The sequence below is a fragment of the Orcinus orca genome, chromosome 14, assembly GCF_937001465.1.
Source record: "Orcinus orca chromosome 14, mOrcOrc1.1, whole genome shotgun sequence".
Lineage (NCBI taxonomy): Eukaryota > Metazoa > Chordata > Mammalia > Artiodactyla > Delphinidae > Orcinus > Orcinus orca.
In genome coordinates, this window is record NC_064572.1 from 9016459 (window position 1) to 9515550 (window position 499092).

The 499092-nt window shown below is 44.2% G+C and overlaps 2 protein-coding genes, 1 long non-coding RNA gene and 1 other non-coding gene across 11 annotated transcripts; all 4 read left to right on the forward strand.

Moving 5' to 3' along the window:
• Positions 1 to 30601: 30601 nt before the first annotated feature.
• On the forward strand, positions 30602 to 86720 carry TSNAX (translin associated factor X). Of its 7 annotated transcripts, none has more exons than XR_007471227.1 (7): positions 30602 to 30763; positions 31200 to 31304; positions 34176 to 34290; positions 38652 to 38782; positions 57626 to 57753; positions 81788 to 82348; positions 83589 to 86720. XR_007471227.1 is itself a non-coding variant. In XM_049696804.1 (7 exons), exons 1-7 carry the CDS (start codon positions 30748 to 30750, stop codon positions 79537 to 79539), a joined length of 612 nt encoding a protein of 203 aa, XP_049552761.1. In that variant the 5' UTR covers positions 30603 to 30747; the 3' UTR covers positions 79540 to 79554. The 7 variants fall into 7 exon arrangements, 5 of the variants coding, with proteins under 5 accessions (XP_049552758.1, XP_049552761.1, XP_049552762.1 ...); XM_049696804.1 differs by lacking the exons at positions 81788 to 82348; positions 83589 to 86720 and adding exons at positions 73666 to 73759; positions 79517 to 79554 and having other exon boundaries at positions 30603 to 30763; XM_049696805.1 differs by adding an exon at positions 73666 to 73818 and having other exon boundaries at positions 30604 to 30763; positions 82183 to 86720.
• Positions 86721 to 122158: 35438 nt separating this feature from the next.
• DISC1 (DISC1 scaffold protein) lies at positions 122159 to 474543 on the forward strand. 2 transcript variants are annotated; one of them, XM_004281592.3, is made up of 14 exons: positions 122164 to 122562; positions 177727 to 178682; positions 184920 to 184989; positions 216579 to 216726; positions 230435 to 230564; positions 238950 to 239176; positions 257944 to 257998; positions 262734 to 262836; positions 276306 to 276494; positions 400646 to 400706; positions 442413 to 442689; positions 460359 to 460476; positions 470362 to 470526; positions 472212 to 474543. In XM_004281592.3, exons 1-13 carry the CDS (start codon positions 122505 to 122507, stop codon positions 470499 to 470501), a joined length of 2532 nt encoding a protein of 843 aa, XP_004281640.2. In that variant the 5' UTR covers positions 122164 to 122504; the 3' UTR covers positions 470502 to 470526; positions 472212 to 474543. The 2 variants fall into 2 exon arrangements, with proteins under 2 accessions (XP_049552757.1, XP_004281640.2); XM_049696800.1 differs by lacking the exons at positions 470362 to 470526; positions 472212 to 474543 and having other exon boundaries at positions 122159 to 122562; positions 460359 to 462082.
• LOC125960971 (uncharacterized) lies at positions 278950 to 285864 on the forward strand. Its single transcript, XR_007471230.1, has 2 exons — positions 278950 to 283041; positions 283961 to 285864. It is a non-coding gene; the product is annotated as an uncharacterized LOC125960971 (long non-coding RNA).
• On the forward strand, positions 416302 to 416428 carry LOC117197341 (small nucleolar RNA SNORA25). The gene has a single exon (XR_004477916.1). It is a non-coding gene; the product is annotated as a small nucleolar RNA SNORA25 (small nucleolar RNA).
• Positions 474544 to 499092: the final 24549 nt, after the last annotated feature.

Consider the following 499092-nt stretch of genomic DNA (forward strand, 5'->3'; position numbering starts at 1 on the left):
ATTTGTCATTTGTTTTGTGTACATTTTTATTTTGTCAAAGAGAATTGTTTTCGTATTGTCAAATGTGTTAATTGCAATGAATATCCCATCTTTTCCTCAACAATTTGAAATGCCATATTTCACTGATTATTAGAGGCACATCTTTTTGACATTTTAAACCTCTGAAATCAGAATATGTCTTAAAATTGATAACATTTTATTACCGCTTTTTGTCACCTTAAGGACTTGTCATTGCACAAGTTGTTCATAGTTGTTAATATTTTCATTACTTCAACTGATTTATTCTATAATTAAGGGAAGGAATTTGATTCAGCCTGGACAAATTGACACGTTACAAAGCCACCACAGATCATATGCTTTTTATATATTAATACAGGGAACTGCATTTATGGAATTCCCAATTTTGCACCATTCTTATGTTCCTATAATGAACTCTACCTGATATTTATGAATTATTTTATGAATGTATTACTGTGCTCCATTGAAAATAACTTTATTTACTATTTTTGCAGTCACTGAAAAAATTGATGGGCTATAAGGGTTTTATTATTATTTTTTGGTGCTATCTTTATCAAGATAAAGATAACACCATTAATTTTATTAAAATATTGAAAGTATTCTTTCTTATGCAAAATTTTTAAAAACAGGTCTAAAATAATTTATTTCATATATCTCTAAAATTTGTAATAAAAAGTGCTGAAGCTGAGGGCATGAATAAAAGTGATGAAGTACGATGTCACAACAACAACATTTTATTGCATTCCTAAAAAAGTGAATGTGATAAATCAGAAATGTGTAGCTATATAATACTTCAGTTTATATACAATTGATATTATGGTCATTCCAAGGATCTGGAGCAATTCAAACTCTAAAAAAAGAAGTGGAATTTCCCATTGACTCTTCAATTTCTAATTTTGAGAGTTATATGGGAGGTATGTGACATATTTATTCATACGCATGAATCCAGTAGGCATATATGTAACATAAATTTTCTATGTATTGAGATATACATGATTGAAAGACAGAAAACATTTGTGTTTTATCCCTTCCTGGAAATCAACACACAATATGAATAAATAAATGCTTATTAAGTAAATGTTACAACTTTAATGGGTCATCGAAACTATCATTTAAACATCACTTATGTATCAGACACTTTTCATACATCATCTCACTTACATCTCACATACATCATAGGCAGATGAGGAAACTTAGGCCCAGAAAGATGACGTTACATGCCTGGAGCTTTAACTTGGTGGCAGAGCCAGGGCTCAATCTGACGTCTATTTAATTCCCAAGACTATGTTATTTTGCTCCCCAGTGCGGCCTCTAAAATAAGCCTCACTGCAGTCCAAGAATATACTTTAGCTGCCAGTGGTCATTTCAAATATGCATAACAGTATAGACTATCTGAGGCTGTGTGTGAACCACCAAGAGCCACAAATCTAGGACTTCCCTGGTGGCGCAGTGGATAAGACTCCACGCTCCCAGTGCAGGGGGTGAGGGTTCGACCCCTGGTCAGGGAACTAGATCTCACATGCATGCCGCAACTAAGAGTTCACATGCCACAACTAAGGAGCCCTCCTGCCACAACTAAGACCCGGTGCAACCAAATTCATTAATTAATTAATTTAAAAAAAGAGACACAAATTTTCTTGTCATACAGGTACCCACTCATCACTGAGAACCAAGATAATTCACTATGAAATACTAAGTGTGAGAAACTATACTTTCAGTGGACTTCAAAGCAACACGCATATGACAGAAACTTCTATTTCCATGGGCCTATGTAGGCACTTTCAAAAGAATGCTGTTAAAAACTAAAGCACAATTAATCATTTGTCTTTCATATGCCAGATACGAGAGCATTTCTGTTTTCTTTCTTAGAATTCTCAACATTCGCACAAAAAGCAGAGGCAGATTTGAGATTAAGATCGTACGCTCTCCAGGTAAATTAATCTGTCCATCACTGAGTTCTGAGTCAAAGCAACAGTGTGACACAGACTGTGTAAACTGCAACGTGCAGCAAGGCAGGTGCAGCTCTGCTCCCTGCGGTGGTGGGGAAAGCTTTAGACACTGATCGTGTGTCACATTCACTGGAAAGTTTCAGGGGAAGTTTCTGCTTGGCTCCTGTCATACTAGATTCATTTGTTTTGCCCGAACAGGTTGATTTATTTAGGGATGTATTCATTTATGTGCCAAACACGTTGATCAAACTTGATCTGAGCCAAGTAAAAGTAGTCCATGCAGTTTACCAGTAACAGAGACAAAAATAAAACTTGTTTCAAGTGGGGTAGCTTGACTAATCACGTAAGGAATTTGTTATACACTTGCACACACCCTTCATCAGAATTTTCAGTTACTCAGACTTAAAATTAAGAAAAGAAAGGCAGACTCTTTCTTATTTATTTATGGCTGCATTGGGTCTTCATTGCTGTGTGCGGGCTTTCTCTAGTTGCGGTGAGTGGGGTCTGCTTTTCCTTGTGGTGCATGGGCTTCTCATGGTGGTGGCTTCTCTTTTTGTGGAGCATGGGTGCCAGACACTTGGACTTCAGTAGTTTTGGCACGTGGGCTCAGTAGTTGTGGTGCATGGGCTTCAGTAGTTGTGGCACTCAGGCTCAGTAGTTGTGGCACGTGGGCTCAGTAGTTGTGGCTCACAGGCTCTAGAGCACAGGCTCAGTAGTTGTGGCGCACGGGCTTAGTTGCTCTGCGGCATGTGAGATCTCCCCGAACCAGGGCTCGAACCTATGTCCCCTGCATTGGCAGGCGGATTCTTAACTGCTAAGCCACCAGGGAAGCCCCAGTCTCTTTCTATTACAGGTGGTCTCATCAGTTCCTTTGAAAAGATCGCCCGACAAGAGTTAGATATAGATCCAAGTCACGTCATTATGTATTTACCAAGAGGCCATTACGTGCAAGGTTCTGTGAAGAAAAGAAGAAGCAGGAGGGGAGGAGGAGGAGAAGAGGAAAAAGAAGAAGAAGGAGAAGGAGAAGGAGAAGGAGAAGGAGAAGGAGAAGAAGGAGAAGGAGAAGAAGGAGGAAGAGGAAGAGAAGAAGAAGGAGGAGGAGGAGGAGGAGGAAGAGAATAAGAAGAAGGAGAAGAAGAAGAGGAGGAGGAGGAGGAAGAAGAAGAAGGAGGAGGAGGAGGAGGAGGAGGAGGAGGAGGAGAAGAAGAAGAAGAAGGAGAAGAAGGAGAAGAAGGAGAAGAAGGAGAAGAAGGAGGAGGGGGAAGAGAAGAAGGAGGAGGAGGAGGAGGAAGAGGAGGAGGAGGAAGAGAAGAAGAATGGGAAGGGGAAGGAGAAGGAAAAGAAAAGAAAAGCAACAACAAAAAAAAAGAGAGAGAGAGAGAGAAAGAAAAAATAGTCCCTCCTCTGGGGCGGGAGGTAGGGAGTGTGTGGTCTTCTTTCCATGAATCCTTATCTCAAAGAGCCCAGGTCAATGGTGACCTTAAGAGTGAGTAGTGTCATCCAAGAAACTCATAGTGTTTGACCATCAAGTTTATCTTTGAAACCAAAGAGAAAAAGGTCTAGAAGTTTTCTGTGAAGAGGAGACTCCTGGCTCCTTATAAGAAGGCAGCCATCTTAGGCTGCTGGTTCTATCTCCCCAAATCAGAAGTGAGAGCAAGTGAGGATCTGAAGGCCCAACAGAAAAACTGTGGGAAGCCCAGTATAGACAGGAGGACTCACAAACTGGTGTGAGTGAGGGGATAGCCAGAGGGGGCCTCAGCCTAGGGAGGAGAACACCCAGGGACCAAGAAAGCCAGACCAGAGCTTTAAATTCTAACCTGGCTTCTCCCACACATGGCCTTCAGAGTATCATCACGGAAGCAGTAGCCAGGCCAGCTGGTGTCTCAGGATAATTTCAGGGTGACCTAGAAGCCCTGCTGGGGCGGAGTGAGGTGAGACACTGATGGAAACAGGTGCTAAGCTCTCACACCTGCACACACTCCCACTCCGAACTGCAGGACCCGTGCATCACACGCTCAGATTCTTTCTTTCCAGCGCAGCAGCATCTCGCTAAGACTTTTAAGAGCAAATCCCTGACCAGGAGTTTGCCAGTGTGGTGGCAGGAAACAGGGCTACGGATCGCTGCTGTGTGGTACCCGGGGCTGTCTGCACAGAGGCACATCTTCTCTATTACCTTAATGTCACCAAGAAGAGAAACCAGACCTGGGCATGGCTCTTCCCGAAAACATACAGCTAACTAGAAAAACAACGAAACCGAATAGTGTACACCACATGAATTCTGAAAGCAGAATTATTGGTACAGATGAACCATGAATTTAAAATAAGCAACATATATCCTCACAGAAGACATAAATAATAGGAAGCTGATACAAGAGGTCAAAAAGGGGTAAGTGGAAATGACAGGTATGAAAATATAAGAACAATTAATAATAATAGTAACAGTTTGAATGTATGTATTATTTACTTTGTACCCGGCAATGCTCTACGTGTGTTTCATATATTAACTCATTTAGTTCCCACAATTACTCTGTGAGACAGGAGCTAGCATTATTCCTACGTTACAGATGAAGATATTGAGGCACAAAGAGGTTAAGTAAATTGCTGAGGCGGAGCCAGGATTTAAACACAGATATTCTGGCTCCATGAAAATAATAGTGATGGATACACCCAAAGCAGGAATTTGTGAATAAGATCAAATAGAAGGGGGAAGAGGACAAAGGTAAGTGAAATGAAGTGTACAAGTGCCAATATCTGGATAAAAGAGCCTATGAAGTAAAGAAAAAAAACAAACCGAGGGGAGGAAATATTTCAAGTGAACGGTGATAAATTCCTCAAAATTAAGGATGAAAGACGCTACATGTAAAGGGCTCAGAGAATGCCAAAGAGGACAGATAAGGAAAAACCTATACCTAGACATATTATAATAAAATTTAAGAAGAGCAAAGACAATGATAACGTTAAAAAGCTCACACAAAGAGCCAGTCTTCTTCAAAGACACAAGAATTAGATTGACATCATACAGACCAAGGGAGTTTGGATACAGGAAGACAGTGGGGTGATATTTTGAAGCACTGAAGTAGTTCTTTGTACCTAGAATTTTGTATTCTGAGCCTGCGCTCTAGAGCCTGTGAGCCACAACTACTGAGCCCGTGAGCCACAACTACTGAAGCCCACATGCCTAGAGCCCACGCTCTGCCACAAGAGAAGCCCTTGCTCGCCGCAACTAGAGAAAGCCTGCGCACAGCAACGAAGATCCAACACAGCCAAAAAAAAAAGTGTACAGAAAAAAAAAAAAGACAAAAATTTTTTTAAACAAAAATATTTAAAAATTCCTCAGAACTGAAATTGTATCTCTAATCAATGTGGGGTTGGCAGAGGTGTGATTAAAGCGACGTGAGTGTGCTACGGTACGTGTCTTAATGGGGGAAGATAGAGATGTGGAGAAGTCTAAGAAATCAATTCAGTTTGGTTCTTGAGATAAGGGCAACTATCATAAGATAAAAAAATGCAGAATGGAAAACTTGTAACAGGAGAAAACTTGGTGTAGCCAATGGAATGTAGGAAACGGAAAAAAAGGAAACAAAGTACTGTTAATGGAAAGTCTGGAATAGGTTGGGAAATAAGCAGTCATATAATATTGCAGCAAGTAAAACTGGGATAAACACCCATCAGACAGAGCCTCTCAGATCATATTTTATTTATGTGTGTGTGAGAGAAATTTGTATCTTAAGCCATTTTTTGAGTTTTCTGTTGTTTACAATTGAAATTGATTCTCACTTGTATACTTCCTTAATAATCAAAAGATTTCAAGATTTTCTAAAGAGTTTTGAATAATGAAACAGGGGACACTATAGAAAACAACAAAAGAGAAACTTATGGTGGAAGAATTCTCCCAACATTGTGAAGACTTTCAGAAATGGGTGGATACAGAAAAGAAAAAAAAAATCTAGGACTGAGCAAACTGAAGACAACTTGGTCCTTCAGATTCCATGACAAGGAGATCTGTGGACGGAGAGAATAGTGTCAGCATAAGCCAACTGCCTTGCTGTACGAAAATTGAAGGAATACTTCAGACACCAGCGTATCCTTCAGACAGACTCCGCATCACGCAGCACAGGATCAAAGCGGAAGCTGGTACAGTAGGAGACCTGATCTAGTGCTGAGCAAAGGCTTTCATTTCTGGAAGTTACACTTTCTGGGTGTGGTAGAGACAAAGTTTCACCCTTAGGTGGCCAAAATTCAAGGGTGGAGAATGAAAGCGATTCACAAATAATGCCATTTGCAGCAACGTGGATGGACCTAGGGATTATCGTACTAAGTGAAGTAAGTCAGGCAGAGAAAGACAAATATCTTATGATATCACTTATATGTGATATAAAATATGACGCAAATGAACTTAATTATAAATCGTAGACTCACGGACATAGACAAGAAACTTATGGTTACCAAAAGGGAAACAGGGGAAGGGACAAATTAGGAATTTGCGATTAACAGATACACATTACTATATATAAAATAGATAAAAAAACAAGGACCTACTGTGTAGCACAGGGAACTATATTCAATATCTTGTAATAATGTATAATGGAAAACACTCTGTAAAAGAATATATATATGTACATATATATGTATATGTATAACTGAATCACTTTGCTGTACACCTGAAGCTAACACATCTTTGTAAATTAACTATACTTCATTAAAAATAAATAAATTTAAAAAATAAGTGTTAAAGAAAAAGAGGCCGCTGTGCTGTGTGATGCTCAGAATCTGCTCTGTTTTCCTCTGCACACAATCTTCAGTGGAGGAAAGCACGCCACCGGCCACGGCTGAAATATTAAATGAAAGTTCTGTGAAACGTGTGAAGCAATAATAAATAAAACTGAAGTTAAACATAAGTGAATAAATAAAGATTACTTCTCAGCTGAAGTTTTGAGGAAAAAAAAGAAGCTTCTGGAGAAGGAAGAAGTAATTTAGAATGAAAACACTTGAAGAAGGTATAGACATGTTGAAAGATGTAGGTTCTTGGGATCTGTGTGAAAACAGAAACATCAGTGTGTCTGAAGATGGCCTGCCCATCACAGAGGTATCCGAAGAAGTGAATATCGTCAAAAATTTTGCCTCAGGGGTAACTCCAACAGAAGATACACCTCTAGACAGGGAAGACCAGCTGAAAAGTATAGTGGAGTTACCAAATCTCACAGCTGTGAAGAGGGATGTTCTTAGAATTAAAAAACTTAGTGAAAAAATATACGAAGATGCTATATTCAAGTATCTGCGGACCTTAAGTGCAGGTTAGGTTTTCATGAATTGCTCGGATTTGTACCATCTTATTTAGAATTGGTTCATTTTCCGTTTTCTTTGGGGAGTGTTCCTTTCTACAAAGAATAGAACACATCAAGTGACTGAAAAATGGTTTACACAGAGTTTAAAAATAATTTGAAAGAAATAGAAGAAATTTTAAAAAGATTTGAACTACATGATCAAAGAAGCAAATCAGTATTTTATGAAGCCAAGACACGGAATAAGAATCTCTCTGAGGAAATACCTGGGCCTAAAAATACATTCAGAGGGCTTGAAGAAACCAGTAAAATGCTAGTGGAAAATTGAGAACTAAGAAAGAATAGAGTGTTCAGAAATAGGACAAGACAAAGTTGGGACAATCTGAGAACAAAGAAAACTGCAACAGATTGAAACACATCAAGTATATTTAAATCCACAAGTTCCTAATACACACCCCTCCCCCCCAAAAAAATAGCCTTTATAGGTTACCATCAGAGGATGCTGGTAAACTAATCCATCATTTAGAAAACTGGTAAATAAAAGGGAAATAATCAGACATTTATTCTGCCTTTCCTATACACACTCTGCTACTGAGTAACTAAACAGTAGATGACAGGAAGTTATTTTTTAGAGAAGTATTTCAGATAATAAGCAAAGAGGAAATAATTGAATTGGAGGTAATTCATTTGCAATAAATTAATGGATCTTACCATTGATTATCAGTGGCTGCTAACATTACACACAAAAAAACAATCAAACGTTATGTGCCTCTTGATGGAAGAACACAAAACATAAAGATGTACAAATAAATAAAACTTCTTATAGCTCTTAAAATACAACCAATAGAGATGTTTCTGCTTGACTAGTTTTATTTACTGTATGTAATTTGAAGGCAATTTTAAATAACAAGAAATAAGCAATACATATGAAAAATAGCTCTTCACGGTTTGAGAGCGTGTTTTCCCTGCCTGATTTTCCTAAAAGCCTGTTATCAGCATCAATCAGTGGCTCACAGAGGGACTGGTAAAGAAACATGCTTGTTATTCTATTTCTCTATTATCTGTTCCAAAAGACCAAAACAAAATAAAAGGACTCTAAAAATATTTGTTGATAAAGATAACGAACAGTCACAATTAGACTGACTGACAACCAGACTAAAGGAGTGCAAGTCAGAACACAATGGCATGATATTTTTAAACAGCTGAAAGAAAATAACTACCAACTTAGAAAATATCCTTCAACTGATAAAGAGCAAATATTTTTAGACCAAGAAAAATTGAGACAATGGACCATGAATAGACCTGCACTGAAGGACATACTAAATGGTATTACTCAGGCAGATGAAACTATACTCCCAGGTGGAAGACCAGAGATGCAAGAAGCAATAAAGAACAATGAAAATGGTAAACATTGGAGTTAATCCTATCAGTATTCATTACCTAAACTAATAATAATAATACCTTGTAGAATTTAAAATAATAGGAAAATTTACAACACGACAACAATGCACATACATCAAAAGGAGGAAAATGGTACTTCTGATGCTCAGGAGGTGGGTAAAAGTACCGAATAGCATTAGGTTCTGATAAGTCTAGGATGCACGTTGCAAACTTTAGGAAACCACTAATAAAGTAGCTAAAAGAGGATATAATACAAGGCTGAGAAATGGAAGAAGGGCTGGGGGAAAAGAACTGTAAAAAACTAAGTCAATCCAAAAGAATGCAAGCAAGGAGGGAAGGAGGGATACAGGGGAAATGAAACAAATAAAAAGCAAATAGAGAGGTGGTGGATTTAAACTGAATGTACCAGTAATTACATTAAATGTAATTAGACTAGCTGGTTCAATTGAAATACAAGGATATGGAAAAAGACACTATGCTAACTCGAACCCAAAGAAAGCTGGTTACTTCTATATTAATATACGTACAAAAAGTTGATTTTTAAAGCAAAAACTCTTAAGATAAAGAGGTTCACTTCTTAAAGAAAAATAGCAAATGTTAAACCAAGATTTCAATTTAACAGGAATACACACACACACACACACACACAATTTGCATGTAAAACATAATTTGTGAAGAACTAATAATTAGGTGGAATATAATTGTATAGAACTATATATACATTGTTTTACTGCTCACTGGGTGGTCAGGCTGTGCCACAGGATGGAATGTTATGCTATTAGAAGTGTGGTCAAGGTTAAAAGGAGGATAAGTGCCACCCAAGGAAGAAACCAGTGCATGATTCAAAGTCCCTGAGAACAGAAAACACAAACACCAGGCTCGAGTAGTCCAGTGTTTACTTATAGCAAGAAGAAAGAGTGATAAAATGTGCACAAGATCCAGCCTCCTGCAATGCTTTGGTCCCCCATGACCAGTGGATCTGTTCTGCAGCCAACCAGGGGACCACATCATCTCCCAACCCCTCCCACTCAGGGTCTAAATACAGAAAGCTGGGGGCGTGCCTGATGGCCACTGACACACAAGCTTAAGCAGAACAAAGGAGTACATATACATCAAGCTCAGAACAGGAAAAGGTTCTCACAAGGCCAAGAGCCCAGCACAGGCTGTGTTGGCTTTTTATGTCCTAGTAAGGAAGTGTTCCAGGACCACGGCCCATTCTTATGCAGCTGAGCAGGGGCTGGCAGACTGTACGTACATGACTGCCTTTCCCAACACACACACACACACACACACATACACACACACACACACACACACACACATATTGACAGAATTATAAGGAGAAATAGGCAAATCCACAATATTAGATTTTCATACACTTCTATCAGTAACTGATAGAATAGGAAGATTTTTTAAAAATCAGTAAGGATATGGTCGATTTTGAACAACACAATGAACAAACTTGACTTAATTTATATGTATATACCATTGCACTTAGCAATTATAGAACACAGTTTCTTTTCAAAAATGCAGGATGAAGTAAAAATTTGAATAGTCTTGCAATTATTAAAGAAATTCGATCCAAAATTTAAAACCTTCACACACACACATACAAACACACAACTCATGGACTATTTCAGTGTAAATCCCAATATTTCAGGAATAAACGATGCCAATATTACATGAATTCTTTCAGAGAAATAGAACAGGAAAAGAAGAACCACTCCCTAATTTTGTTTTATGAACCCAGCATCACCTTGATACCAAAACCCAACAAGGAAATCATAAGAAAAATAGTTAAAGGACAATCTTTCTCATAAAGATAGATGCAAAAAATCCTAAACGAAACAATAGCAAAGCAAATTCAGCTTTGTCTAAAAAGATGATGGATTCCAATAAATTTGTATTGATTTTTGTAGTGAAAGCTTGGTTTAACATTTGCTGTACTGAATATTAAGACTTCATAGATAGTTATGATAATTTAGACAGTGCAGTATGTGGATACATGATTTATGACAAAGGTAACACTACAGAGCAGTAGGGAAAATGAATTTTTAACAAATTATACTTAATTGGATATCTAAATTGGAAGAAAATGAAATTTAGCTCTTATACTATACTCAGTAATCAATTCTAAGTGGATTGTAGCTTTAAGTGTGAAAGGCAAGATAATAAAGCTTCTAGTAGTTGATATAGGAAAATATCTTCATTACTTTGGGATAGGGAAACACTTCTTAAAGGTGAAGCAAAAATCCTAGCCTTAAAAAAATTGATTTTAAAAGTAAAGACTTCTATTCTTCAAAAGACACAATCGAGAGAGTGAAAATTGAGTCCAAAGAGTTGAAGAAAGTACTTCAATACATATAACTGGCAAAGAACTCGTGTGCAGAATATACAAAAAAGAAAAAAAAATTCTACAGAATAATATAAAAAATAGAAAATCCAATTTTAAAATGGGCAACAGGCCCTTCATGTGAGAAGATACCCAGATGACCACTGAACATATGAAGACTTATTTCATCATTAGTGACTAGAAAATGCAGATTTAAATCACAATGGAATATCATCACACACTTTGCAGAATGATAAAAACGTAGATAACAATACCAAGGGGTCTGTAAGGATGTGAAGCAGCTGGAACTCTCATACACTGCTGGTAGGCATATGAATTGACCCAAGAACCTGTTAAACATTTTGGCATTCTCTTTGGAGGTTGAACCTATGCATACTTGATTACCCAGCACTTTTACACTGGGTACATTCATGCACCAAGAGGTCGAGATAAGAATGTTCATAGCAGCATTACTTGCAGTAGCCAAAGATTGAAAAGGACTCAAATTTCCATGAACAGTAGAATGGATAAGCAAATTTTCAGCAATGAAAACGAACAAACTACAGCTACATTCATCAATGTGGCTGAATTCCACAACTCTAATGTTGAACAAAAGAAGCCATACATAAAAGAATAAATATTCTTTTATAGAAAGTTTGAAACACAAAAACTAAACTCAAAAAACTAGTGGGAGTCAGGAAAGCCAGTGATTGGGTGGAGGCAGCAGGGAGGGCTTCTGAGGTGTTGATGCTCTACTGCTTGACTGGATGGGTGTCACATTGGATAGATGTTACACAGGGGGTTACAATGGATCCTGCTGTACAGTCATGGGGAGTGTATTGTATTTTCCTCTGTATGTGAGTTATATTTTTCAATTTAAAAGGTTTCTTCTTTTTTTTGAAGCAAGAAGTTATCTCAGAAGGGAAATCTAAGATTCAAGAAGGTATGAAGAGAAAGGAAAGTGGTAAAAATGAACAAACTGATGGTATATAAGAAGCTAATAAATTCTAAATTGTAGGAGTTAGAAAAATACTAGACAATGTATGTAACACAATGTAATGTAATACAACAAAATACAATGCAATGCATGTAAGTCTGGAGGGAGGTGATTAGAGTTAATACAGTGTATTTCTTACAGATGAAGGATAAATTTTTTGATAGGGATAGCAGTACACATCTACTATCCTGGCTCAAGATATGCGCTCTTATTCTTTGCCACATGTGACTGACTGACTGCCTTACTATTCTTCCGGGCTGCACATGATGTATAAATATTACAGTTTCAAGGAAAGCTACCAGGTATAGACATATACATCTTCCAATCCAGTGGAAAAGAAAGGTACAATGAGAAAACCCATAATCAATTTTTTAATAATGGAAGTAAAGAGAGAAGAAGATTAGAAAAATTTAGAAAAACAAAAAACATAAAATAATTTGGTAGAAATAAATCATATCAGTAATCAATGTCAATGTACTTAACTGTCCAGTTAAAATGCATATGTTGTTAGATTGGATTAAAAAAATAAAAACTCCTTGCTGTTTATAAGAGATACTCCTAGTACCAGAAAAAGGATGGAAAGTAAATGATGAAAAGAAAATTGCAAGAAAATCAAAAGAACGCTAATATAGCTCTATTAATTTTTGAAAATAGAGTTTAAGGCAAAAAGGATAACTAGGTATAAAGAGCACCTATATAATGATTTAATATATATTAGATAATTACAAAAGGCAATCTACCAAGAGGACACAATAGTTCCAATTTTTTATGCACTCAATAACATATCTTCAAAAATCAATAGAATAAATTTCGGCAAAAGTGTAAAAATGAAAAAGTGATATATCTATCATCATAGGAGAAGATTTTCATACACTTCTCCCAGTAATTGAAAAGTCAAATAATCAAACAAGCAATAAGTAAGGGTATAGAAGAGTTGAACAAGACAATTAACAAGCTAATTATCATGAACCCTGTAGAACCCTCACCCAACAGTTGTAAAGGACACAAAGCATTTATGAAAACAGAAGATGTATTAATTATAAAATAAATCTCAACAAATTTTAGAATTGTCCAAGAAAGACCACCTTTTCTGACCAGAATGCAATTAAATTTAGAAAACAATAACAAAAGATAGCTAAAACAAACAAAAAATAGCATACATTTGGAAATTTTTTTAAAAAATAAATTTATTTATTTATTTTTGGCTGCATTGGGTCTTCATTGCTGTGCTTGGGCTTTTCTCTAGTTGCGGCGAGCGGGGGCTACTCTTCCTTGCGGTGCGCGGGCTTCTCATTGCGGTGGCTTCTCTGATTGCGGAGCACGGACTCTAGGCACGCGGTTTTCAGTAGTTGTGGCGGCGCACGAGCTCAGTAGTTGTGGTGCACAGGCTTAGATGCTCCGCGGCATGTGGGATCTTCCTGGACCAGGACTCGAACCTGTGTCCCTGGCATTGGCAGGCAGATTCTTAACCACTGTGCCACCAGGGAAGTCCCAGATTTGGAAATTTAAAAGTACATTTAAAATAAATAACTAACAGGCCTAAGAAGAAATCACACTAGAAATTTAAACTGCATCAACAGAAAGAAGTGAAAAATTACACATGAAATTTTGGGGGATGCAACTAAAGTGATGCTTAGTAGGATACTTGTGTCATTGAATTCAAACGTAAAAGAAGTAAGACTGAATTTTTGTGAGCTAAGCAGGTGGTTTCTTTGAAGAAAAAGGGTCACTTGCTAAAAGAGGTTTGATCTTCAGGCCCTGCACTGTGACTTTCCTGCTGTGAGTCACAACAGCTTCTTAGAGCATCTGAGTTAACTCAGTTCTTTGAGGAGCATTAGACCTGCTGAGGCAAAAGGCCCAAGTACCAGAACTGTGTGTATTGTAGTCTGGACTAGCTAGAGAACCTCTTTGCTCTGAGCATAAATCTAACCTGGCGGCTTTCTCAGTCACTTGGCAAATGTACTGGAGCAGGAAAAGGGAAATTATAAATGCCGCCTCCAGAATAAAAAGAGGCCCAGCAAATATTGTACCACCTTCCCTGTGGTTGTTAGTGAAAGATAGAATATCTTTCTGTGACACGAGTGAAAATACCTTGACACATTCTAACCTACTAAAGGCATAACTTTGGTAATGTGGCAGGATCTTGTATTTTCATGGATTTTTTATTTTCGAATGCTGTAAATTTGAGTCATGCAGGACATCTCGGGTGCCTGCTATTTTCAGCTCTCTGGATCCTATTGGCATGCCATCATCAATGTAGTGAATTCATGTGCAGCCCTGAAGAATAATAAGGCAGTCAGTCAGTCACATGTGGCAAAGAACAAGAGCTAATATCCTGAGCCAGGATAGTAGATGTGTACTGCTATCCTTATCAAATGCAAGCAAATGCTTCTACTGTTTCTTTTTTTTGTTTGTTTTAAGTTATTTACAACCATTAAAAACAATCAGGGACTTCCCTGGTGGTCCAGTGGCTAAGACTCCACGCTCCCAATGCAGGGGGCACGGGTTCAATCCCTGATCGGGGACCTAGATCCCGCATGCTGCAACTAAGAGTTGGCATGCCACAACTAAAAGTCCTGCATGCTGCAACTAAAATATCCCACACGTGGCAACGAAGATCCCATGTGCTGCAACTAAGACCTGACGCAGCCAAATAAATAAATAAATAATTTTTAAAAACCCCAAACAAACATACCATCCTTCATGATTCCCACTTGTATATTCCCTTTAAATTGGCTCATTGCAGTACCTACCTGGTCCCCTAGAACTTCACTCTCAGAGGGCACACAGTCCCAGATGGCCACAGTAATAACATTTTGCCATTTTGTACTATGAGCTGCTACCTTCCCATCATGGGATGTAAAATATGATTCTCTTTTGCTTCATCTTATCCTTATAACCAATACTGTGCTCCCCACAGTTCCCTGCAATCCAGGCTGTGGTTATGATTTTTGAATCAGTTAAAGTTCTTATGTGGCAAGCAATACAAACTGACTCTAATTTAAAAAATATGAAAGAATTTTTCTGAGATTCTGGAGAACAGCCAGCATCAAAATAAAAGATGAACAATGGATCCTTGGGGAGGATAGGAACCAGGGCAGTTTCAGGGATCGTATTCTTGGGAAGTTGTGGACCTGCAAATGACTCAGCTAAAATCACCTTTCCTCCCAGGGTGTGTCTGTTTGAAAGTCAAGTTCTGGGAGAGAGAATAGATTTATTTAGGATTATATGGCATAGAGAAGAACAAATGCCTAAAGGAGGTGATATTGAGCAGGGCAAAAACAACATATTATATGATACAATAATATCATAACATAATAATACATTCCAATCCAAGCCCACTTTTGGAAATATGAAAAACGTAGAAAATGGCAGCATGGGAACCTACCATGTTTCAGTAACCAAAGATATTCACTGTTATCATTTTTCTAACGATTATTTTCCTTAATAGAGTAGGAAAAACACTACGGATAATTTGAAATAATTCAAGGTATACAACACATTAAAATTGCCAATAAACCTGCAGATACAAACAATCTTACATTTTGGTGGTATTCATGCTTTCATTAAAAAGTTTAAAGTTAAAAGGTTTTTTTGATTACAAACCTAATACATGCTGGTTACATTGCAGAAGTTATGCAAAAGGTGAAGCAAATGTTTCTTATAATTCTGACTCCTTGGGCTTCCCTGGTGGCGCAGTGGTTTAGAGTCCGCCTGCTGATGCAGGGGACACGGGTTCGTGCCCCCGTCCGGGAAGATCCCACATGCCGTGAAGTGGCTGGGCCCGTGAGCCATGGCCGCTGAGCCTGCGCGTCCGGAGCCTGTGCTCCGCAACGGGAGAGGCCACAGCAGTGAGAGGCCCGCGTACCGCAAAAAATTAAAAAATAAAAAATTCTGAATCCCTGAGATAATCACTGTTAAATGCTTGAGATTTATCCCCCTCATTTCTATATGTGCATATATGTTATTAATTTAATGAAAATTGGATTCTTTTGTTCTTTCACTAAATCTTATTAAATATTTCATTAAATGTCACTTAACTCGGTATCTTGGCAAGTATTTCCATGTTAGTACGTTTACTCTGACCTGATTCTTTTCAACAGCTCTATATTATTCTATTGAATGGATATGCCATAATTTATTGAACTAATCCTATTGATAGACATTTAAGTCATTTCAGATTTTTTACTATTACCAACAGTGCTTCACTGAAAAATCCTTGACCTATGCTGGCTTAGGTCTCTGAGTCAGTCTTTCTATAGAAATACACATATTTAATAGATTGACCTCATAGTTTATGTAAATTTATATCTTGCTTTATTAGTTAGCATATCACAGACTTTTAAAATAGTATCAAAATGTGAGTTAAATGTAATCTTTATATAATATTCCATTTTATACAGGTGTCATAATTTACTTCATGTAATGCTTCCTATATTTGAGGGTTTTAAGTTGTTCCCAGGTTTGGTTAATAAAAATAATTCCGCGTTGAACATTTTTGTTTCTAAAGCTTTAGCTGCATTTCTGAATAATTTTAGGGGATATTCCTTGAAGTGAAATCCTTGGCACATATAATATGAACGTTATTTAAGGCTCTTGATGTATATTGACAAATTATTTTTCAAAAATGTTGTGGAATTTACATTTACATCAGCAATATGAGTGCTTTTATTGCTGGACCCTTACCATTGATTATATTGTTAATAACTTTTTCTGTGCATAGTTACGTTGTATCATTTTTTCACTTAATATAAACAACTTGCGGAGGCATTTCAAGCTCTTCGTAAGTTTCTTTTCATGATATAAGTGAAACATGATTTGGTTCATGCCCTTGTTGTTGGATATCTAGACAATTTCTTGACTTACTCTTCCTTTTGAAATTGGAGTATGATTGCTTTACAATGTCATGTTAGTTTCTGCTGTACAATGAAGTGGATCAGTTATTTGTATACATGTATCCCCTCCCTCTTGGACCTCTCTCCCACTCCCCCATCCCACCCATCACAGAGCACCAAGCTGAGCTCCCTGTGCTTTATAGAAGGTTCCCACTAACTAAATGATGGAGCTCTGAACATCTGAAGACATTTAAAAACGTTATTTAGTACCTGTTGGCATGATGATTATCTCAATGGGTAGACCAGAGCTATGTCCTATGTGAGACGGTGAGAGGAGTAAGGTCTCTGCAGCCTGGATTCTCGCACAGACACAACCTTGAGGTAGGAAAGTGAGTGTGCTCTGGCGTCCCTGTGAAGCGAAAGTAAACAGTCAGATCAATGGCTATGATTTCAGGTGCTGGGGGAGGCTTTGATTTGCGTTAGAAAAGAGACCATATTTGAAATAGCAGTGGCAGTTTGAGTCACCACCTGATTACAGTTATGATAATCCACTCTAACTATCCTAGACGCATTGTGCACTGGCAGAAGAGGGAAGGTAAACAGGATTGTGCTAAGAATAATCAAGTCTCTGATGGTGATACAAGTCTCTGATTTCCCTAGAAATGTGGTATTGCGCTGGCTTTGTCTTTTGGCAGGAAAAGGTTCAAAGACTTCCATTTGGCCCTTCCTACAGTTATAGTATATATTTCACAGATCACAAGGTCAATGTGAAAATTCTGCCAGTGTTGAGTACTTGTGTTCCAACTATCCATTTGTTTATTCAAGAAACAACTATGGAATGGGCTAGGAGTCCCCTTGAACCCAGCATGAGGCTGACTCAGATAAAAACTCTTTAATCACCTAGTCCCAATAAAGCCCCACACTTACCAGTAGACCATAGTCTTCTGGATCCCAGGTAGTCTTTGCCGTAATTAATCCTGGTAAGTGAACACAAGTCCCTTAAGGGAAGACTTAGGGGGATAATTTACAGTATGTGCCGGTGATGTTATTGCTGGAGTCTTCTTCAAGAGTATCTTACCTCCCCTTTCCTTCAAGAAACTCTAAGTCAGTAAACTTACTCAGGATGGGAATTAGGTGAGGGGCAGTGCTATTCGATCATGGATACTTAAGTGAAGCCCCTATTTGCTAGGAAATTAGTGGGCCGTTTGGTCCTAGGGTCTATGTGATCTACAACCAGCCTGATTATCGTTCCTACCGTGCTGTCTATTTTAGTAATCATGCCCACTTTGATTTTTAAGTGTTTCTTCTGGGCACTGCCTAGGATTCCATTAACCCTGTTGAAATTAAAAAGCCCATTTCAATGGCAGAATTACCTACCTGCGTCCGCAGATTATAGAAAACTGTTACTAGATCGCTTTGAAAAGTCTGATGTATCCCTCACCATTGTACTTCTGAAGCTGTAATCAAGAGAGTGTATTCAGACTCCTCTTACTGGATGTAAGTGAAGGATGAGTGAGTAGATACATTTGGTAAATCCATTCTAGCATTCCTATCTCCCCTCCTCTGTTTTATAAAAAGGAATTCTTGCAACTTTATTCCATTTAGCACTGGCCACCACTGAGTTCAGGTTTTAGACAACTGAGTAAGCAAACTATTAGAATCACTCCCATCTGCTTGAGCACCCGTCAATAAATTCATTTCAGTCTGAAAGTACTCCTCTTTCCCTAGTCTGAGACTCATTGAATGCATTGTCATTGACGTCCTTCAGGTTTTTGCCGTATAAATGAACCAAAGTCTTTTGTCGTGTGCGGCTTCTCCATTAGGGTTTGACTTTGTAACTGGCTTCTGGGTGGCTGCTGGGATCTGACCCTGTTTGTAGACACAGAGGCAAATGAGAAGTGATAGAAAGGAAGGATGAGGCAATTTGGCCACCACTTACAAGGTGACTGTCTGAGGCAAGTTCGTTATGAGATCTCCAAGCAAAGCAGGAACATCTCCATCAGATGTGTGGGGTGGGACACTCCACTTCTGCTTGGAAGGAATGCTCAGTGGAGGGCGGAGTAGCCTAAGCCATCCCATTACTCTCCTATTTTCCCATTTCAGTTATGGGGTCTTCCATTCTGTCTCAGTTAATGCCCTAATATTGCATGAAGTCTGCTGATGCTGTAAATGCAACTGAACTTTGCAATTTTGCAATCCACAGGATCAAGTTTTATTTTTTTAATGTATTTTTTATGTTTCTGGTGTACAGCAAAGTGATTCAGTTATATATATATATATACACATGTATGTGTATATATCTATATCTATCTAACATCTATCTATATATTGTGCTATACCCTGTTGCTTATCACAGGATCAAATTTTGATTCTGATTTTATGCAACCTGGGTTCTGAGACTAATAACCTAATAGTCCTCATAGCACAAAGACAGTTCCTGGTTCTCTACTCTTAGCCAAGAATTTGATCTTAAGCCTGTCATTATCTTTCTTTTACATTCTTCAGCATTTAAAGAGGGGGCTTGTTGCCCAAAGCCTTCCTTTAATGGACACTTCATAGGTAATCACTTAAGTAACTCTTTGGCCTCTGCATGCCTTAGTCTACCTGGGAAATACTCACTGAATCCTCAGTGCCTTCAGATCCAGCTAAGCCCAATAGCTTTTTCCTTGAGGATCTGTGACCTACAACTATTCATCAGAACAATGTCTGTAATCAGAGTTTTTCTTTGCAACTGTACAATTCCTTCCAACTAGTTTATCAGAAAAGGAAATTGTTAAGGGATCCTGGACTGGTCTCCAAAATTGAAGTAGTTTGTGTAAGAGGAAGATACTTTTTACTCAGGCACAACCCTTGAAATCTGCGTGATTTCATGCTTAGAGATTACCCCGAAAATGCAGCTGTTAGCTCCTTCCCCTTCCCCCAAACATTGCAAAACACATTTACTGAGTAAAGTCTATTCTTCATTAACGGTCTTCTGAAAGTGTAAAATACTCCTACCTGATTTGGGCTTTATTAACATTGACTTTTTTTTCTGTGAAAGTTATCAATGAGATTCTTAACTCTCTTTGTCTATCTACCTGCAGATACTATATTTTTGTCTTCTGTTCTTTTTTTTGTTTGTTTTCTTTTCTGCAGCGAAAGCGCAGAGTCCTAACCACTGGACTGCCAGGGAATTCCCTGTCTTCTGTTCTATCCAAAGTTTGTGATTTCTATTCTTAGGCACCTAGAGAGATGCCATTTCTCAGGAAATTCTTATTTTGAATTTAACTTTTGTGCCACTTGATAGGACCAGGAATAAACAATATCTCATGTGACACTGTGGGCCACTGTTCTCTGAGTCCAGGATCCTCTTAGGTCATTTCTACCGTAGTTCGTGGTCAATACCTTCTCCATACTTGTGGAAAAACAATAAATGTAACAACCACCATTACACCGTAGATGCGATAGCATGGGTAAAGGAAAGGAAAGAAAAATTTTTGTATAAGATACGGCAAGCCAGGAGGTAGAGGTAGAGCCCACAGTGCTCGCTTCGGCTGGTCTTGCCATTTTCCTCCCCGCCACTGATTCCACGTTTTGCCTTTCTTTGACTAACACTGTAGTTGGCTAAAGTTCTCTGCCAAATGGGGCAACCTACACCTTTATTTCTGTGGGGCTTAAATCCTTAAATCCTTATTGGTCCTGCCTGTAAATTTAGTCTGCTGATAATTTTGACCCTTGCACACAGTATACAACAAAGGACCTCTGGGGATCTCCTGTGTTCCTGCTGTACTTTCCCAGCATCTATTGTGAAACAGCAACCCTATTTCCTTTTGATAGTCAAGGTCAGTTAGTAGAACTGTGCCCCTCCCCCATCCCCCTGCACCTGTTTGTTTAGTGCTGGATTTCTCAACCTCTGTACCGTTGACATCTTGGACTGGATAACTCTTTGCTGTGAGGAGCTGTTCTGTGCATTGTAACATGTTTAGCAGTATTCCTGGCTTCTACCCACTAGATGCCAGTAGCAACTATACTCCCACCCCTCAACCGTGACAACCAAAAAGGTCTCCAGACATTGCCAAATACTCCCTGGGAGGAAAATCATCTTTCTGTTGAGAACCATTAGTTCAGTGGTTTGAAGAGCCCCCAAGGGACAGGTGAGAGTCTCAGCCTTAGCGATGCCGAAGGTCTCCCTTCGTGAGTGCTCTTCTCTCGTTACTATCACTGCTTGACCAGCAAAACCTATGCTTGCAATGTGGAAGATCCTCCAAATAGCAGCCACACCGCAAGTGTTGGAGGGCAATTTACCACTGGAGTGTGAAGGGGTAATGCACGCAAGGGACGCTGGGCAGAACAAAGGAATACAAGTTCATTGCATGCATTTTACATTAAGCAATGTACTTGTTATAGTAAATTTGAAATATACAGAGAGAAGGGAAAAAACCTCCACACACCAACATTTGAAGACAAATACTATTAATACTTTTAAAAATAACATATTCTCCCTTATTATAAATATATGTGTATTTGCCATAAACAGTTTGGAAGATGAAAATGAAACTTCCCAGAATCATATCATTCAGAAAAAAACCCCCACATTTAACACTGAGATATATTTGCTTCAGTCTGTTTTCTTTTTTAATTTTTAAAATTTATTTATTTTTGGTTGCATTGGGTTTTCGTTGCTGTGCGCGGGCTTTCTCTAGTTGCAGCGAGCGGGGGCTACTCTTGGTTGCGGTGTGTGGGCTTCTCATTGCGGTGACTTCTCTTGTTGCAGAGCATGGGCTCTAGGCGCACGGGCTTCAGTACTTGTGGCTCGTGGGCTCAGTAGTTGTGATTCGTGGGCTCTAGAGTGCAGGCTCAGTATTTGTGGCACACGGGCTTAATTGCTCCGCAGCATGTTGGATCTTCCCGGACCAGGGATCAAACCCGTGACCCCTGCATTGGCAGGCAGATTCCTAACCCCTGCGCCACCAGGAAGCCCCTCTATTTTCTTTTCTATTACAAAGTCATACTTGGTTAATGTAACGAACATCCAAGCATTAGAGAAATTTATACTTTAGAAAGTGAAAATTCTCCATATTTCTGACTCCAGATATAACCTCTGTTAACATCTGGTGTATTCTTTCTCATATTTTTTCCTATATATAACCCAAATTACATTTTTTAAAATTATGAAATAGGATCTCACTCTAAGTACTGTTTTGCAAACTTGCCTTTTTCTCCTGATGATATATCTTGAATATCTGTTAATGTAAATACGTAAGTCTATCTCATTCTTTTTAAAAGTTGACAAACTATTCCATTGTATGAGTGCATCCAAATTTAGTTAACTAACATACTGGTGGACAATAAAATAATTTCCAATTAAAAAAATTTTTTTATTGAAGTATAGTTGATTATTGATATAATAATTATATAAGTTACAGATGTACAACACAGTGATTCACAATTTTTAAAGGTTATACTCCATTTATAGTTATTATAAAATATTGGTTATATATTCACTGTGTTGTACAATATATCCTTGTAAGCTTATTTTATACATAATACATGTAGTTTGTACCGCTTTATCTCCTGCCCCTATATTGCCCCTCTCCCCTTCTCTTCCAATTTTTTTTTTTTTTTTTTGTGGTACGCGGGCCTCTCACTGTCGTGGCCTCTCCCGTTGCGGAGCACAGGCTCTGGACGCGAAGGCTCAGCGGCCATGGCTCACGGGCCCTGCCGCTCTGCAGCATGCGGGATCTTCCCGGACCGGGGCACGAACCCGCGTCCCCTGCATCGGCAGGCAGACTCTCAACCACTGCGCCACCAGGGAAGCACCTTCTCTTCCAATTTTTAAATATAAACAGTGATGCCAGGAGCAGCTTGCATGCATGTATATGTATGTATACATGCATGCACACAAACATATATATTTGCACAGATCCTGGTGCTTAACTAGTCTTTATAAACATACAAACATATGTTACACCAGTTGTCTATTTTCCAGGGTTGTGTTTCAGTGAGTAAACTTGAGAGATGACACAACATGTGTAAGAAAAATGCAAGCTTGCTTACTGCTTGCTATAAAAGCAGTGGAGTCTCCAGTTCAGTGTTCCTCAGCTGTGATAAAAATCTGCTATGTGCACAGAATCCATCTGGGCTCCTCTGTGTTTCTCCTATGTAACTTAGGGAGCAAGGGAAACCAACGTGACACGATATGCTGCTTGTTGTAATTCAGTTCTTTATCTCTGACCCACGAGGCTTACCTTCACTGCCAGCATCCATGAAATAGTAAAAGGCTAACATTAGCTTGTAAGTAAGGTAAAATTTCAGGCCCTGACAAAAGTAGTATATTTTAACTGTGTGAGAAAAACACTAAAGTATTTTTGTCAACTGTGTTTATAATGGTTACATAATTACCCTCCAGATGGATGCATCATAATTTATACAACTTAACCTCGCCTATTCTCATACAGAAAATTGTTTCCAAAGTTTGGTAATCTCTAGTATGTTGAATTCATATCTAAGTCTTTGTCTACATTTCTGAATGGCTGCCTAGGATAAATTTCAAAAAGTAGAATTGCTAGGTCAACTGGTATAAACATTTTGGTCTTTTATTTTAATTGAGGTATAGTTGATGTACAATATTATATTAGTTTCAGGTGTACAACATAGTGATTCAATATTTTTATGGATTATACTCCATTTAAAGTTGTTACAAAATACTGGCAGGCTTCCCTGGTGGCGCAGTGGTTAAGAATCCACCTGCCAATGCAGGGGACATGGGTTCGAGCCCTGGTCTAGGAAGATCCCACATGCCATGGAGCAACTAAACCCGTGCACCACAACTACTGAAGCCCACGTGCCTAGAGCCCACGCTCCGCAACAAGAGAAGCCACTGCAATGAGAAGCCCGCGCACCGCAACGAAGAGCAGCCCCCACTTACAAGCCCACGTGCAGCAATGAAGACCCATCACAGCCAAAAATAAATAAACAAATAAAATATTTAAGATGTTAAAAAAAAAACAAACGGGCCCTAATCAAACTTAAAACAAACAAAATAATGGCTATATTTCCCTGTGCTGTACAATATGTCTTCACAGCTTATTTTATACATAGTAGCTTATACCTCTTAATCCCCTTCCCCTATCTTGCCCCTCCCTCCGACTCTCTCCCCACTGGCAACCACTAGTTTTGTTTTTTTTTCTTAATTGAGGTATAGTTAAGTTACAATGTTGTGTTAGCTTCAAATGTACAGCAAAGTGATTCAGTGAAATATTTTGTTCTTTATATCTGTGAGTCTGTTTCTGTTTTGTTATATTCATTTCTTTTTTAGATTCCACCTATGTGACAATATACAGTATTTGTCTTTCTCTGTCTGACTTATTTCACTGAGCATCATGCCCTCCAAGTCCATCCATGTTGTTGCAAATGGCAAAATTCATTCTTTTTATGGCTGAGTAATATTCCATTATATCACATCTTCTTTATCCATTCATCTGTATTCTGTGTTGATGGACATTTGGGTTGCTTCCATATCTTGGCTATTGTAGATAATGCTGCTATGAACAGTGGGGTGCATGTATCTTTTTGAATTAGTATTTTCATTTTCTTTGGACATATAGCCGGGAATTAGATTGCTGAGTATATGTCATATGGTCATTAAATTTTCAGCTTTTTGAGGACCCTCCATACTGTTTTCCATATTGGCTGCACCAATTTACATCTCCACCAACAGTGTATAAGGGCTTCTTTTCTCCACATCATTTTTAAAAGTCTTACTACAAATTGCCAATGTGCTTTCTAGAAGACTTGCTCCAAAATATATTCCCATTAACTTTATTGTCTCCAACTCAATACATACATGTGAGCAACACACATTAACGTTTTTCTGTGTATTTTTTAATACTCAGTTGTGATCAAACTAAATTCAACTTTTTTCCACTTAACTAATCATACACTTCTCTGTGTTACAATATCTTAATGCCATTTCCAAATACCCACTTTAGTCATTCATTTATTGTTAGACACTCATTTTTTCCCTCTGTTGTAATGTAGCTATAAACATCTTAAATATCTTAAAAGTGTATCTTTGTGCATAATACTACCCTTGATACTGCACAAGATAACCACAGAGACTTAGTATTCAGGCTTTGCTGGCTCAAAATAATATCTATCTACTAGTTAGATAACCAGTTTAATACATAAAAAATAGAGATCCCACTCATAGTACTTCCAAAAGCTGTTAAGTTCACAGCATAAAGCTAATAAAAACTATAACGAACCTAGGAATAAATCTAATGAAAGTTAAGCGAAAGTCTATTTATGAAGAACTTAAAAAAAGGAATAAATCAGGAGAGATTCCCACAGTTTACAGAGCTAATAGAAAACTCATTGCCATAAATTCTTCCCCCAATTACTCTATACATTCAGTGCATTTTAATTAATAGATTGACAAGGTTTTTCATAGACCTTGGAAAGCCAATTCCAAAATAGGTAGGAACCAAATGACCTAGCAGTTCTGCTCCTAGGTATATACTGAAGAGAACTGAAAGTTTATGTTCACACACAGACTTGTAGGCAGATGTTCATAGCAGTATTACTCAGAAGAGCCAAAAAGTGGAAACCACCCAGATGTCTATTAACTGGTGAATGGATAAACAAAACATGTATCTTTACAGGGGAATGTTACTGGGCCATGGAAAGGAATGGAGTACGATATATGCTGTGAGGTAGAGGAATTTTTAAACATTATGCAGTGTGCAAGAAGCCAGACATAAAAGGCCACATTGTATGATTCCGTGTGTATGAAGTGCCCAGAATAAGCAAATCTGCAGAGACAGAAAATAGATTTAGTGGTTGGCAGGGGCCGAGGAGGGAGGATGGGATATGACTGTAAATGGGGTTGGGTTTCTTTTTGGGGTAGAGAAAATGTTTTGGAATTAAATAGATGATGTACAACCTTGTGAACATACTAAAAACCACTGAATTTTACACTTTAAAAGGGTGACTTTTATAGTATATGAATTACATCTCAATTTTAAAAACTGTTAAAACTGATATGAAAGAGTAAAGACCACTTGCAAAAACTGTGAAGAATATTGTAGGGAGAGGAGGCTAGGGGAACTTGGCCTTCCTGAGATCCAGCCATAATACAAAGCTATAGTGATTAAGAGAATGTGCTATCGGTATATAAACAAATAGACCAGTGGAACAGAACAAGAAACCTAGAGACAGACCCAGGCATATATGGAATCTTGATATATGACCACTGTGGTGTTCTAAATCAGTGGAGAAATGATAAAAGAGTCAATACGTGGTTGTGAGATAATCATTTATTAATATACACATTGATTCCAGGTAGATTAAAAACCTAAATGGAAAATGCAAGTTTTATACTTTTACAAGAAAGTATATGGCGATATTTTCATAACCTAATGTAGGAAAGGCTTTATTAAACAAGGCATCAAATACACAAATCCGAAGGAAAAAGTTGATAAATTTGACTATACTAAAAATTTAGGGGACTCCCCTGGTGCTCCAGCAGGTAAGAATCTGCGCTCCCAATGCAGGGGGCCTCGGTTCGATCCCTGGTCAGGGAACTAGATCCCGCATGCATGCTGCAACTAAGAAGTCCGCATGCTACAACTAGGAGTCCTCGTGCCGCAACTGAGAGCTTGTGTGCTGCAACTAAAACCGAGAGCAGCCTAAATAAATTAAATAAAATTAAATTAAAAAGATGAAAAAGAAGCTACATGGGCTTAAGAATCTTTAAAAAAAATATTTAAAACTTCCTTTCAACCAGGTACTATAACAAAAATAAAAGGTGATCTACAGATGGGGATAATGTATTTGCATATCATTTGCTCAATCATTCAACAAATATTGAATATCCATGATGTGCCAGGTGCTATATGACACCAAGTTTCTATGGTGATGGGAATGATGCAGAAGAAAACAAACAAATAAAAAATATATGTAGGAGAGAACAGGGAGAATTACTGGCACACAGGGCAGGGCAAATACTCCAGATATTTGCGTGGCCCACTTGTTCCTCCTTCAGATCTGTGGCCACATGTCTGCTTCTCAGCAAGGCCTTTTCTGACCATCCTCTCTCAACTGCAACTCTTACCCTCACCGCAGGAAACCTCACCCTTCATCTCTTTTTCTTTCCTTCACTTTATTTTTCTTTACAGCAATGATCATTTTCTAATGCCAAATACTTTACTTATTTATTTTGTTCTTCATCTGTCTCCTCTCACTAGGAAATAAACTTCATAAGATTAGGGATCACCAAGGCTTAGAATAGCACCTATGACATGGTAGGTACTCAATGAATATTTGTTGAATAAATAAGAAAATAGTTGTGTCCTTAATGGCACAAATCAAATTGCCAGGCATAAACTGTTCACAGAAGTATTTGTTGAAGATCATATAATCTGTAAAGGAAAAATACTTTATATTTTATTACAGATTATTAAAAATTAAGGTATTTTGCTTAATGCTTTTCCCTAATAACATTGAAGTATGTCTATATACCTACATGTATATATTTACTGGATTTGAAGATTGTTTCCCTTCACACTTTAAAATTTTTTAACAGCTTTATTGAGATATAATTCACCTATTTACAGTTCATCCAATTCAATAGTTTTTACCACGTTCACAGATATGTGCAACCATCATCCGTCAATTTTAGAACATCTTCATCACCTCAAAAAGAAATGCAATACCCTTTAGCTATCACCCTTCTATCCCCTGTGCCCCATTGCTCTCAGCCCTAAGTAATGAAACTTTGTCTCTATGGATTTGTCTAGTCTAAACATTACAAATAAATGGAATCATATATGTGGTCTTCTGTGAGTGACATCTCTCACTTAGTATAATGTATCCATATTGTACCATGGATAGTATTTCTTTTCTTTTTGTTGCCAAATAATATTCCATTGCATGGATATACCATATTTTGTTTATCCAATCATCTGCTGGTGGCATTTGGGTGGTTTCCACCTTTTGGTTATTGTGAATGGTGCTGCTATGAACATCTGTGTACAAGGTATACATCTAGAAGTAGAATTATTGGGTCATATGGCAATTCCATGTTTAACTTTTTGAGACTGCCAAACCATCCTCTACAGTGACTGCACCATTTTACATTCCTACCAGCAACATATGAGCGTTCCAATTTCTCCGTATCCCCACTAACACTTGTTATTTTCTGTTACTTTTGATTATGGCCATCCTAGCGGGATGTGAAGTGGTATCTCATTGTGGTTTTGCCCATCCCTTTTTACTTCCTCAAATACCAGCTTCCTTCTCCAGTAAAAGATCTGGAACATCAATTTTCTCCTACTACGTCCTAGCATTGCTTAAAAAATAAATCTGTGAAATGGTATGTGTACACTTCACAATACCTCTTCCGACCCTACAGGTATCTTTTAAATATTATGGTTATCATTTTAGAAATGGTCACTCAAGGTTCTGGCAATTTCTCATGATTCCCTGTGCCCGCCCAGCTCCCTGACACCCCGTCCCCAGTTTATGTAATAAGTACATAATAAAGTAAATGCTAGAGCAGAAAATCTCTTGAGGGCCTGTATTTCTTCTCTTACTTGATTATGTGCTTTTTAAAATAACCAAAACCAATTTCGGTATTGATTTTTTTTCTGTAAAGGTGACAAATGTGAGGATTTATAGACTGAATAAAAACAGGTGCTGTTAGAAGGCGCAGAGCTTTAGTCAGAGTCAAATGTGGGCAATCAGAATGCAACATAAGGAGGAAAAAACACCATCCCAGAAGTGGAATCTTACTGAAAACCTTTACCTTCCTCTCCCCACCTTAAAAACAAAAGAAAATACGTTCCACCAAATTCCAAAACGTACATGTGTGCATTTGAAGCAATACAACAAGGAGACAGGGTGGAGATGCATTCTGCAGGTTGCCACACAGGTTGAAAGGCATTTCCTGACAAAGGAGTAGCTACCGTTGGGCCACCTGGGTAACTGCATATGCAAATGAGTGCTGGGAAAGTGTTCGTGGGCCTCACCTCCATTAAGTATTGATACTCTGCGGAGTCATTACAGGTTGTGCAACTTAGTGTTCTAGGCCTAATACTTAGGGGAAAGCAGTAAAAAGCAGTTCAAGAAGCACAGCCGTAGATGGACAGTTGAACAGGAGTGGTGGTTACTGAAGGAAGATAATGACGGATCCAGGGTTTGGAAAGTTGAGGTCTTGAGAGCTGCTATACGAGTAGAGTGAGGGAAAATACCCTTTTCCCAGACTACAGTTAAAGTAAGCATTAACTCTCAGAATGTTCATAACTTACTGGCTTCCTTGAATGTAAAAGGAGTCACATTACAATGATTACAATTATATGAAAGTTGTCTTTTTTTTTTTCTCCCCATGGTCACGTCACCTCTAAGCAAAGAGTAGAAGACCACTGGTGGATAAGGGGTGAGCAGGGTCAGACCTCCCACAAACTGAGAACTTTATGCCCAACATCAGCAAAACAAGAATTCAGCCCAGGTCCTCTGGAGCCTGATTTATCCACAAGGAATCTGGCTAATCAACACATGTATGCAAAGAGCTGCAGAGATGTAATGGGTGGTGCTTCGCAAGCTTCTGGCTCGAGTGGGAAGAGACCCTAAAGATTACCTAGAGCAAACTACCTTCCTATGACACAGGCCTGTCAGGGGCTTGAAATCACTGCCATATTCTAGCCAAGTTGTTTCATTTACTGTGCCTTTGTTCCTAAATTTACAAGGAGGAAAGACTGCGTGTACAAGTGCCTACAATATGGAGTCTATTTAGGGAAAACGTAATAAGATATAGTATTTGTGTTTTCCCAACCAGCCCTAGGCCACCCAACTAACGAAGCCTCCGCCTGAGCTTTTGTCTAGAGGATGCTGGCGCGCCACTTAGCTGCCCATCTTGAGCATGTTCTTTCTGGAAAGCGACGGTGGGACAAGGGTATCATAGCTAATATTTAACTGAGCCTTTACTATACCAAAGACTGCGCCTTAGTGGTAACTCATTTGGTGGTCCAATAATCCTACGAGGCGGGTCCTACCTTACCGCTATTTTACAGATGAAGAAATTGAGCTAGGGGTGAATTACTTTCTCAAGGTCACACAACCACTCAGCGGCGGAGACCACCGTGAAGGTAGGCAGTCTGGCTACGGGGAGGCGGGAGAGGAGCCCAGCGGAGGACGAAGGAGGAGGGAGGTAAAGTGGGACAGGGCGGAGCGGGGGGGCGGAAATGGGACACAGCGGAGAAAGTACCAGCAACGCCTTCCACTGACTGATTTGCACATTTCCATCACCTAAGCTTCTGGTGTCACCGCCAGGAATGGAAAATTAAAGACTCCTAACTCTGTAAGGTTCCGCCTCGATCCCAAGAAGACCATCCCACAGGACACGCGACGCTGATGCCTTCCTCACCTACCAGCCCCGGACGCTGCAGGGCCGGCTCCAGCGGCAAACTACAACCCCCCACTATGCACCGCGCGGGAGGCGGGGGCCACGCCGAGGGAACGCGAGGGTGCTCCAAAGGTGCCTTGAGAAAAAAAAAAAAAAAATCACGTACATCTTTCGTCGCTTTCCCGCCTTCACACTGCTCTCACCCTCAGGGGGATGCATCGTCTTTTTTAATGGACGGCTCATGCAGAGAAGCGTGTAAAGTCGTTTCTATCTTCAGGCACAGCAGAGGGCAGGCGTGACAACGGCTCGAGGGCGCGAGGTCCCCCGGGCCACGCGCGGGGCGGAGCCAGCGGAGGCGGGACTGGGACGCGGCCGGAAGTGTATGAGGAAAAGGGAGAAGCTTGAGTGGCTGCGGGCGTGCGCTTCCGGCCGGGGCGTCGACGTCGGCCGGCTGCGCAGGTTAGCGCTTCAGGGTCTTCGGCCGCTGCTGTACGCATCGTGCACGCCCCGAGGCGCGGAGTGTCGTCTCTTCTCGCCGTAGGCCGTGACGACATGAGCAGCAAAGAAGGTGGCGTCCTCAACGGCTTTGGGCGTTATTTATTTATCTCATCCAGCCTTTTGGTCGCGTTTTCCACTTCCCACCCCTTAAAGGTGCCCTCTCCCCGCGAAGGCTCCGGGAGGGGCGGCGGCCCTGGTGATTTCCCGGCCACATTGGCCCTGTTTGCGCCTCTGTTTTTAATCCTCGAGCCGTTTTTATCTTAGTTCGGTAATTGCCCCACCTTGTGCCAGATCAAGGTACTTGTTGGGGGAGGCCTGGGTGAGCGTAAGGTTTGGGGGGGAGAAGGCAGGGTTGCTTTTCTGTCGTCTGCTGAGGAAGCCTTTGTGGCGAGGGCCTTGGGGGTGCCTGGTTTTAAAGGAAGGGAGGGGTTTGCCTGTGTCATGTTTTGTCAGCTCCTTGGCGATGGAAGAGCCTTGTCCAACCTTTTTCTCCTTCTCTACGTAAGGATCAGGAGGGTTCAGGAAAAGGAAGCATGACAATTTCCCACATAACCAGAGAAGAGAAGGGAAGGATGTTAATTCCTCTTCACCTGTGATGTTGGCCTTCAAATGTAAGTTCTCTTGTCATGTAAGCTGGCGAAGGGAAGAGAACCAAAGAGTTTGTAAGAAGGATCGATTAGTCATGTTATGCACGTGAAAACAGCCTCTGAGAATTTCCCTGGGGGTTTTGCCATAGTGCTGGCTCTGCCCTCAGAGTTGAGATTACAGATGTCTTGACTCTTTTTCCCATTACAGTTTCGCAGGTAAACATTAGTTAATTAACATCAGACGTGCCACGTAACTAAAAATTACCGTGGACCTTATAAATATATATACTCACCCCCCCCCCGGGGTGTGTGTGTGTGTGTGTGTGTGTGTGTGTGTATCAGGTATATATGTGTATTTTCATTAGGTGTATGTTTAAAGTGTATATGTATCAGCTATGTGTGTGTGTGTGTATATATATATATATATATATATATATAACAGCTGTATATATACGTGTGTTTAATTTTTCAATTTTTAACGTGTATTGGTTTTGTTTTCCCAGCTAGACTTTTGAAGACAGGGCCTGTAGTTTTGTTTTGACTGCAGCACTTTGCAGAGAGTGGGAATCCGTGTACATGTAAATCGTACATGTACATGTGTTCACAGCTCCCCTTTTCTCAGTATATTAACTTGGGCAAGCTGTTGCAAAACTCAGCATAAAACAAAATGCACCTAACTCTTCTGCCCAGCATCCTATTTTTTTTTTTGGCCATGCCGCATGGCACGCAGGATCTTATTTCCCTGACCAGGGATCGAACCCATGCCCCCCTGCCGTGGAAGTGTGGAGTCCTAACCACTGGACCACCAGGGAATTACTCCAGCACCCTGTTCTTTACAGTTTCTGTAGTTCAGGAATCCGAGAGAGGGCTTAGTTAGCTGTTGGTTCTAACGTGCAGCCATCTGAAGGCTTGAATTGGGTTGAAGGATCCACAGCTACCGGCAAGGTAGGCCTGCCAACAGCCAGCTCTGGGTTCCTCTCCACATGGACCCCTCCATAGTACTGCTTGAGTGTCCTCGTGTTGTGGCATCTGGCTTCCCCCGGACCGAGGAAGAGAAAGAGACCACAATTCTCTTGTGTCCTAATCTTGGACATCATACACTGTCACTTTTGCTACAGTTCTTTTGTTACAAATGAGGTAGTTTTAAAACTCTGCCTCATATTTAAGAGGAAGGGAATTAGGTTCCTCTTTTTGAAGGGAGGGATATCAGGTGATTTGTGGACATATTTTAGAACTGCCACAGCACATACAGTGATCTTCAGGGGTGTAAGACAACTAGTTGTAATTGAGCAGAAAGCATATTGATAGAGCTATATACTCAGTGGAAAAACTATCGGTACACTGGGGCAAGTATTGAGTTGGCCAGAAAGTTCATTCGGTTTTAAGTAACTATAAAAGGCATTTTTCATTTTCACCAAGAACTTTATTGAGCAACGTATTCATTAACCAAACGAACGTTTTGGCCAAGCCAATATTCCCCACCGGTATGTTCTCACACACCCCATACTGAGCTGCTTGTTTCCAAGCATATTTTGCTGTTTTATGTTTCTACCTGCCTTTGTGCACATAGTTCTTTAAGCTTGGAATTGCTTCTAACTTGGTGCCCCGTTGCCCACCTGGTGTACTGTAGCTTTCTTCAAGACCCAGGTCAAGTAGCTTCTTCCCTTTGAAGCCTTTCGGATTTTCCTCCCAAGCAAACTTGGTGACAAACATTGCATTCATTGAACATCCATCCATTCAGTCAGGAGATATTTATTGAGCATCTATGTTCTGGCATGTGTTGATAGTGAACAAGAGAAATGTAGTTCCTGCTTTACTGAACCTTTTCTATATATTTATTATAGCATGATTACATTTAATTCTTTGTTTACATCTCTGTCTCATACTGGACTGAGCTCATTGAGGGTAGAAATTGCCTTAACTTTGTATTTATAGTATATAATTCACAGTGCTCATTAATGTAGTCAAAATAAATAGTGAATACATTTCATTGTCTTGAAATATTGGGCAAAATCCTAGCCTAATTATTATCTCAGTAATAAAAGACCAGATGTATTTAGGTCTTTGTCAACTACTAATTTGGTTCATAGTTAAGTCAGGTTCTGAATAAACCTTTGTATTCAGAATTCCTCTGTGGATTGCTCCCTATAGGACAGGCAACTTGCTAGGTCTTTGGAGTGACAGTGCTTCTAAAATAAAGTGGTTATTAAGATAAGTAAGTGGTTTATGGGTATTTCAACAACTAGGGCTTGAGAATTCAGAAAGTTGATGTTCTTAAGGGGTTATAAACTTAATTTTATTTTATTTTATTTTATTTTTTTTTGCGGTACACGGGCCTCTTACTGTTGCGGCCTCTCCCGTTGCGGAGCACAGGCTCTGGACGCGCAGGCTCAGCGACCATGGCTCACGGGCCCAACCGCTCTGCGGCATGTGGGATCTTCCTGGATCGGGGCGTGAACCCGTGTCCCCTGCATCGGCAGGCGGACTCTCAACCACTGTGCCGCCAGGAAAGCCCTATAAACTTAATTTTAAAATTCCAGTTTATTTTTTGTAGATATTTTTATTGTATATGGTAAGGTAATTAAAAATAACTTTACATAACCTAGCGAGGTAGTTGAAAGTAGTTTTTGTAGGTAGTTATATGTGATAATTTTGTGGTAAAAGTCTCATGTTTATTAGAACAGATACTTGTTACAAAATACATGTCTCACTGTGAGCCTCTGAGTGGTAAAATCCAGCGAAGGCATGCCTCTACTTAAAGAAAAAATACCTCGGTTAGTAGCAGTCTTTGATTTCCAGGTACTTTAAAAGTAAATAAGGTGGTTTCTCCAATATTGTTTGATAGGCTTCAAGTGCAGAATAAGCATGCTTATGTTCATAATGATGTGTTCTTAGCATTTCAACAGGAACTTGATGCAAGACATGACAAATACGAGAGACTTGTGAAACTTAGTCGGGATATAACTGTTGAAAGTAAAAGGACAATTTTTCTCCTCCACAGGATTACAAGGTGAGTAAATATCTTCAAAATTTGTCACAGTTGGATACAGTTTTATACGTGTTTTATATATATCGTATTTAATATATATTGTAAGTCAGTGGACAGTAACTAGCTGACTTTTTTTGAACACTGGGGTCAGAGGACGTTAGTAGCAGGTAGATTTTAAGAATAAACATTTTAATAAAAATAGGGACCAATTCTTATTTTCGGAACAGCTAGGGATTTATGTTCTGTTAAGGTCGTTCACCAAGATAGAGCTACTGTTTGTGAAATATTAAATTTTTAATGGTTTACTAGCACCTGTTACATTAAAGCTTTCCTTGGATGATGTGTGCAGAAATTTTAATATTAGATAAATGTTATATTCTGCTTAACTTACTTTCCCATTCATTTTTCAGTTCATTGTGGTGTGGCTTTCTGCCTCACAGAATTGAAATTGCCCTTGTTACTTTCACATTGCTGAGTCTAGTACACACTCTTCTGCTTTTTTTCTGACTCACATTTTTGCAGCATGTGATAGTGTTGACTGCTTAATTCTTTGAAAGTTCCTCTACCTTCAGCTCTGTGACATTCGTTCTCTAGGACTTTAATATTTTTCTAGGTAGGCTCTGTATATTTAATAGATTTCTTTGTTGCAAGTAAAAGAAGCCAGCTTAAAGTAGCCTAAATTAAGAGGAAGGGAGTGAATTAGAAAGAAGATTCAGGAATATTACATGAATGCAGTTGGGTATCTCCATCTCTTATCTTGGTTTGCTTCATATTCCATTTGACTAGCTTTCTTTGCTTCTCTGTTCTACGTGGGGGTAGAAATCACCCACCCTGTAACTCCCAAAGAGAGATTCTTGTTACATTACCAATTCCAAATGCCTGTAGAAGGATAGCAATGATGGGCTTCCCACCATGTGTCTTTTAAGTATTTAAGAAAGACCAAATATAATTTATGAGCTTTTTATTATTAAAATATTATTGAAGTATTCTATTCACTTATAACTTTTAAGGTAATTCTGAAATGCTTTAATTTTTATTCCACTAAGTGGAAGCAAATTTGCCATATATAGGTTTATTGGAATGTGGCACTGTTAACATTTTCTTTTTCATCCTTGACTCTAAAATTAGTTTTTGCTTGTTTTTTGAACCAGTTTTCACATAGCTTGTACACACTTGAGCTTGTATTATGGAAAGAAGCAACACTGATCTGGTTAGTTATGAACACTTTTTTCCACTAGAAAGTGCAGTTTTAAAACAATTGCTCTCAATATTCAGCAGTTTAAAGAAATAGTAGAACTGTGACAGGAGAACTTAATATTTTAGAAAAAGCCATGTTATTGTGTACAGTCATCTTGTAAATATTTGTCCACCAAAAAATAATAAATATGCATTATGGTAAACTTAGAAAATAGTAATCTTTAGAAAAATACAAAATGACAGAAAAGTAAAGCTACCGAGTGAAAGAAGTCAGTGACAATACACTAGGATCGCCACTATCAATGAGCAGATTGCATATTTTATACTTCTTTATCATAATTGTGTCCATATTATACATATATTTTGATTAGTAAACTGAGAAAAGGGTAAACTTCAGAAAAATTATAAACTACAGAAAGTAAAAATACTTTGAGAGAAATCAGCTAGAGTACATAAAGGTAACTACTGTTAATGAGCAGATTTCATATTTTAACTGTACTTTATTTTCTTTAATAGATGTAGGTAGATATCTCTGCTAGTGAGCTTTGGTAGTTTGGTCTTCTAAGGAATTTTTCCATTTCATCTCATAATGTTCTTTTATTATCCTTTAATTTCTGTAGAATCTGTTGTAATGTTCTCTCTCTCATTCCTGAAGTTGGTAATTTGTATCCTCTCTTTTTCCTGATCTGTCTGGCTAGAGGTTTATCAATTTTATTGACCTTAAAGGACTGCTGTTGATTTCATTGATATTCTGTATGTTTTGGTTTTCTGACACATTGATTTCTGTTATTTCCTTCTTTCTGCTTACTTGGGATTCATTTACTCCTTTTCTAAAGAGTTTCTTAAGACAGAAGCTGAGATCACAAAGAAGAAACAGATCATTTCTTCTTTTCTAATATAGGCATTTAGTGCTATAAATTTCCCTTTTATGGCTCTAAGTACACTAGCTACATTCCACGAATTCTGGTATGTTGTTTTTTCATTTTCATTCAGTTCAAAATGCTTTCTAATTTTCATTTTGATTTCATCTTTGACCCATTGGTTGTTTGGATGTTATTTTGTTTCCAAATATTTAGGAATTTTCCAAGCATATTTTTTATGATTTGAATTCTTTTAAATTTACTGAAGCTTGGTATTGGCTCAGTATATGGTCTGTCTGGACCTTGTACACTTGAAAAGTATATGTATTCTGCTATTGTTGGGTGTAGTGTCCTATAAATGTCAATTAAATTGGTTGATGATGTTGTTCAATCATCTGTGTTATTACTGATTTTCTGTATACTTGTTCTACAATTATTGAGAGAGGTTCAAATCTCTTGATGATACTTGTGGATTTGTCTATTTCTTTTTGCCCTTTTATTAGTTTTTGCTTGATGTATTTAAGCTCTTTTATTTGATGCATTAATATTTAGGATTGTTCTGTTCACTTGATGAATTGACCCTTATTTTTATGATAGTATCCCTGGAAATATTCTTTGTTTTGAATTCTACTTTGTTAATACAGCTACTCTAGTTTTCTTTTGATTAGTGTTAACAGGGTATATCTTTATTTGTCCTTTTGCTTTTAATCTATTTGTGTCTATATTTAAAGAGGATTTCTTGTCTTTCTTGCTTTTTTATCCATTTATCCATTTTATCCAGTCTCTGCCTTTTATGGAGGTGTTTAGACTGTTCACATTTAATGTGATTATTGATATGGTAGGAATTAAATTTATGATCCCTTTTCCACTTTTTTGCCTTATTTTGGGTTGAATATATATTTTTTAAATTGGGGTATCATTGCTTTACAATGTTGTGAAGACTATTTTTTATAATTCCATTTTATCTTATTTGTTGGCTTATTAGCTGTACCTTTTTTGTTTTATTTTTATAGTGGTTGTTTTATGGTTTATAATATATGACTTGTCACAGTCTGCTGTCCTTACTTTGCACAATACTGTGTTAATTGAAACTTGTGCATCTCAGAATCATGTCTGTCTTTTGCATGGTTCTGTGGTAACATTTACTTTGCAAATTGAGGTCATAATATTGATACGCACACTTTTCAGTTAATGTGATACTGTACAAGGTAAGGACAGCTTGCATATCACTTTGCCTATAGTATATGAACCCTATAATAGTATACTTCCTTTTCCATTTCACCTCTACAGGCTTGGCCTTTGTGCTACTTTGAAATATATGCTACTTCTATATTATTTATAATCCCCATAATACATTATTTTTATTTAAACAATATGATTTTTAAAAAATTACAAAATTATATTTTTATATATATTTCTCATTTCTGGTGTTCTTTATTCCTTTATGTACAGATCCAGATTTTCATCTGGTACCATTTTCCTTTTGCCTAGAGAACTTCCTTTAATACTTTTTGTAGTGTCAGTCTGCCAGTGATGAATCAACTATTTCTGGTCTTGTGTGAGCTCTGTATATCATTTTGCGTGCTCACTTAGGGTGGTTCATTTTTCAGCCTTGGGTAGTTTCCTCACAAGTCTGCACTGATCAGAGTTCAGCTGCAGACTTGAGTGGGTCCCCTGTGTAGATCTCTAAAAACTCTGTGTGTAGTTTTCTCCTTTGTTACTCTGCCTTGCAAGTTTTAGCCATCTTTACCAACCTGAACTCCCACTTCCTCCCCCTCTGCTCAGGGAGACTCCCAGGGTCCACCTAAGTTTCTCATCCCTGCACTGTCACTGCACTGCAGGCAGTTAGATGGGACAGTCATAATAAGGCACATGTCCTTTTCTTCACCCTTCTCTCAGGGATCACTGTCCCATGCTGCCTGTTGCCCAACGTCTGAAAACCATTTTTTTTGTATATATGTATTTCTCTTTAGTTGTTTAGTTTTATGGTGGGATGATAAATCCTGTCCATGTTACTCCATCCTGACTAAAAGTAGACGTCTCCAGATGTCATATTTTTATGAACATAATTTTTCTTGTAGTTATGGTCATATTATAAGTACAACTTTTTATACTTCTCTTTTCACTTAATATTATAGCATTTTTCCGTGTTTTTATTTTTTAACCTTTTTTTTAGTAAACTATAGTTGTAGTTTTGCGTTAGAAGTTTCCAGATACATAGGATATTTATTTAGCCCTATGTTAATTGATATGTAGATTGTCTCAGTTTTTCACTATCAAAACATCTGACTGATGTTTTAAAAGTTCCCAATATCTTGATTACAGTGCTCCTTATATGGACGAAATACTGACTGAAGCAGAAATTAAATTGGATGGTGTCAGACAAAAGATATTGCAGGTAGCCCAGGAGCTCTCAGGAGAAGACATGCATCAGTTCCACAGAGCCATTACTACAGGTGAGTCTAGGTTCATTGTAGTGGTAACATTAAAAAAAAAAATAGTTCGTTACATGATTTATGTGCATTGCCTGAATTTTAATTGATGCTTGGTGAAATATTACTGGCTTTAAAAAATTAGAACTTCTGAATAGTAATGTAAAGGTAATCTAAAAATGCTTAATGGGCTTTATTTTTCTGTGTAGTGTCAGTCATTGATAGATTTTAATAAAGTAACTGAGGACACAGACTTAATAGATGAACTTTATTCTTGAGTGAGTAGGGTGTATTCAGACAGGGCATAACTCATTTCCCACTATGGGTATATCTCACTTGTGGCTCTAAGTTTCAGTCATAGTAAGTTCATGAAAGAGAATGTATCACTTAGCCAGGTGGACCAGAACATCTCATAGTGTGACTCCATACTGGGAAGTTTAGGGTAGTACTGGGTTTTTTTTTTTGGGGGGGGGTATGCAGGCCTGTCACCGTTGTGGCCTCTCCCGTTGCGGAGCACAGGCTCTGGACGCGCAGGCTCAGCGGCCATGGCTCACGGGCCCAGCTGCTCTGCAGCACGTGGGATCTTCCCGTATCGGGGCACGAACCTGTGTACCCTGCATCTGCAGGTGGCCTCTCAACCACTGCGCCACCAGGGAAGCCCAGTACTGGGTTTTATATATTCATTTAAAATGTTTCATGGAGTACTGGATCTTGGTGATTATCACCATTTGGAAATTAGTTGGCACAAATGTTTAAGGTACTTGATCTGATCCTCTTCATCCTTTTCTTATTGTGAGTTCACTGTGAGGAGAGATATGTATAATTCAGACATACCCTGAAATTTGCAGAAAGACAAAATCAAAGGCTGATGCATATTTATAGAAGTAAATGGAAGTTCTGTATTCCTTTCTATCAAATAGCTGATTCCACTGAGCTCAGGTAAGTTCAGTAGTAGGAAATGAGTTTATTTGGTACCTGGTCAATATATGTTCAGTTTTAGTCTGGTTATCATTTCAGCACTTGTTTTTCAGAAATGTCGACCTGTGGTTGTTGAAACGTGTTGATATTAGTAAGAGAAGGTGCCTGCGTGTATCGGTTAAAACTGGAGGCGTGTTATTATAAACTAAAGTGATAACACATTTCCATGAGGAGTCATTATAGTATATTCTGAAAGGGGGTACATTCCCATCCTCATCATTTATTATTTACTATCAGGGATTTATTTGATTTTCAAAATAATAGCACATATAATAAAAAAGATTTCATGAATTCAGTTTATGTTGCCACATGCAAGCACAGCCTTGCATGTGACAGATTTGGCAGGGTTGGGAGAGAAGATCAGAGATAATGGGAGAAAGAAGGGTGAAGTGAAAGCTGAAACAAGCCTCTAGAAGAAAACATACGAGAGTATCTTCGTGACCTTGTGGTAGGAAAGATTTTTTTTTTAATGACACAAAAAAGCATTAACTGCTAAAGGAAAATCGGATCAACAACTACTGAAGCCCGTGTGCCTAGAGCCCGTGCTCCGCAACAAGAGAAGCCACCGCAGTGAGAAGCCCACGCACCGCAACAAAGAGTAGCCCCCACTTGCCACAACTAGAGAAAGCCCACGTGCAGCAATGAAGACCCAATGCAGCCAAAAATAAATTTATTATTAAAAAAAAGGACCATAAAAGGTGAATAGGGGCCTTAAAAATGTGAATATTCAGATGACTGAATGTTCACTAAACGGTGTTCAGCATCATTATTCACTAGAGTAATGTAAAGTGAAACCACGGTGAGATACCATTCACTCACCAGCATGACTAAATCATAAATACTGCCTGTACCATTTAAAAAAACTTTGGTGGCAGTATCTAGCTGGGAACGTGTCTACTATATGATTACTTCTGGGTATATACCCAAGAGGAGTGAGGCTTATGTCACCAAAAGACATGTGCAAGACACCTCATAACAGCTGTAATCACAATATCCTAAAAGTAAAAGATGACCCAAATGTCTGTCAACAGGAAAATGGGTACATTGTGGTGTAGTTGTACAATGTAGTACTACATAGCAGTAAAAAGTAACCGTATGCGACAGCAAATATGAATTTGACATTGTGTTGGGCAAGATAAGCAGACACAGAAGAGTATCTAACTGTATACTTCCATTTGTGTGACGTTCAAAAAGCACAGTTAATCTAGGGACACTGATCTTTGCTTTATTTGGCCCAGTCATTTATTTTGTAGGTCCTTCATGGATCAATGAGTAAAGTATAAGGAAAGGCTTTAAATAAGAGCAAGGACCATATGGATAATGACACTAAAAGAAACCTAGGAAGTCATACTTGGCTTTTAGAATAAAACAGAAATGGAGAAAAAGAGGCAAAGGGGACATTTCATTGAGTCAGTAGAGTGTTTCTTAAATCAGGAAGGAAGCACTACATTCTTGGAAAAAGTTTAGATAGGACGTTAGTAAAATGGGAGCAGTCTTTCTTCAGATATTCCCGGTTCACTATCATTGAGGATTGTTGTAAGCACCATATTCTGTTTAAGGCCTTTGTTTATGATTTGTAAGTTTTCTTTGAGATTACCTACCCCTGAATTAAAAATTTAAGGATTCTCTGTGTCTCACTTTTCTGTAGGAAGTCTTTAAAATTAAGTGAGGTTCTTTAAATTGAAACAATAAAGATTTTTTTTCTTAAAGTTAAGGAATAAAGCAGTCAAAGAGGTGTCTGGGACTTAAAAATTTGCTGACAGATATTTTATTTGATAAAATACGGTTATTTATAATTAGAGTAGCATTAACAATGTGACGCTTATGAATAGCTTGCTGCTTGTAATTGTTAAATGCTTGTTTTGGTGTTACTCCAAATAGTTGTTCTTTTGACTTGAAGATAAAACAATTCTGGCATTGAACTAAAGGAGTTCTGTGCTTTTCCTCATTAAGAACAGTGCCAATGGCACGCAGAGCATGTCCCTAAGGGATACTTGTGTGAGCTCAAACATCGAGTGTCCTACTAATAATTGAACAACAACAAAAAGCTAGGTCTGTTTTTTACACATTTCTTATCAGAGTGGGTTACAGATTGTCCCAAGGGATGGTTAAACAAATGACAGATAATTAGTTACTTGAAATAAGTCACTTAAAACTTTTTCTCGTGCCCTGTCATGTTTTTGGTTTGTTTTTTTTTTTTCTCGTTGAAAAATTAACAGTTGGGGGAAATGTCCTCCATCTCAAAGAAAAAAAATATTTCTTCCTTTTTTTGGTTTAGTTTATATCGCTGTGATAATACTAAAAATTGTCATTTAATTTTGAGACATTCAGGTGTGCAAAACTCACTTCAGACCCTAACTAATATTTTAATTCTCTCATCTGAGAATGTGAATGATGGGTTAAGTGAGTGTTTTAGGCCAGTTACAGATATTTTTTTAAAGCCATTGTTCTTTATATATTAAATATTTATATTTATATTACCTTTGCAGTATCCCTAAATCATAAATATTATTTTTACCACTTCATAAGTGGGGAAATTGAGACTCACAGGAGTTAAGCAACTTGTCCAAGGTCATAAGCTAGTAAGTGGAATCATTGCTTTCTTATTATATGGATTTAATTTACCTGTAGACTTCAGAACCTAACCCCGAGTAAAGGCTTTATCTTGCTTAAATTTCTCTTTGCTTAAATATGAAGGTGTTTCTTAAAAACCCAGCACACACAGCTCTTGTGTTGCTCTTTTTATTTTTCCATAGCACTTAACACGTTTTGACTTACTCTGTAATCGCCATATTTATTATGTTTCTTTCTTTATTATTTCTCTTTCCTCTACTAGAATGTGGACTCGACAAGTCTCTACAAAAGTTTTTTACTATTAACTGATGTATCCCAGACACTTAATAACTGTTTGATAAATGTTGACAGAATGAAGAGCAGAAGTATTTTAAAAGGGCTTTTTTTGTTGTTCAGTCAAATCTTTTATTTGATGATTTGCTTTTGCGAATTTTTGTTTGACTATTTTTTGTTCCTTCTAAAAGGAAGCATGTTTCCAGGGGCTGTTACTTAGACATAAGTGTAGAAATAGGATCAATGTTAATATTTAGGGGCGTGCTAAAGCTCATTATATCAGTACAGAGAAATTTGATATCATTTCAGCAGAGTAGCAAAATTGAGAAGGCTCACTGAAAAAATGAACTAGGACATGAAGATCTGTAAGCCTTTGGAATTTAGTGAGGGGAGAGATATAGCTAAACACTGAATTTTTCTGTTTGTAAGTGAGATTAAGTTGTCAGCAGACATGTTAGTTCAGGTAAAGCTAAGTACTGGAACAAATGAATAAACCTGTGACATTTTGGTGGCTTAACAAAATAGAAATCGTTTCTTTCTCATTTAAAGTCCCGGCTTTGTGATGGTGTCTTGAGTGTGCTCTTTGCACTTAGTCATTCAGAGCCCCAGGATGTTGGGGCTCTGCTACTATCAGTACGTGGTTTCCAAGATCAGTCAGGACATCAGCATACAACTGGCAGGTTGTGGAAGAGAGGAGTGCAGGGTCATGCCTGAGGTTTTTATGGGCCAGCCCTCCAAGTGGCATCGACCACTTCTGTCCACATTTTATTGGCCAGTCCACACCTGATTTCAAGGGAGAATGGGGAATATGGTCTCTGTGCCAAAGACAATGAAATATGTTTGATGAATAGTTAATTTTTCTCTGCCCACTACAGTAGTTTGGTGTCCATTTGGTTTAGTGGGAAATCCAGGCATATGCATGTTGATGGATGTAAATTTTTTTCTGAATGTATTTTTTTTTTTTTTGCGGTATGCGGGCCTCTTACTGTTGTGGCCTCTCCCGCTGCGGAGCACAGGCTCTGGATGCGCAGGCTCAGTGGCCATGGCTCACGGGCCCAGCCACTGCGCGGCATGTGGGATCTTCCTGGACCGGGGCACGAACCCGTGTCCCCTGCATCGGCAGGCAGACTCTCAACCACTGCGCCACCAGGGAAGCCCCTAAAAAAGTTTTAAATACTATCGAACAAAAATTAATGCCCATCATTCTTATTTTAATAATTCCCACCTCAGTTTAATTCAGTAGTTACAGAGGGCCCTTGTACCAGACACTGACATTATTTTATATAAGTCCTACAATGTAGGTAGATGTTTGTACTTTACAAACGAGGAAATTGAAGTGCAGTAACTTAATAGACTTCCTGGTTTGGCCAGCTGGTTGAGTGCAGATGTTATTTGTTAAGGGAGGAAATGGAAGACAGAATGGGTTTTGGATGTGATTGGTGTGGCATCCAAGCAGCTTCCTAATAGCAATTGAATATATTGGTTTCGAGAACTCAGGGTATGGTTGTAGCCTTGAAGGCTTCAGCTTATAAGCTAGAGTTGAAGTTATAGACATGGATAAAATGGTCCGGAGAGAGTGTAGAGTGAGAAGAAAGCCGAAGACTGGGTCCTCCGGACCTAAACCAAAGGGAATAGAATGGAATCTTTGATGGAATAGGATCCCTGAGGAATTGGGAGAGGGTGGGTTCTGTAGCATAGGTAAATTGACAAGCCTTGTATGCGATGAAGGCCACCGCTTTGGAGATTGGCATTTCAGGAGGGGTGTAGAGGCCAGCAGGGGAGGACATTCTTGGTCAGAAACCTCTGTCTTCCAGTCGCGTGCTGAGAACGGGCCGGAGGTGGAACAGTAGTTTGGAATTCATGGGGGCCTGGAGATACAAGAATGACTCCAAGGGAGTGGGGGTGGGAACTTAACCAGCAGCATTTAATAGTTATTACTAATGATTTTGGAAAGTTTACCTGATTGATAAATGTGATTGGAATGAATGAGGTAGGGAGTTAGATTCATTCCTGGCTAGCATTTTGCTAGTTAGTTGTAGCACGATAACAGTGGGAGAAGTCGGGCAAGATATTCAGCTTGACACACTATTATGACCATTTTGGTTGTTAAAACATACTTTTGTGTCTGTTGATAAGTAGTATGTTATTAACTGTGATTAGTCAAATTAATTAATAATACAGATTTCAGCATATCTGATTTATCTCAAAAGCCAAGCATACACTGTGATTCCAAGATGCTATATTAGTTTGCTGGAACTGCCACAGACTGGGTGGCTTAAGCAACAGAAGTTTATTTTCTCCCAGTTCTGGAGGCTTGAGGTCCGAGGTCAAGGTGTCGGCAGCGTTGGCTTTTCTGAGGCCTCTCTCTCTAGCCTAAAGATGGCCGCCCGCAGTGTCTTCACGTGGTCTTCCCTCTGGGCATCCCTGGTGTCTGGGGTGTCCTAATCTGTTCTTATCCAGACACCAGTCAGGTTGGATTCAGGCCCACCCTAATGTTCTTGTTTTAACTTAATCACCTTTAGAGGCCCTATCTCCAAGTATAGTCACATTCTGAGGTACTAGGAGTTAGGGCTTCAACCTACGGCTTTTAGGGGGGCGTAATTCAGCCCGTGACATACTTTTTGGTTTGTGCACTGCAGCTAGGGGACAGGCTGCAGATAATACATTATTTTGGGTGGGGAGACTGGGGAGTTGCTTTTTTTTTTTTTTTAACGTCTTTATTGGAGTATAATTGCTTTGCAATGGTGTGTTAGTTTCTGCTTTATAACAAAGTGAATCAGTTATACATATACGTATGTCCCCATATCTCCTCCCTCTTGCGTCTCCCTCCCTCCCACCCTCCCTATCCCACCCCTCTAGGTGGTCACAAAGCACCGAGCTGATCTCCCTGTGCTATGCGGCTGCTTCCCACTAGCTATCTGTTTTACATTTGGTGGTGTATATATGTCCATGCCACTCTCTCACTTCGTCCCAGCTTACCCTTCCCCCTCCCCATGTCCTCAAGTCCATTCTCTAGTAGGTCTGTGTCTATTCCTGTCTTGCCCCTAGGTTCTTCACGACCTTTTTTTTTTTCTTAGATTCCATATACATGTGTTAGCATGCGGTATTTGTTTTTCTCTTTCTGACTTACTTCACTCTGTATGACAGACTCTAGGTCCGTCCTGGGGAGTTGCTTTAAGTCAAGTCCAGGAGTGGAGTGGGGTGGGTTTGTGTGGTGCAGCTGAGCTGTGCCCCCAAATAAGTGCCCTGTGGGGAGAAGCAAACAGTATTTGGGAGGTCTCCTGGGACCAGGGATATAAACAAGTCTTTCACACGAGCACATTCCCTCAGGTTGCAGTTAACAGGCTTTGAGGTGGGTTCAGGGAGCTCTGCTTTGTTTGAGACACCCCCCTTGGAGGAGAGGGTAGCGACTGTCTCTGCACGTAGGAAAGAGGTCTGGGGAGGGCGCTCTGCCCTGGGTCTTACTGAACGACCAAAGGACAGCACACACGCCCAACAAGTGACATCACGAACCTCCTTTTCTCTTCTCTTTCTACTCTCTTCATCCCCCAGTGGTTAGAGGAGAGAGGATGATGAGAACAGAGATTTGTTGAACGGTGGGGAGAGTTGGAAGCTGAAATGGAGGCAGGCCTGTGAATCCCCACGTGGCAGGATCAGTCACCTAGTGACTGTCATTTTAATGGAAGAAGTCATGCGAAGTTTGATGATGTTCCCAGTATCAAATCATGGCTCAGTCAGGGGCATCGTTTAGCTGCGGAAAGACAAATCAAACGAAAGATACTTCCAACAACATCTAAAAATCAAGAAATGATTTGAGAATTAGCAGAATGATTTGATGGATAATTTATGCTGTATCTTAAATCACTTGGGAAGCAGGTTTCATAATAAATGTAATTTGATATCATAAGGGAATGGAAGAATATATTTAAAATGCTAGATTTATGTAATAATTTATATTCCTGTTAAAATATTTTGAATATCACTCCAAGGGACAGGGGAGCTGACGGTGCTGACCAGAACTGTTCCAGGGATGACTCTGTAGCGACTGAGACAGGAACAGTGTGGTCCTCTCCCCAGGATCCCAGAGTCAGCTCGGGGGGATTTAGAAGATCCCCAGGTGGCTATTAAGTTTTCTACTCATTCAGGTTTGCTTTTAACAGGTAAAATTTACTGAGTGAGGTGAAGCAGAAGAGACTTTGCTGCCGTACAGACCTGGGCTTCTCTGTTTGCTGTGATATTCCTTAGATCTGTAACCTTGGAACATGCGGCCTCTTTCAGTTTCAGCTTTCTCAGCCTGTAATGCGGAAACAGTAACAGCTGCCTCGTGGACTGCTTTGAAAATTAAATGGAATATGTTCGTGGAAAGCATTTCTTAGTCTGGGACATAGCTGTTAACAAAAGTTTGTTCTCTTCCCTCTGGAATTTAGCAGAATTAATCTGTAAGAGTATGCTAAATTCTAAAATTTGTTTTCATGTTAGATAAAAACTCAGGAATACTGATTTGCCCAACATACACTCTTTGGTGCTAAAGTAAAAGCCTTGCTCAGACAAAGTCCAAATTAGACAAAATCCAAAGTAGTGGAATTGCATTTGTTTTACTATTGGTAGTATAATTGCACACACTTATTTTCTATGTACGAGTTATGTGTTTGAGGGTACAGTTTTTAGCAGAGTGGGCTGTGAATCAAACCTAGACATGATTATACTTTTACATTTCAGTGATCTGGTAAAGCTCACTTCTGCAGAAATTCAGGTGGTGTTCTTACAAATAGTTATAAATGCAGTTTTAAAAATTGAGATATAATTTACATGTCATAAAATTGACCCTTTTAAATTGTACAGTTCCGTGGTTTCTAATATAACCACAAGGTTGCACTGCTGTCATCACTGGATAATTCCAGAATATTTTCATCACCCCAACCAGAAACCCCTTACCCATTAGCAGTCACTCCCCAGCTCCCTTCCCCCGCCCCAAGGCAGCTACTAAGCTGCCTTCTGTCTCCATGGATTTGCCTGTCCTAGACATCGCGTAGAAACAGGCGTGTGCAATGAGCGGCCTATTTTGACTGGATTCTTTCACTTAGCATAATGTTTCAGGGTTCATCTGTGTCATAGCATCTGTCAGCACTTTACTCCTTTTTATGGCTGAATAATATTTTATTGTACATATGTACCATTTTGTTTATGCATTCGTCAGTTGATGGACATTTGGGTTGTTTCTACTTGGCTAAAAATAACGCTGCTGTGAACGTTCGTACAAGTCTGTGTGTAAACATACACTTTCAGTTCAGTTCTCTTGGGTATATACCTAGGAGTGGAATTGCTGGGTCAAGTGTCAGATAGTATTCTAAAACACTAGAAGCCTGGGAAGAAAGTTGAGACTTGTAGATCGAATTTATGATGAAACCTCTGTATGGTTTTCTGTGGAGTTTTGGATGGGATATATACCGCTTAAATATTATAAGAATAAGTAAAAATAATCAGAAGCCTTTAATTGGGTTTCCTTGTATATGTTCTAATAGTAGAAGAAGGAGAAAAATAACAAATTACATAAAACCAGTCTACAAACTTCTGTCTTACTGGCAGCTGATTTTGTAAATAATTCTAATTGGATTTCATCCAAGCAGAAGCAGAAGCAGAAGGGGAAGCCATTGTTTGATGGAATATGGCAGTAGATTGAAAATTTTCACCTTGGGGATTATTCACTGAAAATAGCGGATGTCCTTTTCATCAAGTTGAAACATAACTTGTTTAAACATCCTTTTACCTAGATGTGACCAAAAATGCTTTCGGTGTTTGGGGCCAGATGTCGTTGAACTTTCTCTATGGTATATACTGAAACCTAATTTCTATGGAGTAGAAATGGCACCGTCATGTCTGGGGTAACTTAATCAAACACATCCCAAGGACAACTTAACTAATGACTTTAGATATACTGGAAAACGTAATATTTGACAGCCACCCCCCTTAATAGAGATTGATACAAACAGATGAATTTTGAGGGCTCTTGTTCCGTATCTTCTTTTTTCCCCTATAAAAAATAAACCAGATAACCATAAGACCTCTGATTCTGAGCTTCATCAGTTTGAACTCCAATCTTGTAAAAATATGCCTTTCTTAGTGGACTTAAATCCAAAGTACTATAAATAAAGGACAATTAGATAGTTCTGAACATTTGAATACCAAATTTTAGAATAGTTTTGGCAAAGCACCTAGAGTTTCATAAAGCTAATGAGGAGGAACAGGGAGAGATTATTTTAAGCAATTTACTAAGCATTTGAATCTCTTCTGTATGTGAAGTGCTGTCTTTGGGAATGGAGGAAGGAGCAAAGTTGTAACAAAAGGATGATTCTTGCCTTCACAGTTCCAGGGTGCAACATTGGTGATCATACAGCTTTTATAATACAGAGGTTCTGAAACATTTAATTGTAGTATAAGCTTTATGTAGTGGGTTTGAAGAAATGAGTGCTGCCTTGATTGGAGTGTATCAAAACGTTTAAACTTTTTTTTACAGGTAGAAGAAGATTTGAGAGAGGGCAACATAGGCTAGGCACAGACTAGCACAGAATCACGAAAGAATACAGTATCAGAGACTAGAGAATAAGGTGAACGAAGCATGGAGAAAAGCTGACCTAGGGATTTAGTGGGGAAAAAAGTGAGAAAAAGTGAATATGTTTTATATAGAGTTGAATGTAAAGAAGCAGGCAAGGTGGGAAGGGCTTGAGCTTTTGAATTATAGAAATGTTTTTTCACCACTCCTTATGTGACCTGGGTGAATTTCTGAATTTCTTAGAGCCCCAATTTGTTCATCCATAAAGGAAGGATAGTATAACCTTGGTTACATAAGGTTATAATGAGCTTTAAAAAGATGGATGTAAAGTATCAGATACATTGTCTTACATATAATTGGTAGTACCTAAGTCAAGACTTAAGTACTACCAATATTTTATTTATATATTTTAAGAAATCTTGTTGGGGGCTGCTGAGTATATACCCCAAAGAATTGAAAGCAGGGACTCGAGCAGATATTTGCACACCCATGTTCATAGCAGCATTAGTCACCATACCCAAAAAGTAGAAGCAACCCAAGTGTCCATCAGCAGATGAATGGATAAACCCAGTGTGTTCTATTCATGCAGTGGAGTATTATTCAGCCTTATAAAGGAAGGGAATTCTGACACATGCTGCAACATGGATAAATGCTCAGTGAAATAAGCCAGTCACAAAGGGACAAATACCATATGGTTCCATTTATATGAGGTCCCCAGAGGAGTTCAATCCATAGAGACAAAGTAGAATGCTGGCTGTTAGAGGCTGAGGGGCAGGGAGTGAGAAGTTATTTAATGGGAATAGAGATTCAGTTTTGTTTTTGTTTATTCGTGTCTTTTGGGGCCACACCGCGCGGCTCGTGGGATCTTAGTTCCCTGACCAGGGATCGAACCTGCGCCCTCAGCAGTGAAAGCACGGAGTCCTAACCACTGGACCGCCAGGGAATTCCCGAGATTCAGTTTTGTAAGATAAAAAGAGTTCTGGAGATAGATGGTGGTTTTGGTTGCACAACAGTGTCAGTGAACCTAATGCGACACATCTGTACACTTAAAAAATGGCTAAAATGGTAAATTTTATGTTCTTTACCCTATTTGGTGAATTTAATATTTTTCATGTGCATTTATTCATGAGACTGCAAACATTTTAGCAACATCATTCAGGAGTGCTTTGTTGCAGAAGCAAATGGCATTCCTGTTTGCCATATAATTTAGTTTCACTAAGGTGGATTTTTTTGCCATTTCAATAGGAAGAATAGTTCATACCAATCTAAATCTGAAAAGTACCACGGAGATCGTGGTGTCTAGTACTTTTGTTTTATAGTTGAGGCACAGTCCTGGAAGTTGGTTGTACTTAGTTGATTTTATTAACTACAAATCATTTTTTAAAATATATTCATTAAAATGATTTTCCATGTTTTGAATTGGCTCATGTGGATAAAACAATTCTACAACTAATGAATTCAGCCAGATACCTTTTTCCATTCACAAAGAAGTGATGTTTTACCAATATGCTCTCCTGTAGGTAGCATCTTTGTTAAATAAAGTTCATTCAGAATCAGGAATAGTATTAAAAATACTGTCTTGCTTTTTCACTGCTTGTTTTCTTTTTAAAAATTCTTTCTCTTCCATTGCTGAACTTTGCAACTTGAAATTATTTCTTTTTAATTATGCAGGGCATTTCAACTCTGTTGTCCCTGCCCTAAGCTGAGCTCCATTTCTCCCCTTGCACATCAAACACTCCTTAAAGGACTCTGTTAAGCAAAGGTACATCTACTCTGGGATACTTTTCTTTTTTTTTTTTTTTTAACCGGTACGCGGGCCTCTCACTGTTGTGGCCTCTCTCATTGCGGAGCACAGGCTCCGGATGCGCAGGCTCAGCGGCCATGACTCACGGGCCCAGCCACTCCGCAGCATGTGGGATCTTCCCAGACCATGGCACGAACCCGTGTCCCCTGCATCGGCAGGCGGACTCTCAACCACTGTGCCACCAGGGAAGCCCTTTTTTTCTTTTTTTTTAGTGTAGTTTTTAGCACTTGTTATAATTGGTGGACTTGTTTTTTGGTCTAGTTGCATTCTTCTTTCCTTCTTTTGATTACATTTAAAATTTTTTTAAAAATTATTTTTATTTTAATAACTTTATTTTATGTTATTTCATTTAATTTTAGTTTATCTTTTCCTTTTTTTCTCCCTTTTATTCTGAGCCATGTGGATAACAGGGATATTGGGATACTTTTCTTAAGCATTGTGGGATGGGTCCTGGAATTTAAGTCTTTCCTTGAATGCAATCAAATTCTTAGACATAGTTTTTCCCCAGTGATCTCTGTAAGCAGAATAGCACAGTATAACAGTACTCCCACTAGAATGGTTTAAACCAGCTTGCTTAGAGAGCTGAGGTAATAAGAATCCTTTTGATGTTGTTTTAAGTTGCAAGTTTTTCCTGTTTCCCACTGTCTTTATTTATAATCATAGTGTATATATTATGTTTTAATTTTTACTTATTTCTTTAGGGTTTTTTCCAAAATGGTCATTTTCCTATTTATTAAATGTCCCTATGAAACATAATTTAAAATTACTAAATAGTTTTTCAAAAATGGATCTGCCTTGTATAATTATGTTTTTGTGCCTGTTACATTAGGAACAAGGGATAAGCAGTGAACAAGGTAGTCATCATATTGCCCTCCTAGCAAGGGATAGAAATGGATGGTAGATAAGGAATTCTATGTTAATTTTTTAATACTTTAAAAATTTTTATTTTATTTTATTTTATTTATTTATTTCGGTTGCGCTGGGTCTTAGTTTGGCACACGGGCTCTTAGTTTCGGCATGTGGGATCCAGTTCCCTGAACCCAGGCCCCCTGCATTGGGAGTGCAGTCTTAACCACTGGACCACCAGGGAAGTCCTGGAATTTTACATTATTTAAATGCAACTTTGACCTAAATGTCCATCAACATTTAGATGAATGGGTAAAGAAGATGTGGCACATATACACAATGGAATATTACTCGGCCATAAAAAGAAATGAAATTGAGTTATTTGTAGTGAGGTGGATGGACCTAGAGTCTGTCATACAGAGTGAAGTAAGTCAGAAAAACAAATACCATATGCTAACGCATATATATGGAGTCTAAAAAAAAAACTGGTACTGATAAACCTAGTGGCAGGGAAGGAGTAAAGATGTAGACATAGAGAATGGACTTGAGGACACGGGGAGAGGGAAGGGTAAGCTGGGACGAAGTGAGAGAGTGGCATGGACATATATACACTACCAAATGTGAAATAGATAGCTAGTGGGAAGCAGCTGCATAGCACATGGAGATCAGCTCAGTGCTTTGTGACCACCTAGAGGAGTGGAATAGGGAGGGTGGGAGGGAGATGCAAGAGGGAGGGGATATGGGGATACATGTATGCATATGGCTGATTCACTTTGTTGTACAGCAGAAACTAACACAGTATTGTGAAGCAATTATACTCCAATAAAGATGTATTTAAAATAAATAAATAAATACAACTTTGATTAGTGCCTCAGAGTAAAGGTACATGGTACTAGGAAAACATATAATAAGGGCTTGACTTAGAATGGGATGGTGTCAGACAGTTTCTTCAAAGGTTCTGTTTGATGGAACATGAAAGGATTAGTAGTAATTAATCAGGTGAAAGAGGGAGGAGGGCATGGAGGGAAGGCTGAGGGCCAGCAAACGAAACCCCTTGAAATCAGAGAAGGCGCAGTGTGCGTGTGGAATGAAAAAGGGAAAGCACGGAGAGTCAAGGAGAGGAGACAGGTGTGTGCGTTGTATGCGCACTTAGGTTATGTGAGCACTCTGCCTCACGAGACATGCCGTTCCACTGTTTGACGTCAGGGTTCTCCAGAGAAACCGAACCAACAGGAGTCATGGGGGTGGGGGAGGGAGTGGGATAGGTAGGAAGTAACTTATTTGAAGGAATTGGCTCACATGATTTGGGGGCTAGGAAGTATGAGATGTGTAGAGCAGGCCAGCAGGCTGGAATTTCATGGAAGAGTTGATGTTGTAGTCTTGAGTCTGAAGTCTGCAGGCTGGAGGCTCAGGCAGGGTGTCTTCGTGGCAGTTTTCCCAACCGGTTGCTTGGTTGGGAAGCCTCATTCTTTGTTCTTAAGGCCTTCAGTTGATGGGATGAGTGTCTCTCCCCGCCCCACCCCATTATGGAGGGTCATCTGCTTTACTCTGAGTCTGTTGATTTAAGTGTTAGTCAATCTAGAAAATACTTTCACAGCCACATTTAGACAGGTGTTTGACAGAACAGCTGGGCACCGTAGCTAGCCAAATGGACCGTCAGACATAGTGTTACCATGAGAGAATAGATGAGAGACGGGTTCAGTTTAAGTGATACCCTCACTTCTGACTGATTTCTTCTGCCTTGAACTACACACTGGAATTTGCACTTTGTCTGTCAAATCAGCTTGAGATTATAGGTATATAGATACGGCCATCCTCCATCTGTGGGTACACTGGCTTATACCCATTAATCTTGATAATTAATGTTCACATGATGAAATCATCGAGCCTCACCATGAAGCCCTGGGAAAGCTTGTGTGCACCACCTTCAACTGATAGAACCTTAGTTTTTATGCTCTCTCCCCCATCAATTACCACATGTATGACAAGAACCTTGATACTTGTATTTGATTCCAGCATTTAAAACACTACTATTTTTGCTCGACGTGGCTATGAAGTGTAAGCCAACTGTAGGAACTTGGGGGCAGGATTATGCCTAGAAATATTGAAGAAGTAGTGTTTTATATTAACTGTAGGAAAATTCATATTATAGAGTACATACAAGCCTTGTACTGTTGTTAATTTAAAGGATATTTATATGGGTTTACATACCCACCTTTGAAATGTATTACTACGTGAGTTATAACTTGACCATAGCGTGAGTTGAGGCTGATGATGGTTGGTGGAGGGTGAAATTAAGCAGGTGTTTATAAACCACGTTAATGGTTTTGCTCCGTATTCGGAGAGCCATGGAAAGCTATTGAGGCTTTAAGTGGGGGAGTGACGTGGTCATAGTTATTAAAAAGGCAAACAGTCTGTGGTGTGAGAGTGGATAAGAAGAGGGAAGAAAATGGATGGAAGGAAGGGCGGGCAGGAGGCTCTTAGAACTGGCAAAACGAAGAGGGCTAGGCTGGGAAGGAAGATTGTGAACGCCTTGTGGGACATGTTGGTCTTGAGGTCCTCTGATGTGATTGTCAAACACGCATTTGGATACGTGTGACTCGAAGCCAGAGATGTAAAGTTGAGGGATTGAAGCCAAGTATAGGTAAATTTGAGAGCCTGGGATTAATTGAGGCAGAGACTAAGAAGACATGGCCAGAGAGTTAGAAAAAAGGGGAACTAGGAGATGATGCCATTCAAAGGAACCAAAGGGGAGTTTGTTTAAAGAAGGGAAAAGGGTCAAAATGCTGAACGCTGCTACAGTTAAGACTGAAAAAATGTCCATTAGACTCATCAACTATGATAACTTGAAGTGAAAGCTGTTTTGGTGTAGAGATGCATTCAAGCTAGAAGGAAGTAGGCTGAGAAGTGTGAGGTGAGCTTACTGAAATTTAACTGAAGGCGAGGAGAGAGTTGGGGCAGTAGGTGTGAGGAAGGTAGGGCCAGTGGATGGAAGAGATCTGAGAGTGTCGATGCTGATAGCGTCCAGTAGGGGACATCAGGTGGAAAACCTCATATGTGGAAGGGAGAATCCACGTTAAGGTTCCTGCTGGGATTGTATCTTGATTCTGAGGCTAGGCTTGCTGGCTGGCCTCAAAGGATGGAACACCTCGTCCATGGTAATAGGGGTGAAGGGGATACGATACCATTATGTATTTTCCTAAGTCCCTGTTGTATTCATCAGTGTCCTGCGTAGTAATTTGAACAGAGAAAGTTTAATATAACGAATTAACTGTGTAGGGGACTGCCTTATAAGAGGAAACATGAACTCTGAAGAGTACAGGAGTATCAGACAGGAGGCATCCACTACCCCAGGGCAGAGGCAGAAACACATCTCGAGGAGTCCCCCGCTCCCTCCCCCCCTGAAGTCGTGGGCCATTGGATGGCTGAGATGTCGTGCTGATGCATCACTGGGAAGCTGTCCGTGGGGAGGTGCTGGGCCGGGAGACTCCTTGCCCAGGGAGGTGGCTCCCTGGGAGATGCTCTCTGGGTCACAAAGGGAATCTGCCCCCAAAGAGGGGCCTCGTGCTGCTGCCCACCTGGAGCTGCAGGTTCCCCACGCTTAGAAGGCTGCCAAAGACGGGCACACCAGAACCCGGAAGAGAGCTTTCCCTCCTTTGCTGTCCTTCCAGGGCCCTCTACCAGCAAAGCTCACTAATGTGCCAGCTGGCAAAAGAGAAGCGTGTTAGGGTCCACCTCCATTATCTGCACTGATGGAGCTGAGGGACAGTACGTTGACGAGTGGCACTTCTGTTATTGACCTTTCAGGTTTTTTCAGTTTTTGTTGTTGTAGTGATTGTGATGATGAATATCCTTGTCCATAAATCTTTCTGCATATCTTCGTCTTTAGCTCTCATTCTTAAGAGCCAGTCACGTTAGAGCATATTTAGAGATGTGATGAGTGGTTCTTAAGTGTTGCTGTTTGCTTTTGTATGCCTGAAGTATTTCTGGAAGGAAATGAGAAATACAGATTGTCGTTAGGGAAGGGAACTGGGTTTTATGAACCTATTCATAAAACTAAAATGTTACAGAAATTTAATTGTAAATGTTAAGGGGTGTTATCTGTTTTGTTAAACTCAACTTTATTGTTTCATTTCTCAGCATGTTAGGTTTATTAAGCAAAGTGTCCTATCATGTCTTACTCTGTCAGCAGGAGACACTTATTTTCTAACCTTACTTTAGCATCATTTGCTGCTCAAAATGAGTCAGGGTATTTTCATTTAGTTGTTTCCTCTTATTGCTATAAAAACCAGGTCATGCATTTCCTTTTGTGTCTTTGACCCTAGTGTGGCATTTGTGACAATACCACAGTGGCCAGCCTTCTCAACACTGTTGCTGCCAGGCCTGACTTTTAGTGTCAGCTTCTGGGAGGCTCTGTGAGTGCAGGACTCTGTCAGGAGAAGTGTTAGAGAGAGAACTTGAATACTGATGACCCTACCAAGTTCTGAGTTTTCTTTCTGAATTTGTTCCCCTCTTCCTGTTTTTACAATAATGCCTTTAAAAAGAAGACTGAGTTTCTTAACCTGACAGTAATGATAATCATTTTAAGAAATACTTTTTCCCTGTATGTATTACCTTATAGATTAAGACATAATAAAGTAATGCTGAAAATTGTGACGATAAAATTTGGTTGTTTTAAAACACTTGAAAAAGTATTTATAGTACTATTTTCAACCTTTACTGAGCTTTTTTTTTTTTTTTTCTGTATGCGGGCCTCTCACTGTTGTGGCCTCTCCCGTTGCGGGGCACAGGCTCCGGACACGCGGGCTCAGCAGCCGTGGCTCATGGGCCCAGCCGCTCCGCAGCATGCGGGATCCTCCCGGACAGGGGCACGAACCTGTGTCCCCTGCATCAGTAGGCGGACTCTCAACCACTGTGCCACCAGGGAAGCCCACCAAGATGTATTTTTAATTCAGTGAGGACTCTGTAGAATTTACATCTGGTACATCTGGTATTACTCATTAGCTTTTTTTTTTTTAAACGTAAACTACTGAAGCAGAAAGGATTGATTTTGAAGTATGAGGAAAACAGTATTCTGAATTTTGACACTTTAGTCTGCATTATTTACTGTGTTTTTTTACCTATTAAAATTTTAGGAAAGAGCCAAATGATCTTTAATTTTGTCTCATTTGATTGAATCATTGTCTATTTTGCTGCTGAAGGGAGCAAAAAATAATCTGTGTAGTTTCTTTTAAAGCCTATCAGAATTTTTGTAATAGCCCTTTCTTAAATTCTTCAAAAAATATTTCTCTGGGGCTTCCCTGGTGGCGCAGTGGTTGAGGGTCCGCCTGCCGATGCAGGGGATGCGGGTTCGTGCCCCGGTCCGGGAAGATCCCACATGCCGCAGAGCGGCTGGGCCCGTGAGCCATGGCCGCTGGGCCTGCGCGTCCGGAACCTGTGCTCCGCAGCGGGAGAGGCCACAGCAGTGAGAGGCCCGCGTACCGCAAAAAAAAAAAAAAAAAAAAAATTTCTCTGAAAATCTTTGCCATTTCTCTGTCGGAAAGAGTAGATTTTTAAGACAAATGGGCTCATGAAGCACGAAGAAGAAATTGAACACCTTTGTACTTGAGCTGTCTAAAGTTCAGCCACAGAAGTGTTTGCGTGTTCAGTGTAGTCCCCACCATCTATTCCCAGGTGGTCCCTTGTGTTCTTTCTAAGACCTGAATCTAGGGCTGATATTCATAGGAGGCACCCATTAAGCTTTTGTTGAGCTAGGTGATGATTAGTTTGAAGTTCTTTATTATGACTTCCTTATTATTAATTCAGTGGTTGTTCCTTAGTAATTTCTTGGTTGGTTTTTCAGGACTGCAGGAATATGTGGAGGCTGTCTCTTTTCAACACTTCATCAAAACACGATCACTTATCAGTATGGATGAAATTAATAAACAATTGATTTTTTCAACAGAAGACAATGGGAAAGAAAATAAGACTGTAAGAATTTAAAATCATATTTCACATTTATTACATAATTTATGTAACAGTATAATGATTGTAGGCGGTTTATTGGCTTATGATGCTAAGAATATTGAGATGGGAAGGTTCTTTCTACAGTGTGATTTCATAGATTCCCAACTAGGGAAATGGTCTTTTTAAATATTTTAGTTAGTGGCTCAAACAACCGTGGGTATGTTGGGGGAAAACATTACTCTTTACATAAAGCATTATTGAGTAATTACGTTAAGTCCACCTTTGGTTTTATGGTGTATTTTACTATGTGCCCTTTATAAGCACTGTCTCATTTAATCCTTTTTTTAACCTATGCGGTAAGAATTATTACCCTCATTTTTCAAAAAAGGCCTTTAGGGAGTTTAAGTAACTTACCAAAACCTAGTTAGCTAGTAAGCATGACAGGTAACTTTGAAACCAGGTGTCTCGCATCCAGAGTCATGAGTGTCCTTGTCCACGCTGCCGGTGTTTCTCACCATGTGCCCCAGGGACCCCTGTGCCAGGTGTCTGCCTCAAAGGAGTGTTTTAAAGGATTTGATTTAAAGGTTTTAAATTAGGTAGTATACAGCACATGCCACATAAGTGCTCAGTAGTTAGTTGTCATTATCAATGTCAATATCAAGTTGTTATTACATAGTGAGAGATGTTAATTACTGAGTTCATAATGCTTTTATCTGAAATATTACATAGCTTCTCTAAATTAAGAAAAGAGAAACTTTGGCAGTTCAGCTTTTAAATAAATACTATTTTTTCCCCTGGGTTTCAAGATACAGTATTCAGGCCATGAGGTAAAATTTTGACTATTTGGTAACCTCCTGAGATACCAGTACACATAAAGATACAATTAAACAGTTTTTTTCCTTTCTTTATTTTTCATCAGTTTTTCTTTCATTATTATTTTTTTAAAAATCACTCAAAGAGTTAGGATAGGCAGGCAGAAAGTGGAAGAAGCTATGGAAATCATCTTTTCTTGAATGTTAATAAAACATTAATTTTGAAAAGTGAGATATAATTTGGCATGACAGATATAACTTACTTCAAGGAAACCATGTATTGTCTCAATTTTAAAAATCATGTGAAGTTTATTAAGGAGGAAATTCATCTTGAGAAGTAAAATTCCTTCATACCTTTTATTTATTTAGTAAAGATTGAATTACGGAAAGAAGTAAGGTAAGCCTGTTTGACCCTGCTTCCTTTTTTTTTTTTTTTTTTTTTTTTTTTGGTGGTATGCGGACCTTTCACTGTTGTGGCCTCTCCGGATGTGCAGGCCCAGCGGCCATGGCTCATGGGCCCAGCCACTCCGCGGCATGTGGGATCTTCCCGGACCGGGGCACGAACCCATGTCCCCTGCATTGGCAGGCAGACCCTCAACCTCTGCTCCACCAGGGAATCTCGACCCTGCTTCTTAAATATATCAGGCAAATTACCATGCCTCCCTTTCAAAGTTCTCTCTAGTTCAGAATGGAAATATAAAGGCAAAAGGTAGAGAAGCTGAGAGTTAAAACACTATTCTGAGGATTTAGGTAGTAAATTATTGTAAGATTAAGGTGTCATAATATTCATATACATATAGTTCTCAAAATGTGAAGACCACATTCATAAATAATTTTTCCCTTTAGTGCTAAAGTTTGTTCTTGGTGCTGAAAATTCTGGAAATTCAGTAGGGGAAGGTATTTTGCTCTGACATGCCTATTGAGAGTAGTGTCAAAACCATTTAATTTTTTTTAAACTTTTTATTATGAAAAATTTCAAATACACAAAAAAGTGGAGAGAATAGTAGCACATGAACATCCATATACCCACTACCTGGATTCAGTAATGAACATTTTGCCATATTTGCTTCATCTAAATGTTTTTTGCTAAACTGCTTTAAGTTATGGATGTCACGATGTTTTACCCCTAAATACTTCAGGTCCATCTTGAAAAACTGCTTTTTAAGTAATTTTCTTTTCCCTAGTTTCTAATATGTATTATCGGTAAAGCAGAATTTATTTCCTTGACAATTAGTTGAAATTTGTTCGTTTTTTAACACACTTTTTTCTTCAAAATCAACTTCTTAGTTTATAATCAGGGAACTCCTACTGTCTAATGAGAGAAACAAAGAACATTAATGTTTTCTTAAGCAAAAGTTACTTTTATAAATGACTTTATGAAAATGCCCGCCACCTCCCCCCCTCCTCTACCCTCACCACCCACAGTCTGTCCTTTCCAAAAAGATGCCAGTTCTCTTAACAGTTAATAGAAACAACACATAGCAGGTCAGGATAATTGGGAATTATGTCAGGATAATTGGGAAGCTGACTTTGTATACTTACCCAGTTCTACCATTAACTAGTTATATTACCTACAGTGTTTCTTGGACCTCATTCTTATACTCTACATTGAGAAGGTTGGAACAGATGGTCTCTGAAGAGTCCAGCAGTGCTAGGATTTATGTATTGGATACAGAGCAACCAGAGTCATCTTAATAAAACCTAAATTTGACTCTGTCATTTCCTTGCTTAATTCTCAACGACTCTGTTACCTATAGGTAAAGTTCTCATTTCTTAATGTGACTTTGTCCCCTCGCTCTATCTTTCTAGACTCATCCTGTACCACTTCTTACTTTAAATTTTACTCCAAAGAAATACCTCACTAGTTCCTCAAATATACAGCTCGATTCTCACCTGCACGCCTTTGCAGTTCCCTCTGCCTAAAATGTCCTCCAATATAATTATACCCCACCTAGCTAAGTCTCATACAGACTTTTAATAACAATTTAGACATTGCCTCTTTTAGACAGAATCCAGTAGAGAGAGAAATTGATGTGGAGAGAGGAAACTGACATAGTGATGGTAATGGTGATACCAGCTAACATTTATTGAGTATTTACTTTGTGTTGGGCATTATGCCAAGAACTTGGTAAATGTTATCTCATCCTTAAAATAAACCTCTGAGGTAGGTACTGTTATCCCATTTTACAGATGAGGAAACTGAGGTTTAGAGAGATGAAATAACTTGCCCAAGGGCATACACCTTATGAAGCAAGGTCCTGGAAGAGGTGGGAGGAGATGGGTCAAGGTCATTTGGAAGAGTTAACCTCAAACAAGAGGAGGGACAACTCATCATCTGAGACTGGAGGATAGAAGGTAAAGATGGATGTGGACATAAATAAGTTTTTTTGTTTTTTTTTTAGGGATAAGGTAATTGAGAGAGCTTGTGCCAGGTGGTCTGGCAGATAACGAGGCCAGTGAAAGTAGGCAAGGTTGTTTACTGAGAGTGAAGAGGTTTGGGATTGAGTAAGGGCTGAGGAGGAGAGTGGTGAAGGTTTGGAGTAGTGTTTGAAGAGACTGGAGACAACCATCTAAGAAATAAGCAAAAGGACTGGTGAGTAATTTGTAGTGGTACAAACGCTATACAGTTGTGAGTGTTATCATTTTTTAGCCCAGTGGTACTCAGCCACTTGAATAAAGCACTATCAAGAGTAGATTTTTATTACTGATTTAGGGTTGTGTTTTTGCTGGGCAGGTGCAGTAGAAAAATAGGAGCCTAAAGGAACTGAGGCGGGTGTAGCGAGAGAGTAATAAATCCTGATGGCTAGTGCCGAGGGGGACAGGAGAGAGGCCAGAAAGGGACTAAGTGATTGAGGAAAACATGACTGGATCCTAAACCTGGAGGGCTTTATGATTTGTCGTTTAAGTAAGTCAGTCATTGTGTTGCAGTAAAGTCAGTAGGCCTTGTTTAAGAATGTTTTGATTTTATCTTGTATGTCAAGTGAAATTGGAAATGGTTGATTTTATAATGATACAATATTAGATGTCAAAAATATCTTGAAGTCATAAGTTCAACTCCCTACTGAGGGCATGAATTCGTCTTGTAATGTCTCAAATGGTCCTTTAACAAAACGGATCATTTTATTTAGAGAAGATTAGTATGATTGACCTGCTGTTGATTTTGTTCCTTATATGAGATACATGCATAGTCACTCTTTTACACAGTGTATTTTCTTTGTGTGTGTGTGTTCTTTTTTTTTGTTTTTATTTTTTTTGTTTTTTTTTTGTTTTTTACCAGCCCTCTTCTGATGCACAGGATAAGCAATGCGGTACCTGGAGACTGAAAATCACGCCTGTTGATTACCTTCTGGGAGTGGCTGATTTAACTGGAGAGTTGATGCGAATGTGTATTAACAGTGTCGGGAATGGGGACATTGACACCCCCTTTGAAGTGAGCCAGTTTTTACGTCAGGTTTATGATGGGTTTTCATTCATTGGCAATACTGGACCTTATGAGGTTTCTAAGAAGCTGTATACCTTGAAACAAAGTCTGGCCAAAGTGGAGAATGCTTGTTATGCCTTGAAAGTCAGAGGTTCAGAAATTCCAAAACACATGCTGGCAGATGTCTTTTCAGTTAAAACAGAAATGATTGATCAAGAAGAGGGCATTTCTTAGAGTAACATTACTCAGTTTTCTTTCTCTTAAGAACTCCTGAGAGAGACCAATTTGTAAGACTGTTATTTAGTATATCATTTGACTTTATTGTGGCTTTAGAAATGTTTTCAGTTGTACTTGTTTTAAATTGTATACAGGCTGTACATAAAATTACCGAAACAAATCATTTCTTATATCTTACTCGTGAAAATTTGCATACAGATGTTTGCTTGTATGCCTGTTTGACTTTTTGCTGGCTAAACCTCATCATTTATCTTTGTAAATGTGAACATGCTTCAGAGTGCACTTTCTGCCGTACCTGTTTTAATTTAGTGTGTGTGAATTTTGGAGCGGTAATATTTAGTGAAAGACAGTTATAGTTTAAGTTGGTGATTTTTAAAAAATATATATATTTAGTTATACATCTGGACTTGAGCTTCCTGTTTAAATTTCTTGATAATATTGTGCCAAGCCTCCAAAATAGGCTTAATTCATAGACCAAGAGTTTAAAATCACATTACCAGTATACTTCATGAGGTATTGTAGTGAGAATTCTGTTATATTCTGGCTAATTTTAGGTCATTTTGAATGCATATGAAACAGCCTTCCAGAAAAATTGACAGGTACCCAGATGTTAGTTTCTACATTTAATTTTTGTCCTTTATCACAGAAAGTCTGATAGAGAATTGGCACTAACATTGTAATATTTTCACTGATGTTTGAGTTGAATTATATACTTGCACATACAACTGAAAAGGTAGTGATTATTTAGCAGTTTTTGTTGTTGTTATTATATTTAATTAGGCATGTTTGGAGGCTTTCCTATTCTAACATCTGTCAGAAATTACATCTAAATAATTATAATGAAGTTTTGAAAATTCTGAAATATTAAGTTAATCCAAATCTTTATAGTTGTCCAGTTGTGTTAATGCATAGTATGAAAAGTTGCCAAAGAAGATTTATCACGTACAATTCAGCAATAAGACAGTTGTCAACACAGTTGGGAATAGCAAGTAGTATCACTAGTAGTAGAAGTAGTCTCACTATTAATATTTAGAATTGGAATTTGCCTACTGAAATTAGTTATTTTAGGAATATTAGGAATTAGTTATATTAGGAATTTGCCTACTGAAAATAGTTATACCATTCACTGTGGTGTGAAACTGACTTGAGCATGGCACTGTTGGCTGACAACTAGACATTTCCATTTGGTTTTGTGAGTTTTGAGAATCTGGATACTGGATTTTATTTTTGGAAAGATTAGCAGCTCTGTTTGCAAGGGCTTATTCTTGGAAAGGATAATTTTCCAAAAATGATCACCTAAAGGAAAATAAAATATATACATGCCTAATAGATTAGGTTTGTTTGTTTGTTTGTTTTGGTGGTAGTTTTTTCCGTTTCCCTACTCGAAGGTATACAGCTGAAATATAGTTTTATTACATATTTTTCTTTCCTCTGCCACTTGAAGTTAAATTTATAATGTTAAAAGTAAAGTAATAATGGATTGATGAATGTCTTACAGATGTTTAAAACTGAACTCTTTGAATAAAATATTAAAATACAAAAGTTAAGCTTATTTTTTGATCAGTTGAGAAATACTTAATCAAACTGTTACAAACTTTTTAGCCTAAACAGGAAACTTGATATAGACTCGCTTAATGTGGAGATTTATGATTTCTTAAAATGGGTCCAGAAGTAGGGAGAGTTCAGAAAAGACATCTTTTCACATCTCATTGACCTAGACTGGGTAACTTTCCAGTCCCTCAAAACCAGTTAGTGGAAAGGAGGATGAGATCACCTTGATAGATCAAAGTGCCCTTTATCTGAGAGAAGAGCAAACACAAGAAACCGAGTTAAGGTGTTGCCATCTTCGGGGAAGGGGAAATGGCCTTTAGGTCCGCAGTCAGCAGTATCTGCTACAGGTGGATTGGTGCCGGGCCTACTGATACATTTCTACATTGCATGTTATACTAATACAGTGGGTGTTAGACCAGGATGGTAGAGGATCTCTAAATGTATCCTGAATGTTTCAGTTTTAAAGTGGTTGCTCTCATATCATCACCTGTGGTGATGTTTTTCATCTTTATTATAAAAAGAAATTGGTTCTAGGTAACATGGCAAGTTCCTGAGAAATTGTAAAATAAAATTGGGTTATTTCCTTCATAAGTAATTGCTGCATTTATGAAATCATTGTTTTTTCCACCATACACATTGCAGAGCCCTAGGGCTTTTTTTGAAGGTGATCAAAGAAAGGTGTTATTTAAATGAGGGATTGGTGGAATGGATTTAAAAACTTAATACAAACTCTTTGCTGTCTGCAAAAGACTCACTTTAGATTCAGAGACACAAATGGATTAAAAGAATGGGAAAAGGCATTCCATGCAAACAGTAACCAAGAGAGCTAAACAAGTAGACATCAAGACCTTTTTTCTTTTGGCTAGAGACAGAGAACAACATGTAATGGTAAAAGGCCCAATCCATTGAGAATGCATAGCAATTACAAACATATGTATATTGATATATAAAACAGCAGAGCCCCAAAATACATGAAGCAAAATCTGAGATAACTGAAGGGAGAAATGGACGATTCAGTAGTAATAGTTGGATAATTTAATACCCGACTTCCTATAATGGATGGAAGAACAAGACAGATCAGTAAGGAAATAGAGGACTTGAACAACACTGTCAACCAATTAGACCTGACACCCGTATATAGAACACTCATCCCAACAAGAGAAGATATATTTTTCTCAAGTGTGTGTGGAACATTATCCACAAAATGTCAGGCCACAGAACAAGTCTCAATGCAATTAAAAAGATTGAAATTATACAAAGTATGTCCTCTGACCACAATGGAATGAAGTTAGAAATTAATACTAGAAGTAAATTGGGAAGATAAATGAAGCAACATACCCCTAAATAGTGGGTCAAAGATGAAATCACAGGGAAATTAGAAAATATTTTGAGAAGAATGAAAAAAACACAGTATACAACTTACGGTGTTCAGCAAAAGCAGTGCTCAGAGGGAACTTTATAGCTTTAAATCCCTGCATTTAAAAAGAATGATATCAAATCAATAACCTAAACTTGTCTTAAGAAACTAGAAAAAGAATAGCAAAGCAAACCACAAAGCAAGCAGAAGAAAGGAAATAAAGATTAGAGCAGATATAAATGAAACAGAGAATAGGAAAACAATAGAGAATACCAGACAGTGGAGAATATCAGTTGGTTCTTTGAAAAGATGAACAAGATTAAAGAAACCTTTGGCTAGACTGACCAAGGAAAAGATGATTCAGATTACTGAGATCAGGAGTTAAAGAGGAGACATTACCACTGACCTTACAGAAGCAGAAAGTTTATAAGGGAACACAATGAACAATTCTAAAGTTACATAACCTAGATAAATGGACAGATTCCTAGGAACGCACAAAACTGACTCAGGAGGACACGGAAAATCTAAATAGAACTATAGCAAAGAGGTAAGGTTACTAATAAAACTCCCAGTGAAGAAAAGCGCAGGACCAAATGGCTTCACTGTTAAGTTCTACCAAACATATAAAATTATCACCAGTCCTCAAGTTCTTTCCAAAAAAGTAGGGAATAATTTCTAACTCATTTTATGAGGCCAGTATCATTGTCATACCAAAGCCAGACAGAACTACAGACCAGTGTCCTTCATGAATATAGATGCAAAAATCCTCAACAATATACTAGGAAACCAAATTCAGTCACAAGTAAAAAATGATTGTACACCATGACCAACACCGTGGAATTGCATCTCAGGAATGCAAGGTTGGTTCAACATGAAAATCAAATGTAATACGCCATATTAATAGCACGAAGAGGAAAAAACCATGGTTTATCTCACTAGAAACAGAAAAGTCACTTGACAAAATCCAACACCCTTTCATGACATAAACACTCAAACTTACAGTAGAAGCGAAATTTCTCATCCTGGTAAAGGGTATTCGAAAAGCACACAACATTGTACTTAATGGTGAAAGAACGGAAAGCTTTCCCTCTAAGATCAGGAACAAGACGAGGATGTCCAACATTGTACTGGAGGTTCTAGCTAAGGCAATTAAGCAAGAAAAAGAAACAGAGGGCCTCCAGATTGGAAAGAAAGATGTAAAACTGTCTCTATGTGGAGATAACATGATCTTATGTATAGAAAACCTCTATAAAGAACCCTCAAAACCCCCCAAACTATTAGTAATAATTAATGAATTAAGCAAGGTCGCAGGATACAAGATCAATACATAGAAATCAGTTCTGTTTCTCTACACTAGCAATTAAAAATCAAAAGGCAATAATTGCATTTACAATAGCATTACAAAGAATGAAATATACAGAAATAAACTTACCCTAAGAAGTGCAAATTGTACACTGAAAGCTATAAAATGTTGCAGAAGAAAAAGGCATCCTGTGTTCGTGGAATCTATGGGTTTGGACATTCTATGGGTTTGGACAGGTCAATTGATTTTTGACAAAGGTGCCAAGACCGTTCAATGGGGAAAGAATAGTCTTGAACAAATGGTGCTGGGACAGCTGAGTGTCCACATGAAAAGAATGAAGTTAGATCCTTCAAATCATATACAAAAATTAATTTAAAATGGAGCGAATACAAATATGACCTAAAACTATAAAATCCTTAGAAACAGGTGTACATTTTCTTGACCATAGATTAGGCAGTGGTTTCTTAGGTATAACATCAAAAGCACAAGCATCCAAAGAAAAAAATAAATTGAAACTTCCATCAAAATGAAAAACTTTTGTGCATCAAAGGACACTATCAAGAAAGTGAAAAGGCAACCCACTGAATGGGAGAAAATATTTGCAGAGCATAATCCGATAATATAGTGATATAATGATAATAGATATATGTATCTAAAATATGAAAGGAACTCTTCTTAACAACTTAACAGTAAAGAGACAACCCAGTTTAACAGTAGGCAAAGGATTTGAGTAGACAGTTTTGTAAAAATGACACGCAAATGACCAATAAGCACACGAAAAGATGTTAAACTTGATTAGCCATTAGGGAAATCAAAATCATGAAGTACCACTCTACACCCACTATATATATAAATTTTATATCTATATCTTTTATATAATGAAAGAGAAAGAAGGAAAGGAAGGAAGGAAGAAGAGGGAAGAAGGGAGAGAAAAAGAAAAACAGAAGGAGAGGGAGACTTGTGCATGAATGTTTCCAACAGCATTATTTATGGTAGCCAAAAAGTGGAAACAACGCAAATGTCCATCAGCTGATGAATGGATAAACAAGGTGTGTTATACCCCTGCAATGAAATATTATTCGGCCATAAAAACTTAAGTGCTGTTACTTGCCTCATGGATGAGCCTAGAAAACTATGCTAAGTGAAAGAAACTAGATACAGAAGGCCGCATATTGTATTATGTATTGATATGAAATATTGGTGGCATTGGGGTGCTTGAGGGGTTTGGAGTGACTAACAATGTGGGGTTTTTGATGAGGTGATGGAAATGTTCTGGAATTAGTGGGACTGTGCAACCTTGTGAATATATTAAAACCCACTGAATTGTGCACTTTAAGATGGTGAACTTCATGTTATGTGAATTGTATCTCTATAATAGTATTTTAATGTTTTTTAAAAAGTGGATTTATTGTTTCCTTGAAAATTTGCTTGAAATTGCCTGGTATTTTGCTTATGGGAAGACTTCTTTTTTAATTATTCAGTTTCTTTAATTGTATAGGGCTATATAAGTTTTTCATCATTTCTTAATGGCAAGTTTTGATAAATTACATTTTTCACAGGATTAGTCCATTTTGTCTTCATTTTCAATTTTTTTTTGATACAGTGTTGTTAATATGTTATTATATTTATATCCTGGCTATATATGTATTCATAGTATATATTTGTGTTGTCTCTCTGTATAGATGTTTTTAGTCATTTTTGCCAAATGTGTCTCCATTATGTTAGTATTTTTAAAGAATTAATTCTTGCTTTATTTGGCTTTGGCTTTTTGCTAGTCTGTTTTTTATCTCATTGATTTATACTCTGATTTATTATTTCCTTGTATACTTTTTGGGGGTTTATGTTCTAATATTTTTATAATACATTATATTTTTTACATTTTTGCTTATTTTTAGACTTTTTCCACTGGGTCTTTTTTTTTTTTTTTTTTTTTAACATCTTTATTGGGGTATAATTGCTTTACAATGTCCACTGGGTCTTGAACGTTGGTTTTATAATTAATTTCAATAAATGTGGAGTACTTTTATTAGTAAGATATTGTGCTGACTAGTCTACTTTCTATATAATCCTGTACTGATCTACCTTGATCTCTTATTTTTAGGGGACTAAGGGATCCCGCCCCCTCCTTGCAAATCTGGGAATTAGTAGGTACTTGATTAGCTTCTATTTGTTAATTCTGTGGTTTCTATTGGTATCACCTTTCTATCTTTTGACAGTTTCAAAAAAATCTATTCAAAAAATACCATTGAAATCTTGTGGAAGTTCTGCAGTTTATTGTTTTTTAAAAATTTTTTAAAGGTATTTTTATTTACTTATTATTATTATTTTTTTTGCCTGCATTGGGTCTTCCTTGCTGTGCACGGGCTTTCTCTAGTTGCGGTGAGCGGGGGCTACTCTTCGTTGCGGTGCGCGGGCTTCTCATTGCGGTAGCTTCTCTTGTTGCACAGCACAGGCTTTAGGTACACGGGCTTCAGTAGTTGTGGTGCATGGGCTCAGTAGTTGTGGCTCGCGGGCTCTAGAGTGCAGGTTCAGTAGTTGTGGCACACGGCTTAGTTGCTTCGCGGCATGTAGGATCTTCCCGGGCTAGGGATTGAATCCGTGTCCCCTGTGTTGGCAGGTGGATTCTTAACCAGGGAAGTCCCCCTGCAGTTTATTTTTGAAGAAATACTTCGAGTCTGTCTTTCTTTGAGTGCACAGTTTGTTGCATCCAGAATTGTGAATGTGGTAACTTGCAGCCTAGAGCAGTAGCATTGCAGCCAAATCAATCATCTGTTTATCTTCCAGATGATCTTGCTAAAGGAGCCCCTGTTGGTTCCTGATTCAGAGTGGCTCTCCAAACAATAGATCAGGTCCTGATTTCCATCAGGGTTGGTGAGGTCTTCAGTATCCCTGTTCAGCACACTCTCATTTGGGGCTCTGTCGATCCCTGGAGGGGTTATGGACAGGACCAGTGTCCTTGGACCCTCTATACTTAGAGCCATCCAGAATTCTAGAAAGTACCTCGTGGTCAACAATTTGTTCATGTTGATGGGGTGTCACATTTGCAACTCATAATTTTTTTTTGAAGTTGAGACTTGAAAGTTTTTAGATGATTTATACATTAAATTACAACCCACAGGTTAACTATAGGACTTTCTTACATTTTGTCTAAAAGTGCATTTATGTAAATTCAGCTGATTCTTAGAGCTCTGAGGTAGGCAGGGAATGGTAATATTCCCTCCCACTGCCCCCTTTATATGTAAATAATGTAACTGAGACCTAGAGAGGCTAAGTAACACGCTCAAGGTTACCTACCACACTAGACAAAGATTTGGGATTAGAAACTACGTCTAATGAAACTTAGATGACAGCCTTTCTGCAATGACACACCACTTTTTGTGGTTCTTAATATTATATGTGACCTTGAACAGGTTTACCTTAAGCCTTATTCTTTCTGCACCTTAGTTTTATCATCTGTTAAATAATATGTGCCTCACTTTTCTCAGGTGTTTTTATGATTGAGCCATATAATCTGTGTGAAAAAGCATTTCAGGGCATGAAGAACCCAGGAATATAACTTACTGAATAGACTCTACCTGCAAAATTTTGCATGTAATTTAAGGAGATGGCATGGACCTTCAGAAATCCATCTATGGATGCTCTAAAACTAAGTCCCTGAGACCCAGATTAAGAGACCTTGTTGGGGCTTCCTTGGTGGCGCAGTGGTTGAGAGTCCGCCTGCTGATGCAGGGGACACGGGTTCGTGCCCCGGTCCAGGAAGATCCCACATGCTGCGGAGCGGCTGGGCCCGTGAGCCATGGCCGCTGAGCCTGCGCGTCCGGAGCCTGTGCTTCGCAACGGGAAAGGCCACAACAGTGAGAGCCCCGCGTACCGCAAAAAAAAAAGAGACCTTGTTATTGGAGGAGTCCAAATATGTCTTTCACATCGTACACTTGTATAAGCATGCAGTTTCCATGGTGATACTCTGACAGGGGCAGATACTCAATTTTGTTATAGTTGTGTGAGTGAAATGCTGATATTATGTTAGAGAATTTCTCTAGTTAGAAATGCCCACGACTTTCATGTCATTCTGAAATGCGTCTTTGACCTTAAAAAGCCAAGAATCACCGGTCTAGATGATTTCTTAAGGTCCCATGCACCATCAAAGACTTTATAAGGGACTTCCCAGGTAGTGAGGTTAAGACTCTGCACTTCCAATGCAGGGGGCCTGGGTTCAATCCCTGGTCAGGGAATTAGATCCCACATACATGCCTCAGCTAAGACCTGGCACAGCCAAATAAATAAATAAATAAATATTTTAAAGATAATAATAAAAAGAAGTCTTTATAAATCCAAGGATCCTAACTAGATGAAGCAATTTCTAGGATTTATGAAGTAGTGGGCTTTTCTTCGGTTCGTTTGTTTTTTAAACAATAAGTGAAGTTCTGTTGAGTGCATGTTCCAGCGTTGTCCCTTCCCTTGTCCCCTAATGCAAGTTCTCATTTGGTAGAAGCACACTGATATTTTAATTCAGAGACTACCTATTGCGCTTGTTCCTTATGCATCTATAATTGGTGTGTTTCAAGAGAGAAGGTTTTTGCCTTGTGGAATAAATTATACATAGTTAATTTTCAGTCATACCGTCTTCAAATTTTAGGGTAAAAGTGATTATTTCTCTTTTTTTAACCTTTATTCAATATTTTTCCGGCTTAATTTTGATATACTTGACACATGACATTGTGTAAGTTTAAGATGTAGAATGTGTTGATTTGAAACATTTATAAATTACAAAATTACTACCAGCCGTCATACTATTAGCTACTGCCTCTGTTGATCCCCATCCCATCACATAGTTACCATTTCTTTTCTTTCTTTCCTTTTTTTTGTTACTTCTGTCACTGTACATAGAGACAAGCCATTTCTTTTTGGTGGTGAGAACATTTAAGATCTACTCTTTGAGCAACATTCAAATATATGATACAGTATTATTAGTTATAATCACCATGCTATGGATTAGATCCCCACACTTGATAATTTTATCCCAGGGAGGGTGTACTCTTTGAACAGTATCTCCCCGTTTCCCCTACTTTGCAACCTCTGGCAACCACTACTCTATTCTCTGTTCCTCTGAGTTTGTCCTTTTTAGATTCCACCTATAAGTGACATCATATAGTGTTTGTCTTTGCCCACCTTATTTCACTAGTACAATGCCGTCAGGTTCCTTCCAGATTGTTGCAAATGACAGGATTTCCTTCTTTCTCACGGCTGAATAATATTCCATTGTATACAGTCAGTCCTTTGTATCCTCAGGTTCTGCATCTGTGGATTCCACCAAGTGCAGATCAAAAATATCAGGGAAAAAAATTGCAGAAAGTTCCAAAAACCAAACTTGAATTTGCTGTATACTGGCAACTATTTACATTATATCTACAACTATTTACATAGCATTTACATTGTATTAGATATTATAAGTAATTGAGAGGTGATTTAAAGTATGTGGGAGGATGTGTATGGGTTACGTGCAAATACTACATTTTTTTATATAAGGGACTTGAGTATCCATGGATTTTGGTACCTGCAGGGTAGGTCCTGGAACCAATTGTCCTTGGATACTGAGGATGACTATATATACCACTCTTTATTCGCTTATCCATTGATGGACACTTAGGTTGTTTCCATACCTTGGCTATTGTGAATAATGCTGCCATAAACATGGGAGTACAGACATCTTTTTTTTTTTTTTTTTTTTTGGGTACGCGGGCCTCACTGTTGTGGCCTCTCCCGTTGCGGAGCACAGGCTCCGGACTCACAGGCTCAGCGGCCATGGCTCACGGGCCCAGCTGCTCCGCAGCATGTGGGATCCTCCCGGACCGGGGCATGAACCCGCGTCCCCTGCATTGGCAGGTGGACTCTCAACCACTGCGCCACCAGGGAAGCCCCAGACATCTTTTTGATATCCTGTTCTCATTTCCTTTGGATGTATACTCAGAAGTGGGATTGCTGGATCATACGATAGTTCTGTGTTTAATTTTTTGAGGAAACTCCATACTGTTTTCTATAGTGGCTTCACCATGTTACATTCCCACCAACAATGCACTAGGGTTCCCTTTCCTCCACACCCTCGCCAACACTTGTTATCTCCTGTCTTTTTGATAATAGCATTTCTAACAGGAATGAGGTAGTATCTCATCGTGGTTTTGATTTGCATTTCCCCGATGATTAACGATATTGAGCATCCTTTCATGTACCTGTTGCCATTTGTTTGTCTTCTTTGGAAAACTGTCCAATTCCTCAGCTCATTTTTTAATCAGGTTGTTAGTTTTCTTGCTACTCCTTATATATTTTGAATATTAACCCCTTTTCAGTTATATGACTTGCAGATATTTTCTCCCATTCAGTAGATTGCCTTTTCATTTTGTTGATTTCTTTTGCTAAGCAGAAGCTTCTTAGTTTGATGTAGTCCCACTTACTTGTTTTTGCTTTTGTTGCTGTGCTTTTGCCATAAAAATGTTTATTTTTTACTGGTCTACCCTTTGGGGGGAAAATCCTATTTGTAATCCATCTCAATGATCTTTTGAATAGTATAAGCAATTACATATGCCAAATCCCAAGTCTTGCTTTAAGAGACATGACAGAACAGCATCTAGGAAATACAAGAACACAGGACTCAAATTCCAGAACTTTCTTCCATATCATAATGTAAATAAAAGCCTCCAAAACTCTTTGTCTACCTAACAGAACCCACACGTACACATGCGAGCCTGCGTGCACACACACACCCACAGTAGTTTTTCTGGATACCTCTTAGTACTTCCCTGCGTGGAGGGAGAATGGATAGAAGGCTTTGGCAGCGTTGAAGAGGCAGAATCCTAATGGCACTGATCCTTTAGCAGTCACGATTTGAGCCACGCACCAGGTAAAGCATCTCAATTAACTGAGGTTTTGACTCAAGGCACAGGGAACATAGAATAAATAGTAAAAGAAGAAAATTTTAAATATCAACTCTCACCTTGGGAGCAGTTGCAGAAACAAAGACTTTAGTGACAATGCATATTTTCTCATTGCTTTGTAATCTATCTTTTATATTTTAATCAGTTGTGCCTTTTTTTTTCCTCCCCTTTTCCTCGTTATTTCATATAGGGCATGTTTTTGTTGAGTAAACTTTTAATCTAGTCTTCAAGTTACAGGATGGCAAAGGCAAGTTGTATTGAACCAAAAGAGGAATGAAGCTCAGAGGTGGGTAGTGACTGATAGGACTTCCTCTCTCCCCTCTTAGGAAGAAAGTGAACAGCCTTGGTTGTGGGGAGGATCGATGCATCCTATTCGGTGGAAGCATGAAGTCGCCTGGAGGTTTAAACCTAGCTGGAAAGGTGTGAGTGCCGCCTAGCCAGAGGAGTAGACCGTGCCGGGCACTGCCTGCTGATACTTGGTACTAGGCCTGCCTCCTAAACTCTCATTCTGCATTGTAGGAACTGGAAGCCTAGAAACCACACTTCCTTGATTCCCTTGCTAAGAGGGTTTACTTGCAGTCTCCCAGTGAGAGGCACATGTAATATTTGAAAAGCAGAAGAGAAACAAAAGCCTTGATTGCTCCTTCAGCATCAGAGGCAGGGTAGGCTTGCTCAGATGGCATACGTGAGGTCTTGCAGGAGCTTCCACACTCGACTGATACCTGCTTCAGGGCTCCCGGCAGCTGAGATCATCAGCCGTGGTTTCCTGCAATTCCTGTGACTTCTGGGTTTCCTGAATTCACTGGCAGCTTTCCCTGACCTTCCTTTCACCCAGCCCTTCCAAGGTTTTGGAAGCACCTGTGTTAAATCCTTTCCTGTATGCTTTCTGTTACCTCGAGTGCTTTCTGTTTTCCTGACTGAATGCTGACTTCAGGGAACAAGTGGTTCTTAAGCCTGAGAAGAGGTGCCCGATCTCTCTCGTTGAAGAAATGCAAGTTAAAACTACAAGTTGGCCCTTTTCACTTATCAGATGGGTTAAGAGTTGAAGACTGGGGCTTCCCAGGTGGCGCAGTGGTTGCGAGTCCGCCTGCCGATGCAGGGGGCGCGGGTTCGTGCCCTGGTCCGGGAAGATCCCACATGCCGCGGAGCGGCTGGGCCCGTGAGCCATGGCCGCTGAGCCTGCACGTCCGGAGCCTGTGCTCCACAACGGGAGAGGCCACAACAGTGAGAGGCCCGCGTAACACACACACACACACAAAGAGTTGAAGACTGGTAACACTATGTTGACACGAGGGAAACGGGGACTCAGGCTGCTGTGAAAAGTAGAAATTGATATTGATCTATGAAATTGACATTGATCTCTAATCTCTAGGAGGGGTGTTTTGGTAGCATCTGTCAAGTTTATTCATACATTTGTGAAATTACATGTTCAAAATATACTCATTATAGCAATGTTTTGAATATTAAAAAGTCAAATGTGAGTGTCCTTCCATGAAGGACAAATTAAATCAGTTATGGTGCAACCATAAAATTAGATGTTATAAAGCCATTAAAAAGAATGAGATAGGGCTTCCCTGGTGGCACAGTGGTTGAGAATCTGCCTGCTAATGCAGGGGACACGGGTTCGAGCCCTGGTCTGGGAGGATCCCACATGCCGCAGAGCAACTAGGCCCGTGAGCCACAACTACTGAGGCTGCGCGTCTGGAGCCTGTGCTCTGCAACAAGAGAGGCCGCGACAGTGAGAGGCCCGCGCACTGCGATGAAGAGTGGCCCCCGCTTGCCACAACTAGAGAAAGCCCTCGCACAGAAACGAAGACCCAACACAGCAAAAAAAAATAATTAATAAACTCCTACCCCAACATCTTAAAAAAAAAAAAAAATCAGCTCTGCATGTCCTGTTATGGAAAATTATCCATGGTATTTTAACTGAAAATAGCAAAATGTAGATATGCCACTGCTGTGGAAAAGGTTAAAATAATATGTCCATGTGCTTTTGTTAATGCGCAGACTATTTCTAGAAAAATACACACAAAATGACGAGTGCTTGCTGGTACCCTCCTTCCACTCGTGAATCAGTGAGCAAGGGTACAAAATAGGTGGCACATTTGTAGGCTTTCTGTGATGTAAAGCAAGGGTCCCCAACCCCCGGGCCATGGACCGGTACCAGTCCACGGCCTGTTAGGAACCGGGCCGCACGGCAGGAGGGGAGCAGCAGGTGAGCCAGCCAGCGAAGCTTCATACGCTGCTCCCTGCCGCTCCCCATTCCTGGACCCCCAACCCCGTCCAGGGAAGAATCGTCTTCCACGAAACCGGTCCCTGGTGCCGAAAGGGTTGGGGACTGCTGATAAAGAGCTCGAAACCAAGGATAATATTGGTATTATTATTGGGTTTTTTTGTTTGTTTTTTACAAGGTCTGTTTCTTCTACCTTTTGGCTCTTTTTTTCTCCAGATATCTGTACTCTATTTCCCTCATCACTTTTAAGTTTGTGCTAATAGGCTACCTTCCAAATGAGGCCTGCCTTGATTTAATTTAAATCTCCATTTGCCACTTATTCCCAACACACTTTCAGACAGTGGCATCTATAGAGAATATACTATGAATGGTCTCCCTGACGCTATGGAAAGTACCACTCCCTGCTTACATAACTAACATGGAACCAACTCAAGTATTATGCTTGCCAGTTGTCTCCCATAACTAATACATAAGCTTTCCAGGGGGAGGAATGTCTGTATTCCCTGGTCTATCCCGACACATTGAACAACCCGTGGCACATAATGGGTGCGGAGTGAATACTTGTGGGACGAGTAGACAGGTGGATGGTTTTCAGTTCTGTGATGTTACAGATAACATGGGAGTGAGTGCCTGTGATGATTAATTTCACGTGCCAAGCTGACCAGCCGTTGGAATGCCCCTGCATTTGATCAAACATTATTCTGGGTATGTCTGGTGAGGGTGTTTTTCGATGAAATTCACATTTGAATTGGTAGACTGGGTAGAGCAAATGGCCCTCCCTAATGTGGGTGGACCTCATCCAGTCAACTGAGGATGTGAATAGAACAAAAAGACTGAGTTGGGAATTTCTCCTGCCTGACTGCTTAAGACATTGGTCTTGTCTGGCCTTTGGACTCAGACCGAAACATCAGCTTTGATTCGTTCTTGAGCCTGCTGGATTTTGAATTGGAGCTTTACACCATTTTAAGTTGCTGTAATTGGCTCTCCTGGGCCTTCAGCTTGCCAACTGCAGTTCTGGGACCTGTCCGTCTCCATAACTGCATGAGCCAATTTCTTCTCTCTCTCTCTCTGTCTGTCTCTCTGTCTGTCTGTCTGTCTCTCTCTCTCTCTCTATATATATGATTTTGTCCCTTACTGCTACTAGTTTTACCTATATAAAATTGCATTTTTTTTGTGAGCCAAAAACTATTGAAATTGACAGTTTAATGTGGTCTAATTAACAGTGACTACAATTAAAACAGTGACTCTACAATTAAAACTCTTTGCCACTCATATTCTTTCATAAATTACTTATTCATATAATTTTGACATTTTTCTGTTAGGTCATTTCCCCCAAACCCCTCGTGGCTGCTCCCCTAATTTTGTAGTTCTTCTTTATATAAATACCTTCTCCTGATCTGTGGTTGGGAGTGCATTTTCTTTTCTCATGCAGAAATGTGTTATTTTAATGACATCAAATTTACCAGTTTTGTATGCATTGTGTTTTTATTGTCTTATTTAAGAATGTCAACCATACCCTGAGGTCATAAATAGCCTATATTTTTGTCAGTAAGTTTTTAGAAATTTGAAAGTTTTGCTTTTTTCCATTAGGTTTGGAATCAATCTGGAAATTTTTTGGTATTCCAGAATATGGTGTGTAGTATGAAGAAGATGTCTTCTTTTTCAACGTGGATTGAAAACTTTTTCGATCATCAATTTCTCATAAGAAATATGGGTTTCTTTCTAGGGTCTCTGTTTTCTATCCCACTGGTCTATTTGCCTATCCTTGTACCGATAACATGCTTGTTAATTACTATGAGTTTACAATGAGTTTTGATAAATGAGAGGACAACTACTCCCACCTCATTTTTCTTCAAAATTTTCTTAATGTTCTTGTATTATTTTTTCTTTCAATATTTGATAGAATTCTGCATTGTGTTTTCTTTTTTGTTGTTTTTTTTTTTGCGGCACGCGGGCCTCTCACTGTTGTGGCGTCTCCCGTTGCGGAGCACAGGCTCCGGATGCACAGGCTCAGCAGCCATGACTCACGGGCCCAGCCGCTCCGCTGCATGTGGGATCTTCCTGGACCGGGGCTCAAACCCTTGCATCGTGCACTGGTAGGCGAATTCTTAACCACTGCGCCACCAGGGAAGTCCCTGATATACTCTTTAAAGAAGTTCCCTTCTCTTTCTAGTTTGCCAAGACTTTTTCTTTTTAAAATCATGATTCTGGGGCTTCCCTGGTGGCGCAGTGGTTGAGAGTCCGCCTGCCGATGCAGGGGACACGGGTTCGTGCCCTGGTTCAGGAAGATTCCACATGCCGTGGAGCGGCTGGGGCCGTGAGCCATGGCTGCTGAGCCTGCGCGTCCGGAGCCTGTGCTCCGCAACGGGAGAGGCCACAACAGTGAGAGGCCCGCGTACCGCAAAAAAAAAAAAGAAAAAAAAAAAATCATGATTCTGTCAATTCAATCAAATCTTTTTTTTGCATCTGCTAAGAAGATCTTATAGTTTCTGTACTTTAATCTGTTTATATGGTGGACTATGTTAATGGATTTTCTAATGTTAAACTATTCGTGTATTCCTGGAATAATGCAAGGATGTTTTCCTTTCTTTTTAAAAATACACACTTCTGGTTTGGTTTTGCTAATATCTTATTTAGGATTTTTGCATCCATGTTTACAAATGAGATTGACCTGTAATTTTTCCTTCTTGTGCCGTCCTTCTCTGGTTTTGTTATCAAGTTTATTCTAGACCTGGTCCATAGCATGGGAAGCTTTTCCATGATTATTTATAATGATTTGGGGGATGGGGTTGTGCCTCTGAGTCGTCTTTGCCTGGCATTAATTTAACTATAGCACCTTATTTTGTTTGCTATTAGATTTGGATTTTTTTCCTCTTCTTACTTTATGTTTCATATCTACCAAGTCTTCTCTTGTAGTTGTTCATTATGTTGTTCCTTATTTCCTGTCTTGTTCTTTTTTTAAAAAAAAATTTATTTATTTTTGGCTGTGTTGGGTCTTGGTTGCCGCACGCAGGCTTTCTCTAATTGCAGCGAGTAGGGGCTACTCTTCATTGCGGTGCGCAGGCTTCTCATTGCGGTGGCTTCTCTTGTTGTGGAGCACTGGCTCTAGTCGTGCAGGCTTCAGTAGTTGTGGCACACGGGGTCAGTAGTTGTGGCTCGCGGGCTCTAGAGCACAGGCTCAGTAGTTGAGTTGTGGCGCACAGGCTTAGTTGCTCTGCGGCATGTGGGATCTTCCCGGACCAGGGCTCAAACCCATGTTCCGTGCATTGACAGGCAGATTCTTAACCACTGCACCACCAGGGAAGCCTTTTCCTGTCTTCTTAAAGTCTAAGGTTAATTAGTGTTTCTACCCTCCTTCGGAATGATATAAGCCCCTAGGATGCTGTAACCTTAGCAATCCCTCATTTTATATGTTGTTACTGTTGTCCAGTCTTTTAGTTGCGCTTTGTTCCCGCCCATCCCCTAGATATTGTTGTTTAGTTACAGTTGGTGCTCATTTAGGTTTACACACAGGTGACCAGATTCTTTGTTTATCATTGCTTCTTGCTCCCATTTCTTTCTTCTAGGGTTGATTAGTTTCCTACTAAGTTCTGTAGATGTTAAATTGTTTTAGTCTCTTTGTCTTTAAACCTTTTGATTTTGTTCTTACTCTGGAATAACAGTTTACCTGAGGAGAGAATTTTAATTTGATAGTAATTTTGTGGAAGCACTTTGAAAATAATATTTCATTATCTTCTGGCCTCTATTGTGCTACTTATATTTTTCCTTTGTAGAAATTCTTTTTTTCCCCCCAGTTATTTTTAAGATTTTTTTTCTTGCCATCCTGCAACGTCATTAAAATGGGTTTAGAAATTTATTTATTTATTTTTTGATGTGGACCATTTTTTAAAGTCTTTATTGAATTCGTTACAATATTATTTCTGTTTTATGTTTTGGATTTTCAGCCCTGAGGCATGTGGGATCTTAGCTCTCTGACCAGGGATCAAACCCACACCCTCTGCATTGGAAGGCGAAGTCTTAACCACTGGACCGCCAGGGAAGTCCCTCTTTTTGTTTATATTTCTCTGGACTCATTGGGATTCAGTGGATATGTGGATTCATGCCTTTCATCAATTCAGGAAACCTCTGAGCCTATTCTCTTAAAATACTGCTTTTACCTCATCATCTATATTCTTTCCTTTTCCTTTGTGTATGTATCTTGGACCTTTTTATTTTATCCACCATATCTCTTAGCCTCTTTTTCACATTTTCTATTATCATTTTGGACTCTTTCTGGTTAATTTTCTCAATGCTGTCTTGCAGATCTCTCATAATCTCTTCATTGGAACTTAATTTACTATTTAATCCATCTTTTAAACTTGTTAGGAGGAGAGAATCTATATTTTTTTGTTTCAATAACTATTTTTAATTTCTGTAAGTTTTATCTATTTTTCAAATCTTCCTGTTCTTTTTTTGTAGTGTCTTATTCTTTCCTCATAGTTTCTATTCCTTTCTTTTTAATATCTCTCTAATAATTTTAAACATGCTGCTTTCATAATCCCCTTCAGACTGTTCTTGAGGGGCTAATCCTGCTGCATGAATGGGGGTCATTTGTTCAGGTATATTATGTATTTTTAAAATTTGTGGTGGACCACTTAACCTAAAGTTTCATCTCCTGTCCTTGTGTGTCGTTAAAATCCAAGCTCCTGGTGTTTAGGTACCTACTGCTGGGTCCCTTCTCTATGGTGCCTTCAACCATGAGCACGGTCAATTCATGTGCATCTCATTCTGGGTTTCAAATTTCTCTCTATTTCTGAGGGACTTGTTTTCTTTTTCTATCTTCCTTGTATGTGTTATTTCTCTGGGTTGGTAGTACGTGGCATTCTACTTTAGGTCAGTCTTTCATGTTGTCAGATCTGATAGTCAAATTTTAGAAAGAAAAAGAATTTTTTACATAAGTTCTGTATGTACATTATAGAAAAATCTAGAGGCAAAAAAATTATTCTACTTAAAGAGATAATTACTATTAGCATTATGTAACTCTGTATCTTTCTAACCTTGTTTCTCTGTGCATATGTGTATGTGTGTGTGCAGGTGTATATACACTAATATAGTTAAAGAGGAATTATCCTCATTGTACTATCTTATAACATGATTATTTTTACTAAAGATAATGTCAAAACATTTACATATTAATATATTCCCACCAGGTGCTTTTTAAAGGCTACAAAGTATTCCATCATGGTGCTGTAATGTAATTTATTCAACCAACTGTGTTGTTGAACATATAAAAAATGTTTGTGGTTATAAACACGACTGACACAAATGACCTTAGAAGTGTATGTTTGCCTGCATCTATGTTCATTTATTTAGGGTAAGTTGCTGAAAGCAGAATAGCTGGGTAATATGAATGTTTTTGTTATTTACTGACAAATTGAGTTGTTTTCTTCTGGAACAATTATCAGCCAGAGTCCCTTTCCTAAATTCTTGTTTTCCAGGTATCAAAGATCTAAATGACATGAACATATATTTATATGTATCTCTTCCCACAGCTATAGGCATAGCACTAGCATTTTCTCCCAAGGTCACTAAGAGGTGGTGTCTGGCATGTCTTTCCTACCTAACTCCACCCTGTCATAGTTAATAGGAGTTCCATGTGTCACACGTGCTCTGAAGTATCAGTACGTGCGCTGAAGGAGAAAGGGTTCTCTGTGATTACTTTTCAACGTGAAGAACAGTGTACATGCCTCACATTTGTGTGCTCCATTTACTAGCATGCAGCCCCATCCTGCCTCGGTGAACTTTAATGAGGTTAACAGATGCTGTTTCTTTTATCTTCATTAGAGCCCTGCCAGGTAACAGCACCATTCTGGGGTTACTAGAACTGAAGCATAGGACAGTGATGAGATGGATTAAAATTTAGAGGAGAATATTCCTCAGGTCTTCCAGTTACAATCCAGCTATACTTTTCTCTAAAGCCATTTATATAATGGAATGTTGTATCAGAAACCTCCCAACTGGAACTGGTTTATTATTCAAGTATTCTTTTGGTTAAATTGTAGATTATATAAAATCTTGCCATTTTTCTTGCTTAAAAACATTGAAAAGAGACATGATATGATTCTAAGAAGTTATCATTAATTTTGTTAAGTTTCATAGTAGCATTATGTCATAGAAATATATGCACATGTATTTTATTTACTTATTTATTATTATTATTTTTTTGCGGTACGCAGGCCTCTCACTGTTGTGGCATCTCCCGTTGCGGAGCACAGGCTCCGGACGCGCAGGCTCAGTGGCCATGGCTCACGGGCCCAGCCGCTCCGCGGCATGTAGGATCTTCCCGGACCAGGGCGCGAACCCGTGTCCCCTGCATCAGCAGGCGGACTCTCAACCACTGCGCCACCAGGGAAGCCCTATGCATGTGTATTTTAGACGGCATATCAAAGCACATGAAGTCTGGGATTTGCCTTAAAATTCAATGGTGTGGGAGGGAGGGAAGGAGAGAGGAATGGGTGGATAACTGAAGCAAATATGGCAAAACTTTACAGGGGCCCATTACAGTATATTCTCACTTTGTGAACATTTGACATTTTTCATAATGTAGTAAAAGGTGTTTTCTTTAACCTAGGGCAAGAGAGAGGAGAGAAGAGAGATTGAGAGAGAGCGATTGAGAATCCTGTTGAATCTCTGAGGTAAAAAGTCAAGGGAAACCTTTCTGACAAAGAGAGAAGCCTGGCTGAAGCCAACTTTGTCACGAATTAGCTCCCTGCTGCCATCTAAGGGCACAGATAGAGGTATGGCTGTGTCTGTGTCACTACATAGCCCACTTCCCTCCCCGCCCCCATACACATACACAATTCCCACTGCTCTAAACCTGTGCTGTAAGAATTCAATTAATTTACTTCCTTTGGTTAGGATTTAATAGTGGAAGGAATATTAAAGACCATGTAGTCTGCCCTTTCCCTGGAGTAAATGAAGAAATCAAGTAAAACACATGTATTTTCCTGCGTAAGCATCTTTTAAAATCTCGTTTCATTTACCCTCACCACAGTTTTGAAAGGTAAACGATGGAGATGTTTCTCTGTTTTTAGACATGACAGTGAGACCTTGTATGTGTGTATGGCAGGGGCGGGGTGGGTGGGGGATGAGTGGCTTTGCCACTTAGAAAAGTCTAGATTGAAATGACCTATTTCCCTGAGTCTAGGCCTTTAGACGTCCATCCCAGAACTCTTCTCCTGTTGTGCTTCCTAGAGCACTAGGACTAACAAGCGCTTAAAAGAGAAGCAAAAAAGTTATTATTGCTGATAAGTGAGTAGGGAAACTTCTGATGCTGTCTTATTTTAAAAATTTAAGGCCTGAATTTTTATTCTGATATCATAAATTCCATTCAGTGGCTATAAAACTGAGAATGTTCAAGTTCAAAATGCAGTAGTGAGGGCTTCCCTGGTGGCACAGTGGTTGAGAGTCTGCCTGCCTATGCAGGGGACGTGGGTTCGTGCCCCGGTCCGGGAGGGTCCCACGTGCCGCGGAGCGGCTGGGCCTGTGAGCCATGGCCGCTGGGCCTGCGCATCTGGAGCCTGTGCTCCGCAACGGGAGAGGCCGCAACAGTGAGAGGCCCGTGTACCGTGAAAAAAAAAAAAATGCAGTAGTGAAATGGTCAAAGCTGGGTTCAGCAATTATGTTATGCTCTGGATAAAAAAAATGAGATTTTATTTATAAGACGTGCATAGCTGGGTGCCTTATATACAGAATTACAGAAATAATGTCATAATTCAAAATACATTTTCCCAAACCTACAATACTCATCTCTGACATCTCTAATACTACCTCTGCCAGTTCCCCTGACCCCCTGAAGGTTCTAAAGCTCATGTCAATTTCCCAAGTGCTTTTAGTGTTTTTCTGTCTTGTTTTTCCTAATGCTCTTTCCTTTTCTTCGAATGTCTTCTCTTTAAGTCTGAGCTTGGATTCTGCCTCCTTCGTTTTCTATGAAATCTTCCTTAGTAGCCTGACGCAAGAACTCTCCCTGTTTCCTAGGGCCGCTCTAAGAAAGTAACACGAACCGTGAGAGGCTTCAGTGACGGAAATTTGCGTCACAGTTCTGAGCGCAGGATGGGCTCTTTCTGAGGCTATGAGGAGGGCTCTGCTCCAGGCCCCTCCCCTAGTTTCTCGTGGTTTGCTGGTCATCTTTGTTGTTCTTTGGCTGTGGAGGCGTCACCCCGAGTCTCTGCCTTCATATTCATATGGCACTCTCCCTGTGTGCATTTCTGTCTCCAAATTCCCCCTTTATTAAGGACACCAGGCACATTGGATTAGGCCACCCTAGTCCAGTATGACGCGATCTTAAATAATGACACCTGCAACAGCCTATTTCTAAATATGGTTACATTCCGAGGTGAAAGGGGTAAGAACTTCAACTCGTGGATTTTGGTGGAGACCACGATTCAACCCATAAAATTCCTTCTTTTGAAGTTCTTCCCCTACTTCACTTATATTTTGTTCATGGAACGTGTCACATTCTATGTGGCTGTGTTGCCTCTCCTTCTAAACTGCAAGATCCTTGAAGTCTGGTTCATCTTCATATAACCTGAAGCGCCAAGCACAGAGGATGGATAAATGTTTGTCAGGGGCCTTACGTATTTTTCGCTATGGCTGTCATCTCTGGTACGTAGGTTGGGCTATACCTCCAAATGGCAAGAGGCAGGATTTTATTAAAATGGAGGCAATACAGACTTTTTCTCTGTACCTGTCTGCATGCAGTTACGTTTGTGTGCCCTTGTTGAAGGCAGGACAAAGTGATTGGGTTTCAAAGTCAGGCAGACGACCCAGGCTATGACAGTCCACGGCATCAGCCAGGAATATGAGGAAGGGAAGAGAGAGAGACAGAGAGGCAGAGACAGAGAGAGAAGGAAACAAGTATGCCTTTCAGAGGTCCTGCAGGGTATGAAGGGAGGGAGTGATCATGAAAACAAAACCAATTACCGGTAACCAGGATACATGGTAAAGGGGCAAAATATCTGTGCCAGCGTCTGTGCCAGCGTCTATGCCAGCCCAAGGGTCTGGGCGACACAAGCACACGTGCCAGAAGCAAGAAGCGAATTTGATGATGAGCCAGGCCATTGCCTTTTTCCAGAAAGCTTGCATCACTGTGAAGGAAGTCCAGCCGATCTGGGCCCCTCAGCGGGAGGAGGGGAAGCATGTGGCTGGAGCAGGGAAGGTGGCTCATCTTGCCCCCGCCAGCCTCAGCAGCCGGTGCCTGGCTCACAGAGGGGTGGCCTTCATTTGCTGTTCATTCAAAGTACTGAACTAGACAACTAGAAAAGAATTAAGTCATGGTCCCTTCACTCGAGGCTTACAGATTTACAGGGAATAAAACACAGTCAAGAAAAAGTAAACAGCCATCCAGTGGTTGCCTGCTAAGTACTAGGAAGTTCCAAAGTTAGTGGGAAAGGGGGCCTCTCTGGTGAGGGAGAGTCTATCTCAAAGTGTGGTCCTTGGACGGTGGCATCCGTGTCACCGGGAGCTTGTTAGAAATGCAGCTTTTCAGGCTGCACTCCAGACTTCCTAAATCAGGGTCTCTGGAGATGGGACCAAGGAATCTGCATTTAACCAGTGAGGGGGGTGGATTCTTAAGCTTATTGAAGTTTAGGAGGCACTGCACTTAGGAGTACTGGGCACGATGGGAATCGAACCAGGAGGCAGGAAGGGAAAGGGGGAGATGCAGATAAAGAGTAAGTGAGTAGGAGAGTGATGTAGGGGTCTGATGGCGAACTTAAAACTTTCAAAGCCTTTGTTTAGGAACTCAGGAGTCTGCAGGAGTAGCGAACAGGGTGAGTAGGAGAGCAGCACGCATCTCTGGAATGCCAGAACTTGGCTTTATCATTTCGATTAGCATTTCCCAAAAACCTATTCCTCAGAGATGCTCCATGAAGAAAGGATTCCAAGAGCAGATACATTTGGGAAACATTGGATTCTGTTCATGCCTCTTGGAGATTTACAGTACACATGAGCACATTAAAGGCATTAAAATTCCTTAAAAAAAAAAAAAAAAGGGCTTCCCTGGTGGCGCTGTGGTTAAGAATCCGCCTGCCAATGCAGGGGACATGGGTTCGAGCCCTGGTCCAGGAAGATCCCACATGCCGCAGAGCAACTAAGCCCATGCGCCACAACTACTGAGCCTGTGCTCTAGAGCCCGCGAGCCACAGCTACTGAGCCCACGTGTCACAACTACTGAAGCCCGCACGCCTAGAGCCCGTGCTCTGCAACAAGAGAAGCCACCGCAGTGAGAAGTCCGCGCACCGCAACGAAGAGTAGCCCCCGCTCGCCGCAACTAGAGAAAGCCCATGCGCAGTAACGAAGACCCAACGCAGCCAAAAATAAAATAAAAAAAAGAAAAAGATATGTTTAACCAGTTTTGATCCTTTGCTCACTCAGCATGTGGTCTGCAGACCAGAAACATCAGCACCACCGGCAAGCTCGGTAGAAAATGCAGAATCTCAGGCTCCACTCCAGAATCAGAATCTTCATTTCACAAGGTCCCAAGGTGACTGATACACCGATTAAAGTTTGAAAAGTGCTGGTTTAACCCGTGGAACCTCTTTTCATGGAATAAAGCACAGCTGTTCTGTGGAATTCACTTTGGAAATGCTGCTTTAGGCAACGAGAAGCCAATGATTTTGAGCAGGAAAGCACCAGGATGAGAGCAGCCTTGTCCTACACAAAGCATGCTCTCAGAACCCCCTGAAGGAGTCTTTCCCTGTCTCCTCTTCATGTTCACTCCTGGCGAGAGCTTCCTGTCTTTCTCCTCCACTGCAGGAGATCTCGTTTAGGAACAAAGCTCAACAGAGACTCTTCTGGGTAGAGCCACGGTGGCGACCTGTAAACCACTGATCCGTGAGCTGCTTGGTCTCACGAAACTCAAACGCATTTCACTGAGCTGCAAGCCCAGCCATCCAAGCGTTCAAAGCATCATTGCATCCCTGTCATTTAATGGTCTATATTTCTGTGCAGCTTTTAGGTAAGATCTCCCACAGTAGCCTTGTTGTCAGACATGGTTGTTTCATTACACTTTTATTTTTTATTGTATTTTTAAGTGTTTTTTATTTTATTTAGATTTTTTTTCTTGATGTGGACCATTTTTTAAAGTCTTTATTGAATTTGTTACCATAATGCTTCTGTTTTGTTTTTTTTTGGTTTATTTATTTATTTATTTATTTATTTATTTATTTATTTTAACATCTTTATTGGAGTATAATTGCTTTAAAATGGTGTGTCAGTCTCTGCTCCACAACAAAGTGAATCAGTCACACATAAACATATGTTCCCATATGTCTTCCCTCTCGTGTCTCCCTCCCTCCCTGCTTCTGTTTTATGTTTTGGTTTTTCGGCCCCAAGGCATGTGGGATCTTAGCTCCCCTTCCAGGGATGGAACCCTCACCCCCTGCACTGGACGGCGAAGTCTTAACCACTGGACCGCCAGGGAAGTCCCTACACTTTTATTTTAAAAAATAACTTTAAACATTATTGTCCTAAAATGTCATCCTGAATTATTCACTAGTTGTTGCGTGTGCTTAGTCTTTCTGAAAGCAAGAAATCTTTCTAATCCCCCTTTGAATCCCCCAACAAGAAGTTAGGGGTTTACTGAGTAACAACAAATGGCGGGAAAGCATAGGATTTCCTGGAGCCATATGAGGTGGAGATCTGGTGGTGGCACTCAAAAGAAGCCTGATTGTTCATCACATTCCAAAGGTATGAGCGAAGCAAAACCTCATTTTATTTTGTTTTTTAACACTTTTAGAAATCTCATGTAATGTCTGAAACATTTATGTTAACATATTTCCATACAAATAACCTAAACAAAACCTCATTTTAAATGGGGTTAGCTGAGAAAGTGCCTCGTCATAAAAATACATTTGGTTTTTAGGATGCCATATTGTTAAAATTAGATAACTTACATTGAGTAAACGAATGCATTTTACTGGTAACAAATTTCACCACATTTACCAGTTTTAACACAGGTGGATACAGAGCTTCCATTCTCTAGTCATTCCAGGTGGATCTCTGAGTTTTCTATTCTAACTTTTAATACAGTTTTTGAGTTTTGTGTGACTTGAAGTTTTAATCTTTCTGTAAAATACGTAACTTAATTATATGTGTATCTTTTCTTCAGATACCAGATTTGATGTTAAGTGTTGTAACATAGGTGTGTAGATAGTTGCTTGGGTGAAACTGGCTTCTTTATGGAGAATATCATTCTGCATGAGGACTTAATGGATCCAAACCTGTGTCATGCCTGTGTGCATACCCAATTAAACCCTGGAAATAAAAACTGTTTTGGTGAAATAAATAAATAAAGGGGGTTAGCTGAGAAGGTGACAGTGGAAAGACACTGAGAGGACAGAAATTGTGGGCACATAGCGGCCCGTAGGAGAGACTCGGGGAGAGGGCACATCCAGGGCTAGGGACACCGCAGGTGGGGACTCACACAAACGAGCGAGGGTCAGGGCAAGAGACCCGAGAACACAGGGGGCTGCCAGAGGAGCGCTGACAAAGCCATGCGGAGTCAACCTGAAGCCAGGAAGTGGAAGACCTCAGGACGTCCCCGTCGGCATCTGCCAGCTACGCCTGCCTTTGTGTGAAAAGGAGGCCGGAACGGGGAGCAAGCTAAGGAATGGGGACCAGTTTCCTCTCTTTGTGCCCCAGTTCCCCCTCCTTTGTATACACCCTCCATCCTGAATCAACTCTAGTTCTCAGAGCTCAAATGCACAGCATTCATCCTGTGGAGAAGCAAACACCGCCCAGAAGAGCAGAGCGTTAAGGATACCCAGAGTCAAGAGGTGAGAATCCCCAAGGTAACACTTGGGGGAATCGAGTCTCTAGAAAAGAACCTATTGGCCTAATGAGGCCAACACGGAATTAAAGAAAGTTGTGGGTTCTTTCTCTCCCTCTCTCCCCATCTCCTCCTCTCTCTTTCTCTCTTTCCTTCTTTCTCTCTCTCCACTCCTCCCTCCGTCCCTCCCTCCCTCTTTCTTCTCTCCTTTTCTTTCATCATGAGGCAGAACGTTGAGAGAAGAGCGACTCGGTGACATGGTCTTAAACACTGAAGCCGAGGCGGCCACAGTCGGGCGGGAGCGGTCCCCTCCTTGGGCATTGTGGGACTTGAGGCATTTCCTGGGCGCTTCTGCCATCTAGCGCCTCGCAGGAGGGGTCACCACGCCTGTTTATCCTGGCTTCCTCGGTAAATGTACGCATGTTGACTCAGTGTGAGAACATTCTAAAATCAACCGGCTGGAGCCGAGTACCGCAGGTTCATGGCAAATTCTGTAAAGATCGATGAAAGAGAAAATCTGGGAGGATACAGTCAAGTGGACCCCAAAGCGTGTGCCCACCAGCTCTTCTCCTTTCCCGGCCCGGCCTTCGCCTCCCTAGGGGTGCCCGTTGGGGAATGGGCTTAGGTAAGAAATTCCAGCACGAGAAGGCAAATCACCGCAAGAAAGGAGAAAGGGGAACCAAAGGGAGCCGAGCGAGGACCGCACCAGCCCCGCGGCGCTCGCACCCGGCTCCCTCCCGCCGCGGCTCGGCGCGCGCAGGCCGCCCTTCCGCGCATGCGCACTGTCCGCTCGCCGCGGAGGGGTGTGACCCGCGATACCAGGCGGCCGCGGGATGCTCGGGGCGCGGCCGCCGGGCCGCCCGCACGTGCGCGCTGCCCCAGCGCACTGGCGGCAGCGGGAATCCTTCACCACCACGTCTGGCAGCTCTGTGACCGGAGGTCAAGCAGAAAATAACCTGTTCAGATTACAAATCCATTCAGTTGTTTTTAAATACAGAAAAGTTAAAAAGAAGAAAACAAAAATGTCTCGTAATCCTTGCGACCACCTTTCTGGACTTTAAGGAAAAGACAGACATGGGCTTAAAACACGCAAAACAGCATAGAAAGGTTCAAAATGAAAAGTCAATAGCCCTCCTTCCCAGCAATCCCTCTTTCCAAAGGTAACCAATATTATGTTCCCCCCAAATATGTACATATTTATATATGTTTGTATTCTTACCTTTTTAATAGTTATACAATATGGATTTTTACTGATCATTCTTCTGCTCTCCCCCCCGCCCCCCTTCATAGTTCTTAGGGATATTTCCACATTTGAACATCTAAATCTAGTAATTTTTAAAGATGCATACAGTTCCATTTGTAAAGTACCATATTTTATCTAATATAAAGAAATTTTTAAATGCTACGTTTTTGTTCAAGTGCTTGTCACTCAACTCACAAATCTAGAACACAACTAATCTACAGATCTAAGTATTCACAGCTAGACGAGTTGTAGGCTTGGTTCTTGGTGCTCTGGAAGCAATTCATTTACAGAAGTGCCACCAAAACATCTTCGTGACGTCATTTAACCTAATGCTACCAAACATGGACCTCTTAAACCTTGGAAACAAAACTAAAATCTTCCTAGGAGTGGAAATGCTAAGTCCTAAACTATAGAACTACACTTTAAAGAGGTATTGGTAGATTTTGTTCAATTGCCCTTTTAAAAAATTGCACAAATTTATACCCTCACCAAAATGTGAATGAGGTTGAACACCTCTGTATATGTAAAATGACAGTCAATATTTCTTTTTCTTTGAATTGCTTATTCACATCCTTTGCATTTTTCTTACTGATTCAGCTGGGCTTTATAAATGAAAGAAATTATCCTTTTGTCTGTCATTGTGTTCTGCAAATGTTTTCCCAATTTGCCTTCTGTGTTTTAACTTTGTGTTTAGTTATTGGTTTTGTTTTGGTTTGGTTTTTGCAACAGAGAACTTTTAACAAATTTTATAGATTTTAACAAATTTGGCAGAGTGCTTTTATGCTTGTGGGTTGTCCATCTAATTTTGAAACGCCTTCCCCACTACAATCAATCCATCAATTAATTATATCCAGTCAGTGAACTACTTACTACTACTTACAATCAATCAGTCAATCAATTCACCCATGCCTTTTATTTAAAACACACATACACACCCCTTTTATTGTTAGGAGTCATATGTTCAATGAAGAAAGTTTGTAAAACACATATAAGCCAAAAGAAAAGAGTCCTAATTGCCAGAGATAGTCACTATGAACATTTTGCCATAGACAGTTCCAGTCTTTAATTCTGTGCAATAATTAATTAAGGCTGTGTTTTGATTATGTCAGGACCTATAATTGTTAAATATTTGAATTTTATATATATATATATTTTTAAATTAATTAATTTATGGCTGCGTTGGGTCTTCGTTGCTGCGTGCGGGTTCTCTCTAGTTGAAGTGAGCGGGGGCTACTCTTCCTTGCGGTGTGTGGGCTTCTCGTTGCGGTGGCTTCTTTTGTTGCAGAGGATGGGCTCTAGGCGCGCGGGCTTCAGAAGTTGTGGCTCACAGGCTCTAGAGCGCAGGCTCAGTAGCTGTGGCGCATGGGCTTAGTTGCTCCGCGGCATGTGAGATCTTCCCGGACCAGGGCTCGAACCCGTGTCCCCTGCATTGGCAGGCATATTCTTAACCACTGTGCCACGAGGGAAGTCCTTGAATTATATTTTAAAGCAGCTTTATTGAGGTATAATTGTTATGCCATAAAAATCACTCATTTAAAGTAAGTGATTTTCAGTAAAATGACAGTTGTGCAATCATCACCACAATCCAATTTTAGAACATTTTCATCACCGCAGAAAGAAGCCCTTTCTTTCTATTTGTGTCCATCTGCAGTCACTTTCCACTTTCACCGACCAGCCTAAGGCAACCGCTAATCAACTTCCTGTCTCCATGGATTTGCTTTTTCTGCACATTTCATATACATGGAGTCACACAATATGTGGGCTTTTGTGTTTGGCTTTTTTCACTTAGTATAATGTTTTTGAGGCTCAGTATATCATAAATTGTATCAATACTTCATTGACTTTATTGCTGAATAGTAAGTAGTTCATTGGCTGGATATCACACATTTTGTCCATTTGTCAGTTGATGGACATTTGAGTTTCTTCTGCTTTTCAGCTATTCTGAATTATGCTGCTATGAACATTTGTCCACAAGTTTTTGTGTGGACACGTTTTCACTTCTCCTGGGTGTACAACTAAGAGTGCAATCGCTGGATTGTATGTAAACCCTGTGCTAGCATTTGGATTGTATTTCTTGAGGAGCTTCCTGGGACCAATCTGTACCGAAAACCTCCACTGGAAAAAGGAGTCATGAGCTTTGGAGGCCTTTTCACTCAGGCTCCTTTTCCCTGAGTGACAAGACCTGTCTGGAATAATGTCTAAAGTTACAGGACTTTGCTTAGAGCTTGAGGTTACCTTCGAGTCTTACTGTAGCAGAATGTTAAGATGAATTTCTTCCTGAGTTTTGACTGAGGTACCAATGCAATGGGCATCAAACACCAAAATGAATGTGAGAATGAAACCTACATGGGCAAAATTTAGAAAAGTTCAAGGGTATAAAAGGGGAATCAGAACAGATATTTACACACCTATGTTCATAGCAGCGTTATTCACCATAGCTGAAAAGTGGAAGCAGCCCAAGTGTCCATGGATGGATGAATGGATAAACAAAAGGTGGTCTATCCATACAAGGGAATATTATTCAACCTTAAAAAGGAAGGAAAGGGCTTCCCTGGTGGCACAGTGGTTGAGAGTCCGCCTGCCGATGCAGGGGACACGGGTTCGTGCCCCGGTCCGGGAAGATCCCACATGCCGCGGAGCGGCTGGGCCCGTGAGCCATGGCCGCTGAGCCTGCGCGTTCGGAGCCTGTGCTCCGCAACGGGAGAGGCCACAACAGTGAGAGGCCCGCGTACCGCAAAAAACCAAAAAAAAAAAAAAAAAAAAAGGAAGGATATTCTGACACATGCTACAACATGGATGAACCTGAAGGACATTACGCTGAGCGAAATAATCCAGACACAAAAGGACTATATGATACTACTTATAAGAGGTACCCAGAGCAGTCAGATTCATAGACACGGAAAACAGAATGGTAGGTGCCAAGGGCTGGGGGGCACGGGGGTGAGGACTTACTGTGAAAGGTACAGAGTTTCAGTTTGGGAAGATGAAAAAATTTTGGAGATGGGTGATGGTGATGGTTGCCCAACAATGTGATTGTACTTAATACAGTTGAACTGTACACCTAAAAATGGTAAAATGTACGTTATGTATATTACAATAATCAAAAAAGAAAAAGGGGGGATCAGAGTGTGTCCAGAGGAGGGGGCTTCATGCCATGCCCTGTCTCCAAATCTGCTCCCACCACCCCGCCCAAGGTTAGGGTCAGGAGTTTCATGGGGTCACTCTGAGAGCTCCACGTGTGTTTACTGAAGCTGGAGCCCATTTGGAACAGGGTCTGACACTTCCTAGGAAATGTAGAGGGTGAGAGGCAGGTTCACTACCAGTGGCAGAGTCAGGTCTGTGCTGAGGCCTTGGGAGCTTCAAGGCCAAGGATCCCTGAGTATGTCCTGCTGACCAGAGTGGACCACACAGGGACAGAGCTGTCAGGAGGTGTTTATAAGTCCTGCCCAGGAGAAGCTTCTGGAAAAAGTCTGCAGCTGCATGAAACTGTGTGGAGTGGACAGGGCAGCAGCCTGGGGGAACAGAGTGCAGGATTCAAAGCATGAGAATTAGGTGAGAGGCCTCAGGAATTAAAACAAAAGCTCGTGAAATGGATTCTTGGAAGAAAGAGTTTGCTTTCACTATGTGTCAGGCCCAGAGGACAGGAAGCCACCCACCCAGGAAAATCCACTCCCCTGCAGGGCGGAGCTCCAGCTGCAGCTGGTGAACGAGCGGAGGAGGTTATCACACCTTCCTCCCCAAATTGGAGGCCTGGCTCAGTTAAGCAAGGGAGAAAGGGAGGACTCTGAACGGGGGCTGAAAGTTTTGTCCATCTCTTGCCATGGACACAGATTACTAAACTAACCTTGGTTTTGTGATGTAACAGTGTACAGCCGTCTGTGATTGAAGAGTGAGCAGAGGGGTCATGGGCTCTGGCCATGTCTCCATGCAGAGATGGGGGAAGCTACTTCCATAAATGTATTTTGAAGGCACCATGGGAGACAAAATAAATAAGTAAAATAAAGGTGTGTATTGTATATATGGACCACATCTTCTTTATCCATTCATCTGTCGTTGGACATTTAGGTTGCTTCCATGTCCCGACTATTGTAAATAGTGCTGCAATGAACACTGGGGTGCATGACTCTTTTTGAATTATGGTTTTCTCAGGGTATATGCCCAGTAGTGGGATTGCTGGGTCGTATTGTAGTTCTATTTTTAGTTTTTTAAGGAACCTCCATACTGTTCTCCATAGTGGCTGTATCAGTTTACATTCCCACCAGCAGTGCAAGAGTGTTCCCTTTTCTCCACACCCTCTCCAGCATTTATTGTTTGTAGATTTTCTGATGATGGCCATTCTGACGGTGTGAGGTGATACCTCACTGTAGTTTTGATTTGCATTTCTCAGCCATAAAAAGGAACGAAACTGGGTCATTTGTAGAGATGTAGATGGACCTTGAGTCTGTCATACAGAATGAAGTAAGTCAGAAAGAGAAAAACAAATATCGTATGTTAACACATATATGTGGAATCAAAAAAAATGGTACAGATGGACCTATTTGCAGGGCAGGAATAGAGACGCAGACATAGAGAATGGACGTTTGGACACAGGGAGGGAAGGGGAGGGTGGGACAAACTGGGAGATTAGGATTGACATACATACACCACCATGTGTAGAATAGATAGCTAGTGGGAAGCTGCTGTATAGCACAGGGAGCTCAGCTCCGTGCTCTGTGATGACCCAGATGGGTGGGATGGGGGGGTGGGAGGGAGGGAGGGAGGGAGGGGTTATATGTATACATATAGCTGATTCACTTCACTGTACAGCAGAAACTAACACAACATTGTAAAGCAATTATAGTCCAATTAAAAAAAAAGGTGTGTATTAACTTTGCTACAAATCCTGGTTGTATGCCCAGTCTTTTTTCCCTCCAAATATATCTTTTTTTTTTAGTTATGTATTTTCGTTTATTAAATGATTTAAAGCACAATAAAAAGAAAATCATTTTCAAACCTGCTGCGCTTGGCCCAAAAACCAATTATGTTTTTGTCTATGGTATATAGATTTTAAAGGCTTTATTTAGAGTCAGTGACAAATGTGCCATCTATATGTGATAAGATATAAAATGTTTACCTTAAATAGGAAGGTGCTGTAATGTCCCCTTCTCCTTCAACATAATCATATTACAAATTCCCATCTCTTTTTTTTGGGGTCATTTTTTTTAACATCTTTATTGGAGTATAATTGCTTTACAATGGTGTGTTAGTTTCTGTTTTATAACAAAGTGAATCAGCTATACATATACATATACCCCCGTATCCCCTCCCTCTTGCGTCTCCCTCCCACCCTCCCTATCCCACCCCTCAGGTGGTCACAAAGCACTGAGCTGATCTCCCTGTGCTATGCGGTTGCTTCCCACTAGCTATCTATTTTACATTTGGTAGTGTATATATGTCCATGCCACTCTCTCACTTCATCTCAGCTTACCTTTCCCCCTCCCCGTGTCCTCAAGTCCATTCTCTACATCTGCATCTTTATTCCTGTCCTGCCCCTAGGTTCTTCAGAACGATTTTTTTTTTTTAGATTCCATATATATGTGTTAGCATACGTTATTTGTTTTTCTCTTTCTGACTTACTTCACTCTGTATGACAGACTCTAGGTCCACCCACCTCACTACAAAAACTCAATATTGTTTCTTTTTATGGCTGAGTAATATTCCATTGTACATATGTGCCACATCTTCTTTATCCATTCACCTGTCAATGGACATTTAGGTTGCTTCCATGTCCTGGCTATTGTAAATAGAGCTGCAATGAACATGGTGGTACATGACTCTTTCTGAATTATGGTTTTCTCAGGGTATATGCCCAGTAGTGGGATTGCTGGATCATATGGTAGTTCTATTTTTAGTTTTCTAAGGAAACTCCATACTGTTCTCCATAGTGGCTGTTTCAATTTACATTCCTGCCAGCAGTTTAGGAGGGTTCCCTTTTCTCCTCTCCAGCATTTATTGTTTGTAGATTTTCTCCTCTCCAGCATTTATTGTTTCTAGATTTTTTGATGATGACCATTCTGACTGGTGTGAGGTGATGCCTCATTGTAGTTTTGATTTGCATTTCTCTAATGATTAATGATGTTGAGCATTCTTTCATGTATCTGTTGGCACTCTGTATATCTTCTTTGGAGCAATGTCTATTTAGGTCTTCTGCCCATTTTTGGATTGGGTTGTTTGTTTTTTGGATATTGAGCTGCATGAGCTGCTTGTAAATTTTCCTCCAAATATATCTTCATATCTATTTTCTACATAAGAACATTCACTGCAAAGCCTCTATCAAGACTTGCATTACAGTCGTGCACATGCTTTCACTTGTGTATGGGAAGTAATCTGGAGTGAGAGTCAGAAATCGTCTGTCTCACAGGCTCAGTCTTCTCGTTGGGGGGAAAAAAGGAATAACAATACACTGCTTGCCATGTCACAAGACGATTATAAAGATTAAATTATATAAACAGCAGAGGGCTGTTTTGGGGGGAGGTAGAGGGAATAAAGTCCATGTTTATACTTCTAAAAATTGTTAAAGTACATTTCTTAATGGTTGAGCTGCCTTTCCTTTCTTTATTTGCTTTGTACATAATATAGTCCCGAAAAAATGGATCACTTAATATTTTGGCACAAACGTAGCCTTTCTTAGTCAAGGTTCAAACAGCAAAAACCATTTGGACATATTTTAATCAAGAAAGGGAAGTGTAGAAGGCTGGGGAAGGACAGCTGGGTTCCCGGCGCTGAGACCTGGAGAACAGGAGGACATCGGGGGCTCCCAGACCTTGCCGGCTTCATCTTTTAGTGCCAGCCACACACAGAGAATCACAATTCCAGATTCCCAAGGAAAGAACTGGGGTCAGGGAGGGAGGTTCCTTAACACAGGCAGGGCCGCCAGGAGCTCAGCTGTGGGCTGGTGGGACGCGCCAGAGAAAGGTCATCATTGGGACTTCCCTGGTGGTCCAGTGGTTAAGCTTCGCCTTCCAATGCAGGGGGTGCGAGTTCGATCCCTGGTCGGGGAACTAAGATCCCACATGCTTCTCGGCCAAAAAACCAAAATATAAAACAGAAGACATATTGTAACAAATTCAATGAAGACTTTAAAAAAAAATAAAGCTTTCAGCATAAATGCACCAAAATGTTAAAAAAAAAAAAAAAGTTCATCGTGTGCTGAGTCCACTCTAAAGGAACATCGCCAATTGGCTGCTTGGAAATGAGGCTCCAGTGAAGGCTTCCTGCTTATCCACCAAAACCCCACCACCCCCTACACGTGGGCTTTGTGAATAAACTTCCATAATAGCAAAAGCAAAAAAGGTATTACAATTTCTCGATCTTTCCTGAATTCAGGACAATAGGCCAGAAATTTAGTATTCGGGTGAGTTATAATCTGAGTCCTTGCTCAAGGATGAATGGCCTGTGAGCATTCTGCAGCATTTTGAGAAACTCCAGAAGGAAATTCTAGAATCTCTCCCCTGACGACTAAGAGGACAATGGATGCCTGCTGAGCAGACTCATTTTAATTTTTGCAGACCTTGTACATTTTGGAACTTTAGATACGTTCCCATAAGAAGACATAAAACTGGACCAAAAAAAAATTTTTTTAAACCTCTCTGTTTTAGATAACTCCACGATATGTAAGTCACATTCTCTGGGGGAAAGACTCAGAAGCCCACCCAGTTTTCTTTGTTTTTTTTATTTTTTAATTTTTGGCTGAGTTGTGTCTTCGTTGCGGTGCGCGGGCTTCTCGCTGTGGTGGCTTCTCTTGTTGCGCAGCACGGGCTCTAAGTGCGCGGGCTTCAGTAGCTGTGGTTCGCGGGCTCTAGAGCGCAGGCTCAGTGGTTGTGGCGCACGGGCTTAGTTGCTCCGCGGCATGTGGGATCTTCCCGGACCAGGGCTCGAACCCATGTCCCCTGCATTGGCAGGCGGCTTCCTTAACCACTGAGCCACCAGGGAAGCCCCCCCCCCCCCCCCCCGTTAGGTGCGCTGCAGGGGCCCCAGTAAAGCCTCGCCTGAATTTCTTGTCTGGCCTCTAGTTAATTTCTATCGACTGGGGGAGGCCAGGAACCCTGGTCATTATCAGTTCCTTCTAAACAGTGAAATTTGCCACTTCTCCTACCTTCTGCACACTGTGAGATTCTGTAGGGTCAGAAGCCTGTGTCTGGGCACCAGCCAGGAAACAGATCTCTCTGTTGGGCTTTTTCAGCTTCTGCTGCCCCTTGGTCTTTGTGGAGGTCCTGGGATTGCAGGTCTGGAGCTAGTCCTGGGAAGCTCAGTTTCCTTGCCAAAATACATGCAAATAACAACTAGAAGTGGGCCACTTTTCCTTTTTTTTCTAAAGTATGAATTTGAGTGTGACTCATCCTCCCATACAAACATTGGCATAAGTGACTTATTTTCACCTTGGGGGAGCGTGCTCTAGCCTCTGACTGCCATGAGAGCCCGGACCCTTCCGTGGGTAACCCAGCTCCTTACCTTGCCCAGGAAGGACATTTGTATATTTATAAACATTTTATTACAGATTGAAAATTTTAAGTAAACACTGTGGTGGCAGAGTTGAGAGCAAATTTATATTACTATGGTTTCAAAATAAATAAAATATACTTTAATTAGTAAAGGAAAATGTAATAATTCTGTTAAAATAAGTTTTACTGCTATAGCAACGATAAAACACAAAGACAACAAATAAAAGATAACCGTAGTGTGACACTATATCACGTCGTTTGTACCTGACATGAGATTGGGGTTGAGAGATTGAATTCTTAGTGATTGTTAGGAAAACACAGTGCTTCGCTCAACTTCTGGGTCTTACTATTGGCATACTGTTATGGAGAAACATTATCTTGCTTATTTTGCTTTGCCTTTTAGTGAGCTTAATTATATTCATGCCTAAAACATTTGTAAACCTTCAAAATGACTTTCACTATAGATAATAATATAAGAAATTAATATGTAATAATTAACTATTAATCATTGGATATCTAAGTATGTATTTCCACGGTTTCCTTTTCCTTTTATAATATTTTGCCTCTACTGAAATATTTTCTTGCAATAAATTTTGGGGAGTAAGATTCTTGTGTTAAAGACTTGTTCATATTTATTTATTTTTCTTCTTTAAGCATTTTTTTCTCTTTTACTTGCTTGACTGTTTTTGTTCCCAATATTTTTTTAGAATCATGAAATATTTGGGTTATAAAGAAATGTATACAGAATGTTCTCATTTCGTTTATCTTTGAGACCTTTTCCCCTGTTTGTTTAGGCACTGTGTTAGCTTAAGGAACATCTAATGAATGGAAAATTACTCCTTCAGTGCTTTAGGAATGTGGTTTTGAGATCAAGTCAAAGCAACAGGTCTTTATTGAGCATTTACTATGTACAGTGAACACAGACCAATGTGCAAAAGAGATTCTGGAAACTTTGACTTGAATTAACTCACTTTCTCCACTAGTCCAGAGGCTGTTGTTTGGAAGTTTCCTTCCTCCTGGGCCAGAGGTGGCCCTGCACTGAGAGCTAGTCTCTTACGAGTGGCACCTTCACTTTAGGATGGGGGCGGGGGGCATGCAGGCCATCATCTGTACAGAGCCATACCAACATCTGGACATGCTGCACGTGATAGAGCGTGCCTGTCTCATCCTTTCACGTTGAAAGATCTGCCTTCACAGCCTTGTCGGGCTCTCAGGGCAGGTGAGATGTAGGTTCTCTCATCTCCATTTGTGCAGAGTCTGAAATGGCCCCGGGACAACCTAAAGCAAGGGGTCTGGAGGAGGGGAAGTTGGATATATCAGGAGAGGACGCTGGAAAAATTCTCACATGGGCTTCTTAAAGGAGCGATCGTGAGGGCAGTACATCGTATGGCATTTTCGGTCGACTTCCACCACCTAGTGGTCATTTCTGAGAAGCTCTTTTCCCCTTTATTTATTTTAAAAAGTTTTGATGTATGCCAAGACATTCGTATCTCTCCATCCATGTTTTCTTTATTAATGTTAAGAGCAAAATAACACAGTACCACAAAGGGAAGTAACCATCACAAGCCCTAACACTCAGAGGTGCTCTGAGAGGGTTCTCGGGGCAGGCACACGTGTTTTAGTCTGTCCTTCCTATACTATAATATTTGGATTTTTACTGTCATGTGTGTATGATACTTTTATCATATGCGATTTAAGTTTTTAAATTGAAAAAACTTTTGGTCAAAATATAAATGGGAGAGCTCAACAAAAAGAAAACAAACAGCCCAATTTATAAATGGGCCAAAGACCTTAACAGCCACTTCACCAAAGATGGCGAACAAGCATACAAAAGATGCTCCCCATAATATGGGGAAAATGCAAATTAAGATGAGATACTACTCCATACCTATTAGAATGGTGAAAATTTAACACTGTGACAACACCAAATGCTGGAGAGAATGTGGAGCAAAAGGAACTCTTGTTCATTGCTATGGTAACGCAAAATGGTGTAGGCACTTTGGAAGACAGTTCAGTGATTTCTTATAAAACTAAATATAGTCTTACCATATGATCCAGAACTTGCATTTGTTCCTTGGTTAAATCCCAAGGAGTTGAAAACTATGTTCACATAAAAACCTGCTTATGGATGTATATAGCAGCCTTATTAATTACTTTTATTTCTTTTAATTTATCTATTTTATTTATTTAATTTTTGGCTGTGTTGGGTCTTCGAAGCTGCACGCGGACTTTCTCTAGTTGCGGTGAGCGGGGACTACTCTTCGCTGCAGTGCGCAGGCTTCTCATTGCAGTGGGGTCTCTTGTTGTGGAGCACGGGCTCTAGGCACATGGGCTTCAGTAGTTGTGGCATGCGGGCTCAGTAGCTCCGCGGCATGTGGGATCTTCCCGGACCAGGGATCGAACCTGTGTCCCCTGCATTGGCAGGTGGATTCTTAACCACTGCACCACCAGGGAAGTCCCATTAATTACTTTTTTGTGTGTGTGTGTGGTATGCGGGCCTCTCACTGTTGTGGCCTCTCCCGTTGCGGAGCACAGGCTCCGGACGCGTAGGCCCAGCAGCCATGGCTCACGGGCCCAGCTGCTCCGCGGCATGTGGGATCTTCCCTGACTGGAGCACGAACCCGTGTCCCCTGCATCGGCAGGCGGACTCTCAACCACTGTGCCACCAGGGAAGCCCTCCATTAATTACTTTTAATTACCAAAAATTTGGAAGCAACAAGGATGTCCTTCAGTAGGTGAATGGATTAAGAAACTGGTACATCCAGAGAATGGAATATTATTCACTATTATCATTATTCAATATTATCATTATCATGATAAAAAGGCAAGAGTCATGAAAAGACATGGAGGAACCTACAATGAGTATTACTAAATGAGAGAAGTTAATCTGAAAATGCTATTTATACATACTGTGTAGCATAGATTCCAACTCTATGACATTCTGGAAAAGGCAAAACTATGGAGACAGTAAAAAGATCAGTTGTTGCCAGTGGAGATGCATAGGAAGAGCACAGAGGATTTTTAGGGCAGTGAAGCTGTTCTGTATGATACTGTGATGATGGATACATTTGTCCAAACCCATACATTGTACAACACCAAGAGTGAACCCTAACGTAAACCGTGCACTCTGGGTGATTATGATGTATCAGTGTAGGTTCACTGATTGTAAGAAATGTAACACTCTGGTGGGGGGGTGTTGATACTGGTGGAAGCTGTGCATGCGTGTGGGGAGGGGTATATGGGAACTGCTGTGAACCTAAAATTGCCCTGAAAAAAATACAGTTAAAAAATATATAAATAGGGGACATTTTGAGGAAGAATAAAGTTTGGCAATTAGGGCAAAAGGAGTATTAAATATGAATGTGGAAAACGGTTAAAAAGAAAAACATTTAAACTGATTATTTTTCAGATAACCTTCATATAACATGAAAAATAAACATTACTTAAAAATTCAGGGCTTCCCTAGTGGCGCAGTGGTTAACAATACGCCTGCCAATGCAGGGGTCACGGGTTCGAGCCCTGGTCCAGAGAGATCCCACATGCCGCGGAGCAACTAAGCCTGCGAGCCGCAACTACTGAGCCTGCGAACCACAACTACTGAGGCCCGCACGCCACAACTAATGAAGCCCGCAGGCCTAGAGCCTGTGCTCTGCAACAAGAGAAGCCACAGCAATGAGAAGCCCGTGCACCGCAATGAAGAGTAGCCCCTGCTCGCCACAACTAGAGAAAGCCCGCACGCAAGAACGAAGACCCAACGCAGCCAAAAATAAATAAATAAAATAAGTAAGTAAATAAATAAAAAGAATCTGAATTTTCCGATGTGGGGTCAGAGTCGCACAACTCATCATCATAGAGACATCACCATTTATAAACAGAACATTAGTGAAATCAGTAGAATTTTCTTTGCTTGAAATACCTGTTGCTAAAAGAGCAGGTTGTTTTTGTAAAATGAATATTGTATTTCTGAAACACAGAGGAAGCCTGGAGCAAACCTCCTGGTTCAACAGAGGGTCTTTCTGTTGCGCAGGTTCTGGTGTCTCACCAGCTGGTTCTCGTCTTGGCTGTGACTCCATCTTTGTGATCTAGGACCAGAAATAGGCCCCTCAGCCCCGATTTCCTGGTGGGTTAGTCTGCTAGGGCTGCCATAACAAGTACCACAGACTGGGTGGCTTAAACAGCAGACATTTATTTCCTCACGGGGTGCAGGTTTGGAAGTCCAAGAGCAAGGTGTCGGCAGGGTTGCTTTCTTCTGAGGCTTCTTCTCCTTGGCTTGCAGATGACTGTCTTCTCCTTGTGTCTCTTCACATCCCCTTCTTTCTGTGTGCATCCAAATCTCCTCTAATAGGGACACCAGTCATGTTGGATTAGGGCCTACCCGAATGACCTCATTTTACCTTAATTACCTCTTAAAGGTCCCTTCTCCAAATACAGTCACATTCTGTGGTTAGAACTTCAGCATACAAATTTTGGTTGGGGGACACAGCTCAGCCTATGACACCTGGTTCGGGAGCGTAGCTGGGGATTCCCGCTCTGCAGCGTCGTGCGGCTGTGAGGTCACGTTTAGAAAGCTCCCGGTGCGATGCCGGGCACACCCCCGGCACACCACACAGTAGACGCTCAGTGAGCGAGCTGTTGCTTCTACTTCTTAAGTCTGGATACGGAATGTCAGATTTTCTTAAAGCGAGAGGCACCTATGACAGAATCTGGGGTTTTCGATATCGGGTCAGAATGCCATTCATTCAGTTAGGCTCTTGCACGATCATACTGCTCACACACTGCACACGTAACCCCCCTTCCACGCGATACCCTCTGATAGCCTCTTTCCTGATATCCGTCCTGCTTCACCTTTCACACCAAAACACTGCATGCACTAAACCCGCCACTGCGGGGAATGCTCCCTGACTGATCTTTCTGGTTCCAGTTCCTCTGGTCCCTCCAGTTCCCCCGAGGCAGTAAGCCAGCGTGGGTTCTGGAGTCCCACGGTGTCCATCTCCATTGCTTACATCCTGTGTGTGGGCGTGGCATTCAGCCTCTGTAAAATGGGGGTAGTACTGTACGTAATCTGCAGGTGTGTTGTGAGAACCAAATAAAATGCCAAAATAAAGCCCTTAGCATAATGGCAAGAAGCCATTTAGGTAAGCTCTTCATTTCTGTCAGCTTTTCTTATTCTTTTTTTTTTTCCTTTTAAAATATTTATTTATTTATTTTATTCTGGTTGTGCAGGGTCTTAGTTGCGGCACGCGGACTCTTAGTTGCGGCATGCATGCGGGATCTAGCTCCCCGACCAGGATGGAACCCGGGCCCCCTGCGCTGGGAGCACGCGGTCTTAGCCACTGGGCCACCAGGGAAGTCCCTCTTATTCTTTCTGTTTGCCTCCCTATACCCGTTGCTCTCCAGGTGTCTAGTTATAAGAGGAGCATCTTCTCAGTTGGCCCGTCTAGACTATTGCAGTTAATGGGCTCCCCTGTGGTATTGATGGGAAAGGACAGCTGGGTGACTAATGGCACCTACCTGCTCCAGCCCCCATCCAGTGTGGGAGGAACCCAGCCTGCACGCCTTTCCCTGTCTCCTGGGCTTACTGGGCTTTCTCACCTTGTCTCCCCTCTCCTATGCCTCACCCCAGCAATCCCATCATCTTTCTTTTCCTCTCTTTAATGGCTCTTTGTTTTATCTCTTTCCTCTCTGCCTTTTTTTAAAAAATTTAAATTATTTACTTATTTATGGCTGCGTTGGGTCTTCGTTTCTGCGCACAGGCTTTCTCTAGTTGCGGCGAGCAGGGGCTACTCTTCGTTGCGGTGCACGGGCTTCTCATCGCGGTGGCTTCTCTTGATTTGGAGCACAGGCTCTAGATGAGCGGGTTTCGGGCGCGCGGGCTTCAGTAGTTGTGGCTCGCGGGCTCTAGAGCTCAGGCTCAGTAGTTATGGCGCACGGGCTTAGATGCTCCGCATCATGTGGGATCTTCCCAGACCAGGGCTCGAACCCGTGACCCCTGCACTGGCAGGCGGATTCTTAACCACTGCCCCACCAGGGAAGTCCCCTCTCTGCCTGTTTATAAACATGTTTACTCTATCCTGAAAGAACCTTCTCTTTTTCCTGCTTCCCACTGAAGTTTCCTTCCCTAAACGTTCCCTCCCTTCTCTGCAACACTTCTGCAAAGAGGAGGCTGTACATCTGGCTTTTGTTTCCTGTACCAGGATCTCCAAGAAGTGCTCCCCCAAGCCATCTTCTCTCCCGTCCTCATGCTTGTTCGGGCTTCAGTAGTTGTGGCTCATGGGCTCAGTAGTTGTGGCTCGCGGGCTCTAGAGCACAGGCTCAGTAGTTGTGGCACATGGGCTCTAGATTGCAGGCTCAGTAGTTGTGGCTCGTGGGCTCAGTAGTTGTGGCTCATGCGCTCTAGAGCGCAGGCTCAGTAGTTGTGGCGCACGGGCTTAGTTGCTCCATGGCATGTGGGATCCTCCCGGACCAGGGCTCAAACCCATGTCCCCTGCACCGGCAAGCAGATTCTTAGCCACTGTGCCACCAGGGAAATCTGGCAGGTGGATTCTTAACCACTGTGCCACCAGGGAAGGCCCTGTCCATGTCTCTTTCTTGCTATAAACAGTCGGGTCTAAATCACACTGTGCGTCTTTGAGTGTTGCTTGAAAAGAACAATTGCCAAGGACGGTGGCTCCTGAAGCCCCAGGACGTAAGAAGATCACCAGCTGGGCACAGGGAGGCAGCTCCTCTGCCACGCTGCTCAGATGACGGGACCCCGGGAGCAGCAGATTCCAGCCATCTGTCAAGGCGTCTGGCTCCTGCTCTGGGAGGCGGCTCAGATTCCAAGCTGACAGCACACCTCTGACGCAGGCATGAACCTCAGGCTCTCAGGCATCCTGAGGCTGATGAAACAGGACGTTCTCCTCCCGGTGTGGCCCTGACACTCACGCATCCTCCATCACCACTGGACCAGCGGGATGCGGGAATTCCACCTCTGCTCACTCCACGTGCCACCACCGCCAAATGGTTGCTGTTGTCTTTTCTCAGACTGGCAGTCAGCTGGTCTTCTCGCCTCCTTCTTTGGCCCTCGTTTCCTCCTCTCCATTTCCCCCGCGTTAGGATTAAAAACGACACACTGGTTTAACTTTATTTAGATACGTGCAGTGCTTGACAGCTCTCGAGCCAAGTTTACAGTGTTATTCTTCGTCGGTCCTCACTGAAGTAACTCTCATGGTCCTAGAATTTCAAATGCAGAGAATTAGAAGAGGTGGAAGGAATGATTGCACGTGGTGCCTGAACCGCATGGCTGCAGGCCTACTTACCTACTGCCTCATTGCATGCCCTGTTTGTTTTGCGTGGGCCAATCTTGTCTATTCAGCAACCTGTTGACAAATTTTTAATTGATGGACTTCATTTTTTTAAAGAGCAGTTTCAGGTTTGCAGAAAAATTGAGTTGAAAGTATAGAGTTCTTATATACTCCTCCCCGACCCCCGCCCTCACACAACACTTCCCCCTCTTATTAAACATCTTGCATTTGTTACAATTGGTGAGCCAGTATTCCTACATTATTATTACCCCAAATCCATAGTTTATATTAAGGTTCACTCTTTTTTTAAAAAAAAGTTTATTTATTTATTTTGGCTGTGCCGGGTCTTAGTTGCGGCACGCGGGATCTTTTTCTTTCTTTCTTTTTTTTAGTTGTGGCATGTGAACTCTTAGTTGCGGCACGCACGTGGGATCTAGCTCCCCGACCAGGGATCAAGCCCAGGCCCCCTGCATTGGGAGCTCGGAGTCTTACCCAGTGGACCACCCAGGAAGTCCCAGGGTTCATTCTTTGGACTGTATATCTTATGCGTTTTGCCAAATGCGTAGTGACATGTATCCACCATAACAGTGTCATGCAGAGTAGTTTCACTGCCCTAAAATCCCCTCGTGCTCCATCTATCCATCCCTCTCCCCCTTCCCCCATCCTCAGGCTGCCTGTGAAATTTTCTGTCCTCTACAGGGCCCAGCGCTGGGCTGTGTACCCAGGAGGTGCTAATTACACCCACATTGGCTGGTTAGCGGCAACAGTAAACCATGGATTGAGTGTCTGTGTGGCTATCAGTACACACTTTTGTGTGCACAGGCATTGCTTCTGGGACCACAGTCTCTAGCAAATCATGGGATGGTCTCAGCTTTTCATGAGCAGGAAGGTGGGAAGCCACTGGATTAGGACAAAATCTTCTTGATGGAGAAAGTGCTTCAGTCAGCATCTTTAGGGAAGGGCTGTGGTCTGAGCTCGGCGTGCTGTTTAAAGGGCCCATGGAAAAAACCAGTCAGAGGAGCTCCTGGCATTGGCCCTGGGCCAGAGGAGGAGCTGGATTGTCAACAAGCTGCCCGTGTTTCAGCGCGGGCTCTGGCAGGCGCCCAGGGCCCTTGGGTGGCTCCTGGCAGATGTGACAGGAGTGAAGCGAAGCCTCTTTCGAAAGCAGCAGTGAAATTCAGCACCAGTGCCCCCGGACCACTAGCTCACTCCGGGTCATTTCCTGGAACGGCAGGTAAAGACAATAGACGAGTTTGATTTGGGGGGTGACTTCCTTTGAAGAATGAATGGATGGAGATGTCTTGCTAATAAGATGGTCAAGTCTCCTTAAGATGCTTCATGTGAACTTCTACTGGACCGTCTCATTTCTCAGTTGGGGTAGTGAAATGATTAACAGCAGAATAGGCGAAGGGAAGGTAGAAAGTAGCAATGATCGACCCCTATTACGTGCCACCCACTTCAAATAAGTTATTTCCTTAGAGTCCGTTCTTGTAAATATGCATGAATGGGAGGAGTCTTTCACACAGATAATTTCCAAAATGTCTACTTGGTTGTAGCATTCACAGTTAGTTGCTTGCATAGAAGGTAGGCAGCTGCAGATTTATCTATTCCACGTGAACCAGGATGGTCATAAAGCTGCTGTCGATCTCTAAGCAAACCCCAGGGGGTGGGAGGGCGTGGGTAGCCAAGGAGCAGGGAAAAATCCTTGGTGAAACTGGAAACTATTCCCAAGCGATCACCACCAGCTCCGTAGCCTTCCTCCTCCCAGGAACCTCGTCTACACTGCAGGCAGCCAGGACTATCACACTGTGACACGGCCTGAGTCTGTCCCTCTTCTCATCCTCTCCCCAGGGAAATCCTTGTAGAGGCGCCTCACCAGTGTGGTCCTTGGGCAGGTATAGTTCTCAATCAAATCATATACTGAAGGGTTAAGAGCCTAGACACTAAACAGGTCCTAAGAGAGTAAAACAGGAAGTTGCTTAATATTGCCTCAAGGTCCTATTAATTTCACACGGGATGTTATCGGACCTCTACATTTCCCTACGTACTACATATGCGTACTATACACACTTTGGTTCAGACTTCACACTTCTGGGTTTCTAGAAGGCCAGGTGAACATTAATGACTAATTGGTCTTGGAGAAAGCACAGAAAGCTAGTTGGAGTCAAAGCAAGAGAAGCAGAGGTGGCTTTTTTTCTCTTTTCTGCTCTGGGGGAAGGGAAATGGGAATCATATCCTCAGAGGTTTCATGCCAGAGACTTTGAGATGCCAACCTATTGAGAAGAGAGCGTTGGGTAACAAAATTCCTCAAAATCCCACCAGGATGATCAAAGCAACAGTTTCTTAGCCATCCTCCCCTGGCCCTGGGCAGGGTAGCTGAGACTCAGACACCTGAAGAACAGTCTGGAACCCAGGTGACACTTCATGCTCTGTGTTCCACATCAGTGGGCTAACGGTTTATCCATTAATAAAAAAAATACATCTCCTCAATGGATTCATATTTCTTTCAAAATCAGTTATATACATTATTTTAAAACTATAAAACCCCTAAAACAGAAATTAAAAAAGAATGAGATACATGGTATTTAAAAAAATAATTTTAAAAACTTATATAATAGATCGAGATTTGGCTTCATATAAGAAAAAGGTAAACTGATAGTAGCACAAACAACATAACGGTTTTTCCTCTGTCACATAAAGGAAGGCAGTCCAGGGGTGGTCTGGCAATTCCACAAGGTTGTCAAGGAACCAGACTAATTCCATTTCTCTGCTTTGCCATCCCTAGGCTGTGGCTCTTGTTTGCTTGGTCCAGAATGGCTTCCAGAGCTCCAGCCATCGTATCCACAATTCAGGATGCAGGGTGGATGAAAGGAAGAAGGCTCTTCCCTTTCCTTTCAAGAAAATCTGCTTGAAGTCCCATAAAGCACTGCGAGACCAGACTGGAAGCTGTTTTAACCTTCTCATTCCAACCCAGAGCAAGGAGTCCTCCGAGGGAGGCTCTACCTGCGAAACATCCTCCACCAGTGCTGCCAGGAGACTGTTCTGGTGTGCTTTTGCTATGGCCAAGACTACGCCTTCATTCCTGGAGGAATGCCTTGCTAAATACTAGAACACGTTTAGTTAGAATTTGGGGGACTCCGCACTATTGAAGAAGGTGAGTATTGTTGGTGACAGTCTGAAGGTGATTCCCAGCTCCAGAATATCATCTGAGACATCACGTCGCCATCCAGGTAATAGTCTTTGGTGTGCTAGGCTGTCCTGTGGCAACAAATGACGCCCAAATCCAAAGAGCTTAATTCAGTGTAAGTGTTTTTCCTTGTTCATGCTACCTGTTCTATGGGGTCTACAGGGGGGACTCTTGTAATGGAGTCACCTTGGGACCGAGGCTAACAGAAGCTTCACTTCAAGACAGGCTCCCATTATCCAGGGTGCTACCCCAGACAAGAGGCCACTGGTTTTGACTGCTTCTACCCAGATGCGACACGTGGCACCTCTGCTCAACATTCCATTGACCAAACAAGTCACTTGGCCACACTGGCTTCCAAGGGGCTGGGAAGGGACTCCCACTGGGTGCCCGGAAGGCAGCTCAGCACCATTTGGGGAATGCCACCGCGAGTACTACTAGCTTAATTCTACTCCCAGCTATGTGCCAGTTTTGTCCTCCGAAAGTCCAAACCTGAAGTTCAAAACTTTATGAGCAGGGCTTCCCTGGTGGCGCAGTGGTTGAGAATCTGCCTGTCAATGCAGGGGACACGGGTTCGAGCCCTGGTCTGGGAGGATCCTACATGCCGCGGAGCAACTAGGCCCGTGAGCCACAACTACTGAGCCTGCACGTCTGGAGCCTGTGCTCCGCAACAAGAGAGGCCGCGACAGTGAGAGGCCCGCGCACCGCGATGAAGAGTGGCCCCCGCTTGCCACAACTAGAGAAAGCCCTCGCACAGAAACGAAGACCCAACACGGCAAAAATAAATAAATAAATTAAAAACAAACAAACAAAAAAACCTTTATGAACAGTTTTGTACCTGAAAAATAGGCAAACAGTTTCATCACATGAAGCCAATTATTGATATATTCATGGACTTATTGTTGTAAATTGTGCATCACACGTAAAAGAGAGGCTCTCTGGGCTCCTGAGCTCAGACATTAGTCTCATTACTTGACCCCTAAGAGACCACTCGGAGGCTGGTCCTACCTACCATGGAAGTTTCACTGGGTCAAGGCGAAATGAGAACAAAAAAGCCAGGATAAAGTAATGAATTTTTCCAAAAGCAAAAATTCATTCCATTTAAGGGAGTGCCCTGTATTCTGATATCATGTCTTTATTTTTTTTTTGAGGCTAAAAAGGCTTTTCTTTATGAAATAATGGTGAGGGAAGTTGGCGAAAGTTTTTTGAAAAATAAACTTCCTTAAAATAAAATGTCAGTAATATTATATATCTGACCATCTTATTTTTTCTTAACTTTTTACCCATCATTTGCAAACTCTGACCATCTGATAGCCACTCATCTGGTTTCCCTCTTGTTTGCAAAGAAGGAAACTAGGAAATAAAACGATTTGCATCCCCAAAACACACATTTAATTGGAGAAAGAATCCTCTATCGATGCTTGGATTCAAATTTCAGATTAGCTAAATGATGTGCGCCTTTCTTTCCCAGGAACAGCCTTATAGAGACGTGACCATTGATGCTGTTTGCCAGAGAAGTTTAAAGAACACATTTACTGAACTCATCGTGAAACACATGCAGGCAAAGGGTTATCTAGGAAAGCATCTTAGGGGTGGCTAACTTGGGGCACTTTATGAATGAGGCTGCCTTGTCACTTTGGACCCTTGCCGTCCGCTTTCGAACTGCTGAGTGACGTCCTGACATTTGCTGAGCTGCGTTCTCTACGAATGTGCCTTGTCGATGGGGGGTTACAAGCTCCTGAAGGCTTTGGCGTGTATCCGTTTTGGGGGGTGGTTGCCTTTCTCCCATTAGGAAAAGGTGAGCCAGGAATGGATTCTGATCAGACAACATGGAAATCAGCCGTGAGAGAATTAGACCAGTTTTGCCACGGAGACGGCCAGCAAAGTTCTCCTCATCACGGGGAGGGAAGATTAAAAGTCGGAAAAAAGAAGCCTTGGGGTGGCTGAGCTTTTCAGTGACAATGAGGTTGCCACGTATTACTATGGTGGCTAATGTTGTCCCTTGTGTATGAGAACTCCGAGAGTAACAGTGCCATCTGTCCAGGGTCACACGAGACAGTCAACCTGAAGGAGACGGGGGGCAGGGTGGTAGCTGTTGAGTGGATGTAGCAGGTGACGAGGCTGGGCCAGGAGACTACTGCTCTAGTGAGAGGCAGTGAGGGCCGGGGGGCAGGTGTCTCTTTCCCGGAGGAAGTTGGAATCGGTGTAGATACTGAATTTCTAATGGAGAACAACGTCTATTTATTCAAGGCAGAAAGCAGCAAGGGGAAGACCACGCCTCAATGAAGAATTTACTTGTGAACGAATCTCTGAGTGGAAAGATTCTTGTCAGTGGTGTTAGCTCTTCCTACATTGTGCGTGTGGGAAACTGAGGCCAGAACAGGTTAGAGAGACACCGAGAGGTGGATGTTAATGCAGCATAAAATTAGGCAGCCTTCCTGAATGGCTTTAGTCGTTTGACATACAAGCCCATTCTGAATGCCAGCTCTCCAGTGGGCACAGATCACTGCAGATGACGATGTGCCTCAGCTAGGGGTGTCTCAGGACGGCACGTCTAGAACGAGCTCCCACACTTCCCATGTATTATCTCACTATGAGAGCTTTCAGACAATGTGCATTGCAAAAGGAAGGTTATTTATATTATATATTTAGCCTAAAACTATGATAACATCCTTTGGCATGGCCTTTATCTGATGGTATTTGAAACTGAACCAACTTCCTGCTTCCAGGCATTAACAAATGAGGGGCTTCATGTTGTCTAATGTTATTTCCTGAGCTGAAGATAGATTTATTTTCTCCAATGCATTCAAGTTTTTTTTTTTAAAGAAAAGATCTCCTTTAGACAATTAAATTTCCCAGAATTGTTTAAGCATTGTTTTTGTTCTCAATGAGAATATTTCCTATTTAACTCCAGCTATGTCACCTGATGGGAATTCTCGTGACTCTCACTGCCATGCTCAGATACTTCGCAGGAGACGGGAGAAATAAATCCACTAGCCTGTCCAGTGTCAGAATCCCAATTTAGAACATTCAGTCTGATAAGTTTCTGGCCAGAGGATGCAAGGATGAACAAGGATGACATTTGCCCTCAAATAGCTTACGATCTAGAAGGGGAGATGCAAAGGGACATTAATTACATAGGAGACTGTCATGTCCTAACTTCTCTCCTCTGACCCACTTCTGGGAATGAAACCAAGGGAAGGGTGGGATGAGGGAATATTATGTACAAAAATGCAACCGTATGAAGACTTACTACCTAAGTATGTCTCACTATATGAAAGGAGAGTGGTTGTTTGTTCTGAGGCCTCAGAAAATGTCATTTTTGTCTAGTGAGAGACAGTATATCATCGTGGTTAGGAATGTGGACTGTCCATTGAGGTTGCCTGGTTCAAATCCCTCCGCGGCCACTCACTATGTTTGTGATTTGGGGCAAGTTCTAAACTCTCTGTGCCTCAGTTATCCAGTCTGAAAATGGGTGTGATAACTGGGCTGTTGCAAAGGTGACATAAGGTTAACAAGTTTAAATTGCGTCGAACAGTGTCTGGCTGGTGGTAAGTGCCCAATAAACAGTAGCTATTATTAGTAAACTTCTAAGAGACTCCCGTATTCTTTTTTTATTTTTTTTTTGTGGTATGCGGGCCTCTCACTGCTGTGGCCTCTCCCGTTGTGGAGCACAGGCTCCGGACGCGCAGGCCCAGCGGCCACGGCTCACGGGCCCAGCCGCTCCGCGGCATGCGGGATCCTCCCGGACCGGGGCACGAACCCGTGTCCCCTGCATCGGCAGGCGGACTCTCAACCACTGCGCCACCAGGGAAGCCCAGAGACTCCCGTATTCTTAAACACAATTTTTGAATTTCACTGCTTTGGCAAAAGAGCCGTACAGTTTTTTTCCTCTGAGGCCCTAGCTTTTTGCTATACATTTACACCTGCAGCATTTAATGTTCGTTGTCTACGTCAGTGCAATCTGTAGGTATGTGTAATTTCAATATAGCAGAAGTACTGATGATTCCCTTAGCGGAGCCGGGACTCTCGGGCTACAGCCTCAGATTGCATTGGCATCAATGAAGCTACTCCATTTCTGCTCTGCTGAAGAGTCTGGTAGTATTTTCGAGGAAAAACTTTCCAAAAATTTAAATTAAAAAATATTCCTAGCCCAATTATCCAGTCATCCTTTGCTCTCAGTTATTCTTCCTGTAAGACGCCCTTTACCTATCTCAGTATCCAGAACCGACATCCATGGCAAACACTGCTAGGGAATAGCCACGATGGAGACACAACATTAAAAGCAAAGGGAAACTAAAGGGGTCACTTGTTTGCTCATACGCAGCGGGATTCTTGGCACCTGAGCCTCATTTGAAGGAGACACATTTTGGGGTGGCTGTCCATCTCACAGCCCTGTGGTCCCCACCCTGTCCCTTCCCCTGTGTTCAGAGGTGCTTTCCAGGGACTATGCTCGTGTGTGGGCCCTTGGCTACTCTTGATGGCAGTGACGGGGCTCCTGACCTATTCAGGATCTCAGTTGTAGAGATTCAGAACTGGCTCCACGAGGGTCAGGCTTTCCACGTGGCCGGCTTGCAGGATCTTAGTTCCCTGACCAGTGATCGAACACTGGGCCCCCTGCAACGGAAGCGCGGAGCCCTAACCACTGGACAGCCAGGGAAGTCCCCCAACTTTCTTTGTACTAAAGTTAGGGTATATTGGTTTTGGTTAGTTGTAATCAAAGAGTCCTAACTAATTCAGCATCGTGTGGGAATGAGAACACTAAAGGAAGATTTCTGCAATATCTGTGCCAGAGATTTGAAATCAGTAGGTTTGTAAGTGAGGGTTTACTTGGAGACGCAGAACCTCCGTGAGTGCTGTGGAACAGGGAATATATTATAGGAACCAGAGCTCACACAGCTGTTGGAGAAAGGGTGAAGCTCTGGCATGGGTGAAGGAGTTGGCGTGTGCAGGAAACCGGGGAGCTGTGCATGTCCGGCTGTTAGAACAGGGCTGTGAAGGGGTTGATATGGAAGGTCGATGCCACTTTGTGTCCATGAGTGCACAGAGAAGTATCCGGTGACGAGCCTGGGGATTCTGTTGGCTGGCAGGATTAGTAGTTGGGAAGGATACCCAGGCATTAGACGGGGAAGAGAAGGGACAAGCCAGAACTGGCCAGCACCCCTGCATCTGTCTCTGCTGCCGCTGACCAACAATGACCTTTCAAGTCAGATGGCTGCTGCTTCACTGCCTCTTCCCAGGTATCACACTTTTGGCCAAGGATAACGGGGAACTATCCAGGGAAAGGAATGTGCAGAACAGAGTTCCCAGAATAATCGAGTTGACGACAGAACACTCCTGTACACAAGTCTTTGATAGACTAGGAATATACAATCCTGCACAGTAGGTAAGATATAAGACTAGGAAAAAATATTAAAATTTCCTAAGTGATTATAGTGAACAAACATATTTAGGGACCACAGATTTATGGTACCACCATCTGCTCAGCCCGGTCAACTGAGTTAAAAACTGCAGTCATCTTAGACGCCTTCCTGTCAGCTACCCTCAGCATCCAGTCACCAAGTTTTACAAACTTTTGCTTCTTGAACGTGGTCTCTCTTCTCTATGCTCATTGCAGATGTTCACGATCTCTTACCTGGACTGTTGTCTCTTTCCTAACTGGTCTTTCTGCATCTTCCACAGACCCATCTATACTACCATTACATCAGTGGTCTTAACCCTGACTGCACTTAAATTTTTTTTTCTTATTTATTTATTTTTTGGCTGCGTTGGGTCTTCATTGCTGCGTGCGGGCTTTCTCTAGTTGCGGCGAGCAGGGGCTACTCTTCGTTGCGGTGCGCGGGCTTCTCACTGCGGTGGCTTCTCTTGTTGCGGAGCACAGGCTCTAGGCGGGAGGGCTTCAGTAGTTGCGGCACGCGGGCTCAGTAGTTGTGGCTCGTGGGCTTAGTTGCTCCGTGGCACGTGGGATCTTCTCGGACCAGGGCTCAAACCCGTGTCCCCTGCGTTGGCAGGCGGATTCTTAACCACTGCGCCACCAGGGAAGTCCCTGACTGGACTTTAGCATCACCTCGGGGACTTAAAAAAAAACCCAGTGTTTAATCCCCACCCCAGACCATACATCAGACCCTCTCACAACCACCTGATGTGGTACATCCTATCATTAATTCTGTTTTGTAGATGAGCAAATTGAAGATTAGCAAAGTTAAATAACTTACCATGGTTTAAGACTAAGAAGTAGTGGGGCTTAGATGTGAACGCATTTATCTGAGGGCAGAGCCTGTGCTCCTAACCACGTGTAGAATGCCTTCCAAACTGTGCTGCTGGGCTGATTAGAGGGATGGTAGGGCTAGCAGGTGAAGGGAGGTGGGGAGAACAGTTGGAAGTGTAGCGTTGATGGGGAGCTGATGAGAACAGCTCTGAACTTGGGTGGCTTGAATGGCTTCTTAGACATCCAAGCGGTGACGTTCAGGCAGCCGTTGAAAATACAATTAGGGGTGGCAGGGGTGGAGAGCAGCAGATGGACACAAAGGACAGCTCTAGGATAGAAGGGACAGGATGCAGTGAGCACCAAGGACGAGGTGGAGGAGTCTGTAGCATTGTCTCCCGGGTTTCCAGTCTGAGAGGAGGGGTCAAGGGGAGAGTAAAGGTACCTTCGGAAAACAGTTAATGCTGGGAAAGCAGCAGTTTGGTGAATGGGCAGGAGAGGGCAGTGAGAGTCCTTTTGGAGTTACTACATTTGGGAGACCAGCAGAGCCACTAGGTTGGATATACGAATCGAGTTTGGGAGAGAGGTTGCTGTGAAAGATGCCAGTCGAGGTGGTATCAGAATAGTTGAAACCGTGGAAGTGGTTACGATAGTCAGGTGGAGATGAGGGATGCTCAACAAAAGAGGAAGACCAAGGGCGCGATGCTGGGGAAGATTCAAAGAAGGGATGGGGGGCTTCCCTGGTGGCGCAGTGGTTGAGAGTCTGCCTGCCGATTCAGGGGACGCGGGTTCGTGCCCCGGTCCGGGAAGATCCCACATGCTGCGGAGCGGCTGGGCCCGTGAGCCACGGCCGCTGAGCCTGCATGTCCGGAGCCTGTGCTCCGCAACGGGAGAGGCCATAACAGTGAGAGGCCCGCATACCGCAAAAAAAAAAAAAAAAAAAAAGAAGGGATGGGGAGAAAGGAGAAACCAAAGGAAGACCCAAAGGGGGGGAGCAGACAAGGGAGGACCACAGGGGTGGATGGCTGGATGGCTAGACAGATAACAGACAGAAGACGGAGACTTATTGTAAGGGATTGGCACATGCACTTGTCAGGGCTGGCAATTCTGAAATCTGTAGGGCAGGTGGGCAGGCTGGAAACTCAGCATTTGAGGCTTCCGTCCTGAGGGAGAATTTTTTCTTCTTCAGGAAACCTCAGTTTTTACTCTTAGGGACTTCAGCTGGTTGGATGGGACACACCCACATTATGAAGGGCCATCTCCCTTACTTCAAGGCAGCCGACTGTAGATATAACCACATCTACAGAAGCACCTCCACAGGAACACCTAGATCAGAGTGTGATTAAATGGCTCGGTTGATTTAATAGCCTGGCCCAGCTGACACATAAGGCCTACGTCACAGTCCAACTCTTGTTGACCTGGCATCCATACACATCTCCTTAAGCCACTCATAGCCTCCAAATAAAGACAGCAGCAAAGTACTTCCACTTAACATGACGCAACTGCCCTGACTATAACCCTAAACGCACTAACCTTCTCCCCAGAGGAAGACGCATGGTCCTTAGGTGATGTTCAGTCTTCCCCTTCACGTCCTCGGACTTAAATACTGTGTTGTAAATTTAATTATTATTAGTACCTCTGATGTTATGTAAGTGGATAAGGAAGAGAAGAAAACAAAGATAAAATATAAAATAATACATCACGCGTCTTTATCTTCTCCCTTTCTTATCCATGTATAAACAGAGTCATAACAAAGTAAGGAAGAGATTCTCACGTCAATTACAGTTTTCAGGTATGTAACTGGTCACCTGGTTGGAGCTGGTATGTGTAATTACCTCCTTCAACGAATCATTCCCTTTGCCTTCAGGAAGTACCTCAGCTGGTCCTGGTTATTTACCTGCTGGGGTGACCCCAACCCTCATTGTGGAAGGGACTGGGCCATTAGTAGTCCTCCCTGAACTAGGTTGTCATAGTTTCCCATGGACTTTAGTCAGAGGGCATGGAAATACTAAGAGGTGCCCCGAGGGATCTCCTATATTCCAGACATACGCTTCCTTACCTGCACTGTGGCACGGCACTCCAATGTCCCCTTGGTAGTGAGGATCACTGCAGTCAGCACCGTAAGTCCCTCCTTTGCCTGTTGCTTCAGAGACACAAGGTACCCAAAGCGGCCAGGTGGCAATCTTTTTTTTTTTTAAATTGAAGTATAATTGATTTACAATATTATATTAGTTTCAAGTTTATAGCACAGTGATTCAGTATTTTTATACATTATACTCCATTAAAAGTTATTACAAAATAATGGCTATAATTCCCTGTGCTGTACAATATATCCTTGTTGCTTATCTTTTTTTTTTTTTTTTTTTTTGCGGTATGCGGGCCTCTCACTGCTGTGGCCTCTCCCGTTGCGGAGCACAGGCTCCGGACGCGCAGGCTCAGCGGCCACGGCTCACGGGCCCAGCCGCTCCGTGGCATGTGGGATCTTCCCGGACCGGGGCACGAACCCGCATCCCCTGCATCGGCAGGCGGACTCCCAACCACTGCGCCACCAGGGAAGCCCTTGCTCATCTAATTTAAACATAGTAGTTTGTATCTCTTAATGCCATATTTCTTTTTTGCTATCTACATTCATTTAGTTTTTAGATTCCACAAATAAGTGATATCATACAGTATTTGTCTGTCTCTGACTTATTTCAGTAAGCATAATATTCTCTATGTCCTTCCATGTTGCCGCAGATCAGGTGGCAATCTTAACTTCCAGTTAAATGGCATGATTGTTGCTTTTCTTGGTGAAACCATTCCCCCCTTCGGAACTAACACCTCTAGGCCAGCTGAACCTAAGGTTGTGGGAATAGAAGGCAAAACTTTTGCTAGTGGATCACTAAGGCTAATAGTGAGAGATGCCACTCCCATTTCCATCCCTTGATTCTTTGGACCCGTGAATCTGGCCACGGGAGAAACAGCGCCATATATTGGACACTGATTCAGAGCGTCCACAGAGAGCTTCCTGGAGAACCTTGCTCACATCTGCAAGGTACTGCTGCCTAGTGGTGCTGTAACCAAGTCTTCAAAAGGCCGTTCCATTGCTCTGTGCTCAGATCTGCAAGGTACTGCTACCTAGTGGTGCTGTAACCGAGTCTTCAAAAGGCCATTCCATTGCTCTGTCAAGCCAGCTGCGTCAGGGTGATAGGGAACACGGTTAGACTAGTGAATTCTGTGAGTGTGGGTCCACTGCCGCACTTCATTTGCTGTGAAGTGAGTTCCTTGATCAGAAGCCATGCTGTGTGGATAAGGCACTTTATGAGTCCACGGATGGTAGTTTCAGCAGAAGCGTTGTGTTCAGGAAAAGGAAATCTGTATTCAGTGTAATTATCTACTCCAGTAAGAACAAAATGCTGCCCCTCCCACGATGGAAGCGGTCTAACGCAATCAACCTGCCAACAAGTAGCAAACGGGCTGATCACCCTGGGGAAGGCTGCTATGTTGTCGGTCCTGATGCTGGCAGCTTGGACCCTCAGCAGTGGCCGTGGTCAGGTTGGCCTTGGTGAGTGGAAGTCTGTATGGCTGAGCTCACGGATAACTTCCAGCCCTGCCACCATGACCGCTTTGCTCACCAGCCTATTAGACAATGTCAAGCGTAGCTGGAGAAGGAGGCTGACTGGTACCCACAGAACGCGTCATCCCATCCACTTGAGGATTACAATCGTCCTCTGTTGAGACCAGAGCATCTATTTGTGACACAGTATCTTTGAGTTTCTTGCCCATTCAGAGAGGTCTATCTGTATACCTGTTCCTCAGATCTCCTTGTCACCAATTTTCCAATCATGTTCCTTTCAAATCCCTGACCATCCAGCCAAACCATTGGCCACAGTCCCTGAATTGGCATATACTTTTTTCTCTGGCCATTTCTCCTTTCAAGCAAACTGAACAACAAAGTTCACTGCTCAAAGGTCCGCCCACTGGGTGGATTTTCCTTCACCACTGTCCTTCGGGAATATCCCAGAAGGGGCTGTGCTACAGCTGCTTTCTACTTTTGGGTGGTACCTGAATACTATGCAGGACCATCTGCAAAGTAGGCCCAAGTTTTCTCTTCCTCAGTCAGCCCATCCTAGGGAACTGGCCATGAGGCCGCGGGTGCAGGCTGTGAGAGAGCAGGTAGTGTAGCAGGTGTGGGGACGTTGGGCATTTGGGCCGCTTCCTCATGTAATTTACTTGTGCCTTCCAGGTCTGCTTGAGCCGCACCTCACGTGTACCACTTCCATCTGATGATGGAATGCTGTTGTGCGTGCCCAGAATCGTGCCTGTGGGTCAGACGGCACCCAGTTCACGAAGGGCAGCTCAGCTTGCACGGCAATGTGGTGGCCCACGGCTAAACGTTCAGTTAGTACTAAGGCCCAGCCGTAAGTAAAAGGCTGTTTCTCAAAATGAGAATACTTATCCACAGAGGATGGCAGGGCTTTGCTCTGTAATCTTCGGGGTCTGTGATGTGACCCTCCCATAGGGGTCTGACCCAGCCTCCACCAGAAGCTACCACCACTGACCCCTGGATCTGTGGGATCATGTGGGTCGGATGGCAGAGGGCAGCTCACAGGGCAGCCCGGACGTGGTGCAGAGTCTTCTGTTCTGGGCTCCACTCAAAACTCGAGCTTTTCAGGTCACTTGGTAAATGGACTTGAGTAGTACCCCCAAATAAGGAATATGTTGCTTCCCAAACCCAACGAGGACCATTGGGTGTTGTGTCTCTTTTCCGGTCATAGGAAGGGCCAAATACAACAACTTATCCTTCACCTATACCACCGGACCTCTAGAAATCCCACTGAGATGGAAGGCTCTAGAATTTCTGTCAGATTTATCTTCCACGCTCTGGCGTACAAATGTCTCACCGATAAGCCTAGAATAGCTAGCCTTTCCCACTCACTAGGTCCAACCGGCGTAACATCATCAATGGAATTGACCAGTGTGAAGTCTTCTGGAAGAGAAAGGCGATAGGGTGCCTGCTTGACCAAATGATGATGTAGGGCTGGAGAACTGATCTATCCCTGAGGTAGGGCAGTCTTCGCTGCACCGCTGGTTTTGCCAGCTGAAAGAAAGCTGCCCTGGTGGTCTTTACTAACAGGTATGGAGAGAAAACGTTTCCCAGCCCAATAGCTGCATACCAGATACTAGCCGATGTACGAATTTGCTTAAACAGCGATGTTACAGCCGGTACAGCAGCTGCAAGGGGAGTCAGCATGGGCTTAAATCTATGATAATCCACTGTCATTCTCCAAGACCCATCCGTCTTGTGCACAGGCCACATGGGCACGTTGAATGGAGAGGTGCCGGGAATCACCACCCCTGCATCTTTCGAGTCCTTGATGGAGGTACTGATCTCGGTGATCTTTCCACAAACGCAGTCTCGCCTTTGGTTAGCTCTTTTCGAAGGCGGAGGCAGGTTGTAGTGGCTTCCACTTGGCCTTTCCTACCCAAACAGCCCTCACTCCACAGGCCCCAGAGCCATCGTGGGGATCCTGCCAATTGCCGAGTATCATTCTAAAGATGCCTTCCAAAACTGGAGAAATAACCCCAGGATGAGTGCAGAGACCCACCAGGAGATGGACCTGAGCTAAAACTCCATTGACCTCCATAAGCCCCTACTTGGACTAGTGGACTGCAATGATGTTCTGGGTCTCCTGGACTCAGGGTCAGTTCAGAGCCAGTGTCCAGTTAATTCCTGAAAAGTCTGATTACTTCCTTTCTCCCAGTGCACAGTCACCCGAGTAAAAGGCCCTATGTCCCTTTGGGGAAGGCTGAAGAAAGATTAACAGTATATATATATTTTGGCAGTGTTGTGAGGTCTTTCCTGGAAGAGACAGACATCTCTTTCGTTCAAGGAGTTTTGGGTCTGCAAACTGATGCAAGTCTGGGAATTGATGGAGGCTCTCTGTTTTGATAATTAAAATTCGGCTTTTGTTCCCTTGACCTAGAACTTTTCTGCTCATATAGATCAAATAAGAACTCAGTAGCATTCTCATCGAAGAACCCCATGATTAACTGGCCAATGCCATAGGTTTGTGGCGGTCAGAGTATTCCAGTTGCTGCTTTGACTCTGCTGTCCGTTACAGAAACCATGCCCACCCTGCCTTTGGTGATTCATTGCCACCATGTGGCCCCAGCTACCCTGGGGTCCAATTATCCTCACTGCATTTAAGGACCCACACTGCAGTGGCATAGTTCCCACTATAATTTCTGACCTACAGAGAAGAGCTGACCAACGATGCTGGGTCACAAAGTTATTTTTCAGGGTCACGGTGAACGGTGTGCCCTGTGGACCCTCTCGGAGTGAGTAAGCAGGTCATATGTGATAAATCCACTCTAATACTGCAACCTCCCTAAGCCTTTAGATAATGCCTTTCCAGTATACCAGGGCAGTTCTGGCATTTCCACTTCATTTAGTGGAGGTCACCTCTTGCCCCATGTTTCTGTCAACTAGCTAAACAAACAGCTTTTTTCTAATCTCTCAAACCACAGCACTGAGTCCAGATCTCCGCTTCGTGGTCTACACCGTTAAATTCAGCTTGATCCAACTTCTTTGTTCCTTCCACCATCTCCCCACATGCTTCACATCCACGCTCATATTCATTCCATCCCACAACTCTCTGACTCCTAACACGTCCAGGTGTTTTCACTCACACGGTTCTTATTTCGTGAAGGACCTTGACCCTCCTGTAGTTCTAGCAGGATCCTTTCCCTTCCTCCAGACAGCCTTTCCGATCCTTCTTCACGACACTCCCTCTTACCCCCATCTTCTGCAATGTTTTGTGCCAAACCTCTGGCTCGTGGCATATTCCACTGCATGCTGTTATTTAGTTTTATACGCACATATTTCTCTTCCCTGCTGGAGGGGAGCCCCTTAAGGGCAAGAACCGTGTCTGACAGGTGCGGCCTCAGCGATGCTCCAGGATCCCCCTTGAAGGAACCGAAGAGTGAAGGGACTCGAGCTGGGCACGGATCGCAGCTGTGTCCTGGGATGGCTGCCCCAAGTGGAGAGGGGGATCTGGGACCAGTCCAGTGCTGCCAGAAGATTCAAATAGTTGGTCCCTCATTTCATGTTGAACTGCTCGCCCCCCTCTTTCCCAGTGTGGTCTGTCGTCTCCCCTCGTTCTCCTCCCCCCGCTCCTCTCCTCCCCTCCATCTCTTCCATCAACCCTTTGGTCACTTCCCTAATTAGTGTCTGCGAGGCACCCTCGTAGACCCGCCCCGCCCCCCGCCCCAGGAAGGCCTCCCAGTTTCTCCTTCTCCGAACCACCCGTTCTCCCCACCGCACTTCCCCTCTCGCTTTCGTCCAGCAAACGGGCGAGAGCGAAAAGCAAACTTCCCGAGGTCCAGGACGCAGGCTGTGGGCCCGCCGGCCCCGCCCGCCCCAACCTCTCGCGTGTGCGTGTGTGCGCTTGTGTGCGTATGTGTGTGTGCGTGCGTGTGTGCGCGTGCTGTGTGCGTATGTGTGTGTGCGTGTGTGTGTCTGTGTGTGTGTGCGCGCGCGCGCGTGCCGGGGCCGAGGCTGGGGAGGAAACCGCCCGCGCGGCCCGTGAGGAGGAAGGAGCCTCCCCTTCCTCGCCAGCCCCCTCCCCACTTCCCGTCCGGAGCGGCCGCTCGCTTCCCCCGCCGCGGGCCTCGGGGCGCACGGAGCCCGCCGGCCGCCGCGGAGCTGGAGGCGGAGGAGGCGGAGCGTGAGGAACCGGCGGGGCGCATGCTGGGCGGGGGTCCCCAGGGCGCCCCGGCCGGTGGCGGCGGGGGCCACCGCGCAGGTAGGGGTGCTGTCACGGCGGCCCGGCGGGTCGGGGCGGGGGTCTGGCGGGGAGGGTGCGCTGTAACGTCTGGAAATCGTGCAGGTCCGGGCTGCCCCGCTGTTAACATTTTGGGTTTATGCATCCTTGTGAGGTGAGGGAAACTGAAGCAGGACCGCGTGGCGCGCCGCGCTGGGGTCGACGTCGCGCCGGGTCCTCCCCGAACACCGTGCTGAGATCCCGGGAGCCGCAGTTTTGGCAGCAGCGCCGGTCGGACCCGCCCGGGCGGGTCCCGGTGGCCGAGGAAGGCGGCCGGGGCGCGCTCGGGTTTGGATGAGCCCGGGGACTGCGCCGCCCGAACCTCGGGTCGCCGTGCGCCCTCACCCGCGCAATCGCGGGACAGGGGACGCCCGGGCGCCCGGTGCCGAGACCGCGGCCCGACCCCGGGCCGAGTCTCGGCTTCCACCGCATCGGGGACCTGGAGGTTGGGGTGGGTTGAGGAACTTGGTGCTGGTACCGCCCCAAGTGGCTGCTCGGCGAGCAGTTTCACCTCGCGTTTCCTTGGCAGTAGTGACGCCCACGCCCGGCTCAGAGCGATCCCTCCGCTTCCACCGCCCCGAGCACGGGTCACGCTGTCAACACTCAGGGTTGACACTTAGGCCATTAAGTGCACAGTTGCTTTTCAGGAACGGCAGGACGTCTCCTACCATCCACACTTTTAAAATACATGCACAGGAATTTGAGACTTGGGAAGAGAATGAGGTTTGGAGTCAGGGAGTATGTGTCCTTGCTGCGTCAGAAGAGGGCCGGGCGACTTTGACAAGTCCTTTAACATCTCTGAGCCTCGATTTCGAACCCCCAGCCCAGAGCTGAGATACACAGTAAGCTCTAAATCATCACCTCAGTTGCTCTTTTCACTAAGCAAAACCTAATTAATTTGGAGTGGTGTAGAAAAACCAGTTTGATTTGATTGAGGTATGAATAGCAGAGTTTTTTTTTAAAGGAAATTTAATCCTATTAAGTTCAGGCACATGAAGTCTTTTGAGGGTCAGTCGAGACCTGAGCAAAAAGAGGCCTGGAGCTGCTCTCTAAGCTGTGTGACCTTGAGCCTCAGTTTCCTCATCTGTTTACGAAAAAGATAAAACGCGGACAGTAACGTTTTGGGCTGATAGAGCTGCCTGAGACTCAGATGAGGTAAAAGATCTGAGAGCTCCTTGAGGCATGCAAGTCACTGCTCGAATAGAAGACATCACGGCTACCCAGAGGGATAAGAACGTCTGCAATTTATTTTTACCGCTTGCGGTATGTGCCAGGCAGTCTATCAGGAATCGCTCTGATGAAATCTGCCCCGGACTGTTGTAAGGTAGATACTTATAATCCTCTCCCTGTACAAAGCTGAGATGCAGCGTCACCCTGCTTCTTTCCAAAGGTCACGTGGCTGTTGAGGGTACAGCTAGGATTAGAACCCTGGTGTGGGTGCCTCTCACAGCTGTGTTCTCAGCCACTGGCCAAGCTGACGTTATGCAGACGAACTGTAGTTCAGAGCAGACCTGTGTTAGAACAGTTGATAATAATATACGCTGCATATTTATAGACTCTAAAATACGAGTGAATTGTTAGCCCTGGCAGAAGAGACTTTGAAATAATCTTAATTGTTTTCATCCCTATGTAAGAAGAAATCCAATTTTAAGCTGTCTTCTTATAAAAATAAGCAGTGAAAATTTGCCGAGAAAAAACGTACTAAAACCTTCAAAGAACGTATCACAAGAACTCATCAGAAATCCCCTAAAATAATCGAGTATTGAATAAACACTTTGAGGAAAAGGAAAAAGAAAGAACTCATCAGAGATCTCAAAACTAAATAGAGTTTGCATGAATATTTTATTTTAACATAAATTTGCCAGGACCCTTAGGATGCCACAAGAGGGGTAAACGGGGATTGAGGCTTTTGGTGTCATGGTTACCTGGCAGGGCTGGGACCCAGGACATTTCTGCAAGGACCTCACTGTTCACCTGAGATGCCCCCAGAAATGGACCGTCAGGCAAAGTCTGTGCACCTGAGGGAGAGTGTGTGCCGGGTTTCTGTGTTGCAGGAACAATCCCTAATTCAACTGTTTCCCTTATTCTTTTCTTCCTCTTTTATTCTTTTTTCTTTTTCCAAAAGTAGTGGGTGCTCGTTACAGGAAGCACGGAAAACTACAAACAAGAAAAAGAACACTGAAAACCACCATAATCCCAGCAAAGCAGACCAATGGTTTGGTGTCTCTTTTCTTGTAAGCCATTCCTGTGCCATGTTCATCAATTTCTATCTACTTCCGAAACACTGCATGCAAACTATTATTGTTTCATTAGATGACGAAAATAACAGTAGCTCATTGCTCAAACATTAGGAAGAAAAAGCCCACATTTATTATGTTCATTAAAACTTTTCCTTTTAAAAAAATTCTTAAAATTGTGGTTGAAGAAGGATTAGCGATTAAATGGTTAATGTGTGAATTTTATTGTGATTTTGGTCAGAGTCTGATGAAAGATCTTCAGAGTGAAGAGAGGATACAGGGGTGACCTTTAAATAATAAGATCTAGAGACCAGCACAGAACAAAGTTTCTGAGTATAAAATTTTTAGATTAGGATCATTAGACCAGAATTAGAATAATCTTTTTGACAATGATGATACTAATTCAGCTTATATGCCAGTTTCTCATGCAAAGCCAGCAGAGACCCGTGCTTCCAGAGATGCCCTGGGCAGCCACCCTGGGGCTGGGGCGGGTCCCCTCTGGCATAGCTGTGCCACTTTCCAGCCAGCACCATTTATAATGTAAGCCTTTTAGCCCTTGGGAATCTTCTCTTGTTCTCGATTTTAATGACTGTGGTGAAAATTCCTTAGCAAGTATCTTTCGTGCAACAGTCATGCAGTTTAAAAAATACTTGCCACAGATGCTCTGACCATTCCAAATCCATTTTCTCTTGAAATCAGAGTTTACCAGCTGCTTCTTTGAGCACAGACTTCACCATCAGCTTCACATTTTTTCATACCAAGTGGTAGCGGGAGAGGAGAACTGTGGCTGACCAGTGAGTGACATGGTATTTCTATTTGGTTTTGGAAGGCAGTCAGGGGCCCACATGGTGTGCTTAGCTGCCGACATGACCATCGGTTTTCTGTCTGCTTCCTTTTATCCGGCCCTCCTTCCTTTTGGCCACTTGCCTCCTGTCATGGCTCATAAGTGGATGTAGAGATAGGCTTCCTGAGATCACTAGGGTCACTTCTTGGTCTTCGGGTGTTGTAAAACAGAATCACAGAATTTGTTGCTGGAAGAAGCTTCAAACGATCAGGTGGTCAAATCTGTTGAGCTCTGGCCGGTGAGGCACGGACAAGTGCATTTACCAAGTGCAGCTGCTGAGAAATATATATTTCGTCCTTATAATGGTAACCATAGGTGTAGGGGGCCTGATCTTAAATGAGGTAATTGAAATAAATAGACCTAGATTCTTTTTTTTTTTTCTTAAATCTTATTCATTTATTTATCTTTGGCTGCATTGGGTCTTCATTGCTGTGCGTGGGCTTTCTCTATTTGAGGTGAACCGGGGTTACTCTTTGTTGTGGTGGCTTATGTTGTTCCGGAGCACGGGCTCTAGGCACGTGGGCTCAGTAGTTGTGGCGCACGGGCTTAGTTGCTCCGCGGCATGTGGGATCTTCCCGGACCAGGGCTCGAACCTACGTCCCCTGCATCGGCAGGTGGACTTTTAGCCACTGCGCCACCAGGGAAGCCCTAGGCTCTGTTTTTTTTGTTTTATTTTTTCGGTACGCGGGCCTGTCACTGTTGTGTTCTCTCCCGTTGCGGAGCACAAGCTCCGGATGCACAGGCTCAGCGGCCATGGCTCACGGGCCTAGCCGCTCCGCGGCATGTGGGATCTTCCCGGACCGGGGCACGAACCTGTGTCCCCTGCATCGGCAGGCGGACTCTCAACCACTGCGCCACCAGGGAAGCCCCCCTAGGCTCTATTTTTGACAAGGAGAATGTATGTGTTTTGCATTTATAAATGAAAGCATATCTCATCTTACTAAAATACTGATAGGCAAAGGAGGACAATTTCACAGCGGTGGAATAAGAAAAAAAGTAAAGAGAAGATAAATGGGGGCTCAGTTTCTCATACACTGGAAACATAGACTTGTGAAAGCTGTTTTGTGATTACAGATCCTCTGCTGAAAAAAAGTTTGTGTATCTCAGTACAGTTCTTTTTTTTAATTAGGGTGTAATTGACACTAACATTATATTAGTTTCAGGTGCAGGACAGGTATTTGTGTACATTGTGCAATGATCATCACAGTAAGTCTAGTTAACGTTCCTCACCTTAGAAAGTTACAAAGTTGTTATTTTTTTTTCCTGGTGATGAGAAGTTGTAAGGTCTCAACTCCGTACAATTTATTACTATTTCCTTGATGCTTTCATTATAGCCACGAGCCGGGCATAGTGGAATGTGAGACAGCTGACCTTGGGTATAGATAATCTGCGTTCAATTCAAATAGTAGATCTGACTCTTATCAATGCTTTTGTTTTCCTCTGGTTATGGAATTCTCTCGTAGAAGAGACACTAATTTATCCATTTATTCATTCCGTTGTATTTATCTGTCCAGGAACATTTATTTGGCACTTACTGTATGCATGGCACTGTGGTGTACCCAGCAGGGTGTTTAAAGATGTATCAGATTGTCCACAAGGACCATCCAGTTGAAAGGGGAGATCTAACGAAGCCTGGTACTCTTTCCGGGTGATTTAAGGCAACCCTCGGATTTTCGCAGCCACCGTTAGGACGCTTCTTCCAAAGACATCTCAGTCCTTCCTGTGTCTTCCCTGTCCCGACAATTGTGTCAGTATTTCTCTGCTCAGTACCTCCTGCCAGTCGGGCCTGCACACTGCTGCCAGGATAATCTTCCTAAAGCAGAGATCTGATTAGGTCCCTGTTCCCCGTGCAAAGACTCAGTATGGTCCTGCAAGCAAATTCTTAGCATTCCTTTCCAGGCCTTCCGTAAACAGGCCACTAAATCCCTAAAATGGTTACTCTGACCCTTTTCCTGCACTCTTTATTCTGTCCACCAAGAACATGATGGAATCTGTCCTCTTTGCCCCCAGTCTCTCCACATCTTGCCAGTAATACTTCCCAGCCTTCTCTGGTCCTCTGGGATCATCTACTCTTTTCCACTTCTTCTGTTACAGTTTGTTGTGTATTTAACCCGCCTTCCCAACTCCAGTGTAAACCCCTTGGACTCAAGGAAGCTCTCTGGTTGATCACCTTTCCCCTCCTGTATGTAGCCCATTCATGGTTTATTCCACTCTGACTGAGTTGAATTAAACGATTTATTATATTTTAGATTGAGCAATCCCGTGTGTGGATTAACCCCGTCTTGTTATTTTTATGTCTTTCGAAACCAACCAAGAGTTCCAGAAGTTCCTCTCAGTTCAAAAGTTTATTGAAATGCACAGATCACATTGCCGCACACCGTGGTGGCTGTTTAGATTTTAAAAAAACGTGTAGATTGTTGTCCGTACCCTTGAGAAGCCATGGTCCAGGGGAAAAAAGAGAATTAATTTTTGAAGTTTCTGGATGCTGTTTCATCAGAATGGCAATTGGGATACGCCAACATCATCAAGAAGTAAGCAGCCCCTGGTAGGTACCCAGTGAATATAGGATGGATGGATGGATAGGCAGGTGAGTGGAGGGAGAAAGAAGGAATTCTTTAATTTAGAATTTATCAATTGCAATGTTTACTGCTGGGTATAACAATTTTTTTTTTTTTTTTGCGCTATGTGGGCCTCTCACTGTTGTGGCCCCTCCCGTTGCGGAGCACAGGCTCCGGACGCGCAGGCTCAGCAGCCATGGCTTACGGGCCCAGCTGCTCCGCGGCATGTGGGATCCTCCCAGACCGGGGCACGAACCCGTGTCCCCTGCTTCGGCAGGCAGACTCTCAACCACTGCGCCACCAGGGAAGTTTTTTGAAGATAACTTAGGCAAGTATTGATTTCCACACTTGTATATAAAATGTGCTGCTCTTCATCTAGGAAGAGAGAGACTAGTCCATCTCTAGACACTCTGTGTTAATTTCCTGGCCGTGGTGTTACCATTTAGTCAATCCAGCAGCTGGGAGGCCCGCAGCTGGTGGGGGCGGAGCGAAGGGGAGCATTCACGCTGATCCCACACTCATGACCTCATCCTCCACCCAGCCGCCTCATTGGCTTTGGGGATTGTAGGATGAGTTCTGAACTATTTCCCAACAGGGCAGCTTTTGTGTGTCCTCCTCTGCTTGACTCAAATAGTCGTTGGAACGGAAAAATGGACAAATTCTGTCATTTTAATGCAACTGTTACATTTTCTTGACTTTAGGATTTGGGATTATCTAGGTACATTCATTCCAATAAATACTGGAATGTTTTTGAAACTTTTTTGAAAAGCATAAGGTGATATATAAGGAAAGGTATTGATATTACACCTATTTTTCCCAGTTTGCTGAGGTGGAGTAGGGCTCAGTGAAAATAAAATGAGATATCCCGAAGGGGTTATTTACCTTAGGCTGATCTTGGGGTACATTTATATTGACTCTGCTTTTAAAATTATTTTTAAGGAGCATAAGACCCTTTAAAAAAAACAGTATCCTATCCAAATTAGGAGACCGCCTTTCCCAGTACAATGAATAATTCTTCATCATTACAGAGCCAGGAAGGGGTGAGTCAACCAGAAATTTAGTGGAGAGAATATGCCTTTGCATTAGTCTGGGCTGAATTTCTTGTCTTATTTATCTTCTTATCATTTGTGTTAGACCCGTAGTAGGAATAGAGACTTACCGAATTGCATGGGTTTAAACTAACATTGTAATTTGACCACCATGGCGCGCAGGGGAATTGCTTCCCAACCGGTGGTGGCTCCTGAAATGTGGCATGGGAGGCTCAGGCAGCAGCTGGGTTTGGAAAGGCAGGGTAGGGCACGTGTCTTCAAGTTGCTTTTGCACGCGAACACAGTCTTGAACATGCTGCATGTTCAAGATCTATACAAGTGGTGAAAATTTCTAAAGGCTCTGCCATTCACACATTGCATAAGAGAAAAACCTCAGCTGCCCATATCAAAGTACACCCTGATGATTTTAGTTTGGAGTGGCTTTAGACGACCCAGGAAGCATGTGGGGACTGCAGCACCCCAAGCTGACGTTTGGCACTGCCCCTGCCCCTCCAGAGCCTATCACCCAGGATGTTCATCAGGTATCAAGATGTACTGTGAATTTCTGAAACATGGACCAATGCACCTTTTAATGGAAGTGCGGAGGTGGGTGGCAGATTTCTTTTAAATTGTGATCAATTACTCATTATTGATGTGGGTAAGTGATGGTTAACTGTGACTGGCCGAGTGGCCGGATGGATAGGACTGAGAGTCAGGACCCTGGGCAAGTCCTTTAATCTCTCTGAATCTTAGTGTCCTTCCTGGTCAGCCCTCAGTGTAGAATTGTGGTAAAGGTCTAATCCGATCATTTATATGAGCGCATCATAATCTGTACCATTTACGTGTAAAGCATTGTCTTGATGGTAAACTCGCTGATATTGCCTCTAACATCAATCCTGCCTGTGATCTCAGTTTGCCTTATAGCTTGTCCCTCACACCCTAATCCAGGTCCCTGATCCTTTAACTGAATCGCATTAGTGTTTCTGCAGCAAAATAGATGCTCGTGCCCTTAACTCAGTGAGCTGGATAGACTCTCCATCGCCTCACATCTGTGCACACGAGGGCTTGCAGACTCCTGCAGGATGCGTGAGGGGAAGCTCCCGGTTCTCCATGATGCATCCTGAGCTTGTACTTAATCGTTGTTGTCCTCGTTTTGCTTCTTCTCCTCCCCTTCCCCTCATTTTCTCCTGCTGCATTTCCAATTCTTAGCCTCAGTGGCTGTTGTATTATCTCTGCTCTCCCCGAGATGGGCCCCCCCGATATGCTGCCTTTGTTGTGATACACAAGCCCAGCCTGCATAAGGGGTGAGCCCAGGGACGGAGGCGGCGTTGCAGGGGAGGGAGAGCTTCAGCACACTGCCAGCGCAGGAGTGCAGACTGGCTCTTCTACAAGGCAGCGCTGGCAGGCGGTCTGCTCTGCGGGGTCCGGGGGCTCCCGTGCTCAGCTTCCAAGACGGTGTGCCCACCAGGCCTGGCTGGTGTTTGGTCCTTGGTCTGACACCTGGGTTCTCGGGCTTTGCCTCGCCCTTTGGGAGGGCCGGGCTGTGTAGTCTGCCTTGCACTGGCTTTGACTCTGCTCTTTTTTTTTTTTTTTTTTTTTGCGGTACGCGGGCCTCTCACTGTTGTGGCCTCTCCCGTGGCGGAGCACAGGCTCCGGACGCGCAGGCTCAGCGGCCATGGTTCATGGGCCCAACCGCTCCGCGGCATGTGGGATCTTCCCGGACCGGGGCCCGAACCCGTGTCCACTGCATCGGCAGGCGGACTCTCAACCACTGCACCACCAGGGAAGCCCTGACTCTGTTCTTGATGCTGCTGCCTCTTGGATCAATCCTTGGGGGCCACATTTTGCAGCCCGAGGGCAAACGATGCCCCACCCTCTAATCCTCCCGGGCCCCAGAGCCCCTGCTTGTCTTGGAGGGAGCCGTAGACAACTGCTGTCATTGATGAGCTGGAAGGAAGAGGGGTTGGAACTGTCAAGGTGCCCCCGTAAATGTCCACCCCCCCCCCGGCAGCCGGGGTGGGCGATGCCTTTGGCTCCTATGTTGCTGTCTTGGGCTGTGAGCGCTCGAGGGGGCTGCTGGTGATGAGGAAGCTTCGCATGGCTGATCGATAGCAAATGATCGCGGAGAGTGAAGGTGGTGTAACAGAGCACTTGAGGGTTGGCTCTGGGAAGGGAATTCTGGAATTCTGGTCCTAGAGCCAGTCGATCTTTGCCTTTTCCAGGTGTAATTTAATTTTGGGTTTGTCTTTATAAAATTTTCATCTACATGAAATGTACATTCTCCGTTCTCTCTGCAAGATGCTCCACTGGTTGGAATTTGGCTTCTTGGAATCCCCTCTGATAGTTTGCCTCTCCTGTTGCAGAAAATTCCCCGCTCTTGCTGGTATCATCTCACACCCAAAGAGGGCATTCTAACCTCAGAAGAGGCTCAGCTCAGCAGTGCGCCTGCCATGCCTTTCTCTCTAAGCATAGAGTTTGGCCTCTCCCTTGGCTTCTCAGGTGTTCTGGCTGCAGGGAAGAAATTGGCACAGTCCACGCTTATTTAATAAGACTGTTATGGAAGTGAACCCAACCTGAGTGCTGGCGGGGACAGAGGGGGACCCAGCTGCTTGCTCTGCCACCAAACCTCACCAGCTCCCTGTACATTTCTGGAGCTGTCACTTGGGAGCTGTTTTCGCTGAGGGAGAACCACTGTGAGGCTGGGGACTTGGCAGTCTAGTTGGCAAATCCTCTGGGTGTCCTTTCAGCATTGTCTGCAGGGACTGTAGGAGTCAAAGGCGCTTCAGTGCAAAGAGAATGCCAGATTGTTCCCTGGAACCCCAAAGGAGCCAGAGTCAAAGGGGCTTTTTGTTTCCCCAGGAGAAAAGCCCACAGGAAGTCTCAGCTTCCGATACTCCTCTGCAGCCTCATCGCCCATCAGAGCTGACTGTGCTCCGGCCTCCCTTGAGGGAGGCAGTAACTTGAACAGAAAATAAATAAATGGAAGGATGCCGTTCTCCGTGGCCGGGGTGGTGCACACGTGTTGGGCCCACGAGCATGCAGGTTGGGCCCTTCCTCCAGGCCTGGGGCCCAGGTTCCCCCTGCAGAGAGGGCTTGACTGGTGAACCGAACGTAGTCATGGCCACTTCATGCTGTTCTTGTAACAGAGAAGAGCCAAACCTGACTCCATGTTGGATCTGATTTTTTTTCTTTAACCTTTGCTTTCCGCTGCTTTGGTTCACTAAAACGATCCTGTCTGTACACAATGGCCCGCCTCAGGGAACCCTGCCCCTCTGCCTGAAGGTTAAACCAAAGTGCCTTTGTTCAGGGCAACCTCCGGCCCCTGTCCACCTGTGCATGGCTGCCAGAAAGAAGAAGTTAACACACCCCCTGCCCGAGGCTGGCCGTTCCAGGGGATGTTTACAAAACTTATGGCCTTTTAAACTTTACTTCCTCACCCCCTCCCCCTCTCTGTGCTATAAAACAAACTGGCATCCAGACCCCGATAAGATGGTTTTTCAGAGACACTAGTCTGCTGTCTTCTCGGTCTGCTGGCTTTCCGAATAAGGTCGTATTCCCTGCCTCAACGCCTTGTCTCCCGATTCATTGGCCTGTCGTGCGGTGAACAGAGCGAGCTTGGACTCGGTGACATTCTGAGAATCAACTGTGGTCATGTGAGGAAAGATCTGAGCCCGGCCTCTGCCCCATCGTCGGCCCTCAAAGGGGCTAACGTTAGATTTCAAATTTCTACCAGTAGTTCTGTCACTTACCAGGTATGTGACCAGGAGCAAGCCATTTAATTTCTCTTCGGCTGTAAACTGGGCAATAACAGTGCTTATTTCATAGAACCATTGTGAGGATAATGAGACACACACAAAGGGCTTAGAAAATACTAGCTGATTAGAACAGGTGGGCTGCGGCCTAGAGCTGTGCGGGCCATGTCCAGCCAGGAGTACACGTGAGGGCCCAGGGGGTAGTGGGGCTGACCCCCGGCCTGGGCCCTGGTGCTGAAGAAGGGGTGCCTTCTTCCAATCCATCAGCTCAGAGGGGCCACCTTTTTCTAATTTATCCTCCCAGAGGGAACATCTTTTTATAGTTCATCACCCCAGAGCGGGCGCCTTTTAAAAAATTTGCACAGTGGCACCGTGTGTGGTAGCTGCAGCCCTGTGGACAAAAGAAAGATGCTATTATTAGTGCAGCACACAGACCCTTCCGGAGGGAGAGCGTGTATCGCATGCTTTACCTGGCTCCAGCTTGGTCATTTGACTTTTATTTCAGGGATATGATTACCATAGTCAGAGGAGCAATTTTGCTATTTCCTCAATTCTAAATTTTCTCTAGAATTTTCCTTGAGGCCAAGGGCTATAATTTCCTGCCTTCCAAGGCCCCCTCGTCACCACTGCCTTTCACCTGTCCTCTGGAATGCACATTTTTTTTAAACATCTTTATTGGAGTATAATTGCTTTACAATGATGTGTTAGTTTCTGCTGTACAACAAACTGAATCAGCTGTACATATACATATATCCCCATATCTCCTCCCTCTTGCGTCTCTGTCCCACCCTCCCTATCCCACCCCTCTAGGTGTCACAAAGCACCGAGCTGATCTCCCTGTGCTATGTGGCTGCTTCCCACTAGCTATCTGTTTTACATTTGGTAGTGTATATATGTCCATGCCACTCTCTCAGTTCGTCCCAGCTTACCCTTCCCCCTCCCCGTGTCCTCAAGTCCATTCTCTATGTCTGCTGTCTTTGGAATGCACATTTGTTAACACAGGTTGGAAAAGAATGGGTCAGAGTGTCAGCTGGGTGCTGGTTATTGACTCTTGGCCTCTCACCCATCCTTCGGTGCTTTGCACTTTACTGCTGGGGCTGGGAGTCAGACACATCCCTGGCTCCATTGCCGGCTCCCTTCCTGTTAAATTCTGCCAGCTGGAGGTAGTGGTGGGAGACCAGAGGCAGGAGGGAGAGAAGGCTTCCTGGTTCGGGTTTTACAGTGGGGCAGTTGCAGGCAAGGATGGGTGATTTGGGCTCCAGCAGCCCTGACAGGTAAGCCCTTTCCCCAGGCTCCAGAACCGATGGGCACGGGCTCTGCAACAGTCCAGCCGACTGAGCAGCCTCAGGGATGCAGCCCGGAGCACCAGTGTCTGACCTCTAGCTATTATCCCTTCTAGCTCTCCTTCTTCTTTGTGCTTTTCCAGTTCTTTCCATACTTTTGTGACCAACTCCCTGTATTAAACGTCCTCTGTTTGGCATACCTGGAGTGGTCTCAGTTTCCTGCACGTTGTGTGTGGTCTCTGTGGATCTGTTGGGTGCTTAGGGCTGGGTCCACTCCCCAGGATCTCTTCCTTCCTGTTTCCGTCTTCACACGTGTCAGCATTACTGCCGTAGCCTTTACAATAGGTTTTCAGCCTTCAGCCTCTTTCTAATCATGGTGTCATTATAGTCAGATTAATTTTCCTAAAACTCTAGTTCACCCAGCTCACACCTCTGCTCAAAACCCTGCCTTTGGGCTTCCCTGGTGGCGCAGTGGTTGAGAGTCCGCCTGCCGATGCAGGGGACACAGGTTCGTGCCCTGGTCCGGGAAGATCCCACATGCCGCGGAGCGGCTGGGCCCGTGAGCCATGGCCGCTGAGCCTGCGCGTCCGGAGCCTGTGCTCCGCCACGGGAGAGGCCACAACAGTGAGAGGCCCGCGTACCGCAATAAAAACCAAACCAAAACAAAAAACCCTGCCTTTACAGCCGTTTGGTAAGGGTCTAGTCACCTATGACCTAAACCCCATTGGTGAGCGTCATAACATGGCACTGTCTCCACAGTCTTAACAACAGACTGTGTACAGGTCCGTATACTCCGAGGGTCGTTCTTTCGCCCTGGCTCGGGGGCAGGCAGTTGGCTCAGTGGCAGACGCACCCATAGTCGTGTGACTGTGAGAAAGGTTGCAGAGCCTGCTGGTGGCTTCTGCTGCATCTCCTTCCCTCCCCTCACCGGTTCCTGTTCAAGTCAGGCCGGGGCCTTTAGGACAGGGTCTTAGGTTGCACTGGCCCCTCTTCCTCTCCTGGAGGACAGCAGTCAGTGTACAAGGTAGGCCCGATGTCCCGGGATTAGGGAGGTGGAGTCCAGGAAGCTTAAACCGTGTCACTTCTTATAAACTGATGGAAATAGATTACGGTGAAAAGTGCAGATGAGCTGTGAGCCTATATGAGATTGTCATTGTCTTGGGACGGGAGGTTTCTCACCCCCATAAATTTTCTGACTTCTTTGAAGTAATGTTTTTAGGAAATTCCAGAGCGGAGGGGGTGGGAAGAATCTCTTAATGGAAATGAAAGGGGACGTTATAAGGTCAACTGGAGGAAAAATATTATGGTTAATGTTCAAACGTAGCTTTATTGTTTTTATGTAAAAGACAAAACATAGGGCATTATAAAACATCAAGCAAGCCTGAAAAATACACGGTACAAGAAGTGATCACTGAAGCCTCACCTTCCTCACTGAGTGCTTTAGTGAGCATCCTTCTGGAGGGTTTTCAGGCCTGTGTTATACACACATGCAGTTCTACAGAGGTGGGATTATGTCCCCTTGTTTTCTAATCTATTTTTTCCCATTTATTAGTACAGCACAGAAACGTTTTCATGTCAGTAAACATTGCTTTACTTTATTATTTCTAATGGCTACACAATATCCCATGTTTGCCCTGTTGATTACTCACCCAGCCACATTAAACTGGAATGTTTACGGTCGTGCCCCCTTAGAACATGCTAGCTTTTATTAAGTTCCTGTGTTTACGGTGATGCTGGGAATCTAAGGTATTCTGAGATATCAGTGCTTAGAACATCAGAAGTGTGGTTCCCTGCTGAGGGAAGTTCACTTCTCCCTCCGTTTACTGCTGGCTACCCTAAGGCACCGCTCGGATGGAGGGGACGCTCTGCCTGACACTGCCGTCCAGGGACTCAGGCTGACAAAGGGCCTGCCACCTTTAGCATGTGGCCTTTGCCACCCAGCCAGTGGATAGTGGAAAAGAGAGAGCAGAAGACTTCCTAGGGGCTGTTCAAGGATCAGAACTGGAAGTGGCTGACCCTGCTTCTGCCCACATCCCATTCGCCAGGGTTGAGTCACATGGCCACAGGAAACCGCAAGGGAGGCTGGGAAATTCTCTTAGCTGGGTATGAGGGAGGAAAAGACCTCCGTTTGGTGAACAGCAACCAGTCTCTACTAGAGCTCCCCCTAGTGGTCTCCAAATCCCGGTTCTCTTTTCCTCTCACATCTGGAAACCGCACCGCCCGCCCGCCGCCGCCCCCGCCCCCCCCACCCGCCCCCCAGCAAGGAGACACCATGCGGCCCTTGCAGTCATTGCAGATGGCTTTTCTCCTTTCTGTCTAAATGAGGATCCCGGCTTAACGGGCCTTACTAAATGAGCTTCTGTGACTTATGAACTAAAAAGGAATAAGTTATTTACCTCCTCCTGAGCCCCTCCCAATTTTCAGTGATGGAGCAGAGACAGGATGACACAAGACTAAAAACTCCCCTTTGAACAGGGTGAAATAGGAGATTGACCATAGTCACGTGCATCTCCAGGTTCAAAGCAATCCTGGAAGCCAGTGGGTAGGCAAGGTGAAGGCCCCCTGCCAGGGAGTGGGAGAACTTTCTCCACGGGGCCTTGATTCTGCTCTCTGAGAGGGAGTCTTTTGTTAATTGTCTGCATGGCCCCTGGCTCTGTGCTGCCGGGGTCATCCTGTCCTTCAGTCTCCATGGCAACATTTGAAGCGTTGCTGGGGAGTCGGCCATCTTTACGAGGGCGAGGGCGTGCACAGCTTTTTCCGCCGTCCGTTTAGTGGCTTGAGGTTTTTAAAGGCTCGTATAGACTCTTTATTCAAAGTCCAGGCTCATGATGTCTTAGGCCGTACATTTCTGTCAACAACTTAGTAGGATTCTCTTCTGTTTTCTTCCATTAAGTTCGTTATACCAATGGCTAATCCCAAAGTTTTTTCTTAGACATTATTGTCAGGCTTGATTTATTATATAACTGTATCACCCCATACCCTTCCTTCTCAACTGAATGGTGGTTACCTTGAGGCCCTCGGATTCAGATGGGAAGGCATCACTCTTGATCAGTTCTTTGCCACAGGGCTGAGGCTTTGGGCCTTTGTCACTTATAAGCTTTTTCAATCTTATTTCTTAGTGTTTGAGACAGGTTTTCCAACCCTTCAGGCACACAAATTGATGGATTCTATCCTCTTTCATTTACGCCTGCAAACCAACAAATTCTTGACCGATCATATCTTTTTCTTTAAAACTACTTTAATATCATCTTTACTATTGCTTTTATTTTATTACTAATTCTCTACTTTCCCATTTCCCCCACTGGAGCCGCCAGCTTGGTAGACACTAGGTCTTTCTTAGTGACTGCAGGTGATGATTTTGCCAAACATTTTGCCATTGCATAACTTGGATCTCCATTTTTCCAGCCTCTGATATCAGTTTCCTTGCTGTCCACTGCTTGGTTGTTAAGCCAGTACCGCTTATTTTATTGGTGCCTACTTTAAGACACCAATTTTTGTACGAGTTAACCCCTGCTATTGTAATTTAAAAACTAAATTCTCAGTAGCGTAGCACTTTCAAAGTTCGTTTGTTGCTGATATAAATTACATTTTGAGGCAAGGCTGTTGGTGATGGGGTTTGGGAGGGGAGGGCATTCAGGGAGTCAGGTGGACCAGTGCACGTCCATTTCAACCTGCGGCTTCCAAAGTCTCCTTAGAGCATTGACATTTAATCGATAGAGGAAGAAGGACTGTGAGATGACTACAAAGGAGGTTTTTATTAGCCAGGCCTGGAAGGGGTGGCCATGATTTCTGTCCACAATTTCACTGACCAGAACTCAGTTACATGGCTGCACATAATTTCAAGGGAAGCTGGGAAATGTGTTCAACTGTGTGTCTCAGAGAAAAGGGAAATGGGCTGGTGAATAGCTATCAGTTTCTGCTTGGATGCCTATGTAGCAGAGACTCTTTTAAAGACCTTATATATATGAACTTCTTTAATTCTGTGAGATAGAAACTGTTGATATCCTCATTTTACAGATGGGAAATTGAGGCACTGGGAGGTTAAATAGCTCCGCAAAGGTCACACAGCTAACCAGTGGTGGAGACAGGATTTGAATCCAGACTACCTTGTCTGGCCCTATTCACTACTCTATACTGATAACGTAGAATATTGTTAAAACTTAAAAGTTAAATGTAAAAAATGATAAAGGTAAAGATCACAGATTTAAAGGTTAAAAAGTGAGAATTAGAAGTGATACATTTAAAAATTACATAAAATAAAGAGAAATAACTATAATTGAGAAGCAAAGAATACAAGCTTAAAAGAATGATACACAGCCTTCAGTGTAAATGAGGGTAAAATGTGGTAAATGAAACACAATGGATAAAGATGAAAGAAAGTGGAAATTAGGGGAAAAAATACTTATAAAGTAACTGGAAACTGAAAAAAAGCCCAAAGATGAAGTGAGAAAATAGCGAAATAATACAAAAGAATAAAAATATTAAATAAGAGAAAGTAAGAGTTAAATAAGTGAAACTCAAAATATGAAGAAAGGCAAACCCAGGACTCATTTAGTGAGACACAATACAGCTAAGGTTCAAAACAATGAAAATAGAAGTTTCCTGTAGGCAAAATAAGAAGAAAGTTAAACCAAAAATGATAAATGAAACTAAAATAATAGAAAAATGACACACTCTTTAGAAGACAATTGGGATTTTAAAAAGAAATTCACAGAAACAGGTAAAATAAGTAGCAGTGTAAATCCTGCTCTCAGAGTGCTCCAATCTGAACCAACACCTGTGATTAGGGGTCCCCAGTAGACATTCTCAGGGCTGGGAGCTGAGGGGTAGACGGGGACCTGGGATCTCCCCTCCTTTACAGACCCTACAGTGCCTGAGTGGAGTGATGTCAGCAAAACGGGGGAGTAGGAAGCGCCAGGCCCTTGTTCCTCCATGGGAAGTTTAAAAACAAACAACAAATAACAGTTAGAGACCAGCTCAGACAACTTTACAGCAGCTCTGGAAAATAGAGGACTACAGAAACTAAGTAAATGCCCAGAGAACAAAGAGCCACCTTCAAAATGGTAGGTTCTACAGAATTTAAATGATAAATGCATAAGGAATAACTATAAATCTATTTGAATGAGCACACAGTGTATAAAGATGTAATCTGTGACATCAGGAATGCAGAGAGGGGGATGGAGCTGTGTGGAAGTAGAGTTTGTGTTCCCTATAGAAGTTAAGTCGGTATCAATTCAAATTAGATTATTATAACTTTAGATTTTATACGTAATCCTCCTGGTAGCCACAAAGAAAATATCTATAAAATACACATAAAAGGAAACGAGAAGGGAATCAAAATGTGGCACTAGACACAAAGGAAGGCAATAAAGGAGGAGATGAAGGGCAAAAAAGCTATCAGACATGCAGAAAACAAATAGCAAAACCGCAGAAGTAATTCCTTCCTGATCAGTAATTACCTTAAACGTAAATAGGTTAAACTCCTCAGTCAAAAGGCATAGATTGGCAGAATGGATAAAAAACCATGATCCGGTTACATGCTGTCTATAAGAGACTTCCTTTAGGTCTAAGGACACACAGAGAGTGAAATTGAAAAGGTGGAGAAAGAGGGGCTTCCCTGGTGGCGCAGTGGCTGAGGGTCCGCCTGCCGACGCAGGGGACACGGGTTCGTGCCCTGGTCCGGGAGGATCCCACATGCCGCGGAGTGGCTGGGCCCGTGAGCCATGGCCGCGGAGCCTGCGCGTCCGGAGCCTGTGCTCCGCAACGGGAGAGGCCGCAGCAGTGAGAGGCCCGCGTACCAAAAAAAAAAAAAAAAAAAAAAACCAACAAAAAAAAAAGGTGGAGAAAGAAATCCCCTGCAAATAGTAAGCAAAAGGGAGCTGGGGTATCAGTACTAGTAATATCAGACAGAATAGACTTTAAGCGAGAAGCTGTTACAAGAAACAAAGAAGGACATTATATATTGACGAAAGGGTCAATTCACCAAGAAGGTATGATAATTATAAGCATATATGTGCCAAATATCAGAGCTCCAAAAGGTATGATGCCAACATTGACAGAACTGAAGGGAGGAATAGCTCTAGGGTACCGCGCCTGTGCAGTGCAGCAGGCAGGCCAGCCTCCCTCGCGTTCCCCACACCCCTCGATGTGGGCACCTGGGTCTCTAGGAGCTCCCTGCTGCCTGCTGGCGTTTGAGTCCCTGTGCTTCTCGTGAATTCTGACCTTGACTACCCTGTCCCTCCTACTTGGTGATCAGCATATTCCCACCTTGGTTGTGTCCCCTCCCACCCTGCTGCCTGAAAGGCCTCTCTTTCCTCCAAACTCCATCCCCTCTAGGGAGGTTTTTATGAGCCCAAATTAATGACTTACATCACTCACCCCTAGCCTGGGGCACAGATTGTCTGTACCTCTCATTTACCAAATCATGTTTGCGTTTATCTGACACGTGTATTTCTTTCTTTTTAAAATTTAATTTAGTTTAATTTGCGTGTGTGTGTTTTTCCAGCATCATGATTTAATTAAGGGAGCATATTCATTGTAGAGAATATACTGATGATTGTAAATATGACTTCTCATTACAGCCTTAAAATTTTTGAAACACCAAAGCACAAAGATGTCAAGTATATATCCAAACTACAGGTACAAAACAAGTACATGTATTTTCCATGCTCCAAAATTGAGTGCACACTGTACTGTCATAGGGAAGAGGTTTACAAATGAAGATCTGACAATAAAGTACTCAAGATTGATATACCAAAATGAAATATAAAATAGAGTTTATAAAAACAAGTTTGACAACAGGAGAGTTGACCCTTTTCATCTCTGAGCAAAAATGCATTTCATGATACATACCCTATCCTAAAATGAATAAAATGGTCACTTAAGAATGCTCTATTGGGCTTCCCTGGTGGCGCAGTGGTTGAGAGTCCGCCTGCTGATGTAGAGGATACGGGTTCGTGCCCCGGTCCGGGAAGATCCCACATGCCGCGGAGCGGCTGGGCCTGTGAGCCATGGCTGCTGAGCCTGCGCGTCTGGAGCCTGTGTTCTGCAACGGGAGAGGCCACAACAGTGACAGGCCCGCGTAACGCAAAAAAAAAAGAATGCTCTATTTATTTTCTCTATACTACAACATTTTCCATGTCTTTTGGAAAAAAAAATATTGTGCGGGAACTGTGGGATAAGCATGCACGTGGGTGGAACAGCACGATTGCACTGGTCCTTACGACTCACTTCTAGATAGGGAGAAAGTGTTCCTCATTAGTATGGCCCAGACTTAGCCAATATTCAGTTTGGAAAGACACTGGGTTAAGATCAGAATGATCTGAGATTCCAAGTTCTAGAATTGATGATTTTATATGCCATTGTATTAGTCAGGTTTCTTTCTTTTAAAATTTTTATTGGAGTATAGTTCATCTACAGTGTTGTGTTAGTTTCTACTGTACAGCAAAGTGAATTGGCCAGACATACACATATATCCACTCTTCTTTACATTCCCCTCCCATACAGGTCATTATAGAGTATTGAGAAGAGCTCCCCGAGCTACACAGCAGGTCCCTATCAGTTATCTACCCGTACATATAGTAGTATGTATATATCAATCCCAGTCTCCCAACCATGTATTTCTATTTTGTCTATTTGTTTGATAGGTCTTGAGTTCCTTGGGAGTGAACGCTTCTTTGTCACTGGCACTCAGCACTGTAACCTGAATGTAGAATCTTATTTTTCTGTTGAATCAATAGATGTTTTTTAAAAATTAGGCCTAGGGACTTCCCTGGTGGTCCAGTGGTTAAGACTTCGCCTTCCAATGCAGCGAGTGTGGGTTTAATCCCTGGCCAGGGAGCTAAGATCCCACATGCCTTGCGGCCAGAAAAACCAAACATAAAAAACAGAAGCAATATTGTAACAAATTCAATAAAGACTTTAAAAATGGCCCACATAAAAAAAAATCTTAAAAAAAAATTAGGCCCAAACACTGATCTTAACCCTAAGGATTAGCAAATGGGAGCATCACAGATTTGAAGTTGGACAGACAGAGTTAAGCTGCTTAATTTTGTGAGCCTCGGTTTCCTTATTTTTGGATCTGGAGGTCCATTTTTTGTGCCTCTGCTATGTATCAGGCCATATGCTAATGCTCTTGCTTAAGCGTCATGACAATCTAAGGAGTGGGGTACCATTCTCATCCCCACTTTTCTGATGAGAGAACTGAGGCCCAGAGACGTTAAGTAACTTGCCAAAGCTACCCAACTCATAAATGGGAGAGCTAGAATTTGAACCCAGGTCCCCCAACTCCTTTGCTTATTTTTATTGTAACGATCCACAAATACCTACTGTTCAATCCTTCAACTTCTTAAGCTTGTCTGTGATCTAAGTTGAAGCCCTCCGTTAGTTCTCCCCCTCCCCCAGTGGTAGCTCTGGTGGGCAGAACGATGCCCCTTCAAAGATGTGTTCATCCGAATCCCTGGAACCTGGGAATATGTTGCCTTACGTGGCCAGTGGGACTTTGTAGATGTGATTACGTTAAGACTCGAGATGAGGAGACCATCATGGATTATCCTGGTGCACCCGATGTGCTCACAGTGTCCTTAGAGGGGGACAGGGAAGGCAGGAGTCAAAGAGACAGATTAGAAGATGCTCTGCTGCTGGTTTTTATTAGAGATTTAAAAATTTTTTTATTTATTTCATTTATTTATTTTTGGCTGCGTTGGGTCTTCGTTGCTGCACGGGCTTTCTCTAGTTGCGGCGAGCGGGGCCTGCTCTTCGTGGTGGTGCGTGGGCTTCTCATTGCGGTGGCTTCTCTTGTTGTGGAGCATGGGCTTTAGGCACGTGGGCTTCAGTAGTTGTGGCTCGCAGTCTCAGTAGTTGTGGCTCACGGGCTCTAGATCACAGGCTCAGTAGCTGTGGTGCATGGGCTTAGTTGCTCAGCGGCATGGGGGATCTTCCCGGACCAGGGCTCGAACCCGTGTCCCCTGCGTTGGCAGGTGGATTCTTAACCACTGCGCCACCAGAGAAGCCCCTCTGCTGCTGGTTTTGAAGATGGAGGATGGAGCCGCAAACCAAGGAATTCAGGCAGCTTCTAAAAGCTGGAAAAGTCAAGAAACCAGATTTTCCCTTAGAGCCTCCACAAGGAAAGTAACCCTGCTGGCACCTCGAGTTTAGCCCAGTGATAACCATTTTGGATTTCTGACCCCAGAACTGTGAGGTAATAATTTGCGTTCCTTTAAACTATTAAGTTTGCAGTGATTTGTTATGGCAGCGATTAGGAAGCTAACACAGTGGTGTTTTTGCTTTCCTTGCCGTCCTTTCCTTCACATCTTTCCCTCCCTCTGTCCACCTTCCAAGTGGTGTTCTGGCGCCCTACTTCACCAGCTGGGTCATCACTTCCCGTGGGTGTGGAAAAGTTCTCGCTTCTGCGTAAGGCCACGCCATGCGGATTACCTTCCTGGCTGTTTTCTCTTTTAAGGTGGTGTCAAGGAAGGAAAAGAATTGTCCAAATGTGGTTAAGGCTCTCCAGTGCAAGCCAAGATCATGCTTAATATTGGTGCCTACATCACATCACACAGGCCACTCAGGTTGAGTTTATTAACTGCAACCCCTAAGCTTTTCATATCATATTAAAGCAAGAGGCCTTATGAATTGTTCTTGTATCTTGTAGAATGTCTGCCATCTTGGGTCATGTAGCTTTGGGCTCAAAGAGGGGAAAAAATGTACTGATTTAATCTCTCCAGGGAAAGATTTAAAGACCAGGCTAATAAGGAGAGACAGATTGAATGCTGAGAGGAAGATGGCAAATTCTGGAGCTAATCTAATTAAAGGGCTATGAGAACTTTTCATTGGTACATATATAAAACATGACAATCAGTGTCAGCTAAGAAACCCTCAGCAAATATCCAATCTCATTATTTTTTTCAGCATGACATAGAAAGGTTATTTTATTTTATTTTATTTTGCGGTACACGGGCCTCTCACTATTGTGGCCTCTCCCGTTGCGAAGCACAGGCTCCGGACGCGCACGCTCAGCGGCCATGGCTCACGGGCCCAGCCGCTCCGCGGCATGTGGGATCTTCCCGGACCGGGGTACGAACCCGTGTCCCCTGCATCGGCAGGCGGACCCTCAATCACTGAGCCACCAGGGAAGCCCAGAAAGGTTATTTTTAAACAAATACTGGTATGATACAAAAGAAGCTGAGGGAAGCGGGGAGACCCAGGCTAGGTCCTTGCCCATCCTCTATGCCACCCCCTCCTCAGGGAGAAGAAAAGGCTTTCATCCTCCCAGGCATTAGGGGCTCAGAGGATGACTGGAAACCTGAGAATCTGGAGAAGAGAGTTCAGGGCTAGCTTCAGAGAAGGAGGTTGGTGAGATTATCGAGAATTCTCAATAGTTCTCTCTGCAAGAGGGAAGAGATATGGGAACATATGTATATGTGTATTCACTTTGTTGTAGAGCAGAAACTAACACACCATTGTAAAGCAGTTATACTCCAATAAAGATGTTTAAAAAAAAATTGGATGACTAAATAGAAAAAAAAAAATTCAAAACGGCTGAGCCCTGAACCCTCTGGGCTTCCTAGAATTTTGTATTTCAGTGTTTATGCATTCCCAGGAAAACGTTTCAAACAATGCAGCTAAGATGCTATACCTCCGAAGCGGCTAAACCTGTTGGCTCCCTGGCTGTGATCACCTTGCACACTTGGTAGAGGGAAGGCAGGGCAGGAACGCGTGTCCCAAAGCAAGTCCTTGCAGAACAACTAGGAGTTAGTGCCCCTAAAAGAAGGAGGAAAGCAATTGGTGAGATGATCTCCATTAACTTTAAGTTACCCAAGAGGACCACGGAGGTCTGGTTTGGATGAATCTGGGGCAGTCCAAAGGTTGCCAAGGGATAGAGGAAGAAAATTTTAATTTGCACACTTCAGCTTTGTCATCTGTCTGATCCGTTTGGAGGTTACCTAGTGGCAGAAGCAGGGCTTCAATGCGTTCTCACCTTCAGTGACCTTTCCTTAGCTCTCCATCCCTGATCACTACGGGGAAGTTCTCTTGCTCGTATGATCTGTGTTGTGTTAACACACACACAGAGTGATTGCCATTTTAACGTCCCCTGGATGTGCTTCATCCTCGCTGAGTTAAATTGCTTTCTACTTTGGTAAATCCAATTCAGATTTCTAACTGACCATAGGTTAAAGTTTTAATTTAAAATTCCATTTCTTTTAAAAATTAGCAATTCAGATTTCGCAAGGTTGGTGAGGCAGCTCAGATCCTGAGACTGTTGCTGTTGGAAGGGGCCTTAGCTGTCATCTGTCCTGAGGGATGCTTTGTCGAATTCTTCTGGGGGCAGAATAGTCACTATTTCAAATAGATTACGCGTAACGAGGTAAATGAAAATGCTTTGTAAACTGTAGCGCATTCAACAGGTGTAACTATTTTTTTAATCGAAGTATAGTTGATCAACAAATATTAACTACTATTAGCATTTGTAAAGACGCCTTTTCCATCATTGCCAGCTTTCCTTATAACCTGCATTTTCATGTTGAACTCCTATTTGGCTTGTTGTGAATATAACGTAAAATAAGTTTATAAATTTATTTAGTAACATTTTCCCCCACACTCATTCCTATACAGGTGAGGGATGTGTCCCCAGGGGTACAAGAGATGAGTTTTAGAGTCCCAGGATGTGACATGGAACGCCATGGGCTCACCTTCTTATATTTTCTTGCTGCCAAGGAGAAGGTCTCAATTTGCTGCTAGTGTGCCCTTAACCTTCTTTAAAACTAATTTCCCTTTGTGATAAAGAAGGAGCCGAGCAGGCTCCCCGCAAAATGCTAGTTTGTTTTCATTGTCTTTATTTGTATGGCTGACTTCTAAATCCGGCAAGTGGTTGTCATATCCCATTTATGGTAGTAATACTGTGAAGTATTCTTTAAAATGTATTTATTTGAGCAAAAGGAATGAGCCAATTTAAGCGAAAGTATAAAGAAAAATATTGATACAGGTGGTGTTCTGCTGTAGCAAGCACCGTGAGGTTGGTTGGACACGTGGCTCTCCGTTGGCCTTGAGGGATGGGCCATTGATCAGAGTGCTGTCCTTTATAACAGAAAAAACACGACTTACTCTGTTTCCCATGGCAGTCTTTTAAATATTTGAAGACAGTACTCATGTTCCCCTTGGGCCTTTCTTTCATTCTGCCTCCCCCTTCCCATTCTCCCCATGTGCTGTTGTGTTGCCCCTGCCCTGGGTGTGTGTGAGTCTATCAGTTTCTCTCTTGGGAAATCTCCCTTTTCATCGTGTGTATAGTGGCAGTCCTTGTTCTGGTATCAGGGAGCAGTTCCTCCAATCAGATGAGAAAGGGAAATTAGGGACCAATAGGGATGACGTGGAAAGAAGAATCACAGCAGGGAGGTTGCCTGGGGCTTGTCAGGAGGAACAGTTGGGTACAGATTCAGGAGTGATATTTATGTCCTCAAATGGCTTTATATAGATGCACAAAATAGAGGCTGTAAGCAAAATGAAATTGAAATATGCACATCAGGCAGAGAATTTGGAAACTCTTTGAGATTCAGGTTGGAAAGTCTGTGAGAATGTCTTTGTGGCTTGCTTCTCTGAGTTTTATTAAAGATTTGTCATCGCTAAGATTGTTTGGTCGATTAAATGAGGGATTGTGTGGAAAATGCTTTGGTTAGTCGGGATGTGCTATACAAATGTCAAAAATGATTGTTCTTTCATCGGTTGTATTATTACTTTATATTGTCCCCATTACAACATTTACATTCTATTCTATATCAATACTTTTCATAGTTGTCTAGCCTTAGTGCTTGATTTAAAAGGACCTGGTGCTCCCTGGTAGTCCTTTCATGGAAGGATCTTACCATTTCTGGGTCCTGTACCTTGGTTTATCTCTTGGCTGTCTGGATTTTACCATCCAGAGGTTTTTATCGAGAAGTTCCATGGCTGTTACACTGTCCAACATCCATGCATATTGAATAACGACTTTTTGTTCTCTTTATAATGTTTGGCAACTTGGCTGGGTATAAAATTCTTGAGTGTCCCCACCCCAACCCCCAAACTGTATTGACAGTGTCACTTGGCATTGAATGTTACCTTGGAAGCCAGCTTGAATTTTGCCTTTTATATATGTGACTTGAGTTTTCTCTGAGATTTACATAGGATTCATACTTTTTCTTTGCAGTTAAGTGATTTTACCAGATATCCTGGTGTTGGTCATAATATTTCCATATTTGTTCCTGGATACTGTGTGTACCTTTTATCTATAGATTCAGATTTTTTAATTCCGTAGATGTTTTCTTCTATTACCTCTTTGGTTCCCTGTGTCTTTTTTCTTCTTGAGGGACATCTATCATCCATGTTTGTTACCCTGTATGTATATCATCTTCTCTTTAATTATTTTTCTCTTTACCTTTTCTCTTGCATTTTGTCATTTTCTTAAGCTGACATTCCAAGTTAGTGACTCTATTTTCAGCTGAAACTATACTTCTTGCTGCTTCTGAGATTGTTCTTGGAGAGACAACAGTGAACAGTCTGGAGGCAGGATCTTATTTTCCTGCCCAGGAATTGAACCTGAGTAGCCTGGATGAAAACCAGGCATCCTAGCTGGTACTCCATCAGGGGATAAAGGTTAGAAGCAAAGTTACCCTGGCTCTTGCCCCATTTGAAAGCAAGAATGTTTCAAGGAGACAAAAACTGTAAAAACAGGTATAAAGTTTATTATTAGAGACACAGCACAACATGTGGGAGAACACACAGAGAAACTGTTTATTTAAGACAGAAGCAAGGCAGAAATAACACACCTGGAGAGAAAGGGTATGGGCGTTCTCCCTAATGAGGAGAAGTGCAGTAAAGGGGTGGTTAAGTCACTTATATAGAGCAGTTCTTCCAGGTCTTTGTTCTCCTTTGGCCAATTATCTCACTTCTTTTCCCACATCTGACCTGCCCTAGAACCCTGCCCAGTATGCATGCGCATCTTTTTGCCAAGATGGATGCCAGTGCAGAGGCCTGTGGGAGGTTTGACATCACCTATTATGGGGTGGCAACTCCCTCCTTTTTGACCCCTGAGGAGCCTTCCTGCGCATGTGCAGTTGGGGAGGTTTCCCTGACCTCAGGAGTGGTAGATGTGGTCGTCTTATCTCTTTGCTCCGGCAGAGCTCAGCTCCTGCCATTAACTTGGTCCTGGGAGTGTCGTTGGAACACAAAGCTTCACTTTCCTCTGCTTGACGAGCTCCAGCTGCCCAGCCCGGGGGCCCGTCTCCCTCCTACCTCAAGATGGCTTCGTTTTATAACTGAACTGAACAGAACACCCAGGCGGGCATTCGCTGGCCTATGGTAAATCCTAGGTATTGTTTTCTAAAAATTGTAATGTTACTGTTTCTCAAGTTAACAGCGGGCCCCAAGCTTCCTTCTTCCCACCTCATGGCTGCCCTCTTCATTCTTCTGAGTGAAACACCTTAGAAATACACTTCTTTCCTTCTCAAGAACTGGAGAGGAATGCATTGGTTTGGGTGTCTGCTATTAATTTCATCCACATTTCACAGTGTTAGGAGAATACTCCTCACCGGTTTGAGAAGCAGCATGGCTCTGGAGCACGCTGCCTGTGTTTTCATTCCTGCTTTGCCGGCTACCAGCTGTGTGAGTTTGGGCAAGGTACTTAACCTCTTGATTTCCCAGTTTTCCTCATCTGTAGAAAGAGGCTAGTAATAGGGCTGTTATGAGAATGAAATGAATTAATATTTGTAAAGGGATGATAACAACGCCTGTGGCACAAATAATAAACAGGCACCTTATAAGGGCATCTTAAATGGACATGGCACCTGATCATGCGTTGTCAAAGTTTTCTCCCCAACATCTTATTCTTTGTTTATTTCAGTGGGCTTCACAGAAATGCAATTAACTTGTCTTTGTTCCCTTCTCTTGCCTCTGAGGTTGCTGGATTTCTTTGCTCATAGCATGTTTGTTTAGGCATTCATTTAGAATTGTATCTATTACAGGATACGTATCTGGCTGACCAATCTGTGGCTCTCAGATTGGACTTTTTTCCTTCTTGGAAGCAGAACACTTGTCCTTGGTAGGCCCGGGATTTCTCAAAGCCCATGAGTCCATTTCTGTGGTCACGCCCGTGAGTCCCTTTAGTCCTGGATCCTAATTTATCTGACCTCATTTGGGGACATGAACTCACTTGAAGGGGTAGGTGTTCTCTTTCCATCTTTTCTCCTCTCTTGAGCTTCCTGAATCATGCTACCACTATCCTTTCCACTCTGAAGATCATTTTCTTGAACAGAGATGAGGCCGAAACTTGGAGCTGTGTAATCCTACCCTGTCTTCTCTCTTATCTGTTACCCTTGTCCCCTAACTAGTGGGCTGGTCTCTGTCGGTTTGACTTTCTTGTCCTGGTTTGTTGGTTGGATGACTGGTTGGTTTATTTGAAGCACACCTTTTTTGCTGTTCTTAGCATCTTTACAGAAGGTGTAACTCCTTCTGGCTTTTAGTCTTTTGACATTTTTCTTATTGCTTCATGATCCCTTTGTACTTATTCCAAGTTATTTCCCGTCTGTTTATTTTTGCCCTTTGAAAATTTCTACCTCTTGGAAAGCTTCCCTTCCATCTCAGAAGTTCTTGTAGATGCTACCTTGGGGTTATTGTGCTACGTGCGTGCCTTGGGCACTTGTGAAAAGCACAACTAGATTTCCTGCCCCAGGGATTCCGTTCAGGAGGGCTGGGGAAAGGCCCTGAAGTGTTTCCTGCATTTTCACAGCTCTTCTGGGTGAGTTGATGCAAGAGATCCCCAGGACACACTCAAACCCAGCTACTTTGGAGCAGAAGCACCCAGTCTCTTTCCTCCCTCAAGCCATGAGTGAGGGTGACTCATGGGCGGGCTTCTCCAGGGGGCTGACCCCAGGATCAGCCCCCGTTCCTGACCATTTCACCAGCTTTAATTCTGTCCCTTCCTTTCCCATTCAAGAAAGATAACTGAGGGCTTCCCTGGTGGCGCAGTGGTTGAGAGTCCGCCTCCCGATGCAGGGGACATGGGTTCGTGCCCCGGTCCGGAGGGATCCCACATGCCGCGGAGCGGCTGGGCCCGTGAGCCATGGCCGCTGAGCCTGCGCGTCCGGAGCCTGTGCTCTGCAACAAGAGAGGCCACAACAGAGAGAGGCCCGCGTACCGCAAAAAAAAAAAAACCCGAAAAAACTGAATGTGAGTGAGAGTAATGTGGACTTAAGTATGTTCTAATTATAACAGATTAAATAACCCACAGCTTTAGTGCCTCACTACTCCCGACCCATCTCTGGTGTGCTGTCACCTTATTGTGGGAGCTCGGCTCACCCAGCAGCCCCTTTGGGGGCAGTTTCTAACTCCAGCTTGACCTGGTCACTGTCTCCAGAGGTTCCCTTCCGTTTTGTGTAACTGATAGATTTTGTGTGGCCGTCAGATGACACCTGACGCTGTTCCCTGGGGAGGGCCTTTCCGTGGGAGCCTCTGCTTTAAACCAAATTGGCTCTGGCACGTTTTCAGGCTGGAAACTTTTGTGTAAAGGACTTTGTAAGTCCTGCAAGGTACGTACATTGGGACATTATTGCTGACTGCTGTTTCTCTTAGAGCTCTTAGCAATCTCCTCATTCTGGAGTATTTTACATGCAATAAGTGAATATCATTGAGCACTTCCACTTTGGGGATCACACCTGAGCGTTAGCAAATGGGAAACAGGCCATATACACTCCTTGGGGTCCAGTCCCAGCTCTCAGAGATCTGTTCGTACCTCAGACTCTGATTCCAGAGTCAGGGCCTGTGGCCTGCAGGATGGCATTGAGGTTGAGTGGAGGCCAGACTTCCCAGTCCTGGCTTCAACATTAACCAGCCGTGTGACTTTGAACAAATTTCTTCTCTTCCATAAGTGATCTTATTTTTAAAATGGGGTGATAGGACTTCCCTGGTGGCACAGTGGTTAAGAATCCACCTGCCAATGCAGGGGACACGGGTTCGAGCCCTGGCCCGGAAGATCCCACATGCCACGGAGCAACTAAGCCCGTGCGCCACAACTACTGAGCCTGCGCTCTAGAGCCCGCGAGCCACAACTACTGAGCCCACGTGCCACAATTACTGAAGCCTGCAGGCCTAGAGCCTGTGCTCCACACCAAGAGAAGCCACCGCAACGAGAAGCCCGTGCAACGCAACGAAGAGTAGCCCCCGCTCACTGCAACTAGAGAAAGCCATGCACAGCCAAAAATAAAAAAATAAATTTATAAAAACAATATAATGGGGTGATAATAATCCTGTCCTTATTAGGTTTTGGTGAGGATTAAATGACATGAAATTTGTGAAGAATTTAGCATGTGCCTGGCACTTAGCAGATGCTCAGTGAATATTGGATCAGATGACGTTGAATTCATCAAGCTGGTTTTTGATGTCATTTTCATGTGTCTTGCATTCTGAGTTGCTTCCTAGACCACATCTGTTGTGTGTACCATAAAGTCTGATAATTTGGGTGGGGAGAAGGTGGTCGCGGGGATGGAATATCGTGGGCAGTAACCAGGCTGTTATGATAATAACGTGTGATCCATAAGCTATTGGGATAAGACTGGGTTATCAATCTTAGAAAATAGCATTAGGGAAACTTTTCATTTCTAAATGAAATGAAACACTTTCATTTCTAAAGTGTTTCAAAACACTTTACAGTTTACATGTGTTTTCTCATGTCCTATCTTATTTAAACAAAAAGAAAAACTGAAGTGTAGGGAAAAATGGGTTTTCTTTATGTCCCGTCATCAGGCTGGGTCTGACCCAGGTGTGCAGTTTCAGATCTGAGATGTCGTCAGAACTGCTCTTTGTGGCTTATTGGAGCGCTTGTGGGGTGTGTAGAGCACCCAGAACTATGCTAAGCACCGAAGGGTGTTATGAGAAAAATAGCTTTGTATCTTTGCAGCTGTGTATATATGCTTCTGCTTAAGAGCATCTTTAAATGGACTTATAGCCAATGTAATGACAAAACCTGATGACAGAAAACATGCCAAAAATAACCTTGAAACTCACCTCCTACATGGAGTGAGGATTTGTGTGGTGTCCCCGACGTCCCTTTGTTTCCACCCCACCTCTACCCCCATCCAGACTCACCCCTGATTTCAACCCCATCTGGCCCTTTCCCAGGATTAGTTGTATAATTGAAAATGTGCCCACAAACATAATCTCTGGATTGGTGGATTTCAAACAAAGCCGATTAGAGAGTTCCAATTATAAGTGTATGGAAAGAATATCTCTCTTTAAAATATGTTATTTTTTTGTACATCTTTATTGGAGTATAATTGCTTTACAATGGTGTGTTAGTTTCTGCTTTATAACAAAGTGAATCAGTTATACATATACATATGTCCCCATATCTCTTCCCTCTTGCGTCTCCCTCCCTCCCACCCTCCCTATCCCACCCTTCCAGGCAGTCACAAAGCACCGAGCTGATCTCCCTGTGCTATGCAGCTGCTTCCCACTAGCTACCTACCTTACGTTTGGTAGTGTATATATGTCCATGCCACTCTCTCGCTTTGTCCCAGCTTACCCTTCCCCGTCCCTGTGTCCTCAAGTCTATTCTCTAGTAGGTCTGTGTCTTTATTCCTGTCTTACCCCTAGGTTCTTCCTGACATTTTTTTTTCTTAAATTCCATATATATATGTTAGCATACGGTATTTGTCTTTCTCTTTCTGACTTCACTCTGTATGACAGACTCTAGGTCCATCCACCTCACTACAAATAACTCAATTTCATTGCTTTTTATGGCTGAGTAATATTCCATTGTATATATGTGCCACATCTTCTTTATGCATTCATCCGATGATGGACACTTAGGTTGTTTCCATCTCCTGGCTATTGTAAATAGAGCTGCAATGAACATTGTGGTACATGACTCTTTTTGAATTATGGTTTTCTCAGGGTATATGCCCAGTAGTGGGATTGCTGGGTCATATGGTAGTTCTATTTTTAGTGTTTTAAGGAACCTCCATACTGTTCTCCATAGTGGCTGTATCAATTTACATTCCCACCAACAGTGCAAGAGGGTTCCCTTTTCTCCACACCCTCTCCAGCATTTATTGTTTCTAGATTTTTTGATGGTGGCCATTCTGACCGGTGTGAGATGATACCTCATTGTAGTTTTGATTTGCATTTCTCTAATGATTAATGATGTTGAGCATTCTTTCATGTGTTTGTTGGCAATCTGTATATCTTCTTTGGAGAAATGTCTATTTAGGCCTTCTGCCCATTTTTGGATTGGGTTTTTTGTTTTTTTGTTATTGAGCTGCATGAGCTGCTTATAAATTTTGGAGATGAATCCTTTGTCAGTTGCTTCATTTGCAAATATTTTCTCCCATTCTGAGGGTTGTCTTTGTCTTGTTTATGGTTTCCTTTGCTGTGCAAAAGCTTTGAAGTTTCGTTAGGTCCCATTTGTTTATTTTTGTTTTTATTTCCATTTCTCTAGGAAGTGGGTCAAAAAGGATCTTGCTGTGATTTATGTCATAGAGTGTCCTGCCTATGTTTTCCTCTAAGAGTTTGATAGTTTCTGGCCTTACATTTAGGTCTTTAATCCATTTTGAGCTTATTTTTGTGTATGGTGTTAGGGAGTGATCTAATCTCATACTTTTACATGTACCTGTCCCGTTTTCCCAGCACCACTTATTGAAGAGGCTGTCCTTTCTCCACTGTACATTCCTGCCTCCTTTATCAAAGGTAAGGTGACCATATGTGCGTGGGTTTATCTCTGGGCTTTCTATCCTGTTCCTAAAATATGTTATTGATAATGAAAAGCTGAGGACCTTGATACTCTGCACGCGGCTTGTGTGGACTTCGCGTAGATTCTCACGCGTCTCTGTGTGTCCTGCCCGCGGGTCACTGCGCGCCTCCTGGCCCCAGAGTGTGGCACTGTCTTGTGTTTTGCAGAAACGACACATCTGTTTTGCCTTTGGCTGATTGCTGGGTCCTGGGGTTCCTCTCCCTGCCTGTGCCCACAACCCCACCCGAGCACACTTCTCAGAGTGGCCTTGCTCTGGGGCCTCTCTGGTTGTTAATGTTAATTCTCAGAGATAGGAATCCTGGTAAGAAGGAAGATTTCATGTGAAAACAGTTGTAGGTTGATTTTTGATTCCAAGAAAATAGTTCATTTTATAATTATATATATATATATATAATTTTATAAACTTTGCCTTCATACACACGTTTACTGTCAAAGTTTCCTCAGCTAGTAGGTCTCTCGAGGTGGCTGAGGGTTCCTCGAAGGACCTGTGTGGCATTGCCTGCATCCTTAGAGATGCTACCGTGATGCAGAATGGTAGAGGCCTGTGTGCACCATTGCTGTGCCTCCTTCAGAGGCTCTCTGGTGGAGGGCTTGTCCTTGTCTTGTCTTCCATCCTTCCATCCTTAAGGGTCCTTCCTTGCTCCGTTGCCCCCCTGTGTGATATCTTTTCCCCATGAGCTGGATTTCCCTGGTCCTGGTGTCACTGAACCAAAGTTGGGTTTACTCACTGGCACGCAGTAAAGCCAATCTCCTGACACCGGCTTGGGGTGAAGGAAAGTGTAGAGTTTATTGTAAGGATGGGTAGCTTGTGCTCTAAAACCCTGAACTCCCGAAGGGTTTCTGCAGAACATTTTTAAAGGCAAGGCGAGGGAGGGGCATCCCGGGATATGTGATCCGCTTATGTGCAGTTCTCTGATTGGTTGATGGTGATCAATTCTTAGGCGCCAGAAGGTCTGGGGACTATGTGCTCGTCATCATCATCAAGTAGTTAATTTCTTCCATTTGGTGGTGGTTTTAGCATCTAAAAAATTCAGGAAATATGCATGAGGTACTGTTATCTGGGTACTTCAGAGAGGAGCTACGGCAGAGGATATGGGGGAGGGGTTTGTCCTGGGAGGGCTGCACAGGGTCCTGCTCAGTTACACTTATAGTTGTGAGTGTACGGCAGGTATATTATAGTCCTCTCCCTTTTCTTCCTGTGGTTTAGTTGAATTATTTTTCTTTGTCACAGCATATAACAGTTATATGAGCCTCATCCCTTTGGAAACATTTTTCAATCTTAACGCTCTTACCTATCATGTTGAGTAGGATAGGGCAAAGGAAAGACCCCTGCGTCAGGGAGCTGGGACCCTCTCCCTAGTGAGCCATCCATCTGTTGGCCTGGAACTGTTAATCACCAGCTATGAACCCACTTGCCTCTTCTACCTGTCCTGTCTCCAGACTCTACTTGTAAACCGGAAAATCGGGAGAGGTCTTTTCAGATCTTTTCGGTCAAATCCAGATATTTACGTCTACCAGCTTTCCCCTGATTTACCATACCTGACATATAGTAGAGTTCTCAATAAATGCTACTGTCTTTTTCTTTTCTTTAAACATTAAAAAAATTGAGGTATAATTGATGTACAACTTATTATGTAAGTTTCGGGTGTACAACATAGTGATTCACAATTTTCAACGGTTTTGCTCCATTTAAAGTTATTATAAGGATTGGTTGTGTTCCCTGTGTTGTGTGTATCCTTGTAGCTTATTTATTTTATACATAGTAGTTTGTACCTCTTAAACTCCTACCCCTGTCTTGCCCCTCCTTCCTCCCTCTTCCACTAGTGACCACTAGTTTGTTCTCTGTATCTGTGTTTCTTTTTTGTTATGTTCACTAGTTTGTTTTATTTTTTAGACTCCATGTATAAATTATACATAGTATTTGTCTTTCTCTGATTTATTTCACTTAGCATAATACCCCCCAAGTTCATCCACGTTGTTGTAAGTGGCAAAATTTCATTCTTTTTTATGGCTGGATAGGATTCCATTGTCTATGGGTACACATCGTCTTTATCCATTAGTCTGTTGATGGGTACTTAGGGTGCTTCCACATCTTGGAAACTGTAAACAATGCTGCTGTGAACACTGGGGTGCCTGTATCTTTTCAAATTAACGTTCTTGTTTTTTCAGATAGATACCCAGTATGGGAATTGCTGGGTCATATGGTAGTTCTATTTTTAGTTCTTTGAGAAGGCTCTATACTGTTTTCCATAGTGGCTGAACCAATTCGCATTCCCACCAACAGCGTTTGAGGGTTCTCTTTTCTCCACATCCTCTCCAGCATTTGTTATTTGTGTTCTTTTTGATGATAACCATTCTAAGAGGTGTAAGGTGATATCTCATTGTGGTTTTAATTAGCATTTCTCTGATGATTAACAGTGTTGAGCATCTTTTCATGTGCCTGTTGACCATCTGTATGTCTTCTTTGGAAAAAATGTCTATTCAGGTCTTATGCCTGTTTTTTAATTGGATTTTTTATTTTTTTGATGTTGAGTTGCATGAGCTGTTTATATATTTTCGATATTAACTCCTTATCAGTCATATCATTTGCAAATATCTTCTCCCATTCAGTATGTTGTCTTTTCATATCATTGTTGGTTTCCTTTGCTGTGCAAAAACTTTTAAGTTTAATTAGGTCCCGTTTGTTTATTTTTGCTTTTATTTCCTTGCTTTAGGAGACAGATACAAAAAAATACTGCTATGATTTTTTTTTTTTTTTTTTGTGCTATGCGGGCCTCTCCCGTTGCGGAGCACAGGCTCCAGACGGGCAGGTTCAGCGGCCACGGCTCACGGGCCCAGCCGCTCCGCGGCATGTGGGATCTTCCCAGACCGGGGCACGAACCTGTGTCCCCTGCATCAGCAGGCAGACTCTCAACCACTGCGCCACCAGGGAAGCCCTACTGCTATGATTTTTGTCAAAGAGTGTTCTGCCTATATTTTCTTCTAGGAGTTTTATGGTTTCTGGTCTTCCATTTAGGTCTTTAATCCATTTTATGTTTATTTTTGTATATGGTGTTAGAGGATGTTCTCATTTTATTCTATTACATGTAGCTGTCCAGTTTTCTCAGCACCATATCCATTGTATATCCTTGCCTCTTTTGTCTTGACCATAGATATTTGAGTTTATATCTGGGCTCTCTATTCTGTTCCATTGATCTATGGGTCTGGTTTTAGGCCAGTACCATACTGTTTTGATTACTGTAGCTTTGTAGTATAGTTTGAAGTCAGGGAGCCTCATTCCTCCAGCTGTATTCTAATTTTCAAAAGTTGTTTTAGCTATTTGGTCTTCTGTGTCGCCATACAAATTTTAAAATTATTTGTTCTAGTTCTGTGAAAAATGCCCTTAGTATTTTGCTAGGGATTGCAGTGAATCTGTAGATTGCCTTGGTAGTATGGTCATTTTAACAATATTAATTCTTCCAATACATGAACACGATATATCTTTCCATTTGTTTGTGTCATCCTCAATTTCTTTCATCACTGTTCTATAGTTTTCCAAGTACAGGTCTTTTACCTCCTTACGTAGGTTTGTCCCCAGGTATTTTATTCTTTTTGATGTTATTATAAATGGGATTGATTCCTTAATTTCTCCTTCTGATAGTTCATTGTTAGTATACAGAAATGCAGCAAAAAGAAAAAATTCTTTTTTTTCAGAAGAGTTGTTTTTTAATCAATGACTTTTTTTGCCCTTAATTAATTTATTTTTAACATCTTTATTGGAGTATAATTGCTTTACAATGTTGTGTTAGTTTCTGCTATATAACAGAGTGAATCAGCTACATGTATACATATATCCCCATATCCCCTCCCTCTTGCCTCTCCCTCCTACCCTCCCTATCCCACCCCTCTAGGAGGTCACAAAGCACCGAGCTGATCTCCCTGTGCTATGCGGCTGCTTCCCACTAGCTATCTATTTTACATTTGGTAGTGTATATATGTCAATGCTACTCTCTCACTTTGTCCCAGCTTACCCTTTCCCTTCCCCATGTCCTCAAGTCCATTCTCTATGTCTACCTCTTTATTCCTGTCCTGCCCTTAGGTCATCAGAACCTTTTTTTTTTTTTTTTTAGATTCCATATATATGTGTTAGCATACGGTATTTGTTTTTCTTTCTGACTTACTTCACTCTGTATGACAGACTCTAGTTCCATGCACCTCACTACAAATAGCTCAATTTTGTTTCTTTTTATGGCTGAGTAATATTCCATTGTATATATGTGCCACATCTTCTTTATCCATTCATCTGTCAATGGACAGTTAGGTTGCTTCCATGTCCTGGATATTGTAAATAGTGCTAAAATGAATATTGTGGTACATGTGTCTTTTTGAATTATAGTTTTCTCAGGGTATATGCCCAGTACTGGGATTGCTGGGTCATATGGTAGTTCTATTTTTAGTTTTTTAAGGAACCTCCATAATGTTCTTCATAGTGGATGTATCAATTTACATTCCCGCCAACAGTGCAAGGGGGTTCCCTTTTCTTCACACCCTCTCCAGCATTTATTGTTTGTAGATTTTTTGATGATCGCCATTCTGACCGATGTGAGGTGATACCTAATTGGAGTTGTTTTTTTTTTGCGGTACGTGGGCCTCTCACTGTTGTGGCCTCTCCCATTGCAGAGCACAGGTTCCGGACGCACAGGCTCAGTGGCCATGGCTCACGGGCCCAGCTGCTCCGCGGCATGTGGGATCTTCCCAGACTGGGGCACGAACCTGTGTCCCCTGCATCGGCAGGCGGACTCTCAACCAGTGCGCCACCAGGGAAGCCCCTAATTGGAGTTTTGATTTGCATTTCTCTAATGATTAGTGATGTTGAGCATCCTTTCATGTGTTTGTTGGCAATCTGTATATCTTCTTTAGAGAAATGTCTATTTAGGTCTTCTGCCCATTTTTAGATTGGGTTATTTTTTTTTTGATATTGAGCTGCATGAGCTGCTTGTATATATTGGAGATTAATCCTTTGTCTGTTGCTTTGTTAGCAAATATTTTCTCCCAATCTGAGGTTGTCTTTTGGTCTTGTTTATGGTTTCCTTTGCGTGCAAAAGGCTTTAAGTTTCGTTAGGTCCCATTTGTTTATTTTTGCTTTTATTTCCATTTCTCTAGGAGGTGGATCAAAAGGGATCTTGCTGTGGTTTATGTCATAGAGTGTTCTGCCTATGTTTTCCTCTAAGCGTTTGATAGTGTCTGGCCTTACATTAGGTCTTTAATCCATTTTGAGTTTATTTTTGTATGCTGTTAGTAAGTGTTCTAATTTCATTCTTTTTCATGTATCTGCCCAGTTTTCCCAGGACCACTTATTGAAGGGTTGTCTTTTCTCCATTGTGTGTTCTTGCCTCCTTTATCAAAGATTAGGTGACCATACGTGCGTGGGTTTATCTCTGGGCTTTCTATCCTGTTCCATTTATCTATATTTCTTTTTTTGTGCCAGTACCATACTGTCTTGATTACTGTAGCTTTGTAGTATAGTCTGAAGTCAGGGAGCCCGATTCCTCCAGCTCCATTTTTCTTTCTCAAGATTGCTTTGGCTATTCAGGGTCTTTTGTGTTTCTATACAAAGTGTGAAGTTTCTTGTTCTAGTTCTGTGAAAATTGCCATTGGTAGTTTGATAGGGATTGCATTGAATCTGTAGATTGCTTTGGGTAGTATAGTCATTTTCACAATGTTGATTCTTCCAATCCAAGAGCATGGTATATCTCTCCATCTGTTTGTATTGTCTTTAATTTCTTTCATCAGTGTTTTATAGTTTTCTGCATGCAGGTCTTTTGTCTCCTTAGGTAGGTTTATTCCTAGGTATTCTATTCTTTTTGTTGCAATCGTAAATGGGAGTGTTTCCTTAATTTCTCTTTCAGATTTTTCATCATTAGTGTATAGGAATGTGCATTAATTTTGTATCCTGCTGCTTTACCAAATTCATTGATTAGCTCTAGTAGTTTTCTGGTAGCATCTTTAGGATTCTCTGTGTATAGTATCATGTCATCTGCAAACAGTGACAGTTTTGCTTCTTCTTTTCCAATTTGTATTCCTTTTATTTATTTTTCTTCGCTGATTGCCGTGGCTAAAACTTCCAAAACTATGTTGAATAATAGTGTGAAAGTGGGCAACCTTGTCTTGTGTCTGATCTTAGAGGAAATGCATTCAGTTTTTCACCATTGAGAATGATGTTGGCTGTGGGTTTGTCATATATGGCCTTTATTATGTTGAGGTAGTTTCCCTCTATGCCTACTTTCTGGAGAGTTTTATCATAAATGAGTGTTGAAAGATTTTACTGCATCTATTGAGATTATCGTATGGTTTTTACCCTTCAGTTTGTTAATATGGTGTATCCCATTGATTGCTTTGCATATATTGAAGAATCCTTGCATTCCTGTGATATGTTTAGTAACATATTGTTTAGCCTCCATGTGTTTGTGTTTTTTGCAGTTTTTTTTCTTGTAGTTGATTTCTAGTCTCATAACATTGTGGTTGGAAAAGATGCTTGATGTGATTTCAGTTTTCTTATATTTACCAAGGCTTGTTTTGTGACCAGCATGTGATCTACCCTGGGGAATATTCCATGTGCACTTGAAAAGAATGTGTATTCTGCTGCTTTTGGATGGAATGTTTTCTATATATTTAAGTCCATCTGGTCTAATGTGTATTTTAAGGCTGGTGTTTCCTTATTGATTTTCTGTCTGGATGATCTGACCATTCATGTAAGTGGGGTGTTAAAGTCTCCTACTACTAGTCTGTTACTGTTGATTTCTCCCTGTATGTCCATTAATATTTGCTTCATGTATTTAGATGCTCCTATGTACATGTATATTTACAATTGTTATATCTTCTTCTTGGATTGATCCCTTGATCATTATGTAATGTCTTTCTTTGTCTCTTGTAACAGTCTTTATACTAAAGTCTATTTTGTCTGACATAAGTATTGCTACCCTGGTTTTCTTTTCATTTCCATTTGCATGAAATTTTCATTTCATTTCCATTCCTTCACTGTGTGTCTGTGTGTGTCTTTAGATCTGAAGTGAGTGTCTTGTAGGCAGCATACATTCAACTCTTGCTTTTGTATCCATTCAGCAACTCTATGTCTTTTGATTGCAGCATTTAGTCCATTTACATTGAAGGTAATTATTGATATGTATGGGGTTGTTTTTGTAGATATTTTTTGCTCCTTTCTTCTTCTTTTGTTCTCTTATGATTTTTGATAGCTATCTTTAGTGTTATGTTTGTATTCCTCTTTCTTTTTTGTGTATGTATTTATTATAGATTTTTGGTTTGTGGTTACCATGATTTTTATATTATACATATATATAATTATATATATATATAAAAAATTGTTTTAAGTTCCTGATCTCTTAATTTCAAATGCTTTCTAAGAACTTTGCATTTGTACTCTCCTCCCATCATGGTTACATTTTTCTTTTTTTATACATCTTTATTGGAGTATAATTGCTTTGTAATAGTGTGTTAGTTTCTGCTAAGGTTACTGTTTTTAATATCATGTTTTACATTGAGTAGTTGTTTGTATCCCTTAACATAGCCCTTATTGTGGATACGGATGATTTTACTACTTTTGTCTTTTCACCTTCCTACTAGCTTTGTGCGTGAATGATTTCATACCTTTACTGTATGTTTGCCTTTACTGATGAGCTTTTTCCTTTTGTAATGTTCATGTTTCTAGTTGTGACCTTTTCTTTTTAACTTAGAGAAGTTCCTTTAACATGTCTTGTAAAGCTGGTTTGGTGGTGCTGAAGTGTTTTAGCGTTTGCTTGTCTGTAAAGCTTTTGATCTCTCCATCGGATCTGAATGAGAGCCTTGCTGGGTAGAGAGTATTTTGGGTTGTAGATTTTTCCCTTTCATCACTTTAAATATGTCCTGCCACTTCCTTCTGGTCTGTAGAGTTTCTGCTGAAAGATCAGCTGGTAGCTTTATGGAGTTCCCTTGTATATTATTTGTTGGTTTTCCCTTGCTGCTTTTAATATTCTCTCTTTATGTTTAATTTTTGCCATTTAAAGTACAGTGTGTCTTGGTGTGTTCCTCTTTGGGGTTCATCCTGAATGGAAGTCTCTGTGCTTCCTGGACTTGGGTGACTTTTTCTTTTCCCAGGTTAGGGAAGTTTTCAGTTATTATGTCTTCAAATATTTTCTCAGGTCCTTTCTCTCTCTCTTCTCCTTCTGGGACCCCTATAATGTGAATGTTAGTGTGCTTGATGTTGTCCCAGAGTTCTCTTAAACTGTCCTAATTTCTTTTTGTTCTTTTTTCTTTTTTTCTGTTCAGCCTCAGTAGTTCCCACTACTCTGTCTTCCAGCTCACTGATCCGTTCTTCTGTATCTTTTAGTATACTGTTGATTCCTTCTAGCGTATTTTTCATTTCGGTTATTGTATTCTTCATTTATGCTTGGTTGTTCTTTATGCTTTGACTCTGTTAAAAACTTCTAACTTCTCACTCTGTGAATCCGTTCTTCTCCCAAGTTCTTTGATCATCTTTACGATCATTACCCTGAACTCCTGGGTAGATTGCCTATCTCCACTTCACTTCACGCTTCTTCTGGGCATTTATCTTTTGTGGAACATGTTCCTCTATTGCCTTATTTTCCCTAACTTGCTGTTTTCATTTTTGTGTATCTGGTAGGTTGGTTATGTTTCCCAACCTTGGAGAAGTGGCCTGCTGTAGGAGATACCCCATGCGTCCCAGCAGCACACTCCCCTCTTGTCACCCAAGCTGTATGCTCTAGGGGTTCCCTGTATGAGGGCTGCTTGGGTCCTTCTGTTGTGGGGAGCTATGTGGGTGGTCTAGCAGTCTTGGTTGGCCCCCAGTCTGGTTGGTTGCTAGGCCCTGCCTTGTGTGGAGGTGGCAGGCCACTGGTTGGCAGGGGCCAGTCATGGGGTGGCTGACTGCCAAACCCTGGGGGCCCAGGGCCAGTGCTGGCTCACTGATGGGCAGAGTCAGGGTCCTGGAGACTCCGGGGCTGTTGTCCCTTCATTGGTGGGTGAAGCCAGGTCCTGGGGTTGGTGCTGGTCTGCTGGTAGGCAGAGCTGGTCTTGAGTCTGATTGCAGGGCCCAGGGGTCCCTGAGGTGGTGTTGGATTGCTGGTGTTTGGGGGCCAGTTACTGCACAGTTGGGTGCAGGGTCTGGGGTGTCATGCCAGTGGGCAGGGCCAGGGCCCAGCCTGTCCCAGTGTAGGATCTGGCCTGCCGGTGGGCGGGCTGTTTCCGCAGGCTCTGGGACTGGGGTTTTCTTGCGTCTGGTGTCTGCCCCTGGTGGGTAAGGCTGCTCTGGAGGCTAGAGCAGGCTCCCTGGGGCTGCTGGGTACCTGCTCACTGGTGGGTGGGGCTGGGTCCTGGGCCTTCTGGTGGACAGGGCCATGTCCGGAGGGGTCTGTGGGCTCAGGGAGTCTTAAGGCAGCCTGTCTGCTGGTAAGCAGGGCTGTGTCCCCACCCAGTTAGTTGCTTGACCTGAGGTACCCCAGCACTGGCCCCTACAGGCTGTTGGGCCAGGGCAGGGCTGGGTCCTGGGGCTAATAGCTGGAGGGAGGATTCCACAGTGGCCCTTGCCAGCCCAGTGTCCACGTGGTAGAATGAGCTCCCCCAAACACCTGCCACCGGTGTCTGTGTCCCCAGGGTGAGCTGCAGTTGTCTCCTGCCTCTCCAGGAAACGCTCTGAGATCAGCAGGTAGGTCTGACCCAGGCTCCCCTCAATTCATGGCTTTCTTCCCTGGGACTCGGAGCATGCGAGATTTTGTGTGAACCCTTTAAGAGCGGAGTCTCTATTCCCTCAGCTCTCTGGGACTCCGGAAAGTATGCCCTGCTGGGCTCTCAAAGCCAAATGCTCTGGGGGCTCCTCTTCCTGGTGCAGGACCCTTGGGCTTGGGAGCCTGATGTGGGGCTCAGACCCCTCACTCCTTTGGGAGAACCTCTGCGGTTGTAATGATTCTCCAGCTTCTGTGTCTCCCACCCGGGGGGAACCTGACTGTATCGCGAGTCCGCCCTTCCATAGCTGTCTCGTCGTGGTTCCTTCTTTATGTCTTTAGTTGTGGAAGAGCTTTTCTGGTAGGTTCTGGTCTTTTTCATCGATGGTTGTCCTGTAAGTAGCTGTGATTTTGGTGTGCCCATGAGAGAAGGTGAGCTCAGGGTCCTTCTACTTCGCCATCTTGGCTGATCTCTCTCTACTGTCTTTTTTTTAAAAAGAAATTTATTTATTTTATTCATTTATTTTTGGCCGCGTTGGGTCTTCGTTGCTGCGCGCGGGCTTTCTTCAGTTGCGGCGAGCGGGGGCTACTCTTCGTTGCGGTGCACGGGCTTCTCATTGCGGTGGCTTCTCTTGTTGCGGAGCACGAGCTCTAGGTGTGTGGCTTCAGTAGTTGTGGCACGTGGGCTCAGTAGTTGTGGCTCACGGGCTCTAGAGCGCAGGCTCAGTAATTGTGGCGCACGGGCTTAGTTGCTCCGTGGCATGTGGGATCTTCCTGGACCAGGGCTCGAACCCATGTCCCCTGCATTGGCAGGCGGATCCTTAACCACTGCGCTACCAGGGAAGTCCTGGACATGATTTACTGTTAATAAACCCATGTAGGCTCTCTCCATTAGTAAGTGCTCACAGACAACCCTGTTACTGATCTTCCGCAGCTCATCTGGTGTCTGTGTCCTGCTCATGGATCTGAAATCGCTGGGCTTCAGTTTGCAGGAATGATCTGTTTCCCTTTTTAGAACCCGGCAGGATGCTTGTGTGTTTCCAGTCTGTCGACCTTCTCCTGTTCTCAAAGAACACCTCAGCCATTGCCTGATCTCATTTTCACGTTCCTTTAGTATAATAAGTGAATTAAATCCAATTTATTACCCAGGTTTGCCTCATTTGTTTCAAAATAGGCTGTGTACAGAGGAAACTCTATTCCCTTAGTGAGAGTTAACTCAAGTTTTAAAACCCATTCTAGAGAAAAACAGACTCATCTAGTTTGTTTTCGCTATTAAACATGTTTTTTGAAAAAGGAATCGGCCTTTTGATATTGCTGGAAGTTGAGAAAGATAGCCTAAAGACCAAAAAGGTAAATAAAGAGGGAGAGGGAGACAAAACACGTGATTCTGAGTGTTCAGCAAAAAGCGTGAAATGTCATTCTTTCCCTTAACTGTTCCCTTAAGGAGAATGAGAAGATTTTAAAAGCAATGGCTGGTTGAGGCATGTACGTGGCAAGGATTTCTGTAGCTCTAGGAGAAAATATAGATCAACTAAAATCTTCAGGAGTTTCTTCTGTGTGTCAGAAATTGCTTGCAGTTTGTCTGGTATTTTTCTGATAGTTTGGAAATCTCCATGGACTTCTGTGCTTTTATGGTCACCCACTTATTTTCTCTTTCCTAATAGGGTAGACCCTATTAGGAAGATAGGAAGAGGAAAAAAAAAAACCTGACACAAGAGTAACTCTGAAGCAGACGGTTGGATAACATTGAATAACACTATCCAGGAAAACTGTAAGATGTTATTAGAATACAGTGATGACTTAGGTGCCCAGAAGAACTTGGGGAAAGAAGCTGATTTTCTGAGCCCATATCACCGCTTATCATAAGCTCTGATGGGCTTTGAAAATCCCCGTTAGTGATTTTATCGTATCTTTAGAACAGTCCTTCAAGGTATGGGGGTTATGCCCATTTTATACACAAGTAAACGGAGGCACAGAAGGGCTAAGTAACTTTCTTGGATCCCTCAGATGGGAGCCACCAGAATCCAGCTCTTGTTTGTGGTCCCAGACCCTCTCTCTGAGTCTTGAACTGGTGATCTCATATCTGACAGATGAGAGGAGTCATCTCTGGAGGTAACTAACGCAGGGCTTGTCTGTAGACGCTGTGCCCTCGAGGTGACTTGACTACAGTCTCAGGAAGGCAGGACTGGAATACAAAACTGACATCTCACACACTGTATGGGTCTAACCTGAAGAAAGATGCTAGGGCTCCCCACTTGCAAGGAGGAGATTGTTAACACTCCCCAGGGGAGAAAACCGAGCTCGGAGAAGGTTAACTTTGACAAGCCAAGGAGCTCTGAGGGGCAGAGGTAGGTTCAGACTCTACTGAGAAAGTCATTCTGCTTCCTTCAAGTCCTGTCCCCCTGGGATGCTGAGCCTTAGTTTCTTTTCTAGAGATGGTTGATTGTAGGGCCCGGTCTCTGTGGGTGGCTTGAATTCCCACGTGCGCCCGCCGGGACGTTGCATCCCTCGACGCACACGCACCTCCCTGGGAAGCCTGGACTGCAGGACTGATTTCCCCTGGTGACCTAGCTCAGTGCTGGCCTGGGCCCGGCTGTGATATCTGAGTGTGTCATCACCGTACTGTGAATGCCAGCCCTCAGGGGAGCGGCCAGCACCTCTAGCTCTTTGCCTCCTCTGGCAGATGGTCTTGATCTGAGAGTTTATGTGATACCCTTCTGAGAGTAGTGGCTGGTGAAGACACTAGCGTCTCATCTTCATTAAAAAAAAAAAATCACTAAATATGCCACTTTGAGAACAAAAGCTTTCAAAAGGCATCTAGTGAGGGTGTTTAGTTGCTTTCCACAGTGTGGAAGCATATTGATATAACCAAAGTGCACTTCAGATATTTAAGCATCAAAGCATCCGTGGAGAATTATTCTTCACAGTAAGATGTATTGCTTTGTTCAAGATGATTCCAGAGCGAAGAGGCACTATAAAGGCAAGAAGAGACAAGATTTCTGTATAATTAGTTTGCGCTGGATGAATGGAGATGGGTACTTGAAAACAGTTTGCTCTCTTAAACATCCTAAGTATTCCCCCACTGTCATCTTCCAGAAAGCAGGACTGTTTCAACAAACCCCTTCTTTGTAGGTGGTGCAAAGGTTAACTCCAGTCCAGCCTATGCCTAGTTTTCATCAACTCAAAACACTAATGGTGTTTGAATCCATCGGAAAGATTTGAGCTTTCTGGATGGAGAGATGACCTCTTAAAACTTGGAAGCTATATATAGTATCTCAATCTGAAGTGAGACCGGAAAAGTTTTATGAAGGAAGAATCCTCAAGTGTAGACAAAAGACAATCATATTCTGTTATAAAATGTTTCCTTACATCCGAGGCCAGCTAAGTGACAGGTCACCCTCAGTACCCACCCCCATGCTCATAACTGCTTAGAGCATCTTTATAACCTAGGAATTATTTAATGCCAGTTTCTGTCTTATTTCTTCGCACCAGTGCACCAAGGTCCGATATTGGAATGTAGAAAAAAAACCCCCAAATTTCCTCTTGTTTTCTAGTAGGATCACAGAGCAGACATGTGTGATGTGATAATTGTATCATTTTTAAGGGCAGGCATTTAAAGTGGCACAAACCTTTGATGTGGGCTTAAATTCTGAGTATTATAAAAATTTAGTGCCAAGCAGGGACTTCCTTGAAAGACAGTCTAGTCCCTAGGGCACTACTTATGTGTGAAGTACTGACAACTTAAGATCATTTTTTAATAAACACATCTCAAATTTGGCATGCAAAGCGGGGCATGTAGAAGGCTTTGAAAATAAGCCCATGCATAAAATATACAGCATTAAGAAGGTAACTGTGAACTTTAGAGATGACTAGCCTGAGCAAAGCTCTCTTTTGTTAGGGTAGATGTGAGAGCTTGCAGCTCTTTGCTGCAAAAATAAGAGCAGAAACTTAAGTCGTTTTGAAATAACAGCTACAGAGAGGGCTCCTTCTGGTTCATCCATATTTTATGAGGGCAGCAGTTAAAAAATTCATTAGCAACACCCATCTGCAGTTAACAGCACTCTGGAGGGAGTTCAGCGGCTGATCAGATTTTGAGTAGCACTTTACATGGAAAGAAAAAGACAATCGTTTATGAGAATTAATAGCGCCGTGGCGAGAGGCTGCTCAGTGATTTCAGAGCAGCCCTTTCACGGGGCTTATGAGTCTGTAACTGCTAAATTCCTCAACTACCTGTTTCAAGTGGAGGAAGGAGATCCAGGGGTAAACAGGAAAGAAAACAACTCAGGAAACTGGATCAGAGTTGCGCAGGTATTGGCGAACAACAGAGCATGGGTTGAGTGTCCAGAGACACCACACTGGATGCTGTGTGTGTGTGTGTGTGTGTGTGTGTGTGCCGTGTGTGTGTATACTGTGTGTGTGTATGCCGTGTGTATGTATGCCGTGTGTGTGTGTATGCCGTGTGTGTGTGTGCCGTGTGTGTGTATGCATGTGTGTATGCCGTGTGTGTGCTGTGTGTGTGTGTCATGTGTGTGTATGCCCTATGTGTGTGTGTGTATGCCGTGTGTGTGTGTGTGTGTGTGTGTGTGTGTGTGTGTGTGTGTGTGTGTGGGCATGTTGGCCCCCAGCAGCCTCCTCAGTACAGAAAACAGCTTACAGTCAGAGCTGAGGCCGCTCGGGTTTGGCTTTGCCTTGAACTCCGCCTACAGGTGGCCATGTCCAGGTGCCTTGGTTTTAGGGGGATATTCTTGTCTTTGCTCTATGCCTGAATTGCAAATAAAGATAGTTTTTGAATGGTTGCTCTGTGCCAGGCACGGTAGACAAATTCATAACCTGCTCTACCCTCCCAGCAATGCCATGAGGTGGAGTCCCAGGTGACAGACGAGACAATGCAAGCAGCAGAGAGGCAAGTAACCCAACAGCACTCACTCAGAAGTGGCAGAGCTAAATTTACACTCAGGTAATCTGTCTCCAAAGCCCATACCGTTTCCTGCCGCAAAATACAGGCCCATGAATCGTGTGTGTGTGTGTGTGTGTGTGTGTGTGTGTGTGTGTGTGCTTTTTAAATAAACTTTTTATTTTGGAATACTTACAGATTTATAGAAAAGTTGTAAAGATAATACAGAGTTCCCTTCATCCAGCTTCCCCATGCTAAAAGCTTTATATATATATAAAATCATGGTAGGGTCATGGTAGGGTCATTCAAACTAAAAACTTAACGTTGGTACAATGAACTAAACTACAGATTTTATTCGAGTTTCACCCACCAATCTCCTTTGGTTGTTCCTGTATCCAATCCAGGATCCCACACTGTATGTTGCATGTGTGGGTTGTGACCCTTAAACACCAAAGTGGGCTGAACATTGAGCCATGTTTGGGCCCTGAGTCAGGAGACTGCAGGCTGGGGAAGTGACACATTGCCCGGCAGCCGCCGGCCTCACGCCTCTTTGGCATGGGCGGTCACGTCGTGGGACCCAGGGCTCCCATTGTCTGATCGAAAGCGGAAACCCTGTGTGGGGAGAAGATTTAGAACAGACGTATGGGGACAAGTTTTACATACGGAGCCGACTTTGTCCACGCGTAGCATTTCAAGAAACAAGAGAGGAAGATTCTGCAGAGAGACACGGTCTGCAGTGCTGTGAATGTTAAGTTTATGATGGGCTTGAACTCCAAGTGTGCTGGGAGGTTACACAGGACTCCCCCTCAAGCAGAGGCTCCCAGCCCTGCTGCCCGTGGAGACATCAGGGGAGCGTCCCCAGGACCCAGGTCTGAGTCTCCCTCCCCACCTGTGTGACGTTATCCGCCTGGGGTGTGGCCTGGACTGTGGAACGTTTAAAAGCTGACATTTCAAAGTGACTCTAATGTGCAGCCTTGTTTGGGAACCATGGATCCAAAGTTTCAGCGTTTCAGCTGCAGAGCCAGAGCCGAGGATGGTGGTGACCGTGAGCGGGGCTGGACACGGGCTGCATGTCCCTCACCCAACACCTCCTGGAATCACCAGTGGCTTCCTTGGGTCCCTTCTGGTTCTTTCTTTCCCGAGCCCTCCTCTTCTTCCAGAATTCCTCCCTAGATGGCATTGTCCACTCTCCTGCCTATTCTGCTCGCACACGGTGAGCTTCCAACCCTCTTCTCTCCAGCGCAGGGCCCTGCCTCGTCCCGCCTCCACCTGGAAGCCCTCCGGGCCTGCACACAACCTTCTGGTCCCTCTTCCCCAGTGGCCTCGCCCTGCCTGCTCCCAGCCGTCGTGACCTCCTCCTTCATGCTGTCATACCTTCGTTCCTGAGGACTTGCTGTTCGTTCCACCCGCCATGGCCTCACCCTCCTTTTTGGCTTCTGGAGTCTCATCTTTTCGGTCCACCTCCAGGGGCACCTCCTCCCTGAGCCTTCCCCCGCCTCCCGTGTGGGGTTGCTCACAGCCTGGTCTGTGTCTGCTTCTGGGTATTTCTGCCTTCGTGCAGGGACCGCAGCTTTGAAAAACTGGCATAGAATATCTCACAGTTATAAAACTTATATATATGTGTCTGCTGTATAATTATACATTACATATGTATAATTGCATATACCGTTGGAGAATGGTAACACAGTCAGCACCCATGTAACCACCACCCAGCTTGAGAAGTGGAATATTACCCTTGAAATCCCTCCTGCATCCTGTCCCCCTCCCCCGACCAGTTTATGCTGTTGTTTATCATACTTTTGCTTTTCTTCATACTTTTAGCACATTGTTGTGTCCTATGTTCCAAGCAGAAGAGTCTGTCCGGTTTCATTGACTCAGGGCTGACATTGTAGCCAATTAAATCGCAGTTCAGCACTTCCAACGGCAAGACTGTTATAAGTGATGTCAGCAGCCCCGGAGTCAAAGCTCCTGGTCTTTGGGTGACCAGGAGGCTGACGGGAGAACAGACAGAGCTTTGGTCTTACAGGGGCCCCGAGCCTGCGCACCTGTTGGCATGTGTACCTGCAGCGCACGCGGCTTGGGAGATGACGGTGATGCTAGATCAGGGTAAGGGGGCTCTGCTCGCCCAGGGCAGCTGATGAGTGATCATGTCTGGGGAACAGCCTGCCTTTCAAGGGGATGGAGAGTGTCAGCTTGTGAATTCGAGATTTCGGCAAGCCCGATGCACGATTCTGTGGTGGTTACCGGCTGGTTTGGAAGGGAGGGGCCGGGGAGGACTCCTCCCTTGTGTGACATTCCCTGTCTCTGTCTATACATCTGTATTCCTATAAATATTTGTGTGTGTATGCACACACTTGCACGTGTCTTTTTATTACACTCAGGCACGTGTGCACCCACGAGCACGCACACACACACACACACCACACACACCCTGGTCCTACCTGCCCATAGACGGTGCTGTTGAAAACATACTTCCTGTTGGACTTCTAGTTTTAGCCCCGACGGAGGCTAAGGTTCTTGAGGATGGGGCTGGCTTGTGTTGGGTATGGGGATGTTTAACATGGATATGAGCGTAATAGTGGAAGATGACAAGGAAAGAGAAAGACATTGCAGACCTAAGGGATGTTTTCAAAAATGTAGGCATCTGGGTAACTAGTTAGGATGCTTCTGGAAGGGGTTCTTTGCAGAAAGATTGATATTATCACTCATTTGGCCCTGAAGTATTTCTGTGTCTAAATGTTTGTCGGGGGAGGGGTGCCTGTAACGCTCAGAGGACAGTGGGCTCCTTGCTTGCTGTCACATAAGAGACCTGGGATGGATGTGGTGTGTGGAGCAGAGGGCCCCTCTCCTCTGTGTGCCGCAGGCTTGGTTTTGCCCTCGGTTTGGTGCCTCCTGGCTGGTCTCCTTGTGTCCTTTCTTGCTCCCGTCTGGTCTGTTCTCCACAGAGGGATCTCTTAAAATTTGCACATGGGATCCTGTCTCTCTCCAAAGGCCTCCCATTGCTCTTGGGGCGAAGACCCAGTCCCGATGCAGCCCACAGGCACTGCGGTGTCTGGCTCCGTCCCGTCCCCTGCCTGTCACCAGTGTCGCCCACCTGCCCCCCCAGCCCCGTTCCTTCCTCTCTCAGACTGTTCCCAGCAGCCTCCCCCGGGACCTCCCTATACCTCCCACTCACCTGTCAGGTCGCAGCCAAATGCCACTCCAAGACCCCGCTTGACAAAGCCAGGGGCCCTGTCCCCTGTGGCTGGCCACCACCGATCTGTCCGTCATTCTCCCCGTCCGCGTTCATCCGTGTGGTTGCGTGGTTGCCACCTGCCCCCTGCCCCGCCCCCAGGATGGCCAACCCCAGGAGGGCGGGGCCCCTGTGATCACTCACCGTGCTTCCTCTAGGACAGGGTTTGGGTCCTCCGAGAGGCAGATGCCGAGAGGGGGCGAGACGTGGGAGAGGTTTTTCGTTTGTATCTAATTAATTAATTGTTTTTGGCTGTGATTGCCCGAGGCATGTGGGATCTTAGTTCCCTGACCTGGGATCGAACCCGTGCGCCCTGCAGTGAAAGCACAGAGTCTCAACCACTGGACCGCCAGGGAAGTCCCAGAGACCTGGGAGAGGTTGAGGGAGATGCCGCTGAAGGATAAGGGAGGGGGCAGGAGAGCCTGCCAAGGACTCCGGGATGGAAGGAAGGAGGTTCACAAGCAAGAAGGTTCTGGTCCAGCTGACGGGGAGCTCTCGGGCCCAAGGTGGTTGTCAGAGTCATCCTGAACCCCCCGGGCCTGGTCCGCATTCACCCCATCCTTCCCTTCCACCCCAGGAGGTGAGTTTTGGGGTGGCACATACATTGGGGAACCCTCTGGGGCTCAGGGAGTCCTCTGCTTTGCTGAAGGTCAGAGAAACGTCAGGTTAATCGACTGAGCCAACCAGGGGAGCCACTCATCTAACTTCAAATGGAATTCTCCTTCCTCTGTGGTTGAGTAGCCATTCCATCTGCGACAAGTTTTGTGCATGACTTACATCCCCTGCTGGATCATAAGAAATCTGGGGGCGGGGGCGGTGTCCTGCCCTTGTCTGCACCCCCACCCAGCATCCCATGTTCAACCAGGACCGGTTTTGTTGACGTGGATCGCACAGTTAAAAGGCAAACGTGGTGAAACTGGATTTATTTCGCACCTGCACTTGTCCTGCTCACGAGGTGCTTATTACAGTGACCTGAAGGTACTTCCGAATCCCCAGGTGCTCTCTGAACTATCCGGGAAAGGCGAACTTGTGCTCAGTTGCTCAGTCGCTCAGGCAGGTGTTTGTGCTTAGTGTATCTGATTGGGTTCTGGTTCTTGGAAAACAAGTTAATCCACAGGGATGTGTGGTTTCTTTATGACTCAGAACCTTTGGTTCATCTGAACGTTTTATAAAAGTGTATGCCCCGACCATGACAAACAGGATTAAAATTCCTTCCATGCAAACCATAAATTCATTCATGTTTCCACTGTGCATTTATACCCAGGTCACATTTCGTAAAGTGTTTGTGTGTTTGCTTTTCTCTAACTATTTTTTGCGTCCTCAGCAGCGGCCTCTGAGCCCCTGTGTTTACACTTCCCGAGGCAGATGTGCTTTCCCCACGGGGCCTTAGAGTCACTGAGGGTCTTGCCCAAGCCCACGTGAGCATTTTGTGTAGATTTTAACTTTGGGGCTTGGTTTTAAGATCTTCTGAGTAAATTCACGAGTATCATTTTTTTTTAATTGCATATTTGAGATTTCCTATTCAAAAATGAGTATGATCTGACCGACGTATATTGATGCCTTCTCTGTATACTAGGATTTTCGGGGGGAATTGTAAGGACTTCAGGAAGCTTATCAGTAGCGTAAGTTGGGGACAATTTATATACAGCAAAGAAGATAACTGACACTGCTGGGTTTTAATAAATTGGGGAGAGGAGTGGTGTGGCCTCGTGGTGAAGGCCTGGGAGCTGGGTGATCTGGACGAAGTAGTTGATGGGGAAGGGGCTGGAGGATGGGGGGGGATTTGGAGAGATGGAGGGAGAGCGTTAGAGGCAGGGCAGACAGGATTCTTGCTGACATGGCCGGTAACATCGGCTTTCTCCAATTTTTCCCATAAGTTATGTAGGTAGGCGCTCCTGGGTCCCTTATCCAGACGGTATATGGAAGCTCTTTGACATCTGGGTTTAGTCAAAGCCCCTGTCTTTCACTTCCCTTCAGTCTCAGAGCTCTCTGGGCTGGATGGGGGTGGAGTGGGGATCCCACATAAACAGGGACCTGCAGGTCTGCGCCATGGGAAGGAAGTAAGACACCTGCGCTCCCCTCCCTAGAAGCTGTTATGGAGCGTGGGCTGCACGGGATGGAGAAGGTTGCCTGAAGCTTTGTGTCCACCCCAGCCTTTCTGGGGCCAGATGGGCAGAATGGAGCCATCTCTGGGTTTTACAAAGAACAAAGGGCACGGCTGGTTTCCGGGCCTTCCCTCGTGTTGCCATGATTGACTTCCTGTACCCTCGAATCTCTGTTCCCAGAGCTGACTGCAGCAAGGTGTCAGGAAGGAATCTTCCTCTCGAGCGCTGAATGCGTCATAACCCTTTCTCAAATGCCGGTTGTGTAGGCAGGGCTTGGATTTCAGGTCAGATTGCAGGCAGGATATATAAGTAATAATTGGTTTCTGGCCAGAGGGACATCATAAACTTCCTCAAAAAATAACAATTAAAAAAAAAGTGGAAAGGGGGACTTTGGTTATGGGGAACTGGGGTTTTCCCTAGAGATTTCAGAGCAGCTGTGTGCCCCATCTGGGTTTCTTCTGATCGTTCTAGCTCATTCCAGAGGTGCCCTCCGGATCCGACTCTGTCAGCTCCTCCGCCCTCTCTGGAGGGTGAGGATTGATAGCGTGTGACAGTCTTTGTTTCTGAGGCCGCCTTCTGGAAGGCTCACACCCGGAGTGGGGCATGTCTGGAGCACAGGTGGGTTCAGAGGCTGGGCCACCCCCATTCCTGACCGCTGCCTCTCGCTGTGGCCTGACAGCATCTTACCAGAAACTCCTCCCACCCCCAGGAACACGGGCTCCCCTCGGGGAACTGCTGGCACGGCAGCTGGACCTGGCCTGGGGGGGACTTCGGACCCTTAGTTGAGTGGCTTTACGAAGGGCTACTCAGGCCCAAGGGCCCAGAGGCCTTTGAAAAGAAATGAAATTTCAAGCAAATTATTTTCCACTTAGCATTGCTTTTTAACTTCAGAAGGGTTATTTGGGTGACTGGACTTGTATAAAAAAATTAGTTAAAAGTCTCTTTAAGCCAAAAGACAATATAGATGTCACAGGACTTCGTTCTCAAGATACGAAATTGCTGGATCGTTTGCCTTTGGTAACTGAAGCCAGAGTTCAGTGTTCTCTACTTTCTTTTGGATTCCTTGTTCTTGAAAAACTGTTTTGCCGGTTCTCCAGGCAGAGGAGAGTTCATCCTTCTAGGCCTCCCTTCGCCCTGTCCCGAGCCCCTGCAGCTCTGTGCTGACTGCCCCATTGGTGCAGGCGCGAGAGCCCTGAGGGAAAGGACGGGTCTCCTTGGGACCAGAGAGTATGGTGACGCCATTTGGTCTATTTAATTTTTTTTTTTTATTGTGGTAAAGTACATGTAACATAGAATTACCTTCTTAGCCGTTTGTAAGTGTACAGTTCAGTGGCATTCAGCACATTCACACCGTTGTGCAGCTGTCACCACCATCCATCCACAGAACCTTCTCATATCCCCGAACTGAAGCTCTGTCCCCACTGAACACTCACTCCTCCTGCCCCCCCAGCCCACTGCCTGCCTCTGGCCCCTGGCAACCATCCTTCTACTTTCTGTCTATGAATTTGACTCCTCTGGGGACCTCAGATAAGCGGAATCAAGCTATATTTGTCGTTTTGTGACAGGCTTATTTCACTTAGCATCTTGTCCTCAGGATTGAGGTTCACCCATGTTGTAGCCGGTCTCAGAATTTCCTTCCTTTGTAAGGCTGAGTAATTTCCCACTATGGATAGACCATGCTTTCTCCATCCATTCATTGAGGGCTACTTGGGTTGCTTCCATATTTGTCTACAGTGAATAATGCCACTAATGAACACGGGTGTACAAATATCTCTTTGAGACGTGATTTCAATTCTTTTGGGTATATACCAAGCAGTGGAATTGCCGGGCCGTGTAGTAATTCTATTTTTAATTTTTTGAGGAATTTTCATGCTCTTTTCAGCTGTACCATTTTATATTCCCACCTATAGTGCGCACTGGTTTCAATTTTTCCACATCCTTATCAACACTTGTTATTTTCTCTGTGTGTGTGTGTGTGTGTGTGTGTGTGTGTGTGTAGTAGTAGCTAGTAGCCATCCTAGTGAGTGGTCCAATTTGGCCTATTAATGATCCCTCTGTACATTTTCTATACATTTTCCATATGTCCTTTTCTACTGATTCCAACTTTGCATGGAAGAAAACAAAAATAAATGAAGAAAAAAGAAAATTCTTTCTTCTGACTTTTTGTCATTTCAAGTTCATCCTAAGTGATATACTTTGAGGCAAAGGGTACAGAAAGAGCGTGTGTTTGGGGCTCAGATGGGCCCCAGTCTGTCCGTCCGTCCATGCATCCATCCATCCATCCATCCATCCATCTATTCTCCCTTCCCTCCATCTATCCATGCAGCCATTCATTCATTCACCATTTATCGAGCAACTTAAATGCAGGGCACGATCATAACACAGTGGTACCCTAGATGCCCAGTGCTGTCTGTTTACCATGACGAGGATGCTGGGAGTATCTGTGTTCTGGGAGGTGGGGAGAGATGCGTGGACCCGCCGGGGAGCTGTACTCTGCTTCCTGCCACAGGCTGTGTGTATGTACGGCTGTGCTTCGTGCTGTCTGCTCCCGCTTTTACCCTCCCCATCCAGTCTCATTTGAGGTGCGGCAGGGCCCCAAAGTGAGAGCACTGCGTGGGCTGAGTCAGGAGACTTTGGCCCTGGTCACTCGGCCACTTGCAGCTTTAATGTCTCTGAGCCTCAGTTTCCTTAATGACGAAAGGAAAGTTATAATTCCCGGTCTGCTTGATTCACATGACTTTGGTAGGGAGCAAAGGAAAATGCGGATGAAGACACATCATGAGTAACGGGGTGCTTTAAAATGTTGAAAGAGTAACTGACGCTTTCATCGCACTTATGAGTGCCAGGCACTGTTCTGAGCTTCCTGCCTCTAGTAACTCGTTTAGTTTAATGCTCACAACCACCCTAGGAGAGAGGTACTGTGGATATTTCCACTTTACTGATAAGCAAACTGAGGCACAGAGAGGCTAAGTAACTTGTGGAAGGTCACACAGCCAGCAGTGGCACAACCAGGTTTGCACCGGGCAATGAGTTGCCAGAGCCTGCGCCCTCCAACTGCTGTAGCGTCATGCCTCTGACAGGTATCAGCCATCTTCACTGTTTCTGTCCCTCTCGCATAGCTGGGAAGGGAACACAGCCCCTGGTCTGGAGAGCACAGCGAGCAGGGCCTCCTGTAATTCCCTGTGAGATGAATAGATGGGCATAGATTGTGTCCCTGCCAGCTTTCCACGGTCCGCAGGTGTGCAGGGACGTGGGTAACTCAGACGATGAAACCACACGTACGTGCTAAGAGGAGCCGTGTTAGGTGACTGGATCGCATTTGGGGGAGCGCACTGGCATTCGGCTGCAGATCGTTTGCCTTCCAGACCACTCCAGGGTGAAAGTGCTGATACTCCTGAAAGACCACCGGGCAGGAATGCTGGAGGCTCAGAGGAGCTGCCGACGTGCCTGCAATGTGCCCGCTGACGTGTCGGCACAACTCACAGCAGTGCCAGCCGTTCGGCTCAGCAGAGGAGCTGGGATGCTGTGCTGTGTCTGCACATCCTAGGCGGACGCTTCCCAAGGATAATCAGAGTTTTCATACCAGGTTGGCCCGGGGACCACTGAGCCAGCGTCTCTGACGGATGCCCCGAGGGATGACCTCTGAACCCGGGGATGTTCTCCAGATGCAGTTCCAGCTGAACCAGGGAGATGTGCGTGTTTACGGTGCTGTTTTCTCTTTCTTCCCAGGCAGTGAAGATCGCTTACGACCGGCAGCGTCTTTTCGGAGGAGGCGGCTGGCACGGAGGCCGGGCTACATGAGAAGCGCAGCTGGGCCCCGGATCGGGTTCCTCTCCCCGCCAGTGGGCGCCCTGTTCCGGGCCCAGGGAGGGGCGCGCGGTGAGGAGTCCCACCACGCTGAGTCCAGGGCCGAGCCGTGTGGAGGCCAGTGGCGAGGTCCCTCGGTTGGGAGCCCCGTTCCCAGGAGCACAGCAGCCTTAGCTCTGACCTCCGTGGGCCACCGAGGCCTGGCTCTGGTGGCCGTGAGAGGAAGCCCAGGGCTCCGTGGGACTCAGCCCAGGGCTGGTACCACCCTGCCCAAGAGGCTCCCCGGGGACGCCGGGTGTCCGGGGGAGCTGCCATCCATGGACAGTCACGAGGCCCCAAGCCCTCGCCAGGAAGCAGTCTGGACCAAAGGCTGTCTGTCCCCGGAGGAGGTGAGGGGCACCAGCTGCGGCCGCGGAAGTGGCCCCGAGGCCCCCTCCCCCGCTGCCGGCTCTCAGGATGTCTTCACCTCCAGCTTTAGTTTCATTCGCCTCTCCCTGGGTTCCGCTGGGGAACGGGGAGAAGCAGAAGGCTGCCCGCCATCCAGAGAGGCCGAGGCCCCGCGTCGGAGCCCCGAGGAGACGGAGGCCAAGGCTGCCAGCTTGGACGGAGCCCGCGAGCACCCTCGGGTCCTCTCCTCCCCCTTCGCTCTCAAGGCCCCTCCGGGCCTGGCAGACGCTGCGCAGACCTCGGGGGGCGGCCCCAGGCTGGAGTGTGAGACGCTTCCCTTGTTGGACACGGATGCCACCTCCTCCCGCGCCCCGGACCCCTCGTGGTTTGAGGGCGGCAGCTCGGGGGATGCTCTCCGTTGGGACCCTCTGCTTAGCAAATGCAAGCTGGCACTGTGGCACTGCCTGCAGGGCCAACAGAGGCGGCTGGAGGTGGGTGTCTCCCCAGCCTGTGGGCTGGTGGTGGTCACGGCTCAGATTAGTTCTGGACAGAGGGCAGGAAACAGCACTTCTGGGCTTGCCCAGCTCCCTGCTGGCAGCTCCTCTGGCGGCTGGCTGCAAAAAGATGTTGCCTCCCTGCTGTCTCTTCTCTTTCAGCTTGAACTCGAATCTGTTCTCATTTTCTCTGTCCCTTAGATGCTTAGGTTCGTTGCCTGTTGGGCTGCAGGTCCTCTGCAGTACCTAGCCTGAGCGATGAAGGGTTAGCTCAGCTGAGCTTTGCTTTGAAACAGGGGGTTGGGGCCAGGGAACAGGGGAGATGCAGCTGGCTGGTGTGTGGACAGGGTAGAGGGATATAAACACAGTGTTGCTCTGAACTGGCGGCAAACCAGAGCTGCTTCTGCGTTTACAGCACTCATGTTGTGCTGTAGCCGTGGGAGCTCCTGACATAGAGCCGGGACACTTTGTTTCTGGTTGCTAAACCTCTCAGCCCCTCAGTTTCCTTATTTAGAGCCGATAACACCACACGGGATTGTTCTGTGGTTCAAGTGGGAATGTAAGTGCTTTGGAAATTGGGACAGGACGTATAGATGTCAGTCCTAGCATCATGATGTTGCTGTCCACCCAGTTATCTGAGGGGTGGGTACACCTGGGAGTAGGCAGGGGTGTTCTACGCCGAAGAGTTCCCAGAGAAACCCGGGCGGAGATGCTTTGTGGTGACCCATTGGCTCGTCCTGTTGAAAGACTGTTTCCCTTCTGGGATGTGTGCATGTATATGCGTGCATGTGTATGCGCGCGCGTGTGTGTGGCATGTGTACACGTAAGCAGGGAAGTAGAGCCCATCTCATCAGGATTTGGAAGGAGTACCTGAAAATGGGAGGCTCAGGTGCATTCCCAGCAGCTGATCTCATTCACCCTCGATCCCTTACCTGTGGCCTGATGTTCCTGGCCCCGTCCCTGTTTGTCCTGTCCCAGTCCAGCCATCGATTTGTCACCCAGGGAGACAGTGCAGCTGGGCCAGCGTGGGGGTCTCTGTTCCCAGGTGATGCGTGGAATCTTTGAGCCAGATGGGTTCCGAACTGATGCCACTGTCTTCCCCACCAAACCCGCTCTAACGGGCCTCGCTGTCCATCTGTAATTGTCGATTTGAGTTAATACGATCCATCCAGCTCCTGAGAGGAGCTGCAGCCTCGACACCTCCCTCCACCTTGCTGCCCACCTCTGCTCCACCTCCAAGCTAACCCGCTCTCGCAGTCACGGCCACGGCCCCTGCCTGGTTCAAAGCCTTATCTTGCACTTGGGTCCTGCAACGGGTTCCTGATGTAGTTACCTTCCTCCAGTGTCTCTCTTCCCCAGGTCATCCTCCGCGTGGCCAGCAGCGTTATCTTCGGGAACACTGCTGGGATGGCGTCATTCCTTCGCTTAAAGCCTTGGGTGGTTTGTTGCTTCTCTCGGACGGTCTCCAGATTCCTCATCCTCACAATTGAGACCTTTCCCGACCTGCTCCAGCTGCCTGGCTCTCCAGATGCCTTACTGCTGCCGGCTCAGCCACGGGGGGCTGCTTCCTGTTCCCGTGCCTCTGGCCTCTGCCCGGAATGACCTTCCTGCACTGTGCCACCTGCCCAGCTCTCCTTTTCCCTTCTGGTGTGACTTCGAAGCCACTTCCATGTGAGACCTCTCTTACCGCCCGAGACCAAATGATTCCCTCCATTCTCTTCCGTTCCCACAGCCCTTTGCACGTGCCCCGTTACAGCACTCGTCACGTCAATAATCCTTTGTTTGGCGTCCAAGTTCCTCACTTGACCATGAGCTCCTTGGCTACAGGTCACTTTACTGAGACATTTTTGGATGCCTGATGCTTCGATACTGCCTGGTGCTTGATTAACTTTTAGTTTTAGTGAAATAATTTATCTTGCTAAGATGGGACACAGGTATCTAATTGACAGATTTCTTGGATTGACTGTCAGAGGCATAAGGAGAGATGCTGAGAGCTGCACATACAAGGATCCAGACACTCAGTGGAGGTTTGCACCATTGTGCTTTTCAGACTCTAAATGCCAGTTTCCTACACTTTAGTTCTGTGAGCTTTAAAAAAAAAAATCTCGGCAACATATCTGCATTTCTCTGTTTCAAAAATCCAAGTTCTGACCCAAGTCAAGCAAAAGTAGAATGCGGTTATGAAGACTAGCTTCCCTACCTCCCAAATAACTAAACAAACAGAAACTTGCCTGGCAATGGGTCCGCTGCCGTCAGTTCACGAGATCCGGCCCCCTGGGTTTTGGCGGTACCAATAGTTTTTCCCTTCCTTTTAACTCTTCTTACCCAGATGTAGATCGTGTCCTCCTGTGAACCTAGGAGTTTTGGTAAATTGGAGTCTGTGAAACCCTGAGTAGATGTGCTCTCTGGGGGCCCAGCTGTGCCACGGGTTCACCATGCCAGTCTCTGCACTAGCGAGACACTGGGGGGCCCGGGAGCTGGAATTCCAGGGTCTGTGGCTGGGGAGAACCACCTTGACTCACCTTTTGGATTTCATGATTTTTAGTTTTAAAAAGAAATAAAACCCACCCTAGATATAGCTCTTCTTTTCTCCTTGATAGCCCACATGCAGCTTTTCAAAATGAATAATTGGTCATAACCCACTGCAGAGTTATTTTGTGGGGTCTTGGTTACTGCTGGGTCACCCGTGGGCTCGCACTCCTGGCAGGCTGGTGGGACTGCCTGGGTGGGAGCCCAGTGCTTTCCTTTCCTTGCTGTGTGACCTGAAGTCATTTGCTTCACTGTTCTGTGCCTCAAGACACTCTTGTAGAGGGTGGAGGTAACCACAGCCCCTACCTCATTAGATCGTCGTGAGGATTAAAGTGCCCGTCCATGTGCAGGGCTTCAGACCGGTTCTGGTACCTAGCAAGAAACCAGAATATTGCTCATTATTAACATTAGAGAAATAGCTCAGCTTAGGAGAATTTGAATTCTAATTTGAATTAATTCAAATTTGAATTCTCCTAATTCAGATTAGGAGAATTTGAATTCAAAAAAGAATTCAGTCATCTCCCCACAGTTCAAATTAAACTCGTATCTTGTCTCGAATGGTAGGCTCTGGACACAGTTTATCTGTTGTTTAAGTATCTTTGTTTATGGTCATCCAGCACCTGGACAGCGAGAAACATGATGCTGTTTCCAGTGATTTGAATGTCTGATGTGTGGAAGAGGGATGACCTTGCTTCAGCGCAGTGGGAGTGACAGAAGGGACTCGGGCCAGGGTGTAGGACTAACAGGAAGACAGATTTTGCTTCAGGTGGAGGAAGAGGTGGAGTTGTGTGTGATGAGGGAGACCTTGCTTTTTCCATCATGTTTGTGCGGAGACCCCAGATTGCTCATTTGGGCTACAGGACTGGGGAGAGGGTTGGGCTCTTCCAAAAGATCCCTTGAAAGATGGGGATTCTAGTGTTCCGGCACCTTTCAGATATTCTACTTCCTTCACCCCCTTTCCCCTCTCCTTAAGTAAAAATGCAAATCTCAGGAATTTGAGTTTTAGCTCCTTTTAAATACAGTCCATCCTCCATATTCGCGGATTCTGTATTTGGGAATTCACTTGCTCAGATTTATCGAAGACCAAAGTCAGTGCTCACTGTGCTTTGCTGGTCGTTTGTGGACATGGACAGAATGGCTAAAAATTTGAGCCACCCGACATGCAGTTTCTAGTTGAGGTCTTGTTTCAGCTCTGACTGTAAACTAGTGTCCGTTTGGTGGACTGTTTTTTTTTCACATCTTTATTGGAGTACAGTTGCATTACAGTGGTGTGTTAGTTTCTGCTGTACAACAAAGTGAATCAGCTACACGTATACATATATCCCCATATCTCCTCCCTCTTGCGTCTCCCTCCCACCCTCCCTATCCCACCCCTCTAGGTGGTCACAAAGCACCGAGCTGATGCCCCTGTGCTATGCGGCTGCTTCCCACTAGCTATCTGTTTTACATTTGGTAGTGTATATATGTCCATGCTACTCTCTCACTTTGTCCCAGCTCACCCTTCCCCCTCCTCGTGTCCTCAAGTCCCTTCTCTATGTCTGCGTCTGTATTCCTGTCCTGCCACTAGGTTCATCAGTACCACTTTTTTAGATTCCGTATATATGCGTTAGCATACCATATTTGTTTTTTCTCTTTCTGTCTTAACTTCACTCTGTATGACAGACTTTACGTCCATCCACTTCACTACAAATAACTCAATTTCTTTCCTTTTTATGGCTGAGTAATATTCCATTGTATATATGTGCCACATCTTCTTTATCCAGTCATCTGTCGATGGACATTTAGGTTGCTTCCATGTCCTGGCTATTGTAAATAGTGGTGCAATGAACATTGTGGTATATGACTCTTTTTGAATTATGGTTTTCTCTGGGTATATGCCCAGTAGTGGGATTGCTGGGTCGTATGGTAGTTCTATTTTTAGTTTTTTTTCCTTTCTATTTTTAGTTTTTTAAGGAACCTCTATACTGTTCTCCATAGTGGCTGTATCAGTTTACATTCTCACCAACAGTGCAGGAGGGTTCCCTTTTCTCTGGTGGCCTTTTTTTTTCACATTTGGTAAAAAGTTTTTTAAAAAAATTTATTTGTTTTTATTGGAGTCTAGTTGATTTACAATTTCGTGTTAGTTTCAGGTGAGCAGCAAAGTGATTCCGGTTTTGTTTTTTGTTTTTGGTTTTTTTTGCGGTACGCGGGCCTCTCACTGTTGTGGCCTCTCCCGTTGCGCAGCACAGGCTCCGGACGCGCAGGCTCAGCGGCCATGGCTCACGGGCCCAGCCGCTCCGCGGCATGTGGGATCTTCCCGGACCGGGGCACGAACCCGTGTCCCCTGCATCGGCAGGTGGACTCCCAACCACTGCACCACCAGGGAAGCCCCGAAATCAGAACTTTTAAATGTTTAAACTTCATGTTTGTTCGTCCCACATTCCTCATTACCCCTCTGACCTCACTTCCTACAATTTCCCCTTTAACCAAGCCTTTCCAGGCCCGGTGGCCTCCTGCTCTGCTTCGCTGAGCCCAGAGCACTGCTGCCTGGAGCCTTTGTGCCAGCTCCTCTCTCTCTTGGAACGTGTTTCTCCCGGAGAGCCTCACGGGTCACTCCCTAACCACGTATATGCATCTTTGCTCAGATGTCACCTTCTCAATGAGATTTTACTGACAATCGCAACCCCACCGTCTGCCAGCATTCCTGACCCCCCTGACGTGGTTCGACTTTTTCCTTCTTTCATAATGCTAATCCATTTCTAAGGCTCCATAAAACTTACTTATTATGTTTATTTTTTTGCCTTCCTACATGAAATTGTAAAGCTAGAGGGCTAAGAATTTCGTGCAGTTATCTGCAACCCCTCAAACAATGCCTGACACTTAGAGTAAATATTTGCTAAATGGCTCGGATCTTGTGCATAAGTACAAGTACAGGTGACGACGCCCAGAGAGAGGAAGGACTTTATACATGGACTGGTGGGGGTGACACCTGAGCCAGGTGTGGAAGGAGAGGTAGGTGTGAGCTGGCAAAGGATGGGAGGAAGCAGGTTTTCAGGGAGCAAGCTTAAATCCACTCATCCATAGACTAAGAATCTCCCTGCAGAAAATCCCGGGGCCTCCTGTTGAGAAGAGAAATAATTACAAATGAACACGTTGGTGATTCTCAGACAAGTGATGGGATCGTTGAGTCCGCATGCGTGTTAAGTCAGACAGTGCCCTTTTCTGTAATGGAAGGGGTGTGAACCGTGGGACGTCTTTGGTAGAGTCCTTCTTTTCATTCTTGCCACGCCCTCAGGACACGCTGTCGAGTTGAAGTTCATGCTTTTCTTCTCTTGATCTCTCTTCTAACGTTGGTGTGTTTACTTCCATAATTTTAATGTGGTGTTTTGAACAGGAACCATTTGGTCAGGTCAGGAAATTAGTATTCCTTTTTGTTATGCATTTTTCACACAGGTAAGGGTACAGCGTGATGTTTTTGTTTAAAATAACATTCTAACTCTTTTTGTGGATTTTATGCTCCAATTACACTTTTTGTCTATAACTTTTTTTGGAGAAACAAATGCATCTGGCATCGAAAAAACGTACATTTGTGGTTCTTTTTTTAAAGGAGAATAAAGTGGTTCAGCTTCGAAATAGTTTCTAAGTGTTCTTAGCTTTAGCAAAATAAGTTTGCGTGAATGCGATTGTAATTTGGTTTTCATTTTTTCCCCCTTCAAACCAACATAGGTAAAATCCTTAAGATTAAAGCTTCAGAAACTTCAAGAAAAAGCGGTTGAGGAAGATGATTATGATAAGGGTGAGTTTTACTTTGCTTATTGATTCTTTCTTCCTTTTTTCCATAATGTCCAATTTCTCTTTCCCTCCTTACTTACCCCTATCCTCCACACCCCAGATGAATCACGTACTCTGTTCCTTTGATCACCTCCACTCAGTAACAGTTGACTATTTTCCAACACTGTTATTTTGTGGATTTCGAAGCACTTGATGAGCAATAATCCTTTGGGTCCTAAGTATAACTTTATTGATTGTCCAGAAACACTCTGAGTACTGGCACAATATAAGTTATATTAACTCATCATCTATCTGCCTAAGGTGTGATATACCTAAACGTTATTCACGCATCAGAAAATGTTTGTTGAGCACCTACTGTGTGCTCGGCACTGTGGAAGGAATAGGAGAGTGAGGTGGACGCAGTATCTGACCTCGGGATGCCTGTGGGTATGAGCCCTCGTGGAGCTTTCTGACTTCATGGTCTCGGGGACCAGGTGTAGGAGATGGGATGAGCTCAAGAGATGATGCCAGGCTGTGCCAGTGGGCACGAATGTATCCAAATGCCCGTGTAGATGGCCTGAAGTAGCCAAGCTGGAAAGGAGAAGTCATAACATGACGACGGAAGAGCTGGTCAGAAGCCCGAAAAAACAGAATGAGACACCCAAACAGGAGTTGGGTCATAGCAGACGAGGGCAGTCACGGCAGCCGAGGGGACACAGGGTGCGCTGTGTTCAAGGGCAGGTCGCAGGTATGGTTGGCTTGGGAAGGATCTTAAGGATGCAGGTGCCGACTGCAATATCTCACACCCATGTCTGCTGGGTCAGGGGAAAAGAGAGGGCCTAAAAGGACTCCCAGCTTCCCCCAGCCACTCATGAACTTGAGGTAGACTGCCGGTGATAACCAAGCTTAGCACACCGACGTTTGGTCTGGAAATGATGTAGATCTAGGGGTCCCCAGGAAGCTGGGTAGCCTTGAGGCTTGGTCTTCAACCTCATGGGCCCATATTCTGGTTTCCCAGGGGATTTGTCACAGACCATTAGGAAATGGGGCGCTACAGGAATGGGGTGAGCGACTTCCACAAGGAGGGTGCAAATCCTATTCTAGGAGACATCCAGAGCTCTTGCTGTCTGGAGTCCTCATACACCATTGGGGTGGGGCGTAGAGAGTGATGGGGGGTGGGAGGAAGGAGAGGAATTTGGGGATGGAGGCGGAACTCTGTAAACTCTGCCACTTCTCTTTGACAGGCCGTTTCGATTTCAGAATGAGGCCAGATGGAGGGTGAGGGGTGCGGGAGAGGAAGCAGGTCCGAGGCTTGGGGAAGTAGCCCGTTCCCCTCGCCCAGCTGTAGACCAAGAGCAGATGAGCTGTTCCTGGACCAGGGTGCCTCTGGGGGCTTCTGTCTCCGGAAGACAATTACACCTCGGTTTTGAGGCTCCCAGCTGTGGCACACGTTTATTTTCTCTTCCACGGGCTGAGTCTTGGTTCCTTTAACAACACGGCTCTCTCTGTAACACACAAAGCTTCTGACACAGGTGGAAAACCACGCCCTCTTTTTCTGATCAAGAAAAACTTGGACATTCTGGACGTGGTTCTCTCGACGGGCTTCATGAAATGAAGGCCTCACTTCTTTAGTCTTTTCTCCAAATATCTCTGAAACACCTCAGGGGACGAGGTTGAATGGGACACACCTCACAGGGAAGCTAAAAGAATAAAGGCACCTTTATCCAGTGTTTCTGCCTATCTTTTTTCCTTGTTTGTATGTCACTGTGTACCGAAGGAAAAGTTTTGGGGTAGGCCCAGCATTCTGTACTTTCCCAAGCCTTCCAGGTGATTGGGGTGCACGTTGACATTTGGGCAAACGCTGGTGTAGGACTTTCCTCCATGGAGAATCAGGCCTGTGGTACAGTGGCCAGCTGAGTCCGGCAGGTGGGGTTCAGTCCATGGGCCTTGTCCCTCCTGGTGGAGGTGTATCTAGGCCCTAAGGGGTGAGTAGGATATGCTGGAAGGGCATTTTACAGAAGGGCCAAGAGCTGGAAGAGCCACCACTGCTCTAAGCCCCCATCCCAAAGTCTGCTTGCCTTGAAAGGAGATTTGAAACGGGCTATTGTCTGAAACGGATCGCTGCAGGGCCCAGTGCATGGGCATGAACTAGCACATAGTAGGTGATCAATAAATTCTCGTAAACTGATCGCTATGGCATTAGGGAAGCTTGGACAGCATTGAGGTGGAGAGCTTGTTGTCACAAGATTTGTTGAGATAGGATTTGAATACAATTTCCTTTCTCCTCTAGTTTATGCAGGGTTACTAATAAACATTTTCAGAGTTGCTGAGAATTTCTTGCCACTCAGCATTTAGTCTTCGTGTGAGCTCCCTTCTTTTTCTGTTAGCAGCAGCTGTGCAGCTGTGCTCTGTCTCTGGGGACGGCGTCTGCTGGTGTCCATGAGGTTAGCCAGTAGCATCTAGAGGGTGACCTTATCCCCTTGGGTTTTTTTTTGCTTTTCTCTCTTTCTTTCTAGATTCACTCATAAAAATGACTTTGTGTTCCAGAGCAAGGAGCCATAAGCCCAGAATAGGAAGTTCCGTGTTTTATCTCATTAAAGGGCTGGCAGAGTTACCCGCTGATGCCTTGTGGGGAAACCTTCTCAGGCCTCTAATACATCTCTCTCTCACTAGGGAAGGAAGATTAATATTTCCTTATATTCTTGCATAAAGCTGGGAGGGCTTGGGAGAAAAAGAATGTTGCTATTTGGTATGTGCTTAGGGTCTTTCTCCTAGAGGCTCAAAATGCTCATCGGTTTCAGCGCATTACTGCTTATCCCATGTCCACTGGGGGGCAAGGATGAGACCTCAGAGTCCCACAGTGGGAGACACAGCCGTCCAGAGATGGGGGAGGAGCGACCAGGGTCTGTGATGTGCTGGGAGGGAGAAAAGCAGAGCGTGGACCATGATTTTCTTTCTTTCTTTCCCTCCCTCCCTCCCTTCCTTTCTTTCACCTTAAAAAAATGTTTTTTAATCTTTTTTTTTTAAACTTTTAATTTTATGTCGGAGTAGAGCCGATTAACAATGTTTTGATAGTCTCAGGTGCACAGCAGAGTGACTCAGCCATACACGAATGTGTATCTAATCTCCTCCAAACTGCCCTCCCATCCAGGCTGCCACATAACATTGAGCAGAGTTCCCTCTGCTATACAGTAGGTCCTTGTTGGTTATCCATTTTATTGAATAAATATAGCAGTATGTGCATGTCAATCCCAAACTCCCTAACTATCCCTTCCCTCCACCCTTCCCTGCTGGTTGCCGTAAATTCACTCTCTAAGTCTGTGATGGACCACGGATTTCAATATGGTTACTGTCCTAGCTGTTCCTGCGTGATCTGTGGCCTCTCACACGCCCTGGCCTCCCGTGTCCCCCAGTGACTGTGTCCGCTACCCGCGGCGCAGAGCTGGCCTTCCTGCTTGTCTAGACTTTCCTTCTTGGAGTGAAGAATGGCCAGCACTGCCTTCCTTTCTCTCTCCTTGTCTCAACCAATAGTCATTGTGACAAAACTCTAGCACAATAAAAATGTGAGGCGTTGAGAGAAAAATGATCACAGCAGAGGCCAAGCATGAAACTGCTAGAAAGCGGCCGGTTCTTGTCTAGGTTGCCATCATTTTCTTTTTTTTTCTGAATTCTTTCTTTAGCAAGATTTCTCTATCCACAGTGGCTCTTCGGTGAGTGTGCAGATTATCGAAGCCAACACCCCTTCTTTCACGGGCACCCCACTCTGAATGTCCTCCCGGGGCTTCCTGAAGTTTAATGCCTTCCCGTCTCAGAACTCAGACGTGACTGAGCACAGCGAAAACCCCCGGATTCCTTTTCACTGCATTTCATCTGAGCCTAGGAAGCAGAAAACAAGCTTGAGTAGAATCTGGTCATTTTTATACCTGCAGGACAGCAGAGTCAGTGGGAGGCGGGTACCATGCTGGGGTCCCCAGAGCAGAAATGTGACTCTCGGCAGCCCGTACTGTTTTTTGTGTTCTGACTTGAAAAGAGCTGCCCTGAACTCCGATGTGAATGTGGGTGCAGCGTCTGTCCGCAGCCTCCTGCCCACACCGTTCCCTCCTCTCCCCACCTCCCAGGGTCTGGAAACATCAACCTTCTGGCACGTTATCCACAGGGCTTACCCTCCGTTGCTCTGAGGGGTGCTTGTAATGTCTCCCCTTGTCCTGGGATGACAGGGCTTCCATTAAACACACAGACAGAAGCTCAAATCTCAAGTAGGTGTTACTCAACTGATTGTACCCTTATCACTTGTGAAAAATGCCACAAGAAATATCCAAGTCACCATCAACTGAGACCTTGGCCAGTTCCCGGGAGGAGGTGTCACCACCCTCGTTGTCAGGCGAGGCCATGGGAGCTGCTCAGAGAGGACCAGCGTGTGCTCCGGCCGTCCTTCTCCTTGGCCTCTGGCCTCGCTGGGTCTAAAGCCTCTTGCATCCCAACGTGGAAAACAGCTTTGTAGGAGCTGTGGGGATAAAACCTAGCTAGGAAGGTTTTGGATTCTGGAAACTCTTATTTATGTGACCACTAGGGAAGGGACAGATGAGGGCTCCACGCTGGGGATGAATCAGGAAAACGGTCCGTGATTTTCTCTAAAGCCATTAGGTTATGAGGAGCCGAGCACTCGCGTTAACTCAGTGCTGATCTCTAGCATCATTCTCACAAGAATGAAAGCTTGTGTGTCTGCCTCCTATTTTAGGTAAAAATTTAAAAGTTGGGAGACAGGCGAAACGTAAAAACAAACGCCGCAGAATGAGCATATGTACAGTATGCCATTTACACCCCTTGGTTGCATTGTCTTTGGGTCTTTTCCTCTTTACAGGAGAATCTCTGATTCTGTGAGCTAAGGGCGGAGATCTCAGCCAATGGTGGCTTTTAGCATCACCGTGTGTGCAGGTTTGTGTGCTGGCATTTTTCACGCGTGCTAAGGGTGCGCAGTTATGTAACACCTATTTGGGATTGGAGCTGGATAAACCCAGAGGGCTTCTCTACATGTGATATCTATCCCTTTCATTTGTAGCAGATTAAAGCATGATTTCAGCGTGATGCCGTTTCTTCCCCGTGTTCCAGCTGGGTGCACACCCCGCTCTTTCTGCGTTGGTGTTAAGTGTGGGATGTTAGACCCCCTGGTGCTCTGGGGGTAGAAGCACAGGGGAGCGGATGTCCCTCTTCGTGACCGCATCACAGGTCTCCAGGTGGCCTCTGCTTTGCTTCCCCAGTCGTGAGGAAATTGGTCTGCCCTGCGAGGGTCACGTGGGGTGTGGTCACGGTCATTATTCGTGATGAAACCTGACAGCTCCAAGTTAGCCGTGCTGCTGAATACCAAACACCAAGACAAAAAAAAATCTCTTTTTCCTCCTCCTCTGTCTAATTAGTTGGAACTTGGACACACTTTCTTGCGGGCTGAACTGCAGCACTTTTTAAACCGGTGTTAGTAGGTGGTTGTGTTGATAGTGGACACGTCTTCGTCTCTCTCTGTGTACGTGCCTGAGGCTCTGCAGGTGACACCAGTCTCTCAAGCTGGAGAGTCTGTGATGCAGCAGGACGGCAGGCAGGAAGTTCCTCCTGTGCTGAAGCTGCTCCCACAGGTTTTCTGTGTTCCTGCCTCTCTCCCAGAGTGGCTGACAGGCTGGCTGGGATCCCAGGACAACAGGCTCACCTGCGGGAATGCTCCATCTGGGTCCAAGGAGCTCAGCTGCTCTACAGGTGGCCATACAGGACAAGGCAGTGACTTAGATTATCTGGGGCCAGCTCACTGGGGTACAGTGATCACCACTCCTGTAAGGGCATTCAGGACTGTAGAAATGTCAACAATTTCACTTTTTCAAGTGAAATTGAAACTTCAGCTGTTTTCAAGGAGCATTTCCCTTCTGTCTGCCAACTGTGAAGTAGCCAACACACCTGGAAGGGATGTGTCTGTGATTGGGGCAAAAGCCTAAACAGGACTGAATCTTCCCACTACAATGATTTCAGGTCCAAACTCTGTTTTCAGTACAGATGGTTGACTTTCCTTTAGCAGGAGGAATGTGCTAGTTGCTTGGGCTGCCATAACAAAGCACCACAAGACTGGGCGGCTTAAACGACAGACATTTACTTCTCACAGTTCTAGAGGCTGGAAGTCCAAGATCAAGGTGCAGGCAGGGTTGGTTCCTTCTGAGGCCTCTCTCCTTGGTGTGTAGATGGCCTCACATGGTCTTCCCTTTGTATGTGTCTCTGTCCTAATCTCTTCCTCTTATAAGGACACCAGTCATATTAGAGTAAGGCCCACCCTAATGACTTCATTTTATGTAAGACCCTGTCTCTAAATACAGCCACATTCTGAGGTCTTGGAGGTTAGGATTTCAAAATATAAATTTTGGGAACACACAATTAAGCCCATAATGAGAGGCCTAATGGACTTAGGGCAGAGTTAAATACTAAACACATACAGGTATTTCTACAAACGTTTGAATACTTTGGTTTGACCACTCTGTGGTCACATGTAGACATTTGATAGAAAAGTTTAAAAAAAGGGGAAATTCTGTGACTTGAGTAAGTGGGTTGACTATTCCTTTCCCTGCGCACAAAGGAGCCTGGCTGTTACTGGCATCTTGTTTTGTCCAAAACTCCACAGCAAGTTAAGAGCAGAGCCTGGCTCTTAAGCCAGTACTTCATGTACATCACTCTTTCACATGAACAACTATTTACTGAATATTTGCCAGGTTTTCCAGGCTGTGGTGAACCAACAGGTGTGTAAGAGATGACCTCCCCTCAAGGAATGTGAGCTTAGTTGGGATAAACAATATGTATATAAATATGTGAAAGTTCAGTTAACATTAGAATTGTTTTTTTTTGTTTTGTTTTGTTTTTGCATGAGGACCTCTGCTTTCAAGAGGAAGAGACCCAATTTAAACTAGTGCCAGAAGAAAAGAGGGTGGGATGACTGGGGTCGGGGGATCAAGGGTGTTAGGACCCTCACTTTTCTCTCTGTTGTTTGACTTATTCTCTCAAAACACTTGTTTCACTTATCTGTTGCTTCATGTGGTAGGCTGAAACATGGACCCCTCTAAAAGACAGCCACATCTTAGTCCCTGGAATTTGTAGGTATTACCTTATTTGGAAAAGGGTTTTTGCAGATATGATTAAGTTAAGGATCTTGAGATGAGGAGATTATCCTGGATTATTTGGGTGGGCCTTAAATGCCATAACATGTGTCCTAATGAGAGTGAGGCAGAGGGAGATTAGACAAACAGAAGATGAGGAGGTGATGTGACCACAAGCCAAGGAATGCTGGCTGTTGCTGGAAGTTGGAAGAGGCAAAAATAATTTGAAAAAGTACCTAAACAGATGGACCACTACAGCTTTCAACCATAAAAAAGCCCCGCAAACCCAGAAAACCATAGGGAAGGAGGAGAAGCTAATTTCTAGAGTTACCACATTATTTAATATGTTACCAAATATTTAAATGTCTAATTTTCAACAAAATATCAAAAGGCATACAAAGAAATAGGAATACATGGCCCATTGAAAGAGATAAAATAAATGGACAGAAACCATTCCTGAGAAAGCCCAGGCATTGGATTTGTTAGCTAAAAATTTAAAGCAGTTATTGTAATGATGTCCAAAGAGCTAAAGGAAACATGGACATAGAACTAAAGGAAATCAGAAAAATGATGTACAAACAAAATGAGGATATCAGTAAAGAGATAGATATTATAACAAGGAATGAAATAAATTCTGGAGCAGAAGAGTATAATAAAATGGATATTCACTAGATAGGTTCAGCAGAAGAGTTGACCAGGCAGAAGAATGAATCAGCAAACTTGAAGATACAACAATTGAAATTTTTAAGTCTGAGGAGTGGAAAGAAGAAAGAATGAAAAAAATTGAAGGTAGCCCAAGAGACCTCTGGGACATTACCAAGCAGAGCAACATATACCTATGGGAGTCCCAGAAGAAGAAGAGAGAAAAGGGCAGAAGAATATTTGAAAAGATAATGGCTGCACACTTCCTAAATTTGATGAAAGACATGAATCTAAAAATTCAAGAACTAAATGAACTACAAGTAAGATAAATTCAAAGAGACCCACATGGGAACACATTATTATCAAATTGTCAAAAGCCAAAGACAAAATCTTGAAAGCAGCAAGAGAGAAGCAACTCATCACATACAAGTGATCCTCCATAAGACTGACAGCAATTTTCTCATCAGAAACCATGGAAACCAGAAGGCAGTGGGAAGATATATTTAACATGTGGAAAGAAAAAAAAATTGTCAATCAGGAATTCTATATCCAACAAAACTGTTCTTTAAAAAAATGAGGGAGATATTAAGACATTCCCAGATAACAAAAGCTAAAGGGGTTATTTACCACTAGACCTGCCCTGCAAGAAATGCTAATGTGAATCCTGCAGGTTGCAGTAAAAGGACACTAGACAGTAACTTAAAGCCATATGAAGAAATAAAGAATTCAGTCATGGCAAATACATGGGCAAATATAAAAACTAGTATTATTGTATTTGTGGTTTATAACTCCACTTTTTATTTTCTACATGATTTAAAAGACAATGCATAACATTTATAATTTATAAAATTCTAAATTATGTTATTATAAAATTATAAATCTATTTAAAAGGATGTAATTTGTGACAATAATAATGCAAAGGGGGAGCATGGAACCGTATAGGAGCAAAGTTTTTGTAAGCTATTGAAGTTAAGTTGGTATCAATTTGAATCAGATTGTTGTAACTTTAGGATAGTAAATGCAATCCACATGGCAACAACAAAGGACTATCAACAAAATATACACAAAAGAAAATGATAAAGAAATCAAAACAGTTCAATACTAAAACATCACCTAAACATAAAAGAATACAGTAATGGAGGCAATGAGGGACAAAAAGAAGACATACAGAAAATAAACAACAATGGCAGAAGTAAGTTCTTCTTTATCAATAATTACATTAAATGTAAATGGAATAAACTTTCTAATAAGAAGGCAGAGATTGGCAGAATGGATACTAAAACAATGATCCACCTACATGCTGTCTAAAAGAGACTCACTTTAGACCCAAATGACCCAAAGACACAAATAGATTGAAGTGAAAAAACGGAAAAGAATATTCCATGCAAATAGTAGCCAAAAGAGAGCTGGAATGTCTATACTATCACACAAAATAGCCTTTAAGTAAAATGCTGTTACAAGCGATAAATGAAGCATCATATATTGATAAACGTATTAATTTCTCAAGAAGCTCTAACAAATTTCAACATATATACCCCAAACAAAAGAGCCCCAAAACATATGAAGCAAATATTGACAGAATTGAAGGGAGAAATGGTTCTCCAACCATTGGAGACTTCAGTATGCCACTGGTGGTTGATGCTGACTGTCTACTGGTACCTGGCTGGGACCATGGCTGGATCATTTACCTGTAGCCTTTCCATGTAGCTGCTTGGCTTCCTTATAGCATAGTGATGGCATCCTGAGAGAGAGAGATCTAGGCAAAAACTATCACTTATTGTGGACAACCTTGGAAGTCGGGTAGTGTTACTACTGTTGCATTCTGTTCCTTAGAAGTGAGTCACTAAGGGTGACCCATACTCAAGCACAGGGTCATTAGACTCCATCTGTTGATGGGAGGAGAGTCTAAAGAATTTGTGGGCATCTTTAATTAGTTAATATTTTATTTTAAAATTTTTATTGGAGTATAGTTGCTTTACAATATTGTATTAGTTTATACTGTACAGCAAAGTGAATCAGCTATACGTATACATATATCCACTCTTTTTTTGATTTCCTTCTCATTTAGGTCACCACAGGGCATTGGGTAGAGTTGCCTGTGCTATACAGTAGATTCTCACTAGTTATCTATTTTATACATAGTATCAATAGTGTATATATGTCAATCCCAATGTCCCAATTCATCCCACTCCTTGCTTCCCCCATGGGGTCCATACGTTTGTTCTCTACGTCTGTGTCTCTGTTTCTGCTGTGTAAATAAGATCGTCTCTACCAATTTTTTCAGATTCCACATATATGCGTTAATGTACAATATTTGTTTTTCTCTTTCTGACTTACTTCACTCTGTATGGCTGTCTCTAGGTCCATGCATGTCTCTACAAATGACCCAATTTCGTTCCTTTTTATGGCTGAGTAATATTCCATTGTATATATGTACCACATCTTCTTTATCCATTCCTCTGTTGGTGGACATTTAGGTTGCTTCCACATCCTGGCTATTGTAAATTTGTGGGCATCTTTTTAAACCACCACAGACTGCCCTCTATTCTCAGATGCTTTGACATTCTTTCCATGTGCAAAATATACTCATTCCCTCTCAAGACCCCTCAGAGTTCTCATGTATGAAGGCATCAGGCTCAGGCTTGATGAGTACAGGTCTAACTCAGGTACAGGTGCAGGTGAGGCTCCTTAGGTGTGATTCCTTGAGCATGGCTTCTTGAGTTCAGTTTCTCTGGATGATCTGAACACCTGTGCACTAATAAGATAGGCTGTCAGCCCCCATGATCCCAACCTACGATGGCATAGGATAACTGCTAAAGATACTTGTTCACAACGGGGCAAGTCGGGGCACCCAGCAGCCGCTGGTGCATAGCAATTCTGAAATCTACCCGTGGTCAGTTCCTTGATTAGAGTTTAGGCCTCCTGCCTGGAAATATTTTCTAGGCTCTGACCTCCGGGCTCTTGGTTCTATACTCTGAGTCATGCTTCCTTTTCCATAAAAGTAGCCTGCTTCCCACTCATACAGGTTTGGGGGTCCAAATGCCTTTTTTGTTTTTCATTTTGTACTTTCTCTGTTCTTTTCCAACTTGGCATAATTCTTTAAAAATTTTCTTTTAAAAATTTATTTACTTTTGGGTGCTTTTGGGTCTTTGTTGCTGCGTGTGGGCTTTTCCTAGTTGCGGTGAGCTGGGGCTACACTTTTTTGTGGTGCGCAGCCTTCTCATCGATGTGGGTTCTCTTGTTGCGGAGCCTGGGGCTCTAGGCACGCGGGCTTCAGTAGTTGTGGCACATGGGCTCAGTAGTTGTGGCTCGCAGGCTCTAGAGTGCAGGCTCAGTAGTTGTGGTGCATGGGCTTAGTTGCTCTACGGCATGTGGGATCTTCCTGGACCAGGGCTCGAACTCATGTCCCCTGCACTGGCAGGTGGATTCTTGACCACTGGGCCACCAGGGAAGTCCCCGTTTTGGGTTTTATATGAATCCATTTATAATCTCCATCAGACAAAAACTATACCCACAAATATCTTCAAGATAAGTCTCTTTTTTCAGGCTTCCTTTAAGGCTTGGAGGGGGAGAGGGTAATGCTCCTCAGAAGTCTTAATTGGCTGTTCGACTATTTGAAAGGGTCTGTGATGCGCTACCTTAAATCTTTCTGTGGTCTTAAAAAGGGTTTTACAGTTTATGTCCTTGGCCTCCTCTTTTGACCATATTTTCGTGACAGCAGTCTGGATTTGATCTTTGCCTGGAAGCTGTTTCTTAATCTTAGCGTCATTTGTCATCCAGAAAGGCTGGGAATCAGAAATAATTTGAATTTCAAGCCCTGTGAGTTCTGGCTCCTTTATGGTAACAGTTATTTCTTTGGCTGATTTCTCTCTTCTTACGTTATACCATGGGGAGTGAGAAGCAGCCAGGTGGTCCCTTGGAAGTTGGTTACAAAATAAATCTAGAACTTAAAAGTTTTCAAATAAAAAAGCCGCTAAACAAGGCACGTTCCGGTTTGCAATAACATTTTCCTTCCTTTCCTTTCCTTCCTTATCAGTAGCCTCCTCGAGATCCTTCATGCTTCTCCTAACCATCTCTTCAAGGCCCTTCCAACTTCCACGCAGCTCCCCAGCCCCAAACCTATTGCCACGTGTTTGGTTCTTTGTTACAGCAGCACCGATGTGGGACCAAAATCCTTTTCCCGTTATCTGTTGCTGTGTAACGGACTGCCCCCAAGCTTAGGGGCTTATCAGAACGACCACATATATTGTGCTCAAAAAATCTATAATCTGGGGACCTCTGTCGAGATAGCCCTTCTTTGCTCCATTTGGCATGAAGTGGGGCCTGTGATCACGTGAAGGCTCGATTTCAAGTCTGGCCGTTGGTGCTGGCTCTGAACTGGGGCTCAGCAGGGGCTGCGGCTCATGGGGGCTGCTTGGCTTTCTCACAACGTGATGGTGAATGTAGGGAGAGACAGAGAGAGAGAGAGAAAGAGAGGCAGCTGAAGGAAGCTCTGTCATCTTAAAAAAGTTTTTTTTTAATTGAAGTATCAATATAGTTGATTTATAATGCTGTGTTACTTTCAGGTGTGTAGCAAAGTGATTCAGTTTTACGTATATATGTACGTATATATGTGTGTGTATATACGTATTCTTTTTTAGATTTTTTCCTTTATGGGTTACTACAAGATATTGGATACAGTTCCCTGTGCTATACAGTAGGTTCTTGTTGTTTATCTATTTTATATATAACAGTGAGTATCTTAATCCCAAACTCCTAATTTATCCCTCACCCGTCCTTTCCCCTTTGGTAACCATAGGATTGTTTTCTATGTCTGTGAGTCTGTTTCTGAATCAGATCATTTACAATGAGGTATCACCTCACACCGGTTAAAAAGTCTACAAATAATAAATGCTGGAGAGCGTGTGGAGAAAAGGGAACCCCCTACACTGTTGGTGGGAATGTAAATTGGTGTAGCCACTATGGAAAACAGTATGGAGTTTCCTTAAAAAACTAAAAATAGAGTTACCATATGATCCAGCAGTCTCCCTCCTGGGCATATACCCAGAGATTCAAAAAGATACATGCACCCCAATGTTCATAGCAGCACTAGTTACAATAGCCAACATATAGAGGCAACCTAAGTGTCCATCAACAGAGGAATGGATAAAGAAGATGTAGTGTGTGTGCGTGTGTGTGTCTACACACACACACGCACACACACATATACAGACAATGGAATATTACTCAGCCATGAAAAGGGATGAAATAATGCCATTTGCAGCAACATGGATGGACCTAGAGATTCTATCATCGTTTATGACCTCATCTAAAAAATTATGTGGTGTCAATTCTGCTACATCCTATTCATTTGAAGCAAGTGACCAAAGTTAGCTCACCTTCAAGGGGAGAGGAAGTAGACCACTTTTCGTTGGAGGTATGTTTTAAAATGATCACACCACTTCATTCCATGTGGCAATTCAAAACTTTTGTGCTAACAGGACCATGACTAGAGGAGGATGGGAACCTCCCTCCTTGGATCCAGTACAAAAACTTTCAGGGAGAGCTTGGGTTAGGTGCCAACTTCTTTTGGACCACTTACTGCAGCTAAAGTGGTAGGTACCACCGTTAGCCAAGCATGTTTACCTGTCTGTGTCTCTGATGAGGTGGGGCTCATCTGTTACAAGAAGATGAGGTTGCCGAGCAGATAAAAATAGTATCCAGGACACTTAGTGCTGAGTGAAACGCACACACATGAAGGTAACTAAGAATGATTGCGGGGCTTCCCTGGTGGCGCAGTGGATAAGAATCCACCTGCCAATGCAGGGGAAATGGGTTCAAGCCCTGATCCTGGAAGATCCCACATGCCACAGAGCCGCTAAGCCGTGTGCCACAACTACAGAGCCTGCGCTCTAGAGCACGCGAGCCACAGCTACTGAGCCCACGTGCCACAACTACTGAAGCCGCATGCCTAGAGCCCGGTATCTGCGACAAGAGGAACCACCGGAATGAGAAGCCTGTGCGCCGCAGTGAAGAGTAGCCCCCACTTGCCGCAACTAGAGAAAGCCCGCGCGCAGCAATGAAGACCCAGTGCAGCCTAAAATAAATAAATAAAATAAATAAATAAATAAATAATTAAATAAAAAGAATGATTGAGAGCAACGTGAATTTCAAAATGAGGGATGTTAACAACATGCAAGGCGATTACGATGAAAACACTCACCAGAGTTCATTCATTTCGTCAGGAAGCATCGATTGGATGCCCACCTTTTCCCAGCACTGCTGGATGGTGGGAAGTGGGTTGGATTACACACAGTCCTTCCGCAAACCTGCTCTCACAGATTGCCTCTTATTAGAGATTTTCCGGAGACTTTTGTCCTAATCCTCCCAGGGAAGCAAGGTAACCTTTGATTTGTCTCTGACTGTGGCAGCATCTAGGGAGGCTTTGTGTGTTTGACTCGGGGCCAGTTCAGTCCATCAGCAGGTTACTTTATATATATATGTATAATGTGGGACTGATTGGCTCACATCCTGTCACTGAATTGATAGATGGGTGAATTCAATTGGCAGGATCAACTCTTCTATTTCTACATGAAGTGACAATTAGAAATAAATTACTCTTTTTTTTTAACATCTTTATTGGCGTATAATTGCTTTACGATGTTCTGTTAGTTTCTGCTGTATAGAAATAATTTACTCTTACTCAACCTGGGAGAGTCAGTAGTTAAAAACACCTTTGGGAGCTGTGAAAAATTTATCGAGTGTTTATTTACATATTTAGTTTCAATTCTGTCTATTTTTAGTTGAGGTGTAATTTACTTACAGTGAGCTGTGAAGTGTTTACTCGGCAGCTCAGCAGGCAGAATGGAGAGTCCTGGAAGTGGGCGAGGAGACCCAGGGTCAGTGTGGTGGTGCCCTTTCGTCCTGTCATCTGTCCTCGGGCACCAGCTTGCTCCTGGATAAACTAGGAATAGCACAGGGATTACCCTGTGCTGCTGTGTGGGTGGAAGGTTAACCACGATCATGGTGAATGTGGGTATGTGGGGTGCCTGGTACACAGGTATTGATGGATTGCTCGTTCCCTTTTCTTTCTTTGCCCACCCTTCACCCTCATCCCGCGTACCTGGGTACCACGTGTTGGAAACTGCGGTGTAGAGTGTGGCTGCTTCTCTGCCAGCAGTTAGCATCAGTAGCACGCAGAAAATAAGATAGAATGATGTGGCTTATTTTCTGTTTGGCAATTAGCAGCTTATTTGCATAGAGCCTGATTTCTTTCAAGCTGCCCAAAAAAATTCAGAAATGAGGTGAAGCAATATATAATAAAACTTGCAAATTATAATGAGGGATTAGAGCCTGACTACTCTTCACGTCTTCCTGTGGCAAACTGCTTTTCTTCCCTGCAGTCTGAATTTCGTGATCTCCAGTCTCTCGTTCTCTGCCTCATTCTCTGTTGCATGACACTGGATGACACTGAGAAAACGAAATTGAATGTCTGCTTGGGCTTTGAAAGAATTGCTTTTCCTGGTTTTGAGTGTGGATGGAAAAAAATGGAAAAGGAAGAAAATGAGACATACATGGAGGGCTAAAGACAAGGGTGAAGACGAAGAGATTGACGAAAGGTTGGTTCTCTGTTCTGGTCCTTTTTCTGCTGTTTTGTGACCTGTACCCTCATGGGCAGAGAGGGTGAAGGTGCAGGTCCCAGACGATGATTTAATCCATTTAACACGGTCATTTGTAAACACGGTGTCCATTTCCTCTGCATAACGGCAATGATATGGTGCCCCTGCTTCTTCATGGCTTCTTGCACGGGGTGATGCATCATTGGACAGATACTTTTTTTTTTTTTAATAAACTGCCCAGGCACTTAATTAAATCTTGCATTCCCTCTAATAAAAAATTGACAGCAAATATACTACTAACGCATGGTGGGTGACAGAGACACACCAGAAGAAAACAAGTGGGTATTCCCCCCGGATTTCGCAAGCGATGCAGCCCACCTTCTGCTGTTCTCTTTGCTACTGCTCCCACATCCATGAGGACTGAAAGCACGGTGTGAAGGCATCAGCGGCTCTGGAGGCCTGTCTTTGGGAGAGTAATTGTGACCCACTTAAAAAAAAAGTTATCTAGGGAAATTTGAATACGTTTTCTGTAAGACATGGAAACAAAAACCTTTATGGTATATAAATAGTGGAAGGTTTACCAAGGTCTTCAGTTGGAAGGAGTCGGACACTCTGCAGAAGGAAAGGACATCTCTTGGCTTGTGGGTGGAAAGGTGGAGGAGGAGTTATTCATCTCTGCTCAGGTGCTGGCTGCTGGGCGGCACAACCCAGAGTCTTGACACTGTTTGGAACCAGTTCGCCCGCTGCCTCTGCCTCACTGAGCCTCACATTAGTGTGTGTCCAGTGGCCAAAGGGTCATTGGCCATTGGGTCATCGGCCACTGGGTCATTGCCCTTTTGGTCTTGTTTGTCAAGGAGGAAAGGAAGACCAAGTGGGTCGAGGTGGCAAGGCATGTATTCGGAGCAGGGACTGAGTGGGGTCATAAAATAAAGCAGCGAAGAGAGAGATGACCTCGGCCATCAGTCTCCAAACCCACGAACTGAACACCTTTCCGTTGCGTGTTCTATCAGCACGTTCATCAGACCGTTCTGTCACCTCCTAACGTCAGTTGCCTCCTGAGAATGGTTTTCATTGTACATCTGTTTTCTGACGGTCAAACGTCTCTAAATAATAAGAAACTGGACGTGAATTTGTGGCATCACTTCCCCCTCCAATACGATTGTATAAAATGTCCAACCTGAGATCCAAAGACTACATTTTCCCTGCCACCCCTCCCTGTATAAAGTCCTGAACTCTGTTAGGTCTCAGCCCAGCTCTTCTTGCTGAATTTCCTCCTGCAGCGAATGGCAGCTCGAGCAAGAAAAACTGGGAGCCATGCCGGATTCTCACGTTTCCTTGGACGTTGAGCCACTCCATCTCTTGGGTTTCATCTCCTGAAGGTCTCTCCCTTCTGTCCTTAGATCCATCCGTTTTTGCCTGGACTCACACACTAGTCTCTCCAGGGTCCCTGCTTCCCTCCCCACCCTTCTCCAATTTGGCTTTCACTGCAGCCAGCCGTCCTTCTCCAATGCCTAGAGGACCACTTTCCCTTTCACCTCTGTCCGTGACTGACGTTCTCAGGATGAATGTTAAAGTCGGCCTCGGGTAACACCTTCTCGCTCTGGCCACTGCCTGGCCTACTATTTCATTTCTCACCACTCCTTTTCCACCAGCCTAACTCCCGTACGGGAGGCGGGTGCCTTTCCCTTATGGTTTTACACCTCTGCCTGCACCTGCTACTCCCTTCTCCATCTTAGATCCTACTAGGCCATCAGGACTTGGTTTCAGGGTCCCTTCTTCTGGGTGCTCTGCACATTTCCCTAGCCTCGTATACACTAAATTTATTTATTTTAATTTATTTGGCTGCCGGGGCTTAGTTGTGGTGTTTGGGATCTTTGCTGCGGCGTGCAGGATCTGTAGTTGCGCCACGTGGGATCTAGTTCCCTGACCAGGGATCGAACCTGGGCCCCCTGCATTGGGAGCACGGAGTCTTACCCACTGGACCACAACGGAAGTCCCATATTATGTGTTAATGTAGCCGTTGGCTGTGCCCATGGCTGAACTGTAGGCTGCCTGCGGGGAGAGACAGAGACTCTCTCTCATTTTAGCCTTTATCCCCAGCACCTAGCATCGTGCCTGGTCAAAGTAGACTCTCAAGAAATGGTTGTTGGATGAACAAACGAACGTTTAAGATACATCTTATCTACGAATGATGATGAGCAGTGTTAGTTACCGTGTTATTAATAGTTGATAATTCTAACAATTGAATCATAAAGTATTAGTGCCTTTCAGGTCAGCCTCGTTAAAAACCTGACAATTTGTAGCTGTGTGAGCTTGGACAAATTACCTAATCCTTCCAAGCTGCAGTTTTCCCGTCTGTAAAATGGGATAATAGAGTTGTTCTGAGAACTAAATGAGATGGTGTATGCTAAATATTTGGGTTATATATAATGCTGAATGAATGTCAGTTACTACAATTATAATCAGCATTAAAATGTTTACATAGTATGAGTCTATATAGTGTTTTAAACTTGCTGTCTTTGTGTTTTTCCGTTCAAATTTGTTTGCAAACAAGTTGTTGTCATAGTAGCAGCTGGAATACCTTGGAGTGCCCAGTTTAATGCCTTCCGAGAGCAGAGAGAGACCAGAAGGCCCATAGCAGCGGGACTCTTGAATATTTTACAGTAGACAGACTATGTTATTTTCCGTCACGGCAGTGTATTGGGTGGGATGACCTTTATCAGCTGATGACAGTGATGTAGCAGAAGGGACAGTTTTCCACTTGACCTTTATACAATGTGCCAGCCTGTCTCCTAACACAAACTGGGTTACAATTGACAGGCTTGAGAGAACGCTAACCTGACAGAAGCTTATTGTTTGCAAGGAGATAGTCGCTGAGGCAGCCCGTTAGCTGTGGGATGCGGTGACTCGCCTGTCCCTGGGGGTGGCTTAGAATGCCTGCTGCCTGAGTCACTGCCAGAGCATCTTGTGTAATTAGCTCCTCTGGGAGTTTGTTTTTCACTGAGGTTTGTTCATAATGAATCTTTATTGCCGTGGACTTGATCCCTCTGTATTCTTGTGACTTTCTGTCTTTGTTAGCTCTCTTCCTCTCTTTGCCAAAACGTCACAGGATGTTGTCTCCCCACTGTTTCTGTAGCTTCATTTTTGCCTTTCTCTATACTTTATACTTCCCTTTAGTTTTCTACCATGGAGTGATTTCCCCAGGAGGGCTGGCCAGTGACCTTCGCACGTTTGCTCCGTCCCCAGACAGCGGTGGGGCAGGAGTGGCTCTGGGAAGCGGGAAGCCGTATGCTGAGGTTCAGCCTGGTGGGTTTGGTGGAGGGACATGCTGCTGAGCACCAGTCCACTTAGGTTGTCACCCTAGTTCTGGTACCAACTGCATGGATGACTGCAGGTGATCAACTTCATCGCTTTAGGAAACCCCTGGAAGGATGACATTTTTGTTTGGAGTGGAGGGCAACGGGTGGTCCCAATCATGAAAATTAAAAATGGAAAATGAGTGTGTCATTCTGGAACTTTTTCCAAAGCCAGAGCTGCTTGATGTGAGAAATCACGTCGTCATCTGCTAAATGGGGACAGTTGCATCTGCCCTGTCCCCCTCTCTGAACCCGTGTGGGAGACAAAGGCAATAATAGATACAAAAAGTGGGTTGATTGAAAGAACTTTGCCAAAATGTTGGCTGGACCTGTCTCTGGGGAGCCGTGGATAGTGGTCTCTAGAAATTAAAAAAAAAAAAAAAAAAAGAAAAGAAAACAGAAAGGGAAAAAAGTTTTTAAGAGGGAAAAGAAAATATTAAAAACATGCTTTGGAAAGTTAGAAATCTGATAAAGCCCTCAGTACCACAGCTGGGGACTTAGCCTCATGTTTCAAGTAAGTGAATCTTGCTGAGATTAATATTTTATGCATATCTGTGGAATCAGAAATTCACCCACATCTTTGAAATAAGAGTCTCTATCAAAACAGTGGATGAAGATGTAAACCTTTTGTTGTTCTTAAAGACCTCATACAGTGAAATGCTCACTTACATCGTATGAAGTTGGGGCAGCAACAAACGCTTGGCAACTCGGGACTGGTACCTCCTTAACACTTCTGAATCTATGTAGTTTCTTCAGAACGCAGAAAGGCTGTGATTTTCAAGCTGTGTTCTGAGGGGTCCCAGCGTTGCCTTGGGGGACAGTCCAGAGCACCAGAGTGCCTTGGCTTTCTCTGTTCTTAGGACTCCTCTGAGATTTCATCGCAAAAAGTGTTCCACTGCTCAAAAAGCAAAGCAAAACAAAACAAAACGAGAGACCAAGAAGTAAACAAAAATAGTTGAAAAGCACCATGATAAGGACTTAAAGATGATGCCTCAGAAACTCTGAAACTTGGATGAGAGGAAGGAAGAGAGCCCTTCAACATCCAGCTTCTTTTTCATGTGTAACGGAAGCTTGACCTGTGAGTGTCCAAAGGCACACAGGATGCTGGAAGGGCTCAGCCTGGAAGGACAATGGAACTTGAGTCTAACCTGGTCCTGACCAGTGAGGACAGGATTGGCGAGCGTGGTTTGCTATGAAACAAATCCTTCTAGCTACCCACATAGCACGGGTGCGTCCGATGAGCTCATACAAGTGTGGCTTTCCAGCATAAACAGCAGGCGCTTCCAGCGCTGTTCGTCTCGGTCAGTGATGTTATTCTGTGTCCGTACCACTTAGAGGGATGTATTTTCTTTTTGGCAGTGGAACCAATTGCTTTGGATCCACCAGGGAGACCTCGACATCCTAAACCAAGCTCCTATTAATGAAACTTCCAAAATTTAAATGAGACAAAACAAACAGATATACAGAGAGCCAACCATTACTTCTGGAGACAAAAGGAAAAGAGGAGTTGGATGGAAGGATATGCTCATTCCAGATCAGGGAGGCATCCTGCCCCTCTTCTCTCTCTCTCTCTCTCTCTCTGTGTCTCTCTTTCTTTCAGGATAGCAGTTGTTTGGATACTGGCCATGGGCCTGAGAAAAGTCAACTGGGCATTTCTTCCCACCCTAAGACTTTCCCCACTAATGTCCCAGTCCCCTATTATGGTGTGAAAAACCACTATTGTTCAACATCTGTTTGGATAATTGGATTTTTGTTTTGAATATTTTTCATCTTTATTGGAGTATAATTGCTTTACAATGTTGTGTTAGTTTCTGCTGTACAACAAAGTGAATCAGCTATACATATACATATATCCCCATGTCCCTTCCCTCTTGAGCCTCCCTCCCACCCTCCCTATCCCACCCCTCTAGGTGGTCACAAAGCATCCAGCTGATCTCCCTGTGCTATGCGGCTGCTTCCCACTAGCTATCTACCTTACGTTTGGTAGTGTATATATGTCAATGCTACTCTCTCACTTCATCCCAGCTTCCCCTTCCCGCCGTGTCCTCAAGTCCGTTCTCTACGTCTGTGTCTTTATTCCTGCCCTGCCACTAGGTTCATCAGTACCACTTTTTTAGATTCCATATATATGCGTTAGCATACGGTATTTGTTTTTCTCTTTCTGACTTACTTCATTCTGTATGACAGACTCTAGGTCCATCCACCTCATTACAAATAACTCAGTTTTGCTCCTTTTTATGGCTAATATTCCATTGTATATATGTGCCACATCTTCTTTTTCCATTCATCTGTCGATGGACATTTAGGTTGCTTCCATGTCCTAGCTATTGTACACAGTGCTGCAATGAACAGGACAATTACATTTTTTTTTTTGTTTTGCGATACGCGGGCCTCTCACTGTGTGGCCTCTCCTGTTGCGGAGCACAGGCTCCGGACGCGCAGGCTCAGCAGCCATGGCTCACGGGCCCAGCCGCTCTGCGGCATGTGGGATCTTCCCGGACTGGGGCACGAACCCGTGTGCCCTGCATCGGCAGGCGGACTCTCAACCACTGCGCCACCAGGGAAGCCGCTTGCTGTAATTTTATCTGGCAAACCTATGGATGTTTCTGTGAGTTCCTAGTCTGTCAGTGTGTCATGATGTTCCTCCAGGGGCTTCCTGACGTCTGGGTGGCTCAGAACCATTGGTACCCTAGAAGCTAAAGCTTGTGCTGCCTACGTGTGTGAACGGAGGATGGGCAGGGAGCCAGGAAGCTAATGTACGGTTTACGTTACGCTAAAGGATGCACACAGCAAGACCTGGCATAAACTCCTCCATAGCTGACAGCCCTCCAGGTGCTGGGCCACACGGAATGTATGCTGCATTCTAAAGCGATGTCATTTGAGTTGAATTAAATCTGAATCAACAAGTTGGGCCATCACAGCAGTTCTCCGAATCATTTTTACTTTTTGTAACAACTCTGCCACTTGTATTTTTCAAAACCATTCACAGGTGTTTTTTCCTTGCCATTTCCCAGTAAGCCAGTGGCACAAGTTGATTAATATGATTCTTCAGATATCCTCAGATGAGGAACTGTGTCTTAGAGAAATTAAATGATCCCAGGATTACAAAGTTGGGCCCAGTGGCTCTGGGACTAAAACCTGGGGCTTCTGATCCTTAAGCAAAGAAATCATTAAACATGTTTGATTTTCTTCTCATACTAGAGGCTCTTATACACAGAGAGAGGAATCACACCACTCCCCTTTAAACTGTTTACCTGATCATTTTATACATCCTTAGATACCATCTTTAGGGTAACCTACAATCTGTGACGTTTATCTTTAAGATTCTAGTTTTCAGGAATTGAAAGCCAAGGTTTGTCCTGAGACTGTGCACATAGCCTTCCCCACTCACTCCATAAATATTGACTAAGTCCATAAATATTGACTGTGGTAGGTGGTGGGAGACAGCCATCAACAAGGCGACATCATCTTCCGCCTTCAGGAGCTCGGTTCTCCTGCCCCGGGTCCGCACCGGCCGGGAGTCCCCCTCTGGGTCCAGGAGTTGGACTTCTTTATCAAGTAAGGGTCACTGATCCGCCAACCACTCTTATTTTTGTAGCTCTGGGGTTTGGAAGCTCTGCCCTTGGAGTTATACTTAAGTATTGAAGGGCCTAACGGCCGGGGACCGTGACCGCCTGCCACCTGGGACCATGTGGGGATTTTTAGTTCGTTCCACAAAGGATTCAAGGTGTTTCTTGTATCTGCTTTTTGTTACTATCGCCTTCCTGCTCCAGGAGAATGTTCCTACCAACTCCAGTTTTATTTCTAAAATCTTCAAGGTGCCTAAGGACTCCAGGAAGATGCTTCTAAAACTAGAGAGCCTTCTACGTCCTATAGCTTCTCCTCACCCTTTATAGAGGCATTGCTTGAAACCAGTACGTTTGCAGGTTCACAGCACGCTGAAACGGTTGCTCTTCGTTAGTAATTCTGGTCGCTGGCTGCTGGTTTGTGATTTCTCTCCATTAGCATCGCCTTTGAATTGAAGGTCACGGTTTTATTTGTTGGAATATGCCATTTTGCCTCGATCCCTTTATGCCACTCAAAGAATTTAAGCTGTTCGTGTTGCCGTGTCATTAGCCAGAGATCAATTGAGTAGAATCCTCTGGGCACCGAGCGTCACACTGGTGTGCTCCATTTGTCCACTGTCGAAAGGGACAGACACATCAATGTGATTTGCATTATAGTTTTAAAATAATGACAGCGGTTGGTCAACAGTGCACTCCTAATATCCCGAATTCCATTAGAGATGAATATGTTTCAAAGATGTTCTACAAAAGAACAATTAAGTTTGAAAAGATTACAGGTTGCAGCGATTACTATGAAAACGGTTGGGGGAGCCTGTGGTTTTTGAGTGGTGACAAGCAGATGTGTCCAGCTAATTTTGTCTGAAAATACCAGCAGAGCAAATTACTCATGAGAAATCTGCTCATAGGAACTAATTGAACGCCATGTCCAGTTTGATAGTGAAAATGGAGTGTAGCCCAAACCAGTGGACAGAGAGAATGAACAGGCATTTGAACTTTTTACATTTGTATGATTTCTAAAAATAACCTCGGTGCCAGTAGAAGGTTCGGAGGACTGAGAGGCGTGTCAACTATGAAATGGTCCCAGACCCTTTAACAGAGGTGGAGAAAGATAAAGGAGCCCGTGAAGGAGAGGCTCAAAATTGGCCGCTTGGATTTGCAGTAGTGTCATTCTATAGGAGGTCCAGGAATCAATGGCCGAATCCTTAAGTTGCGCTGTTGCTTTCCAGAAATGTCCCACAGCCTTGTTGGTGTGGTCAGTCTGCTATAAAGCATTGCTCTTTTCATACCAATAAACTTCAATATTCAGGACACAGAGGTGTTCCATTTATCAGCCGTGCACCTAGATTGCTGAGTGAGTTAGTAATTGCCGCAGTGATTGAGCCATTTGGGTAATGACTGATCATATATCTAAATTCAATTAAAATTAAGAACATGGCATAAAAATTGTTTCATGGAGGAGGATCTGCCGTTACATTTTAAACAAGGGTTTCTCTTTCACAGTTTACACATTTTTAAATGGCTGAAAAAAAAAATCACACCCAGCTGTGTTTACTTCATAATCTATGCTAGTTGACTCCAGGTAGGAACTCTGCTTGCCGTTGCCTGAATGAACCAGCTGATAATTGCCTTTTATTTCTAAAAATGGAATTTTTTAATCTATCAAAATTCATTTTTATTAGTTAATTAATTAATTGAAGTATAGTTGGTTTACAATGTTGTGTCAGTTTCAGGTGCACAGGAAAGTGATTCAGTTATATATGTGTGTGTGTGTGTGTGTGTGTATATAAAATATTCTTTTCCAGATTCTTTTCCCTTATAGGTATTACAAAGTATTGCGTATAGTTCCCTGTGATATACCATAGGTCCTTTTTAAGGAACACATTTTAAATGTAAAAACATAAAAAGGTTTAAAGTAATACCATGAAAAGAGAGATATCATCCTAATGCTAGTCCAAACAAAGCTGGACTGGCTTCTTTTAGGCAGCATATAACTGAGTCTTGGTTTTCTACCCAATCTATCTCTACCTTTTAACTGAGGTGTTTAGATGATTTTATATAAAAGTGGAATTTTAAGCAATACATGATCATAGTAAAAACATCTGGAAAGTTCAGAAATATAAATAAAAAATCACCTTTATTTGAGATAGCCACTGTTAATATTTTGGGGTGTGTGTCTTTTTAAATTAATTAATTATTTTATTTTTGGCTGTGTTGGGTCTCCGTTGCTGCGCACGGGCTCTCTCTAGTTGCGGTGATGGGGGGCTACTCTTCACTGCGGTGCGTGGGCTTCTCATTGCTGTGGCTTCTCTTGTTGTGGAGCACGGGCTCTAGGCATGTGGGCTTCAGTGGTTGTGGCACACGGGCTCAGTAGTTGTGGCTCGCGGGCTCTAGAGCGCAGGCTCAGTAGTTGTGGCGCACAGGCTTAGTTGCTCTGCAGCATGTGGGATCTTCACGGACCAGGGCTTGAACCTGTGTCCCTTGCACTGGCAGGTGGATTCTTAACCACTGTGCCACCAGGGAAGCCCTGGGGTGTGTTCCTTTGAACTTTTTTCATTGTGCTGCTAAGTGGCTTTTCCTCCCTTGTCCTCTTTTGGGTTCTCTACTTTGCAGCTATTTGGAAATGAATGTTCCTCCGTCTTGTAAGTGCTTTCAACTCATGTCTCCCAGTAAACAGCTGGAGAGCTGGATGGGTCTCTCTTCCTAATGTATTCAGTAGAACGAGGCAGTGGTGGCAGGGCTGGTGGTGATGGTGGGAGTGGAAGTGGTGATAACAGTGGTGTCGGAAGCGGTTGGACTGTTGGGGGGCCCCTTCCGTGGCTCTTAGAAATACACGGACAACTGAGCTGCCAGTGGAAATTCAGCCTCCGCAAATTCTGAACGATGAGCACAGAGCACACAGATGCAGTGATCCAGTTTTCCACGGCATCTGTGAAAACATACTTTAGATACGATTTTTAGGGTTCCGAAAATCTGAGGCTTTTATAAAAAGTAACCAAAATTCAGTTGGTCGGTTACTTCCCTAAGACATTTGGTGATTGACATTTGGTGAAAGAAACATCTTCTTATGAATTTAGTTTTAAGAGTTGAGACGAAGAGTATTTTGGAGGGACCCGTCACCATGCCTTCCTGTGAAAAGCTCACGATCCTGAGGAATTCTGGGTGTTTTCTGATGTGTCTGAATACTGCTACTTGGAGCAAGCCAAGTGACAGCATTTGTGTGTACACCCTTCACACACTCACACACACACACGCTCACACACAGTGCTTGCTAGTCTTATGACACACCTAAGACCTGGGGAGGAACCTGGACGTGTCATTACTTTTGTTATTTTGATCACTCACAATTCATTTTGCCTGGTAGAGTCTTACTGAGGAAGAACAGATGCTTCAAACCCGATATTCTGTGGAAATACTTCAGAGTGAATCAACACACATGTACTAAGAACAAGGTGACAGGCTAACTGCTGAGTGGGCAAGTATCACGGTTAAATTATTGCTTGTCTCCTGAAATTTTTGTATCTCCCCCAAATGTTTGTTTTTCCTTTTATGCCACAACCACAGTGATTTCTTAGTCTTCTTTCCACACATCGGTGAGCTTAAAATATAACATTTCTGGCAATCCTCTTTGGGATACACTGAAAAGCTCTGTGACCCAGGCAGACCAAGCTTACCCTAAGCAGTTTAGCATTAAGAATTTGAGGAAATCAAATCTCCGTTTTTAATGCAGAAATCAAAGAGCAGTATAAGTAACCAGTAGGCTTTAAAAAAATAGAATACTTTTCTAAATACTAAACAGCTCAAGATTTTACAGCTGATTTGATAAGCAGTGAAACTGAGAAAAAAATCACCTACAATCGCACGAATGATTGCCAAAACTCTTAGTTCCTCCCGGGTTTTTTTTTTTTCCTTTCTTTTTTTAAAATCTATTTTGTATTTTTTTTTACATCTTTATTGGAGTATAATTGCTTTACAGTGGTGTGTTAGTTTCTGCTTTATAACAAAGTGAATCAGTTATACATATACATATGTTCCCATATCTCTTCCCTCTTGCGTCTCCCTCCCTCCCACCCTCCGTAACCCACCCCTCTAGGTGGTCACAAAGCACCGAGTTGATCTCCCTGTGCTATGCGGCTTCTTCCCACTAGCTATAAAACCATATTTATATCTTACAGTACAGATCCTATGTGCATATAATTTTGTATCCTGTTTTTCTCTTGTAAATTAAAATATTCCCTCACAGTTTTTCTAATTGTTTTTTGACTTGCTACATACCATTCCATATGAGTGGCTATACCATAGTTTATTTAACCATTCCCCTAGAATTGGATCTGAGGCTGTTTCACTATTGCCAGTTTGTTTGTTTTGGCTTCGGACTGCTTTCTGTGAGAAAGGTGGGTCAGGTGAAAGATGAGTTGATAGTTTGCATGTGCCTGACGCATCCGGGTGTGTATTTCAGGTTATGGTGTACACCGTAGGATGGGATCGTCCCTGTAGAACACAGTGTGAAGCACACAGATTTTGGAGTCAGACAGACCTTGGCTTTATTTCTGAATCCACATAGCGGTGCGACTAGCCCAGAAAAATCTCTTAAACTTTCCATGAGCCTCAGTGTTTCAATCTGCAAAGTGGGAACAACCGTGTTTCCCTCACGAGGTCATTGTGAGGATAACGTGATTGCTAGATAGCAAGGTAGAATGGTTGTTATTTTTCTGTGTCTGCAGTGCTCTTCATACAAATGTAGACATGCATTTATGTATTCAACCTTTACCCAGTACCTATTGTGTGCCTAGCGCTGAACTGGATATTGGCAGAGGTGACTGAGGCTCGGCCCTGCCCAGTGGATCCCAGTCTCCAGGGCGCCAGACAGATGAATAGACAGACAGCATCCCTGTGTGATGGGGAAACTATAGGAGCAGGCATGGCTTCAGGCGTGGCTCCTGGGAAGTATAATAGAAAAACCCCAGGGATTGGCACCAGAAGAGTCAAGGTTCAGATTCTGACTTTGCTCCTTACTCATTCTGAGGCCTTGGGCACATTACTTAAATTCTCTGCATTTTAGGTTCTGCATTCGTATTCCTGCTCTACAAGTTTCTGTGAAGCTCAGAAATAATGTATATATGGGGCCAGACATGTAGTAGTTGCTCAGAAATGATGATTATGCCTGAAGGCTTTAGTGCCCCAATAGTGGCTGATTTTTATGATAATGAGTCCAGCAAATTCCAACACACTGAAATGTCAGAGGCTGGCTTGGGTTAGTCTGAAATACATTTTATCACAGTCTTTTCCTTCCTATTAAATGTATTTATTTTATCTTTGGCTGCATTAGGTCTCTGTTGCTGTGTGTGGGCTTTTCTCCAGTTGTGTCAATTGGGGGCTACTCTTTGTTGCAGCGTGAGGGCTTCTCATTGCGGTGGCTTTTCTCGTTGCGAAGCACGGGCTCTAGGTGCGCGGGCTTCAGTAGTTGTGGCGCATGGGCTTAGTTGCTCCGCGGCCTGTGGGATCTTCCCAGACCAGGGATCGAACCCGTGTCCCCTGCATTGGCAGGCGGATTCTTAACCACTGCGCCACCAGGGAAGCCCTTTCATCACAGTCTTGTTCTTTGTAAACTGGTCATCTCGCACGATGTGTATGGTGATGTGGAATTGTTACAATATTCTGCTCTCAGTGAATAGCATTTCTTATGTACAAACCAAGGGAAAATGACTTAGGAAGACATTGATTGCTTCTTAACTTTAAAGGGCCTCCTTAGAATGTAGAATGGCTGCACAGCGAAGAAAATGGTTTACACCATATATTGTCATCCCACAGACAGAACAAGGCGGTAGGAATTGAATCTGTTTAGCAGGATGCTCTGTAAATGCCTATTTGCTTATTTATGCATAGACGTAGAAAGTGCTTTTCTTTCATTCTGTTTCCATACTGTCGCCCAAGGAACAGGCACTTAGGACTGAGGTGCCGGTGAATAACAGATGAGCACTGCCCCTAAATTAAACATTAATAAGTATATAACAGATGAGCACTGCCCCTAAATTAAACATTAATAAGTACACTGTAGCAGCATCAAAAAACGCATTTGCTTGATCCAAAATGGAATGAGAGGTTGGTTAGCATTTTCTTTGCTGAGGTCCTACAAATGAAGCGTGTTAGAATCATAAAGTAAACTTGCAGTGTCATTAAGAACATATTATTCAATGCATCGTTTTGCTTAGTGCTTGGTAATGTCTTTCATGGTTAACTTTGTTTTTACTGTTCAGCGTTGTTTATAAATGTGCCCCAAATTCTAAATTGTTGGTGTTCTATCAGTCAGACGGTTAGTCAACCCCATTTATTCAGCACCTGCCATGTGCAGCATTCTCTGCAATTCTAGCTTTCGATGTTGAGCTACAAACTGAAATCAGATGAACAGTGTCTGCAGAAATCTTGCAGACGTTTACAAGAAAGAAAAGCCAGAGACAGTGAAGTTATGTTTCCTCAAACCACTGGCCAAATAGAGAGCAGGATGGGAGAGATTTTCTTAGAGAAACAGCAGGATTCACACAAATGACGTGAAGTCACAAATACAGCATTTAGTTGTGCGAAATGGGATAGCCATTGGGAGGATGGAGTGGGTGATAAGTTAGAAATTAGAGACAATGGTAAGCTATAAAGTCGGTGATGACCATCCTAGTGCACTTTTTCTTTTTTTAAAAATTTTATATTAGAGTATAGTTGATTTACAATGTTGTGTTAGTTTCAGGTGTACGGCAAAGTGATTCATGTATACGTATTTACATATCTATTCTTTTTCAGATTCTTTTCCCATGTAGGTTATTACAGAATATTGAGTAGAGTTCCCTGTGCTCTACAGTAGGTCCTTGTTGATTATCTACTTTATACATAGTTGTGTGTATATGTTAATCTCAGACTCCTAATTTATCCCTCCCTACCACGTTTCCACTTTGGTGACCATAAGTTAGTTCTTGAAGTCCCTGAGTCTGCTTCTGTCTTGTGAATAAGTTCATTTGTGTCATTTTTTAAAAGATTCCACATGTAAGTGATATCATAGTGTATTTGTCTTTCTGTTTCTGACTTACTTCACTTAGTATGATAATCTCTAGGCTCATCCATGTTGCTGCAAATGGCATTATTTCATTCTTTTTTATGGCTGAGTAATGTCCCATTGTATATATGTACCACATCTTCTTTTATCCATTCTTCTGTCGATGGACATTTAGGTTGCTTCCATGTCCTGGCTATTGTAAATAGTGCTGCAGTGAACACTGAGGTTCATGTATCTTTTCGAATTATGGTTTTCTCAGGGTATATGCCCAGGAGTGGGATTGCTGGGTCGTATGGTAGTTCTATTTGTAGTTTTTTAAGGAACCTCCATACTGTTCTCCACAGTGGCTGTATCAATTTACATTCCCACCAGCAGTGCAAGAGGGTTCCCTTTTCTCCACACCCTCTCCAGCGTATATTGTTTGTAGACTTTTCCATGATGGCCATTCTGACTGGTGTGGAGTGATCTAGTGCACTTTTAAAAATCATAAAATAGAAATAACTTAAGATAGCCACACTTCTGCAGATGAATGACAGCACGGAACATACCTAATCACAGCTGTTTCCTGGGGTAATTCATATTTTCCTTTGCCATTCATTGTGAATGTGATCTGTAGCGGTCGCCTTCCCATCTGCAGTGTTTGCTTTTGCTGGATCAGCTTGTGTTCTCTGCGGACTTTTCACCTGGCGGTGGGAGGGTGCAGTTTACAATGTGGTGGCCGGCAGAGGGAGGCCAGCCTGGGTTTCTGACTTCCTTGTGGACACTTGAAGGCCAGGACTTGCTGGTACCACTAATAATAGCCACTCCTTTTGGACGCGTGCTGGGTGCCAGGCGTGGTGCTAAATGCTTTGTGCGTATTATCTCATTTAATCCTCCGAAGATCTTATGATGTGCAGACTATTATTAGGCCTGTTTCTGCAGATTAGGAAATTGAAGCTTAGAAAGGTTAAGTCACTTGAAGGTCAGACGGCTAGAAATGTCAGAGTTGAGGTGCAAACTCAGTTTTCTCCTAATCCCTACGTAATAGTATCTTAACACATCTTTACTACTGCTTCAGGACTGCATCGGTATGTTATTTTAAAGCATACAAGGTAAGAACTTGATCGCTTTTCACTGAAGTTTTGATTTTATACAGCAAGAAATAACTGAATACTAAAGTAAATAAATTAACAAAAATGTAAAAATTAATTAAAATATTTTAAAAGTATGAAGCTTGGTGTTAGAGAACGGGGCTGGTACCTTTCGGCGTTATCCTAGCAGACCTGTCAGGCCAGACGCCACCGTGTGTTGTAAGTGTAGCGTCTGAATTAGCTCCGCTGTCTCTTTGAAGCAGGTGGCACAGACGGAGAGCCCTGGCAGTAGCTGTCACTTGGTCTTGAACAGGAAGTAGACGACCCTTTCTGGTATTGCTAGAATGAATCCTTGGCAAATTCTCTGAGCAAGTTTCTGGCTACTGGTCACAAGGCATACGGCAAATTGACGGGGAGGTCTTGCAGTTGGCATCCCCAGAGACTCAGGGTTGCTGCACACGCCACCTGAGCCCGCTTCCCCTCCACCCAAGCTGCAGCAGGTCTCTGGTCAGCTGTAGCATGACAGTTTGAACATCACTTCTGTGGCTTCAGTAATTGTGACTGGTTCTCTGTTGATGGACAGTTTCTAAGGAAACATTCTCAAAAATCAACATTTGGGCACTGATAGTTTTCTTTTTTTTTTTTTTCGGTACGCGGGCCTCTCACCGCTGCGGCCTCTCCTGTTGTGGAGCACAGGCTCCGGACGCACAGGCTCAGTGGCCATGGCTCACGGGCCCAGCCGCTCCGCGGCATGTGGGATCCTCCCGGACCGGGGCACGAACCCGTGTCCCCTGCATCGGCAGGCGGACTCTCAACCACTGTGCCACCAGGGGAGCCCCATGAGCACTGATACTTTTCAACCGGTTATACAGACTCATCAAAATTAGCAGGTTTTCTCCCAAATAGCCATCATGGTTTTAAAAATAATTAGTATGATGTATCCTCCTATGTGATGGTCATAATTATGATCACCATATAAATACATAGACTGTAACCTCCGACAGTTAGAAGAATGAAAGCTAGCAGGGCTGTGTTTTCAATAAAAAGATGGAAGATTCTTAAAAGCATGAACCAAGAGATGAAAGTGCTGACCTAGAAACAGGTGACCTTTGTATTATGTCATTGAGGTGACCGTTGGCTGGGGTTGGAGCCCAGGGACACTGGGTTGTCTATTTTGAGTTTTATGGTTCTTTATTCCCCTCTCATCTTTTTTGTTTTCCAGCTGAGATGATCCAACAAAGATTAGAAGCCCTGGAGAAAGAGAGAGGCAGCCTGCACTTTCAGCTCCCTTCACAGCAGCCGGCCGTCAGTGGCCTCCTGGGCCACCTGAGGGCACAGGCCCAGGCCACCCTGCACCGGGCGGCCCAGAGGTACGTGCTCTCCCCTGGGGGCCCTCTTCCCTCTCCCCGCTCCTGAGTGGCGAAGAGCCTGGGAGACCCTTCGCTGCGTTTTCCCGGGAAGCACCCTTCTGCCGGTTGGACAGGTGAGGACTCCTTCCAGAGGCAGGGACCGGGGTGGGTCACACGCCCTAGGAAGCCCTTCTGCTAAGTGCCAGCAGGGCCCGTCGACAAGCACAGGCACGGCTGGGTGCTAAGCTCCCCCGGGAAGCCCACCCGCTGAGAAGGTGGAGGTGGATTTCCTCTTGCTAAGGGCAGCTGGGTCTCCTGTCATCCTGTAAGATCCATCCATGGTCCCCTCTGACCGAGGGATGAAAACACATCCTCCTCCTGACTCTTCCTCCGGAGCATCTTCTGCTCTTTCGGCTACCCAGGGGTCTCCCAGGACCGGGACTAGGTGGAGGCCAGAAGCTACTTCTAATTCGGTGGCTCTCAATCCTGGCTGCACGTTTGAATCACCTGGAGAGTTTTTCAACGTCCAGCTTCTTCCCCAGACCAGCTAAGTCAGGCTGTCTGGCGCCGGGTCCCAGGTGCTGGCCTGTTGGAAAAGTGTGTGAACCATTGTTCTCCTCTGTCTGCTGGTGACCTCTCTCCTTGGGTAAAGGCCTGAGGGGGAAGCGGTAGTGATGAATGCGATTAGGCTAATCAGAGCGCGGGTCTGCTTCTGCTTGGGTGTAAACACGGCCACAGCAATTACACTGTACTTCCAACTTCCACTTGGCTCTGACAATCACTGGCCTGTCTGGCCCAGTCCTCATTTTACATTCGGTTGATCTTGGCAGCTCCGTAGAACCCGTCTTGACAGCGAGGCTGGTGGTTTTCTCATGTGCCTGTCCTGCACGTAGCAGAGTGCCTGGCGCCTGGTAGGAGCTTCCTTACAAGTGTTGGTTGAGTGAACTTTTACATGATTCTCTTAAAGAACAAGTGAATCTCACATCCCATTTCTATTCTTTTTTCATCTGACATTGAAGTATCACCTTGTTTCCTGTCCCCTTCTCACACAGGCCCTTCCCAGCTTGACGTTCTACTTAATTCTTTCTTTCTTTTTTTTTTTTGCGGTACGCAGGCCTCTCACTGTTGTGGCCTCTCCTGTTGCGGAGCACAGGCTCCGGACGCGCAGGCTCAGCGGCCATGGCTCACGGGCCCAGCCGCTCCGCGGCACGTGGGATCTTCCCGGACCGGGGCACGAACCCGTGTCCCCTGCATCGGCAGGCTGACTTTCAACCACCGCGCCACCAGGGAAGCCCTCTTTCTTTCTTTTGATCTTTGGGGGTGTTTCTGGTCCTCCACCCCAGTCTCAGGCCATTTTTAGCATCTGCCAGTGTATTGTGTTTCTATTAATTTAACAAACACTTGCGTAACACTCTTACTTGCATAAGAATTACTGAGTGCTTTAAGAAGTAACTCATTTTTAAAAAATTTTCATTGTGATAAAATATACATAACATAAAATTTACTATTTCAACCATTTGTAAGTGTACAGTTCAGTGGCGTTAAGTACATTCACATTGTTGTGCAGCCGTCACCACCATCCATCTTCAGAACTTTGTCATCTTCCAAAAGTGAGACTGTCCCCATTAAACACTAACTCCCTACTCTCCTACATTGACGGTGGGAATATAAATTGGTGCGGCCACTATGGAAAACAGTATGGAGCTTCCTTAAAAAACTGAAAATAGAGCAATGGTATGATCGTGCAATCCCACTCCTCGGCAAGTATCCAGAGAAAACTCTAATTCAATAAGATACATGCCCCTCTGTGTTCATAGAAGCACTAGTTACAATAGCCAAGACATGGAAGCAACCGAAGTGTCCATCGACAGATGAATGGATAAAGAAGATGTGGTACATACATACAATGGAATACTACTCAGCCATGAAAAAGAATGAAATAATGACATTTGCAGCAACATGGATGGGCCTAGAGATTATCATACTAAGTGAAGTAAGTCAGACAAAGGCAGAGAAAGACAAATACCATATGATAACACTTATATGTGGAATCTGAAATATCATACAATTGATCTTATTTCCAAAACAGAAACAGACTCACAGACATAGAAAACAAACTTATGGTTACCAAAGGGGGCAAGGGGGGGGGAGAGGGATAAATTAGGAGTTTGGGATTAGCAGATACACCCTACTCTATATAGAATAGCTAAACAGCAAGGTCCTACTGTATAGCACAGGGAATTGTATTCAGTATCTTGTAATAAGCTATGGTGGAAAGAATATGAGGAAGAATATGTATATATATTTATGTATCTGAATCACTTTGCTGTATACCAGAAACTAACACAGCATTGTAAATCAACTATACTTCAATTAAAAAAAACCCATTGGGCTTCCCTGGTGGCGCAGTGGTTCAGAGTCTGCCTGCCGATGCAGGGGACGCGGGTTCGTGCCCCGGTCCGGGAAGATCCCACATGCCATGGAGCGGCTGGGCCCGTGAGCCATGGCCGCTGAGCCTGTGTGTCCGGAGCCTGTGCTCCACAACGGGAGAGGCCACAACAGTGAGAGGCCCGCGTACCGCAAAAAAAAAACCCCCAAAAAAACCCCATTAACTTCCTTGTCCCCCCTTCCCAGCCCCTGGCAACCACCATTTCTACTTTCTGTCTCTATGAATTTGACTAGTCTGAGTACCTCACCTTAGTGGGATCATATGGTATTTGTCCTTTTGTGAGTGCCTTATTTCACTGAGCCAAGGTTCGTCTCTGTTGTGACGTGTCAGAATTTCCTTCCTTTTGAAGGCTGAATCACGTTCCATTGTATTACGTACCACATTTTGCTTATCTGTTCTTCTTTTGATGAATAAGAGGTAATTCGCTGAATCCTCAAGACAGTTCCGGGGGTTGCAGATTTTGTATACTGATATATGTATCTCTGTGGAGATTACCTCATCATCATCTGCATCCCTATCTGTATTTAGAGATGAGGGAACGAGGCCCAGGAAGGCTTCAGGGACTTGTGCAGGCCCCCAGTGGGCGGGTACTGAGCCTGGGCACAAACCTCGCGTCTGGCTTGAGTCCCAGTTTGGAACTAGCTTCCCGCGCTCTCCCTCTGAGTCTGAGCTGGCCCCTGCTCTCCAGTGATCATGTCTCTAGCTACACGTGTTGTGGTTGGAGAGCGATGCTTTGTTATGGTCTCTGCTGAGTGTCTCGTAGAACACGGTGAACTAAAATGAAGGCAGTGTCCTGCTCTCTCACTCAGGTTACACCCCCTGCCCTTTCTCGTATTTGACTGTGACCCGTAAAGGTACCATGTTCCTGTCGCTCAGCCGAATACGCCGCTCCCCACAGAAGTATATTATTAATCATTTATGAAGCCCATATACCCCCGTGGCGCACCTTGTTCCCCCTGCCTCCTTTCCTCACAGGAGTTACCTGGATACTGTTTTTAGTTCCCATTCACTTTTTGAGCCCACCGGGCTCTGATTTCTATCTCGGCCGCTACCAGAGTTGGTAATGATTTTCTAGTTGCTCAACTGAAAAGACATCTTAAAATGCTGCTTCTGTGCATTGTCACGGCACCGTCTAGAACTTTTGATCAATTGGATTCATCCCTGAAACTCTCTCACCTTGGCCTCTCAAATCACTCTTTCCTGCTCTTGCTGCCCTGCTGGCCATTCCTTTCCATCTCTGAAGAGCTCCTGTTTCTCTCCCGACCTCTTCATATTGATGCCCCCTTGTCTTCTCTTCTTCTCCATCCTCTCCTCCCACTTTATATACTCTCTCTGGGGGATCTCAGATACTCCTGTGCTTCAGGTACCACTAATGGACTAATTTCCCTCAAATTTCTTTTTCTTTTTTTAAAATTATTTTGGCCACGCCATGCAGCATGTGGGATCTTAGTTCCCCGACCAGGGATTGAACCCGGGCCCCCTGCACTGGCAGCGTGGAGTCTTAACCACTGAACCACCAGGGAAGTTCCTAATTTCCCTCAAATTTCTATCCCTACCCCTGGTCTCTCTCTAAAATTCCAGCCCACAACTCGGCTTTCTTTTGAACAACTCCCTGAGCTTTACTAAGTGTACTACCTTTTTACCTTAAAAATTTACTGTTGTTTTATTCTTGCCTTTACTAAATTGACTATCTTTTTTTTTTTTTTTTTTTTTTTTTGCGGTACGTGGGCCTCTCACTGTTGTGGCCTCTTCCATTGCGGAGCACAGGCTCCAGACGCGCAGGCTCAGCGGCCATGGCTCACGGGCCCAGCCGCTCCGCGGCACATGGGATCCTCCCGGACCAGGGCACGAACCCATGTCCCCTGCATTGGCAGGTGGACTCTCAACCACTGCGACACCAGGGAAGCCCTAAATTGACTATCTTTTAAAACTATCTAGTTATTAAATTCACTCTCTTTGTCCCCGGTCAGTCCCTGCTCCTGCACCCCCAGTCTCAGTGACTTATGCCGCCATCTCCCCAGAGACCCAAGTAAGAACTCGGGTTCAGCCTTGGCTCCTCCCCTTAGGCCTTACTCCCCAGTCTAATTGGGGACCACGTCCTGTGGACTCCACTGTCTTTTACTGCATCCCTGCTCCCCTCGCCCATCCTCACGTCAGGGCTTCAGTTCTGATTTAATAATTGTAATCCGGATTCTTGCAGTGGTCTCCTGGTGTTCCCGACCCCAGTATTACTGCCTCTCATTCACCTTCTGCGATGCCTCAGGTGGAAACGTCGTGTCATGCACGGCGGCCCTCATGGTCCTTGGGATAAGGTCTGTGCTGCTTAGCATGACACTCAAAGCTTTTCCAGTGCAGCTCTTGCCTAGCTTTCCAGCAGCCAGAATTTCACTAGGCGCCACCAGCTCCTGCAGCTGACACACGCGGAACTGGTAGAAGTTGTCACCTCACTGTTGCTCATTCTTCACGACTCAGCTGAGCTCCCATCCTTGTGAAGCCTTGCCCGTGTCAGTCACAGCATCCACCCCTTGAATTACTGGAGCCCCTTGAATGACCTCACCCCTGCCTTGGCTTTCAAATTAATCTGTTTCCTTGAATGTCTGTCTACTCTGACAGACGGGGAGCTCCTTGAGGACAAGACTGTATTGTATTTATCTTTTTATTCCTAGACACTAGAGCAGTGGCTGACCTATGATAAGTATTCCGTAAACATTCACTGAATGAATGAATGTGATACATACGTGTCCCTACATGTAGGTTCACCAAGATGCATGCGTATAGAGAGGGAGAGAGGAAGAGCCTTCACTCTAACGTGGTTCAGTTGCCCTGGAGAAAACACTCCTTCAGCCTTGCTTTTGACACACCCAGCAAGGAGGAGGTTCACAGTATCTTCTTTTAAAAAAATTCATTCATTCATTCATTCATTCATTTATTTTTGACTGCCTTGGGTCTTCATTGCCGCATGCAGGCTTTCCCTGGTTGTGGCGAGCGGGGGCAGAGTTGTGGTGCACGGGCTTCTCATTGCGGTGGCTTCTCGTTGTGGAGCATGGGCTCTAGAGTGTGCGGGCTTCAGTAGTTGTGGCGCATGGGCTCAGTAGCTGTGGCTCGCGGGCTCTAGAGTGCAGGCTCAGTAGTTGTGGCGCATGGGCTTGTTTGCTCTGCGGCATGTGGGATCTTCCCGGACCAGGGCTCGAACCCGTGTCCCCTGCATTGGCAGGCGGATTCTCAACCACTGCGCCACCAAGGAAGTCCCCACAGTATCTTGAAGAACCCCCGATTGGAGCTCCAGGAAACCTGGATTTGGTCCTGTCTCTTGCGCTACCCAGCTCTGTGTGACCTGACATAGTTTCCTACCTTCTCCACACTTCACTCCCCTCATGAGAAAAGGAGGGGGTTGAATTAGATCGCTCTTTTCCACACTTCAGTTATTTAAGCATTATCTTGGCTTTTCTCGTGCCAAAGCCATCTGTCCCATGATTAACACAATTAGAGAACAGTGCCTCAAAATTAGTTCCTTTCTTACGCTTTTCTGCTGCGTGTTAACATAATTGCATAGTCATTAATAATTTAAAGAATTGCCTCTCACCGTGCCGACTGCCCATCCAGCCTGTGACGTTCGTCATCAGCAGGACTATGCGGACTCACAGGTTTCCCCCGAACCAGGGGCTTTGACTGCAGTTCTCACAGTGGCCACCAGGGGGACGGGGTGTCTGGCCCGAGCTCAGGCAGCCAGCGCCTGGATGGCAAGGTTTCTCCCAGGCCAGGGGCTTTCCGAGTCCAGGGAGAAACAGAATGCTTCCCAATGATGGTGCTTTTCCTGTAGAAATAAAAAAGTTGCATCGGCATATGGCACATTTTCAATACTGATTAATAACAGCACAAATAAGTACCTCTTCGCCTTGTTGGGATCAAGCATTTCCTAGAGGATCTAATGAAAGCTATAGATTTCTTCCATCACAGAACCACGTATGTACAAACATACGGACAACTGCATACAGACACTTGCATGCAGATCTTCTGAGCTTATTGATTCCCTCTCTAGGGGGCCTTTGGCTCTCAAGTTAAGAAAATTTGGTTTAGAATAAGATCTGAGGAAATGTAAACTCCCAAGTACAATCAGGTACTTCATTTGTAATTTCACTGTCATTTTGTTCCTAATAATCCCTGTTGAATGCATCGTTCTAAAAAGCACTGTATAATTCTCTGTGTGTCACCCTGAATCGTGCTCGATTTGTCCAGGTCCTTCCAGCAGCCCAGGGAGCGTTAGCTGTCACCCCAGGGGTTAACTGGGCTCCTCTAAAGCAGATTACTGGTACTCAAATGGTTTGGTATCCATCTCTCTCTGTCTTTGGTACCGCACTGCTCTGTACTATAACTGGGTCACTGGGGTATCTCTACTCAGCAGGGTACAAAGGCATCGTGGTTTGTCTCTATGGTATCTTGGGCAGAAAATACAGATGTCTGGGGCATTTTCAGTTACCGTTGCTCATCCAGTGAGTCTAGTTTGAAGCATCATTCGTACGTCCAATTCAAATCTTTCCCCGTCCAGTGTTTGTAATCCTCTCCTTGTGGGCCATCGCTGCCCCCCGGCCAACAGAGGTGCTGATACCCCCGTGAATATGTGCTGACACATTCCCTCTCTTGTGGGACTCAGGTGCAGGGTCCCCAGAGGCCACTGCAGCACCTCCCTGATCCTGACGTGAACAGAATCTCTCCACCCCACAGGGGCAACCACCGTTTTTCACGTGTCAACCAGCCTCTTTCTCTGGGTCTCCTCGGCCAGTGGGCGCCCTCGTTGGGAGGATCCCTTTTGTTGTGTTCACTTGATTCACAGGAAGCTCACGTATCTTTGCCGCACTGAACGGTGGGCATGCGGGTCGCCGGTTCCAGGCCGTCTGCCCTGCTGTGGCTCTCCCGATCCTTCATCCCTGCTCGATGGGCAGCGGTGCATCACAAAGTCGGTGTGTGGGCGGGGATTGCCGCAGAGACCTGAGGCCCCTTGGCCTCCCTCTGATTCCCTCTCCAGCTGTGGACGCTTTTGTGCCCACTGACAGCTTTGCACCCGACAGTCTTCTCTGCCACGGGGCTTTCCCTGCCTCTTGTGAGGAAGGGGAGTGAGTGATGCCCCTGAGGGCAGACTAGTGCTCCAGGCTCCCCACTTCCAGGGGGACAGCTTCGAGGAGTGTTGCACACATTTTCTCCCAGGATGTTTCCCAGTTGGTTGGCGCCCCAGTTGCCTCTGTGGTGATCAGCTCAATAGCACATGGTTTATTGACATTTCCTCCTTCCTACCACCCACTCTGGTTTCTTGGGAATCACTTCGCCAAAAAGCAGCCCGAACTCAGCTCCTTGTCTCAGATTTTGCTCCAAAGAGAACCAGACGCAGATAGAGGTTCATATGGGAGAACCAGACGCAGACAGAGGTTCATATGGGAGAACCAGACGTCAGCCTTCCTTGCAGGACACCCTCTGGCTGGAAGAGGGGGTCTAGTGGACTTGCTTTTCCTTCATTTGGTTTGGGTGGGAGAGCTTAGTCCCTGTTTGCCCCCATGCGGGGCTGGGGGCTTGGGCAGGGAAGCATCTCTCATGAAGACTCCATTTCCTGCACGGTCAGCACGGTGGTGAGTGAGGGTGCTGGTGGTTTGCAACTTGTGCAGCCCTGGGTGGACACCTCCCTTGCTGCTCCCGATTTGGGGTGGAGGGCATTTAGGCCTGTGTCCTTCAGCGTTTGCGTCTGATTCTGGAGCAACTGGAAAATTCCACCTCAACATCCTAGCACAGCAGTCAATGATCGGGAATCTACTTTTGCTGTATCTTTCACCCAGTCCAAAGAAAGTTATTTTTTCCTTTCTCCTAAGAGAGAGGTTTGGTCTACTGTGCACATATGACTGATAATCTTCTCAGGAATACTTTGCTTTTCTCTGACTGTACATCCTGTGTGTTTTCCCACTGGACCTTCACCACCATGTACATGAAAACGGGTCATATTTACATCTTCAGTTGTGTGTGTGCACGTATGTGTGTGTGTGTATGCAAAGTGTCCTTTATCAAAGACCTTTTCCCAATAGATAACTTAAAACACAAGTAAACAAAGTACAACAGAGTTTAAAAACAAAGCTATACGATGGTTTTCCAATGTGGTTATCAGGGCAGGGCTCTGGTTTGCCTGTCCGGATACTTCCTGCTCACCTACTTCCGTTCTGATTGGAACAGATGAATGTTGTGTAGCTCACGGTGCTTCTGGACTGAGTCATTTCTCCTCTGACCCGCTCTTCCTCTCTTCCCTTTGAAACATGTGATACTTTATTTCCATTTAATTGTCATGTCGGGACCATCACACCGCAGAATTCAACGATGATCAGCTCTAAGTTCACAGGCTGGAATGGAGACACACGGCAGAAGAAAATAACTGTTACAGACACATTTTACCAGAGATGTAAAATGAGGTGGCATAAAAATGATCCCTGTTACCAACGTGGCAGGAGACGTTTCTGAACCCCTAATCACAGCTCGAGCCAAATGGGGACTAGCACGGCCTGTGTCTCTCCCAGGAGACCCACCTCTGATCCCTTGTCATCACCTTGAGAAGTAAGGGAGGAAGGAAAAGAGGAGAAAAACCAGTTGAAGGGAGTCACAGAAGACTCATCGGAATTTGTTTTAAAATCAGTGGATTATAGATAAAACTTCCAAATAAAGGTCTCCTGTGTCATCCTCTTTGCTCAAATTCAGCTGAAGTCCGTCTGAAGCCTGTTGTATTGGGCATGGATATTATAAACCCAAGTAAATGTCCACGTGCCCCTCCTGCAAGGCTGTCACCTCTATATGTGGGATAAGATTGTAGAAACCAGTGATGTCCACTTTTCTAAGGTGTATGACTTTTACTCCACTCTCCTTACTTTTAGACCCAAATCAGATATATAAGGAAGAACTGTAAAGTTACCTACATTGTCCCTGGCAAGTTTACAGTGTTCAGTTGTGCCATCAGAGTGGCCTCAGTCATTTATGACATTGTTTGTTGGCTAAGGAAGCTATTTCCAGATTTAACGCACACTTCATTGATTGCATAACTGGCCCAGACCACTTCCTTATCACCATCATCCCACCGAGGGAGAGATGGAAACACATTCGTTGGATGACATAAATTTGATAGGATAGCCCTCGATATGGAGCAGCAGTTGGCAAAGGTATTCGGAAGGTCCTCCTCAAGTCTTGTTGCCGGAAGTGGTCATCTGAGCTGAGGTTTTCCTCACTATGAAAATGAGAGCATCCGTTTTGGTTCTTTCCTCAATTAAAACTCTACGATTCCAGCAGTGGCACCACAGAGCAATTTTTCTGGCATCGTGATGACCGTCCGTCATTCCTGTCTGGAAAGGGACCCTCTGTGTTATACGTACAACTGTATAAACCACAGCAATTGTCAGGAGCCGTTCTGGCACGGGATGTCCCAGCCGGTGGAATGTCTGGGCTCCCCTCTGCCCTGTCTCACTCTAGACGTTCCCGAAGGCGACCCTCCGCGCAAAGGCAGTCCACTGGAGGGCCCCGGGCCCAGCGAGCCAGCTGCAGAGGAGGTGACCGGGTGGGTTCATCACAGGTGCACACTCTCAGGAAACACCTCCCCCCAGGTGGGATTCATTCTTTTCTCAATATTACTGAACTCTGTACTCACAGAAGTCAGGCGGTCCATGTTATCCCTGGGATGCGGTATGCTGTCCTGTGCAGTTTGGATCTGTACTGTTTTCAGTGGTGTAGGATCTTATTTTACAGATGGGTTTTATCCTTCTTTAAGTGATCGGTGGAAAAGACAAAAGTAGAAAGGCCAGGATTTTTCCAGCACTGGGCAGATGGGGACCTGCGTGAAACCCGGGGCTGAGAGTGTGGTCCTAGACACCCCGAGTCCCCGTGGGCACTGAGTGCTGTGCTAACATTCCAACCCACGTGTTTTTAATTCTTGCCCCTGAGGGATTTGCTCGTTTTCCATACTGATTAGTTTATAGCAAGGCTAATTTGCACTGACATTTGGGTTTACACATTGGGGTTTATTAAAATAAAGGGAACAACATTGTAGGAGGCAGAGGGAGCGTGGCTCTGAGGGCTGATGGGCTGAGATGGAAACCGGTCCCCGGCTTCATTCCTGAGCTGTCTTTTGTCCTGGGGCCACCACTCAGCCATCTGTGCACGGCTTTCTCTACCCAGAGTTAAAGTCTGAGAGACACAGGAGTTTCGGTGAATCACAGGGGCTTTTTTTATGGATTAAGTAATGAATGTGATTAACGATAATAAGGAGAATTCCCAGTTACCCACCTGTAGTTCCCCTGCAGCTCATTTTCAATTCTGTGTTGATTCCCTTCACTAACTCCCATCCCGACCCAGATGGTATCTATTTAGGAAATTCAGGAAACTCTTAATATTTGCATAAGCAGAGCAAATTGGGAAATAAATTAGTGTGAAGAAATGATCTAATGCAATCGAAAGCTGAATATAAACAGCTTCTGGACTTTTCTAGGCCGTGGACTCATGAAGTCACTCGGTAAATATTTGCTAAGCCCTGCTCAGTGCTGGGCCCTGGGGACAGCAGCACGAGATGGGCTGAGGTTCGCCGTCCAGAGCGAGAGGCTGGGCTGACAGGCTGAGACTCGGGGGCCCAGGGGAGGAGGTGGGTTCCATTCCCACAATAGTTGGTGGTGGTTTCCTTCCAGGCCCCCCCCCTTCTGATACATGGAAAGGTCCTCGGAAACATCTCATCTTTACTCTTCATTACAAAGGACGGTGTGTCCAGTGGACATGACACACCGTCCAGTCTCCTGATGCCAACGTTGAGGTGGGGGGGAAGCGGCCAGCTCCCCGAGGACAGAGTCCCCTTATGGCCCCAGGGTGAGGGTGGGACCTGCACAGGGTAGGCACTCAGTGGCCATTTGTTGAATACATTTGATCCCGTAATCAGCCATATGGAGCCGTATAGGGAAGGCATCACCATCACCATCATTCTCATTTTAAAAACGAGGGAGGTGAGGTTCAGAGAGGTTTGGTAAGTCCAAGGACACATAGCTAGAAAAAGGTGGAGTTAGGGCTCAAACCGTGCTCATCTACCTCCCTGAAGCTGTCACTCTCAGCTGACTGTGTTGAATCATGGGCAAGGGGACTTAGCCAGCAGGTGTGGGTGGCATGTGGCTAGAAGCCAGGAAGAAACAGGAGTTTATAATCTTGCTGAAGCCTGGCTGGTATATGGTGTTCAGGGAAGGGCTGGAAAGTGGCAACCAGCCTCACGGCCCTTTGATGGACTCCTCACCTCTGCTTCTTGCTCTCTGTGTGACCCAGTGTTGTGGAGCCAAACTTGTGTCTGCTTGCCCACACCCAGGAAAGCCAATCTACTGACACCCGGTGGTGGTGAAGAGAAGCGCAGTGTTTATTGAAGGCGCCAAGCAAGGAGTCCAGACAGCTAGTGCTCAGAAGGCCCAAACTCCCTGATGGTTTTCAGGGAAAAGTTTATAAAGACGGGGTGAGGGAGGGGGGTTGTGGGGTGTGTGATCAGCTCGTGGACCTTCTTCTGATTGGTTGGTGGTGAGGTAATTGGAAGTCAACATCATCAACCTTCTGGTTCCAACTGGTCTGGGGTCTGTGTGCTTGTGAGTAGCATACAGTTAACTTCTTCTACCTGGTGAGGGTTTCAGTCTCTGTAAAACAGCTCTAAGGACATGGCTCAGAATGTTATCTATAGCCCTTGGGGAGGAACAAAAGGTTTTTGACTTCTTTGTTTAATGGCTAAACCATTATTATTTTGTCTTGCTTGAAAGTTTCCTTTCTTTCTGCATTTTCTTTTCTCCAGTTAAATTTATTCTTTGACTAAAGTTTTTCTACAGACGAAAGGCAGGCAGAGGACCTGGAGGGGGAGTCTTGCTCTGGGAAGGCCCCATAGGGTCCTGCTTGGTTACACCAGAGCAAGTTGCTCAGATCTCCCTGATGCTCTGTTTCTTCGTTGGCAACACTGATGACACCCAGCGTACAGTAAATTCTCAATTATACCGGATTATTTTGTTATTACCAGTTAAATTTTTTTATTACTACTACTACTCTTGTGATTTGCCTTTACGCACACAGAGACTTGTTACAGAGAGTAACAGGTCTTAAAGTAAGCTTCTAAATTGCGTGGTATGTTATATTAAGTAAGCAGCTTTCGAGATTATTGAGTCTGAATCTGTGTCTGGCCCAGAGATTCAATCAAGGCTCCCTTTTCTGTGGCCACTGTTTTCTAACTTAGAAAAGCTGAGGTGACATATTTTCTATCTTTGTTTCTAAGAATATTAGGGCTGTTTCACTGTGCTGCGTGGTAGGCCCCCTTGTTAATGTAAGGGCCATGTTAAGATGTAGGAAATGGGAGCAGGGCATCTACCTTTCCACTCCTACAGTGAGTAAGTCTGAGCCCTGGGGGGAGCATTTGTCCGTGGCCTTGGTTTACCCATCGCCTCTGCTCTGCGCAGGGGACAAGTCTTGTTTACAGCTGTAACCGCTTATAAATTGATTTGTCATCCTTTGATGAGAAACACCTGCAAGGCTCCTGCAACGGCAACTCACCAGCATAAGGTGGCAGCCTGGGCCACATCTTCACCAGCGTTGCTTCAACCAAATATGCCAACTCTTGCGAGCATGGGAGAAAGAGATTTTTAGTGGTTTTTGACAGTCTTTTAGCAAACCTTTTCTGAGAATCTCTGACCCAGGCATCAGTCAACCCTCTTTGTCATCTCCACAGCCAAGATCAGCCCTGGAAGTTTGCTCTGGATGGCCCAGGCAGAGCTGTCCAGTGATGTATAATGCAAACCACATACATGATTTTAAATGCTCTAGTAGCCACATTTCTAAAAAGTAAGAAAAAACAAGTAAAATTCATTTTTAAAATATACTTAATTAACCCAGTATGTCAAAAACATTGTCATCCCAACAGGTAATGAACATAAATATCATTAATGAGCTATTTTACACTCTTCGTTTCATACTAAGTCTTTAAAATCTGGTGTGTATTTTATACTTTCAGCGCAGATAGCCACACGTGTAGCTACGGTGTTGGACAGTGCCCAGTCCAGTTAAGCAAGGTGGCTCTGGGAAACAGCCAAAGCCCCGAGAGATTGTCATTAAAACAAAAACTTACATTAGGGACCTCATCCCTGTGACCCTCCTAAGGATGAGAGCCGCTGGGGGCCACTTTGTGGACCTTCTTTCCATTAACATTCTTGTAGATCTGAGGATTTCAGCTCATCCATATCTGTACCAATATGTATGTTTTGTTTTAAGAGCTGGGAGTGACGACACCCAAGCCCAGCTCAGGACGGAGCCGAAGATGTTGGAACCCACCGCTCAGGACAACCTGCTTGTGTCCATCACCAGGCGAGACTGGCTTCTCCAAGAAAAGCAGCAGTTACAGGTAAGCGGGTGAAGAATCTTCAAGAAACAAGACATCATTTTTCTTATCCATTTGAGCCAAAGGTAGCAAAGTGGGTCTTTGCTTGAGTGAAGCAATTAGAGTGTTGGCTGTCCACCTGGAAGCACAGGGTGGAGGGTGGTGACTAGGGGGCCTGTCGGGAGTCTCATTACCAACGAGGGGTTGAAAGCTTGGCGGTGTGTGTGGCTGTCTTTGCTGTTCCTCATTACCTGTTGAATATGCTTTCCTTGTCTGCCAGGCCAGTCTGTCACCTCTTCTCGTTTTGCCCTGAAGAAGGTTCTTTTAGAGGCAGAAAGAAGTCTGAGCTGTGGCAGTGCTTTATGGCAACTGCCGTCAGCTTGGACTCTGAGTAGCGCCTGTCAGGAGGCAGAGCTGTAAGTGTGGACTGGGCAAAGTGGGCGGGACTGGGAAAGACTGGGAATGACTGGGGCATCGTGGGAGCTCCAGGTAGGCCCAGAGCAGTGGATGCAAGTTGGCCGAGAATCATCAGGGGCTAGAAATCTTGGTGCAGCCCTGAGTTCCAGCCAGGAGGCAACCAGGAGCTCTGGAAGTCGACAGTGTCCCCCAGAGACAAGGAGCCCTGCAACTCTGTCCACACCTGCCTGAGCCTGGAGGCCTTGAGGCAGGAATGGGGAGCATTGACGTCTGGAAAGAGCAGAGGGCTTTAACACTGAGTCCAAGAGCTGGTTTAGGCTCCAAACAGCTGAATGACCTCAGACAAGTTAATGGGGCTCAGACATGTTACTGGAAGCCCTCCCGCTGCCCCCACCTCAAGCAGAGTGTTCTTGTTATCTGAGTTTGCCCATCCAAGTCCATACAATAGCAAGGTGGCAAAGGGAAGCAAACATTGTTGCTATTTGAAAATATTCTCCAATAAACTGGCACTTTTTTTTTTTAATTGAAGAGACTGTCTTTTCTCCATTGTATATCCTTGCCCCCTTTGTCATAGATTAGTTGACCATAGGTGCGTGGGTTTATCTCTGGGCTTTCTATCCTGTTCCATTGGTCTATATTTCTGTTTTTGTGCCAGTACTCTATTGTTTTGATTACCGTAGCTTTGTAGTGTAGTCTGAAATCAGGGAGTCTGATTCCTCCAGCTCCATTTGTTTCCCTCAAGATTGCTTTGGCTATTCAAGGTCTCTTGTGTTTCCATACAAACTTTAAGATTTTTTTTCTAGTTCTGTAAAAAATGCCATTGATAGTTTGATAGGGATTGCATTGAATCTGTAGATTGCTTTGGGTAGTATAGTCATTTTCACAATATTGGTTCTTCCAATCCAAGAACATGGTATATCTCTCTGTCTGTTTGTGTCATCTTTGATTTCTTTCATCAGTGTCTTATAGTTTTCTGTGTACAGGTCTTTTACCTCCTTAGGTAGGTTTATTCCTAGGTATTTTATTCTTTTTGTTACAATGGTGAATGGGATTGTTTCCTTAATTTCTCTTTGTGATCTTTCATTGTTAGTGTATAGGAATGCAAGAGATTTCTGTGTATTAATTTTGTATCCTGCAACTTTACCAAATTCTTTGATGAGCTCTAGTAGTTTTCTGGTGGCATCTTTAGAATTCTCTATGTATAGTATCATGTCATCTGCAAACAGTGACAGTTTTACTTCTTCTTTTCCAATTTGTATTCCTTTTTTTCTTTTTCTTCTCTGATTGCCATGGCTAGGAATTCCAAAACTATGTTGATTAACAGTGGTGAGAGTGGACATCCTTGTCTTGTTCCTGATCTTAGAGGAAATGCTTTCAGTTTTTCAGCATTGAGAACGATGTTGGCTGTGGATTTGTCATATATGGCCTTTATCATGTTGAGGTAAGTTCCCTCTATGCCTAGTTCTGGAGAGTTTTTATCGTAAATAGGTGTTGAATTTTATCAAAAGCTTTTTCTGCATCGAATGAGATGATTATATGGTTTTTATTCCTCAATCTGTTAACATGGTGTATCACACTGACTGATTTGCATATATCAAAGAATCCTTGCATCCCTGAGATAAATCCCACTTGATCGTGGTGTATGATCCTTTTAATGTGTTGTTGGATTCTGTTTGCTAGTATTTTTTGAGGATTTTTGCATCTATATTCATCAGTGATATTGGCCTGTAATTTTCTTTTTTTGTAGTATCTTTGTCTGGCTTTGGTATCAGGTTGATAGTGGCCTTGTAGGATTAGTTTGGGACTGTTCCTTCCTCTGCAGTTTTTTGGAAGAGTTTGAGAAGGATGGGTGTTAGCTCTTCTCTAAATGTTTGATAGAATTCACCTGTGAAGCCCTCTGGTCCTGGACTTTTCTTTGTTGGTAGATTTTTTTTTTAACGTCTCTATTGGAGTATAATTGCTTTACAATGGTGTGTTAGTTTCTGCTCTATAACAAAGTGAATCAGCTATACAGATACATATACCCCCATATCCCCTCCCTCTTGCATCTCCCTCCCACCCCTCTAGGTGGTCACAAAGCACCGAGCTGATCTCCCTGTGCTATGTGGCTGCTTCCCACTAGCTATCTGTTTTACATTTGGTAGTGTATATATGTCCATGCCACTCTCTCACTTAGTCCCAGCATACCCTTCTCCATCCCTGAGTCCTCAAGTCCATTCTCTACGTCTGCATCTTTATTCCTGTCCTGCCCCTAGGTTCTTCAGAACCATTTTTTAAATTCCATATGTATGTGTTAGCATACAGTACTTGTTTTTCTCTTTCTGACTTACTTCAGTCCATATGACAGTCTCTAGTCTATCCACCTCACTACAAATAACTCAATTTCGTTTCTTTTTATGGCTGAGTAATATTCCGTTGTAAATATTCCGTTGTGCCACATCTTCTTTATCCATTCATCTGTCGATGGACACTTAGGTTGCTTCCATGTCCTGGCTATTGTAAATAGAACTGCAATGAACATTGTGGTACATGACTCTCTTTGAGTTATGGTTTCCTCAGGGTATATGACCAGTAGTGGGATTGCTGGGTCATATGGTAATTCTATTTTCAGTTCTTTAAGGAACCTCCATACTGTTCTCCATAGTGGCTGTATCAATTTACATTCTCACCAGCAGTGCAAGAGGGTTCCCTTTTCTCCACACCCTCTCCAGCATTTATTTTTGGTAGATTTTTTTGATGGTGGCCATTCTGACTGGTGTGAGGTGATACCTCATTGTAGTTTTGACTTGCATTTCTCTAATGATTAATGATGTTGAGCATCCTTTTATGTGTTTGTTGGCACTCTGTATATCTTCTTTGGAGAAATGTCTATTTAGGTCTCCTGCCCATTTTTGGGTTAGGTTGTTTGTTCTTTTGATATTGAGCTGCATGAGCTGCTTGTAAATTTTGGAGATTAATCCTTTGTCTGTTGCTTCATTTGCAAATATTTTCTCCCATTCTGAGGGTTGTCTTTGTCTTGTTTATGGTTTCCTTTGCTATGCAAAAGCTTTTAAGTTTCATTAGGTCCCATTTGTTTATTTTTGTTTTTATTTCCATTTCTCTAGGAGGTCGGTCAAAAAGGATCTTGCTGTGATTTATGTCATAGAGTGTTCTGCCTATGTTTTTTGGAAGATTTTTAATCACAGATTCAATTACATTACTTGTGATTGGTCTGTTCATATTTTCTATTTCTTCCTGGTTCAGTCTTGGAAGGTTATACCTTTCTGAGAATTTGTCCAGTTTTTCCAGGTTGTCCATTTTATTGGCAAAGAGTTGCTTGTAGTAGTCCCTTATGATGCTTTGTATTTCTGCGTTGTCCATTGTAACTTCTCCTTTTTCATTTCTGATTTTGTTGATTTGAGTCCTCTCGTTTTTTTCTTGATGAGTCTGGCTAAAGGTTTATCAATTTTGTTTATCTTCCCAAAGAACCAGCTTTTAGTTTTATTGATCTTTGCTATTGTTTTCTTTGTTTCTATTCCATTTATTTCTGCTCTGATCTTTATGATTTCTTTCCTTCTACTAACTTTGGGCTTTGTTTGTTCTTCTCTCCGTAGTTCCTTTAGATGTAAGGTTAGATTGCTTATTTGAGATTTTTCTTATTTCTTGAGGTAGGATTGTATTGCTACAAACGTCCCTCTTAGAACTGCTTTTGCTGCATCCCATAGGTTTTGGATCTACATGTTCTTGTCATTTGTCTCTAGGTATTTTTTGATTTCCTCTTTGATTTCTTCAGTGATCTCTTGGTTATTTAGTAACGTATTGTTTAGCCTCCATGTGTTTGTGTTTATTTCGGGTTTCTTCCCCCCCTGTAATTGGTTCCTAATCTCATAGCATTGTCGTCAGAAAAGATGCTTGATATGATTTCAATTTTCTTAAATTTACCAAGGCTTGATTTGTAACCCAAGATGTAATCTAACCTGGAGAATGTTCCATGTACACATGAGAAGAAAGTGTAAACTGCTGTTTTCGGATGGAATGTCTTATAAATATCAAGTAAATCTATCTGGTCTGTTGTGTCACTTAAAGCTTGTGTTTCCTTATTAATTTGCAGTCTGGATGATCTGTCCATTGGTGTAAGTGAGGTGTTAAAGTTCCCCACTATTATTGTGTTACTGTTGATTTCCTGTTTTTATAGCTGTTAGCATTTGCATTATGTATTGAGGTGCTCCTCTGTTGGGTGCATATATATATATAATTGTTATATCTTCTTCTTGGATTGATCCCTCGATCATTATGTAATGTCCTTCCTTGTCTCTTGTAACATTCTTTATTTTAAAGTCTATTTTATCTGATATGAGTATTGCTATTCCAGCTTTCTTTTGATTTCCATTTGCATGGAATATCTTTTTCCATCCCCTCACTTTCAATCTGTATGTTTCCCTAGGTCTGAAGTGGGTCTCTTGTAGACAGTGTATATATGGGTCTTGTTTTTGTATCCATTCAGTGAGCCTGTGTCTTTTGGTTGGAGCATTTAATCCATTCATATTTAAGGTAATTATCGATATGTATGTTCCTATTACCATTTTCTTAATTGTTTTGTGTTTGTTTTTGTAGGTTCTTTTCTTCTCTTGTGTTTCGCACTTAGAGAAGTTCCTTTGTCATTTGCTGTAGAGCTGGTTTGGTGGTGCTGATTTCTCTTAGCTTTTGCTTGTCTATAAAGCTTTTGATTTCTCTTTCGAATCTGAATGAGATCCTTGCCGGGTAGAGTAATCTTGGTTGTAGGTTCTTCCCTTTCATCACTTTAAATATATCATGCCACTCCCTTCTGGCTTGTAGAGTTTCTGCTGAGAAATCAGCTGTTAACCTTATGGGAGTTCCCTTGTATGTTATTCGTTGTTTTTCCCTTGCTGCTTTCAATAATTTTTTTTTGTCTTTAATTTTTGCCAACTTGATTACTATGTGTCTCAGTGTGTTTCTCCTTGGGTTTATCCTGCCTGGGACTCTCTGTGCTTCCTGGACTTGGGTGGCTATTTCCTTTCCATGTTAGGGAAGTTTTCGACTATAATCTCTTAAAATGTTTTCTTGGGTCCTTTCTCTCTCTCTTCTCCTTCTGGGACCCCTATAATGCGAATGTTGGTGCATTTCATGTTGTCCCAGAGGTCTCTTAGGCTGTCTTCATTTCTTTTCATTCTTTTTCCTTTATTCTGTTCCATGGCAGTGAATTCCATCATTCTGTCTTCCAGGTCACTTATCCTTTCTTCTGCCTCAGTTATTCTGCTATTGATTCCTTCTAGTGTATTTTTCATTTCAGTTATTGTATTGTTCATCTCTGTTTGTTTGTTCTTTAATTCTTCTGGGTGTTTGTTCTTTCATTCTTCTAGTTCTTTGTTAAACATTTCTTGCATCTTCTTGATCTTTGCCTCCATTCTTTTTCCGAGGTCCTGGATCATTTTCACTATCATTATTCTGAATTCTTTTTCTGGAAGGTTGCCTATTTCCACTTCATTTAATTGTTTTTCTGGGGTTTTATCTTGTTCCTTCATCTGGTACGTAGTCCTCTGCCTTTTCATTTTGTCTATCTTTCTGTGCATGTGGTTTTGTTCTGCAGGCTGCAGGACTGTAGTTCTTCTTGCTTCTGCTGTCTGCCCTGTGGTGGATGAGAAACTGGCACTTTCAGATTCAGAGGGCATCACTGTAAGGTTTGCGTAGCTGAAAATGTGAAGTCTGGTTTTTGTTTGTGAACAATATTCACCAGTTGAAGGTCTCCCCAATTCCTGATGACGTCAGAGTGTACAGAACATAACTCAGTGTTTGGAGGGAGCATTCGTGGCAGAACTCTGGGGGAAGGTGGATATTCATTTATTCAGCGGGAATTTTTGAGTGCCTGTGACATGCCAGGTACTGTTTGCAATGCTCAGGGTTCCTGTGGAGTTTATGTCCTAGTGGGGGTGGGAGTGCGGAGATAGACAAGAAGTGGCAAAGGTGATAAAAGCCTAAATTCTATGCCTAGAATGTTGTAGGGTGGTAAGAGCTACAGTGCATGGACCAGAGTGTTGGGGTAGGGGAGTCTACTCACTGAGAAGGGAGATTGAAGCGAACGCTTGATGGAAGAGGGAGGGGGGCCTTGCAGAAATCTCCAGTAAGAGTGTTCCCCATGGAGGGGACAGTCACTCGAAGGCTGCAGTGGGAGTGTGCCCCATGCCTTCAAAGGGTAGCCAGGAGGCCAGGATTGCGGAAACAGCAGAGGAGAAGGTCAGTGATGAGAGGGCCTTTGCAGGGCCTTGTGAGGTCTTGGGCTCTTCTCTGACTGGATTGGGAACCATGGGGGGTTTTTAAGCAGTGAAGTTATGTAATTGACCACAATTTAAAGAGTCACTTTGACATCTGTGTGAGGATAGGGTGGAGGGCCACTGTGGAAAACAGGATGGTGGTTCTTTAAAAAATTAAAAGTAAAATTACCATGTGATTCAGCAATTTCTCTTCTGGGTGTAAGCCCCAAAAGAACTGAAAGCAGAGACCCAAAGACATCTCCATAGCAGCATTATTCACGACAGTCAAAAGGTGGAAGCAACCCACAGGTCCATCGACAGATGAATGGATAAACAAAATGTGGTGTATACATACAGTGCAGCCTTTCAAAGGAGGAAAATTCTGAAACGTGCTACAGCATGGATGAAACTTGAGGACATTATACTAAGTGAAATGAGCTAGCCTCAAAAAGACAAATATTGTATGATTCCACGTATACGAGGTCCCCAGAAGAGTTAGATTCTAGAGACAGAAAGCAGAATGATGACCACCAAGCCTGGAGGCAGGGGGAATGGTGGGGTCAGTGTTTAATGGGGACAGAATTTCAGTTTTGCGGGATGCAAAGAGCTCTGGAGACGGATGGTGGTGGTGGTTGTACAACAATATGAATATACTTAATGCCACTGAATTACACTTAAAAATGGTTAAGATGGTACATTTTATGTTACCTGTGTTTTACCACAGTTAAAAAAACCCAAAACAAACAGAAAAGAAAAGAATAGGGGATGGGAGTTCAAAGGTTGGAAGTAGGGAGGTGAGATGGGAGACAGTGTCAGTAATACCATAATCTTGGACCAGTGGGATACACGCTGTTGTTTTCTTAGGGTGTCTTGGGTGGATCCTCAGTACCTCCTGCTGTGTGTCCTTCCTCCCCTACTGGAAGAGGGGTCAGTGGGTGATCTGTACCTTGAGGCTGAGAGGACGTGGGTGAGAGATGGGGGGACAGCCAGGGTTAGAGCTATGCTCTTATCAGCTGGAAACCAGTGCATGGAACCTGGGAGTATGTTAATTCAGAATCCTGTGGTCAGTGAGATGATTAGCTGCCGTAACACTTTACGCACAGCGGGCATTCAGTTACCTGCTGCTTGTTTTATCCATTGACCTCAAGATTGGACAATACTCGATTCTTTGGATTTTGGTTTGTTGTATTAGTGGAAGTTAAACTGATTTACTATTTTTATGAACCGAGACAGGAGAGTGCTATCTGTGGCATGTCGTTTTTCTCGCAATCCTGTAGCCTTAAGAGGCTATGATTTCTAATCTTTCTCTACATGGTAAATTTGCATGTTTGGGGACAGACCCGCCAAGCCTCGTTTGCTTTTCTTTTTTGGTCTGTGGGTTGTGTTTCCTGCTTACTGGTGTCTCAAGTCCGTGAAGTTTGCCTCCCTGTGTTCTAGCTCTGTCACCTGAAATGAAGTAAGTCGTTTATATATTTGCTGGCTTCCTCCAAGTCAAATTCTTGGCTCGCCACCCGGAGTTATTTCATGCTTGGGAGGGAATGTTTCTCCTTATGCCAACTAATCAGAAATACAAAGCTGGCGTGATTTTTCCAGTTCAGCAAACCTCCAAAAATCTGCCTGCTTCAGAAGGGCAACTTCACGGCTCTCATGCATATGGCGGACTCTCATGGAAAGGACTCATTTTCAGCAGCGCAGTCTGCCGCGAGCAGGGTGAATTTACAAAATCTCTCTCTATTCTCTACAGAAAGAGATCGAAGCCCTCCAAGCCAGGATGTCTGTGCTGGACGCAAAAGATCAACAGCTGAGAAGGGAACTGGAAGAGCAGGAGTGGGTCCTCCCGTGGCAGGGCTGCGACCTCATGGGGGGGCTGTCTCTGGGCGAGTTGCAGGAGGTCAGCAAGACCTTGCAGGACACCCTGGCCTTGGCCGAGCAGATTCCCGTCCGTGCAGAGCCGCCCGAAACCATCAGGAGGTACTGGTGATTTCCTAACTGATTTTGGATCGCTCATCTCGTTCATCTGTTTATGGGATTGATTTTGTCTGCTGGCCCGCATATATAAATTATTTTCCAAGCAGCGCTTTGTTTTTTCAAGGGAAGCACTGTTGATATTTTGAGTGGCAAAATTCTTCATGACGTGGGGCGGTCCTGCACATCGCAGGGTATTTTACACCCTGGCTACATACCCGCTAAATACCACGATTCCTCTCCATTCTGATATGGACCTTTCCCATGTCCAAACGCCCCAGGGGTGCCTTCCTTCCCTTTTGAGATCTGCTGGGGCTCAGTTGGTTGGAGATTTGGATGCCAGCCTTTGCTGAGGGTGACCAGCTGGAGACAGGAGAGGCTGGTGAGCTGGAGGGAGGAGGCCCAATCAGTGGCCTGGAAGAATGAGTCATTATTCATGGCACTAACATTTACTGAGTCTTACTATGTGCCAGGCACTGTGCTAAGCTTTACTCTATGAGTTGCTTCTATTATTATACCCATTTCACAGAGGAGGACAAGAGAGTTTAAGAAGGTCAAATAATTTGCCCAAAGTCCCAATTAATAAGAGCAAAAATACTTAAATTCCTGTTCATTACGTCAAAGCCTAGTTTCTTTTCTTTTTTAGTTTTACTTTTCACTTTCTAATTTCTTTTTTTTTAATATCTTTATTGGAGTATAATTGCTTTACAATGGTGTGTTAGTTTCTGCTTTATAACAAAGTGAATCAGTTATACGTATACATATGTTCCCATATCTCTTCCCTCATGCGTCTCCCTCCCTCTCATAGCCTAGTTTCTTATCCACTTGCTATAGAGGGAGAACTTTCCTTGTGTTCTGCGTCTTGGGAGACCCAAGAGATACACATGGACCTCTTGCCTTTGGGGAGGTCATAACCTTATATGGCGAAAGGCAGAACCCACCCTTACTCATGTTAGACAGAAAGTGAGCCGTGCCTGGATGAACACGCAGGTGTGGTGAGGCCTGCGGGTGCAGTGGGTGTAGAGCAGTGAGGGGGATGGAAGTTCTGCCTGGTTATTACACTGCAGAAAATACTTAAGAAAACGTCACCCCCTGTAGCAGTTGAGAATATGGACTCTACCATCTGATTACCTCACTCAACCGCTTATTAGCTGGAACCACTTATTATTGGGGGAGGGACGGGCTGTTCGGAGGATGCACTGAGTTAACACATATAAAGCTCGCATAACGGTGCCTGGGTGGCGACAAGTGCTTTACCATGCTTACTGCCTGTCGTTTTTATCACGGGGCTTTCAGTCTTCTGAAGCCTTCTAACTGCCTTCCAAATGTGTTTTAGACTATCCAACGAGTACCTGTCCCCTCTCACACGTGTCCCACACCCGATCCAGTCCATCGCAGCTGGACGCTTGTCCAGGGAGCTGCCCATGGTGTCCTCCCCTCCCCTCCCAGCCCTGGTATTTCCCTGCAGAACTCTAACCCCGGGCTCATGCCCGTGGAGAGGGGGAAGAGATGTGTGTTGTTGCCAGATTTCAGCCAGAAGAAACTCACCATCAAGTCTGCCTGCGCTCTTTCTGCTTCACTTTCGCCTGCGTCCTTACGGTATAGCCTTGGCTCTAGGGATCTTTCCTACTCCTGCTTCCCTTGTCCCTCCTATGGAAGTCATGCTACACACACAGACGCACACAATACACACATGCACATACACACATGCACACACACACATACACACATGCACACACACGATAATACACATTACGTATCATGTAATTATACATGTGACGTATGCATTATATTAGATGTATATATGGAGTGTGTGTAATATACAAGATGAAATACACATGTGCATTTATTTTTATGTGTATAAAAGCACACATATACACATGAAGCTTAAAGTGAGCCTTTTTTGGTCCCGCCATCCAGATGTGTCCTACTTATTTCTCCTTTTGCTTTGAACAGCGCAGAGGTTAGTCTCACTCCTCTCATCTCTCGCACAAGCACTTCGAGGGGAAGAAGGAGGACGTGCTTAGCTTAGAGCCCACTGCAGTATTTCACAAAGCCTCTGTGTTTTGAGCTGAACTCCCGGGCAGCGTCCCTGCAGGTGTGCCCTGGCCCCATACAGAGACACACAGGAGGCAGGGCGCCTGCTTTCTCACTTGCTGACTCATGGCAGGCAGAGCAGCCCGGCGTGGTGGGCAGGCTGTCCTCGTTATTCTCATTTAACAGTTGAGGAAATAAGAACTCAGAAAATTTCCTGGGGATGCAGCTAGTAAGAGACCTAACTTAGATAGTTTCCACTTAGAGAGCTCTTAGTCTAAAGCAAAGAGCTCCAGAGTGTGGCAGCTGATGGAGCTGGGCCCCTGAACTCAGACCTTACCATGTCTAGTCTGTTACTCTGCCCATGTGCTCCAGCCTGCCTTTTCACCAGGGTGAGATGCAGACGAAATAAAGGTGTGACTTTAGCCGAGTCATCCAGTGCTCTAATCAACTGAACAGACTCTTGAAAGACCTTTCAAGGTTTGTGGCAATCTGATTCTATGACGCTGTTAGGGAAATCCGATGTAAGGATGGCTCTTGAACGTGCTGCAGTGCCGTCTGGGGGCTCCTCGGGGAGGACCCATCATCCCCGAATCCACCTGTGCCCACGGAGATTACAGAGTTCAGGTCAGGAGCAGGCTCTCACTTTTTTTTTTTTTTGCGGTACGCGGGCCTCTCACTGCTGTGGCCTCTCCTGCTGCGGAGCACAGTCTCCGGACGTGCAGGCTCAGCGGCCATGGCTCATGGGCCCAGCCGCTCCGCGGCATGTGGGATCCTCCCGGACCAGGGCACGAACCTGTGTCCCCTGCATCGGCAGGCGGACTCCCAACCACTGCGCCACCAGGGAAGCCCCAGGCTCTCACTTTTTGTGCTGATATGCCTGCAGGAACACCTGGGCATCTCAGTGACTTGAACCCATGAGGGCTCAGTGTAGGAGGGAGTCTTAGGAATAGAAGGACTAACGGTTGCGTGGCAAGGGTGGGAGGGAAAGTCCCAGAGTGACTGCAAACAAAAAGCAACACGGGCAATTCAATGGCTAGTTCATAGTGTGACCTCCCACCTGTGCTGAGAGCACCGCCAGCACTGAGTGGGGTTCCATGTTGCTGGAGAGGGACCACCCTGAGGCATTCTCATCATCTGGGGGACCCTGCAGGAGCTGACCCTTGGCATCTCCTTTATTTACTTGGTGGCGCAGGGGGCGCCTCCCAGGTGCAGGTTTCGTCTGGTCAGCTTCCTCTCTTCCACCTGGAGGAGGGCAGCATCGTGCTGTTCCTCGCCATAGATATCAAATGGAAAAACCATCATTGATATGTGTGCTTTCCATAAGAAGGAAGGCACGCTTTTGCCAAGCTGACAGGCTGCGGTACTCACTCCTAGAAATGGAGCATTTGAAAGCAGCCGATGTGGTTTTATTGGCCAACAGATCAGAGATTGCTTGGCCTAGTATCTTAACTAATTGTATCACAGTGTTTGCTATGAGGGATTGGTTTTCTTTTAGAACGATATCCCATAGGTGCCCCAGCTAGGAGAACGCATCTTATCTGCATCAATAGCTGTCTTTGTTTGTTGTGAGAGTACAGTGGACCCCTGAATAATGTGGGGATTAATCCCCGTGTAATTCAGAGCCGGCGCTCTGGATCCGTGGTTCCTTTGCATACCGGAATTCAACCAACCACTGACCGTGTAGTATTCACTATTGAAAAATATCTGCGTATAAGTGGATTCTTGCAGTTCAGACCTGTGTCGTTCAAGGGTCAACTGTAGTTTCTTCTCAGGCCAGATGAAGAGATCCAGACAAATTGTGAAATAGGAAAATCTTGGTCTTATGAAGAGAGGCCAGCTAGAAACTCACGGTGCTGTCTGGGGAGGAGCTGATTCTGACTGATTCCACAGTGTTCAAGTTCCACGGGGAGGCTATGCTGCTTTCCCTGGATAAGCCACACATTGCGCTTGAGAAGGAGCTTCCTAAGGGCACCTGGCGTTTGTGAGTGACTCACTGGTGGAAGCTGCTTGTGTGGGCACCTTCCTTTCGGACTGTAGCTTGTGGGGAATCCTTGGGCCGCTGCTGTCCAAGAAGGACTGGAAGTAGAAGGGCACCTGCTGGGAACCGGAGAACCGACGGCTTTTTATTTGGATATTTTAATAGAAATCAAAGGAGCAGGTTGAATTTTCTGACATCTGTGTTTTGGATCAAATGTCTTAGCAGGATGGAATGAAAGAGCTGCCTTCCCAGACATCAGAGCTGCCTTTTGATAGAGCCAGAGAGAATGGTTGTCTTCCAATGAATAAGAGGAGAACTTTCTTAAGTACCTGGGTATCAGGAACTCTGCAGTATGGAAGCTTACAGGGCAGGGACGCGTGAAAGACAAAAGCCACTCAAAAGATGTATGTTGTACGTTAGTTGGACTTGCCTTCATCCCTGGGATTCCAATCCCTCAGCTTTAGAACAAACTCCTTGTTTCCTCCTGCAAGTCTTCCTCTGATGGGAGAGGTCTAGAAGGATGGGTTTCTCTAGTGAACCTGATCCTCCCCTACAGAAACCCATCCTTCCCCCTCTCTGTAGTGGGATTGGGGTGTGGGGTAGGGGAGGGGAAGGATGGGGACACAGGGAGGAAGGAGGTGACAGTTTCTGCAGTTTTCCTGGACGGCGTGCCTGCATTCAGGGTGTGAGTGTCCGTCTGTTTATTTCTGTAAGTGGAGGGGGGTCGTGATTTGCAGCTCATCTGCCTCGAGGGCCATCAGCTCTGCCCCTCTTGTTGGTCTGAGTGCCTTGAACATCAGTGGGGACAGGGCCAGCTGTGACCCTGGCTGACTGTAAAGCCAGGTAGGAGTCATCAGAGTAGCAACGACAGAGCTGAGTGAGGGCTGTGGACGCTACTTTCCAGCATTCTTCAGAGATGCTTGGCTGGTTTGTATTAGTCTGTGGTTGAGTTCATTCCTCAGCTCCTGGAATTTTTCATGCTTTGCCTGAAATGTGTTGTGGCAGCTCATGGATGGATTGTCTCTCGTTGTACATTTGGAAGAAACATGTCACATCTTTTTACAAGCGTTGGCACAAACTGCAAAACAAACTGAAGCCCTGGTTACGGCCAGGCTGGCCGGACCTCAGTGGGCGCATCTGAGCTGGGGAAGGGTGGTGGTGGAGAGCCGGGCTTGCTCCCTGGTCCCCGTTGCTTAACCGCTCAGGGCCCCCCGGCGAGGCTGGCCGACTCTTGGAGGTGCTCCGGCCTCCCCATGACACCTGCCCTCAGCCCACGATGAGCAGCCAGGCTGATGTCACGGCTCTTTTCAAGTGAGATTTAAAATAATAAAATTCAGCAGTTCACAACTGACTGGAAAAAAAATCAATCGTCCCACTTTCCCCTCAGATACGTATCTTATTAGAGTGAAAAGACAGTGAAACAGCAAGGCCTGAATCGGAAAACAGACTCCGGGACCCGGGAGGAGCGAGGCAGATTCTCAGTGGGTGTGTGCAGGGGGACAGCTGTGTGTGTCCCAGTGATGCGCCCGGGGGATGGTGCCAAACTGGGACAATTTAGAGATTTCCGAAGAAATGCCCGCGGTCTCCAGGCTGCTTCTCCACTTGCTGTGATTCTGTTCTTCAGTCTCTGCTTCTGGTCTTTGCCTTTCTTCCTTCTCTGCCTTTGTCCTTCTTCACCTGGTTGGTTTGTCAGGAACAATGGCTCCATGAGACAGAGAGCATGAGGGCTCATCTGCAGGAGAAGGACTGCTTTGTGTTGCTAAAAGTGCTAGATGAGATTCTGACTTCTCTTTATTTTTAAAGCAGATACTTTGCTTTTCCCAGGAATTCCTGAGGCAGACAGATCTTTGCCCAGAGAGTCAATGCAGTGAGTTTGGAGTATATAAGGAGCGTGAGACTGACGTTTCTTGCAGGAAGGCTTCCTTGATTAGACGGCATCCTCAGCGTTTGGGACAGCTCTCATATTTATCATGTCGTCTTTCTTATTTTGATTGGTAATAATAATAACACATTAATTTAAATGTCACCATTGTTTACAAAATGCTCATTTTTGCTCACAACCCTGTAAGATATATTGGGCAATATATTGGTTTTTGCAATATACTTTTTTAAACATCTTTATTGGAGTATAATTGCTTTACAATGGTATGTTAGTTTCTGCTGTATAAAAAAGTGAATCAGCTATACGTATACTTACATCCTCATATCCCCTCCCTCTTGCTTCTCCCTCCCACCCTCCCTATCCCACCCCTCTAGGTGGTCACAAAGCACCGAGCTGATCTCCCTGTGCTATGTGGCTGCTTCCCACTAGCTATCTACCTTACGTTTGGTAGTGTATGTATGTACATGCCACTCTCTCACTTGGTCCCAGCTTACCCTTCCCCCTCCCTGTGTCCTCAAGTCCATTCTCTATGTCTGTGTCTTTATTCCTGTCCTACCCCCAGTTTCTTCAGAACCATTTTTTTTTTAAGATTCCATATATATTTGTTAGCATACAGTATTTGTTTTTCTCTCTCTGACTTAATTCACTCTGTATGACAGATTCTAAGTCTGTCCACCTCACTACAAATAACTCAATTTCGTTCCTTTTTATGGCTGAGTAATATTCCATTGTATATATGTGCCACATCTTCTTTATCCATTCATCTGTCGATGGACACTTAGGTTGCTTCCATATCCTGGCTACTGTAAATAGTGCTGCAATGAACATTGTGGTACATGACTCTTTTTGAATTATGGTTTTCTCAGGGTATATGCCCAGTAGTGGGATTGCTGGATCATATGGTAGTTCTATTTTTAGTTTTTTAAGGAACCTCCATACTGTTCTCCATAGTGACTATCAGTTTACATTCCCACCAACAGTGTAGAGGGTTCCCTTTTCTCCACACCCTCTCCGGCATTTATTGTTTGTAGAGTTTTTGATGATGGACATTCTGACTGGTGTGAGGTGATACCTAATTGAAGTTTTGATATGCATTTCTCTAACGATTAATGATGTTGAGCATCTTTCATGTGTTTGTTGGCAATCTGTATATCTTCTTTGGAGAAATGTCTATTTAGGTCTTCTGCCCATTTTGGATTGGGTTGTTTGTTTATTTGATATTGAGCTGCATGAGCTGCTTGTATATTTTGAAGATTAATCCTTTGTCTGTTGCTTCATTTGCAAATATTTTCTCCCATTCTGAGGGTTGTCTTTTCGTTCTGTTTATGGTTTCCTTTGCTGTGCAAAAACTTTGAAGTTTCATTAGGTCCCATTTGTTTATTTTTGTTTTTATTTCCATTTCTCTAGGAGGTGGGTCAAAAGGATCTTGCTGTGACTTATGTCATAGAGTGTTCTGCCTATGTTTTCCTCTTAAGAGTTTTATAGTGTCTGGCCTTACCTTTAGGTCTTTAATCCATTTTGAGTTTATTTTTGTGTATGGTGTTAGGGAGTGTTCTAATTTCATTCTTTTACATGTAACTGTCCAGTTTTCCCAGCACTACTTATTGAAGAGGGTTTCTTTTCTCCATTGTATATTCTTGCCTCCTTTATCAAAGATAAGGTGACCGTATGTGCATGGGTTTATCTCTGGGTGTTCTATCCTGTTCCATTGATCTATGTTTCTGTTTTTGTGCCAGTACCATACTGTCTTGATTACTGTAGCTTTGTAGTATAGTCTGAAGTCAGGGAGACTGATTCCTCCAGCTCTGTTTTTCTTTCTCAAGATTGCTTTGGCTATTCGGGGTCTTTTGTGTTTCCATACAAATTGTGCAATTTTTTCTAGTTCTGTGAAAAATGCCATTGGTAGTTTGATAGGGATTGCATTGAATCTGTAGATTGCTTTGGGTAGTACAGTCATTTTCATAATGTTGATTCTTCCAATCCAAGGACATGGTATATCTCTCTATCTGTTTGTATCATCTTTAATTTCTTTCATCAGTGTCTTATAGTTTTCTGCAAACAGGTATTTTGTCTCCTTAGGTAGGTTTTTTCCTAGGTATTTTATTCTTTTTGTTGCAGTCGTAAATGGGAGTGTTTCCTTAATTTCTCTTTCAGATTTTTCATCATTAGTGTGTAGGAATGCAAGAGACTTCTGTGCATTAATTTTGTATCCTTTTGCAGTATATTTTGTGGAGGAGGCTGCTGAGTGTCCAAATTCACATGGCAGTAGTGTCCTGACATCTTTGACCACTTTTGGAAATGGGGCAGAGAGAGAAAAGGTTAACACGGATGGCTTGGGAGAGAGCGGGGCTTGGAGTCAAGTGCCCATGCAAGCAATGGAAAGGCAATGGAAAGGTGTGCAGCTGGGCAGAGCATGGGTCGTGGGTCCAAGCAAAAGAGAACACTGCCATTCCAGGCCAGTGAGTTCTCTCTATGCCCCACGGATCACCTGGTGGCCCCTGAAAGGGATCGGAGCAAATGGGTCTCTAAACACGGGCAACCCCGGGAGACCACCAGGCAACTGGCTTGGGTCAGAGAGGTGGGTATCAGTTCCAAAGACAGGAGAGCAGAAGAGGAACTGCCAGAGGAGAGGACCAGCCATCGCCAGAGGAACAGGAAGTCTTGCTTATAAATGAAGGTGTGAACTCGGTGATGCTGGAGGTCCCTTCTGCATTTATCAATAGAACACTTTGCACTTTCAGATTTTGTGAAATAGGTTAAAATAAATTGCTTTTTAAAAAAACAGTAGTTCTGTTCCTCCTAGCCCCCAAGTAAGTTCCCCTGCAACCTTCCCTGGGCAGCCCATGACCATCCCCGCTGCGGTGCTCAGGTTCTTTCTTTTCTAATGCTTATGACGAGCAGGCACTAGACATGGATGGAGCTGAAATCGCCGTGCGGCCGCTGTTCAGAATTGGGAACTCACCGTTGTGTCCTCCCATTTTCTTTGGAAAGTCATTGTCACAGGCAATGGGAAATATTAATCAAGGCACAACTTGGAAAAGATGGAAAGGGTTGGAAAAGAAGGAAGAGACTTGAAACTGCCACCTATCTGGGTGGGTCCAGATGCCACTCACCCTGAAGAACAGGACCCTGACTTCTGTTTTTTGTTGGGTGTGTTTGGGGAATTCAAAGCAGGAGTCTCATCTCAGGTACAGATTTTAAAAAAACCTTTATTTTGTGCTGGAGTAAATTTATTAAGATTTAAAACAAACATAGACCAAAGGAGGGTGAAAAATGCCTATATATTTTTAAATATTGCATTTTAATATTTTACGAATTCCCTGTGCTTTATTTTCTTCAAGGAATTTACAACATTTATTATTATTTAGGTAGTTCATTTGGGAAGCTTGTAATATGTAGACTCATCCACTCCTCTTTTTTTTTTTTTTTTTTTTTTTGCGGTACGCGGGCCTCTCACTGCTGCGGCCTCTCCCGTTGCGGAGCACAGGCTCTGGATGCGCAGGCTCAGCGGCCATGGCTTGGGCCCAGCCGCTCCGCGGCATGTGGAATCCTCCCAGACCGGGGCACGAACCCGCGTCCCCTGCATCGGCAGGAGGACTCTCAACCACTGCACCACCAGGGAAGCCCCACTCCCCTTTTATATCTTAGGTATCTGATAAATTATTTTCAACTGGAGCCTCATGGATTCTCAAAGATTGAAATGACTGTACCTGGTTCTCCTAGTGCTGTGACTCTGGGTTAGCTCTCGGCCTATGTGAATGCCTGCGGCCTATTTTAAGAGCTTTTCTTCTGGTCAATTTCAATTGTTATTTTTCATTATTGTCAACTTGAGAACTGTCCTGCGCTTAATTTCTGTGTAGTTTGGGTGTCTTCTGCAATCCTCTATTCCCTTTCACCAGACTTTCTTATTCCTGACATATCCCAAGAGTGTTTTCCTGTCTGCAGGTCATATGTTTTTAGTCCCTGCTTTAACTTTTCAGATGTTAAAGGAATACACCAAACTAAACTGCTTTTCAGACCTTGAGCTGAAGAGTTTAAGCTCTTCCAGCAGAAGTAATTCAGTTTTGCTCAGAGAGATCCTTTCCCAGTGACTGTAGCGAATACCCCCATGTTGGGAACGCCCGCTCTTCGCTGGCTGGACTTCAGTCAGTCATTAGCACATCTTTTCCAAACTGCTGAAGGGCTGATTGATCTTCCCTGTGCTGCTGGGGAGGACCCAACCCAAAACCTCTAGGTTTCCTTTAGCTCCGTGCAGGGGGCCCCTGTGCCTTATACGTGAGGGTCGTTTTTGTTACTGTGCTCATCCTGGCCACCACTGTCGTAACTACTTTGTACATCCTTTTGGGCAGATTTCCTCAGCTTCCTCTTTGAGCAGTACTGGTATTGGTGTTTGATTCCTTATTCAGTTACTTATTGAGTCAAGTGGATGTTTTTTCTTGCTGTCTATTCATTTTGTTCATCAGCAGTCTGTTTTAGCTTTGTAAGCGGATTTCGGAAGAGCCTGAGAGAAACATAAGGTGTAAACTGTGTCTGCAGCTTTATGTGAATATGCTTGTCCTTAGCAGGTAATTAAAGATGACTCAGAAAATCACCATGGACACAGAGCAGAAAGTAAAACCTTTTGGGTAAACTTCAGAATTAGGGAAAGTATACGTGTTTAGAAATGTAGAAGAAACAACATATATTAAAAAAAATTAGGATTAAATGGAAATGTAAGCATTTCTTTTAAAAACCCTGGGAAAGATGGGATATTGGTTATGAAGTAGGCAGAATTAGGGGGACAGTGGTTGAAATGGAAATCTGATGTTGCCTTTGGATCGCTTAACAGAATAAACCCAGAGGCAGGATCGTATTCCCCCTGGATCAAATTGTAGTGTTTGAAGGATTGAACTCAACAGGAGTTGTGCGGAGAAGAGCTCTAGAGGCCCGAGAATTGAAATCATTTTGAATCTTCAAATACATTTGGGTTATGACAGTAGTTGAAAATCTGGTACCATCTTGGTTACCAGTCTTCAGAAAATAAGAGGCCAGTGTTTTATTTTCTGATTGTGTGTAAAAAGTTATCTTTAAACAACTTGGGAGGAAGGAGTAGAAAGGAGAGTAGTTATGATCTAAACATAAGGCTGTTCTCTATTTTTGTCTCCTGTTATTTTTATTTATTGGACAGCTAAAAGCTATTTCAGACAAATGTCTGTAAGTCAAAATGGTTTTGGCCTATGCATTCTAGTTTCAGTTTGGAATAAAATTGTTTGAGAGGAGGTGAGAAAGAGCTGGTTGAGTTAACGCTTGGAATATTTGGATAAGCCAAATACCAGATTCATCAGCTCAGAATAAAGCTGTGATTCTTGATGGAACTGGACTTAGATGCAAGCTGTGACTCTGTGAAGTCGGGCAGAGTTCCTCAGTGGAGATGGGAATTGACAAGAGATGGCCTGGGACCAGGGTGTGTGTGTGTGTGTGTGTGTGTGCACGCGTGCATGCCTGTGTGCACTATTTCATTCCTCTCAGCTAATTTGGGAAATTCTGCAAATTCAGTATTCGGGCTCTTTCCTCTGCTGTATCTTCACATCACACCTTGACCCCAGGAAGTCTTTTTTAAGAAATTGGAAATCCTTGCATTTCATCTCTCTCTCCCAGCTATCCCTTCTAGGAGTGCTTATAGGAGCTACATAGATGTATTTTATTAAAAAGAGTTTATGACCTAATCACATGTGACATCTCAGTGTCGGTTTGCTGAGTCAGTTGGAGAATTTGGACTTTACCACAGAGACTCAAAAGCAGCGGAGTGAAGTATCCTCGTTCAAGTTGAACGAGGATCCCTGAAATTCGGAGAAATGTTCTGTAAGGATATGAGTCACTAATGCGATCCAGATTCAGAGGAAGGATCAAAAGGCTAAAAGTGCAAGTATTTCTCTGGCCAGTTTTGCTCTGGTTCTTTCATTTTATCTCCCCAGCTTGGGCCAGAGAGGAAAACCTCCAATATATTAGTTAAAAATTCATGGGCTGATTTTTGTCAGATTACTCAGAAATATTTATTAGTCTGATATAGGTTTGGCTACTTGTAGAAATGATTTATTAAAAAGTGTTTCTATACTTCATTCCGCCCAAGGTCCCCAAAACATTAGCTAGCTGTTTGACGAGCATGAATCGGTCTGTCCTGTGTGTGGCTCTCGTCCCCCCTACTGAACTGCACAGAGATTCCGTGCTGTACCCAAGGTGACAAAGACGGTCCACAGGGGTGCCAGCCCTTGGTACAAATCTCTCTCCACTGCATGCAGCCTTTCCCAAGAGTAAATGTCTCAGACGGCCAGCTTGGTGGCATTTACAGCCACAGAGAATGGCTTGCTTCTGACGACTACATGTGTCCCATCCTGCCTTCATGAGATCATCTGAAGCTTGGAGAAGTTCTTGGCCTTTTTGTTGTCTGTGCCCCATCTGTGTCCCACTGGTGACATGTGACGTTATCAGCTGTGAGGAGAGAAGGGTCGAAGGAAGGAAAAAGCCAAGCAGATAAAACCCTGCATTTCCTAGAGCCGTTTTTGCTGCCATTTTCTTAACCACTTGCCCCTGACAGAAGGTTAGAGGCCTGAGTAATAATTGGCAACGTTGTTAATGTCAGGGATTCCTGTATATGTGTATGTATTTTAATTTGAGACCCGAGTAGCGCGTGTGCCAGGGCAGCTGTCATTTTGCCCTTTATGTCTTTCTAGTTTGCTTCGGTAACAATCTCTCATTCTTAAACTTATTTTTAGTAAACAAGGCACAGGGGATGGAACTGGGGACGAGGACAGGGGACAGGGAGAAGACTGGAAATGAAACTGACATTCCTTCTCCTGTAGCTTTTTGCTGAAATGGGACTTCAGCGCACGGCCAGGTATACACCCACAGGAAGACGGACGGGCAACGGCCAGCAGACAGCAGACTTTCTGCACAAATCTGTTCTGAGGGCTGAAACAATCGTGTCTCGCTTAGTAAAAATGACAGTAAAAATGGCCTATATTTCTGCCTCTGTCACTAATGTTGTCTGGCACTTTGCATGACCTGTGTGTTTTTTAGATTCTCCAGATGTCTACAAATAACATAACATTAGCAGAAGAATCTTGAGTGGTAGAACAGTAAAGGAATACTGGATGGTAGGACTGGGACGTTCTCAGAAGTCACCTGCTCCAGCTTCCTCGCTTTGCAGGTGAGGAGGTTCTGTAGAAAGCGAGCGGGGTGATAGTGGAATTCTCTGTGCGCCGTTACTATTCTTTTGCATCAGAGGTTGGACAAGAGCAGCAGTAGGGTTCGTCCTGCAAAGGCTTGTCTGGGGGTGCGTGTGTGGTTGGCGTCCTGGCTGTGGGTTTAATGCTGGTGGCCGACGCTGGTGCTGAAGGCGGTGGTGGCTGGCTTCCCGGGGGTGGGAACAAGCATAACAAATTGGGGAAAAGCACACGGGCGGTTTCTCGAGGACGTGAACACAGAGGAGTCCTCCAGGCCCCCCGACATCGCGGCCCAGAGCAGTGGAACTCCTGACTTGTCTTCCCATCGTGAGGTCTGTCCCACACCGTGACGGGACCCCTGGCCTGCATGTCCAAGAACTGTCCACACCTTCCAGGTAGCCAGTGCTTGACCCCTGCAGTGTGGGCCACGCTTGGGAGCAAGGCCTTGAGAAGGGGCCCTGGCGGGAAGCAGGCCCGCAGCCCTTGGGGAGGCACTTCTGGTCTCGGCTGCCTGGAGCAGCTCCGGGTGGGTGTGTACCTTTGACCCTGGGGTTGCTTCACTCCAGGATTAAGGAGATCAGGCAGAGGCGTCTGTTGCCTGGATCTATGAGAGGTGTTGAAAGCATTACTGCGAGAGAGTACGGGTTCAAGCGTCTTATGAGCCTTTGAGTTATGCTTCCCTAAGTGACAGCATCTGGAGAAACAGGGAGTAAAGAGTTAGTCCCTCTTAGACTAGGACATGGGATTCTGTAACCAAATAGTTGCCCAATGCAGCTATAGGCTTTTGAGGAAGATGAGCAGGGTGCTCTAAGCACCGTCACTGACTTTTGTAGAGTGACCCTCTGGTCTCAGCAGCGTATCAGCAGTGAGGGCTCACTTAGCATCGGCTGGAGGTGGGCTCCAGGCTGAGACCTCCGGGTGCTCTCTGCACAGCCATGGACCTTACTTCCAGCCTCTGGCTCTCCATGTGTCTCCCTTCCCTCGCCAGTCTGTAGTAATTTGTTAGCGATGCCATAAGAAAGTACTGCAGGTGGGTGGCTTAAACACAGATGTTTATTGTGGTTAGATGTCCAAGATCAAGGTGACGGTGGGCGAGGGCTTTGAGTGAAGGGTCTGTCCCAAGTCTCTCCTTGGCTTGTAGATGACCATCTTCTCCCTGTGTCTTTTCACACTGTCTTTCCTCCACGTGTGCTTCTGAATCCAGATTCTCCGCCAGTCATATGGGCGCGGGACCTACCCTAGCAACTCGTCTCAACTAGTTACATTTCCAGTGACCCTGTTGCCAAGTAAGGTGACATTCTGAGATATGGGGGGTTAGCTCTTTAACATAGGACTTTAACACAATTCAACCTGTACACAGTCTATGAAAAGAAACCATCCAAAACAGGTAAGTCAAAGTGGGCAGGACTCCTAGGAGATGGGATTTAGATGCACTTAAGTAGTCAGCCTGGGCTCCCTGAGGGGTTAGAGTAGAGGAAGGACTGGAAGGTAGGAAGGTGTTGGCCTGGCGTGTGTCTAGGTGGGGGGCGGTCGAGCGTCCAGGCAGAGGGGTCTGCGCCAGCCAAGGTGGATTCGAGGCACGTCAGGAGGCCTCTGTGGCCGGGCAGAGCGAGCAAAGGAGGTTGTCGTAGGAGGCGAGGTCAGAGAGGTGATGGGAGATGGGCCGTGTTGGTCCTCGTTGGATGTGGCTTTACCTGGGTGCATTAGAGAAGGGATTTGCACTGCGGTGCTTGAGAATTCTTGCTCTGGCTACAGGCTTAAGAATAAACTGTAGAGGGGTGAGGGCAAAAGCAGGGGACCAGTTCAGAGGCCACTGCGGCATTTCAGAGGAGGGTGTCCATGGCTTGGGCCAGCATGGCAGCAGCAGAGGTGCTCCTCTGGTCGGACCTTTCTTCCTCAGAACTGTGTCTCACCCTGAGTCATTGAACCCAAATCGTCTGGCTGATACGCTTCCCTATAAATGTCTCATTCTGGCCCTTGGCCAAGTCTTTAGATTAGTTACTATGACTGACTTCAGTTCCACTTGCCTTCTCATGATTGCTGGAAAGCAGTCTGTCCCTCCCCATATCGAATGTTTTATTATTGATATTTTCGACATCCATGGGAGTGTTTTTCTTCTGATATTGCAGGAGGATTTATGGGAGCCCCTTTGCACACCTAACCTGAAGCTAAGGCATTTGTGAGCTTCTGTACTAACCCAATGGCCCCATAATCATTTTTTTAAAAACTCAAAGACATTCTCACATACAACTTTCCTATAGCCACCTGTGTAGTCTTTAGCGCCTACACTATAAGACAAGAATATTTACACTCTATGGTTGGAGGGGCTCTCAGTCTCCCACTTGGGTGGGTTGAAAATGAAACCATCTATTAGTCTGAAGCAAACAGAAGAGGCATCTTGTCTCCTGTCGTCCGGTGGCTGCCACACAGTGTATACTTTTTTTCTTTGGACCCTGGAGCACCAGTGTGTAGAATCTTAATAACACATGTGATTAACCGTATTATTGAAAATGGAAAATCCCACATGTATTAGTTTGCTAGGGCTGCCATGACGAGGACCACAGACTGTGGAGCTTAAACACAGTTCTGGAGGCTGGAAGTCCAAGATCAAAGCGTGGGCAACGTTGGTTCCTTCCGAGGCCGTGAGGGAAGGATCGGCTCCAGGCATCTCTCTTTGGCTCGTAAATGACCGTCTTCTCCACGTGTCTCTATGTGTGAGGCTGGGAAAACCTATTTATAAGATACTATTATTCTTATTATTTTAAATTAATTGATTTTTTATTGAAGTATAGCTGATTTACAATGTTGTGTTAGTTTCAGGTGTACAGCAAAGTGATTCAGTTATACATATATATCAATACATTCTGTTTCAAACTCTTTTCCCATATAGGTTATTACAAGATACTGAGTAGAGTTCCCTGTGCTATGCAGTAGGTTCTTGCTGTTTATCTATTTTATATATAGTCGTGTTTATGTGTTAATCCCAAATTGCTAATTTATCCATCTCCTCCAGCTTTCCCCTTTGGTAACCATAAGTTTGTTTTCTAAGTCTGTGAGTCTGTTGCTGGTTTGTAAATAAGTTCATTTGTATCTTTTTTTTTTTTAGATTCCACATTAAAAAAAAGATACTATTAAATATAGGATCAATTTTATGGAAAACCGTTTCTTGAGAAGGTGTTAGTTGAATGAACTCCCATGAGCCTGACAAAGGCTGTGCATTTCTGCCCAAGTTTGGAGACCTGACAGCACCAGCGCAGAGTGGTGCTGCCACTAGAATCAGTAGGGGCCCATCTCGGGTATCCTTTGCCCATCTCTCCCCAGCAGTTCCAGCGTCTTGCTCAGCTCCCCGCTCTAGACGTTAGCCTGCCCTTCAGACCTACCTCCCTTCAAAAGACCCAATCTCCACGCAGCCAGTGTCTAGAATTCTCCAGGCGGGATCCCACTGTTCCCATCGATCACACTGATTTTCGTCATACCGCGACTCCTGAATTCAGAAAAATCTGCTGCCATGTGCCCTGCGGTTTGTCATCTGGGCTGACCTCAGCTTCCCTGGGACACCCTCCTCTGCTGAATGTAGGTCTAAAGTGGGGATGACTTTGCTCAGAATGTACCTGCACCAGTTTCAGGGCATTTGCAAATGAAATGAGCTTGCCTGTGCTCAGAAATCACAGATTGGTGGAGGTGATGACATTCAAAACCAGTTCTTAGAGTTGAAGAAATTGGCAGCAATCAGTAAATTGGCAACCTAGCTCCGATACTTTGCAACCCCTGCATAGGAGCTTTTTCTGACACCCCCCAAGACCCCAGAAAACCTGACCTTCCCCTTTTGCAGCTCACAGGTTAACTAAGTGACCACTTCCCTTCTCGTACCTGTAACTTTTTTTTTGAAGGGGGCCTCCCATCTAGCAGCATTGAGGAGTTGAGGGCAAGAGCCTTGTCTTTATGCTCCAAGTTTCTAACTTAGAAGGTGCCCTATAGATAAGGGGAGAGTTAATGCGTTTGTGAAGGAATGGATGAGTGCAGAGCTCTAGATCAGATGCCCTCACTGCTTTTCCTTTCCTTGTTGACTTCTGTCACTCTGTGCAGCCCTTAGACCTCACAAATTTTGCTCAAGGTGCCTGCCTGGTTTGTCGCACTCAGTGTTTCTTCCTCTGAATCCCTTCTCACATTGTTGCTTGGAACAACGTTGCCATTAATTTTGTCTTAATTATTGACACATGAGCCAGTCTTTGTGTGTGCCTGGGAAAGCCTATTTATAAGATAATATCATTATTATTTTTTAAATTAATTTACTTTTAAAATTGAAGTATAGTTGATTTAGTGTGTTTGTTTCAGGTGTACAGCATTTCGCTGATCAAAATGCCATTACTTTTCCAGAACAAACCCCCGTTTCTTTCCTATTGCTCTCCTGCTCAGAAATGGTATGACTTCCCATTGGCTGTGGGCTGAAGCTCAGAACTCCTTAGCCTTCATTCAATACTGACGATGGATAGTCCTTTATATTCCTTTAAAAATTATTTGAGTTGTAAATATCCCAGACACTTTGAAAAATATGACAGATACTCATTTACCTACCATGGAGATTAAACAAATACTAGCATTTTCCCCACTTATTTTCCTAAATAAACAAACATCATAGATGCAGGTAGACCTCCTGTTCCTGTCCCTGCCCCCATCACTCCCCTTTTTACCTTTATCTCTCACAATTCACCCTTGTGAACCTCTGGCCAGTTGGATTCCTCTTCCTGAAATTTCCCTCTCCCTCCTTTACCTTTGAGGCCCAGTTCACTTTCCACCTCTTCCAGGGAGCTTTCCCGTGGATCCCCTAGTTTTCTAAATCGCTACACAAGTTATTGTCCTATTGCTCACTTGGGGACTGTATGCCGCCTGTGACAGTTCTAATGTAGCAGTTTGATTCTAGTATTGGGTTTCTATTCCCCTTATCGTAACTTTTCCATCTAGCTTATGTTATAGATGATCGCGTATACTTCTTCTCCTTTAGAGAACAACGCTGGGAATAAAGTCTGAGTGTTAGTTTCATTCATTCATTTGTTCATTCGTTCACTCTGCAGATGTTGACTGAGCGCCCATCTATAAGCTCCAGGAATTATTTTAAGCGCTGAGGATACAGGAGCGGACACAAGGGGATGTGGGCAGTTGCCGCAATTGTGGAGCTCTTATTCCAAAGGGGGAAGAGAGAAATTCCATGAGTAAATAAATATGTGAAGATGCATAGTGCTAAGGAGAAAAAAGAAGCAGGGGAAAACATATTGGTTGAATTGCACAGTAAACCCAAATAGATAATCCTGGATTACCTGCCTGTGAAACAGTACCCTGTGTAGACCGTCCTTCTTGGAAGGTAGTTGTAGGAATGGAATTTAATCCTTTGCTGCCAGGAGCATGTCTGGGTTGTTCATTCTGTCAGTAGAAGTGCACTATAGAAACGATAACAGATTTTAATACCAGCCTAAGTAGAGAATAATTAGGGAGGGAAAAATCTGCTTCTTAGTAACCTATTAATTACAGTCAAATGGAACCAATTTGGCATTGTCTTTGCTACTGTACTTCTTCAGCCATTAGGCTGATGCAAGGTTCACTGTTTCTCAGTGTTCCTACATGTGGTGGGACTGAACTGTTACCAAGAAGACCAATGTCCTCTTTCTAATTCTTCTAGCCTCCAGGAAAGGATAAAATCCCTCAACTTGTCACTTAAGGAGATCACTGCTAAGGTAAGTGCCTTTCCATGCCCACTTTCTAAAGGAGTCTCTGAAGTTTCCTTTTGACTTAATTTCATGTCACAGAACACCTGCGCTCTGGACAAAATACAGACTTGGGAAAGCCATCCTACAGGCCCAAGCGATGAGCCAGCCAAGAGAGCCAGGGCCGAGGGCTGCTCCCGTGGTGGAGGGCCTGACTGCGGGCCCTGGGGACTGACGGCTTTGGCCTTTGCTTCAGCAGGAGCTGCAGTGTTGGGGAAGGGAAGGTGATTGCTACCGTGCAGTGCAGTCGAATGCCTTTGCTTGAAAGGCTTCCAGGATAGAAGTGAACTGAGCAGTTAATTACATTTCCTTCGGGAAGGGCAGGGTTCAGGTTTCTCACAAACAGACGGGAAGTGGTATAGTGGATGATTATCTTTTGTTTTTCAAAGTTAAATGGACTTCAAAATCATTTTGCCTGTTTTATCTGCTATCTACTTCATTTCAGACCTTGGTTTGTGTAGTGATAGAGGCCTCCTTCGTTATTCCCTGGGAGCACATCGTCAATTCACTTAAATAGTCTGTGTCTGGTTAGTTAGGAAAACCACAGTTTGCAAAACAAAACCCTTCCTTGCAGAGATACTTAGACCCCACCCGACTTATTGCCAAACTGTGAAGTAGGATCAATTACCCTGTGACTTATTAGTAGAGGTGAGGCTGAGAGCTAGGTCTTAATCATTAATGATTTGTGTTAGGTTTGGGAACCAGGGCGGTTATAAGATAGTTGAAATGTGAAAAGAACAGGTTTCTGAGCGGAGAGCAAAGCAGACAAGAGTCTGCTGGCCTGGAAGGAAGCTTTTCTTGTTCTCGGTTCCCCGGGGAACAGAGCAGGAAGACCTTCTGGGGTCTTGAAAACCCTGGCTGAGCCGAGATGGGGGATGTGTTGTTGGCAAAAATGTCCACAGCGGCTCTGGTCCTTTTCCCAGTGTTTGTGTCTAATTTGTTTCTGAAAAAAACATTAAATGATTTTGCTGAAAATCGCACAGCAGCAGTTTGATGGGCAGTTCTGCCCTGCATGGAAGGAGAGCTTCCTGTGAGGACTGTCTTGCCAGTTAGTTGGACTGCGTTGGGCCCTGGAACCGCGGAATGCTTGAAGCCCGCCCTGCCTTCCTGGAGAACCAGAGAACCGCCCAGGGGTGCTTACCCAGAGAGGAAGGGCAGGACGAGACTCAAGGCCGTGCGGGGACCTGAATCCGCAGGCAGAACTCGGGAAAGGGCTTTGTCTCAGGCTCCCAGGCTGAGCGCGGCTGAGACCTTGCCCCCTGCCCAGCTGCAGGTCAAGGACGACTGGCTTGGTTCACCAGTTTTGTTTAAACTTTTTTTTTTAAATTTATTTTATTTTTGGCTGTGTTGGGTCTTCATTGCTGCGTGTGGGCTTTCTCTAGTTGCAGCGCATGGGGGCTACTCTTCGTTGCAGTGCGCGGGCTTCTCATTGCGGTGGCTTCTCTTGTTGCGGAGCACGGGCTCTAGGCGCGTGGGCTTCAGTAGTTGTGGCACGCGGGCTCAGTAGTTGTGGCTCGTGGGCTTAGTTGCTCCACGGCATGTGGGATCTTCCCGGACCAGGGCTCGAACCCGTGTCCCCTGCGTCGGCAGGCGGATTCTTAACCACTGCGCCACCAGGGAAGCCCCACCAGTTTTATTATACGAGGCAGGAGGGGATGCTGGAGAGCAGGCCTGAATTTCTGCCTTATAAGTGATGGTGATGTCGCCCACTGGCATTCGTGCCCTAGCTGCCACTGTGACCTCGAGGTGGAGCCAGTGGGGAGGTGAGGCGAGACCAAAGCTTCCGGGATGGGGGCGGTGGTGGCGGTGTCCTCCTGAATTTCCTACTGTAAACTGTGCCATTTATCAGGTGTGTCCTAATTTCTGTGTAGTATTCATATGTGGAAGGACTCTTGGGTTTGGGTTTACTGAGCATCAGACCCTACTGTGTGTGTAACACAAATGAGTCTCTATCCCAGCAGTGAGGGTGCAGGTGTGCATAATATGTAACACAGATGGTGTTTATCTGTGTGTGCTTTCTATGACATTTTATATTGTGTACACACACCCATAGGCATATGCACACGACCTTGGGATTTGTTGATCATCTCCAGCTACTGTGGCTCAGATGCCAGAAGTGGTTTGTTTCGTTTGCACCCTTTCTCTAATACGTTTACAAAAACTTACAATTCCCTTGCTTTTCCATAAAATTAAGGAATGCATGCCTAAGATTTTAAAGTGTAAACTTAAAAGCTCCATTTGATAATGAGTTCCTGAGGGTCCAATTTAATTTGGAATTAGAAAGGAGATGCAGATTTTCTGGGGCACACGTGCGCGCGCGCGTGTGTGTATATAGGTGGGTGTGTACACGTGCACATACATGAATGCGTGTGTGTATGGGGGGGGCATATGTTAGTCTACAGAGAATTAGAACAAAACTGCCCAGTCACACGCAACAACTTTCTCTCCCCTCTGGACTGGTGACCTTGAGGTAAAAGTCGCAGTTTGGCCCAGTTTTCTTTCTTCAGTGACTTAGACAGAGTCATCTGATATTCTTTCAAATCGTTCCTCAAAGAGAGCTGGCACCTGCCTTCCACTCATTACATTTTTTCAACTCTTACGGGTTCCCCAAACCAAAGGTAATTAGGGGATAAATGAGATGGAAGAAAGCATTGGAAATAAATGGGGTATCCGGAGGTTGGTAGATATTAGATTACATCCAGCCGTGCCTGAAAGAATGTACATTGCAATTTAATAAGAAGATTTAGAGGTGGTTTCATATGAATAGTGACAGATTGCTCAACAAAAGAGAAACGGACCCAGTTATGATTGAGAGAGGCTGCGCGCTAAACCCAGAAATACTGGATGGACTTGGTGCCGGGCGGGTGTCCTGACACACCCTGACAAACCTCAGGACTGTTGAGAGGGGGTCTCCAGATGAATGGCCTTGGGTGATGGTTGCCCAGCTCTCCTGGTACGAGCTTTGGGGTAGAGGCCTCCACGCCGTCTCCTTCACCCAGCAAGTAAGTTTTATAAAGAGATGTGGGAAATTACAGCCGCTTAATGGGAAAGAACATGTTGAAGGCCATGGGGGAAATGGTGTCACGCTTTAGGCAGGGGGGGGTGAGGTCTGCGTTGCTTCTAGAAACAATCTCCATTTCAGTCTGCGGTACACAAAGCGTTTCAAGTTGACGGTATCTAGCAAGATCTGGAAACTTCTGGGGAGATGACGTTTTACATTTTCTCTGGGCTCTGTGAACCCAACTGGGTTAAGTTTAGTGTCGGCATGGAATTTAAGGTTGCTAGCAAGAAAAGAGGGATGCTTCTAGGTAACGTCCTTTGTGGGCTCCCCCCCAAATGTCTCCACGTATGTGTTCATTGTTACTCAACTGTGCTCTGTGCTTTTGTTGCACTGGAGGTTTTTTTGGTAGCTCATTAACCTGAGTATAGATAGCAATTGAATATGAGGTTTCTGCTTTAAATAAAAGAAAAACATTGTGATAGTTTAGCTTCGAACAGATACAAAATGACCTAAAAAGAAACCGAGAAAAAGAAACTGAGATTTAAGATTTTTGGTTTTTTTTTTTAAAAACAAGAAACATGTAGGAAGTGAAATGATAAAACCTGCAAACCTCCTTGAGATCTACTTGTCTCTTTTTGCAAATCTGACGTCCCAGCAAGTAGCTGCCCTCGAGTATTATCAGACAACGTCGACTGGGAACGCTCTGCTCTTGATTGTAATATCTGTGTACCATTTTTGCCTGCCTACTACGTGCTAGACACAGATCAAAATCCCTGCTCCCATAGCACGTATCCTACCCAGAAAGGCAATAAAAAAACAAGGGAAGAAAGACAGTGTGTCAGCTGGAGAGAGCGCTACGGATAAACATCCAGCAGGGGACAGGTGGAAGGGGAGGGAGGGCCGAGGGCTTGCTGTTTTTTGTGGGTAGCCTGCAAGGCCCTTCTTCCCAGGGCAGAGCCCTGAGGGCTGTGAGTGAACTGAGTCACCAGGGACAAGCTGAGCCACTCAGAAGGAAGGAGTAAGAATGCAGAGGCCCTGGGAGGGAGCAGGCAGAGGGCTTGAGTTCTTTTAGTTTGTGGTTGTGCTCTGTTGTGTGAGGGCCTCTCAGTTTTGTGTTCAGGTGTGTGAGAGCTGTAGGATCTATGCTGGGAAAATGCCAGTGCCTGCTTCATTTAGCCCTTCCTCCCTCCCTTCCCTTCTTCCATCCTTCCTTCCTTCCTTTATGCATTGCTTGCTTTTTAAGAACTCCCCTGCGGTTACTCTTTTTTTTTAATATAAATTTATTTATTTATTTATTTATGGCTGTGTTGGGTCTTCGTTGCTGCGGGCGGGCTTTCTCTAGTTGTGGCGAGCGGCGGCTACTCTTCGTTGTGGTGCGCGGGCTTCTCATTGCGGTGGCTTCTCTTGTTGTGGAGCACGGGCTCTAGGCGCACGGGCTTCAGTAGTTGTGGCATGTGGGCTCAGTAGTTGTGGCTTGTGGGCTTCGTTGCTCCGTGGCATGTGGGATCTTCCCGGACCAGGGCTCGAACCCGTATCCCCTGCATTGGCAGGCAGATTCTTAACCACTGTGCCACCAGGGAGGTCCCCAGTTACTCTTTATCATCCCCTTTATTACTTATAAACTCAGGAATCTGTCTGGCGCTCTGTTGCCCTCTGACTTTTACGTAAATACATGGTGACTCATGGCTGTCTCTCTCCCTCTAGGTGTGTATGAGCGAAAGACTCTGCAGTGCCCTGAGGAAGAAAGTTAACGATATTGAAACCCAACTGCCGGCGTTGCTTGAAGCCAAAGCGCTTGCCATCTCAGGTACCTGGGGGCAGAGGGACCATGGGAGGCAGTTGGAGCGAGTGATGACAACCGCCGCGTCCGTATCTTGTCTTGGATTAACATTCTCCCTGTAACTGATGTCATGCTCAACAGCTCAAAGCCTTTCTGGGGAGTTTCACTACAACCCATGGGATAGATGGGCAGCGTGCTTCTCCCTATAAGGGAGGGATGAGACTCTTAAAAATACACATGCACACGTCATATAAAATAGTTACTCGTGTAGGTGCCGTAGTGTGGGCTTGCAGTTCCTGTTGCTTTAAGAGTTTAGAGACTAGGTACTCTGGATGCCATACAATTCTAGCCGATGTTTCTGCAGCTTCGTGTGTATCTGGAGAAGCTCAGTGAGGGTTATCGGGTGTGATCAGCCCCTTCCTCTGCGGAAGGAGTGGTAAGAGGAGATAAACTGAGGTACTCAGCGTAACAATCTAGTCATAGATTATAGATTCTTGGAGGGAACTCAGTGGATTATTCTCCTTCCTTAAGCCGGTAGTTACTAAGGGACATCTCTTCCCATTAATCGGTCGGCTGAAGACACAAGCCTCTGAAAACAGGATCTCACTCCATCACCTGAACAGTGTTTTTGAACATTCCTCTGCATCGGTTATTTTATTTTATTTTCACATCAGCTCTATCAAGTAGGAGGGAGAGATCCTGCAATGCTGAGGAACAGAGGGGGAGATTGAGGCCCTGGGGTGTGTCCTCTGGTGAAGTTCACTCCATCAGCTAAGGGGTGATAGATGGGAGGCTAGAGTCCAGGTGTGAGAGATGGATTCTTAACCCAGTTACGTAATGACAGCCTCCAAGGATTCTGAGCTGTATAGGTTGAATGAATCCACAGCTCATCAGGTTCGGAAGAAGCATAAAAATTTAATGAAAAGGTATAATAATTACACGTGTGGGTTTTAAATGGCATTTTAAGAAGGAATACAATAATCGGCAGCTTCTGCTTTTCAGATCATTAAACAACGAATGTCGGCAGCTAACGAGCAGTTTGGTGCCCGGCGTCGTCATGTGTGTTATTTACAACCCGCAGAACACGCGCATGTGAATGTGGGACTTGGCTGTTAACAGCTTCACGTGCCACGTACTTGAAATTACAGCCCCACTTGCTAAGAGGGAAAAAGAAGACTGAACGCAGTCTTGCTTCTGAGTTAGGGTTTTTGCCTTTCTTAATCAGTGTATCTTTCCCGGGAATACAGGTGGATGTGTCTGTGTTAAGCCCAAGGGCGGAGATGCGTCATTCGAGCAGAAGGGGAACCCGCTCTCACATGTGAATGATTTCCTGTTAGGATCCCAGGGAAAATTCTTAGCATGGTATCTTGCATACGGGGCCTGTGTAGCTCTTAGATCAGCTGGGAAATTGGTGAGGCCTAATCGGATGAGGGAGTTAACTGGGGTGGGAACTCACCTCCCGACCCCCCTATTTCCTGGTCACTCTTGAGCCCCTTGGAGGACAGGACTTTCAGTCAACGGGCTGCCCCATGGGTTGGGCTAGCGGCAGGCTGATCATCATTAACTTCCACACGTAATGCGATTTCTGTTTCCTCTCGAGCTATGCTCCACAGCAGGGAAGGCCCGAGGAGGGAGAAGGTGCCTCCCTTAGGGTGCTGGTGGTGCCGATGTTTTGGACCCTCACTCCACTAGACAAAAACCACAACCACAAACCTCTCCAAGTGAGGCCTCTTTTGGGTTCTCTGTGTAGATGCTGGGACAGTGCTGTTGAGATTCTCAGAAGCCCTATTGAATGGAGAGGATCTAATGGGATACCCTTAGGTTCTTAGAGGGCCTTTCATCTGTCTGAAAGTTTCTAGATCTCCCATCCTGGATCTGATCTATGGACTGAGGTCTTTTCTTCATTTGAGAATCATCTGCTCTCTGCAGAGATGGGGAATAAGAAACAGTTTTGTTTCAAAACTTTATTTTTATTTTAAATATGAAGTCCTGGCTCCTTTGTATTTAAATGTATGTGCTCTAACTCATCTCCCTTTTCTTGCACCTGATCACAGGCAGACCAGAAGCCAGTGGGCACTTTTGTATCCTGCCTGGAAATCTCTTTGGCCGTGTGGTTAACTTCACTAGGAATTGTTTTCTATATTGCCTCGCTGATAATGTTACCAGACTTTCTGTCACTATCTTATAGGGGTCCCTTTTCCTCTGGCTTCCAGTAATACTTTTCTTACTTTCCTTTCAGGCTTCACTGAGGCCTGCCACCCGGTCCCAAAGTCAGCGCCTCAGGTTGTAGGATTTGTAGCAGCCGCGTTCTCCTTTCAGTTGCCAACATCTGTCCTCGTTAGTGATTGCTGCATAATGAACTACTTCAAGACTTAGTGGCTTAAAACGTCACCAATCACTTATTTTGCTCGTGAACCTGCTCTTTGGGCAGGGGGTGGGAGGGTCAGCTAGGGGGTGGCAGCTGGGGCTGGAGGGTCCCCTTCCAGGACTCCTGGGACTAGCAGGTTGGTCTGTCTGTCTGTCTGTTGGTTCTTCCACGTTGGTTCTACCACGTCTGTTGGTAACCTCACTCTCGCCAGCTTGGCTTCATCACAACGTGGCTGCCGGGTTCTAACAGTGAGTGTCCCAAGAGATACGACATGGAAGTTTCTTATTTCTTAAGGCCTGGACTCAGAAACTGGCATGCGTCTCTATTAATAGGTGATGAATTACCCCAAAACTTTGTAGCTTGAACAACCACCATTTATCATATCCCACGGTTTCTGAGGGTTAGGAATCTAGAAGCAGTTTAGCTGGGTGATCCTAGCTCAGGATCTCTCGCGAGGTTGCTGTCCAGATACGGGGTGGGGCTGAAGTGCTCTGAAGGCTTGATGGGGCCGAAAGGTCTGCTTCCAAGCTCGTTCACTTGGCTGTCGGCAGACGGTCTTGGTTCGTTGCCACGTGGGCCGCGCCGTAGGGCGCTCATGACGCGGTCACTGATTTCCCCCAGAGCAAGTGATCTGAGAGTGAAAGCAAACAGGACAGAAGACACAGCGCCTGTTGGACCTTAGTTTCCAAACTCGCACAGTCATCTCTGCTTTAGCGACTAGAAGGGAATTGCTAAGTCCAGCCCACACTCAAGGGGAGGGGAGACAGATGCCACCCCAAGGGAGGAGCATTGAAGAATCTGATGGGCACATTTTAAAACCATCACAGCAGCCATTTTATTTTATTGCTGGAGCAGTCCTGGGGCCCTGGTTCAAGAGGAAGGGACACAGGGGACAGCTGTCGGTGGGAGGGGTGCAGAGAGTTTGGGGGCCATGTTTTACAGTGTGGCACAGTGACTTAAGAGCCCGTAGGAGCCCGTGAACTAAAGACGTGGACAGGTTTTCAGCCACAGGTAATGGCGTCAGGCACCTGAGTGCCAGGCCTGGCTGTAGGTACTGAGGGTGCAGCAGTGGACAGGACAAGAACCCTTCCTTCATAAGAATTATGCAGTAGCGTGGAGCGAGATATGCCTGGACTGGATGTGGTGGAAAAACATGGCTGTGTTTGGAGTGGGAAGAGCTGTTGAGATTGACTCCGGTGTAGGGTCAGTACTGTGGTAGGAATAAACTAGTCATCATTGGTTAGGACCTGGCTGTCCAGGGCTCTGTACAGCAGGCTAAGGGTAGACGTATCTAGGAGCAGCGATAATTTATTTTTAAGCAAGGCAAGGACATGATCAAAGCCAGACTTTAGGAAGCCCGGTCTGCAGTGGGGTACATGGTGGGATAGAGGTGGGAATGTCTGGGGCTGGAACTCACTGACTTAACTAAGATGTTATCATTGAAAAAGGGAGAAAAGAAGGCTAGTGTATGAAATCTTATACAGATGCTTGGAAGAGCTATGGTGGCATTAATATAGCCCATCGAATGTGGTTTCATATACATTAAGAAAACCTAGAAAGCTTATCATGTCTTTTTAAGTGTAGGTCACATGAGATAAGAACAGAGACCACGGTAATACATCAAACGCAACAATCATCTAGATTTTATTTCACGATACACAGTGGATTCTCCACGGAACTCAGCCTACTTCTTCACTGCCGCTCCTGTGGCTTTCAAAACTCCAAGGAACCTAGATTTCTTCCCGGTCTTCATTCACCTACGCAACTCTTGACTAAACTGTATCTTATTCCTCTCTTTTCTTTCCCTTCTCTGTTTCTGCCTTAACTCGTGTGATGTCTGGCAGAGAATAGCTTGGTTGAAAGCACACACCCATCTTTCCTCCCTGTGGACAGGTAGGTACTGTTGTCAAGTCCATCCTGGAGAAGGTCATCCCCCCATGTCTGTGCGTAGTGGCTTAGAATGGGGAGCTGACCGGGGCTGACAGATCTCTTGCTTCTTGAGAGCAGAGGCCACCCTGCGTAGCAGATAGAAGCTTTGCTTTGGAATCTGAGAGGTCTGTGTTCAAACCCAGCTTAATCGGCACTTGGCTGGGTGCCCTTGGGCCAATTATTTCACCTTTTAAAATCTTGCTTCTCCATCTATAGAAGGAGGATAACAGTCACACTCTTACCTTAGCGCGCTGTAAGAATTAGACGAGGTGGTGAACTAGACTAATATGGCGCACCAGTACACCGATACCTGGAGAATAAATGTGTGTGAGCTCCGTGTGCAGAGGCAATATAGATGCTTAACTAGCGTCCAAGTGGGAGGAGGTTTCGTCAGGAGGTGACTGGCTCGTGTACCTGCAGCGGAAGGGCTTGTGGTGGCACCTACGTCCCTTCTTGCAAAGTGGCTTCGGCCCCAAAGGCCTGCACAGTCTCCTGCCCGCTGAACTAGGCGGGGCCGCTCGTTGATGGCGAGCCTTCAGTTTGTCCCTTTGGTTTCCAGCACTGAGTTCAGAAGCCCAGAGCCCTGTCTGTCCCCTCCCCAGGCCCGGAAATTAACCTTAGCCCTGGAGGCCTGGTCAATGTCATGGCTGGATCCCAAGCTCCTGGTCTCCGAGCATCTCCCTGAGGCCCGGAGCAGGTCTGGTCTGACTGCCCACTTCAGGCCGCGTGCCCCCGGGCCTCACTGAGGCTTTTCTGGGTGGAGCTCGAGAGACCATTCTAGGCAAGAGGCAGCCTCAGGCCCACCTTGCCGACTGGCGGGCTGGACAGCACACGAGAGCAAAGATCTCAGGAGGGTGCTTCAGCAAAGGGAACCGCCCAGACCAGGGCTCCGTGAGGCTGTGCTGCCCAAACTGCCCGCTTCACATGAAACTCGACTGCGTTGGCCTCTCCCTAGGCTGCGCAGAGGCTTCGGGGAGAGCGAGGGGGTGGTCTCGGTGCCCCAAGGAGGGTGCGATGGGTGTGCCTGCCTCAGGCTCTGTGGTCAGGATGTCAATGGCCTGTTTCCTTTTCTAGAACCGGGCCGGGCCTTGCCCAGCCTTTGACCTCTGGTGATGAACACTCCTGTCTTGAGCTTAGCTCCGTTCCCTCTCTGCCTGCCGTTCCTTCCTTTCACAGCTGTGGCCTCCTTACCCTCCTTCTGTTCCCAGAAACAGAAGATGTTTCAGTGGCGGGAACCCGCGTCCATGTCTCCGCGACAGGCATCCTTCCCGGCTGTCCCCGGCCTTCCGTCTTGGGCTCCGGGTCCTGTCACTGGGCTCTGCTTCCGTCATGCTCTGTAACCTGACTGGTGTCCCATGGTCATCTTGCACGGGGCCGGCTGTGCTCTGACCGTTTCCCCGCCCCCAGCATCAAGGCCCAGCTCTCTGATGCCCGGGCTCTGAACCTTTGCTTATATTGACATCCTGCGTGAGTTTCCGGCTCCATCCTTTCCCTGTTGAAGCAGCCCCCTTATTGTTCTGGTCCACGTGTTGAGTCACCTTTGCTGTTATTTTTTCCTGGGCTTTGCCTAACGTCTGGCGCTCAGGAGACAGTCGATGAGAGTAATTGTTTGAAAAAATGGAACCCTCATTTGTTGATTTCTGATCCCCAGAATCTGTTGTCTCCACACCTCAGGATCTCCCCTCCGTTTGTGGTGTATTTTCCTTCTCATCTGCCTCCGATTGTCTGCTTCCAAAGAACAAACAGTTCAAATAATCATTTATTCTTAAATAGCATATCCAGATATCTCTGGTACTCCAAGCCATTTGTTTTCTAAAGATGGTTCTATCTGATTTGACTTTTCCTTTATAGAGAATAAAAATTATCTCTACTTAAAATGCATTAGTTAGAGACACGTGTGTCTAAATGGCAGCCTGAAATCTTTCTCTCTTTTTTTCTTTTTTGGCTGCGCCCTGCAGCACGCAGGATCTTAGTTCCCCGACCAGGGATGGAAACCGTGCCCCCTGTAATGGAAGCCTGGAGTCCTAACCACTGGACCACTAGGGAATTACCTGAATTCTTCTTTTTCTTAGTTTATGATTTGGAGGGAAATAGGAGCATTCTTAGAAATAACACTAGATTTTCTAGATAAGTGCAAAATGTTTCCTTCTCTCTAAAAAAGTTCATGGTTTAGATCAATGGCTGGGGGACCTGATAGGCTCGGTAAAGATTTTTCAAAGATGATGTTTATCCAGGGTGGAAATAGAGACCCACCACGTGAGAAGAAGGAAAGGGTATTGTTCAGAGCTTACCGTAGCAAGGCAGGCAACCACCAGCGCTTGTGTTTCAGCAGAGACTCTAAGGCAGGCAGAGGAGAGGGAAAGCTTCGTGGTGGAACAAAGGAAGGTTCCACGTGTGATTGGAGGCTGTTGGCCTGGAGAAGCTGGGGGTGGGTTAACTAGAGCATCCAATGTGACTGGTAAGGGGAGCATATTTGACTTACTCTGGTTGTTACAGAAGTTATTGTTCAGCTTCCTGGATTGTGACTAGAGATGGCATCTGACTTCCTACAAGCTGGCCTCCTGGGCTGGTCACTGTACACAGGGGTGGGTTTCCCGGGCAGGCTGCTGCAGGCTGGGCTTCTGTTCTATTTATGATCTGACCATCGTCTGTTTGTATATTTTGTCTCTCGCCAGGCACCGCGCTTTCTCAAGCTATTTGAAGCAGTCTGTGTTTCATGTAAAATGCCGTGTTCCAGCGTTCTCTTCCCCTTGTCTTCTCTATCAAATGTGACCATTTCTAAAATGTTTGATGTGCAAAACCGGGGCTCTGCTCACACAAAATGCTTTTCGGTGTCTCGGGAAATCATGGTAACTGGAAGAAAGAAACAAAACGGGTGGAAAATGGCAAATTCCAGCCAAAGGAGCTTCCATGCAGAGGGGGTTCGGGGAGCAGTTGATTGGTGATCGTGGCCTTGACGTCGCTGAGCGTGAGGCTTGGAAGGCAGAGGGTGTGGTCCTGCCCAACCAGCGGGTGTGGACTTGAGCTTGGAATTCCTCGAAAGATCTGGTGTCAGGCCAGAGAAGAGGTGTAGCACTCTATGATTTGGGGGTTTGATTATGTTCAACACTGGCTTTATTTCTTTTTCCCTCGAAAAGAAGTAGCTCAGATTCGGGTAGGTAGAATAGGATAACTTTAGGAGGATCGTCACAGATGGAAATGTCTGTGGCCCAGCGAGTACCGTGCGTGTGCACGTCCCCCGGTGAAGGTAACAGTGAGGCCTGTGGACTGACTGGGTGAGACAGCCCGTCTGAGCACAGGATTTAACCTCAGCCATCTCTGTTCTCCCTCCCTTTACGGATGATTCGTGGCCGTGTTTTGACCAAGTCCCTTACTGAGCTGTATTTGATGGAATAAGCACCTAACATGAGGTTGGAAGAACCAAGTTCAAGTTCAGTAATCTCATGTGTGATCGTAGAACTCCGAAACATTGTGACCTTACGAAGGTCACTCTCTGGGTCTCAGTTTCTTCAACTGGAAACCAAGGGCAGTCATTACAAGACCTCCTTCCTGGATTGTTGGGAAGACTAAACGAGAATTCACAACAAGAGCCCTGTCATCTATAAAATGAGACTCAGATAATGATTTCAAAAAATAACCCCCAGATAGCGTGAAGTAGAGGAGGGTAACGATTTAAAATTCAGAGACACTGAGGATGTACTTAGAAACAGCAGGTTGAGTAAAATCAGTTTCAGCCTTGGCAGGCACCCAGAGAGTTTTAATTGTGTTACTTGTAGCATAAAATATTTTGACAGGTGCTCTAGAAAACCTCCATGAGGGCCCAAGTGCGGTTCGCTTGCTGCAGAGCAGGCAGGCGTATGCGCAGCTCAATGCAAAGGCGGATGTGCATCCGTACACAGATTCCCCCTTGGCTTTAGGGAAGACGCATCAGGGTGATGGAGATTGGGGTCCCCGGGTCACTGATGGGACTTCCTACAGGGATCAGCGTTTCCTTTTCTCAGTTTTCATCACGGAGCTCTGGTCAGTTGCAGCAGTCGGGGAGGGCTGCGTCAGGCAAGATTCGCCCCATGGGCTTGGATCTGAGGCCAAAATGCTTATGAAATATTAACCGAGGACAGCGTAGCGTTTTATCGTGGCATGGCTTTTGATGTTATCTGTCTCTCTGGGAATTCACGCTCATTCTGTGTATGGGAAACGTGCACAGCACGCTGCATTTCCCAAGCCACACCCCTTCGGATCAAGGACCCTAAGGAGTGATCTCTCTCATGTTTTATGAAGGCCCTGGCCTCTAGAGCCGGTGATGAGTCGCAGGAGGGCCTGAGGATGTATTTCCAGGAAACCTTCCATGCTGGCACTCACTCCGTCTCTGTAGCGTCTTCCTGTTTGTTTTGGGAGGTCTTTTCTCTCTGAATTGTTCTCAAGAGGAAGTTGCACACTTGGCATCTCCTGCCTGGTGTCTCTGGGGCAGTCTCGGTGCTCACCCCACCATGTTGCTAACCCTCTGGCTTGAAAATACGGCCCAGCAGAAAGGTGGGAGCTCCCTCAGCCCAGGCCAAGAAGGGAACTTGAAGGCCTCGCGAGTGCTCACGCAGTTCTGTCCAGAGGCCATCACACTTCTGGGGCTGCGGGCTCCTCCCGCGGTCTCCCCACGGCGTGGCAGGTCCCTTGGCTTCTCTGTGGCCCTTCATAGGGGGCTCCACTCGCAACGGCCCCCACCGGTCATTGTTCACGTAGAAATCACGGATCCAGAAACGTTTCCATTGTGTTTCCATTTACAGCTCAAAGTTTGTGGCATCCAGTCTGCTCTCCTTATCAGGACTTCGTTTCTCCTAAATGGGTCCAAACCCATTGCCTTGGCATTTGGAGCCCTCTTGTCAACGTCTTGGCCCGTCTTTGGTCACGTGCCTCTCTTCTGCTAGCGCCACCCCCCGCAAGACAACGCCCTTTGCTTAACAAGGTTCCCATTTCGCCTTTTGGGAACCTTACGTTCTTTGCTGATGAACCTGCCTCTGTCTCCCCTTCTGGAATGATCACTCTTCTCTGAGCCCTCCTAGAGCATATTTGCCTATTTTTTTTTTTACTGTACATCTTATCCCCTTTATTCAATGTAACTTCCTGGAGAGCAGGGCCGGTGCCTTGTCCCTTTCCGTATGTGCCCACATAGTGAGAGACAATAAATAGTCTCAAAAGATATTTATGCAATCATGGAATCTGAAACTGTGGATTTCAGTAACAGAAATGGCATGGGCTGGGTGTGCAGAATGCCCTTAAAGTGGGACAAAATTGTGTAATCTTTCCCACACTGATACCATATTGAAATCTGCCTATGAAATAATAAGAATAAAGAAATAAACAGCACAGTTTAATACTTAAGAGGAGGGATTTTGGAGCTATGTTTGAGTTGGAAAGTTGCCCTGCCTTTTATTGCTATGGAAGCTTCAGCAAGATATGTAATTCTCTAGATTTCAGTTTTCTCCACCGTAGAGATAACAATGTGTATTTTAGTGACCATAAAATGAGCCATTATTTTATATACTACTAAGAAGGAAAAATTGCTGTCAATTAAACAATGATACAGTGCTTTCTGTGGCTTAGAGTTTTTATTTTATACTTATTGAAATAGCTCTTTTAGATGTAGTTAAGCTTTTGAAAAAATCACATATCACTCTTTTAAAAAGGAAAATGAATGGATTAAGGTTTCCCTAAGATGTTTCATACTTAGTCTGGCCTAAAACACAGTTCGACTCAAGTCAAGCCTCCTGTTTCTCCACACAGTATCATCCTCTGCATCAGTGAGGCGACTGGTGATGCAACTTTTTTTCTTTTTCTCCAAGAACGAACTACTGTTTTCTGTAGGATTTTCTGCCAAGCTGCTAACACCATTCTTCAAGTTTTAAATGCTGGTGCTTTCCTAATCTTACAAATCCATCTCAACAGAAGGTAACAGGACTCAAAGTGTCCTTAAATGGTTTGTACATTGAAACAGCAGGGGGATATAGATGCTCAGTCAGGCCACCAAGAATGACAATCACGTAATAGCAACTTCATCCAGACCACCTCCTAGATAACAGTAATTGTAAGACACATCCGTTTCAGAGATGTTAAAATGTAAAAAAAAAAGTGCATCTTGGAATAGATAACATAGAGTGTATTATCACCAAGGGTTGTGGTGAGATTTGAAGGAGAGAAAGTTAGTAGCTGTTATCATGATTATGGTTATAATAAACTCTTAGGAAATATAATGGAGCCCTCTAATAACAATAACTGTTGTTTATGGAGTGCTTATTAATGTGATATGTTTATTAATTATGGTATCATTTTCATACTTAAATATTCCCTAATACAGTTTTCCTTTTTTATTGAGGTATGATTTACATTCAGTGAAATGCACAGATGTTAAGGGTACAGTTCCATGAATTTTGACACCTGTGTTATCATCACCCCAGAAACATCACGCTTGTACCTGTTCCCAGTCATCATCTCCCGTTGCCCAGATGGCCTCTGTTCTGACGTCTTCTACCATGGATTAGTTTTGCCTGTTCCAGAAGTTAATATCAACGGAATCCCGTCGTATGCCTTCTTTTGTGTCTTTTTCTTGAGATACTCCCACGTCACTGCGTGTATGTAGAGTTTGTGCCTTTTCCTTGCTGGGTAGTTCCGACGTACCACTGTTTCTACCTTCTCCTCTAGATGGACATTTAGGTTGTTTCCAGTTTGGGACAATGAGTAAAGCAACTGTGAACATTTGAGTCAAGTATTTGTTGATTGCATGTTTCATTTTTATTAGGGAACTGTTGACCGAAACTGCCTGTCTTGGCCAGGCACGATAATACTACTGTGAGTTGTCTCACAGTAGGAGTTCCCGATAAGGGACTGCCGTTGAAAACTGACCAGAAGAATTCGGGAGGGGCCAAAAGGAGGGAGGAGACACCGGCCCATATGTCCCGCCAACCTCCCAGAACCCTTTGTGCCGGTATCCATCTGGGCTGAGAGATGCGCGCGTCACGAGGAAGGACCCCGAGTCAGACCAGATGTGGGCCAATCAAGATGATGGACCAGAGGCAACCCGGAAACTAACCCCATCACCATAAAGCCCGAGACTGCGAGCCACGTGGCAGAGCAGTCCTCCTGGGTCCCCTTGCGCCGCTGCTCTGCGCCCGGGCGCACCTTCCCAATAGAGTCTCTTGCTTTGTCAGCACGTGTGTCTGCTCAGACAATTCATTTCTGAGTGTTAGACAAGAGCCCACTCTCGGGCCCTGGAAGGGGTCCTCCTTCCTGCAATAATTTCTCTTGGGTAAATACCTAGCAGTGGAATTGTTGAATCAAAGGATAGGTGTATGTTAACTTTATGAGAAATTGACAGAACCTGTCTCAAAGTGCTTGTACATTTCATGCTCCCGTCACACGGGAGAGTTCTGGTAACTCCTCGTGCTTGTCAACCAGGCAGTTTCAGTCCAGTTAATCTGAGCCACTTGAATGGTTTTGTAGTGGAATCCCTACGGCTTTAATGTGCATTTTTCTGGCGACTAATGATCATCAACATTTTTCATACGCTTTTCGGCCCCAGTTATATATCTTTGTAATGTGCCTGTGGTGTCATTTGCCTACTTTTCAGTAGGGTTATTTGTGTTTTAACTGTTGAGTTGCAGGACTCAAGTCCTTCATCAGATGTATGCATTGTAAATATTTTCTCCCAGTCTGTGGCTTGCCTATTCATTTTCTTAATGGTATTTTTTGAGGAGTAGATGTTTATAATTTTGATGAAGCCCATTTATTCATTTTTTCTCTTATAATTAGTATATTCTGTGTCTTATCTAAAGTTTTTCTGACTCCAAAGTTAGAAAGATATTCTCCTATATGTTCTTCTAGAAGCTTTATAGTTTTCACTTCTACGTTTAGGTCTGTGATCCATCTCTAATTAAATTCTGTGTATGATTTGAGGTAGGTATCAAGGTTAATGTTTCCCCCATATAGGTAGCTAGTTGTTCCAGTACCGTCTGTTGAAAGTCTTTTGTTTTCCTCATTGACTTGCTTGGGCACTTTGGTTGAAAATTACTTAACTGTGTGAGGGTGGGTCTACTTCTGAACTGTCTGTTCTCTTCCATTGATCTGTTTGTCTGTTTGTACACCAGTGCCATTCTGTCTGCATTTACTGTAGCTTCAGTGTTAGTTTGAAATCAAGTAGCAACTGTCCTCTAACTCTGTTCTACCTTTTAAGGATTGTTTTGCTTTAGCTAGGCCTTTGCATTTTCTTTTACCATTTTAGAATAAGCTTGTCAGTTTCTACAAAAGACCCACATGAGGTTTTGATTAGAATTGTATTGAATCAGTAGGTCATTTTGAGGAAGGTGAAAACCTTAACAGTATTCAGTTTTCCAATGTATGTGTATACAGTATATCTTTCTAATTATTTAAGTCTCCTTTAGTTTCTCTCAGAAGTTTTAAAATGGTTTTCTGTGTAGAGGTTTTGCACATATTTCTTTAAATTTACCCCTAAGTGTTTTGAGTTTTAAAATATCTTATACATGAAAAAAATAAATAAATAAAATAAAATATCTTATACATGGTATTAAAAAAATTCACCTTCCAATTATTTGCTGCTGATACTTAGAAATACAGTTGATTTCTGTATATTGACCTTGATTCTTGCAACCCTGCTAATAAATTCAATGCTCAGAGCTTTATAGAATTTCACATTTATTCTTGTAGCCACCTGTAATGCACAATCATATCTTATAAGGAGTTTGCCCTGATTTCTTTGCTCAAGGTCATGCAGTTTGTGTAACCGGGATTTGAACTGGGGATTTGAATTTAGGTCTAGTTTGACTCCGAGGCCCGGTCCCTTTCCACCCTACTGCAATCTTTCACCTCTTTGACATTGGGACGTTTGTATGGAATGATGCCATGTGGCTGCCCTGGGCTTCACTGTGATATTTTTGTGTCATCATGTTTCAGAAGGACGTGAATTAGCCCATGCACCCCCCTAAAACAGAATATAATAAGTTGCTAAAGGGACTGGTGGTTTTTTCAGCTTGAGGAGGACAGTCAGTGTGTTTCCAGATTCCCCCACAGAAGACTGTGAATGCAGTTGGATGTAGCTGGAAAGTTCATCCCCCTTTCCCCACACTGTTAGTGCACGCTCGCTGCACCTTCCATAGGTAGGGATGCGGCAACGCTTGTTTTCCCTCCTTTTCCGCAGGAAACCATTTCTGTACAGCCAAGGAGCTCACGGAGGAGATTAGATCATTAACATCCGAGAGGGAAGGGCTGGAGGGACTTCTCCACAAACTGTTGGTGCTGAGTTCCAGGAACGTCCAGAAATTGGCAAGTGTTAAAGAAGATTATAGCAGCCTCAGGAGAGAACTGGATCAGGGGAGAACTGCCTATGGTGAGTGGTCACACGGGTGTCTCGTGTCTGTGTGCTATTTATCGTACTGCTTTATGTGAGCGTCACTGTGAAGGGTGTCCTGGAGACACACAGCACTTTTCCTGGAGGACAGTTTTGGCAGGAGCCTCGGCCAATGCGGCAGAATTTCTTGTCAGCTTTTGTTTGGCTATCGCATGAGATGCCTTTTCATTTTCTGTCTTTCCCCCCTCCTCTACCCTGGACTTGCTAATGGCCTTGTGATCGTTCAGAGCCATCTCCCCCTGGGCACAGTTCTTGAGAATTTTCTCTGTTTGACAATTATCTCCCTTTTGTTCCTTGCCTCGGCCTTCTGGTTTGCACAGTCGCAGATGAAAGCAGGCTGGCTCTGGGAAAACTGAGAAAAGACCAGGAAGTGCCTCTTCTCTGTGTGGGCTTTTCTGAGAGCTGCTTTCCCCAGGAAGAATGATGCCGAAGATACCGGTGCCGTCTTGGCCAAAGTATCCGTTTGTTGGGGGAGTTAAAGTATTCGTGTGGTCTTTTCCTGTCCCGTTGTTAACTGTAAAGGAGGTCACCTTGAGGCTTCACTCTGAGGAGTACTTTCAGAAGATGTTGGTTCAGTCCAAATTGATAAAGCCAAACCTATTTCTTAAAAAAAAACCCCAAAACACACACACAGTGAAGAATTTCTGATGATTCAATTTCTAATATACAGAATGAAATCATAGGAAGAAAATTTAGATTTAAAGTATGTTAGATGCTGGAACCTGTTTCTTCATCAGTAAAATGAGAAGAGTATTTTCCATCTCATAGGCTGGTTAAGTGGTACAAATTAAGTGAGGTAATTTATTAAGATCCTGAGATTGTGTGTGTGTGTGTGCGCACACACACACACCCTTGCACGTCCCCTGGGAACTAGAGGTTGTTGGAAGGCAAAGTTCATGCATAGTAAATCATTTCCCTAAATAAGTATTTACTAGGAAAGTGAAAGGCATATATACAAATAAAGGACTGTATTTACAAAGTATGCTTGTTTAAAAAGAAATAAGAAAAGAATAGAGATATTAGTTAGCCAGATTTGAAATAGGGCTATTTGAAAATATTCCACAAATTGAAGTAAACGAAGATTAGTATTTAAAACCAAATAAATAAATATGAAATCAGCTAGCGGAAATAGGTGTGTCATTTCACTATGAATAAATTTAGTTTTAAAGACTTACTAAATTTTGTAGAGAGAGGTTTCTTCACAGTTATTCGAATGAAAGATGGGATGGTCAAGCATTATCGTGTCTTCTTAGCCGTGGACACCCTCAAGTTGGTTCAACAACTCAGAACGCCTTATCTTTTTTTCACTTTTGTAGGTCAAAGCTTTGTTTTTGCCAAATATGTAACTAGAGACTGCATTTGAGGCTTAATATATAACTATAGTCCTGAGAAATGACAACACATTCCTCTAAGATGTGACGGTGCAGTTTATTACATTATTATAGGACTAACCTTGTATATTTTAAATGAATTTTTGCTATAAATTTTAAAAATAATAAAAAATGATAACTATGAAATGTCTCACCTTGTCATCCCAAGTCTTTTGGTGCAAAATGGGAAATTTATATCTAAGAATAAAGATGTGAACCAGTTTGGACAAATTTAGTTCAGCAATATTTTGTTTTTTTAAAAAATTTTATTGAAGTATAGTTGACTTACAATGTGTGTTAATTTTTGCTGTACAGCAAAGTGACTCAGTTATACATATATATATGTATATATACATTCTTTTTCATATTCTTTTCCATCATGGTTTGTCACAGGATATTTAATATAGTTCCCTGTGCTATACCGTAGAACCTTTTTTTATCCATCCTATATATAATAGGATGCAGCAATATTTTCATTTGAACAGTTGAGCTCTTGAAAGCCATTAATATCTCTTTTTTTAAAAAAAAGAGCTGTAAAGTATTTTTTGAATCTCATCATTGTCACTTCACTAAGTATTTTCAAAATGATGAATAAAACATAAACAAATGGAACGCGAGATTGTTACCATGGATGAGTCTAAATTGCAGATGGCTCATTACTGTGGTGAAGGCGTTCTTTATGTTTCATACTTGGATTTTGCTGGATCAGCTACCCTTTTCCCTCTGCTTTAGGCCGAAGCTAATTTTTAAGCAATCTGAGGTGACTTGGCTTTGGGTGAACCAAATTAATAATCTTGGGTTGGAGATAGTGTGAGAGACAAAGCAAGAAAGAGAGAAAGAATTGCTTGGTAACATGAAGCTTTTACCCATGGATAGTAATCAGACTAGACCAAAGACCATATTCTCTCATTTGTTGCATTTTGAGAGTTAAAAATCTGGAGGGAGCTCTGTGCTCGAGTTTAAACATAGAGCAAATACAAAGACGTAGTACGCTTCTGCATGTATTACCATGAGCTGACTCTTTTTAATCTTAGATAAAACGTTTTAAAATAAGACTATTCAAAAAATGAGCGGTGTAGTGTTCGCAAAAACAGATTTTGACTTCCAGCAGTGATTGCAGAATGCGGCATTTGGGAGCAAAAGGCAATTCAGGGATGAACAAGTCACTCCATGACGGTCAGGGACCCAGGCTCTGTGACACTGGCTCCAAGTTGGCTGACCCAGCCATGTGTGTGTACAAGGGTTCTGTTTCTATAGCGGGAGGGGAGATTTGCAGTCTTAGGGCACAGTCTGTCTCATTCAGAGGATTCTTAATGATGGGAAGAGTATGTGTAATGCCTCATCACAGATGAACTTGCTCTGCTGATCACTTACCATGTCATTACATCCTGTGTCTCTGGCCTGACTGTAAGTCCATCGAGGTGAAAACACTGTCTTTAGGTTTCATTTGCGTCGTTGGCAGTACCCAGCACGATGTCATTAAAAATAGTTAAATAGACCACAAATATTTGTTCATTTACTGGGGCCAGATGTTAAAATGAAACATTAGTCCTTTCTTCCCTTAGTTTGAATCACAGACCCAGACCTTGGATCTTCTTTAAAAAAAAAAAAAAAGTTTAAAATTCATTTTCCAATTTAATGAGAGCAATGATAAGTTTGATTGTCTTTCATGGAAGATGCTTGAGTTGGATATTCAGATTGGGGTGGCAGCAGACAGAACTAGTGGGATGAAAAAAAATCAGTAACTTTTTTTACAGTTTGCTACATCTGCTTTTCAGAAAAAAAAGACAACCCGGAGATTTACATAACTGTTTTTCCATCCCTTGTGGATAAGTTGGTAATGTGTATTGTACTTTATTAATATTGTTGATTTCGTACTATAACTCAGATATAAAGGAAGCAGATGTCAAGGGGAGAGATTTAATCACAGAATAATCAGGGCTGGAATTTTAAATAGAGTATCATTAGCATGTTAATGAATTTTCCCAGTTTACGCGAGCTGCCCAAGTAGAAAAGATACTGCAGATGTAGCTCAAAAATCTGGCGGGGCCTGTGGCCCAGTGAGCTGTCAGGAATCTGTGTAGGGTCTGTGAAATGCGTAAAGAGATTCTCAGTGTGGGTGTCAAATGCTGTTTTTTTCTGGGAGTGATGGCTGTCTGTGTCCAGCTTAAACTCATTTATTTGCCTTTCATTGAGTAAGGAGGAAGTGGAAGGCAGATAAGGGGCAGGGTTTTTTTTTTTTTAAGTCTTCATTGAATTTGTACTGCTTCTGTTTTATGTTCTGGTTTTTTGGCCAAGAGGCATGTGGGATCTTATAGCTCCTGGACCAGGGATCGAACCCAAACCCCCTGCATTGGAAGGCGAAGTCCCAACCACTGGGCCGCCAGGGAAGTCCCAAGGGACAGTTTTTAAGGGTGATAAAGTTGAAGTGGCGTAACTTTTCAGTTATGGTTTGGGGCTAGTACCTACCTTTTGCTTTAGGTTAGAAAGGCCATACAATCCTGCCCTTATTTTTGGACTACCTCCTGATAGCTAATAAAAGGAAGTATGATGCCCTTTAGTGAGGTATTAGTTTTTTTAACCCTTAAGTCCACTGGTGAAACATCTTTCATAAGTCACTTTAAGGAGAAGCTTTTGGTTAAGAGATTGTGTGCCTTACAGGTTCTGCATATATAGGCAGTCACTCCCTTTCCACATTTATTAGCTATATTTAGATAAAATTTTCAAGAAAAATTAGAACAGGGGAATAAAATCTGCCTTATTTTTGGAGGGGGGGAAGAAATGGAGGCCTGGAATATATATAAGTATATATCAAAGATGGAAACAACAAAATTAACAAATAAAATGGAAAAGTTGAGACAAGAAAATGCTAATGATGAGTGTTACTTATTTTGGTTGAGAATATGATGTGATCATGAACTTCCTAGAAGCCAGAGCAAAAAAGATAGGTGAAGCGTCGTCTGTTTTCCTCAAAAGTAGCTTAAAGCCCGAAGTTTTCAGGAATGTGGAGTGGTGTTAAATTCTTAAAGATGATTTTTTTGAGAGTGTAATGGGAAGTCCTCATGAATAGATTTATAGCACATGCAAAAGCACACATGGCTGTTACCAACCACCTTTGAGAAAAAAAGTTAGCGGATGAAGGCAGGAGTTCATGGGTAGACTGTGAAACTGTACACAGATTTCATATCTGTGATTTTGTACATTTTTTCCACACAGAGATCCAGTTACTCAGCAGATTTTTGAAGGAGTCTTTCTGAGTTCCTCCAAATGTTAAGAAACCTTATGTTAACGTATAATGCCATGGAAGTGAATTAGGAAGGGCTTGGGCTAATTGAGTTTAAATATGGAATCTTCCAGTGACCTGACGTCACCGGTCCTAGGTCCCTAGAACCTAAAGGGATGGTTAGAGATCCCATTCTGTAGACACACCAAATGTCTCTTCTTCCCCTGAGCTTTGACTAAAATTTGCTTGGTGGACAACTTGGCTGTCTTGGGGCCAGAATCGTGATAAGAGTTTTCGGTAAATGAGACCCGAGCTATTTGTTTGGGAACCAGATGACCCTTGCAGGTTCTGTACGTGAAGGAACTTAGATTGTTATATGGGGAATATCTTAATTGTGTCTGCCTCTCTGAGTGGAAATTTTTGTTTGTTTAGATTGAATATATGTATAATATGAACCTTTTGAAGGGAAACTTCTTCCTAAAATTACAAAATCTTTTTTTCTCGGGTTTTTCTGTGAGCTGAGCCTTCGCATCTCTAATCATTTATCTTTGATTCATCTTATTAATTATGTTATCAGGATCCCAGTTAAACATGCATTTGCATTTTTTGTTTCTCTCCAAGGTCTTCTTCTTTCTAGTTTATTCTTGCCTCTCTCTGAGTATGGTTATTTCTCTTCAGCCACTTTTGCCTGTGAATTTCTAAGCTTGAAATTGGTAATTAACTTCCTTCCTCTTTTATTAAACAATGGTGATAATCCCTTTGGGAGGCATCCCCACAGCAGTGGAAAAAGCCTGTATTAGTTCATAGGAGGCCTCAGTTTAGTTTCCGTTCTATTGGTTCCCATCACCCGCGTCACACCTGGCATGTATAGCATCGCGGTGTGAGGTTTGATGGATGAAATTCTTTCTGCTTCCCAGGTGCTTGATGTATGACACAGGAGAACCAGATCTCTAAGTTTCATTGCCACCCATGCATTCATCATTTTAATTTTTTTATTGAAGTATAGTTGGTTTACAGTGTTGTGTTCATTTCCGCTGTACAGCAGGTGATTCAGTTATATATATATGTACATTTTTTTATGTTCTTTTCCATTATGGTTTATCATAAGATATTGAATATAATTCCCTGAGCTATACAGTAGGACCTTGTTGTTTATCCATCCTCTATATAAAAGCTTACATCTGCTGATCCCAACCTCCCACTCCGACCCTCCCCCCACCCCCTCCCCCCTGGCAACCACAGCTCTGTTCTCTATGTCTGTGAGTCTGTTTCTGTTTCGTAAATAGGTTCATTTGTGTCATATTTTAGATTCCATGTACAAACGATACCAGATGGTATTTGTCTTTCTTTTTCTGACTTACTTCACTGAGTATTGTAATCTCTCTGGTCCATCCATGTTGCTGCAAATGGCATTATTTCATTCTTTTTCATGGCTGAGTAGTATTCAATCGTATACATGTACTGCATCTTCTTTATCCATTCATCTGTTGCGTGCATCCATCATTTTAATAAGCATTTATTGAGCACTTACAATATGCCAGGCACCGTGCTCACCTTTGTGTTCCAGAATGAATCAGACAGTCCCTGCCAGAGAGGAAGTCTCCATGTTACTCCAGTTACTCTAGTCCCTACTGGTCTTGAATTCCCATGATTCTCTCCAGCATTGTTCCCTTTTTTTCTTGCTTTCAACTATTTCTGATTTCCTTCTCCTATTTTTATCCATGCAGTTATTTTTTAGAAATCCTTACTGATGCTACTTCCTTTTCTACCTGTCTCTCCATTTGCTTTTTATACTCCCGTAACAATACTCCCTTAACAGAGCCCCTAGGTGGGAATACAATGACAACGTCAACGGTATTTCAGACCGAATTGCAACAGGCAGTTTTCTGACATGCTGATTGGTTGGAGCAGGAACTTGCTTCTGTATTATAAGGTGGGTACATGTGAATCTTAGGTATTTGACAGGTGTTTGACAGGACAGTCAGTGCCTGTCCTAGTCCCTTGCTACATTTCATCATTTGGACTCAGGGCTTTTGAAGACCTTGGTGTGTGCACACTTGTGCACACTCATACACTCTTTCCTGAAGATTAAGCTAAGCATAGTGGTAAGCGGGATGCCAAGATTCCTGGAGGAGTGCCCTTGGCCGTGGGGGGGTGAGGGGGTGTTTGTGGTGTGGGCCTGTATCCTGTATTGTAGAATGTTTCACATCCATCAGCATTGTCTTTTGTGCCCCTGTACTTCCCACACCTGTTTTTTTTCTCTTCATTTTTAAGAAAATTTCTGCTTTATTGAGGTATAATTGACAAACAAAATTGTAAGATATTTAAAGTATACATCTTAGTGATTGAAGTTTTGTATATTTGGGTCTTGTTTAAGAAACCTTTCCCCGTCCTAAGTCACAAAGACATTCTCCTGCTTCTTCTTCCATTAGCCTCATTGTTTTATTTTTCCATTTATATCTTTCCACACCTGTGTTTAAACGTCCCTGGGTGGGAGTTGTACTACCCTCAGTTACCTGAACAACTTCAGCATTACGTTATGATCTGAAAATAGCGTGTTATTGTTATGATTATTAGAACTGAATTGGAATTAGTGGAACTTAATTCTCTTATTCATATTAGCCTCATATAAATCCTTATGGGTTTAAAAGTGAGTGCTGTTGGGATTTCTTCTTCCTTTGATCTTTATTGTATATATTTAGCGTATATTTATTAGATCCCTTGACCAGGTGCGCAGATTCGCTCTAGCTTTTATGGATTTGATATGTTCTTTGAAAGGAAGGAATGACCCCCTGTATGTTGTCCCTTTCTCTTCAGTAACAAGTGTTGGTTTCTCTCCTTTATACGCCAAGGCTGCACGTGCATTTCGTCTGATCATCTGGGCACTTTGTGTGGCTAACCCAGCACCATCTCTGTTTCACAGATGAAGACGCAGAGGCTTAGGGAGAATGGGCGCCTTGTCCGAAGTCACACAGACATGAGGGATCGGGGCCAGGATTTGAATCCCTTTTTCCTGCGATTTCACCTCTGATGTGGCTTTATGTTCTTCATGAACCTGATTCCCAAACATGAGGTTTTTCCACCTTCCCTCACCCTCACCACCCCCTACCTCAGTACCACACTCAGAGTCATGACTGTGAAACAAAAGTCTACTAACAGGATCTCTTGATGCTGTTGAGTGTCCTGAAAAGAGAGGCTGTTTTCATTTTTGAAATTTCTGAGTACACGCTCTATATTTCATGCCTGAAATGATGATCTACTGCCTGCAGTTTTCCTACACCTGATGGATCATTTAAATTGCTAGGAGGTTCTATAGGTTATCACCCCTATGATACTCACATATTTTGTATTTAAACCCAAGTTCTTTATTTTGGAAGGATGACTAACAGGGACTTAGCATACTACCACAAATGAGAAAAAAGTTGAGCTATAGCAATTCAACTGGATACATATTTGGTAACTTCAAATCACTTTTTGATATTTTTTTCAAAGAACTATGATTAGTTCAACTTCCTGTTCACAAATGCTTAAATGTCAGTGTTTTCCTTTGTATTCCTATAAGTTCAGGCATTAATAGTATATTGATACCCCAGTCAGAGTTTCTGGGGGAGAACCACGATAAGCCCTGTTTGCCTGTAAGAATTTACTAATATGCCACCCTATTAATTACAAGGAATTAACTTGCAAAATGTGATGGCCATTCTAAGCTTCTCTCGAGTGAGTTTTTGAACTTTAAATAAACAACATTTATTATATTCTTTAATTCAGCGTTTTGCAAGATTAAGACTGATTCTTTTTTTGTTTTTCTGAGTCCCACTTTGTGAGGTTTTGCAGAATTCAATTTTATTGGTGCTGTGACCTATTTTATACTGTCACAGTCTTTTCAATGCTTAATTTTATAAGAAATGTCTTGTTTTCCTCTTTGGCTTTGCCATGAGTTATGGCCTCCTGCCATTTTTGCTGTGTACTTCCTCTTCTTTGAAGCTGCCATATGTTTTGCAACCCAAGAGAGACAATTCTTTTTGAGAGATCCTTTGTTGCTAATTTGGTTTTTCAGGTTTTCCTAGCTCTTGTAAAGGAGAGAGAGTATGCTCGTAAGTGTTTTCTGCCCTCATGATTTTGTCGCACCAAATTTTGCTGCCCAGGTCCCACCATAGTTCTGGGGAGGGCCATCCTGCCTCATCCACTTTCCTTCCAGATTTTTATGTAATTGGGGAGGGTTGGATCCCTGTTGGGATGGACAATTCTAAGCCAATACACTGCAATTTAATATTTATAGCATGGCAGAAACAATCAGGAATTGCTTAAAGATCTACTGACTTGACATCAAAAATGTGTAAACCAGATATGCTGATAGCTCACATGCTCACATAGTTATAGAAGGTAATTTTATTTGTCTTTTGACATTAAACTATCCGAAGTTTTTATAACTCCTTAACAACTGATCGCATACTTTGCTTTTAAATTTAATGATAACCAGACTTCTTTTCTTTTCATTTGCCAAATGATGTTAAACTTTTGGTTATTTTACGCTGTTTTGAGCAGCTCTCTTTTCATCTGTGTTACTGAAGCTGCTTTACACTTTATGTATTTCTAAATATTATATTGCCTTTCCCAAGAAAGAGTCTAATGCAGATATATTATGACTTCAGGGTATAATTAATGAAAGGAAGCCTGGTCCTGCTGGGACAAGGTGACTGAGTCCCAGAGTCTTGAGTCTCTTTTTTTCTTTTTTAAAAATAAATTTATTTATTTATTTCTGGCTGCGTTGGGTCTTCGTTGCGGTGCGCGGGCTTCTCACTGCGGTGGCTTCTCTTGTTGCGGAGCACGGGCTCTAGGTGCGCGGGCTTCAGTAGTTGTAGCACGCTGGCTCAGTAGTTGTGGTTCTTGGGCTCTAAAGCGCAGGCTCAGTAGTTGTGGAGCATGGGTTTAGTTGCTCCGTGGCATGTGGAATCTTCCCAGACCAGGGATCCAACCCGTGTCCCCCGCATTGGCAGGCGGATTCTTAACCACTGGGCCACCAGGGAAGTCCTTGAGCCTCTTTTTAACTTTGTATCTGATCCAGCGTTTGACTTTGGTCCATGTGTCCCAATTGTATCAGCAAGACACATAAATTAGCATTTGGCGAATGTCTTTTTGCCCTTCACCCAACCCTGTATTCTTTTCAGAGACTGAGGAACAGTAGGGGCTGAATACCAAACTCCAGGTCTGCCCTGAGAAGGTCACCCAACACTGAAATTCCCCAGTGTCTGGAATCCTGAGAATGCAGCAGCCTTCAGAGGTGAAGTAATTTTCCTGACGGATTACACAAGAATCCTCTGATGTTGAAGCTTATGAAATTCCTGGAGTTGCTCTAGCGGGTTTTTTTTTTTTTCTTTTCAATTTTTAATTTATTTCACAAAATATCATAAGAATAAAACACATTTGAAAAATCGAACAAAAACTGTCCATCATCCAACTTTTGTAGCAGAGCCCCTGGGTGCATTTTTGCTGTCCCCTCCAGTGCCTGGACCACATGTAGGCATTTTTCACACTTGTACTCAGAGTATGGGCACAACTGTACCTTCTTAGCCTTATGTGACAGTAATGAAAGCATTACATCATTCAATCCTTATGGCTGTACGTTCAGAAAAATGAATCATCCTATTCTACGGATGCTGAAACGGAGGCTCAGTGAGCTGGGAGCGTTGTGGATGGGAGTGAACAGCTGGAACGTGACTCAGACCTGTCTGTTTCCAGAGCTGGATTCCTCATCACGTATTTCCATTTCCTTGTTGTAACACAGCGTTCCGGTTTAGTATTTAGAATCTGTATAACATTCTAAGGATCAATATACCATGACCTCCTTAACTCTCTCCTTATTTTGATTCGGTTAATGATCAGTTTACGAATTCCTTTCTGAAGATGAAGTGAGAATGGGATTTCTGGGCCAAAAAGCACAATCATTTTATGACTTGATACATCCTGCAAAGACTTTCCAAAAGATTATACCAGTTTAATTGATACTCCCAGTCCATTCTTTCCAACACTAAAGGTTATTTCTTAAAAAAATTATGTAGCATCATAACAATAATGAAATGGTATTTGATTCATGATTTATTTTGGCATATATTTGACTAATAATGAGGTTGAACTTGCTTTTTTGGTGCCTTTATGATTTTTTCCATTGTGTGTTGTCCATAACCCTTGTCCTATTTTGGGGGGAGGGGTGGGGGGAACTTGATGGTTTCCTAATCTTTACCTAATATGGTTATTATTGTTTTTTCCTGTTTGTATGTTGTGTGTATATGTGTGAAATTAACCCAGTATCATGATTAATAAAGGACCAAGCGGAGAAATCTTTATAACAGTGATAACATGTTGAGGTAACAGAGTGAATTCTGAAACGTCTTGAGGCTTAGGGTGCAAAGCATTGAACAAACAACGTAGGTTTTCCCGAGTAGAGGCATTGTTTCCACCCGGTGTATTAACATTCACTGGCCCTGGCCTTTAAAACAACTGTGATATAGAGGGAACAGCTGCAATTGGGACCATAATAGACCAATCTCACTTTTTACAAGAAATCTGTGGAAGGGAGCATTTTACATTTTCACGACCATTAAAATAAAGAAGCTGAGAGAAACGTGCAGTGTCATGTCCATTGCCTTACTTTTTCTGTACGACGCATCTTACATTGAGTACTTCACCGTATTTTGGCCTTTTAAAAAAATTTCCCATTTACTTAAATAGATCCATTAGAAAAACCGCTCCTGCCGATAGGAATTTTCTTCTTCCCAAGCATGCTGTTATCTCACAGACTAAAGGAGCGTGTCTGCTGATGGTGTGTAGGGCCGCTGAGGCTGCAGTTTGTGGGAGAGTCACAGGACTTGGTGATGGAGGCTGGCCTGGCGTGGTGAGGGCCAGACAGATGGGGTGACCTTTGAAACTGTCACTGGTTTTTCATGGAGAGCAGTTGGGTCTGCGGCATGTCTCTCCCCTTCTCTCCACAGACAATAAGCAGTGCTGGATGTTAAGTCAAAGATCTCTTTCCATGGACGATGTGTCATCACCGTAAATGACTACGATTGGGGTTTAGGAAGGCACCGCCTTGCCTACTGCTGCTCTTGGGTATCAGATTCTCCCACCGCCCCAATCACCTGTTCCTATGCCTTTTGGCTGCGGGTTTCTTTCCTCTACCTTTGGAATATCCCGCACCCTCATCCACCCAAGTGCCCACTCCCTACATCCCTTCTGGGCGTTACCCTGACCACTTCCTCTGACCCGCTCAACTTCCCTCGGTCTCTGCGTGCTCGGATGCAGCGTGTGAAGTGCTCCCTCATCTCTCCAGGAGCGGCTCCCCTGAGATCTCTGTGAAGACACTCTCTAGCAGCAGAGCTCACTGACTTGCCTCTCTGTATACTCTTCTTTTCTTTTGAATTTATGTTTGGCTGCGTTGGGTCTTTGTTGCTGTGCACAGGCTTTCTCTAGTTGCGGCGAGCGGCGGCTTCTCTTTGTTGCGGTGCGCGGGCTTCTCATCGCGGTGGCTTCTCTTGTTGTGGAGCACGGGCTCCAGGCACGCGGGCTTCAGTAGTTGTGGCTCGTGGGCTCAGTAGTTGTGGCTCGCGGGCCCTAGAACGCAGGCTCAGTAGCTGTGGCACACGGGCTTAGTTGTTCCGCGGCATGTGGGATCTTCCCGGACTAGGGCTCGAACCTGTGACCCCTGCATTGGCAGCTGGATTCTTAACCACTGCGCCACCAGGGAGGCCCCTCTCTGTATACTCTGTGTCCTCCTTGAACCTGTATTTTTAGTCCAAGACATTTTGTTCTTGTCTTGCCTGGAGCTTGGCTTGATACTGTTAAGGGGATCTTTATCCCAACCCCCTCCAGTGTTCCATGATTATTCATTCCATTTTGCCATGTTTAATGGAATATTTAACAGCATCTGTGAAGAAGCCTGAAGACAATAAATAAATGCTCTCTTTGGTATTGAAGGGGTTTTATAGAATATAAAATTGAGGGCACATTTTCCTCAGGAGCCCTGACATTAATATTCATCATGAGCCCCACAGAAGAAGCTATTATATTTTAGCATAGTGGAGTTTACCATACGTTTCAAAGTCCCTTGCAATGGTGCTTCTCATCGTGACAATTAGGAAGGTCATCTTGTGTTGCCAGGCTGTGTTAGATACATCAACCAGCTCATGGCTGTCATTGTGAAATGCACCAGGGCGCTGGTGTGCACATATATACAGGGAAGACATGATGCTTCTTATTCCAAAGTAGAGCTGTTTACATCTGACTACAAACACGAAACATGCCTATCGTTTGGCCTTAGATACTATGTGGACACAGAGATGGAAACTTCTGAAGTAAATCCTCCTCTGTGTTCTTTGTGACTCAATTATATGAGGTGATTTTTCCTTTCTTGAAGCATGACAGTGATGGGGTCTCCAAAACCTTGTGTAGAGACATTGGACTTCAAGACACTGGTTTGGTATCTTTTTTTCTGCCTTACTTTAAAAAACAGATGATCTGCATTTAAGTACGGGAACAAGATTGTATTTAATTCTCCACGTATGAACTTTGATGACAGGATGAGGTGAGGAGATGACCCTGAGTCCGGGTGATGGGGCTTTTGTGGAGCTTGTGAAGGGACAAACCTACCGTAGAACTAAAGCAGGTATTTCTTGGGAACCTGATAATGCAGTTGGAGGAGTGGGTCATGGGAGCTTAGGCTGGAGGAAATGCTTCTTCATGGGCCTTGGGAACAGCAAATTAGGTTTGCCATGGTGGGAATGTTAATAAGTTTCTGCGGACGAACAGCCCCTCACTTTCCTTCTTTCTGTCCCTAAGCTGCTTTGCTCTGAATTGTGAGAGGCTAAACTTCTGTATTCAGGCCTTTAGAATTTGCAAACACTTATCACTAGATAGGAAAGTTGGATAGAAAGCCTTGGATTCATTCGTTTGTACATATGTCTCCATGGTTTTCAAATTCCTGACGTGGGAGAACAGTGGAGAAGATTCTGTGTCCCCTGAAACATCTGATTATTGCCATTTGATACCATTAATGCCTCAATTTAAAAAATTAACCTGTTCATTCAACTTTATTCATGGAATCCAGACAGTGTGGAGAGCTGCCTCTTCCAGACCTTTCTTGGGTGTGAGCTGTGCTCCAGTGGCAGAGTCACCATCTTTCTGGAATGGTTTGCAGTCAGATTTTCCAGAGGCAAAGAGTCCACATCCCTCAAGGTGCTCTCTGGGCTAATGAATTGCTTTTTAATTAATTTACTCTCAAAAATGATCCTTGTAAATTGAGAGTGATAGAAAGAGAGGAATAAAACATTGCAATAGCCCTGCTACACATAAATGGAGAAAAAAAAAAAAAACCCACAGTGCTTATGTAAATAAGAGGGCAAACCATTATAGCATGAATGTGAGGAAGGGCTCCTTCCTTCTTTCTCCCACTCTTCTTTGCCCTTTGGCCTAAAGCTGTTAACCTTGGGTGAATGTCTCTGTTGTCCTCTTGTATTATATCCCAAATTCTGTCTGATGCTGACAGGGGTGGAGCTCTGAGTCTGTCTCAAGAGTTATATGTAAGGTTGTGTAATGTCCTTTCTCTGACTGTAAGTTTTGACGCAGTATGTAATGGTCTTAGATGGATGTATTTTGAAGGACTGTCAGCTTATGTTTAAAATTTCCGGGCAACAGGGTTTCTTGTAGGACCTGCCTGGTCCCTCATTCGGCTTGACAGCTACAGCGGGGGTTGAGGACCTCGTAGGTGCCAGGCGCTGGGGAAGGAAGGGTGAAAAGATCTGATTCCTGCCTCCAGATGCTTGTGACCATTGGTGGCGGAGGCAAGCAGGACACCGAGTGGAGAGGGATGAAATAAAGAAACAGAGGCTGATGAGAGAGCTGAGATGAGCACTGCTACGCGTGCCTTGCAAGAGCCAGAGAGAGTTTCCCAGAGAAGGCAAAGCGTGAGCCTCTCAGCAAGAGGAGAGCACAGACTCAGGGGTCTGGGGAGCACGTCGTGTTTGGGGCTTGATGGGGTCGAATCCCAGCCCTGCCATGTAGCAGCTGTGCATCTTTGGACAAGTTTCCCAATCTCTCTGAGTATCAGTGCTCTCCTCTGTAATACAGAAATAAGATTCCTGCTAATATGGGCCTTACAGGGCAGTGAGAGGTGGAAATGAAATCATACATGTGACGGATGTGGCTTAGTGCCCTGGCACGTAGTCAGGACTCAATCCATCTTACTTAATATTATTATTGATCTAGCTGGGTGAAGGGTCCAAGAATGAGAACGACAGGAGATGAGGCTGAAGAAGTGGGGAAGAGCCAGACCATGAGATGCCTTTTTGCCGTGCTGGAAATTTCTAGATGTTTCCAAGGTGGTGGTTAGCCATTAAAGAAACTTGATTTCTGTGACCTCAGCTGCTTCTGAACATTGTTATCTTATAAAGTAGATGATTAGGTACAGTCACATATAAATGTTTCCATCTTAAATAACTAACATTACACACCTATTATGGCTAAAATGAAAAGTCCTGACAATGCCAAGTGCTGACAATAACGTGGAATGACTCGATGTCTCATACGTTGCTGGTGGGATGTAAAAGGGTAGAGCCATTCTGGAAAATGGCTTTGCAGCTTCTTATAAAGTTAAACACTGCCCTTGCCAGGTGACCCAACAATTCAATTTCTAGATATTTGTTTATCCTATAGGAATAAGTAGTTATGTGCATGCAAAACCGTGTAACAAATGTTTATAGCAGCATGATTTACAATTGCCTGTAACTGGAAACCAGCAAGATGTCCTTCAGTGGATGAATGGAGTAACAGACTATGGTCCATCCACACAGTAGAATACTACTCAGCAAGTGAAAGGAGCAACTATTAATATGACAACACTTGGGTGCATCTAAAATGCATTATGCCACATCGGAGAAGCTGACTCCAAAGGCTTTATCCTGCACGACTCTATTTATATGACACTCTGGACAGCCCAGACCTCCGGGGACAAGGTCAGGGGGTTGAGGAAGGTCTTGGCCGAAAAGAGGCAAAACAAGGGAATCTTTGGGGATGTTGGGATTGCCCTGTACCTGTTTATAGTGATGGTTACAGGAATCCATCCATGGGCTAAAACCCACAGAACTGTACACACACATACACAAAGAAGTAAATCTTACTGTACATAAAAAATCTTTAAAAACTCTAAAATGAATAGCTCATTAACTGCATGCATTACCTGTTTTATCTCATTTAATCTTCCAACAGGTTGATGCTGTTATCTTTATTATCATATTATCTACTACTATTATTGTTATTGACTAAGCTGAGGCTGCGTGAGGTTTGGCCCAAGGTCACATCCCTTCCAGAAGGCGGAGCCTGGCACCAGCCAGGTCTGGGTCCCTCTTTAGGCCTGAGGGATTGCATGCCGGCCCTCAGGGAGGTGGAGAGGGGCAGTAGCCACTTTTCTTGGCCTCACGGCCAGGCTGCACAGTAGTTATCCAGCTGACGGTCAGTGTCTGGTGCTCTGTATACCCTGCTGTTTCAAATTTTACAAATGGGATAAGGATTTTTTTTTGTTTTGCGGTACACGGGCCCCTCACTGCTGTGGCCTCGCCCGTTGCGGAGCACAGGCTCCGGACGCGCAGGCTCAGCGGCCATGGCTCACGGGCCCAGCCGCTCCGCGGCATGTGGGATCCTCCCGGACCGGGGCACGAACCCGTGTCCCTTGCATCGGCAGGTGGACTCTCAACCACTGCGCCACCAGGGAAGCCCCAAATGGGAAGTTTGAAATGGCTTTTGTAAGTGCTTAGTCTCAGAGAGGGAATTGGCCATTCCCTATTTCATCCCTAACTTCTTAACTTATACTGTTGGCTAAGTTCAATTTGGCTTCTTTTCAAGGAAATACTACTTCCCTAGAGGGTGTTTACAGTGACACTGTGAAAATCTCGTGCAATTGTTGTCCAGTTCACAGCTTTCAGTTGGGCCCCTTAAATATCATTCAGGTTGTAACCGAGGCAGCTCCGTGGCTGAGTAGAGCCGGTAATTCATCAACATAGTCAGACTTAGAGCAGAGGGTGGGAGATACCTCCTTAGAGAAAAAAAGAGCAAGATATTAAACAAAGAGGAACAGTAAAAAAAAGATGAAAAAATTGAAATCTTTTTTCAGATTTCATAGTTATTTGTTTAAACATCTAGTTTCCCAACCTTTGTGACAGCTTTTTGAGATCGTTAGTCTCCCCACACACAACCCCCGGGTCTGTGCTCTGCATATAGAATAGGGGCTTAGTAAAGCCTGGATCAACTAGGTGGATGCTGAATTTGAGAACTGAATGGAATTTGTGACGTGAGGTGTTTCAAAGTATTATTCACCCAACAGTCCTATATTCAGAATCATTCATGTCCCAACTCCTGGGTAGGTACTTTTGGAGATTTTTAGGAATAATTCCTTATAAAGTCCTATGAAGCATGTATTCTCTTTCCTGAGGCCAGCACGATGAGCTGACTTTCTGAGTATGGGCACCGGCAGAGCAGAGGCTGTATGGTCAGATATATGCAAATTCAGATCCTGATTGTGCTGTGTTATGAAGTGGGACCCGAGATGGGGTAGCTGTTTCACTTCTGTGACCCTCAGTTTCCGCCTCATTTACTCGTGTAACCAGCAGGGGATCCCTGAAACATATGCAATTTGGAGGTAGGTCTTATTTAAGAAAAACGACATGAAATTATGAATCAAAATTAGTTACAGGGCTTGGAGGGGCCCCATGAAGGTGAAGGGCCCTGGAGTGTATGTATTATTAGATTTATGGAAAATCTGCCCTTGTTTTCAATTAATTTTTGTAGCAGTCACTCTGTGTCCAGGCTTCAGAGATGGGAGAACTCTGGGAGATACAGCAGAAAAGAGACAATTGCAGTACAGCCTGGGAAGTGCTGTGATGGTGAAGCATGGGTGCCAGGGAAAGATTTCTGGAATAAATGATACCTAAGCTGTGACTTAGGACATGGAAAAGTTGAAACAGAAAAGTATGGGAAGCACATTTGGGGCAGGAGAAAGCAGGGCTTGGAGGTGAGAAGAAGACAGAGTTTCGGGTGAAGTAGAAAAGAAGAGCTTTGTTGCTTTGCCAAAGGCAAAGCGGGGGCACAGTGGACTCATGCTTCTCAAAACTGTGTGTCCCATCCCAGGAGGATTTGGTGAGGAGTTTTATAGCAACGGGTTCGAGGATGGGTTTGCTGATAAGGATTAGGGTGTGTGCAGGGCCTGCACTCCTTTAATCTGGCCTCAGGTGGCCTGATGAGTTTCTGTGGTTCCTTTCATCTGGCCTCAGGCGGTCTCCTGAAGAGCTTCTCTGGTTCCTGTTGAGTTTGCAGTTCTTGTGTGAGGCTGGAAGTCCAAGGTCAAGGTGTCTGCAGGGCTGGTTCCTCCTGAGGCTTCTCTCCTTGGCTTGTAGACAGCCATCTCTTCCCTGCGTCTTCGCATTGTCCTGTGTGTGTGTGTGTGTGTGTGTGTGTGTGTGTGTGTGTGTGTGTGTGTGTGTGTTTGTGAGAGTGCTCCAAATTTCCTCTTCTCATAAGGACACCAGTCATATTGGAATAGGGCCCATCCCAGTGACCTCATTTTACCCTAATTACCTCTCTAAAGAGCCTATGTCTAACTGCAGTCACATTTTGAGGCACAAGGGTTGGGACTTCAACATATGAATTTGGGGGGAGCACAGTTCAGGCCATACCGAGTCACTCAATGCTACATTTCTTTTTTTAAAATAAATTTATTTATTTTATTTATTTATTTTTGTCTGTGTTGGGTCTTTGTTGCTGCGCGCGGGCTTTCTCCAGTTGTGGCGAGCGGGGGCTAATCTCCGTTGCGGTGCATGGGCTTCTCACTGCAGTGGCTTTTCCCGTTGCGGAGCACCGGCTCTAGGCGCGTGGGCTCAGTAGTTGCGGCTCGCGGGCTCTAGAGTGTAGGCTCAGTAGTTGTGGCGCATGGGCTTGGTTGCTCTGCGGCATGTGGGATCTTCCTGGACCAGGGCTGGAACCCGTGTCCCCTGCGTTGGCAGGCGGATTCTTAACCACTGCGCCACCAGGGAAGTCCCAATGCTATATTTTATAGTAAGGGAACTTAAAATCAGGTCATTGCCTAATACTCTCTGGGGCCTCTGCTCACATGCAGGGAATAACACAGCCCCGTCCCTTGGCTGGGCAGACTCCCGGGGCTGGGCCTCCCTCGCTGTCAGACCCCCTCTCTCCCACATGCCCCGAGCCCTCCTTCCATCTTACTCATCTAGCTGTGTGAGGCTGGGCGCCTTCAGAGTCTGTTCCCACATTCTGGATGCTTCCCTGCAGTTGTACACGGTGCTGTCTCTTTGCCCTTCCAGCCTCAAGTTGAGTCCTGCCCCCTACCAAGCCCCCTGACCATCCCACTGGAGCCCCGCTGCACCACCCTTCTCCACAGAGCACTTTGCACTGGCTTACAGGGCTTCCTTTCCCCCGTCACCAATGCATTTCCAGCACCACCGAAGTGGTCCCCAGGGGATAGTGCCACTCAGATATTTGCTGAATGAATGAATAAAGTTAGATAAGTCAGAAGAAGACAGAGTTCCCAAAGTCCAAGACTCTTTTTTTCAAATGGGACCCATTGCAGGGAGGCAACTTGCCCAAGGTCCCATGCTAGGGAGAGGTGGCAGCAGGCTGTTCTGACTTGGGCGCTTGGCCTTTCTGTGACCAGGACTATTTTAACAAGAAAAGGTTACTTAACCTTTCTTGACCTGGGTATCAACAGATACTACTTGTTGCGCAGATACTGCTTGCGGGGCTCGTGATACCTGTTACTTATCACAAGCAGATGACATTTTTGTCCACAGTGTGACCTGGAGACGTGCACAGATGCCCTGTTTCTCCCTTGTCCTTGCATATCATACGTGATATCTTGGAGCAAGTTTTGGGCAACATCGAACTCTGGCCACTGGACTATATTCTGTGATGCAGGAATTATGCTTGTCTCATCCCCTGCAGTGTGTTGCGTGCAGCAGGCCTACCGTAAATGTTTGCAGAGTGAAACAGTGACTAAATGAGCAAATATTTAATGATAAGAGATGACAGTCTTTTGAAGTTTCCTAAGGCAGCACTTCTCAAACTTTAATGTGTCTCTGAATCACCTGGTGAGCTTGTTAAAATGCTGACTTCTTTTTTTTTTAATTGAAACTTTTTTTTATTGAAGTATAGTTGATTTACAATGTTGTGTTAGTTTCTAGTGTACAGCAAAGTGGTTCAGTGATACATATATATATATTTTTTTTTTCTTTCTCATTATAGGTTATTACAGGATATTGAATATAGTTCCCTGTGATATACAGTATGACCTTGTTGTTTATCTGTTTTATATATAGTAGTGTGTATCTGTTAATCCCAAACTCCAAATTTATCCTTCCCCCACCCCCGTTTTCCCTTTGGTAACCATAAGTTTATTTTCTATGTCTGTGAGTCTGTTTCTGTTTTGTAGGTAAGTTCATTCGTGTCCTATTTTAGATCGCACATACGTGTGATATCATATGGTATCTGTCTTTCTATGTCTGACTTACTTCACTCAGTGTGATCATCTCTTGGTCCATCCATGTTGCTGCAAATGGCAAGATTTCATTCTTTTTTATGCCTGAGTGGTTAAAATGCCAATTCTGATTCAGGAGGGCGTAGGGGCCTGAAAGTCTACGTTTCTGCCAGCCTCCAGGCTCTGCTGCCACTGGTGCCTAGGCCTTCCTCTGCCCAGCTGGGCTCTGGTGTATGTGCTGGGATGTCTGCCAGCAGGATCAGGGGCAGTCTTGTGAGCTGATTTGTTGTTGGAAGGCCTGGGTTCTTATTCTCGTTTGTCCAGAAATGAGATATGCGACTTTCAACAGGTTACTTAACCTTTCTTGACCTGGGTATCAACAGATACTGCTTGCAGGGCTCGTGATACATGTTACTTATCACAACAGTCCTGCAAGGTTTCCAGAATTAGCCTGATTTTACAGAAGAGGAAACTGATGCTCAGAGAGGTTAAACGACATGCCCACGATGCCCAAGGTCCCCAGGTCAGCAACCTGCAGGGCTTTGAGGGATGCGTGTGTGTGTGTGTGTGTGTGTGTGTGTGTGTGTGTGTGTGTGTGTGTATATCTCATATCACTTTGCTTGTCAAATAATCATTTGGGTTCTATGCAGGTATGTACCTTTAAGTTAAAGACAAAGATTGTAGGTAACTATGAGCTTGCAAAGGAGTCCAGATGCTTTTTTTTTTTTTTGCGGTACGCGGGCCTCTCACCGCTGCGGCCCCTCCCGCCGCGGAGCACAGGCTCCAGACACGCAGGCCCGGCGGCCACGGCCCACGGGCCCAGCAGCTCCGCGGCATGTGGGATCCTCCCGGACCGGGGCACGAACCCGCGCCCCCCGCACTGGCAGGCGGACCCCCAACCACTGCGCCACCAGGGAAGCCCCAGATGCTTTTTTGATCTCCAGTATGATATTTATCTTTTAACCACCATAGCCCTTTGATCTTGTCCTGGGGTACTAATTTCATGCTCTCGTGGGCACATGCACAGTTTTCTTCTGTAGGTTGGAGACTATTAAGAGCAGGGACTGTGTCTTGCTTCCCACTTTATTCCCTCCAGTTCCCAATCATTATATTTTTGGTGTGGTTTGAGCTGAATAGGATTTGGGAAGCACGGGGCCGGCTCTATCCCTAAAAGACCTCTCCCAGCACTCACTATGGTATCAAAAAGGTCAGCAAACCTGGGGGTGCTTGAGGTTTCTCTCTCTTGATTTATTTTGACTTATGGTATTTTCTTTCTTTTTTTTAACATCTTTATTGGAGTATAATTGCTTTACAATGGTGTGTTAGTTTCTGCTTTATAACAAAGTGAATCAGTTATACATAAACATATGTTCCCATATCTCTTCCCTCTTGCGTCTCCCTCCCTCCCACCCTCCCTATCCCACCCCTCTAGGTGGTCACAAAGCACCGAGCTGATCTCCCTGTGCTATGCGGCTGCTTCCCACTAGCTATCTATTTTACGTTTGGCAGTGGAAGAGGAAATGCCCGCGTGTGGGAGAGGGCTTGGGCGACTTGCTAAGAGCCGGAGTCAGCTAGGACCGGGTTGGCACGTGCTCTGTGCTCCAGGCGGGGCACAGAGGGAGGCAGGGTTAGGGGGGCAGGATCCAGGAATATACCCGTCAGGTCTGTTTGTTCCGTCGCTGCTGGCATCATCGATGGCTAAATCAGGGGACAGACGGAGGCATAAGGTATGATGCTAAGACAGACAGCCCCTAGGGAAGGAGGGCTGACGGCAGAGTTTGCCATCAAGCAAATCTGGTGTCTTTTGAAAGACTTGCCTGTCTGTGAAACGATGTCTCAAGCAAGCTCAGGCTTGAGTTGTTTAAAATTCCAGCAAACCAGAAATGCCCCTCATATGTCTCTGGGATGATGAAAATCTTCCAGAGTTGTACAGAGCACAAAATAGGACCTCTCCTTTGACCCTGATGGGGTATATTCTGAAATAACTGTGTGGATACTGACAGGTTGAAAAAAAAACAAACGCTAGAGATATTGGCACTAGATGAATGCAAAGGACATCGTCACTCTATTAAGAAATGCACTAAAAAAAGGAAAAAAAGTTTTCTCTGTCTTTTATAAAGTTGCACAAGAGTAATATATCAGAATTGTTTGAAATATGGTAAAGTAGGGAAACGTCTATTAAAAGGGAGCCTGTTTGGTTTATTTTTTATCTTTTTTTTTTTTTTGCTCTATGTGGGCCTCTCACTGTGTGGCCTCTCCCGTTGCAGAGCACAGGCTCCGGACGCACAGGCTCAGCGGCCATGGCTCACGGGCCCAGCCGCTCCGCGGCATGTGGGATCTTCCCGGACCGGGGCGCGAACCCGTGTCCCTTGCATCGGCAGGCGGACTCTCAACCACTGCGCCACCAGGGAAGCCCCTATTCTTTATCTTGAATTGTCCTGATATCTCTTCCTTTTGGGAAGATTTGAGGCTCTGGCTTTTTGCTCTATTTCAGCCAATCATCAGCAGGAGTGGGGACCACAAATAGCTCATTGTTTTAATTTTAGATTTCCACAGGCTGTCACTGTCACCTAGTCATCTCAGACACCCTTAGAGGGAGACTGGCGTCAGGAGTATGTGAAGGTCAGAGCAAGGGCAACAGTGTGCCCAGAAGCACGTGTCGGGTGAGGTCTGCGTCTGGTGAGGCCCCTGACTTTCCAAGGGGTCCTGCATTCCATAGGGTGAGACTTGCTTCTTCTGCACCTTCCATACATTTCAATACATACACTTAGTAGTCGTTACTGTAAGTATCCTTACATGTCGATGGTATTTTGGATTACAAGAACCTCTGAGTATATTTTTGAGCTGTTTTTGTCTATGACAACTTTCAGTGCCTAAGAACATACTGGTATCTACCTTTAGACCCAGAAGTCTTCTGAGTGGATAATTCACTTCTTTTCCTCAACTCTGTGCTTTTGAGAAACTGTGAGCACAGAGATGACACCCCTGGGCAACTGAGTCTCCTCTCACAGGAGGTGGAGCTGGGAAGAAAACTCGGCTGGTTCAAAGTGGGTGGAAACATGACCATTTTATGCCTCCAGTGGAACTGCAAACCTGAAAGGAGAGGAGGGTCTCCCCCAGCACGGTTATGCCCATCTTATAGGATTTAAAGGACATGGGGGGCTTCCCTGGTGGCGCAGTGGCTGAGAGTCCGCCTGCCGATGCAGGGGACACGGGTTCGTGCCCCGGTCGGGGAAGAGCCCACATGCCGCCGAGCGGCTGGGCCCGTGAGCCATGGCCGCTGAGCCTGCGCGTCCGGAGCCTGTGCTCCGCAACGGGAGAGGCCACGACAGTGAGAGGCCCGCGTACCACGCCCCCCCCAAAAAAAAAGGACATGGGGACGAGGGAGATGATGGAAGAACAGAGCGATAAAGGCAGGTGGAGTGGAAAGCAGGCTGGGGGCAGGAGGGGGAACACATGCACCTTCAGACCATCGTTTGAGGAAAGTGGAGCCCCCTAGTCTTCTGATCCCCTATTTTACGAAAGGCTTAGAATATAAAATCGGGACGTTGTATTTGAAGAGGGAGGAGCAAAGGGTCAGCCTGGGAGAAGAATGAATAAGGGCAGCTTTGGAGAATAAGGTGAAGGGACCACCAGGCCAACATGTTCTCCTTTATGGAAGAGGGTGCTTAGCAGGAGATCTCTCCTCTAAGGTGTGTGCCTGGCCGGAACATTCTGTGGGTGTGGTAGCAGCACATAAAGGAGGGTGATTGCTAATCCTATTTTACAGTAGTGAAAACTGAGGCATAGAAAGGTTCAGTGACTGGCTCAAGATCAGACAGCTAGTGAGTGGTGGAACCTCCAAAACAGGACGGACCTGAAAATTCAAAATTTTTCTTACCTTTCTTCTGCAATGGAGTAGGGCTGTCTCATGTCACGCTATCTGAAGGTTGCATTTGGAACTGATCATTTCTTCAGTTATTCTGAATCTTTATCTCTGAGCTTTATTTATCTCAGGTTTTGGATTTGGAAGGCTCTAGAAAGCTGTGGATTGGTGTCCCTCTTCTTTGCAGAAGTAAAGGAAAGTGGGAGAAGTATGCGCAGAGATGAATACAGCAAGGCTTCCAAGGATAGAAACACACATGCGGCTGTTATATGCGTCTTCCTTGTACACATCAGCTTTCACCAAAAAAAGACAGTCAGTATCACGACTAGTTTTTCTAGTATTTTGTAAGCATTCAGATGCTGACATTGGGGAAACGATATGCTCGTGATCTTGTTTAAATCGGGTCAGTTGGGCAAGAGGGGCTGCTGCTTCTACGTCCTCAGCTTCCGGGTTTAACACTCACATTTGTTTTTCAGTTTAGGCTTCCTCTCGGCCTAATCCAGCATCGGCATCACGGGCTGCGTTAGCCCGTCAGCTTGGTCACAGTGAGGACGGCCACCCATTCCGTCCCCGTGTGGGATGAGTCAGGAGTGAAGATTATCCGTGAGAAGGCACTTGTCTGACTCTCAATGATACTGAATAGAAAGAAGTCGGAGCCTTTATTTCCCCCAGCATGAAGGGGAAATAGAATTGTAGCTAAGTTTTAGAATTGTAACTAAGTTTCAGTTTATTGTAACTAAGTTTCAGTTTCTCTGCAGTGCGAATCCCATTTTAAAGGACAAGGGATTATGCCAGATGGTTTTGGACTTGGGCTCGGTATTTGACCATATAGCAGCTCTCCAAGGTTAGATGGCCGTTTGCTGGAGAACGCCCTCTGGATTTGATCTTTCAGCAGAACCAGATGAATTCCACTCTTTTCTGCTTTTAGGAGTGATGCCGTTTATGTATGCCCGGAAGCTGTGCTAGACGACGTTGCTGATATTTCTGCCTTTAGTGTTCTTTCTGGAGGTGTTTAGACTTCTTTAGTCAAATGCTGCCGTCCTTGGAAAAAGGACTGGAGAGAGAAACGTTTGTCAGAGACAAAATAATCAAACCCTAGTCATGAAATGCTTCGGAACTGACAGGGCGCAGAGGGAACAGGCACGGCCTCTTTACTCAAAGGTGGCTGCATGGTGAGGGATGCTCACAGAGCTGGTGGGTGGAACGTGGGCTGCAGATGGGCTCCAGGCTGCTTCCAGGGCCAAGATACAGCCCGGGGCTGGCCCTGCGTCTTCCGTGGCTGCATCTCTGAGCTTGTGGTTGACCTTGAAGCTTGTGGAGCCTAGTGGCCCTGATGGGTCTCCTTTAACCTCCTTGACAGCTAAATTGACAGCTGAATAGACACGCTGTCTGCAAAGGATTGGGATGAATGTAGCAACATTGCAGATAAAGAGCAGGCCTAGGGCGGCAGGGCCTGGCACAAAGGCGCAGGATGTCATGGGAGATCCTTACCCTGGGGCTGAAAGCAACCCAGAAACTAACAAATGAACACACAAAATGAGACCACCTTTTGCATGGGCTTTGTTGCTTGGGTTTCAACCTCATGAACCTCTCACTGGTTGTTTGATTGTGTTACAGCCATCGTGAGGGATAACTGAGGTAACGTATATGATAATATAAAATATAATCGATGTGACGGTACGGAATGTGTAAAACTTCTAGTAAAGTGCCTAAGTTGTCAAATGTGTGTACAACTCCTAGCAGATACACCTGCTAATATCTATATTACATATACTACTCCTATATGTAGCATACATGTAATATGTAAATTACATATGCATATTACATATGCTACTACGTTTAATTCTCTTATGTAACATACAGAGGAATCTGTATAAAACCTCTAACCAAATACCTGGCTGCAATTACGAATTATCATGTGCCCTTGCTGCTCCTTTTAGCTTTTCATCCTTTTGTAAACATTTGCAGGCGTGTCTTGTATGTGTTATGTACTGAAAATGTTCATCTTTGCGTCTGAGACTGCAAAGCTGTCCCTGTAATTCCATGTGCTGCCTAGTGGATTACCATGTACTTGGTGGGAGGTGATATAAGGATCTCAGGAAACTTTCTAGATAAGGAAAGAGGCTTATTGGGCAGGTTTTTAAAATGGAAGCACTTGTGGTTTTCAATGTCCATGCAGTTTTCCTCCACAAATTATTACATTTGTAAATGACAGTTCTGAAAATTTACGCCTCATTCTAGGCATTAATTGTATACTATAGTATAAAGAATCAGATAAGAATGTCTTATGTTTAAATAATACCTCTCTATAAATGGTCTAGTCACCTTACCCACAGTGATGAAAATTCCCCATATGATACAAGCAATTAAACTTGATTTTCATCCAAACAGTCTTCTCTCCAAAACTTGAAATTCCACTCTTTTTTTTGCCTTCTCTTCATAAGGTAGTCCCTCTTCTGGTATTTATAATGTACAACTCCAATCACACATACTGCAGGGCAGGGACTGGGGAGAGGAATAAAATTGGGACATTACTTATATCCTTACACCAAAACTCTGGCCTGCTCTCTGTTTCCTAAGCATGATTTGTTTTGCTAACAGTGAGATTATTTTATGGATGCTTATTTCCAAAGGGAAGGGCCCCTCCTCCTTCTTTTTCTTCAGTTGACCCATTTCACAATCCACAACAGTGAGCCCTCCAGTTTGGAACTTGATTCAAAGCCTGAAAAGCCCGGACACCTCTGTCTTCACGGGCCATATTCACACGCATAGTCTAAAAAGAGCTTGTCATCGCGAGGTCCGTTTGATGAACTATGCAAATCAAACAGCCACCCTACTGTTTAAATTCAAATCCTAAAATTGCCCTGAGAATGTGAGGGCTGGGAAACTTAGGCTGTCACTCTCCTTGTGATTCAGGGCCCTGTACTCACAGCTTTGTTTCTGGCTTGGTGCTCATCCTGATGGCTTTGGAGAACATAAATTCCTACGAATGTTTGTCAAGCTGTGGGAGCTGAACAGTTCATTAGCTGCTGGAGTTATTGGGTGGAAGATGGGCCGCCCGATTTGGATGGTAACCTTTATGAGCCTTTAGCCGGATTGTATATTTATGTGTCACAGTGTATTGAAATTTACTGTATCCTGTGACCTGTGGGATGGTAAAGGGCAGAAACCCAGCGTGATGAAGAGGAAGACGGTGACAAGTCTGGGATTCTAGGACAGTAAACATCCCCTTCCCCTCGCTGTGTTTCTCTCCGCTTCTCGGGGTTACCGATTACAACACGGTGGATGATGCAAAAGCTCTTTCAAAATCAGAGTTGTTCAAACAATTCATTGTTTTACAGATGAATTTGCTTCTATGCCTTTTTAGCTACTGCAGGCCCGTGGTTGCTTTCCTCCCCAGCTCCTGGTCAGGTGAATTGTGCTGTGCTCAGAAGCATGACTTACGGTTGAAGCCCTCGCCCCACGCAGACTGCGGGTCCTCGTGTAGCCGGGACGCAGGGAGCCAATCCAGCGTGGATAGCATAGCCGATGGAGCACGGGAAAGCTTTGATCTATTTAACCGATTAAAAATTTTTATATTCAACTTACGTGGATTACTGTCACTGAACCCACTTGCGGGAAAGGGGAACACAAGGTGTCAGCTCTCCTGGTGTGTGGGAAAGCCACCGGCCTGGGAATCATGGTCTCTCATCAGCTGATGGCACTGGCCATGGGCCATAGGCACCCAGGGCCTCGGTTTCCTGGTGGCCAAAGTAAGGGTTTGTACTAGATACTCTGCAGGGGCCTTGCAGTATTTCTTTTGTGAGGCTGTGAATTTAAAACCAACACAGGCAAACAGTAACCTAGCACTGTTGGCTAGAATCTTGAAGTTAGCTGCAGTCGGTTTACTTTCTTCTGGCCGCACTGCAGCTGTGGTTTCCCATAGTCAGAACTGGGTGTGGCACCCGGGCGCCGCCGGCGCAGGGCTGCGGGGAGGGGAGTTCGCTTCCTGCATCCAATGGCACTTGCTCTCTGTGGCTGTATTTTCCGAGCACCTTCTAAGCCTGTCTGAAGAGACACCGCCTGCCCTGCACCTGCTGCCACCCGGCCCTGAAGTCCCATGAATCCCACGTTGAGCAGAGAGAGGGTGTCCCCATCAGCTGTCCGCCCGGGTCCCATCCCAGGGGGAGTTCATCCCTGGGCCTGCGGTGCTCAGGGCGGGTTTTAGGTTGAGCCCGCAGGACGTCAAAACAAGCAACCATCTATGCTAATTCAGTTGGTTCAACAAAAAAGTAAAACCGATTTTACTAACTCAGTCGGTGATTCAGTTGCCCGTGAAATAGAGCCTAGCTGACTTTACGACCGTGTTTTCAGAGGCAGTAGGTCGGTGCCCCTTTGTAGCCAGGTTTTCCTCCCTGGCTGCACTCAGAATGGCAGGGGCGGGAGTGGGTGGTATCTGTGTCCGATCTCCAGGTGACTCTAGTGTTCACTCAGTTTATAATTATAACTGATCACCAGACTGCAGATGGGTGATACTGGCTGACTCCCTGTGGACTCTCTGAAAGAGGGCAGAGCCCTCTTTTGCATGGAAGCCTCCTGCTGTGCTGACCTCTGGCTGGGACAGTCCCTTCCCGCCTGTCTCCGTTACTGTCCCCCCCACTCACCATTCTAGATGACTTTTGTTGTTGTTCAACTGCAGGTTATAATTTGGAGTGGATTCCTGTGGTTTCCCTTTTCTGTTGACTTTCAGAAAGCTGTCGTGAGGTCCAAGTTTCCCCCTCGTGTTGTCTTCCTCCAGAGCGCCGTAGGGTCCCCTTGGTCTCGTGCTTCTGGCCTCGTTGGTATTTTGATAGCTCTGCTTGGCTGCTCGGATGTCCTCATGCTGGGTGTCTGGGAAAGTGGAAATGTCAGAGAATGGGCCCTGGATGTAAGTCACTGATGAGTTGCCTGTGACCTTGATAAATGGTATTGATTGGTCAGTGGTTTCCAGGAAAAGCCTTCAGAATGCAAAAGATGCCACCTATTTGGAAGCACCTCCTTATTATAACCCTTGAATCCTGACTCAGCATCCAGTGGCCCGGGGGAAGGGGGCCTGAGCTCACTGTCTCATCTATGGGAGCTGGGTCTCGTTCCCTGGGACATTTTGGGAACCAGCATACTTCTGAGACTCCAACTTAAAAAGAAGCTTCTGGGCTTCCCTGGTGGCACAGTGTTTGGGAGTCCGCCTGCCGATGCAGGGGACACGGGTTCGTGCCCCGGTCCGGGATCCCACATGCCATGGAGCGGCTGGGCCCGTGAGCCATGGCCGCTGAGCCTGCGCGTCCGGAGCCTGTGCTCCGCAACGGGAGAGGCCACAACAGTGAGAGGCCCGCATACCGCAAAAAAAAAAAAAAAAAAAAAAGAACCTTCTGTTTCCTCTACAGCTTTTTTCCTCCAAGATTTTTGCAAAGTGCCCTATGTCTACCTGACACATTTTCGCCCCTTTCTTCATCCGTTATCCAAGTCTGTCTACCCTGCTGTATTTCTTTTCTGTTTATCTCCATTTTATGCTGACTTCAAAATCTTTTGTTGCATCAAAATCTCTTTGGCTCCTTTTGAGCGCACATTTCTATGCAGCTCTCACTTTTCTCTCCTTTTGCATTTTGACTGAATTCTTTTCTTCTTAAGGAAACAAGATGCTCCATCAGAAGATGGGGTGCTCTGAGCACTGGGAAGTCAGGAAGCTGGGGCTCTCCCGCCAGTTCTGAGTTAGACAAAGACTGAGCATCCAGAGGGGGCCTGGCCGAGCCCCTTATGGGGGGGGGGTCCTCCCTCCCTCTGCCCATCTGCTGCCTCGACAGTACATAGCACGTGTGGGGTTACACGGCAAAGCGACTGCCTGCTTTCACGGCCTGTAAAGGGCTTGGTGAGGACCGAGGCTAAATGTAGCGCTTCAACCTGCCTTTGGGTGGAGGTCTTACATCTAAACCACAGACATCTGGAAATCAAGGGCGAAATGTAGTGGTGTCTTTAAGAAATTGTCAAAAATGATGATAGGAAAGCTCCTTAAAGAACCTCAAAATGTAAGTGCTGACGTTAAGATAGGTAGTGGTGTCTCTTATTTTCAGACTATTTCCTATTTACAAGCTAACTTAATTTGAAATAGTTGAAAGCTTATGATAAATTAATCTAGAAAGCTACTAAGACTTTAAGGAATCTGGGCTCTGATTGATTTTTCTAGGTTATGAAAGGTTGAGTACTCTAAGCTAAAGACACATTCAACATAATATATCGGTAATGTCTCTGTCGGGGGTGTGTGTGTGTGTACGTGAGACGGAGAGAGAGAGAGGTAGGGGCATCTTTGGAATCTCCTCAGTCAAGGGGATGTGAAAAGTCCGCATTCTCAGGAAAAAAATTGAAGAAAGCAAGGGCCGACTTTCTTCCCGCCCTTGGTCCAAGTCGCGAGGAGTTTGCCCACTGAAGACAGTCTACTTCAGACCTACCATTCCTCATTTTTGCTACCTTTATGTGCCTTAGTAAACTTATAAGGACCTATAAAAACTGAAATTTGGCTTCAATGAGACTCATTTCTCTACCTCTCATCGCTCCCAAGGAATTCAAGTCCATTTCTTGACTCTGGGCAGATCTTTGCAGTTGTAGCCGGTTTCCCACCCTGTGCCACAGACGGGGGGCTCACCTGTACCAGGCGAGGACCCGGGGAGCCAGGATGTCCGCAGCATTCGGGGGAGTCTGGCAGAATTCCAGATGGTGTTCTCGGACCAAGCATCTGAAAATGGTTCTGGCCTCATCAGCCGTTTTTAGACAGCATTTCGGCCTTTGAATGAGATTAGTAAGAACCATCTTTTTCCTGTTTTCTGTATCGGAGGAAAGTCTCCACCTCTGTTTCCCTTTGTTCCTGCCCATGTGGGCACGTGTGAGCCCTGAGCTGCAACAGCAGCAGGAATAGGGCTTTTCTCCGGGCTCCCTGGTGAAGCCCCATACGAATGGGGATCCTTTCGGGGGGAGACCGGTTATGTGTCCAGCAAAGATGCCACGATACAGGGTGAGATTTCCTTCAGGTGGTGTGTTCCTTCCGTTTTTGGGTCCTTTGGAGAATCTTTCCTGTCTCTGTTTCCACAAGGTTTTTTCGGTGGTTGTTGCTTTGGAAACGTCTTTCTCGGAAAGGACATACCTATTGAATTTTGCTCAGAACCTAAGTGTTATTTACGTCTTTGTATTTCTTTTCTTGGTTTCACTACGATAGCCTCTCTATCATGTGTAACTTTTGCCTGTCTTTTAACTTGTTTTTACATTTTGGTGGATCTTTTTAAAATTTTTTTTATTTGATTTACAATGTTATATTAGCTTCAGGTGTACAGCAAAGTGATTCAATTATACATCTATCTATTCTTTTCAGATTCTTTTCCGTGATAGATTATGACAAGATATTGAGTAGAGTTCCCCGTGCTATACAGTACGTCCGCGTTGGTTATCTATTGTATATTATATATAGTAGTGTGTACCTGTTAATCCCAAACTCCTAATTGATCCCTCCCCTCCACCGTTGGTAGCTCTTTAATGACTGTGTGTCTTGATGATGTCACTCAAGATCAAATTCAGGTCACAGGATGTACAAAAGGTTTCAGTAACTCGTGCTATCTCTCCATTTTCATCTCCTAGGACACTCTCGTGTTACTTGCATTATTAATAAGACAAATACTGTTCTATTATCTTTTGATTGATCACATTTATGTGCTACACTATGTCCATTCTCTCTGAATACCATGTTCTTTAAGAATCAAATTGAGATATATCATCTCACAATAGGTTCCTTTTCCCTCAACTTTTTGTTCACTCATCTGTAGGCTTTGGAAACGTCACAGATATTTACAATATTGACTAGAACCAGTGGTGTGCTGATAAATGCTGACTAACAAGCTCTCCAGAAAAAAAAAAAAAAGCATTGAGTTGCAAGGTCTACCATTTCCGTGGTGTAAATGGCTTATTTCCAGCTACCAGTGGTTTAACGCGTATCTCTGAGAATTCTTGAAAATTTACCCATCAGCCCTCTGCCAGGGGTATGAGCTGGCTGCAAACACCACAGCTGCCAGCAGCTGTATTACTTTAAAGATTATGAAAAGCTTTAATGATTTCACTTCTGGTTTACAAAGTAACCCTTTGTGTGAATGGTGGAGCTCCCAATGAATCTCAAGGACTGGGAATAGCTCTGGCGACTGTTATTGGGCAGAGCAGGGGGGGAATTCTCTTGTCACTCATGGCAGCTGGGGCCCTTTGGGAGGATTCCCTGAATGGTGTCACATTGGAACTCTAAAGAGGTGGACTCAAGAAACAGCTGGTTAACAATAAAATGCACCTACTTTGATCATGTTAAAAAAAAAAGAAATGACTGGTTAGTTTTCTGTTGTTTTAGTACAGCGGTCCCCAACCGTTTTGGCACCAGGGACCTGTTTCGTGGAAGACAGTTTTTCCACGGACCGGGGCGGGGCAGGGGACTTGTTTTGGGATGATTCAAGCGCACTACATTTATTGTGCACTTTATTTCTATTATTATTACATTGTAATACATAATGAAATAATTATACAACTCACCATAATGCTGACAGGAAGCGGAGCTCAGGCACTAATGCAAACGATAGGGAGCGGCCGTAAATACAGATGAAGCTGCGATCGCCCGCCCGCCGCTCCCCTCCTGCTGCGCAGCCTGCCGGTTCCTAACAGGCCGCGGACCGGTGCTGGTCCGTGGCCCGGGGGTTGGGAACCCCTGTTTTAGTCGATCATTCCTGTTGAATTATTCGAGGATATCCTTCAGTATCCTGCTTATAAAAAGGCTTGGAGAATTTTTTCTCTCTGATCTCTGGGTGTCATTTCTATCTTCAGATAAAGTGTTTGGGGTATGATTGCTTTGTAATATTTTATCACTTAAGAGCAGTATTTAGGCAACCCTTGTGTAATGTTATAGAAGCAGAACCAGAAGAACTTCTTTGTTCCTCTTTTCTTATAGAGGATTTAATAAATGTCTCTAAGCCATTTCAAGTGATCCGGGAAACTTCTGACCGTCTTTGTTGCATTTGGAAAAACATTTTGTTTAGCAGTATTTTCACATTATGAACGTGGTCATCTCGAAACGACTTGCAGTGCAGAAGGACGATGGTAGCAACTGCTGTTTGCTGGGGTGCCTGGCACAGCTGGGAGGACTGGATGGACTTCACTTAGTTTGTCACCTTGAAGGTAAACGCTGATGTTTTCAGTTTGCTGTGTAGGTAAAACCTACCCACATTCACATGGCAAATAAGTGACAAGAGCTGGTATTTGAACCAGTTTTGCCTGACTCCAAAAGGCTTGCTCTGGTTTTCATGTGATCAGTGGTCTCCCCATTTTGATAAGGGGTAATAAACAACAAACATGCCCTCCTCAGCTTCTGGATCAGCCCCAAGGGCAGCAGGTACAAAGTTCATAACGATGCCGCCTCGGGGCCTGCAGCCTTCATTGCCAGAAAAATGTCGGGTTCATAAGAATCCAGTTATGATTGACATCGTTTATAAAACGTTCTTTTAATGAAAGTATAGTTTCATGTCAAATTCAGATAAATTTGAACGATTACTTTTAATAAGATGGTGTGGTTTCTTTCCGATCATTTGTGTAGATTAAAGTCGTAAAACTGTCAAGAGACAGATCACAACTTCTTTCCAACACCAGAATCTTTAGACTAGGTCATTTGTTTCTTTGTCCTGAACTTTTCAGAAAGTAGGGCAATGAGTCCCTTGTCTCTACTCTCTGTAAGAAGAAAAGGAAGCTCTGCCAGTGTCTAGTTTATTCCCAGTCCCCCGGGGCATGATGGGGAGGGATAGAACCAGCTAGGTCAGAAGTCCACAAGAGGAAACTCAGAATAAAGAGGGTACTGGGTTCTTCCCTTACTTGGGGAAATCTCTGCCCCTAAAGAGAAAAATACCCCTTGCAAGTCTTGCACAGGGGAATTCTGTTTTAGTGCCTTTTCAGATGAAATGACTGTAATGGCTGACACCATAGGTACTTTTTAATGAAGATCTTTTTCATACATCCTTTTGCAGAGTACAGCCAGCTAGCAATATATAAGCATCTGAGCTTAAACATAGTTTTAGCCATGCAAGATTAACAATATAAAACATGCAAGACTCATCCTACTTATACAGTGATATTCCTAAGTTTTCATTACTCTCATTTCTGAGGGGAAATTTTCAGATGAAAGCAGGAAGAAAGTTTAGAAGTTTTCATCCCCTGCCCCATGTCATGCTCGCATGTATCTTGTCTGGATTTCAAGAAAGGCTTGGTCTTCCATTTATATGACTCATCAGAGTTGCCTCTATTTTCTACCTATTGGGATTGTCATCAGAAAATCTGAGGAAGGGATATGACATCATTTTTTTCAGGACCGCACTGCATGCATGCGTGTTTAAAAAGAATGGGTGGTAAGAAGAACATCTTACCCAAAATTCTTGTACCTTGTTCTCCCAAGTTGCTTTTTGTTCGGACATGTTCAGCTTTTCATTCCGCATTGGCAGATTAGTCCACAAAGGGAAGAGAGAATTTTAAAAATTGGGCGGATAATATTGTAACCTTAGTACAATTGAATCTTTTCTTGGAAGTTTTTCAGTTCTGCAGCTGGGGATAGTACCTTACTCCATGACCAGTTTTCGGCTCAGATCACAGAAAGATGATTGACAGCCTTTAGAGATCCCCTAGTGAGTTTGCTGTATAAAGGCTCAAGCTGAGGCCCCGAGCAGTCATGCCCCTGGCCAGGGTCCTACAGCTCGTGAGCGGTTGAGCTGTGATGAGAACCCATCTTCCCAGTGCTGTGCTGGAGCTGGTGTCATACAAGCCTGCTGACTTGGTGAGTCTGGTAAATTGCCGTGTGCTGATTTCATATTTGAAGTCCACGTGTCTGTGTCTGCTTTGGAGTTTTCTTGTACCATTCATTCGTGGCCACTCTTCACGTGTGCCCAGGACCACCAGATACATTGGCCAGTAATTGTGTTTACACCCGTTTGTTGATAGGTCAGTATTCGGTGCTGTCAGGAAATCAAGGAGGTTAAGAAATCCCAGAGGTTGGTTCAAGAGGTTCACGTAACGTGTTGCCTCATTAAGTCTTGGTTGCATTACGGGTCTTAATCCACGATACAATACTCTTTAGCCCAATAAAATAAACATTAGGTTGAGATTTAAAAGCGTAAGAACTAATTAATCTGCAGATTGGCATATATTTCCTTGGCGATATAGGCCAGGTCCACAAAACAATAACGCCCCATTCCTCTGCCCCAGCCTCTGGTAACCTCTGTTCTACTTGCTGTCTCTACGAACTGGCCGAGTTTAGGGACCCCGCCCTATAACTGGGGTCCTACCACATTTGTCCTTTTGCGGTACAGTATCTTCTTTGAAAGCAAAATGAACAGAACCTTTCCGTGGGAGAAGTCAGCTCCGTAGACAACGTGGCCGCTGGAATCAGCTCATCTCAGAAGATGTGGAGGGTTGGGAGTGTAGTCTGCAAGCACATTTATTTACAAGTCTTAGATGTTCCTTGTTTGTGTGTGGTCACCTTAGGCTTCCTGAAAGTGTGTGAGGCCAGTCCTTCTAGGTCGCCTGTGGTTCACAGCGTCCTGTTCTCAGTCTTGGGCTATAGGTGTCATCGCCCTGACACTGTCCTAATAAAAAGCAGACAGGGATGACCGTTACTCCGGAGCCCAGACCTCTGATTATGAGGCTTGGCACTCACGCATCCCTCGCAGCCTCCCTCGCGGCCTGTGGTCCTGCCCCAGCTGTCCATACCCTATGCACTCAGAGCACCGAGAGTGGAGGACTTGGGGCTTGTCCAGCCAGAAGAATTGTGTCAGCTCTGCTGTGGAATAGCTGGGTGACTGTCACTTTGCTCCTTCCAACTGGAGATTTCTCACCTGTAATACAGGGAGGCTGGACATCTCCGAAGTCACTTCAAGCACAAATGTAACAGTTCTCTGATTTATTAAAACAATTACAATAACGACGAGCGTTTTAACATGTGTTACAAGCTTCAGGCACTTTCGAAGTCCTTTGCCTTTACTGTTACAGCTACCTTTAGGAAATAGGTACTGGACACAGAGAATTACTAAGTTGCCCAAGGGCAGCCTGAAAGCCAGGGAACTGTGCCTGGAACGCAGTGTCTGACTCCAGAGCCCAGTTTTCAACGACAGTAGCACTACATTGAAAAAGCATGGAAAAGAAATCACGTCACATCTTATTGTGATGTCACAATAAGAAGCAAAAAGCACATCTTCTACTCTCTAGCCATCGTGCTTTGTATAGATTCTTCTAACCTTGATGAAAGGGTGTACTAAATCTGTCGTTAAAGCAATAATAGTGTTTCATAGACAGGGAGGGGAATTAGGGAATAGCATCCTTGTGGCTCTCTGGACACTAGAGGGCTCCCTGGCAAAGCTTACTGTCCGCGCGTCCTCTACCTCAGGAGGGCACAAGTTCCTGGGACCAACTTCCAAAGAAGTACATGGCATTTCGAGGACTCCGCGTATCAACATGGGTCAACCAGTCATGATTCCTGTAAAATTCAGAATAAAACTAACAGATAAATAAACACAATCACACTCTTCCTTGATAATGTCACAGCCTTCTTCCCTGGCTCTGCGTGTTTTCCTACAGCCCACCTTGCTGCAGTGCCCCAGATGGCTGTCTTTTTAGCAGCAGAGAGACTTAAGCCTGATAATGAGGGATATTTTATTTAAATCCACTCTTTATCTTTCATTACTTATTCACATGTACATTTCGCGATCACACTGCCATCCCATGTGATGGGAAATGAGACAGATTTGAAGAAAGTAATTGTTTAATATTCAACGGATATACCTATTTTGCTTCAGACAAGAATAAGCAGCACGAAAGAGCTGGGGCTGGCTCGTGGAAGGCTCCCTGTGCCTGGATCCTAGAGCCATTTGGAACTGTGTTTAAAAATAATAGTAGAGGGGGGCTTCACTGGTGGCGCAGTGGTTGAGAGTCCGCCTGCCGATTCAGGGGACACGGGTTCATGCCACGGTCAGGGAGGATCCCACATGCCGCGGAGCGGCTGGGCCCGTGAGCCATGGCCACTGAGCCTGCGCGTCCGGAGCCTGTGCTCCGCAACGGGAGAGGCCACAACAGTGAGAGGCCCGTGTACCGCAAAAAAAAAAAAAAAAAAAGAGGGAATCGCAAGGTACCTGGGAGAAACAGCAGTGCCTGTTAAGCTACGGGAGAGTCCAGTGAGGTACAGAGTTTCATTGGTTGGGATGTTGATAAACCCGCCTGAGTGTGCAGGACAAGAGGGGTTCATTGTTCAGCCCCATGGCCCGGGTGTCATCGTCCTGCTACCTCTCCTACTGTGTCTCTACATAAGACAGGTCTTCCCATACAGTTATATTTGCTTAGGAAAAGATGTTCAGCCCTTGTAAATGATTCTAGACGGAAGCACTGCAAAGCCTGGTTAGGAGGCAATCACAGCTCTGTGTTTGGTTTAATACAAGGACCGTCTTTTTAATCCACTGAGCCTTGAATCATTCGTTTGGTTCAGATCATCTCTAGAAAGTGAGCAGAACACTTGAAACCCCACTCCTGGGAAAAGGACAGCAAAGTCCACCCCCGCCACCGTTAGCATCCCTCTGCTGACACCCCATTTGCTTTGCAAGGAGTGCGTCTTGGTGCTGCGTGAACGTCAAAGGTCCTGCTTAGCTGACACGGCAAAACCCAAACCCAAACAAAAAGCACACATAGAAAACAAGCCTCAGAGGACACTCATCTCTGGGGGAATAAAAATAAACGGTTATTTCTGCTTTTGAACAAGCCACGTGCGTGTGGCTGGAATTCGTACCCGGCCCCAAACCCTTCCCGCTTCCCTTTGTGGATCCGCCTTCTGTGTCTCTCTCTTTTCTGTCTCATTTTTACCTGTTTCCTCCCTCTCCTTTCCCACTTCTTCCTTTATTCCTCTTCTCCCCTTCCATCCCTTTTCTCCTCCTTTTATTTCTTTCTCCTCTCTCTCTTTACTCCTTCTTCTGGTTGTGGTTGCCTGGTGGGCAGGATCCGGCCCAAGGCCTGCACTGGCTCCTGGGCCGGCTTTAGACCCTTCCAGCCGTGCATCCTCACAGCAGCCGTTAGCATAAACAGACTTTAGTTTTGTTGCTGTCTTTGCCAGAGAGGTGAATCCAGTCCAGGGCCTTTAGAAAGGGTCAGGGGTTGTATGGTTTTTGGAACTAGTGATGGGAAGTGCTGAGCTGGTACACAGCACCGCTCTACCACCCTGGAGGTCATCTGACTGTTACCACAGAGCTGGTAATAATTAGGACGAGAACTGGGGTAGGTAGCGCCTCCCCTCCCCCCACCGCCCCACCCCGCCCGGGTGGGTAACGCCTTTCACCGCCCCCGCCCCCCGCTTCCGTGAGTGGAAAGAGGAAGGGATACTGTTGGACCCGTAATGGGGGGTTCTTCAGCTTAGTAGAGAGAGTGCTGACCTTGACGAGACGCAGTCTGGGGGGAAAATGCTCAGAAACATCAGGCTGCTGGAGCGGGGGAGGGAGGAGGGGGGATGACAGGCAGCGGAATAAGCAGATGGTTGGCCCTGGGAGGAGTGTGTCTAGTTTTCCCAGCCACGCTTCTCTCAGAAGCACAACAGTGATCGTCGGCCCTGGCAAGGATTATGTAACCCGCGGCCTGGAGGTTTTCAGGGTTACAGGCTCCTCGTGAAGACCTTGAGACGAAACGGTTCGGGCCTGGGTTCCTGGGAGGAGTCTCGCCTTACCTCAGTCGTCACCAGTGTTCTCTGGATGAAAGCTCTTACTGTCCCTGGTCCCTGGAGGAGAGCTGGCACCTGAGGAACCTAGCCCGAGGCTGGACTTCAAGAAGGAAGACGTTAGAAGAGGAAGCATCTCTAGGGGGTGCTCCTGGAGTCCACAAGGGCTGGGTGTACGGGGCCCGAGGTCCTGCGAGCCCGGGCGCAGGTGGGTCTCTGAGGGGATGGGAAGCCAGAGGAGAGTGAGGCAGGCACCGAGGTGAGGTGTGAACGCCTGGTACCACCGGGAGGGCTCTTGCTGTGGGAGCATCCTTCCCAGGGTGGGGCAAAGGTGGCAAAGATATCCACTCCATTCACTCGGGGTAGGACTGGCCCTCCTCCTCCCAGGGGCCAGAGCCAGCCTGGCGAGCGCATGGGGCTCCTTTGGGCATCCCGTGTAATGCTCAGAATAAAACATGGACAGACTGTTACGATTTTAATGTTCTTTCTTAGACCAGAGAGACAGAAGGTTCTAATTATTGATGCCCGTCTTCTCTCCTTTCCCCTGAGCGCGTCAGATGATCTCGGGGCGGGGGGGGGGTTGGTGGGTGGAGCGGTGCTGTGTCTCACCCGCGTGTGCTCAGTAGGTGGCCAGCCTGCGCAGGCCTCGTGGGACTTGTCCTCAGGGCCTGCGCTCTCTGCTGTGTCGCCCTGAGCCTGTGCCATGAAGGCCACTGGACCAGGGGGCGTGGCTGGCTGTAGCTCCTTCTGTCCCTGCCTGGGGCCGGCTTGACGAGGAGTGACCGTTGGCCGCAGCCTATACAGGCCACAAAAACCTGTTCATGAAGACAAGCTAGAATGACGGACACGGGGGATATACGTATACGTATGGCTGAGTCACTTTGCTGTACAGCGGAAACGAACACAACATTGTAAAGCAACTCTACTCCAATAAAAATTAATTATAAAAAAGAATGGTGGACATACTCTCACTATGGCTAGCATGCTAATGCACTACAGCTCTGCTTTTAGAGGTGAGCAGTTAACCTGTTTTTTCCCTTATTGTGTCATCGTCCTGCCTTCCTAAACTGAGATATGCCTGGGGGTCTTTGTGAGCAGTGAAATGGCTTATTTTAAACATTGATTCGGATATTTTAAAGAATAAATATTTTTCTTAAAGTGATCTTCTGTATGGAATATCGTGACTTTAATTTTGCTCCAGGAATCCGGTCTCTGAGAATGAAGCCGCATCTCACGTTTCGGGGTGCGCGTCCAGCGTTTTTCTGCCTGCTCCTGTTGAGGATGGGCTGAGGCCGGGTGGGCGTGGACCAGGCTCACCGAGACCTTCCAGGGCCTTCGGTGCGGGCCTCCCCCACTGATGCAGCAGCCCAGGGACCTGCCATCTTCCCCTTCTTGCTGGGTTGCTGCCTGGAGCCTGGAGTGACAGGTTCCCCCTGGATTGGGCTCTATACGCTGTGCAACCTTTAGCTGGCATTGTCTCCTCAGGGTTTTGGTGGGTTCTGAGGGCAGGGGTAAGAGAAGAATAGAAAGTTCTGGGCCTTTGCAGGGAGAGGAGACCCCGCTGGGCAGAGGGAAGGGTGTGGGAGCAGTTGCTGGCTGGGCACAGACCCCCGCGTTCCCTTTGGTGCATTTGGTCAGGGCGCTGCCAGTGGTGACTCAGCCTTCTGCCCACGGGTGTGGGGCAGCTCTCTGACCAGGACCACGCCATTGGTGGAGGAGAACAGTTGCGTTCAGACCATCTGTGGCTGGTGGCACCTTCCCGTTGGTGCGTTCTACCACGATGGGCCGACCCTGTCTTCGTAGCCACCTCTTTGCCTGGTGAACTGCCCCATTACTGTCTTAAAACCGAACCTGCGGCCTTTGCAGCGCACACCTGTCTGCTGGGGGAGGTTAATTCCAGCAGCCTCTGGCTCTGCTGTCAGGTTTGGACTTGCTTTCAGGTGTCCTCCGTGCTTTTCTCATGTCCAGTGTAATCCCTCACCTCCAGCCCTCGTTTTGATTCCTGACGCTAACGGTTTCTTCCGCTGGACTAGCTTTTGCTTTGGGTTGTAGGGCTGTGTGTATTGTAGGAGCCACGTGATCAAGGTTGCATCTTACATGTTTTTCTTCCTTTTAATGATCAAGTTTGCTTTCAGGTCACCCAGACAGAGCATTCTGAGTCCAGGTTGAATGTCTGCACACCAAGGTTCATACACCAGCGTGACACCAAGATGCCTCATCGACACGTCCCCAGGGCCGCCCCTGCTCCTCCTGCCTGTCTCCCCACAGGTGCCCTGATTTCCTGGTTGCATTTCTGAGTCCTTTGTTCTTGGGGTTGAACACTAACTCGGTAACTGATGAAAATGTTTGTGTGTCGTGTCCTACCTGAAGCGCGGAGCGCGTGACGTCAGCTTTCTGCAGGCGCGTTGGAAGGGAATATTACTTTGATCTGGATAAACAGCCCGTAGTAGTCTTCAGACTCAGTGTCATGCTGGGAGAGCGTGCCCTGCAAGATCAGTCCGTCGTAGGTGGCCCGCAGCTACTGCAGGTTCCTTCCGGCCTGGCCCCGAGGCAGTGAGATGGGCCTGGCCGGTCCCTCTGCTTTTGGGGTAGCATCGGGAATAGTCTTATCTCTGGGGTCATGTGCTTGGGGAACTAAAATGCCTAACTCAGCACTGACTGACAGCCTCTCACCACGGTAGAATGATTTTCCATCCATTTCCCCTGTTTCGGGGGCCCAACCGTGTGCCCCCCGGGAGTGGGCAAGCCCTCTGCTGAGGCTGCGTCTCCTGAACTAGGAAAGCCACACCCGTGGTGCTGGGCGGTCACTGTCAAGGGAGAGGGAGAGAAGTAAACTCAGCCTGCGGCCTGCCTTGCGGCTGCCTCGGCCCAGCCGGCGCTGCCGTCGGGTCCCTAATCTGACGGGGGCAGGGCGCTGATTCTTAATCTGCCTGCCAGAACCCCATGTACTTCTCCGGGATCGACCCCCCGCCCCAGCCTCTGCTGTAGCACTCGCTCAGACCTATGTGACCTCTGACCCCGCTACCCTGAGCCACGTCGGTGCTAAGGTGCCAGCCCTGCCCTTGTAAGAACAGACATTCAGGTCGATGCTGACGTTGAACAATAGAGTACATTCGGGGTATGTGTGGTGTGTGTGGTGTGTCGTGGGTGTGGGGGGTGTGGAGTCGGGGCATGAGGTCACTTGGGAATTGCTCCCAGAGCCTCGTGGTGGCACAGGGTGGCTGCCACTGCTCCTGGCGTCTCCCTCCTCTCCACACCTGACATGACCCGCAAGGGGAGCCCCTGCCTGTGGGCACTGGATTCACTTTTGGAGGTTCCAGACACCCCATCTCACCCCCGCAGGTGAGCCCTGGGCGTCCTCCGGTCTTTCTGCGGTTGTGCGGTGCCCAGACCCTCGCCCGTGTGGCGGGCAGTTCTGTGGGTGGTGCGTGGGGAGCCTGCTCCACACCCCTGCTCTGCAGCACGCAGGCAGCCTGATTGATGCGGTCTGTGCAGACACAATTGTCCGGGCAGATCGATCCCCATGTCTCAAAAGTGAGAATTTTGCCTTGGTACTTGATCGTCTACTCTGTTCAATTATGTAGGCATTTTACATCGGCTTTCTTTCATTCTTTTCAAAAATTCCTCATCTTAGTAATGAAAAACAATATACGTGTCATACTGGTTCTTGTTGTAAGCTTCATTTCTCTCCATTCGCTTGAAAACTCTTGCATATTACTCCCAGCCCCTTTGATTGATTTAGCTATTGGGAAAGCTCCTCCAATCCGACTCTGGTCTCCTGGTCCCTCCGAGTCTGGGTCCCTAACAGATCCACGGTCTGACGTGTTGGCTGAAGACAGAGCGACAGAGATTCTTTATTTTGAAAGCGCCTGCGGAATAGGCTGGAGAATGTCTTTCTAGGGCTGAAGTTGTAGCTATTTCCTAGACTTACGTTTACGTTTCACTCCTTGACCCACCGCTGTCTGAAATTTGGCTGTTGTTTGCCTCCTGTTCGCCTCTGTGTCCCTCTTTCCATCTGTTCTTAAAAAAAAGAAGAATAACAAAGCAAGTGAGTTTTATTTTAAACCAGTCCAGGTAACAGGAACACAACCTCGACAATGCTTTGGGAACCAGTAGAAGAATATTGTCGTTAAATTACTCGCCTTCTTAACTCATTTTCCATATACAGTCTCTTATTGGGGTTACTGCGTATTTCAAGGTAAGTGCGTGTTTCTGAGACAGGTTCCTTTACCCCAGAGAAGCAATTGTCTAAGCAAGTGGTTTTGACATATGCTCTCAGTGTTAATACTTCCTTTTACGTTCTAAAATAATCTCCTGTTGCATGTAATTTCCCGCCACCACGTATAAAGATGTATTCCAGGCATCCTCTCGTGAGCTTCAGTTTATTTCCCACAGAGGCGGTTGTGGAAGATCACGAGAGGGGCCCTGACACCCTTCCCGTGCAGCTGTGGAAGGGACTCCACACCTGAGCCCAGCCCCACAAGGGTCCTCTCTTCGCCCAGACCCTGACAAGATCTGCACACGTCACCATTTTAAGGAGCCCTGAGGAGGATAACCTCATGATCTAACGTGGAGTCACCACGAGCGATTTGGGCATCCTTCTTCATCAGGACCTGATGAGAGACGAGGAAGAGAGAGGGGGCAGAATGATCAACAGGGGTTCCTGGTTATTCTAAAGCAGAGAACAGGTTAGGGATTTCTAGTAGGGCCACACATCAGAAGCAAAGCAGAAGCCGGCCTGGTGAGCAGTCCCAGGGCTGTGTCTCAGCACCTTTGGCCAAGCGCCCACCCAGCATCCCTGTCCAGCGCCCCATCGTGGCAGGACTTATGCAACAGCCCATGAATGATGTAAAAACTGGAGTGAAGGCAGTACTCCTAGAACGTAACAGAGCCATCAGGTAAGGGACTGAGTAGAAAGGGTTTAGGATTACAAGCACGGGTTTTACCAACGATAAAGCATCTTCGGAAACCCATTAAGGAACATTGACATAATAAATTTCAAGCTGTTAAAGGAAAAATCTACCTCACAATCAGATCTTTCCAATAGAGCAGGGGGCCCCAACCCCTGGGCCACGGACCCGTACACTTCCGCTCTCTTGTCCCCCACCACCTCCCTTTGTTCCCCCCATTGCTCATGGTGAAGTGAGGAGCCTTCGGGGATTGTGGGGTGTGTACAGCATGCCCACGGCTTAGGAGAGACGGTTCTATCTGGATGGAGAACAGTCCCAGTGGGAGCCATAGAACAGGTGCTGATTTTATACCCAGCTAAAGGGCCACGCTGGAGGGAGAGTAGACTGGGGGCTCCGTGATCAAAGGGCCAAGTCAGCAGTCACAGGGAAATCTCCCCCACAAGTGATGGGCTGAAAATGAGAAGGGAGACATTTAGCATAATATGAGGATGCCCTTCTCCATCGAGAGGTCTATAACGTGTTATGACACCCACAATTCTGGCTATGGCTAAAAAGAGTCTGTCTGCAGAGCCCAAACCTGTACAGCTAGAAGGATTAATTGGATGGTCCCATATGTCGTTTTTATTTATAATATTCCTGATCTGATCTAGACAATGGACAAGTTATGCTATGACTCTGAACACTAAAGGGATAAGATCATGTTCTACTTAGTTACTCATCATGAATTTAGTAGCTAAATTCAGTGTACATTAGGACTAAACCTTATCTCCATTACTGGTTTTTTTAATTTTTTTTTAATTTTTGGCTGCATTGGGTCTTCGTTGCTGCGCACGGGCTTTCTCTAGTTGCGGTGAGCAGGGGCTACTCTTCGTTGCGGTGCGCGGGCTTCTCATCGCGGTGGCTTCTCTTGCTGTGGAGCACGGGCTCTAGGCACGTGGGCTTCAGTAGTTGTGGCTCACGGTCTCTAGAGCACATGCTCTGTAGTTGTGGTGCACGGGCTTAGTTGCTCTGCGGCATGTGGGATCTTCCCGGACCAGTGCTCGAACCCGTGTCTTCTGCACTGGCAGGCAGATTCTTAACCACTGCGCCACCAGGGAAGTCCCATCCGTTACTGTTTAAAGAAAAGTCAAGACATAGGCATCCAAAGTTTTGTTTTGTTTTTGATAACACAGGGACACAATTTAGTGATTCTAATATATTTTCTGTAGTTTGTTTTTTACAAGGTAGGTGTCATAAACATTCAAATAATCCATCTTTTAAAAAGTACATTTACAACATCAAAAGAATTAAGATGAAATATAAGTAAAACGTTTTGTTATTTTTGTAGCTCATTTACTGGCAGAGGGAAAGTAAGAAGTCTTTCTGTGTTCTGTCTGGGTAAAGGTCTGGATGCTGACTCGAGGCTGCCGTGCCCTCGTCCTGTCTCGGGTTCTTACGAGCTGGGTTATTCGACACGTACTGGAGTGCTCTGAGTTCATGGTTCCTTGTCTGGGGGGGTGTTCAGTGGAGGTCGGCTGTCAGTATTATTTTAGGTACCCTCCACGAGGCTGTGTGAAGCGGCTGTCCACCATCCCTGGTGAAACATAGATGTTCAGATCCATTTTTCTCCTCCACGTAACTCTGCATGTCTGAGTTTACATTTAAACAAAACACAATTAGAGAATAGGCATGAATGACTGATCTGCGTGGATTAGCTTATTTCTGCTGAACAGAGGAAAATCAAAAGTGACTTAATAGCTAACTTCAAAGCTGTAGAGAGTGTATGGAAAACGGAAATTCCATGCTAAGTATCTCAATTCATATTCACGGAGGGCAAGATGAGGATAAATGAACTCAAATTGCAGCAGAAAGGAATTAGATCTTAAGAAGGAAACTTCATAACTTTAGAGGGTGATCTTTTGAGATGTCTGATGCAGAGAAACGCTGCTGATGTCTTATGATGGCTCACTCTTTAAGCCCATAAGGTTTTCTGGAGTGAATATATACTACAAGGCAGGCGCTGGGCTTGGTGTTACAGATCCAGCGATGAACAGCCAGATACGCACCCTGACTACGTGGCTTTGAAGTCTAGTGGGGAAGACAGCTATTAGGCAAAGACACAAATGGGTAATTATAAACTGTGAAAAAGGGCCATGAAGGACAGTCCAAGAGTGTAAAATGGGCACCCAGTCTGGGGCCAGGGGTTAGAGGAAGATCTCTCTAAGGTTGAGTTGAGATCTGAAGGATGAATAGAAAGGAACAGGTGAAGGGAGCAGAATGTGTAGCCCAGGCCAGCTGAGGAGGCAGCCTTTGCGAGGACCCCAGGCCAAGGGAGCTGTGGCTTCAGGGCACGGAGAGAACAGCGAGGCCAGTGCACCTGGAGCCCAGAGAAAGGGAGAGGAGAGTGGGGAGCCCTGGGTTCAAATATAGCCAAGGACCCACCAGGAAGGTTCTTTCCTGAAGCAAGTTTTAAGGACTTGGATCTTTATATAAAGAGCAATGGAAAGTCATCAATGTTGTTTATTTTGTCTTTTTTTTTTTTTTTTAAGGTTAAGAGTAGCTTTCTTTGGATCTTGTAATGATGGGAGGTTTATTTATTTATTTATTTTAACATCTTTATTGGGGTATAATTGCTTTACAATTGTGTGTTAGTTTCTGCTTTATAACAAAGTGAATCAGTTATACATATACATATGTTCCCATATCTTGTCTTTTTTTTTTTTTAACTGAAGTATATATAACAAGCTGTCTTAGTCTGTTCGGCCTACTATGAAGAATGGCACAGACTGGCTGCCTTATAAGCAACGTCAATTCATGTCTCACAGTTCTTGAGGCTGAAAGGCCAAGCTCGGGGGGCCAGCATGGTAGAGTTTCGGTGAGGACGCGCTTCCGGGTTGCAGACACGAACCTTCTCCTCGTGTCCTTACCTGGTGGGGGAGCAGAGAGCAGCGAGGGCTCCCTCGACTCTAACAGGGGCACTAATTCCTCCTGTGATGCAGGGACCTCATCTAATCCTGATCACCCTGCAAAGGCCCCGCCTCCTAATACCATCACATTCGGGGGTAGAGTTTCAACATATGAACTTGGGAGGGACACAAACATTTAGTCCACAGTCACGCCTACAGAAAAGTGCCTGTACAGGTCAGCTTATGAACTTTCACAGTGCACACATCATGTGACCAGCACCCAGGCCAATAAACAGAACATTATTAACACCCCAGAACCTACCTGGTTACTAGCATGCTCCCAAGGTAACCCTTTCCTAGCTCGTAATGCCATAGACTGATTTTGACCATTTCTGAACTTTACGTAAATGGAGGCATACCCTGTATTCTTGGTTCAGCTCGTCTCGCTCAACAGTATGAGACACATCCATTTGCTGCTTGTAACAATAGATTACTATGTGAATATAACATAATTTATCCGTTCTACTGTTGATGGACATTTGGGTCACTTCCTGGGTTTGGCTATTTGGAATAGCGCGCCCGTGAACTACTTGGTGATTCAATTTCACTTTTCTATTGGCTGTTTTTCTAACACTGGAATTTCTGGAATTTAAGGTGTACAACTCTTCCTTGACTTGCGATGGGGTCACTTCCCCATGAGCCCACTGTAAGTTGAAAATACTGTAAACTGAAAACGCATTGAATACACCTGACCTCCCCAGCATCGCGGCTCAGCCCAGCCCACCTTAACCGTGCTCAGAGCACTTCCATTTAGCCTGCCGTTGGGCAAAGTCATCTAACACAAGCCTCTCTTATAATAAAGTATTGAATGTCTATATAATTGATTAAATACCATACCGAAAGTGGAAAACAATGGTTATCTGGGTCTAGCGTGGTTGTAAGCGTATCAGTCGTTTACCTTCGTGATCTCAGGGCTGACTGGGAGCTGCTGTTCACTGCCCAGCCTCACGAGAGAGGATCTCGGCACACATCACGAGCCTGGGAAAAAAGCACAATTCAGAAATCAGAGTAAGGTTTCTACTGAACGCACATCGCTTTTGCACCATCGGAAAGCTGAAAAATCCAGCCATCCTAAGTTCTGGGCCGTCTGAACATGTGTTAAACTGTAACGCACCCTGACGAGCAGGTTTCTAAGGTGGCTGTTCTGATTTGCTCCCCTGTCAGCCACGTGTGAAAGTTTTTCATAGATTTTTCTGCAAACAGTGCCGTGATTGGATCTATGCTTTTCCAAGACCACGTGGGCCTCTAGGAGGAGAGTGGATTGTAGAGGGTGGCATGCCTGGAGGGACCCAGGTGGGCTGTCCCGGTGGGTCAGGGAGGGCGGGTGGGGATGGGGTGGGTGAAGCCAGCTGGGGTGGAGAGAAGTGCACAGCTGCAGGAGAGACTGGTGGGGACCATGCTGATGGTCCCAGGGGCTGGTCTGGGTCGGGGAGCGGGAGAGGTGACAAGAAGACCTCGTCACCTCCTGCTGCCGTGCGTGACTGGTTAGATGGTGGTGTTTGTCTGAATTCTGGTGATGGACCGGGTGTGGGGAGGTGTGGATCCTCATTCTAGTTTTGGACACGTTGATTTGAGGGTCTTCAGAGACGAAGGCAGTTAGACAGAGGGGCCTGACTCAGGGGAAGACTACCGCACATTGAGAACCACAGGAGCACCGGTGCGTAGAGGTCACCAGGGCTGGGGGCGGGGGGAGAGCAGGGCCAATCCAGTCCCATAATTTCTTAGTTTCAGAGCAGTTTTTCTAATGAAACTTTTTTTTTTTTTTTTTTGCGGTACACGGGCCTCTCACTGTTGTGGCCTCTCCCGTTGCGGAGCACAGGCTCCGGACGTGCAGGCTCAGTGGCCATGGCTCACGGGCCCAGCCGCTCCGCGGCATGTGGGATCCTCCTGGACCGGGGTGCGAACCCGTGTCCCCTGCATCGGCAGGCGGACTCCCAACCACTGCGCCACCAGGGAAGGCCTCTAATGAAACTTTTGAACACACTTTAAAGGAAAATTTTCTCTCCGTTTTATTTCAGGTTGAAGATCGTTAGGCCATTGTTTATGTGGTGGGAACAGGGATGCCGTGTTGTGGGCCAGGAAATGGGAAATGTGTTTGTGTTTGCTGCAGGACATCACGGGGCCAGGGCAGAGTGTCTCTGTATTAATTTCCCGGGGCTGCCTTAACAAAGTACCACACACCGAGGGCGTCAACAACGGTTTATGTCCTCACAGTTCTAGAGGCTGGAAGTCCAAGATCAAGGTGTCGGCAGGGCTGGTTCCTTCTGAAGCCTCTCTCGTTGGCTTGTTGATGGCCGTCTTCTCCCTGTGTCCTCACACCATCCTCCCTCTGTCTGTGTCTGTGTCTCTGTCCTAATCTCTTCAAAGGACACCAGTCAGATTGGATCAGGGCCCGGCCTGATGACTTGATTTCCTCTTTCAGGACGCTGTCTCCTAGTAACGTCATTCTGAGGTCCTGGGGGTTAAGGACTCCAACGTTTCTTTCCCAGGGGGACATAGTTTATCCTGTGATACCCTCTCAGCCAACATCCTGCTTCCAGGCCAGAGCTCACCCGTCCCTCACCCCCCGCATTCAGAGAACTCTACCTGGTACCCACTTTGTGTCTCCTTGGCAACCAAGCTAGTCAGTTACAATTTCTGGAGTCAGTGAAAATTTTCTTACATACGAGGCCTCCAACCAACCAGAAATGTTGAAGCAAAACCATAATAATCACGATCACGGGCCTTTCGTGTGTACCAGGCTCTTTAACTTGTATCTTTGCAAATTCACATGTAGCCCTCCCGGCAGCCCCGTGAAGGAGGTATTATTTCCCACCTCATGGAATTGATGAGCAACCTGGGACTCGGCTCACACGCTTGGTCAGTAGAGATGCGGCGTCTGCACCCAGGCCCGCTGGCCGGCCCCTCAGGCCCACGAGGGACACACGGGGACCTGGCTCCTCTCTTAGGTTTCACAAACACGACTTAGCCAGACAGAGCAAATATTGGCACAGTGATTTTTAGTAGTTACCTTTTGGGTGAATGTACTGTTCTCCCCAACTCAGGCTGATTTATTTGCAGGGCTTTTAGGGCTCCTACAGCTGGGGAAAGAGATCATCTTTAAATACTTCCCAGAGCCATGAGAAACACCAGATAAAGAAGCATCTTTCAGGGTGGCACACACTCCCCGTCATCTCAAACAGAGTGATCTCCGGAATTCCCCACATCCTGTCTCATCCATTCATGAAAAAGAGAGAAAGGAACCTGACTGGAATTAGATTTGGAAATCTTTGGGAGGAAAAGTGTTTGAGTTTTCTGTTCCATACCTCAGAACAGTTTATTTCCTACTCTTCTCATCTGTCTGGCTCACTTTCTCCTTACACAAAGCCTTCAGGCATCGCTTGAACAAACAAAGCGTATTAAGTAGGAAATGTCATATTTATCTCGTCCCGTCTCACTGCGGTACCCGTGCATTGTTCTTTGTACCCCATCCGTTGTCTGTTCAATGAGGTGGTGTTACATTCCTGGTGAGAAAGCTCCAATCGCTGTCGCTCATCAGATTTGCATCATGGAACTGAATGGTTGATGTGTATTTGAACGTGTCCTTGAAAACATTAGGCCCGTGAATTAGCTTGGAAAAGAGATTCCTTATCCGGGTGTGAATGTGGAATGGCCTAAAATGTATGAGTAGCCCATGATGTATTCATCACTGTGCTTAATGATGGGCCCCGCAGAGATGCTTACAGCACGCAGGGTGCACAGCTGAGTACCTACTTGTGTGTATCAGGTACGCAGGAGAAGAGGGAATGGCGTGAGAGAGAGAAAGGGGGAGAGGGAGAGAGAGGCAGAGACAGAGCACAAGAGCAGACATAAGACAGCTTTCGCTCTCAGAGGCACGTAGCGTAGCGCTGAGGACATGTGGGAAACTCGGCAGTCAGAACACAGAGCAACAGATGCTATACGACAGGTACCTGCAGGCGGATGTGGGCAGAAAGACACACAAGTGGAGGACCACAAATGTCGTTGTTGAGATTAAGCATAGGAACCAAGAAGTGTTCCCAAGAGAAAATGACGCTTACTCTGAATCCTGAAGAACATTCCTTTCGTCTTTCAACTGTATTCATCAGATGCCTGCTCACATGTACCACCCATTGTTCTAGGTACAGGAAATAGAGCAATGAACAACAAAGCCATGCCCATCCTGCCCTCGGGGAGCTCGCGTCCTTGTAGATACGGGGTAGCCAGGCAGCCAGGTGGGAAGGGTGGGCCTGGGGCTAGGAACAGCACAGGCTTCAGAGTGAGGTTTCCACAACCCAGGAGATTTGGGGCTGGTCAGAGGGAGGCAGGCAGGGCCACTGCCAGGCCCCCAGTGAGGCATCTGTATGCCAAGCCAGGGAGCAGGAACTGTCTTCCAAAGGCCACCAGGAGCCCTGCTGGTTTCTGTGGGGGTCCCGCCTTTGGACTTGGAGTGCTTGGCGGCAGCGTGCGGGGTAGAAGGAGCAGGGCTTGGGCAGAGGCCTGACCCTAGGAGGGGACACACGTGTGGACACACGCGACGGACGCCGGGGCAGGAGGGCGTCCGGCTCTTATGAGCAATACCATGGTGGGGAGGCGCAGGGAAGGGTAGGAGTGCGGATTCCAGGATGACCCCAGAGTTCTAGCTTTCCACTAGGTGACGGTGCCAGCCACTGAGGGCTGGGACAGATGAAAAGGGTCAGGTCTCGGGAGTTGTGACCAGTGCATATCTGGCCATCTTGCTTGTGAATTCTGAAATTCCGCAGGCTTCACCTGAGAGCACATCAGAAGTACAAGGTCTTCTTACTACTGTTTGTGGAAACTTGGTGCCCATACGTAATCTTCAAAGACATCAATGCCCTCGGCATATGAGGGACTATTCATACCTCCACTGTGGGGAAAGGAAACCAAGGCTGGCGTTGGTTAAAAAGCAGAGCATGGGGCTTCCCTGGTGGCGCAGTGGTTGAGAGTCCACCTGCCGATGCAGGGGATACGGGTTCGTGCCCCGGTCCGGGAAGATCCCACATGCCGCGGAGCGACTGGGCCCGTGAGCCATGGCCGCTGGGCCTGTGCGTCCAGAGCCTGTGCTCCGCAACGGGAGAGGCCACAACAGTGAGAGGCCCGCGTACCACAAAAAAAAAAAAAAAAAAAAAAAGCAGAGCATGGGGAACCGGAGCGCGAGCCTGGGGTGAGTGACTCCAGACTAGTGGTCTTCCGCTAAGAGCCCCCCCGGGTTTGTTAACAGGGTTTGCCTGAGCCCCAGGAGGGAAAGGTAGGTGATATCAGCTCCTGCCCTCCTGCAGTTTCGCAGTGCCCACGGCAGAGCGTCAGCCAGGTGGATGGCAGCTCCTAGTGTCCTAACGTGTCTAGGGATCTAGGGAGGGTAGCAGCTGAGGGGCACGTCTGGATTCCTTATCGGAGTTCGGCAGGTGAGAAATGCTCTCTCCGCATCTGCCATCCCGGCCGCTCAGCCAGTGCCCGCCCATGCCTGGTGGGTAAGTTCTCTGGGCTGTGACGGACCTGCTTGTGAAAATACCCTCCCCGTAGGAAAGGACCTTTTCTGAGGCGTTTTGTGTCTGACATGTATGTTGTTGGTATGTGATATATGTTACGCTAATACAACATATATGGTAACAGGAAACTCGGGATGTGAATCTGTGATGTGTCTTTGTGTGATCGGGTTTTGCAGAAGGAATCAGTCCAAGATGGGAGAAGGAATGAATTTAAGACAGGAGTATGTGACCTGAAGGGGGTGTAGAGGGAGATGCCCCTCTCCTCCATCCTCCTGTCTCCTCCAGAATCTCCCCCCTTCTGTGGTCCCCCGGCTCAGGGCAGACCTGCTTCAGAAGTTGTCGTTTATAGTTTGTGGTGCTCATCCTCCTGAAACAGACTCTTCAGTTGTTGCCTAGTTAGCAGACCAACAGTTTGACACCAGCTGGCTGTAACCGGCATTTTTAATAAAACTTACCTCTGACTTAAAATAAAAATGCTGCCTCGGAGATTTTTGGACTGCAACATGTGAAAAACTGACAGGTGGGATCTTTCATGCAAAACTACTGCTGGGGCTAAAGGAAAATATTTGATAAGGTGGTTTGCCCAGCAGGGAAGGGGTAATTGGATTTTCTCTCTTGCCCGCTGGCGTCTAGCTGCTGTTATTATGACAGGACCACAGAAGTTCTAAAAGCTGAATCATAGTTTATATTTTTAGCATTTTTGAACTATTGAGATAAGATGGAGGGAAGGCGTGCAGTGGGGGAGTAATTTCCCCACTCCTCTGATAATTATTGTCTGTCTGAAAGCGTGCAGCTGGCTAGTCAAGCCTGGTTTAGCCTGTCCACAGCAACCCAGCGGGGAAGCGAAGCCTCAGCTGAAGACCACGGGCTGAAGTCTAGGTGCCCCTCTTTCAAAATCTTAAAACAGTGCCTTCTCCTGCTCCTGTGTGCGGCTGGCCTGGGATTGTGTGTGTGGACAGTGCCACCATTTTCTGGATCTTTCCAGATAACGTAAGTTTATGTGTCAATCCTGTGGATATGCATTCTATGAATGAATGAGGTTCTGAGGAATTTTCTCCCTGATCCTGTCTGTGGTGGTAGTAGAAGAGGAGGGAGGGGGAAGGAGGAGGGGGAGGGGAGGGGGAAGGAGGAGGGGGAGGGGAGGGGGAGGAGGGAGGGGGAGGGGAGGGGGGGGAGGGGAGGGGAAGAGGAAGGGGAGGGGGAGGAGGAGGGAGGGGAAGGGGGAGGGAGGGGAGGGGGAGGGGAGGGGGAGGAGGGAGGGGAGGGGGAGGGGAGGGGGAGGAGGGAGGGGGAGGGGGAGGGGGAGGGGGAGGGAGGGGGAGGGGGGAGGGGAGGAGGGGGAAGGGCAGGGAGGGAGGGGAAGGGGAGGGGAGGGAGGGAGGGGAAGGGGGAGGGAGGGGGAAGGGGAGGGGAGGGGAAGGGGGAGGGAGGGGGAAGGGGAGGGGAGGGGAAGGGGGAGGGAGGGGAGGAGGAGGGGAGGGGGAGGCGGAGGAGTGGGGACAGAGCAAGGGAAAGAGCTGTGGGGAGCTTGCACCTAAAATCAAAGAACTGAGATTATGAAGTCAAATTACTCTCCCTCAGCTGTCACACTCCTTAGAGCAATGAGAAATAACCTCATGGCGATTTTACTTATTAAACAATATTGGCAAGGCTCCTTCTTTGTGGTTTGCTTATGGTATGTCTTCAAAACCCTCGGGTAGTTTCTGTGGTTTAAAAGTTCCAAGTGAGCTTGGTTACTGAGGAAAGAATTTTCATGAAGGAAAGGTGTGTCTGAGTTTTTAAGGAAAGGACACAAACTTGAGGACAACCGAAATGTCCTTGTCTCCCCCTTCCTTCCCCTGGGGCTGAATGCTGTAGCTGGGTCAGTCCAGTTGGCATGTGTATTTCCAGATATGTGTCTTGTGGAATACAAGTAATATGGATTTCTCAAGTTTCCTGGCAATTTAGTCCCCTTAGCTAAATTTTGCAAAATGATTTAAAATACCCAGTGCTTAGCTCCAAAAGCCAATAAACTGGGATGAAGACATTGGGTGTGATTTGGAAACAAGTAAGACAGAACAGATCCGTCTGCTTTCTAATATAATTTTATTTTAAATGCAACTTATTACTCCACTTTCCCCAATATCAGACAGCTGGTTGCTTCTTGAAACAACTCGTGAAGACAGATGGACCGACCATTTCTTCAGAGTGTTGGCTGCTTCTGTGGCCGCCATTTTCCCAACCCGCTCACTGCCCCAACTTCTTCCCATGCCAGCCTCGGTTCTCCTGGCACCAAGCAGTTGTCTAGAGTTGACTTTTTATTTTTCATTTGATGTTCGGAAGATGAACATAAGGTGCCAGACTGGATTATTGTATTCATTGGCAGATGGATTTGCTCCATTTCTGTAAGAGTTCACTCCCTTTGTGGAGTATCTGAGCCCCGGTGCGTCCTTTAGATGGATGTGTAATCCTTCTCCCCATGGCTTTTCTCTCAGACTTGTATGTTGCGAGTTATGCCATGAGATCTACGGGACCAGGTAGTTATTACCTGACCAGTTTTTCTGTGTTCTACTACAAGTACCTATTTCTGTTCTTTAAAACATGGAATTATCTGTAAGTAATCACTCTAGAAACAAACCTAGCATTTAAGTTAATTATGGATATCAAATCGATGTGAGGAAGTAAGGAAAATAAAGCAGGGCTTGACAACTACGATCTGTTTCTTTCAAATTTTAGGACCCTTTACGTTATTTCCTCACATCGATTTGCTGTCCAGAATCCTTGCTTTATAGTTGGAGTATTTCTTTTATGAACAAGTAAACAAAATACTGTACATTTATAAAAGTGAATGGACTACAGCTACACATATCAACATGGATACATTCTGTATACGTAATCTCAGTGAGGAAAGCAAGTTCCAGAAAAATACATGCAGTACAGTGACAATTATTTTGTTCAGAAATACACAAAACAACATTTTATGTGTTTAAGGATACATACTTTTGAAGGTAGAGCATAAATCCATGTGTGGGAATGATAAATACCTAAAAACCGTCGCCTCTGGGGCAGGCAGTGGGGCACAGAGCAGCCTGGGGGGCCTTCACCGGTTTCAGTAAAATCTTCTTCTATAAACTGGACTGTTGGCCCATAGTGCTTGTTTTGCAGTCTTCATCGCTCGTGTATTTTCGGTATCCCATAACACATATAAAGAAAAGGAGAAAAGCTGGGCAATGTGTGAGGTATGAGAAGGAACAGGGTGGATTTAAGAGTCGAGAAGAACAAGTGCAGGTACCTGGAAGGCACGGCAGCCCCAGGCTCCCAGGCAGGCAGAGTGGGGGGGAGGGGTAGGTTCCTGGTGGAGGAAGGAGACCAGAGATGCCAGCGAGTCCCTCTGTCGTGGGGAGGTGACGATCCACACAGAGGCAGCCTTGCCTTGGTCTAGGAGGCCTGGAGAAGTGTGTCTTCCTCAGGGTCCCAACCTCTGAGCTGCCGTGTGCTCTGGCCCTGGGCTGCCGTCACAGGGACCTCCCCGTCCCCTCCTCCTCCCCTCCCCTCCTGTGCCACTACTGTGGCACGCAGGCTCAGTAGTTGTGGCTCGCGGGCTCAGTAGTTGTGGCTCGCGGGCTTTAGAGCGCAGGCTCAGTAGTTGTGGCGCACGGGCTTAGTTGCTACGCGGCATGCGGGATCTTCCTGGTCCAGGGCTTGAACCCGTGTCCCCTGCACTGGCAGGCGGATTCTTAACCACTGCGCCCCCTCCCCCTCCCTCCCCTTCCTCCTCTCCCCTCCCCCTCCCCTCTTCTTCTTTTTCTTCTTTTTGGTTCTTTCTAGTTTCTCATTTGGTAGAAAGACAGGCTCTTTAACATTTGTATAAACACCTCACATGCTTCTCCTAGCTTATGAAAAGTCAAAACCAATTTTCTTTGAGGCGGGGCCCTTGAATCTGACATTCAAGTCACCACAATAGACATAGGAGCCGCTGTTTCTAACTTTCTGGAAGGTGCCCAACAGAGGCATGCTAAGGCCTGTTTAAAACCTCTAGCATCTAGAAAGATCCGTCTTCCTTTCTAATGCATCTGTATGGTAATAAAGGGGAATCCCAGAGATCTGCTGCTAATGGTGTGTTCGAGAAGTTTAGTTTCACGATTCCCAACTCCAGCCTTAAATCTTTCTCTGGAGGCTCAGAGGAATGACTGCCCTGTCCCCCTTCTCTCCAGCTGCTTCGTCAAGCACAGAGGTGTGTGTCTGTGGGATGCAGGCACTGACTGGGTGACGAGCTTTGGATTAGAAAACAGAATTCCGGTTGGGACCACCTTGCTGCAGCCCTGCAGCCCTGTGTGGGACCCTCTGGGGAGGCTGAAGGTGAGGAGTGTCTCCACCCTGTCTCAGGGCCCCAGTGCCATGATCCTGGTGGCCTGACCACTCTCCCTGCAGCAAGAGGCACCGTCAGATGGCAGACTTTGTGGCCTTCAGCAGGTCGAGGCCTCCAGGCTCCAGCCAGAAAGCACCTGAGTTGCTGGCAGGGGCTCCGAGTTCTGGGTCTACCTCTCCCAGACTCAGTATCCTCATCTGCGTGGTGGGATGGCCTGGAGACACGGCAGGACAAGCCATCCTGTGTGGAATGCGAGACTGAGGCCGAGGCCTGGGTGGCACTGAGAGCATTTAGGAATGCGGAGAAGCATATCCAGTGGAGGGGAAGAAAGAGAGATGGGAAGCTGAAGCCGGAGAACAAAACATTTTGTATGTAGGCCTTCATTTTCTAATCATCGTCAGTGTGGTACAACCTCAAAGCTCAATGCTTATTAAAGAGGGCTAGGCATTGTGTTTGGCGAGTGAATGGCGAGTCTTCCTTTTCGATACGGAGCATTTCACCCTGTTTCTGGGATCTGCAGGAGCGCCTACCCTGGGAGGTGAAGGTAGCTGAGCCAGCAGAGGAGGGGACAGCACTGCACCTAAAACACGGGCTTCCTGACGCTCTGCTCAGAGTTCCTCTCGCCAGACGCACACGAGCTTCCTTCTGTGCAGCTTTTCCTCTTTTCCATGTAGACAATAGATGTTTCTTTTTTTTTTTTAAATTGAAGTACAGTTGATTTACAATTGTGTGTTCGTTTCTGGTGTACAGCAAAGTGATTCAGTTATATGTGTGTGTGTGTGTGTGTGTGTATAATCTTTTTCAGATTCTTTTCCGTGCTGGTTTATTACAAGATATTGAATATAGTTCCCTGTGCTGTATCAATTTTATTTTCTGTGTAGTGGTTTCTATCTGCTAATCCCAAATTCCTAATCTACCCCTCCCCTCTTTCCCCTTTGGTAACCATGAGTGTGTTTTCTATGTTTATGAATCTATTTCTGTTTTGTAAATTTGTATCATATTTAGATTCCACATATAAGTGATATCACGTGGTATTTGTCTTTCTCTGTCTGACTTACTTCACTTCATATGATAATCTCTAGTTGCATCCATGTTGCTGTAAATGGCATTATTTCATTCCTTTTCATGGCTGAGTAGTATTCCATTGTATATATGTACCACATCTTCCTTATCCATTCATCTGTCTATGGACATTTAGGTTGCTTCCATGACCTGGCTATCATAAATTGTGCTTCTATGAACATTGGGGTGCATGTATCTTTTTGAATTATAGTTTTGCCCAGGAATGAGATTGCAGGATCACACGGCAACTCTATTTTTAGTTTTTTAAGGAACCTCCATACTGTTCTCCATAGTGGCTGAATCAATTTACATTCCCACCAACAGTGTAGGAGGGTTCCCTTTCCTCCACACCCTCTCCAGCATTTATTGTTTGTAGACTTTTTAATGGTGGCCGTTCTGACTGGTGTGAGGTGATACCTCATCGGCTTCGCTTATGAGAAATAGAAGCTGCTCCCTTTGAGAACTGCCTCTCCAAAAGCTTTTTAGAAGAACAACGTTGCTTATCACATGCAGTCGGTCATTCAGGTTGTGCTCAAAAGACTGAAATCGGTTAACACTAAAGGGAGCTGTAGTTTGTTCTGCATTTGTTGTTCTAGTACTTTTTGGGCTTTGGAACTGTTGTTATGAGAAATTGTTTCTCCTAGCCTCCAGAATTTGCTTAGTGTTTTCCTCTTTGATTTGCTAAAAATTTGATTTCCTCTCATGGATTTTTCAAGGTGTGCCGTAAGTTGTATAGTTGCTCTTCAATTGCACAGGGCTTTGATATAAACTGTGCATATTTTAACTCTGTCCATGGGCGTCATCTGTGTCTTTGATGGCTCTGATCTTGTGTAAGCAAAACACATAGTGACTGCTGAGATATAGGGAAGGGAATTTCTTTTTCAGTAAGGTCCCTATGAAATTATGTGCTGTGCATACGCAAAATATGGAATTGTCTATACGGCATTCATCAAGCACAAATTTACCTTCACAAAGCAAAAATGAAAGTCAAAGAGAGAAGGCGCATCTGCTATATATTTTTATTTTTAAAATAATATCACAGAGTACTTGGAATTCCTTTAAAATGATGCTCTGTGTAATTCCACTTATATAAGATACCTAGAGTTGTCAAATTCATACAGACAGAAAGTAGAAGGGTGGTTGTCTGGGGATGGGGGAGGGGGGATGGGGAGTTTGTGTTAATGGGCACAGAGTTTCAGTTTGGGAAGATGAAAAAATGTTCTGGGGATGGACGGTGGTGATGGTTGCCCAACAGTGTGAGTATACTTAGTGCTACTGAATCATACACTTAAAAGTGGATATGATGGTACATTTTATGTTACGTATATTTTACCACAATAAAAAAATTAAAAAAGACACTATATCCTGATAATTTCAGACACATCTCCCATCTACTGGTAATCCCACCTGAGAATGTATTCTCTCTCCATACTGAACGCATTTTTGATTCTTTTCCTTTGGGTGCCCTGTTCAGCATTTTAGATTATTTTAACAGCTAAAGCCATGCTCTCATTTTCCCCCCATGACAAAGAGTGGGAATCGGGGCATTCGTCTCTCACCATCTGTTTGACAGACGCACAGAAGTCTTACGGGATTGGAAGGGTGGGGTCACTCACATGGAGTTATCTTACCCGCTGCTTCCTTGCCCACTGGCTCGGGGGAAAGCTACCCTCTGCTGTGTTAAAGTGTAGTGTATTAAATAGAAAATTTGAGGTAAAGTTAGAGCAACAGATCAGTAGACAACTGCCATTGAAAAGGTAGTTTGTTACTCACAGAGCCCAAGAGGAGGAGTGCGCCATACCATGGGAGGGCCACGTGGGGAAGCTCCAGGGTCGGTCAGGAGGCAGAGGGAGGGGGGAAACGTGGTGAGAGCCTTTACTGTGGTTTCCATGAGAAGGAACAGGTGAGGCAGGGTCAGCAGGCTCAGGACCAGCCGGTTTGGCTCACTTCAGGGCTCTGGGTGTAGGGGCTTCCCTAGGTGTCTGGCTCCTGGCCTTGGGTGACTAGGGTGGGGGGAGAGTGTGTACCCCATAGAGGAGGTGGTGGCAGGTATGGACTTACTTGGCTGCTCAGAGGGGAACTGGCCAGCCTCTAGCCGGGACCTCAAAACTGGGTCATTCCCAGCAGAGAGGCAGCATCTCTGGGTGTTACGGCACCACAGATCCACGTGGGCTTGAGCGTCCGTGTTTGAGAAGTGGCTGTAAACTATGGCCTCCCCTTGGTCAAGGCACACTCCAGCCTCAGCTCAACACAGACACGTTGCCCTGAGTCGACTGCCCCAGGGGGGTTGTGTGGCCTAATGCCACAAAGGTTTCAGGCTAGGGGTTCCACATACATCACAAGAGGGGGTCCCTCACCTCGGAGCCTCTTCTGGGCTTAGTTGCCCTACACAGCAAAAAAACCCTGACACTTGAGAGCATATTTACACACCTGGGAATGACCACCCAAAGGTGGAGCGTGTGAATGCCTCAGGTGGAGGAGGGGGATGTCAGAAACAAGAAGTGGGTTCCACAGAAGTGATGCCTCGTCCCCCATAACGATGCCTCAATAGGATTGATTCCATCAGCACAAAACAAGGAGTTCTTGGTCCATTTTTTCCTTTGGGAATGTTTCCGAGTTGAATTCCATTATATGCATGTAATTTGTTTTTTCATTTTCCTCTTAATGGACATTGGGGTTGTTTCTGGTTTTTGTCTAATATGCCTAAAGCTTCTGTGGGCATTCTTGTATACTTCTTTCTTGTTTTCATTTGCTTGAGTAAATATCTAAAAGTGTAATTACTGGGTCACAGTGTGCAGGCACACGTTTAATTTTATGAGAAACTTCCAAAATTGTGCCATTTTTTACTTCTATAAACAATGCTGGACAGTTATAATTGTTCTATATCATTACCGACATTAGATGGTATTTGTCCTTTTCATTTTAGCCATTTTAGTGGCTATGTACTGATGACTGATGATATTGAGCAATTTTTCATGTGTTTATTAATCATTTTTATATATATATATAGTGTGTGTGTGTGTGAAGTGCCTATTCACATCTTTTGCCAGAGTTTTGTTGGATTTTCTGTGAATTATTAACTTGGAAGGGAGCTATTTATATATCTTGGTATCAAGTCTTTTGTCATGTATATTTATTACAGCTATTTTCTCCTAATCTGGGGACTTTCCTGTCTATTTCCTTTTTTTTTTTTTTAAAGGGTTTTTTGATGTGGACCATTTTTAAAGTCTTTATTGAATTTGTTTCACTATTGCTTCTGTTTTATGTTTTGGTTTTTATTTTGGCCGCAAGGCATGTGGGATCTTAGCTCCCTGCCCAGGGATCAAACCCTCACCCCCTGAATTGGAAGGTGAAGTCTTAACCACTGGACCGCCAGGGAAGTCTATCCTGTCTATTTCTTAATGGTATCTTTTGATGACTAAAAATTTCTAATTTTCAGGAAATCTATTTTATCTGTTTTCTACCTCTATTATGTTAATGTGACTAATTACATTGATTGATTTTCACATGCTAAATAATGGATTTCCTGCACAAACCCTACCTGGTCATGAAATATTATGCTTTTTACATATCGTTGGATTTGATTTGCTACTATTTGATTAAGGATTCTTATGCTTGTGTTTATGAAGATGATTCGTCTGTATTTTAGATCAGTGTTATGCTGCCCTTATAAAATTGAGAAGTATTCCCTTCTGAAAGTTTGTATAAAATTAGTGTCTTTTTTCCCCCTTAAATGTTTGATAATATCTAACAGTAAAACTACTTGACTTTGGAATTATTTAAATAAGGTTTCAGATTACAAATGCAGTTTCTTTAAATAGATATAAGGTTTTCAGATTATCTATTTCTTGTCTTTTTTTTTTTTTTGGTAATTTGTACTCTTGAGAAACTTTTCTATTTCATCTAATTATATTTACAGTATATATGGTATAACATTGTTTGAAAATAGATTGCCTAATTTCCAAACATTTGGAGACTTCCCAGGTATCTTTTTGTTATTGCTTTCTAATTAAATTATGTTGTGTTCAAAAAAACATTCTTGGTATGAGTTTAATCTTTTTTGAAATTTTTGAGACTTGTTTTATGGGTCAACATATAGTTTATCTTGGGTGATGTTCTACGTGCACATGAAAACAATGTAAATTCTGCAATGATTGGGTGTATGTTCTGTAATGTCGATTAAGTTATGTTGATTGATAGTGTTCAAACGTTCTTTGTTCTTACTGACTTAATGTCTACTTGACCTACTGGGAGGAGTATGTTGGAATCTCCACCTATAATTCTGTCTGTTCTCCTTTTAATTCTATCAGATAATGTATTTCAACCCTGTATTATTTAAGCATTTTATGCTTCAAGTATTTTGATGCTCTATTAAAAGCATACACATTTAGGAATTTTAAGTATTCTTGACAAAGTGCCCACTTTATCATTATGAAATGTTCTTTATCTATGTCAATACTCCTTTTTCCTGAAGTCTACTTTGTCTGGTATGAATACAGTTATTTCAGCTTTCTGATGATTAGCATGAACATGATATATCTTTTTCCATTCATTTACTTTTTTTTTTTTTACTTCAAATATAGACTTTACTGTAATGTTTACAGATGGGCTTTGATTGAGGGTTTTACATAAAAATGCACACATAGGTAGTGTGTTCTCACTATAGCACCCTTTCTCCATCTTGTGGACTCTTTGCTTTAACATCCATCTCTCTTCTAGTCCTTTAGTTGTTTGACAGAAGTAACACAGCAACATCCTCCACCCTTCCCACTTTCTTCTTTTTTTTAATATTGGAGTAGAGTTGCTTTACAATGTTGTGTTAGTTTCTACTGTACAGCAAAGTGAATCAGCTATACGTATACATATATCCCCTCCTTTTTGGATTTCCTTCCCATTTAGGTCACCAGAGAGCACTGAGTAGAGTTTCCTGTGCTATACAGTAGGTTCTCATTAGTTATCTATTTTATACTCCATTCATTTACTTTTTTTAAAATAAATTTTTATTTATTTATTTTTGGCTGCATTGGGTCTTCATTGCTGCACGCGGGCTTTCTCTAGTTGCAGTAAGTGGGGCTACTCTTAGTTGCAGTGCGCGGGCTTCTCATTGTGGTGGCTTCTTCTGTTGCAGAGCATGGGCTCTAGGTGCGCAGGCTTCAGTAGTTGTGGCACGAGGGCTCAGTAGTTGTGGCTCGCGGGCTCTAGAGCGCAGGCTCAGGAATTGTGGTGCATGGGCTTAGTTGCTCCGTGGCATGTGGGATCTTCCCAGACCAGGGTTCGAACCCGTGTCCCGTGCCTTGGCAGGTAGATTCTTAACCACTGTGCCACCAGGGAAGCCCCATTCATTTACTTTTAACCTATCTGTGTCTTCATATTTAAAGTGGATTTCTTGGAAACATACTATAGTTTGATATTGCTTTTTTGTCCAGACTGGCAAGTTTCTCCTTTAACTGCTATCTTTAATCCATTTATATTTAATGTGATTACTATGTTTGAGTGTAAGTCTACTGCTTTGCTGTTAGCTTTCTATTTTTCCTATGTTTCTTTTTTCTGTTTTCTTCTTTTTCTGCCTTCATTTACAGTTGAGTATCTTTCACTATTATACCTTATCACTTCTCTTGGAGTGATAAAAGTACTATCGCACTTTGTTTTATTTTCTGCAGTGGTTGCCCTACGGTTTATGTGATGCACCTTCAATTTATCACAATTTGTATTCAGGCAATGTTATACCATATATACTATAAATATAATTAATTTAAATAAAGTAATACGTATTTTTATAAAATGTAGTAAGAATTTTACAGCTGTATATTTATATTTCCCCCTCCTCTTCTTTGTTGTCATTCTTTTACTTCTATATATATTATAAACACAAATCAATAAGACTTTCAAAATTACATTATTGTTCCTTTTCCTGGGATAAACTCTGTGATTTTTAATACTGTGCTGGATTTTTACTAATTTAAAGTATTTTTGCATTCATATTAATAAGTTAAATTAAGTATAATTCTGTTTTTTTACACTACCTTTTTCCAGTCTTGGCATTGAGGTTATACCAGTCTTGTAAGATGACTGGGAAACTGTCCATCATTTTATATTCCCTGGCCGCCATCCTCCTCCACCTGTGCTGCTGCAGCAGCCTGGGATCTCGTCTTTACCCGTTCACTCTTGTCTTGTCACACACTTCTGCCCCCAAGACTATTTCCCACAATGCATTGATTCTTCTAACACTATTTACAATAGCCAGGACATGGAAGCAACCTAAATGTCCATCGACAGATGAATGGATAAAGAAGATGTGGTACATATATACAAGGGAATATTACTCAGCCATAAAAGGAACAAAACTGGGTCATTTGTAGAGACGTGGATGGACCTAGAGACTGTCATACAGAGTGAAGTAAGTCAGACAGAGGAAAACGAATATCGTATATTAACGCATATATGTGGAATCTAGAAAAATGGTACAGATGAACCTATTTGCAAAGCAGAAATAGCCACAGATGTAGAGAACAAACATATGGACACCAAAGGGGGAAAGGGGGAGTGGGATGAATTGGGAGATTGGGATTATATATATACGCTACTATGTATAAAGTAGATAACTGATGAGAACCTACTGTAGAGCACAGGGCACTCTTTTCAGTGCTCCATGATGACCTAAATGGGAAGGAAATCCCAAAAAGAGGGGATATAAGTATACATATAGCTGATTCACTTTGCTGTACAGCAGAAACTAACACAACATTGTAAAGAAACTATACCCCAATTAAAAATAAATAGGGCTTCCCTGGTGGCACAGTGGTTGAGAATCTGCCTGCCGATGCAGGGGACACGGGTTCGAGCCCTGGTCCGGGAAGATCCCACATGCTGCGGAGCAACTGGGCCCGTGAGCCACAACTACTGAGCCTGCGCGTCTGGAGCCTGTGCTCCGCAACAAGAGAGGCCGCGATAGTGAGAGGCCCGCGCACCGCGATGAAGAGTGGCCCCCGCTCGCCGCAACTAGAGAAAGCCCTCGCACAGAAACGAAGACCCAACACAGCCAAAAATAAATAAATAAATTTATAATAAAAAAATTAGGAATCTGAGCTAATGTTTAAAAATAAATTAAAAAAAAATACACATCCCTTGACTTGAACAGTTCAGAGCTCATCTTAGTAACTCAGTAACTATTTTTTTTCTGGGGTTTCTTTACCACCGTATCAGCTGCAATGATGTCATGTGACCAGAAGACCAGTATTGGGTCACAACAGCTTTTCTATCCATATTCCCACTTTATGTGGAGTTTCAGTTGTACCAATGGTGGTGTTAACAGCTACTGCCCCACCATCCTTTTTCATGCAGTTACTTGTGTGGTGTGATCTGGAGTCTGAATAGATGGGGAACATTTAGTGAACGGTCACGGGTATGGCATTGCAAATGCAGTGACTTGACATTCTCTGTATTTTCCCTGAATTTGGGGTCCAGGGCAGACTGTTACAGCAGGATATAGTGTTTAAATAATTGGTATAAAAATCTGTGCAAAAAATGTTGCCTCTTCATAGAGGTGGAGACAACCCTCTGAGGTATAATTTCTACTTAGAGCTATTCCTTCCAGAGATGCAGGCAAGGTGCCATTTCTGAAACTTTTCCCAAAGAAATATGTCAAGTGCAACATTTTTTCCATTTTAGTTTATGCTTTTCACTGTTTTCCCTTCCTCAATAAATGGTGGGATTTCCTTTACCTTCCTGATGCCCTTGTAGAAAGTGGACTAATGCACTAAAAGATAATCATTCCAGTTTTATTGAGGAGAACGTTGAGGCTAACAGAAGTTGTGTAAGTGGCCCCGGGACACATGTGACCATGCAGCAGAGCAGGGACACGAAATACACCCTATGGTCAGACTTGGTTTTGATCTCAGGGCTGTGGTTTCTCCACTTCTTTGAGCACCAGTGTCCTCATAGGATTGACATGAGGAATTAAAGAAGGTGGTACATAAAGTGTACATCCAATAAAGTTACCACCACTGGGGACTGAAGCACTGTCTTTAATTCAGTTTAACAATTTAGTAGAAGATTTTTTTGAGCGCTTACTGGTACCAGACCTTTTGTCAGGTTCCGTGGGCAAAAAAAAAACGGTGATTGAGAAATGGTCCCCCACCTTTCTGGCATCACCGATTGGCATGGGATGAGAATCACACACGAGCAGGCCTGTGAAGTCACAGGGCCAAGTCTATATCAGCAGAGCAGTGGAAGCTGGGAGCAGGAAAGGGCAGGTGGTTCATTTTGCTTGGCAGGGTTTTGCAGGACTTCAGAGAGGAAGTGGCACTGGAGGTAAATCTTTTTGTTTTCTGCAGTACGTGGGCCTCTCACTGTTGTGGCCTCTCCCGTCGCGGAGCACAGGCTCCGGACGCGCAGGCTCAGCGGCCATGGCTCACGGGCCCAGCCGCTCCGTGGCATGTGGGATCTTCCCGGACCGGGGCACGAACCCACGTCCCCTGCAGCAGCAGGCGGACTCTCAACCACTGCGCCACTAGGGAAGCCCGGCACTGGAGGTAAATCTTGACGGAAGAGTGAAATTTCATCAGATAGAGGATGTGGGTAGCACGCTTGGAACAGAGGGAGGGCGGACTGCAGACAGAGCTTGGTGAACCGCCTTGGGTGTGCTGCTGCGGAATCATAGGAGGTCTTGGATTAATAGTCAACCTTGCTGTCGTTTCTTTGTCACTGTGTCTTTTCTTTGAAATGAATGGAGAGTTTTCATCTTTTATCCTTGTTTTTCTCCTCTCTGGGTTACAGTGGCAGGTTGCTTTATTTTCCCTTGATAAACTGACTGGTCCAGATAGCATTTCAGTTATCATTTATGGAACAAGGCCACAATATTTCTTTCACACACAGTGCTGACTAAATTGTCCATTCCCTTCCTTTTCCTTTTTCTGCAACAATCTTCAGCCTATTTGTACTGTCTGAAAACCTTCTTTGCAGTGACATTTTGCAGTCATTGATTGTGGAGTCTACCGCCTTGGGCTGCTGTCAGTGCTGGACAGCAAAGTTACGTGGCTGATTCTGAGCTGGTCTGCCCGTGCTGGTGTCACAACCAGGCCCCTTGGTGCATTGTAACACGCTGTTTATTTCACACCCGATCACTGGCATATTGAGGAACAGACAGCGCTTTCTCTGTCAGTGTTTCCTTTAAGGTTATCTTAAGCCAGGGGTGTCTTAATTTTTGTTTTTTTTCTTAAAATCGGAGAAAATCTAGTTTCAAGTGGTAAATCACCAAAGGAGGATTTTAGAGGCTTATTCCTGGGGCAAGGGGGAGAAGGTACTTGATTAAACATATGCAAGAAAATACATATGGAGTCTCATTACGAGAGCATTTCTACTTCATGAGACGAAGGAGATGTGGTTGTGGCCATCAAGGAACTTAGAATCATGGAGAATTATATTAAGTATTAGGTATGAATATTAGATAAAATAGCAAGACGTAATCATGTGAATTAAAGCAGTATAAAATGTACACAGGAGTGTGAACAGAGCTAAAGCCAAATATACTTGGTTTAGTTCCATCATGACTTTGACCTCCAGCAAATGTTAAATAATGGTAATGATAAGATTTCGTACAACCACACATCATTATCCAACCGTGTACTTGTCTATGGACTTAGGATCTTAAAAAAGTAACATACTGACTCTAGAAAGGAAGAATTACATATTCTTGTTTTTCCACGTTTTCGTGTCGAGGGGAACTGCAGGCCGCTCAAGTGGACAGACGTCCAGAAGACGAGGGGTGCTCGCGAGGAGGGCCTGAGATCTGTGCTGGACAGGGGGGTGGAGGGAAGGATATTTTGGCTGAACAAAGGTTTCCTTTAACTGAATTGCAAGGGAGGCAAAGAGGAGAAAAACCTGGACTTTGATTCCTTCACTGTGGAAAGTTCTAGAGTCAATAGAAGAACGTAAAACACAATGTAATTTGGGAATTGATGTTGAAAGTCAGCGAGTAGAGTTGAAGATAGTTGCTGCCTATTTCCAGCAATAAATTTCCATCAATATCTAACTAGACCAGACGGCAACAAATAACACCAGAAAATTCCCATAACACAGTGAGGTTTTCCCCAGTCAGTCAGCCACAAACTGATTGTCTGTCCTGAGGGTTTTCAGATTAGTTTCCAAGGAGTCAGGAAAAGGATAGAATTCTACCTTACGCTCCCTACCTAAATCTCTTGGGCAGTGGTTCTCAAACTATATAGTGTGCATCAAATTCACCTGGTGGGCGTGTTTAAAACACAGTTTCTGATTCCACAGGTAGGTCCTGAGAATGTGCATTTCTAAGAAATTCTCGGGAGACACTGATGCTGCTAGCCCAGGGACCACACTTGGAGAACCACTCCTTTGGGGCCAGTGGGACCCATGACCAAGTTCTTGTGTTGGTCCCTGGGCTCTTATCAACACTGAGATCACTTTGGAAAAAATCAAACTATGGAAGAGGATCTTGGTCTACTACTGAATCCAGTCCTTTCCTTTTGTTATTTAAAGTGGCTCTAAGTTTCATCTACTTAAAATGCTGCATCTGGGGCTTCCCTGGTGGCGCAGTGGTTGAGAGTCCGTCTGCCGATGCAGGGGACACGGGTTCGTGCCCCAGTCCGGGAGGATCCCACATGCCGCGGAGCGGCTGGGCCCGTGAGCCATGGCCGCTGAGCCTGCGCGTCCGGAGCCTGTGCTCTGCAATGTGAGAGGCCACAACGGTGAGAGGCCCGCGTACCGCAAAAAAAAAAAAACAAAAACGCTGCATCTGGTTTTGAATGGTCGGATTAATTTGTGGATGAAATTACTCCTACGGCAATAAGTATTTATTTAGAGCGTTCTCTTTTCCCTATCAAAGCCTGAGGTTTGATTTCTTTATACATATATTTGGATCATCACCATCATTCATGCTGAAACGAGACAGCAAAGGTCTCAGTCACCCCAGTGTAGTTTTAGTATCCAAGCACAAGCACTTGATTATTATTTTCTGTTGAGGTTGTCATATGTTCCAGTAATTGCCAATAAAAGAGAAAAGCACTTTTTGTACATGTAGTACCAAATAGGTTTGTCTACAGTGACCAAAAATAGAGTTTTCATTCCATGTTATTTTACACATCCTACTCCTGCCCTGCTTCCCAAAATAGACATATAAGACTAGATTTATTGGATTTTCGTGACTTATACAGAAGTACATACGTCATTTTAGTGTATCTAGGATAAAGATTTTCTTCCTAGAGTAAAAGCTTCTGAAACTATGCAAATAAAGTTATGTTATTTATTATAGCATTAACTTAAGACACATTCTTCTGAATAGTTCAGCCTGTGTTTGGGATTTAACTTTCTTTTGCCCCCACGTGTATACAAATAAATACGCTTAAAGTTTCTTGAGGAATGGGATATTTACCTAGTTTTAATTTACCTTCCTTCTGAATATTTATTAAATACAATGATGAAAAGAGTAGCTTTAGGGCTTCCCTGGTGGCGCAGTGGTTGAGAGTCCGCCTGCCGATGCAGGGGACACGGGTTCGTGCCCCGGTCCGGGAGGATCCCACATGCCGCAGAGCGGCTGGGCCCGTGAGCCATGGCCGCTGAGCCTGCGCGTCCAGAGCCTGTGCTCCACAACGGGAGAGGCCACAGCAGTGAGAGGCCCGCGTACCACACACACACACACAAAGAGTAGCTTTACAGTGAGAAGTCCAGCAGATCCCATCTTAATCAAGTGATCAAAGTTAACATGAGTAACTCCCAGATCAAAGTCCTGTGCCACTTGATGGGAAGCAATGAGAAGAACACGACCTCAATCTGGGATGTTCTGAAACCCTCCTACACTGTTGGTGGGAATGTAAGTTGGTACAGCCACTATGGAAAACAGTATGGAGGTTCCTCAAAAAACTAAAAATAGAGCTACCATATGATCCAGCAATCCCACTCATGGGCACATATGCAGAGAAAACTCTAATTTGAAAAGATCCATGCACCCCAATGTTCATAGCAGCACTATTTACAATAGCCAGGACATGGAAGCAACCTAAGTGTCCATTGACAGACGAATGGATAAAGAAGATGTAGTACATATATACAATGGAATATTACTCAGCCATAAAAAGAATGAAATAATGCCATTTGCAGCATCATGGATGGACCTAGAGTTTACCATACTAAGTGAAGTAAGTCAGACAGAAAAACAAATATCATATGATATCACTTATATGTGGAATCTAACATATGATACAGATGAACTTTATAAAACACAGACAGACTCACAGACATAGAGAACAGACTTATGGTTACCAAAGGAGAAAGAGGGTAGCGGAGGCATAAATTAGGAGTTTGGGACTAGCAGATACAAACTACTATATATAAAATAGGTAAACAAGGACCTACCATATAGCACAAGGGGACTATATTGAATATCTTGCGATAAACTATATGAAATATTATTGGGACATTTGAAACAATTTAAATGAAACCTGAGAATTTGATGATAGTCATCTGTTAGTATTTATTTCCCAATTTCGGTGGTTTCTTGTGCTTATGTAGGTTATGTGCTTGTTTGTAGGAAATACTGAAGTATTCAGGAATGAAGGGGCGTAGGGTCAACTCTCAAAAGGTTCAGGAAAAAAAAGTTTCTCATATTGTATTTGCAACTTTTCTGAACCTTGGGATCGTTTACAGTAAATTCACTGAGGGCAGGCATTTTAATCCACGAATCAGTGGAGACAGAGGTACAATGCCTGATTGTTTGGCCTCTTCTGAAGGCTGGCAGTCTACAACCACAAAATTCTCTCCCATGTGTTTAGAGATCATACAGTATTCCTGGTGCTTGCTGCAAGTGGGAGGTAGGGTGAGTCCAAGGTGAATACAGGCCCTTCCTCGGGATAGCACAGTGGTGTGTGGAAATGAGAACAGAACAAAATAAGTGCTGACTTGTCCCTCCGATGGCCAGGCTGAGCTCTGCACGGAGCTGGCTGAGCCGCGCCACGCTTTGTAATTGATGATGTCGGTTCTCCAAGGCCGCTCAGGTGCCTTGACTGTGCTTTTGGGCAGATATCGTGGTCATGTTTCTTGACTATATCTGAAGGCAAAACATGAGCGGCATATGTACTGGAGAAGAAACACAAATAGAAGGAAGTACAAAAAGAAAAAAAAATTAGTGGATTCTATTTTGTTTCCTTCCAGTCAGTTTCATGAGTGAATGACGGCATTCAGACATTCTGTCGGGATGTAGTTTTGTAAGCTGAAGAGTCGCGTCTGTCTTTCACTTCTGTGCTTTGTCCCTCCCCCAGGGGGATATCCGTAATCCCATTTTTGCCAGCAAGCTTGCCCTCGTGGCTGGTGGGGCACGAGTTTTATCTCTTGTTAAGGCTGTCATTTTATGGCGAACGCTTAGTAATGCTTCACTCTGGGGTAGAAAAGAAATTGGCCTTTTCAGCCACGAAAGTCTTCAAATGATGGCATTCTCAGTCAGCTTGTCTCAGAAGCTTCAGTCAGAGGTCTCTTCTAGAAAGGCTGCATTTCCTTTGTTTCCTCTGTGCTTGCAGCAGGGCAGGGCTGGGACGGGGGGGGGGGGGTGGCGGGGTGGACACGGAAGCCCCAGGACGTAGAATTCAACTCTTAGGGTTGTGTAGGGGCAGGGTGGGCGCCTTCTTAAATGTGTCGTAGGCACCTCACTGCCTCGTCCTGGTCCTGGTCCTGCAGCCTGGCCCACGACCATCTGGGTTCATCTCTCTTGTGTGTGTCAAGAAGCAGCCAGGAGATGCCAATGCTCGGAATTTTTCCCACCATGCTCCCCGATATCATAACCTCTTTTGACAAGTAGCATTTCCAGGGTATAGTAGGTGCCAGTTTCATCACATTTTTTGCCATCACACGAGATACCACGTTTCCAGCCACATACCCAAAGCTCTGTTTTCTCTACTTGGCCAAGGCCTCCTTTTGGTTCTGTTTCTTGTAGCATCCTACTTCCAGGTAAGAAATTCTGTATCACTGAGGAATTTTATACAGCTGTCAGTGACAGAAGCCTCCACACAGTGCCTCAAATGAATTTGCTTTTCTCTTGCAATGAGAAACCTGGAGGTAGGCAGCCCAGGGCTGGCGTGGTGACTTCCTGAGACCCAGGATCCTTCTGTCTTCCCACTGAACCATCCTTAGCATTGCTTGTCGCCTTGTGTTCACAATATGGCTGCCCCTTCTCCAGCATTGCATCTGCATTCCAGTCAGAGAGAAGACAATCGGCAAAAGGTGCATGCCAGAGGAGTCTACCTCTGTAGTAAGTAGGTTTCTCACAAGCGCAGCCGGGAGCTCATGCTTCTGTCCCCTTGGTCACTGTTGTGTCCTGCAGCAACCCTGTCTGCAAGGGAAGCTGAAATCTCATTGTTACTGGTTTGTTTTTTTTTTTCCATTTTAACATCTTTATTGGAGTATAATTGCTTTACAATGGTATGTTAGTTTCAGCTTCACAACAAAATGAATCAGTTACATATATACATATGTTCCCATATCTCTTCCTGCTTGCGTCTCCCTCCCTCCCACCCTCCCTATCTCACCCCTCCAGGCTGTCACAAAGCACCCAGCTGATCTCCCTGTGCTATGCAGCTGCTTCCCACTAGCTATCTACCTTATATTTGGTAGTGTATATATGTCCATGCCTCTCTCTCGCTTTGTCACAGCTTACCCTTCCCCCTCCCCATGTCCTCAAGTCCATTCTCTAGTAGGTCTGTGTCTTTATTCCTGTTTCACCCCTAGGTTTTTCATGACATTTTTTCCCTTAAATTCCATATATATGTGTTAGCATACAGTATTTGTCTCTCTCTTTCTGACGTACTTCACTCTGTATGACAGACTCTAGGTCCATCCACCTCACTACAAATAACTCAATTTCGTTTCTTTTTATGGCTGAGTAATATTCCATTGTATATATGTGCCACATCTTCTTTATCCATTCATCCAATGATGGACACTTAGGTTGTTTCCATCTCTGGGCTATTGGAAATAGAGCTGCAATGAACATTTTGGTACATGACTCTTTTTGAATTATGGTTTTCTCAGGGTATATGCCCAGTAGTGGGATTGCTGGGCCATATGGTAGTTCTATTTGTAGTTTTTTAAGGAACCTCCATACTGTTCTCCACAGTGGCTGTATCAATTTACATTCCCACCAACAGTGTAAGAGGGTTCCCTTTTCTCCACACCCTCTCCAGCATTTATTGTTTCTAGATTTTTTGATGATGGCCATTCTGACTGGTGTGAGATGATATCTCATTGTAGTTTTGATTTGCATTTCTCTGATGATTAGTGATGTTGAGCATTCTTTCATGTGTTTGTTGGCAGTCTGTATACCTTCTATTTAGGTCTTCTGCCCATTTTTGGATTGGGTTGTTTGTTTTTTTGTTATTAAGCTGCATGAGCTGCTTATAAATTTTGGAGATTAATCCTTTGTCAGTTGCTTCATTGGCAAATATTTTCTCCCATTCTGAGGGTTGTCTTTTGGTCTTGTTTATGGTTTCCTTTGCTGCGCAAAAGCTTTTAAGTTTCATTAGGTCCCATTTGTTTATTTTTGTTTTTATTTCCATTTCTCTAGGAGGTGGGTCAAAAAGGACCTTGCTGTGATTTATGTCATAGAGTGTCCTGCCTATGTTTTCCTCTAAGAGTTTGATAGTTTCTGGCCTTACATTTAGGTCTTTAATCCATTTTGAGCTTATTTTTGTGTATGGTGTTAGGGAGTGATCTAATCTCATACTTTTCCATGTAGCTGTCCAGTTTTCCCAGCACCACTTATTGAAGAGGCTATCCTTTCTCCACTGTACATTCCTGCCTCCTTTATCAAAGATAAGGTGACCATATGTGCGTGGGTTTATCTCTGGGCTTTCTATCCTGTTCCATTGATCTATATTTCTGTTTTTGTGCCAGTACCATACTGTCTTGATTACTGTAGCTTTGTAGTATAGTCTGAAGTCAGGAAGCCTGATTCCTCCAGCTCTGTTTTTCGTTCTCAAGATTGCTTTGGCTATTCGCGGTCTTTTGTGTTTCCATTACAAATTGTGGATTTTTTTGTTCTAGTTCTGTGAAAAATGCCAGTGGTAGTTTGATAGGGATTGCATTGAATCTGTAGATTGCTTTGGGTAGTAGAGTCATTTTCACAATGTTGATTCTTCCAATCCAAGAACGTAGTATATCTCTCCATCTATTTGTATCATCTTTAATTTCTTTCATCAGTGTCTTATAATTTTCTGCATACAGGTCTTTTGTCTCCTTAGGTAGGTTTATTCCTAGATATTTTATTCTTTTTGTTGCAGTGGTAAATGGGAGTGTTTTCTTGATTTCACTTTCAGATTTTTCATCATTAGTGTATAGGAATGCCAGAGATTTCTGTGCATTAATTTTGTATCGTGCTACTTTACCAAATTCATTGATTAGCTCTAGTAGTTTTCTGGTAGCATCTTTAGGATTCTCTATGTATAGTATCATGTCATCTGCAAAGAGTGACAGCTTTACTTCTTCTTTTCCGATTTGGATTCCTTTTATTTCCTTTTCTTCTCTGATTGCTGTGGCTAAAACTTCCAAAACTATGTTGAATAAGAGTGGTGAGAGTGGGCAACCTTGTCTTGTTCCTGATCTTAGTGGAAATGCTTTCAGTTTTTCACCATTGAGGACGATGTTGGCTGTGGGATTGTCATATATGGCCTTTATTATGTTGAGGAAAGTTCCCTCTATGCCTACTTTCTGCAGGGTTTTTATCATAAATGGGTGTTGAATTTTGTCAAAAGCTTTCTCTGCATCTATTGAGATGATTATATGGTTTTTCTCCTTCAATTTGTTAATATGATGTATCACATTGATTGATTTGCGTATATTGAAGAATCCTTGCATTCCTGGAATAAACCCCACTCGATCATGGTGTATGATCCGTTTAATGTGCTGTTGGATTCTGTTTGCTAGTATTTTGTTGAGGATTTTTGCATCTATGTTCATCAGTGATATTGACCTGTAGTTTTCTTTCTTTGTGACATCCTTGTCTGGTTTTGGTATCAGGGTGATGGTGGCCTCGTAGAATGAGTTGGGGAGTGTTCCTCCCTCTGCTATATTTTGGAAGAGTTTGAGAAGGATAGGTGATAGCTCTTCTCTAAATGTTTGACAGAATTCGCCTGTGAAGCCATCTGGTCCTGGGCTTTTGCTTGTTGGAAGATTTTTAATCACAGTTTCAATTTCAGTGCTTGTGATTGGTCTGTTCATATTTTCTATTTCTTCCTGATTCAGTCTTGGCAGGTTGTGCCTTTCTAAGAATTTGTCCATTTCTTCCAGGTTGTCCATTTTATTGGCATAGAGTTGCTTGTAGTAATCTCTCATGATCTTTTGTATTTCTGCAGTGTCAGCTGTTACTTCTCCTTTTTCGTTTCTAATTCTATTGATTTCAGTCTTCTCCCTTTTTTTCTTGATGAGTCTGGCTAATGGTTTATCAATTTTGTTTATCCTTTCAAAGAACCAGCTTTTAGTTTTATTGATCTTTGCTATCATTTCCTTCATTTTTTTTCTTTTATTTCTGATCTGATTTTTATGATTTCCCTCCTTCTGCTAACTTTGGGGTTTTTTTGTTCTTCTTTCTCTAATTGCTTTAGGTGCAAGGTTAGGTTGTTTATTCGAGATGTTTCCTGTTTCTTAAGGTAGGATTGTATTGCTATAAACTTCCCTCTTAGAACTGCTTTTGCTGCATCCCATAGATTTTGAGTCGTCGTGTCTCCATTGTCATTTGTTTCTAGGTATTTTTTGATTTCGTCTTTGATTTCTTCAGTGATCACTTCGTTATTAAGTAGTGTATTGTTTAGCCTCCATGTGTTTGTATTTTTTACAGATCTTTTCCTGTAATTGATATCTAGTCTCATAGCGTTGTGGTCAGAAAAGATACTTGATACAATTTCAATTTTCTTAAATTTACCAAGGCTTGATTTGTGACCCAAGATATGATCTATCCTGGAGAATGTTCCATGAGCACTTGAGAAAAATGTGTATTCTGTTGTTTTTGGATGGAATGTCCTATAAATATCAATTAAGTCCGTCTTGTTTAATGTATCATTTAAAGCTTGTGTTTCCTTATTTATTTTCATTTTGGATGATCTGTCCATGGGTGAAAGTGGGGTGTTAAAGTCCCCTACTATGAATGTGTTACTGTCGATTTCCCCTTTTATGGCTGTTAATATTTGCCTTATGTATTGAGGTGCTCCTATGTTGGGTGCATAAATATTTACAATTGTTATATCTTCTTCTTGGATCGATCCCTTGATCATTATGTAGTGTCCTTCTTTGTCTCTTCTAATAGTCTTTATTTTAAAGTCTATTTTGTCTGATATGAGAATTGCTACTCCAGCTTTCTTTTGGTTTCCATTTGTATGAAATATCTTTTTCCATCCCCTTACTTTCAGTCTGTATGTGTCTCTAGGTCTGAAGTGGGTCTCTTGTAGACAGCAAATACATGCGTTTTGTTTTTGTATCCATTCAGCCAATCTGTGTCTTTTGGTGGGAGCATTTAGTCCATTTACATTTAAGGTAATTATCGATATGTATGTTCCCATTCCCATTTTCTTAATTGTTCTGGGTTCGTTATTGTAGGTCTTTTCCTTCTTTTGTGTTTCTTGCCTGGAGAAGTTCCTTTAGCAGTTGTTGTAGAGCTGGTTTGGTGGTGCTGAACTCTCTTAGCTTTTGCTTGTCTGTAAAGGTTTTAATTTCTCCATGAAATCTGAATGAGATCCTTGCTGGGTAGAGTAATCTTGGTTGCAGGTTTTTCTCCTTCATCACTTTCAATATGTCCTGCCACTCCCTTCTGGCTTGCAGAGTTTCTGCTGAAAGATCAGCTGTTAACCTTATGGGGATTCCCTTGTGTGTTATTTGTTGTTTTTCCTTTGCTGCTTTTAATATGTTTTCTTTGTATTTAATTTTTGACAGTTTGATTAATATGTGTCTTGGCGTATTTCTCCTTGGATTTATCCTGTATGGGACTCTCTGTGCTTCCTGGACTTGATTAACTATTTCCTTTCCCATATTAGGGAAGTTTTCAACTATAATCTCTTCAAATATTTTCTCAGTCCCTTTCTTTTTCTCTTCTTCTTCTGGAACCCCTATAATTCGAATGTTGGTGCGTTTAATGTTGTCCCAGAGGTCTCTGAGACTGTCCTCAGTTCTTTTCATTCTTTTTTCTTTATTCTGCTCTGCATTAGTTATTTCCACTATTTTATCTTCCAGGTCACTTATCCATTCTTCTGCCTCAGTTATTCTGCTATTGATCCCATCTAGAGTATTTTTCATTTCATTTATTGTGTTGTTCATCATTGTTTGTTTCATCTTTAGTTCTTCTAGGTCCTTGTTAACTGTTTCTTGCATTTTGTCTATTCTATTTCCAAGATTTTGGATCATCTTTACTATCATTATTCTGAATTCTTTTTCAGGTAGACTTTCCTCTTCATTTGTTAGGTCTGGTGGGTTTTTATCTTGCTCCTTCATCTGCTGTGTGTTTTTCTGTCCTCTCATTTTGCTTATCTTACTGTGTTTGGGGTCTCTATTTTGCAGGCTGAAGGTTCGTAGTTCGTGTTGTTTTTGGTGTCTGTCCCCAGTGGCTAAGGTTGGTTCAGTGGGTTGTGTAGGCTTCCTGGTGGAGGGTACTAGTGCCTGTGTTCTGGTGGATGAGGCTGGATCTTGTCTTTCTGGTGGGCAGGTCCATGTCTGGTGGTGTGTTTTGGGGTGTCTGTAGACTTATTATGATTTTGGGCAGCCTCTCTGCTAATGGGTGGGGTTGTGTTCCTGTCTTGCTAGTTGTTTGGCATAAGATGTCCAGCACTGTAGCTTGCTGGTCGCTGAGTGAAGCTGGGTGCTGGCGTTGAGTTGGAGATCTCTGGGAGATTTTTGCCGTTTGATATTATGTGCAGCTGGGAGGCCTCTTGTGGACCAGTGTCCTGAAGTTGGCTCTCCCACCTCAGAGGCACAGCACTGACTCCTGGCTGCAGCACCAAGAGCCTTTCATCCACACAGCTCCTTAATTTGGGCTGATTTGTTGTCTATTCATGTATTCCACAGATGCAGGGTACATCAATTTGATTGTGGCGCTTTAATCCACTGCTTCTGAGGCTGCTGGGAGAGATTTCCCTTTCTCTTCTTTGTTCTCACAGCTCCCAGGGGCTCAGCTTTGGATTTGGCCCCGCCTGTGCGTGTAGGTCGCCGGAGGGCGTCTGTTCTTTGCTCAGACAGGACGGGGTTAAAGGAGCCGCTGATTCGGGGGCTCTGGCTCACTCAGGCTGGGGGGAGGGAGGGGCGCGGATGCGGCGCGGGCCTGCGGCGGCAGAGGCCGGCGTGACGTTGCGCCAACCTGAGGCGCGCCGTGCGTTCTCCCGGGGGAGTTGTCCCTGGATCCCGGGACCCTGGCAGTGGCGGGCTGCACAGGCTCCCAGGAGGGGAGGTGTGGAGAGTGACCTGTGTTCGCACACAGGCTTCTTGGTGGCGGCAGCAGCAGCCTTAGCGTCTCATGCCCGTCTCTGGGGTCCGCGCTGTTAGCCGCGGCTCGCGCCCGTCTCTGGAGCTCCTTTAAGCAGCGCTCTTAATCCCCTCTCCTCGCGCACCAGCACCAGGAAACAAAGAGGGAAGAAAAAGTCTCTTGCCTCTTCAGCAGGTCCAGACTTTTCCCCGGACTCCCTCCCCGCTAGCCGTGGCGCACTAGCCCCCTGCAGGCTGTGTTCACGCCGCCAACCCCAGTCCTCTCCCTGCGCTCCGACCGAAGCCCAAGCCTCAGCTCCCATCCCCGCCCGCCCCGGCGGGTGAGCAGACAAGCCTCTCGGCTGGTGAGTGCTGGTCGGCACCGATCATCTGTGCGGGAATCTCCCCGCTTTGCCCTCCGCACCCCTGTGGCTGTGCTCTCCTCCGCGGCTCCGGAGCTCCCCCCCTCCACCACCTGCAGTCTCCGCCCGCGAAGGGGCTTCCTAGTGTGTGGACACTTTTCCTCCTTCCCAGCTCCCTCCCGCTGGTGCAGAACCCGTCCCTATCCTTTTGTCTCTGTTTATTTTTGTCTTTTGCCCTACTCAGGTACGTGGGGGGTTTCTTGCCTTTTGGGAGGTCTGAGGTCTTCTGCCAGCGTTCAGTAGGTGCTCTGTAGGAGTTGTTCCACGTGTAGATGTATTTCTGGTGTATCTGTGGGGAGGAAGGTGATCTCCGCGTCTTACTCTTCCGCCATCTTCCCAGAAGTCCGTTACTGTTTCTTAAATTTTGTTCTCTTTTACTTTTATTTTATTTACTTTTAGCTAAGCACATTGCCATCCCCAACAAGAGTTTGCTTATTATGGGGACAATAGCTACTGGGCAGGTAGTCTTGTCACAGCTCTGCTTGGCTTCTTTTGCAAACATGTCACTTCACGTGACAGGGAAATAGCCACCTAGGTGGCCTTTACCAGGCTCCAACTTGCACTACTGCCTCGTCATCCCCACTACAGAAAGGAACGTTCTTGCTTTCATTTCCTAAGTGTCAGCCTCAGGGAGCACTCTGGGTCCTCGGGGGTAGCACATCCATCCCTGTGGTCACAGGGACACGAGCCACACTTGTCATCTCTGCCTTACACAGGGGGAGGGGCGGTTTCCCCGAGGATGGGAAATGACAGATGAAAACAGGTGACAATATTGCTGCCCTTAATGGAGAGAGATCTGATCAGTTAATATATATTGACAAAGACGAAAGAAGAGGACTGCAGGTGGAAAGGAAACCATATTTGAAGCAGGAACGTGAGTAGGGTGTACATTGTTCTATAAGGATAGGGAGCCTCGCTGACTACAGAAGACCAGGAGCCAAGGATGAAACAGGGAGGGGCCGAGGGGCTGAGAAGCATTTCCGTTCCCTCCAGTCAGGTTGTTTAGGCTCTTCTGCCTACAGAGGTGACATGATCCATTGACAAAACACCCCTCCAGCTTACTCCTCTGTCCCACTCGGGGTTTTGTTTCTTTTTTTGTTTTTAATATCATTTTTTTAAAACATCTTTATTGGAGTATAATTGCTTTACAATGTTGTGTTAGTTTCTGCTGTATAACAAAGTGAATCAGCTATACATGTACATATGTCCCCGTATCCCCTCCCTCTTGCGTCTCCCTCCCACCCTCCCTATCCCACCCCTCTAGGTGGTCACAAAGCACCGAGCTGATCTCCCTGTGCTATGTGGCTGCTTCCCACTAGCTATCTATTTTATATTTGGTAGTGTGTATATGTCCTTGCCACTCTCTCACTTCGTCCCAGCTTACGCTTCCCCCTCCCCGTGTCCTCAAGTCCATTCTCTACATCTGTGTCTTTATTCCTGTCCTGCCCCTAGGTTCATCAGTACTGTTTTTTTAGATTCCGTATATGTGCGTTAGCATATGGTGTTTGTTTTTCTCTTTTTTTTTAAATTTATTTATTTATTTTTGGCTGCGTTGGGTCTTCGTTGCTGCGCGCAGGCTTTCTCTAGTTGCTGCGTGCAGGGGCTACTCTTCGTTGTGGTGTGCGGGCTTCTCATTGTGGTGGCTTCTCTTGTTGTGGAGCATGGGCTCTAGGTGGGCGGGCTTCAGTAGTTGTGTCATGTGAGCTCAGCAGTTGTGGCTCACGGGCTCTACAGCGCAGGCTCAGTAGTTGTGGCACACGGGCTTAGTTGCTCCGTGGCATGTGAGATCTTCCCGGACCAGGGCTTGAACCCGTGTCTGTGTCCCCTGCATTGGCAAGTGGATTCTCAACCACTGCGCCACCAGGGAAGCCTGTGTTTTTCTCTCTCTGACTTACTTCACTCTGTATGACAGACTCTAGGTCCATCCATTTCCCCACTCACTATTTTTTTTTTTTTTTTTTGTGGTACGCGGGCCTCTCACTGATGTGGCCTCTCCTGTTGTGGAGCACAGGCTCTGGATGCGCAGGCTCAGCGGCCATGGCTCACGGGCCCAGCCGCTCCACGGCATGTGGGATCCTCCCGGACCGGGGCACAAACCCATGTCCCCTGCATCGGCAGGCGGACTCTCAACCACTGTGCCACCAGGGAAGCCCTCCCACTCATTTTTGACATTCATTAGTTAGCATTAGGTTCAGCTGAGACAGAAAATCTCAAATGATCGTTACTTACAGTTGCTTAAAATAGACTTGATCTTTTCTCTCACCTAAAAGCCCAGGTGGGCAGCCCAGGGCTGGCATGATGCCTGATGGTTTCAGGGACCTGAGCTGCTGCTACCTTGCTTCTTTACATGTGGCTTCAACCTCCTGGCCTGTGGAAACTTGATCCAGGCAGCAGGATGGAGGCAAGGACGAAGTGTAAGGTACTGTGCATGCTGTCCCTTAAGGAGGGGTCCCAGAAGCTGCCCAGTGACACTTCCCCTTAAAGCCCTTTGCCCAGGTCTGTCACGTGGCCACATCTAGCTTCAAGGAGGCCAAGAAATGTATTCTGAGGGACCCAGCTGCAGGCTGTATTCTGCGGGTGGACGGGAGATTGGATATTGGGAGGCACAGCCTCTTGTTAGCCGCTCTGTCTGAAGTTCAGTGTAGGCATCCCCCAGCCGTGGCTCCCAGGGGACCTGGGTGGCATGAATCTGTACTTGTTCCTCCCAGCAGCCCATGGGCATTTCTACAAGGGTGGATCGTACCTCTGAAAACAGCCTGGGGAGTGTCAGTAGCAGCTTTTACAGGATTATAAAGAGTAGCTCTTCTCCACAGAACAATGTAGAATCCTGGCAGCACAGGAAGTTTTGCATCCCACTCCTGGGCATATATCTGGACAAAGCCATAGTTTGAAAAGATACATGCACCCCTATGTTCATAGCAGCAATATTCACAATAGCCAAGACATGGAAACAACCTAAATGTCCAGATGAATGGATAAAGAAGGTGTGGTACATGTATATACAATGGAATATTACTCAGCCATATAAAAGAATGAAATAATGCCATTTGCAGCAACATGGATGGACCTAGGGCTTATCATACTAAGTGAAGTCAGTCAGATAAGGAAAGACAAATACCATATGATATCATTTATATGTGGAATCTAAAATATGACACAAATGGACATATCTGCAAAACAGAAACAGACTCACAGACATAGAGAACAGACTTGTGGTTGCCAAGGGGGAGGGGGATGGGGGAGGGAAGGATTGGGAGTTTGAGGTTAGCAGATGCAGACTATTATATAGAGAATGGATAAACAACAAGGTCCTACTGTATAGCACAGGGAACTATATTTTGTGATAAACCATAATGGAAAAGAATATGAAAAAGAATGTATATATGTGTGTATATATATATATGCGAATCATTTTGCTGTCCAGCAGAAATTAACACAACATTGTAAATCATCTGTACTTCAATAAAATAAAAAAAGAAGTTTCACTCATTTTTAGCTGAGATAGAAAAGAGTAGTAGAAAGTTTTCCCATGGAAGTCACCTAACTGAATTCTCCAAGGAGGCACCATAGCATCAAACTGCATAGGTTGAAATTTTTTAGAAGGATTCAGAGTTCTTGGATCTCAAATCTCTGCCCTTTCTCCCGCGTAGGATTTGCACAGCACAGCATTGCCTCCTGTGACCCACAGAGGCACATTTCGTTTGACCTGAGACCTCTTATTTGATGCTCCATCTTTCTTTTCTTCGGACATTTCTTTTTGGTCTAGAAAAGCTGCTAGAGCTGTATTTAATCCACTGCTCTTGTTGATGATGAGATACTGTAGACAAAGAATTTATCCTCCTTGAGAAGGTGAATTCAGTTTGGCTCTAGTGGCCGAGCATCGTCGGATGAGTTGATTACCAGGGGATGCCTAGCAGGTGAGAACTTGGACCGGTAGGTGGGCTTCTGTGCACCTGCTCTCCACAAGGGTCATAAACCCCACTGACATCTTCTCAGGATTTGCTTTTTTATATGGATTCCATTGTGCCAGAAATGCCTCTTCTCAGTGACTAGTTGGGTCATCCACACCCGCTCTTGGGGTGTGACATAGAAATGGAAATGGAAAAGCTGGAGGGAATCATCATACTATTAAAACGCAAATACTTCGTCATTTAATCATTAAGAACAAAGATTAAGAAAACTCCAAGAGTTGGAAATAGCAGCGTTCACACGATCCTTTCACATAATGAAGGCTACCTGTCTCGAATATGCTCGATAAAGGATCATTCCATCTTTTTCCTGCGGCTTTACTGGACAGAGCTAGTTGTTTGAAAGTCTTCTGTTCTACTGAGGAGAAATCAAACTTGAGGAGGAGTGTATTTCATCCTCACTGAACGAATACATCTCACTTTCCGTAAAGAAAATACAGGTGTGTGTTACTGCCTGATGCGTCGGGTAATATGAATCACAGTGATCTCTTGCATTTGGGGAGTGTGTTAGGGTTTCCAAGATGCTTTTTGTAATACTGTGGGCTCCAGATAGGATAATGTACAGTTAAGAATCACATAGGCAGGCTTTTTTTTTTTTTTTTTTTTTTTTGCGATACGCGGGCCTCTCACTGCTGTGGCCTATCCCGTTGCGGAGCAACAGGCTCCGGACGCGCAGGCTCAGCGGCACGTGGGATCTTCCTGGACCAGGGCACGAACCCGTGTCCCCTGCATCGGCAGGCGGACTCTCAACCACTGCACCACCAGGGAAGCCCGGCAGGCATTTTTATAATGAGGAAAATTCAGGTTAAGAGCTCTGTTTGCTTTCCTGAGGTTACGCAGGGACGAGCATGTTTCCTCTTCCTGTGTCTTTCTTCCCTGGATGCTGCAAGCCAGAGGAAGCCAGGATGGGTCAGGAGTAGGGCTGGGAGACGGCGGGGTGGGGCTTGGGGAGCACAGTGGCTGGCCTCAGAGAGACGAGCCATTTCGGAGGGACAATTTTCCTCTACCTTTCTAGGTTCTTCTGGCTGGCTTAATAATTAAATTAACTAGAGACAGATTAACAGGAGGAAAAACAAATTTATTTACATACAGGGGCTCCATGAGAATATGAGGACAGTCAGGCAATGGAGGCTGTGCTATTCTGAGCTAAGGGGACGGTGGGGATGTCGGGGAAGACAATTCACAGGAAGACGGAAAAGCACGTGTTTGTTAAACAGTTGTTTTCTGGGCCGAAAGAAACAATGGGACACAGAGAGGAACTTTAACAAACAGGCTAGGTGGTTTGTGACCACCTAGAGGGGTGGGAGGGAGGGAGACGCAAGAGGGAAGAGATATGGAAACATATGCATATGTATATCTGATTCACTTTGTTATACAGCAGAAACTAGCACACCATTGTAAAGCAATTATACTCCAATAAAGATGTTGAAAACAAACAAACAGGCTTTGCTCGATTCCTCCCTGTCTCCCACCTAATTCATACTATACTGATGGATGTGAACGCTCCCTTCCTGGGACAGGTCGGCTATCCAAATTCTTTTAGTCGGTGAGGGGGAGGTTAAAATTTCTGCCTTAGTCTTTTGGGCCTTGACTGTTTTCAGTTCCAAGTAATCCTCATACCAGAGTGGCACATTTGGGGATGGCCAATTTTGCACCCCTACAGAGCCTACCCTTCACCCTTCCTGCATGGTTATAAGAAAATAGGGTATTTGCTTTCCAGACACAGACTTTCACCTCTTCTTGATGAATTAGGGTTAATATTATGAATACTAATTATTAGTTAAGTAGTATTCTTTGACTGTTCATATGGTCACACTTTCTTTCTTTCTTTTTTTTTTTTTTGCGGTACGCGGGCCTGTCACTGTTGTGGCCTCACCCGTTGCGGAGCACAGGCTCTGGACGCGCAGGCTCAGCGGCCATGGCTCACGGGCCCAGCCGCTCGGCGGCATGTGGGATCTTCCCAGACTGGGGCACGAACCCGTGTCCCCTGCATCGGCAGGTGGACTCTCAACCACTGCGCCACCAGGGAAGCCCGATCACACTTTATTTCTAAGACCATTTTCATGCGAAACATGACGATCAGGAGAGGCAATGTGATCATCTCACTTTATGATTGAAAGAAGCTGAGGTTCCAAGAAGCTAAATTACTTGTGCTTGTAACAGCGAAAATTAGAACTGGAACCGGAACATCTGACTCCAAGTTCATGACTTTGTCTGCAGGGTGATACCCTCAGCGTCTGTGGAGCAGTGTGTGGCCTGGGCCCCTTCACATAAGGCCGCGGGGCTGCTGTGTTTCAAGTGATCTCCTTCGTCATTTTCCATTTTCTTCCCTTTCCCCCCATCCAGGCTGTGACCTATATTTGTGTGAGCCATGTTCCTGTCTATTTCAGCTCTTTCCTATTTAATTTGTTTGTTTTCATCTGATGGCTCCTCAGAAATGAGAGAACCAAGACCACTTAGAACTCTAAGCGTTAATTGAATTGACTAGAGACAGAGCCTGAACTGAGTGGCTTCAAAAACCCTGTGACCTCCCTGTAGGCTCCTGGGTGAGTGTTCAGATTTGATGCCTCGTTCTGGGCTGTGTTCCAGGCACGGAGCCTGTGATGTTACATTCCAGTCGAGTCAGGTCATAGCCCTCACCCTGCCTCTGCACTCTCGTGTGTTACACGTGTGACTGTAGGTAACTGGTACCGAGCTGGTGTTATTTGGGAATAGGACATTTGTAAAATCTCAGGATGGTTTTAAAGTTTGCATTTCACCTGCAATGATCCCGTAGGGCCCCCGTTTAGGAGAAATAGATCTCTCTTGCTCTGAGGGTTCCTTGAGATTTTTCAATGGCTCTTTGAATGCTTACAGGGGCTGTGAGACCCTAGGCATGCAGGAAGGAAGGGACAGTTGGGGAAGGAAGGAAAGAGATGGGAGCAGGCCGAGGAAACAGGCAAAGTTCCACACCTGTGACGTAGCGTGCACTTGTACACCTGCACCTGCTTCTGAAACCTCAGTAGCAGCTGTCCCATTGTGACCTAATTTTGACTATAGACTTCCTTTCTTATTTATATGTTGTCTACATCCCCTTCTCCATAGAGGTTTTTCCTGGTATAACATTCTATAAAGCCCCACAATTTAAAAAAAAAATTGTGATTTTCCAGCCTTTAGTGCTTAACTTACCCAATGTCTATTTCTTTCAGACTTTACCCTTCCGGTTGCACTAAAAAGTCTTTGTGGATGAATGAATCTTGATGGTTTTGAAGAAGCAGGAAATACCATTTTCTCTCCTCACTGACTGATTTTCTGGATGGGTCATCTGTGTAATGTATACACAGTTCAGTGACACTGGTCTTGTTTTGTTGTTGTTGTTAAGACAGCTTTGACAACAAGCCGCTCCTTTGTCTCTGATTCTGAATTCAACATTAATAAAACATCCATTTCTGTTATCATCCGGAACAGTGAGGAATGTGTTTCAGACTTCGCTGTGCTGCTGTTCTCAGGTTCTTGGTGGATTTTCTTTTCTTGTTAAGCTTAAAAGGTTTAGCGAGTGAATGGAAGGTCGCATGGGGACAGCTAAGCTTCTCCCTGGCTTGCCCCTGGGGTGTGTTTGTCACAGTGGCCGAAGTGCGTGTCTGCTGCATGGAACTTTGCTGTGGGGATTAGCTAATTCATCCTTAGCTAATTTCCTATGTTTTGTTTTTGTGGCTGAAGTGCCTTACCAGGCATATTGCTGCTGAGATTGGATATAAAGACCTTTTCTGATTAGTTCTTAATCTTAATTGGAATGAGTCCCGTTAGGACGTCTGTTTTTGGCTATAAGTAATAGCTATTGCGGTCTCTCTCACAAACAGAATTTTGCGTATAAAAATAACATGAGAAGTGTTTAAAAACAATTTTTAGGTGTCCTTTGATACAACTAGGATTTGTGTACTTTTATTTTCCTGTGGCAACCTATTGTTTGTGATCAGTGGCTGAAGTTTAGATTTCCGGGCCCCAGGCAACATCTTGTGAGGGTTTCCCTGCATCCCTCTGGAGCAGGGATTCTCCACCTTGGTACTGTCGACATTTTGGACCATATAACTCTTGTTATAGAGGCTGTCCAGTGAGTGCCTTGAAGGATGTGTAGCAGCATCTCTGGCCTCTGCCTATTCGATGTCAATAGTGCCCTCTCCCCAGTCGTGACAAAAACGTCTCCAGATTTTGCCAAATGTCCCTTGGGCTTAGGGCTGCCGGAATTAGCAAATAAAAACACAGGACACCCAGTTAAATTTGGGTTTCAGATAAACTGTAAACACTTTTTTATTGTGATTAAATATACACAGCATAAAAATGACCATTTAAAGCATTTTTAAGTATAAAGTTCAGTGGCATTAAGTACATTCCTTTATTGTGCAGCCTTTACCACCATCCATCTCCAGAACTCTTTTCATCGTCCCAAACTGAAATTCTATCCCTACTAAACACTAACTCCCTCTCCCCTCCTCTTACAGCCCCTCCCCCGACCAGCCCCTGGCAACCACCTTCTACTTTCTATCTCTGTGGATTTGACTAGTCTAGGTACCTCATGTAAGTGGAATCATGTGGTATTTGTTCTTTAGCATTTGTCTTATTTCCCTTAGCAGAATGTCCTCAAGCTTCATTCATACCGTAGCACACATCAGAATTTCCTTTCTTTTTAAGCCTGAATGATATTCCTATGTACAACTGTACCACAGTTTATTTATCCATTGGTCTGTTGATGGACATTTGGGTTGTTTCCACATTTCAGCTAGTGTGAATAGTCCGCTATGAACGTTAGTGCTTATGAATGATTTCTTAGTAAAGTATGTCCCACGCAATTTCAGAATATACTTAGATGTTAAAAATATGCCTTGTTTATCTGATACTCACATTAACTGGGCATCTGGGCATCATCAAGCTGTTGTATTTGATTTCATCCGGTCAGTAATCCTACTGAGTGGAGACCCATGGCCCTAGGCGCTGCCCTCCTTCCTTGGGCCCTGGCTGGGGGCTGCAAGGACAGCTGTCATCCCTGGGATTGTCACATATGACTTGCAGGTAAAATCTGGGAGATTCCAAGACCCCCCAGCACAGAGAAGCTCATGCAGAACATGTGGACACCATTAACGTCTACTTTCCTTAAACTTCGTGAATCGACAGCAATTTGCTCTCAATTTGGGAAAAGTGATGGAGGTATCGACCTACTGTTTTCGCTCTGTTTTGCACCCACAGTGGTTCTGGTAAATTAACGTGTATTAAGGTGACTGTAGAGAAATAGTATCATGATCAGATTCTTCAAAAAGTCAACTTAAAGAAACAAGGTGGGATCCTCACTGGCTACTTGTCTCCATTTCGAATTGTTTCTCTTTTTCCATTTTGCTTTTTCTACCACCCAGAGAAGCCACTTAATAGATTATTTCTACCTGGTTGAGGACAGTCATGTGTGGCCGCCTAGAGCATTGCCTCCGAGGCACAGGGACTTGGGTGAATCCTGGCTCTGCACCGCCAGCCTCGGTTTCCTCATCAGGATAAAAAAATGACATGAATGCCTTCCTCAGTGGGGTCCCCAGGAGGGTAAAGGAGGTCATTCGGCTACAGCTCGGGCTGTGGGAATATCGGGTACACATAGGTGCTCAACTCGACTCAGCTTTGAGCTGGGGTGAGGTTTTGGTGGCAGAAAGGTAGCAGTGATTGCTAACATTTATTAAATGCTTACTGTGTACCAGCCTAAAGCCTTTGCATGGATTGTTGCTTTTGATCCCGTGAGGATCATTGAGCTCATGAGGTTTCGACCATTATAATCCCCTTTCACAGACAGAGAACTGGGGCACGGAGAAGTTTACTTTACCGGAAGTGAGTGGTGGAGCTGGGGTTGGCCTTGGGGCATCCTGATTCCAGACTGAATAGTCATCCTAACCACTCAGCTACACTGCTGTCTACACAGGGAGTGGAAATGACACACGTGGGGATCACTGAGGCGGGAGGTCCCTCCCTTCAGGCTCCAGGAGAGGGGCCTTTGCAGCCCCTCAAGCCCAGCCCCAGGAAGGATGCTCCTTCTAGAACACCTTTTGTGTTTCCAACCTACTCAGAACCTCTCGCCCTCCTCCCCCCGGCCCCGACCTGGCAAAGTATCACGGCAGTCAGGACTCAAGCCACCAATGCCCAGCTTGAGAAAATGCGATACTGATTTTTCACAGAAACCAAAATGGTTTTAATTTTCCTACACTGACTCAAATAGGAAGTCAGGCAGTTACCACTTAGCTCTCCTGCAGGTGGGAAACCATGGCCTTGGGCTCCCGGGGCTCAGCACACTTGCTCTCCTACAGACCCTGCTTCCCAACCCACCCACTCACCAGGTGTTCCAAGGTGTTAACAGTTTAAACTTTTGATGGGAAATGTGGCCTTTCTTTCTTCTGCGATGTTTTGGGGCCTGGGAAGGAACCTTCCCTCACTGACTGCTGCGGGCAGACCTCACCTCACCTGGGCTGGTTTTCTTCACTGGAAAACTTCACACCCACGTGCACACTTTCAGACGCACCTGTGGGGTGCATGTACAGGCTACTTCTTAGGGTTTCTGCCCAAGAAAGCTTGGCTTCTGGGTGTGGATTTGGTCCACGTGTGTTACATCATGCAGGAAGGGTGTCGGCAGCTAGCTCTGTGGCTTTCGAGATCCTCCTGTGATGACTTTACGTAGGGCGTCAGATGGTGAGAACCAGAGCCTCCTGAGACCCAGAAGCAGGAATTCTGCTCTGAACAGCTTCGTCTTCTGGCCGGAGCACTGTTTGCACAAGAGGAGGCCTGGTGGGGGCTTAGGGGGATGTGTTTGGTTTCTGAAGTCATAAAACCGAGCTCTCATTTGGGTTCATTGGACAAGTCCTGCTGTGTCCCTTTATTTGTTCTTTCCTGTATTACGGGCTTAAGGGTGGCTCGTTTCAATGTCTCTTTATTTTCCCTGAAAGCTCAGTAACGATTTAATGACAGAATTTAAGGAGCTTGTTATATAAATACATGTAAAGGGAAAAAGATGAACGTTTTCCCCCAGTGAGTAAGGGTGACCGTCAATCCAAGGAAAGCAGCAGAAGAAAGGGCCAAGGAAAGGTCTGTCCCCCTCACTGTCCCCCCGCACTGGGGGGACAGCCCACACCTGTGCCCCCGGAGCCTTCAGGCTGAGCACACACAGCTGCACCTGCAAGGGAGGCTGTGAGTCTGTTCACGTGTTGGAACCGGGAAGGAAGGAGCGTTATGTCAAAGGAGACCACATTTGAGCACCAGAGTTACCTACGGGGCAAAACGATTCTCCTGGAAAATCTAATGAAACACTTTCAGTGTGATGTTCAGCAGAGAGTGTTTGGGGCGGGTGTGACTACATCTGTGTGGGCGACATGAAGATAACTGGCCACATGAATGATGCAGAAGAGGAAGAGGGGCGGTCCTGGGAACCCTAATTCTCCTTAGAGAGACGCATGGTATTCCCCGGCCAAGCAGAAGAGGGAAGCAACTGCTCTGTTGAGACAATGGAAGGACGCTTGCAATTTTTTTTTTTTTTTTTTAAATGATTCTCTTGTTGCCCTGTGTCCGTCAGCTCAGCATTTGTCTGTCTTACGGACAAGGTGAAGTTGGGATGGCCTCATATATGGCAAGATAATGCTGGGGGCAGCTGGAGGTTCATCCTGATGGTGCTACGGAGGGACTTGAGAACTTGTCTGGAAACTTTGCCGGTCCCCCTGCATTCTTCCTACGGGAGACTGCTCTGGCCTCTGGTCTTTATCTAAAACGTTGGTGATAATAGGATTAGCACCTCCGTGATGAAGTTGTGCACCCAGGAAGATCTTTAGAAATAGCAGAGCCGTGTGGAGTGGTCAAGCCTTCCGTCATAGTCGAGAATTCCCTGGTACTGGGCTGTTCAAGCTGCAGCTGATTGGCTGCTGTCAGGGATCATAGCAGAGAATTTCACAGTCATGGAGGAGGGGACAAGATGACCTCAGAGATTTCCTCCACCAGTGAGATAATACATACAAAGTCCCCCCGATTATACCTGTAATGGGGTGAATTGTGTCCCCCTGCAAAAAAGATATGTCCAAGTTCTAACCTTTGGTACCCGTGAATGTGAATTTACTTGGAAATAGGGTCTTTGAAGAGATAATTAATTTTAGCTTCTTGAGATGGAATTATCCTGGAGTTAGGGTGGGCCTTGAATCCAACGACTGGTCCTCTTTCAAGAGAAAGGAGAGGGAGGTTTGAGGCACAGAGACCACAGAGGGGAAAGCCATGTGGAGGTGAAGGCGTCTGCGACCAAGGATGCCGAGGGTTAGTGGCCACCACCAGGGACTGGGAGAGAGACCTGGGACTGATTCTCCTCAGAGGCTCTGGAAGGAACCAACCCCATCACACCATGATCTTGGACCTCTGGTTGGTGGAACTGTGAGACAATACATTTCTGTTATTTTCAGCCACCCAGTTTGTGGTACGTTGTTACAGCTGTTTCAGGAAACGAATTCAACACCTGACTCGTAATAAGCGCCCCATGAATGCTAGCTACGAAGACTGCCGCTACGGTGACTGCTAGCCCCAGGAGGACGAGGTGTTCTTGCAGAGAATTAGTTATTCCACTTCCGAGAACCTTCCGGGCCCCAGAATGTTGTTGTCAGCTGACCTACTGAAAGTAGAAGCTCTTCGACTTTTATTTCTTCTTTGTGGATAGACTTCAGAGAGCAAGGGTGCTTATTTAGGAATAATCAATAGAATTATTATTGGTATTAATCAATAGAATGTTGCTACAATCCAAACCCATATCAAAAGTAGGTTTATATAATAAGCACTAGTGTGTTATCCCCATGAAGTATAGAATATAAAGTTCAGGGTAGTAAAAGTCCGAATGCCAGATCCAGTGTTACAACGTCAGTTATGGCGGGGAGAGAGCTCTTCCTGGATGACCGTCTTACCTACACATTCCAACAGCCGTCTATCCTCCTGGCCCAGGACAGCGGGATCTGGGGATTTAGCTGTTGTGACTTTTATAAACTTGGTGATCGGTCTCAGGCTTTCATATCTGTACCTGACCCAGTTTCAGTGGCTGCCTTTGAGTCTGAATGTCAAGAGATCAGGCTGAAGGAGAGCTGGGGGAGGGCAGGTAATAACACTTTTACACACAGTAGGAGGAAAGCCAAGGGGAACAAAGAGAGAGGAAGCTCCTTGGATTGAAAGACAGGGGCAGAGATTTATCTTCCACCAAATCTAAGGACTGAGAGCCTGGATGGAGAGAGGGTTCAAATGTGAATTCAACTCTCATGCTCCCTTCGTGACCTCCTTTAAGAAAAGCTGGCTTTGAAAAATGAGACTTTCCCAAGGGGTATGATACATTGTCTTTATCACTTCATGTCCGTTTCTCAGAAATCCATTGGTTTCCTGGAATTTTTACTTAGAATTCCAGATAGTCCAGCAATAGTGTTTTAAGAACCATGATTGTCACCCACACCGTGGATGGCACATGTGTTTGCTGCAGTGTGTTTCTGTAGCCCAATCATAAAGCCTTTGGGAACAGCGATAGCGCCAGGGATTGTCCTTCCAACTCAACACTGTCTCACTGCAAAGAGAATCCCCTTTTCTCTGAGACAAAGGATGGGAAGCCTCAGCATTCTCATTCCCTGTCTGGATTTCCACCCTATTGCAGCTGGGTCACAGGATCTCCACTGATAGCCCATTATTGGCCTATAATTCCAAGACCAATGTTGCTCCAAAGCATGAGGCATATATGCACACTTCAAGATTAGGAACATTGAGACATGATCATCAGGTTATTGATTTATTTTTTACTTATTTATTTTTATGGAAGTAGAGTTGATTTACAATGTTGCATTGGTTTCAGGTGTCCCACACAGTGATTCCATATTTGTATAGATTATACTCCACCTGAAGTTATTACAAAATGATGCCTGTGTTTCTCTGTGCTGTATCCTTGTTGCTTATCTATTTTATACGTAGTAGTTTGTATCTCTTAATCCCCTCCCCTATCTTGTCCCTCCCCTCTTCCCTCTCCCCACTGGTAACCAGTGGAGAGTTTGTTCTCCGCATCTGAGTCTGTTTTGTTCTATACATTTGTTTGTTTTGTTTTTAGATTCCACATATAAGTGATAACACAGAGTATGTGTCTTTCTCCGTTTGACTTATTTCACTCAGCATAAAACTCTCTAGGTCCAGTCAAGTCGTTGCATTCTTTGTTATGGCTGAGCAGTATTCCATTATATATATATATATATATATATATGGACTCTCTATATAGAATATGTATATATATATATATGCGTAACTCATCTTCTTTACCATTTCTCTATTGATGGACCCTTAGGTTGCTTCCATATCCTGGCTGTTGTAAATAATGCTGCTGTGAACATCGGAGTGGCATGTGGAGATGCCCTCTGCTTGCTTTCTGCCCGGGTGTCCTCGGTGGGAAGGCCGTGCCCTCCTGTGCTTGCACTGTGCGAGCCGTCCACGGAGCCACGCTATTGTTCTCGCCATCCTTCCTCTCCTGCTCGCCTCCCCAACTCCTGACAAAATATGGAAATCCTGTCCCCAAGTAGTCGTGATCACAATACACCATCACACAGCCAAAAGAATGTATTTTTAACCCGGAGACTTCAAAAATGGCTTAAATCATTCCTGCTGTCGTCTATTAGTCTTCCGCCGGCTTGTTATTTTTCCCAGGAGTAATAAGCCTTGCAGCCCTGCTGCCCAGAGCACGTGGCCGGCTCCGTGCACAGACGGGATGGCTCATCCAAGTGCAAGTCATCGGCCTACTCGGAACAGCCAAGGGAAGGTGCTCAGGACCGCCAAGCTCAGGACCCGCCGGCAGATGCTTTTTGCAGACTGTTTGCAGTGGATCTGGGTCAGGAAGCCCAGTGTGGCTCAGGAGTTCAGGGGGGCAGAAGAGGGGCTTTTGGTGGCTTTAAAAATCAGATGGGAAGAAAGAAACAAATGCAGGGGAAGCCTGGTTTTCTCTGGAGGCTGCGAGGGGAAGGTGCTTTGAAAGAGGGCATTCCAGATTTTCCTTTTCCTTGAGGGGCAACTACTCCTGACTTTCCTCAGGTCTTGTGTTTCAGGGGCATTTGATGGGGGCGTGGCAGGGGCAGTGGCTGCTCAAACCTGACTGCAATATGGGTCTCAGTGGCAGAGGGGTCCGTGGAGCCAGCCACAGGCTGTGGACCTCCAGCCTGGAGTGAGAGGTCACCCGAAACCTCTGGGACCCGTTACAAGGCAGGGGATTTGAGATCAAGCAGGCACTCACTATCAACATCACTGGAAAAGAAAAGAAAAAAGTTAAATGGGGAATTTCAGAAAACAAATTGAGAGAATGTTCCCATTAACATTTTCCTTAGGGTTTTGAACTGGAAGGACCTCAGAGAGCGGGTATTTTAACCCTTGCAACTTACAAATCAGGCACGTGAGGTCACACAAGTGTAGTGGCAGCTTCAGAGGTTCAGGTTCACAGGGAGCCTGTGGCCACGTGCGGGTCTTGCGGCTGCTGGTCCAGTGTTCTTTTCACCCAGCATCCCTCTAAGTGATTTGCACGTTAAACAGGTTGAGTCTTCACCGTAATGGTGTGAGGTTGCTGCCGTTCTCTTGATCCACTTTTACCCAATGAGCCTGAGGCATAACGGGGTTCAGTCTGTCAACCAGAGTTCCATGGCTGGGAAGTGACAGTGGGATTCCAGCTGGGTGGTGGGCCCTGGGAGCTGTGCCCTGGTCGCTACCCCACGTGGCCCGCTCAGCCTTTTGGTGGCTGGTCTGAGATCCTAACCACCACTTATAACATACCATCCCCGGGGAAACATGTGTTCTGGGTCCTAAGAGAGAAAGGACCCATCAGCACAGATGGGCACCAGGGGACCCGGGAACTCAGGGCTGTTTGCTGCAGCTGTTGGGCAGAAAGATGGCTTGGGGACTGAGTGGAGATTGCCAGCCTGATGCAAGTCTAGTTTCAGGAGCCCACAGGTGAGCAGAGGTCTGGATGGAGGCCCAGAAACCACTCAGATTTACTGTCACTTCCCCACACGCTGCTTGAGTAGCCAGCATCGCGCTTCCTGTATCTCACCCGACAAACTCAAGGTGGGGCAATTTGCTTCCCTTTGGGTCCTTCTGCTTTTGGTCTACTTCTGAATATCGATTTCCAAACTAGACTATGCTTCAGAGACCCACTTTGGCTGAGTCCTGGGGTCATGTTCTATCCTGGGAGGAATCCCAGGAGATTGAGTTCACTCTCAGTTGCCCAGAGTGGAGCCAGACCACCCCTGCCCTCTTTAAGGTGGTCCTGATTTCCTGGTGGTCCCTTGCATGAAAGAAGCCAGAAGCAGCCTGGACTCAAGATGTTCAGAGCCCCTGTTAGGAATCACGCTAATCTCAGAGGAGTGTTCAACTCTGCACAGCTCCTCTTGTTATTATGCATTTGTAGGCATGTGGATCTACAGAAGATGCCTTAGGGACTTGCTTATGACGTAGTGACCAGGAGAGGGTTCACTTACAAACCTTTGACCTGACTCAGCAGTTCCCAGCAGGGTCCATAAATGTTTGTTGATTCATTGAGTGACTGAGTGAACCAAAGTAGGCTGAGAAGTGTTTCTAGAGCAATAGGAAGTCTGCACTGTTCTGAGACACAATTAATCTACTTGCTATATAGCTCAGTTTCAGCATTGACCTGTGTGTTGCTGCTGCCTGTGGGGAGCCAGACTATTTGTACCATGTGGTTATAGCTCGGCACTGACACCTAGTGGCAGTGTCCTTAATTGCAAGCAAAGTGCCTGTTAAATCAGTGGCAGTGTCAAAGCATGGTATTCCTGAGAATGGTGCCCTCGGAGTTATGCAGAGTGGTAGCCCTACCTAGGAAGATGTAACCTTGCAAAATAATCTACCAAAATGACCATGAGTCTCTTGTCTTCTCTTAGGGGTGCATAATTAGGACCATCTGATTAACTGGTCTGAATTAAATTTCTGATTATGATAGTAACCTAACACATAGGAATAATTTTTCTCATTTTACATGTTAGGAAGTGAATGTAAGGTTTGGTAATATGCCTGAGCCCATGGCAGGGGCTGGGTTTGGATCACATTTTGCCTATGCTCTTTCTCTGAGCCTCAGTGGCACCACCCAACTCCAGGGGCACCATCCACATTAGAGGTCATGTGCACAGTACTTCTGGAGTTGTGCAAATTGTAGCTGTCCTCTTTCTGCCTCACCTGTCTGCCCCTTCAGGAGCTGATTTCTTAAGTCTGTTCAGTATTCTAGGTTCAATGAGCGACTGAGGCTATGAAATAATCCTAAAATTCATAATAATATATCTTATACTAGATGTATTTAATATTTATCTAGTATTAATATACTATAATTAAAAACTTCTATTTTTCTTGCAACCTGTGAAAAATCATATCATGCCTCTGATTCTCAACCCTGGAGAGCTCCAATCAAGTTGTGAAGCTCCTTTACAAATTAAACTCATGTTAGAAAAACCCAATGTAATGATATGTGAAATGGAGGCTATCTAATGTCCCTGGGCCACCTGCTGATGGTCACTGTCATGATGACGACAGTGAAATTGATGATAATGAAAATAGCGGGAGATGATAAAAGTTAACAGTTACTGAGTACCCATTATTTCCTTGACGCCTTAAAGCCACTTTATGAGGGAAGTACAAGTATTGACCTGATTTTCAGAGGAAATGACGTGCTTGCCCAACTTGACTGAGCTGATAAGTGTCAGAGCTAACCCAGGTTAGCCTGAGTGCAAGGCCTTACCCTTAACAACTTACACTATACAGTCTCCCAATTACAAGAAGAGCTTCAGACTCTTGCTTTGAAAGCAAAAACAAGTAAGTACTATAATAATGAGCCTAAAAATGACCCTGCAAAAAATAAATTATCCAGCCATATTGCCACCTCTAAAGCAATTCTGGATAAAGCATCTGTTCTTTTGATTATAAAGCATCAGCTACGTCTTCTTAAAGCATTTATTCTTATCCCTAGTTTTGTGAAATTTCATGGTATCTGAATTTGTGAATTTCTGGAAAAAAATACTGGAAGCTCATTTTAACCTGGCTTCTTTCAAAATGAAATATATTTCATTAAGCATATCTATGGGTGCTGTAGACCGAATGTTTGTGTTCGCCCCCGCAATTCATATGTTAAATCTTTTTTTTTTGAATTTTATTTTTTTAATTTTCTTTATACAGCAGGTTCTTATTAGTTATCCATTTTATACATATTAGTGTGTATATGTCAATCCCAATCTCCCAATTCATCCCACCACCACCACCACCCCCTCCTCCTCCACTGCTTTCTCCCCTTGGTGTCCATATGTTTGTTCTCTACATCTGTGTCTCTATTTCTGCCCTGCAAACTTGTTCATCTGTACTATTTTTCAGGTTCCACATATATGCGTTAATATACGATATTTGTTTTTCTCTTTCAGACTTACTTCACTCTGTATGACAGTCTCTAGATTCATCCACGTCTCTACAAATGACCCAATTTCATTCCTTTTTATGGCTAATATTCCATTGTATATATGTACCACATCTTCTTTATCCATTCATCTGTCGATGGGCATTTAGGTTGCTTCCATGAGCTGGCTATTGTAAATAGTGCTGCAGTAAACATTGGGGTGCGTGTGTCTTTTTTTTTTTTTTCTTTGAGGTACGCAGGCCTCTCACTGTTGTGGCCTCTCCCGTTGCAGAGCACAGGCTCCGGACGCACAGGCTCAGCAGCCATGGGTCACGGGCCCAGCCGCTCCGTGGCATGTGGGATCTTCCCGGACTGGGGCACAAACCTGTGTCCCCTGCATCGGCAGGCGGACTCTCAACCAGTGCACCACCAGGGAAGCCTGCATGTGTCTTTTTGAATTATGGTTTTCTCTGGGTATATGCCCAGTAGTGGGATTGCTGGGTCATGTGGTAATTTTATTTTTAGTTTTTTAAGGAACCTCCATATTGTTATCCATAATGGCTGTATCAATTTACATTCCCACCAACAGTGCAAGAGGGTTCCCTTTTCTACACACCCTCTCCAGCATTTGTTGTTTGTAGATTTTCTGCTGATGCCCATTCTGACTGCTGTGAGGTGATACCTCATTGTAGTTTTGATTTGCATTTCTCTAGTAATTAGTGATGTTGAGCAGATTTTCGTGTGCTTCTTGGCCATCTGTATGTCTTCTTTGGAGAAATGTCTACTTAGGTCTTTTGCCTATTTTTGGATTGGGTTGTTTTTTCAGTATTGAGCTGCATGAGCTGTTTATATATTTTGGAGATTAGTCCTTTGTCTGTTGATTCGTTTGCAAATATTTTCTCCCATTCTGAGGGTTGTCTTTTCGTTTTCTTTGTAGTTTCCTTTGCTGTGCAAAAGCTTTTAAGTTTCATTAGGTCCCATTTGTTTCTTTTTGTTTTTATTTCCATTACTCTAGGAGGTGGATCAAAAAAGATCTTGCTGTGATTTATGTCAAAGAGTGTTCTTCCTATGTTTTCCTCTAAGAGTTTTATAGTGCCCGGTCTTACATTTAGGTCTCTAATCCATTTTGAGTTTATTTTTGTGTATGGTGTTAATTTCATTCTTTTACATGTACCTGTCCAGTTTTCCCAGCACCACTTATTGAAGAGACTGTCTTTTCTCCATTGTATATCCTTGCCTCCTTTGTCATAGATTAGTTGACCATAGGTGCGTGGGTTTATCTCTGAGCTTTCTATCCTGTTCCATTGATCTATATTTCTGTTTTTGTGCCAGTACCATGTTGTCTTGATTACTGTAGCTTTGTAGTATAGTCTGAAGTCAGGGAGTCTGATTCCTCCAGCTCCGTTTTTTTCCCTCAAGACTGCTTTGGCTATTCGGGGTCTTTTGTGTCTCCATGCAAATTTTAAGATTTTTTGTTCTAGTTCTGTAAAAAATGCCATTGGTAATTTGATAGGGATTGCATTGAATCTGTAGATTGCTTTGGGTAGTAGAGTCATTTTCACAATATTGATTCTTCCAATCCAAGAACATGGTATATCTCTCCATCTGTTTGTATCATCTTTAATTTCTTTCAGCAGTGTCTCATAGTTTTCTGCATACAGGTCTTTTTGTCTCCCTAAGTAGGTTTATTCCTAGGTATTTTATTCTTTTTGTTGCAATGGTAAATGGGAGTGTTTCTGTAATTTCTCTTTTAGATTTTTCATCATTAGTGTATAGGGATGCAAGATTTTCTGTGCATTAATTTTGTATCCTGCAACTTTACCAAATTCATTGACGAGCTCTAGTAGTTTTCTGGTGGAATCTTTAGGATTCTCTATGTATAGTATCATGTCATCTGCAAACAGTGACAGTTTTACTTCTTTTTCAATTTGGATTCCTTTTCTTCTCTGACTGCCGTGGCTAGGGCTTCCAAAAGTATGTTGAAGAATAGGGGTGAGAGTGGACATCCTTGTCTTTTTCCTGATCTTAGAGAAAATGCTTTCAGTTTTTCACCATTGAGAATGATGTTTGCTGTGGGTTTGTTGTATATGGCCTTTATTATGTTGAGGTAGGTTCCCTTTATGCCCATTTTCTGGAGAGTTTTTGTCATAAATGGGTATTGAATTTTGTCAAAAGCTTTTTCTGCATCTATTGAGATGATCATATGGTTTTTCTTCTTCAATTTGTTAATATGGTGTATCACATTGATTGATTTGCATATACTGAAGAATCCTTGCATCCCTGGGATAAATCCCACTTGATCATGGTGTATGATCTTTTTAATGTGTTGTTGGATTCTGTTTGCTAGTATTTTGTTGAGGATTTTTCCATCTATGTTCAGCAGTGATATTGGTCTGTATTTTTCTTTTTTTGTAGTATCTTTGTCTGGTTTTGGTATCAGGGTGATGGTGGCCTCATAGAATGAGTTTGGGAGTGTTCCTTCCTCTGCAATTCTTTGGAAGAGTTTGAGAAGGATGGGTGTTAGGTCTTCTCTAAATGTTTGTGAAGCCATCTGGTCCTGGACTTTTGTTTGTTGGAATATTTTAAATCACAGTTTCAATTTCATTACTTGTGATTGGTCTGTTCATATTTTCTATTTCTTCCTGGTTCAGTCTTGGAAGGTTATACCTTTCTAAGAATTTGTCCATTTATTCCAGGTTGTCCATTTTATTGGCATAAAGCTGCTTGTAGTAGTCTCTTAGGATGCTTTGTATTTCTGTGGTGTCTATTGTAACTTGTCCTTTTTCATTTCTAATTTTATTGATTTGAGTCCTCTCCCTCTTTTTCTTGATGAGTCTGGCTAATGGTTTATCAATTTTATTTATCTTCTCAAAGAACCAGCTTTTAGTTTTATTTATCTTTGCTATTGTTTTCTTTGTTTCTGTTTCATTTATTTCTGCTCTGATATTTATGATTTCTTCTACTAACTTTGGGTTTTGTTTGTTCTTCTTTCTCTAGTTCCTTTTGATGTAAGGTTAGATTGTTTATTTGAGATTTTTCTTGTTTCTTGAGGTAGGCTTGTTGCTATAAACTTCCCTCTTAGAACTGCTTTTGCTGCATCCCATAGGTTTTGGATTGTCGTGTTTTCATTTTCATTTGTCCCTAGGTATTTTTTCATTTCCTCTTTGATTTCTTCAGTGATCTCTCTGTTATTTAGTAATGTATTGTTTAGCTTCCATGTGTTTGTGTTTTTTACGTTTTTTTCCTTGTAATTGATTTCGAATCTCAGAGCGTTGTGGTCTGAAAAGATTCTTGATATGATTTCAATTTTCTTAAATTTCCTGAGGGTTGATTTGTGACCCAAGATGTGATCTATCCTGGAGAATGTTCCGTGTGCACTTGAGAAGAAAGTGTAATCTGCTGTTGTTGGATGGAATGTCCTACAAATATCAATTAAATCTATCTGGTCTATTGTGTCATTTAAAGCTTGTGTTTCCTTAGTAGTTTTCTGTTTGGATGATCTGTCCATTGGTGTAAGTGAGGTGTTAAAGTCCCCCACTATTATTGTGTTACTGTGATTTCCTCTTTTATAGCTGTTAGCAGTTGCCTTATGTATTGAGGTGCTCCTAAGTTGGGAGCATATATGTTTATAATTGTTGTATCTTCTTCTTGGATTGATCCCTTGATCATTATGTAGTGTCCTTCCTTGTCTCTTGTAACATTCTTCATTTTAAATTCTATTTTATCTGATATGAATATTGCTACCCAGCTTTCTTTTGATTTCCATTTGCATGGAATATCTTTTCCCATCCCCTCACTTTCAGTCTGTTTGTGTCCCTAGGTCTGAAGTGGGTCTCTTGTAGACAGCATATATATGGGTCTTGTTTTTGTATCCATTCAGTGAGCCTGTGTCTTTTGGTTGGAGCATTTAATCCATTCACGTTTAAGGTAATTACTGATATGTATGTTCCTGGTACCATTTTCTGAATTGTTTTGCATTTGTTTTTGTAGGTCCTTTTCTTTATATATATATATAATGTTCAATCTTTTTAAAAATTTATTTATTTATTTATTTATGGCTGTGTTGGGTCTTTGTTTCTGTGCGAGGGCTTTCTCTAGTTGCGGCAAGCGGGGGCCACTCTTCATCGTGGTGCGTGGGCCTGACACTATCGCGGCCTCTCTTGTTGCGGAGCACAGGCTCCAGACGCACAGGCTCTGTAATTGTGGCTCACAGGCCTAGTTGCTCCGCGGCATGTGGGATCTTCCCAGACCAGGGCTCGAACCCGTGTTCCCTGCATTGACAGGCAGATTCTCAACCACTGCGCCACCAGGGAAGCCCTGTAGGTCCTTTTCTTCTCTGTGTTTCCCACTTAGAGAAGTTCCTTTAGCATTTGTTGTAGAGCTGGTTTGGTGGTGCTGAATTCTCTTACCTTGTCTGTAACGCTTTTGATTTCTCTGTCTAACCTGAATGAGATCCTTGCTGGGTAGAGTAATCTTGGTCGTAGATTCTTCCCTTTCATCACTTTAAATATATCATGCCACTCCCTTCTGGCTTGTAGAGTTTCTGCTGAAAAATCAGCTGTTAACCTTATGGGAGTTCCCTTGTATGTTATCTGTCGTTTTTCCCTTGCTGCTTTCAATAATTTTTCTTTGTCTTTAATTTTTGCCAATTTGATTACTATGTGTCTTGGCGTGTTTCTCCTTCGGTTTATCCTGTATGGGATTCTCTGCGCTTCCTGGACTTGGGTGGCTATTTCCTTTCCCATGTTAGGGAAGTTTTCAACTATAATCTCTTCAAATATTTTCTCAGGTCCTTTCTCTCTCTATTCTCCTTCTGGGACCCCTATAATGCGAATATTGTTACGTTTAATGTTGTCCCAGAGGTCTCTTAGGCTGTCTTAATTTCTTTTCATTCTTTTTTCTTTATTCTGTTCCACAGCAGTGAATTCTACCATTCTGTCTTCCAGGTCACTTATCCGTCCTTCTGCCTCAGTTATTCTGCTATTGATTCCTTCTAGTGTAGTTTTCAGTTATTGTATTGTTCATCTCTGTTTGTTTGTTCTTTAATTCTTCTAGGTCTTTGTTAAACATTTCTTGCATCTTCTCGATCTTTGCCTCCATTCTTTTTCCAAGGTCCTGCATCATCTTCACTATCATCATTCTGAATTCTTTTTCTGGAAGGTTGCCTATCTCCACTTCATTTAGTTTTTTTTCTGGGGTTTTATCTTGTTCCTTCATCTGGTACATAGTCCTCTGCCTTTTCATCTTGTCTGTCTTTCTGTGAATGTGGTTTTTGTTCCACAGGCTGCAGGATTGTAGTTATTCTTGCTTCTGCTGTCTGCCCTCTGGTGGATGAGGCTATCTAAGAGGCTTTAGCAAGTTTCCATATGTGAAATCTTAATGCCAATGTGATGATATGTGGAGAGGGCGTCTTCGAGATGTGATTAAGTCATGAGGGTGAATGCCTCAAGAACGGGATTAGTGCCCTCATAAAAGAGACCCCAGAGAAGTCGCTTGCCCCTCCTAACATGTGAGGACACAGTGAAATGACCAGAAAAGTATCACTCTAATCAGACACCAGACCTGGCATTATCTTGATCTTGGACTTCCCAGCCTCCAGACCATGAGAAATATTTTTGTTATTTGTAAGCTACCCAGTCTATGTTTTTGTTTTTGTTATTGCAACCTGAGTGGACCAAGACAGTGGGGAAGGCTTGGTGTCCTAAATTCAGTAGGGATATACTTACAGCCCAAAAGTTTGGGACAAAATCAAGCAGTTCCTTCACTGGCCAGAGTCCTCTCCTTGGCCGGGCCTCCCACCCTCCCCAAATCCGCGTGCGTGTGGGTCACCGAGAACCTTCCCTGGCACATGGAAGAGCCGCTCTTCATTCCTTCTACAGGCTTTCCTTCTTGGAGCCCGCAAAATTCTAGTTGTGAAAAGGAGACTCGAAGAGGAGGCAGAAGGAGGAAGCCAATGTTAACTTATGTTTACAACCTTCAGCACAGCCGAGACTTATCCCATTATGTCTTTGGAAGGAAAGACGGAGGAAAGAGACAGCAAAGGGAGTGGGAGAGGGAGAAGAAGGAGGAGCAAAGGTGGAGAAACCCTGTGTAGCGGTGGTTGTAAGTGCCACCCAGTCGCAGGTAGGCACAGCCTCTGGTCTAGGGACACTGCTTCCACCCCCATCTTCTTCTTCTTCTTTTGGTTTTATGGGAGTAGTTTTCAGCCTCAGCATAGATCCACCACTTGACAGCCATGCTCAGGGAAACAGTACCTGCGGTCAAGGACAGGGACTCTTAGAGTATATGTGCTGGGTGTGCGTGGACACCACGCTGTACAGATAAATGAAAGAAAAAGGGAATGATTTTTTTTAAGCAACAAAAATCCCAATAGAAATATTAAACTTAGAAGGTGAAATCTTTTTTGTGTTAGTTTTTCTTAAATATACAGTCCTTTGGAGTTGAAAGATGTGTATTTTATATATTGCCACTTAATTGGATAAAAAACAGTTAAATCAATTATTCTTAGGTGTCTTAGGTGAATGATTTGATGAAATGATAGAAAATGTGTAGTTCCTTATTTTTTAAATTTCTGAAACATTTAATTGAAGTATATGTGGTTTACAGTGTTTTGTTAATTTCTGCTATACAGCAGAGCGACTCCGTTAGAAATATATCTATATATTCTTATTTTCATTGGATGGGAAATGGTTAAATTTCACAATCAAAGCTTGAGTTCCATTTCCGAGGAGGTGATCTGAAGCTTCCAGGCAGTGAAGGGGGTGTCCACGCTCCCCCCACTGGAGGACAGAGCTTACTCTGGACATGTAACTTGCACTGGGGTTGATTTAGAGAGAGGTTTGGTGCGCCGAGGAAGGGGTTTAGCTCTGAGCCTCCTCCTGTTTGTGCAGCCTGCAGGGATTAACTCCTGGTTGGGTCTGAGCCAGAGAGATAAATGACACAGGCCTGTGTGCTCACATTCAGAGAGAGCTCTTGCCAAAATGGGACAAGGCGGGATTGTGGTCAAGAGAGTTCAGGACATCTTAATATAGCAGGATGATCCCATCTGTTCTCTGGACTTTATGGGGAGCGCTGAACTGAGCCTCCAGGGACTGGAGCACATCCCCACAGTATAATATGCAAGTGACAGAAGACTAGGGAAGTCAAGCCACTTGGGAAGAATGGTGGGTGGGTCCTTCCTTTTTTTTTAAACACAGATTCTTTTTTTCAACGATCTTATGAATACAAGGGAAATAAATCCACAAAAGGGTGGGGAGAAAGTGCTACATTTTATTAAAGTGGTTTTCCAACTTCAGATCCTGAGTTTTCCAAAGCAGGAAGAGTTTAGATTGAAGGTCGGGAAGATCTCCCAAATTGCACATGTCCTTCACAGTATTGCTCAACGAGAGAGAGCTGACTTCAGGGAACACACCTGCGTAAAGCCTTTTACCAGGAAAGCCGGGACAACACCTTTCAACTACTTTGCATCCCTGTCCAATCCTGGTGTTAACTGGTCAGCCTTATAAAGCCAGGTCAGTTGGTAGAGGGACATTCACCTTGTGCAGGGGTTGGGTTCTAAAGGTAACACTTAAGGCAAAAAGTAAGCACATTTAGGGAGTTCCCTGGCAGTCCAGTGGTTAGGACTTGGTGCTTTCACTGCCGTAGCTCGGGTTCAATCCCTGGTCGGGGAACTAAGATCCCGCGAGACACGCGGGAAAAAAAATTAAGCACATTTAAAATTGCCCTTGAAAATCTCTTAAGCTGCCCATGAAATAAAATAGATAATGTTATAAAGTTATATATATGTGTGTGTGTGTGTGTGTGTATATATATATATATACTGCCTGATTTGAGTATATATAAATGTACAATGCACAACATTTAATGGAAAATGCATGCAAAATATGATTTTCCCATATTTTTGGTGCATGACTGAAAACTCACCTAGTTGAATGTATGGAACTTACCCGTAGCACCTCGTACCCAGCTCAGCCACCCTCTGCTATCTCCCACACAGACCGGCTGTTTGCATCCTGCCTGTGCTCGCCCAGCATCCAGCCCCTCCTGGCCCCAGTTCATAGTTCTGCAACCCCTCAGGACAGACACTTGGGCCCTGTTGTCACTCTCCAGCCAAGCAGGGATAGAGGTGGGTATGTCACAGAGGACAAAGCAATACGCTCTGTCCAGGAGTCAGCGATGCATTTCTGGGCACCAGGCAGCCACGTGCAATTATATGGGGTAGATCTTGTCCCTCTGCAGGGCCTCCACCCACACCAGGGAAAGCAGTGACAACATTATAGTCTTTGTTTTAAGTGAGTTTTTAAAGGTTTTTATTGGTGGAAGGTAGATACAAAAGAATCACATAATTAAAATGGTATAGGTGTGAAACTGGCAGGGCTGGGTTTACGAAAAGGCAGACAAACCTGTCTCAAAATACTCAACCGTCAAAATGGCCACTGTCACACCAGAGGCCGAGGCCGCTTTCCTTAATGTCCCTGGATCCCAACACCTGTAATTCAGAACAAACCCAGGGCTTCCCTGGTGGCACAGTGATTAAGAAACCACCTGCCAATGCAGAGGACACAGGTTTGAGCCCTGGTCCGGGAAGATCCCACAACTAAGCCCGTGTGCCATAACTACTGAGCCTGTGCTCTAGAGCCTGCGAGCCACAACTACTGAGCCCACGTGCCACAACTGCTGAAGCCCTCATGCCTAGACCCTGTGCTCCGCAACAAGAGACGCCACTTCAATGAGAAGCCCATGCGCCGCGACAAAGAGTAGCCCCCACTCGCCACAGCTAGAGAAAGCCCGCGCGCAGCAATGAAGACCCAACGCAGCCAAAAATAAATAAATTTCTTTTTTTTTAAAAAGAACAAACCCAACAGGGAACTATATTCAATGCCTTGTAATAAGCTATAATAGAAACGAATCAGAAAAAAAAGAATATAGGTAGATACATGTATATGTATAACCAAATCACTGTGCTGTACACCTGAAACTAACACAATATATGAAAGCAACTATACTTCAATAAATTTAAAAAGAAAAGAATAAGTCCATAGGAGTTTCACCCATTTTATTTCCTGATATTTTAAAAAATAAATTTATTTTATTTATTTATTTTTGGCTGCGTTGGGTCTTCATTGCCGCGTGCGGGCTTTCTCTAGTTGCGGCGAGCAGGGGCTACTCTTGGTTGTGATGCGCGGGTTTCTCATTGTGGTGGCTTCTCTTGTTGTGGAGCATGGGCTCTAGGTGCACGGGCTTCAGTAGTTGTGGCATGCGGGCTTTGTTGCTCCATGGCATGTGGGATCTTCCCGGACCAGGGCTCGAACCCATGTCCCCTGCATTGGAAGGCAGATTCTTAACCACTGCACCACTAGGGAAACTCTATTTCCTGATATTTAAACAAAACAGATCTACTTTCATAACCCTTAAAACTAACTCCCTGTTAAAACCTGGGATGGTAACAGGGCCTTTCTGGTATTGTCTGTAAAGTCAAAAACATGGCTGAGACTTCCTATCTTTTCTTTCTCATTTTGGTCAAAGCGGTCACCATCCAACTCACATATTTATAACGTGGCCCCGTGATAAGGAGAAACTGCTCACTTATCTCTGGGTCCGATGACAGAAAGAGTATCAGAAAAAAGGCACTGCAATCCCTCAACCACAAGGCAATGCAGAGGAAAATTGCACTTTAATCTGTGGTGGAACCGGTTCTGTCTTCCGTTAAACCTGCAGCCCCGCTTTATTACAAAGTTGAGCCGGTTATGTATGGCGGCTCACTGGGAAAGTGCATTTTATGATCTTGTCAGAAGAAACGGTTTCACTGGGATCATTTTAAGCCAATGATTTTATACCTACCTCTTCCTTAATATCTAGGACATTAACTTATTAACCATTCTAGAGTCAAAGCAAATGCATTTTAAATACCTAAAACAAATGCCAGGAAACTATGGGGATTGGAGAATAGATTTTCCATCGGCATTTAGTGTTTTCCGTATCGGGGGGGTCAATCTCAGCAGATTTAGTAGCCAGGGGCTCCATCCTTTCCTACTTCTCACGTGGAGACTTCATTTTGTTCCCCAGAAGGGAGAGTGAGCGTGTGGGATGCAAGTCAGGCTGATTATTGCAAAACCAGGCTCATGTCTATTGGGTGAGGTCCTGGCACCCAGCCTGTGTGACACCATTGAAGCCCTGTCCCCTCCACGCAGCTCTGCTGGCCAGTGCTGGGCGGGGCTTGGCGGGCAGCAGCCTGGGGCACAGCAGCCTGGTAGGAAGCCATGTGAAAGAGGGGTTTCTGAGAGAGAGAGAGAGAGAGAGGGAGAGAGAGTGTGTGTGTGTGTGTGTGTGTGTGTGTGTGTGTGTGTGTGTGTGTGTGTGAAGGCAGTTGTGGATCCCCAGTAATCCTTTTACTGTGCCAGGCGATCCTTTCCAGCCTTCTTGGCAATGTCGAGTCCTGGTGACACTTAGGGACACTTCATCCTTCATTTGCTTCCGTAGACCCTGCCCTTCCGGGGGTCCTGCTGCTTCTCTGGCCACTCCATCTTTGTCATATTTCCCAGTTTCTCCTTCTCTGCCCATCGTTTTAAGGTTTTGTTCCTTTTGGGATTCTGTCCCCAGCTACCTTTTCTTGTCATGCAATGTGGCTGGCATACTAGGTAGAATGATGGCCCCAAAGATAGCCACGCCCTGGTCCCCAGAATCTATGAATATGTGATGTTACAAAGGGCTTTGCAGACATGACTGAGGTTAAGGATCTTGAGGAAGGAGAGTGTCCTGGATTATAAAGAGGGGCCCAATCTAATCATAAGCGCCTTTGAAAGCAGAGGACTCTCGGCTGGAAGCAGAGGAGAGATGAGGCAGAAGGGGAGGTGGAGAAACCTGAGGCAGGAAATGACCTGACATGGGACTGCTGGCTTTGAGGCTGGAAGGAGGGGGTCATGAGCTGGGGAACGTGGGTGGCCTCTAGAAGCTGAGCCCCACTCCTGGCTGGATCTCTGTCCTCCGCCTCGTGAATTCCTGCCCCTCACGACCACCTTCTGTCGGGCAACTCCACTTGGATATCTTAAACACAGATCCAGCTCTACATGTTGGAAAGTGAACTTCATTTTCCGTCCTCCCAAATCTTTTTTTCTGGTGTTGTCCATTGCCAGTTGGCCAAGCCAGAGCCCTGGCATCAGGCTGGTCCTTTTCTCTGGTTTTACGATTCGTGTAGTCTCACCTCTGCCGGGTCTTTGCTGTACTGTCACCGTCTCGAAGTCTCCCCTGATCACCCTATTTACGATGGCAGCCCTTGCCTGATACACGTGTGGTCCCTTTTCCCTTATCGGCAGCTGCTGTATCATACTTACTTCTTTGCTTTTCTCCCCACTTGGAACGTAAGCTCCACGGCTGTTCTATTTTATTCATTCTATTTAAGCAATAACCCAATAGTTCCCAAACAGCAGGCACTGCTTTAAGCATTTTTACAAATACCCACTTATTTCATGCTCCGTTTTCACTGTGGTGTTTCTAGCTTTGATGGTAGTGCCTAGCACCGAGTGCCTGCTTGGTGTGCGGTAGCTGAGTGAATGAATGAATGAATGGATTCAACCGAACATTAAGTCCTGTCAATTCTATTTTCTTAGTATCTTTGATATCAGCCCACCTTTATCCATCCCACGAGCACTTTCTGGTTCCCAGCCTCTTGCATCTCAGCAGCACTATTCCATTGGTCCTCTTACATCTAATCCCACCCACCTACAATCCACTCTGTACACTGCAGGCAATGTAATGGACCAGGAGCCCGGGCCCACGATGCTTCTTGGTAGACGCTCGAACGGCCTTTCTTGACGTGCTTTCTCCATCTTCATTTCTCACCCTCCCCTCCTTCCTTACACTTCAGTCTTCAGTGGCCCCAACATCCAGTTTCCCAACTATGCCCTTTCTCTGCTTACTTCCAAGCCTTGGCCTCTGGCTCCTTGCCCAGCTCACTCCTTGCTACCCACCCTGCTCCCTGCCCATCCCTCCTATTTCTACTTGGCTACGCCCCTCCCCGTGACACCTCCGTGGTCTCCATCCGTCTCCACCACGTGAAGTGCTTGCCTTTCGCTCACCAGCTAGTCTGTCCTGGCCTCTCCCCATGTGCTGTAAAGACCCCTTTACCTGTGCGACCCTCTTGCTAGTTCACCACGTTCTTGAGGCACTGGGCTGGAGAGCGGGGTCTCCTTCAGCACCTAGCACACCAGCTGGCACCTAGCAGGGGCTCACTAGGTACCCGCGAGCCTGTGAATTGGCTTCTTGAGGCTGCGTGAGCCCAGGCCAGGCGCCCTCGCCAGCCAAAGGGCCACTCGCTCAGCTGGGATTGACTTGCAGGCGCAATTCTAGGTGTAAATGCATTTTCACCGTTCTGCCTTAGGACCCAGTTTTTGAAAATTAGATTTTGAATGTCCCATCCGCCTCACTCGCATCGTTTGCTTCTAGACCGCGCATAATTTAAAATGAAAGGCATAGAAAATTGGACTCACTTCGTTTACTCTATTTGAAACCCATGTTAGGCTATTTTTAAATTCTCATGGATCTTGTGCTCTTCAGGGTGTGCGTGGGAGGGAGGCCCTCAGAAGCTGTTAGAGGTGGTGTTGCACTTTGTTTTAGTACCTTTCATTTTCACACTTAGCTTTGCCCCAGATACAAAGACTGGAAATCAGAGTCAGCCCAACATTTGCTGCATTACGTTCTCAACTGTGACAAGGGGCCGTGGCGGGCTTGCACCCTGAGTCCTGGAAGGAGTTCTGACCATCTGTCTTCTGCGTCCCAGTCAACGCTCCCGTTTCCACTGTGCCCACTGCAGACAGCGGGTGGGAGCAGATGAAGATGAGAGCATTAGCAGGGGGCCTGTGGCCCCAGTTTACAAACGCTGCTCTCGTAGCCATCCTTGTGAACAGGTTGGTGGTTGGGGGGCCCTTCTTCACCCACAGTCCTGAATCCCTGCTCTCGGGTTAGGAGTTGGTACCAAACCTTCCGATTTCACATAGATGTCTAGCTGCGGCCGCTCTGCACACCTGGGGTGTGAGTTAGAGATTCCTTGCAGACGGGCGGTGCTGCGTGTTGACACTCAAGTCCAGTGTGTAAGGCACCAGTGTCTCCTAACGCCCGGCACACAGCCGGCTTTCCAGCTTTCCCCAGGGATGCCGAACGCCCAGCGCCTGTGCTCATAACCAGGATGTTTCCCCACGTGCCCTTCTCGGCTTTACAGGGCAAGAGTGGGACTCAGCAGCAAGGCCAGGAACATGAAATCAGACACACTTTGTAATAGAGTGAATACATAATCTAACTAACGAACACACAGCGGACTTCCCTGGTGGCGCAGTGGTTAAGAATCCGCCTGCCAGTGCAGGGGACACGGGTTCGAGCCCTCGTCTGGGAAGATCCCACATGCCACGGAGCAAGTAAGCCCATGTGCCACAGCTGCTGAGCCTGCGCTCTAGAGCCCACGTGCTGCAACTACTGAGCCCGCGTGCCACAACTACTGAAGCCTGGCTGCCTAGAGCCCGTGCTCTGCAACAAGAGAAGCCATGACAACGAGAAGCCCGCGCACCGCGACGAAGAGTAGCCCCTTCACGCAGCACCTAGAGAAAAGCCCGTGCACGACAAGCAAGACCCAACACAGCCAAAGACACCAAAACCCAAAAACAAACACGTAGCGGGAACCCACTGTGGGGTGCTGTCCTCCTGAACTTGAATTCTAATGGGAGGGACAGAAAATTGAAAATGGAAAACAACATGTGAATGAACCCATAAATAAAATCATTACAGGAGAGAAGCTCTAAGGCCTACAGAGGCAACAGTCTGGGATCAGAAGGAAAAAAACCCAGGGGGCAGATAGCCAATGGCTGTAGGGGGAGCGCCTCTAAGGCAGTGACATTTAGGCTGAGGCTTAAAGGAAGAGAAAACCACCCCTGCAGGGGGTGCAGGGGAGGAGCACGCCAGGCGAGGACGAGGAAAGAGCCCGGTGTGTCGGTGAGGCCAGACGTGGGTGGAGGGGGTGAGTGGACACGATGCGGATAGAGCGCTATCCGGAGGGTTTGCAGGCGCCGCGGAGGGTTTGTGTTTTGTTGCAAGGGCAAAGAGAAGCCAGCGCAACGCGTTAAGCTGCTTTTTGTGGGCTCTCTCTCCAGTGAGAAGGGCCCGTGTGAAGAGGGGGAGTTGCGGCCCAGTGCAGTGGCCTGGAGGAGGGAGAACGCGTGGTCTCCATCTGAGTTCTGCACTCAGCCTCCTCTGCCTTCCAGCTCTACTGCCTGGACGTGGAAAATGCAGTAGCCAGATATGCCAAACCTCGGTTCAGGGCACCGTGTTGGGGCCACAGAGGCACAGCCAGCGTGGGCATTCCCAGCCCCCAACTCACTACCCCTTTGCTGAGCCCCCTGCACTGTCTCTGTGCCAGGTGCTGCCCCCAGGAAGGTGCTGGCTGGGCGTCTCATAACACACGTTCTTGCCCAGGCTCTGGGCGATCAAGGACTGCATTCCCCGTCGGCTGTCCTGATAAGGCTGAAATCCAGCTCTTTCACAATGTTGTGTTTGTGGCTGATAAAGCGTATCTCTTTCTTTCCCCTTGTCCGTTATAGAATTAACTGCAATGTTGGTGAGAGCAGGCTTATCACTAATACATGCGGGGCTGGGGCAGAGACACAGCACGGGGGGGGGGGGGGGGGGGGGGCGCAGATACTGTAGATCTAGATGTTTAAAGTTGTGAGTCAGTCTGGTGAATGGCTAAACACAGCGTGTTCTATTGTCTTAACTTGAGGTTTAAAAGGTAGGTTTTATTATTATTCAGGTGTGGTGAGGCCAGCAGATCAGGAGACCTCTGCTATGGAGAAGACAGCTCCCAAGAGAAGGGGGCACACCATGTCACGGGAGGGCCACAGGGGGAAGCACCAGGGTCTGTTGGGAGGCAGAGGGAGGGGGAGATGCGGACAATAGCCTTTACTGTGGTTTCCCTGAGAAGGGATGGGCAGGGTCAGTCAGACTGGCTGGTTCGAATCATTTCAGGGCTCTCGGGCATCGGGGCTGTTCCTAGCTGTCTGGTACCTGGCCCTGGGTGATTAGGGCAGGGGGAGAGTGGCCTGGAGAGTGACAGAAGAGATAGTTGGGCGTGTCTGGTTTGCATATAAGAGGCTCGCTTTCAGGTGAGTTGGTTTCTCTCTCTAGGAACTGGCCAGCCCTGGGAGGGGCAGTCCCTCCAGGGTCAGCAAGGCTCAGGTGTCAAAGCATCTTAAAATGCAGAAAATAAAAAATATGATTAATACACTTGACAGATATAACTCTGATGGCTAGGAGACCAGGTGGGAGTTTGGAATTCTCGGATCCCTTGAATCCCGTACTGGAAAGCAGAGGGGAGGGAGAGTTGGCCACAGCCCCCAGCCCCCCCGTCTTTGCCCACCTCTGTCATCTGCCCCCATGAGCTCCTCGCATACAAGCGTGTGGACAGTCCAGCTTGCGTGTCCTAGCTCTGGCCACTCCTCTGTGGTGAGGCTCGCCTGCACTGCCCTGACCTCCCTCCTGGAAGGAGAGGCGGCCTCCTCCAGACGCTGGGCATGTTGTGGGAATATGCAGGTGGCGCTCTTGCATGCGTCATGATACAATCTTGGATTCAAGAGTTTGGGAGGATGAGTTCCTTCAGGCAGAAGTAAGAGGCTTCATACAGGCTGTTTTCCTGTGAGATATCACATTGCCTGGTCCTTTCTCACCTGGCATGTGTTTGTCCTGATGAAGCAGGTATGCAAAGATTCATATTTTTTCTCTGTTAATTTTTAAAACCTATTTGTTTTGTCGCCTATGCATCGTCTGAGTGTGGAAGGAGAGGACAGGCACGTGGGTTTGGCCTCTGACAAAACTTGGCCTGTAAGCAAGAGGTGCCCAGCCACGTGTGGCCCCATTGTGCGGCCATGTGGGAGTGATGCACGGTCCTGGACGTGGGCACCCTGTGCACATGTGTTCGGGGTGGAATCTCAGAGCCAACTGAAAACCCACTTCTTCTGCAAAAGGCTTGAGAAAATAAGGCAATAAACAAACTGTAGGTAGAGTCTTTCCAAAGCACACGTAGAAGGCTTATCAGAATAATCATTACCTTTCACTGCATCGTAGAGTTTAAAGTCACAGGTACCTGGTCTTCTTGGGGTGTCTTACTGATATGCCTGAGTCCACCTGCCCTCACGGGGAGAGGCTGGGAGGCTGGGAGCTGGACCCTGGGGCTGAGTTAGCTGTGCTCATGCCTGGGGCTGAGTGACACGCACTGATTGGATGGGCACACTCCGTGCTCGGAACCTCACGTGGAACCAGATTCCAAGTTTTCCACCTCAGGTGTAGTGCTGGCCCCTGTCTGGCCCTTATCTAGGAAAAAAAAAAAAGCCAGTTCACTTTTCGACTTTGTCCCAGCCTGTAAGAGGTTGGGAACGTCTGTGTAGTCCATGTGTAAATGGATTTCATCTGGATTTGCACTGTTTGGGTGCCCAGCAGGTTAATACCTGCAGCAGGGATGGGCAGGATGCCGACGGTCTGTGATGCTGGTGGCCTTGTGAATGGCTTAGTGCCAAAGATGGGAGTTTGGGAATCTTCCCTCTTTATTTTATCCCTATCACACACCCCCTCTCCTCTTCCACATGCGTTGCTTTGTTTGTACTAGAGACTGAAGTATAGCCCTGTATTCACATCCTTCTCAGCTCCAGGGAGCCCAAGCGGCCCCCTCTCTCCTTTTCAGGCTGGGTTGCATTCGTGTGTCCTCCACTCTCGGGTAATTCACTGCTTGATGACCTCAGTTACTCGGCATCCTGAGAATCTGTTCTGATTTCTGTCTCATCAGGCTGTCGATTCCTTGAGAACATACACGTGTCTTCCTCCCTGTGGCTTCCGTCAAGGCTGGCGCAGCCCTGGCCCCTGGGACCTGGTGCCTGAGGCGCTGGGCACCTTCTCTGGGCCCAGGATTGTGCCGGGCGCTAAGGGTTCAAAGGACATAACGTCCATGATTCCGACAGAGAGGATAACCGTGCCCGAAATGAGCTTGAAGGCTATAGGAAGGTGGGAAATGTGTGTAGGAGTCCGGAAAGGGAGAGAACACGTGGGAAGCAGTGAGCGTCTCGGTGGGCAGAAAGGCAGAAACATGTGAGGAGGATATTCCAGGAACAGTAGGAGGGTCTGTGTTGGCCTAGGTCACCCTCCTGGAGGTGGAGGGGGCCTCAGGAGCTGTCAGGACTCCCTCGCCTTTGTCCCTCCTCTGCTGACTTCTGAGTGTCACCTTCATCCTCCCGCTGTGACTGAAGCCTGGCTGCGGTGGCTGCAGCCCTCATTCTGGGCCCTGGAACGGGAAGGGCCTCTTCACTCAGTGCAGCGTTGGAAACTCCGGGACAGGGAGCTTGACTGTTCCCATCCGTGTGCCCTCAGTAGAGGGCAGACTGCTGAGAAGCAGGTGAGGGCTAGGACCTGCTAGCAGGGGGCTGGGTTGAGGATGATGGGCCCCCAGAGGGAAGGGTGTCGGGCAGGGAGCCCCTGTGCTGGAGGAGGGGGACGTGGTGTGATTCACGTAAGAGGAGAGGTTGATGTTAAAATCTTCCCCTCTCCCTCCCCGGCGCCACCCTGCCACAACCTGCCAGGCGCAAGTTATGTCCCAAGACGGTGCAGCAGGGCATCTTCAACCTGGGATACACCGTGTTGTCGGGGATCTGACCAGCTTAACACGGGCCAGTCCTTGCCCTGGAGCACAATCTGAGTTTCCCCACCCACGCTCCGGGATCTCTCTTCCAAGGGCAATAGCTCAGACAGACCGTCAGGCTAGCATGGTTTTGTGTCAAATAGATTCCAGTTTCAGGCCTTTAATGGATGTAAAGCCTCTGCTTTAGAGGCAAAAGCAAATTCTTTCCTTCTGTGAAATGTGGATTTCCTTCAGTGAAATTCATAAGTTATGTTCCCTAACAATTGGGCAGCAGTATTGCGCATTTGAAAAAACATAGACTCTGGAATAAAACCGAATGAACCTTTATTTTTTATTTACTCCTGGAATGAACTTCCTTCAGCCTGTCTCCTTATCCTCAAAAGGGACTTAGGGAGTTACCATGAGAATTAGAGATAATTCTCGTAATAACGTACACAACTGAAAGCATCACACCGGCAGCCAGTGTGAGCTCACTCTCCTTAGCTTTAGAAGATCCAGGTCGGGGCGAGGGATAAATTGGGAGTTTGGGATTGGCCTGTACACACAACTATATATAAAATAGATAATCAACAAGGACCTACCATAGAGCACAGGGAACTCTACTCAGTATTCTGTAATAACCTAAATGGGAAAAGAATCTGAGAAAGTATAACTGAAATCACTTTGCTGTGCACCTGAAACTAACACAAATCAGCCATACTCCAATATAAAATAAAAATTAAAAAATAAAAGATCAAGTGTGGATTTGGGCTTAAACTATTTTTAATACTAGTTGTTTAAGAAAATAGTGTTCCACTTTAAAAATAAAGTCCCCAATTCTATTCCTCGTCTGCCTTTTGAAAAGGACGAAGAGAAGTAAATCACGTGGGCATGTGTGAGGTGTGCGTGTCTTTGAGGGAAGGGAGGAGAAGGAATCACAGAACGTGAGTGTATAGTCTCAAATGGACGCTCCCAGGCAAAACTAGTAAATAGACATTTTAAGCAACTTACAAAATATTGTAAACGGGTCTCCAGGTCACAGCTCTTTCAAGGCTACGTGCTAGGAAGCAAGAAAGCAGACCGAAGGCCTGCCGTCAGCAGGGAAAGCTGGGAAATCAGTGGAGCGCGTGGCTGGCGAGGGTGTGTGAGTGAGGGGAGCTGCGGAGGGAGGCTGCGCGGAACTGACAGTGTTAGCTTTTTTCCGCCTAGCTTTCCATACCGTGTGCCCTTGGTTTTCTTTTTGTCATTGAATGGTGCTGATTTATAGGCTGTGTGCTTCAAGGGCACGGGGAGATTGCATGTAGAGGCAGGTTTGAACAGGGAAAGTGAGAATTACTGTATCAGATGATACCCAATTAACTGGTGATAAGCACAGCAGGTCAAATTGGAAGTGGGGCTATATCTGTTACGTAGAGCAAGCGTTCACTATCTAGTTAATGTTTTTAAACCTCGGGGAGCTTCCTTCCTCACTCTCCTCCCTTTCCTCCTGCCCACGATTTCTTCCCATCTAAGCAGGCATGGTTTCTACTGACATGAGTGTCCAGGTTAAGTCCCTGAGATGCACTCTGGGTTCAAGGGCGACAGGGCAGGGCTTCTGGCGGGGCAGCTGCGGCCAGACACCGTCACACAGCACAAAACGGTAGGAAGCAGTGGCATAAACATCAACACAGCCAAGAATAATTGCTTTTACTTTCTTCACGGACAACTGAATCATGTTAGGATATGCTCCACTTCTGAAAAGGCTTTCCCACTCTCTGCCTTTGAAGTTACCGTAACGGGACAGCCCCACTCACCTTGCCCAGAGGAGAAAATCTGGACGAATTGTGAATCTCTACTTCCACTTCCGAGAGTCGCCGTGACAGTGGTGATGGAGGCTTAGAGCCCGTGCCTTGGGACATTTGGACCTGCCCATCTCCTATAGCCCACCTCATCTTCCCTTGGTGTGGAATCATGCGCTACAGCGAGTAATCTACGTGTAAGCTTAGGGAAAAATGATTCAGAAATTATTGGGAAGGTAGAATGATATGGCGTTAAATGTCTGATATTCTAAAACGCAAATCTTATTTTATGTGCCATTGATGTTTCGGATTACGCACGCCTCTTCCGGCTTCAGCCAGCGTGGAAAATCCTTTAAGATCTCTGCTCAGTCACTTCCGCTGGGACTCATGCTTTATCCCCTCAAGCTGGGCTGAATCTCCTTCCGCGATGCTCCCAGAGTGACCGCTGCTTTACGTTTCTAGCATCGGACCAAACTCATTGCTTTTATTAGCTACCTATTTGTGTGACTGTCACCAAACCTGGTTTTCCCCAGGCGAAGGGCAGCATCACGTTCATGTCTGAAGCCGCAGTACCTAATGCAGAACCTAGCACGTGGTGGGCATTTCAGAAGCATTAGATAGATGTAAGAATGAGAGTCAGATACAACCCCAAAGAGACGCCTGCTCTTCGTTAGTGTTTATTAGCTCTGTAGGACCCATATCTGATCATTCTTCTTCTCTCTGCAAATCTCTTACCAACATCAGAGAGAACTGACAACACCACACAGAATGATGTCCTGCCGATGAGAAGTGAGTCCGTTGCTAATCTAGTGATGGTGTGTTCGTTTGGTTCCAACCCCAGCGGATATGCAGTGACAAGTCTAAAGCCTAGGAAGGATTATATCCTGTTTAATTCAGGATCTCTCTCTCGAGAGTTCTATGTAAATGACTGCTACACATAGTGATGGCAGAAGAATGCTGTGAACAACTCCATAGAGGCAAACAAAAACCTTGTAAAACCACATGAATTTGACATCTTATTATTGGGAGGAATGACCCAACCTGAATGTAAGCCTGGGAAAATTAGTAATTATTTTCTTATTGCAAACTACTTTGAAATCACCTTGGCCTATACAATATATATATAGATACACACACACGTATACGTATATGTACACACGTATATATGTGATATATGATACAAATATATTACACAATGGTAATGTATCTTATGCTGATATGTCAGCAGATAGATGATATAAATATATTACACAGTGGTAATGTATCTTATGCTGATATGTGAGCAGATATATGATATAAATATATTACACAATGGTAATGTATCTTATGCTGATATGTCAGCAGATAGATGATATAAATATATTACACAGTGGTAATGTATCTTATGCTGATATGTCAGCAGATAGATGATATAAATATATTACACAGTGGTAATGTATCTTATGCTGATATGTCAGCAGATATATAAATATATTACACAGTGGTAATGTATCTTATGCTGATATGTCAGCAGATATATGATATAAATATATTACACAATGGTAATGTATCTTATGCTGATATGTCAGCAGATATATGATATAAATATATTACACAATGGTGATGTATTTTATGCTGCTATGTTAGCGGTATTCTTCCCCACAGTTTACATGCTGTTAGGTTTCCATTTGTTGGTGGCTGTTTTGTAATGGCCGGTGCTCCTTGTAAGTCTGACTTTTTACAGCAGTCTTTGGCCTCTCCTGAATTGATTCTCTTTGAACACCTGCTTCATTTTGCTGGCGGCTGAAATCTCACACGTGTTTGTTCAGTGTGCATTTCCTCACTCCTGTTATTTAAAATTGAGGTTGTGTTCTCTAACAGTGGGGGCCCTGGGACTGTCCCTCACTAGCTGTGTGAGCTAGAATGATCCTCACTGCCCCTTTGTTTTTCTAACTGCAAAATGGGGATGATAATAACTGCTTCATAGGTACTATTATTGTGTGGCATTTAGAGCAGATGTTTTGAACAGTACCTGACGCGTAGGAAGTGCTCAATCAAATGTTAACTAGATTGATGTCATTAACTTGATATCAAGTATTTCTGCATATTGGGTTTCCAGTGTGACAGTCAAGATCACTTTGGTAGCAGCAAGGGTTCAGGCTGGTATTTCCATCTTCAGTGTAAGATTTGAGTTGTGTAGCACCTCCTGTAACAGATTCTGCCGGACTTCAAGGTCACACAATTTTGTTCCATCCCACCTACTAGGACAATCCAACTGCAAGTCCATTTTTTCCATGTTGTTGGCCTACCTGGCTCTTCGTTAGTGCCGCTTTACTACTTCATCTCCTTGTGTGGTTTAATTACCCAGGTAAACAGAAGCCCTTCCGTTAACTCAAGCGGAAGAATAATACTTCAGATGTTCAGACGTTTCTCAGAATTCTAAAATTTCTCCTTTGTCTTTCACATCTTCCTTCTGGAAGATTTCACTAATGGGTGTTCATCTTGTCTAAATCTACCTTTGAAATCTGCTGCCTTATTTTCATAAAACGAGGTCAGACCTCACTTGGTGCTTAGGTTATCTTAGAAAAACGTCAATAAAATGGCTAACGTTAGACAAAATTTGTGATTGATGCTAAACTGATGAGGTCCCTTCAGCTTCCATTTTCAAATTTGAGATCCTACTGTACCGATCTCATGACGCTGCCTTGTTAATTGAGGCGGGGCTGAAGTTCTTTGGAATCACTGCTTCGTTCAATCTGAAGGCAAGGCTGCCTGGGTGTCACTCATTCCCTGTACTATTATCATGACAAATACTGCTGTCCTTTTATTATGCAAACAAAGGAGCTCATGCAATGAAACCTAGTTAGACCTGCTTCTACTTAACATTCTCCTACCTTCCTAGTTTATCCTGCAAAGGCTATTGCTGGGTAGCCTGGTAATTTTTTTTCTCATTAGACTCATAGGGATACTTTTGGATCATCACTTATGATGAAGACTTACGGAAAATGTTGCTGTGCACTCCCAAGAGAAATCAATGTTAGCATCTGGCCCTACAGCGCTCTCTGGGCTCCTTGAGGCCGTATCTCTATTATACTTAAATAGTGCCTAGCGTAGTGTCTCGCATGAAGTGGGACCCAGGTTCCATTCCTGTAACGTTGATTTGTGTCTGTGCCATGCACTCCCATAAATGTTTTCGCAGTTTTGCTGTGTTTAATGATCAATCAGTTCTTGTTTAATTGGATTCATAAAACTATATGAAGTCCATTCTGATATTTTGGCCCGATTCTGGATATCAGATTCTCTTAGCATGTGGGGAGGAGGGGAAGCGTTCCTGCCTTTTCCACATCAAGATGCCCGGTGACCCCTGGTCTCCTTTTCCCTTTAGTACTCAGCTTCCCTCGGTACCATCCTTGGTTCTTGGAATCTTGCCTCACCACCACTGCCATTCCCTGGGTCCCTGCTCTAAGCTGCTGGAGAAAGGAGGGAAGAGGAGGGCTGGTGATAAGGGAAGAAAGGATGAGCTCTGTTCTCAGTCAGTGTCTCCTCTGTGGGCGTATCTCTTAGGAAGTTGCATAGCTCTTAGGAAGTTAAAAACCTAAACTCCCCGTCTATGGTCTGGGTCTCTCTGGAAGGTTATGAGTCAAGCCAGGAATATGTGAGCAAAGACTGGCCTGGGAGATGAGTCAGGATCCAGCGAAGGCAATCAACACAGCATCCTCTGCAGATGGCAGCTTCCGGGCCAGTGGGCAAGATGTTCCTTGTGGGTCTAGCAGGTTACTAACTGGAGCGTCAAGTGCTTAGATGACTCAAGTACTTGCTGTCCGATTTCTTAACAAAATCATTCATAGGGTGTACCTCTGGATTATTTTAAACACGAGAATATGGCTGTCTTGTCCTCAAGGGAGGTGCTGTGAATTTTTGTCCCTTGCATGAAAAGTGCTATCACAATATAATCATAGTTCTATGGGATCACCAAGGGCTTCTTAAGTTACTCTCACTCCCTGCGTGATGACATCTCGTCTCCTTGCTTCAGTCGCCAGGGTCTTCTGAGTGTCCGTCTGCAGTCCAGAGCTTCTCTAGACTCATATATCCAACTCTATACTTGCCAGTCCTGCTGGATGTCTAATAAACCTAAATTTATCGTATCCAAAATTGGACTCTTTTTAAAAGTTTTTCGATTGCTTTTATTTTCTCCAGCTTTATTGAGGTATAATTGACAAATAGCGTTGTAAGATAAAGTGTACAACGTGATCGTGATGTGTGATATACATGGTGAAAGAGTTTCCCCTCATCAGGTTAATTAACACATCCATCACTTCACGTATTTATCTTTTTTTTTTTTTTTTTTTTGGCGGGGGGGACATTAGAGTTCTACTTTCTTAGCAAATTTCAATCCAAAATTAAAGTCCTGCTTGTCTCCCCCAACGGGTTTCACCGCCATCTTCCCTTCTCGGTTGATGGCGACTCTGTTTTTACTTCGGTGGCTCAGGGCAAAAACCTTGTGGTCATTCTTGACGTGGCTCTTTTTCACACATGCACATGCAATCCGTCAGGAACTCCTGTTGTTTCTATTGTTTAACGTATACCTAAAATCTGCCCCATATCGCCGCCTCTGCTGACGCCCTGGTCTCAGTCCCCATCACCTCACCTCCTCCTACAGTCTGGTCTCAACACAGCAGCCACGAGCCAATTGCTTGCCATTCTTATGCAGTGCTTTCCCATTTCACTCAGAACACCCCAAATCCCGAGATGGCTTTCCAGTTACTACAGCTGTAGAACTACTTACCCCCACAACTTAATGACTTACAACCATTTATTATGTGCACACATTCTGTGAGTCAGGGGTTTCGACAGAGAGTAGCAGGGATGGCTTGTCTCCCTTCCATGATGTCCGGGTCCCTCAGACTGAAAGGCCCAAATCATCTGAAAGCTCGCTCACTCACACGTCTGCACACACACACACACACTCACTCTGCGTATCTGAGCACGCCCCTAGCACTGGGTCTTACCTTGTACCTTCTTCAGGATTTTATATGTGAAGAAATTTTTATATAGATGTTTTTCCTTCTTTTTTTCCAAAACACTTTATACTTTTAAAAAAGCAATTCCTGGTGGCGTGTGCTCCCAACACTGCCTCCCACCTGTCCCCAACCACGTGCTGGGGCTTCTGGGTCCACAGCCCCGCCCGGGGTCTAGTGGAGGCCCAGCAGCAGCCATGGCAGGGTTGACTCTGCTGGGAGCGGCAGGGAGCCAGCCACCCTCTTCCTACCCTACCTCCCAGTAACTACTCCCTGCCCGGGGGCACCCACTCCCTGGGACTCTGGACGGAGGGACAGATGGACGGAGGGAGCTGTCCCCAGGACCCCACCTCCTCCTCTGAGGGGATGCAGGGCATGGATCTGCAGGACCTTCCCCCTGCAGCTGGCGTTTCTCTCCTGCTCTGTGAGCCTGCTTAACTGAATAAAATGTTGCGGCCAAAAAAAAAAAAAAAAAATGCGGGCTGTAGGCTGAGCCCTTTGCCCCGGCGGCCGGGAGCCAGAACAGCTCCACACAGCCTCTCGTGTGGCTTGGGCTTCCCCACGGCATGGCAACTGGGTTCCCGGGAGGAGGAGCCAGGCAGGAGCTGGACCCTAGCCTCAGAAGTTAAACAGCATCCTTCCTGCCACGCACAGCTGGGGGAACAGTCCTAGCCTGTTCAGATTCAAGGGGAGGGAAATAGGTTTCCCTGTTTGATGGACAGTGGCCAAGTTCTGGAAGAGCGTATGGGGCCAGCAATATTACCGTGGCCGTGTTTGGAAATAGAGTCTGCTGCAGTGGCCTGCGTGATTAGACCTGAGCTGTTTCTCTGCCCTCATCGCTTCTCCCCAGGGAACGTTCTGCTCTGGCCACGTGTTGGTGAGACACTCAGGCAGACTCCTGCCCTGGCTGGCCGGTCTGCGTCTCTGCCCTTCCCGGCGTGCTGCTCACATGCTCTCCCCGCCGTCTCCATGCTTTTACTCAATGTCACCTTCTCAACGAAGCCTGCCCTGAGCACTCTGCAGCCCCACTCTGACCCCCTTCTCTTGATGTTGTGAAACAGCATGTCTGGTTGGGATATTCTGAGTTTGCAGTACTTATTCCAGGTGAACCAGTGAGATCTCTGCTCTGAAGGACCACATCCCCGTGACTAAACCCCCATGCTGGCACACGACCTGACTCATAGTAGGACCTGACAACACATACTTAACTGATTTATTTGGAGAAGAAACTTAGCACACCTTAACTTGTAGCTTAGGCAAGCACAGATCAATAAGAGATCAACTTCAACCGTTCCTTTCACTGTATGTATCTCTGTTTTAACTATCATCAACGAATTAACCAGAACTTTTGTTGTCATTTCCATCTAAATATTTGGTTTCTTTTTTTTTTTTTTAACAAAGAGAAAAGTACTAGATTTATTCAAGTGTTCTGTCAACATTTGTTGAGAAACTAGTACAGACAAATGCTATTCAAAGTACTAGAGGTACAGCATTGAGTAAGACCGACAGCATCCCAGTTCTTACGGAGCTTACCTTGTAGTGGGAATAAATAGACAATAACAAGCATATAAAACAAAGAAAAAAAACAGGTAGTGGTAAATGTTTTGATGAAAACAAAACAGAGTGGTCTGAGAGTGTGGATTAAGAGTAGCTTAATTATTCTTGAAAATTAATTACAGTGCCTTATTAAATAACTTCATGTGACTCCAACTGAAGCAGAATAATCAGTTTAATCATAGCCTTTTAATAATAGTCGTACTGATTCATTGATAAGGTGTGTTTTCCCCCATCGGAAAGGTCATCAGTTTGGCTTTTGTATCTTAGAGCAGCAGTATTTCCCAAAATGGGATCAATGAAGTACTGTAGTTCCTGGGAATATTTGGTTTCTTGATGAGGAATTTCAAGGTACTTTTTCCAGTTTCCAATACAGCCCCTGTCCCTCACCCCACGCATACATGTTGACCAAGGTGGGGTCCTGAGTGTCCCCCAGGTGGACACTCAGGGCTGAGAGCCAGGCAGCATGCTTTCCAGGTACCCCAACTTTTGGGTGTTCATGAGCCCTTCAGCACAAATTACCTTTGAAAATGAAGGTTGGAATAAAAAGAATGGTAAATATCACAATGGCCGTAATACCGGTGAGGACAGAAAGGGAACAACATCAGTAGGTTACCGCCACCATCCTCCAGAGGCATCTCTGCCGGCCGCTCTTCTGGTGCTGGAAGTCACATCTCGTTCGGGGATCACCTGCAGACCAAGGCACTTTCACCCCTCGCAGGAGGAGGAAACAGAGGGTGTCAGAGCTTGTCCCAAAGGTACCAGATCTCTTCTACATTAGCAAAGTGCCTCTTTGACCCATTGGGCCATACGAGTCATCTATTCCTTCAGTGTTCGGTGGTTATGAGGCACTGAGTTTACCTCTAGTAGAAGCTGATCTCACAGCTTTGGGAGCTGAGTAGTTGATGTCAGCTCACTGGCTGCATCCGGTTCCTGTTTGTTTTTCACCGGAAGGGTCTGTAATCCTCAGCTAGCATTGGTGAGGTTCTCTGGTTAAACCACAGGATGGGGTGTTCTTCTCTCTCTCACTCTTTCCCAAACTCCCAAACTCCCAAGCCTTTGGCTACCAGGTGGGAAAGGTGAAGGGCACAGAGCACAACGGGATCCACGCCAGGCACCGGTTAAGCTGCCTTTGAAAACACGTAGTGAAAGGCATCATACCCCAGATCCCCGGCTCCGACTCCGGCAGTGCCTGGAGGCCTCAGACCCCTTCCAACGCATCCCTCCAGGCAAGCCGTCCAATGGATTCGAGTGTTTTCCAAACATAGGATGTTATCATTACTAGCGGCTCAACTGTGATCCTTCGGGTTTGGGCTTTTAGTTGAGCAGTTCTGGGTTTTGTTCCATCTCTGACTCCAGTTGCATCAATTTTGGATTTTTGTTTTGCAGAAACCAGTGTGAAGGTGAATACTATGAAGTACATGGAAATGCTTGAGGATAAACTGCACAGGTAGGGATGGTAACTTCTTCATTACAGACTCCATGGCACGTCTGGATTCTTTATTATATCAGAATTTGGTGAAAGCAAAGAAAAAGGCTAGCCAATTTCTACAATAAATTAACAAAGAAAAACACAAAAAAGGAGTCCTTTGAATCCTGTAACAGAAGAAGCAGGTGCCGTACAGACATCTCCCAGAGCTTTTCTCTTTTTATAAAAAGTAAGTAGTAGATTAAGATGTTGAAAAGCGTCCGGGGAGATCACAAGATTGTTTTCATGTTTCCTAAGAAGAAGAAGAATCTTCCTTGGTATGTTAAATTCAGAATTCATGCCTTGGTCTGTCTTTCTCTTCTTTGAAATGTCTGAAGTGGATGTCATGGGTTTTGACCCAGCTTATCTACGTTTTAGAACAATATAAGAATGCACATCTTAGATTCTGTTTTGAATCCTGAATCAAAACAAGGGTGAAAAATCCTTGTGCCTTTTTTTTTAAACCCAATTAGGAATTCAGGTTTGAGAAACATTAGGGATGCTGCATCGTGTCAAGGTGTTTCTGGTTTTTGTGGACGTGTACTCGTGAAAATAAATCCCAGCCACCAGGATCTGTTCCTAATTAAGGAAAGTAGGAAAATGTACTATGTGCTTTGCTCCCTGGGACGCGTTTAGCTCTACGGAAAATGTTTTGCTACTACTTTGGAAATTGTTAAATAACTCTTTAAACAGGCTATGCCTTAAACCTTTGTCTGCCAGGGTAATGCCATCGGCTAAAATACCGCTTCTCCCTCAGCTGCCTAGCTGAGCCCTGCTCTACAGGGCAGGTGAGGTGCTGCAGGGTTGATTCTAATGCTTGGAAAGCAAGTTCTTCCAACCACTGACTGGTATTGCCCTGAGCCCTGTGCCCTAGATGTGGGGAGGAACCTCAACGAAGGTGGCCTGGAGCAGGTGTGGGGTGAGAGGGCTTGCAGGTAAGAGGCATCCTCTAAGGAAATGTCTCTCCTCCTTAGAAAGTAGGGCGCTCAGCTGGGTCAGGGGCACTGCCCGGAGGCTGGTGTCCTCCTCTACCACGTGTTCTGCCGGGGCAGGTTTCTGCACATCCCTCTTGATCTTAACTCTGCTTACTGTGTTTTAGCCGTAAGCATCCCACACGCCCTGCGTTCTGTTAGGTGAGTGGGTGGCAGGTTGGAGCTGTGAGACGTGGATATAGGTAGAGAAGTGCCCCTTTAAATAGCAGCTCTATCACTTATCAGCTACCTAACCTCAGGTAAGCGTTCACCTTCAATTTCTTGATCTGTGAAACAGAAGGGTGGGTACCTACCTTCCAGGTGTGTGCCTTTTATTATCCACTATATATAAAGCACCCTCATAGTCAGCTGTCAGCAAACCTTCGTCCCCTTCACCTCCTGCTGCTTCTGATCTTTGCTGTCCTGATCGTCAGAGCTGGCTGAACAGTCATGCCCAGAACTCATCCTTTTCCCTCCAAGCCAGGCCCCTGTGCTGTGTATGCAGTCCAGGGAACGCCACCCTCCCCCCACCTGTTGAGGGCCTCCCACCTGGTGCCTGTGTGGAACCAGGACTCAGGTTCACTGCGCTTTCCCTCATCTCCCCCTCGGAGTCAGTCTGTAGTCCTGCCACTTAGGCCCCTGTAAGCATCCTCCAGCCCACCTGCGTTCACCACGCTAGGGCGGGTCTGTCTTCTCTCACTGAATGACCGTGAGGGCTGCTTTCTCCATTTTTCTCCGTACAGTGTTGCCCTTTCCATTCCATTCTCCAGGTGATCTCCAGTGAGCATCTTAAAATGCGAATCTGGTCGTTGTGCATCCCCATCCCCTGAAGGATAAAACCTAAATGTCCCACTGCAGCTCATGCGTTCTTCCACGTGGCCTCTGTGGGTCCTTCGGAATCAACCATCACCGCCCGTCACTGCCCTACTCCAGTCCTACTGATTCTCGTATGTTTCTCAATGCCACTGTGGCTTTTTTCGAGAGAGAAACTCATTTAGGAGGGAAAATGGTCAAGGGATTATTGTTCTGGGAAGTATTAGGTTGAACCGTGTGAAATTACTGATATCAGACCATTTCGACCTAGAAAGATGGCACTCGTTTACGGTGCAACCCAAGATTTAGCGATCTGGAGTAATCTTCAGTAGGTCCGATGCTACGGCCCGAGACGGGCCAGTGTCCTTCCCCACGGCGCGCTGGCCCGTGCATGGATGTGCGGGCTTTCACCTCTCCCTTGCCATGTGCCCCTGGGGGCTTCTCCAAGCTCAGCCCTGACCAGCCCTCCATGTGTCTAAGCCTCGTGCGTCCTTCAAGTTTTAGTCTCCTCTTTGAAGCCTTCCATGACTCCCCAGGACTGAGTCATGTGCTTGCACTGAATTATTCTTCTTGCTTTCAAAGTGCTTCACGTCAGGTGTGGAAGATTATGTCTGTCTTGTTCAGGATGTATCCTCAGTGATTTGATAGGTCTGAACAGGGTAGGTGACAAACAATATTTGCTGAATGAATGATTGAATAGATGACTGAATGAATGCAGCCCATCTGTAGACAGCCCGGGCTCATTTCCATCACCTCTCCAGCCAGTGTGGTTGCGTGACTCACAAACGTTCGTTACTTGGGATCCGTCAACAGTCTCCGGGGACCAGGATGGTGGCTGGCCTATCCTCCAGGCTACTTCCTGAGGGCTCTTTCCATTGCTGTTTCAAGCTGTGAGGAGGTCTGCCTCAGATTTGTTTGAACTGACTGTGCTGGGACCACCCAAACAGAGAGGAGATAAGGCAGCAGGTTCTGTAAACCCTGGGCCGTGGGTAGAAGGGCAGACAGAGGCTGGGAACTGCTGCTCCCTGAGGTGCGCGCAGGGGGGTTATTGCTGCCTTGGAGCGGGAGGCCAGCCTGGAGGCGGCGGAAGTGTGGTGAGTGTCGGGCTCTCCTTCCTGGGACAGAACTGCCCTCCCCAGCAGGCCTTAGGCGTGATGGTGGCACGATGCTGCCTCAGTCATGTTTCTTTTCAAGAGGACCAACATCTTAAAACACAAAACCAGTTTTTAGCCCTTGGTGGTTGGCATCATGGTAGCTGCTCAATTAATATTGCGAGATGTTGACGAAAGCAAGGTGATAGATGCCGATGAAAATCTTTGTTATTTATTTGCACTGTCTGGAGCATCTCTGGGCCTTACGGGGGTTTAGAAGGAGAGTTGCTGAGAATTGACTAGAATGCTTATTTCCCGTTAGGAAGTTGTTGAGGACACACTTGATCATCAGTGCCACGGCGAGCTTTAGATCTGGCCAGTCATGATTTTGGAGACAAATCCAAATGACAACAATATCTTTGTTGAGCCCTGGAGACTCAAGTACTGAGACAAACTGGGGTGGGTTCAGTGTCTCCCTCTCGATCAAAAAAGTCAAATGAATTAGAAATTAGGAAGTAACTGATGCTATCAGCAGCTCAGAAGGATCTCCTGCACGGTACGGAACAAAAAAGTGGGCAGATATTAAATAGGGGCTTCTAGTATATAGTAAACAAAGATTTGCCTTTTAATAATCTGAGTTATATAAAAAAGGAAATTTCCCTCTAAGTTTGAATGTTCGTCAAAAAGGTTTTTATAAAACCTGATTTTTAAAACCAGGATTTTATTTGCTATCAAACAATGTTAAGGCTGCCAAATATTTGATGTACTTAAAAGTATCTCAATTATGTTATTTTATGTACTCAGGGTATCTATTCAGTCAAGTATAATTGTAAATAGATCAATAGTAAAATCGTTACTTGTAAATTACACCCATAAACTCTTTATTTCTTACACAGGAGAATAAATATAGACATATATACACCTATGCATGTATACATCCACTTCCACATGTATAAACACACAAACTTGCAATTGAAAAATAAACATTTCACAGTTACTCTATTTATTTTGAAAATTCCCCTTTTTAAAATTAATTTTTATTGGAGTAGAGCTGCTTTACCATGTTGTGTTAGTTTCTGCTGTACAGCAAAGTGAATCAGCTATACGTATACACATATCCCCTCTTTCTCAGGTTTCCTTCCCATTTAGGTCACCACAGAGCACTGAGTAGAGTTCCCTGTGCTCTACAGTATGTTTCATTAGTTGTCTATTTTATTTTATTTATTTATTTTTTTGGTACGGGGGCCTCTCACTGTTGTGGCCTCTCACTGTTGTGGCCTCTCCCGTTGCGGAGCACAGGCTCCAGACGCGCAGGCTCAGCAGCCATGGCTCACGGGCCCAGCCGCTCCGCGGCATGTGGGATCTTCCCGGACGGGGGCACGAACCCATGTCCCCTGCATCGGCAGGCGGACTCTCAACCACCGCGCCACCAGGGAAGCCCCTAGTTGTCTATTTTATACATACTATCAATAGTGTATATGTGTCGGTCCCAATGGAAAATTCCCCTTCAGTAACAAGGCATTGAATGGAAGTTCATGGATCGGGAGGAGGTGACGTTCTCTCCTTTACATCCAGCCTTACGATCAGGGAGTGACTTAGAGGCTGGGGAGAAGCTGGCTTATTATCTCTCTATCAGTGAGGGGCAGAGAAGCAACAGACCTCTGGCAAATACACCTTGTTCTCAAGAAGAAAATGAACCGATGGAAAAAATAATCCAAGTTGTAAGTTAGATGCATGTACGTTGCTTCTTGTTTCTACAAAGGAGTTGGGATTTGTGGATGTTTTCCCCCCGTTTCAGGGATGTCCCGCCTTCCCCTTATCTACAGCCAGAGAGCCCGGAGGGTGGCTGCGGTCAGTTACAAGGTCGTGATCATTCCACAGACCCACTCCCTCGCTGCTTTCCTTTCCATTCCCGCCGCTGCTACCTTTGACTTGAGTCAGTAAAGCATCTTACAGCCTCCCTCTTTCTGGGCTCACACGGTTTCAGCGCACTGTTCCCCTGCAGCCAGGACGACTTCGTTACCGTCCTGCTTACAATCCTTCTAGGCTCCTTTGCATCCACCATAAACCCCACGGTCCTCATCAGGCCCCCAGGCTCCCCGTGAAGGGGCTCCAGCCTACTGCCACCTCGTCTCTGGGGTCCCCACCCTCACTGGGTGCCCGGTGCCCCAGACTAGCCTGTGCTTTCAGTTCCTTAATTCACGCCCCCAGCAGCTCCTTTGGGGAGCCCTCCCCTTCCCAGCTCCTGGGTGCACGCTCACCTCACGGCTCAGCACCGTATCTTCTCTACAAAGCCTCTCTGGCTTCCTCCTGCTTCCTTCTTGGTTCTCACAGTAGGAGCCACTGACAACAGTCTGTTGCACTGACTTCTGTCTGCTTCCGTTGGACTGCGAGATCCTTGAGGATGCTCACTTGCTCTGTGTTCCAAGTGGCTGGCATGCTGTCTGGCACAATTTCAATAAAATTATATTTAATGCAAGAATGAATGGATAGGGCTTCCCTGGTGGCGCAGTGGTTGCAAGTCTGCCTGCCGATGCAGGGGACGCGGGTTCGTGCCCCGGTCCGGGAAGATCCCACATGCCGCGGAGCGGCTGGGCCCGTGAGCCATGGCCGCTGGGCCTGCGCGTCCGGAGCCTGTGCTCCACAACGGGAGAGGCCACAACAGTGAGAGGCCCGCGTACCGCCAAAAAAAAAAAAGAATGAATGGATAAATAGCCATTGTATCTTGAAATGTTATTTTCAACTGTTTGATTCAAAAAGTCAAGGCAGCCTAAGAAGATGTAATGCTCCAGAAATCCATTTGTCTTGACATCAGATCTCAGTGGGATATAATAGAAAAGGGAAAAAAAAAATCTACTCTTAAAGAGCTTTCTCCACTTCTTCTTACCCCCGAGGTTTATTGTTTCTGGAGGTAGTACTTAAGCCTGATATTTTGGCCCTGCTCATTTTTCCTTACAGCTGAACCTTGCTTGAATTTCTGTTTTTTCAATTATTATTATTTTTTGGTTATATTTGTTCACTTGTTTTATTTTTTAGATTCCACATAAAAGTGAAAACATATGGTATTTATCTTTCTCTGTCTGACTTAAATCACTAAGCATAATACCCCCCCAGGTCTATACATTTTGCAAACAGCAGAATTGCATTCTTTTTTATGGCTGAGTAATATTCCGTTGTATATAGAAGATGTGGTATTTATTTTCTCAAGTATTCGTATCCTCTGGTAGCCACTTTTCTCAAAGAGGCAAAAGGAATATTCAAAAGTCTTGTAGATGGGTTACACTGTTTACTGATCCTATGTTATATCTTGTGTCTAACCATTGTACCAGAGAAATTTATTACTGTCTAATGGCCAGCTCACATCTCTGGCTCGTGGGCACCAAGCCCTCCACCCTACGGCTCCATTTAAACTCACAGAGTATCTTGTATGCATGACTGATGGGAAAATTTCTCTTTTTTTTTCCTAGCATTTTTTTCTAAGGTTAAACATAAAAACTGCCACAAACTATAGGCACAGTTTAGTGGATTATAGGTGATTTCTGTTTCTTTGTGCTCTTCTGTATTTCTCAAGCGAGTTTTTTTGTTTGTTTTGGAATGTGCATCATACTTTCCTAATCAGAAAAGAAAACAGAAAAATCATTAAAGTCTGTTTTGACTATAGAAATAGAGACTTTCTCAGAGGTCTTCTTAGCTTTAGAGGAAACTATTAAAAACTCATTGGTCTTACCTGAAATTTACTTAGAGACATATATTTTTCTAAAGGTGATTTTGTTCTTTTTTTTTTTTAATTAAATGTTTAGTTTCTCATTATCTTGCAGTTTCAATATGGACAGCCTGCCAGGAAATGGTAGCTCAGGGGACTCACTGCTCAGTGACCAGCGGGGTGTAAGCAGGGAGGGAGAGCCATGGTGGCTGCTGCCTGGGCACCATCACCTTCCCAGCTGGTCTGTCTGGACGGCTTTGCCTTCAGCCCAGAAGCCAGCGGGGCCTGAGAGGCACACAGCTTCCTGGAGTTGAGAGTACTTGTTGGGCAGTGCTGTCCTGACCTTCTGTCTAAGTCGGCACAGTGTACCATATGGATGACATCAAGAGAGTAAGGCACCATTTCTCTGCCCAGAGGACGTGCCATCTAGAGTGGGAGCAGTGCGCTGCCCAGAGTGTGCCTCAGAGGTCAAGGTCTGTCCCCTCACCGAAGGTACCTGGAGCCGGTCAGTCATGACTACAAGCAAGTGTTGATGACCACCTGCCCACGATCTCAGGAAGATGGGAATTAGGGCTGAAGATGGGGTCCCTGGAACATTTGTTTCCAAGGCAGCTGCCTACGAGGCGGCCCACTAGGATGTGGGAAGAACATTTTAGAATTTCTGCTTTACTTTTTCATTTCACTCATTTAAGGTTTGTCCTTGAACCTGTTTTATATATGTGTATAGTAGTACATGCATACAATTTGTGAAACAAAAATCAGAGTGCATGGCTGTAATTTTCTCACTGATGAGACAGGGCTGACATTAACACTCGCTTATTTTCCGATGACTGAATCAGATGTCACGTGCAGCGTGTGACCAGCCTATGCAGCAGCTGTCTTTGTCTTCACGTCCACAGAGGAAAAAAAGGAGTTCATTGTCTAACAGAAGAGTTGGCACTCGTGCACAAAGATGAAAGAGGCAGAGACATGAAGAGGGAATGGGCAGAGTCACAAAAGGCACGGGGGAGAGGGAATTTACAGCGTGGAGCTATTGGTAACTTCAGGCCGGAATTCGCGAGCCTTGTTCGGGTGTGCGGCCCTTAAAAGCATAACAGCTGAAAGCCCAGGAGGCTGCTTCTCCCAGGGGTACATTCCAAACTTGACCGAGCTGTGCTTCCCGGCAGCCTGGAGGCTGCTCCCCAGCACCCCAACAGGAGTTTAACAATGACTAGAATTCTTTGGGATCCCACATAGAATGTTCTTTATTCCAAATTATGCCAGGCAATTGCGACGTTTCGGTGCACCTGGAACAATCCGTTTTCAACCCACATTGACCTTATTTCGAAAGCTGCCGGGGGAAGTGACTATAAGAAATGGCGGCCAGGAGATAAGCGACCAAGCGCGGGCGGACACCTGCTTCTGTTTTTCGCATTTGTATTGTATTGTTTTGCTGCTGACCCAGGCGTCCCTTCCCCCCTCTTAGGAGGCACGAGCCAGACACGTTAGTACCTCCCCAGACCACACTGCTTCTCTGGGAGCCCAGAGGCTCGCTTACCCCGTCTTCACAGCCTCAGCCCCGTTTTTTCTTCCTCTGCGTCTCAGAAAGGCAGATTCTCAGCTTCTTTCTTTTCCCTCCTCTGTTTGGCGTGACCCTCCTGCGGTCACCTCTGTTCTCAGCTGGGAGCTATTTGTATTTGTGCCAGCTCTCTCTGTCTCTCTGTCTCTCTCCCTGTCTCTCTCTCTGTCTCTCTCTGTGTGTGTCTCTCTGTCTCTGTCACTCTGTCTCTCTGTCTCTATCTCTGTCTTTCTATCTCTCTCTGTCTGTCTCTCTGTCTCTCTCTATCTCTCTCTTTCTGTCTCTCTGTCTCTCTCTGTCTCTGTCTCATTAGCAGAAGGAGACGTTTAGGATGCAGAGGCTGGAAGTACATCAGCCCTTTTCATCCCCTCCCGATAAGCCATCTCTCTACTGGGTTGACTCCTGTCTGTCCTTTCAGACTCTGTTGAGGAGGTATAGCCCACAGGGACTTCTCTGTCCTCTGGCTCCTGTCCTGTCTCCCGTCTGCTTCTCGCCTGCCCTTTGATCGCACTGTCTTGGGACATGAATTTTCCTTTTATGTCCCTGTTCTGCCTTCTCACCTCAATTGCCCACTCAGGGCTCAGTCCTTCCACCCAGGAGATACTGTGGCTTCATCCATTGTTGGTCTTTTGCCGCAAGTCCACATTTCCTTCTAAAACTGGATAAATTGATCCTACACATCATGTACACGAAAGCCTTTGTGAAAATATTCGTTGTTAGATTTTCCCACTTTTGAATATTGAAGCAATTTGGCTATACTGTCTAATTTTCCGGGGGAAACAAGGATCTAAAATACCATACTATTTTGAAATTCAAACTGATAAGAAATCTTAAAGCAGTTAATTCTACAAAGGTCTACATAACCATTAATTTAATATGTAACCATTGATTGTTCACATTTCATTTTTAATCTTATTTCATCTTATAACGGAAAATCCTTCAGTATACTTAAAATAATAATGGTTAAACATATAAAAATACATACTTACAGAAAAATAATACATAAAATACAAGAAGATGGCATGAATTTAGAAAGTAGGAAAAAAAGAAGGAAAAACAAGGGTAGGGAAAATATTGGTAACATTTGTATAGGGATTAGAGTCACCACCACAGCCGTTTTCTATTCTAGACATTAAGTATGACTGATATGTATATAAAACTAAGTAATGTTTGAAAAAGTTTATGTGAATGGTAGAATATATAATAAACTTCGGAGGTCTGCATTTGCGCTACCGTTCACTACAATACTTTCCATTCTCTAAGCACTCTAGTAATGAATTTTTACTCAGAAATAACTTTTTCCCCTGAAATGTTCAGTTCATGATGAGTATAGTTTCCGGAACACTTCAGTCCATTTAGAGAAGCCTACATGTAGTTTTTCAGAAAGAGAGAGTCGAGCTCTTGCCTCTAGAACCCCTGCAACTGCGCCAACTAGGCAAGTCTTTGCTTCAGGGCAAGAAAAGAAGCCGTTGCCTGCTGAATCCCACCTGGCCTTTATGTCCGGTCCACAAAGAGGGCTTGGAGTCCGCTGTTCCTTTCCAGGGATGCTGTGCAGCAGGGCCCAGACAGGGGAATTAAGATGAAGGGTCTCCCTCCTCCTAAGTTTTTAGCATTAAAAAAAAAAAAACCCTCAAACAAACAAATAATCTCTTTCCTGATGAATGTGGAGAACCTGAGACATTTAGATAAAATGCAGGCTCTGGAATCAAGTTGCCTGGATTCATGTGTGGCCAATTAAAATAGACCAATAACAGAGCAAGGATAAAGAATGTTTCCCATATACAAAAAGAACTTAATAAATGCTAGCTATTATTACCTTAGTAGCAGCTATGGCATCATGAAAATGATGAAATCAAAATATCTACTTTTCAAAAAATCCTTACTTTATAAAACCAGAAGAGAATCTCTTATCCTCCTGGTGAAAGTATGGGGAGAGAAGAGATGTTTGCTTGGAGCTTGGAGCCTCCACTGAAGGGCTGCGAAACCTGGTTGATTATTTAAGCTCTTAGCTTTCTCCTCTGCCTGCCCTTCGACCAGCTGTTAGCACCTCCTGCAGAGGCTGGAAAGGGAGAGAGGTGAGGAAATTGAGTTCTTGTGAATGGCTGACGGTTAGGGCTTCCCACGATTTCTGTGACCAAAGGGCTAGGATCCTTCCACCACTCTTCTGCCTTTAGAAGCAACCTGGCTGGTTTGGGGGGTGTTTGAGACCAAGAAAGTTCTGGGCTTCAGGCTCCAGAGCTCAGGTGCTGGGAGGGATTTATCATCTCTTCTGCGATTCATGGAGCTTCAAAGCCCTTCATCTTGACTGTCACTGGAGCTCAGAGAGAGAGAGAGCATTTTGGGGAGAAAGTAACTCCAATATATTTGCTTCTCTCCCTCTGCAATTTTCCTTTGAGAGAGTAAAAATGTTGCTCTAGAGAAGAGGGTGGCAGAAGGAAAGAAGAGGAAGGATTAGTCAGAAACCCTTTGGGTTTGCCTGGTGAGGGACTTCAGAGAGGGGAGAGGTCTTCCCGACGTGTGATGGGAAGAATTTAGGTAGCATGAGCCATGTGGTTGGCACAGGAGAAGACAGATTTTTTAGAAAAAATTTAAAGTATTTATTTATTTATTTTAAAATTGAAACGTAGTTGATTTACAATGTGTTAGTTTCAGGTGTATAGCAAATTGATTCAGTTTTATATATATATGTATATATATTCATTTTCAGATTCTTTTCCATTATATATTATTACAAGATATTGACTATAGTTCCCTGTGCTGTACAGTAGGTCCTTATTGGTTATCTATTTCATATATAGTAGTGTGTATCTTTTAATCCCAAGTTCCTGATTTATCCCTCCCCCACTTTCCCCTTTGGTAACTATATGTTTGTTTTCTATGTCTGTTAGTCTATTTCTGTTTTGTAAATAAGTTCATTTGTATCCTTTTTTTTTAGATTCCACGTATAAGTGATATCATATGATATTTTTCTTTCTCTGTCTGACTTCACTTAATATGATAATCTCTAGGTCCATCCATGTTGCTGCAAATAGCATGATTTCATTCTTTTTTATGGCTGAGTAGGATTCCATCGCATATCCGTACCACATCTTCTTTATCCATTCATCTGTCAATGGGCATTTAAGTTGCTTCCATGTCTTGGCTATTGTAAATAGTGCTGCTATGAACATAGGGGTGTAGGTACCTTTTTGAATTATAATTTTGTCCAGATACATGCCCAGGAGTGGGATTGCTGGGTCATATGGTAACTCTGTTTTGCTGGGTCATATGGTAACTCTAGTAAGGAACCTCCATACTGTTCTCCATAGTGACTGTACCAATTTACATTCCCACCAACAGTGTAGGAGGGCTCCCTTTTCTCCACACCCTCTCCAGCATTTATTATTTGTAGACTTTCTGACCAGTGAGAGGTGACACCTCACTGCAGTTTTGATTTGCATTTCTCCGATAATTTGCGGTATTGAGCATCTCTTTATGTGCCTGTTGGCCATCTGTATGTGAGAAGACAGATTTTTGACTGCAGCATCAGAACTAAAAGCGTGGACCAAAGGTCTTGGTCACCTGGCATCATTTTCTGTCACTGATATTTCAACCCTTCATCGGATGTGGGACTGTTCTGAAAAGATGGCCTGAAAAATAAAAAAGATGGCCGTGATCTTGTCTAATAGCAAATAGGAGATTGACTATTAAAACAGAAGGCTCTGCTGACAGACTCCCCTGTGGTTTGTCCAGTTCCTCCCAAAGCGTGTGTTTTAAAGCAATGATATGATCATTCTGCCCACTGAGATCAATTAAGAAATCAACCAATATTTAAGGAGGCCTGAGGCCTGGCAAGATGCCCAGGGATTCCTGTTTCTTTACTCCATTTGGTTTAGGTGGTGGAAAGCCATTCCATTGCAATTACTATGTAAACCTGGACTTGGGGAGGCCGTCGAGTGGACGTTCTGTCCACTGTGCTCTGGGGGCCCGTGTGCCCTTGTCCCCCAGATATGCCAGTGTGCTTCACGATGTGCCTGTTTCAAGGGGCCTGTCACATTCTTAAAAAGGCGATTATGACTAATCAATACGGAATGTCCAAACTAAGATGATTTTTTATTATTATTATTTTTTTGCGTTACGCGGGCCTCTCGCTGTTGTGGCCTCTCCCGTTGCGGAGCACAGGCTCCAGACACGCAGGCTCAGCGGCCATGGCTCACGGGCCCAGCCGCTCCGCGGCATGTGGGATCTTCCCGGACCGGGGCACGAACCCGTGTCCCCTGCATCAGCAGGCGGACCCTCAGCCACTGCACCACCAGGGAAGCCCTAAGATGATTTTTACAAGCTCGAGAGAAACCATATAGCTTGAGTGTTTTTGATGCATTTTGGCAGGGAGTTGAGAAATCTTAAAGAAAAATTAATTGCTGTATCAATGGAAACCCCAGCAGGTAGATATCCAATTTGTCATTAATTAAAATGAGAAGACGTTTAACGATTTAAGGAAGCGTTGTCAAGATTGTGTGATAGTTTAATTTGCTAACATGGGATGAACCTGTTAGCTTCAGACGCATGATTAATAGAAGTAGAGCTCCTCCTGGAATTTCTGCGATGCTCACTTTCAGTGTGCAGTCATTTTTAAGACTCTGCTCAGTGCTCTTAGCTCACGTAAAGTGAGGTGACAGGTCTGCAGCATCCTTGGCTAATGTAGGGTAGACGAAATATTACACACAACATTGTCTGCGACTCATTTTTGCTCCTTTTCTCCTCCTCACTCCCCGACCCCGCATCCCTCCCTCCCAGCACCCTGAGTCGTACAGCAGCTGTGCAAACATTAGCTGCAAAGCGGCAAGCACTGAGTTGCAGACGCTCTCTGTGCTGTGCTGTGTCCCCTTCTATCAGGGAGCTCACCCCAGGGTAGGTTCTAAATCCCTGATCACAAACACCTCAGGGAGGAAAGCAGTGTTTTCCTTCTGTGGCTGCTAATGTAAAGATGCCATTTCTTGAGCTGGAAGAATTTTCTGTGATTGCATTCTATGCTAAGCCTCAAAAGATAATTTTGTAGCTCTCATTCATCACCCAACAGGGCCTTTTAGGGGTGCTTCTTTTTTGTTTTTTAAATTTTATTGACGTATAGGTGATTTACAATGTTGTGTTAATTTCTGCTGTACAGCAAAGTGACTCAGTTATATCTATATTCTTTTTTCATATTCTTTTCCATTATGGTTTATCACAGGGTATTGAATATAGTTCCCTGTGCTCTACAGTAGGACCTTGTTGTTTATCCATCTTATATATAATAGTTTGCATTTGCGAACCCCAACCTCCCCATCCTTCCCTCCCCCAGCCTCTCCTCCCCCTTGGCAACCACAAGTCTGTTCTCAATGTCTGTGAGTCTGTTTCTATTTCATAGATACGTTCATTTGTGTCATATTTTAGATCCCACATATAACTGATACCGTATGATATTTGTCTTTCTCTTTCTGATTTACTTCGCTTAGTAGGGTCATCTCTAGGTCCATCCATGTTGCTGCAAATGGCATTATTTCCTTCTTTTTAATGGCTGAGTAATATTCCATTGTGTATGTATACCACATCTTCTTTATCCATTCATCTGTCGATGGACATTTAGGTTGCTTCCACGTCTTGGCTATTGTGAATAGTGCTGCAATGAATATTGGGGTGCGTGTGTCTTTTCTCACAGATACATTTTAGAGGATTGTGATAATTAGGATTGAGACTGACTGGAGACGTTCTTCAAATGTTTGTAGGAATGACATGCAATGCTGATATATATCAGTAGCTGACCCTTATTAAGAGATATTGTATGCAGGTAATCCACGAAACACTTTAGATGGATTGTTTCACTGAAGCCTCCCAACCTCAGGCTCTGTTATTATCTGAATATATAAGGGGGCTGAGGCTGGCAGAGATCAAGCACCTTCCCTCAGGTGCCCCAGGGACTACTGTGTGGGTGTGTAATCTGTCTGTCTCAAACCCCCTCAGCGCCACGTTCTCCAAGACTAACGTTACCACAACGTTCTGGAGTTGGGTGTGGGACAGAGGTATGAAACTTGAAAACTGTGTCTTAAGAATGAACTTTTTGATTTAAATTCCCTTAGTAAGACATTATTTAAAAAAATCCAAATTATTGTGGAAATTTTCAAACACGTGCAAAACTAGAGAACTTATAACGAACCCCCATGTGCACATCTCACCAAGTCAACAATTTTCAGTACATGGCTGGACTGATTGCAGCTGTACGCCCCTCCACTTCCCCACTGTACTAGTTTCCCATCACTGCTGAAACAGAGAGCCGTGAACAACTTGAAACAACACAGATCTATGTCTTCCAGTTCTGGAGTCCAGAGGTCTGATGTGGGTCTCGCTGGGCTACAGTCAAGGTGTTGGCAGGGCTGCTTCCTTCTGGAGGCTCCAGGGCAGGATCTGCTTCATTAGCTTCTTCAGCTGCTAGTGGCCAGCTGGAACCCTTGGCTCGTGGCCTCTTTCTCCATCTTCAGAGCACATCACTCCAGTCTCTGCTTCTGCATCACCTTCTCCTCTGACTCTGACCCTGCTCCCTCCCTCTCACAAGGACCATTGGATGACGTCATTGGGCTGCCCAGAAAATCCAGGGTAATCTCCCCATCCCCAAATCCTGAACTTAATTATATCTGTAAAGTCCCCTTTGCATATAAGGTAACATTCATGGGTCCTGAATATTAAGGCATGGACATCTTTGGGGAGCCGTTATTCAGCCTACCACACCCACCCTGCCCCCCACAGGAATATTTTGAAGTGAATCTCGTTTTATTTAACCCATGAATATGTCAACACATATCTTCAAAAAGGTAAAGACTTAAAAAAAATAACCGTCATACCATTATCACACCTAAAAACATTAACAAGACTTTCTTCCTATCATCAGATATCCAATTTTCCCAAACTGTCTCATAATTTTATGTTGACACGTGGCTTATTCACATCAAGAAATGTGTCAGGGCTCTTTAACCTACGGGTTCCTACTCCTTTTACTTCACTTTCTTGTTGTTGAATTAACCAGTATTTTTGTCCTGCAGAGTTTGGCTACTTGTGTCCTTGTGCTCATCGACATGTTTCTTTTTCCCATGTATTTCCTATAAACTGGTAGTTAGATCTATAGGTTTGATTGCACTGAGGTTTGATTTTATTGTCACAGTGCTTCACCGATAGCGTCGTTACTTTCTACATAAGGAAGCCAATATTATCTGTTCTTTCTCTCCTGTGGTGTTGAGATTGGTTGTTGGGTTCAGGACTGGGAGACCTGCCCTCTTTGTATCAGATTTTCCATCAGCTTTTTATACCTAAATTGGTCATTATTGACTAGACTTATTATTTCATTTGTGGATTGTGAAATAGTCATATTCTAATTCCATCACAGTCATCCTTTTTTTACATAAAATTCTTCTATAAGAAAAGAAATTTCTTCAGGTTATTTCAAAGAGGGTCTGTGGGTTTGTGAGACAGGGAGCTCTTAATGCTATGACCAAAGATTAAAATTCTCCATAGGATGTCACAGGCACTCAGTAGTGCCGCTTTCCTGAAGAGATGAAAGATACAGACACTCAGTTTCACTCATAATAATCCATGATTCGTGATGTGAGAAAGTAAGCAAATGTCTCAGAGTTTAAAAACAAAGTTTCCTTCAACATCTGTTTCATTGTCCTGAGTCATGATCGACAAAAGAACGAAATGTTGGATTCTTTCTCTTTATGCACCTGTTTCAGAATAATAATTGGTTTTCTAGAATCCTCTAAAGGTGAACAGAAAGAGTGTGTGTGTGTGTGTGTGCGTGTAGCATTACGAAGTCATGGATTTTTAACATATTTGCTATGTTTCAATTCTTTGCAGAAAGTGTCCTTTTTCAAATTTTCCCATCTTTGGCAGAGATCCCTTTCAAATTGGCCCCTGAATCTTTTAACATCAACCTAAATGCTTCCTTGTTTTCTGATTGAACAAGGTGTTTCAGGCTCATCTTGCACATTTCATGGCCCAGATCTAGAATCGGCATTTTCTGCAAGGAGCTCTTATTATTTTTAGTAGGAAATGATACTTAGAGACCACAGACTGGGCCCTGGGGGTGCTCACAGCTACTGGATTATCATTATTTTTGAACTTTTCAGTAGACAGAGCTAGGATTTTTTCTTTCAGACAAATTATATCACAGATTCACACTGTTATTTCCAGTTCAAATTCAGGGTTACATAGTTTTACTTCTTTGATTTTATACAGGTATTTCTTTTCTCTTATGCTGAAAAATTTTATTCCTTATATCGTTAAAAGAATTCTATACCTATCTATATATTTATCTATCTCTATTATGAAATATATTTGATTACATGTACGTAGTATATCTGACTATATATACGTGTATATATATTATATTATATTTGGTATATCCATTTTGTGTATGGTTTCAGAATAATAATACTGACATTTTTATTAATAATATGGTAACTGAAAACAACCTAAGACTTCTTTGCAGTTCTTTTTGTTCTTAGGATATATCCCACCAGGGATGCACAGTTAAATTACAGAGGTTTAAAGTCACTTTAATTAACTCCCCTGGGTGTAGTTCAACCATCAACTCAATGCATAGTTAGCTCAATGCACAGTAGGCTCACCTCTATTATTTTGCCTTTTATTTTAGTGGTTGCTTCTTCTTTTTTTTTTTAACATCTTTATTGGGGTATAATTGCTTTACAATGGTGTGTTAGTTTCTGCTTTATAACAAAGTGAGTGGTTACTTCTTTTAGCAACACAAACAAATATATAACACAAACTTTATGGTTCAAAGTTCAATGTACAAAACAAGGTGCAATCAGAAAAGTATAGCTGTCTTTCCCTCTCTTCAGCCTTTTCCTGACCTTCTCCTACAGGAAACCATTTTAATTCAATTTTGCTTTACCCTTCCACTGCTTTTTAACGACATAGCCATATATATTTATATCCTCTCTTAGACGAAAGGTGCAGTACTACACACGCTGTTCTACACCTGCCAAGATGACTTGTGAATGTAAAATTCCCTGAGAATAGGAAATAGAACCCACATATTGTAGTGTTAAGCCAGCAGTCCATTTAATCAGAAAGGGGTCAAGCCCTCAAGAGCTGGGAGCCAGACTCCTCTAGATTTCAACTTTGCAGAGCTCTGTTTGCGACCCATTCTGTGCTGACATTTTTATTTTCTTCCTCATACTTAGCTTGTACCACCCCCAAGATCTCCCAGGACTCACAACAGTTATAATTAATTGCAAATACTGATTCTGGAAATACCTTTTTTTTTTTAACCAGGTAGCTTGTCAAAAATATTTTTCTATGTTACTACATGACAATTCTAACCACGGTTTTAATAGTAATTAACATTCAATAAGTACACATATTACAATTTGCTTAACCCTATTTCATTGAAGGGCATTTTGTTGTTTTCCACCTGTTTTTGTTATATGGCAAATTTAAAAATTAATTTCTCTTTGCTCAAGAGCCTTGAATTATTGAACTGATGGGGCTGACACCCTTACCTAACAGACACCTGTGTTCTTTCCTCGGGTCCTTGTTTCCAGGGGTGGAAGTGTATGGAACGATGTAGCTCTTCCCAAAGAAAGTCTTTTTTCTTAACACTTTCGAAAGAAGGAAAATACAAAACATACACAGGATGAAAATAGACAGGAGGAGGACCTTTAAACAGAACAAAAACCTTTGTGAAAAATTCTCACTTCTGTTTTTTTTCCAAAGAAAAATTTTTATACGAGGTACATGCAAAATGTGTCATATTAGATTGAATACGTGAATGATGATAAAGACTGTGACTTGGGTCAGATGAGTCTCTTAGAGCCTGCTAGCGGGACAGGATCTTAGACTACCCCAAGGCAGGTTTTCCAGGTCCGAGAACTCACATCGATCCTCAACCAGGAGGCTATCAGTTGTTCATCATTCATCGTTCCCCATACTTGTTCAATGCCTTACCTGAAGCCTCAGAGAACTGAGGAGCTTACGCGTTTCTTTTGATAAGATGAGGAAAAGACAGCATAGGTTTATATTAAAAAGTTTCAGATGTTTTCTGGAGTAGAGGAGGTGAGAGCAGGAGATTATCAAGTGATCCCACGGTTGCCAATGTAGGGCGGAGAGTTTGAGCTGCCCCCTTCCAGAATCTCAGCGGGGAGAGCCCCTGTGAGGGGGCTCCGGGACGGGGGTGGCCTGGCTTATTCATGGGGCCAGGGAGAACCAGTGTGAACAGGCAGAAGGGTTGCTGTGCCTAGATGGGCAGTGCAGCTTGTCACGCAGCACAGAGCCAGCATAGGGGGGCCTTAGAAGGGAGACAAATACGTTTAGCTGGATAAAACAAGTAACGACTGGTCTGTAAAGAAGAGGGGAGGGCTCAATGAAAAGCAGTGTTTTAGAAAAACTGGTTGTCAACGCTATTCAGAATAGATTGAAAAAGAGAAGGAACTTGGAATTAGAGAGGCCAGTAAGGAGGCGATGGAGCTAATAAAGTCCTGAGTTCATAGAGACAGGACTGATGTACGGAGAATGATGAAACTACAGGAGAAGAGAGAGTAGAAGGAAGGACACATTTAAAGAAAATAATCTATGAGTGTGGGAAGTAACAGACAGTGGTGCTTCCAGGACTTGAGGCAGCAGTGACTGGGAGAATGGGTGATAGAAGCAGTTCATTAGATCAGGAGCATTATAGCTGGGAACCAGGTTCCTCCTTTTTTTTTTTTTTTAAACCTTTCTTATTCTTCCTTCTCATCTTTTTAATACAACTCTCTATCAAGTGCTTTCATATCTGACAACTGTTCCCTGGGGCTCTAGTAGTAAACAATACAAGCACAGTCTTTGCTGTCACGGAACTTGCATTTAATTAGGGAAGGAGGCGGAAGAAAGAATAAGATAATTCATGCAGTGATAAGTGCTGTGAAGAAAGTGAAACAGGCCCATGTGCTGGATGGTGACTGAGGTTTGTAGGGCCTGGGTTGGAAAACTGCAGGTTGCAAACTCTGGAAAGTGACTCAGAGGAAGCAGCCATGTGAAGGCTTGGTGGCATTTCAGGACATTCTGGAAAATGAAAAAAAAATCTTAAGACAAGGACCAACTTGGAGAGCATGAAACAAAAAGAAGGCTGAGGGTACCAGATGGTTCCCAGTAAGGGCAAGGAGATGAGGACAGAGAGTGTTTCAGTCAGGGTCTAATCAGGAGACAGAACCCAAACAAGTAACTTGAACACGGATAGCATAATACAAAGAATTATTCATTACAACAAACGATTGGAGTAATGGAGGATCCACCAGGAAGAAGTAAAGAGAACTTAGCCACCACCCACAGGGCTAAGATCGGGACCCCCCTGCCCCCAGGCTAAGATGCAGACCTCCTTAAAGAGGGCATGACGATGCTGTCTGGAGTGCTGAGTTCTGCACCAGTGCACCTGCCGGCAGGCGTCTACCTGGAACTTTCTGGGACCCACCTTCCAGGGTTCCAAAGAAGATTATTCATGGGGAGTTGTCTCACCAGAGGCAGTCTGCTAACGAAGGGCTTGAAGGAGTTTGCAGGGAAACGGTTGGCTCCTGGGAGCCGCTGACACGCAGGTGCCGGAGCAGCTGTGCGTGCTGCAGAGGCTTGTGTAGGAGAAGCCGTCCACACAGCAGGAGCCAGACGCGGGGGAAGCTGTGTGTGAAGCATCCTTGTTCAGCAGAAGCCACGGAAGCCGAGCGCTGGGGAAACCAGCCCCACGGCAAGAGCTGGGAATTGGGAAACCACAGGTGCTCCGGGAGCTGGGCGCTGCAGCAGCTGTGTGTGCGCTGGGGGCAGGGTCTAGGCAAGCCATCCCCTTAGGAGGCTGCTGAGAGCACACTGGAACAAGGAAGGAAACTGCCTCCTCTTAGAAAGGCTCCCCCCGTCCCTCTACCGACAAAGGAGAATTTTTTAAAGGGCCCAGCTAAATGTTTGCCAAGCAGGCAGTGAGGCATAGATTTGGAGCTGAGAGGCAGTGAACTCATAACTGGCACACAGAGCCCTGATCCCGGAGGGCCTTGTAATGCAGGTGATGGCGGTGATGACAGCAGAAGTATTGGTAGTTGTACCCATCACGCCCAGGCATTGTTCTTAGCGCTTTATGTATTTTAACTCATTTTATCTTCACAATCCAGTGAGGCAGATGCTGTCATTATCCCCGCTTTACAGACGGGGTGACTGAGGCATAGAGAGGTGAAGTCACTTGCCCACAGTCACATGCTCGTGAGGGGCGGGGCCAGGATTCAAACCTGAGCAGCCTGGCCCCGAGTCTGCCTGACAGACTCAAGTCATTACTGATCTTTGAACAAACAGATAAATCTGTCAGGAGAGATAAGTACTTAAAAGAACTTTGCAGTCAACCCTTCTGTGATTAAACCAGCCACCTCTATTTTATATATTGTATAAATGCTGTCATTTTAATTACTTCTAAAGTAAGTTACACATGTACCAGGGCACATAGAACAGGATGTGCGGGGAAGGTGAAGAAATCGGGTGATGTGATTAAAATACTAGAAAATAGCGTTTTGAGTGTGGTTTGATGGATTGGGGGCTCCTTGAGCATAACAAAACCAGAGAAAAGGGGGAAAGTGCAAAATTACTGTTATGGGTGTGAAGAAATGTCACCCAGAAGATCTTGACAATGTTTCTCTCATCACTGTTGGGTGGGGAGGGGACAGAGCCATGGTCCCCGTGGATGGGCTTGTGGGATGGGAATGTGTAGCATTCACGGGGCACCCGACACCGGGCTGGGTGGGCAGGGAAGGGAGACCTGCCCTGTCTTGTGGCTGAGACACGGCTGCTTCTTGAGGTCTAAGGCAGCGTGGTAGTGCCCGCTGGTTCTGCACGTGGAGGGGGGTCAAGGGAAGGTGGCAAGAAGAGGTAGCACATGAGCTGGGTGAAGAGCTGGAAGACGCTGTCGGTTCAGGGCCAGTGTCTGGCCAGGACCCGGACCGATGGGGGTTTGGGAAGAAGGACGATACGCGGCCAAGAAGATGGTTCTGGGTCACATGATCTAATCCAGGCCTCCTCTATCCTTTCTACTTTAGTGACCTTGGGAAATTATTTAATCTAAGTTTCAGTTTTCTTGTTTATAAAAAGAAAGATAATAGAAATGTTCCTCACAGAGCTGTTGCACAGATTAAATGAGATACGTGAAGCCTGTTTTCACCGGCGATGGCACGTGCTCAGTAAATGTTTGTTGCCATTACTATTACTATTTGCAATAATAATATTATTTATAACATAATAATAATTATAATTACTATTGCTATTATTATTGAAAAAGGCTGGATATTAGAGTCCGGGAAAGAATAATAAGGATTCGATAAAAAAGTGTTTCATGACACATATGTGCATGTGTGTGTATGTATATAGAATTTTTAACTAGTTTTCAGTTGAAACCTTTGTTTTTGTGCCAGGCAGCCTAGGGAAATGCTCAGTTTTGCCCATGATAATGAATGCCCATGTTGTCACCATTTACAACAACTACGATTATTCTTGTCATCTCAAGGGAAATGTTCCTAGATCTGCACAAAAAATGGGCAAAGATCTACCACCAAAAAATGACCTAAGAGTAAGAGTGGCTTTGTGGGTCTTAGGCAGTGTATTTGAGAGTAGTCAAACGAGTCCCCGTGTGTTTGGTTTGGTTTCGGTATAGGATAGGAAATCGCGTTTCCCAGGTGGAGAAGGGAGACTAAATATTTCTCATAAAATGAGTGAGACTCTGGCGCCATCAGGTCATGGGTTTTGTCATCGGGATGGCATTCAGTCTCGGCTCCTCCAACTAGCTAGCCGGGCGACTGAGCAAACAACAGAAGCTCGAGTCTCTGCGCCGATCTGTAAAGTTGAGAGCATCATCGTAGTAATACTCACCTCATGGTGAAATCGTACAACAGAATGAAATAATGCGTGAAAACTGCCTAGAGCCCCACCAGGCACAGAGAGGGTGATACACGCAGGTCTCCTCCTCACGCAGCATCCCTGTTCCCAGCCTTCCCCCCTGGGGATCTCCAGTTCTAATGGCCCACTTTGGATGAAGCTGCCATGTTTATACGGACCTTGAGCCAGATAGTAATTGGAAATTCGATGGATAGGTAAGTGGTATAGGGGAACGGGCTTTCAGGGTGTCATATAAAGTCAGAGGAATCTCACACTCTCCTCTCTACCTGCACCTCTCAGTGTCCATTCTATTCTTTTATGACAAATGTACTTCCTGCAGCAGTAGTGTTCTCACCAGGGGCTGAAGGAATTGACGGCATTATTTCTTTAGAATGAGCCATAAAATCCCTTTGTTCAGAGGGATTGTAAGTCCGGCATCCTTCAGATTAGATAATGTACGTTCGATATCAGTAGGAAAGAAACAGAGAAGTAAATATTTGCTACAAAATGTCTTTCTGTTGTCTTAAAAACTAGTTAATTTCCTGCACCTGACAAGTCAGTTCCCTGCCACACCCGCCTCCCCTTTGGAGGCAAAGAGAAAACAATCCCCTACGGCAAGGAACCTGTCACTTGGGAATCCAGGGGAGATAATGTGACCACAGTGCAGTGGCAGTGAATACTGATAAGGATGTGACAGGCCGTGCTTAAAGTTTGGGGTCACATTCCAATGACTGGCTGAGAGATGAAAAGAAAACAAAACATTAATCCCCCTCTTGGAATCTCGTGCAGATTCACTTAGTGGTTGCTTGGAGCTCAGCAGTCTGTCTCTTTCTTTCCACATTAATAATCGGAATCACATATCCATTATGGGTTTTCAGCAACAGTGTAATTGCTTCCCCTTCCTTCTTTCCTGGGACGGTGGGTCTGATGGTGAGAAAGGGCAGTTGTGTAATCGTTCTTTCCATGTAAACTCGGAGAAGTCAGTTGTGCCCGGAGGATATTGATGTCAGCTGCTTTGCTCTCCGGTGGAGGGAAGGAAGGAAATATTCTCATTGTGCTAGTTTTAGACCAATTTGGATTTCAGCCTTTAGGATACTCTGTGTACTGGGGATGGAGCTGCTGATGCCCAATTTGGCTGTCAGATCCTGGGCTTTCTACTTTCCCCGGCAGACTTCCTGTCTCAGGACGGGATCTCAGCACGGCTCAGCCGTCAGTGCCCTGCTTGGTGGCCGAAAGCCCAGCCAGGCCGAGAAGGCTAAGACGCGCTCTGTATGGCCAGTGTTTGCCAGTGGAACTTGCTGCCCGCCGGGCTTCAGCTTGCCCGGGAAGGTTTAATCTGATCTTCCATAGGCATAGATATTCAGCACGTTCTCTATAAACAAAACGAGGTCACTTGACCATCCTTGCTTTTCTTGTCAGCTTCCCAGAGGTGGTTGGTGAAAGCCAGAATGAGGGAAAACTCTCTCTTTGCTGGATTTCCTTCTGAACTAACAAGAAGGGCCTAGACACCTGGGACTCCAGGCTATCTTTTTTCAGCAGTGATGGAAGGCAGTCTTCTAGGTCTTCCATATTCACGATGAGCTGGTCCTAAACTCCAGAGGCATTTAGGACGTGCCAGGAATACCTGTCTGCGCTTGTCTCGTGTCGGGTGTTTCCTGTCGCATGCGCTAAAATCCAGATCAGTCAGTGTCACACTGAATCCTGTGGGTGCCGGCGGCGTGGCCATCCGGAGGCTTTAGGTTTCAGCAGGTAGGGCCCCCAGTCAGGTGCCGGCTACTCAAGGTGTGGGCTGTGAACCGGTAACATCAGAGTCATCCAGATTTGCTTGGAGGGCAGAGTCTCAGGCCCACCCTGGCGTGCGAACCACAACTTCATTTTAACAAGATCTCCAAGTGATTCATATGCACATTAATCCCTTTTTTTCTTTTTTAAAATCACAAGGCTTTTTTAGAATCTCATGAAATCTGTGGACCCTATTTCCATGCAAATGCACCCACACACAAGATTTTGCAGGGCATTTTAGTGAGTGCGGTTCCCTGAACTTCAGTAAGACCCCTCTCTGGGGATCTGGGGGTGTGCCTGGTGGATCCCTGAGGCCATGGGCCCCCCCGCCTTGCTGACCCGTGTTGCTGCTTGGTCGTTCCATGGACTAACCTTCACTCTGATGCCTGATCTCGTACATTTAAGGTAGACACTTGTCATCTCTCCAGCCCCTTCACCCCTGCAGCTCTCGTTTACCAGCCCTTGCTGTCCTGCTCCTCGTGGGACCACTCTGCTCTCTGGCTTTCTCCTTCCTCAGTGTAGGGCCAGGGTGCCAGCGGGTTTAGAATAACCTGCGGTGGGAGCAGCTGAGAGGTATCGGTACCAAGGCCCCTGCGCACGCGCGTGGGCTCCTGAGAGGAGAGGAAGGCTTCTTAGGTCTTCTTACTCTTTCTGCTGGCGGCGTCCGTTCTGCAGGCCCCGCTGGGAGCTCTGGGCTTCGATTTCTTCCAGCCTCGATGGTGGCCTGAGGAAAGCACAAGGCGGATTGCAGCTCACCCTGGGAGAAGTCTGTTCACTCACTGACTTATCAAGGGCACGCTCTGACCTTGAAGGCGTCCTCGCTTTGGGAGGGAGCAAATGTATGTGGATGATTACAATCTAGGATGTACGTCAAAACAGAGGTGTGGGCAAAATGCTGCGGGACCACGAATGGAGGATGAGCGTGGTGTATACCGGCCGTTCCCAGGACTGTCGTCCCGTCCGGTCCGTGCATCACCTCCCCGGTGCCTGGCGCTGTCAGACCGTGCAGGTGTCTCCCTCTGCCCTTTCCTTCTCGCCCGTGTGGCCTATCATGTGTGAAGAAGTCTCGTTTGAGCTCCTTTGGCTGGAGGTAGACACTGATCACGCCTTTTGTTTTGGGGACCGTGGCTCAGCCTGTGGCCACCCTGATGAGGCTGCAGCTGGCTGGCTGGGCTCCCTTTTCAAAGTTAGATACAAAGCCTCCGTCCCTGGCAAGTGTGCTGTTCGCTGTCTCAGGAGCCGTGACCATTGTCTGTTTGGAGCTCACGTTACACCTCCTGTGGTTTGTGGACAGAGAATACCGACACCAGGGAAAGCCCACCTAAGGCATTCACGATGACAGGATGAGCTGACAGCTTCTGCGGCTCCAGCCCCACTGTGTCCCCACGGTTCTCACGCTGAGCCGACAGCATCACCAGGCTGGCACTCGCGGCATCACGGCGTCACTCATTCCCAAGGCGCTTTTACTGTTCTTGACAGAACACAGTTTGGGGACGTTTCTCTGTTTTCTTTTCTGCACGGCGAGTTGCACGTGTCTGCAGAGCTGCGTGGGTGCTCTGCCTCCTTGACTGTCTGGCTGCACATTTGTTCCATAAAATGTTCAGGTGGGAGCTCTTTGGCAGGTCCCTCTTCCATCCCACCCCTGAGCTGTCTTTGGAAAGGCGCCTCTTCTGAGAGGCGGGACGAATAATAGCTTTTTCACCTACAGGGTGCGGTCTGGCTCCTTCTCTTTTCAAGTGGAGCTACTGGAAGTGCCCAGGAGATAAGCTGGGATGCGATGTACCAGACACTCTCTCTCCCCGTCTGGCTCCTGCTTCCCTTTAAAATTCCTTGTCTGCCCTCGGTGTGGGCATGTGTTTACATGTATCCTGTGGCTCTCAGGACTCAGTGTAGCTCTCCTACTTCTGAAGAGCTCTGATTTAGAAGCCCTTTCCACAACTGCCACTGATCAAACATGTCCCCACAAACCATGACAGGGACTCTGCAAAGCAGGACGTTTAGCGCCAAAGGTAAGGCTACAGATTTTGGCAAAAAGGCCAAAGGAAAAGAAGTGGACAAATTCAAAACTAGTTTAAATTTCTTTCTTGTTATAAAAGTAAAGTATGCATGTGGTTTATTTGAAAGGAAAAAAGAAAGAAAAAGAAAGAAAGAAAGAAAGAAAGAAGGAAGGAAGGAAGGAAAGAAAGAGAGAAAGGAAGGAAAGAAAGAAAAAGAAAGAAAGGAAGGAAGAAAGAAAGAGAAAGAAAGAAAGAAGGAAGGAAAGAAAGAAAAGAAAGGAAAGAAAGGAAGGAAGGAAGGAAGAAAGAAAGAAAAAGAAAGGTAAAATATAAAGAAAATCCCCTGTTCCTCCCCCAGCTGAGGGAACAGTTTTGAGTATATCCTTCCAGAAATATTTCACTCATTCATAGGCATATATGGAGGTATATGCCTGCCCTTTTGTTATTTTTAAAAACTCAAATGAGGGCTTCCCTGGTGGCGCGGTGGTTAAGAATCTGCCTGCCAATGCAGGGAACACGGGTTCGAGCCCTGGTCTGGGAAGATCCCACATGCCGCGGAGCAACCAAGCCCGTGCGCCACAACTACTGAGGCTACACTCTAGAGCCCGCGAGCCACAACTACCGAAGCCTGAGCGCCTAGAGCCCATGGTCCACAACGAGAGAAGCCACCGCAATGAGAAGCCTGCGCACCACCACGAAGCGTAGCTCCCGCTCACCGCAACTAGAGAAAGCCCGCGCGCAGCAACAAAGACCCAACACAGCCAAAAATAAATAAATAATAAATTTATATTAAAAAAAAAAACTCAAATGAGATCTTAACAGAATATTGTTTGTTCTGTGCTTCACCTATTTTCGTTTAATTTTTCTTGGAAGCCTTTCCATTTTAAGAGGCTTAGCTTAGCCTTCTATTGTGAATGGTTGCACGGTGTGTAACCATACCTTTGGTTGATTTGTTTTCTCCCTTTGGTTGTTTCCAGTTGTTTCTTGCGATGCAATTACTGTACGTTTTCACACAGCTCTTTTTTCTTGTCTGAATATATCTGTAGGGTACATGCTTCAAAGTGGAATAGCTAGCTCAAAGACCATGTGCTTTGTTAATCTTAACAAGCATTGCCAAATGACTTTCCTAAAAAAGGGTAATGATTTATTTGTGCATCTTTACCTTGGAGGTGGCTGATTATGTTTTTATATATTTTTTGGCCATTTGTATTTCTTCTTCTGCTTCTTCTGCCTATTTTCTCTTGGGATGTTTGTTTTTCTTCTTATTGATTTTCCTTGAAAGTTAAGGAATTTGACCCTTGGACTATGCTATATATTAGAAATAGTTTTTCCTAATAGGTCATTTGTATTTTGATTTTCATTTATGGCATTTTTTACTGTGTAGAAGTTGCAATTTATATGTATCCAGATCTGTCCATTTTTTTCCTTTTTGACTTCCAGGTTTTTGTGTCTTCCCCACTTTAAAATTGTAGTCAAATGATTTAAAATTTCCATTGAGTCGTTGCACAGCTTAGAAAACAATGCAGCAGAGGCACAGTTGAGTGGCGTGTCGAGATTTTACTCTGACTTTAATTTTTCATGTAGTCAGTCTACTGGGATCACTTATCAGGAAAGCTTTTCCCCTATTAACCTTTATTAGGATGGATTTTTTTTTTAACTTAATTGTTTTATCTGCTTCAAATTGGAGGAGTCCTTTAAGTGTAACTTCCCTGAAAGTTCATTCAGTTAATTAAATACTTACTGAGTTCTATCATGCTTAATACCTTGCTAGACCATATGATTCTTAGGACTAAAAAAAATGAGTATGACCTATTCTCAAACCTCATTAAGTACCTACAGTAGAAGGTATACGTACATAAAGCCCAGACATCAAGGAGGAATATAATAACTGTCTTAAAAGTACTATAAAATGTCATAGGAGTTCAGAGAATGGAGACTATATAGGGTGTGGGGATCAGGGAAGAGTTCTTTACTAAAGTGATGTTTGAGATGGGCCTTGATGAATTGGTTGGCTTTTTAATGGGTGGGGATTTTGGAAAAGAAAAGTCAGGGAAGTAGTAGTCTGAAATTAGAAACTTGTCCGTTTGTCCTGGGAAGAGCAAGTGGTCCGCTTGGGTGTCATCTAGCACCACACAGGAGAACCGTGGGGAGGCATCCGGAGCAGAGCTGAGGTCGACTGGTGAAAGGCCTTGAGGGACTTGGCTTTCCATCTGGCAAGCGGTGAAAGCCACTAACGTTTTTAGAGCAATAATGGACGGGATAGATTGGAAGCGTGAAATGTCTGAAGGCAGAACGCCTCATCGTTAACTGCAGGGGTGAAGAAATGAATTGCTTAATTTGGGGTAGAGTCAACAAGGGGAAGAACAGACCTGAACAATGTTCTCCATTTATGATCTACAGTTTGATGGAGGGAAAGAAAAATGTTGAAAATGACCATGATTTCTGACCTTCATTCAATTCACTCTTTTTTTTAAAAAAAATTGAAGCATAATTGATTTACAATGTTGTATTAATTGATTTACTTTTTTTAACTTTGTATTTTATAATGGAGTATAGTTGATTAACAATGTTGTGATAGTCTCAGGTGCACAGCAAAGTGGTTCAGTTATACATACACATGAATCTATTCTTTTTCAAATTCTTTTCCCATTTAAGTTGTTACATGACATTGAGCAGAGTTCCCTGTGCTATGCAGTAGGTCCTTGTTGGTTATCCATTTTAAATATAGCACTGTGTACATGTCAATTGAGATTGACATGTACACAGTCAACTTACTCTTAGCACGTGTTGAGTCCTAGTACCTGTCAATGTGCTGGGCGCTGGGAACAGAGCAGTCAGCACGGTAGACAGGACTGCTGCTCTCAAAGGATTGAATTCTAATGGTGCAAGAGCAGCACATAAGCCAGGATAAGGCAGGAATAAGAGACCATGAGTATAAATAGAGAAATTAAGGGGAGGAGCTGGGTTGATGGCGATACCTGATGACTTTGACTTCATGTTCTAAAACTGAGTGTTCAATTGTTCCAGATAATTATATACCTAGTTGTTTCTAATAGTATTCTCTTTCCTTCTTTTTTTTTTCGTTTAAATATTTTTTTATTTATTTATGGCCGTGTTGGGTCTTCGTTTCTGTGCGAGGGCTTTCTCCAGTTGTGGCAAGCGGGGGCCACTCTTCATCGCGGTGCGTGGGCCTCTCACTATTGAGGCCTCTCTTGTTGCGGAGCACAGGCTCCGGACGCGCAGGCTCAGTAGTTGTGGCTCACGGGCCTAGTTGCTCTGCGGCATGTGGGGTCTTCCCAGACCAGGGCTCGAACCTGTGTCCCCTGCATTGGCAGGCGGATTCTCAACCACTGCGCCACCAGGGAAGCCCTCTTTCCTTCTTTATCTGGGTGTTTACAACTGAGTGATGTAGGGGGGAAGAAAGGTAACTTGTTGCTTAGAGTTTTAAACAGGCTGCAAAGTTGGAAAAGCCTTCTAAAATTCGTGGCTGATTGGCTTATCCACAAAGGAAAGGGAACTGAGCAGACCCATGGTCAGAATATATCTTTGGCTTTTGAGGATGCCTTAATTTTCTCCCCTGTAAAATGGAGGTCTGTCCCAGTACAGTCGTTTTACTTTGCTTACAATTTTGTAGGTCATCACTTGGGAAGGGCATGGCTGGGCAGTTCTCACTAGGGGTTGTGGTCATGAAACTGAGGTTGCAGTCATGTCAGCTCAGCTGGACGGGAAGACGCCTCACTCACATGACTGGCAGCTGAGATTGTAGCTGGTGCCATTGACCGAGCAACTGCATGTATTCTCCTCAGCATGGATCTCAGGATAGATGGAATTCTTGCCCGGCAGCTGGCTTCCCTCAGGGCAGGTGTCCCAGAAGAGTTGGTGGAAGCTGCGTGACCTTTTCTAGAATCCGTTGCTTACAAGAAAGTCACTAAGGGCAGCTCAGAATCAAGAGGAGAGGACTGAGACACCACCTCTCAATTGTAGGAATGTCAAAGAATTTGAATTGTGATTTTAAGCTGCCACAGTGTTGCAATACTATCTACTTCATGAGGTTATTTTGAGGATTAACAACTTTAAGAACAGCTCCTGACCAATCACTGTTAATTAACAGCAGTGATGATGATGATAGAGATGGGGATGATGGGGGTGGTGGAGATGATGGGGGTGATGGGGGTGAGGGACTGCACTACCCTTCTGCAAAATATATTTTATTATTGTTGGAACGTTTACTCTTGGATGGAATTAATTGCTGGTCTCACCCAGTCTATATTTCTTACATAATAATAGAATAATAAATAAATATGGACCACAGTGGTCAAACCTTGGCCACCATACATGCACATTTAAGACTGATTTTCATTTTATTAGTGCCTACTACTATTTAAGATTTGAGAACTTATATACTTTTTCTACTACTGTAGCTCTTTTATATATTGTATATATCATTTCATATCTTCCTTTTTATACTCCATCCTCTGAGATAGACATGAGATATTATTTTACAAATATAGAAACTCAAACGGAGAGAAAGTATTTCTCAAAGGTCGCCAACTTTGTAGCAGAGGCTAAACTCCCATCAAAGTCTTCTGATTTTGGCTGAATCAGCTCTGTTCAGCCACAACTAATAGGCACACCAGCTCTAAATGGCTTAAACAAAAGCAGGAATGGACACCTGCATTGGTTGCTTCAGCAACTAAGACTTGTCCTCAAACACCCAGATTCTTTCCATTTCTTTTTTTCAGCCATTTCCATTCACAGTGCATCAGCTTTGCTTGCAGGCTGCTTCCATTAGGGTCACAAGATAGATACAGTGGTTTCTTTGTTCATTGCTGTTTGGGGAGAGACAGTAAAAACTATTCCCCACCCACCAGCACCCCAGCATGGGCCACAGAACGTGGTCTGATTGAGCTAAGTTCATCTATCTGGGATTGCCAACCCCTGGACCATAAAGGCTTGTCCAGTAGAATATCATAGGTCAACTATTTTCATCAAATCACAGTCTAGCTGAGGAGCTAGGGTGGGGTTACTATCCAGTAAGTCCCAAGGAGGGAGGATTGGTTACCTGAATACTCCCCTAGTTCTGTTAGGAAGGGTAAAAAGAAGAAGGGGCATTGGCTCAGAAAACAACAGTGTCCACTACAGTTTCCTAGACAAACACTTTTTCATATACTACATTTCCTCTTGTCATACTATCAGATGGCATTCTGGGAAGTGGGCTAAAATACCCAAAAGTCTTTGTTCAGGGGAGAATTGTGTTAATCTTCTTTCTTGGAAAATAAAAGACAAAGGAATAAAATTTAAATATTTCTAAGAAAAAACAGTTTTTAAAAATTGGAGATTAAATCTTTGTTGCCCAAGGAATGGAAAGATTTTAGACACATGAGGACTAGTAGTGTTTAAGCAATTTGCAGTTGACAGTTTAGTACCATTGGGCATTCACATATCGGTTTGATAGTTTCCTCCATCGTAGTTATAGAAAAAGACCTGGTTATTTTCAAAGTTTCTAAAGAATGAGGTAAAATGCTAATACTCTTTTTTTTAATTAAGTAATTAATTAATTAATTTGGCTGCGTTGGGTCTTCATTGCTGCGCATGGGCTTTCTCTAGCTATGGCGAGCGGGGGCTACTCTTCGTTGCGGTGCGCGGGCTTCTTATTGCGGTGGCTTCTCTTGTTACGGAGCACGGGCTCTAGGCGCACAGGCTTCAGTAGTTGTGGCACGAGGGCTCAGTAGTTGTGGCTCATGGGTTCTAGAGCTCAGGCACAGTAGTTGTGGCGCACGGGCTTAGTTGCTCCATGCCATGTGGGATCTTCCCGGACCAGGGCTCGAACCTGTGTCCCCTGCATTGGCAGGCAGATTCTTAACCACTGCACCATGAGGGAAGTCCCCAAATGCTAATACTCTTTAAGTGAAAATATTAATAAGTCAGGAAAGAGAGTTTGGTAAGAAGAACTGAAATTGTAGGTGTCTGTGTTAGAATTCAGTATTTCCATTTCTAAAATGGGTAGAAGCTTGCCCACAAATTTCCTGCCTACCCCCTCTATTAACATCATTCTCTGTAAAAAACACACTCATGCCTCAGTTCCATGAGGATTCAAGCCACAATCAGATGATCTCTCTTGGACCTCATTTAACTTTTAAATGGGAGGAATAACAGAAATGATGAATCTCAATTCTCTATTCAAGAACTTTCTCCCAAACACTGAAATTGTATCTTCAAATTGCCTCATTATTAGTTGTGAAAACATCACCAAAGATCTCACATAGCTCAAATAGCTGTAAGTCATTCATTTAAGGGATTATTACTAAAGACCTAATTCTTCTTCTGTACAGGAATAGCAAAACATTGCAAGACTCTGAAATGAGCCACTACTCTCTTTATTACAAATGGATTCAGTAAGAAGATATTTTAAAAATCTAAAGCTTCATGAAATTATTACATGGGCTATAATGAAGCGCTGCAATTTTATATCTACAGCGATTTACTCACCATTCAGTATGTGTCTCTAAAATTGGTTTCCAAACTTTGACATATGCATTCTAAGAGATATTTCAGGATAAATAGCTTTCACTTTCACTCAAAGACCACACATACTATATCTCATCAAAAAGAAAATGAACACAGAGTTATAGTATTCAAATCACTGTAATGTAGAAAATTATTTACAAAATGAGCAAACTCTTTTCCCTTAGGAAATTTATGAGAGGTCGGCTGCTGGCTCTTTCCCTTCAATCCAGCCCTGCACACACCATGAGAAATCAGAGAGATGCTGATGGATCTGACAAGTTAATAATAAAAACTATCCGAGAACCCCCAGGGCAACTGAAAATGATTTGGTCTCCATGTGGGGAAGAAACAGATGATAAAGTGGAAGAGAGGTTTATCAGGCACGCCCCTTTCTTTCTCCCACATTGCCTGGGAAGGCCAGTGCCCACTGCTTGCTTCTGGAAAGACACAAGCGCCTGCTGGCCAGTGAATCAGGGGAGGTAGGACCAGAAGACCAGCCTCAGAGGAGCCACCATGGGAGGGCTTGAATCTCGAGCATTCCTCCAGCCCTCCCAGTTCCATGAGGGGTAGATAATTACAACTGAGGGAATCTATGTTTTTCTTCAAGCACAGACGTACAGATTATTCCATCAGAGGTTCTTTTCCCTGAGACGATGTCCCACCCTCCCACCACATAAACCTACTAGGTTGGGCACAAGTTAGGGCCTTGGCATTATCCCCTTCTCCAAAGACCCATCACCAGCCAAAGTGGTTAATATGCAAGGAAACATGAACTCATATGGAAAATACACAAGACTTCTTAGGAGGGCAACTGCTGTAAAGGAACAACAACAATGGAAGGACCGTTACCTGATGAAGTGTAATTAGACACAAGGTGTTCAATAGATGTATCACGTATTTCCCAAAGATAAGGGAGGATAGGGTTTCCCTGGTAGCGCAGTGGTTGGGAGTCCGCCTGCCGATGCAGGGGACACGGGTTCGTGCCCCGGTCTGGGAAGATCCCACATGCCGTGGAGCAGCTGGGCCCGTGAGCCATGGCCGCTGAGCCTGTGCGTCCGGAGCCTGTGCTCCGCAATGGGAGAGGCCACAACAGTGAGAGGCCCGCGTACCGCAAAAAATAAATAAATAAATAAAATAAGGGAGGATATTGGAGACAGGAAGTAAGACAGGAAGTCACAAAGAAACCCAAATGGAAATTCAGAGAAGGCAGAATGTAAAAATTGAAAAAAGTCTCAGTAAATGGGTTGAACAGCTAGGTGGATTTTGTTGAAGAACTAACTAGTGAGCCAGACGAACATTCAAAAACTCTGAGGGCCTGAGAAACAGAGAGAAGGAAAAAAAAACAAAAGTTAAGTAACGTACAGAATAGGGTTATTTGATCAAAGTTCATATGAAAAAAAATGCCAGAAGAAAAGAAAACAATTAATAGAGGCAAGAGAGGAAATATTTGAAGGACTAATGACTGAAAGTTGCCCAGAAAAAAGGAAAAGCTATAAGACCTTTTACCGATGGGCTTAATAACTCTAACAGAATAGAAAAGGGTGGGGTGGTCAATAGGTTGTAATTAAACTTTATATATAACAAAGATAAAAGAAGTTTCTAAGGGCAGATCATCTAGAAAGGGATAAGAATTAGATCTCAGACTTTTCAATAACAACATAGAAGGCGAGAAGGCAGAATATTAAGCCAAAGCATTATTTAGAGTTTGAGTGTGAAATAAAGATGTTCTCTGACCTGTAAGTTCTTAAGATTTACAGGGCTTCCCTGGTGGTACAGTGGTTAAGAATCCGCCTGCCAGTGCAGGGGACACGGGTTCGAGCCCTGGTCGGGGAAGATCCCACATGCCGCGGAGCAGCTAAGCCCGTGCGCCACAACTTCTGAGCCGGCATGCCACAACTACTGAAGCCCATGCACCTAGAGACCGTGCTCCACAAGAAGAGAAGCCACCTCAAGGAGAAGCCTGTGCGCCACAACGAAGAGTAGCCCCCGCTCGCTGCAACTAGAGAAAGCCTGTGCACAGCAACGAAGACCCAACCTGGCCATAAATAAATAAATAGGCCGTCTCTCAAACCACTAAAAAACAAAAACGTTTTAAATGAAAAATAAGTTCAGGAGGGCAGTGTGAGTATGTGAGAGAGTACATAAAAAAAACTTTATAAATTTTACTGTTGAGGAAATAGAGAGCTTACAATAAAACAAAAATGTATCTTAGTAAAAATTTAGAACTAAAATATGGCCTCGAGATACATACAAATGTATCACCTTGCAGATGGGATGGGGATAGAATGAGGGGGTGGTGAACGTTTGCTAAGGTGCAGCCCAGGTAGCCTCATTCCTCCCCTGATCTACTGCAAGTCCCTCAGACGACAAATGAAAATTTAATTTCACGTAAAAGCCTGTACACAAATGTTCATAGCAACTTTATGTATAATATTCCCAAGCTGGGAACATCACAGATGTCCTTCAGTGGGTGAATGGTTGAATAAACTGTGGTCCAGACAGAGCATGGCACACTACTCAGCAATAGAAATGAACAAACTATTGGTATGTGAATCTCCAGGGAAATGTGTAGAATGAAAAAAGCCAATTCCAAAAGGTGCATTATTTATGATTCTATTTATGTAACATTTTTGAAATGGCAAAATTTTAGAAATGGAGAACAGATGTAGTGGTTTCCAGACACTTGGGATGGGGGTCAGGGTGGGAAGCAGTGATGTGGTTATAACACGGCATATGGGGATGCTCGTGGTGGTGGAGTTGTTCTGTACCTTGAATGTGGTGGTGGATACAGGAGGTTATACAAGGGATAAAATCATACAGGACTATAGACATACACATGCACACACACACAAGAGAGGACAACTGAATAAGATCAGTGGATTGCACCAATGCCAATTCCCTGGTTGTGATATTGTACTATATTTTTACAAGATGTTACCATTGTGGGAAACTGGGTAAAGGATACATGGATCTCTCTGTATTCTTTCTCACAATTTTATGTGAATTAATAAAAAGAAAAAGGAAGGTAGGAAAAAAGAAACAAAGACATATACAACTTTTTAAAATTAGAATCTTAGTTGTAATATATCACAAAAACAGCAACAATTAAACAGTAATTACAACACCCTGGTTAAAGCCAGTAATCCCAAAGGTTAAATTCCAGAATGGATTTTTATAAAACTCAGCCAAATGTTTTGTATTGCATTCATTTCTGAAAAAAAAAAGTAAAAGTAAAGTTGAACATAAAGTGTGGTAAAAATATAAGCCAGGAAAAGTGGAACTAAAAGAATATTGGGGTAACAATTATAATGTCAGACAAGCTAGCACTATGTGTAAAATTTGGGGGACAATAATGTTGCCAATTCTGGAATTCAATTACAGAAAAATATGAAAATGAATAAGTTTGATGGTAGGTATACAAGTGTTTGTTAAATTGTTTTCCATATTTTTCTGTATATTTAAAATATTTTAATACTTTTAAAACTAAAAAAATTTTGTAATAAAAGACAAAAATATTGGAGATGATTAAAGTATTACTCAGATGAAAATTTAGAGCTTTAAATACATTAGCTAAAAATTAAGTAGTAAGAGAGGAAAATCAAAGAAAGAAAACTAACAAGCATTTAACAGCAGAAGCTAATAAAAAGATAATAAATCTGAAGAATGACAAGTAAATATAAAGATAAGATCAGAAATCAAGGAAAGAGAGAACAAAAATCAATAACAAAGATTAACAAGGCAAAAGGTTGTTCTTTGAAAAGATTAATAAGCTAGCAAGCCTCTGATAAGACTGAACAAGATAAATCAGAAAAGAGGTAAATAAGTATTTAAATAAAGTACAGAATGAAAAGGAGAAATGTCTATGGAGACAAGTGATTTTAAGAATAATTTTTAGGGCTTCCCTGGTGGTGCAGTGGTTAAGAATCTGCCTGCCAGTGCAGGGGACACGGGTTCGAGCCCTGGTCTGGGAAGATCCCGCATGCCGCGTAGCAGCTAAGCCCATGCACCACAACTACTGAGCCTGTGCTCTAGAGCCCACGAGCCACAACTATTGAGCCCACCTGCCACAACTACTGAAGCCCGTGCACCTAGAGCCCGTGCTCTGCAACAAGAGAAGCCACCGCAATGTGAAGTCCGTGCACCGCAACGAAGAGTAGCCCCCGCTCGCCGCAACTAGAGAAAGCCCGCGCGCAGCAACGAAGACCCAACACAGCCAAAAAGTAATTAATTAAAAATTTTTTTAAATTTATGAACAAACATTGCAATACATATGAAACCCGTGAGAAAATGGATTGATTTCTGTAACAGATATAAATTGTTAAACTGGATACAAGAAGAAACAGAAAATCAGTAGACTAAAAATTAAAGACATTGAACTGGCAATAAAATGCTTTCTTCAGCAAAAGCCTTAGGAAAAGGATGGGGAACCCAAGGAATAAACTGGCAATGGATAGGTAAAGACAATTCACAGGACGAGATCTGAGTGGCTGTGAAGCGGTTGCAGTGGAGAAACACAGCTTCAAACAAGATGCCACTTGTCACGTATCAAATTGGCTACAGTTAGGAAACTGGACAATAGAGTCCAGTTTTTCTAATAAGGATGGTCTCTTCTCATGTGTACCAGACCCCATTCCTGCTCTCTTGCTCCAGGACATGGCTCAGATATCTGTGTTCTCTTTCTCTCTTTTTTATTACTTTAGGAGTTTTTTTGCTGTTATTGTTGTTGGGTTTTTTTGTTTGTTTGTTTTTGGCTGTGCTGCGTGGCATGTGGGATCTTAGTTCCCCGACCAGGGATTGAACCCGTGCCCCCTAAGTGGAAGTGCGGATCCCTAACCACTGGACCTCCAGGGAATTCCCCTCTTTTTTAAATTTTAGATTGGCGTATAACACGATCAGAAAGTGCACACATTGTGAATATACTGCTCGGTGAATTTTCACAAAATGAACATACTCATCACTACCACCATAGAAAAATAAAGCACTTCTAGTTACGCCAGCAGCCCCCTCTTCCTGTCATTACCCCTCTTCTCCCCAGGGAAGCCACTATCCTGATGTCTAACATCATGAATTAGTTTTGCATATTTAAAAACATAAAATAAATGGAATCCTCGTGCCTCCTCTTTGTCTAACCTTATGTTTTTGAGATGCAGCCATATTGTTGCAGATTGTACTAATTTGTTCATCTTCTTTGCAAAAATTCCAATGAATGGACATTCCACAATTTATCCACTCTTCTATTTATGGCCATTTCTTTTCCCTCCCAGGCTTTGGCTGTTACACATAATGTTGTCCAGTCATACATGTATGCAGTTGATCTTCATTATTTGTGGATTTTGTGTTTGCGAGTTTGTCTACTTACTAAGATTTATTTGTAACTCCCAAACCAGTACCTGCAGAGCTTTCCCTGTCATTCATGGACGTGCCCAGAGTGGCCAAAAATTTGAGTCACCTGATGTGCACGATCCCAGCTGAGGTCGAACAAGGCAGTGCTTTGTTTCCTCGTTAACGTTTTCATACTGTAGACAAGTGCCCTTTTTGCTGTCTGGTTAATGCCGTGTTTGTCACATCTTTGTGCTTTTTTCTTGGTGATTTTGCTGTTCAAATGGCCCCCTCCCCAGCACAGTGCTGACGTGCTGTCTGGTGTTCCTGAGGGCAGGAAGGCTGTGATGTGTCGTATGGAGAACGTGTGTGTTTCGTCAGCTTTGTTGAGGCCTGAGTTACAGTGCTCTGACCATGAGTCCAGTGTTAGTGAATCAACAATATATATTAAATAAGGTGTTTTTAAACAGGAACGCACATAAAACAAGGTTATATACGGATCAGTTAATGATAACGTTGTAACCAAAGGCTCACGGGAAGCTAACCCTCCATTTCCCCTTGAGAGCAGTGGTTCAGTATCTGCTCATTCAGTGCTCATGGTGACTACAGAACATGACTACTGCGAACATTGAGAATATGTGCGTTTCATGAGTATAAACTAGGAGTCGTGGTGCCGGGTCATGTGATCGACATATTTTTAACATTAGTACATCTGTCACAGAGATTTCAAAGACACTGTGTTCATGTACAGTTCCATCAGCAGTATAGGAGAGGACTAATCATTCTTTACCTTCTCTGACACTTGGTATTGTCAGACTTTTAGATTTTAGCCATCTTGATGATGTGCAGTACATCACACTGTAGTTTAATGTGCATTTTCCTGTTGGTTGATGGCATGGTGCATCTTTTCATAAGGTATTTATTGACCATTTAGATGCCCTCTTTTGTGAAGTGTCTGTTCAGGTCTTTGCCCTTTAAAAAATTGGGTTGTCTGTCTCTTTCTTATTGTTCTGTAGGATTCCTGTTTATATTCCAGAAGCAGTCCTTCGCTGGTTCCATGTATTACAAATAGCTTCTCCCACTTTGTGGCTTACCATTTCATTTTCTCAGTGGTTTTTTTTTTGATGAATATAAGTTCTTCATATTAATAGTCAAATTTATCATTTGTTTTCTTTATAGTTAGTACTTTTTATATCCTGTTGGAGAGATCTTTGTTTACTATAAAGTCATAAAGATATTATCCTACACAGGCATACCTCAGAGATATTGCAGGTTTGGTTCCAGACCATGGCAATAAAGCAAATATTTTAATAGGCAAGTCACATGAATATTTTGTTTTCTCAGTTTTTACACTATACTGTAGTCTATTAAGTGTGCAATAGCATTATGTCTAAAAAACAATGTATATACATACCTTCATTAAAAAATACTTTATTGCTAAAAATGCTAACCATCTTCTGAGACTTCAGCGAGTTTGCTGAAACTCTTTTTGCTGGTGGAGGGTTTGAAATATTGCAAGAATTACTAAAATGTGACACAGAGACATGGAATAAGAAAGTGCTGTTAAAATAATGGTGCTGATAGACTTACTTGATGCAGGGTTGCCACAAACCTTCAAATTGCAAAGAGAAAAATTCACTATTTGTGAAGTGCAATAAAATGAAGCAAGGTATGCCTGGATTATTTTCTAGAAGTTTTATTCCTTTATTTTTCACACTTTGATCTACAATCCACCTGAAATTGATGTTTGCATGGTATGAGCCAGTAATCATGAATTTGATTCTTTTTCCTATAGTGATATCCAGCTGACGTAGTGCATATGTTTAGAAGACTGTCCTTTCCCCACTACACTTTATCACTAATGCTTTCATGACATATCTCCATCCTTTTGTCTGCAGCCTGTTTGTATCCTTATATTTATGTATGTCTCTTGTAAGCAACATGTAATTAGATTTTGAATTTTTTATCCTAGTCTAAAATCTTTGACTTTTAAATACAGTATTTATCTATTTATATTTAATGTAATTCCTAATATATTAAGGAAGAAATAGTTCTATTTTGCCATTTTCCCTATCTGTACCACATTCATTCCTGTCTTCTTTATTGCTTTCACTAAACCAATACTTAAGTATTTTTTAATTTAAAAACATTTCTCCCAAGCTTGTTAGTTATACATTCTTTTAATTTCTGTTTTATGACTACCATAAGGGGTTCAATATGAATCCATGACTTTTTTGGGGGGGGGAGTACACAGGCCTCTCACTGTTGTGGCCCCTCCCGTTGCAGAGCACAGGCTCCAGACGCGCAGGCTCAGCGGCCATGGCTCACGGGCCCAGCCGCTCCACGGCATGTGGGATCTTCCCGGACCGGGGCACGAACCCGTATCCCCTGCATCAGCAGGCGGACTCTCAACCACTGCACCACCAGGGAAGCCCAAATCCATGACTTTTTAAAGTTTAATACAAATGAGCACTTTACTACTTTCTGGACAACACAAGGAACTGAAACTATTTTAATTCCTTTCACTCCCTCCTTCTCTTTGTGCTGGCTATCATGTATTTTAATTCTTCATATATTTTAGATCACAAAAGAAATTATTATTACTGTTTTTTATATCAACAGCCACTTAAATTTACCCACACATTTACTCTTCCCATTGTTTTTCATTCCTTTATGCATGTCCTTGCTTCCAGCTAGAATCATTTCCTTTATTATGGATATACTGCCAAGGAATTCTTTCAGTTTTATTTATTTGAAGATATCTTTCTTTTACTTTTATTTTTGAAGGAAATTAAAAATAATTGTGTAATTTATAGATTGTTAGGTTTTTTCCCATGATTTTTAAGATGTTGCTTTATTACCTCCTGGCATCCACCATTTCTGTCACCGATATACTTCCTTGAAGTGAATGTCTTTTTTTCCCACTAGCTGTTTTCAAGAGTTGCGATCTGTCTTTGTTGTCCAGCAGTTTCACTAAGATGAACCTAGGTGTGTTTTTTAGTTTGATTTTCCCTGCTTTGAGATTGTAGTGCTACCCGAATGTGTAATTTGATGTCTCTTGTCAATTATTTGAAAATTCTCAACACTAGCTCTTTTAATATTGCTTCTGTCTCATTCTTTCTTTTTTACTTCTGGCTTCATCATTTATAGATACAGGCTTTAAAATAATGATGATTCATATGTTGAGGAAGATAGAGGACATGATAGATAATTTCAGCAGAGAACTGAAATATATTTTAAAAATCAAATAGAAATTATAGAACTGAAAAATACATCAACTAAAATTTAGAACACAGAGATAAATTGAATAGCAGATTAGACACAGTAGAAGGAAGGATTATTAAATGGAAGATAGGTGTATAGAAAATATCCAGCCTGAAGCTGAATGAATGGATGAAAAATACATACTTTCATTTAAAATTTCAGGTTTTTGGCTTTCCATGAAAGTCAGAATTGTTTGTGAACATTGAGTCTACATTCCTCATAGCTTTAGTTGCCCTGAGCTGAGGAAGGACTCTCTGTGCAGGGATATGTCCTTTCTACTAGCAAGAGTTCACTTCTCTCTATTGCTTTCTGCCACTGAGGCTGAATATCAGTTGTTATGGTTTATATTACCTCTGCACTGCTTCACTCATTTGTGTTACCTGGGTGAGTTTAGTAAGGGAAAATGGTGGAGAAGGGACAATCTAGGCAGATGAAATAGCACATGGAAAAGTACTTACCCTGGGGGAGTTGGGCAGGTCTGGGGACTCAAATTAAGGCAGCAGGACTAGAGCACAGACATGAGTGGGGATGTTGTATTGGGCCACTGAGTCTGGAAAAATATTTAGGATCTTGGATAGCCTTACAGACCAAGTAGCTAAGAAGGACTATACTTATTTCACGGTAAACAGATTTGGCCCCTCTGAATCTTCTGGTTGAAATAATCCATCGCTATGTAAACTTAACTTGTTAACTCTAACTTTTAGCCAGGTAGACAAGCTATCGGTTTGGTATGATGAAACATCACTGAATTAATTTTTATGCCTTTGTTTCTTCTCCGCCTTAGCTGCAAGTGTCCACTGCTTGGAAAAGTGTGGGAAGCTGACTTGGAAGCTTGTCGGTTGCTTATCCAGAGCCTGCAGCTCCAGGAGGCCAGGGGCAGCCTGTTGGCAGAAGATGAGAGACAGATGGATGACTTAGGGGGAAGTGCTTGTATAACAGCTCTGGCCATCCCCCTGAGGCCCCACTCTGAAGATGAGAGGAAGACCCCTTTGCAAGCATTTGAAGAGTGGAAGGTGCACCTGACCCCTTCTCCTCCCTGTGCTGGCAGTGAACAGAAAGAGGTCTGTCCATCCTCATAGCCTCAACAGGGGCCTTACTCTGAGGGATGATTTGGGACCACACTTCAAGTGAGAGCAGTAAATACTGGGCGGGCTTCCCACTGAACCACCCAGACTCTTTAAAGATTTAACAACTCCTGAATATGATTACAAAATGATGTAGAATTTTTATAGAAGTTGCTTAAAATATAGGAGAATGGAAAGAATTAGTTCTATTTTTATTCTAATTTCATGGCTATAGTTAGAATATACAATCTAATATATAATTACTATATATATAGCCCACACTATGTATGTCATATATAAGATATAGCTACTGTATGTCCTATATATTATATATGTCATATATGATATTTAATTTTGTATTTAGAATCCATATCTTACAATATCGATTCATTAGAATCAAACAAATATACGTATATATTCCAGTAACTGTTTTTGCCAAAGCAAGATCATAATGAATGTTAGAATTTGCTCTTTTCATTTAAAACAACCTAATACTTGGCCTGTGATATATGCATTAAAAATTAAAGTGTAGATTTATTCAACATTTTACCCCAAGGCTGACCTAGATCAACAGAGAAGAGTTCCCCACCCCTCCTCTCCCTGGTTCATCTCTCCTCTCTCCCCTCCCCTCTCCCACTTTCCCCTCTAACCCTAATAAGATTCTTTCACGAAAGGGCTCCAGGAATTTTTTTCCAGTTTTAATGCTATGACAGGAGGTTTTAGAGCGCTTTTCTGGCCAGATTCCTGGGTGTTCTGAATATTAAAAGAAAGTAAAACCTTGGTGGAACTGGAGGAACGTGTCATTTCACGTTCACATCTCACATTTGCCATTAGTTGTGCCCCCTCCCTGGGTCTCTGCCATGACTCAACAGGGAATGCACCCCATTTGGGTGCCTCCCCACCGTCCTGTGTGCAGGACCATGGTCTTTACAGAGCACACACTCGCTGACAATGTGTGCCTACAGTCACCGTCTTCTGGACTGCTGGGAAAGTTGGTACTTGATCGTATATTTGAATTGAACAACCTGATGAGAAAGCAGGCGGTTGTCACTCTCTGGAATCCTGCTGGCCTCATAAAATTAGGCTCTACACTGAGCTGTCAATGATCTCAACTCCTTTGTTAGCTGAGGCCCTGCAGGTGGAATCCTCCACAAAGCCTGGTTGCCCGAGCTCATGCTTACAGTTGTTGAAAACTTGTGGCCAGTTGCAGTTGACCAGCTTCAAAGAGTATTCTGGTGTGAGGGACACACTGCCTGAGTGAGGGGAAGGGAGCCCTGGGTGGAACAAACTGCAGGCCCTGGGGCTGAGTCTTTGAAGGTAGGGCTGGCTCTCCAAAGGGGGCTCCCGGGAGCTCAGTGCCAGGACAGGAGCCAAGCCAGGTACATGGTGGGGTTTGCTGGGGCAGTGAACACCTCTGGAGGTCATGCCTGTTTCAGCAGATCGGACCTTGTAAGTGGAGTCTCCTCCCTCCCTCTCTCCCTCCCTCCCTCCCTCCCCCTCTCCCTCCCTCCCTCCCTTCCTCTCTCCCTCCCTCCCTCTCTCCCTCCCTCCCTCCCTCCCTCTCTCTCTCCCTCTCTCCCTCCCTCCCTCCCTCCCTCCTTCCTTCTCTCCCTCCCTCCCTCTCTCCCTCCCTCTCCCTCTCTCCCTCCCTCTCTCACTCCCTCCCTCCCTTCTTCTTCCTTCCTTCTTTCTTTCCCTCCCTCCCTCCCTCCCTCCCTTCCTTCCTTTCTTCCTTCCTTCCCTCCTTCCCTCATCGCTGTGCCCATGTGTCCCTCCAGGCTCTCTGGGGGATGACTCTCCTAAGTATAGGAGGATTATTCCTCCTCTATAAGATTGTAAGCACCTGCCAATCTGGCTATAGGAAAACAGCTTGTTTGCTTAAAAGTAGGAAAATCAGAGTCAAGGATGAATGGCGTAGAGCTTTATCACAGAATGATTCTTCAAGTTTCTGTGGGAAGGAGGTGCGGGCTGTGACTGAGAGCAGAAGAGCACAGTGGCTGCCTCTTCAAGCTCCAGGACTGAGCCCCCAGCTCTGCTCCACCAGCTGAAGCGCTGAGGATGTTCTGTAGTTTTGGGGGTGGGAGAGAGATGAGGGGCCTTGAAAGTTCCTGCCAGCTCAGTGCCATCTCCCATCCTGTGTCTTTCCCGTCCCATGTGCTGTCCCTGCATTGCTTTTCTGGGTTTATATTCACAGAGGGAGGCGGGCATCTTCTGAACTCGGGAGTGGCAGGAATGTTAAGATGGTAGGTATTTTCTGGAAAGGGCAAAATTGTGGAAACAGAAAACAGATCAGTTGTTGCCAGGAATTGGGATTGGGGGGAAGGGACCGATCACAAAGGGCTGCATGAAGGAACTGGGGTGGGGGGCAGTATGTGACAGCACTATTCTGTATCTTGAATGTGGTAACGGCTGCATAACTGTGTGCGTATGTCTAAATCTGTAACTTTACACCCCAAACTCTACTGCATGTAATGTTACAAAAGTGACTATAATTTTAAAAAATAACATCTCCCTATTTAAAAGTGAGGCTACAGATGTTTGAATTGGCTGCCCTTGCCTTAGGGGCTATAGGAAGACGGTACAGCAGAATGAGCAGAGCTGAGGCTGCCGGGCTGTGTACAAGCGCATTCCCTTATCTGCTAAAAAAAACAAACAAAACAAAAAATGAGGATAATGAAAACTATCTCATGAGGCTGCTGTGAAGATTTAAATAAAATAGCATCTAAAGGGATATTAACGCATATAGGTAGAATCTAGAAAAATGGTACAGATGAGCCTACTTGCAGGGCAGGAATAGAGACACAGACGTTGAGAACGGACATGTGGACACAGCGGGGAAGGGGATGGTGGGACGAATTGGGAGATTGAGATTGACATAAATACACTACCATGTGTAAAACAGATAGCTAGTGGGAACCTGCTGTATAGCTCGGGGAGCTCAGCTCGGTGCTCTGTGATGACCTAGATGGTGGGCGTGGGGTGGGAGGGAAGGAGGTCCAAGAGGGAGGGGATATATGTATCAGTACAGCTGATTCGCTTCATTGTACAGCAGAAACGAACACAACATTGTAAAGCAACTATATCCCAATTTGAAAAAAAAGTGAGCGATACATACATAGTAGAGGCTTAAATAATGTTTTTTGTGTGTGTTTATCACTCTTTCCGGCAGTCACAAGAATCTCTAAGACCTTTTAAAAATAATATACCTTGCTTCCTTTATTAAAAAGCAGAGCTGAGCAATGAATCAGTGGAAGATATTCAAGAAAAGAAAGGCTTAATAAAGGAAAAGTCGTGTTTGTATTTGGATGGCCGATCTCAGGCTACTGAAGGCGCAAACTGTAACCAAGGGTCTCATTCGGAAGGTGTTTTTGTTTTCCTGCCTCGGTTTCTAGGGAGTCATTGAAGGCTGGGTCCTTGTGTGTTTATCCCCTGGCTACAGTGTCTGTTTGCTTTGCAGCTGTGAGCTGGTTTGGCTGTGGAACTCCCTGCTGGGTCTGGCCACCCTGCCCGGGTTTCTCTACTGAAGCATATGATGCCCCGAAGCCAGTCAATTTCTTTTTAACCCGAATCTTCCATGAAAAATTGCTGACTTCTTAGGAAGGTCCACAGGGAGATGGATTTTCAAAGCCTTCCCTGTGCGCGTCTGCCCCACGTGGGTGCGTGCATTTTGATTGCACTGGTTATAACAAGTGCTTTGTCATTAATGAAAGATTTTGCTGTGTTTAGGGTCCCACCGGGCTTCTCAGCACCATTTTCCCCATTTTACAGCTGGGCCCATTAAGGCATAGTAATTTGCTGGGAGCTTTGTTACCGAGGAAGTCAGCCACAGGGCGAAGGGCCAGCTTTCTCTTGCGCTTCCCCAGTGGTGAGAGCCCTCTTCTTTTTCAGTTTCATTACAGCTCTCCTGCAAGCCTTTTCTCGGACCCTGGAAACGATCAGGTGCCCTTGCCTCTGCTTTATAGACATTACAGAAATTGCATGGGGGCCAGACAGGAGCTGGGGAAATCAGTGAGCTAGCTTCCTCTGCTCTGAAGTTGCTCTTTTGTACTCGCTGTACTGGCCATTATACCTGCGTAATTGTCTCTTTCCTGTCTGCAGCCTGCGCTGCTGGGGTGCTTTCTGTTTTTACTACAGAGTGGGCTCCCCTCCTGCAGAGTTCCCCCGGACAGCGTCACCCTCCCAGCCTCCAGCTGCTTCCTTTCCCAGCCAGTAGCTGCCACCAAAGAGGCTCAAAGAGGCCAAAAAAAGATCCAGCAGCTTTGAGCCATCTCATGCAGGATTTGAGTAGCCAGGGTTAAGATGTCTGCGGTGAAAGGAATTAGCAATAAGACACAGGGTAGCTTTATGTTTTTCATTTTTATTTTTTTATGGAAGTCTAGTTGATTTCCAGTTTTATGTATTATATGGGTCTCCAGAAATGATTGTTGATGTCTCCCGATTCCTTTTTACTCCATTTCACAAGAAAAGAAAGCTGGAAAAATGGATCTGGGGTGAAGATGTGTGTCCTCACCATCTTAAACTGGTTTCTAATTCTAGAAACATCTGAAGTGGTCAAAGGGCTTCATCTTTGGTCCTGACAGATGCAGACCTGATTCTCTCTCTTTGCTCTCACTTCCCGGCTCCCTTGAGCTCTCAGAGGGGCAGCAGCCTCCCCACCGAAGCGGGGTTGAAAGAGCAGGTCCTGAACTACATGTCTTGATCGTTCTTACACCTTGGAACTTATGAGACAACCCCCGGGGGTGGGGAGGACTGCTCACTCGCTCATCAGCTGCTTTTACTCTTTTTGTGTCTGGGGAGAAAGCAAAAAGCTTGGGTGTGAAGAGAAATTCCACCTTCTCTACAATTTAGTATTTCGTGTTGCAAACCCATCCTCCTTAGCCCAAGAGTAGAGCAGTAGAAGCAATCAGGCTGCCATCAGGATTGGTAATTGGTTGATTAATGAAAAAGCCAGAGAATCATAAAAAATGATACATGTGCATTTTAAACTTTTTTTTTTTTAAGTTTGCTATAAGACCAAGGCTTTTTGTTTGTATAGGTCTTCCTGAATGGCTTTTCCCGTGGCCATTCTTGCAGAACCCTCACCAATAATGCACCATCTACAACTACCAGTTTGCATTTCTTTAAAGAGGACTGGAAATTTCAAGAACACTTGCAAAACAGTCCTCAGTTTCCCCCTCTCTCTCCCTCTCTTAAATATTGTTGAGTTTTCCCAAGGTTTTCAACTTGGTTTATGTAGAGACAAGAACTCCCCTTCTTTTCCCACTAACATTTCATTGCTTTACATAGTATTTATTTTAATTATGTAATTAATTTAAGTGCGACTGGGCATCAGTAGGTTTAGAAACAGCTCCACTAATAGGATCGGAAGTTGGCAGGCTCACAGGCTACGTCCCGGCCCTGGCCTTGGCCCCTGCCTTTGATGGGGGGGGGGGGCGGCGGAGCAGAGCCCAGGACACCTGGCAGGTGGGAAGAAGAGGCTTCTGGGCCTTCAGTTAACTGGTTCATGCCGGTTCTCTCAGTTAATTAATGTTAGCTTGCCAGCCTCCTGCCCAAGGAGACTAAATGGGTGCCTCGGATCTGCTGCTTTCCCTGCTTTTGGAAAATTACGAAACCACTTTCTTTGCTCCAGGGCCTAACTGTGACTTCTTCCACTAATTAAAAATAGTTCTGTGCTTCTGAAGAAGACAGCCTCGGGGCCCTCGGAGCCTCCTTCACCTTGGAAATTCCTTGTCACTCATTGATGAACACTGAGGGGTGGATAGAGGCTGGTCACCGGCTGGCTGGTGAGGATTGAGTTATGGTACTTACAGCACAGGCGGCTGGTCTAACGAATATGCAGTGTTTTCCTTTGAGTAGCTGAGAGATGTTTAATCCAGGCTTTTCTGGAAAGTGAACTAACAGTCTGTTAAAAGCAGTAATTCTAGTCATCTCATAGTTGCATAGTTCACAAAAAGCATTTAGAAATTCAAAAAAATTTTAATCTAAGATGAACACAGATAAAAGTTGGTATTTGATTCTGTCCTCCTTTTAGTTCAATATTTCTGAGCAACAGGCCGTTGGCAGGGCACATCCCCTGAAATGCAATGCCCCCAAAGGTGTTCTGTTTTCATTTCCTCATACAAAAAGGTCTTAGGGTTTGATGTCACTATCCCCAGAATCTGAACCCTTGTGTTAAATAGAGACTATTTAGGTATTTGCTAATGCTATGAATCTCATTTACAAATAGATTTTTCCTCCGAAGATTCTAACAGAGTTTGGCCTTACACAACATTGGTGTAAAACGGAAGCAGACCAAATTCTCTCACGTGATCATGGAATAGGAAATACAGCTTTCTGAAGCTCGCCCTTCACGTGAACTAGAAACCACAGGCCGATGAGCATACATGAATTATCAGGCCATTTCTTCTTTCATCCATATCCTTGGTTCTGTTAATGCTTCAGAACTTTTCTTTGTAATAAGCGTGCAGATACTTGAAGACAATTCATTGCTCGTTCTGATCTAAAGACATCTAAATATTTCGGATGCTTTCCTTACCACTGACAACATCTGGATGCCTTTAAAAAAAAATGCCCACTTACTGAGGGTGTAACCATATAATTTGAATAGTTGGATGAATACTTGTATTATATGGAGTAGTAATGATGTACCGTTAGTGTCTTAATGTGTGCCTCTCTGCTTATTGGCATTACATTATGACTGCAGAACTCAGCATTTATGTGAAAACACGCATACTTACAAAAGCTATTTCAAATAGATGTGAAAGATACTCTTTGTGGTATTGGACAGGAGTTTGAGGTAAATATTCTTTATGTGGGCAATTAAAAAAAGGGAAAACCATATAACATTTCTGGAATGTATTTGCCAAGCAAATATTTTGGAAAACAGCCCAGAGAAACATATTTAAGGCTGTGATTTTAATAGCGAACTAAGGAAATGCTTTAATGCATCAGCTAAGCTCACGGATGGTGGTAATCACATCTGGTTTACCTCAAGCTATAGGAGAGGGAATGAACCTTAACCACAGAACAAACATCTTGAGGCTCAAGCCGCGTCTTTGGTGGGTAAGGATGTATGTGCGCATGCAGGGATTTTAATTGATTTTTAAACTTAAGTATTTCTATGGCTCAGCAGTCTGTAAATGCAGACTGCTCCGTCACCTGTCCTTTCTTTATGATGTAGCCTGTGAATTTCATTGCAGGAATTAGACATTTTTAGGGATAGGCAACTATTGCTGATTCCTTATTACACGACCAAGGAAAATAAGGATCCGAGCAGGGTAGTTGGACACAGAGTGGGATGTCCAAGGTGGGGACCTTCCCTTACACCACAGGGAAGCATGGGAACATGGGTCCTGGCAAGCATGGGAACTATTGACAAGTTCTTTTTTTTCTTTTTTTTTTAAATTGAAGAATAGGTGATTTACAATGTTTCAGGTATACAACACAGTGATTCAGTTATATATATATATATTTTTTTTTCAGATTCTTTTCCATTATAGGTTATTATAAGATATTGAGTAGAGTTCCCTGTGCTATACAGTAGGTCCTTGTTGTTTATCTATTTTATTTTATTTTATTTATTTTTTAACATCTTTATTGGGGTATAATTGCTTTACAATGGTGTGTTAGTTTCTGCTTTATAACAAAGAGAATCAGTTATACATATACATATGTTCCCGTATCTCTTCCCTCTTGCGTCTCCCTCCCTCCCACCCTCCCTATCCCACCCCTCCAGGCGGTCACAAAGCACCGAGCGGATCTCCCTGTGCTATGCGGCTTCTTCCCACTAGCTATCTACCTTATGTTTGGTAGTGTATATATGTCCATGCCTCTTTCTCGCTTTATATAGTAGTGTATATATGTTAATCCCAAACTCATAATTTATCCGTCCTCCCCTCCTTCCCCTTTGATAGCTATAAGTTTTTTCTCTATGTCTGTGAGTCTGTTTCTGTTTTGTAAATAAGTTCATTTGTATCATTTTTTTAGATTCCACATATAAGTGATATCACATGGTATTTGTCTTTCTCTATCTGACTTTACTTAGTATGACAGTCTCTAGGTCCATCCATGTTGCTGCAAATGGCCTTATTTCATTCTTTTTCATGGCTGAGTAATACTCCATTGTATATATGTACCACATCTTGTTTATCCATTCGTCTGTACTGATGGGTTCCTTAAGCACAGCACCCAGCACAGTGCATTTCCCACATGATATATAGACCCGAAGGGTACTTGTTGATTTCCTCAGATTAATTTTTAAATCATAGCAAGACTTCTTACTTCAGTTATCAGGCTTTTCTCGTTCTACTACTTGATGTCATTCCAGACATCGTACTGCCTCTGCCTTTAGAACTACTTTTGACAACATTTTAAAACACGAGCCACTTCAGTGTTCTTGATGCAATGACTTAACCCAAGGTGGAGCCAGTCTGCTCAAATGTGTGGCAGGTCACCGCTGACGAATAACATTTCTGAAAGTGTTGCTTTGTTAGGTGTGGTAGCCTTTCATAAGTAAAGTTGGTAGCTACAGCAGTACCTGCCTGACTAGCAGTTTAACCCAAACAGTTTCTATTCCAAATACATTTTCTATTCGGGAAAAAAAAAATTATATATATATAATTTCCTTATCACTCTGGATGTAACTAGGTGAGATGTTTTCACCAGATACTCGTTCTTATCAAAACAATTATTATTATAATATAATATATTCCCTACCCTTGGTAGGGAGCTTCAATATGTCCTCCAGTTTTAAAACTTTCAATGTTGATATTTTCCAAATTTCATAGGCAAGGGCATAGTCTTGTTTATGGGAAAATCACTAAGTAAAAAACTCCTTGCTGAGCCTGGCCCCAGAGTCTGTGACTGTGGTTTTCACCAGTGTGTGCAGGCATCTGCTCAGCATAGCAACTGAATGCATTTTTGGATCTGAGTATAGACTTTTCTAGATAAATGTTTTTAGAAAGTCATTTTAATGAGAAAATCCTTCCCAACAAAGGAAATCCTATTTTCTCTTTTAAATCACGCTTCCCGAGTTTGGTGAGCAGGACAGAAATTTGACATCAGGTCTAATTCAACACAGCTGAAAATTTCTGCCCAAACGCTCAAAAGTCTACGGGTTCTGAACATGAGGTGAGTTAAGCAAATTCTCTTTGAAATATTGTCTGACCGAGTTAGGGCTACCAAATCAGACATGTGTGAAGGGACGGTATGGAAGATTTAGGGCTCTTCCTGAGGCCGATAAAAGGCGTGTTTGTGCGGAAGGGCTGGGGCAGGCGCCTGGGACCTGCCGGCTGCCCTAGAGGCAAGGAATTATCCCAGGCGAGGCTGCTCTTGGCTGCCTCCAGAGAAAGGAACTGTTCAGAGAGGTCTTACTGTCTCTGCCAGGCTCTTCACACTTGGTGAGAGGCGGCCTTGGCTAAGGCAGGCTGAGAAACAGCATCGCTTCCTCGAGACGTGGCGAAAAAGAATTCTCCATTCCTTGCTTTGACAAATGTGTCCTGAGCATCTTTTGAGAACTAGGCAGGTGGCACTGGAGCTCCAGGGATGGCAGGACCGCATTCTGCTACCGTGTAGCTGGGGAGACAGGCAGGTATATACGTGCGGAAGAAGTTCTGTTCGTGGTGCTGGAGGAACACTCGTAGCCCAGAGTTGAGGTGGTAGGAGATTCAGGGATCCAGGAGCCTGCCTGGAGGGAAGCGAGAGGGAGCATTAGCCAGGCCGAGGAGGGAAGAAAGGCGCATTAAGAGGCCTTTTTCCTGGTACTGCTTCTTTCATTCTGGCGCAGGGGGAAAATAGTTACTCCTAGGGCTAAACGATGGAATGGATGTATAGAAAGAAAAAATAATAATTTGAATGGCTGAAAAGACTGCCTGATGGGACGAATTACTGGAGGGTTTTCAAAGCCACTTTGAAATGCCGAACAAACCTGTACTTTGTCCATTCGGTATTGCAAATCCTACAAAACTCCATTTCAGCTACGAATACCAATGACTTTGTAGTGGGTGATATTTTAATTTTCGAGTATCCGTCATGTAGTGATGTAGGGTTTTTTTTTTGTGTGCCACATTTAATTAAATAATAAAGTGAAAGCAAACGTTACCAATTTCACGCTGAGAAGAGCCGCGTGCATGAAGAGCTGCTGGATGTGGTTCAGAGAATGTTCATTGGGAATCTAGCAAGGCAATGCGAACGATGGGCAGTCAAAGCTGTCATATTCTTATTCAGAAAGAAGAAACTCACGGTCCTTCCCAAGTGACACTCCCCTGCTGTCTTCTGCTTCCAGCCTTGTGTTTCATGGGCATGGGGACCAAAGGTCCCTCGCTCATCACTGTTGTCCTGGTTACCATAATCGCCACTTCTAGGTGATGTGTATCCAAGTCGTGGAGGGACCACCTAACTGGGTGAGGGTGAGCCTTCTGGGAATCAGAGCAGACTTTGCAGAGTTCTGAGGGAGGAAAGGGAGGAGAAGAGACATCTTCAGGCGCCGTTTGCTTCTCTGATTTCTTTCTGTCATCACTTTGTAGCCCCCACATTCCCACCCTGGGCCAGCCCAACACAGATCCCTTTCTGTGTTTCCCCCCACAAGTCAGATCCAGAAGAAAGAGCTGGCTAGATGTGGGGAGACCTGCATCTTGGACCCCAACCCACCACTGTCCCCTTGTGTGACCTTCAGCAAGTCACAGGACTCTTGGAGACGCCTTCAATGTGTGTATAAGGGGGAACTCAACTAGATGGGGCTGAGGTTCCTAGCCCCCCGCCAGCTCCAATTCCCTCTGCTTCTAGGTGTGAAGGTGTTCCGGGGCGGGCTCGTGACATTCTTAGCAGCCCTGACTGAGGTGGCCCTTTGTAAATGCTGGCATTTGACTTCCTGGGAAACAGGTGGAAGCGAAAATGAGGGGCTCCACTTTCTTGCAGTTACATCCCAAGCTGGGGCCTCCAGAGCAGTGCACCTGACTTACAGGTCACTATTTTGGCTTAAAGAGAAATGCCGCTGTTTCTGAAGATCTATTGAAGGACAAGTTTTTTGAAAAGAAGTTTCCTTTCTGTTAAACAAGCAAACAAAAGCCCTTCAATAGCTCCTATTTCCCTTTTTATTTTTAACTTTCCACTCTGGCTTAGACAAATAATATGGATAAAATGAGAGAGTGGGGTAGAATTGACAGTAAAGCCCCTGCTTTCCTGCCAGGGGGTTCTCTGCAGAGTGAGCCTAAAACCCACTGGCTTAAAAGGACACACTTGAGAAAAGTGTTCTCACAGCAAGAGAGAAACCAGTGGTAACAGGCTTTATGCTTCCTGAAGAGACCTGCCATCCCGGGTGACTGTAGCACGCACGCGCACACACACACACACACACACACACACACACACACACACACTCATATTCCCAGGAGGATGCAATCATTTAAATAGGGCAGCGATTTCGTCCTTCATCCCAGGCAGTGAGTGTGCCCCCAAGGGGGGTGTGAGATCCCGAGACAGGAATTCACTCGTGTCTTACCCTTCTGCCTCTTGTGATGGAAGCATTTTGCTGTGCCGTGTCCACTAAAGAGTCATTTTCCCCAAAGCTAGAAGGAAGCAAGGTCTCATTGGTTACATGCTAAGCAAATATGGTGTTCAGAATCTGCTCCTGCACATTCGACCAGGAGCCAGGGATCTGGGGACCAGTGACCAACAGCGGTGGCCACTCATTGAAATCTCTTTCTCACACTTCTCGGCCTCATAGCCACAGTTCTCAGCTGGCTGCCCACCCTGAGACAAGTCAGACCATTAGCACTTTAGTGAACTTCAAGATCCGGTGGGTCTAGGGACTGGTGAGGGAGTACTTCCTGCTAGCATTTGCAAAGGTCCTGTCCATCCAGGCAGGCTCCTGTGTGGGGTATACCCATGTATCGTGCTGTTTTAGCTACTGTGGCTGCATAACAAATCACCCCCAACTCAGTGACTTAAAAAAAACATTTATTATAGGCATGAATCCGCGGGGAGGGCTGTCTGCCCCGTAATGTCTGAGTGTTCGCTGGATAGCTTGAAGGTGGAGCCTGGAATTGTCTGAAGGCTCAGTTCCTACCGTACGTGGCTGTTGGCTGGGTCCTTAGTTGGGGCTCTCAACCTGATGCCTACACCTGGCCTGTCCAGGTGGCTTGGGCTTCCTTGGGCTTCCTCACAACATGAAGGATGGGTTCCAGGGCAAGTGAGCTGAGAGACATATCAACTATTATGATCTAGCCTTGGAAGTCAGGCATGTCACCTCTACCGTGTTCTTTTCATCGGAGGATCCTTAAAGGCCCAGCCATGTTCAAGGGGGAGAAGTAATAAACTGTCTCTTGACAGCAGAGAGGAAAGGTTCTGAAGGCCATACCGCTGTGGCTGGACACACACTCCGTCATGCCTGGGCACAGCATGGAAATGACAATGAAGCTCTGCCCGGCCGCTCCAGGGTAGGGTTCACAGGCAGGACCTCTACAACTTTGTCCACCTGATGCTCGTGACTCTGGTCCAGTCCTGCCCTCTGTGGACAGATGGGATTTCTTTGGATGGAGTGGAATTTTTCATCAGATTGATAAAATATGTAAATCTGCCCTTCATCAGCTGTCACTTCTCAGTTTAGGTCTTAAACTAATGTCATTCCCAAGATTCCCTGTGAGAGCATTATGGTAAAGCCATAAACCACTCAAATAATACTCACCCAGGTCACACTCGGTATCCTTTCAATACAGGATCAGGATCTGTCCGTAGTGGTTTGTGCAGGAACTTGATGGGGATTCTGTAACCTGGAGGAGCAGCCCTACGAGAGAATGCCAAGCAGATCTTCTGTTACTGTCAGAGAACCTTGATCTCGCTGAGTTTGTTTCCTTACGCCTCTTTGCGCTTTTTAGTCTTTATTTTTTTATTGAGTTATAGTTGATTTACAGTGTTGTATTAGTTTCAGGTATACAGCAAAATGATTCAGTTATGGAAAATATAAAACATTATAAACATAATATAAATAAACATAAATATAAAACATATAAAACAAATATAAAACATAAAATATAAAAAAAATGGAAAATATAAAACATTTTCCATTATAGGTTATTATAAGATATTCAACAGAGTTCCCTGTGCTCTACAGTAGGTCCTTGTTGGTTATCTGTTTTATGTAGAGTAGTTTGTTAACTGCATACTCCTAATTTATCCCCCCTTCTCCTTTGGTGACCATAAGTTTGTTTTCTATGTCTTGTGCTTTTTAATCTTCAAAATTGTTTTTTAAAAATATTCAGTTGTATTTCTTCCATACTTTTCCATTATGGCTTGAGTTAGTGTTCTTAGTAACTTTTTTCTTTATTATTTTTTCAGAGATGTGGAAAATACAACAACGTATAGAAAAGAAAAGAAAAATGTGCTATAATGCTGCCCCTTCAAATAATTGTTAATATTTTAGTGCTTTGCCTGTTTGAGTATTTCCTCATCATTAAATATTCTTGTATTAAAATGGTTTTAATGGCTAAATACAAATTGAATATACCAGGACTTATTTTAACTGTCCCCTTTATCATTGGACATTTATGTTATTTCCTCTTTCTTGTACTCAATGCAATTACTTTTGCGTTACTAAAATAATAATAAATTATTATTTAACATATATGATAGACATTTTTCTATATTTATTTAAAATGATTAATAAAAATTATTTAAATTTAAATATATAAATTTTCTTTTTGATAGATTCCAGAAAGGGGAATATTGGATCATAGAGTATAAACAGTTAAAGTTTTGCTACATGGTCTTAAATTACTTTCCCGAATTCATACAATCACTATCAATTTGTACATAATTTTAAAAGGAAAATAGGCAGGGATTATATGTTTGGAGGAAGATGTAAAGACATATTTTAAATGGATTTAATTCAGCTTAGATTTCTATTTGTTTTAGCCTGAAGATAAGGATTGAATCATTTGATTCCATCGAAGAGTGTTTTACATTCCTTGGTTCCACGTTCTGTTTCTATGCTTTTTTGTCTCTTTTAAGTGTATTCTCAGTCATATATATTTTCCCACTAACACTGTATTTTTTTCCTTCGTGTATGCCTTGTGGTTTCACTGCTGTCAATCATTTTTCTCCAGATGTTCTCTTTCTTCATGTCTCATTTAGTTCATGCGTGACTGTGGCGTTACTCATTGCCCATTGTCTTAACTTCCATGTAATTTGTCTACTCCATAATTCTGCATCTTTGAATGATAATGTTACTACTTTTAGGATCAGTAAAATATATATGTATATGTGATTTTTATGTATTTGCTGTTTTCTCATCATCACTGCTATGGTCAGTTCTAAACAAACCTTCAAGTACGCTTCACATGTCTTCTTGTGTAATTGTGTCCATTTGTCTGCAAAATCTTATGTTGTTGTCACTAGAATTCTTTTGTACATACATTTTTTTGTAGCTTATTAGACTTCTTCAGTATTTACGGTAGTTATGGGTAGTTCCAATCAGCGCTGTTTTCTTCTGATGTAGTTGACCCTTTGGGATATAAACTTTAGGGCATTCTGGAGTTGGTATAGTGAATGTTAAATCACATATCTGGGTTAAATGGTTATTCTTGGACTCCAATTATAATATTATATAACTCATGGCCTCTAAGGACTTTCTAAATATCACCACACCTGGGGATTTTGTTGCTTTTGCTGGGCATTAATTGCAGTTTTTGTAGTAACTCTGCAGTTTAATCTGAATATCTATCTTAATTGTTTTTCCTATGCAAAATTCTTTTTAGTATGCCTTCTAAGACTTTCACCATTAGATGGGAAAATATTACTTTTACATTTGGTTACTTTTCAATTCTGAGCTCACTTTTTGCTGCATGTTTATTTATTATATTTTTATTGAGATATAACTGACATATAACACTGTGTAAGTTAAGGTGTACATCGTGTTGATTTGATACATTTATATATTGCAATTGATGACCACTGTAGCTTTAGCTAACACCTCTGTCACGACACATACTTATCATTTCTTTTTTGTGGTGAGAACATTAGGTTTGACATAAATACGCTACCATGTGGAAAATAGCTAGCTAGTAGGAACCTGCTGTGTAGCACAGGGAGCTCAGCTTGGTGCTCTGTGATGGCCTAGTTGGGTGGGATGGCGGGGGGAGGGAGGTCCAAGAGGGAGGGGATGTGTGTATGCGTATGGCTGATTCACTTCACTGTGTGGCAGAAACTAACACAACACTGTAAAGCAATTATACTCCAATAAAAAAAAAATCTAGTCTCTTAGCATTTTTTTTTTTTTTTTGCAGTATGCGGGCCTCTCACTGTTGTGGCCTCTCCCGTTGCGGAGCACAGGCTCCGGACGCGCAGGCTCAGTGGCCATGGCTCATGGGCCCAGCCGCTTCATGGCATGTGGGATTTTCCCGGACCGGGGCATGAACCCTTGTCCCCTGCATCGGCAGGTGGACTCTCAACCACTGCGCCACCAGGGACGCCCTCTTAGCATTTTTTAAGTATGTAATTCAGTATTGTTGACTATAATCACTCTGCTGTGCATTAGATCTCCAGAATTTATTCATCTTCTAACTGCAAGTTCATACTCTTAACATCCTTTCTCCAACTCCCCTACCCCCAGGCCCTGGCGACCACTGCTCTACTCTCTGTTTCTACAAGTTCAGTTTTTTTAGATTCCACATATAAGTGACATCATACAATATTTGTCTTTCTCTGTCTGGCTTATCTCGCCAAGCACAGTGCTGCTTTTTTCCTTTGCCTTTATTCTAAGATTCTCTCTTTTCTTTCCTTATTCTCTTGACATTGTTTATTCTTTTCTTTTAAAAATCCATGGCCCTCTAGATGCCAGGCATTACCCTGAGGCCCTGCCCACAGGGAGTTTACAATCACTTGTGAGAAACTGATGCATGTCAGAATCTGTGCTACAGGTGGAAGCACTGTTTGGGGCCTTGAAGGAACCGCTGGGGTTCAGACACAGTTGGAGGAGGGGCACAGGCAGGAAGACTCATGTGACGGAAGGCAGTGGGGTCAGTTCCAGGTTTGGTGGTACATAAGAGAACAGAGGGCACGGAATGAAGTGTGGGCCTAGCGCCAGGATGTAGGAGGGCAGGGTTCCGACTCTGCTCTGCGGTGGCTTTTCTAAATTGAAATATAGTTAATTTACAATGTTGTGTTAGTTTCAGGTGTGCAGCAAAGTGATTCAGATATATATATATATATACACACACACATATATATATTCTTTTTCAGATTATTTTCCATTATAGGTTATTATAAGACATTGAATATAGTTCCCTGTGCTCTACAGTAGGTCCTTGTTGTGTATCTATTTTATACATAGTAGTGTGTATATGTTAATCGCACACTCCTAATTTATCTCCCCCTCCCTTTCCCCTTTGGTAACCATGTTTGTTTTCTATGTCTGTGAGTCTGTTTCTGTTTCATAGATAAGTTCATGTCATATTTTAGATTCCACATATAAGTGATATCTTGTGATATTTATCTTTCTCTGTCTGACTTACTTCACTTCGTGTGATCATCTCTAGGTCCATGCATGTAGCTGCAAACGGCATTATTTCATTCTTTTTTATGGCTGAGTAATATTCCATTGTATATATGTACCACATCCTCTTTATCCATTCCTCTGTGGATGGACATTTAGGTTGCTTCCATGTCTTGGCTATTGTGAATGGTGCTGCTGTGAACATTGGGGTGTGTGTTTCTTTTCGAATTAGAGTTTTCTATATGTACCCAGGAGTGGGATTGCTGGATCATACAGTAACTCTATTTTTAGTTTTTAAAGGAACCTCTATACTGTTCTCCATGTGGTGGTTTTGTACAGGAAAGTGACATAAAGAGGGCTCTCTGCTGGTTCATGTGTAGAATACAAGTATGAAGGGGAAACACTTGAGAAGGAGGGAGCTCCCAGACTTGGCTACTCATTCATGGAACAAATGAATGCCATGTGCCTACCATGTGTCTGACACTGTGCCAGGAGCTCTGGACCCAGCAGCTAGCAAGACATCATTGCCTGGGCTCTTCCGGGGCTTGACATTCATTCTTCCTGCTTTTATGGGGCTTACACTCTGGTGAGGGAGAGGGAAAATCAATACCTACGCCGGCAGTGGCAGCAGCTGTACATATAACACACGCCTCGTGGCATTTAAAGTCTCCTCAATATTCTAGCTTTCAGGGACTGTGACAGCATGCGAACAACGTTCAGTGTCCTGTTAGATTCCTGTACCCCTAGAGGAACATCTCTTTGTTCTCACAGGTCAGCTCAGTTGCTCTCATGACTTGCCCAGTCCCTCTTTGGTTAGCATTCCTATTTTAGTGTGAGTTTGCCCATGGATGCGGCTTGAAGACCCAGGCTTCCCCTTTGATAAATCCACTTTAGGGGTTGATGTACTGGAAATAGGTCTTTGAAATGACCGGATGAGGGAGGTCAACTGTGGAGCTATGTAGACACAGCTGATCATTCGGTAATAACCTGAAATTGTCATTCTCAAGAATGACCTCCAGGGGAGACAGAGGTTCCGGCATGATTCTAATGGGCTGCAGGAGCTGGTGCAGCTCTGTAGGGGAGTCTTCCCTTTGTGGACCATTGGATAAATCACAGATGTGTTCACAGCCCTGAAAAACTCTGTAGTTTATGAGTGATCTTTTTCTTTTTTTCTGGCCAGGAATCTTACGTCCTTTCGGCAGAACTTGGAGAAAAATGTGAAGCCATTGGCAAGAAATTATTATACTTAGAAGATCAACTTCACACTGCGATCCACAGTCACGATGAAGATCTCATTCATATCCTTTTTTTTTTCCTGCAGATTAAGCACCTGTTAGGTTACTTTGTAAGAGAAAGTCTTAAAAATTATACCGTTTCCCCATGCCTCAGCAGATGCAAACAAATAGATACTCCTGGTATTCAGAGTTCAACACACCTCAGATCCCTGAGATTATTCAGTATGCGATGTTTCTCTCTAGTTTTTGGTAAGTCAGCATTTTTGATTATTAAACCTGACGGCTAAAAATTAGCAGTGCAGTTCAGACAAGCACACGACGAGGCCAAAGAAAAATGGAGTTTCAGGGGCTGTGAAGCTGGATTTGTGGGGCTCAGGTGGTTATGGGTCTGCCTGCCTCAGTGTTCCAGGGCCCTTCTGAATACTGAGAAACCCAAATCCATCTTTGGTTTTCTTTTCCATACAATTCTGCCGTATAACGGGCAGGAGAGTGTCACAAGTAACAGGACTTTGGATCACTCCTTTGTACAAGATTCAGTGCATTTCCTGTCACATCTGCAAATAACCTTTATCAAAACCGGTTGCCAGTGACCGAGATGCACAAGAATCTCCTGGCTTAGGTGTGCAAGCCGGTGGAGCACTGAATCACATGTAGATATGTGTGTGCGTTCCGTGTGTCCCTGCCTAGTTCTTTCGAGGGTAGATGGGTGGGTGCAAGACGTATGAAGGCATATACAGCCCCATTCTGTATCTTTTCGGTTACTTAATCGTAAGCTGACACTCCTCTAGATGAAAGTACTTCTCTATTCATTCATCCTTTCTGTTCAGTAGTGTGACTTTTATTAGAGGTATTTGTGAGAAATGTAGCTATTTTGGACTTTGCTTCTCGTCGCTGTCTTACTCTTTAGAATCCTCGTTCTTACCATGCTTTATCGGGAGTCTGTGTGTGTGTGTGTGAATGTATGTGTATGTTTAAGGAGCTTTGGATGGTCAAGGATTAATCTTAATCACAAGTATTCAGATGCACGGTTTAATGACAGATTCAATGTTGCGTTTCCTTCCTCCTTACAAACTTCAATCTTTTGCCTTGCTTGTTAAACTTAGCAGGAGATTTTTTCAACTTAATCCGTGATTATTTTCACATGGCTCAAGGTGGATTTTTTAAAGCAGACGTTCTGTTTTTGGTAACTCCCTGCCCCTTACAAACTGGTGTTTAAGCTCTTATTAAAAAGTTGGCCGAAGAAACAGTAGAAGCATTTTTGTTCTGCACTTTTGTTTATTCCACGTCCATGGATCATGCAGAATTGAGCAGTTGTAAGGTGGCACGACCTCCAGCAGATGGGCAGGTAACCGGCTGTGAGTACCTGGGAGCAAAGCCCTACAGACGGCCAGTGCATACAGAGCGGTTCCTGGCTGCAGTCTAGCAGGTGGGCTTGTTCCTCAGTGGGAAATCCCTCCAGCTTGTGGTGGGCTCAGGTAGCAGTTCTGAGAGCTGCAGTCAGGGTCTGTGTTAGTCTCTTGTTTAGAAATTTTCCAGAAGGTTAGTTTGATTCTAGGGAATGGGGTTTTCTCCTGAACAGGGTTGGGTGGTAGGGAAGAGGCTGAGAAGAGACAGAGCTGTGTATAAATAAGATACTTTTAGCACAGGGTAATCAGCTCGGTACTTTGTGACCACCTAGAGGGGTGGGATAGGGAGGGAGGGAGACGCAAGAGGGAAGAGATATGGGGATATATGTATATGTATAAATGATTCACTTTGTTATAAAGCAGAAACTAACACACCATTGTAAAGCAATTATACTCCAATAAAGATGTTTTAAAAAAATGCTTTTGGTTTTCCCACAGCCAGTCCAAGCCAGATTCAGGAGCGGTGGGAATCACAGAGAGTGGATAAAGCCTCTTGAAGCATCTGTAAAGTCAGATAATAACATGTACCTCTAGGTTTTCATTTGGGCTAAATGAGGTTATATGCAGAAAATATGTTTAAACATAGTTCTTATACGTGGTAAAGTGTTTGGTTTTAGGTAGAAAACCATTCTCAGTGTCTGTCACAAGCTCAGACATCCCGTTTGTAGATGAGGTTTCAAGGTAAGTTGATTCAATCATTTTGTAATAAATCCTTGAAAGAATTAATTGGTAACTACACAGTGACTTATATGGTCATTTAATTCTAATAAAACTGCCGTAGACAGGGATTATTCTTCCTACTTGATAGTTGAGAAAACTGAGGCTTGGAGATTGCGTGGCTGGTCCAAGGTCATTTCTGATGAGGGGGCAGAAGCATCCGGCCACAAGCCCCATGGTCCTTCACGGCCAATCAGGAGGCAGCTATGCCTGTAAGGAGCTGGACAGGCCTGTTCTGTGGAACATACAGTTACTATAAAAATATTAAGCTATAACAAAAGTTGTTTAGTGAAGTTACGTTTATTGAGAATTTTGCTGATCCTTGCTGAGATAAGTGAGGATCTAGAGGGGACATGTCAAACCAGGGTTGGGAAGCACTGCTTTAGGTACTGAAATCATTCCCCCAGCAAAAATAGCCTCTACACCACAATATGGATTTCGACCCAGACTTTCCCCTGAAACCGTGGCTTCGTTCTGTGTCACGGATGGACAGTAAATACACAGAAGGTATCTTTGAGTTCTAACAAAGCAGCACTTAGTTTCAAGTGGAACTCGGCGCCTAAGTTAGAAAGACATGTTTACAAGACTCTGCGGAGGCTTCTTACACAAACCAAAGCCCTCGTTTCCAATGAGAACTTATCTAGAGATTCCAAGAGGCCGCTGAAATCCTCTGGCCACACTCCGACTGGTTTGTGTTTCCATTCTTGATCAAAGAGACAAAGCTGAGTGCAGTTGAAAGAAACAGCTTGCCGTCAGCAACAGGAAAGAATTTCCCAGCAAGTGTAATATTTTTGTCTGATTCCATTAAGGGCTCCGCCAGGGCCTCCTGTTCAAAAGCTGCGGAGTGAACGTGATTCCTGTGCGTCCACATCAGTGTCTGTGTCCAGAAGCTTCAAGCCTTGGACACTCCAGATGTTCATTCCCCGAGTGGAAGGCACGGAGCTTTGCAGAAACTGTTTCGTGTGATAAGGCCCTGGTAGTGTGGCATCAGCAGAGGGTGGACCAGTCGCCAGCAGTGGGGTTGAGTTTCCCAACAGATCCTCTGGGTATCCTGACTTAACATCAAGGCCACGGGCAACTGGCTGGGAGTCTCTCGCTTTTATGAAGAAGACACTGGATTGACAGATCGGAAGAGGGGGAGAAGACAGGCCGTGTCTCTTCATCATCCTGACAGGCTCACTGAATTACAAGTAGCCAGATAACACCCCCAGCCCGTCAGCCACCTGGGGGCGAGCATGTGAGAAGCGTCTGCACCATTAATTGGAAGAGCTGGCGTCGCAGAGGTGACTCACGCCTGGTGTCTGAGGCGAGGATGGGAGGTGTGACTTCACTGCCACTCAAGCCGGGATTTTCAGGGGCATTAGTCTGACTCTCTAGTATAATTTCAGTCATTTGGGATCCTAATTAGCAGTTGGGTGTTGAAAAACATTTTGAGTGTATGGAATGGTTCCTCCCTGTTTATAATGCTTGAACTGAAAACCATCTAGGTTAAGTGGATTTTTTTAGCAGGGAGTTTTTCCTTTCTCTTTCAGCTTCTACTACATACTTTCAAAAGGAAAGAAGGACACCTAGGATCTGGACTCTGGGCAGAGGCTGCTCGCCTCTGAGTCGTAGATGAGACAGGGACAGACTCATTCTGTTTGTGTTTCTATTTGCATTCACATCCAGGAAGCTCTCCTGGAATTCCATTCTTTCTGTTTATTTGGAACACGTGGTGCCTAATCGATTAGTTTTGGTGGCGCTTGATGGCATGCAAATACTCTAAATGCATGCAGGCACTTGCACAAACACCACATCCCCTTAGGAGCCCTTGCCTGGTTCAGCTTTCAAATGTGCAGCTGCAACAGACAAAGGGAAGGGGAGTTTGAGGGGCTTGCTCTGCCTCCTTGGAAATGCTGTCTGCTTCTAGGGCTAAAGAGCTGCGAGAGGGATTGTGACCATCACGGAGCTCCACAGTTTCACAGATGAGAAAACTGAGACCCTAAGAGGCTGCTGTTTGAACACTGCGTACCCTGGGCTGATACGCCTATGGCGGGCGGTGCTCTTCCCTTTGGCTCCCACCAAAGGGAGTGGGATGGCAAGAGCAGGACTTGGAGCCTCACAGGGGGGAGAGGAGGGAGCCCAGGAGAGGGTGTGGGCACCGGGCTCGCGCTGCTGGCTTAGCCCTAGGTGGGCACCACGGGGAGGGCCCCTGTGCAAGCAGGTCGCATGTAGGCGGGGTTTTCCTCTTTGCTCTTCAACAACTGTGTCCTTCACCTTTGGCTTTGGGAGTGAAAGAAAATTCCCAGGACTGAGGAATCACTGCTGATATGAAGAAATAATTTAGCAAATGAGTAGCTGTTGCAAAGGACATACTGTTGTTTCTTTTGGAAGCAAACTAGTTCAGGGCAGGTGAACTGAAGAACCTACTTTTGACCCAGCTACTAAAATGATCGCTTGGCATCTCAACTGGCAGTAAATCACTCAGTTGTTTCTATACATAAACAAAAGACCCCTTTTAGAGAATTTGAGGATCTTTGCACATGGCTGCCCTAAAAGACAGTATTGTGTAACCACTGCAAGACATCTGTGAAACATGCCTTGCTGTCTTATTCCTTGCTCGTTGCAAACACGGTCTGCACAATTTTACTATCAAGAGTATGATCTTATTTGCAAAGCAGAAATAGAGACACAGACGTAGAGAACAAACGTATGGCTACCAAGGTGGCAAAGGGACGAGGGGTGGAATGAACTGGGAGATTGGGATTGACATATATACACCATAGACACTATGTATCAGATAGATAACTAGTAAGAACCTACTGTATAGCACAGGGAACTCAAGGCTCTGTGGTGACCTAAATGGGAAGGAAACCCAAGAAAGTGGGGATATATGTATGGCTGATGCACTTTGCTGTACAGCAGAAACTAACACAACATTGTAAAGCAACTATACTCCAATAAAAATTAATTTTTAAAAAAGAGATAAAAAAAGAAGTAATGTTCTTGCCTAATTCAGGTGTAGTCTATCCCAAGGTGGTCTTGGGTTCAAAGGTGTTTTTAAAGATGTTGGCATGTTAATCCTTGTGCCACTGTTGTAATTAATGTGCAATTTTCTTAGGTGCCACAGATGTTTGGTGGCATATCTGTTACAGAGGAATGATACACATACTTAGCTAGAGAGGTTTCTAGGGCGCAGGCGTTCGAAGAATCATTTAACTCTTTTGAGACCTATTCTCGCACTTAGATGGAGTGAGCACCTCTTATACACATAATTTCCAGTACTGGAGTTTTACTTTATTTCCTCAGCACTTGGACAAAAATCAATGAGCTTATTGGAGGAGCAATCAGAAAATCCAACTCTAGTAGTCTTAAGATTTTGGTTAGGGGCTTCCCTGGTGGTGCAGTGGTTGAGAGTCCGCCTGCCGATGCGGGGGACGCGGGTTCGTGCCCCGGTCCGGGAAGATCCCACATGCGGCGGAGCGGCTGGGCCCGTGAGCCATGGCCGCTGAGCCTGCGCGTCCGGAGCCTATGCTCCACAACGGGAGAGGCCACAACAGTGAGAGGCCCGCGTACCACAAAAAAAAAAAAAAAAAAAAAAGATTTTGGTTAGATGTATCCAGTGGGTTAGTTTATCTTTCTATAAATCAGTGAGAAAATGTTGCAAAAATGTTTGTAAAGATATCTTTTTCAGTATAACCTCCAAGTGCACATCTGCAGCCTGGACCTCTCTCTGAACCTCAGACTCACGTCTGTTTCCTCCTCAGCATCTCCACTTGGCTGACAAATAGGCTTTCCCAACTTCACGTGTCCAAACTCCAGTTCCTCCCACTCCCACCCCCCAAAACCCTGACTCATTCCCAGTCTTCTCCTTATTGATCAATTGCAAGTCTATTTTTCCAGTTCACTGCTTAGATAAAAATCTGGGAGTCATTCTTGCTGCCTTTTCCTTCCTTTACATCTCACCTCCAGTCCGTCACATATGCCATTGGCACCATCTTTAAAACATCCAGAATCTGACCATCTCTCACCACCTCCACTGCCACCACCTGGTTATGGCCCGAATTATTGCAAAATCCTCCTCTTGTCTCCAGGCTTCTGCCCTCGCATCCTTTAATCTACTAACGATTAAAGCAGCCAGGGAGATCACGTCTCTCCCCGGCTCCAAACCCTGCCATGGCCCCATCTCACGATCTATCCGCATGCCCTTGTGTGTTTATTTTCTTCTCACTCAGTGGCACATAAGCCCCATGATGGCAGTGGCTTTGTTCACTCCCCTACTTCCCATGTCTAGAACATTTCTTAGCACACAGTAGGAGCTGTGAAATGTTTGAGTATTTGATTGAATGAAGGAAAGAGTGAGGATCTCTATCTATGTGATTGTTTTCCCAACTGCTAGATGGGAAAATGTTTCCAGTGTTTTTTCTTTTTTTTTTTTAACTTTTTAAAATTGCTGAATCAGAATAATAGATTAAATTAAGCCTATCCTAATATTTAAGAGTTGTGATAAAAAGATACTTCTCTTAAGATATTTCTAAATTATTTTCACTAAATGCTTATTCCGCTTTTTTATTTTTAAAATTTTAATTTATCTTTTTATGAAGTATAGTTTATTTACAATGTGTTAGTTTCAGGTGTACAGCAAAGTGATTCATATATATAGTCAGATATTTATTCGTATATATATATTCAGATATATATTCATAGGTATATATATTCAGATATATATATATATATACATTCTTTTTCAGATTCTTTTCCCATGTAGGTTATTACAAGATATTGAGTATAGTTCCCTGTGCTATACAGTAGGTCCTTGCTGATAATCTATTTTATATATAGTGGTGTATATATGTTACTCCCAAATTCCTAATTTATCTCTCCCCCACACCCTTCCCCTTTGGTAACCATAAGTTTGTTTTCTATGTCTGTGAGTCTATTTCTGGTTTGTAAATAAGTTCATCTGTATCATTTTTTTTAGATTCAACATGTAAGTGATATCATATGATATTTGTGTTTCTCTGTCTGACTTACTTCACTTAGTATGATCATCTCTAGGTCCATCCACGTTGCTGCAAATGGCATTACTTCGTTCTTTTTTTGTGGCTGAGTAATATTCCATTGTATATATGCACCACATCGTCTTTATCCATTCCTCTGTGGATGGACATTTAGGTTCCTTTCATGTCTTGGCTATTGTGAAAGGTGCTGCTGTGAACATTGGGATGCATGTATCTTTTTGAACAAACACATTGATTGAACTCTGAAAGGATGCATGTCCATTGTGAATATTACAGAAGTATGAAAAAAAAAAGGCTCCATCCCCCTCCCAGTACCAATGTCTAGGAGAAGTCCACCCCTGTGTCCTCCTAAGGTGCTTTTCCAGCTAGACATGGCTTGTCTCTACTGTCCTCTTTGTTTTTGCAAAATTAGGATCATTCCATACACATTGTTCTACAACTTGCTTCTCCCCCCCTTACTCCACATTTTATCCTGGACTCTCTTTCATATAAGCACATTCAAAATGTTTTGGAACTCCCATGTAGTATGGAATCATACAAGCAGGTTGGTTAGAGGGAAGTATTTCGTAAATAAAACATGATTTTAATCATTTTGATGATTATTACCCCATAGGTTCTAAAGGAGGTTCCCAGGATTTCTGAGGTCTGGCCCTACTTAGACAGAACAACCTCTGCTATTTTAGTAAATAAACCTTAAATCTCATCTCACAAAAGGCACTATACTCTCACAAGGAAAAAATATTTCTTTTAACCCTAGCCCTGTGAAGACGGTATGGGAATCTGCATTTTATGAGTGAGACAATGAAAGCATTCTATGGTTTGCCAGGTTGCAGAGCTGGTGGTCACATCCTCAAATCCCTCTGCTTGTCACTCCTCCCTGTGTCCCTGGAGACTGTTGTCTGTTGTCTGAGGGGCTGATGTGTTATATAACTTAGTCTTTTTCTTTTGTGGCTTCTCTCACTCTCTTTTTAAAAACGTTTTCAGTGTGTTCTGCCAGTGCTAGAAATTTTACGAGTTCTTTAAGAAGCAGTTCAGTCTGGTTCAGTTTCTCTCTCTAAAAACCTTGGTCGTCATTCAGCATATTACAAAGCGGGACCTGTAGTCCCAGGCTGCATATCAAAGGTAATGAAGTCTCGGGAGTGTGTCGAGATTCATAAACTGCTTAAGCTCCACGCTTATTCTTTATAAATGTAGCATAACTTTGTGATTCCTTTGCAGCTTGTTCTGTCTGGGACCACTTACGCTCTCGCTTATATAAAGTCATATGTGTTTTCACTAAAGATTAGTAGAGCTGTTCAGAGAAATGCAGGAAAATGAAGTCTTTTAAAAAAGAAAAAAGAAAACACAAGTATTGGGTTCTTGCCCCACCTCTTGCCCATCTCCTCAACCCCATCCTCATTCCCCTCCAGTTCACGTGCAAGGAGTGAAGCATCACAGGAGGTGTATGTAAATTACATGAATGATGAAGTCTGGTGGGGATTCAAGAGGATGAAAAGCTGCCAGAGGCTTGTCGGGGTGGCTCAGCATTTTTGCTTTGGTGAGGTTCATTTGCATAATTCCCAGGATCCTTTGGAGTTCCTTATTTAAACGGGAAAAAAGAAAGCTTTCCATAGTCATAACCTAAAGGTATCTCTTTCTCTTGACATTGCATTGACATTGTACTTAAGGAAAACCACATTGTAGTAGGTGTGGGCAGTCTGTGAGTGGGAAGATTTCTGCAAACTACTTTTCCCAAAGCTTTCTGTTTTCTCCACATCTGATCTCGTAATATTTAAGTGGTCAGACCTCTTGTGATGATAACAGCATCTAAGTGGTGTGAACATATTTCTGTGTTTCCTCTTAGTTCCTGTTAGGTGAAGTTAAATTAGTTTGCTTATTAAGTTAAAAGAATTCAATCCATCACTCATCCTGTATTTATCTTAGGATTGTTCTGGTACAAAAGGGAAAGAACAGAGGGGCCTGACTGTGGACAGACAGGAAAATCACTGCTGGTTAAATGTTCCCCAGCTTACACCCCTAGAAGAGAGCTCATCTTTTAAGAGAATGGCGGGCGTATTATTTATTCCATATAATTATTCACTGAGTTCTCTATGATTGTTTTATTTATATGAGAAACAACTTTACAGGTTATGAAACTAAAAACCCAACCATTTAAAGAAAAACCAACCAACCAACCCAGAAAAGGCAAGCTCCCTGCACTCCGTCAAATCTCCAGGCCCCGAATGGCTATTTTACGAGCACCTGGGAGTATAATGACACGTGACAGCAGATTAGACCCTAACGGGGTTTAGAAGTCACTGTTTCATGTGAAAACTGAGGTTCAAAGTGATTTGCACAAGGTGACAAGGCTGGCGGATGACCCATAGGGACTGTAGCTCATCGCTCGGAGTCTGGTTGTATGGTGGCCCCCAGTCCTGGAGCTCTGAGTTCCAGCCTTCTGCCCTTTCCACTGTCAGAGCATTTGGATGTGACAGTTGCCCTCCCCCAGCCTGGGGCTGAGCAGGGATACAGTCACACTGACCATATTCCGTGGAGCGTCCCAGTTTGCCATCTGTCTCCGTCTAAGAGCTGACTCTTCCTTTTCCTTTTGGAAACCTTACTTGAGATAGTGAATGACCTCAGGCCTCATAGAAATTGCAACTGCTCTTAAAAGAAGCGTAGCATTGGTATTAATATTTAATGCCTACACTTTGGAGGAACTTGAAACCGCAGTTAGAGGGGAGTGCCCATCTGCTTCCAGCAGGCATGTGGCTCTTACCAGATCCCCGAGAGGCTGCAGAGGGCCGCCTGTCACCTTCGCCTGTGTTCCTTAACAACGTGCGCACAGTCTCTCAAGAGGGAGCTCCAGATGGTGAAGGAAACTCTGCAGGCCATGATCCTGCAGCTCCAACCAGCAAAGGAGGCGGGAGAGAGGGAGGCTGCAGCTTCCTGTGGGACAGCTGGTGTCCGGGAAGCACCGGCCTGAGGCGTCACAGGATGGGGGAAGGAGGGTGAGTGACTGCGTCATCACCATGGGTGCTGCGGGACCTCTCCCACCTCCTCTGCATAACCAATGTGCCCGAAACAATTACGGAGATGGATATCGCCCAGCAGAAGAGTGGTCCGCTCTCCCGATCCTGAGATCAGGGGGTCTGCAGATTGGAATAGGCAGGGGGAGTGAACTGCCGATTTCCTTATAAATGTTGGTCCGAGGCACCTTTACTGTCATTAACAGGAACATCTTGCACAGGACTTGAAAAATCTTTCCATTTCAGCCCCCATTAGACAGAAGTTGGGGTGATTTCTGCTAGAAAGACGTCTCTTTTCCTGTACCATCTTGCTTTCTGATGCAATTAAAATATCTCCTGATTTAAAAACTTATAAAAAAGAAGCCATACATGTCTCTCTTATCATACCCATTACACCTTCCTACAGGCACATGATATAAGGGAGCTAATTAACCCCAGAATCTGGAATTAACAGCTTTTCACCTTAATTTCCCCTGTGATTCTCTATAATCTCACAAGAATTAAGATGAAAAATTCCAAACGATATATATTTTTTAAAGAGACAGACTATCACGTGTAGCCCTCTGTTTGTCCTGTCTGGCACTGCCTGTCTCTCCAGGATGTGTCCCTGATGTTTCATCAGGACATTCTGAAATTCACCCACAACGAAAGCAGGAAGGGAGTGAGGGGCATGAATTGGTCAGGGGACGTGTTTAAACGTTTAATCCTCTCCTATTTTCCCTTGAACCTGTTTCACTTAGTGTCAGGCAGGACTTGGATGTAGAAACCTTCAATGCAGAAGAGTATTCAGTGAGGCAGTGCCGTACTCAGTTCATCAGTGCTGTACTCAGTTCATCAGTGCAGTACTCAGTGAGGCAGTGCTGTACTCAGTTAATCAGTGCTGTACCCAGTGAATCAGTGTAGTACTCAGTTAATCAGTGCTGTACTCAGTGAATCAGTGTTGTACTCAGTGAATCAGTGCTGTACTCAGTGAGGCAGTGCTGTACTCAGTTCATCAGTGCTGTACTCAATCAGTGCTGTACTCAGTGAGGCAGTGCTGTGCTCAGTGAATCAGTGTTGTACTCAGTTAATCAGTGCTGTACTCAGTGAATCAGTGCTGTACTCAGTGAATCAGTGCTGTACTCAGTGAGGCGGTGCTATACTCAGTTCATCAGTGCTGTACTCAGCAGCGTGAGGCACTGCAGGCCCTTCCCTGCTGAGGCAGCCGTAAAACAGGCTGAGCTCACCAGGCAGCGCTCCTCAAGGTGAGCTGAGGAAGGCAGCCTTGAGAGATGCTCCACAGTCGTACGGCTCTCCTTTGGCGTGAGTCCATTTGAGAAGTGTGCCATGCCATCACCCGCTTGGAGACCACGGTGCAATGAGCATATCAGCCTGTGATAATGCTTGGAATGAGGAAACCCTCTTGTTTTTGTCTAACCCCGAACTCCCACGTTTAATGGATCATAGGGTTTTTAAAATTTAAATTCTATTCATATTCCATCAGTCTAGTGCTGTGCAGCACTGCATTCTCCAGGAGCGTCGTGATCCAAACGCTGATTTACATCACTTATGTATGCATTAGAGATGAAACTCAAAACTTTTGCAGTGTTGAGTTAATAATGACTTGCCGCAGTTTGTAAGTGTAATTGACTAACTGGTCTTTTTGTGCTTCTGTCTCATTGATACAGGAGTGAGATGCTCCTGCCTCCATCAGGACCCATGGACACTGGACAATCTTTGTCATTTCCTGAAGTCATGCTGCCGTTTCCGGAAGGCAGCTGGTGCTTTGCTCAGCCTTCCGTGCTGTGCTGTGCTTCCGTCAGGAGATGGCCCTGCTTAAGCCAGCAAGTGGCCATAGTCCAGAGAACAAAGCAAAAGCACAACATTGTGAATTTTCTGATTGTATTTCCTGCAATTTTCTGTTGAGCATTTAAAAATATATACTATACATATTTTAATAATAGGTATAATTAGTTTGTTCCAGGAATGCTTGGTTTTGCAATGCTGGAGCAAATTCCTGAATTATTTATCATGTCTAAAAAATAATTATGTACTAGTCACATGGCACATGGAATTCTTGAATCCTTGAATTAATTCCAGTGAAGCAAAACTTGGAAAGAGTCAGGATTGTCTCTAATGAATCCCTACTTGGAGAAGTGTCATTTTAAAAAGCCCCACAAGGCATCTTAACAGTCACTAACCCAAGTGTTTTGTATTTACTCAGACACCATCATGAATAATTCTGTGAGGTTATGATGTATTTGAAAACTCTGGAAGCTAATGACTGTCTGAGTGTGCCCCAAATAAGGGTTCTCCGGTGGCCCCAGTGGGCAACATGTCCATCTCCTTGTTGAGATGCCAGATCAAGGCAGGTGAATGACGCTACAGCTCATCTGTGGTCTGTGCTGGTGTCAGAGGCAACCAGGAAGCCTGTACAAGGCCAGGGTGATTCCTCTGGCCACATGACCTTCTCAGGACAAGCCCCTCTTCTGCCACTGTGACCCCAGAAGACCCAGGACTGTGTATCCCAAATCATTATATAGGGCAGTTTCTATCAGGGCAACATAAGAAGAGATCAGGGCTTGAACATAAAAGCCACAAAGCAATAGCAATAAAAATCCAAGCTTTTATGGAGACAGTGAAGACCACAAGCACAAGTGCAGGTGGAAAATGCTGCCTTTGGGTCTGATTTCACTGTGGCACCATGCGAGAGAATCCACGATAGATTACATGGTCCTCCACGCTGAGATGCTAGCATCCAAATGCCACCCATTTATCTTCCACCAGCCCGAGCATGTTCTCAGTCAGTGACACTCCCGGTTCCTTGCAACTTCCTGAAATTTCAACATCAAAATGATCTTCCTCAAATCAGGTGAGCATGTATATCAGTGGTCCCCAACCTTTCAGGCACCAGGGACCGGCTTTGTGGAAGACAACTTTTCCACAGCCTGGAGGTGGGGGAATGGTTCGGGTGGCGATGTGAGTGCTGGGGCGCGGCAGATGAAGCCTCGCTCACTCACCTGCCGCTCCCCTCCTGCTGTGCGGCCCAGCTCCTAATAGGCCGTGGACCAGTCCCGGTCCACTGCCCAGGGGTTGGGGATCTCTGATGGGTATCGTATTGGACACTTAGCTTTCTGTGCAGTAAGGCTGGTTTCCCCACCCCAGGAGCACAGAAGGGCTCACATGTGTGTGCTGGGACTGTCCCAAGACGTTTATAATCATTATCATCTGACTTCTTATTCCGACCTTATGGGGTAGGTGTTTGCACGTGATGAACTCGAGCCTTAGGAGACCAATGAACTTTCCCCATGGCACGGAGCTGCTGAGCGGGGGGCCAGCAGCAGCCATTAGAGACAGGTAGACTGCTCTTAACTGTGCTCTTCCTAAAGTGCCTTTAATGTCTTTCTGGGACTGTGACCCAAGGAGCTTATTTGTTCCCTTAAGAACTCATGGTCACCGTGGGAGTCCTGACTGGAGAATCAGAGAAACTGAGCCTGGGGAAACCCTGGCTTCCCACACCCCCAGGTGAGCCCTGCTGCTCTGTGACCATGAAGTCTAGGCTCAGACAGCCTTCAACAGACCTACCACCCACCGCTGTCCTAACCAACCATTCATTCCCCATCCACCTCAAAAGCCATGCCAGGAACAACCACTTACTGCCTAACAACAGGCAGATTTTCTTGAAAACCCCCATCTAATCGGTATTTTTCAGAAAACAGTCAAGATAGCAACATTGCACTCATTGTTTAATGCCTTCTTGAGAAATGATTGCTCTTATTTTGAATACCCTCACCTTACTTAATCTTTGAATTTTGTCATGTAATTTATTACTTCATGAAACTTACTTTTCATATGTGAAATTAAAACTGTTATCCAAGCCATGGTGCACCTTTAACATTTTTTTATCTTCTGGAGTGTGGATGACAGAAAAATGTATCAGTTTTCCTCATCTCATCTTTCTGTTACAGGATGATTCATTGTATGGTTACATTGCACCAAATGTTTCTAATAAATCAATGCTTTGAAGTTGTGTATGTGTTTACTTTCAGATATTAACCAGTCAGAAAATGATGGAATTTTCTATTCCAGACCCTTTGAGGAAATTGAAAATAACATTACCCCTAAGTGGGGAACAGGACAGGGTGCCCACTAACACTAGTGGAAATATTTTACTGGAGATACTGGCTAATTCAGTTATGCAAGAAAAATAAATGAGAGTTACAATCTGGAAAGGAAGAGATACAACATTAACAATGACAGATGATGTTGCTGTAAGACAGACAACCTAAGAAAATTAACAAAAACACAAACACAAAATTTATTTACACAAATAACAGCACAATCAACTTACCAAAATCAATAGGCTTTACATATCCAAACAATAATCAGAAAATAAAGTATAAGGAAAGATCTGACTTTCAATAGCAGCAAAAAAGAAAAAACAGCTAGGAACAAATTTAAATAAGAAACGTCTAAGTCTTAGATGAAGGAAATTTTAAGATGAAGAACACAAGAGAAGAATAAAGAGGAAGACACGTGAAACTTTTCAGTAAGAAGTCATCATAAATTGTCAAATCTCTGTAAATTAATTCATAAATATTACCTGATCCTGAGTCACAAATGTCTAGCTATTCCCAGTATCCATTCTCTGCTTCATCCTTTCAAGCAATTCTTCATCCACGTACTTGAACTACAGATGTACTTACACACTTGCAGAGTTGCCACGTGCATTTATACTGTTAAAGCAGTTAAACAAGGAGGCCGTTAGCCCGAGGGGGCTCTAAAGCCCTGGAGCCTACACCAGCAAACCCACAGCTAAGCCTGTAAATGCCTCAAGGTTATGAAATTGAAACCTGAGGATGACTGATCATAAACGGACAATTAGGCCTTGAACTGTAGCCAGTCAATACTCCCTTTTCTTTGCTTCCAGCTTTTCTCTGTAAAAGTTTTTCCTGCTCCTGTTGGTGGTGCCTCCCAACCACTTCTGGTGTGGCACTTCCTGATTCAGATGGATTTTTGCTAAAAAAACCTCTTAAAATGTATAACGTGCCTCAGTATATTTTGTAACAACACCATTGTTGGTAAGAGCAAAAATGGGAAACGACCTAAATTTTCATCAGTGGTAAACTATTTTTGAATAAATCGTGGTACAGTGACGCTATGGAATGCTTTGGAGTTGCTAAAAGATCTTTCTACACACGTCTGTTTGCATATGCAGAAATATCACTCCAAATGGGCCCATGTGACTTAGGGAAGAGGGATGGAAGGAGACTTACTTTTCCTGTATCCTGTTCTTCTTTTAAAAATTTGTACCAAGTGCTTATGTTTACTTCCTCAAAAAATAAGTAAGTTCTTTAAGAAAAAAACTGTGAAGAAGTAGTACAATTCTGCAGGCTGTGGAATGAAAACCACGGTCACATAAAGATAGACAAAATGAAAAGGCAGAGGACTATGTACCAGATGAAGGAACAAGATAAAACCCCAGAAAAACAATGAAATGAAGTGGAGATAGGCAACCTTCCAGAAAAATAATTCAGAATAAAGATAGTGAAGATGATGCAGGACGTCGGAAAAAGAATGGAGGCAAAGATCGAGAAAATGCAAGAAATGTTTAATAAAGACCTAGAAGAATTAAAGAAAAAGCACCTAGAAGAATTAAAGAACAAACAAACAGGTATGAACAATACAATAAGTGAAATGAAAAATACACTAGAGGGAATCAATAGCAGAATAACTGAGTCAGAAGAATGGATAGGTGTCCTGGAAGACAAAATGGTGGAATTCACTGCCACAGAACAGAATAAAGAGAAAGAATGAAAAGAAATGAAGACAGCCTAAGAGACCTCTGGGACAAGATTAAACACAACGACATTTGCATTATAGGGGTCCTAGAAGGAGAAGAGAGAGAGAAAGGACCCGAGACAATATTTGAAGAGATTATAGTCAAAAACTTCCCCAACGTGGGAAAGGAAATAGCCACTCAAGTCCAGGAAGTGCAGAGAGTCCCATACAAGATAAACCCAAGGGGAAACACGCTGAGACACATAGTACTCAAATTGACAAAAATTAAAGACAAAGAAAAATCATTGAAAGCAACAAGGGAAAAAGGACAAATAACATACAAGGGAACTCCCATAAGGTTAACAGCTGATTTCTCAGCCGAAACTCTACAAGCAAGAAGGTAGTGACACAATATATTTAAAGTGATGAAAGGGAAGAACCTACAACCAAGATTACTCTACCTGGCAAGGATCTCATTCAGGTTCGACAGAGAAATCAAAAGCTTTACAGACAAGCAAAAGCTAAGAGCAATCAGCACCAACAAACCAGCTCTACAACAAATGCTAAAGGAACTTCTCTAAGTGGGAAACACAAGAGAAGAAAAGGACCTACACAAACAAACCCCCCCAAATTAAGAAAATGATAATAGGAACATACATATTGATAATTACCTTAAATGTGAATGGATTAAATGCTCCAACCAAAAGACACAGGCTCGCTGAATGGATACAACAAGACCCATATATATGCTGTCTACAAGAGACGCACTTCAGACCTAGGGACACATACAGACTGAAAGTGAGGGGATGGAAAAAGATATTCCATGCAAATGGAAATCAAAAGAAAGCTGGAATAGCAATACTCATATCAGATAAAATAGACTTTAAAATAAAGAATGTTACAAGAGACAAGGAAGGACACTACATAATGATCAAGGGATCAATCCAAGAAGAAGATATAACAATTATAAATATATATGCACCCAACATAGGAACACCTCAATACATAATGTAAATGCTAACAGCTATAAAAGAGGAAATCGACAGTAACACTGTAATAGTGGGGAACTTTAACACCTCACTTACACCAATGGACAGATCATCCAGACAGAAAATTAATAAGGAAACACAAGCTTTAAATGACACAACAGAGCAGGTACATTTAGTTGATATTTATAAGACATTCTGTCCAAAAACAGCACATTACACTTTCCTCTCAAGTGCACATGGAACATTCTCCAGGATAGATCACAACTTGGGTCACAAATCAAGCCTTGGTAAATTTAAGAAAATTGAAATCATATCAAGCCTCTTTTCTGAGCACAATGTTATGAGATTAGAAATAAATTACAGGGAAAAAAACCATAAAAAACACAAACACATGGAGGCTAAATAATACGTTGCTAAATAACCAAGAGATCACTGAGGAAATCAAAAAATACCTAGAGACAAATGACAACGAAAACACTATGATCCAAAACCTATGGGTTGCAGTAAAAGCAGTTCTCAGAGGGAAGTTTATAGCAATACAAGCCTACCTCAAGAAACAAGAAAAATCTCAAATAAACAATCTAACCTTACACCTAAAGGAACTAGAGAAAGAACAGACAAAACCCAAAGTTAGTAGAAGGAAAGAAATCATAAAGATCAGAGCAGAAATAAATGAAATAGAAACAAAGAAAACAATAGCAAAGATCAATAAAACTAAAAGCTGGTTCTTTGGGAAGATAAACAAAATTGATAAACCTTTAGCCAGACTCATCAAGAAAAAGAGGGAGAGGACTCAAATCAATAAAATTAGAAATGAAAAAGAAGTTACAACAGACACTGCAGAAATACAAAGCATCCTAGGAGACTACTACAAGCAACTCTATGCTAATAAAATGGACAACCTGGAAGAAATGGACAAATTCTTAGAAAGGTATAGCCTTCCAAGACTGACCCAGGAAGAAATAGAAAATATGAACAGACCAATCACAAGTAATGAAATTGAAACTGTGATTAAGAATCTTCCAACAAACGAAAGTCCAGGACCAGATGGCTTCACAGATGAATTCTATCAAACATTTAGAAAAGAGCTAACACCCATCCTTCTCAAACTCTTCCAAAAAACTTCAGAGGAAGGAACACTCCCAAACTCATTCTACGAGGCCACCATCACCCGGATACCAAAACCAGACAGAGACACTACAAAAAAGGAAATTACAGACCAATATCACTGATGAATATAGATGCAAAAATGCTCAACAAACTACTAGCAAACAGAATCCAACAACACATTAAAAGGATCATACACTATGATCAAGTGGGATTCATCCCAGGGAGGCAAGGATTCTTCAGTATACGCAAATCAATCAATGTGATACACCATATTAACAAATTAAAGAATAAAAACCATATGATCATCTCAATAGATGCAGAAAAAGCTTTTGCCAAAACTCAACACCCATTTATGATAAAAACTCTCCAGAAAGTGGGCATAAAGGGAACCAACCTCAACATAATAAAGGCCATATATGACAAACCCACAGCAAACATCATTCTCAATGGTGAAAAACTGAAAGCATTTCCTCTAAGATCAGGAACAAGACAAGGATGTCCACTCTCACCACTGTTATTCAACATAGTTTTAGAAGTCTTAGCCACGGCAATCAGAGAAGAAAAAAATAAAAGACATCCAAATTGGAAACAAAGAAGTAAATCTCTCACTATTTGCAGATGACATGATACTATACATAGAGAATCCTAAAGATGCCACCAGAAAACGGCTAGAGCTAATCAATGAATTTGGTAAAGTTGCAGGATACAAAATTAATGCACAGAAATCTCTTGCATTCCTATACACTAACAACAAAAGATCAGAAAGAGAAATTAAGGAAACAATCCCATTCACCACTGCAACAAAAAGAATAAGATACCTAGGAATAAACCTACCTCAGGAGGTAAAAGACCTGTACTCAGAAAACTATAAGACATTGATGAAAGAAGTCAAAGATGAGACAAACAGATGGAGAGATATACCATGTTCTTGGATTGGAAGAATCAATATTGTGAAAATGACTATACTACCCAAAGCAATCTACAGATTCAATGCAATCCCTATCAAATTACCAGTGGCATTTTTTAGAGAACTAGAACAAAAAATCTTAAAGTTTGTATGGAGACAAAAAGGACCCTGAATAGCCAAAGCAGCCTTGAGGGAAAAAAACAGAGCTGGAGAAATTAGAGTCCCTGACTTCAGATTATACTACAGAGCTATAGTAATCAAGACAATATGGTACTGGCACAAAAACAGATATAGATCAATGGAACAGAATAGAAAGCACCAAAGATAAACCCACGCACCTATGACAAAGGAGGCAAGGATACACAATGGAGAAAAGACAGCCTCTTCAATAAGTGGTGCTGGGAAAACTGGACAGCTACATGTAAAAGAATGAAATTAGAACACTCCCTAACACCATACACAAAAATAAACTTAAAATGGATTAAAGACCTAAATGTAAGGCCGGACACTATAAAACTCTTAGAGGAAAACATAGGAAGAACACATTTTGACATAAATCACAGCAAGATCATTTTTGACCCACCACCTAGAGTAATGGAAATAAAAACAAAAATAGGGCTTCCCTGGTGGCGCACTGGTTGAGAGTCCGCCTGCCGATGCAGGGGACACGGGCTTGTGCCCTGGTCTGGGAAGATCCCACATGCCGCGGAGCTGCTAGGCCCGTGAGCCATGGCCGCTGAGCCTGTGCATCCAGAGTCGGTGGCACGTGGGCATAAAGGTGGCAGCTCCGTGGCACGTGGGATCTTCCCGGACTGGGGCACGACCCCGTACCCCCTGCATTGGCAGGCAGACTCTCAACCACTGCGCCACCAGGGAAGCCCTTCATTTTAAATCTACATGATAAATTTAATTAGATTATGCCCACACACAGAAACACACATACACAGACACCCAATAGCAGTTCGTTAGTATTAAGCAACAGTTACTCATTATTTTATTTTTCCTATATTATTTTTATTTGTTAGGAACAGCATTTAAAAGAACTTGTTTAAAAAGGTTCATGTATAAACCAATATGTTCATTTTTCCAGTCTTTGTCTACACAAAAACATATTTTCATTGAACTGTAGCTGGTCTGTTTTTTATTCTGCTTTTTACGTTTAAGATGATGGTACTTTCCATTTTGCTACATAATCGTTATAATCATTGTATTTGTTGGTGCATAATATTCTATCAAATTGATCTGCTATAACTTAGATATTCCTATGTCATTGGGCATTAAATCTCTCCAGTATTTTGCTGTTATAGATAAAGCTGCAATGACATCTTCATGCATATAGCTTTTTCTTTCCTTTGAATTATGTCCCTAGGAGAAATTCCCAGGAGTGAGAATACTGGAATAAAAGGTAAGAAAAAGTGCCACATTTAAAATGAAACTTGCATTAGTGAACAAATTGAAGATAACAGCCAGCCCTGCAAGCAGCCCCTCCTCTGCTGGGGGGATCCCCAACCAGGTATTGATTGGTTTCATTGATTTCATGGTGTTTCCTCTTGTCGTGAATATATCCACGATCGCCACATCAGGCAAATCACAGTTGGGCCGTTTCTACCACGAAAATGAACAGCATCGACTCCGCAGCTGCATCTCACTGATCTCCGATGCTGCTCTCGTTGGTCTGTGCCCACGCTCTTCTGTCTCCAGATAAAATAAGTAGGGTCCTGCAAAAACCCAGGATTTAAAGACCAAAGGTCTGAACTGAAGTCCTTTCCTACTTGCCAGTGGTCTTCTTGATCCTTTGTTTGAACATCTGCAAAATGAAGTTGATAATAGTAAATCCTGCCGTTCAGGGTTGTGGGAAAAAAACGCAAAGAAGTCAATGTATATGAAGGACTTAAAAAATAAAGCAACATACACAGACATTTTAAAATGAGGAAAATTTCTAGTGTAGGGAGTGGACAAAATCAATCTAAGTGGGAAGGCAACCCAGTCAAGATTACTGTGTCCCCCGCAAAAGGGATAATTCCTGAGTGTACGTGGCCACTCAGGTGACTCTTGTTGTTGTTAGTATAAAAAGCGGTGTTTCAAGTTGGTGGCTTCGTGTGCCGCGTCCTGCTCCAACTCCCAAGGTGGTCTCAGACGCTCAGGAGAACGTGAAAGGTTGAAATAGAAAGTGCTTTGGAGAACTTCTATTTAATCTACGCGGCCCAGCCTAGCTGAGGGGTAAATACTCATAAACACCCAAGGGTCTTTCTAAAGCATCCTCCCCAGTGCAGATCTGTACATGAACCTGACCCTGGCTTTGCATGCCCAGAGCCAGAGCACTCTCCCTGCCTGACCCCCACCCACTTCACATCCTCGGCCCCAGAGCCATGTGGGAATGCAGAGTCCAGGCACCTGTGAGATACCCCAGCTCTTGGTCTCCTTCCAAAGATGCATTTCCATACCTGTCCCCTTGATTTGCCATGCTTTTTATCTCCACCCCACCTCAACCACACATTTCCCTAACTTTTACTAATACTTCCCCCCTTGGGGCTTTGAGGATTTAGATGTCTTTTTCTTACCTACTTTATTTGCATTTCCTCTTTAGAGGGGAAAGAAAAAGCGGCAGTTCCTGATGACTTGAGAGCTCCAGGGCGAACTCAGTGATTCGAAAGCACCCTCCTCATTTGCTAACCTTGAAGGGACTCTGGCTGGGGCTGTGGCATTTATCTCGTCTTCAGAGGGTACTTCTGCTCTCAGCAGGACAACAACATCTGTAAAAACCACACAGCCGCAGACGCTGGGAATGGAGACTGCTTCCCCAGGAGCCTCTGTAAATACAAACCCCGCGCCAAGTCTTTCTTCACCGGGATGGAAGTGTCTGATGCTTTGTGTCTGCCCAGAGTTCCTTCCTTTACAAGTAGAATGAGTAAGTCCTCCTTGACAGGAACACGAGGGGACCCGGAGAGACCTTGATAATACACGCTGTGTGCAAAGACGCTGCTGGAGGTTGTTTTAAAAAATGAAGATGCCCAGTAGTGGGATTGCTGGGTCGCATGGCTAGGGGGAAGCAGCCGCATAGCACAGGGAGACCAGCTCCTGCTTTGTGACCACCTAAAGGGTGGGATAGGGAGGGTGGGAGGGAGACGCAAGAGGGAAGAGATATGGGGATGCATGTATACGTATAGCGGGTTCACTTTGTTATACAGCAGAAACTAACACACCATCGTAAAGCAATTATACTCCAATAAAGATGTTAAAAAAAAAGAGTAGCCCCTGCTCGCCGCAACTAGAGAAAGCCCATGCACAGCAACAAAGACCCAATGCAGACAAAAATAATAATAATAAAAAAGATCTTTATATAGGGAATAAAGATCTATAATGTGGGAGAAAAATGAAGATGACAATAAAACAATGCACTCTTACAAAAGATGGGAGAAGATAAGAAAATAGTCATGAGGCCAGAGAGAGGAAAATGATGTGTCGTAGCCTACAGGGGGTGGGGTGGGGGGGAAGTAAAAGACTTTTGTGCAATGGCAGGTCCCACACAAAGCACAGAAAACAATCTCTGATTCATTACTTTTCCACACAAGGAAAATCAGACACGCAGAAGGCACGGGCCAAGCAGAATCTTGCTAAGTGGGGTTTTGACTTTTAAGGACAAGTGCAGAAAAGCATCTCTTCCAGGCCTGAGGAGCTGGCAGTCACCAGGGAGATGCTTAACCTTGAGCGGTGCTGAAGTAAGCAAAGGCATCTGGGTATTTTGTGCTGGGAAGATCCCGAGTCCTTTCCCATCGTGAGACAGATGCACCACGGTATGTCTCGGCTGTGAGGAAGATTCTCGGCTGCAAAGTCACAGTGAAAGGGTTTCTTCGGTTCTGTGTTTCTGTCCCATGAGCAAGCAGTACTTGAGGGGCAGCGTGGTGTATGGGCATCAGATCTGGTCCTTGCCCTGGGAGTCTGTGCTCTGTCAGGAGCCCAGGGTGGAATTTCAAAGGCAGTCAGGGCACAGGCCAGCGGAAGATTCACCCAGAGCAAGTGTCCTCGGGGGCGACACCAGTGCAGCCACGTGGGGAACTGAGAGTGACTCAGGTGGGGAGGTTGAGGACCAACATTGAATCACTTCCTTGCTCTCCCCACCCCAGCCTGCCCCCTTCTCCCTTTCTCTCTCTCGTTAAACCTCTTTCTCGTTAAATCATCTATTCATTTGTGGTAGTTACAGCAAATCTGAACTCATAAGCGCTAAGAAGATTGCAATAATCTCTCTCAAATCGCCTAGTTCTTATTTTTCCCTTTGTTATGCTATCAAGAGACTATGGACACCAAGTGGGGGGGGAAGCGGCAGGGGGAGGGGTGGTGGTGGGATGAATTGGGAGATTGGGATTGACATGTATACACTGATGTGTATAAAATGGATAGCTAAGAAGAAAAAAAGAAAAAGAAAAGAGACTATGACTCACTCTGCTGTACTGTTATTACTCAATCATAAAGAGATGCCTTTCTCCGGTAGAGGAAGTGAAGGATTTTCTTGAACTACTGAAAGACTTCCCCAATTAGGAAGAAAACATTTATAAAGGCACACAGAATGAAAGCTTTTATTCCCCAGATATTTCCGGGGACAGACACATGATTCCCACATGTCAGCCAGATGGTGGTGTTGTGATCAGACTTGTACTTTGGTTTTGAACCATGATGGAAAGTTGAACAGAACTGTCAAAATGGGCATACTTCCTATGCTCACACAACTACCAGAGAACTGTGAAACTTGACCATGGAAACATCTGGGATAAAGATTCAGCCCTAGGAGTTACTTCTGCGTCACTGTGCTCTCTCTCATAGCGCACATTCACTCTGCAGCCCCCGGGATGTGGCTCCTATTCCCCCACTTCATTAACTCTTCTTGCACGTGACCTGCCAAATCCCACAGCATTTTCTCTGCCCTCATTCTACTCTACATTTTGGGAGCAATGTCCAGTGTTGAAACAAACCTCTTCCTTCTTGAGTCTCCCTCCTCTAGGGGGTTCCAGGATACTACATTACCCGAGGTCTCATCCTACATCAGTGTTCCTGCAGGATTGCTCTTTCTTGTGCTTAAAAGGTGGATACCCCAAAGCTCTATCCTCAGATCTCTTTTCTTACTGGGCAATTTCATCTGCTTCAACAATTTTAACATCATCTTCATAGTGATTATTCCCAAAGGTATAAGATTCAATTGACAGTATTTATTGAGTGCCCACCATACGTTAGGTACTGGGTACCTAACTGAAAGTTGTGTATGGTTCGAGACCCTCCAATCATTCTCGGATTTTGTCCTCTTTTCTGAGTTTTAGATTCTGTTGGACATTCCCATCGCTACATGACAGGAATCTCAAATTCAACGTGTCTAAAGCCAACCTCATTTTGTTTTTCCTTCTAAAAATCTGCCTACCCTTCAGCTGTCCTTGACGGCAGTTCCTGATGCGTGCATCTTCCGGGAAAAACTGACAGGAACCCTCACAATTACTTTATGCTCCTTCTCTTTCCTGTCCCATATCCAAGCAGGCAAGTCTTAATGCTTTTGTCATGTCAAGTTTTTATATCTCTCACGTTCCCTCTATTTACTGTCTAGTCCAGATTCTCATCATACTTCCTTGAACTATTGCTATAGGTTTCTAATTTGTTTCTCTGTGTCTCATTTTTCATAATTTAAATTCTTGGTCAAAGTTACCTACCTAAACCAATGGTCAGATCAAGCTCAGAATCTTTTTTTTTTTTTTTTTTTTTTGCGGTACGCGGGCCTCTCACTGCTGCGGCCTCTCCCGCTGCGGAGCACAGGCTCCGGACGCGCAGGCTCAGCGGACATGGATCACGGGCCCAGCCGCTCCGCGGCATGTGGGATCTTCCCGGACCGGGGCACGAACCCGTGTCCCCTGCATCGACAGGCAGACTCTCAACCACTGCGTCACCAGGGAAGCCCCAAGCTCAGAATCTTTTAATGATTTGCTATTGCCCAAAGAACAAAGTTTTTATTCAAGGCCGATCATTGTCTGTAACCAAACTATCCTTCCAGTTGCTCTGGGTTACTCACCGTTCCTCAGCTCCTCATCTACCTCCACGTGGGCCTTTCTCATGGCTGTGCTCTCAGCCTTGAATCCTGGTCTTCAGGTATCTCACGCTCGTTTGTTCAGAGTGTGAGGGAAGAAGAGCAATCAAATACAAGCCCCGGCTTTGGGGTGTGAGCAAGTGGGTAAATGGCAGTATCGATTACGGAGGCAGAGAGGGCCTTGAGGAAGAGAGGATGTGGTGTGTGTGTGTGTGTGTGTGCACGCGTGTGTGTGTGTGTGCGCGCGCGCGCGTTGGGGGAAGGGTGCAGGGAAGGGGAAAAGGTATCAGTAGTTTTGCCATGTTGAGTTGAAGTGTTTGTTAGACTTGCTAGAAGGGATGTGGAATAGGCAGTATGTGTTTAATTTGGATGGGAGCGTCATGTCACATAGATGGTAGTTAAAGCCGTAGAATCCTGTAAGAACGAGTAGGGAGAGAGGAATATTCAAGAGAGAGAGAGAAGTCCAAGAGCAGAAAAGGAGACAGAGTCACGGGGGATTATAAGAATTAGCAAAACGCTCGGGAGGAGTTGGGACGTGAAGCACAGCAGAGATGTGGTGCAGTAGACAGCAGGGAACTTCCAAGAGATTTGCATAACTAATCTTCATCCTAACAACAACCCCGCAAGGTAGTTGCTATTATCCCTCTTCTACGGATAAGGAAACTTCAACTTATGGACCACTACCTATAAGGAGGATGTATATTGGATTCCATCCGTCCGGATATCCAAAAAAAGCCATGGTACCAGGAAATAAAAACACCTTGCTTCCATTTTCATGGTATTTTATGATGAAAATAGAGGGTCTTTAGCTAAGGCACACGCAAATCTGTTTCTCTTCTTACTGCATATTATACGGTATTTAGGTAGACACAGAACTAATACAGCAACAGCTTGTGATGTGCGTGACCAGTTTATCTTAGGCAACTCTTGAAGCAGTGGGAGCTGATGAGCTCTCACTGTTAATTGGTAAATTGTTTAATTGGTACTCAGCAGCAGAGCCCGTTTTCAATAAGATTACAACTTAAAGTTTATAGTTAGGGTCCTCCTTCTTCTTTCTACATCATTTTCTCTCCTTTCAGGAACTTCAGTGCCTCAGCCCAGGTACTCGGTCCTTTGCTACAACGGGACTTCTCTGGTGTTCCAGATTTACAGATATATGACAGAGTAATCTGCCCTTCATGAGGCCATCTCTGCCCCCCCCACCTCCTTTCCTTGTTGTCTGGGAAACCTGGACACCCACATCAAGTGTGAAGAAGATAAATCCCTTCCCAAGGTGCAAGTGATGGTTGGAGTTTTGTCTGGTATTACCGAGTCTCAGGGCAACAGTCATGGAAAATGTAAGAAGATGCTGGTCAATTCAATTCTTCCCTATTCTTGGGGTTTGAGAAGGAGGAGAAAAAGTAGAAATGGTGGTGGTAGGAGATATTTTTTCTTCCTCTGATTCACAGCCCTTATGTTCCCTAACATAGAAGAGAGATCTGAGCAGAATACTCCAAAGCACAATTAAAAATTAATGAAGTATTTAACAGCCAATAGGTCAAAGTTTATCGATGCAAGTGACTGTTGTTTAAAAGGTAAGGTTTCCAGGAGATGAGAGTCTTACTTTAGTGAGTCTGATTCCTCTTCTGGGATTGTCTTCAGGTCCAGCTTCTACACCATTTGTGAATACCAGTCTTACCTAGATAGTCACACCTCTTTTTTGACTTAAGGGCATATTACCCATTTTGATCACCTTCCTAATAGTAATAACACCTATGGTCTATTTGGGGGCAACATCTTAAGCATTTTAAATACAGTTTCTTAGGAAAAAACCAGAACCTTGCTAAGTGTTCTAAGCAGTTTGGGATTTAAGGTAAGGAATCAGTCATTAGGAGAACTAAAGGAGAACAAGTTATGGAAGGTCACCCCTAATGTTTGTTTATGGTTATGGTTTCGGTTATGGTATACTACAAGAAACCTCCGCCAATGTCTTAGTCAACCTACGGCGCAGAGGTGAGTGAATGCAGAGGGAACGTCTGGAGGCCACTGCAGAACCCCACCACACCGGGTACACACGTCTGTGCATGACAACCCTTGGCCAGAGAAGTGGTGTGTATGCGGCCTCCACGTCCCAATTCCACATGGGACGATCTCATTCCACTCAGGTGGTCAGAGGCAAGATAGCCTGGGAATCTTTCCTGGGACAGAGTGAAGAGATGAGAAGGGAGTGAGAAAGGATGCTGGTTACCAAAAACATCCAGCACGATGACTGCTCCCATTTGTAGATGGTTACCCTGAGTAAACTAAAGGGCATTTGAATACAGGTTTACCCCAATCTAAGCTCGTGCTGTTAACCGTTACAATGTACTTGGCTGTGATTGACTTTAGTTCTTTACAATGAGTAAATATGCCTCCAAAAATGAAGATCTGACACCCTTAAAGATTTCCGAAAATGACTCTCAAGCCAGTTCCAAAAGAGAAGTTTCAAAGATGTTTTGCATTCTAACAGTAGCACAAGAAAAAATACAAAGCTTCCCAAAGAGTCAACAGCATTTTGGTGGTTGTATAAATTATGAAACTTGCAAAGACTCTCAAAGTTTCTGCTCAAACATGGCATGTGTCACCTCTACTTACTTTCCATTGATCAAAGCACATTGCAGGGCCAAGTCCGACATCACAGTTCAAGTGGGGTGGGATGGAGATTCCTCTCACTGATGGCATGCAAGTCCCATAGCTGTGGGCAATGCAGCACAGGGGGAAGTAAATGTCAGGAAAAAGAGAATAATCTACCATAACAGCTTATGAAAAAGGAAGAAGCGGGGAAGGAAACAAACTAGCCAAAGAACCAACATAATAACAACAAAATTAGCACAGGGAGATCAGCTCGGTGCTTTGTGACCGCCTGGAGGGGTGGGATAGGGAGGGTGGGAGGGAGGGAGATGCAAGAGGGAAGAGATATGGGAACATATGTATATGTATAACTGATTCACTTTGTTATAAAGCAGAAACTAACACACCATTGTAAAGCCATTATACCCCAATAAAGATGTAAAAAAAAAATAACAACAAAATTGAAAAGTAACGTGCATTTTTCAAGAGCCATGCGAGGAACTAGAAATATGTTGGTCCATGTACGAGACTCATGACAAGATTAAAAGGAAAGGCTTCTCTTAACTAAAAAGGAAAGAAATAATTTTGTGACTGAAAATACAGATGTTTCCAAAGACCTCCTGGAATATCATATAATTTGGGCCTAATCTGTGTCAAAAACAACTGTGTTGCTACCATACACACTGAATAAGAGAAAATATAGTTAACATTACTCAGATTAATGGAATATGTCCAAATCTGAAAAACCCTATAATTTATATCCTAAGTTGCTCAGGGGCTGGCTGAAGTTATTTGATGGCCACTAGGAGTAATCTTTAGAAAATTATAAAGGACTATCACATAAAGAGAGAAAAATATTGTGCATTATCAGTTAATTAATTTTTCCTTTTATTTATTTTAGTATTATGGATAAATTCACATAGCAAAACCTTACTTAATGTTTGTTCCCAGAAAACATATAATGATAGAATAGTTCCAAGAATATGTAGTAGTGCATTACGAGCAAGTGGGATTAATTCCAGGAACACAAGGATAATTACACCCATTTATGAATAAAAACCGTGAAAAAATATATATTTCCTAAACATAAAAAGTATACAAGTATCTCAATATCTATCTCAGCCCCCAGCCCAGCGTCTTATTTGATGAGGAAACACTGACATTCCTGCTCAAGTCAAGAGCAGTAAAGTCACTACTATTTTGCATTGGTTTTGAAATATTAGCCAACAATTTAACGTACATACATCTAATAGTCTCTACACAGAGACATAGAATAGAATAGAGCTGAAAAGAGTAGGTCACCAATTAGAAGATGACATCAAAGATTTCATCTACAATAATGATGAGGCATATAAAATGCTTAGGTATATCTTAAAATGTGAAGAAAACTTGGAAACACTCCTGGAAGACAGGAAGGTAGAATTGAACAAATGGAAAGGCATCCCATGTTCTTGGACAGAAAGATTCAACGTCACCAGCGTTCTGGGAGTGGAGATGAGGGTGGACACATTTTCCTTTACCGCCCTTCACCAGGTCTTATGACTTCACCTGTGCAAGTCTGCACAGGTGTAAGTGTAGGGTTAGGCATAACGAATGGGGCTGAGAGCTAAAAGTGATCCTGGATGCTAAATAACATTTTTATGGGGTTGCCCCCTGTATTGAAATCTGCCCTCTCTCTTCTTGGAAGGAGATCCACTGACCTCTATCTTAAGTGATGCATGCTACGTCCTTCTTTTGGAAAAATCCCACTACCTTCTCACAGGATTAGAATCCTACTGTCTTCTACCATCAGGGCAATAACAGACTCTACTCCCAAATTCTGAACTAGTCAGGGAAGCTACTACCCTGGGAAGTGAGTAGAGATGGCAAGACTTTTGAGAAAACACTTGGGTTTTGTTACCTCAAGTCCAGCACTGCCTCCCAATGAGGTCTGTCATCTGCTGTGAGGTAGACCCACACCACATTCTTCCTGGGACCCTCCAGGGACCACCTGCTGGATGAAACGTACAGGCTTGCATCTCAGAGTCCACGATTTAAATCCAAAGAAAGGAAGAGACACGATTTCTTCAATGCAACAAAATCTCCAAAAGTTGCCTTGCCCGCACCAGAGATAATGTTCCTCAGAGGAATGTAGTTCTACCTTGTTCAGCCTCCTGCACTGACTCCGCCGAAGCTCTCCTGGTGCACAAGCAACAGCATCCAATGTGATGCCTCTTCTAACAACAGAGCCATCTCCCTCCAGTGGTTAACGCTGGGGCCACACAAAGATAGGGCTAAACTTTGCAATGACCTTGGGCTGGATTAATGCTTGAATAACCAGCATAAAGATACAGAGTCCCTTATTCCTGGTAAGGGAGATATCTATATATATCTATATCCATCTCATCTATGTCTATATGTCTCTATATATCTTTATCCCCTTTAGCCTGAGTCAGGGACTTTTTGATCCTCGAGTTACACATCACAAAAGATATAGAAGTAGATTCGCCAAAATGTTTATACTGGTTATTACTGGGTGGCAGGAAAAGTAACATTTTTTCTTTTCTTTTTTTGTTGGTATTTTTCACAGTAGATTCTGCTTCTCTTGCAATTAAACCTGAGTTTTTAAAAGGTAAAATGAGGACTAATTAAGCTACAGAAGTGAGAAATGCCTCACTGTGTGTGGGAATAGCTCCTGTGTAATCACAATCACGGAATGTGTGCGGACCAGTAAATTAAACCACACTCAACCGTAAAGTCCTAAGGATAAAAAAGATTAGCTGTAATACCAACCTTATCTTTTAGGTTTTTCAGTTTAACAACCATTTATTGAGCTCTTATGATGTGCTAAGTGCTAGAGATATAAAAATTATTAAAAATATAACCTTGGGGCCCAGGGAATTGTGGCTTGATGGTCTATACTCTTTTCTCTAGGTGGCCTCGTGTGAAAAGAAACACATCTCCACACCACGAGACATTCCCTTCCTACTTCATTATATTCTGTAGCTATGAATTAACAATGTACAAGGTGGTCAAGGCAGCAGTGGGCGTTGGTGGGTCTAGACTTCTGTGGACCCGGGCGCTCCAACTTTGAAAGCTCCACCCCACATCATTAGGTAATTGCACCCCACCCTGGGCGGTATTTCATGTTTGAAAGACTCTCTCCCTAGGGGCAAGGACTTTATCTTTCTCATTCACGGTTGGATCTCCAGCACCTCAAACAGCATGAAGACGATCAATCAATCCTTGCAGAATAAAATGATGATTGTAGGTAGGGCCTTTAGTTTACAGTTGGCTGTGTTTTATCCGGTACCGTGAGCTTGCGCAGAAACCTGTGAACTGGAAATGCTAATTATTAGAATTCTAATTCTAACTCAAATCATTTTCAAATACGGTATATTTTTATGAGTAGTGACTTAAATATGTAATGGGTGGACATATGAATAATGAACATATGAATAATCCTTTGTTAATTCTGATATGATTGGGAGTGCTTTGTGTGTGACCTGGAGCCAGTTTTTTCTCATGTTTCAGGTATTTTAATAGTGTACCAGTTCTGTGTGTGTGTACTCCCTCTGAAGAGTCTAAGGATACAGTGTGGGATGTGGAGAGGCAGGGAAGGTAGGCTTCACGAGGGTAAGGAAGGGAAGCAACCTCTTGTGGCTATTATGGTCCAGCCAGTCGGAGGGGCTCGGTCCCGGAGGGCTGGATTCCGCTCCCGGCTGGGGACTGACACTGGTTTTGTTCAGGGCCCCGCACGAAACTTTTGTTCACGGCCCAGGTCAGTGCAGAAAGGAGGTCCCCTTCCAGCTCCAGGATCCCTGTGGGTGGCTTCCCTTTTCCATATGTTCCCCTGAAAGCGTGCTGCCGACGACTTGCCTTGAGGTTCCCTGCAAACGCGTCTCTGAAGTGCAGTGCCGGGAGGCTGGATGTGCTGTTTCCAGATGGTACCAAATAGCCTCTTGAGATCGGCCTGGCAGGGGACATGCTTAGAAGGAGAGAAAACAAAGGAGGCCCTGGGGGTTTTAAACAGTCAGGGGCCTTGGATGGGACATAGGAAGAAAGCTGGCAGAAGGGGCTGGAGACAGGCAGAGGAGCAGATAGATCTTGGCCAACAGAGGTCATCCATCCTGGACAATCATAAGGAAGCCAGTCTCATCACCAGACGACACGACACTACTAGTATCATTTAAATACGATGATCACACCTGCTTCTGACTGCCCGTCACATGAAAACACTGCTCTGGTAGCATATTCAAGAGCCAGAAAGAGATGTCTTATTTCTCTGATATATAACTAGTGCTAATTTTGTGCTTACTTTGGGTCATGCATTTATCATATTTAATTCACAAAGTCACCTGAAGACGTAGATGTTATTAATTCCTCTAGCATGGATAGAGGTTTAGAGAAGTTTAAAAAAATTAAAAAACTTATCCAAGACCACACATCTAGTAGGTGGCAGATCTGACCTGTATACCAAGGAGGGTGGAACCAAAGCTGGGGCTAAACTACCTCCATCTCATTGAAAATCCACCCTCTCCATTTTCCAGACACAATGCCCTTTTGCATCTGAGCCCTGCCCTGTTGCCTGAGAGCCACTGACCCCTTCGCGGTCCTACTCTTTGTCCTTAGGTTTATCCTGGTCCGACGATGATCTGGTGCTCAACACACTGCTGAGTCACCTGGCTAGCTCTGGGTGATTACTATTTCCTTTGTTCTGCTGGGATGGCAACTATGTAGCTGACTTAGGTCAGCCCCTCGGAAGCAGATCCTGAGAGAGGATTTGAGTACAAGTGGTTTACTGGGGAGCTGATTCCAGGAATCCCCTGTACGTTGTGTGGAAGTGAGACAGACAAGGAAGAACGCCAGTGAAGGATACACTCTGGGCAGGTTATTGAGCCAATTCTGGGAGAGCATCAAGCACACTTCTGAATATTGCCCTCCAAGGGGTGTGGAAGTTAAGGATACTTATCCTCCAGCTCTCGTCCATCAGAGGGATTTAATCCACGGGCTCCAGGGGCAGCCTGGCAGGAAGTGCCTGGGCAGAGACTGCAGGTGCTTGCAGCAGGACACGATGCAGTGCACGCTGGAGTGGTGAGCTCCATGGGGCTTGGGGGTAGGGGTGCAGTGCGGGGCACCATCAGGCAAGGAGTCAGCATCCTTCTCAAAATCAGCTCTCCAAGCAGTGACTCCCCATCAATTAGAGTTGGTACCCAAGATGGAACCCATCTCATGTCCCTTCTACCTACCAGCCTATGTAACTTCTAAAGACTTCATGTAATGAAGAAGGTGGGTCAATGACCTCTAATGTCACCTACGGTAATGCTTTTCTGTGACTACGTCACCATATACACCCATGAACTTGACTGGTTGAATTAGCTTTCTTGGAAGTTTTTCTATAAACACTGGAGCCAACTAAACACTCAACGTCCTTTTTTTTTTTTTACTGCAGTATAGTTGATTTACAATGTTGTGTTAATTTCCGCTCAAGGCTTTTGTCATAGAGATTGCTATCATTAGTGTCTTCTGTCATGTACCAGTGAGGTTGACATTCTGAACCTGACTTAAGAACTTCACATTGATTCCTTTTAAATTTTATGATGTTAGTTTTAGGGTCCATCATTCCAGCTTAAAAAAAAAAAAACTTTTTCACAGTGCAATTCTGTCATCCAAGAAAAGAGTCCTCTCCCCAAGCTTTGGGCAGCTGCAAATTTAGTAAACAGGTTGGTCTTTGGTTTTACAAAATTTGTTAGAAATGTTTAGCAGGGTGGGGCTGAAGATAGAGCCCTTGACTAGAGACCTCCCTTCCTGTGGCATGGGATTCATGATAAATGGGAGAGAAAGCCTTACAATCTTCAGTCACTGGGGGCGTCCAGGGTAGGGACGCTTGGCGTTACCGCGCAGGCTGGACTCCCAGCTATTTGAACCAATCTAATGGAGAGGGTGCAAAGCAAGGACCCTGGGCGCTTTCCCCATCAGAATGACTCATTGCCCTTGGTCAGGTGCATCTGGTTCTTCTCCCTTATGCATTTCCTCGGCCAAAATGGAAGTGACAGCCCCTCTCCAGGGATGCTAGCAAAGCCCTCAGGTCTCTGGCTAGGAGCTGGTGTGTAACCCAGATTCAGGTACCACCTCATGATTGCTACCGCGGTTTCTAAAGCATCTTCGTCCTCCATCTCCGGCTCAGCATGCCCTTCTGTGTTTCTCCTTCAGCGTTTTCCTGTGGCTGGCATCTGCTCGGTTCTATTCTGACTCTCCCTCCTGAGAGCTAGCCAGCTGTCCACATCAGGTGAATCTTTGGGAGGACACCGGGCCTGAAAGTGTTTGCATGTGTGTATCTGTGAGTGAGTCTGGGCATGTTTGTGGAAGGGGATGAGGCGAAGAGGAGGGTGTAAGTGGGCTCCAGCTGACCTGGTTTGCATGAAGCATGTTTGTACACAATTGGTACATTTCCAACCATTACCATTCACATCATTTCTTGCAGGAGGCCGGGGAGGGCCCTGCTGCCGGCACCGCCTGGGCACTTGTTCCATGCATCCCTCTTTGTGCCTCTTCTGATGTCAGCGGCCTCTTCCAGATGGCCCTGCTCCCCCTGCACCCTCTGAAATGCTGTCCTGTCCCTAGCAGCCCTTCCCAGAGAGCGGGAAGGTATAGGTTGCGATGAATTGGTGGAAGGTGCAGCATGAGGAGGACAGAGCCCTCAGGTCTGATGGCCATTTCAGGAGAGACTTGACTCCTTTTGCCAGTGGTTGTGACCTAGACCTCAGATACCTGTGTCCCCCAGTCCATTCTCACAGACTTTTGATGTTCATCAAGATGTGTCATTTATGCAAGAACCCAGAAGAAAGTGCTTTGAAAATTTTAAAGCTTTGTAAAACATATAAAATATTCGTGGTGTGATTTGTGAAGCCTTTACAGACCCCCATTCATATTTCGTGTACATTTACACACACACACACACACACACTCACACACACATACCCAGTCACATTTTCCTCATCTGTTGAGCCAGCCCTGACAGACACCATCTAATTACGTGTTATCATGAATAAATAATACTAGCAGAGCAAGAAGGAAGAGTTGGAAAACACAAAGTGTCTGTGTTTATGATACTCAGAACCTCTTTTCCTAGTCGCTACAGTTCCATTCCATTTACCTGTCCAAGGACCAGAGGGTTAGGTGATGGATATGAGGTCACCCCTCTCCATGCCCTAGAACAGACACACCCCGGCTGGCTGACCTTCCCATAGTGAGACAAGGATATTAGCTATGGTCATGTCCTCATCCGTAAAGAACGATGCTGCTGGGTATCGCTGTTTTGTTCTTTCTGCGTAACGCAACCTGTGCTCTACGTCCATTAATGTGCAGTCCTTCGAAACTCTTTCAACTCTTCCAGAGCTACTTGACGTGGTAGGGGGACTGTCCTTTTCCTGCCCAGTATGTGGGCTGCTGAAGTGCACTGTCACAAGCAGTTATTTTAAATATGAAGACAATAAGAGAGACTCTGACCACGACAGCGCTTGCAGCCCGGCCAGGAAAGCACCCACCAGCTGTTTCCAGCCCCTGTCTGTTCTCTTCTTCCACCAGGCACTACCCCAACGTGTGCACTGTGTTTACGTATGGAGAGCTCTTTAGCATCTCTTAACTCATTTGATCTTCACAGCAGCCTTCTAAAGTCTGGCAGGCAAGGGCTTTATGAGTCCCGTCTTAGAGACAATAATATTGGTGTTCCCTGGCACCTCAAACATACACGACCAGCTCCTACACTCCCTTTTATGGCAGGGTGAGTTACGGAAAAATTAATAGTAGGGCTGTCATTTATCTTTTTTTTAACATCTTTATTAGAGTATAATTGCTTTACAATGGTGTGTCGGTTTCTGCTTTATAACAAAGTGAATCAGTTATACATATACATATGTTCCCATATCTCTTCCCTCTTGCGTCTCCCTCCCTCCCACTCTCCCTATCCCACCCCTCTAGGTGGTCACAAAGCACCGAACTGATCTCCCTGTGCTATGCGGCTGCTTCCCACTACCTATCTACCTTACGTTTGGTAGTGTATATATGTCCATGCCTCTCTCTCACTTTGTCCCAGCTTACCCTTCCCCCTCCCTGTGTCCTCAAGTCCCTTCTCTAGTAGGTCTGCATCTTTATTCCCGTCTTGCCCCTAGGTGCTTCTGACAATTTTCTTTTTTTTTTCTTTTTTTTCTTTTTTTTCAATTCCATATATATGTGTTAGCATACAGTATTTGCTTTTCTTTTTCTGAATTACTTCACTCTGTATGACAGTCTCTAGGTCCATCCACCTCACTACAAATAACTCAGTTTCGTTCCTTTTTAGGGCTGTCATTTTTGATCTTTTGACTTACCAGCAAAAAAGAGAAAACATTGGGGCTTCCCTGGTGGCGCAGTGGTTGAGAGTACGCCTGCCGATGCAGGGGATACGGGGTCGTGCCCTGGTCCGGGAAGATCCCACATGCCGCGGAGCGGCTGGGCCCGTGAGCCATGGCCGCTGAGCCTGCGCGTCCGGAGCCTGTGCTCCGCAACGGGAGAGGCCACAGCAGTGAGAGGCCCACGTACCGCAAAAAAAAAAAAAAAAAAAAAAGAGAGAGAACATTGAATTGCTTACTGCACCCTCATAGGAGAGATTGCTAGGCCACTGGGATCTGGGTTCTGGCCAATCCACCCCTTGGGCAAGTGGACAGCTATAATGCACATAAAAAGTTTACTTTGTTGCCAACCTTAGAATATTGAGGAGATTTTCCCATAAATTTCCCATCGATTTCTGGCTTCTCTTGGAAACACTGGGAGATCTCCCAAGTTGGAGATCTTCCAGGTGAGTGGATGGTCGCTGTAGATAGCAGGAGACAGCAAAGGTCCCCATAGGAGGGTCTGATGGCAGGAAGAGGGGACTAACAGGCATCTCCCTTCCAGCCCCACGTTGGCCAGTAGCCAGAGTCCTGGGGTGCAGTCTCCAAAGACTGAAACCCAGGAGGCCTTCTCCAATGTCGTGGGCTGCATTAGCCATGAGACTTTTATAAAACCCCAAGAAGATGAAAGAAGGGAGGGTCCCTGAAAATGGCCGAGATTGAATTTTTTACCAAAGTTGACAAATCGAAGGCTTAGAGCCAGATATAATCTGATTCAAAACGAAAAAAATTAAATGATGTGCTGACACGGGGCTCTTGGGACTTTGTGATAGCCAAGCTTTTCCTTGGAGAGACTTTTCCCTGTAGAGATCTCTTTTCCCCAGAGACATCCCTCTGGGGTCTCTACCAACAAAGAGAAAGTCTTTTCACTCCTATCACAGTCTTCCTACTGGAAAATACAACACCCCCTGAGGATGTATTTTTCCATTCAATAGTTTTAAATTCAATTTATATATTCTTCTTATTAAAGTACTAGGTGTTCATTGTACATAAGTTAGAAAATTCAGAAAAAAGACTCCATTCCTGAATTCCTATTATTCAGGGATATTGTTAATGTTTTGGTACACAGACTTATAAAGAAGCTATGGAGAAAAAAGAATGAAATGATGCCATTTGCAGCAACATGGATGGGCCTAGAGATTATCATACTAGGTAAATCAGGCAAAGAAAGACAAATATTATATATTACTTACATGTGGGATCTAAAAAAATGATACAAAGGACCTTATTTACAAAATAAAAATAGAGTCACAGACATTGAAAACAAACTTATGGTTACCAAAGGGGGAAGGGGGCAGAGGGATAAATTAGAAGTTTGAGATTAACACACACACATTACTATATATAAAATAGATAAACAACAGGGACCTGCTGTATAGCACAGGAAACTATATTCATATCTTGTAATAACCTATAATGGGAAAGAATTTGAAAAAGAATATATATATATATATACATATACATATATATATATAAAAAACTGAATCACTTTGCTGTAGACCTGAAACTAACACAGCATTGTAAATCAACTATACTTCAATTAAAAATAAAAAAGATGGTACCATACAGGTACAATCTTACTATTATTTACATACTAGCAAGTATAGTCCAAAAAAAGAAGCTATGGAGAAACTAAATAGTTTCTCTTTCTCTCTCTGTCATATATACACACACACGTAAACATATACACAAACTTTTATTCATATGTACATATATCTATGTACAACTATATAGACACGGTTTGCTAAAACCAAAATCTTCCCAACTTTTAAATTAGAGCTAAAAGCCTCCTTCCTCCAGGGAACCTTAAGATCAGTTTACCAGCCCATTCTCTGCCCTACCTCTTCATCTCAAGATATTCCTTCCTACTGATTATTTCTTTTTTAACCTGGGCGTGATGTTTTGGCTTCCCATGCCTCTCCTATTTGTATGTACTCCAAATGAAGATGGAAATGTTTCAGGAGCAGCTTGTAATTACACAGGGACTTCAAATATTGCACAGTCAACGTCTCACCAATCTCCCCCTCTGTCCCAGGTCACATCGGCAGAAAACGGGACGTCTCCAGGTATGGTGTTGTGAGCGTGGTGTCTGCCCATCCATGGCTCCATTTGGGCAACTTTGCCGTCTCTGTTCCTTGGTCTTGGCTCATGCAATTATTTATTTTGCATTTTTTATTTATAAAATGAGGAGGAAATGAACACAAAAAAGTAGTGGTGTTCCAATGATAAGAAGATTAATTGAATTGATACAAAGAACAATTAGATGGTCCCAAAGTATCAAATCTTCAGCCTTAGCAAGATAGTTATTGGAATTAAGCAAGTCAACAGCATGATCAGCTGGGAAGGAAAGAAATAAAAGTGATCACATTAGATGCTAAATAAGTACCAATGGCTGGATCTCAATTGTGTGGTATAAATAGGGATTTCAAAATACTTTTTAGCTCTCTGGGAATGAAACATTTATTGACCATATATAGCAGACACAAAAAGTCACTTCCAATTCTAAATAACTTGAAAATTCAAAGTTACATTTTTATCAAGTTATTATTCTAACTGTATCTAGACGCTCACAATTCTTAAATTCCCAATTATTCTCCTCTCCCCCACCCCTCATTTTATTACCCCCGTCAACAAAAGTATTCCTTCTTTAGTGATTCTTGTTTCCAACCAGGTGATTGATTTATATTTCAGGGAAACAGGAATAATGGACGACGCTAGGACTTT

Bases quoted from the DNA above. Each gene is read 5' to 3' on its own strand.
- DISC1 (XM_049696800.1), top strand. From the start codon at position 122,505: ATGCTGGGCGGGGGTCCCCAGGGCGCCCCGGCCGGTGGCGGCGGGGGC. The intron at 178,683-184,919 runs GTGGGTGTCTCC...AAACCAACATAG, and splicing joins GCCAACAGAGGCGGCTGGAG to GTAAAATCCTTAAGATTAAA. The intron at 262,837-276,305 runs GTACCTGGGGGC...CCTTTTCCGCAG, and splicing joins CAAAGCGCTTGCCATCTCAG to GAAACCATTTCTGTACAGCC.
- TSNAX (XM_004281577.4), top strand. The intron at 31,305-34,175 runs GTAAGTTCTCTT...ATGTGTTCTTAG, and splicing joins TGTGATGTTGGCCTTCAAAT to CATTTCAACAGGAACTTGAT. The intron at 38,783-57,625 runs GTGAGTCTAGGT...TTGGTTTTTCAG, and splicing joins CCACAGAGCCATTACTACAG to GACTGCAGGAATATGTGGAG.